Source organism: Delphinapterus leucas, chromosome 10 (assembly GCF_059928025.1).
Source record: "Delphinapterus leucas isolate spDelLeu-1000000601 "Yukka" chromosome 10, BTC_Dleu_Yukka2, whole genome shotgun sequence".
Classification (NCBI taxonomy): Eukaryota; Metazoa; Chordata; class Mammalia; order Artiodactyla; family Monodontidae; genus Delphinapterus; species Delphinapterus leucas.
In genome coordinates this window covers 38,393,863-38,930,914 of record NC_143138.1, presented here as the reverse complement: position 1 = coordinate 38,930,914, position 537,052 = coordinate 38,393,863, and the positions used below count along the sequence as shown (strand labels likewise).

General features: G+C 43.4%; 11 protein-coding genes, 1 long non-coding RNA gene and 4 pseudogenes across 52 annotated transcripts; 9 read left to right on the top strand and 7 right to left on the bottom strand.

Annotated features, from left to right (window-relative positions):
- Window positions 1–811: 811 nt before the first annotated feature.
- LOC149748210 (uncharacterized) lies at window positions 812–5,075 on the top strand (annotated as a pseudogene). The gene is made up of 4 exons (XR_016394779.1): window positions 812–856; window positions 1,174–1,255; window positions 1,546–2,128; window positions 4,878–5,075. The product of XR_016394779.1 is annotated as an uncharacterized LOC149748210 (transcript).
- Window positions 5,076–6,490: 1,415 nt separating this feature from the next.
- ARMC12 (armadillo repeat containing 12) lies at window positions 6,491–18,326 on the top strand. 2 transcript variants are annotated; one of them, XM_022581733.3, is made up of 6 exons: window positions 6,491–7,794; window positions 8,415–8,560; window positions 8,777–8,911; window positions 14,514–14,687; window positions 14,823–14,894; window positions 16,317–18,326. In XM_022581733.3, the coding sequence occupies exons 1-6, from the start codon at window positions 7,551–7,553 to the stop codon at window positions 16,644–16,646; spliced, it is 1,101 nt and encodes a 366-aa protein (XP_022437441.1). In that variant the 5' UTR covers window positions 6,491–7,550; the 3' UTR covers window positions 16,647–18,326. The 2 variants fall into 2 exon arrangements, with proteins under 2 accessions (XP_022437441.1, XP_022437437.1); XM_022581729.2 differs by having other exon boundaries at window positions 7,535–7,710.
- Window positions 18,327–33,239: 14,913 nt separating this feature from the next.
- CLPSL2 (colipase like 2) lies at window positions 33,240–35,301 on the top strand. Its single transcript, XM_089918164.1, is given in 4 exon segments — window positions 33,240–33,323; window positions 33,933–34,002; window positions 34,005–34,054; window positions 35,203–35,301. Coding segments are annotated over 4 exon segments (300 nt in total). The 3' UTR covers window positions 35,299–35,301.
- A 10,426-nt stretch (window positions 35,302–45,727) lies between these two features.
- On the bottom strand, window positions 45,728–47,898 carry CLPS (colipase). 2 transcript variants are annotated; one of them, XM_022581736.2, is made up of 3 exons: window positions 47,800–47,898; window positions 46,429–46,551; window positions 45,728–45,985 (listed from the first exon to the last, which is right to left on the bottom strand). In XM_022581736.2, the coding sequence occupies exons 1-3, from the start codon at window positions 47,881–47,883 to the stop codon at window positions 45,854–45,856; spliced, it is 339 nt and encodes a 112-aa protein (XP_022437444.1). In that variant the 5' UTR covers window positions 47,884–47,898; the 3' UTR covers window positions 45,728–45,853. The 2 variants fall into 2 exon arrangements, with proteins under 2 accessions (XP_022437444.1, XP_022437445.1); XM_022581737.2 differs by lacking the exon at window positions 46,429–46,551 and having other exon boundaries at window positions 47,800–47,883.
- A 9,706-nt stretch (window positions 47,899–57,604) lies between these two features.
- On the top strand, window positions 57,605–63,379 carry LHFPL5 (LHFPL tetraspan subfamily member 5). Its single transcript, XM_022581735.2, has 2 exons — window positions 57,605–58,016; window positions 62,630–63,379. The coding sequence occupies exons 1-2, from the start codon at window positions 57,605–57,607 to the stop codon at window positions 63,016–63,018; spliced, it is 801 nt and encodes a 266-aa protein (XP_022437443.2). The 3' UTR covers window positions 63,019–63,379.
- Window positions 63,380–73,198: 9,819 nt separating this feature from the next.
- Window positions 73,199–155,978, bottom strand: SRPK1 (SRSF protein kinase 1). Its single transcript, XM_089918839.1, is given in 16 exon segments — window positions 73,199–75,695; window positions 77,200–77,292; window positions 81,828–81,897; window positions 86,402–86,509; window positions 93,673–93,773; window positions 94,524–94,943; window positions 95,324–95,537; window positions 95,963–95,988; window positions 97,330–97,495; window positions 98,476–98,582; window positions 108,309–108,396; window positions 109,464–109,551; window positions 110,470–110,578; window positions 111,624–111,742; window positions 155,363–155,918; window positions 155,921–155,978. Coding segments are annotated over 16 exon segments (2,493 nt in total). The 5' UTR covers window positions 155,964–155,978; the 3' UTR covers window positions 73,199–75,510.
- An 8,474-nt stretch (window positions 155,979–164,452) lies between these two features.
- LOC111178733 (suppressor of cytokine signaling 5-like) lies at window positions 164,453–166,087 on the top strand (annotated as a pseudogene).
- Window positions 166,088–171,636: 5,549 nt separating this feature from the next.
- On the bottom strand, window positions 171,637–241,896 carry SLC26A8 (solute carrier family 26 member 8). Its single transcript, XM_022581739.3, is given in 20 exon segments — window positions 171,637–172,062; window positions 172,922–173,106; window positions 173,207–173,261; window positions 176,478–176,843; window positions 180,157–180,288; window positions 180,398–180,490; window positions 180,877–180,946; window positions 181,028–181,134; window positions 182,514–182,609; window positions 188,788–188,865; window positions 193,080–193,193; window positions 194,729–194,876; window positions 199,003–199,085; window positions 207,845–207,994; window positions 208,689–208,853; window positions 217,681–217,862; window positions 219,710–219,826; window positions 230,896–231,035; window positions 236,478–236,664; window positions 241,632–241,896. Coding segments are annotated over 20 exon segments (2,979 nt in total). The 5' UTR covers window positions 241,717–241,896.
- Window positions 182,603–188,709, bottom strand: LOC111178735 (Holliday junction recognition protein pseudogene; annotated as a pseudogene).
- A 2,837-nt stretch (window positions 241,897–244,733) lies between the features above and the next one.
- On the top strand, window positions 244,734–317,178 carry MAPK14 (mitogen-activated protein kinase 14). Of its 8 annotated transcripts, XR_016394644.1 has the most exons (13): window positions 261,391–264,683; window positions 266,220–266,349; window positions 273,587–273,645; window positions 287,222–287,333; window positions 288,051–288,080; window positions 288,730–288,777; window positions 289,940–290,054; window positions 290,853–290,924; window positions 302,201–302,280; window positions 308,901–308,979; window positions 313,842–314,015; window positions 314,200–314,281; window positions 314,814–317,178. XR_016394644.1 is itself a non-coding variant. In XM_022581741.3 (12 exons), the coding sequence occupies exons 1-12, from the start codon at window positions 245,194–245,196 to the stop codon at window positions 314,879–314,881; spliced, it is 1,083 nt and encodes a 360-aa protein (XP_022437449.1). In that variant the 5' UTR covers window positions 244,735–245,193; the 3' UTR covers window positions 314,882–317,178. The 8 variants fall into 8 exon arrangements, 7 of the variants coding, with proteins under 7 accessions (XP_089774977.1, XP_022437449.1, XP_022437448.1 ...); XM_022581741.3 differs by lacking the exons at window positions 261,391–264,683; window positions 302,201–302,280; window positions 314,200–314,281 and adding exons at window positions 244,735–245,309; window positions 306,105–306,184; XM_022581740.3 differs by lacking the exons at window positions 261,391–264,683; window positions 314,200–314,281 and adding an exon at window positions 244,737–245,309.
- Window positions 317,179–331,620: 14,442 nt separating this feature from the next.
- On the top strand, window positions 331,621–343,002 carry MAPK13 (mitogen-activated protein kinase 13). 9 transcript variants are annotated; one of them, XM_089918841.1, is made up of 15 exons: window positions 331,621–331,797; window positions 332,608–332,737; window positions 333,413–333,481; window positions 334,033–334,091; window positions 334,344–334,421; window positions 337,303–337,411; window positions 337,602–337,631; window positions 338,035–338,082; window positions 338,208–338,322; window positions 338,477–338,548; window positions 339,139–339,218; window positions 339,461–339,539; window positions 339,617–339,793; window positions 340,064–340,190; window positions 341,861–343,002. In XM_089918841.1, exons 1-14 carry the CDS (start codon window positions 331,679–331,681, stop codon window positions 340,144–340,146), a joined length of 1,248 nt encoding a protein of 415 aa, XP_089774967.1. In that variant the 5' UTR covers window positions 331,621–331,678; the 3' UTR covers window positions 340,147–340,190; window positions 341,861–343,002. The 9 variants fall into 9 exon arrangements, with proteins under 9 accessions (XP_089774967.1, XP_089774966.1, XP_089774970.1 ...); XM_089918840.1 differs by having other exon boundaries at window positions 331,622–331,797; window positions 341,857–343,002; XM_089918842.1 differs by lacking the exon at window positions 334,344–334,421 and having other exon boundaries at window positions 331,624–331,797; window positions 341,857–343,002.
- On the bottom strand, window positions 342,996–385,907 carry LOC111178739 (uncharacterized). Of its 4 annotated transcripts, none has more exons than XM_089918854.1 (3): window positions 381,954–385,907; window positions 349,262–360,905; window positions 342,996–346,002 (listed from the first exon to the last, which is right to left on the bottom strand). In XM_089918854.1, the coding sequence occupies exon 1, from the start codon at window positions 383,105–383,107 to the stop codon at window positions 382,289–382,291; it is 819 nt and encodes a 272-aa protein (XP_089774980.1). In that variant the 5' UTR covers window positions 383,108–385,907; the 3' UTR covers window positions 342,996–346,002; window positions 349,262–360,905; window positions 381,954–382,288. The 4 variants fall into 4 exon arrangements, with proteins under 4 accessions (XP_089774980.1, XP_089774979.1, XP_089774978.1 ...); XM_089918853.1 differs by lacking the exons at window positions 342,996–346,002; window positions 349,262–360,905 and adding exons at window positions 371,422–373,679; window positions 380,097–380,395; XM_089918852.1 differs by lacking the exons at window positions 342,996–346,002; window positions 349,262–360,905 and adding an exon at window positions 371,422–373,679 and having other exon boundaries at window positions 380,097–385,907.
- Window positions 385,908–385,922: 15 nt separating this feature from the next.
- BRPF3 (bromodomain and PHD finger containing 3) lies at window positions 385,923–489,053 on the top strand. 20 transcript variants are annotated; one of them, XM_089918819.1, is made up of 20 exons: window positions 385,923–387,373; window positions 390,673–390,829; window positions 393,175–393,306; window positions 395,648–395,776; window positions 396,070–396,382; window positions 397,121–397,423; window positions 399,248–399,757; window positions 402,632–402,725; window positions 406,262–406,359; window positions 409,182–409,279; window positions 413,336–413,490; window positions 418,848–418,906; window positions 469,874–470,106; window positions 471,620–471,685; window positions 472,675–472,884; window positions 473,768–473,828; window positions 480,319–480,888; window positions 483,442–483,520; window positions 487,140–487,245; window positions 487,943–489,053. In XM_089918819.1, exons 1-20 carry the CDS (start codon window positions 385,923–385,925, stop codon window positions 488,096–488,098), a joined length of 4,980 nt encoding a protein of 1,659 aa, XP_089774945.1. In that variant the 3' UTR covers window positions 488,099–489,053. The 20 variants fall into 20 exon arrangements, with proteins under 20 accessions (XP_089774945.1, XP_089774955.1, XP_089774952.1 ...); XM_089918829.1 differs by lacking the exon at window positions 487,140–487,245 and having other exon boundaries at window positions 480,319–480,716; window positions 480,838–480,888; window positions 487,943–488,046; XM_089918826.1 differs by lacking the exon at window positions 483,442–483,520 and having other exon boundaries at window positions 480,319–480,716; window positions 480,838–480,888; window positions 487,943–488,033.
- On the bottom strand, window positions 399,745–448,210 carry LOC149748209 (uncharacterized). Its single transcript, XR_016394646.1, has 4 exons — window positions 445,932–448,210; window positions 432,729–445,690; window positions 404,430–423,571; window positions 399,745–404,214 (listed from the first exon to the last, which is right to left on the bottom strand). It is a non-coding gene; the product is annotated as an uncharacterized LOC149748209 (long non-coding RNA).
- Window positions 489,054–493,091: 4,038 nt separating the features above from the next.
- Window positions 493,092–504,567, bottom strand: BNIP5 (BCL2 interacting protein 5). The gene is made up of 11 exons (XM_089918855.1): window positions 503,842–504,567; window positions 502,344–502,463; window positions 500,368–500,432; window positions 499,892–500,132; window positions 498,742–498,873; window positions 498,149–498,151; window positions 497,499–497,557; window positions 496,933–497,173; window positions 495,934–496,065; window positions 494,974–495,038; window positions 493,092–493,572 (listed from the first exon to the last, which is right to left on the bottom strand). The coding sequence occupies exons 1-11, from the start codon at window positions 504,464–504,466 to the stop codon at window positions 493,306–493,308; spliced, it is 1,950 nt and encodes a 649-aa protein (XP_089774981.1). The 5' UTR covers window positions 504,467–504,567; the 3' UTR covers window positions 493,092–493,305.
- Window positions 504,568–512,729: 8,162 nt separating this feature from the next.
- Window positions 512,730–519,358, top strand: LOC149748208 (large ribosomal subunit protein uL6 pseudogene; annotated as a pseudogene).
- The last annotated feature ends 17,694 nt before the right edge of the window (window positions 519,359–537,052 follow it).

The following is a 537,052-nucleotide window of genomic DNA, read 5'->3' as shown; positions in this document are numbered from 1 at the left end:
TGCAGTGGAAGCACTGAGTCTTAACCACTGGACCACCAGGGAAGTCCCAGCCCTGGTTTTAAAATTTCCCATAATCTTCAGAAAGGAGTGGGGAAGAGAGAAGCTGACGTCCAAATTAACATCGGGGTTTGTGCCAAATACTAACTGCAAAGACCTTGAGTGTCAAGTGGAATGAGGGTAGCTGCCTGCTGGGAACCAGCAAGAAACAGAACACCACCGAGGAGGGTGGAGGGCAGAGAAGAGTGGGTGCAACCAGTGGCTTTGGGGTTTACAGAGGGATCTTGTTACTGGAGATTTCAGCCTGCCTAGCTCTGGGTCGCTACTCTGATGCCCTTAGGTTGTTCTTTTTTGGCACCACATCTCACACACTCACACTCTCTCACACACACACACACACACACACACACACACACACACGCCCAGTGATCCTGGCCCCATCACACCTCATAACCCAGCTCAAAGTCTGATAATCTCCACCCCACTTGGATCGTGTTGTCATCAACTTCCCTCTGAGCCTCATGAGCTGCCTTCATTCTTTCCTATATTTTATTGCTTCATTATGTCCTGTAGTATTTTCATCCCCAAAGATTATAAGCTCCTTCATGGCAGGGACAGTGTTATTTATTTACTTACTTAATATCATCTGTTTTGAGAAGCAAGAATAAGATAGGGCACTTGGATTTTGGAAGCCACATAGACTTGGGTCTGGATCCTGGTTCCAGCACTTAGCTGTTTGGTCTTGGGCAAGTCTCAACTTTTTGGAGCCAGTTTCTCCACCTGTAAAAGGTGCTACAGATACTTACCTTGCGGAATGAGAGGCAAAGATTACAGAGACTACAAAAGTGCTCGTTGCAAAGTGAGCAGACAATAGCTTGTCTTCCTTACCTGCGCCGTGGGAGCTTTCCTTGAATTGGGGGACAGGGTTCCTTAACTACCGCCCCCACCACTAAGACATTTCTAAGCGAGTACAAGGACACTATTAACACTTACACCAGTTCCACGGACGTAACCCGGAATGCATGGCCACCCTACACTAACTCACAATAACCGGTGAGTGCAGGGTTCGGATCCAGCGCCGCCAGAACCCAGTGCCTAAGCATGGCGCCAAGCATAGTTCAAGCTGAATGAACGTCTGTCGAATGAACGAGTGAACGGAACCTGTCCTGCCCTTAGCTTCTTGGTGCATCAGCGAGTGAAGAAGCAAAGATTGACAAGGCCGCCCACGCCGCCTCCCCACCCGCACCCCTGTCACAAAGTCTCTAGCAGCCTCCTTTCGCTAAGGTCTCGCCTTCTCCAGCCCGCGTTCCCGCCCCTGGTTGCCTTGGAAACAGTGACGTATACGTGAGGGGCGTGACCTCTCTCCATCCTCTCGCGGAGACCCGGGCCCCTTCTTATCCCAACCCGGGGGGAGGATGAGGTTGGGGTCCTCGACCCTGCTGATCCACTCCGGGCCTGGAACTAACCCTGTCCATCTGGTCCCCCTCTCGGGCGCGGGACTCGCCGGATTGCGGGCACCCAATCCCCAGCCCACCCGGCACCGGTGAGCTGGCGGGGTCCGGAGAACGCCGGCTTCAGTTCCTGGGATCACTCTTCACCCCTTCACCCCCGACAGGCCAGTGGATCCGGAGAACCGAGGCCCAGCGCTCAGCCTAGGCCCGCTTCTTCCCGGGCAGCCCTCGGGCGTGCTCCGTGTCCTGGGGGTGGGCGGGAAGGGTGGGACCCCAGGGCGCGCCGAGCCCCGCGGAGCGCGGGAGAGAAGGAGTTAAACAAGGTGCAGGCGCCGGGCGCGGCGGGAGTGGGGGATGGGAGCGAAGGGAAAGTGAGAGCGGGGGCGGGGGCGGGGGCGGGGGGGACCGGAGCGAAAGAACATCCTGTGCCCGCCGCCGGATGCGCCGGGGGGAGGGGGGAGGGGCGGGGGGCGGGGGGCGGGGAGTAGTCCGGGGAGGGAAGGCAAGATGGGGGGAGGCTCGGGGCGGGGAAAGGCGCGGCCTCCGCCCCACACTCGGAAATCGTTCTGTGAGGGCGCCGCCCCCTCCGCTCCCCGGGTTTGCCGCGTTTCTTCCAGTCCCCACTCCTTCGCTGGAGTCGCGAGCTACCGAGAGGCCCCCCAGTCTGGTCCTGGGCCGGGGTAAGCACGAGTTGGGGAGGGCACGGTCCCGGAGAGCGTGGGATCCCTGTCAGGGCACGGGCTGTCCCCCAGACTTTCATCTCTCGGCTTTCTGGCTTTCTGCTGGGGCAGCTCGCACGTGCTGCGCTTCCGCTGTTCACCGAGAGTCACAGCGTACATTCTCTCATTCAGTTCTGACAGCGCACTTCCGTGTAGTAGGCAGGTTTTCCGGAGGAGTAAACTGAGACTCAGATCATGGAACTTGCCCAAACCCAAGCTCGTCGGACTCCAACGGGCTTTTCATTCGAGAGTAGGCTAATTTACCCTTAGCTTCTCCTGTGCATGCAAGCGCCGGGCTCCTCCGGGGTCCCCCTCCTTAACGGCCTGCTTGCACAGTAGGTCCCCAATAGCGTGTTAGGCTCCTCTAATTAACTAGGCTGAAACACCCATTACCAGAGTCCTGATAGAATAAGCAGGTAGTCTGAGGGTTTTACAGGTGGGAGGATGGTTTGTAGGAACAAAGTAGCTCAGGGGAACGGGCTGGATCCCCGTAGCGCTCCTGGTTTAGGAATTTGGTGGGGGAGGGGGGTTCAAAGAGGGCTCCAGAGTTGTTCAAGGCAAGTAAATGGGTTACAGGAGTTGAGATTGATTAGCTTGAAGACGACCAGAGTGGGAGGGGTAGAGGGTGAATGGAAGGGGCTGAATAATGTGCCTTTCAGGCCTCACAGAGGCCCACCATCTGTGTGCTCACTGCCTTGCCATGCCCAACGTTTTTGTCCAGGTGAAGCCTGCTTATAATAGTAATTATTGCCACGTTTGGTGAGCTCTGTGTGATGGGCACTGTTCCAAGTACTTAATCCTCTCAAACCCAAGAAGTAGGTATTATTATTCCCATTTTACAGGTGGGGAAAACGAGGCACAAAAAGATTACAAAGCTAGGTCAGCAGCTGAGCTGGTTTTGAACCCTGGCAGTCTGGGTTGAGCCCACAGTCTCACTCACTAAATAAACTGCACCTAACACGATGGGAACATCAGCCTTAAAGGTAGAAAAGCTGGTGCAGATGGCAGAGAGGTGTGTACTAGGGCAGCCCATGTCCTTTTGCCTTGGTGAGGGTGGGTAAGAAACTTAGGGTTGGCTGTGTGCATATGGAATCTGACTTCTCTCGAGCCAATATTCCAAATTTTTGAATATGACAAAAAAACAAGAAAAACAAAATCCAAGTTCTCACAGAGCTGCAGCCTTCATTTATGCTCCCTAAGAACATTTACTATCATCTGTTGTCACCATCATTTCACAAAAGCAAGTGCATTTAAATTCTCCTCAAAAGAAAACAGACATCATCTGAATCAAAAGCGGATACTCCCGGGAGCTTCCCTGGTGGTGCAGTGGTTAAGAATCCGCCTGCCATTGCAGGGGACACGGGTTCGAGCCCTAGGCCGGGAAGATCCCATATGCCGCGGAGCAACTAAGCCCGTGGGCATGCCTACTGAGCCTGCGCTCTAGAGCCCGCGAGCCACAACTACTGAAGCCTGCGTGCTTAGAGCCTGTGCTCTGCAAGAAGAAGCAATAAGAAGCCACCACAATGGGAAGCCCGCGCACCACAATGAAGAGTAGCCCCCAGTCACCTCAACTAGAGAAGCCCGCGACCCCGCACAGCCAAAAATAAGTTTAAAACAAAAACCAAAAGCAGTTACTCCCAAGAAAGGACAGTCCTTGACTTTCCACCAATGAATACACATTCCTCTTCTTTTAAAATCATGCTGTGGACTAGCAAAAATGTCACACTGAGGATGCCTCTGCTTCTAATGCATCCAAAACATTTGAGGGCAGAACCCAAAGGAATGGGCTTAGGTATATATAGCAGGAGGGAGTTAGGTTAGAGCCAAGAAAGAAGTCTCCTTCTTTGGAGATTTTAAAGAGCAGGTGAGTACTGCATTTGCTTAGAATGTGAGGGTTGCAGGATCAGCTACATGGACTGGGGAGGCCAGTAGCTCTGGGTTCCGCCTCAGAAAAGGACCAATCCTCAGATCTACCAGGGGAGCTGGAACCTAAAACAGTCCCTTCAGGCAGCCATTTCCTGCCTGGAGTTCATGGAGTTTGATAGGTGGTCCCATGGTAGTGAGGGGGGGGGGCCTCCAGGGGCCTCTGTCACCCTTCACTACAGGGAGTCCGTGTAGTCACCCACTGTTGGGCTGCACCCTGCAGGCCTGTAAACCTTATAGTTGCCCAGCCTTAGACTGAAGAAAGAGCCCGGAACAGCAACAGAGACATTCACGGTGCCGAATTCATGCCGGTGAGGCGGTATAAGAACAGCCCACAGGGTTAATATAATGGTGCCTTTCTCCAGTGGGAGCCTGGATTAATTACCTTATTAGTCTTAGGTGGGGCCGGGTATAAACCAGGTGAAATCTGTAAATCCCTTTCCAATCCTATTCCCCATGGGACAGCAAACCCAAACCACCGGAGACTTACCTGCCAGTCCCAGGACCATTTGAGAGTGTGTTCCTCTGGGGGTAGATCCTGTAGCGAAGGTAGCGAAGGCAAAAGTGAGTTACTGTCCTGAGAGATAGTTGGCAGCGGTCTTTCGGTGGTCAACAGTTGAACTTGGATTGTATTGACTAGTTGCCTCTGGGTTAACATGGCCCTGGGATGATTGCTCCTGGGGTGTTCAGCTACAGTTCATAGAGCTTGAGTGAACCTCTGGTCCACCTGTTGAGAGAGCGGGTTTTCGTCTCAATTGTTAAGTAATCCTTTCATCCTTTCCATTAGCCCGGCAGCAGTGGGGTCGTAAGGCAGGTGGAAATGCCAGTGTGTGTCATTTTTAGCCGCCCATTCCTGAACTTCATGACTGGTAAAGTGGATTCCTTTGTCACTATTGATGTCCGTGGGGTCCTGTATATCACACACAGCTGTACTAGACCCCAAATAGTGTTTTTTTTCATCGCTAGATGACTCGGGTAGGCCTTTTGTAATGTCTTCCACCTGTTGTAAGCTGCATATAGCTGTTGTTCCATCATGCTGTATATCATTGCTCTGCCCGCTTCCATAGCAGGCGTCAGAAGCCCAAGGGTACTCTTATTTTGTTGTAGCACAGGCCCCAACCAAACTTTTCCAGGTAACTGGCCATGTCCAATTCACAAGACTGTCCCTGAATTAATATCCTCTAAAGCCTGTGTCTAATTGTTTAGGGGTAAGAGGCTGGGGGTACGCTTGTCTTTTGTTGATAATCCAGGTCCTTGCGTTTGGTTTGTATTCACCAGCCATCCCCGTGCAGTCAGATGAGCCACCAGCATAGGGCTGCTACTTTTAAACTGGAAAGAGGCTCTGAAGTTAACAGAGTAGAAGAGAATCAATATAATGGAAGAGAAAGACACCTCTCATGGTAGTCAGCTGCCACAGGGCCCCACAGGCTAGTGGACGGCCACCTCAGGATGACCCCTGCAACCTTCCATTCCCTGTCCTTACTTTGCGACATCTCGGTAGCTTCTTCGGCCTCCTGGCTGGCTCCCCAGTCGTTGGGCTGCACTGTGCAGTCCTGAAAGCCTTGTAGTTGCCCAGCCTCAAGATGGAAGAGTCTGGAGACAGCAACAAAGACATCAGTGGTTTATTGGACAGGGGTGTCTTAAGCTAAAGGTTAAGACCCACCAATCATGGCAACACCCCACCGACTATGGCAGGCAGACCATGACAGCAATCTTTGCTACTCGGGGAGAGGAGACTACTATTTATAGGGAGAATTGACGTCAGGTTGGCTTATCAGTTACCAGGGAAACCAGCTGGGGCACATCCGTCACAGCCCCTCAGATTAATGACTATCACGAGGGCAGATGTTTCCCTTTAATAAATTAGCAGGTAGAGCAGGGATTAGATCAGTCACTAGCTGGGGCAGGGGGCAAACATGTTCACGTGAGTAGGGCACAGGTGGAACGGACTGGTCGAGCAGAGGATGTACAAAGAGCAAGAGAACAGCCATCTTGAATGGCCTGACCATACATCCACCTTGGGACTGTGTAGAGTGCCAGGAATGACCCTTGAGGAGGGCCGGGGATGGGAGGGAAGAAAGGAAGAGAATGGCCCCCTGGGAGTGTTGCCTGCAGCCTAGGGTGACACGGACGAAGGCTCTGAGTGGACAGACCTGGCTGGCTGCAGCATCCTTGGGGATGCCGTTTCCCTATTTCCCCACCTCCTGCAAACCCAGGTGCAGTCCAGGGCCCAGAGCCATCCAACAGGAGCTCAAGACCAGGCAGCTGAAGCCCTGTTCTGGTACATCTCTGCTCAGTGCTGGCTCTAGGTCTGAGCCTGGCTTGGGTTCTTCCCTGTTCTGTACCGGAAGGTGAGACCAGAGGGTGTGGGGACACTGGGGGTGGGGGAAGGAGAAGAAGGGAAGGGTCTGGTCTCACCTGCCCCATCCTAGTGGTGGAGGTGGTGGAGACTGAGGCCTCCAAAGTTGGGTTCTCATCCTCCAAGGTGGTGGCATTTTCTGACTCCAGAGGAGGCCTCAAAGCCCATCCCACCCTGTGTGTATGTTGTGGGGCATAGGGTGTGATACTCCCAGATTTAGGCCTCCATGGTTTAATGGCACAGACCTACCCCAGGTTTAACCCTGGAGATTTAGAATGCTAAACCTGGATCCCCTCAGGTTACAAATACAGAAACTGAGGCCAAGGCAAGGGCAGTCCCCTTCTCCTCCAGAGTCACACTGGTTAAATGGGCCTGGAGCCCCCGTATCCAGATTCTCTGACGTGTTCTCTCCTCAAGTCCTCAAAGAATGACAGAAGTCATAACTTGAGCATCTACTAAGTGCAGGACTCTGTGCTGGATGTTGGAGACGCAGAGACAGCTGCCCTCAGGAGCTTTTGGTCAACAGGTAAATATACACAGAGAGGAACAAGCAAATGCTGGAAAATGATGGATTGGCTTCGAGACTCTGCAGAACTTTGTAAGGTACTTGCCTCCTCTTCGTCCTGTGATGGAAGTGGGGGGCCCTGCCTGCAGAAACGCCCCAAGGCTCAGAAGTGGATCTGTGGTGAAGAGATCAAAGATGGGGGGACCAGGGAAGTGAGGGAACAGGGCTGCCAGTGGGCACACCCCGACGCCCCCCCAAAAACTTCTAAAGGCCCCTGTCCATAAATTGGGCCTCTGCTGCCATCTAATGGAAGAAAGGTAGCCTCTGGAGCTGCCTGCTGGGGCCCCACCAACCTGGCTCCCCTAAAAAAGAGGAATGTGAAGGACCTTCCTGCCCACAGACCTTTTATTCCTCTGGAGTCTTAAGCTTTGTTTCCTGCAGCCTCTGAAGCTCCCTGGCTGCCCCGTTTCCGACCACCACCCTCCATCCCACTGTTTCCCCAGTTTCCTTTGTTGCCCAGGTTCTGATTCTGGTGCCCTGGTTCCTGGCCCTGCTAGAGTTCTGGTTCCAGAAGGCCTTTGCTAGGTGCCTCGGGCATGTGCTGCATCCCCCAGCGCCTGGGGCAAATGGACATCTGCAAAGGTGTAGTGAGCCTGGCCACAGCCGCTGGGGCCATCTGCCTGCTCTACAAGGCCATCAGGGCGGGCATAAAATGTCAACCACCGCGCTGCTCTGCCTCACCCATCTGCGTCGCCCGTGAGTGTCCCCACCCTGGGGAGAGGGCTCGGCCCCAGGAGGTACCTACTCCCCAGGTCTCCCGTGTGGGAGGGCCCCAAGGGGGCTCCTCCACGTTCCTTTCTCCTTCCCCTTTCTCACCTCCATCTCCCTCAGAGCCACCCTAGAGATGCTAGCGCAGGCTCCCCAGGTAGTGGGTGGCACTCAAGTGCCTCCTCGGGAGTCATCTGGCAGGTTTCTAAATTCTACATTCACTCTGGCATCCAGGAGCCACTGCTTGGAAACTTTGCATCAGCAGTTCTCCCCAAGGGAAAATTGGGGGACCTACATTCTCAGAGCCTCCACTAGTCCCTATGACAACTTTGTGCAAAGTAGAGAAAGGAACCCCTTCTGCAAGACTTTGTATTGCCATCTGCTGGAATATCATTGCCATATACCAATTATGATGAAATACTACATATTACTGCCATATGCCAGAAAGTTGTTATAGTAAACATACAAAATTTTTTTGTTTACGATATGAACAATACAGCCTTAGATGTGGTGCCCTTGTGCAATACACACCCTGTTCAACTGTACATGGTGGTCCTGCATATAGCAAGAAGTCTTTTCTTCAGAAAAGGCAAGGCAGCCTTGTCCCCAGGCCTCTCTCCCACGGCCTCCCAAACCCCGTCTTTCCTCACTTCTGAGTCCACAGCCTGAACTGGGCTGGGGTGGCTGTCTAGGCCTGGCAGTTGAGCGAGAGCAGCACGGGCGGGACTCAGGTGAGCTCCGGAGGCTCCTCAACTCTTTGGAGTGCAAACAGGATGAGTACGCCAAGAGCATGATCCTGCACAGTATCACGCGCTGTGTGTACTTGCTGGAGTCCGAGGTGAGGGAAGGGAAGCAGGAGGTCCTCCCCAGCCAGCCTGGCCCCTGGGGGCTACATCTGTCCCCCTTCCCCCTTGAGTAGCCAGACTGTGTCCTGGGACCTCTCTCTGGCTGATGGTGGGAGGGGTTGTGTTGAGGGGTTTTGGTGACATGGGGGGGTAGGGGGACCAGGACACCCGCTTCTCCCGCCTCTTCTGTCTCTCCTGGCACACTCTAGGCCTCTGCATGTACTAATGATGACATCACGTTGGTGGGCTCCATGCTGGATGACAAGGACAACAGTGTCAAAATCCAAGCTCTGAACACACTTAAAGCTTTCTCTGGCATCAGAAAATTCAGGCTGAAAATCCAGGTGAGCCCAGCGACAAGTATGGGGCAGAGCACATAGATGTCCATAAGCCATGGGCCGTTTAGTGGACATAGGATGAATGGTCATGTTCCAGAAGTTTGTTTGGGTCTGAGTTTGTAACCCAGAAACATGTTTTTCCTTGGAAGTAGGTGGGAAAATGGTGATCAGATTCCCAGTAGGGTCATAAATGTCTGAATCTCAGGATAAAACTGTGCTAGGTCCCTAGGAGTATCTCTGAACCCCAAACAGCAGAAATTCCCCAAGTTCTTTCTGACAACAGCCAACTCTCTTGACGGCAACTGGGTGTCCTACAATTCAATTCCGACACTATCTACCTGGAGTTAGTACAGACCCCACAGCTTAGGGCTGAGTCCTGTAAGACTGCCCCCCACTTCTGATTGACCAGCTGTAGATCTGGAGGTTCCCATGCCCCCTCTCCTCAGGCTTGATAATTCACTAGAACGAGTCACAGAACTCGGGCAAATGCTTTACTTACACTTACCAGTTTATTATAAAAGATATAACTGAGGAGCAGCCAAATGGAAGAGGTGCATAGGGCAGAGTATGGGGGAAGGGCTTCCATGAATTCTCCAGGTGTGTCACCCTCCTAGCACCTCGATGTGTTCACCAACCCAGAAGTTCTCCACACCCTGTCCTGTAGGGGTATTTATGGAGGTTTCGTTATGTAGGCATAATTGATTAATCATTGGCCATTGGTGATTGAACTCAATCTCTGGTTCCACTCTTCTCCGCAGAGGTCAGGTATGGGGCTGAAAGTTGCCTTGAGTTGCCTCATTTGCATAAACTCAGGGATCATGGAAAGGAGCTCATTATGAATAACAAAAACCACTCCTATCAGGAAATTGCAAGGATTTTAGGAACCCTGTGCGTGGAATCAGGGACAAAGACCAGATATATTATCATACCATACCACCACGCTGTGTTGGTCTGAGGCTGGTGGCTGGGCCACTGATGTCTTCACTACCACCACGCAGAGAAAATATAAGCCACCAAATGTCAGTTCCCCCAGCTTCCTGCTACTAGGCCTCCAGGCTTACCTGCTACTCATCCATTCCTGCTTTCCTGCTGGTGCCATGAAAAAATGGCTTTCTTCCTGTCTGTGTTCAATGTTAGTCTCAGTCCTGGATCCCATCCGCTTCCCTGAGGACCTCTCTCCTTGATTAAACTCTGTCTGATGTGGCCTCCCCCCGCTCCTTCCCAGTAGTGTTCAACAAGCTCTATTCCTTCCCATCTTAAAAGGCAAAACCAAAAAAAACATCTTCCTTGGCCTCCAAGTCTCTCTCTAGCAAATGATCTCTCTCCCAAAATAGTTTACTTAAAAATAAGTGGTGGCGCACTGGTGGTGCAGTGGTTGAGAGTCCACCTGCCGATGCAGGGGACACGGGTGCGTGCCCCGGTCCGGGAAGATCCCACATGCCGCGGAGTGGTTAGGCCCGTGAGCCACGGCCGCTGAGCCTGTGTGTCCGGAGCCTGTGCTCCGCAACGGGAGAGGCCACAACAGTGACAGGTCCACGTACTGCAAAAAAAAAAAAAAAAAAAAAAAAGTAAAATATTCAAAACTTGCAAACATTTTATGCATGTATGGTAAAAAGAATAAGAATAAAACAAAACACACGTAACCAGAACCCAGGCTAAGAAATAGAACATGACCAGTTGGTTAGATGCCCCAGATGCCCCTCCTTAATCCCCGCCTCCTCCCCCACCAGAGGCAATCATTCCTATGTATTTTGTTCATCAATTTCTTGATTTTCTTTGTAGTTTTACCATATACACATGTGTCATCATTTTCTAGCAGGGCACGGCAGACAAAAATAGGTAAACATAGTTAGAATGTTTTTAAGCTTCATGGATCTGGAAGTATGCAGTTTGTATTCTGCGGTTTGCCTTTTCCCTCCAACATGGAAAGATTCGTCCTTATTGATGTGAACTGGTCTGTTTCCTTCTTTTGCACTGCTCTGTAGTGTTCTAGTTCATGAATACCCTGCAATCTTATTCATCCAGCTGCCCGTGAGTAGGCATTTGAGTTGTTTGCACATTGTGCCATGAGCATTCTTTACACATCTCCCTCGTGGACATGTATGCAGGAGTGGGATGGTCGGGTGAAAGGTATGCCCAGCTTTTCAAGAAGGGCCGTATCAGTTTACACCCTCCACCAGCCCCGCATGGGTGTTTCTGGTGCATCATTTCTTCCCCGACACTTGGTATTTTCGCACTTTAAATTTTTTGCATCAAACTTTTTTAGGGAAAAAAAGGTCTCTAGGTCTCCACTTGCTGGCTGCCTCTACTTTATCCCTCGACCCTCTCAGTTGCCCTAAGGCTGTGATTCTCAAGCATATCAGAATTGCCTGGAAAGCTGGTTAACAAATGAAGATTTCAGGGCATTACATCCAGAGGGTCCAGTTCAACAGGGAAGCTGTGTTTTTCACAAGCCCCCAGAAGATTCTGATGCACGTGGCCTGGGCACCACTGTTCCTTCTTTCCCAGGGTCTCTGTATCCTGAGGACCTGACCCCTGTTCTCCTCTCTCTGGGTGAATGCAGCCACTCCCTACTGAGGGGTGGGGGCAGGGAGGAGCAGGGTACTAATGGGAATGCTGTGCTCCCTACTCCAGGCTTCTGGCATCCTTCTTACATGGCTCACAAAGGTACAGCTTGTAAGAGTATCTGCCTTTGGTAATAAGGCCCAAGCATCTTGCAGCTCAGAAGCCAAAATTCCTTTTTTCTTTCAACAAATGTATATTGAGCACGTACTTTGTGTCCAAGCACTATGCTAGGCACTGGAGACACAGCAGTGAACAGAGTGGGAAAGATCCCTGCCCAGTGGAGCTTATATTGCCTGCAAGGCAGGCAATACACAAATAAGTGAAATACATGGTGTTTCACGGGGCAAGTGCTATGGAGAAAAATCAAGAAGGGTGGTAAGGAAGACTGGCATGGGGGTGGTGTTGCAAGGGGATGCTGTTGCAATTTCAAAGGAGAAAATCCTTGGGACCTAGGGCTTGATAAAGAGGTCATGGAAATGACACCAAAAGCACAATCTATAAAAGAAAAAAATTGATAAATTGGACTTTATCAAAATTAAAAAAAACATTTGCTTTGTGAAAGACCCTGTTAAGAAGATGAAAAGACAAACTGCAGATTGGAAGAAAATATTTGCAAACCACATTATCTGACAAAGGACTCACATCTAGATTATGTAAAGGACTCCCCAAACTCAACGTCAAAAACAATAATAATCCATTTAGAAAATGGGCACAAGACATGGAGATATTTCACTGAAGAGGATATACGAATTGCAAATAAGCACATAAAAAATGTTTAACATTTAACTAGCCATTAGGGGAATGCGAATTAGTACCACAATGAGATATTACTATACACCTACTAGATGATTTAAACTCCAAATTAGTGACAATACCAAATGCTGGTGAAGATGTAGAGAAACTGGATCTCACGTATGTTGCTGGTGGGAATGTAAAATGATAGAGCAGCCACTCTGCAAAATAGTTTGGCGGTTTCTTTAACGAACTCTTTTCCCATACAAACCAGCAATTGCACTCTTGGGCATTTATCCTGGAGAAATAAAAACCTACATCTGCCAAAAAACCTGTTCACAGTTGTTCGTAGCAGCTTTGTTTGTAATGGTCAAAAACTGGAAACCAAAATGTCTCTCAGGAGATAAATGATTAAACAAACTGGTAGTCCATACCATGGAACATTACTCAGTAATAAAAAGGAATGAACTATTGATACACACGACCACTTGGATGGATCTCAAGGGCATTATACTGAGTGAAAAAATCAATTTCAGAAGGTTACAAAATGTGATTCCATTTTATATAACATTCTCAAAAATGACAAAATTAGGGCTTCCCTGGTGGCGCAGTGGTTGAGAGTCCGCCTGCCAATGCAGGGGACACGGGTTCGTGCCCCGGTCTGGGAAGATCCCACATGCCATGGAGCGGCTGGGCCCGTGAGCCATGGCCACTGAGCCTGCACGTCCGGAGCCTGTGCTCCGCAACGGGAGAGGCCACAACAGTGAGAGGCCCGCGTACCGCAAAAAAAAAAAAAAAAAGGACAAAATTAGAGAGATGGAAAACAGATTAGTGGTTGCCGCTGGTTAGGGCTGGTTTTGATGGGCAGGGCTAAGTGTGACTAATAAGGGACCCACAAGGGAGATCTATGGTGATTCTGATGGAATAATCTATTAATTGCAGTGGTGGTTACATGAAGCTACATATGTGATAAAATGACATGGAACTATACGTACACATTGTGCTAATACCATTTTCCTGGTTTTGAAAATATACAGTAATTAAGATGTAGCTATTGAGGGAAACTGGGTGGAGGGCACATGGGACCTCTCTGTACTGTCCTTGCAACTTCCCATGAATTTATAATTATTTGAAAATAAAAAGTTTAAAAACAAAAAGTGTGTGCATATTGACAGTGCTATGGGGGAAAAATAAAGGTGGGGATAAGGGAGGCAGGGATGGGAGTGGTGTTGCCGTCTTAAAGGAGCGGGTGGTTAGGGAAGACCTCCCTGAGAAGGTGACATTAAAGCAAAGTCTTGAAGGAAGTAAGAGTGAGCTGTGAATAGCTGAGAAGGGAGAGCATTCTAAGCAGAGGGAACACCATGTGCAAAGACCTAAGATAGGTGTGTACTTGGCATGTTCAGGAAATAGCTAAGGCCATTGTGATGGAAACCATGGGAGCAAAGGAGAGAATAGGAGATGAGGCCAAAGAAATAATGGGGGGAGAGGGACAGATCATGTCAGACCTTGTAAGCCACTGTAAGGACTTTAGCTCCTACCCTGAATGAACTAGGGACTCGAGCAGTCCAGCCTATCTGCTGTTCTGAGAATAGATGCAGGGGACAAGGATGGAAGCAGGGAGAAGGAGGCTATCGCAGAAGCCCGGGGGAGAGGTGATGGTGGCTTGGAACAGGGTGGTAGAGGGGGATGGTGAGAAGTGCCTTGATTGTTGGTAGATTTTGAAGGTAGAGCCAACAGGATTTTCTGAAAGATTGGACAAGGGTGTGAGGGAAAGAAGAGTCAAGGAAGAACATAGACTTTTGGTCTGAGTAATTGGAAGGCAGGTGTAACCAACAGCTGAGATAGGAAGGGTAGTGGAAGGAGCAGGTTTGGGAGTGGGAATGTGTTGACTCAGAGGTTTAGTAAGAGTCTCAGAAGTGGAACTGGCACTTGCATATATGAGTCTGGGGTTTAGGGAGAGGTCTGGGCTGGAGATAGAAACTTGAAAGTCATCAGCATATGGATAATTTTTAACACTGAGTCTGTGAGTCTTTAACACTGTATCACTAAGGGAGCGATGAAGACAGAGGAGGCGGTTGGGCAGAAGAACTGGGAAAGAAACGTGACGGAGAAGCCAAGTGAAGAAAGAGTTTCAAGGGGGTGAGAGGGGTCAACTAGGTCAAATAACGTTGAGAGTTAAAGTGGGGAACTGTGTGTGGGGTTGGCTCAGTTTTTGTGGGCGGGGGCAGTGAAGAGTGAAGGCAGAGGCAGGGCTAATGTTGAGGATTATCATATAAAAGTAGAAAACCCTTCTCTTCTCCCCGCTCCCTAGGAACACTCCATCAAGGTGCTGGAACTGATCTCCACCATCTGGGACTCGCAGCTGCACATTGCAGGCCTCAGACTCCTCAACAACCTCCCACTGCCTGACTTTGCACATCCACAGCTGCGACGGGTGATGCCTGCCTTGATGGAGATCCTGCAGTCAGACTACACCCTGGCACAGGTGCCTGAGGACCAGAGCCCAGGCCCTGCCCTCCTGACCAGCCCTGGCACAGCACCTAGAGGGAGGAGCTGAGATTTGTGTCTTCCCTGCTCAGGCCCACCTGTATTCTCATTCTTTACCCTTTCCTTTATTCAGGTGCAAGCCGCGCGATTGCTGAGCAACCTGGCGCAGAAGAACGACCTTCTCTACGATATTCTCAACTGCCAGGTGAGAAAAGAACTGAAAGACGGGCTAATGGATGTGAACTCAGATACTGTGAAAGGAAGAATCGTGGATTCTTCAGACAGACTTAGCCCTCACAAAATCATCTTGTTCCCCTTTCTGCCTCTGCACTAGATACATTGCAAAGCACCCCCTCTTCTGTCCTCCCAATACAATCAGATTTTCCTTTGAGGGACTTTCTGCACTCTGAGCGTCAGGAACACAGGTGACAGAAGTTAATGTAGGTATTTTAACATTAGGGGAAAATTACTTATAACAAAAATAATTATTAGGAATAGACAGGGTCACTACATAATAATAGTTCAGAAGGATAAAGCAACTCTAAACTTATATGAACTTAGTAACAATCTCAAAATATGTATATGGCAAAACTTGATAGAATTATAAGGAAATCGTTTTTTCAGTTTTATTGAGGTATAATTGACAGATAAATTTGTAAGATATTTAAAGCATATGTAGTAAATCAACTATACCCCAATAAAAACTAAATATATATATATAAAACTTAATTATACTAAAAAAAAAGTGTATGTTGTGGTGACTTGGTATACGTTGTGAAAAGATTCCCACCATCTAGTTAATTAACACATCCGTCACCTCACATTTTGTTTGTTTTTGGTGAGAACATTTAAATTCTACTCTCTTAGCAAATTTCAATTATATAATAGTGTTATCAACAGTACTCACCATGTTTGCATTAGACCCTTGGATCTTATTCATCTTTTAGCTGAAAGTATGTACCCTTTTACCAACCTCTCCCTATTTCCCCCACACCCCACCCCAACCCCTGGCAACCACTTTTCTACTGTTTCTGTGAGTTTGACTTAAAACTTCCACATTTAAGTGATACCATGCAGTATTTGTATTTCTCTTTCTGGCTTATCTCACTTAGCATAATGTCCTCTGGGTCCATCCATATTGTCACAAATGGCAGGATTTCATTCCTACAGCTGAATAATTGGAAAGAAAAATGGACATACCTATCACCACAGTGGAAGATTTGGAAGATTTTAACTCTTCTTTCAGAAATTAATACATAAATACCTAAACCTAGTAAGGTTCTACTTGCTGAAAATAACACAAATAAGCTTGAGCCATTAGACATATCCAGAACACTCTACAATTAGTAAATGCACATTCTGCTCAAGTACACAAAATATTTACAAAAAGTAACCACATGCTAAGCTTTAGAAGTTTATCTCAACAAATTTCCCTGAATCAATATTATCATATCACTCATGTTTTATGACCACAATGAAATTATGTTAAAGAATGATAATGAAAACTAAAAACTTCCTATACAGTTGGATCTGAAACTTAGGTATATTGGGGAGTTGAGGCAATAGGAGGATGGAGGAACTTGAGAATTTACCTTGGACTTCATTCCTCTCTCCATCCCACTCACAGGTACACTCCAACTTCCTGAACCTGTTCCAGTCCACACAGCCTGGGAGTCTGCTGCTTGAAGTACTGCTGTTTGCAGAGCGGCTGAGTGAGGGCCGGAGTTCACCCCACTACCGTGCTGTGAAGTGGCATTACAATGAACAGTCTGTGCACGAAGCTGTCTTTGGGGATGACTCACGACTGGCAGACCGGCTGCTTGCCCTGGTCATCCACCCCGAGGAGGATGTTCAGATCCAGGCCTGCAAAGTCATAGTCAGCCTGCAGTGCCCCCAGGATGTGGGAGTCTGGCCCTCCTGCCCGCCCAGTCATTCCTGCTTTAGTAATGCGGAATAAAATTATGGAGAGCCAATAAATGAGTATGGGAGAGAAGCTTGAGGGGCAGTGTCTGTCCAGGGCCTTCCAGGGTGGGTGTAGATTTCAGCCAGCATAACTTCCTGTCAAAGTGTGGGCCTGTCTCCCCAAATGCATTCCCTGTTTAGAGGACAGACTCCCTTCTCTTGCTGCTTTTATTTATTTTGTTGAGTGATAATTTTTATTGGAGCATAGCTGATTTATAATTTTCTGTTAGTTTCTGCTGTACAGCAAAGTGAATCAGTTATACATATACCTGCTCTTTTTTAGATTCTATTTCCATATAGGTCATTACAGAATACTATGCTATACAGTGCTATACAGTAGGTTCTTTTAATTATCTATTTTATATATACTAGTGTGTATATATATGCCAATCCCAATCCAATTTATCCCTCCCCCTCTCTTGCTGCTTTTAAATTTGAATGGGGAGCCAGTGCTTTCAGGGAGTTTCAGGGAGAAGGCAGGTTTGGGGACTAAGGCCAAAGATAATCAACAGGGGACAGTATATAGCACTGGATTACTCAAGATGGGCTGGGCTACGCCACAGTAACAATAACCTCCAAATCTTAGTAGATGACCAGAGTTATTTCTTTTTCACACTACATGCTCCTGGCAGGTCAGTTGGGGGTAGAGGGGCAGGAAAAGTGACTTGCCCAAGGTCACATGACTGGTCTGGGGCAGAAGTAGGATTGGAACCTCCTAATTTTTACTGGGCTTTTTACTTTCATAGTCCTTGGCTCAAGCCCTGTGGGAGTGGACCATAGATTCTAAGCCAGAATCTGTGGCAGTTGAGAAAGACCTCAGTGCTTCCAGATTTTAGGGGCCAGTTTAGGACTGAACTACAAGGAAATCTGTCCCTACTGTATCCCTGACCCAGGACCCCATCACTTGAGTGGGTGGATGGTGGGTGGAGGGGTGTTGGTTAGGATGTGCTGATCAGAGAGCCAGTTCTTACTAAGGGATCCTGATCACTATTTCCCAGAGTTTGATTTGTCGCCTCTGAGTGGACAGTCACTACTGGATCTGAATCATCAGCTCTCAGCTTTCTCCTGAGCTCAGGACTGGGGCTACTCCTTCCTGCTACTTGGATACAATGCAGTCACCCAATGGAACTTGTCAAAAGCCAACATCATCCTACCCACCCCTCCACAAGCTATCCATGTTCCCACGTCACCAGCAAGGTATGGGGAGTCACCTTAACTTCTCCTCCCTACCACATCCACCCAGTCCTCCAATTCCCACAGCTACACTATCCCCCATGGCAGGACTTTTGGGAAGTCATTCTCCTACTTCTGTTCTCCATCCTCTTCAGCCCTACATGCTAAAAAATAATCTTAGAACCCCACACTGGGACTTCCCTGGCTGTCCACTGGTTAAGACTCAGCACTTTGGGACTTCTCTGTTGGCGCAGTGGTTAATAATCCGCCTGCCAATGCAGGGGGCACAGTTTCGATCCCTGGTCTGGTAAGATCCCACATGCCATGGAGCAACTAAGCCCATGCACCACAACTACTGAGCCTGCACTCTGGAGCCCACGAGCCACAACTACTGAGCTCACGTACCACAACTACTGAAGCCCACGCACCTAGAGCTTGTGCTCCACAATAAGAGAAGCCACTGCAATGAGAAGCCCGTGCACTGCAAAGAAGAGTAGCCCCCCGCTCGCCACAGCTAGAGAAAGCCTGTGCACAGCAAAGACCCAACGCAGCCATAAATAAATAAATAAATAAATAAATAAATAAATAAATAAATAAATAAATAAAAATTAAAAAAAAGTCTCAGCACTTCCACTGCAGGGGTCGCGGGTTTGATCCCTGGTCAGGAAACTAAGATCCTGCGTGCCTCACGGCGCGGCCAAAAAATTAAAAAAAAAAAAAAAAAGAACCCCACATTGCACCATCCTCAAAAATCTTCATAGTTTCCCCACTGCCAAAGTGAACTTTTCTCAGCCCCAAATCTAGGTCACACGATCTGACAAGTATAAGAGTAACTACATCAGGGCTTCCCTGGTGGCGCAGTGGTTGAGAGTCCTCCTGCCGATGCAGGGGACACAGGTTCATGCCCCGGTCTGGGAAGATCCCACATGCCACGGAGTGGCTGGGCCCGTAAGCCATGGCCGCTGGGCCTGCACGTCTGGAGCCTGTGCTCTGCAACGGGAGAGGCCACAACAGTGAGAGGCCCGTGTACCGCAAAAAAAAAAAAGAGTAACTACATCAAAAGCAAATAGGATTTTGTCCTGGAAGGCATGGTCACTGGAGCCCTTTTTTCACATAATAGCACCAAATGAATTCACTTTGCATTTAAGGCCCTTCACCATCTGTTCATCTTGTCGGCCACTAACCTAGCAGTTCAACACTCTGCTCCAACCAAACTAGAGCAAACAAGTCACGGCTGTCCTAATCCTACCATGTTTGGTCTTGCCCCCGAGGTTTTGATACGAACTTCTCCCTGCCTTACAGGACCCTTCTTTCTCTTTTCCCCTGGGCTGTGCCCCCATGCCCTGCTGTGGTCTAGAGTTTTCTTCAACTATACCAGCTTTGGCACTTCCGGCAGCACTTCTCATCTGAGCCTCTCATTTGGCATTTAGCAAATGAAAGCTTGGGTTTTATAAACTTTGTTCTTTTTGCAGCAGGTCCTATCTGACTGCTAATAAAAGCCTTGAAGGAAGAGCCTGCTCTGGACAGGCACGTGATAACAATTGTCTGATGATAATGAAAGGAGAGCCGGCAGTGGACAATGAGACGGCGAGGGGTATATTGGTTATTGGTGGCTGTGTAACAAATTCTGACAAAACTTAGTGTATCAGTCTGGGTCCAATCAAGAGAGAGAAACCACACAGTAATTTGAAGAGGGAGATTTAAAAATAATTTTTACTTCAATCCCCTGTTGTAAATAATGAAGAATTGGTTAGTAAGGAGTAAAGAGAACTCCAGCAGTTGAATAGCAGACATAGAAGCAGCCCTTCCTTACCCCCAGGACTGAGGCTGAAACAGAGCTGCCAGGGAAGAGATATCCACCCCCCACCTCAAGGCTGAAATCCAGGCTTTGTTGAGGAGAACACAGCCTGTGGCTCGCTGTATGGCAGAAAAGTCGCTGCAGCGTCATACCAGTGGAACGTGCAGAAATCTGCCTTCTTAGATGCCAGGGAAAGTTCTTCATGGGGAGGTGTCGAGCCAAAGGCACTCCACGACAAAACCACCTGAGCAGGGTACAGGAGCTTCCACGTACTGCAGGATCCTGGGGCTGGAGAAACCGTGAGTGCTGCAGGAGCATCCTTGCCGGAGAAGCCACATGCACAGCAGGTGCTAGATGCTGGAGAAGCTGCAGGAGGTGGGGGCACTCTGCTGACACTGCTGCCCGAGGGGTAGTGCCAGGAGGATCTGCTGGCTGCTGGATGTTGCTGGCCACTCCAGGAGCTGGGCACTGGCGAAGCTGTTTGCACTGCAGGAGCCTGCCAATCAAGCACACTAGAACAGGGAAGCAGAAAACTTTTCCTCCTGCCATGTCTCTCCAGCTCCTTTCCTCTTAACAGTTTAAAACATCAATGAGCACTTGTTCTCTCTCATAGGAATTCGGGAGCGTCTTGGCATGGTGGTTCTGATTCAGTCAAGTTGTGCTTGCAGTCAAGCTATACTGGCCAGGATTGCAGTCATCTGGAGACTCGACTGGGGCTGGAGGATCACTTCCAAGATGGCACACTCATGTGGCCGGCAAGTTGGTGCTGGCAGCTGGCAGGAAGCCTCAGGCTTTCTACATATAGGCATCTTCACAGGGATAGTTGAGCGTACTTGTGACATAGTAGCTGGCTTCTCCTAGAGTGAATCATCCAAGAGAGAGCAGGGCAAAAGCTGCTGTACCTTTTCTGACCTAACTTCAGAAGTCATACATTATCACTTCCCCCACATTCTATTTGTTAGACGTGAGTCACTAGGTCCAGTCCACATTCAAGACAAGGGGAATTAGGCTCTACCTTTCCAAGAGGAGAGTGTCAATTTGTGACCATTTAAAAACCACCACAGGTGGCATCAAGCAACAAGCACTATGGAATTCCCTGGCAGTCCAGTGGTTAGGATGTGGCGCTTTCACTGCCATGGCCCGGGTTCAGTCCCTGGTCGGGGAACTAAGATCCCGCAAGCTGCACAGCGTGGCTGAAGAAAGCAAAACAAACAAAAAATCAACGTGTACTCAGCATGTAGATGCATCTGTCTCCCGCCTGGGAGGTTCTCTGCTAAGGAGAAGAGAAAGTTCATAACCAATAGTTGCCACCCTATCTATCCCGTCCCTCGGTCTGCCCTCCAGCTGGTTAGCTTGTTTTCTTTCCTGCAGACTTCTTTTACCTTCAGGCAATTATATTTCCAAAGAAACATCTCTTTCCATCTTTTCAGTTGATTCTAAGAAGGCTTCACAGAAGAGATGGGCTTGAATACGATCTTGAGAGAGGGAAGAGCTTTCCAGGGTGGGAAACTACTTGGACTTTACAAAAAGGGAAATAAGAGTTTCCCTCTGATGGGATTACGAGAGGGGCTGGGGTGCTGGTAGATGGTATTTGGCCAGGGAGACTGCCAGTTACTCCTGTAACTGATTTCCTGAAGGAGACGTGTGAGGGACAGAGATGAGGGAACACCACTGGACGGTTCCAGCAGGACCTCAACACAGGGTCTCAAGCAGATGGGGCTGGAGTCCCCAGCTTTGTCTGAAGACTTAAAGCAGGGTCTCTCCTCTCTAAACGCACATGTTACCACTTCTCCTGTGTAATTTGCCCCCCTTGAATGTGAACTGGGCCTAGTGACTTGCTTCTTACCAATAGAATATGGCTGTTGGGCTACACCTCTCAGGCCTGAAAGCCTTGTAATTGCCCAGCCTCAAGACTGAAGAAAGAGCTCGGAGTCAGCAATAGAGAGATAGGGGATGTTACATGTCTGAAACAAAAGGTCCTGGAGTGACATCCTACCATATTCCGCAGACGGCAGGAAGGACATGACAGCAATCTTCGCTACTTGGCGGAGAAAGAGGCTACCATTTACAGGGGGAATTGACGTCAGGTTGGCTCATCAGTTACCCGGGAAACGAGCTGGAGTACGACCCTCACAGCCCCTCAGATTAATGACCATCACGAGGGCAGATGTTTCCTTTTAACAACTGGCAGGTAGAGCAGGGATTAGATCAGTCACTAGCTGGAGCAGGGGAAAAACACGTTCACGTGAATAGGTGCAGGTGAAACAGGGACTTGTTGAGCAGCGGACCTACAAAGAGCAAGAGAACAGCCATCTTGAGTGGCCTGACCATGCAATGGCCAAGCGAGGGAATGTTACCTTAAAGATTAGATTACAAAACACTGTGACTTCCATCTTGCTTCCATTCTCCCTTGTCCTTCACTGTCTTGGGCTGATGAAGCCAATGGCCACATTGGGAGCTGTCCTATGGAGAGGGCTCAGCCAACAGCCTGTGAAGAACTGAAGCTGTTGGTCCAACAGCCTGTAATGAGCTGAAGTCTGCCTACCACCACCTGAGTAAACTTGGAAGCAGATGCACCCCCAGCCAAGCCTGAAGGTGACTGCAGCCCCAGCCGACACCTTGATTGCAGCCCGTGAGAGACCCAGAGCCAGAGGACCCAACCAAGTTGTGACTGCACTCCTGACACACAGAAACTAAGAAGTAATAAATGATGATTTAAGACACTGAGCTTTGGGGTAATTCATTATGTAATGAATGTAACACGTGACTCTTTCAAGGGTCTAGCCACTGGGTCAGTTCTTCCACTCAAGGATGAGAACAGAAATCACCAATACTGGGACTTCCCTGGTGGCGCAGTGGTTAAGAATCCGCCGGCCAGTGCAGGGGACACGGGTTTGATCCCTGGTCCGGGAAGATCCCACAAGCCGCGAAGCAACTAAGCCTGTGTGCCACAACTACTGAGCCTGCACTCTAGAGCCCACAAGCCACAACTACTGAGCCCACGTGCCACAGCTACTGAAGCCCGTGCTCCTAGAGCCCGTGCTCCACAACAAGAAAAGCGACCACAATGAGAAGCCCGCGCACTGCAACAAAGAGTAGCCCCCGCTTGCCACAACTAGAGAAAGCCCGCACGCAGCAAGAAGACCCAACGGAGCCAAAAAAATAAATAACTAAATAAAATTTAAAAGAAAATCACCAGTGCCACACTCAAGTGTGGGACCTTTAATGCCCACGACCGCTGCCCACAAGTAACTATGGCCATTCGAATGTCCGGGAACACAACGTGGATTTCTTTGAGACAAACAAGAAGTGGGTGGAGAGAGCCTTTTCCCTCCATGACACCTGCTTCCACAGAGCCAAACGATGAACCAAAACCCCACCCTGGAAGGTCCTCTCGTTCCTCTCAACTGTCTTCCCTTCCTCCAAACCAGCTCCTTACCCCAGAGATTCTCAGTCACTGCCACCTTAGAACACCTCTTTTCCTTGAGCTGGACAGAGAGGACTACCATAGTCAAAACTAAGTAAGGCTTGTCTTTCTTTAAGTGGTAGGGAGAAATGAATAAGTATTTTTCGCCTAAACGTTTGGCACCTGCTACAGCTTATCTGCTGATGACTAACAGATTTCAAAATGAATGAGCAAGGAGCAAACAAATAATAATAGAAAAACATAGAAATGTGATTTCTTAAAATAGTTTATGGGTTGTTCGAGATGCTGTGACCTAGATACATAAAATAGAGTAAAAAGAGGGAAGGAAAGCAGAGAAAGAGAGCTGAGTTCATGAACTTGGATTCCATCTCTGGCCATTTCCTGGTGTTCTACAGAGAGCACCGGAGGGTCCAGGCTGCCAGAGCAAGTGTGAGAACCTCAGCTACTTCCTAGGCAGTGAGCTGGTTCCCAAGATTTGACCTCTAGATGGAACCTCAGGGAAAATACCCCGAGGCTGGAGGTACCATCAATGGAAAAGGGGCAGGAGGTGCTATGTAACAGATCCTGTCTCCTACACTGGAAACCATCAAGGTTAACTGCCCAGCTCAGTGTCATACTCTGGGCACACGGTTGGCAATTTTTTTTTTTTATTTCCAAGGAATGTATGTAAATTGTGGGCTACTGTGGCCCAGTCTGGACTGAGAGAATGACGAAGGGAAATGAATCCTTACTGTAAGCCCTCTCCATTCTCATATCATATACTTGTATTCGGGGGTGGGGGGGATGCTGGAGTCAAATATCAAATATCAGAGACAGAACATGGAATGGCAATTGCACGGTTAAGGAGATTAGAGACAGGACTCTTGGGCATGTGTGTGAGTATAACTTGTGGAATTAGAAAGCATACAACCTGGCAAATACACACACACACACACACACATACTTTAGACTGCTAGATCATCTGGGCACATGGCTGCCTAAAATAGACCCTGTATTTCCCAGTTTTTCTTGCAGCTAGGATTAGTCATGGGACTATGACTGACCGACGGAGTGGACGATATTAAAGCAAACAGTCAGGCCCTCCCCTCCCTCATCCCCATGCTTCATTCCACAACCTGAAATATGAACAGGTTATAAGACAATCTTTGACCAGGCTGATGAAGGCAATACCTATAGATGCCAGAGCAATGAAACTCCAGCAGCCTGGACCGCTGAGACTGTGGGGATCCCATATCAGCCCTGGACTGCATATCCTTGGAATGCTATGTGAAAGAGAAACAAACTTCTATCTTATATTAATCCATTTGTTCTGTGATTTCTTTTACTGCAGCCAAACCTGTTTGTATAATCTACAGCCCTGTCTTGGTCAATGAAATTCTAGTATTAGTGATTTACTTGTTTCATAATTTACTTGTTAGACAAATATTTATCAAGCTTTGAGTGCTCTTTTTTTATCCTCTTAAATAGGAGCTGGCAGGTGAGAACAGAGCTGGGTACCAGAGAAGGGAGTGAGTTGGGTCCATCAAAGGACTCAGAAAGGGGAGGTGAGCTCATCTATCTGCCCGTCTTTCCCAGGACCATCTTTTGCCTTGGTTTCCACAAATGGCAGTTATCATCTTCTGTCTGTGAAGCAACTGTTTCTAGAGAGGGGAACTATGACCGCCATGAAAATCTAGAAGGGGGTGAGGGACTTCCCTGGCAGTCCAATGGTTAGGACTCTGTGCTTCCACTGCAGGGGGCACGGGTTCGATCTCTGCTCGGGGAACTAAGATCCCACATGCCTCGCAGCATGGCCAAAAAAAATTTTTTAATAAAATAAAATAAATTAATTAATTAAAAGTTAGACGGGGATGAACAAGTTCAAGTTACCAATGACTGAAAGAGGACAGAGCTCTGTATCAGCAGCTCCTGGACCCTGGGCATTTGTCCAGCAAAGACTGATGATGGCACAGAGCCGAGGGAGCATTCTCTCTGGATTGCTGCTAGAAGGAAGTGACAAGGGAATAGTTGAATGGAAACTCACCTTCCAGAGAGTGGACCAGGGTGGGTGTGTAAGTGCAGTGCAGTTGGAAGGGGAAGGTCGCAGAGGATGGGACTTCCCCACCAAATTCCCAGGGGAGGACAAAAGCCTGACCATTGGAAATGTGATTTTTAAAAAACCAACATGTTAAATATATATGAAAGAGAAGCATAGAAATAAAAAGCATAGGTTGACATTCAAAGTGATCTATAGCTGTAAACATTGAAAAGTTTTCAGGTACGAGAGAGGAACCTACCTCCAACCCATTCAAGGAACCCGTGCCACTTCCAGACGTTTTGTCCCTGAGGTGTCTCCTATAGATTGGCCTTTGCTCCACCTCCTCCTGGTGTGCCTTCCTGGACCTTAGGGCTGAAAATGTGGAAGACATTCTTTTTCTTTTTCTGGCCACAGCAGATAGAGCAAACAAAGGCTATACTTTTTGATGGCAGCTTCCTGATTCTGAGATCACAGCTAAGGCGTGTGTTTCCTGGGGCCAACAGCTGTAGCGATGGCCTCCTGACTCTCATCCTCCTAATGGTGGCAGGGTTGGTAGCTTCCTTGGCAGCTCAGTTCTACAGTGGGTTTTTTGAAAAATTTTATTCCTGGAGGTTCAGTCTCTATTCTACCCCTCAAGCCCTTGCAAAGGCTTTGTAAGCCCTCAATTACTATGTTACATCTCTTGCTGCTTAAAATAGGCACAGTGGTATCTGTTATCTGCACCTGAACCCTGATGATAAAAATGCCTGACACAGGGACTTCCCTGGTGGTACAGTGGTTGAGAGTCCACCTGCCAATGCAGGGGACATGGGTTTGAGCCCTGGTCCGGGCAGATCCCACATGCCACGGAGCGGCTGAGCCCCTGCACCACAACTGCTGAGCCTGAGCTCTAGAGCCCATGAGCCACAACTGCTGAGCCCACGTGCCACAACTGCTGAAGCCCACATGCCTGGAGCCCATGATCTGCGGCGGGAGAGACCACTGTGGTGAGGAGCCCGTGCACCGCGTTGAGGAGTGGTCCCCGCTCGCCATGGCTGGAGGGGTCTGCGTGCAGCCCAAAATAAATAAATAAATAAATAAATAAATTTATTTTATAAAAATGCCTGACATAGAGTAGGTGGTGCTAAATATTTGTTGAATAAATGAATGAATGGGCAAATGGAGACTGCCAAGACGTCTACAGTTGGTTGGGCAAACTGGTTGGACTCAATAGAGTGCCCAGAGCAATCAATGGACATAAGTGGACAGTGAAATCAATTTGGGATTCTAACCGACATTTTAAAAAAGATGACATAGAATAGAAAATCGCAGAGCAGATCACATATAGTAAATGTAAGTATTGTTTTGTGAAACTTTAGCTTCATACACACATACACATTTGCAGCGATAATAATCCAAATATTCAACAACCAGCATGACAGACATAAGTCAATTGGAATGGATGCCAACAGTATCTACTGGTTGTCTGAATACCAGTATAAAAAAAATCTTTGTAGTAAAAAAAAAACAAGTGATTGAAACCCATTGGTCTATGGAATGTAGCTTAAGGCTTTTGGGGAGGGGGGATGGGAGGTAGTGGGCACATGTTTCTGAGGACCTTTCCTTAGGCATTGTCCCTGGCTAGAGGAACATAACCTTGACACGTTCCTGCCTTTGGGGGAGGAGCAATCCCCCTGTGTTGCAGAAACCTGTGTTTCTGCCCACCGGCATCCATTCCCATCCCAACCCCCATCTCCCTGCCTTTGGAAACCTGCCCTGCCCAGGCTTCATGAGGTTCTGCCAGTAACAGTCAGTCCCTGGCCCCCACTGGCCAGGCCAATTGGCCCAACTTAGGCCAGTCAATTCTTCTAGGGTTTTGTATAATGGGTGCTGAAGGGAGGGGCTTGGGGCTTTATACAGATTTGCCCACCCCCTCCCACTGTCCAGAGGGGCAGCCTCCCTCCCAGAGACAGAGAGACTGAAGTCCCCACAAAGGTTGAAGCTGAGTAGGAGACACCTAACACCAGCAAGTGTGTCCCTGGACCCCTGAGGCCAGCCTCACACAGCTATTGGCCCAACGCTGTTACTTTGGTTTTTATTTTTAAAACAAGTTAGTTAGTCTTGGGTTTCTTTCAGTTGCAGCTAAAGGAGTTGTGATTACTTCATAGCTCCCCGAAGTGGTCAGGGGCCCTCATTGCCCAAGTGACTGAGTACTGATGTGGCTCAGAGACTCCCTGAGCCGGGAAGAACAAAACTCCCGTCTACACAGGCACCCTACGCGTAGGCAGTGTGGGCAGGGCACCAGGTCAGGCCATCCCTCTGTTACCCGAAGCTGCATGGAGACCTCTGGGGACCTTCTTCATTTCACCTGAATGCAGAGGTCGTGGGGAGCACTTTATGGCCCCTCTGAGGAAGCCCCATCATAGGCTAACCTGTCTGGAGATGCTCAATCCACTCCCGTGGGTGGAGGGCAATGGAGTAGCACACTGGCCACCAGGTGTGACTACCCACTTCTGTCCTCCAGGTAGAAGCCCCGGGTCTAAGGGCTGACTACGTCTGGGGGAGGCTGCGGTCAGCTCTGTCCTCTTCCTCCAGGCCTGTCTTCCTCCCCGGCTGAGCTGACAGCCCCTCCCCAGGACCAGGCTGTCCTGGGAAGAAATAAGATGGGAGCTGTGTGTTCTGAGCCCTGCCCGTGTGTGTGTGTGTGTGTGTGTGTGTGTGTGTGTGTGTGAAATGACCTGAGGCTGGGCATGAGGTGACCTCCCTCAAGACATGCTGGGCCGGGACAAAGTGAGAGAGTGGCATGGACATGTATACACTACCAAACGTAAAATAGATAGCTAGTGGGAAGCAGCCGCATAGCACAGGGAGATCAGCTCGGTGCTTTGTGACCACCTAGAGGGGTGGGATAGGGAGGGTGGGAGGGAGACACAAGAGGGAGGAGATACGGGGATACATGTATACATATAGCTGATTCACTTTGTTCTAAAGCAGAAACTAACACACCATTTTAAAGCACTTAAAGATGTTAAAAAAAAAAAAAAAAGACATGGTGGGCCTCTTCCTTGCTCAGGAGACCCTTCCCATCCTCACAGAGCAGGGAACCCCCCTACCCCACCAAACCCCCGGAACCCAGGCTAAGTCTGGGACCCACCCTGACTCCAGCATGGCCACCACCAGCCCAACTTTCCACTGAGGAGCCACTTCAACTGGGGTTACTCCCATGGTCCCCCAAGGTCCCTGGAGTACTGACCACTCCAACATCATCTGCATCCTCCACAAGCAGAGAGCCTGTCCTCTACTCATTCTCACCTCCAAACCTTTGTCCCTCTGGAGCCCTGCTTGGAAGGCCTTTACTCTCGGCCTGCCTAAATCCTAGTCCCCCTTCAAGGCTTCACAAAAGAGCACCAACCCCTCCTGTGGGCATCCAGGCCTGTCCTGGTCATCCTATGTAGGCCTCGGTGCCCCACCTCTGTACCTGCAAACACTTCTCACTGCCTGTCCTCTTCTCGAGGAAGCTTTTGCTGCCCTCTCTCCACATCTCAGACTCTTTCGGGCAACTGTTCATCATTCTCCCCAGACTACCTTGAGAGTTCCTTCAGGAATGAGTTGAGTGATGGGTGACTTTCACAAGGGCAGTTTTCTCCAGAATTCTATTTTGGATTTTCCAGACTGATTAAAAATTCCAAAAAATTTGAGGAACTGACAGCATTTGTGTGTATATATCTAATATATCGGCAAAGAAACAACATGGAAAACTGAACAAAACTACTACTGTCTTATTTTCCATTGTTTCATAAAAACACATTTGAAGGCCAAAAAAGTAGGAAGGATGTAATTTCAGAGTAGAGAATTGTTCTTCAGGACTTCCCTGGTGGTCCGGTGGCTAAGACTCCGTGCTTCCACTGCAGGGGGTATGGGTTTGATCCCTGTTCGCGGAAGTTCTGCATGCTCCACGGTGCAGCCAAAAAGAAAAACTGGTTCTTTAAATACGTTTATCTTTATTTATTTTTTAAAATAAACTTATTTATTTATTTAGGCTGCTTTGGGTCTTCGTTGCTGCACATGGGCTTTCTCTAGTTGCCGCGAGCGGGGGCTGCTCTTCGTTGCAGTGTGCGGGCTTTTCATTGTGGTGGCTTCTCTTGTTGCGGAGCACGGGCTCTAGGTGCGCAGGCTTCAGTAGTTGTGGCTCACGGGCTCTACAGCTAAGGCTCAGTAGTTGTGGCGCACGGGCTTAGTTGCTCTGCAGCATGTGGGATCTTCCCGGACCAGGGCTCGAACCCGTGTCCCCTGCATTAGCAGGCGGCTTCTTAACCACTGTGTCACCAGGGAAGTCCCCTAAATGATAAACTCTTTAACAAAAAAAGCCCTTATTTTTTTCATTTTGCTGTAGACCAGTGAGAATATTGTCATGGAAACCAGCAGATAGATGCAGGAAAGAAGGCACTGGAGGATGTCCGCCCAGCCAGGCGCTTCCTGCCCCTTTCTCCTCAGACGAGACTGGGCTGGCCAGGTTTGGGTCCCGGCCAAAGGGCAGAGCCAGGGCCGCGCTCACAGGTCAGGTGGGTCAGTGACCACCCACCCACAGGCCCTGGGGACCCTAGTGATCTGGCTCCCACCCCCTCACACAGCACAGGTGTCCTGGATTTGTGCTTGTGACCAGCGCCACCTGGATTTGGGAAACAGGCCACTGGTACAGGAAGAAGAGGACTTGGAGTCAGGAGCCCGGGGTCCAGACCTGGCTCTGTTCAGCCACCTGGGGAAGTCCCTTCCTTCTCTGGGCCTCAGTTTCCTGACCTTAAAATGAAGGCTCTATCAACTAGACTTCAACAAAATTTTTTTTAAAAAGGAAAAAAAATGAAGGATTTGAACTAGTCTCTGAGGCTAATGTAGCCCTCTGTCCTTAAAAAAAAAAAAAAAAGGGTATTTTGCATAGAATTTAGAATTTCATGGGCCCGCCACCCACTCAGGGCCTTCAACAAACCTCCCTGGGGCCCCTGGTCCTCAAATCAAGAATCTCAACCTGCCAATCTTGACACACAGCCATTGGCCTCTTGTCCCACACCTGCCCCTTTTCTGAGCAGTCTTAGACATTATTTACCAATTATCTACCCCTCACAAATACCTCAGGAAAGTACCTTACTCTAAACAAAGAATTATTATCCCCTGGGGTTCCTCTCCAGTTCACAATGAGCTTTGCGGATGGGAAACTAATGACGATAGAAATCCCTTTAGGGGACAAAGCCTTCTGGCCACCCACAGCAGTGGGGGGGAGGGGCAGTGGAAGAGCTTGGGCTCAGGAGCTAGAATGCCCTGGGTTTATATCTGGCTCTGTGACTTATTTGTGTTATTTGGGCAAGTTATTTTACCTTGAGCCTTCAGGTTCCTCAGCTGTAAAATGGGCAGCAGAAACGATAGTATGCACTAAATATTCCCGGACTTGAATTTCCCAGCTTCCCTTGCAGAAGGTTGAGGTCACATGATTAGTTGTGGCCAATGGTCTCTGAGTGGAAGAGGCATGTGTCAGGCCTGGCTGAGGCATTTAGGGATCCATGTGCTTCCTTCATCTCTCTCTCCCATCTTCTATAAGGACCTTGGAGGCCACTCTTCCAGACGGTGAGGCTATGAGATGGGAGAAAGGTCTCCTGTCCCACATCAAAATTTACATGACTGGTAAATAAAGCACTATGGTACCAAGCCACTGAAATTTCAAGAGTTCTCTGTTGTGACAGCCTTTGTTAATTACCCTAATACAGGGAGGGCTAACAGAGCTCATGGACACAAAACCATCTGAGCTCAGTGGGAGCTGTTATCTTAGAGAAAAGACCTAAGCCCCCTATATCAGTCAGCTCATGCTGCCATAAGAAAACACCATAGGCTGGGTGGCCTAAACGACACAAATTTACCTCTCACACCTCTGGAGGCTGGAAATCCAAGATAAGGGTGCCAGCATGGTCTGGTTCTGGTGAGAACCCTTTTCCTGGCTTGCAGACAGCTGCCTTCTCTCTGTGTCCTTACACGGCAGAGAGGAAGAGACAGCAAACTCTCTGGTGTCCCTTCTTATGACGGTGCTAATCCCATCATGAGGGGACCCTCAGGACTTCATCTAAACCTAATTACCTCCCAAAGGCCCCATCTCCAAGTCTCATCTCACTGAGGGATCTGGCATCAACATATGAATTTGGGGAAGGGGGGAAACAATTCAGTCTATAGCATCCCCTTCAAGTCAGGGCCCCTCAGATATTTTCTTACGAGCAAATTTTTTTTTTTTTTTTATTGGAGTATAGTTGCTTTACAATGTTGTGTTAGTTTCTGCTCTACAGCAAAGTGAATCAGCTATACGTATACATATATCCCCTCCTTTTTGGATTTCCTTCCCATTTAGGTCACCACAGAGCATTGAGTAGAGTTCCCTGTGCTATACAGTAGGTTCTCATTAATTATCTATTTTATATATAGTAGTGTATATACGTCAATCCCAATCTCCCAATTCATCCCCCCCCCCGTTTCCCCCCTTGGTGTCCATATGTTTGTTTTCTACATCTGTGTCTCTGCTTGGCAAATAGGTTCATCTGTACTATTTTTCTAGATTTCAAATATATGCATTAATATACGATATTTGTTTTTCTCTTTCTGACTTACTTCACTCTGCATGACAGTCTCTCAACAATAAATGCTGGAGAGGGTGTGGAGAAAAAGGAACACTCTTACACTGTTGGTGGAAATGTAAATTGATACAGCCACTGTGGAAAACAGTATGGAGGTTCCTTAAAAAACTAAAAACAGAACAACCATATGACCCAGCACTCCTGGGTCATATACCTGGAGAAAACCATAATTCAAAAAGACACATGCACCCCAATGTTCATAGCAGCACTATTTACCATGGCCAGGACATGGAAGCAACCTAAATGTCCATCAACAGAGGAATGGATAAAGAAGATGTGGTACACATATACAATGGAATATTAGCCATAAGAAGGAACGAAATTGTGTCATTTGCAGAGACGTGGATGGACCTAGAGACTGTCATACAGAGTGATCTCACTAGCAAAATTTTAAAAGCAGAAGCATCCAAGGGTGGGGTGAGGTGCGAGTTTCATCCAGAGGGAAATGGTGCGGAAGGCCTGCCTCCCCCAGTTCCACTGAGGGCTACCTGAAGCTCTCCCTGAACCATCTTCCTTCCCAGTCTTCCTCTCCTCGCCCCCTCCATCTTGCCCCCATACTAAGGTGGGTGAATTATATACAATTTACAAATTCTTTGACAGTTAATTGACTCCTTAAACCTGGAAGACGTCTACGTCTTAGAGGTCATCTTGTCTTACCTCCTGGCTGTTTTTTTTTGTGGTACGCAGGCCTCTCACTGTTGTGGCCTCTCCCATTGCGGAGCACAGGCTCTGGACGCGCAGCCTCAGCGGCCATGGCTCACGGGCCTAGCCGCTCCGCAGCACGTGGGATCCTCCCGGACCGGGGCACGAACCCGTGTCCCCCGCACCGGGGGACGGACTCCCAACGACTGCGCCACCAGGGAAGCCCTGTTTTTTTTCTTTTTTTTTTGGCCGCAGCCCAAGGCTTGTGGGATCTCAGTTCTCCCACCGGAGATTGAACCCAGCGGCCCCGAGTTCTAATCACTGGACCGCCAGGGAATTCCCATTGCCTCCTGATTCTTACAGAGGACGTGTCTGGGCCTGTGAGGGTATGAAAAACACCAGAGGGCGGGGCTGGCTTGTCCAAAAGGTCAGGGTGGGTGGGGTGGTGGGCAATTTGGTGCAGCAAAGGGCAGAGAGAGTCAGAACATCAAGAAGCAAGCTGTTTCATTTCAGCATATAAATTTTGCATAATTTTTGAAAATAAAGTTGTAGTTTACAGTTTTAAGTTTTAATTTGCAAGTAATACATACGGATGGCCCTAGGGCCCCTAAAATCGATCATCTGGCCGGTCCACGCCTGAGTCAGGGTCTCATAGGAGCGCCTTTCCTAATTCCATCCTTTTGCCGGGGCCTGGGAGCCTCCTGGGCGCTAGAAAGGGCTTCTGCTGGTTTGGGCCTCCGCTCTGGAGTGGCCTGTGACCATTAACTCCCTCACCCTCCGCCCCCAGCCCAGGGCGGACGCTGGGGGCGCCGGGTCACGTGGCAGCGGGAAGGTTTATCCCCGCAGCCTCTCGGAGCCCGACGGGACTTCTGCTTCCCAAGCGCATGGCCGCGGCCCTCGCGATACTCGCGGCGATGCTGCTCCCCTGCTGGGAGGCGTTCCCGCAATTTAAAAAGGGGTCTGCAAAGGTGAGCCAAGAGAGCTTTTGGAACCTTCCACTCTAGCAGAGGGCGGTGGTCGAGGTATAATCGTCTAGCCAGAAGGTGCCAGTTGGGTTTTGAGAGAGAAGAGGGGGATGGGGGGAACCACCCCGTATTGGCGATTTCTTCTCAGGCTGGAAGCTTGATAGGTTCCCAAAGGACTTCAAAGCCCTGCTTCACCTCCCTGGTGGCTCTGGAGGGGAAAGAAAGTGGCCTTACAACCAGCACCATCCCCTCCCTCCCAACACCCGCTCCTGGACACTCGGTCCTGCCCACCCCCCCCGCCCACGCCCCACTAAAGTGTGATCTGGGAGTATTTTCTCCCCCCAACAAAGGTCACCCTTTGGGACCCACAGAGCTGAGGGAGGCCCCCAGGAGAGGAGAAGCAGAGGGAAAAGTACTAAACTGCCACCCTTCCTCTCCCCCTGCTCCTCTGAGTACTGCTGGAAGGGTGCCGGAGGGGGGGGTGGGAGGTGGGGTGACCATCTCAGGGCTTCTCTTTCTGGACTCCTGGGGCTTTGGCAATGTCAGGGACCCCCCCTGACCCCTACACACAAATGCTGCCAGAGACTGGTGACTTAGGGCGGGTCCCCACAGACGAACGGGGCTAGGTGTTCCCACCACTTGGAGTGCTACAGCGACTGCTGTCTCATCAACTTGGACCACGGTGTGCCTTCTGTGTCCCTAGGGCCAGAATAACCATGATGTGCTTGCCCCAAGTGAGACTCGGGTGGGGCAGCCCCTTCTGGTATGTAGGGTGGGGATGGGTTAAAAAACCCATGTGGCTGCACCTGCTTTTTTTACCCTTTCCTTGGAGCAGCCTTTCCCCCTTCTCCACCTGGCAAACTCCTAATCGTCCTGCAATAACAACTCCAGCCACCTCCTCTGAGAAGACTTCCCTCCTTGGAGCTCTGACACTCTTGGGACCCAGACCCTCAGCAGAGCATGTATCTCCCTGACTTCCCTGCCTTTGTCTGCCTCCGCCACTGGGCAGAGCTCTGCAAGGGAAGGATTAAGACATACTCACTTTTGAACCCCTACCCACCCAGTTTAGTGCCTGCACACAGTAGTGCTCAACAAATGTTTGTTGCATGAATGAATATCTCTACCCTAACATCACTGCAGCAAAGCGGATGGGAAAAGACCTCTCAACCCATCCCTACCTCCCTGCCGCTATGACCTAATTTCTTGAGCGGAGCTGCCGTGGCAGGCTCACAGTTTTGGGATTGGACCTGAGTTTAAACCCTGGCTTTTCCAGCCCCTGTCTTTGTGACCTCAGACAGATCACTTCTGCTCTCTGAGCCTTAGTTTCCTCATCTGAAAAATGGGGTTAAAGTACCCACCCCACCACGTTGTTGGGAAGAGTATATGGTCATGGCAGTGACAGTGCTCAATGGAGCATGGTTGTTATTAGCTGGTGGAAATGCAGGGAGCAGAATGCATTGTATATCTTGTTCTTGCTTGCCTTTTCTCCGGCCCTGGGCCCAAATCTTTCTATGGAGGATGGGCTCAGCCTCCATCTCCCTGTCTGGGGAGCTGCCATTGCCCAGGGAGCCAGTCAGGCCGCTCCTGTGGCCTAAGTCTACAGCTGAAGTGGCCAGAGGATCTTTTCATCATGGGCACTTGATCTACTTTATTTTGTCTATTTTCTCAAAATAACAAATGGGGTTACTATTATTATCCCATTTGACGGATGCAGAAACTAAGACAAAGAAGCCTAAGGTCACAAAGTTATCAGCTGTAGAGCTGACAGCTCACGTCTGTCTCACTCCATCACTTGTGATCTTGCTTCTGCTACCCAAGGAGTTCAAACCCCCTTCTTTCCTGCACCTTGGTAACTCTCAACTCTCTTACCTGTTTTCCGCAGACCAAGGGCGCCATCGACATCACATGCCCCTGCCAAGTAGGCTTAAGTTGCATACACAAGGACCCAGTCTGTACCCGCCAGTACCATTTGATTTAGAGGATGCAGGCTGGTCACTGCCACCCCTCCCTCCCTCTCCTCCTTGGGGGGGGGCCATCTTGCTCAAAAGACATTAAAGTCACTTCCTGGCTCTGGCTTCTGTCTGCACTTCCTGGGAGAGGGAACCGGATAGGGATTGCTCCAGTCTGGGGGTAGCTGAAAGGGGAGACAGGAGGAATGATAGAGCTTCCCATGGGGTTTGGCCCTGTCTGGAGGCCTGGTGGCCTCAGGGCGGATCTGCGGGAGGGAACTGGGGTGTAGGGGTGAGAAGAGGCTGCATCCAGGAAGGGCCAAGCCTTGGGAAGGAGGGCTATGTGGGAGGGGCACGTTTGAGGAATGTGCCTCGAGAGAGTATGTTGAGGTGCTCATGGATGGGTATGTGGTAGGGGGGACTAAGAGGGGGATCTGAATGCTTTTCAAGGGGAACATGAGGGTGGAGATCATTGAGAGAGTGTTTATGAGAATGCGTGTGAAGCATAAATGCAAAAATGTCCATGCCTGTGGTGGGAAAGTGACCTGGTGCATTGATCTCTCCACGTTCTCTAATATCAGTTCCATTTTATGGATAAAGAAACTACAGCTCACACAACTCAATAACAAAAAAGCAAACAGCCCAATCGAAAAATGGGCAGAAGACCTAGGTAGGCATTTCTCCAAAGAAGACATACAGACGGCCAATAGGCATATGAAAAGATGCTCAGCATCACTAATTATTAGAGAAATGCAAATCAAAACTATAATGAGGTACCACCTCACACGGGTCAGAATGGCCATCATTAAAAAGTCCACAAATAACAAATGCTGCAGAGGGTGTGGAGAAAAGGGAACCCTCCTGCACCGTTGGTGGGGATGTAAATTGGTGCAGCCACTATGGAGAACAGTATGGAGGTTCCTCAAAAAACTAAAAGTAGAGTTGCCATATGATCCTGCAATCCCACTCCTGGGCATTTATCTAGAGAAAACTATAATTTGAAAAGATACATGCTGTTCACTGCAGCACTATTTACAATAGCCAGGACATGGAAGAAACCCAAATGTCCATGGACAGAGGAATGGATAAAGAAGATGTGGTACATAGATACAATGGAATACTACTCAGCCATAAAAAGAATGAAGTAATGCCATTTGCAGCAACACGGATGGACCTAGAGATTATCATACTAAGCGAAGTAAGTCAGAAAGAGAAGGACAAATACCGTATGATACCACTTATATGTGGAATCTAAAATACGACACAAATGAACTTATCTATGAAACAGAAACAGAGTCATAGACATAGAGAACAGACTTGTGGTTGCCAAGGGCGGACAGTGGGTAGGGGATGGATTGGGATTTTGGGATAAACAGATGCAAACGGTTATATATAGAATGGATAAACAACAAGGTCCTACTGTAGAGCACAGGGAACTATAATCAATATCCTGTGGTAAACCATAATGGAAAAGAATATGAAAAAAGAATGTATATATATGTATAACTGCATCACTTTGCTGTATGGTAGAAATTAACATTGTAAATCAACTATACTAAAATGAAATACTTTTTTTTTTTTTTTTTTTTGCACGGGCCTCTCACTGTTATGGCCTCTCCCGTTGCAGACCACAGGCTCCGGACGCGCAGGCTCAGCAGCCATGGCTCACGGGCCTAGCCGCTCCGCGGCCTGTGGGATCCTCCCGGACTGGGGCACGAACCCGTGTCCCCTGCATCAGCAGGCGGACTCTCAACCACTGCGCCACCAGGGAAGCCCTGAAATACATTTAAAAAAAATAAAATAAAGATAAAGAAACTGAGGCTCAGAGAGCTACATGACTTGCCCAAGGTCTCACCATGGATTATCACCATGGGGTATTTTCTGCTGCAGTTATCCAAAAAACCAACCCAAACTGGTCTAGATGCTGAGGGAATTCACTGGGGGTTGGAACTAGAAGTACAGTAGCAGCCTGTCCTCAGGTCTGGCTGAATCCAGTAGCTCCATGGCCCTCAGGCTGGATTCCTTCCCAGTAGCTGCAAAAGTTCCAGGTGTCACATAATAATAACAGCTAAGATTTATTGAGCACTTATTATGTTCCAGACACTGAGCAAAGTGCTTTTTTATCTGTATCAACTCCTCTTATTCTCACAACAGTTATAGTAGGTACTATAAATATCCCTATTTTACAAATATGGTATTGAGGCTCAAAGTATCCTTCTCAAAGGTTCAGAGTAGGGGTGAGGCTGGGATTTGAATCCAGGCTGTCTTGCTCCACAGGGCAGGCTCTTAACCACAAATCCACCTCACATATGCCAATCATGCCTCCCAGAGAAAGGAAACATCTGTCTCAAAATTCTCAGCAAACGTGCTAAGATCGATTCTGATTGGATTTGCTTAGTCGGCATGCTCAACCCTGAACCAATCATTGCGGTGGAATTAGCCGATTGACTTAGCCTGGCTTATGTGGGAGGGTGCAAAGGTGGAGTCAGCCTCTCTGGGACTATTCCGATGGGGGTGGGTGCAGGTTTTACCTGGTGTCTCCCCAGCCAAGAGGTCACCTACACAGTCAGGACTCAGAACACCATCGCCTTTCCTGGCCAGATCCTGATGAAGATGCGTGGCCTCAGCTCTGATGTCTGGACCCACTCTCCTGGGTCAGACTGGAACACCGAGACTCTACCCCCAGTCCAGTCTGTCCTGGGGGTTACCTTGCCCTGGACCCACCCACCACTCCTCATTTGACATAACCACAGTGTAACTCAGAGATCCTTTGCCTCACGCAGAAATCAGAAATTGCTTTTTCTCCTGTCTCATTATATATCAATCATTTCCCTCATGTCACCAAAGTACTTTTTCAAACAGTAATGACTGCCTAATTTTATTATATATGTGGACCCATATTTACTTAACTATTTCCCTATGAGTAGACAGTAAGATCATTTCCAAGTCCAAACCATCTATGTTCTTTAGGATACAACTTTACAGTTGCAGAAGCAAAAACCTATCCTAATGATGGCTTAAGCAAGGTAGATGCTTTCTCTCTCATCTGGTAGTTGGGGGAGGCTGGCTAGAGGCTCATGCTGGGTGAGATTGTCCACGCCTCCACCTCCTTCCACCCTCTTGCTCAGCCATCTGCTGCATTGTTTCCTTTTTTTTTTCCCTTAATTTTTTACAACGCGGCACACACAGAAACATCATATGTGTATAGTACCTTGGGGTAAGAGTAGAAGGGCCTTGGGGCCTTAAAGAGGCTCTCCTGAGGGCAGAAGGCATCCACATTTCCAGACACACTAGTCAAGAAGCTCTGCCCCAGGATGTCAAAGATGATGTATCACCATAACTGCTGTGTCCACATTCCAGTTAGAAGAAAGGGGGTAGAGGGACAGCAAGTAACTCAGTCTTCCTAAAAGGGCATGACCAAGAGGCCACAGGAATTGTTTTCACTTACATATGATTGGGCAAAACTTAGTCACATGGCTGCAGATAGCTGCAAGGGAGACTGGGAAGTGTAGTTTTCATGTGGGCATCTGTGTGCCCAGCTAAAGCTTGGGGGGTTCTATTATTAAAGGACAAAAGGAGAATGTACCGTGGGAGCAATTCACTGCCACAAAACCTTTTATTATTATTTTAACAAGCCAGGGGAACTTGGCTCCCAGGACCTAGAGCTATCGATGTACTGGTAGACAGCTCGAATCGGGTAGTTTGTTTTGTTGTTGTTGATTTGTATGAGTTTTTTTTTTTTTTTAATTTTTACTGGAGTATAGTTGATTTAAAATGTTGTGTTAGTTTCAGGTGTACAGCAAAGTGAATCAGTTATACATATACATATACATATATCCACTCTATTTTAGATTCTTTTCCCATGCAGGCTATTACAGAGTATTGAGTAGAGTTCCCTGTGCTGTACAGTAGGTCCTTATTAGTTTATATGAGTTCTTTATATATCTTGGGCATTAACACCTTATTGGATATATCATTTGCAATATCTTCTCCCATTTGTTTATTTTTGCTTTTGTTTCCCTTTGCCTGAGGAATCACATTTAGAAATATACAGCTAAGACCAATGCAAAGACTTGCCTACGCTTAGGTAGGAAGACTCCCATTTTTTTTTTTTCTTTTTTTTTTTTGCGATGCCAGGCAGCTTGCAGGATTCCCAACCAGGGGTGGAACCCGAGCCCCCTGCAGTGGAAGCTCAGAGCCCTAACCGTTGAACCGCCAGGGAATTCCCAAGGAAGACTCCATTTTTGATGATTGGCCAATGACAGCTTTCAAGCTCTCACTCCCTTTTTGCCCCACATCTAGGCCAGCTGCTAAAAGCACTTGCTTCCTCCCTTGGTGCTGGTGGGAGGTGCAAACCACACAAATCCCAGCCTGCCCAGGGAACCCTCACCCTGGCCCCATCTCCCAGCCGCAGTAAAAGTCAAAGCCACCCGCCCCTTCATCCTTGCCACTCACACCTCCTTGCACCTGTGCTGCTGTCCCCAGAAAGTTCCATTATTCTAGTAATAAACATTTCCATATTGTCTGGGTATGTGCGGCATCATCCATTCCAACATCCAAACCAATTTTGGGTAAGGGGGTGATTTCACCCTCTGTGAGGCACCCAGAAAACCTGTGAGTTCTCCAATTCTCTTTCCCTGCGATGGCTGGGTGACAAGGTGAGGATCTATTGCTGGGAGGTGCCTGGATTGCTAAGTCACCACAGGGAGGACAGTGGCCCCGGAGAGCGTCCTGACTCACAGCGAGAAATCCACTTGCGTTGTGTTAAGCCTCTGTGATTCCTGGACCGTTTGTTCCCACAGCATTTCCGTACCTACTGTGACTAATACGTGTAAAAATGTCTCTTGCTGCTCTGCCCGCAGCATTATCACCCGCTCCCACTCCCGAGACTTAGGCACTTTGTTCTGATTATCCGCTGCCACAACCCACTCACCATTTGTGTTTTGTGCGTCCTGGGCTTGTAACTCTTGTGCTCGCCAAGAAGGCCTACAGAAATGCGTTTTGGCGCACTGCATTTTCTCAAGAGAGGGAGTTACTGAAATTCTAATTGAAAGCCTCTGGAGAAAGGGAGTGGAAAGATGAAACCCAGAGTCTAATCTTCTGTTACTTGATAGCTTTGTGACTTTGGGGAGGTTTGGCAGCTTCTCTGGGCCTTAGTCACCTCATCTGCAAAACAAATATTCACAACGCTGTTTGCTACTAAAAATACACAATTGGATCGGATGAGAGAGTCTTTTGAGAGCCTTCTAACTGAGGACTTCTAACTGTAAAGCTAATAACAGCTTCTAATTTATTGGGTGCCTACTCCATGCAGAGCAAAATATCTACTATTTAATTTAAGCATTGCATCATCCCTGTGATGTACTCTTATTATGCCGCATCTTGCAGAAGGGGAAACCAAGGCTCAAAGAGGTTAAGAAGGCTGCCCAAGATCACACAGCCAGTAGGCAGCAGAGCTGGGATTGAACCCAGATCTCGCCGGTGCCAGAGTCCAATCACACAGACTAGATACTCTGCTGGCAGCAAGATGAGCACAGCAAACCGTCCAGGAAGCAGCAGTGGTTCTTGGGAAACATCAGCTTTATCCCCATTGCTTGCTCCTCTGTCCCTTTGGTCTGGGAACTGGCACTGCGGGCATCTCCCTGTCAACCCCAGGACTGGGCAATCACACGTCATTACCCACCCTCCAGGCCTCAGTCACATGGCACTCACATTGCAGATGCAGGGTATGTAGCTGGACCTTAGAGGCACGGCCACCACCTCTGGTCTCTGACGTGGCAGCAGCGCTCCTGGTCATCTTCTTCCTCCTCTCTTTTTTCTTGCTCCTCACTGGGGGCTCATTTTTCCAGGGAGAAGTCAAAAGTTTGGTAAGGAACGTAGAGGGCACACCATCTGCCACCATCCTAAGACTTTGTTTGGGGAGGGTTGTTTGGGGACGGTGGGTGGGCACAGAGCCTCATGTGGGTGAAAACTGGAAGTGGGGGACAGCAGGGAGTGCTGGGTGGAGGATGTCTGGGGAGACAAAGAAAGCGCACCAGAGTCATGGGAGCTGTGCCGGGGTGCTGCTGGGTGCTGTCACTGCAGAGATGACCACAACACAGCACTCCCATCCCAGGCTCGCTCACATCTGGTAAGAGAGACAGACATTCATTCCTCCACACGTTTTATTGAGCACCTACTACATGTAAGTGATTTTTCTAGGTGCTAGTGATGGGGCTGTGAACAAGACACAAAAATCCTTGCCCTGGGAGAGCTGACATTCTATTGTAGGAGGCAAATAAGTAAAATATTAATGTAATTCCAGGTGATCAACACCTGAGGACAAAGAAAATAAAGAAGGGGCTTCAGGAGTTGTGGTGTGAGGAGAGGGTGCTCAGGGAAGACCTTACTGACAATGGGAATTTAAGCAAAGACCTAAAGGGTGTGAGGTCTTTCCTAAAGGGAGCCAGGCAGGCAGTGGAAAGAGCAGTCCAGGTGGAGTAACAGTCAGGACAAAGGTCTAGAGGAGGGACCTTGCCTGGCATATTCAAGGAATAGAAAATAGGAGTGAGAGAGAATGGAAATAATAGGAGATGAGGTCAGAGAGATCAAAGGAACATTACAATATTCTCCTTTGTTCAGCAGTTTTGCATTCAGCACCCACTGTGTGTGAGGACTTTAGTCTTAGCATCTAAGAAATACAGCAGTGAACAAGAGAGCAAAAATCCCTGCCCTCCTGGAGTTGAGGGAGAGATAGAAAAATTTAAAAACAAGATAAAGAAGATGATTTCAGAGAGTCAGATGTGTTGTGAACATGGTAAACCCAGGTGATGGGACTGCTCTGGCTAGGTGTCCAGGAAGGCCGCAGCCGGGACGGGAGAGGGAAGCAGGCAGGTGGAGCTAACGGGGCCTGGCGTGCTGAGCAGGGCAGGCATTTGTTGGTTTTGTTCCCAGCTGTATCTCCAGGGCCTGGACACAGTAGGTGCTCAGTATTTGCTTGTTGAAAGACTATTGAAAATGTCTGATGGAGGGATGATGGGTGACGTCATAAGCCCCAGCATTGGGGGCCGTTGATGTGTGTGTGTGTGTGTGTTTGGGGGGGGGGGTGTAGGTGACAATCAAACTCAGCTGAAAGGGTAAGTCAGAGTTTGCAGGAGAGCAGCTTGTGCAGTGGCAGACAGGAAGGTCTGGCTTACCCAGAGGAGACGTAACCTATTCTGGGGACACTAAGGGCAAACCTTCCAAAACTGTTTAGTTCCCTCCAGGCACAGGTCAGGTCCTGCGGGTGCCTTCTGTCCGCCCCCCCCACCCCCCGAGCCGCAGAGATGCCCTGGGGCCCCGTCCAGAGACTGCCCAGCCCGGCGGGTGGAGGGGAAGTGAGGGCGCAGGCGGGGGCCCGCGGTGGAGCCGTCTCCCCGCAGGACACTGGGGAGATTTGCTTTCCCGGGCAAGTGCACGAGTGGATGTTGCCCCGGGCGGCAGAGAACTGCCAGTCGCACAGCTCCTTAAAGGGGTCCGAGGGCGGCACGTGTCACACGGAGGTGGGTGTCGGTGCCCGGTGGAGCTGAGGGGGAGGAACCCACGGAAGGTGGAGCCTGGGCACACCCAGAGGCCAGGGAAGGCCGGGGGGCTGGGGGGGGGCGGCGGAAATGACCCGGGAATTCTCTGCTGGGGAAGCCTTTGGACAGACCCAAGGTGGGTCCCCACTCCGGGGGCTTGGAATCCTGGATGGGGGGGCATGGGGCATGGCGATGCTTCTTTCTCTAATATGGGTTCCCTTTCTTCAGGGGTCATCTTAGCAAACCCTGAAAGTAGCACTGTAAATGGGCACAGTTAGGTCTGGCCCTCACCCTTTCTACCTCTGCCTTAACCACCGTCCTCCCAAGCCCCAGGAGTTCTGCCGTGGCCTCCTGGGGGGAGGTGGGCTGAGGCAGCCTCTGAACTGAGTGTGCAGGAGAGGGGAGTTGACTTACCTATGAAAGGATTTAAGGAGCTGAGATGGGGCTCCCTCTCAGTGTTCATCCACTTAGGACTGGCAGATGGGTTAACAAGGGAAAGGTGACGCCAGGGATGCAGTGAAGAGAACACTTAGCAACCCTAGGGGTCAGCCTGGAGGAGGTGACCAGAGGCTCTGAGCAGCTGGGTGTGGAGGTCTTTATGCCCAGGCTCCTCTGTTGTGCACAAGCAGATGGGCCCCAGAGCTGGGCTGTGGTGAAAGTGGGGGCTGGCCCTCGGGGCTGAGGGCAGAGCAGCCCCCAAGATCGAGGTCAAAGTCTCGCCTTTCCCAGACATTCCTCGGCCTTTATAACTAATGTCCCTGCCAGCAGGGCCTGACTCGTATATTTCTGAAGAATGAGAAATCGTTTACAATCATCTACGGCCATTGTAAGAAAACTGAAAAAAAAAAAAGCCAGCTAAGGAAACTTTCTTTTAATGATCTTTCTTCCTTGCCTCCCCCCACTTCTCCTCCACCTACTCCTGTGCCTACCCAGAACTGTGTGTTCCTGTCCCTGGTCCCCAGAGCCTCCCCCAACAGGGGAGGAACAAGGAGGGAGGGGTGATGCACAGTCATTGCAATAAAGAACTTTCAATGTTTGCTGGCAGCCACTGCCCCCCTTCCTTGCTGAACCCCAATATTGTTTGGGCAGTAATGTGCCCAGCCCTGGAGAGGGATCATAATTAGTCTAAGCCAGTCATGGCAATCCCATTCCCTTTGCTTTCCCAGCCTCCCTTGCAGCTAGAGGTGGTCAGGTGACCCAGTTGTAGCCATGGAGATGTGGAGACGTCAGCCCAGAGGCGTTAGGGCAAGATAAGAAGGTACCCCAGGAGAAGCACTCTGCCCTCACCCCCTCCCCAACCCAGCCTCTACCCAAAGCTTCCTAGCACATGGTGAGAGGATCTGATGTTAGGAGCTGCTGTGAAGGCATTTGCTGAGAGGAGGTGAAGAGACCTGCAGGTCTGCCAGCACCCAAACAAATGCCGGCACTTCCATCTCTAGGCTTCTTCATGCCTGAGAAATATTGGGCTGGCCAAAAAGTTCGTTCGTATTTTTTCTGTAAGATGTTATGGAAAACCCCGAATGAATTTTTGGCCAACCCAACATATGCCCCCTTTGTTTAAGTCGTAATTACTTGGGTTTTTGTTGTTGTTGTTGTTACTTACAGCTGAATCCAGTCTTAACTCATAAACCTAATGGTTACTCTAAGGATTCATTATCCCAGAACTACAGAATCCTGGGGCTGGGAGAGCATCTCAATTTCATTATCACTCTCCCTCATTTATGTGAATCTCCTCTCCAGCATCCCCACCGAGGGGTCAGTGACCCTCCACTTGCACATCTCAGTGACCGGCACCTCAGGACTGCCTAAGGAAACCCTGGTTTGATGGCTCCAGGGGGTATAAAATTTTTGTATTAAGTCAAAACTAAATTCCTTACAATGCCACCCATCTGTCTTAGTATGTATAATTAGGAAAGAACAGGGAATTGTAGAAAGCGTAGGAGGTGGAGTTGGATGGGTTTAGTGGCAACTTTTTCTAATTACATGACATTGGGCAAGTTACTTAACCTCTCTGATCCTTAGTTTCTTTTATCTATAAAGTGGAGACAATGAATTCTCCTTCCCAAGGTCATTGTGAGAATTTGCTAGCACAGAGTAAGCCTATAGCAATTGTTTGTGGTCTGACCCCTTAACACACAGATTGTGTCAGCTAGCTGTCACATCTGAAAGTTTGGCCCAGAAAAGAGGTGAGAGCCCAGGAGAGGGGACTGGTAAGTTTTGATGCAGGGCAAAGAAGATGGGCCATTATAACTCCCCACCAGAGATGTGTGTGTGTGTGTGTGCCTGTCTGCTTGAGAACTTGAGGGGCAATGAGGGCCTCCTAGGGAGGTGTGATTGTTCCTCAGAAATGGAAACATAGGTCTTCCCTGGTGGTGCAGTGGTTAAGAATCCGCCTGCCAATGCAGGGGACACGGGTTCGAGCCCTGGTCCGGGAAGATCCCACATGCCACGGAGCAACTGAGCCCGTGCACCACAACTACTGAGCCTGTGCTCTGGAGCCCACGAGCCACAACTACTGAGCCTGCGTGCCACAACTACTGAAGCCCACGCACCTAGAGCCCATGCTCTGCAACAAGAGAAGCCACCGCAATGAGAAGCCCGCGTACCGCAACGGAGAGTAGCCCCCCACTCACCGCAACTAGAGAAAGCCCTCATGCAGCAACAGACCCAATGCAGCCGAAACTAAAATAAATTAAATAAATTAAAAAGAAAAAAAAAGAAGAAGACAAAGAAATGGAAACATTCCCAGCCTGGCTGGGCCTGTTGCACAACCTTGTCTCCAGTCTGTCAGCCCCATCCTGCCTGGCCCCAGACCCATTCCTCCTTCTCGGAGGACACCTGCCCTGATGGGGCGAAAAGCTTGACGTAACATCAAGGAAGACGCTGATTCAGCAAGAACATCCAGGAGCCTGGGGAAGGTTTGCAAGAGGGGCTTTAATTGCCAAGAATCCAATTAGAAGACGGAGGTGCCGGTCTAGGGGCGGCCAGCCAGGGAGAGGTGGTGGAGGACGAGCGCCCTGTGGCGTGCCAGCCTGGGTGAGTGTCCTCACTTTCTGGAGCGGCCAGCATCGAGGCAGACGCCAAAGTTGGTGTTGGTGATGGAGCCCACGATGGTCTTGTCCACCTCACAGGTCAGACCGCGCTCACAGGGACACTTGTAGTAAACCCCATAGAGGGTCTGCAGAGATACGGAGCCAGTGGAGTCACAGGCTGTGGGAGCCACTTTGGGCATCGCCTGCCCTGCCTCTTTCAGATGGTGCTTCTCCTGACTGCCTCCCCAGGGGGCGCTGTGGGCCTGGAGGACTTGGGTTCTGGTCTCTGCTGTGTGGCTCGCTTGCTCTTATTAACTTGCTCCCTCTGGGAAGCCTCTAGCTACCCATCCATGAAACAGGGATAACAGATGGCTGCCCCACCCATCTCACTGGTCCGTGGTGAGGGTCAAGAGAGGGGATGGGATGGGAAAGGGCTTTGAAGCCTGCTGACCTCCCTCTCATCTCCTCAACGTTCCGTGTCCAGACGGAGCCCCCTCCCTGATTCCCCTTCCGCCCCCCAAGCCTCGAGGGCCCTCCGCCTCGGAGCTGTCCTCCCCGCCGCCACCCCGCCCCGGCACTCGGCACTCACAAAGGCGGAGCACTCGCTGCTCTCTCTGGCCTTGGGTGCGCAGCGGGCCAGGCTCAGGCCGGTATCGCGGTGGCAGCACTTGCTCCGGCACTGGGCACTGTTCAGGCAGAGTTCGCCCTCTTCCTGCCAGGGGAAGCCCGTCAGCCCAGACCCACCTCCATTTGATCCCTTCTCCACCCAGAGCCCCACCTCGCCACACACTACCCGGTTGGGGGAGGCATGTGCGAAGGAATCCAACCCCTGGGGCTGGCGGCCTCTCCTCCCACTCCGACCGCCCATCCACCCACGTGAGAAGCGGGCAGTGTGGTGCCAGAGAAGCAGCCCCGGGCCGGGGACAGGACACCTGGCTTCTAGGACTGGCTGTGCTACCAACTCCCTGGGTGACCCTGGGCAAGTCACTGGCCCACCCTATGCCTCAGAGTTCCCATCTGGAATGGCCACTTGTGGCCCGCAAACAGGGTCTCCAAACCTCTGTGTCCCCCAATCCCTTGAGGAGCCTGTGAAGGTTGAGGACCCTCTCTCCCTGGAAAATTCCTCCCTCCCTCCCCCCACAGACTCTTACAAATAAATCTCAGGGGCATCCCGGACCCTCCGAGTCCATGCATGGCCCTGAGTTAAGAACCTGTGAACTGAGTTCTTAACCCAAAGGGCTTTTGCAATTGTGCCCTTGGTGGAGAGGCAGCGTGGGCAGTGGTGAGATCCTGGCTCTGGAGCCTGCCAGCCCAAGCGCCAACCCCTGTTCAAGACTTTTCAGCTGTGTGACCTCAGGCAGGTGACTGAATCTTCCCCTGTGTCAGCTTTCCATCTGGAAACGGGGTTGATCAGAATAGTACCTATCTCACGTGGCTCTTATGAGGACTAAATACGGAAGTATTCCTGAGGCATTTGGAGCTGGTCTGGTCAGGCTAGGTCAGAAGCCAGAATCACTGGGGAAGCTTTTTAAACTACTGAACCTTCTGAGCCAGAGTTTCTGGGGCAGGAGCCCAGGGCTCTGAATTTTATTTATTTATTTTTGGCCGTGCCACGGCTTGCAGGATCTTAGTTCCCTAACCCGGGATGGAACCGTGGCAGTGAAAGCGCTGAGTCCTAACCACTGGACTGCAAGGGAATTCCGCTCTGGAATTTTATAAAGTGCCCTCAGCCAGGTTGAACCGCTGCTCTGAGCATGCTCCATGCTGATCAACCTTCTCTGGGGCCCCTGGGGAAGGGGCATGGGGCAGGAATGGGCAGTAAAGGAAGAGACGCCTTACCTCCCAGCCCTTGGGTAGCCCCACGTGGGGACAACTTGACCCACCCAGAGGTCAAGATTCAAGCTTAAAAAGAATTCCCACCTCGGGGTTCAGATGACTTCTGCCCTGAAGACCCTCTTACCAGGTTGATAATGAGTCCCCGGGGGTCGGGGACCGCATAGGCTACCGCGAGGGCAAGGAGTAGGAGGACGAGGACCTTCTCCATGATGAGTGGGCACAGCTGGCGTATGTAGTGGCCGGCAGGTCAGGTGGCAAAAGACAGAGCCAGAGGGGGTGGTGGGGCTATAAAAGGGGCCTCACCCACACGTGACCCACCTTCCCAGTCCCGCAGGGCCTGCCGTGGGCAGAGACCCAGCTGTGGCCAATCTGCTGGGGTGGGTCCTGATAAGGTAGCTGGGCACCACCTGGCACCTGGTGCCTTTGTGTGTGTGTGTGTGTGTTTGTGTGTGTGTTGGGCGGGGGGTGCTGATACGGCAGCATTGTTAAGAGTGGGAACTCTGGGACACTTTTACCTGTACGAGTTATTAGCTGGGCAAGTTATCTGTTTTGAATCTGTCCCCTTATCTGTCAACTGATAAGAGGTGTGAGAGTTGAGTGAATTAACATATGTTGTATACATAATACACATAGCCTGGGACAGGGCTCGGCACGTGAGCAGTACACGTTAGCTGCCGTCACTGCTGTATTCACCTCTGGCGCCCTGAGCTCTGTGGCAGGGCTGGGACTAGGGTGAGGCAACTGAGACACCTAGAGTGTGAGCACGTCCTTAAATTTTGCATCCTAGACACCTCTCTTGCCTCACCCCAGTCTGGGTCCTGCTTTTGACCTCACCCAAACCCAGGTATGTGGCAGTATCAGGCTCGCGTGAGGAGGGGGCCCAGTTTCCCCACCCTCAACCTTCCCAGGCCCCCTCGGGGATTTTCAGGTGGGGCCGGGGTCCTGGGCCTGCAACCAGCCCTGCGACCCCTGGCCGAGGGGTATGTGTCCTCACTCCAGGGGTACTGCCCTCCCACCTTCCCACTGGGGGTACCTGCAGGAGTGATTTAGGGGCGCTTAGGAAGTCCTTCTCCAGCGACTCTCTCCCGTTCCTTTCCACTTCGTTTAACATGTGCAATTCCAGCATTAAAGACTCACCACTTTAGTTAATGCTCCACTCACCCCGTCCCCCACCCCAGGCCACGTGTGGGCAAGAGCAGTCGTTAGTCCTGGCTGAGGATGAGGGTCTCGTGAGCCTCTGATGGCCTGGGCTGAAGGCTGGGAAGGGCACAGCTGCCTGAGTGTGCTCAGCTGTGGGACCAGAGCAGCTTTCCCTGAAGGACTGTTCATTGTAGCAAAGCACCCCTTCCCCAACCCAGAAGTGGAAGACGGCCCCGCTGGGGAGGCCCCAGACTGGGTTGCCTTTATCCTGGCTTCAAAACTCACCATAACTAGCTACATGACCTTGGACAAGTTATTTAAATTTGTAATCTCTGTGAGCCTCAGTTTTTTTATCGAGGCAAAGAGGTTGATAGCTCTTAGTAAAATGAGGATTGAATAAGACAGTGTATGTGAAACCCCATAGAAGTGCCTGGCACATAGTAGGTGCTCAGCCTGTGTAGCCACCCCCTGTCACTCCCCCTTATAGCACTGAGGGTGGCATAGAGAGGAGCAGCTGGAGGAACCAGCCAGGAGACCCTCAAAATGAGAGAAACCTACCCAATTCCAGAGACATGGAAATGCCATTGATTAAAGGAGCACTATCTTCTCTTATTTTTAGGGAACTCAGTGTTTAAAACCACTTTTCCGCATGAGCTCATCCTGACCCCTCCTTCTCTCCCCACCCTTCTGTTCCCTTCTCACAAGTCAAGACTAGGGGGCCTGGGAAGAAACTGGAACCGAGGAGCTGTTTCTATCTGTGATTGAAGCTATGAAACTGCATCAGTCCTAGTATTGCCAGCAGCTCATGGCCACCTTCCCAGAGAAGAAAGAATGGAGATTTTTCCCTTACAAATGAAGAATATAGCAAAGAGAACTTTGGCAATGTTTGTGCTTTCAAAATGTAAGCAAGATGTAATTAAGGACTTTTTGGACCAAAACCTAATACGGTCTAACCACCCTTTCTCCAATGTAAAGAGTATTTTGCTTTGGGTTTTTCACCCTCAAAAAAGAACCAATTTTACTGTATGTAATGTAGAGACTGCATCTCAATTAAAAAACAAACAGGGACTTCCCTGGCGGTCCAGTTGTTAAGGCTCCGTGCTTCCACAGCAGGGGGGATGGGTTCCATCCCTGGTCTGGGTACTAAGATCCGGCAAGCCACGTGGCACGGCCAAAACAAACAAACAAACAAATAAAAGGGGACAAAATTCTCCCTGGTCAAGTCCTACCACCTGGGATGGTGGAGGATGGGTGTTGTCATGCCTCCTGGTCAGTGGGGTTGGGCCACAGTGGCTGTAGACCCAGAGATGTGGCAATCTCCTCTTGGGTGTCACCCAGTCTTCGTTCGCCAAGATCCACCCCAGACACACAAGGACGGGCCTCTGGCAGCCATGTTAGTAAATGAGACTGTCTTTGCACCCCACCACTGGACAGACTAGACAAGGAATGGACATCTGACCCAAGGCCCTCTCCTGGGATGTAGGCCTGTGCCCACCAGCTCGCCTTCAAGCTGATCTGAAACATGGAACTAGGGAAGCCCAGGAAGGCAGTTTTCTGACGTGCTGATGAAGACATGGAGAAAGCTGGACTGCAGAGGGGAGGAAGAACGGATTCACCATTTGGGAAGAAGCAGCGTCAGCCGTGCCCTGACTTGCTGATGGATTTCCAGGTCCTGGTTACACATACTTGCACACACACACACACACACACACACACACCCTTCCCATGGCTGCTGCATTCCTGCCCCTATGGGACCTGAAACTCCCCTATAACACATTCCCTTTACATAAGCCACAAACACAGGCATCGCAGTTCTGGGAAGGGGCTCACAGCTCTGGATCAAGGTCAGATGTGCGACAGCCCTGGAGTCAGCTTGTGGAGCAGACAGGGAATCCACTCAAGATTCAAATTCCCAATCAAGAGACTCAGGTTGACTTAGTTTGGGTCCTCCAGACCCCTACTCATGATCTGCACTGGGCAGAGCCCTGAGGGGAATGGAAAGGGGAGGGGCAGTTCTCCAAATAGAGAGTGAGTTTTTGTTACCAAAGAAAGGGGAAGGGGGCTTCCCTGGTGGTGCAGTGATTGAGAGTCCGCCTGCCAATGCAGGGGACACAGGTTCGTGCCCCGGTCCGGGAAGATCCCACATGCCGCAGAGCGCCTGGGCCTGTAAGTCATGGCCACTGAGCCTGCGCATCCGGATCCTGTGCTCCGCAACGGGAGAGGCCGCAACAGTGAGAGGCCCGTGTACCGCAAAAAAAAAAAAAAAAAAAAAAAGAAAGGGGAGGGATTTCTGGGATGTGCAATAATTTTAGCTTTTAAATTTACATTGACCATCCAGTCTCCATTTTGTTTAGGTGAGGGTAGGAAATGAGACATTCAGTGACTTTCAGGTTACCAGTCTTTAATTCAATACTCAGCCTTTAGGGTTCCCCTCACCACCCCATTCTCCTGACCAAGATTGGATTGAGTGTGGAGTGAAGCTTATGTGGCTTCAGGAATTAGGGGAAGGGGTCCTTTTGATCCTCTGGACCCTCAATGGCTGCTGTGAAGATGTCCCTTGTCCCACCTCAGCCTTCTGGTCCTGCTGAAATCTGTGCTCTGTTCTCTTAGCACGGCCCCTCCCTTCGCTGGTCAACAAACACATGAACTCTTTTCTTCCCATAATTTATAATGCTCACTCCTTGCTAGTGTTCCCTTCAAACACATCACAACCATCCTCTGAAGAAAGCTAGGGAGACGGCCCAAAGTGTCATCCGTCATTACTCCAGCACTAGGTCCAGGACGTCTGTGTTATGTCACCCCTCTTTTAGTTTGGTCACAATCACATCTCAGTATTCTACAGCTCAGGCACTAAATATTAAACTTAGCCATCATCAAAGAAGAGAGAGTTAGTAGGGTATGTAAATATACACATGACACATCAAGAATGAAAATCTGGGTAGACAGTAGAGTCCTCTTTTTTTTTTTAATTGTTGGCTGTGCCGCACGGCATGCGGTATCTTAGTTCCCCAACCAGGGATGGAACTCATGCCCCCTGCAGTGGAAGCATGGAGTCTTAACCACTGGACCACCAGGGAAGTCTCTAGAGTCCTCCTTTCTTCAGGCACCATGTGGCTGTAGACAGGGCTTGTGACTTTCATCCTCCATCTCCCATCCTGTTCCTTTTGCTCTCAGCCAGCATCTCTGCTGATCAGGGTCCTTTATGCTGTACAGTGACCCAGACCTTCTAGCCCTGAGATATCTGGGCCCTTGATGGGCCTGACCCTGTGTTGGGTTACTGAAGCCTTCATTAATTTGTTTCTTCCTTCCATTAATTTTTTTATACTGGACACGGTAATAATAGGAGGCAGCCCATGCATATGTTCTACACATACCTCTCCGTTCCCTTTGTGTAACAGCACACTCTCTCCCCTGGACAGTGAGGATTTGGTACCCTACCAACATGAGTAACCCCCCTTTTAAAAAATTAAAGTATAATTGACACAGAAAATCCACCCTTTATAATATACAGTTCCATGAGTTTTGACAAACACATACATCATGGAACCAACACCCCAACCAAGATACAGAACACTTCCATCACCTAAAAAAAAATTCCCTTGTATGATTCCTTTATAATCAACCCCACCACCAGATCCTGGCAACCACAAATCTGTTTTATTTCCCTATAGTTTTGCCTTTTCTATATGTAATATAGATGAAATCACACAGTTTGTATATATTTCTCTTGGGGGGTGGTGTCTCGCTTCTTTTCCTTAACACCTTTGAGATTCAGGCATGCTGTTGCAGGTCACAGTAGCTACTTACTTTTTATTGCTGAGTAGTTGGAAGTCCATTGTCTGGAAGTAGTCCATTGTCATTTCCCACCTGAAAGACATTTGGTTTATTTCTGAAAAGCTTTGGGCAATTATGGATAAAGCTGCTACACATATTCATGTTTTTTTTGTGTGTGTGAACACACGTTTTCATTTCTCTGAGACAAATACCCAGGACTGAGACGGCTGAGTCTCACAGCAAATGTTTGTTTCCATTTCTAAGAGATGCCAAACTGTATTCCAAAGTGGCTGGACAAATATGCATTCCCACCAGCAACATACAAAAGTTCCAGTTGCTCCACATCCTTGCCAGTACTTGACATTGTCAGTTTTGGGGGGGGGTTTGTTTTTAATTGAGCCTTTCTCACTGGTGTATAATGGTATGTGTGGTTTAATTTGCATTTGCCTACTGACTAATGATGTTGAGTGTTTTTTCATGTGCTTAATTGCCATCCATATATCGTCTCTGAAAGAAGTATTTGTGTGAATCTTTTGCCATCCAATCTTTAAATGGGTTGCTTGTTTTCTTATTATTGAGTTTTGAGAGTTATAGATGTCATACCAGGAGCTCAAAGTTTGTTGATATTGTTGGGGGCCAGTAGTGACTGGCTGTATTGGCTTTGATGGAAGATTCATCCACAGTCTCCATCTGTCCCACCGTGGACACATTGCTAGGGGTCTTTGAGCCAGTGCACGGTGGGATTGGAATGGGGGTGCTGAGGAAGGAGGCTGGCTAGCATTCACAGCGTGAATCATCCTGTCCAACTGATGTTAAAAGACTCTGTAGTAGCAGGCCTCTGGAGTACATTCTCATTGAACCCAAATACTCTCTAGTTTGTGCCCCTATTCTGAAGGCTCCCTTTCCCCAAACTTTTACTTAACTCTCCAAACTTACTCTAAGATAATGACCATATGACTGGTCCATTATCTGCTGCCCACAAAGTGGTGTTCATCTGTACCTTAGGCCCTCTCCCCTTACGGGAGAGTTGGTACATTTCCTGAGGTGCCATAACAAATTATTACAAACTAGGTGGCTTAAAACAACAAATTTGTTCACTTATAATTCTGGAGGTCAGAAGTTGAAATCAAGGTGTCAGCAGGGCTGCACTCCCTGCAGAGGCTCTAGGGAAGGATCCATTCCCCACCCCTTCTAGCTTCTGGTGGTTGCCAGCTTCCTTGGCTGTGGCTGCATCATTCTAGTCCCTGCCTCCATAGGCATGTCGCCTTTTCTTCTTTGTCTTCTTGTCTGTGTCTCTTAGAAGGACACTTGTCATTGGATTTAGGACCCCCCCCCCGAGATAATCTGATAGGATCTCCTTATCTCAAAATCCTCAATTTAATTATATCTGCAAAGAACCCTCTTCCAAATAATGTAGCATCATAGGTTCTGGGGATTAGGATGTGTTGATCGATCTTTTGGGGATAGATAGTTACAGCACTTGAAGTTCTACCTTCCATGAATATTTCCCTTCCCTGCTGTCCTCAGGACCTTCCCATGGAGGGTGGGATGTCATGCCACAGCAATCCATCATTACCTGGTGCCAGCATGCTCTCTCTAGAGCAGGCCGAGGAAGGGGCTTCAATTCCACAGTGAGAGAAGAGGCTCAACATCCCCCCGCAGGACCCACACAGCAGGGTATCACCCGCACATAGGAAGGAGGTTAGGAGGCTGGTCAGCCAAAACCAAAAACAATGTGACAAAGGTCCACTAGAGACAGGAGCCACCACCCCTGCACCTTTCCAGGCATTGATAGTGACTGATTTCTACAGCTCCCATGGGCACATAATACTGTTTTTGATTTATTATTTGGAGAGTGAGAGGGAGCACCAGGGGCATGGGCTTAGCTCTTCCTAGTATATTATACCCTTTAGCTCAAGGGTCAGGGGGCCAAGGTGAGGATTCTACCAGTTCCTGAGGTGATCTGGTCTAACCATTCAGGAGCATGGGATGGGTTAAAGGCCTTGCAGTTCAGTCCTTTCATACACCTGAATCTTATTTTAAGGGTCCTATGCCCTCTAGCAACAAGACTTAATGAATTCTTTGAGCCATTGCACATAAAGGTCTTGCAATTCATTTTATTCCTTGAATCAATAATCTAGACAACTGGGCTTGTCTTGCTTGACATTATTCATTGCCTTTATAAGCAGTCACCCTACTCTGTGTTCCTGATTTCGTCATTACCTTTAAATCTGTCTGTGGCCAAAGCTACTCAGTTCCCCAGAACTTGACCCCCGAGGGCACCTGATCCCTATTTTCTGCAGCTGATAATTTGATTAGCTGCTTCTCCTCTCCGTATCATGGGCTGCGGTTTTCCCAACTCCAGACATAAACAGGAATATCAGAGTCTTTTGTCTGAAGCCTGGGCCTGAAACTCCCTTTCTGGTGCTAATATTTGGATCAGGTTAGGGTTCTTTTTTTATTCGGCCTCACAGCTTGCAGGATCTTAGTTCCCTGACCAGAGATTGAACCCGTGCCCTTGCAGTGAAAGTGCTGAGTCCTAACCACTGGACTGCCAGGGAATTTCCCAGATTAGGACTCTTTGATGCCAATAGCGAAAACCTACTCTAGCTAATGAAAGCAAAAAAGAAGGAAATGGAAAGATAGTGGGTGAGTCACAGAGCTGAAGATGGAACAGAGCCACCTGTCTTGGGCGGGGCAGGAATCAAGGTGGCTCTAAAGCTCCCAGTAGCAGGAGTTTATGGATTATCTCTTGAGGATGTTGCCAAGCCCTGACTAAACAATACCTTTTTTTCCTCATGTCAATCCACCACCAATTCAGATTCCCTAGAGAGAGACTGATGGCCTAGCTTGGGTCACACACCCAGGCCTGTCTCTAGGGTCTGTGTGCCCTGTGATTGGCTATCCCACCAGAACCTCAGAAAGCAAGAGAGCCTTCTCTCAGAGGCAGGGGAAGTTCTGCTGGTCAGGCCAAACAAAGAATGTCCATCAGCTCCTAAGAGCTTGGCCCCAGGTTAGGGCCTTTTCTGAATGGGGGAACATACAGCCCCTGCTCTGGGGAAGCTCCCAGTCTGATGGTGGAGACACAGGCCATGCCTTGATGAACTTCCAGTCTGATGGCAAAGACTGGTCACAAAACCAGAGATTTAAGAGGAGGAGGAAACATAGGTAACAGCACAAATATGTTTAATGCAAGGTTCTTTTTAATAGTGAAAAATTGGAAACTGTCAAAATACCCCCAAAGGGGAGAATAATTAAACAATTATTACATAAAGACTAAAATCATGTTTTTGAAAAACTAGTAATGTGAGAAAAAAATTGGATGCTAAATACGTGTACATTATTATCCAACTGTGTAAAGCAGTATGTCCAGGAGGAGGGAAATACACCAATATGTTAACAGAGGTAATAATAATAACAATAGTAATAGTAATAGTAATAATACTAATAAACATTTCTGAGCACTTTTATATGTGAGGCCCTGGGCTAAACATTTTACATATGTTATTTTACCTAACCGTTATGTGACAGATACTATTATCATCCCCATCTTATAGATGAATAAACTGAGGCTTGGGAAAGTTACATCCTTAGGTAACAAGTGGCTGACTCAAATCCAGACCTGCCTAAAGCTCCCAGTTTGGGGTTATGAGTGATTTTTATTCTTTTATGTAACCTTCTTGAATTTTTCTATATACTAATCATGTATTTACCTATAAATTCAGGAAAAATATAGATATTTTGAAAAAGAGGGGAAAAAAGGAAATATGCAGGGGGGTGAGGGAGGGATGGACTGGGAGTTTGGGGTTAGTAGATGCAAACTATTACATATAGAATGGATCAGCAACAAGGTCCTACTGTATAGCACAGGGAACTATATTCAATGTCCTGGGATAAACCATAATGGAAAAGAATTAAAAAAGAATGTGTATATGTGTATAACCGGGTCACTTTTGCTGTACAGCAGAAATTAACACAACATTGTAAATCAACTATACTTCAATAAAAAATAAATTTAAAAAAAGAAATAGGCAACAAAAATATAAACAAGAGGAGAAAGACATTGTATTGAACAAAAAGCCTATGTTAAGGTCTGAGAAGGCTCATAAGAACTGTTCTTTACTTTGTAGCTTCTATTATCACCCTATCAGTCTGCATTGCAAATACACATATATTTACATATATGTAAATACCTCACGGTCCTTGAGAGCAGGGGCTCTGTCCTTTTTATTCTCTGGTTCTTGCTGAGGGAAGATATCCTCCAACATAGGGCGTAGTACACAATAGGCTCTTAGTAATTGTCGACTGAGTGATAGGGACGAGAAACCAGTGACCCGGAAGGCGTTGCTGGCCTCCGGGGTATTGGAGGTTCCGGGAGGATGACTAGGGGGCCAGGGAGCGGTGGGATGGGATACGGACTGCGCTCAAGAATCGCTTTTGCGGCTGGAAACCAAGGGAGAGGAATGTGACAACCGCAGCCTCACGCCTTCAATTCTTGCCTTCCCTGCTCAGGAGGGTGAAGGGGGGCCTTGATTCCCAGTGGCGGGGGTGTGCAGTGGGTAGGTCGGCCGCTCTGCACCTATCTCTGCCCAGAGTCCCGAGGCGCTGGCCACGGTGCTGAAAGCAGTGCTCTCGGAGGAGGGAGGGAGGAGGAGCCGGGCCGCGCGAAGGGGGCGGAGCTCTCTGGTGCTCTCAGCTGGCATTGGGGGCGGGGCAGGGCGGCGCCAGCAGGCCCGAGACCACGGCGGGTTTGAGAGGAGGTAGGAGACAGGAGACAGCCCGGCTAGAGCAAGAGGGGACACAGGCACCTGGACAAGCTTCCCCTGAAGAGGCCAAGGTCATCTTCCCTGTCCTATTAGTCCTCTTTTTCTACCTTGGAGGGAGCCTTACCTCGTGCCCTGACCTCCGCCTTCTCTCCAAACCTGGCTGAGGGGTGACCCACTTCCGGGCCTCCATCCATCCGCAAAGCCACTTCCAGCCCACAAGTCCCCAGCCCAGGACGCAGTGCCCTCACCATGGTGAAGTTGCTGCCTGCCCAGGAGGCAGCCAGGATCTACCATACCAACTATGTGCGGAACTCGAGGGCCGTAGGTGTGATGTGGGGCACGCTCACCATCTGCTTCTCCGTGCTGGTCATGGCGCTCTTCATCCAGCCCTACTGGATAGGTGACAGCGTCAGCACACCCCAGGCAGGCTACTTTGGCCTTTTCTCCTACTGCGTGGGCAACGTGCTGTCGTCTGAGCTTATCTGCAAGGGTGGCCCGCTGGACTTCTCCTCCATCCCCTCTAGAGCCTTCAAGACTGCCATGTTCTTTGTGGCCTTGGCCATGTTCCTCATCATTGGCTCCATCGTCTGCTTCAGCCTGTTCTTCGTCTGCAACACGGCCACTGTCTACAAGATCTGCGCATGGATGCAGCTGGCTGCGGGTGAGCAGGAATAGCAGGAGGGGTAGCGGGAGGGCAGGCAGGGGCCCACCTTCTGTGGAGTCTCTGAGCCTCCTACTCAGCTGTCCTCCTTTATCGCGCAGCCATACTCAATGCCCTGCAGATGGCTTGGAAGAGTAATTAGAGAGTCTTAGGATGGCTGAGACCAGAAAGGCCTTAGAGATCAAATTGTTCAACCTCCTCTTCCTGTAGATGAGGAACTGAGGTCAAGAGAGGGGAAATGATTTGCCCAGGAGCAAGTCACTTATGGTAGAGTGAAGGTCTTTGTTCCCTAATTATAGGATTCCATACTTGATGCAGCAAGTGTGAGCATTTGAGGCAGCAAGTGGAAGTGATATTTTGTGATGGGGGAGGGGAATAGGGTCTTTTAGAACTATGTGGGGTAGGTGGCTACTGGTGGTGTTCAGAGGCAAGGCCTTCCCTGTCCCCCTTTTCCTGCTCCTGGCCCCAGGCAGGCCACTGGGTCCTTGGGCCAGCTGGTCCTGCTCTCCTCTAGAGCCCAGAAAGGGATGCCTAAGACCTTGTCCTGCAGCCCTTGGTCCCTCCAAGGACCACACACAGACTGTCCATACTAGGGAAACGTCCAGGAGCCTTGTTAGGGACTGAAGGCTAGAGTGAAATCATCTTGACATCATTGGTTAGAATGAGAAGCAGTGTTAACAGGGAGAATGGAATAGGGATCAGAATCCCATACAACCAAACATGTAGACTCAAGACTGTCAGAGTTGGAGGGGACCCTAGAGAGCTATAGCATCCTCCCCCCAACTATAGATGAGGAATCTGGGACTGAGAGAGAAGATAAGACTTAGCCAATGCTACAGCAGATCATCTGGCAACAAAGACAATAGAATAAAGGCAGTGAGTCCCAAGAACTAGCTGTATTCCAAAGACATTTTTTATTGAGGCACACATTTACATAAGTGTAATGATTTGTAAAGTACTTTCACATGTATCATCTGGAGGAGCCTCATCATGACACAGTGAGGTGGGTTTTCCTCCTGTTTTACAGAAGAGGCTCTTAGCCGGTAACTTGTCTTTTAGCACACAGAACCTTCGACTCTGAATCTTGTACTCCGGCTACTTACCTGGTTCCAGAGCTGCCTCCCCAATCCCCCTGCCATCTCTCTCTCTCTCTGTACTCCGTCTATATGGTGAGGGAGAGGCTGGGGCAGGGATGAGGCAAGTCTCAGTGGACAGTGGGGAGGAAGAAGGGAGAATGAAGATTTAGCAGTTCTGTGACAAAGAGGAGTAGAATGGACCCTGGCACGCTTGCCAGCTGGTCCTCTGTATCAGAGCTATGGGATGCTGGAAACACAACCCTCCCTCTCCCATTCTCTCCACTGTCCCACTCCCCCAACCTCCTGCAACAGGTGCCATTTGCTGAACAGGCAGTGCTGGGAGGGCCTGGGTAGGGGAGGGGTCACCAGGCCATTTGAGTCAGACCCTGTCTGGGTCATGCAGCTGAAGACACCGATAGCAGAGGTGGCCAGGTGCCATCCCATGAAACATTTACGCTGGGGGAGAGCAAAGGTGGTGTCGTGTTCCATTCTTCCGTGCTGGGGAAGGGAAGATGAGCCAAAGGGAGGGGTGAGGAGGAGGTGTGCCCCACAGCCAGCAGCTGGGAGATTCCTCCATTTGAAGAGACCTAAACCAGTTGGCTTAACCTTGCCAAGAAGCCTGGGGCCAGGGAAGGGAGCAGCAGAAGGGAAGGAGGACTGAGGAACGGGGCAGGGTGGGGCTGTAGCTTAACAAAGCTAATTGAGCTTCTGGATGCCAGGTGTAGGCAGAATGTGGTCCCAGATCCTGAAAACACAGGTAGGGCAATTTGCTTGTCTGAGTTCTATTAAAATCATCTGTAGAAGGTAGCAACAGTACCCCCATCACAGGGTTCTTGCGAGGATGGGATGTTGTAATGCATGGAAAACACCTTGCACGGTGCCTGACACATGGTAGGTGCTCAGTAAACAAGAAAAACACAAAACAACTTTATCAGTCAGGATGGATGGGGTGATGCCACAGTAACAGACAACTCCCAAATCTTAGCGGCTTATGACAAAGGTTTATTTCTTGATAATGGTACACGCTCACTGAGGATCAGTGGAGGGCTCTGCTCTCACTGGGCTCTTCCAGAGCCCAGGCTGATGGAGCATCAGCTGTCATCTGGCTGTCATCATTGTGAAGGGAAAGGGAGCTCTGTAAAGTCTCCATCAGCAGTTAAATGCTCTGGCCTGGAAAAGCACACGGCATTTCTGCTCACGTTTTATTGGCTGAAGGAATTTTTATGAACTTGCCTAACTTCAAGGGAGAGAGGCGAGGAAGTATAATCCTACTATGTACCTGAAATACTTGTAAACAGATCTAATGACAGCCACATCCATCGAGGTTGCTTCCATCTGACTTCAATGCCAATAATAATATCAACAACTAACATTAATTGGCCACTTACCATGTACCAGACACTGCAGTAAGCACTTTCTATACATGATCACGCTTAACCCTCATAACCTTGTTCCGAGTCAGGTATTATTATCCTTATTTTACAGATGAGAGACTGGGAGTCAGAGAGGGTAAGTAAACTTGCCTGAGAATACCCTGCTGGCCTCTATTTAGAGCCCTGAGACACCACGATGGGATGGACCCCCACTGTGCCCAGGTAGATGGGTGGGGTGCTCCTAGAGGGCTGTGGCACCCATAGTAACAACCTTTTTCCAAGTCGGAGGCCCTGGGATCTTTTCTGAACCCCTGTAGGGAGGTGCTATAGAAGGAGAAGGGGGCCATGCCAGGTACCAGAGGACTTGTCACACACCACGTGGGGAAGAGCACAGGTTTTACCAAAGAGCTCTGGGAGGGTCCCCCTCCTCCATCCTAAGGATCTTCCTGTTTGTCACTAAGTCTAAAATGTCACCACTAAATACATTTGGCTCTTTGGAGAGATGTCAGTCTGGGAGGCTGGGGGAATTAACTTTGAAGTAAAGAAAGTCAGGAGCCATGATAGCAGGTCTTGGCTCTGCCCTCGCTAAATGACTGGGCAACTCACTCGGTTTCTGATACCTCAGTCTTTTAATCTGAAGATGGGATATTAATACATGGCCTACTTCACAGAACTGTGGTAAGGGTCGAGAGAAAAATGGTACATGAAGTATTTTGTAATCTATAAGAGAAGTATGTAAATGAGCTCCTCCTAGAAAAAAACAAGGACGGTTGATATATTTACGTGGGGAGGTGGGATCCTTGATCTTTACACTTCGTTGTGCTTTTGTTTGATCTGCTAACCTTCCTTGCAAGAACAAGTGGAGCCCCAGGTTGGTGACTTTGGGTCCTGCGAGGTGCTTCTCCATGGGGCTCCCAGGTAGGGCACAGCTTTGGGACTAAAGAGCCTCCAGGCCTGTGAAAGGGGGGCCAGGGGTGGGAAAGTGGCACAGACAAGGGAAGGAAGGCACCCCCTGCCTGCCTGGTGGTTGTCCTTGGGTTGCCCCAGTCACATCCCAGGAATATGTACCTGTCTGGGCAGCTAAGTTGGGGTGGAAATTTGGTGGGCGGGTGTGGGAGTAGTGGAGGGAAGGCGGGGAAGATGAAATTTTTGGCTGTCAATGCTAAATCAATGAAAGCACAGTGTGGCATACTAGCTAACACTCAGGAAATGCCAACTATGTGTCAGGCAAGTTTCTGAGCACTTTTCCAATATTAACTCATTGTAACCTCGCTGCAATCCAAACAGGTAGATACTATTATTATTCCCATTTTACAGATGAGGAACTGAGGCAAGAAAACTTAAGTAGCTTGCTCTGAGTCACACAGCTAGTTAGTAAAGAGCTGGGCTTGAGATCCAGGCAGCCTTCCCTAGTGTTTCCCAGCTTTTCCTGTTGAGAGAATCACCCAGAAGAGTGCTTTTAAAGACAGGGATTCCTGAACCCAACCCTGACCTGGGAATCAGCATTTTAAACACATTCAGGGAAGTGTGGACAACTGCACTGTTCCGTAGTGGGTAATAGTGTGGAGACCTGTTTGCTTGAATGGAAGGTTCATGAAGGAAGCTGCCAGAGATGGGGCTGGAAAACTTCCTGTATTCATTCAATCTAAGATACCTGAGTTGTAGGACACACCATTATTCTATGTGCTGTAAAAAGGAAAAATACTTCTAATCAAATTGTAGCCTAAAGCTTTGTTATTACACTTATTTCAGAGATGTTGGAGTATGAACAAATGTACATCTGAGGAGTGATGAGTTCTCTGGGCTGGGACCAGATTTTGGGAGGACTTTGAAGCCAGGTGCCTCGTCAAGTCCAAAGTGAGGGGTACAGCTGAGGGCCTGGTAGAACCACCTGGTGCTGTGGCAGAACCTCCCAGGGCTGAGGAGCTCTGCTCTCAGCCTCCACCCCTGACCACTGGCCCCCAGGGGCAAGTAGCTTTAGCTCTTGGAGCCTCAGTTTTCTCCCCCGTGTTCTACAAGAAGGATGGCAGGAGCTGCCCCTTGTGCCTCTCAAGGCTGTTAATAAGAGAAGAAGGGAGGTGACACGATGACAGCAGTGCAAGGTGGGAGGCAGCAGGCGAGCACACCCAGCTTGACACCATCTGTACCCCTCCTGCCCCCTCAGCCACAGGCCTGATGATTGGCTGCCTGGTCTACCCAGATGGTTGGGACTCAAGTGAGGTACGGCGCATGTGTGGGGAGCAGACCGGCAAATACACACTGGGCCACTGCACCATCCGCTGGGCCTTCATGCTGGCCATCCTCAGCATTGGAGACGCCCTCATCCTCTCCTTCCTGGCCTTTGTGCTGGGCTACCGCCAGGACAAGCTGCTCCCTGATGACTATAAGGCCGATGGACAAGGTAATTCTCTCTACCCCAGGGAGGTGAGGCTTCCTCTCTGCCAGGTGCCTGAGGTTTGGCCACTGGCCAAGGGTGGGGACACCAAGACCGATCAAACACAGCCCTTGTCGCAGATGCCAAGGGCCAGTGGAGGGTTGCAGGCTGGCAGGTGATAAGGCATTGACAGACCTATGTGGCAGAGGCTGTCTGTGATAGAAATGTGTCCCCCTGTCCCCCTGCACTCGCAGGGCCTACAGGGGAGAGAGCCCTGGTCCAGCTTGGGGAGCCAGGTGTGGCCTCCCATAGGTGGCACTGAGGCTGGGTCTTGAAATAACAGGGGAGTTTGCTAGATGGAGAGAGGAACAACAGGGGAGCAAAGGGGATGATGAGTTGTTGGGGAAGGAGGAAAGGCAAGTTAGGGCAGAGATGTGACAGCTCCTGGACTGCAGATGGTGGGAGCCTAGCCCCTTGGGTTAGAGTAGCCTGGGGGTTCTCCATATATCCATTTTCTGATCTGAGCCTCATTTCCCCTCATTAGAGGGTAGGAGGCAGGTTTTTCTTCATTTGTAAAAAATCCCTACTTCACAAGATTGTACTCAGGAACAAGATAAGGATGTCTGCTCTTGTCACTTCTATTGAAGATTGTACTGGAGGTTACAGCCAGGAAAATTAGTTGAGAAAAAGAAATAAAAGACATCTATTTTGGAGAAGAAGAAAAACTATCTCTATTAGCAGATGACATGATTTTGTATATGGAAAATCCTAAATAAGCCACTAAAAAACTATTAAAGCTAACATACAACTTCAGCAAGGCTGCAGAATGTAAGAACAATATACAAAAATGTATTTGTATACACTAACAATGAACAATCTGAAAATGACATTAAAAAATTTCTTTTGCAATAGCAACAAAAAGAATAAAGTACTTAGGAATAAATTTAACAAAAAAGTAAATGAAATGTACATGAAAATTAAAAAACATTGTTTAAAGAAAAGGCCTAAGTAAATGGAAACATCCATGTTCATGGATCAGAAGACTTAATATTGCTGACATGTCAATACTCCCCAAACTGATCTACAGATTTAATGCAACTCCTATCAAAATCCCAGCTGGCTTTTTGATTTTAGGATTGGCTTGTCAATTGGAAATGCAAGAGACCCAGAATAGCCAAAACAATCTTGAAGAAGAACAAAGTTGGAGGACACACATGTCCTGATTTCAAAACTTACTAGAGGGGCTTCCCTGGTGGCGCAGTGGTTGAGAGTCCGCCTGCCGATGCAGGGGACACGGGTTTGTGCCCTGGTCCGGGAAGATCCCACATGCCGCGGAGTGGCTATGCCTGTGAGCCATGGCCGCTGAGCCTGCGCGTCTGGAGCCTGTGCTCCGCAAAGGGAGACGCCACAACAGTGAGAGGACAGCGTACCGCAAAAAAAAAAAAAAAAAAAAAAAAAACTTACTAGAAAGATACAATAATCAAGACGGTGTGGTACTGACATACAGATAGACATACAGATCAATGGAATAAAATAGAGTCCAGAAATAAAACCAAACATCTACGACCAACTGATTTCAGCAAGGGTGCCCAAGACAATTCAATGGGAAAAAGAATAGTCTTTTCAATAAATGGTGCTGGGACAACCAGATATCTACATGCAAAAGAATGAAGTTGGGCCACCTACCACACATCATATACAAAAATTAACTCAAAATGGATCAAAGACCTAAATGTAAGATATAAAATTATAAAACTCTTAGATCTTGGATTAGGCAATGGTTTCCTAGATTTGACACCTAATACACAAGTACCAAATAAAAAAATAAACTAGATTTCATCAAAATTGAAAACTTTTTTTTTTTTCCCATACACGGTCCTCTCACTGTTGTGGCCTCTCCCATTGCAGAGCACAGGCTCTGGACGCGCAGGCTCAGCGGCCATGGCTCACGGGCCTAGCTGCTCTGTGGCACATGGGATCTTCCCAGACCGGGGCACGAACCCGTGTCCCCTGCATCGGCAGGCGGACTCTCAACCACTGCGCCACCAGGGAAGCCCCAAACTGAAAACTTTGTGCTTTGAAGTACACCATCATGAAAGTGATAAGACAACCCATAGATTGGGAGAAAATATTTGCAAATCATAATCATAATGCTAGTATCCAGAGTATATTAAGAACTCCTACAACTCCACAATAATAAAAAATAACCCAATTTTTTAAATGGGCAAAGGATTTTTTTTTTAAGTATACAGTTTTAATTAATTAATTTATTTGGCTGCACCGGGTCTTCGTTGCAGCACGCGGGATCTTCGTTGCCGTGTGCAGGGTTTTAGCTGTGGCATGCGGGCTCTTAGTTGCAGCATGCGGGATCTAGTTCCCTGACCAGGGATCCAACCTGGGCTCCCTGCATTGAGAGCATGGAGTATTAACCACTGGGGAAGTTCCAAATGGGCAAAGGATTTGAATAGACTTTTCTTCAAAGAAGATATACAAATGGCCAAAAAGCACGTGAGAAGATACTCAACATCGTTAGTCATTATGAAAATGCAAATCAAAACCACAATGAGATATCACTTCACACCCACTAGGATGGCTGTAACAAAAAAGATGAACAATAACGAGTACTGATGAGCATGTGGAGAAATTGGAATCCTCGTACGTTGCTATAGAAAATGTAAAATTGTGCAGTTGCTGTAGAAAACAGAATGGCAGTTCTTCAAATGATTAAACACAGAGTTACCACGTGACCCAGCAATTCCACTCCTAGGTATATACACAAGAAAATTGAAAACATATGTTCACACAAAAACTTGTACACATGTTCATAGTAGCATAACAGTCATGCATATGATGACTGAATGGACATAATGTGTATATCCATACAATGAGTTATTATTCAGCCATAAAAAGGAATGAAGTACTGGTAATTGCTATAGTGTGGAAGAAAACACTGAAGCCAGATACAAAAGACCAGATACTGTATGACCCCGTTTACATGAAATGTTCAGAACTGGCAAATGCACAGAGACAGGAAGTAAATTGTAGTATTTCCCCGGGGCTGGGAAGGGGGGAATTGGGAGTGATTGCTAAAGTTCACAGGGTTTGGGGCTGAGGAAAATGTTCTAGAAGCAGATAGTAGTGATGGCTGCACGGTGTAGTGACTACACTGAAACCCACTGAGCTGTATGTACTGTAAATGAGTAAATGTTACGTTAGTAGATTATACCTCAAAACAATAAAAGATTGTGCTGAGGATTAGATAGCGTATATAAAGCACCAACAGTACCTGCATATTTCAGGTGATGAATAAATGTTAGTTCTCTCCACCTTCTGTCTTTCCAGTACCTCCACTCTTTATATCATCCATCTGCCCAGCCAATAATAGGACCTGTGCTCCAGGCGCCCACTGACACCTTTAGGTCCAGGGGGTACAGTGAGGGAGGAAGTCTACATTTGGACCTTGAGTCTAGTAAGGAAGACAATCATGCAAGGTGGAATCACAAGCTGATAAACATTATGAACAAAAAGTGCAAGCTTTCTTGAGAGTGAATAAGAGGAATTTGAACTAGTTTGGAGAGGGAATAGTGTGCAGGGAATTATCCTGAAAACGAGGCTTGGTTGTAAACACGTACTGTTCTCTTTTTTTTTTTTTATCGCAGAGGAAGCCTGAAGCAACAGGAGTGTTGGTGCGTAATTTGATTGGAGAGTGGTCTGTGTTCCTTTGGAAGTGCTGTGGCCTCGCAGAATGACTCAGGAAGCTGGGCTGTAGGGCCTAGGGAGAGAAGGGGTAGGGGGGTGGCTGTGGGGTGGGAGGGGGCAGGAGCTGGCTGGCATCTGAGACCTTCACTGAGGGACAAACAGGAACCCTTTAACTTTGTGTCTTGAGAAGTGGTAAAAGCACAGGGAGAGAAGAAATAATTTAAAACAGGCAGGTGGTTTCATAAACTCATCTTTTTGTGGAGCCTGGCAAACAAGAACAGACTGTTTTTAGAAATCATTATTGTCATTTGGACCCTTATTTTCAGAAAGAAGTTTACGTGATTTTAAGAGACATAGTGGAAAACCTAATAAAATAGAAAATAAAAGTCATAGAGAAGAAAACAAATATTATAGAAAGCTAGGCTAACAGAATTAGTGTATTGAGTATTAAATTTAGCTCCCTGCTCCCTGATAGCTGAAGCAAAAAGCAAAACACGAATTTAACCCATTTTAATGTCTGGTTGAAAACGAAACACATGTTAATTTCCTTATTGTCATTTCAGTTTCTAAAATGTGATTTAACAAGGACATGAAGGAACACCTTTAAAAAGAAAGAAAGGGTGGAGGAGGAGGGAGGGATGGAGGAAGAGAAGGAGTAGCCCACAACAGTATCACCTCCCTGATAGCTGTCATTTATTGAGGACTTACAGCAGGCCAGGCACTTTGTGTGGGTCGCAGGGATTATCTCCATTTAAACTATTTTATTGATCATTTTTGCTAAGAACCTTCCCATCCTTGACCACATAGACATACTTTCTTGAAGAATGATAAATTAGCATTGTCCCTCTCCCCCCGCCCCCACACACACTTATGATTCTTAAATGTTAATGTGCATAGCTCACCTGGGGATCTTGTTAAAATTCAGACTGATTCAGTTGGAGTGGTGCCAAGCACTGCATTTCTAACCAGCTCCCCAGTGATACACTGCTGGGTAGGGGTCACACTTCGAGTAGTAAACAGAGTATAAACGTTTTCTCATGTTTTTGCCATGTTCCTAACTGAAGTTTTTAAAAGCCACAAACTCCACAGCACTGGTGTACCATTTCATTGCTAAATGAGACCTTAGTTAGGCATCTAGCACTGCTATCATAGATAACTTTTTGTTCCTGTTGATAAATTCTGGAGTGGAATTACTGAATCAAAGCTAACTACAGCTGTCTGCTTTTTTCTTTTTTTGCACTACATTTATTTACATCTTAAAAGACGCTTATGAGTTTTTACTTGAGGGACACTGATACTATCTTATATACTAGTGAGGAAGTTTGCATGTCTGGAGTAGAACTGAATCAAAATGTGAGCATACGTGGGGAAGTTTTGTGTTTTTATTGGCTTAAAAAATGTCAAATTCTATAATCTTGCAATCTTTTTTTTTAAATACCACAGGTCATCTGTTTCCCTGACAGTGGAAAATGAGGGAATCAAATTCTTCAGAAACAGAAACTTGTTCCTTCCATGCTTCCCTGTATCTGCTGCTCTAGGCCTGAAATCCTGAAGCCTTTCATTATAGGATGCCAATCTCCTGAGACAAGACCTCTTACTGTATCGGGAAAACTCCAGCGAGGAAGAACTGCAGTGACCACATCCAAGATGTTCAGAGACATGTGTTTAACTCTCCTGACTGGGTACCCACTTTCTCTTCCTATCCTTTCACACCAGCAAATTGCTTTACCCTCTTGAGGCCTCTCCGTAAAATGACAGCAGGATGAGTCTATGTCTAGGGGCCTCCCAGGTGAGTCCCTAACAGTCTAATTCACTGAGGATACTTGTTTGAAAGCACCCAGAAACTGACACCCAGCTCTAAGAGGGCGATGAAGAAGAGGTGGCTGTAAGCATGCTGGATCATTTCAGGTTGAGGTTTAGGGGGTCCTTTGCTTTTTTCTTTTCAGGTTTGTTTTCTTATTGATGCTCAGAGATGGGTAAGGAATGGAGAGGTCACCGGAACCTGAATCCATCAGGATTGGGTGACTTTAGGATCTAAAAACTTTTGAGACTAAATTCTTTTTTCCCTTTGGAACCAAAAATCACACGTTTTCAGTGTCCACACCGACCCAGTCAGAATGGGTTACCAGTTTTGGAAAGTTGTTACTTGTGGCCAAGTAATTTGTTAGAGTAATAGATGAACTCTCCTGTAAAAAATAACAACTTTGGACTTGGTACATTAAATGGTGAATCTTTTACCAGTCTCTAGAGGGGAACTCAATTTAGGTAATACTTCACTGTAGCAAATGCCAAGACAAAGATTAGATTCTTTAGGCTGTTCCCTGCCCTGAGGATGATGGTATGTATTGCAATAGAAACAGGGTTTTGTTGATTATCTGCAGTGAATGATCCAGGAAGAACAGTGCTTTTTTCTGGTCTTTTGCCTGTTTCCTCAGTAAAGAGAAAACGTGGGTGCTGTTTTCTCACAGGTAGAGTGGGTAAATGTCGAACAAAACCGTAATGGATGTTGCTTGATCAACCAGCAGTGACACGGAAAACAGGCTTCTTATTCTGGGCTGCAGGGATTATTCAGAGTGCACTGGTTTAAAAGATGCCTTTTAACCAGTGCACTCTGACAACCTGCCCAGTCAGTGCAGTGTTTCTTCTCCAGTTCAGATAGGCTAGGTATGAGTATCCCAGCATTGTCCCAGTTGTTGATGATGGGGACTATTAGAATGGGATTTAAGTATGATAACTTTCATGTTTTCTTGTGCTGATAAAATTATTTCATTGTCAGGCATCTACTTTATGCAAGCTTTTATTTTTATTTTTGGTTGCACAGCTTGTGGGATCTTAGTTCCATGACCAGGGATCAAACCTGGGCCGACGGCAGTAAAAGAGGTCTTAACCACTGGACCGCCAGGGAATTCCCTATGCAAGCTTGATGAATGGATGAGTGACAGAATTTGGCCAATTCTGTAGCTTTGTGACTTTTCTAGATAGATTTGTTCAGTTGTTTCTCATAATTTTACTTTTTATAAAAGGCAAAAGAAAAATTTCTAAAAGCCTCCCTAACTTCAAAATATTTCTCACTGAAATGGCAACCCTGGTGGTCCACAGAAGTTTCTGGGGGGCTTAAGGTGCATCTGCCAATAGCCTACACCTTGCTCTCAAGAGCAGTGAGTTTCACCAAAGCAGGAGTGTATGTTTACTAATGACCTGTGCTGGGGACAATCTTAAATCTGTTTGAGTCACATGACTCAGCGTTTCACCTTTTTCTTTATCTTCAAGGAAACTCAGAATTCAACCTCTCCAATAAAGTAATGATTTTGGCTGAAACTTATTAACTGCTTATCAGCCCTTTTCAAGTGGCTTTACCTTTAAATTCTTAAAGATGCCTCAAATATCTTTGAAAGTATACAGAAAAATTAATAAAACCAGCACTCCTCTAAACCAAGTTGAGTTACTCTACTCCTTCCTCTGCCTTGCACTGGAGCACAGGAATGGTTGTGATGCCCAAGATTTACCAGTGACTAGCACTGAGCAGGTCAAGAGGGGTAAGAAGGCCTTATCATTTACATCTGAAATGTGAACCAGAAGGGTGTCTTTCCTAAATGCTTTCATTATCTTGCATCTCTGTATTAGTTACCTGTTGCTGCATAACAAATTACCCCTCGACTCAGTGGCTTAAAACATTTCAGTTTCTGTGGGTTAGGAATCAGCAAGGCTTAGCTAGGTGTCTCTGCCTCAAGGCTTCTCACAGGGCTGCAATTAAGGTGTTGGGTCTGCTTCCAAGCTCAGTGGTTGTCTGCAGGACTCAACTTCTCACAGGTTGTTGGGCCGAAGGCCTGAGTTCCTTGCTGGCCGAGGGCCTCTCCAAAGGGCTATTCACCTGGCAACTTGCTTCCCCAGAGCAAGTCTTCCAAGACAGAGCAAGAGCAGGTGCACAGACAGAAGCACCCTTTGTAACCAAATCTAAGTGACATCCTGCTACTTTTGCCTTAATCTGATTGTTAGAACAATCACAAAGTCCAGCCCTCGTTAAAGGTGAGGGAATTGCACAAGTGTGTGAATACCAGGAGGTGAGAATCATTGGAGTATTTTAAAAAGTTGTTTCTCATAGTTATTTGTAATTAATTTTCTGCTGAAATGGGCATTTACTAGAATGCTTTACTGGAACAAAGATTAGATTCTAGTAACCGTACATGCTGATGGATACATGTTTGTTTTGTAACAAATTGCTGAAGATGAAGGGCCCTAACCCTTAAACTCATCCCACTTTTGCTACCTAACCTCACGTATTTATAGTAGGGTCCACTAATTTCCAACACTGACCATACTTTCCTCTATATTTTTAAGGGCACAACTTCTATGAACATAGCTCAAATTGCAGGCAGCTGATACACTGATAACACAATCCAGTTCTGCCAAATGGGAGGGCAAGGCTTGTTATTGTATTATAATGGGCAACAACTAGATATGAATTAAGGACAAAAGAGAAGATTATGATAAAAAATTGAACCTGGGAGGATATAAAATCTGATTGATCATCTATGTATTGAAAACCCTCATCCCTTTACAAGGAATGGTACAGTCAGTAACAGAGTAGGTACTAATGTAAACTTGCTTACTTAGTTAAAACTTCTAAACACAAAATGATCTCAAATATTGTTTTTTTTTAAAATGAGATATTTCTGAAATCATAAGGACTTGGTGTCAATAAATATTTGCACAAGGACTTAAAAGACAAATGCTTAGCACTTGTTTTAAAATTCCACCTTTTAAAAACAAGACTAAAAGTGACATAAAAACAAACTTCCTCCTCAGTAGGTCTCAAGATTCATATATTATCTTTATATAAGTTTAGATATTATCTTTTCATATTGCTTTGAAGACTGAGAAAGAGCTGTAAATTACCAATGCTTTGCTAACTCCAACGGCACCAAATTGGTGGGCAAAACACAAAGGACTGTTGAAACTTCTCTGGTGTCCTAAGACCTTATTTACAGAGTAAATATAAGTTCAGATTCTATTATAAATAAATCATCAATTTTTTGTGATACTCTAAGAGCAAATCACTTTCCTTATAAGGCCAAACTGGAAGACTCTACAGGCGTCAAAAATAAAAGAATGAGCAGTAATGAAGTCGATTTGTAACCTGGGCAGGCTCTGGAGCAGCTAAATGGTCTCCCTGTGGACACTCAGGGCTGTAACTCCACCTCAGTTTGACAGTTCTTTTGAGATAGCTACAAGCTCCCTTAGAACTTAAGTTTTCCAAAACCCTCAGAGTTCAAGGTCCATACATTTAACACAAAGCTTAGAGGAACTGCCTAAGTTCATCAGTCTGATGAACATACTGGTTTGATGAATTCGAATTTAATTTTTTTTGGTTGTTTTTTTAAACAGGTTACATTCTAGTCAACACTACAGTATGAACACACTACATGTCTTAAGCATGGCTCAATTAAAACAAACAGAAAAAAACCAGTTTATGTAGTTCAGGGCTGGAGGACTTTTTATGAATAACATTAAATATACCATAAATAGGAACTTCCCTGGTGGCACAGTGGTTGAGAGTTTGCCTGCCAATGCAGGGGACACGGGTTTGATCCCTGGTCCGGGAAGATGCCACATGCCACGGAGCAACTGAGCCTGTGCTCTAGAGCCTGCAAGCCACAACTACTGAGCCCGTGCGCAACTACTGAAGCCCATGCGCCCTAGAGCCCACACACAACTACTTAAGCCCACATGCTCTAGGGCCCACGTGCCACAACTACTGAGCCTGCGCACCTAGAGCTCGTGCTCTGCAACGAGAAGCCACCGCAACGAGAAGCCTGCACACAGCAACTAGAGAAATGCCTGTGTGCAGCAACAAAGACCCAACACAGCCCAGAAATACCACAAATAAAAATGAAAGGCAAATTAAAAACTGGAAAATGTGATGGAAAAATGACAAAGATGTTACCAAATCATCAAATAGGGAAGCATGCCAAAAGAAAGCTGGGTAATTGTAGGCTAATAACCCAAAACTACAAATGGCCAATAAAACCCATGAAACAAGCTTTTGACTTCACTAGTCATCTAATATGCAAATTAAAACAAGAGATTCCCCTTTTGGGGCAATCAAACTGGCTATTAGGAATAAAATGAGTGAGATTACAATAGGCCCATTCAAACACTGTTGGTCATAGCAAAACAGTCCAACTGTTCTCCACGTAAGTTAGGGAACATTTATTAAAAGCCTTAAAAACGTGCTTACTCTCTGCCCCAGCCATTCCATTTCTAAGAATTTATACTGAGGGGTGAATGAGACAAGTATATGAAAACTTGTGTATAATAGTGGTCATCAGTCCAGTGCCTTTGAGTTCACAAAACTTTTGACATTTTGCACTTTGTGATCTGTGGGGGAAAAAACCCCACAAATACTGCAAAAATGGTATCAAATGTAGGGAATAACAATTTTCTTAGAATTTTCCAAAATGTACTTTGTTAAATCCCACCCCACGCCCAACTTAAAGATAGAAGCAAAGCTACAACCCCCCCAAAATGGCATGTGTTTAAGTTACACAGTTTCATGGCATATTTAAATTCAAAAAGCAACTCAACCAATCCCTTCCTCCATTCTGAAGCTAGGTCAGATCAACTTGGGCAACAAATAAACAGAAATCTCCTGGAAACATGTAGGTTATTAAATAATTTGTTTATTGTACTGCATTTACAAAGAAAACAGACAATGCAACCAGTAGAAAGAATAAAAATGTGTTTGGGGTTTTATTTTTTACTGACAGCAAATAGAAATCCTTTAGTGAGATCCTGGCAATCTGACATTATGATTGAGTTCAGGAAAGGTAGATGGGGTGCTTGGAAGATCAAATTCTACAGCTGCCTCTTTCTACGGCTTTTAATTCATCTGGCTCCTTAAGTGATAGAGGAAAAGCCCTTGTTTGGTGGGAAAACATTTCCAAAAAGTTACAGGTTCTCTTATTAAAATTTCTCTTCATGTCAGTTGTTAAAACAGGGCTTTCTATTTGTATGTGTTTGGTTAGTTCACCTTAATGTCATCACCAGAATCCCTGTAATTCCACAATTGTGATTTTACAGCATAGAAAAGAATTCAGTTCTAGTCTGGTATTGCTTTAGATGTATATATCGCTGAAAACCCAAAGTGGATTAGAATTGCTGAAGGATTTTCCCTGCCGTTGTTTGATACAATCTATTTTCTTTATTCTTGATAGGTGCATAGAACAGCCTCACTTCAAATTCTTTCTATAGGAACATGTCTGATTTCAGAACTATCCATCAAGGATCGATGAATGGCTGGCCAGTTATTCAGGGTAATATGTTTACGAGTTAAACGGATTGCATAATTGCACCACTTTTTCCTTTGCCTTTGTTGGTAGATAAATGACAGAATCTAGATTCCAATCTCCTGTAAAGGAAGTTGGCTACCTAACAGTCTCACCGGTGCTTTGCTAGTAGAGCCTCAAGTTGCACCTCCTTGGCTTTCTGTAAGTCAGAGTCCTGTAGCCGCTTCTGGAGAATGCTGTAATCCCCAAGGCCCACTTGGTCCGTGCAGAACAAGCAGCTGTGACCCCAATCCTGTCCCTCTTTTGCTTTTCAATATGACCCGAGGAATATATGTAATGTCTAGGGCAAGTCTAGGAGAGGCCCATCCTAAAATAATATTCACAACGCCTTTTCTCATTAAAAAAAAAAAAAAAAAAAAAGCCTCAAGTACATTTCAATCATCTCAAAATTTAAAACTTACATTATACAAAGATATAGCAGCAGAGAATGGCTAACCTTAAACCAAACAAAAAGAGGAAAAAAACCCTACAACCCTCAAAATAAACAATAAAAAAAGTGCCATCCCACCCCCCTCCCCTTGGTTCTTGTATCCTGGGATTTCATTTAAGACCTGAATGAAGCCTCTGAGAAAATGAGAAAGGCAAAGCCGTAGGGGGAAACTGCTTTAAGGCTGAATTCTGGACAAGGTAAAGAAAAAGCTGTAAATAAAAGTTGGGGACTGTTTGTAAAAGAACTGAGAACTCTAGGACAGTTTCTTCTCAGATGGGAAATCTCTGAAATCCAGTTTTCCTTTCTAGAGTCATCCTGAATTCTTTAGTTATGGGGCAATAAACTCAAGTGCAATGAGTAAAGTGCCAGCCAGGGATTAAAAAACAAAAACAAAAAACAAAACAAAGAGCCAATCAAAGTAACTCTGCTGGTAGGGTACAGAAGAGACATAGGAAAGGACAGTTTGCAGAATATATGTGGTTCTGAAGAAACTACTAGTCAGTGGGGTTCCATTTTTGTTTCCATCAAAAATCAGACTGAAGATTCGAGGATCTTAGAGTTAGTAAAGGATGAAAGGAATTTGACAGTGCTTTGAACAGTGATAAAATGGTACCCAAATATGGTGTTTATACAGCTCATTTAAAAAGATAGCAGTTTAAAAGTCACAGAAAAAAATGTGAACATAGAAAACAACAGAAACAATCCAGGAAGATGATGCAGCCTGGATACAGCAAGTTTAATATCTCTGCTGTACACGGAAGTAATACCTTTCCCCTTCTCATCCTTATGCTGGCAATAGGATATGCACTAGAAAATTTGACTCTTAGAGTCAGTGAATAAAAGGATGAGCTCATACATCTTCATAGCTCTTTTTAAAAGGATGCTTATAATTTAAAGGATGTCCTAATGGAAAGACAAGGGTACAAGGGTGAGAGGCTGTTTCACATTTTGGTCCATTAGTCTTTGGCAGAGCCCAATCAAGGCCAAATTCACCTAGGATGCCCAATGGCTGTGGGGGGATCTCCACAGGGTCAAATAAGCAAACCCAAATGAACATGTTGGATTCAACAAAAACCAAAAAACACCCTAGAAACCCTTGAAGGAAGAGCTTCACCCTGAAAAGGGAAGAGGGAAATGCTTGGAGGGGAGGGGCAGAGGGCCAGCGTGTGATCTCTGCTGCGGTGCTGGGCTGGGGCTTAGGAGTTGAGCCAAGGGTGCCGGAGACAATCAGCGGCAGTGGCCCTCTTCTCGGGGATCAACTCCAACATGGGCAGTAAGAAATCTGTGAAACCAGCTGCCTCTTCCTGAGACCACTCATACTTCTCCACCAGAACCTCAAAAAGGCCCCAGGGTTTCAGCTTCGTGATGTGTTTCAGGTCACCTAAGGTAAAGAGAGTACAAAAGAAACTGACCAACACTGACAAGTGACAAGATCCTTTTGTGGAAATGCAGGAACTAATCCAGATAGTCTATGAAGAATCAAATTTTGCCATCAGAATCTAATCCTTCTCCATTCACAAAGCACATCTCTTCTCTAATGCATTCCTTGGAAAGAAGTGTCTCCATTTTTCACGAGGGCCTAAAAATTTTAAGTAATTTTTTTCTCCACCATTCCAGGATTTTTTGTCCCAATCAAATTGGGCAGGCCTATCAGGAACTAGGTATTCACTAAAATGAATATTAAATGCCTATATACTCAGCATGGTCTCATACGGTGTTCAGAGGCAATTTATCACCGCATACCAAGAATAATTTGCTTGTACTCTTTTTTTGGCTCAATAGTTTAGCAAATGTTGCTTCGAAATAAGGCAGTAATTAAAAAACAAAGAGCTAAAACTATGTCAAATGTATAAAAGTAACAAAACTAAAAGAACAAATAAACTTTCAGATAGAGCTGCATCACACTCTGTACTATTCTGGAACATTACTTTTTGCCTCCTTGAAACAATGTTTTTTTAAAAAGACAGTCAATGATTAGTGACTTGTTAAGGTAAATGCTGCTTTAAATTTTTTTTCTTACATGACACATACTTGAAGTCTCTACTGTGGGCAGTGAGTGCCTAATTACCTACTTGGTACATGCCATTAATTTGACTTTGCACACAAGGAAGAAACTCTGAAGCACTTCACCATTTTCCTGCCTCTAAGAGAAACATTAAGAAATGTTTCTGAGGATGCCTGCTGTCAAGTGTTGAGAAAGATGGTTTTTCTCAGCACTAGTGTAGAGGTTGTGAGGAAAAAGGGAACCATGGAAAAAAGTCCAGACAGTTTTCTAGTCCCTTCTAGGTCAGGGTTTCATACTTAAGCTTTTAAATATATTTAGAATGCATAAGAAATTCGTATTTAAATACGCCAACATATATTATCTAGGCAAAAATTTGAGGTGAGAGTTTTATCTTGTGTTTTCTTCACTAATAAGTGATAACATAACTTACGCAATTCAAAGTATAAAGTTAATTCATATGACTGATGTGTTGAAGTGACTGTGTTAGGTATCACGGACTACAAGGTGAGATGTAGTCCTGCCCTTAAAAAGCTGAAACTACTTGCCCTTTGATAGAACTGCCTCAGCAAAATCTGCCCATTTTTCAGAAGTCCTATAGTAGGAGTAATCAACCATGTGCCAGCTACTATCCACATAGTAACGAATTTAATATGAAGTAATCTCCATTTATAAAGCAGCAAACTGAGGTTGTGTCAAAGGCCACATAAGTAGTGGAGCAGCTGGGCAGTCTAGCTCCAGGGTCTACTAAGTCACAGCTCAGCATTCAAGGTAGGACCATCCTTCTGTATGTGTTGGGAACACGTACCCAAGCTGTACTTACCTCTTCATTGTTAAACACTTTTGTCCCCTTAATGTCTGGGAACAAACACATTTATTTTACCTTTTTTGGTGAAAAATTCCTTGGAATATTTTCCTGCCACAATGAGCTTGCGAGGCACCTTCCCCAGAAGTTCTATGATCAATGCAATGTGATCTGTATGTTTCAAACATTTCAAGAGGGGGAAAAAAGATATACATAACAGGGGTAACAAATGCAGTTCTAGATATTGGCAGAAAGAGTAGCATGCACACCTCTTTATAAAGCATTTCAGCTTGCTTTCTGTCCTAAATGGGAAGAAGAGGACTCTATCCATCTAATGGAGAATCCAGAAAACCATTAAAAATCAGGTACCCATGACTTGAGTGATAAGTAAAAACAATCTTGGTGTGAATGCTCTGCTTCCTGAAGTTGCATCCCTGGGGCCTAGATGAAAACTCATGTTAACAATACTATCTCTGCGATTGAAGAAGTCCTGTGAATATTTCCCACTGAGGGCAAAGCGTCTTGGAATTCTGCCTATCAGCTCTATAATGTGCGCAATGTGGTCTAAAATAGAAGGGTAAGAAGAACAGGATCAAGGACAAGCTGTAAAAGAGGTTTTTCTACGAATAGCTTTTTCAAGAACTAGCTGTTTAAAATTAAGTACAAATAAAACCGAGGATACTCAAGGGAAGCCTGGGAAGGCCAAGAATTATTTCCGGTGGTTTGTCACTTGATAGTAGTTGGCAAGTCCCATTCTGGAGTTCGGAGGCTTATCTATAATATTTTATTTCTATTTTGTCTATATCTAGGTCCAGGTGGGTTTTTCAGCTAAGCTACAAGAGTGTAGCAATATGCTTTAGACATTCTAGGACAGACATTTATTTATTTATAATAGTGCTCTGGGCTTCACAGAGTAATAATATCACTTTAAGAATGTTCATGACAAAGCACTCACATATGATCGAGTTTTCACAATCACCCTGTAAAACAGGGCAAAAATTAATACCCCATTTTAAAGGTGAAAAGTGGAACCTCTGGGAGAATGGCCTACTTGAAGCCACAAGGCCAATAAGAGCTAGAACTCAAATGAAAACCCCTATCTTATCATGTCTAGTCCAGAGGTTTTTTCGTTTTGTCTGTTTTTTAATTTAAAAAATCACATTATTAAAGAAAAAATGAGCACAAACATTTAAAGTATAGCTACTTGACTATCTTTGGCCACTAAAATGTTTACGTCATGTAGTGTCTTGTAACTATCACAGCAGGCATATGGACTGTGAGCACTGCCAGGGAGGTGGGCAGTCTGCCACCAGCAGACGAGCTTGGGACCAGCCAGCATCCACACCTACAGACAGGTCTATTACTTTTTCTGCAGGTGACAAAAAGTAAAAATATGAAGAGGCTTTAAAAAGTGATGGCTCCTAGCCACAAAACAGCTTTAAAAATGACTTTAATCCTGTAGTTACAGAATCCAGGTCAAAAGCAATCACTTAAAACTTCCAATAATGTATCTTAGAGGAAAATCATATGCTAGAGACATACACTTATCTGGGAATTTGTGAAGGTTTCAGGTCATATCTATTTCTCATGTAAAGGACTCAGTGGTGTCATTTTAAAAGAACTTTATGAATTCACTATAACTCTTGGGCAGTTTTTACTGAATTTATGGTTTGGTAACAAGTATTTGGCTGCCAAAAAATTTCTGCCATTTTAGGCAGGATCTGCAAGTAAATATCTTTGTATAAATTAATTATAAATGAGACTATAATTTGTCTTACTGTAAACTTCCAAGTAAAGTATTGGTTCTTTTAATATTTTTCCTACCAAGGAATTATTTTTCCCTTAAAATTGTTATATTACTTTAAATTCCAGCAACCTATCTCTGGCTTATCAATTAATCATAGGATTAATATATCTGACAGGCAAAATTATCAACTATTATTCCAAGATTTAGGGTTGTGGAATGTCCCTAATAACAGAGGACATGCTACTTAGGCCCCAGTCTTACCAGGACTTGTAACACTATGCATACACTAGCCAGGGGATAGGGTTTGCTTTTTCCTGCTCCTATGGGCCAAACAGTAGTAATCTGAGGTTTTATCTAAGGGCTGGAATAGGAGGGAATAAATTAGGATATAAATATCTAGGGTAACTGGTTCTCCCTTTTCCCTTACTTGAGTCTTTTCATATACATTTCAATTTTCAGGTTTGGTAGCATAAGATCCTGTACAATGTAATTCTAGCCACTATATGAGTCTGTACCACACACTATTTATAGGGAATCCAGGGAAATAAAGAGAAAAAAGTTAATTACCCTTGCAAACAGATATGATAGGGCATTTCTAAAATGATGTTAAGTCTACAGCCCCAAACTTATAACCCAGAAAAAAGCAAGCAGATAACAGGGAAAAATCAAGTGTGTACACAGGTAGTAATTACAGTAAAAGGGGCTTATATACAGAAAACATGTCCAAACTGTACCCACTAAAACAGGCATATGGCTATGGTGATTAGTTAGCAGAGCATTTTTCAAACGGTACTTATTAGGAATATCAGCAGGCCTTACTAACATTGCCTTTTGACATCCCAGGGGACCAGTTTGAGAAATAGCACTGTTGGTTCCATAAAGCAGAACCTGATTTCCCCAAGAATCAAGGAAAGCACAGAAAGTAAAAGACATATTTTCCGCATTGGGAGGGTACACTGGTAGTGCTCTCTCAAAGTAATCCCCATTAATCCTGAAAACAAAAGCACCAAAACTGTATAATAAAGAAGGTAAAACATTCCTTTAATAAAGTTTTCTTATTCACATTATTATTTCATCTAGTTACTTGAATGCCACTATGATTTTTAAAAAATCATCACACATTTAGTTGTCTGCTTTCACAGCCTCTCAGAACATCTGACACCTTGGGCTTTTCCCACTGGTATTGCAAAATATAAACCAATAATATTTTGTTTTAAAATGGAATCCAAATGTTAGTATCATTTAAAAAGAAAAATACAGCTTTAATTTTCAGAAAGGAGAAAAAAGAATGCTAAATGTTGTACAATTTATATAGACAAATAGGATATATTCTCTGCATTCAAGTAGTGTGTATCTGATAAAATCGACTTCCAAATAAAGTTGCAAGCATAACTGGGCAACAAGTTGATGAACAGGCAGATCCAAACTGGGTAAAGAATGAACCACTGATTTACACAGGAAGGAAAATGACTAGATGTTTTATAAGAAACCTGGCAAATATTGGTTTGGCCAAAAGGTTCCTTCGGGTTATGACGTAAGATGGCTCTAGTAGCACTTACCTGTCTTTAACTTCATTCAAAACAATTTTGTTAGATTGTATGTGACAGCTTGTCTTATCAGTGTGCGTTTTAAAAAAAGACATCAAAATTGGTGAATTTTTGTGAAAAAAGCAACATTTTCGGCATATTATGCTTTATTATTTCAAGAAAGGTAAAAACACAACTGAAACGCAAAAAAAGATTTGTGCAGTGTATGCAGAAGGTACTGTGACTGACAGAATGTGTCAAAAGTGGTTTGCGAAGTTTCATGTTGGAGATTTCTCGCGGGATAATGCTCCACGGTTGGGTAGACCAGTTGAAGTTGATAACGATCAATCGAAACATTGAGAACAATCAACGTTATACCACACAGGAGACAGTTGACATACTCAAAATATCCAAACCAAGCGCTGAAAATCATTTGCACCAGCTAGGTTATGTTAATCGCTTTGATGTTTGGGTTCCACGTAAGTTAAGTGAAAAAAACCTTCTTGACCGTATTTCTGCATGCGATTTTCTACTTAAATGTAATGAAAATGTTCCATTTTTAAAACAAATTGTGACGAGCGATGAAAAGTGGATACGGTACAATAATGTGGAACAGAAGAGATCGTGGGGCAAGTGAAATGAACCACCACCAATCACATCAAAGGCTGGTCTTCATCCAAAGAAGGTGATGTTGTGTACATGGTGGGATTGGAAGGGTGTCCTCTATTATGAGCTCCTTCCAGAAAACCAAACGATTAATTTCAACAAGTACTGCTCCCAATTACACCAACTGAAAGCAGCACTCGACGAAAAGCGTCCAGAATTAGTCAACAGAAAATGTATAATCTTCCATCAAGATAACGCAAGACCACATGTTTCTTTGATGACCAGGCAAAAAATGTTACAGCTTGGCTGGGAAGTTCTGATTCAACTGCCGTATTCACCAGACATTGCACCTTCAGATTTCCATTTATTTCAATCTTTACAAAATTCTCCTAATGGAAAAAATTTCAATCCCCTGGAAGACACCTGGAACAGTTCTTTGCTCAAAAAGATAAAAAGTTTTGGGAAAATGGAATTATGAAGTTGCCTGAAAAATGGCAGAAGGTACTGGAACAAAAGGGTGAGTATGTTGTTCAATAAAGTTCTTGGTGAAAATGAGTCTTTTATTTTTACTTAAAAACTCAAGGCACTTTTTGGCCAACCCAATACAAGTTTTAGTTTAACCAACTGTGGCCTTTTCTCTAATTCTTATATAGAATTCTTTAATATCTATTATAAAATATCTAGGATACCTAATACTTAACATAAAATATATTTCTATCTTTTCTGGGACTTATATATACTTAGCACACTAAGAAGACTAAGGCTCTTCAGTACTAGCGAATTACATTAGCCACCGTGCACAGACATCCTTGGTTGAGGGGACTTACCTTCATCTCGAGTGTACTCTTCCCCTGAATGAGGTTCAAATAAATAGTCGCCTGTGGCCAGTTCAAAGGCCTAAGAAAAAGAGGAAAGCTTATGAAAGCATAAAAAAGAAAGACGTTTGGGAAGTTTACTGCTATTTGGCTCAATTTTAAGTAATTTTTTCTTCTTGGAAAACCTGCAAATGATTATTTAAAAAATTCTCTAAGATTATTCTTAAAAAGCTTTCCTTTCACACCTGTACCTTAATAAAATGGAGCAGGAAAACTGCAAAAACTCAGTTAATATCAATATGTGGATTATTCCAAGCCCTGTACACCCCAATCCTTCAATCAGTAATTCAGCTCTCTTAAGTTTCTCTTTTTGCTCAGAGAGGGGCATATCTAAGGTGATTCTAAGTTATTAAATTATTAATGAGATAAACATGAATAACTTATAACTTCACATGGCTAGAAATTAACATTCAGTATCTAAAATCAAAACCAAAAAAATTCAGACATTTTTCTACCTATGACTCTTCAGTGTTTGGTAAAAAGTACATTTTTAAAGTTTTGCTTTGGAAAAGCACTGTCCCAGATAGAGAGTCCCCAATTCCTAGGTCTACAGAAAAAGATTAAGTATAAATGGAGTCAGGAGCTACTCATATTGACCAGCAGGTTAGCATCCACCAACCAGGAAAGGCACATGTCCCCTATAACAAGAAAACGTCTTGTAAACAGTGATTGAGAGAGACTGAAAAAGTGATTTCCTCAGGAATAAGTGTCAACCAGTACAGAAGGACAGCATGTGAGTGATGGGGTTGTATTAATTTTTCACTGACTAAAAATAAACCAAGTAATTTAACAGCAGTTTTAAAAAGGACCTTATTGATACAAAAAGTACAGTTATAAGTCAACTGCTAGCCATGGGTCAGTTCTGGTTGACTCAATGGTACTAACCAGCCCAGACAATCTCAAGAACTGTGGAGTGGATTTAGTTGGGGCACATTCTCAATTCAGACCCATGTCTAGGTCTTGGTGGTTTGCCAGTGTTACGATAGAATAGCCTTTCTCAAAAAATGTATAACCTGGGCTGTACCACTACCCAGAGCAAGGCCACAAAAGCAGAAGTTTCAGGATTGTCTCTAAAATGTCAGAGATGCTGTGGCTTCTTGCTAGGCATAGCTTGTTTTACATGCTAGCAGTTTGTTATGAAACTGAACTACACTGATAGAACAGATACCTGTTTCACCCTCTAATTATCCTGAGGTTTACGGTCTCAAAGCAGAACAGAAACAATTTGTGATTCTTATTCATCAAAGTTTGTCAGTCTCTTCTGAAACCAGTACTTTAATTTTTCCATCTCATAGTGGGGGATTCAGTGAAGATATTAAAGCTAAAAAAAAAAAAAGTAGATAGTTTTCTAAAAGTTTAAAATATTCTAAAATTTTCCACCTAGATACTTATAACTAGTTACCTAAAGTTCTCTAAAAGAACTTTATTTTTGGAACATAAGGTAGTTGCTAGTAGTTACAATTTTATAAATAAGATAACAGTAAAAAACCAAACCAAACCGAAAGATCACAACATCAGAAATGAAAACTAGTAGAAACTCTAGATTACAAAACACCTAGTTAAACATCTTTCCTTTACAGATGAGAAAACTGACCAGAACAGAAAGGCCAAGTCCATCCTAGAATCCACGGCTCCTGGTGCCCACTCCTGTGCTTGTCTCACACTGACCACAGGGCCTATTTTACGTCAGTCAGGGTCATGCTAACAGACAGAGGCAAAATCAGGGAAGGTATGATAAATCCAGTGTGCTGGTACATCCAGATAATGGAATATTATTCAGTGACAAAAAGGAATGAGCTATCAAGTCATAAAAAGACATGGAGGAACCATAAATGATATTACAAAGTGAAAAAAAGCTAACCTGAATTATACTGTATGATTCCAACTATGACATTCTGGAAAAGGCAAAACTATAGAGACAATAAAAACATCAGTGGTGGCCAGGGGTTGGCAGGGGGTGCAGATGGATGAAGAGACAGAGCACAGAGGATCCTTAGGGCAGTGAAACTATGCTGTATGATACTATAATAGTAGATACATGTCATTACAAACTTGTCAAAATCCATAGAACGTTTGGAGAATTTTAAAACATCTATTCTTTATTAATTCTTAATGCTCTTCACAGAGCATTCCCTTCTTATAACTTTCCTTCTAACTTTGTAGTCTCAATCACTGAAGTGGCAGGCAATCTTTCAACTTGCCTTTTTACCTCAGAAAGGGTCCCAATCTTTCCATCAAGTAATTGTACTAGATGAAGGATGATCCATCTCTCCAGGCACTTCTGATATTCCAAGATTTATTTTTATTCTCTGAGTATGGTGAAATTTAAAGCACGTTTTCTACATCTATTAGCAAAATGAGAGAAATTTGGGGGAACAAATGGGCCTCAAGTTTTCATGATATTGTCTCAAGTCACGTAAGTGCTTTCCCTCCTTTGGTCAAAAAAATTCCTGCACGTGAGCTGGTCCAAAGAGGGGCCAAGGTTAATCCACCCCCCTTTCATCTTTTTTGCCTTTTTGCCTTCTTAAGCCTGACACTGTACATACTATGTTACACAGCAAGCAGGACCTACTGCCCTCAATTAACCCACTACTAAGAACCACATCATAATAAATCAGATGCCACCTACAAACTAGCTGTATTTTGTATGGCGGCATCTCTATCAATTATTTCCTCTACCAACTCAATCCAAATCAGATTCCTCAACACAAAGCTTTAAAGTGTGGCAAGAAAGAAGATTTTCTTCCAATGTTCTTTCATCTTGTGCACAATACCAAATCATCTTCAATTTAAACAGCCCTCCCCCTTAAAAGACCACAGACATGCCATAACAAAATAATTTAGAAGGTCATGCCATATTAACAACATGGTTTAAACTTTATTATCTTTGGAAGACAAAGGTTTTCAGGAATGTGGGAGTCAAAGAAATCTACGACACAAAACAGGTTGGGGCTTCTAGTCTGTCCTTTCTCTTTTAAGTTTTCCCCAAAGTTGACTATAAATACTAAATGTTAATTGAAATGACAGTTTAATATGTTTCTGATTTAGTTCACTCATTTGATGGTCCACAAATATTTATTAAGTGTTACTGTATACTAAAGAATTTGTTTGATCTTGTTCCTGTTTCCCGGGAGGAAGCCTCTCAACTCTTGGGCTTTCCAAGTGATAAACGCGCCTTTTGTTATTCATGGTGGGCCCCTTTGGACCACACTTAAGTTTATACTGATGAGGTGACTCATAGTGGGCCCCTAGACACAGTTTCAAGAGGGGGGCTGGATATGCCACCAAGTTGGACAAGACCAACTGTGCAATTAGAGGGTTGAGGCTTTGGGCTGAGTGTTGTCAAAACTGACCTCCCAACCTCTCAGGAAGGGAAGGGGGCTGGAGACTGAGTTCAACCACATGACCAATGATTCAATAAATCATGCCCGAGTAACGAAATCTCAGTAAAAACTTTGGGCACCTAAAGCTTGGGTGAACTTCCCTGGTTGGTGATACACACTGACGTACCAGGAAACTGATGTGTCCTAAGAACACCTTTGGTACCCTCTCAGACCTCACTGTATGCATGTCTTCATTTGGCTGGTCCTGATTTGTAACCTTTATATCAAAACTGTAATGTTTTAGCACTTCCCTGAGTTGTGTGAGTCATTCTAGCAAACTACTGAATCTGAAAGGACAATGGAAACTCCCAATTTGTAGCCAGATGGTCAGGAGGTACAGGTGGCCTGTGGACCCCAGAGCTTGCAGCTGGTGTCTGAAGTGAGGGTAGTCTTGTGGAAAACTATGCCTTTAATCTGTGAAGTCTGTGATAACTCTGGGAAGTTAGCATTAGCAGTGCATTGCACCCCCTCAAAATGTCCCAGGCCCTGCACCAGACACTTAGCTATACATTATAGACATGGTTCCTGCCAGTACTTAAAATGAGTGGAAGAGAAAAAAGTAAATCCACAATTACATATTGAAGAGTACACTCCACTTCAGGAAACAATATAATATGTTCCAACATGAGGCTATCTGTGGGAAGTCATTTAATATCAGCTAAGTCTGACTACTTGAGTAGTTGCCTGACAAGGACAAAGCAGCAACTTATGAATCCATGGATGACTGAGCTTCATATCCTGTGAGGTGCAAAGACGGCTGAGTGACTGCTAAACTGTACAGAATGAAGCAGTTTCCAGGGTTTTCCCTAATCTGAAAATAGATCAGAGCTGAGGGCAAGGGTAAGGGTAACTTCTCCTCATCAAAAGCAGCACCGCGTCTGAGCAGTTGTTTTTAGCCGCCCCGCAACCCCAATCTGTACTGGGAAACATTTGGTTCCTTCACCTAACAGAAATTTGGCAGGAACCAAACGGAATGTCAGATGTTTGTAACTAAGCTTTTAAATTCAGACCTCCCCAGACACGGGATTCAGAGTGCCAGTGATGAGTCAGAAAAAAAAATCCTTTTCTGTTTGTTAATCCACTGGTCTACTGAAATTAGCAAATTACCACGTAACAAGTTAAAGTCAATGGGAAAAACATTACCATGCACGCTGTGCTCCAAATGTCAGCAGGGGTATTATAGCCAGATCCTATCAGAACTTCCAAGGAGCGATACTGCCTTGTCTGAATATCTTCAGTGAAATGTTTGTGCTGAGTAAATGAAGAAAGAAACAGTATTTTAAAATTCCTTTATTCTAAAAAGTAACAAGTCATGATTGCTTAATGATGGAGATTAAAATAAGTTCACCGAAGTTCCCATGTGGCTAACTTCTTAAGTATCATTTAGATGTTATTAGCTCCAAACAGCACTTTTCTTTATATGCTGTCTACTCCAAATTATTTCTCTAAACATGAGTCTGAACTTAATATAGATACACAGGTTAGGGAATAACAATCACTTTTTAAGAAATGGAAACCTATTACCCCAAACAAAAATTAAGCTGTTCATTTGTCTAAAATTAATAACTTGTATTTCAACAAATAAATGATACAAATTTAGGTTCAGTTCAAACTCTTCTTGCTGTGTGCTCATTATAGGAAAATAAAAGATGTAAGTTTCAAGTTTTAAGAACCTTATAAACACCACCTATAAAGACTTCTTGCTCTCATTCTCTTTTGCCTCCCTCACTCCTCCAAAAATATCAAACACGAATCTTGGGGAAACAGAGACCATGTTAAGCACCATGGGGATGCAATCAGCAAAACGTTTCTTTAACACATGTATGGGAAAGAAAGGGAAAACCTCTATATAAAAGCAACTTAAGAGACACAGTACCCAGTCTGGCATTCATGGATTTTATTTGGATCTTGTTCTAAACAAACAAAATTCGAGGAATGTTTATGAGATAACTGGCAAAACTGACTGAATATTTGATATTAGTTAACTGTCAACCTTTTTAGGTGTTAACAATGGTGTCATGGTTACCTAAAAGAATCATTTTTTTAGAAAGCCATATTTACAAATGAAAATAAGATGCCTGGGATATACTTCAAAATGATCTGGAGTGGGTGTCAGGGTGGGGATATAGGTGAAAAACAGGCAATGAGTTGATAATTGCTGGGTGACACTAGTATAACAGCAGGGGAGTTCATTCCACTCTCTACTTCTGTATAGGTTTGAAATTTTCCGTAATAAAAAATAATACAGAAAAAAGAAGCTTCAAATGAGTCATACACAGGAAACAAAATTCAGATAATATTAAAACATGTAGTGTGAAAGATGATTTTCTAATCCTATTAAAATTTTAAAAAACAAACAAACAAACAAACAAGGAACAGCATTTCTGAACAGGAGAAATTAGGCAGAGAAACCTTCAGGTAGAAAAACCAGCATTGACCAGAGCTCCACAGGGTACTGGACTAAGTTTGCAAAAGAGCAAAAAGTACTTCAGGTGGAGGGAACATCATAAATAAAGGCACAGAAAGACATTTGCTAAAGCCAAACATAGCTAACTGCTAGGTTGAAGAGTTTCAATTTCATTTGGCAGACAAGAGAACGCCACTGCACGTTAGTAAACAGGACAGTGTACTGTAAGAAGACTGATAGGACCTCTGAGAACACCATTCCAGTAATCTTCTGGTTTGTGGCCAGATCTAGGCTTAGTAATGAACATCTGAACAATGGCTGTGGAAATAGGGAAGGAAGAGTTAAAACCAAGGACATTCACAGAAAGAATGAGCACAATTTAAAAATTCAATTCAAGTGGGAGACAGGAGGAAGAGTCAAAAAGAACTTTGTGGTAGAGGCTGTTGACAAAAACACGGATGGAGAGATTTAGAGAGGGAAGTGGTTTTACAGGAAAACAATGGGTTCAGATACTGAGTTTGAAATGGAAATGTACTACAGGCGATACAGTTAGAAAAATGAACATGCTGTTCAAGGGAGTTGTCTTTACTCATCATGCCTCACTACTGCCTTACAAATACACTGTAAATGATAAATGAGGTCAAGAATCAGCAAAAGTAAAGAAGGTGGATTGGAAACATACACATCCACTCACTCCTGAAACTCCACTTTTGTAGCGAATCCAGCGTTAATTTTTTTTTTTTTTGGTACGCGGGCCTCTCACTGTTGTGGCCTCTCCCGTTGCAGAGCACAGGCTCCGGACGCGCAGGCTCAGCGGCCATGGCTCACGGGCCCAGCCGCTCCGCGGCATGTGGGATCTTCCTGGACCGGGGCACGAACCCGTGTCCCCTGCATCGGCAGGCGGACTCTCAACCACTGCACCACCGGGGAAGCCCCAGCGTTAATTTTTTTTTTTTTTTTTTTTTTTTTGCGGTACGTGGGCCTCTCACCGTTGTGGCCTCTCCCGCCGCGGAGCACAGGCTCCGGACACGCAGGCCCAGCAGCCACGGCCCACGTGCCCAGCCGCTCCGCGGCACGCGGGATCCTCCCAGACCGGGGCACAAACCCATGTCCCCTGCATCGGCAGGCGGACTCCCAACCACTGTGCCACCAGGGAAGCCCCCCAGCGTTAATTTTTAAAGCATAAACTGACAAAGACAGAGAAGGCAAAGGAGTCAGAGCAATACTATTTAGAAGCTGGAAAGCAGAGAGATCACTGGCAAGTGTCTTAATGGATCCAAGAAAGCTGAATAATAAGCCATTGGTGAAAGCGGAGAAGCAGTGTGAGGTATTCCACAGTAGTCCTCCCATGGCTCAGGATTCGGTGGTATCAGGTATCTCTGGAAGTAGCGGGGAGGGTGGGATTCAACAAAGGAATACTGCTTTAGAATATCTTTTAAAGAAAGAGAGCTCCAGAACACAGGGCATGATGCAGTATAACAGCCTTTCCCTGGCCTGACAGACACTTAGAGGTTTTCTCTGGAGTGGGTAATACAGTTTCTGGAGGATGCTCGGCATGGTTGAGGGAAGAGTACTATCCTGAAAACAGGGAAATTAAGTGACTACGTGTAATTGCATGTTGAACCCCAGTTTTCTTGCTTAACTCAGTTTCCAAAACACTAGCAGCCAGGCATTCACTCCCCAGGTAAGAGATCTGAGGAAGACTGTAAGTTTTCTGCAGGAAGTATGACCAATCCAAGACCCTGACATCTGAGGATGAAATGAAATAGCTCAGACAAATCATTTTATAGTGAATGACAGTCAACAAGAACCACCCAGGCACAAAGCTTCCAAACAGCTTTCTGGCACTCCATTCATATGGTCAGTTTTTTGTTTAATGATCCTGAACAAAGAAGGCAAGAGACACTATGTAAAGAAGAAGAGGACTTCCCTGGTGGCGCAGTGGTTAAGTATCCACTTGCCAATGCAGGCGACATGGGTTCAATCCCTGGTCCGGGAATATCCCACATGCCGTGGAGCAACTAAGCCTGTGCGCCACAACTACTGAGCCTGTGCTCTAGAGCCCGTGAGCCACAACTACTGAGCCTACGTGCCGCAACTACTGAAGCCCACGCGCCTAGAGCCTGTGCTCTGCAACAAGAGAAGCCACGGCACCACAACAAAGAGTAGCCCCTGCTCACCGCAACTAGAGAAAGCCCGCATGCAGCAACGAAGACCCAATTCAGACAAAAAAAAAAAAATCAGACACTTGTGAATTACAGGTTGATAAAATGAATATTTAAAAGAAAAAGAAGAAGAAAATGTCAAAAATGAAAAAAATAATCAATATCCTCTCAGAGATAATCAGGGAACCAAAGAACTCTTGGAAAGTAAGGCTATAACAGGAGAAATAAGAAAAAATAAGGCTTAAAAGAACAAGCTGAGAAATCTCCCAGAAAATAAGCAAAAAGAAAAATACTAGAAAATAGGAGAGAAAGAAAATGAGAGAACCTGCATAAATCTAACATTTGAATAATGAGATTTCAGAGCTAGAGAATTAAAAAAAAGAAAAAAAATCAAGAAAGAATCAAAACCAAAGAACCAGAGTTTCAATACTGAAAGTGCACACTGGGTCCCTTAGCTAATTGATGAAAACAGACCTCATGAGGCACATCGCTGTGAAATGATCCTGCAGACTTTCACAGGGGAAAAGGCTTCATACAAAGGTCCAAGAATCAGAATGACTTTGGTCTTTTAGCAGCAATAAGACAGGAAACTAGAAAACAACGGAGCAATGACAAACATTCTGAGGGAAAACGATTTTCAACCTAGAATTTTACATGCAGCCAACTGAGTGTAAAAACAGAATAAAGACATTATTAGACATACAAGCATGCCCACTCCCTCAATTACACACACCCTTTCTGAGGAAGCTACTAAAAGCTGTATATACTTCAAACAAACAAAATAGGGAGGGTGGGAGATGCAAGAGGGAGGAGATATGGGGATATATGTATAGGTATAGCTGATTCACTTTGATATAAAGCAGAAACTAATACACCATTGTAAAGCAATTATATTCCAATAAAGATGTTAAAACAAGCAAACAAACAACAAACAAACAAAAACCATGATGGAGTAAACCAAGAAAGAAGATCAGAGAGACAGGAAACGGGATATAAAAATAGTCTCCAGGACATTTATGAAAGGAAATCCCAAGTGGCAGTGATGCAGCAAGCTACAGGGCAACCCAAGAGATGAACACAAATTAGCAGAGCACAGGTTCCAGGATAGAGCTCTTTAGGAAGAAAAAGTTGAAACAATACCCAAGGTATCCATGTGTATTAAAGTGTAATCATAGCACTGGATCAAAGTGTGGGGTGGAATTAAGTGATAAGTAATACAAAGACAACTAAGCAAATGAAACACAGTGCTAGGCAGAAAGGGAAAAGGAATCATACCACAATATATGCTTAGTTCAGCTGAAGACAGCATTAGAGTCCTAATAATGTAAACATGGAGTCATTTAGCCAAGTCATATTAAATTGACAAGATAGGGGATGGTTGTAGTGGTAGATAAGTCCTACTTTCCAAAAGGCAGAAATACCTAAAACTGGAAAAAAGAATTGGAAGCAATATACCCAATTTATTTATTAGCAATGCGAAGGTAAATACCCTCATGTGGGGAGTGACAAATTGGCAAAGGGAGGGGGGACAGATTTTTGAATCAAAATCTATGTAAGTGTCCCTAAACTATATATGCATGTGCATAACTGATGAGCAAAAGTATAATATTTAAAAAAATCAAACTCTTTGAAAATCATGTAAAATTCCATTACCAAATACCACACGCTGCTGTGCTTAAGAGACCAACAAGGTATGAGAGTAGACCAAGATCCAGCAGGACAAGGCACCCATGTCCAGTTCACCACTGTCCTAGTGCCCAGGTCAGAATATGTACCCATATATTTGCTGAATGAATAAATCGATGAGAAGAATGTAAAGTCATTTCAGCACAGAGACCCATTAAAAAATGTATATAATAGTTGAAGAGAGAGAGATTAATTCTGTTGTAGTAAAAATAACAGGAAAGACTGCACCCAAATAAAGCAGAGTATGCCAAATGCATAACGCAGGCATGAAGGAAGGTGTTCCAAACACAAAGGCAAAGGAGCTTGAAACATGATGTGAGCAGAAAACTGACAAACATTTGAAGTTTATATCATGTGATATTTGTTACAGAGTCAATATTTTCCTCTGTAATTGTTTTACTTAAATATTTAATGAGCACCTCCTATATATCAGGCACTGTTCTAAGTACCATAGATACAGCAGTGAATGAAAAAAATCTCTGCTGTGATGGGACATACATTATAGCGAGAGGGATATTAAACAAACAAATATCTAGTATCAGATTGGGTTAAGTGCTGTGGAGAAAAAAAAATTGAGGGAGGAGGGGAAGAAAAAGAAAATGGGTGTAAAGAGTGGTGGTTTGCTAATTACTGTATGTTAGGTGTTCAGGGGAAGATCTCCCTGGTTAAGATGACATCTCAATAGGAACTTGAAGAAAATGAAGGAGTGAATTATACACATTATCTTGGGAAGAGAATTCCAGGCAGAAGAAATAATAAGTGTTTTTTGCTTGGTGGTGTGTGGGCCATGGTAGGGACTTTGGCACTCATTCTGAAGGAAGCCACCACAAGGTTTTAAGAATATCTGATGTGACTTGCATTTAAAAGGGTCACTCTGAGAGCTATGTTGAGAACAGTCAGTAAGAGGGAAGGACAACAGAAGAGAGAAGTGAGGAGGCTAATGTAAGTCACCCAGGTGAAAATATATGGTGGCCTGGACTGTCTGGTGGCGTGGTGAAATAATTCTAATCCCTTGAAAAGCTTTTCTACATTTCTATCAGTCAGTGCTAAGCACTGACTTCATTTTTTCCACAAAGTTATCATAATATTCTAGGATCGATATTGAAAGTGAGATCCTTCTAGGTTATGAACCACTAGATATAGGATGTCATGTGGAATAGGGAATTTGAAGTACAAAAGTAAACCTAAGACCTATTAAAGTGGATTTTGCCTCAAACTGTCTCCAATATCCCTGTTTACAAAGCATATAGCTCTTTGAATAGTAACATTTATGTGCAAATCATTCTACTGTAGATTTTTTAAAGATACTCATTAAAAATAACACAAAAGGGCTTCCCTGGTGGTGCAGTGGTTGAGAGTCCGCCTGCCGACGGAGGGGACACGGGTTCGTGCCCAGTCCGGGAGGATCCCACGTGCCGCGGAGCGGCTGGGCCCGTGAGCCATGGCCGCTGAGCCTGCACGTCCAGAGCCTGTGCTCCGCAACGGGAGAAGCCACAACAGTGAGAGGCCCGCGTACCGCAAAACAAACAAACAAACAAAAAAACCACAAAAAGCATTCTTAACTAGGTAAACAACAGTATTAATATGACACTATACGTCAAAAACCTCCTTTAAAAAAAGTACCTAACTTCTGACTTAGTAATTTCATGTCTAGGACATCCTAAGGTCAACTTCAAAAGACTCATGAGCAAAGATGTTCATCACAAAGAACTGTCAAGAGTATGTAAAGGTTATAGTATACTGGCAAATACCACATAACCAACTGAATTTGATGTAAATTTCTGGTTGACAAAAGTGTTCGAAATATATTAAATGAATTAAAAGGTTACAATTAATAAGTTAGATGCTGATTTTAAAAATAGGGGGAAAGTATGAACGTGGGTATTGAGAGTAAGAAAGTCAATGAGGATATAGATAAAACAAAACCAGCCAGGAGTTGACATTACTGAATCTGGGTGACAGGTACCTGGAATAGGGGCAGGATCATACCATTCTCTCTACTTGTGTAAATGGTTAAAAAGTAAAAAAAAGTTCACTAAAATGTTAACTGGCAATTTGGGTATAGAACTGCAGATGTTTTCTTCTTTTAGCACAACTAAGTCCAAGTTCTCATTTATCCCCAGTCACTTCAAAAGACTGAGACAAGTTTCACTTACCACCCAACAGGCATTTCCAAGATCAGCAATCTTCACTTGGAGCTTTTCTGCATTTTTTGGCTCAAGGGGATTAACAAGAAAATTTCCAGCAGTGGATTTTCCTATAGACAACAGGTATCATCAATAAGACTGTTCAATGAACACAGAAATAACCAAAGGTTAATGAAACTCTACGAAGTAATTCACCCAGGTCCCCAACTGGCAACCTACAATAAATTTTCTAAAATAAACCAAGTAAAGCAACATCCTGACTTCCCAGAATTAAAACCTCTGCCTTCACAGCAACAAGTAAAATGCTGTATACTCACTGTTTAACCAATAAAAATCAAACTGAGCTACACATTTACACATTGAAGGTAACTTGGACACCTGCTGTAAAGCTATATTTATAACAACAATGGTACTTCTATTTTAGAAATTCATGAAAAATTTTTTTCTGTGTGGTGAATTTAAAAAAATTGTATAGCTGATTTACAACATATTAGTTTCAGGTATAAAACATAGCAACTCAGAATTTTTATAGATTATAATCCATTTAAAGTCACCAAGAAGTAATGCTATATTTCCCTGTGCTGTACAATATATCCCTGTAGCCTATCTATTTTATTATATATGGTAGCTTGTTCTTCTCAATCCCCTACTCCCACCCCTCCTTTCCCTTCCTCCCTCTCCACACCGGTAACCACCTATCATTCTCTATACCTGTGAGTCTGTTTCTGTTTTGCTGAATTCATCTGTTTTATTTTTTAGGTTCCACAGATAAGTGATAACATACATTATTTGTCTTTGTCTGTCTGACTTATTAGAAATTCATGAACATGTTATGCAGGGAAGGAGTACTGGGGAAGTACCTTTGTTGTCTAGTGGTCCATTATGTTCTTGCTCTTGCTCATCTTCACAGGGTATCTCTGCTCGAATGCTTTCTTGAAGTTGGCTAATGTCCTGTGCACTGAATGACCGGTCTACATTTGACGAAGACTGGCACATCATGGTATCTGACACCTCAGAGGTTACAGGTGTACAGGAGTCTGTTTCTTGAGATGTGCTGCTGTCTCCATTTTGGGAACTTAGAAAACTAGGTTCCTGCTTCAAATTTTGGACATCACAGCCATTAGCATTATGTAGATCCTCTTTAAGCCTCAATGTTTCTTTATTATTGTTCTCAGTATAATTAACGACTTCAATTACTCCATTGCAATTTATTTCTGCTGCACCACCCTCTACACCATGTTCCGTAAGTGTCTGATCCTGGTGAATGGTACTTGACTCTTCTAAGGAACAAAGACAAAAAGGACGTACGTGTATGCATATGTGTGAAAGAACAAAAAAAATCTCTCCACAAGATTAAAACGTTTTCTAGAACTTATACAGGGTGACAGAAAAACATGACTGCACATCTAAAATCTATTTATGAAAGGACAAAGATCTTCTTATTCTTACCCAATTGCTAAATGAGGTCTACGTTGCATTTCCTGAGAAAAGTTAGAAATTACATTTGAATATTACCTACCTAACATTTATGACAAATTCTGTATTCTTACTGTGTAACGACACCCCCAGAGATGTTGTATATGCATGAAACCACTATATTATAAAACAATGATAAGTTAAAGTTTGCTATAAAGTAATTTTTGTGATGCTCTATTTATACCAAGTTTTTCTTGGGTCATTTTATTAGGTGGGTTCTCTTTCAAGGGTCTTTCAACAGGACTCTCTGATTCTTCTTGCTTGTTTGGTCTTTTTTGCCCAGGGCCCGACTCTTTCTCCATTTCCTCAATTTCCTGCATTCGCTTCTCTAGTAATTCTGCCTGGCGCTTCTGCTTCTTCTTCAATTTCTTCTTCTTATTCTTTGACATTTTGTCAGCCTGGGCAGAGATTACAAACAGATAAAGCCTTCAGGTGGCTAATCCATTATCCCCAGTTGGAGATAACTTACTTTTAATTACTTCCTAATTAAATTCCACTCTTGTCCTAACATAGCACTTAAGCTTTTCATTAATTTAAAAAATGTAGATACTCTTAAGGAACCAAATTAAAACAAAATTAACAACAAATCTTGGTCCTCTGAACAGTCTGTGGGGCTGGTCCACTCTCAAGCTCAAATTTATGGAAACCTCACCAGTACAAACTTGCTGAAGATGCACAGGAATTTATTGGAGAAAATTATAGAAGTGCAGGAATATTGTTTTTTTCTGGTTTCCAAACTCTAAATAAACTGTGATCCATAACAGAAGAATCCCTGCCCATTGCCCATAGATCAGAATTAAATATAGGAACACCTTATACTTACTGGTTTAGGCTGGGGTGCAGTACTGACTGAAAAGAAAAGAAAACCAAGTAAGAATCCTTGCATTCAGCAGGCAATATAAACTAAGACACCCTACCAGAATGAAAAGTCTTTCTTGTACAGTTTATATTGTAGAGAGAACTAGTTTTTAAGCAATTTTGATAGAAGCAACATTTTTTTTAAAAGAACAAACAATGCATACAAAAGTCAACAAACTTAAAATAAATTTTAATAAATTCTTCTCCAGATAGCATCACTATATGCAAAGAACCAAGTCCTCCTTTCTGATTTACATCATTAATGCTGCTAAAAACTCATTCCCACGTACTACTTAAAACAGAAAAGGATAGGCAATAACCCTCTCATCCCCACCCAGGACTAATTCTTCCCTGTGACACTTGTCAGTTTTAAAAGGAGAGTGGCATCAAAAGCTACAGTAATTTATTACATAGCATGTTATGGATATTAGTTTAGCTTAGGTGGGAGGTAGAATCTTCAGTCTTCCTTAAAAAAAAAAAAAATTTTTTTTTTTAATTGTGGTAAGAAACTTGTAATATACAATTTCCCTCTTAACCATCCTTAAGCATACAGTTCAGTCGTGTTAATTTCACACAGTGTAACATTTCTAGAACTTTTTCGTTGTGCAAAAATGAAACTCTATGCCCATTGAACAACTGCCCCTTGCCCCCTTTGTAGGTCTTCTTTTTTAAAGGAAGTCTCTGGATAATTGATATTTCAACTTGAGGATCAAGAGAGTTCCTCAAATATAATTAAACTACTAAAATTAAAATCTGTACCACAAATGGAAAAAAATCATCATAATCATAGTAGCCACCATTTATTTAATGCATAACACTGTGTGGCATACTACTAACTGCTTTAACATGAAATTTAATCCGAGTAACTCCTGCATGAGAAAAAAGAAGTCAAATCATGTGCCTAAGGTCATTCAATGAATGAAGCAAGGAGTCAAAATAGGTATGTCCACTCCAGTGCTTAAACCCAAGCTCTTACTAGCAATGTTATCTTGCCCCTGCACAGGGATCACTGATTCACATAGGTGAGCATGTATGAACATCAAAAAAGACCATCAAATCACAAGAGAAAACATTTTAACAACAACACGAATCAGCTTTTACAATACACAACGTATCTGGACCTAAAAGGCACAGTCTTCTTCCCCTATGGGAATAATACTGAGTATAAAAAGTCTTTTGAAGGCTGGAACTATTTCTTATGTAAGTACTTATTGTATCTTACTGTTAAATGAATTAGTGGTGCTTTACTTTTACTTAACTGTCAGGTAATAGAATAAAAACAAGAACTTCTCTTAACTTCTAATGAAAGTGAAGTCCCCAAAGAAAATATACCTGCAGATCCAGAAGGTGGAGGAGCTCCAGATCGCTGCCATTCTGTTGCTTCTGCAGCCAGCCTCCGGATGTACTGTTCATTCACTGACAACAAGATGTTTTCTGGTTTAATGTCAGTGTGGATGATACGGCACTTGGTGTGTAAATAATCCAGACCCTGTAACACCTGAATGGGAATAGAGTAGTAGACTTGCAAACACAAAATACAAGTCTTTCTGGAGAAGGAAAAAATCACAATACAACATTTTGAAAAAATAAAAATGATATGGTAGTTTTCTACAGAGAAGAAAGCATTTTTTTTTAAAGCACAACAAACTTCCCCAGAAAGATTAATTGTAAACTAGGAACAAAGGCAAGAGTTTATTTACAATAAAAAGTTCTTCAAAGTTTTACAAAGCTAATTCTATTTGAAGATATTTATTGAAACATTACAGAGACGAAGAATAAACAGTTGACATTGTCCTTTAACTACTGAAATATAGGTCATGAAAGAGATTTAGGTATCTTTAAATTCAAATTTCCTTGTTGATGAAGAACTGAGGTCTCTTGCTTCCCAGTTTGGAGCTCTGTCCAACAAAACACATTATCTAAACAAACTGTTTGCCCTCTGAAGTATTACCACTTTCCTGATGACAAACTTCTTCACTATATATTGAAAGCTGTTTAGAATATGAGAAAATGCTCATGAATAATGTTATATAAAGAGACGGTAATAATTTGACAATTTTCTATTAATATATAATCAATTTTTGCAACCAGAACTTCTGGATAAGGGCTCCAAATTTCTAAAATCAGGCATTACACTCAGCTCCCCATCTAATAATTATTACAGAAGATGAACCTGGGGGAAAATGATTACACTAAAACATTTAAAAACAGAATAAACACAATAAATAGGGGCTGAATAAATAATTTCAGCAATTAAAGAAACCTAGTTTTAAAAATAAAAATTCTACTGGAAATAGGAAACTCCTGACACTCTAAGAATCTAAAAAAATTACCACATAAAAACTATTATGTATAAAATAAATAAGCTACAAGGATATACTGCACAACACAAGGAATATAGCCAATATTTTATAATAACTATAAATGGAGTATAAGCTTAAAAAAACCCCACAACATAGAAAATATTACGATACATACTTGCTGAATAATTTTTTTGACACAAGGCAAAGGAAGCCCTTGATAATTGGACTTGATGATCCACTTGAGCAGATGATGCCCCAAAACTTCAAACACCATGCAGATATCTAGGAGCTTGTTAAGGAGGAAAAGGGAGACAGAAGAGAAGAAACGGGGCAAGACAAGCTGTGTTCCACCTCAATGAAATTATTATTGTACTCTTTCAGTATAAAGAATTATAGAGCTTGACTAAAAAAGAAAATGTAGCTGTCAATATTCTGACATTCTAAAGGTTAATTAATGCTTCAGTCACAGAAAATACCCAAAATATGGAAAACTCTGGGGTGCTGGTTTATTAATAAAACTATGCACATTAAAACACTCAGTGATAAAAATAAAACATATACATAAAGTTAGTGAAAGCACTAGGCTTAAGGTGTTGATTAGTATCTTCCCTGATGTCAAAACTAACGTCCAGGGTAACAACGCCTACTCTCATAGTATCAAAGCAAGGAAAAATAAATTTGGCTTTAGCGAAAGAAGACAATGTACCAAAACGAGATAAAAAATGTAAATGTCAACATTAAAAAAAAATAGGAAACTAACTTGCTTTATGCTCTTTACTTTACAAAACTAATCTTGATTCTACTGCCACCATGTGTTCTCTTATGTATGAACACCCTAATCACGCCTCATAACAGGAACACTCTTTGGGCATGGTAGTGCCAGGGCTAGGGCACTGCAGGGATTTTAGTCAGAAGATGTTGGTATTTTCGACCTCTAGAAGCTTCTACATAAATTGGGAAGTCAAGACATACATATGTAATAATGATCTAGTGCTCAGACTTTTTTTTGTTTTTGTTTTTGTTTTGCGGTACGCGGGCCTCTCACTGCTGTGGCCTCTCCTGTTGTGGAGCACAGGTTCCAGACGCGCAGGCTCAGCGGCCATGGCTCACGGGCCCAGCCGCTCCGCGGCATGTGGGATCTTCCCAGACTGGGGCATGAACCTCTGTCCCCTGCATCGGCAGGCGGACTCTCAACCACTGCGCCACCAGGGAAGCCCCAGACTTTTGTTTTAAATAAGATTCTCCACTAAAGGAAAACCTGTACTCCTTAAAGAAATGGCCAAATCCAGGGAAAACCTGGAATACCTTGCTGTGCCAACAGTAAGGGAACACGTCAGGAGGAAAGAGCAACCAGCTTGAAGAAGCCACTGGCTAGTTAAGAATCTGCCTGCCAATGCAGGGGACATGGGTTCGAGCCCTGGTCCGGAAAGATCCCACATGCCACAGAGCATCTGGGCCCGTGCACCACAACTACTAAGCCTGTGCTCCTAGAGCCCGTGCTCCACAACAAGAGAAGCCACCGCACCTCAACAAAGAGTAGCCCCCGCTTGCCGCAACTAGAGAAAGCCTGTGCACAGCAACGAAGACCCAACGCAACCAATAAATAAATAAATTAAATAAACCTATTTTTTAAAAAAAGAAGCCACTGGCCAAAGTTGACATTTTAAAGAGTGAAGTTATGAATTAGCTTATAAATTAAAAACAGAATGAATCCAAATGGGATACTAAAATAAGTGTGTGTTCGGGGGAGGAAAATGTCTTCTTCAGAGAAAAAGTCAACTAATAAATATATAAAGTATGACAGAAATAAAAAATTACCATTTTATCATCATTATAGTAATAACTGAACTGATTCAGATAAGAATCAATGAATACTAAAACTACTAAGTGAAGATTGCTAGGGGAAAAAGAATTCTCACAGTGTCACACTATCACCCCATAGGTTGCTTATTAATTATAAAAGGAAAAAGATACTTTTAAACAGGGAAACTGAGCAGACACTGCCTTAACCATGTAATCAAACATATCATCACCAATGATAAGCACAAATTCACATTATGTGCCCTCTGATGTAATACACTGAGAAAAATAAAACATCATCCATGTAGTATGCTTCACAAAAATGATTAATGAACTGAATCATGACGAAATAATCAGACAAATCCAAATTAAGGAACAATACAACTGGCCTGGATTCTCTGGCCGGTGGGGTGGGGTGGGTGAGTGAATGCCATGAAAGGAACCGTTCTTTTTTTTTTTTTTTTTTTTAGGAACCGCTCTTAATTAAAGAAGATTAAAAACGGGACATGACTACCTCAGAAAATACAAATCAAAATTACAGGATGATACTATTTCAAACTCAACAGAATAACTAAAATAAAAAGACTAACATGACCAAATGTAGATGAGCATATGGAGCAATTAGAACTCCCATATTATGCTAACAGAAGTATAAAATGGTACAACTACTTTGGAAAACTGGTTGGTAATTTCTTGGAGTTAAACATACATCTAGGAACTTCTGCTGCAGTCAAGATGGAGTAACAGGGACTGGCTTAACCCTCTTGCTTTAAGCGACAACAACAAAATCAGACAAAATACATAAAACAACAGATTTAAAGACCCTGGACAAAGAAGATCTCCCTGAGAGATCATTGTCTTCTAACTGTCTTGAGACTCTCCAAGCAAACCCCTTGAGTTAAACAGACGGAGCTGAGAGTCCTGGGAGATCAAGGCAGCAGCTATGGTTCACAGAACAATACTAGCGAGGAGAGAGCTTCAAAGAAAGAGAACCCTGGAGATCTAAAAAGGGATCCCCCTCAAGTATTTAGTACAGTAGTAATCAGCGTAGGTATAAGAGGAAACTACTAGAGGGGAAAAAAATCATCTGAAAGGATTAGAGGGAATAGTGCCCAGCATTCTCACAGGGCTCCAACAGTATCTGCTCTCATCAAAAGGACGAGAAAAATTCAGTTATAGTCATAGGCCAGAAATAAATCCACACATATATGGTCAATTAATTTATAACAAAGGAGCCAAGAACTTACAATGGGGACAGTAATTTCAATAAATCATGGGGGTACATGACTCTTTTCGAATTATGGTTTTCTCAGGGTATATGCCCAGTAGTGGGATTGCTGGGTCATATGGTAGTTCTATTTGTAGTTTTTTAAGGAACCTCCGTACTGTTCTCCAAAGTGGCTGTACCAATTCACATTCCCACCAGCAGTGCAAGAGTGTTCCCTTTTCTCCACACCCTCTCCAGCATTTATTGTTTCTAGATTTTTTGATGATGGCCATTCTGACTGGTGTGAGATGATATCTCATTGTAGTTTTGATTTGCATTTCTCTAATGATTAATGATGTTGAGCATTCTTTCATGTGTTTGTTGGCAGTCTGTATATCTTCTTTGGAGAAATGTCTATTTAGGTCTTCTGCCCATTTTTGGATTGGGCTGTGAAAACCATAATTCAAAAAGAGTCATGTACCAAAATGTTCATTGCAGCTCTATTTACAATAGCCCGGATATGGAAACAACCTAAGTGTCCATCATCGGATGAATGGATAAAGAAGATGTGGCACATATATACAATGGAATATTACTCAGCCATAAAAAGAAACGAAATTGAGCTACTTGTAATGAGGTGGATGGACCTAGAGTCTGTCATACAGAGTGAAGTAAGTCAGAAAGAGAAAGACAAATACCGTATGCTAACACATATATATGGAATTTAAGAAAAAAAAAATGTCATGAAGAGCCTAGGGGTAAAACAGGAATAAAGACACAGACCTACTAGAGAATGGACTTGAGTACATGGGGAGGGGGAAGGGTAAGCTGTGACAAAGCGAGAGAGTGGCATGGACATATATACACTACCAAACGTAAAATAGATAGCTAGTGGGAAGCAGCCGCATAGCACAGGGAGATCAGCTCGGTGCTTTGTGACCACCTAGAGGGGTGGGATAGGGAGGGTGGGAGGGATGGAGACGCAAGAGGGAAGAGATATGGGAACATATGTATATGTATAACTGATTCACTTTGTTATAAAGCAGAAACTAACACACCATTGTAAGGCAATTATACTCCAATAAAGATGTAAATAAAAATAATAATAAATCATAGGGGGAAACCTGAACAGCTACATGCAAAAGAATGAAACTGGACCATTATCTTACACTAGACCCCAAAATCAACTCAAAATGGATTAAAGACTTGAACATAAGACCTGACACCATAAAACTCCTAGAAGAAAACACAGGTTGTAAGCTCCTTGACATTGGTCTTGGCAATGATATTTTGGATCTGACACCAAAAACAAAGTCAACAAAAGCAAAAATGAAGAAGTGGACTACATCAAACTAAAAATCTTCTGCAGAGCAAAGGAAACAAAATGAAAATGAAAAGGCAACCTATGGAATGGGAAAAAATATTTGCAAATCAAAGATCTGATAAGGGGTTAATTATAAAGAACACATATAACTCAATAGGGGGAAAAAAACAAATCTGATTAAAAAATGAACCAAGAATCTGAACACATATTTTTCCAGACAAGACATACAGATGGCCAACAGGTACATGAAAAAGTGTTCAACATCACTAATCACCAGGGAAATGCAAATCAAAACCACAATGAGATACCACCTCACAGCTGTTAGAATGGCTATTGTAAAAAAGACAAGCGATAACAAGTGTTGGTGAGGATGTGGAGAAAAAGGAGCCCTTGTGCACTGTTGGTGGGAATGTAAACTGGTACAGCCACTATGGAAAACAGTACGGAGGTTCCTCAAAAAAACTAAAAAGAGAACTACCATACATTCCAGCAATTCCACTTTTGGGTATTTATCCAAAGAAAACAAAATCACTAACTTAAAAAGATGTGCACCCCCATGTTCACTGCAGCATTATTTACAATAGCCAAGACATGGAAGCAACCCTAGTGTCCACTGATGGATGAATGGATAAAGAAAATATGGTCTACATATACAATGGAATACTATTTAGCCATATGAAGAAGGAAATCTTGCCATTTGTGATAACATGGATGGACCTTGAGGGTGTTATGCTAAGTGAAATAAAACAGAGAGACAAATACTGTATGATCTCACTTATATGTGGAATCTAAAAACAAAACAAAACAACAAACTCATAGATACAGAAAACAGACTAGTGGTTGCCAAAGGTGGGGGGTGGGGGAAATGGGTGACAGTGGTCAGAAGGTACAAACTTCCAGTTATAAGATGAATAAGTCTGGGACTTCTCTGGGGGCACAGTGGTTAAGAATCCGCCTGCCAATGCAGGGGACACGGGTTCGAGCCCTGATCCAGGAAGATCCCACATGCTGCGGAGCAACTAAGCCCGTGCGCTACAACTACTGAGCCTGTGCTCTGGAGCCCGTGAGCCACAACTACTGAGCCCACACGCCACAACTACTGAAGCCCATGCGCCTAAAGCCCGTGCTCCCCAGTAAAAGAAGCCACCACAAGGAGAAGCCCGCGCACCATAACGAAGAATAGCCCCACCTCACCACAACTAGAGAAAGCCCACGCGTAGCAACAAAGACCCAACACAGCCAAAATAAATAAATAAATAAATGAATTTATTTTAAAAAGATGAGTAAGTCCTGGGTGTGTAATGTACAGCATGGTGACTATTGTTAATAATACTATATTGTGTATTTGAGAGTTGCTAAGACAGTAAATCTTCAAGTTCTCATCACAAGAAAAAAACTGTAAGTATGTGTGGTGATGGATGTTAACTAAACTTACTATGGTAATCATTTTGCAATGTACACAGCTATCAAATCATTATGTTGTACACCCAAAACTAATACAATGTTATATGTCAATTATATCTCAATTAAGAAAAAAAACTAGAAAAATTCATAGTCCTGGAGCATTGGGTAGATTATTCAGAAGACCTTGCCTCAGTAGAAGGAATGATTAGCCCTAGACTGAACACTGCTCTGGAGCCATCTAACAAATGATAAAAGTAAAATCTGAAAAGGGTCAAACCGCTTCCAAGTAACAACTGCACCCCAGAACAAAGCTCAAGATTTATAGCTATACAACATATCCAGCAGCCAACAAGGTAAAACTCACAGTGTCTCAATCAAAGACTACCAGGCAACAAAGGTGAAGGAAAACGTATCTGAAAATTAGATACAGTAATAAATCATTTGAAATTGACCCAGAACTGACCCAGATGTCAGAATTAGCAGACAAGGAAATTAAACAGTTATAGCAGTATTCCATATGTTGAAAAGAGATACAGAAGATATATATAGAAAAAAAGAGATGCAAAGATGATGTGGTGTATATATATTAATGGAATGTGACTCAGCCATAAAAAAGAATGAAACCTCGCCATTTGTGGCATGGATGGTTGAGATGAGTGAGACAGAGAAAGACAAAACTGTACGATTTCACTTAATAATGTGGAATATAAAAGACAAAACAAATGAACAAACATAACAGAAAGATACAGAGAACAAACAGGTGGTTGCCAGAGGGGAGGAAGGTGGAAGGAGGAAAGAAATAGGTGAGAGAGATTAAGTAGTACAAAACTCCAGTTGCAAAATAAGTGAGTCATGGGTGTGAAATGTACAGTGTGGGGAATATAGTCATTAACTATGTAATATCTTTGTATGGTAACATAAACTAAGTAGACTTATCACAGTGATCATTTTGAAATGTATAGAAATATCAAATCACCACATCGTGCACCAGAACTAACATAGTGTTATAGGTCAATTATACTTCAAAAATAAACAAACAAACTCAAAAGAAAAAGATCAAATCTGTGGTTACCAGAGGTGGTGGTTAGGGGAGGGGAAACTGGATGAAGGCAGTCAAAAGGTATAAATTTCCAGTTATAAGTACTAGGGATATAATGTACAATACAATAAATATAATTAACAATGCTATACGTTATATATGTAAGTTATTGGGAGTAAAGTCTGAGTTCTCACCACAAAGAAAAATATATTTTTTTCTATTTAATTTTGTTATTTTATGAGATGAATTATTGTGTGATAATCATTTAATGATGTATGTAAGTTAAATCATTATGCTATATTCCTTATACTTATACACTGCTGTATGTCAATTGTACCTCAATAAGACTGGAAGAAAAAAAAAGAGAACCCAAATTGAACTTCTGAGATGAAAAGCAGAAAAATACCCTGGATGGGATAAATGGCAGATTAAACACTGCAGAATGAGATTAGTGAACTCGAAGGTATAGCAATAGAAACTATCCAAAATCAAATACACAAAGAAAAAATAATACAAACGAACAAATAAACCCACCCACCCACAAAAGCCGCAGGGGCAACTTCAAGTGACCCAAAAAAAGGAAGCAGGGGAAAGGAATGAAGGTATTTGCTCTTTGCAATGGATCAAGAAATCATAAAAGTGATGGCAATAATTAACCCAGTAGCAAAGTGTATACCTAGTGCTTAGATTGTGTTCCCCATTTCCCACTCATAGGAATTAGGGCTTTTTAAAGAAATGGCTGACCCCTGGTTTGGGACAGGAAATGCACAAAATGAGCCTGGAACATTCTGATGTGCCAAATCATAAAGGAACTGTCAAAAACCTTGTGGCTCCTGACTGAAATTAAGAATAAAAAAACTAAAAGAAAAAAAAGTATGAGACATTTGGAGAGACTGAAACACTGACTAGAAAAAAGGACTTAAGAAACTGATCCCCAATTTTTTAGGAATAATAACTGTGTTGGGGTTATATTTTCAACTTTTTAGGAATAATAACTGTGTTGGGGTTATATTTTAAGTCTTTGTCTTTTGGAGATACATTCTAAAATAATTATGGATGAAAAAATATCTTTAAGATTGGTCACAAAATTATCAGGAGATACAGACAAAACAAGGCTGATTATGAGTTGATAACTTCTGAAATGGGTAATGGATCTATGAGGATTCATCAAACTATTCTACTTCTGTATATATGAAATATATCAAAATAAGGTATTTTAGAATGCAGATTGATTAAACAAACAAACCAGAACACAGAATTAAGTTATTTTCATGTTCCTAGCTTTAATATTAACTTTCATTTGTTGAGATTACAATTTGACAACAATGTTATTTTAATTTGTAAGCGGTGACATAAAAATGACCAGACATTCAGTAGCTTAAAAAACAAGAAGAGGGCTTCCCTGGTGGCGCAGTGGTTGAGAGTCCGCCTGCCGATGCAGGGGACACGGGTTCGTGCCCCGGTCCGGGAGGATCCCACATGCCGCGGAGCGGCTGGGCCCGTGAGCCATGGCCGTTGAGCCTGCACGTCGGAGCCTGTGCTATGCAACGGGGGAGGCCACAACAGTGAGAGGCCCGCGTACCGCAAAAAAAACAAAAAAGAAACAAGAAAAAAAAAGCCTTCTTGCTTACGGTCAAATAAAGGTACTCAGCATTACTGAGGAGACTATTCAGAATATTTCTACAGTTTTACTATAATATTACCAAATTAATAGGAAAATGTGGCACAGTGAGAAACATTACAAGGTCAAGAAATAGGGAAACAGAACCCAATGGCCATCATGACATCCTGTATGGTTTTATTTCATGGTTAGCCTTCCTCTTAATTCTTTGAAAACATGCATACCACACACACACACACACACAGAGTAAGCCATCTATGAAATGACCACAACAGACGTAAAATGATGATTCACATGGAATGCTTCTTGTACCAGTTTCCTTAGAGATTTGGGGAAGGGGGGGATTTGATTTATATTTCTCCAAGGAAGTAAGTAACTGAAAACTAACTTCAGAATGATAGATAAAATCTTTATGTTATCACCTGTTCTCTCTCCTTTCTCATCCTCTCTCCTTGCTTCTCTGTTCAAATCTCTAACCATATAGTCCACATGATTAGAGATGGGCCCTATGTAGCCCATCTCCTTAAAAAAAGATCATCACTGGCAATTAAAAATGTGTGCTAAGAGAAGATAAACATGCAGGGAAAGTAGAATGATATATGCAATGTCTTTCCTCATACATTTTAAAATAGTTTATAAACAGGTTTCAGACTCTCCAATCCAAGTGAGATTCTTCTTCATCTTTCATTCTGAAAAATGTGATAGGCCTTTACAAGCATAGCTGTCGCAACAACTTTTCAATTATTTCCGTGCATGTCACTCTGATATTAACCTGTGGGGAAAAGAATAGCTAACATTCCTTCCAACTTTAAAATTCTAAAATTCCGGATCAAAACATAAAACAAGTCAGTTTTTCCATTATGACAGAATGTGAACAATTACACCTGTTTAGATTTTAAGCATACATGTACAGCCTCTTAAATACTGAGATAAAATGCATTAAATTCTTGTTTACCCAGTATTTCTTTCTTTCTTTTAAATTTTAATTAATTTATTTATTTTTGGCTGCACTGGATCTTCATTGCTGTGCGTGGGCTTTCTCTAGTTGCAGTGAGGTGCAGGGGCTTCTCACTGCGGTGGCTTCTCTTGTTGTGGAGCATGGGCCCTAGAGCGCACGGGCTTCAGCAGTTGCATCTTGCGGGCTCTAGAGCATGGGCTCAGTAGTTGTGGAGCACAGGCTTAGTTGCTCTGCGGATCTTCCTGGACCAGGGATCGAACCCATGTCCCCTACATTGGCAGGCAGATTCTTAACCACTGGACCACCAGGGAAGTCCTTTACCCAGTATTTCTCATTAACTCCATTAAAATTTCTGCACTAATTGATAGAAATCATAGAAACTACTTACTAGTACAAGGTTCTTTTCTTAAAACGTTTCTTTTGGGTTTGGTTTTAATTTGCCTGAAAAAAGTGTAAAGCCAATAGCCTAAAAAATCACAACATACAAAGGGAGATCTGATTCATATCTGTGTTCAAAAGTTGACAATAAAATAAAGTAATTTGATTATAGTTTGTTTTAAGAGAAGAGACCAATGCTACCTGTACAAATCTTGTTCCTTTCTTTGGGATAAAGTTATTTCATGATTTGTTTTCAAATAGGTTTTAAAAAGGATACGTGTTCCGTTAACTCCTGATATTTTAAAGTCATCTAGTAGTTGAACAACCATTTCTCTATTTGGATCATTAGGATCTGAATTGCGAACCTATAATAGGGAAAAAACAATGCTTAGCAAAAGGGAAACCATAGAAATAAACCAAATGGTGGTGGGGGAGGGGATACCTGCAGCAAATATAACAAAGGATTACTCCAAGAAAGAGCTCATACAAATCTATGAGACACACATAAAGTTTTAATAGCTCAAACAAAGAACTTAATATAAGCAGTTCACAAAAGAAAACACAATCAACAAAGACTATTGTTTAATTATACCATTTTGCTACTCCCAAATTAACTGCTAGTTACCAGGCCAGGAGGAATTCAGGAGCTTTTGCAGGATGCAATCAACCATAGCACTAACCATACTGTTTATTCAGCCTTCATTTTTTTTTCATAGAAAAACTTTCTGAGGGAAGGAAGCAGTACACTGATTTACTTTGGGGCATGAGCTCCTTATCTCATCACAGACTGGCACTTTGAAAAGTACTTCCTTGGAGCTCTCCTGGTCTAGCTTCCTCACTTTATGAATGAAAAACCTAAGGCTCAGAAGAAATAAAAAGATGAGGTGAAGGATATATTTGGATAGAGCTGGCCCTAAAACTCATGTTTTCTAACTCTGAGTTTAAGCTCCTTCTACTACACTGACATTTACTAATTTGTAACAAAAATGAAAATGAATTTTGATAATATTTACCTAAGTTTCCAGGTAATAAAGGGAATTAGTAAATATAGTGCTTACTTTTATATATTTGTATAAGATTTTAAAACAAAAATATATTTATTCACACAACTTTTCTTTTAACCATAGCAGGAAAGAAAAACATTCTTTGTGCTATCTGGCACATAAAACATACTCAATAAACATTTTTGTTTATTTGCAAGGTTTTTTTCCATTGTATATGTAGGGAGAATTCCCATCGCAGCATATTCCACCAGTTCCCTACCACATACACAGGATATGTAAATACTGTCTTCCTCTACCTCTTTAAGGATACTAGAACTTTACAGTAAAAATGAGCCATGCCAAAGAGTATACACTTGGTATATCTTAACTGAATAAAACTTTATTTATTTATAATGCTTTGCAGCTCACACATACAACCTAATACTTACTGATTTCAGCAACCGGATTTCATCAAGTGCTGTTTCGGTATAATGTTCAGCACTTTTAACTACTTTCATTGCCACAAACTTCTTCCCCCTAAGAAACAAACAGGCAATTAAGACTAAATGCTCTACCTCTATGTTAGGAAGCTAAGATTTAACTATAACTGGGAGACAGCCACAGAAGTACAAATATTGATTTCATATTTCCCTGTACTCAAACACGAACTACTACTATGGGATCACCTGTACCTCTTAATAGCTCTAACTGGCCAAATTTAACTTATGAGAAGAAGAAAATCTGTTCCTGGGTAATGTCAGTCACCAAACATTTCCTCTAAGTTAAAATCTACTTTCTGAATGCTCCGTGAATCCAAGTAAAACCATGAAGTGGGGATAAATAAGGGGGAAAGCTCCACCAAATCAGAAGTATTCTGTATATCTGTATAGCGAAACCTAAAAGCTTAAAAGCTATAATACTTTCCTCTAAGAAGCCAGAAGAAATACTTGGGTGAAAAACTGATAAAAAATTAAGCACATAGATAGCAACTGCTATCTCACCAAAGATAGATGGTACACTTTTAGGTAAACATCCAATGTTAATTGCCTGTGATTTTTATGTAGAGAAGTTTTACACTGTATGGCTGAACAAATCTGTTATCAAAACAAAATACAAAAAAATAAGTAATTTCACAAAGATTGGTCTAGGGCATCATCTAAAAATTTAGCTCTACTAATGAGAAAACCTATGAACTTACATACTACACTTTCTTTGGGTATTTGCAATATTCTGAATTCGGGAGTTTCAAGCGCCTTACCGATACTAATTTAATCAATCTTGTGTCTCCTCTAAGCTGACTCTTCATCCGAGAAAAGTCATTTGCCCAAGAACATAAAGATTCTCAATAATAAGATTCTTATCAAAAAATCAGTCTAGAGCTTAGACTAAAAGTGGAAAATCAGACACAAACATTTAGGAATCACCTAATTCTCTTGCAGGATCGCTAAAACTTACTGAATATCCCATGATAACCACACTGTTGAAAAGTGTCCCCAGCCCAACTTTCGGATCACATGATATCTCCCATTGAATAGATCTCCGATTTTCACAAGATGATAACCTCCTGGAAGAAACAACAGGAAGCAAATAGTCACTTAAGTAGTAGGAAAAGGTATCTCACACCACGTTTTTCAACATCTATACACCTTTTAGCAAATAAAAATGGTTTCTTCTAACACAACCAACTCAACAAAAGAAAATATTAAGTCAGCAACACAGTATTATTGAGCTCATGTTACAAAAAATATCTTAAAGAATAAGAGTAATGATTTAGAGTGAGCAAGTGATGCTTTGTGGAACAACCAATAATTACTTAAAAAAATAAGTCATCCTCAAACAAAAATAAGGTTATGTTTCACAACATTCTTGCCCCTCAGTAATCCAAGATTTATCTAACATATAAATCTATTTTGAGACTAGTTGTAGTCTCAGGATGTTTTTTAGGAGAGAGATGAATGAATTCCATTTATTTAACTTTAAAAAAAGAAATTGCTTTTCTAAAACATAAAAACTAGGAAGGCCTGAAAAGGCTGCCAACAGTGGCAGGAATCAAGGGATTTAAACATGCATCTCTGCCTACTGAGAAGAAGAACCAGGTTCTCCTCAATGGTTAAGAGATATTCTGTTATAAAATCCTACCCAAGAATCCTGCAAAATTTCATAAAAGAAACAGAAAAGATAACAGGCAACCTTATGACACAGTTTAAGTATACATATATAATTCCAGTTTAATGTATCTTAGCAATCATCACTTTGAGCAAAGAGTAGTGAAAGGTGTTTTTCAAAAGTCTACATACCAAATCTTACCACTGGCTATATCTGGGTGACAGCATTACAGACGGCTTTTGTTTTCTTTTTGTTTAACATATTTCTGAAATTTTCTAAGGTAAATATGCACTATCTTTTTTAAGGAGTAGAAACAAATTTAATTTAAACTAAGCTTTAATTAAGTCAAAGTAAAAGGAAATACTAATTCCTATACTTAGAGAAATGGATGCAATAAGCAGAAAGCATCAATACTGTTTACGCTGATAGACCAAATATTCACATGAAAAACTGCATATACGTGGATCACATCTTACTTAGTATCTCCTCACAGAAAATCTTACCTTTACAATAATCATTGGGATCTTCCTGCTCATCATCATCAGATCCCAGAATCTCCTCTTCCTGCTCTGGGAGATCACTCTCAGAGTGGGGAGCAGAGCCTCGGTGCTGAGTTTCAGATCTAAGAAATAATACAAACATGTTCATTCCATATGGACAGAAGAAGACAGGACCAATTAATAGATACTACAAACAGAATGTTATGTAGTGGCAGCCTAAGAAAGAAAACATTACCTATCACTTTACCTCATGTTAGGAAAATATTCATTTTTAAAAAGTCAGTACATGATTAAATAAAATCTGGAAAATATACAAAAGTACAAAGGGAAAAAAATTACTTGAATCTCAATATCCAAACAAAATTGCTGATAAAACTACTAGACCTTCTTCCAGTTATTTGCTGTATTTTTATAAAAATATATATCGGTAATCACATGCTTTATAAACAAATTTGTATCTGGCTTTGCCTATTATACTGTAAACTTTCCCCCTCATACCTATGCAATCTATTAAGTCTTACATATTTCCCTTAGAAGTATCACTATTTACTCTGGTACATTCTGCTCAGCTGGACATTTGTTTCTAATTTTTCACTACTAAAAAATAAAGCTGTTGAGTATTTTTAGATAATCTTTATTCTGTATTTAGAATTATTTCCCTAAAGTTAAACTACCAGATAAAGATAGAAACATTTACCCTATTTACAAAAATAACATGTTAGGACTTCCCTGGTTGTGCAGTGGTTAAGAATCCGCCTGCCAATGCAGGGGACACGGGTTCAATCTCTGGTCTGGGAAGATCCCACATGCCGCGAAGCAACTAAGCCTGTTCGCCACAACTACTGAAGCCTGCACCCTAGAGCCCACGTGCCACAACTACTGAGCCCGTGCACTGCAACTACTGAAGCCTGTGCGCTCTAGTGTCCGTGTACCACAACTACTGAGGCCATGTGCCACAACTACTGAAGCCCACGTGCCTAGAGCCCATGCTCTGCAACAAAAGAAGCCACCGCAAGGAGAAGCCTGCGCACAACAGTGAAGACCCACTGCAGCCAAAAATAAATTTTAAAAAAAATGTTAAATGTAGGAAATTTGGGAAATAATTATTTTGTTAGATCTCTACTCTGAACATATGGACTATTTCCTTCCAGTCTGTGGCCATGAACAGTTTTTAGGATTATTACATAGTATGACTTTTCTGATAGGGTTGTAGTGAAATACATCTCCAGCTACATATGGGCTTCCAGTATTTATTTAAGTATTACTAAGTTCAGAAAACTTAGCTTATTTAACAGGTAAAAATGTTATCTCGTTTTATAATGTATTAAACACTTTCAAATTGATTCCTTTCTCTACATGCCGTCTATTAGCTGTATCAAAATTTTTGAGCACTGAGTAGTAGTTCGGGAGGCAGAAAGACTTGGAACTGTATTCAGGCTCTGACACTTATAAGCTGCCTGCTTCGTAAAGCTTTAAGCAAAAAAAACAGTGTCCAAAGCACTCTTTTCAGTAGTTGTAGGAAAAGGAATTTTAATTCCCATTTTCCAGTATTTTATTTGTGTTTTCAAACCTGTTTCATCAGATTGTTTTTTCAAAAGATTCAATTTAACAGAAAATTATAATAGCAGAATCAGTTACATGGGCTGTTGAGACATAAGAAATACCTTGGAAAGCATGACTAGATTTAGATTTCTGGTGGCCATTCCAACCTGCCTCAATTCTTGGTACTTTTTTGTCCCCCAGGATACAAAAGTAGTTATAAAACTGCATGATTCAATGTGTTCATTCTCAGTGAAAACATGTCTTTGGGAAATTTATTCAGTATGGAACTACCTGGCTTACTCTCCTAAGTGGAAATAATGAGTCTGAATGAACATTTCCAAATTTATGATTAAGACATGTTTCTGAAACAAATTCTCTGATTTCAAACTTGTTGCCTTTTACAATTAAAATTTCATTTTAAGAACTACAATTGAGAAATTTTTGAAAAGTAGTGAAATATAAGTAGCGAAAAACAGACATGAAAATGCTGGAATATTACAATTCCACAAGTATCATGGGAGTAGTAAAGTTAAAATTTTATTTTTTAAAGGTTCGCAACATTTTTGGAAGAATATGTATTTGTTTAGTTGCTTTTAGTTATAAAACCGAACATTATTAAGTATCATTCCCAGTTCAAGGATTCAAAAAGGAATTATAAGTTCCAGGTCTCAATGTAAAATATAAGTCTCTATCCTGACCATGGCTGGTACAGAAGAAAATCCTGTCTCATTCTAAATCAATAAGAGAAACTGATCAACTAAGGGGGAAAAAATCCTATTTTTAACTTTTAAATTTCATTAAAAAAATACACTTAATTTATATGTATTAATTTTAAGTACATACATAATGTCTTAAATGTTCTGTCATCTCTGTGTGTGTTGGATGTCCTGTGTCCTCAATCCCACAGTCTTCCTCTATCTTGATTTACTCCATTTTCATAGTGCACATTTATCAGTAACTTCTGGAGAATGAGTGCATGGGAGGTAAATTTATTAATATCTGTCCTATCTTTATTTTATTTTATTCTCATCCTTGACTGCCAGTCTGGATATAAAATAAATTGCTCTGTTGCATTCTAGCTTTCAGTGGTGCTGTTGACAAGTCCATCAATGCCTTCTGAGCTTTGAAATAGGGCTTGTTTTTCTCCCTGGAAGGTTTTTGTTTGTTTTTTGTTTTGAAGGACCTTCTCTTTAATCCCCATGTTCTGAAATTTCCAGAGTGGCTTTAAAAAAATCCATCTTGCTAAGTACTTTCTATGTACTTGCAAAACAGAGATTCATTCAGGTAAGAAAATTTCCTGTAATTCACTGAAAATTCAATCTTCTTCATATTGCCTACTCTCTCTGGAACTTTCCCCCCCACCCCAGATTCTGGATCTACTGGCCTACTTCATTAATCTTCTTAATATTTTCTCTTATTTATGCATCTTTAAGTGTTTCATTCTACTTTCCAGATTTATCTTCCTAACTTGCATTATCCTTTAAATTTCTACCGTATTTTCCCATACTTTTTTTTTCTCTCTAGAACATTCCTTTTCGACAGACTCCTACGCCTTCTTTTCTCTTCCCTATATGATTTATAGTTTTTAAGTTTCCTTCTGATCCCTGCATTGTCTTGGCTTTCTCAAACTGCCCATGTTTTACTAATGCTATGCTTTTATGCACGATGTCAATCAATGAACATCAGACAACTGAAAAAAGCCTCTGTCAGAGGAAGGTAAAAATAGCCTGTCAACCACAAGCCCCTCATATTAAATATTGCCTTTTAATGACATCCTCAGTCTAATTTTTTCCCAGCCTCATGCCAAAACACACACACACACACACACACACACCAGTTTTACTGACTAAAGGTCCCAGTTTTAGACATAAAGAATAGATTTGTGGTTGTCAAGCAGGAGGGGGTGGGAGAGGGATGGGCTGGGAGTTAGGATTAGCAGATGCAAACTATTAAATATATAGAATGGATAAACAGTAAGGTCCTACTGTATAGCACTGGGGACTATAAATATCCTGTGATAAACTATAATGGAAAAGAACATGAAAAAGAACATATTTATATGTATAACTGAATTACTTTGCTGTACAACAGAAATTAACACAACACTGTAAATCAACTATACTTCAATAAAATAAATTAAAAAGCCTCTGCCAGAAAAAGACAAAAACCAAAAACAAAAAGAGAAAATTTGAGAAAACAGAGATAGTTACTATTAGATAATGAGGATAAGACGATGACGAGTAAAGAGCTCAAAATCACTATAACTTTGATTGATGGTTGTTATAAGAAAATAGTATAAAAACTCTGAAGAAATACTACAGAAAGAAATTTCAGCTTATTAACATTCGAAACTGAAAACAATTCTTCCTAGAACAAAAAAGGAGAGTTCTAAAATAGTTTCAATCTGTGATTTTAAACTCTTCATATCTATTTTCATGCCTCAAGTATTTGCTATTCATATTCAGAAGACAAAAACTGTATCAGTACTTTAAAGCTCTCAAAGCATATAAAAGTTAACCAAGTACATCTATAAAATCTCTAATATAAACTGAAATGGACAACAGATCAAATTTTAATAGCAGTATGCTTCCAAAGGAGTCAATTTATAACCTGATCAAAACACCAGAATGTTAGAAATAGGAATATATCTGGTTGTGGTACAGAACAGAGCCAAGGCAAAAATCTGGGAGAAAGGCAGAAAGTAGCGGAAAAGCTTGACAGATTTGACACAGAAACTCTGGAGTGTGAACAAAGAGATGATAAAAGCCAAATTAGAGTGTCTTCTCTTATTTCCAAGGGTCCTTTCAAGATTCCATTTCTGGTATAATCATCACTAATCACCCAAGTAAACAGTAAAACCAAAGTACCAAACAAAAATTTACTGAATTTTTTGCAGCCAAATATTATATATTCATAACTATCATAAATATGCTATTTATGAGTTTTCACTTAAACATTTCATGAATTTATATACTCAAACTAGCCACGTGAGCTCCCCACTCCCCTGTTTTCTAAAGAATAAATGAAGAAATTCTTATAGCTCAAAACAAAAACACCCTGCAAACTCTATTCTAACTCACTAAAATTGGTTTATAACCTACTAGTGGGTTGGGTTTGAAAAATACTGTCCTAGAAATTATCTTTCACTTCTTTAGTGAGATATAATTCACATGCCATAAGCTCACCAATCTAAAGTGTACAGTTCAGTGGTTTTAGTATATTCAGAGTTGTGCAATATCACCACAAACTAAATTTAGAACATTTTCATTCCCCACCCCCACCCCAAAAGCCCCAAACCCATTAACAATCACTCACCATTACACTCTTCCCCCAGACTCTGGGAAACACTAGTCTACTTTCTGTCTCTATGAATTTGCTTATTCTGCATATTTCATATAAACGGAATCACATATTATGCAGTCTTTTGTGACTGACTTCTTTCACTTAACGTTGTTTTCAAGGTTTATCGATGATATAGGATGTATCAGTACTTCACTACTTTTTATGGCTGAATAATATTCCATTATATGTATAGACCACATTTTAATTTATCCATTAATCAGTTGATGAATATTTGGGTTGTTTCTACTCTTTAGCTATTATGAATCTTGCTGCTATGAACATCCTAGAAGAAGCATATACAATCGTGTTCACAGCAGCACTGTTTGTAATAACGAAAAGCAGCAAACAACTAAATGTCCATCAAGAGGAGAATGGGTAAGTTATAGTATTTTGATATAATAAAATATTATACCCAACAGTGAAAATGAATAAGCTACATGCATCAGCTTGAATAAACTGCACAAACATAAGATGGAATGCAAACAGCAAGCTGCAGAATAAGTACCATGCATCACCTTCAATCAAATTTTTAAAACATACAAAACAGCCAATATATAGTTAAAATATAAAGAATTACACAACTGCAACTAGTAGGTAAATAATTCCTAGAGATCTAACACACAGTACAGTGATTATAGACAATAAAACTGTATTACAAACATAAAACTTTCTAAGAGACTAGATCTTAACTGTTCCCACCACTGGAAGAAATAATAATTATGAAATGTAACAGAGGTATTAGCTAATACTACAACGGCAATCATAATGTGATATAAATCCATCAAATCAATAGGTTGTACACTTTAAACTTACACAATATGTCAATTATATCTCAGTTTTTAAAAAGCTGAGAAAAAAGAATGAAAAAAGAAACAACACAAAAGAAATACAGGACAAATTCAGGATAGCTATTAATTCCACAAGTGAACTATAATATAGAGATATGATCAAGGAGGAGTACACGTGGGCATCACCTGTACAGTAATGAGATTTTCTTAAGCTGGGTAGGAGCTACCATTTTATTATTTCTTCTTTTCTTCTTTTTTCTTTTTTTGTATATCTCAAATATTTTGTTTAAAAAATATTGGCTCTGATTGCTTTCAAGTTCAAGTATGAATCTAACATATGGTTTGGTTGGCTTATTGAGATTTTGCTAAAACACTATCATACACTTGGGAATCTTATTGACCTTATCCATCGTTACCCCAAAAAGTGACTTTATTTTGCCTCTCTCAGGTTTTGCCTCTCTCATGGCTTTATCACAAAATACAAATGATGGCAAAGGGGAAAGGGGAGAGATTCAACTGCATGCCTAATTCATGAAAAACCTATACCTGCACAAAAATTTTCTATAGTTAACTTAGATTCTTCTGTTTGTTTTATGGATAATAATTCAAATAAATGAAAAGTGTACAGAGAGAATTTAAATAACAAACAAGTTTGATCTAAATTGATATATTCGTATATGTAACTTTATACCCATTCTTTCCAAACACTGAAAAAAATTGGCATACTATAGAATAAAATGAAAATATCTTGGCAGATCTTGATTTAAAGAGGAAATGAAATTTAAAATTTCAAAGTATTTCTGTATAAGTGCATTACATGTTAAAATCTATGACATACTCAGCTTTACTCAAGAGAACAATTTATAACCATGAGTATACCAATTAGAAAACAAGAAAAGCTGTTGTTAACTGAATAAAGAGCTAGAAATAAAAGGAGTAAAATTTTAACTCTAAATTGAAAGTTAATTATTTGAAAAAGATTAATAAGATAGATAAGCCTCGGGCAAAACTAATTAAAAAAAAAAAAACCCACAGGGACATAACAATCATGGAGACTGAAAAATTGAAGAGTCACCCCTAAAAGGCAACAAGGTCAGTTGGTCAGACAGTAAGGTCAAGTGCTACTACATTTTCAACGAAGAATACCAGTTAATAAAGTGTACCAGTGCATCTCTAAGAGTTGGAAAAGCTTTCCAGTTAATTTGAGAGCACTAGCATAACTCTGACATCCAAAGCAGAAGAGAATAACACACATGCATGCACGTGTGCGTGCATGCGTGTGCACACACACACAAACAAACAAACCTACTGGTCAGTTTCACCAGTGAACTTCATATACAACTACTAAATATTGTAATATTCACAAGCAGACATAAAAGGATAATTCAAACAGGAAACTTACTGTTATTCACTATTTAATGTATGTACAGAAGAAAACTCTTAGAAAAATTATGAAGACATCTGACAAAACTCAAGATGCATTTGAGACTGAAACACTTTGTAATCTAGGAATGAAGTGGAGAGAAACTTACTCAACTCAAAGTTATCTATTAGAAAATCACAGAAACATTATACGAGCATTCCTACAAAAGACAGATGTTCATCACAATTACACAGTTTAATGGCTACTTTTCCAAGTTGTACTTGCAGTCACAGATAATAATTTAAGGCAAGAAAAAGAACCAGAACTGTCACCATTACAAAGTGGCTATTCACCTAGAAAACTGGAGAAAAATAACCGAAAAATTAGTACAACCAATAAAGGGTTTTAGGCAAGGAAGAAACAAACTACCATACAAATTACAAAAACAAAAGTATTTCTACATAATGGCAATAACCAATAAAAAATATAATAGATAAAAAGCAATAAATTTGCAACAGCAACAGCTCTAAAATCTAGAAACACACACATCTGAAGGGTATATGATGCTTTAACAAACTAACAAAAGCAAGCTATAGAATACTCCTAGATGGGAAGAATCAAACCTTTAAGTGTCAATTTTCTAGGAAGTAACCCGTAAATTCAAAACAATCTCAACTGAAAGCAACATGGTATTTTGTAGAACCTGACCAGTAAAATCTTGGAAAAGGAAATCAGCAAAAACAGCCAAAAATTTTTCAAACAAGAGAAATAATTGGGAATTTGGCCGCCAGATAGCAAAATATAACACTATAGTAATTAAAACTCTGTAGTCCTGGTACTGGATCAGAATGAAATCTAGCCACAGACTCAAGTAAATATGAGAATTTAGTATTAAATAAAATTGCACTTCAAAACAACGAGAAAAACTGGAGTTGTTCGGGAAAGGGGTCCTTCTAAGAGGGAAGCAGGAAGGTCAGAGTGAGATATGATGACAATACAAGGAAGGGGCCATGAGCCAAGGAATGCAGGCAATTCAACCTCTAGAAGTTGGAAAAGACAAGGAAATGGATTCTTCCCTAGAGCCTACAGAAGAAACAATGCGCTGCTGACCCATTTTAGACTTCTTATTCCCAGAACTGTAAGATAATAACTTTGTGTTGCTTTAAGCTACTAAATTTATAGCAGCCATAGGAACCTAATACAGCAGCCTAGCATTACTCAAACTAATAACATGCCAGCTCGAGAAAACATTCAAATGTTCTATAAACGCATGAAAAGATCTCAAATCAATAGTAACAGAGAAAAAAATTAAAACAAAGATCATTTTTTTGCCCAGTGACTTGGGAGAAATCAAAAAGCAATAATTTCATATATTGACAAGGACTTGGAGGGAGTGGGTAGGTACTCTTTTATGCTGTTGATGGGAATAAAATTGGTGAAGTCTTTGTGAAAGGTAATTTGGCAGTTTGATGCTCTCTGTCTTGTTCCAGCTCACCAGTATCTTACAGAAGAGAACTTATATACTCATCTAGTGCCTTGATTTCTGCAACTGTTACTCAGGGGACACCACCAGACTGCCTGGCCAGCAGGGTTTACACCTGCAGTTCCATAGAACTGTATCAATTTACATACTTTTAAAAGCTGCCTGAGAGTCAAGCTTCCAAACAGCCTGAATCTAGGTGCTGAGATCCTCCCCTTACGGACAGTGACAGATCTTGGCACCTCCTCAACAACTAGGAGCTATTAAAAATATAATAGCCTGCTGGACTTTCCTGGCGGTCCAATGGTTAAGACTCCACATTTCCACTGCTGGGGGCGTGGGTTCGATCCCTGGTCAGAGAACTAAGATCCTGCATGCTGCGCAGTGCAGCCAAAATAAAAAATAGTAACAGCCTGCTTGAACAAGCACAAAGGTTTGAGAGAAGACAAAGAGTTGGGGAAGGGTTGAAAGACAAGGTTCAGCTCCTACACGAGGCCGCTCCTTCAAGACTTGGAGAGGTAGTTGTTTCCAACCAGTCAACATGGAGAATGAAGCAGAATGAAGAAACAGAGTAATGTATTCCAAATGAAAGAACAAAATAAAACCTCAGAAAAAAGCCTTAATGAAATGAAGATAAGTAATTTACCTGATAAAAAGTTCAAAGTAATGGTCATAAAGATACTCAATGAGCTGGGAAAAGGAAAAGATGAACACAGTGGAACCTTCAACAAAGAGATGGAAAAAATAAGAAAGTATATCAAATAAAAGTTACAGAGCTAAAGAATAAAATAATTCACTGAAAAATACACTAGAGGGGTTCAACAGCAGACTAGATGAAGCAGAATAATCAGTCAATTCAAAGACAGGTACTGTAACTCACCCAATCAGAGCAGCAAAAAGAAAAAAGAATGAAAAAAACTGCAGATGATTTAAGGGACAACATCAAACAGACTAACATTCGCATTAAAGGAATACCAGAAGAAGAGAGAAAGAGGCAGAAATCTTGTTTGAAGAAATAATGGCTGAAAACTTCCCTAATTTGGGGAGGAAACAGACACCCAGATCCAAGAATCCCAGAAGGTTCCAAAGAAGAAACCCAAAGAGATGCACACCAAGACACATTATAACTGAAATCTCAAAAGTTAAAGACAGGGAGGGAGGGAGACGCAAGAGGGAAGAGATATGGGAACATATGTATATGTATAACTGATTCACTTTGTTATAAAGCAGAAACTAACACACCACTGTAAGCAATTATACTCCAATAAAGATGTAAAAAAAAAAAAGTTAAAGACAAGGAGAAAATATTAAAAGCAGGAAGAGAAAAACAACTTGTTACACGCAAGGGAACTCCCATAAGATTATCAGCAGATTCTTCAGCAAAAACTTTGCAGGCTACAAGGAAGCGGCTGATACACTCAAAGTGCTGAAAGAAAAGAACTAACCAAGAATACTCCACCCAGCAAAGTTATCATTCAGAATTCAAGGAGAGATAGTTTTCCATACAAACAGAATCTAAAGCTGTTCATCACTACCAAACTGGCCTTAACAAGAAATGTTAAAGGGATTTCTTTAAGCTGGAAAGAAAGAGTGCTAATTGATAAGAAAATATATCAAAGAACAAATTTCACTGGAAAGGTAAAAATATACTAAAGTGGACTAAACACTATTATAGCTAGTATGAGGATTAAAAGACAAAAGTAGTAAAAATAATTATGGTTACAGTATTTTTTAATTAGTTAATTAATTAATTTTTGGCTGTGTTAGGTCTTCGCTGCTATGCGTGGGCTATCTCTAGTTGCGGTGAGCAGGGGCTGCTCTTCATTGCAGTATGCAGGCTTCTCATTGTGGTGGCTTCTCTTGTTGCAGAACCTGGGCTCTAGGTGCGTGGGATTCAGCAGTTGTGGCACGCGGGCTTCAGTAGTTGTGGCTCGCAGGCTCTACAGCGCAGGCTCAGTAGTTGTGGCACATGGGTTTAGTTGCTCTGCAGCACATGGGATCTTCCCAGACCAAGGCTCAAACCCATGTCCCCTGCATTGGCAGGAGGATTCTTAACCACTGCGCCACGAGGAAAGTCCTCTTGTTGAGTCTTTAGTAGTTAGAATTTTTCAGAAGTTGAGAGAGATGAACTGAATTGTATAATATCACATATAAAATTGTACACATCTTAGGTCTTTTTGGCTCCAAGTCTATTTCTAGTCACATTTTTCTTGATCCAGAGCTCTATTATTTGAAAGTTTGCTAACCCTTGTTATTGGGTAAATGCTGTGATAGATTCTACGTAAGATGTAAAAACAGGCATCTGCAGTGGCAGGCAGATTCTTAATCACTGCACCACCAGGGAAGTCCACAATAATTAATTAAGGGATACACAAGTAAAACGTGACATCAAAAACATAAAATGAGGGGAGGGGAAGGAAAGAGTAAAAATGCTGAGCTTTAGAACAGGATCAAACTTAGTTGTTATCAACTTAAAATAGACTGTTACAGATCTAAGTTGCCATATGTAAGCCTCACTGTAACCACAAAGCAAAAACCTATAGAAAATTCAAAAAAGATAAAGAAATATAAATAAACCATTAAGGGAAACCATCAAACCACAAAGGAAGAGAGCAAGAGAAGAAAGGAAGAGAGAGGCACTGCAAAGACAGCCAGTAAACCATTAACAAAATGGCAATAAGCATATACCTGCCAATAATTACTTTAAATGTAAACAGACTAAATTCTCCAATCAAAAGACACAGAATGGCTGAGTGGATAAAAAGAACAAGATCCACCTATACGCTACCTATAAGTGACTCACTTCAGATGAAAGGATACATACAGGCTGAAAGTGAAGGGTTTCCATCCAAATGGAAACCAAAAGAAAGCTAGAGTACATATACCTATATCAGATAAAACAGACTTTAAAACAAAGACTGTAATAAACAGACAAATATGGGTATTACATAATGAGAAAGAGGTCAATCCAACATGGGAATATAACATTTGTAAATATTTATGCACCCAACAAAGGAACACCTATTGATAAATATATACAGCAAATATATTATTAACAGACCTAAAGGGAGAAACAGACAGCAATACAATAGTAGTAGGGGATATATCATCCAGACAGAAAATCAATTAGGAAAAATACACATTAAATGGTCCATTAGATCACATGGACTTAACAGATACATACAGAACATTCCGTCCAAAACTGAAAGAAAACACATTCTTCTCCAGTATACATGGAACATTTTCCAGGATAGATCACGTGTTAGGCCCCAAAACAAGTCTTAATTTAAAAGGACTGAAATCTTATCAAGCATCTTTTCTGACCACAATGGTATGAAATTAGAAATTAATTACATGTAGAAAACTGGAAAATTCACAAATATGTGGAGGTAAAACAACGTGCTACTGAACAACCAAAGGGTTAAAGAAGAAATCAAAAGAGAAATAAAAAAATACCTTGAGACAAATGAAAGTGGAAAAGTAACATACCAAAATTTGTGGGATGCGGCAAAGGCAGTTTTAGAGAGAAATTCATAGTGATAAATGCCTACCTGAAGAAATAAAAAAAGTCTCAAACAACCTACCTTTACACCTCAAGAAATTAGAAAAAGAAGAAAAAACAAAGCCCAAAATTACTAGAAGAAAGGAAATAATGATGAGAGCAGAAATGAATGAAATAGAGATCAAAAAGATAATAGAGAAGATCAATGGAACTAAGTGCTAGTTCTTTGAAAAGGTAAACAAAACTGCCAAGCCTTTAGCTAGACTCACCAAGAAAAAAAGAGAGAAGACTCAAATAAATAAAATCAGAAATGAAAGAGATGTTACAGCTGATGCAACAGAAATACAAAGGATCATAACTGATCGTATTATGAACAATTGCATGCCAACAAATTGACAAACTATAAGAAATGGATAAGTTTCTAGAAATATACAACTTACCAATACTGAATCATGGTGAAAGAGACAATCTGAACATAGACTGATTACTACTAGTAAGAAGACTAAATCAATAACCAAAAATCTCTTAACAACCAAAGACCAGGATCAGTCAGCTTCACTGGTGAATTCTAATAAATATTCAAATAAGAATTAATACCAGTCCTTCATAAATTCTTCCAAAAACAGTAGAGAAGGGAACTCTTCCAAATTCATTTTATGAGGCTAGCATCACCCTGATCCCAAAACTAGACAAACATGCCACAAGAAAATTACAGGCCAGTATCACTGATAAACATAGATGCAAAAATCCTCAACAAAACATTAGCAAACCAAATTCAATAATACAGTAAAAGGATCATAAACCACGATCAAGTGAGATTTACTCCAAGGGTGCAAGAATGGTTCAACAGCTGCAAATCAGTCAATGTGATACACCACATTAACAAAATGAAGGATAGAAATCATATGATCTCAATAGATGCAGAAAAAGCATTTGACAAAACTCAGCATCCATTTATGATTAAAAGCTCTCAACAAAGTGGATACAAAGGAAATATATCTCAACATCATTAAGGCCATCTATGACAAGCCCACAATGACCATCATACTCAGGGGCAAAAAACTAAAAGCTTTCCCTCTAAGATCAGGAACAAGACAAAGATGCCCGCTCTCACCACTTGTACTTAACATAGTACTGAAGTCCTGGTCAGCACAATTAGGCAAGAAAAGTAAATAAAAGGCATCCAAATTGGAAAGAAAGAAGTAGAACTTTTACTATTTGCAGATGACATGACATTATATATAGAAAATCCTAAAAATGCCATCAAAAAACTGTTTGGGCTAATAAATCTAGTAAAGTTGTAGGATACAAAATCAATACACAAAAATCTGTTGGATATATATAGGGTATATATATACCCTAATAATGAACTATCAGAGAAATTAAGAAAACTATACTATTTATTCATCAAAAAGAGTAAAATACCTAGGAATAAACTTAACCAAGGAGGTGAAAGAACTGTATATTGAAAGCTACAAAACAGTAATGAAAGAAATAGAAGAACACACCAATAAACGGATATTCCATGTTCACAGAAGACTCAATATTGTTAACATGTACATATTATCCAAAGCAAGCTACAGATTCAATGCAATCCCTATCAAATTCCAACAGCATTTTTCTAAAAAATAGAATACTCCTAAAATTTGTATGAAACCATAGAAAACCCTGAAGAGCCAGAGCTATCTTGAGAAAGAAGAACAAAGCTGGAGGCATCATGCTTTGTGATTTCAAACTACATTACAAAGCTACAGTAACCAAAACAGTATGGTACTGGCATAAAAAGACACATAACACAATGGAACAGAAGAGAGAGACCTTATATAAACCCACACATATATGGTCAATTAATTTAAGACAGGAAATATGCCAGGATATACAATGGGGAAAAGACAATCTCTTCAATAAATGGTGCTAGGAAAACTGTAGAGCCACATGCAAAAAAATGAAACTGAACCCCACCTTACACCATACACAGAAATAAACTCAAAATGGATTAAAGACTTGAACGTAAGACGTGAAACCATAAAACTCCTAAAAGAAAACATGGACAGTAAGCTCCTTGACATAGATCTTGGCAGTGATTTTTTGAATCTGACATCAAAAGCAAAGGCAGCAAAAGTAAACAAGTGGGATTACATCAAATTTAAATGCTTCTGGACTTCCCTGGTGGCACAGTGGATAAGACCGCGCACTCCCAATGCAGGGAGCCCAGGTTCAATCCCTGGTCAGGGAACTAGATCCCACATGCATGCCACAACTAAGAGTTTGCATACCACAACTAAGAAGCCCTCGTGTCGCGACTAAGGAGCCCTGGAGTCATGACTAAGGAGCCTGCCTGCTGCAACTAAGGAGCCCATGTGCCACAACTAAGGAGCCGGCGAGCCGCAACTAAGGAGCCAGTGAGCCACAACGGAGGAGCCTGCTTGCCGCAACTAAGAGCCGGCGCAACCAAATAAATAAATATTTTTAAAAAACCACTGTTTAAAATAAAATGCTTCTGCACAACAAAGGAAACCATCAAAAAAATGATAAGGCTACCTATGGAATGGGAGAAAATATTTGCAAACCAAAGATCTGATAAGGTGTTACACAGGGACTTCCCTGGTGGTGCAGTGGTTAGGAATCTGCCTGCCAATACAGGGGACATGGGTTCAATCCCTGGTCCGGGAAGATCCTACATACCATGGAGCAACTAAGCCCATGAGCCACAACTACTGAGCCCACAGGCTGCAACTAGTGAAGCCCATGCTCCACAACAAAAGAAGCCCGCACAATGCAACAAAGAGTGACCCTGCTCGCTGCAACTAGAGAAAGCCTGCGTGCATCAACGAAGACCCAACACAGCCAAAAATAAATAAATAAATAATTTAAAAATATATATATAATGAACTCATACAACTCAATAGCAAAAAACCAAACAATCCAATTAAAAAATGGGCAGGGCTTCCCTCGTGGCTCAGTGGTTGGAAGTCCGCCTGCCGATGTGGGGGACACGGGTTCGTGCCCCGGTCCGGGAGGATCCTGCGTGCCGCGGAGCGGCTGTGCCCGTGGGCCATGGCCGCTGAGCCTGCGCGTCCGGAGCCTGTTGCTCCGTGACAGGAGAGGCCACAGGAGTGAGAGGCCCGCGTACTGCAAAAACAAAAACAAAAACAAAAATGGGCAGAAGACATAAATAGATTTTTCTTTTTTAAAGAAGACATACAGATGGCCAACAGGTACATGAGAAAGTGCTCCACATCACTAATCATCAGGGAAATGCAAATCAAAACCACAATGAGAGTCACCTCACATCTGTTAGGATGGGTTATTACAAAAAAGACAACAGATTGTTGACAAGGTTGTAGACAGAAGAGAACCCTGTGCATTACTGGTGAGAATGTATTGGTGCAGCCACTACTGAATACAGTATGAAGGTTCCTCAAAAAATTAAAAAGAGAACTACAATATGATACAGCAATTCCACTTTTGGGTATTTATCTGAAGAAAACAAAAACACTAAGTTGAAAAAATATACAGATCCCCATGTTCACTGCATTATTTACAATAGCTAAGACATGGAAACAACCTAAGTTTCCATGGATGGATGAATGGATAAAGAAACTGTGGTATACACACACAATGGAATATTATTCAGCCATAAGAAAGAACAAAATCTTCTCACGGACAGACCTCATGGGTATTACGTTAAGTGAAATAAGTCAAAGAAAGACAATTACTGTAAGATCTCTCTTACATGTGGACCCTTAAAAAAAGAAAAAAAAGAGGAAAAAACCCAAAAAATAAAAACAAAACAGAACAACTCACAGATACTGGTGGTTGCCAGATGTGGGTGGTGGAGGGTGGGAGAAATGGGTGAAGGGGGTATAAATTTTAAAAGCGTAAAAAAAAAAGCTTAACATGGAACAAGCTCAACAAAATCCTTTTGAATCTGAAAAAAAATCTGAATTATCTGCATAAAATCATAAAAGTAATAACCTATACATGTATGATTACTTGCAGCATAGAAATCTGTAGATTCTCTCACTTTTAACAATGTTGAGACTCATGCCCTTTAAATTGGGCAAACAGAATCAGAGAGGTAGAAAACTTTCCAAAGGTCATAGAACTAAAGAATGGTAGACTTCGCACTCTAAATCCAATAATCTCCTTCAATCTTAGAAACTTCTTTTCAGAAGTAAATTTGCAAATTCGGTCTTAATCACCAAACTACAGAATGGCACAGAATGATTCATGCTCTACAACCACCCATTTTAGGAAGGATCAGCTCTTTTTAAAAAGCAACATGCTTTTTAATTATCTACACAGCTCATTGAGCAGTTAGGGGAGTGACACTAATAGAGACAAGCCTAACAATAAGCTGAATTTGATAAAAATTCTTTTAGATAATCTTGCAGAAGTTTGGGGATCTGGGAAATACCAACTATAATCTGCTGATCAAGTTCCTATTTTAGTTTTAAAGTCAACGTATTTTGTGTGAAATATGCATGTACTTTATGCAATGAATGGAATCCTAAAAATTGTGTGAAATAAGTTTATAAAATGAATTATTACATGCATACATTGAGGATGCTTACTTCTTCACAGAATCAGTGAACCTTAGAACTAGCAAAGTCCTGAACTCTAAACAGAGCCCTATTTTACAGATGAATACTCAAACCCAGAAGTTAGGGAAGTGTACCAGGTATAGGTAGTGACAGACTAGAACCTAAGTGTATTGCATTCCAGCCAAATGCTTTTTTCATTGTGCTACCAAGAAAACAAATAAACAAATATTTATGGTGAAAAAACAAAACATAAAATAATTATTGTTACAGAGAAGAATGTAAGGTAATCACCCTAAGATGGTAAAGACAGAATTTAGGGGCAGAGGTGGGAAGGATAGGAGAGGTGTAGATCCACCAAAATTCCATTTTACAAAGTGGGATTTTACAAACTGCCTAAAGGGATATGGGGATATATGTATACATATAGCTGATTCACTTTGTTGTGCAGCAGAAAGTAACACAACATGGTAAAGCAATTATACTCCAATAAAGATATTAAATTTTAAAAAAAATAAAGTTTGCCTAGAGTGGATGAAACCAAAAATAAAGGTTGAGGCACATTAAAGTTATGAAGTAATCAAAAGTGGATCTAGGCAGACAATACCAAGTGAGGATGCAGAGAAATTGGAACCCTCATGTATTGCTGGTGGAAATGCAAAATGGCACAACTACTTTGGAAAACCGTTGTCAGTTCTTCAAAATTTTAAACATCAGAATTACTATATGGGGACTTCCCTGGTGGTCCAGTGGTTAAGACTCCATGCTCCCAATGCCAAGGGGCATGGGTTCAATCCCTGGTTGGGGAACTGAGATCTCACATGCCATGACCAAAAAAAAAAAAAAAAAAAATTACTATATGGCCCAGCAATTCTACTTCTAGGTATATTTCCAAGAGAAATGAAAACATGTGCCCACACAAGAAACTGCACATAGATGTTCACAACAGCATTATTCATAATAGCCCAAAGTGAAAACAACCCAAATATCCATCAACTAATGAATGGCATCCAAGTGGTGTACTTGCCCCAAAACGTGTCATCTCTAATTCAGCCTCTAGGTCATGGTACTCTATGGAAAGAACTGTCAATGCTATGGAAGAGAACCCCAATAGAGAAAACATTATGAAAGTCTGGAAGGATTAAACAACTGAAGATACCATCACTGTTATTTAAAAAGCCATGAAAGAAATCAAGCCTGAAACAATAAATTCCTGCTGGAGAAAACTGTGTCAAGGTGTTGTGCATGACTTTACAGGATTTATGAAAGAGCCAATCAAGGAAATCGTGAAAGAGATTGTGGACATGACAGAAAAGGGGGGGGTTAAAGTGTTTCAAGATATGGATCTTGGAGAAATTCAAGAACTAAGAGACACAACAGAGGAATTAACAAAAGAAGATTTGATGGAGATGAGTGCTTCCGAATCAGTGACAGGTAAGGAAGAAGACATAGAAGAAGCAGTGTCAGAAAACAAACTGACATTATACAGTTTGGAAGAAGGATTCTGATTATTCAAGACTGCTTTTGGCTTCTTTTATGACATGGACCCTTCTATGTATCACTGAAACTGAAACTAAAGCAAATGGTGGAAAGAGGATTGGTACAATATAGAAACACATTTAGAGAAATGAAAAAGCAAAAAATTTCAGACAGAAATTTCCATGTACTTCCATAAAGCTACACCAAGTGTGCATACCTCTCCTGCCTCCTCTTGCCACATCCTCCACCTTTGCCACCTCTGTGAAAGCAAGACCAACCCCTCCTCCTCCTCCTCACCCTACTCAACGTGAAGACAAAGCTGAAGATCTTTATAATCCACTTCCGCTTAGTAAATAATCACCACACAGTACAGTTAACAAACTTATCTGTTGTGTATGTGTATGTCTTTGTGAAAATCTAATAATTGTAGAGCAAGAACTGTATGAAATGTTTTTTGCGTCATCATCATCGCCTAAGAATGCATCGTGTAGAACACTGTGTGCAAGACTTGTATTGAAGTGGATAGCCTATCCTTACATAGGCATAAGAATTACATTACTGTATTCAGTATGTCCCCACCTCTTAATTGGAGAAACTACATATCAGCCTATCATTACAAGTAAATGTTTTTTAAAAAAAGTAATAATGTTTCCAATACTGCGTTATGAATATCACTATAATATGTAATACTATATGCCATTAAAATTTTACAATTCATTCACTAACGTATAGGCCAGGCTACCGGAAAGCAACTGTATCAATCCACTAGGAAAAGCAACTGTATCAATCCACTAGGATACCATAAAGCAATCATATTGCTGTTTTACTGTCAATGCATGAATCACTGTACCTGTAAATAAACATGAATTTTATTTTCACATTATTTTTTCATTTTGATATCTAGTGTTAGTGATATGTGTAACATCTACAGTGTTTTATACTATGTAAGACAATACTGATGTAGGTATGACAATTTATCTTATGAATAGGTGATGTAAATTTACTGTTTCGATAAATATAATATAGTACTATAAATGTATTTTCTCTTATGATTTTCTTAGTATCATTTTCTCTCTCAGTAACATTTTCCGTTTCTCTTTGCTTACTTTATTGTAAGAACACAGCAGGTAATACATATAACATACAAAATACGTGTTAATCGACTGTTTATGTTATCAGTAAGGCTTCCAATCAACAGCAGGCTATTAGTAGAAAAGTTTTGGGGGAGTCAAAGGTTACATGCATCTTATACACTAACAATGAAAAATCCGAAAAATAAATTATGGAGACACTCCCATTTACCACTGCAACAAAAAGAATAAAATATCTAGGCATAAACCTACCTAAGGAGCAAAAGACCTGTATGCAGAAAACTATAAGACACTGATGGAAGAAATCAAAGATTATACAAACAGATGGAGAGATACACCATGTTCCTGGATTGGAAGAATTAACATTGTGAAAATGACTCTACTACGCAAAGCAATCTACAGATTCAATGCAATCCCTATCAAATTAACAATGGCATTTTTCACAGAACTAGAACAAGAAATTTTACAATTTGTATGGAAACACAAAAGACCTCGAATAGCCAAAGCAATCTTGAGAAAGAAAACCGGAGCTGGAAGAATCAGGCCCCCTGACTTCAGGATATACTACAAAGCTACAGCAAAGGAAACCATAAACAAGACCAAAAGACAACCCTCAGAATGGGAGAAAATATATGCAAACGAAGCAACTGACAAAGGATTAATCTCCAAAATATACAAGCAGCTCAATATCAAAAAAACAAACCACCCAATACAAAAATGGGCAGAAGACATAAACAGACATTTCTCCAAAGAAAACATACGGATTGCCAACACACACATGAAAAGATGCTCAACATCACTAATCATTAGAGAAATGTAAATCAAAATCACAATGAGGTATCAGCTCACACGGGTCATAATGGCCATCATCAAAAAATCTAGAAACAGTAAATGCTGGAGAGGGTGTGGAGAAAAGGGAACCCTCTTGCACTGTTGGTGGGAATGTAAATTGATACAGCCACTATGGAGAACAGTATGGAGGTTCCTTAAAAAACTACAAATAGAACTACCATATGACCCAGCAATCCCACTACTGGGCATATACCCTGAGAAAACCATAATTCAAAAAGGTATATGTGGGCTTCCCTGGTGGCGCAGTGGTTGAGAGTCCGCCTGCCGATGCAGGGGACACAGGTTCGTGCCCCGGTCCGGGAAGACCCCACATGCCGTGGAGCGGCTGGGCCGGTGGGCCATGGCCGCGGAGACTGCACGTCCGGAGCCTGTGCTCCGCAACGGGAGAGGCCACAACAGTGAGAGGCCCGCGTACCAAAAAAAAAAAAAAAAAAAAACAGATACATGTACCACAATGTTCACTGCAGCACAATTTACAATAGCCAGGACATGGAAGCAACCTAAATGTCCATCAACAGATGAATGGATAAAGAAGATGTGGCACATATATACAATGGAATATTACTCAACCATAAAAAGGAAAGAAATTGGGTCATTTGTAGCGACGTGGATGAACCTATCATACAGAGTGCAGTAAGTCCGAAAGAGAAAAACAAATATTGTATATTAACGCATACATGTGGAATCTAGAAAAACGGTACAGATGAACTGGTTTGCAAGGTGGAAAAAGAGACACAGATTTAGAGAACAAACATATGGGCACCAAGGGGGGAAAGTGGGTGGGTGGTGGTGGTGGTAGGATGAACTGGGAGATTGGGATTGACATATATACACTAATATGTATAAAATAGATAACTAATAAGAACATGCTGTATAATAAAATAAAATAAGATAAAGAGTCTTAAAAAAATAAAAAATAAAAATATTTATCACTAAGGATCATTGTAAAAGTGAGTCAACTTTTAGGTACAGTTTTAGAGGTAGTGTTGCTTCATCTTAAATTACAAAAGAAAATAAACTAAAATTCAGAATGAAAAAAGAAGAAAGAAAGTAAAAAACCGGTACTGATGAACCTAGTGGCAGGGCAGGAATAAAGATGCAGACGTAGAGAACGGACTTGAGGACACAGCAGGGGAAAGGGAAGCTGGGACGAAGTGAGAGAGTAGCACTGACATATATACACTACCAAATGTAAAATGGATGGCTAGTGGGAAGCTGCTGCATAGCACAGGGAGATCAACTCGATGCTTTGTGACAACCTAGAGGGGTGGGACAGGGAGGGTGGGACAGGGAGGGTGGGAGGGAGGAGATATGCAGATATATGTATACATATAGCTGATTCACTTTGTTATACAACAGAAACTAACACAACACTGTAAAGCAATTATACTCCAATAAAGATGTGAAAAAAAAGTTACATGCAAATTTTCAACTGGTGGGGAGATAGGTGCCCCTAGCCCCCACAGTGTTCAAGGGTCAACTGTACTTACAAAGCACACAATGCCTGTTAGCCAATCTGTGGTTTCAAGGGAGTGTGGACGGGGTTGAAGACTTTAAAAAATCTTATATAATTCTCTGTATTTTATGGGGAAAAAAACAAAACAGTACTCCCCTCTTGCCTCAGAACTAAATGTGAGTATTTTCACACCCCTAGTGTAGGCAAAGATTTCCTAAAACACAAAAAAACACACTGATAGAAGAAAAAAAATTTGGATAAACTGGACTTTGTCTAAATCAAAAACCTCTGTAATACAATACAAATCTAAGTACAATACAAATCAATACTAAACAAAATTAGAAACCTCTGTAAATACAATACAAACTGATAAAGGACTTGTTTCCATAATATAAAAAGAACTTTTACAACACAATAACAAGACAAACAACTCAATAAAATATGGGCAAGAAATTTGATAACTTCAGTGAATACAACATACAAATAACTGCGTTTTGTAGCCAAACTTATCAAGAAAAAAAGAGGGTCAAATCCACAAAATCAGAAATGAAAAAGGAGGAGTTACAACCAACACCACAGAAATACAAAGAATCATAAGAGATTACTGCAAACAACTACATGCCAATAAAATGGACAACCTAGCAGAAATGGACAAGCTCCTAGAAATGTACAATCTTCCAAGGCTGAGTCAGGAAGAAACAGAAAATATAAATAGACCAATTACCGGTAATGAAACCAAATCAGTAATAATAAATAAATTAAAAAAGACCTCCCAACAAACAAAAGTCCAGGACCAGATGGCTTCACGGGTGAATTCTACTGAACATTTACAGAAGGGCTAATACTTATCCTTCTCAAACCATTCCAAAAAACTACAGAGGAAGGAATGCTTCTGAACTCATTCTAGGAGGCCAGCATCAAGCTGATACCAAAACAAGAAGATACCACAAAAAAAGTAAATTACAGGCCAATCTCACTGATGAACATACGTGGAAAAATCCTCAATAAAATATTAGCAAACTGAATTCAACGATACATTGAAAGGATCATACACCATGATCAAGTGGGATTTATCCCATGGATGCAAGAATAGTTCAATATCCACAAGTCAGTAAATGATATACCACATTAACAAGCTGAAGAATAAAAATCTTATGATCACCAACAGATGCAGACAAAGCTTTTAACAAAATTCAACATCCATTTATGATAAAAATTCTCCACAAAGTGGTTGTAGAGGGAGCATACCTCAACATAATAAAGGCCATATATAAGCCCACCAATAATGTCATACTCAACTGTGAAAAGCTGAAAGCATTTCCTCTAAGATCAGGAACAAGACAAGGATGCCCACTCTCACCATTTTTATTCAACACAGTATTTGAAGTCCTAGCTACAGCAATCAGACATTACTTTAAAAATAAGAGTCCAAATTGGAAAGGAAGAATTAAACTGTTTTTGTCTGCAAATAACATGATACTATACATAGAAAATCCTAAAGACAACACCAAAAAAACTACTTGGAGCTCATCAATGAACTCGGTAAAGTTTCAGGATACAATTAATATACAAAAACCTGTTGCATTTCTATACACTAATAACAAACTATCAGAAAGAGAAATTTTAGAGGGAGGGAGACGCAAGAGGGAAGAGATATGGGAACATATGTATATGTATAATTGATTCACTTTGTTATAAAGCAGAAACTAACACACACCATTGTAAAGCAATTATACCCCAATAAAGATGTTAAAAAATAAAAAAAATTAAAAAAGAAAGAGAAAATTTAAAACAATTCAATTTACCATCGCATCTAAAAGAATAAAATACCTAGGAATAAATCTAAGGAAGAAGAACTATACTCAGAAAACTGTAATACACTGATGAAAGAAACTGAAGACAACACAGATGGAAAGATACACTGTGTTCATGGATTCAAATAATTAATATTGTTAAAATGACCATACTACTCAAGTCAATCTACAGATTCAATGCAATTCCTATTAAAAGACCAATGGCATTTTTCACAGAATTAGCAATTCTAAAATTTGTATGGAAACACAAAAGATCCTGAATAACCAAAACAATCTTGAGGAAGAATAACAGAGCTGGAGGTATCACGCGCCCTGATTTTAAACTATACTACAAAGCTACAGTAATCAAAACAGTATGGTAACAGACACATAGATAAATGGAACAGAATTGCGGGCCCAGAAATAAACCCATGCACTTACATTAACCTATGACAAAGGAGGCAAGAATACACAATGGGGAAAAAGACAGCCTCTTCAATAAGTGGTGCTGAAAAAACTGGACAGCTACATGTAAAAGAATTAAATTAGAACATTTTCTCACACCGTATTTAAAAAAAAACCTCAAAATGGATTACACTTCTCTGGAAATTTTTTGGGTTATTCTTATGTTTGTATTTTCCATAAAGTTTGGAACTGGTGTCACAGAATGCTGTTACAGGAATAGGAAATTTATATTAATTTAGGAAGAACTAATTATTATTTAAATCTGAGTCTTCCAAACCAATATATCTCTTCCTGTATTCAGTATTTTAGATTACTTAATAACCACACATGGAAATATGGAGCTTCAAATACAACATTAATTATCATTGCTCCAGTAGCCTACTCAGCGTAAGGCAATGTCAAAGAACGGGCCCAAAAATAATTATCACAGATCTGTCACCTAAGTTTTCCACCAGAAATAAAGAACTGTGATATCACAGAAACCTACCATGCTAACATATTTTCTGACACAAAATTTTTAAGAACTTACTTAAAGTCACACCCAAATCTTGGTTTCTAAATATCAATCCTCACTAAAAGGAACCAGGGCTCCTCAAAGAAATGATTGATTCCAGGGTTGGGGCAGGAAAAGTACAAGATGAACATGGAATATCTTGGGCCAGAGAATAGAGAAATGCTCAAAGAATAAAGGAGACATGTCAAAGAACAAGAAGCCAGCTTGAAGGGGCTCCCAATGGCCAAATATGAAAGAATTTGACCATCATAATAATGAGTGTAATGGATTAAAACTCACTGAATAAAAGAATACTCCATAAATTCATGCTAATGTTGATGACTATGATGATAAATAAATGAATGGGGAAAAGGGAAAGTTCTCTACTAACAGAATGCTGACCAATAACTATAGACGGAAATAGTAGAATTAGATAATTACCATTTTGTAACCATCACGTTAATAACTGATTTAGGTGAGAATCAACAATGAATGCTAAAACAGTGAGATTTTGATGAGGAAAAAGTTATTTACATAGGTCAAAGTATCTTCCCACAAATAACTTATGAATTGCAAAGGGGAAAATCGTAATTTTATGGCAGAGAAGCTTGGAAGTCACTACCTTATCTCATCAGTCAAAGGTAACATCACCAGTACTGGCAAGGATATCATGTGTCTCCTGATGTGATGCACCAAGAAAGATACATTTCACTTAGGTAGTGCCAGCATGCATAAGCTGAATCACAAGGAAACATAAAAACACAAACTGAGAGACATTCTAGAAAATAAATGGCCTATATTCTTTAAAAATATCAATGTCGGGAAACACAAAGGCAGGCAAAGAACTGTTCTAGATTTAGGAGACACAAAAACTAAATGCAATGCATGATCATGGGTTAGATACTAGACCAGAAAAAAACCTTTTTTCTATAAAGGACATCGGGACAACTGACAAAAGTTGAATAAGATCTACATTAAATACTGTATTAACATTTTATTTCCTATTTTGATAATTATATTGTGATTATGTAAGCGAATGTCCTTGTTCTAAGGGAATATGTCAAGTATTTAGGGATAAAAGGGCACAATATATGCAACTTACTCTCAAACAGTTCATATATGAAGGTTTTTTTTTCAGACATCCACACTTTGCACTGATATGATTAAGCTAGCAACACAAACTTCTGTAGAGCCTGCGTATTTTCTGGAAGGCTTACCCACATTTATGATAAACAGCCACTAGATGGCCATCTGTGATCTCCTAACCCCAGCAGCCTAGGATTCTGCAGGGAGCATTTCAGACTTAATTATACTTAAAAAAATAAAAACAGAAAACAACTGGTGATCTTTAATAAAGCCCTATTATATAATAACATATTATTATGTATTAGGCAACCACTACACTCAAAATAGATGTTATCACGATGGCCTATACAGGGCTTACATGATCTTTTCATTGCCCGCCCTTGCCCCCCCAACCCATCTCTCTGACCTTATCTCTTTAGGTCCATGTTAAAGTGTTGCCTTTTCAGAAAACTTCCTTGACCTGCCTGTATAGAACAGCAGTTAGAGGCATCCCCTCCCCTGCCCTCTGACCTTGCTTCATTTTTCTTCAGCACTTGCCATTTCTTCCTACTCACACTCCCAGAATGTAAGTTTCATGAGAACAGACTTTATTTTGCTAACTGCCTGTAAAACAGAAATACCCAGAAAAGGTACATGTATCAGACAAGTATCTTCTTTTTCATTTTTAGCTGTTACTCATCATTCTTCAATTGAAGACCATTACACTCCACCCCACCTCCAACCAATCCCCTAATGGAACTAGACTGTGAAGAATATTAAATGTCAAGTGTTGAAGTGTATTATGTAGAAGGAAATCATCAAGAAATTTAAGCAGAAGTAGTGCTTTAGAAAAATTCTTCTGACAAGAAGGTGGTAAAAATGTAGGAGGACTGGAAAGCAAAGATGCAGGAGACATAGCCACAGTCTCTGGTGTCAGGAGTTAGGTTTGATCCTGGTTCCATAGTCTACCAGAGCACCATGACTTTGGATGAACTGCTAATTCAAGAAGCTCTCTGTGCTTCAGTTGCCCGGTACGTAAAACGAGGGCAGAAAAACATCTACCTCGTGGCGAACACAGAGGTTATGTTTATTCTATATCAGTACCTGATACATAAATTTTAGCATTGCATGTAGGAAATAACGGAAAAGAAACAAGCAAACATCTATTTACTTATTTAACTTATTTTTACCGAGTGCCTATAGGTATGTCAGATACCTTTCCAGGCACTGGAAATGCAGCTGTGAGGGAAAAAAAAAAAAAAAAAGACTCCCTGGTCTTCATCATACTAGCACAAGGTGACAAAAAATAGCCCTAATTTATCTGAATCTATCCGGGTTTTGAGTTTCTGCCGGTGAATAGCTAAAGTTGGGACAGCAAGTCCCATCGAAGTCCTCTCTCAACGTCTCTCAAGGAGATAGATGTTCTATAATGTCAGGCTATGAGAGGGGCTATAAAGAAAAATTTAAAGAGGTAAGGGGACAGAGTATGCTGACATTTTAAATAGGGTTGTGACGTTTTAGTAAAGAGGTAAGAAATGCTAGAGTTTTATCTGGAATGATTCAAAAATAAAACTGAGGGGCTTCCCTGGTGGCGCAGTGGTTGAGAATGTGCCTCCCAATGTAGGGGACACAGGTTCGAGCCCTGGTCTGGGAAGATTCCACGTGCCGCGGAGCAACTGGGCCCGTGAGCCACAACTACTGAGCCTGCGCATCTGGAGCCTGTGCCCCACAGCAAGAGAGGCCGCGACAGTGAGAGGCCCGCACACCACGATGAAGAGTGGCCCCTGCTTGCCACAACTAGAGAAAGCCCTCGCACAGAAACGAAGACCAAACACAGCCAAATAAATAAATAAATAAAATAAAACGGAAACTCAGGAGGAATAACTGATTTGAAGATGATGTGTTTGGGTCTTAGAAATGATTTGGCTTCAAAAGACAAACTAAAAGCTGACTGGAGGAACTTTCCTAATGGTCCAGTGGCTAAGGCTCTGCGCTCCCAATGCAGGGGGCCTGGGTTCCATCCCTGGTCAGGCAACTAGATCCCGCATGCCACAACTAAGAGTTCACATGCCTCAACTGAAGAGCCCACACGCTGCAACAAAGATCCTGTGTGCTGCAACTAAGGCCCGGCACAGCCAAATAAATAAATAAGTTAACAAAAAAAAAAAAAGCTGACTGGAAAAAGCACCTTAGAAACTCTAGTTTACTTACATGTAAATTTCAGTCTTCTATTTCTCCCTGCCTTGGGGAATGAATAATTGTAGGATCTCCTAATGCAGAGAACTCTTCTACGGACTGTGTTATGGGTTCAACTGTGCCCCCCCAAAAAGACACATTGGAGTCCTAACTTCCAGTTTCTCAGAATGTGACTGTTTGGAGATAGGATCTTCATAGAAGTGATCAAGGTAAAATGAGGTCTAGGATGAGTCCTGATCCAATATGACTAGTGTCCTTATAAAAAGAGGAAATTTGGACACAGACTAAAACACATAGAGGGAAGATGATGCAGAGATACAAGGAGAAGATGGCCATCTTCAACCCTGCTGACAACTTCATTTCAGACTTCTATGCTCCAGAAGTGTGAAACAATAAATTTCTGTTGTCTAAGCCACCCAGATTGTGGTACTTTGTTCAGTAACCAGAGCAAACTAATAGAGACTAGAAGAAAATCATATTTGTGTACTTATCTCCCTTAAGAAATCCCCTTGAGGAGAAGGCTTAACTCTATTTTTTTAATTAATTAATTTATTTTTGGCTGCATTGGGTCTTCGTTGCTGCACGCGGGTTTTCTCTAGTTGCGCAAATGGAGGCTACTCTTCATTGTGGTGCGCGGGCTTCTCATTGCAGTGGCATCTCTTGTTGCGGAGCACAGGCTCCAGGCACGCGGGCTTCAGTAGTTGTGGCGCACGGGCTCAGTAGTTGTGGCTCTCAGGCTCTAGAGCGCAAGCCCAGTAGTTGTGATGCACGGGCTTAGTTGCTCTGCAGCATGTGGGACCTTCCTGGACCAGGGATCGAACCTGTGTCCCCTGCACTGGTAGGCAAATTCTTAACGACTGCACCACCAGGGAAGTCCCCTTCACTCTAAGTCATTTTTGTATTCCTTCTGGAGTACCTAACCTGATGCAAAAATTTAATTAGATACTATTTTAAGTTGCAGGACCTACACACAGTGGAGCTCAATAAATGCTAAATTTCTCCCACAACCTTTTCCATATGTATCTTTCCTGACAGATAATTTCTTTCTTTTGCAAACTGACAAACTGAATTTAATTTCTGAGGCATACTCAAGTAGTAATCTCAACTCAGTAATCCTAGGATCTAGGGTTTGGCAGCATTGAAACAAAAATTTGAGTGCCTAAATTTATCAGATGATATATACACATAATTAAATATAAACTATCCCTGATCTTTAGGGACTCTAACCCAAACTAGACCTGATACATATGTATAGGAAATACCAACAGGTGAGTTAAAACCATTAGTTCAACACATGAATAGTAATAAGAAATGTTACATAAAAGTCAAGGGTAAACCCATTTTAGCTAAGGAAGGAAGCATGAGCATGGGAGTAGTCACCAAAGCACTATACTCCTAGCTGAGTACTGAGCTAGGCATGCACGTACAATTTCAGCATCAGAATCTCGCCATCTGCAGATAAGGCAACTCAGACTCAAGGAAGTCAAATGATATTGTCCAAGTTCATCCAACAACCATGTTGGAGGCAAGCTGGAACCTGGGACTGTGTGATTCAAGAAAACAAGCTCTTTTTTAATAAACAGTATTTGAGCATATACCTATTCTATCCTTCCACCTACAACATGAGCTAAGTTAGCTAATTTATCTCATTATATTCTATTTTTTTTTTAATTTATTTTATTTATTTATTTTTGGCTGCATTGGGTCTTCGTTCTGTGCACGGACTTTCTCTAGTTATGGCGAGCGGGGACTCTTTTTCGTTGCGGTGCGCAGGCTTCTCATTGCAGTGGCTTCTCTTGTTGCAGAGCATGGGCTCTAGGCACACGGGCTTCAGTAGTTGTAGCACATGGGCTCAGTGGTTGTGGCTCGCAGGCTTCTAGAGCGCAGGCTCAGTAGTTGTGGCGTATGGGCTTAGCTGCTGTGCAGCATGTGGGATCTTCCCAGACCAGGGATCGAACCCGTGTCCCCGGCACTGGCAGGCGGATACTTAACCACTGTGCCACCTGGGAAGCCCTCTCGTTATATTCCTAATACTAGCAAGAAATATGCAACATACAATTCCTGCAAAATCTATTCTCAAAGGCATAGGTAGTCATAGAAGAGAAAAGGAGTATCAAGGGAGCTTGCCACCAAGCTCACGTATAGACAGAATCTGACATCTGTGGTCAAACTGCTTGGCTTAAATGACATTCAAGGTCCTTCACAGGCTGAAGGGCAGCACCACAATCAAGAACAAAGTGAATGAGAAGATACAGTTGCCCATAAATTACCTTTATATTAATTACAACATAAGGCCACCTTAGTATTTCAGGAAACAAAAGTTCACAAGACCACCCCCAAAAGAATGGGTAGCATTGTTTAAAATGCCTAATCACTCAGAACAAAGAAGTTAGAATTTGAGTAAATTAAATAATATATAAAGGTCATCAACATGACTCATGGTACCAACACCAAACTTCAGCCCATTGATGACAACTCTTATACTGGTGACAATTCTTATATAGTGGCTAAAATATATATCAAATGTTCTCAAACTTTTTGATAAGCAATCTTTAAATACCTATTATGCAAAGCATGTAAGCCACCAAGGAATTTATTACTCAATAGCAATGAATTATACCTGGCCTTAACCTTCATCCATATAACCAAAGGCTTCATCATGATACAAATGAATATGATTTTTATTTATCTAGCTCCTGCCAACTAACTTCTGTGTCCAGTGCTACTATACTTCTCTGAAAATGAACAAAGTACAGTTAACTTATTTTGTGGTTTCTGACAACTTTCTGAAAGCATTCCTTGTTAAAGTAGTTGAAAAACTAGATACTCTGGTCTTCACAGCTAATCGCATGGATCTTTTTGAAATTCCCAAAGTTAATCTTCCAGGAAGAGGTACACAGAACCACAGATCTCTTCCACAACTGTGTTTACTATAACTTTAAGGGGAAGGGCTAGAGATAGTATTAGACCTAATAATTAGGCCAATTAGTAACTAACTCTCACCCTGAAGATTCTACAGCAGAGATTACAAACTGCAGGCTGTAAAATCCTGCCCCTGAACTTCTGTTTATAATGGTTTAAAAAAAAAAAATCAAAATAGTTGTTGAGAAGCACATAAAAACCAAGATTTCCAGGGTCTCTCAAAAAATCTAAAGATCTGGTAACACAACTCATCTTCTCACAGGACAGATGAGAAAGCCCACTCCATACATTCTAATAACCACCATTCCCTTTTGGCTTACTGATAGTATGCTTCAGAAGCCATATACTAAAAATAAATCAACACAATCACAAATTACTATATTTTCAATATTCATTTTAAACTAAGAACACAGATGACCCAAATTCTACAAGATTTAAAAAAGCCAAAGATGTAAAATGAAAGCAAAAGTTAAACAAATGAATCTGTGTACCAGGTGGTAACATAATCACACAGCAAGGAACTAGCTCACATAACTTTAAAATTCAGTAATTTGACTCTACATCCCTATTGAAATACTATGCCCTAAGAAGAACAATAAGAAGAAATCATTAGCTTTCCTCAGTAATCATACTATTGGTTGTAGTGTTGACATTGTCATTCTCAGACTATTCTGTATTTATACTGTGGGAAAAGAAAATGAATAACCATGTTGGTGCTGTTAAGAACTGGGGTTTTCAACGTGGGAGAAAGGAGATAGAGATGTAAAATCAAAGAAGATGAGGAAAGTCCCTGGGTCATTTAATTTGATTTTTAAGTATAACTTGAACTCATGATTTTTTTTTTTTTTTTTTAAGAGAAAAAACAGGGCTTCCCCGGTGGCGCAGTGGTTGAGAGTCCGCCTGCCGATGCAGGGGACGCGGGTTCGTGCCCGGGTCTGGGAGGATCCCGCGTGCCGCGGAGCGGCTGGTCCCGTGAGCCATGGCCGCTGAGCCTGCGGGTCCGGAGCCTGTGCTCCGCAGCGGGAGAGGCCACAGTGGTGAGAGGCCCGCGTACCGCAAAAAAAAAAAGAGAAAAAACACAACTTCAACTTATTTCCTAATTAACCACAAAAAAGGCCTAGAAACAATGACTAACTCAGTAGAAATAAGCACCTTAAGTGCCCAGATTGTGATCTCCAAATGTCATTTCCCACTAAAAGGCTTCTTAGAGAAAGGTCTATTTCTTTGACTGGGGCAGAAAATGTACAAGTCTGGACAAACTGTCACACCAGATAGCAAAAAGCTATCAAAGATGTCTCAGGCTGAGACAAATGACTCAAGGGCCATCATGAAGGGACTCCAACTGGCCAAGGATAGGACAATCAATAAAAATAACTATACATGCTACAAAATGCATGAGCATTAAAAACATGCTAAGTAAAAGAAGCCAGTCACAACAGACCACATATTGTACAATTCCATTTATATGAAATATCCAGCCTAAGCAAATCCATAGAGATAGAAAGTAGATTGGTGGTTGCCTATGGTTGGAGGTCGGGTAGCATGGGGGGTAATGAGGACTGACTGCAAACGGGTACAGCGTTTCTTTCTGAGGTGATGGATATATTTCAAACCTACTAGATCATGGTGAAGGTTGCACGACTCTGTGAACATACTGAAAATCACTCAATTGTACACTTTAAACAGGTGAATTTTATGGTATATAAACTATACCTCCATAAAGCTGTACAAAACAAAAACAAAACTACAATGGACTGAACCACAAATATGTTTAAATCTGTGTGTTCATAATCAAATAAATCTTATTGGTCATTTTGGAGGATGCTAGGAACCCAGCTCATTATTTTTAAAACTGGAAAGTATAAAGTATTTATCCAGTCTGTCATACACATGAAGTCTCTCCCTAGATAAGCAAACAGAAGAGATAAAGTTTCTGTTTACACAAGTATTACAATTAATAAATTAAAGAATAATAGAATACTACCATTTTGCAACCCCAAATAAAATCAGGGATCTAGGCAATAATCAAAGGCCACTAACATCACAAATAAAGAGTCAACCAAACAGTAGGTGCCATCTGATAGAAGTATACACCACCACCAATGAAGCTGTCTAGCAAAAAATTTGCAGGGACTTCCCTGGTGGCACAGTTGTTAAGAATCCGCCTGCCAATGCAGGGGACATGGGTTCGATCCCTGGTCTGGGAAGATCCCATATGCCACAGAGCAACTAAGCCCATGCGCCACAACTTCTGAGCCTGAGCTCTACAGCCCGTGAGTCACAGCTACTGAGTCCACGTGCCACAACTACTGAAGCCCGTTCTCCACAGCAAGAGAAGCCGCCGCAATGAGAAGCCTGCGCACCACAAGGAAGATTAGCCCCCGTTCGCCGCAACGACAGAAAGCCCCCACGCAGCAATGAAGACCCAACGCAGCCAAAAAGAAATAAATTAATTTTTTAAAGTTTGCAAAGAAAAAAAAAACAAAAACTATGCAGAACTTATAGATAAAAAGACTAGAGAGACTTTTAAAACAATGGCAAAGTTGGATATTTGATATCAACTTGTGTTAAAAAATTTTAGGTGTCATAATAGTACTGTAGTTATATTTTTAAAAATTAAGAGTCCCTATCTTACAAGATGATAATGTCTAGGGTTTGCTTTAAAATAAGATGGAGGGGAGTAGGAGAAGATGTATCAATAGATGAAACAACATCAGCCATAGCTGATAACTGCTGGAAGTTAAGGTGGATATATGCAAGTTTATTTTGCCATTTTCTCTCATTTCATACATATTTGAAAATTTCCACAACAAAGCTTTTAAAAAGACAATCACGGGCTTCCCTGGTGGCGCAGTGGTTGAGAGTCCGCCTGCTGATGCAGGGGACACAGGTTCATGCCCCGGTCCGGGAAGATCCCACATGCTGCGGAGCGGCTGGGCCCGTGAGCCATGGCCACTAAGCCTGTGCGTCCGGATCCTGTGCTCCGCAACGGGAGAGGCCACAACAGTGAGAGGTCCCCGTACCGCAAAAAAAAATCATGCTGTCAATTCTGCACAATCTTGGAATTACTGCATTTCACAAACTCAAACATGAAAATGTCTCCCACCATTTTACATCTCTGAAATCAAGACACATCTTACAGTAAATGGTGTATAAGGTTAATTGGTAGTATTTTTTTCTTAGTAGTACATAAAATGGTGAATTAAAAAACAGCATCTTAAATTCGATGAAAAAACTGTAAGATTATAAATATATTTAGGTATCTATTTCTCTTTAACTAAATTATTACTTGCATTGTACCTGGAAAGGAAGACTTAAAAAAAAAAACTCCTAGCTTTCTGAATTTTCTTATCTGCTTGGGATTAATTCAGTTACAGTGAGAGAACCATTAAAATGCTTCAGCCAATATAAAAATGAACTTAGTCCCCAAACCAGCATTAGTGGTAGACAGGACCTGGGGAACACCAGGCAAAAGTCTATCTAAGGTGGGTAAAAAACAAAAAAGCTTGCTGCAGTTATCCTACCAGGTCTAAAAACTTGAGTAAAAATAGATTTTAGTTGACCAGCCTGTCTTTTCATTTTTAAGAAAAAAAAAACTTTTTTTAATACAGCAGGTTCTTACTAGTTATCCATTTTATACATATTAGTGTCTATATGTCAATCCCAATCTCCCAATTCGTCACACTCCCACCCCCACCCCCTGCTGCCTTCCCCCCATGGTGTCCATACGTTTGTTCTCTACATCTGTGTCTCAATTTCTGCCCTGCAAACCAGTTCATCTGTACCATTTTTCTACGTTCCACATATATACGTTAACATACGATATTTCTTTTTCTCTTTCTGACTTACTTCACTCTGTATGACAGTCTCTAGGTTCATCCACGTCTCTATACATGACCCAATTTCATTCCTTTTTATGGCTAATATTCCAATGTATATATGTACCACATCTTCTTTATCCATTCCTCCGTCAATGGGCATAGAGGTTGCTTTCATGACCTGCCTATTGTAAACAGTTAGCTGCAATGAATATTGGGGTGCATGTGCCTTTCTGAATTATGGTTTTCTCTGGGTATATGCCCAGTAGTGGGACTGCTGGGTCATATGGTAATTCTATTTTTAGTTTTTTAAGGAACCTCCATACTGTTCTCCATAGTAACTGTATCAATTTACATTTCTACCAACACTGCAAGAGGGTTCCCTTTTCTCCACACCCTCTCCTGCATTTGTTGTTTGTAGATTTTTTGATGATGCCCATTCTAACTGCTTTGAGGTGATACCTCACTGTAGTTTTGATTTGTATTCTTCTAATAATTAGTGATGTTGAGCAGCTTTTCATGTGCTTCTTGGCCATCTGTATGTCTCCTTTGGAGAAATGTCTATTTAGGTCTTCTGCCCATTTTTGGATTGGGTTGTTTTTTTAATATTGAGCTGCATGAGCTGTTTATATATTTTGGAGACTAATCCTTTGTCCGTTGATTTGTTTGCAAATATTTTCGCCCATTCTGAGGGTTGTCTTTTCATCTTGTTTGTAGTTTCCTTTGCTTTACAAAAGCTTTTAAGTTTCATTAGATCCCATTTGTTTATTTTTGTTTTTATTTCCATTACTCTAGGAGGTGGATCAAAAAAGATCTTGCTGTGATTTATGTCAGAGAGTGTTCTTCCTATGTTTTCCTCTAAGAGTTTTATAGTGTCCAGCCTTACATTTAGGTCTCTAATCCATTTTCAGTTTATTTTTGTGTATGGTGTTAGGGAGTGTTCTAATTTCATTCTTTTACATGTAGCTGCCCAGTTTTTCCAGCACCACTTATTGAAGACACTGTCTTTTCTCCATTGTATACGCTTGCCTCCTTTGTCATAGATTAGTTGACCATAGGTGCGTGGGTTTATCTCTGGGCTTTCTATCTTGTTCCATTGATCTATATTTCTGTTTTTTGTGCCAGTACCATATTGTCTTGATTACTGTAGCTTTGTAATATAGTCTGAAGTCAGGGAGTCTGATTCCTCCAGCTCCATTTTTTTCCCTCAAGGCTGCTTTGGCTAGTCGGGGTCTTTTGTGTCTCCATACGAATTTTAAGATTTTTTGTTCTAGTTCCATAAAAAAACGCCATTGGTAATTTGATAGGGATTTCATTGAATCTATAGATTGCTTTGGGTAGTAGAGTCATTTTCACAATATTGATTCTTCCAATCCAAGAACATGGTATATCTCTCCACCTGTTGGTATCATCCTTAATTTCTTTCATCAGTGTCTTATAGTTTTCTGCGTACAGGTCTTTCGTCTCCCTAGGTAGGTTTATTCCTAGGTATTTTATTCTTTTTGTTGCAATGGTAAATGGGAGAGTTTCCTTAATTTCTCTTTCAGATTTTTCATCATTAATGTACAGGAATGCAAGAGACTTCTGTGCATTAATTTTGTATCCTGCAACTTTACCACATTCATTGATTAGCTCTAGTAGTTTTCTGGTGGCATCTTTAGGATTCTCTATGTATAGTATCATGTCATCTGCAAACAGTGACAGTTTTATCTTCTCTTTTCCGATTTGCATTCCCTTTATTTCTTTTTCTTCTCTGATTGCCGTCACTAGGACTTCCAAAACTATGTTGAATAATAGTGGCGAGAGTGGACATCCTTGTCTTGTTCCTGATCTTAGAGGAAATGCTCTCAGTTTTTCACCATTGAGAATGATGTTTGCTGTGGTTTTGTCATATATGGCCTTTATTATCTTGAGGTAGATTCCCTCTATGCCCACTTTCTGGAGAGTTTTTATCATAAATGGGTGTTGAATTTTGTCAAAAGCTTTTTCTGCATCTATTGAGATGATCATATGGGTTTTCTTCAATTTGTTAATATGATGTACCACACTGATTGATTTGCGTATATTGAAGAATCCTTGCATCCCTGGGATAAATCCCATTTGATCATGGTGTATGATCCTTTTAACGTGTTGTTGGATTCTGTTTGCTAGTATTTTGTTGAGGATTTTTGCATCTATATTGATCAGTGATATTGGTCTGTAATTTTCTTTTTTTGTTGTATCTTTGTCTCGTTTTGGTATCAGGGCCTCATAGAATGAGTTTGGTAGGGTTCTTTCCTCTGCAATTTTTTGGAAGAGTTTGAGAAGGATGGGTGTTAGCTCTTCCCTATATGTTTGATAGAATTCACCTGTAAAGCCATCTGGTCCTGGACTTTTGTTTGCTGGAAGATTTTTAATCACAGTTTCAATTTCGTTACTTGTGATTGGTCTGTTTATATCTTCTATTTCTTCCTGGTTCAGTCTTGGAAGATTTTACCTTTCTGAGAATTTATCCATTTCTTCCATGTTGTCCATTTTATTGGCACAGTTGCTTCTAGCAGTCTCTCAGGATGCTTTGTATTTCTGCAGTGTCAGTTGTTACTTTTCCTTTTTCATTTCTAATTTTATTGATTTGAGCCCTCTCCCTCTTTTTTCTTGATGAGTCTGGCTAATGGTTTACCAATTTTGTTTATCTTCTTAAAGAACCAGCTTTTAGTTTTATTGATCTTTGCTACTGTTTTCTTTGTTTCTACTCTGATCTTTATGATTTCTTTCCTTCTGCTAACTTTGGCTTTTGTTTTTTCTTCTTTCTCTAGTTCCTTTAGGTGTAAGGTTACATTCTTTGAGATTTTTCTTGTTTCTTGACGTAGGCTTGTATTACTATAATCTTCCCTCTTATAACTGCTTTTGCTGCATCCCATAGGTTTTGGATCGTTGTGTTTTCATTGTCATTTGTCTCTAGGTATTTTCTGATTTCCTCTTTGATTTCTTCACAGTGATCTTTTGGTTATTTAGTAACATATTGTTTAGCCTCCATGTGTTTGTGTTTTTTACATTTTTTTCCCTGTAATCGATTTCTAATCTCATAGCGTTGTGGTCAGAAAAGATGCTTGATTTAAATTTTCTTAAATTTACTGAGGCTTGATTTGTGACCCAAGATGTGATCTGTCCTGGAGAATGTTCCATGTGCACTTGCGAAGAAAGTGTAATCTGCTGTTTTTGGATGGAATGTCCTATAAATATCAATTAAATCTATGTGGTCTATTGTATCATTTAAAGCTTGTGTTTTCTCATTAATTTTCTGTTTGGACGATCTGTCCACTGGTGTAAGTGAGGTGTTAAAGTTCCCCACTATTATTGTGTTACTGTTGATTTCCTCTTTTATAGCTGTTAGCAGTTGCCTTACGTATTCAGGTGCTCCTGTGTTGGGTGCATATATATTTATACTTGTTGTATCTTCTTCTTGGATTCATCCCTTGATCATTATGTAGTGTCCTTCCTTGTCTCTTGTAACATTCTTTACCTGAAAGTCTATTTTACCTGATATGAGTATTGCTACTCCAGCTTTCTTTTCATTTCCATCTACATGGAATATCTTTCTCCATCCCCTCACTTTCAGTCCGAATGTGTCCCTAGGTCTGAAGTGGGTCTCTTGTAGACAGCATATATATGGGTCTTGTTTTTGTGTCCATTCAGCAAGCCTATGCCTTTGGTTGGAGCATTTAATCCATTCACATTTAAGGTAATTATTGATGTGTATGTTCCCGTGACCATCTTCTTAATTGTTTTGGGTTTGTTTTTGTAGGTCCTTTTCTTCTCTTGTGTTTCCCACTTAGAGAAGTTCCTTTAGCATTTGTTGTAGAGCTGGTTTGGTGGTGCTGAATTCTGTTAGCTTTTGCTTCTCTGTAAAGCTTTTGATTTCTCCATCGAATCTGAATGAGATCCTTGCCGGGTAGAGTAATGTTGGTTGTAGGTTCTTCCCTTTCATCACTTTAAGAATATCACGCCACTCCCTTCTGGCTTGCAGAGTTTCTGCTGAGAAATCAGCTGTTAATCTCATGGGAGTTCCCTTGTATGTTATTTGTCATTTTTCCCTTGCTGCTTTCAATAATTTTTCTTTGTCTTTAATTTTTGCCAATTTGATTACTATGTGTCTCAGCACGTTTCTCCTTGGGTTAATCCTGTATGGGACTTGCTGCACTTCCTGGACTTGGGTGGCTATCTCCTTTCCCATGTTAGGGAAGTTTTCAACTATAATCTCTTCAAATGTTTTCTCGGGTCCTTTCTCTCTCTCTTCTCCTTCTGGGACCCCTATAATGCGAATGTTGTTGCATTTAACGTTGTCCCAGAGGTCTCTTAGGCTATCTTCATTTCTTTTCATTCTTTTTTCTTTATTCTGTTCCACAGCAGTGAATTCCACCATTCTGTCTTCCAGGTCACTTATCCGTTCTTCTGCCTCAGTTATTCTGCTACTGATTCCTTCTAGTGTATTTTTCATTTCAGTTATTGTACTGTTCATCTCTGTTTGTTCGTTCTTTAATTCTTCTAGGTCTTTGTTAAACATTTCTTGCATCTTCTTGATCTTTGCCTCCATTCTTTTTCCGAGGTCCTGGATCATCTTCACTATCATTATTCTGAATTCTTTTTCTGGAAGGTTGCCTATCTCCACTTCATTTACTTGTTTTTCCTGGGGTTTTATCTTGTTCCTTCATCTGGTACATAGCCCCACTGCCTTTTCAACTTGTCTATCTTTCTGTGAACTGTTTTTTTCACTTTTAATATAGGAGTTCCTAAACACCCACCACTTTTAGCACTTCAACAAGTTGCTGGTTTCAAGTAGTAATCTAAAGAAACATGGTAAACTGGCAAGCCTCTGGGCCTCACTGTAGAAGAAACACTAATGCAAATAAAATTTACTAACGTACATAAACTTACTGAGAAAGAAAAGAAGACAAGAAAATATTTCTAAGAGCAATTCTAAAATGCAATTCTAGCAGTACATAATTTTGAAAGTACATACTTTAATGGAAACACACAAAGTTAAAAATGCAACTTTTTTTAAAGATAGGAAAGTTGACATCAAAAATTTCAAAGGTAAAAAGCGAAGAAACAGATTAGCCACATTAAAAAAAATTAATTTATGTCAAAAACACACTATAAATGTAATTTGAAAGGCTAACAAGCTGAGAAGTACAAATCTGTCACATAACAAAAGGTATATTCTTTTTTTTTGCGGTACACGGGCCTCTCACTGCTGTGGCCTCTCCTGTTGCGCAGCACAGGCTCCGGACGCACAGGCTCAGCGGCCATGGCTCACGGGCCCAGCCGCTCCGCGGCATGTGGGATCTTCCTGGACCAGGGCACGAACCCGTGTCCCCTGCCTCAGCAGGCGGACTCTCAACCACTGCGCCACCAGGGAAGCCCCAAAAGGTATATTCTTAATAAATAGCTCTTAATATCAAGAAAATGATCAACAATCCAACATAAAAATGGACAAAAGATAGTAGCAGGTCAATAAATATATCCTCCAAATGGTCAACCTTTAGTAATAAAAGAAATCAAAACAAGACACCTTATAGGTTACCGTCTTTGGGAAGCTTTTTCAAGTAATACTGTCCAGTTCTGGTGGCTAAGCAGGAGCTAGAAGAATATTCCCACTCTTAATATTCTGGCTAGAGCAGCCCTTCAAGTGTCACTCCTTCAAGTGTCACCTTATCAATGTGTCCTCCATCACCCTATTTAAAACTGTACCCCCATTTCCCACTTCTCAATCCCTTTATTTTAGTAAAATTATTAGATATGAAATCCATTCTGGAATTATATTCCATAGAAACAATCTTGAAAGCAGACAAAGGGACTTCCCTGGTGGTCCAGTGGTAGATAATCCACCTAACAATGCAGGGGATGAGGGTTCAATCCCCGGTCAGGGAACTAAGATCCCACATGCCAGGGGGCAACTAAGCCCACATGCCACAACTACTGAGCTCACGTGCCTCAACTAGAGAGCCTGCATGCCACAGACTACAGAGCCCACCCACCCTGGAGCCTGTGCGCCACAATTAGAGAGAAGCCCGCACACCTCAACGAAGATCCCACATCCTGCAACTAAGACCCAATGCAGCCAAAAATAAATAAAATAAATAAATCATCTTAAAAAAAAAAGCATACATAAATTGTCTTAAATTATAAAAACCTATGACAAACAGATGAAGGCACACAGCTCTTGATATACACATTGAAAACTGAATGCTCAAAGGGAGATATAACGTTGTACCCTTTAAGAGACATACCCAATGGGCCATGAAAGTGTACCTAAACACCCATGCATCCTGAGGTCCCTTATTCACAAGCCTCTGTTCACTCAGCCTCTATTCTTATTTGTCCTCAGATACACCAAAAGGAATTGTCACTTGGAGACAGCAATGGTTAGTGTCCAGGGCTTTGGGGTATGTCAGATCTGGGTTAGAAACCTAGCTTTAAATTTTCTAGGGGAGTAATCTGGCAAATCTCAATTGCCTTATCTGTAAGGTAAAATAGAGATTATCACCAACTAGTTAATGTTAGTAAATAAGAGTACAGTGTCGGAAAAACTGAAATGGAGAAGGAATTCTTCAAATAAAACTACTAAAGACAACTAAAAATCCCCAAAGTCAGATCTTTCAGCACAGTAAAAGAACCCAAAGGAAATAAATCCTAAAGAGCACTGAGCTGGAGGGCAGGAGCCCTGGATTCCAGTTTTGACACTGCTACAAACTGGTTCACCTCCATGGGAATATTATTTAAAGTATGTAGATTCTAGTTTTAAGATCTACAAAATCAGGGGACTGAAAATCCTTTCCACCTGTTCCACACCATGACTAAATTACTAGGATGTTATTTACTGTTGTACATCCATAATTTCTAAAATTTTTCATTTAAATGTTTGGTTTTTTTAAACTTCAAGTCCTGATGAGTTTTCATTATGACTGAGCTACCAGTCATAACATATAAGACTGTTTCCTTAACTAAGTAATCCAAGGTCAGAATGCTAAAACACAGCAAAATCAGAATTCAAACCAGATCTGACTCACTCCAAAGACCAAACTATCGCACCCTTCTCCCTCAGACTTTCTCCCTGACTAATCTCCTGGTAACTAGCAGCTTGCCTTTGCAAAATGACTAGAAGTCAGCAGTGCAGTCAAGAGTCAAGGAATAAAGTCAAGTTACCTGAGACAGGTGGGGCTTGAACTTCTGACACAGTACTCTAACCAAGTTAATTAGACATTTCAAGTACTTAAAAGGAGGCTGGAGAAACCAAAAACAAAAGTAATATTATCAAGAAAAACTATTAATTGAAGACAAAATAAAAAATTAAGCACCTCTGAAACTATAAGTAAATGGGGGTGGTTCAAGGAGTCAAGTTGTACAAGATGAAATATTCAGTAAAATAACTAATTATCTGTACTACTCACTTGCTTTTGTGCAAGTGACTCTAGGTTACCCACAGTAGTGAAGGGAGGAGTAACAGATAATCCAAAGTACATATATTCAGCTTTACAAATAAAGCATATGGTCTAAACAGATAATCCACGGGGCTTCCCTGTGGCATAGTGGTTAAGAATCCGCCTGCCAATGCAGGGGACACAGGTTAGAGCCCTGGTCTGGGAAGATCCCACATGCCTTGGAGCAACTAAGCCCTTGCGCCACAACTACTGAGTCTGCGCTCTAGAGCCCGAGAGCCAAATATTAAAGCCCACGTGCCTAGAGCCCATACTCTGCTGCAACAAGAGAAGCCACCGCAATGAGAAGCCTGTACACCACAACGAAGAGTAGCCCCCACTCGCTGCAACTAGAGAAACCCCACGCACAGCAACAAAAACCCAATGCAGCCAAAAATAAATGAACAAACTTATTATAAATAAATAGATAATCCAAAGTACTGAATATCTGGTGTTAAAAATAAAGTATATGATCACCCATACATATTTATCTCCCAAATTATAGGCTGATTCAGGCTAATATCAAGGTTAATTTCCAAGTGGAGAAACCAGGACAGATGAAATCTAAATAATACAGTGAATAATAAAATCATCACCTCCTTACATCAGCAGAAAACATATGGTTTTATAACACATTCATATCAGCTCCACAGAGAGTAACAAAACTAAGGCTGTGCATGCACGCTCGTGCACGCACACACACAGAGTAACATTTAAATTCCCACTGCACGGGAGAACCAGGTTAGCTCCTGGCTGTTTCCATTAAACCGATCTGGGAGTAAAAACTGGTTTTTGAATCATCCATACATGGATAATCAAGAGGCAAATTAAATACACACACAAACATATATAAACTCACATTTAAATGCACTGGTTACCAAGCACTTCCGAAAATAAAAAATTTCGTAAGACAGTTGATAGAAATGAAGCAAGAGGTGAGGTCACCTACCACTTTAGCTCTATTGATAGAAGTCATCGTTTGCTCTCCTGAAACATTAGGCAGCTGCCGAAAACAATACACAAACGTACACACACGCACACATGCCCGAATCTTGTATCATCATTCAGAAAGAAAACCTAGGAAAGCCTCTGAAATGAGTTTTATCAGCTCAGAAAGACTTAGATGTGTACAACTCCACGTAGATCCAAGGAAATGGAAAAGTGTCATGAAAATAATGCATTTTTTTTTCTGAGTACAAGTGTCTAAAAGACAATTTCCAAGGCCCTCTGCAATTAAATGTGACTACAAAAGTTCTTCAGACTAAGCCTCACTTGCAGAAGCCCTCTACTGGGCGTTTCTATGACGTTCTGACCAACTTTTGTGTTTCCCACAATAGCGCTAAACCACGATTATGCATCCTGCTGATAAAAACCGGCAAGTGGCACTTAACACACCAAGCCAAAATCATCAACAGCGCTGGCTAAAGAACTTCCCCGTCACCACTGTGATGCCCACTCCAGAAGGTATCTGCATTCAGTGCGAGGACCTGAGGTTCCGGGGAAAGAGAAGCAGCAACAGAAACCGGCTGCATACCCCAGAGGGCTGCCTGCAGACTGCAAGGAAGGCCAGGCGCCTGCAGGCTCAGGAAGTTTTGCCTAACCCAGGGGAAAGCTCCATGCCCTCCTCTATAAAAGGGAGCGTGTGGCTGGCAGACCAAAATACAGAAAATTCATTCAAGAATTCCCTGCCGCTTACCCTGCAGAAGGAGGAGGCAAATTAAGACGCTGCGAAGCAGGTATGGAAAGAGAGCAGGGTTCACAAACTGATAGTGATCTACCAGCTCCGTGGGGAGGCTCAAATTCGGGAAGCTTGTGCCTCCTCTCTGGAGTTGGGAAGGTAAGGTACCGGTCGGGCTACGGTCCTCTCCCAACAGCCCTTTCCAGAAGGAGCGGGGCTGCTAAGACGCAGACCTGGCCTCCAGCAACAGAAGCTCCCGCCCACATGGTTCACGGGGCGCGACCCTCCTTGGCCGCCCCCAGGCCATGTGGCTGCGGCCGCCGGGTGTCCAAACCCGGTGCACGTTCAAGGCGTGAAACCAGAGACGAGGTGCGGGGGCAAATCCAAAGAAAGGGATGTTGGGGGGTGAGACTCACTTCTTCTGGGCTTTGTCCTTCTTGGCCTTGGTCCTTTTCTTTCGGGCCTGGAGCGCAAGCACTGCAGGAGAGAGGGATGGATGAAGGGCGAATGGGGAGGAAAGGAAGACACCAAGGTGAGGGTGGAGACCCAGCAGGGGCGCGAGGACCGGGTGCGGGGCCTGCCTGAGGGGCGGCTCCGGGGCAAGCGCCGCGGCGTCGGCCAGGCGGCCGCTCAGGGGGCTGGCGGCCCACGGAGCGCTGAGCAGCGCCCAGGCGGGGCACGCCGGAAGGGGCTCAGGCCGGGTCAGGGGGCTGGCGCGCCGGGGTCGGCCTCGCCTGCCGAGGGCCGGGCCCTGGAGTGGCCCCAAGGGGCGGGCCGGCCTGGCGGGGCAAGAGAGGCGATGACTGCCGGCGCGGAAGGACGCCGGAGCTCAGGGGCGCGGACCGGCTGCCCAGAGGCGGGGGGTGAGGGGCGGCGCCACCTCAGTGGAGGGGCGCCGCACGCCCGGGGACCGGACGGCGGCGCTTAGGCTAAGCTCCTGGCGTTGACCCGGGCCTTGCCCCGGCGGCCGATGCCCTCGTGGCGGAGGCCGCTCCGCCGCTCACCTTTCCGCTCCATGGCGAAACCGGTAACTGCCTGGCGCCTGCGCACTCCACTGGCGGTGACTCCAGCTCCCGCCGCGGCCCAAAACCAAGCCCGCGCACACCCCGCCCCCCAGTTCCCGCCCCGCCCACGACGGCGCGCGTCTGCGCGTTGAGCGCGGAGCCTACCACCTGTTCCTGCGAAGGGGGGGCGGCAGTAAAGAATTGGGGGAAGAGGGGTGAAGGAAATAACGCCGAGGATATACACGCAAGGGGTGTTTGAGGACCAAGCTTGGAAGCCTCGCAGGGTCAGCTTTGTTCTATTTGCCGGGCGGTTGCCCCTGAGGAATGGCGAAGAGCGTGGTACTGAGGGCTCCCTGTGTGCTGAGTCAGAGCTGCGCAGCCAACTGTAATCTGCCTTGTTTTCCTTGTCTGTAAAATGGAATAATCAGGTGTGTCCCAGTGCCTCCACTGAGTTATTGTGAGGGCCAATTGAGAAACTATATAAAGAAAATGGAGGGGGGGCGGGAATTACAAGTGAGAAAGAAAAGGAGGTGGGAGCAACACAAAAGAAAGACTGGAAGGAAGGAACCTGTGACCTTATCGTCACTTAAAAAGTAAAAACTTTCTCTTAAAATTTCAAATTCAACAGAAGACTGTAAACGAAGGAAGCAGGAGAATAAAAGCTTACAGTGTTTTCTTATTTTACCACTTTATCTTTTTAGTACAGATAAACACAGTTGTCTTTATAGAATATTTTTATACTTTTCTAAGTGCATTATCTCATTTGATGTTCATGACAGCTTAAAGGCAAGACAGTTATTACTTCCAATACACAAATAAACTAAAACTCGGAGGGGATATGTACTGAGGACCTTGGTGTCCTGACACAGTGATCAGTCATCAAATCCTTGTTGTAAAGCAGGGTTAGAAAAGTTTTTCTGTAAAGGGCCATATAGTAAACCCCAAGAGATCTTGGGGGCCATAAGATCTCAACTATTAAGCTCTGCCACTAGAGCTCAAAAGCAGTCATAGAAAATAGGGGCTCTCAGTGTTCAAAAAAAGTCTTATTTATGGTCCCTGAAATTTGAATTTCATGTAATTTTCATGTATCATGAAGTATTATTCTTCTGTTGATCTTTTTTCCACTATTTCAATCATTCTTTGCTCAGGCCTTACTTAGTTTGCCGACCCCTTTGTAAAGTACTGCACCTGGACTGGGTGGAAGCCTGCAGACCCTTGCCCTTAAAGAAGTTAGACTCCAGTGAGGAAGACAGACAAGTAATTAATTGAGAAGGGAAGATGAAAGTACAATGGTGCTGCACAGGTCAAGCATGGGGCTTGGGCGGGATTTTATTGAGCAAAGTAGGTCATTAAGTCCAGCCAGGGAGGAGGCAGCTTTTGAGTTGGGTCTGGGGAAATGTAGGATTTCCAGAGGTGGAGGAGATGTCAGGCTCCTGAATTAGAGAATCAATTGAGCAAAAAGGCACAGGCTTGGAAACTTACAGGCAGGGACTGGGGCTGGTAATGACTGAAGAGATGAAGTGGAACGTGAGGCTGGAAATGTAGGTTTGCCAAATTTGAAATTGAGTTAATTAATATCTGTTGCATGGAACCCGAATGATAGCATTTCTGGGCATATTGCAAAAGAGGACAGCACCTGTTGGCCAAGGAAAACTGCAACCCAGTTTCCTCCCAATTCTATCCTGGAAAACAAAAGGTGAGTTGGGGCAGACAGTCAAGCCCTGGAGTATGTGGATTCTGCCAGCTCAGGAAAACCACATGGGGTTTAGAAAAGACAGGAGAGAGCTGGTGGCTGAGGGAAAGTCCCAGAATGGGGAAATTAGTGCCTAGCACTTACCAGGTGCTCAAATATTTGTCTAATCAAAGAATAAATGATGTGCAGTTTATGAGAAAGGTCTAGATGAGGGAGAGAAAACGCTGAGAGGGACAACAGGGGAGCTGTGCTAAAACGCAAATGGGTTAGTGCAGATCCATCAAAAAGGAAATACATCTCTGAGTGACTGTTGATACTCTCTCTAAGAGCTCACCAGCCATCTGTTTAACAACTCATTTGAGAATTTTTCCAGAGTCAGTGTCAAGTTCACTGGACTGAGTTCCCAGAATTGACTATTTCTCCTTTTTCTTTCATCTGTTTTTCCCAAGTCTCCCAGCATGCTTCAGTTCTTCACACCTTTTCTGTAATTTCTGTAATTGTTCATATAAGCTGGTTTGTTTTTTTCCCGTATTCTAAAGCCTACACCTTTTTCTGTGTTTCTCGCTTTAAATGTAACTTTAAAAATCACTTTCCCCCCCTCCTATTTTCACAGGACTTATCCTATTTTGGATTTTCCCCTTCCAGAAGTTATTCTTAAAAGTGGTGGCCATTCCTTGGTATTCATTTTCAATTACATACATACGCCTCTCCCACAACTGTTTTTCTGCAAGTTCTTTTAAAAGTAGGATTATTCAGAGAACATGAGTCGTCATGTTTTTGCTGCTCATGGGCAGTGTCAGAATTTAATTTCTGCAAGATCCCATTCCTTTTGAGCTAACTTATTTTTTCAGGCTGTCATAGGGTCTTACCTAATGCTTCTTTGGAATTTTTGAAATATGAGCACCTAAAGTGTAGGATACATGTTTCATCACACCCATTCCCTGCCTTGATTACCACAAACTCTCACAATTTTGATCTGAATTAAGTCCAAAGTATCACTTCCCCGCATGGCTTCCTCTATGTCCTGCAAGATGAAATAGGCAACAGAAGAAAGTGAAAATATATTGAATAAGATTCCCAGTAGATGTCTGCATAATTGGAGAACCCCAATAGAACTTTCTCTTGCCTTTGTGATTGTTTTGTGAAGTATATTGGGAAGATATAATTATATTTTAGACTTGAGTCTCAGTAAACATGGCACAGTCAACAGAATAATTGAAGAGAATTGAATAAAGAGATTGAGGTGTGGACAGGATTAAGGGAAACCAACTAGGGATGGTGAAGACTAGCAACAGTGGGAGTCTTTACCACCCTGTAGGCCTGAAGACACAAGGGGTGGAGGTGTTACCAGACCCAATGAGAGTTTGTGTTAGTCTGCTAGGGTTGCTTTAACAAAGTACCACAAACTGGGTGGCTTAAACAATAGAAATGTATTGTCTCAGCCCTGGAGGCTAGAAGTCTGAAACCAAGACATCAGCAGGGTTGGTTCCTTCTGAGGACTATGAGGGAAGGATTTGTCCTCTTAGCTTGGCTTGTAGGTGACCGCCTTCTCCATGACTCTTCAGATCATCTTCCCTGTATGTGTGCCTCAACCTATGTTCAAATTTCCCCTTCTCATAAGGACATCAGCCATATTGGATTAGGGTTCATCCTCAAGAGCTCATTTTAACTTGATTACCTCTGTAAAGACCCTATCTCCAAAAGGTCACCTTCTGAGGTTCTGGGGGTTAGGACTCCAATATATCTTTTGAGGACGGGGATACAATTCAACCCATAACAGAGCTGTAGCAGTAAGAAAGGACTGCCTGAATACAGCTGTGCCCTTTGATAGAGGGATATAACCATGGCGCAGCAGGGAAATAAATACCCAGCCTCTTTCTCCAGTCATCCTCTCCAGCTAGTGCCTCCCATTGACAAAACTCAACTGGAAGTTAGAAGGCAAATGTGCCTGGGTGATGCAGTCCATGCAGGCCAGCCTCCCAGGGCACAGAGCAGGGTGGAGAGGTGGAGGGTGAATCTGGAGGGCAAACAAAAGATCCAGCACAGCCTGTCTGGGCAGTCTGTAGGATACACCCAAAGCAGCCAGCACTTTCCAAGCAAGAAATCAGCCTCTTGGGCTCCCTGATCCCTGGAGAGGCTTGATAACAGAAGTTGCTTGGAGATAAACCGCTTTCTGGCTTTGTTCTATAAAAGCTTATACTTCACAAGGAAATTGTGCTGGAGTGAAGGGTTGAGGGGTGTAGGTGGAGGAGATATAAGAATAAAAGCCTTGGGACTTCCCTGGTGGTCCAGTGGTGAAGAATCCACCTTACAATGCAGGGGACGTGGGTTCGATCCCTGGTCAGGGAACTAAGATCCCACATGTCGCGGGACCACTAAGCCCACGCGCCACAACTGCTGAGCTCGTGCGCCTCAACTAGAGAGCCTGTGTGCCGCAAAAGTACAGAGCCCACGCACCCTGGAGCCTGCACGCCACAACTAGAGAGAGAAAACCGGCACGCCACAGCTAGCGAGAAGCCCGTGCACTGCAACGAAAGAGCCCGCGTGCTGCAACAAAAAGATTCCGCATGCCTCAACGAAGATGCCAAGTGCTGCAACTAAGACCCGACCCAGACAAAGATAAATAAAATAAAAAATAAATAATAAATAAACCTTTAAAAGAATAAAAGCCTTGGCTTGGTAGGGTGGGAAACTATGCATCCTTTTGGATGCTCTGGCCACAGCGTGAAGATTGGAGGAGGGGAGGAGATTCTCTAGCAATGAGGAGGTTACAGAGATTGATGGTTCTGGAGGCAGGTAGAGCCCTTGCTCTGCTCCCTGGAGGTGCTCTGGGGAGGCAGCAGGGTGTTGCAAACTGACCTGCGCTGATCGTGTCCAACTCTTAGTTCTTCTACCTGGGTAAAGAACTTCTACCAGAGAAGTGTATAGTAATGAGGATTTGTCCGCACCACATCCTCACTCCCGGGATATAAAGAAAACAAGTTTTGACTAAAATCTGCCACACACATTTGTTAACATTCATTAGCAGGCAGGCACAGCACAGCTCTCGTGACTTGTGTATATTCTCTGAGGTCACTCTGTCCTCCTGGAACCTCTGGCCCCAGGTTTAATTTCTCCAGTTTGGCAATCTCGGGGCCAGAGTGAAGACTGTTTAGGAAATACGTAAAAATGCGCAACATGGTTTAGACATTTGAGTTCTGATTTCTACCTGCTATGCAATGTCAAATTCATATTTCTTTTCCTTCTTTCAGATACTTTCCACCAGGCCCACCCTCATGACAAACATGTATCGAGTACCCACTGCAGCCCGGGCAGGAGACTAAGGGTTTGGAGAAGCAGAGAAGAAGAAAACATAGCCCTTGCCCTGTAGGACTTAATAGCTAATTCTTTTTTTTTTTTTTAATTTTTATTGGGGTATAGTTGATTTACAGTGTTGTGATTCAGGTGTGCAGCAAAGTGAATCATTTATACGTACACACATATTCGCTAATTCTTACATAGTAATGACTGTTTGCTGGACACTGTTACCCCTCATCCCTCAAACAACTCTATGAGATCAGTACCATTATTATCACCTGTGTTTGACAGATGAAGAAGCTGAGGTACAACCAAAGTCGCACAAACTAGTAAGAGGCAGAATTTTGAATCTGGGCAGCCGGGCTCTCAAATTCATACTCTTAACCACACACCCTATCATCTGTCTAGTTTAGTGGGGGATTATAAAAACAGTAGATGCACAAAGTACCACAGGAGCACAAAAAAAAGAGGCCCGCTCAGCTCAGGATTTGAGAAGAGCTGAGGAGAGAGGCATCTCCTGAATGAGATGACACGGGGGCAGCATTGGAACACATCAAATAGGTGTCAGCTGGGAACAGAAGGGAGGGACGGAACCTGCGGTCAGAGAAGACAGCATGGTATGTGGGGGAACCATAAACAGCGTAGCATCACTGGAGTATAAAATGCAACGGGAAAGGAGGGAGATAGTTTGCTCCACAAATGCTGATTGGGCCCCTTTCATATGGAGGCACTGTGCTTGTTGTTGGGGGTATGGCAGGGACAGAGTTTCTAAGGAAATTGAACTTGAGTTTTCAAACATTTTGCTTCCTTATTCACTAAAATAACTTTTTGAAACTACCCCCATGCAAAACATGCAACAGACTGGGAATAGAAGGGAATTTCCTCAACCTGATAAAGGCTGAGGAAAAACACTCAGCTGTCATTGTATTTAATGGTGAAAGACTGAAAGCTTTCTCCCTAAGATCAGGAACAAGAAAAGGATGTCCACCCTCTCACCACTTCTGTTCAGTCTTGTATTGGATTTTCTAGATAGGGTCACTAGGCAAGAAAATTACATAAAAGGCATACAGATTGCAAAGGAAATTGACACTTTAAAAGTGTTAACATCACAGTTTTGAATGCCATCCAATGGAATTTAAATACAATAGCAATTTGATACCCACCATCATTCATTTTTATATGTAAAAAATAAAAATCACTTTAAGAAATGTTACATTACCCGCTTTTCTCCCTGCACTTGTATTTCTATTTCATTTTACTCTCACAGAAGTTTATCCTCAGGTAATACAATTTTATGCTTAAAAGTCTTGTATTGATCATCCTGTCATACTTCTCCACCATACAAATGTGTGTTTATGTTGTAATTTAATTTGTAAAAATGTTTCCTGAGATCATGATCCTCCAAAAGCTTTCTTACCTATCATTATGAGTATTATTATTGCATGATTAATCAAAATAACATATAGGATCATTTTGTGATAGATGAAATTTTATTGCAAATATACCTCAGTGCAAAGGTAGGTGATTTTTCTCAATAAGCCCTGCATCATTCTATTCATGTTTGTTTGGTAATAGCTACGAAAACTTGGTCACATAAAGTAAGTACATGGGAATGGAAAAGGTTTGGCACAGGAGTATCATTGTTTTTTTTAAACTCCTTCCAAATGTGCCAAAAATCACGTAGTAATCATCATCAAAATTTATATTAGTGACCGTCAACTGACAACTCCAAGAGGTCCTTATTCAGTTTTGTTGAAGGCAGGTAATTGGAAACCATCTGACTTGCAAAAAGTCATTCAAGTTACTTACTCTCTCAATCCAAACACCAGTATTTCAATATGTTCCTTTGTTTGGACCTTTGAGAGGTTTATACACCCTCTGGCAGTGAACCTGAGAATGATTTTTGGGGGAGGGAAAGGCCTTTTTTGTTTGTTTATTTGCTTTGATTGCCCCACTACTCCTTGGAATGACGGTGACTTTTGTTTACTGCTGTATCTCCAGGGCCTACAAGAAAAGTGTCAGATACGTAGTAGGTGCTCAGTGAATTATCTGGGATGTTAGGAAAGAATGTAGAAATCATGGGTGGCTGGGTGTATGGGGGGGAAGGGACCAGGGCAGGAGGCAGAGACACAGAGGCACTCAGTGCACTGATTTGAGTTTCTCATGTCAAAGGCACCAAGAAGCCACCTTTCCCCAAATTGAAGCAGCACTGAGTAGAGAAAAGGCCTAATCTTTGGCATCTCACCTGGGTTTGAGTTTTGACATTGACACTGAATAGTGGTGACTTTTGGCAAACTCTTGGTCTTAAGAGTCCTACCCTGGGTAAAAAGAATAACTGTCCCTCTCTCAACGAGAGGCTTTGGAGGAAGTAACAAATATGATCATGCCTGTGAAGTACCTGCACCATTGCATGCACTCAGTAAATAGGAACTGTCCTTCATTTGAACCTGCTTCTTTTCCTTTTGGTGGCACCACCTTTCCCTCTACTAGGCCAGAAATTTGCACTATTGGACTTATTCTGAACGTTCACTGGCACAGATACTAAGCAGTAGACAAGATGGTAGAGTTAGGGGCCTCAGGGGAAATCCAGGGCAGTGGGACCTCCTGTACCTCAGTTTCCTCATCTAGGAAATGAGAGTAATAACAGCCCTACCTCACAGGGTTGCCGTGCAGAATAACGTGTTAGCTTTTGTGAAGTGCTTAGAGCAGAACCTGATACACAGTAAAGGGTTAATAAGTGAGTGCTACCTGGGAGAGAAGGAGCACGCCAGGGTAATAGCAGAGTGGGAGAGTGGGGATCATCTGAGCTGCTGTGTCTCCCACACACCATTTATAAGATGCATCCGGATGTCGCAGGGAGTCAGGCTATATGGAGGAACGAACACCACTGGGCAAGTTTCAGTGAGTGTAGCAGGTTAAGGGCACCATGCGTATCTGTGGCCAGAAGAACAACATATTTCCTTCAAGGCTCCTGCCCCTCCAAAGCCCTGCCTGCTATTGGTCATGAGCTTATAATCAACAGATAAAGTGGGGAAAATATGGAATAACTTCCAATACAGGTGTCAGAATCTCTTCAGCCATGAAGGAGGAAGCTGTAGTGAAAATGCAGGCATGAACTCCAACAGATGTTTTGTCTGTCAAAGAGAAAAAATCAGTATAGGAGACAGCTCCTCAGCAACAGAGCAGTCCCTGAAGAGGAAATGTTGCCTTATGACTGGGATTAAGCCCTTCAAAGAATTCTTCAAGGAGAAACCAAAACTGTGCCACTGAAACTCCTCAGATTGTTGAAATAAGCATTGAAATGGATAATAATTCATGTGTCACCCCAGGAACAAGACTTGCAAGAAGAGGTTTCTACTATTGACATGCTCCGTGGGGTAGGAAGAAAAAACATTCCTGTTCTGCAGAGACACAAAGTTCATTGGATACTGGTAAAAAGCTTGGTGGAGGGAATTCCCTGGTGGTCCAGTGGTTAGGGCTTGGCGCTCCCACTGCCAGGGGCCTGGGTTTGATCCCTGGTCAGGGAACTAAGATCCCACAAGCCACACGGCCAAAAAAAAAAAAATAATAATAAGTTTGGTGGAACTCGAAGTGGACTTCAAAGGAGAGAGAGGCGAAATGGCATAAGCTCTGTACATGACATGAACATCATTTCCAGCAGCACTATAGGAGACAGAGATTGCAGGATACTGTAGGCTTGTGTTTTCCCATGAGAACTTAAACAAGCGGTCAAAGCTCCTCTTTTCTAATAAAACACGCCTTTCTGAATTAATGCTTGAGAAATGTTCTTTCCCTGCTGTCTCAGATTTAGCCCCTAAATGGCCTTTGATTAAACAGCATATTCCTGTGAGCCCACATTCAACATTTTTTGATACGTTTGATCTATCCTTGGCTTCTACAGAAGCTGAAGAGGATAAGCTTAGAGAGAGAAGGCAGCTTGGTGTTGAAAAAGAGGTTGATCCCCTTTCCGATGCACAAACACATACGTCTGAAGACGCTGTACCGGTTAATTTTTTATATAAACTGGAACCAAAGTCAGCTCCTAGAATGACTGAAATAAATCAGAACAATTCTGCAATTTCACAAGCTAATTGTGACTCAGAAGAGGACACAACCCCCCAGTGTTTGCAATCACGCAGGCAAGGGCAACGTCAGGTACCCGGAGACAGCCATGCCCATGCTAGTAGATGGAGAGCTTGGGAAGTCCATAAACAGATTGATTACATACACTGCCTCATGCCTAATTTGCTTCAGATTACAGGCAATCCCTGTCACTGTTGAGAGATGAACCATTACGAAGCAGAGCCTTTCTTTTTTTTTTTTTTTTTTTTTTTGCGGTACGTGGGCCTCTCACATTACAGAGCACAGGCTCCGCACGCGCAGGCTCAGTGGTCATGGCTCACGGGTCCAGCCGCTCCGCGGCATGTGGGATCTTCCCGGACTGGGGCAAGAACCCGTGTCCTCTGCATCGGCAGGCGGACTCTCAACCACTGCGCCACCAGGGAAGCTCAGCAGAGCTGTTCTTGAAGAGAAACCTGAAGGCCCATTTTTGATCAGGGACTCTGCGAAGAGTCCTCTTTTCTGTGATCTTCCGACGTGACAACAGATCCCTGCCTGCCCAAATTGAACAGTGGAATCATAACCTTAGTTTTAATACTCACGACCCTTAGACAATTCATTCTTCCACTGTAACAGGACTTTTGTGGAACGCTTTAAAGATCCCAGCTCTTGCATGTTTTTTGGACCATTGCTTACTATATCACTAAATAGGACATTGTCTTTTAGGCCGCAATATAACTGCCATGCAGTCATCTGTAGGTGCACCACATATGATGGTGGTGGGCTCCCTTCCCATCAATGCTACAGGATTTTTTAAAAGAGTGTCATTAAAAACAAAAAGAGTTCGCTGGTTAGAATGAGAACCAGTCAAGGCAAAGTAAACTCTCCCATCCCCAAAGGACATTACCTAGATCTGCTTTTATGTGCCTCAGAGAGTACACCTATAGCAAGCACACATATCAGGGTTAGGCTTCTTCAGTACAGTACGTAAGCTTAGTGTTAGTATCTGTCAGACGTGATCTACTGTTACTTAGATAAACGTGGTGCCTATTGAGACAGCAGAGGATAGAGCTACAGGTGTTCAGTAAGGCTACAAAAACATTTAGTTGATTTAGTTAATGGGTTTTTAACGGCTGTAGTAATTGAGTGAGGCAACTCTGGGGCATTTGCTGTGAAGAATTCTATTTCTTACTGAAGAATAAATAATCATTGGATGAGTGTTACAACAGCGTGACTAATGTCTGAAATTACCATTTTCCTAAAAATGCTTCTATAAACTTTCAAAAGTAGCAATGTTTGCAGTTACTATAAATCAAGCTTTGGAAGTCCCCAAAATAAAGACTGCTTTCCTTTAAGGGAAAAAAATTGCAATTTTCTTACATGAGGGCATAGTGCATTTCACTTAAGCATTGCTATAGTTTATACTCAGTCTCCTTGTCTGTTTCGTGAAAAGTACTGTTAAGTAAACTGGATTTCTGTCAACTCCCTGGCATTTCCCTTAAATTTATTAAATCTGAAGAAAGGATACTGGAAATAATGTTGTAGGCCTGGTGCTTCCTAGAGGGCTGAGGCCAGGTGTGGGCATCCAGCAGGGTTCCCAGGTTGTTTATCTCAGTCCTTAAGAACAAGAAATGCATGTTGGGATGGTGGTATTTTAGATTTAATCAAAGCACCCTCTAATTTACTAAAGAAAAAGTTCTATAACTTTGGGAGGTAAGGATCCTTCATTACTAAGACAAAGCCCATGCTTTCTAGTAAAACAAAAGAAACACCCCAGAATGTTAACAGAATTTCTCTCTAGGGAATGGAAGTACAGGAGATTTCTTTTTTTTCCACCCCACTTTTCTGTATTTTATAATTTTCATTAAAGAGCAAGTATTATTTTTACAATGAGAAGCTGTATTTTAACAAATTTATAAGATAACACAAAATTAATTAAAGCATGAGTCTCCTTTGATTATATTAAGTCCAATATTCAGAGCATTGGATAGAGTTTTTAGAAAGACTTTGTCTCAATTTGGGGGAATAATTAGCCCTATACTAAATGGTGCTCTAGTCTCACCTAACAAAGCATAAAAGTCATACCTGAAGTGATCAAACTGTTTCCAAGTAATTTAACCATTTCCCAGAACAAAACTCAAGATTTTTCTTGGTGCTTACTCAGATGGACACTTGATCCACAGTAGCTGTGGCTCCTCTACTCATCCTTGGTCCGTTGGGAGACTCGTGTTTATCCCACTTAATCTCAATGTCCAGCTCAAATGTCATTTCTTCTCAGTAGTTTTCCCTGACCCACATTCTTTCTAACCCTTCCTGTCATCTGTATTTCTATAGCACTTTACCTCTCATTATTATCACCTTTTCGTTTAGTAGGCATGACACTCTCTCCCCGCATGTTTGTAGCCTGGGAGCTCCTTGAGGGCAGATATCATATTCTATTCATTCTTTTATCATAGTGTGGTGGATTAAAAATGGCCATAAATTATTTTCTCTTCAAGAAGTGGAGTGTATTTGCCTTCACATTGAATCATGGCTGGCCTTGTCACGTACTTTGATCTGTGGAATGTGGCAGGTGACATGCTGCCTTGAGCTGCTGTGTGAAGTCCAGGTACCCCCCCAGAGAGACTGTGTGGAGAGAGAGATGGCTGCCTGGCCAGCCTCCAGCCCTTCCAGCCATCCCAGCTGAGATGTCGAGACTTGTGAGTAAACCCATCTTCAATTTCTAGCCCCAGGTGAATCTCTAGATGACTGCGTCTTCATGAATGGGCCTAGCTAAACCCAGCCCAGATTGCAGAATAATGAACAAATGCATGACTATTGTTTTAAGCCACTAAATTTTGGGTGGATTGTCCTGCAGTAATAGATTACGGAAACACAGAGTATCTGGGGTATGGTGAGTCTTCCAGTAAGTGTTTATCGAATTAAATTTATTTTTGTATTTATTTATTTATTTTGGCTGCACCATGCGGCATGCAGGATCTTAGTTCCCCTACTAGGGATCGAACCTGTGTCTCCTGAATTGGGAGTGTGGGGTCTTAACCACTGGACCACCAGGGAAGTCCCAAATTAAATTTAATTGTAAGAGACCGGATGGGTAAAATTGGTCCAGATGACCCTCATGGTCCTTTTTAGCACTGAGATTCTATAATCTCAAGACCCTTAATGACCTTGGATTATGCCATTACTTCCTTTATTTCTACCTATAAATGAGAGTTGAATCTAGATATAATACAGTTAAGTCCTTGGGCATCTTAGTCCATTTGGGCTGCTATAACAAAATACCATAGACTGGGTGGCTTATAAACAACAGAAATTTATTTCTCACAGTTCTGGAGGCTGGGAAGTCCAAGATCAAAGTGCTGGCAGATTAGATGTCTGGTGAGAACCCACTTTCTGGTTCATAGATGGCTGTCTCCTTGCTGTGTCCTCATATAGTGGAAGGGAGGAGGGATCTCTCTGAGGCCTCTTTTTTTTTTTTTTTTTTTTTGCAGTACGTGGGCCTCTCACTGTTGTGGCCTCTCCCGTTGCGGAGCACAGGCTCCGGACGCGCAGGCTCAGCGGCCATGGCTCACGGGCCCAGCCGCTCCGCGGCATGTGGGATCTTCCCGGACCGGGGCACGAACCCGAGTCCCCTGCATCGGCAGGCGGACTCTTAACCACTGCGCCACCAGGGAAGCCCTCTGAGGCTTCTTTTATAAGGGCACTGATCCCACTAATAATTGTAAGAGTGACCTAATCACCTCCCAAAGGACCCATCTCCTAATACCATTATCTTGGGGATTAGGATTTCAACATGTGAATTTTGGGTGACACAAATATTTAGACCATAATATTCCATCTCTGGTTCCCCAAACTTCATGTCCTTCTCACATATCATCAACTCAAAGGTCTAAGTCCAAAGTCTCATCTAACTGTCATCTAAATCAGATATGGGTAAGATCAAGTTACAATCCATTGGGCTTTGTGACATTTAATGTATTAATATTTAGAGACAGCACCTAGGGTCACCTATTTTGACCAATCTCTTTTCCAAACCCAGTTTTCTGCAGTTGTATTGACTTAACTTAATTTCTTATATGTGAAAATCATGCCCCATAACCCATTTACTGTAGAACATAAACTACTTTGAGAGTTTTTCAGTAATGGAGAAAAATACTCTTTCAGATCTGGCCTATACTAGTTTTTTAGTCTTTAAAATTTTTCTCCAGTTTCTTATTAGAGATATAAAATCTGCAATGATGACCATGCAATGAAAAGTGAGCTAACCAATCCAAACCATGGCATTTTGTAAAGTTTGAAATGTCTTAGAATTTCAGGCAATCTGCATTTTGGAAGAAGACACGGCCTTTGAATTGTTACTTACTTTATCCTTTCTTTAATGCTGAACTGTTTACAATCAATTGACCATTTTTCTTCATCTTATTATTTCAGGAGGGGATGGATGCTATGGATTTATGAAGAATATGCTTTAAAGATAGGCTATACTCCAAGCATCAGGTTGGTCTTTCTGAGGTCATGCATGAAAATCAAGATTTAGCTATGTTGCAGTTATAACAGAAAAGTCCGAAGTCTAAACTCTACCAGACTCTCAGAAGCCATTGGTTCTGTGTTTAAATACCTTCCTCTGATGGAAATGTGGGAATGGAAGGGAGCTGGAGTGAGAGGGCGGCAGCCCACAGAAACGGCTCTCTGTGCACTTCCTAGTCTCCTGTTTTAAATGTGAAATGTTTTCTTGGTTTTGAAACACTTCTGTGCTTGTTCCTGCCACCCCGACAGCCTGGTTTGAACCAGTTTCTGGTTGAGACCTTGGTGCCATGGTAATCACCCTTAGGCTCCATCTGGCTGTGTCCCTGGGTGCCCAGCTTCTGTACTTACCCATGGTTACCACTCTTGGTCCCCCGTTTGGTTCTGCCCTCCTAGCAGTCATTGGAACCTACTTTCAGTCTAGCTCTTTCTCATCTTTCAGATGCAAGGTCATTGTCATTACCATAGGAAGAGTTTCCTTGACACCCAAGATAGGTTCAGGTCCTCCTGATGTATGCCCTCTTTGTTTCCTGTATTTTACCGTCAAGGTACTTATCACAATTTATAATTATCTTTGTCATCTATTCTGCTTATTTTTGTGTCTTCAGCACCTGGGACAGTGGCTGGCACATAGTAGGAGTTCAATAAATGTGTTGAGTAAACATGAACAAATGAAGCTTGTAACTTGGGCTCCCCCACCTCTTTTAGGGTACAATTGTATATGACCTTGGGCTAGTTACAAAACTTATGTCTCGCTTTACGCGTGTGTAAAGTAGGGAGGGATAGTATTGTTTCATTTACCCCACAGTCCGGGGTGCTGTGTATATAGCAGATGCTTAGTAAATGTTTGTAGAATGAATAAATGCACCTGTTGTCTCTGTGATAAGAGACACTTATGTTAAGAAGTATTTCTTTCACCTAACAGGTGAGAGAAGTTGATTTTCCAAGCAAGGGGACTCTTGTCTACTGAGTGGGAAATAAAATTCAGTATTCCCAATGCCTTTGCCCAGGGGTTTATATTTCTCTTCAGGTTGTACCTTAATACTAGATTTTTTTTTTTAATGGAGGAGGGGAAATTTTTTTAAATGAATTTGGACCAAACTAGTGATTTGATTGACTTTTCCAGTTCCTAAGGGGTTGGTGTCTGTCACAGATTTTAACTGTTTGGTCCACCAAGAGTACAGATCCTAGATTGCCTGGATCTTAAAAACCTATAAGAAAGAAGCAACAGTGAATGTGAATGTGAAGACCAGGGGGAGCCCTATAGAGCTAACATTCTCATTGGGTGGTACAGCTTACTGGTCTTCTGAAACACTGTCAGGATAAGATCCTGACCTTGGAGTGATGGCAAAAGTGCTTTTAGCCTAACAGTTCTTTGTACTACAAGCCTTCACAGGCTGGCCTAACTTTTTTTTTTTTTTTTTTTCCGCACTGCACGACATTTGGGATCTCAGTTCCCCGACCAGGGATCAAACCCACACCCCCTGCACTGGAAGCGCAAAGTCTTAACCACTGGACCACCAGGGAAGTCCCAGCCCGGCCTAACTTAACCTATTTACCCCCTATTTCCCACTGCAGCAGTGCAGTGAAGATAACATATAAAGTACAAATGCTACGCAGTTTTTCTTTTTCATGCTCATCTCTTCCCCACTGTGTCTACCTACTTCTGGGATTTCTTCCACCTGACATTTCCTTCGGCATACAAAATACAGAAAAGGTAGAAGAAGCAGGAAGGGTCCAAATGTAACTAGAGTTATGTATTTTATTTGAGCCTCGTCTCTTTAGAGAAAGGGGAACACAGATGAGAGGAATAAGTTAGAGATGGTCTAAAAAAAAAAAAAGCACAGAGGTGAGGGGTGTGAAGAAGGAAATCCTTCAGTGGAACATCTGCTGAAGGTGAAACGAAGTGAACCTGGATAAGGAATTCAGAGATAATTCTTGGTGTTTAGTATTGTGATCTGGGAGTGAGATCCCAGCACTGAGGAAGGAGGAAGGCCAACAGGTGGAGGAGTCCCAAAGCAAGTACTGCTAGTTTGTAACTAGCCTACGTCTCCAGACCAAGTGGCCCCATTTGGGTGGGGAGGATTTGCTGAGGGAATCTGACCCCTTATTCCTAGCTCATCTACAAGGTATCCTCACTGGCGTTGCTCTGGGATGTAAGTGAATTCATAAGCTGATGCCTCCTCTCTACTGACTGTGTCCTAGGCTGAGTCTGAGGTGGGGACTGGGGAGTTATAAACTGATATAGAGGCTAGTACTGCTGCTGAGAGCTTGGCCTGGATGTGGGCTCAGGCTTGGTCTCTGTCTCTGGATCCAGCTCAGATTCAGGCTCCAGCTCTGACTCAGGCTCCATCTCGTGATCCAGGTCTAGGTCTGGATCTAGCCCAGTCTCTTGTTCTGACTCCTGCATGGGATACAGATCAAAGTCTAGCTCTGATTCCTCCTCTGTTACTGGGTCCTGGAGTATGGTGAAGGCTGGACTTTTACTTCTGGGGGCTTCTATAAGACGGTTACTCATTTTATGTTTTGATTCTTCTTTCTGAAATACACACAATTAGATGGGTTAAAACTTCCCAATTAGATTTAATTTTTGAACAGTCAAGGAATTTCAGAATACAGTAGGACTTAAGGTACCAGAAAGCATGGGTTCCTGGCAAAGTAGAAAATATTTCTGGCCTAAATTTGCTTTTCATCTCCTTGCACCCTCTGGTTCCTCAGCTACTTACCATGCTTCAGGCTCAATCAATCCATAACTTCCAATTTCTCTAGTTTTTGTAGCCAGCCTGGATTTCATGGTCAACCATTTAAATAACAATGGTCTGGTCAGCATTCCTGGACATCTTGTCTTCTTGATTTTACTTGTCTTTCCAACCCCCTAATGTAATCCTCAGCAGGCCCTTCATGACCTGGCCTCCTGCTATCTTCTTTAGCTTTATCTCTGTCTATAGTCCCCACCTTTTGCTCTAGCCATAGAGTTAGACTGGCAGATCTTTACGTCTGCTAGTTCATCAGTTTTATTATCCATCCCAAGGGTGGTGGTGGGGGGGATTCTAAAGGGATAGCTAAGAGAGATATTTAAAATATTTATTAATTGGTATGGCACTGGCACTAACCAAACCTGCTGTAAAAAGATCCTTGAGTCCTCTGCTGGGTTGGGTAACCCCTCTTCAGTTGGGAAAGGATCCTGAATGACACGCAGATGCCATGGCAGTGTGGGAACCTGGGACTCAGGTTTACTGCTATTTACCAACTGGTAAGGGAACCTTTCAACATTTCAAATTCTGGGACAGCCACACTCAAAAACCTTTCCTGGATGTTGCTCATCTCTATCTGATTAGGTGTCTCCTCCCACCTCACCACCACACCACTCCCCACCCCGATGCTTCACATCATCCAACCTTGTCTGTTTCTGAGTAGGCTTCTTGTATCACTGTCTCCAATTCGTCCACATTTAACTCGGAGGACTCTGGCAACTTCCTTGACAAAGCAAATAGCACAGCATCGTGGAGGGTGAGGAACAGCTGGGCCTTGGTGATGCCAGTGTCAAAGAAATCATTCTTCTCAAGTACCCTGATCACAGAAGCTACAAACCAAACCGGGAACACACACAGGGTCAGACATCTGGGGAGGAGAGGATCCAGGATACAAAACACAGCCCTCTTCATAAGATGAAAGATACTCACAGTGACACCCTGCAATGAGCACCAAGATGTTGGCGTTTTGGAAAGCATTGAACATCTGTGGGGAGAGAGTAAGCCAGTTTTAGAGATCTTCACACTCAGTAGAGGAAAGGGCCTTTTAATTAAATGAGTTTTAAAACTTCTTTGTCTGGGGTATATGTGCCTTTGCATCCCCACCCCATTCAGCTCTGTAAACATTTGATGAGTGAACTGCTTTATGTCAGGAAATGCCTAAAGTGCCAGAATACAAAAGAGAATCAGATGGTCTTGGGTGGGGAGTGAGAGGGAGGGTTGCCCATGGCCTTAAGTGGGGAAACAGTTCACATAAAGAGATAAATGTTCACATGAGGACAGTGCTAGGATAGACACAGGCACAGGTGTGATGGGGACACACTGGACGGGCCTCATGAACAATCATATCTTGGTATTATTGCTTAGTGTTTGCACGTGGCCTCCTTCTCTCTGGAGTCCACTAAGCAGAGGTGGCAAAATGTGGCCCAGAGATGGTCAAGTGATATAGTTGGGAAAGGTATTCAGGAACCCTGAGGATCATATTCAGTGCTGCTCTGCAAAGTTGTATTTGAATTTAGTAAAACATCAGACACTGACCCCAAGTATATACTTCAGCCTATATATATATATATATATATATATATATATATGCTCTGGAGCTATAAATCTTAATGTTCAATTCAAAAGAAGTCACCATTCACCTTAATACTCAAAGACACAACAGGTTCCAAACCTGGGCACTAAGTTGGAGTGTCAAAAGAAACAAAACAGACAGACTCTACTTCTTTCACTACCGAGGGGAAACAAGAAAGTCATTCTGGATCATACAGTAAATCATAAAGTTATTTGGTAAAGAGCCACTATAGACATGCTCTAAATGACAAGCAATGGGAGACTGAAATATCGTGAATTAAGAAGAAGCTTAAATGGAGTGGTTGTCTCTAATAAGAACAACTACTGGGATTTTTCTTAGTGGGTTCAAGTTTTCAATTATAAAGTAAACAAAACATAATGACTTCCTCCAACAAGGCGGGATACAACAAAGCAAACAGCACAGCGTCGTGGAGGGTGAGGAACAGCTGGGTCTTGGTGATGCCGGTGTCAAAGAAATCATTCTTCTCAAATGCTCTGGCCACAGAAGCTACAAACCAAACCCGAACACACACAGAGCCAGACACCTGGGGGGAAACCTGCCTTTTTAAAGTGTGAGGGTGTACCGTGAATCTCTGAAGCCTGCAAAGTTAAGGTGCCGGACATTGCCTCAATGATGGGGCTGGAGCAGAAAGTCATCAACGTAGGCCAGGTTGATGGAAGGGTTATGCCAAGGACCAGAACATATGGTGCCTCCAAAAAATGGAAGACGAGAGGAGAGAGGAAAGGATGGCCCAATTATACTACAGAACAGGGGGAAGAGTGATATAATGTCAGAGGCTTTAAGTTCCAGGGCTGGACAGGCCCCTTCCTAGCTGCGAGCACAGGACACTTAGGGGGAAATATGGCTTGTCTCTCAGGGCTGTTGTGAGAACTAAATGAGATAGTGTATATAAATGTGCTCAACTCAGTCTGGCATGTAAGAGGCATTCGATAGTGTAGTCAATGAAATCTAAAACTACAGCGACAGTGTAAGACTGGGAGAAGAGAATACAGCCCAGTAGTACAACCTAAGATGGAAAAGCCCCAAAGATAAGACATTATCAAGTATATTTGAGCCTGCAAATGGATTGGGGGTGGGGTGTTGGTGGGGAGAGGGTCTCATGGATGGGACAGACCTTAATGTAAATCTCTTCTAAGCCTCTCATTTTATAGATGAGGAAACCAAGTGCAATTTATTAAGTTACCTCGGGTCTGATGGACAGTGAGTGGTAGTAAAGCCAGGACAAAGCACAAATCCACAGACCACCAATCAGAGTTCTTTCTGCGATGACAAGCTTCCTATTGCCTTAGACCAAAGAGGAGCTGGACTCACTTAAGACAGAATCATATTCACTTAGGAATAAGACATAGGATAAAATATTTATAAATATTTTGTTAAAATGGAATCTGAGGATACAAGAAGGAAAGTCAGCCAAAGGAGCATATCTCATAAAAAGGTGGGGGGGTGGGGGACGGACAGTGGTTAAGAATCACCTGCCAATGCAGGGGACATGGGTTCAAGCCCTGGTCCGGGAAGATCCCACATGCCACTGAGCAACTAAGGCCGTGCGCCATAACTACTGGGCCTGTGCTCTAGAGCCTGTGCCACAACTACTGAAGCCCGCGCACCTAGAGCCCATGCTCCGCAACAAGAGAGGCCACTGCAATGAGAAGCCCACGCACCACAACAAAGAGTAGCCCCTGCTCGCCGCAGCTAGAGAAAGCCCGCGCGCAGCAACAAAGACCCAACGCCGTCAAAAATAAATTAATTAAATAAATTTTTAAAAAATGTGGGTGCAGTTACAGCCAGGAAGCGAGTGGGTTCAGGATGTGTAAACCTGAGCCATCGCCAGCAGGAGCAAGAGTGAGATAGAGGACTAAAAACTGAGATAAGCTGGCTTGAAAAAAAAAGACACTGAGACATTAAATATGTCTTTAATGTCTCATACTTATGAGACATTAAACAATAAAGCCAATATGGTTAGTTGTGCACCTAAACTGTCCATATTGTACAAGAAGGAGAGAAATGAAATCTGTCTGAGAAACCAGAAAGTGGGAGAGAAGCCAGGACTGAGGGAACATAGCTTTGAAGGAAAAATCTTTCCTGCCCTTTTCACCCAAAGATGCAGGCAATGAAGAAGGAACTGGGGAAGATCCTTACAGGTACCGGACCGGGTGGCCCCACACTTGGGGTGTCATTTCATCACAACTTCTTCAAACCTGGGTGCCTTTTACAGCAGCTGAATAGTGGAGAATTCCTTGTGAACTTTCTTCTGTAGCATTTGAACCTATTCCTTGACATTTTTTGTAACTAACTCCCAGGATACGCTGGGAGTTGCTGGGTGTGGCACAGATTGCTGTTTCAATGGTGTTAAGAGTTTCCTATTTTTCAGTCCTTGAGAAATAATATGCCATGGTTAGGGAACCAACCCTAGTTTAGTAAATCAGGGTTGATTCATTTTCTTTTTATTCTGGTTGACCTTAAACTGTCTTTGGTGCTCAAGTTCCTAGTGGCCTAGGAGTCACAGAGCAGCTAACCAGTGACTAACAGGATTCAATCAGGATCAGGGCTGGGATGGTGGTGGTAGGAGGGGGTCAGGGCTCTTGTGAAAGTCTCCTTAGTACTTACCTGTCTTAGTATGACCAAAGCCTGTGCATCCACAAGATGTACCATGGAGAAGTCCAGGATGATGGTGTGGATGCTGGGTAGAAGAGATGAAGTCGAGTAAGGCAGGAGTGTTCTACCCCCAACCTGAGTTTCAGAAGCATCAGGGAGTGTGATCGACATGCTCCTAGAGGGGTCATCAGAAAGCCAAACTTTCTCCACCTCCTTGTAGTTTGGATTTCTCTGGAATGTGCAAGATGTTATGTACGGTACTTGGTCATCGGACATAGTCTGGCTTGTGTCCATGATTTTGAAACGTGAGCAGCGGACCAGGTTAATGGAGGACGAGTCGAGGTCCCCTTTACTTTCAAATCGTTCTGTGTAAACAACCTGGGATGACAGAGTTAGGGGAGGACTATGATAAGACTCAAACAAGCCTGGAAGCATTTGCAACTATGCTGTTTCTATCTACTAACTCACTTCCCTCTCTCTTGGAAAACTCCGCAGACTATGCATTATACCTTTTTTCCTTAGATGTCTCACTGTCACTTCCAGCTTGTGACTAAAACCAAGTTCATCTTTCCTGATCCTCACCACTCAGAGCCACCCCTCCCGACTTCCCCACATGCGTCAGTGACATTATCATTGTCTTAGTGAGGCAGACTTTAAGTCATCTTTGATTTATTCCTTTCCCTCATCCCTGGATTCTAATTAGTCTCCCGCACCTACTAGAACTTTGAAGTATTTCTTCCATCAGTCCCTTTTCTCAACACCTCCTTCTTTTATCAATGAAACTGTCTTCTGTCACATTTCCTTAAGGAGACAAAAGGTACTTGAGTGTGGCTGTCTTTACCTTTCACTCCTTTCATGCTCCTAATAGGCCTATGTCGCTTAAGGACAGGACCAAGCACCGGGAATACAATGGCATGAAAGATGTGAATGCTGACTCTGCAGTCACAGGGACCAGATTCTACTTGGGGAGAGGGCACGTGTCCATTTAAAGGATGAATAACAACCTAAATGGACAAGAACTGTAAGGCATGTGGGAAAATGAAGAGTTCATTTGCTAGAGTGGTATACTTTGGGGTGATGTTTCTTTAAGAAAAATCTGTTGTTCTAATAATGTTGCTTGTGAACGACAAGCAACATTGTTGCTTGTTGCTTTTCTATTTAAAAATAGAAAAAAAATGTAAAGATTAAAACTAACAAGGTAGTATATATTGTATTGCTAAAAAAAAAAGTGCTGTGGACAAATGATAATATTACAGTTCAAAGGAGAGAGGTGCTCCCCAAGCCTTGACAGTCACTGAGGCCAGGCCTTTGGGGGACAGCTGAGCACTGGCTCAGTGTTGGGGAGATGCAAGGTCCTTCAAGCAGAAGAAACCTCTGAGAGCCTCCCCTTTCTCTCTGTCTACTCTATACTCTTTCAAGAGCTTTCATAATCCACTCCCGCCGGGTCTGCCTGAACTTACTGCCCAAGCCAAGCCTCTTACTCTGAGGATCCCATGCTTATTTCTACCTCAGTGTCTTTGTCCAAGCCTATTCACGGACTGGGAGTCCTTCTTTTTCCTACCTGACATAAATCCAAATTTCTCTCTCCTGCCCAGCTTAAGTCCATTACTACTGTGAAGTTTCCCTGCCTTTTTGAGTTCATGCCAAAATCTCTTTAACTGAAGTCTTAGAGTGGTTAGAATATAAACACATGATTTAGAACACAACAGTACTGCATGGTATGGTTTACCATCTTATTTCATCAGTTTTAAGATGCACCATTACTTTTTGTACTGTCAAGAAACAAACAAAACACTGCAAATTAAACTATAATAATGCCATCAATTGTACAATGCATCTAAATTTCAGAGATGTGAAAAAAATGTATATTTTTGGATGGATAAATACAATAATAGCCTTAAATGTCACATTAATAGAGAGCTGTTTCCCCAGTTTGATTTTTTTTTTTTTTTTTGGCCGTACTGCACAGCTTGTGGGATCTTAGTTCCCTGACCGGGGATTGAACCCAGGCCCACAACAGTGAAAGCACCAAGTCTTAACCACTGGACTGCCAGAAAATCCTCCCCAGTTTGAATTAAAATTCCATAAATTGCTTCAAAATAATCCTGTGATTTTGAGGGGCTGTAAGTGGGTAGGGATATAGATGAAATAAGATTGAATACGAGGTGATAAATCTTAAAGTAGGTGGTGAGTACATAGAGGCTCATTATACTTGTCTCTACTCTTGTATATGTTCAAATTTTTCCATGAAAAAATTAAAAGAAAAAAAAAAGAACAACCTGGATGAACCTTGAGGATATTATGCTATGTGAAATAAGCCAACTGCAAAAAGACAAATACTGTGTGATTCCACTTATATGAGGCATCTGGAAGCGTCAAAGTCACAGAAACAGAAAGTATAATAGTGGTTGCCAGGGGCTGGGAGGAGGAGGAAATGGGGAGTTGTTTAATGGGTCAGAGTTCCAGTTTTGCGAGATGAAAACGTTCTGGAGGTAGATGGTCGTAATGATTGCACAACAATATGAATATATTTAACACTATTGAACTGTACACTTAAAAATGGTGAAGATGATAGATTTTATGTTATGCGTTTTATACCACAATTAAAGAGAAAAAGAAAAAAGAACTACCTGGAGACAGAGGCCCCTAAAAATTTGTTTTCCTTTTTCATAGTGTCATAGTTCTGGGCACACAGTATGAGATCAATAAATACTAGATCATATTATACTCTAAAATGTATTTTCTGATGTCCTGTAAATACTCTCTACAATACTCAGTGCAGTGTGGATACAAAATAAAAATTAGAGATAGTGTTAATTCTAGTAGTAGAGCAGTCCTCTTGGCAGGGAAGTTGATATTTTCCAGGAGCTCAGTAGAGCCTATGCTCCATTCGGGTGTATGGCAATGAGAGTGGGTGCTTGGTATTGTAGGTGAGGAGGAGGATGGGAGGTGTTCTTGTGTGTGTGTGTGTGTGTGTGTGTGTGTGTGTGTGTGTGTGTGTAGATAGAGCTGCTCCTCCAGGGTGTTTGTGTGGATGAAAGGCCTTGAAGCTGGAAATGAACAGCCCTGCCCTGGGGAAAGGGAATATTTAGACCAAATCTGAGTTGGAAATTAATGAGCGCTACAACTCATCCGCTAAAATAATCTTCAGATGCTGTAAAATCCCCATGTCTGCTTATCTGCCCTCCACCCCACATCATCATTTCCCTGGTCACAGGCAGACATCAGGAGACTCTGACAGATCCTTGGGAACCCCAGCCACCTTGACCCTGCCTGCCCTTGACCCTGCTGTGGTTAGAAAACAATCTTTAAGTCATTTGTTTTCAGAAATAGATAGCCAGGGAGCTAAGATAAAAGTCAAGGAAACAGGGACAACCAGGGAACTGTACAGGCAGACTGTACTCTGTGCTCAGATAAGTTGCTGGCCATTGAGAAGGGAATCAGGAGTCAGGACATCTCCCCCTGCCTCCTACTTTCAGGGCAAGATCTGAACCTGAAAGGGAACCCGTGTCTCCATTTCTGAGTAGAAATCTTTGATTTCCAATTACTCATGGTTCGTCTAAGAGTTAAAATCCCTGAGGGGGTTTAGATTTTCTTTTCTTTTCTTTCTTCTTTTTTTTTAAAAACTACTAGTGCACTTCTTTTTTATAAAATGTGGAGAAAAATGCAGAAAAGAAGACATGTTTCTAACCCTGGGCGGTGGCTCCGGTTCATCACAGTTGCAGAAACACCAACAAAGCTTTCCTTGCTGGCGGCCATCTTCATTTTGATTAAACAGGCTGTAAATTTCTTCTTCTGTAAGAGGCACCTTTACCATTTCAACCTGAAAGACATATGAGGGGGTCTCATACGGATGGTGAGTGGGGGAGGGGAGAATACTCGGGGAAGGGGAGGGGAGCAGGTAGAGAGAGGCTGGGGAGGAAAGCCTTCACCCCCTCTAACAGCTTGCGCTTTAGGTAGTGAACATTGACAAATGTAATGGAGTTGCAGCACTGGAAGATCTTCACCCCTGGAATGTTTGTAACCTGCAAGACAAATAAATGTAAACTTGAGGGAAATTTTTCAGCTCTTTTATGGAGTAAGAAAAAATAATCCTTAGAACCTCCTGGAGAATCTGTATTCTTTATAAGAAGCAAGATCTAGCAAATTCCTTCCTCCCATTTTCATCCCATGCTTTTCCTGCTTTCTTCTTTTCCCCTTCATTTCCTCACACCTCTCTTTTTCTTGGCCTTCCTCCCCCGAAGTACATTTTAAAATTATCCTTAACTGGCTGCATCGCTTTCCCCACCTTTGTAAATGCATATCTGCAGTGCAGCAGACAGGAGCAAAGGGGTTTTGTAGAAAAACTAGGCAGCAGGCCTGGTCCACCCCTTCCTTTGGGCAAAGGAGTGGGACTGATTTGGATTCTTACCTCCTGATAGTCATGGAAGCTTCTATAAATATTGGTGTTAGGGATCTGACCCAGGAGGAGAATCTTAGTTCTGAAAGTAAATGCATTTGCCTTTAGGTTACAGTTGCCTTACCTTGCCATGGCCCACCTCCTACTACCTGAGGCAAAGTACCTGTGTGACTGAACAGTGATGATGAAGAAGGTAAATGCTACTGAAACAAGTAATCCCATGTCCAGTCCCAGTAAAATTGCAGATATGAACGTCACCATCCAAACGAGCTTATGGAAAAGAGGAAGAAGGGAAAAGGAAGACCGTGATAACAAGCAGAATTGAGAAAATCACAAGTCCTCTTTCTCAACTCACCTTTACCCTTTCTCTCCCAACACCTAGGATTTAGAGAACAAATTCCACAGCCATATGAACTGATGCCATCACAAATGATCGGGTCCCAAGGCTACCTAGCAATTCTTTTATGCATCCTTGGTCACTTCTCTCTTTAATTCTCTCTTAAAACTTCAGTTTCCTCGTGTGAAAAATAGGAATAATAGTATCTGATTTATAGAATTTATTGAGATTAGAAATATTATTTGTAAAGCAACCCAGAACACTCACCAAATTAGTGGTTGCTATTTTAAGAGCTATGATAGTTATTGGGAATCTCTTCAAGTCCCTATCCCACCACCTTCTCCATCACTCTCAGCAGGTGATGTTGACTTTATTTTCACATAGAAGATAGGCTGAGGGGGGAGGGATAACTTGGAAGACTGGGATTGACAGATACACACTGTTATATACAAAATAGATAACTAATAAGAACCTGCTGTAGCACAGGGAACTCTACTCAATACTCTGTAATGGCCTATATGGGAGAAGAATCTAAAAAAGAGTGGATCTATGTATAACTGATTCACTTTGCTGTATACCTGAAACTAACACAACATTGTAAATCAATAATACTCTGATAAAAATTTAAAAAAGAAGATAGGCTGAAACTCCCTTAAGTATTTACTTCCCCCTCCACCTGCCACTTGTGAGTATCTGCACTCAACCTTCCCCCGTTCTCTCCAGGTCTCTTGGAAGGGCTATCCCTCCTCCTAAGACTAGAAGCTCTACCTGCGCACTGGACCACATTCCCCTCTTAACTTTTCAGGGACCTGCATTCCAAAATGATCCCTCTTCCTATCTCTTTGCCTCTTCTGAGTGCTTCTCCTCTCATTGTATCACATCCCGCATCTTTTATTTCTTGCTGTCTCGTCTTTATGTCCTCTAGTTTTGTGCTCTAGAGAGAAGGAGAGTGCTCCATCAGTTACTCTTCCTGGAAAGACACCTCCTTCTCTTGTTAGAATTTGTGTCTCCCATCCTGGATTGTATTCCTATTAACTGGATTAAAAGTCATTCAAATACGTGATGTATGATAAACCCTTTTTACTAGATCTGTATGTAACTGCAGCTACTTAATTAATTGCATTTTATTTAACTTTGCATAGTTGGAATGGGTATTTCCATGCACCAATAACCTTGACTCCCTGTTTAAAGCAAAAGTAGAGTACTAGGCATCTGACAGTGCCTTCCGGTTGATCTCTTTCGTTTGTTCTCTTCCCCTCTCTGCAGGCTTCCCCTCCGTCCTTCCCACCCCACCCAGGACATCTAGACTCACACAGTCATATTGGTTCTGCCTCCACAGATTGGGTAAGTTGTAAATGGTTTCAAGGTAGGGTAGGACATTGCTCAGAATAATACCAGCCAGCACAGCCTGTGGGGAAAAGATAAACACTGCTTCATTTTCCTTTCTGGGGTAAAACTCCAAAATTTCCACAAAGGTACCACAGAGAGTCAGTCAGCCTTGCCACTCAGAGATATTATGCACTGATATTTCATAAAAATACCAGGTCCATGCTTTGACTCATTGTCTAATCAAATAAGTTTTCTCCACGTTTTTCTCTGCTCACCTCCATAATTTGTCAAACGCACAAAACAAGGCAAAGCCAGGTCACTCATTTGGCTGGTACAGCTACCACAAGCCCCTTTTATTTTTTTTTATTTATTTATTTTTTAAACTGGTCAACTTTATTCAAATAATTTCCAAGAACCCAGAGAGTCATCTCAACAGAACCAATTTCATAGAAATTTGCTTTGAAGGGCAGATAAGCAGAGCAAGTTGTCACATATTCTTGAGAATTTAAAAAAATACACAAAAATCAGAGAGGCAAGAGGGAATACTTCAGAATAACTTGGCAATAGATTTTCAGCTTTGAGGTTTTCTAACACGAAATCACTTTTCTCTTCCATCCTGAAAGATGTGTTGTTCTTTCCTCTTCTTCTCTTCCCAGGTGACCTATAAAGAGCCAGCCTCTTCCCCAGGCCTCGGGATGGCTCTGCCCACAGGTGAGAAATCCCAGGGTCCAGCCCACCGTCTGCACACCTGAGGGTCTGATAATCGGCGTCGTTTTGTGGGGACTTGATGGCCCCAGCTGGCATCGAGAGCAACACCTGTAGATGGAGGGGCCCTAATTGTGTTTGAGCCGAGGGGACTTTTAATGCTCTGCTGGGGTGACGATGACAAGTTCGGGGGACCCTGGGAGCCAGAGTCTGGATGGAATTTTCCTGAGAAGTCTTCTTTTTGATACCAAACTCCCACACTTGCTTTATCTGGAGATGCTCTGGTACATAAAGGCACCTGCGTCTGCTGAAGCGATTTTTGGCAATACTTTTGATGAAGCTTGTCAAATTTTTCTTTAATGTCATCGTAACGATCCCTGGCACAGGCTGGAGGTTGTACCCCGGGTACTGAAATGGCTTTGTTGAGTGATACTGACTTCCTAAATCCTCCCAGATCATTTCCTTGACAAGCAAGGTCAGAGGTCTGCTCCGAGCGGCCCGGGCTACATGTGGAGTTGGTCTTTGAAAGTGAAGGGAAGGAATCACTCTTTGGTGGGCAGCTACCCTCTCTGATAGATCCTTTGCCCAGGCTTTCAAAAGCCTCACTCAACCTCTTAGCTTTTGCTCTGCAGAGAGGGCTACTCGGCCTGTGGGCTTCTATGCCCTGGGGGCTACCAGGGCTTGCTGGACCACCTCTGTACACATCCACAGCCGAGGAGCCGGGAAGGTAAGTCAGGCAGGGCTGCTTCCTAAGATTTGAGCAATATTCCTGATGAAGCTTGTCAAATCTGATTTCGATCTCCCTATAAGGATTCCCTCCCTCGCCCGGCGGTACTCTGGGTCTAGAACCTATTTTTACAGGAGAAATCAACCACTTTAATGTCATGAATCTATTTTCCTGATCAAGATGATACACTGCATTGGAGTCTAAGTAAGTCAGTGAAGAATGATGCTTCTGAGGCGTTCTCGGAAGCTCCTTCCAATGTGAAGCGAATGCGTGGATCTGGGGTTTGTTTACTTCAAAAAAAAGCCCTTCCCAATTTTAAACCCATCTTATGGCCAGAAACATCGAGTACGTTCTCGCGATCTCTTAACACTGCCACGTCCTTCGCAGGTTCGGAGCCGGGTGGACGTCTCTCCTGGGGGTTCCTCCGAGAGCGCCTGCCTCCTCTGCAGCTCGTTCTGTCCATTCTGCTCTTACACCTGTGCCTCCGCTTGGAGCTCCAGTTCTGGCGGATGAACGTCTTGGTGGAGATGACGCAGGAGGGCCTCACACCCAGCAGGCAGCTCATGGAGTGCAGCATGCCCGCGTACAGATCGCTGAGTGTTGCATTGCAGACGTCCTCAGCCTCAGAGCATGGGCTGCTTGAGAAGCTGCTGCCACCGGTCCCTCCCTGTAAGGAGATGCCATCACCCCTCGGCACCAGGGCCAGGCCTGCTGAGCAAGAGTGCAAAGCATCACCCTCTCTGGGCAATGAGGTTGGCTGAAATGGGCCACCGGGGCTTTCTTCAGAGATGCCACCGTAGTATCCTCGGGCAGGCCTGGCAGGCGAGGCCAATGAAGGGACCAGGGTCACATGGGTGTCCTTTCCCTCTCCGTAACTGGCACACTCCAAACACCCTTCATCCTGCAGCAGGATATCCACTTGTGTCAAGTACTTCCTCCTTAGCTCATTTTTCAATGGGCTCCAGGGCACTGCAGGCATCAAGTTACCAGCGACCACATCTTCTTGGAATAAAGTTGTATCAGTATCACTGCTTACTGAATCCTCACCTTGTGTGCAGGGCAAGGGAAGCTCGTGACCTCCAGCTGGGACTCGCATGGGTCCATCTGTCCTGTCGTCCATCTTCACCAGGGACCCCTGGATTTGTCCCGTATTTCTTTCCTTTATTAATCTTCCTCCCCAAATTCGCAATCCCTGGGGCGTCTCGTAGGTCAGCGTGGACATCTGCACCACCGGGGCGTCCTCGAAGGGCTGGTTGTACTTCTCTATCAGCTGCTGATAGAGGGCTGGTTGTACTTCTCTATCAGGGCGGCTGTCCCTGAGCTTCCGCAGCAGCACGTCCTCTCCCAGGACCTCGCCCTCCATGGTGCTCGGACAGCCAAAATCCACAAGCCCCTTTTAGATTCAGGTCACTGATTACTTACCCTGACAGTGAGAGGAAGAGTACCCGCAGGTTATGATCATCTAGCCCCTTCTGCTTCCATGTTGTCACTTTGGTGTCTGAGGCAAGCCCTCAGGGAGGCTGGCACCTTTGGCCATTTTTCTTATCTTTGCCTACTTGGCCTTGCTTTGTCTAGTTTGCTTGACATAATCTATGTTACCGATGTTGCTTAGAAACCATTCTCAGCAGGGGTGACAAATTAAGAGAATTTCCACTCACAGGAATGCTGAAAGTTTCAGTTGGGCTTTTTTCAAGTCTAATCATGATGTACTACAATTATTTCAACAATAAGATACCAATTTTTGTCCATCAAATTAAATTAGCAAATTTAAAACATTGAGGACATCCCATAAAAATGGGTGTTGAGTATTGCCCTTTTGGAAAATAATTTGGCAATGTATCAAGAAATGCTAATATGCTTTCACACAGAAATTTTGTTTTACTCTTAGAAATCTATCTTAAATATAGAAAAGGGTAGATGTACAAAATTGCTCACTGTTGTGTTATTTATAATAACAAAAATTCAGATAACCTAATTTAAGATGATTAAGTTATAGTATGGAGTATCATGCTACATATTAAATTAAAACAAGAATACCAGATTGTACAGTTAGATCACAATTATGCAAAGTATTATCTATTTATAGAGAATAATATTGGTTAGATATATGCCAAAATGTTAATAGTGGTTTATTTGTGACTATGGCTTCAGAGACTGCCACCTCAGTGTGTAACCAGTCTATCTAAAAAATAGATTTTTATCTATTGTGAATTTTCCAAAGTTTTAGAAGTAAGCACGTCTCCCTTTCTAAGGGAAAGAAAGTGTCTTAAATGTAAGAAAATGAAGATGGATACTCATAGGGATGTAAAATCATCAGGGCCTCAAAGTAGAATAGAACCTACTTTAAGAAACATTTCTCATCCTTTTCCTAGCCATCCTCTCTTCTATATACTCTGCCTGGGAATTAGAACTGATCCTATCATCAGGAATGGATTGGATCCAAGCTTACTCTTATTTTCTGAGGTTACTCAGTGACCACTTGGTCTTAACAGGTCAGTAGAGGAGGGAAGAACAAAGATGAAGTCAGCAGAAATTACTTGTTTCCCATCTTCATCTTCTTTCCAGTCAAGAATCCCCCAAAATTTCCACAATTTGCAGCGAGATGTGGTAGGAAAGATAAGAAATTCAACTTCATAGGGCTTTTACCAGATTTTTGGCTTGAGGTATGGAGTATGAAGAGGAAACAAATCTTTTCATGACATAATATACAATAAAATTTTTACCTTTCTTTTTTTTTTTTTCTGGTACACGGGCCTCTCACTGTTGTGGCCTCTCCTATTGCAGAGCACAGGCTCCGGACGCGCAGGCTCAGCGGCCATGGCTCACGGGCCCAGCCGCACCGTGGCATGTGGGATCTTCCCGGATCGGGGTATGAACCCGCGTCCCCTGCATCGGCAGGCGGACTCTCAACCACTGCGCCACCAGGGAAGCCCTTACCTTTCTTAATATTAAGATAAAACGTGCTCATGTATAAAGAAGAATTGAATTTATATATAATTTCCATCATACAAGAGATAACCATTGTTAACATTTTGGTATAGCCTATGTATTTTTTCACACAAAATTGGAACAATATTGAATATACTATTTGCATTATGGTTTTTTTTAAAGATTTTTTTTTTGATGAGGACTATTTTTAAAATTTTTTTACTGAATTTGTTATAATATTTTGTTCTGTTTTATGTTTTGGTTTTTTGGCCATGAGGCATGTGGGATCTTAGCTCTCTGACCAGGGATCGAACCCGTACCCTGGGCACTGGAAGACGAAGTCCTAACAACTGGACTGCCAGGGAAGTCCCTGTATTATGTTTTTTAAAAATTTATGTTGGTTCTGTTGCTAACTAGTTGAGACCCTAGCCAGGATGTTCCACCAATTACTCTCCTAAGGATTTTGCAACAAGCTATCCACAGTCGTTCAAAGAAGGAAGGAATCATTTGTAGTTTAATACTCATAAAGTCCCAGTGTTATAGAAATTCAGATATTCCACTGATCAGATTGTATTCACATTTTCTCACCCAGAAACATCCTAACTAGATGATATAAAAATAACATGCCATAACATGGTTGGCCAAAAGCAAGGGCTGTTCTATCCCCAACATATTTATAGTAAGGGAGGGCTTACCTACTTTTATCACTACCCTTCAGTGAATTCTGACAGATTTTTATTTGAGATTTTTAAAAATTCTGACTCTTCTAGAATGGAAAAATATCATTGTTCAAAGTAAATTAGTGAGTGGCCCTCCGAAAATAGACTCCCAAGAGTTATAGCACCAAAGGTGCTATATAAACTAAATTCTGTAGATGGCTTCTGCTGGGAATCAGAGGACAGCTTGTGTGATAAACAGAAGCTTAATCCCACCCACCATGCATATATTCCATGGCTGGTTTCCAAGGTCCCTGAATCACAAGAGCAGAAGGCAGCAACAGCCTTGAGATGGTCCTGCTCTACTGAAACCTGATATTTACCAGGTGGAATAAACGCATTCAAAAGGATGGGCATAATATTTACAACCACTCCAGCTTAGGGACTGCCACCTCAGTGCGTAACCAAGCTGCTGCACCAGGAATAAAATCTCCTCCCCGCTCCCTTAGTACTATCTAAAAATGGCTAAAGGGAACACTAAGGAAATTTAAAAGGAAATTATGATGACTGGGCATTGATCTGTATTGTCACTTGGAACAAATCGATTATAGCTAGTAATTAATGCACCTGGCATCTCTAAATGTAAGGTCATCCGTCTCACACAAAGGGAAGAAATGGCACATAAGTATATAGAGGCATAGCTGAACACAGAGTTGAAACTCAGTTTTTAGATGCTGCCTTTAGTGTTCTGAACTGACCAAGAGACGGTGTGGCAGCAGTAGGGGGATTGAGTTCACATGAACGCAGAACAAGGACTTCTGGAAACTATTTAGGAAAACAGATGGCATGAATGCACAATGAGCTTCCAAGTCTGTGGTGGTATTGGGTGTTCTGGCATCAGAAGTCTATTTTGGTCATGTTTAACTGAATCCTTACTTCCAAAGCTTACTTTATAGCTTAAGCAAAAAAAAAAAAAAAAGATTAACGGGAACGAGAAGAATAACAATTGTTTGAGTGCTTATTACTAGCTCAAAACCATTCTCTCTATATTATACATATTATCTTATTTAACTCCCAATCCTGTGAGGCAGTGGCTGTTATTTTAAAGAAAAGGAACTAGAAATAGACTGGGGCCACCACTGGGGATCAGTTGAATGCAGTTCTCCTCAGAGATGCCCCACCAAGATGTAATCTGGAGATCCATTCTTTCTTGACTTAGCTATTTGATTAGTTCTACTTACATTTGGCAGTTTGTAGAAAAAGCGTCCCACCTTCACCATCAGGAGCAGCATCACACCTGCGCCTACCAGAGATGCAAACTGAGGAGACAGAGCCAGTTGGAGAGAGACCATCAGGAATGTATTTGTCCCTGTCTAAACCATTAAGTGACCACTCAGCAATGATTCTCTAACTTTTTTTCTCTTTTTTTAGTAGGTGTGAAAAAAATAACTTCCTACTGGATTCCCTCTCACTACTCACTGCTCTTTGCCATATGAATGTATCGCTGAAGATAATCGCAATGAAATCAACATCCTACTTCCTTCTTTCCCCATCCCAGCTGATGCACAGCTAATGGGACCAAGCCAACATGGGAAAGTTGAACCTTGAGAGAAGAGTGAAGGGAGAAGGATTCAGGAGAATGGATCACTGCAACTGAACCTCAGGAAGTTCTCATGGCAAACACTCTATACACTGTGGAACTAAAAAAAGGTAACTGAAGCCATAATTTCCTCCAGCCAATGTACATATCAGCCTGTTGCTGCATCGAGTTTTAGAGTCTAGCTTCAGGCAGTCTTGCACTATAAGAAGAAACTGCTTTGATTAGCACAGGAAAATATATCAGGACTTTTCCTTCCTTCTACTCCTTTCTCCAAAATTCTTCTGATTATTTTTAAGGAAGCGAAGACATACAGACACCAAAATTAGCTGTATAAACCTAGTTTAAAATGAGCACAAACCAGACACTGAATCCCATAAAACTTGCTGCTCAGGGAGGCCTGCCAATAATTGTGTGTCCCCCATGGCTGCACACGCAAAGGGGTGGGCTTTGGGATCAGAGGGCCATCCTTGGTGGCATTGTGCCTTAAGAGGATGCTTGATGGCTCTCAGAATCCCAGACTCAGTGCCTGAACAGGGTCTAGAGACAACGAGCATGTACAACTTTACATCTCATGCATTTTTTGCTTTTCTGCTCTGATTTTCCATCACTCTTCCAGGCCTTCTTGAACAAAGACTGACTCTACCTTCTTTCTGGGGATTCAAGGCAATGTGAGGTCGCATAAAACACAGCCACTACTGACATGCAGACCCTCAGACACCAAATGCTCCATAAGCAGCGGACAGTACATTACCATGGACCAGCCAGGGCACTAGGGACCTGGGGTGGAAGCTCTGATATTTGAACATCTTAAGTGACACGCACTGTAGTGGGCACTATTGTCATCCAGTTTAAATCTCACAACTGAAAGGTTATCCTTATCCCCATTTTACAGATAAGGACTAGAGCCTCAGAAAGTGAAAGTAACTTGCCCAGGGTCACACATCTAGAACTACTGAGTCAGGTTTCAATCCATCTGACCAGTTGACTCCAAAATCCAGGCTCTCTCCACTGCCCTATCTGCTTCCTCTAAAAAGAGCACAGCTCATTTCTCTCTTTGATAATTTTTTTCTTTTCTTTTTTAAAATAATAACTCACTTTTTTGTTTTTTGTTTTTTTGTGGTACGCGGGCCTCTCACTGTTATGGCCTCTCCCGTTGCGGAGCACAGGCTCCGTACGCGCAGGCTCAGCGGCCATGGCTCACGGGCCTAGCCGCTCCGTGGCATGTGGGATCTTCCCGGACCGGGGCACGAACCCGTGTCCCCTGCATCGGCAGGCGGACTCTCAACGACTGCGCCACCAGGGAAGCCCAATAACTCATTTTTAAAAGCAGTTCTGGGAGCCTGGGGACAAGGCAAGAAGGCTGGTCCTTGGAAAGCAGAGAACAAGGAAAGGAACCCAGTCATAGAGAAGAGGGAAGCATAGTGGTCAGAACTGGATGAGCAGGCCCAGGCCATGGCTGGAAGGGCTGATAGGTTTTGTTACAACCAGTAAAGACAAGTGGGTTCTAGACAGGAAGAAATTAAAGTGAAATCCAGACACATTTTATACAGTTTGTATTTATGTCAGACATACATACATACACACATACATAATACATATATACATAAGTGGCTCCTGGTGACAAGTCATGTCGGAGAGGTTCAGAGCCAGCCCCCTAGCCTCTCTTTCCTGCAGTCCTGAGGAGCTTTGAAAAAGTGGGGGTGTTCTCAGGCAGAGTGAATCAAAAGTCCCCAGAGAAAAAGGGTGGAGAGAATAACCCCTGCTATGGGATGAAGAAGGCTGAATGAGTCCAGATCAGAAACTTATTGGAGGTGGGGTAGCTCCAGTGTGGAGGGCCAGGGTCAGGGGCATTCTCTGCTTGAACCAGCAATTTGCCCTGGGCAAGTCAGGGTCTTGGGGAAGGACTTACCAGTATCCCTGGGGACATACTTCCCTTTGAAGGGTCACTGTACCACAAAGAGAGATGTCATTGGTAGGGGAGAACAATGCCATAGCAGAAAACAGAATGAGAGCCATCGGCAATCTTTGAAGCAGGCACTTTGTCCAACAGGCTAAAGGCAACTCTGAGGCTGAACTGAAGCCCTTCTTCCCTCCCTCCATCTATACATATCCTAACCCTTTTGCAATGATCCATGAAAGTCTCACTTTATCCATCATTCTCCTTCTTGCAATATTTATGGCATTTTAAAATTTATTGTATTTATTCTGCACTTAATTTTACCTGCACCGTGATTTAGTTTTTTCCAACCACATGCATCTTTTCTCCCCAAATTTGTTATGCTTGTATACTAAATAAACAAAGTGTGTGGTCACAAGTCAGTGGGAACTATTGTCCAGAATTTCCATTTTTTCTTACCATAAAATCCTCTCATTTTGACTTCAAAATTTTTTCACACTTGCATAGAACATCCTTCTTTTTAACGTAACTCATCTTCCTTCTTTTGGTCAAATAGTACAAAACAGCTACATACACCGTAAAGGCCAATGTGTCTGGCAGAAGCTCTATGACAAAAAAACTCAGTCCACATAAAATCATGTGGTATGGGCTTACTCTAGACCCATGTTCTCACCCCTGCCCAATCTTCTGACTTTTATTAGCTTTCACCTTATATTTCACTTATATTTACCCATGGACTGTGACACTTTATCTTTCCCCATTCAAATTCAGTGTCCATTCTTCTGACACTTTACTTTTTGACCATGGCTATACCTCCCTACTGTGCTGCTGTGGCCTAGGCTTGTCTTTGACTTCTGTCACTGTTTCTGTGCCTCCTGATCCCCGGACTCATTCCATGGGCTTACTCCAGGTTCAATTCTGATAGTTCTTTGACACTTAATCATGCTATATAACTGAGATGGGACACCTCTCATGTTGTCAAGTTGTAACTTTTATCTAGTCAGTTTAAAACTCATGAACATTGGACTTAAAAACTCTCTTGCCGGGCTTCCCTGGTGGCTCAGTGTTTAAGAATCTGCCTGCCAATGCAGGGGACACAGGTTCGAGCCCTAGTCCAGGAAGATGCCACATGCCGCGGAGCAACTAAGCCCGTGTGCCACAACTACTGAGCCTGCGCTCTAGAGCCCGCGAGCCACAACTACTGAGCCCACACGCCTGGAGCCCGTGCTCCACTACACCAGAAGCCACCGCAATGAGAAGCCTGCGCACCACAACGAAAAGTAGCCCCTGCTCGCCGCAACTAGAGAAAGCCCGTGCGCAGCAATGAAGACCCAACACAGTCAAAAATAAATAAATGAAATAAATAAATTAAAAAAAAATCTCTTACCTACAATTAGAGAGCTTGCCTTTAGAGCCTTCTCTGCCAACATTTTCCCTTTCCTTCTTCCCTTCCATACCCTATATATTTAGTTTACTAATTCAGGATACCTGAAGAGGGTCTGACCTAGATAATTTTCTCTTACACAAAGGTAGAATGGTCATAAATTCCCTAAGCTCACCTAGACAAAGACTTTATTCTCTATCATGAAAGCCTCTTGTCATGCCCTTTGAGGAAGCCAGGAAAGTTTCTAGTTCTGCTGTCAGGAAGGAGAGAGTTATATTATTATTTTCCCAGACTAGGGCTGAGAATATATCTCCCCATAGAAAAAAATGTTAATAGGTGATGGTTGGTTTATCCGAAATATTATCTTTTAGGTATGTTACACGGAAAGTAGCTTTTTGTGGGCTAATATATAGAAGCCTTTAACAGAACAGTATTTTTATAGAAAATGACTTTCAAGTTCCACACTGACAGATAGCTTTTAAGACAAAATCTAATCAAAAAATAAGCCAAGCATGAAATCCAAATTTTTCCCAAACAAGCATCACATTAAAACAGTAACATAGTTAAACTAATATAATCCCCTTCTGTGAATATACATATGAATAGACCTAAGTGTCTTTCTATGTTAGAGATCAAATTCTATTTCACATACCTGTTGTCTTCCTCCAGTTTTATCCTGGATAATAGTCCTGACAACAGCACCAGTAAACACATAAGATCTGAAAAATGAACTGACGACATTGCAAAGGCCAATGGCTATTAAATCCTGTAAAGAAATGGCAAATACTTTAGGCCCACTGTTTGTCAAAGAAGGCTGATCTGAGTTTGAACTAAAGGTATACTGTTATTTCTTATGCATGAAGATAGGGTTGTGTACATCACTTCAAATAACACTGAAATATTATTGGAAAGAAGTGAAAGATGGTAAATCTGATTTCTTCATTTTAGCTAGAGATCATAAGGAAAGTCCTTTTTCAAAGTGAGTAAATGAGACATTTGCCTTGTTATTCTCTTCCGCATGATTGATGGGAATTAGGATGACAGGGAGAAATATAGTACTGTTTTTCTTGATTCCTTCTATACTACCCTAAAGTCAAAGTGGGACACCGATTGAACCCGGGCCAGGCAGTGAAAGCCCGGAATCCTAACCATTAGGCCACCAGGCCGTGCCAAGCGGCTAGCAGGATCTTAGTTCCCTGACCAGGGGTTGAACCTTGGGGCCACGGCAGTGAAAGCACTGAGTTCTAATCACTGGACCTCCAGGGAACTCCCCATATTCCCTTTTTAATTTCTAGGGAAAAAGCCAAACTCAAAATGGTCGGAGACTAAAAAAAAGAAAATGAGAAGGACTATTTCTGGGAGGCCAACTTAATTGTTTTATTATCCTAGTTTTGATATTCCACTGCATTTCTTTTTAAAAAATATTTATTTATTTATTTGGCTGCACTGGGTCTTCGTTGTGGAATGCGGGATCTCTTTAGTTGCGGCATGCGAACTCTTAGTTGTGGCACGTGGGTTCTAGTTCCCTGGTCAGAGATGGAACCCGGAGCCCCCTGCATTGGGAGAGCGGAGTCAGTTACTGGACCACGAGGGAAGTCCCTCCACTGCATTTCTTATCGTGCTTTGGCATGTGGTTGACTTTTAAGGACTTGGTGGAAAGGAAGATAAAAGGAGAGGAGAGGAACTCTGCTAGCTTAACAACATGATGTCATACATTACCTTCTTGCCTCCCTACACCATATCTGTTCTAGAGTAACCACACACATTAATTCAAGTGGCTTCAGAGTTAAGTATGCCACACTTCTCAAAAATCCTTTGGTAGGACTTCCCTGGTGGCGCAGTGGTTAAGAATCCACCTGCCAATGCAGGGGACACAGGTTAGAGCCCTGGTCTGGGAAGATCTCACAGGCCGTGGAACAACTAAGCCCGTGTGCCATAACTACTGAGCCTCTGCTCTAGAGCCCATGTGCCACAACTACTGAAGCCTGCGTGCCTAGAGCCTGTGCTCCGCAACAAAAGAAGCCACCACAGTGAGAAGCCCGCGCACCACAGCGAAGAGTAGCCCCCACTCGCCTCAACTAGAGAAAGACCCCACACAGCAACGAAGACCCAACGCAGCCAAAAATAAATAAATAATTAAAAATAAATTTTTACAACATCCTTTGGTAATTGTAATTCAAATCATGGTCCAAGTGACTCTCTGGTTACAGAAGAATCCAGTCTTCATTTTAACTGCAGGCTAAGGTTAGAGAACAAAGATTAAAGGGTCACAGAAAGTAATAGAAAGGCCTGTCCTCTCACCTGGTTGGAATTGACATCATAGTTATGGAAACTGGCAATCTTCCTGCCCAGAAATATGAGCAGAGAGGAGCTCACTAAAGCTAAGGAGAACGCTTCTAAAAGAACTTCAGTAAGATTGCTCATATCTGGCGTTACAGGAAACAGGAAGCTGGAATAAAATGGTGGAATTATTCCTAGATAGCAGGAATCATATTTTGGCATCTCCCCCACTCCAACCTTATCGTACTTTATCATCCATTTCAAAAGGTCTGACCCTTTTTTAAAAAAATAAAAATAAGAGATAAGAAGAGCAACTCAGGCAGCAGCTTGCCAAAACTGCCAGCAACTCAGGCCAGGTTACAAAAGCCATTAAGAGAACGTGCTCTGCTATCTTCTAGTTCAAGGTTTCTGCCATGTACCAGTGGCAACAGGTAGGACAGGCAAAACTACAAAAATCGATGAAAAATAGTTTATTTACACTGTTTGAGACCATACCAGTGGGTAAGCAATAGGCATATATCATATCTAAGAGGGTTTAGAGCTAAAAAGCTCCATGTATTCCCTGCTAGTCAAACTCAAATCTTTTAGGGTATAATTTTAGTCACTGTCCTTTGTAAAAATTGCTTCTGATTCTTATCCACACCTTTTTTCCCCCCAATTATTTTAATTGGGTAAAAGACACATAACATGATTTACCATCTTAGCCATTTTTAAATGTACTGTTCAGTGGTATTAAATACATTCATAATGTGCAACCATCACCACCATCTACTCCATAACTCCTTCGTCTTGTAAAACTGAAACTCTATAACTATTAATCAATAACTCTCCATTTCTCCCTCCCCCCAGCTCTGACAACCACCATTTTACTTTCTGTCTTGGTGATTTTGACTACTAAGTACCTCAGATAAGTGGAATCATATAGTAATTGTCTTTTTCTGACTGCCTTATTTCACTTAGCATAATGTCCTCAAGGTTCATCTATGTTGTAGTATATGTCAGAATTTCCTTCCTTTTTAAGGCTGAATAATATTCTATTGTATGAGGGGAGTTGAATGCTAAAATATTTGGATTTTCAGTGCCCAAATTAAGCACATTCCAGAACTGTTATGACGCCTTCAGTCTCTCTCTCCAACTTCACAATTAATACTGAATTCCAATCAAATCTCAGACAATTTCAGCTAAGCCACTGGGGCTAGTCACAAACAAGAAAAGTCCAGCCTTAACATGCTGCCATTGTGAGTTCATAGGCACTAGGGAGCCACTGAAGGTTCTTGAGCAGCAGAAGAATCGTGTGTGAGGAGTATCTGTCTATAGAAAAAAAAAAAAGTGCTCCAGTTGGGGCATTGTTGCGAGATAAATACAGCTTTGTTTAAAGTTTATCTTTCCCTCACACCTGCCATGCTGTGAAGGAGAGTCTGTTTGGTGTTTGTTTTGTCTGATTCACCACCCACTGAATTATTCGGTCATGAGTGTAGCAGCTTCAAGAGTTAGGGTAAAGGCACAGACTAGAGTGAGTTCCAGATTCTATGTGACCTCGACCAACTCAGTCTGAGCTGTTTAATTTGTATTCAAGAGATGTGACAAGGTTCTGTTTTTTAAAGGTGACAATGGGTCACCTAGTGTTCTAGACTCAATGTGAATAAACTGTAAAAATTCACTTCCATATCTTTGTGTCTAAGGTGTTTTGTGTGTAAAATACTTGTGTGGTATATTCCTTTTATTAATTCTATAAATAAAACTATATTCTTACTGTCAAAAAATGTTCTATTGTATGTTTATAACACATTTTGCTTATCCATTCATCCATCGATGAACACTTATTGTTTCTTCCACATTTCAGCTATTGTGAGTAATGCTGCTATGAACATAGGTGCACAAATATCTCTTCAAGACACTTCTTTTAACTTTGGGCGGTATATATCCAGAAGTAGAATTGCTGGATCATTTGGCAATTCTATTTTTAATCTTTTGAGAAATCAGCATACTACTTTCCACAGTGGCTGTACATTTTACATTCCCACTAACAGTGCACAAGATTTCCATTTTCTCCATATCCTCACCAACACTTGTTATTTTCATCTTTTTTAAAAAAAAATAGTAGTCACACTAATGAGTGTGAGGTGGTATCTATTGAATTATTGTAGTTTCAATTTGCATTTCCCAAATGATTAGTGATGTTGAGCATGTTATGTGTTTATTGGCCATTTGTGTATCATCCTTGGAAAAATGTCTATTCAAGTCCTTTCTCCACTTTTTGAGTCAGGTTGTTGGTTCTTTGTTGTTGCATTTTAGGAGTTCTCTATGTGTTTTGGATGTTAATCCCTTAGCATATATGAGTTGCAAATATTTTCTCCTATTCTGTGAGTTGTCTTTTTTCTCTGTTGATAGTGTCTTTTGATGCACAAAAGATTTTAATTTTCATGAATTTATTGCCCAAATCTATGTTAGTAAACCTTAAATATTTAGTACGATAATAGCATAAACTACTGTTTCTTTCCTTCCTGATGTTTTCTGTAACATTCAATTCTTTGTCAGCAATTTAGTTAAAAGGGGACATGGACGTGGAAGGAACTAACCTAAATTGTTCAGTTTTTCTAGTCCCTAGCAACCGTGGATAAACAGGTAATTAAAAAGGGAGTTCAAAGCAATACCTAAAATTAGATTTTTGAAATGTTTGTTTCTCTACCTATACCCTTGAATCTTACGATGAAATATAAGCAAAGGTTAATTGTGTGCTTTTTAAGCCATTAATAACAGAAGCGTATTAAGTAAGTATAATAGAGGGCTTATTATACTGGATTTTGGAATTAAATAGAAATGGGTTCAAATAGTACCTCTGACACTGACCAGCTGTGTGAGCTTGGATAAGTAATTTAAACTTGGTAACCCTTAGTTTCCTGAGCCATAAAAAGAAGATAATATCTTCCTTATAGTATTACTGTGAGGAACAAATGACATAAAATAATTATGTAAAGCATCAATCCCATTGTTGCCCTTGTCATTTTTTTTTCCTGAGGGCAGAGACCAAGTCTTATTTACCATTGTATTCCCTGGTACCTAGGTTGCCTGCTCACAGTTTAAAAAAAGTGAACAGAATTTCAAATGTATTTAATCATCATTAGATTTCACTGAGAACTGGTAGGATATGAGATTAATTCAATCTGGTTGCATCAAAGTAGCCTCTGTTTTGTATGCTGGGGGCTAGCCAATATCATTGACTCTTTGCTGTACTCTCTATTGAAGAACATGAGGAAATAAACAATGCTCTTCAAAAGCCTTCTCATGAGCCAAGAAACTGTGGTATGCGGCCTTTCTTAGCTAAAGTGATTCATCTGGTCAAGGTTAAAGAAACTATAATTCCCTAACAGAAGCAAGAGTGATGCCCCATAGTCACTGGTAGGAATTATAATGTCAATTAATTGCAAGTCCTTAAGAACTCCATATGCCAGACTACTTGAAGAAGGCTTTCTACTCAGAGTGATGAAGTAATGTTGCTCAAGGACACCCATTCAGTCTAAGTAGGTGAAGACAGAAGGAATGCTCACCTCCTGGGCACTGAAGCCCAGAGAGAGGCTAGGAAAACAGAGGTATCTCTTGTCCCATCCTTGAGAGTTAATCAGGCAGGTATGGAGGTTGAGAAGGTTCATAACGTGCTGTGAGAAAGATGCATGAGTCTCTCTGGTATTCAGTGCATCCAAGCAGTTTACTTGGGTAAGGGGATTGGCTCAACCATGGGAAGAGAGTCAAAGGCTGACCAGAGAAGAACGGGGTTGTCCTAGTCCTTGTCCTTTAGAACCTCTGTGTTCTAAAATGAACTTGAGCCCATGACCCAGATTTGGCTGTGGCCAGAGACTGTTAGCAGAGAATATTGTTTAAAAAATATTAATAAACAGAAAATAATTAAGTAGAGTTGGGAGACCAAAAGGGGGAGTTCTCACACCCTGTGACCATTGCAGAGCCCAACAGGAAGAAGAAAGACTCCTCTTCTTTCCTGGCAAAGGACTCAGCCAATGAAAAGTCATAGACTTTTTGTTTACCATAGCTCCCCCCACTCCAATTTTATTTTTTCCTTTATAAAAACTTCTTCCCTTGCTGTGGGAGGACTTGCATGTGACTCGCCATGGTTGCAGACCCCAAATTGCAATTCTTTGCTGATCCCGAATAAACCCATCCTTGCTGGAGAACTAACTGGCACTCTGTTTTGGTCAATGATACCAAACAGGCTATGTAGTCAGAGGCTAAGAAGAGTTAACAGGAAGGGAAAACTAGTCTTGAAAAGTGGAATTACCAACCTATAAGGAATCATATCAATGAGCATCTTGCTGTTTTCTGTGTCCACGTTTACCTTGTTTGCAAATGCAGCGAACCCAAGAATCTGTAGGGGTTTAAAAAGAAAAGGCATGTGATCATCTAAATATTATGCATTGCTTCCAAGAGCAGAGGTGCCCATAGCCTCTGGCAGCACAGGGAATGCAATACGTGGCAGTCCCTATACATGAAGGTTGGAGAAAGAGGCAGTGCCAGTTCAGTGGAACAACAAAGGCAGAAGTCCTCCCCAACACTTTTGGTTCCTGAACTCTTTTTAGCACTGTAACCAGAATGAAAAACAACTTTAGGCTTGGTCTCTGACATAGTAATAGGAAAAAATGGCTGCCCTAGACTTCTCTTTCCTCACCAACTTTAAATATCTGGATCAAGTATAAACATGTTTTCAGATAATAGCTGTAACCAAGGCCTCAGTTTTAAAATCTAGGTACACTGTCCCAATACAAGTAAGCCCTCTGGGGGATTGTTGAGGTATATTGATAATCATTAATAACCATTAATAAGATGGAGCAGCATTTGATAGCACACACGAAAAATTGCTTTAGCAAAGCAATTACTTGCTTTCTTTTTTCTCCTTTCATTTCCTTCTGAAATACCAAGTCTCCCTTCCATTTCTAATGTCTGTTAGAGGGAAAATAGACAAACTAGCAGATGTTACACCTTATAAAGACCTCACACCAAAGCAAATTAAAGCAGAGACAAGAGAACTCAATGCCCATTTAAAAATAATAATATATAGCTGCTTTACTCCATTATCCCTACTAACACATAAATCTTTTCCCAGCATCTACTCTAAGAGCTCAGCCAGACACTGAGCAGGATAGCAGTTGGTTTACCTGTGATGTTGTGTTCAGATGACGACCCCTAGGAAGCCTACAGATCAGAATGGAAGGAAGATCTGGATCAACAGAAAAGTTGTGATCTTTATATAGTTAAGGGACAGGAAGTATGGCAAGTGGCCAAGAAACTCTTTCATTTCCAGTATAAAGGTTACACTTGCTCATTAAGGAAAATAGAGAAAATATGAAAAATTTAAAAGCAGAGATAAATCACCCAAAGATAACTACTATTGATGCTTTTTTTTGGTGTTTGCTATACGGCTTAAATATACACATATACAAATACACACATACACATACATTAGTTATGAACATACAGTATGTACAATTTCTTGTATCTATGAAACTCTTGAATTATTTGTCAGTTTATTTTACCTGGATCCCAAATATTGCCTTGACATTTTCCCTTAATATTTGAGACTACCATCTAAAGGATAGACTGCTGGGTATGTGCAGTTTCCTCCAGCACAACCTTTTTTTTTGGCTGCATTGGGTCTTCGTTGCTGCACACAGGCTTTCTCTAGTTGCGGCGAGCGGGGGCTACTCTTTGTTGTGGTGCGCAGTCTTCTTATTGTGGTGGCTTCTCTTGTGTGGAGCACGGGCTTTAGGCACGCAGGCTTCAGTAGTTGTGGCATGCGGGCTCAGTAGTTGTGGCTCGCGGGCTCTAGAGCACAGGCTCAGTAGTTGTGGTGCACGGGCTTAGTTGCTCCACAGCATGTGGGACCTTCCCCGACCAGGGCTTCAACCCATGTCCCCTGCATTGGCAGGCGGATTCTTAACCACTGTGCCACCAGGGAAGCCCACCTCCAGCACATCTTAGTTTCACAGTAGTTTCTTATGGGGTGTTGTGAAAAGCTTTTCACCTGCTACACCGTAGCAGCTCTCATCCTCCCTCTCCTACTTTCCTCATTTCCAAGGGAAACATGGAGGTCTTTTTCCAATTCTAAACTACATCTCTAATCCCTGCTATACGGTAGAAAATGTTCCCAATCACTTGACTTGACATGTGTACAAGTAGTGTATTGCAGGCTTCAATAACCTTTGAGGATAAATCAGGTCACAAAAAAGTTTGTCTAATTTGCAATAATTCTAAGTCTCTACCTACATTTGTTGCTGGACCTCAGTTTATTTCTCCACTTCACTTCATGGTGCATCCTAATTATTTATAGCATTCCCCAAAGGAATGTCTTAACTATGGCTCACAAACCAATCTGTCAGCCATAGTCAACCCACAGCATCCTCTATACTCTTACTCCTCTCCTTTCCTAATAACCCAGGTTAATGTTATTGCCTTTGAGGTTGCTTAAAGGAACATCACTATGATCCCTGCTGCTGATGTCTCTTAAAAGAGGGTTGATTTGTGACAACATGGATGGACCTTGAGGGCATTATGCTAAGTGAAATAAGCTAGACAGAGAAAGACAAACACTGCATGGTATCACTTATACATGGAATCTAAAACAAAAAAGAAAACAGTCACGCTCATAGAAACAGAGAGTAGAAAAGTGGTTGCCAGGGACTGAGGGATGGGGGAATTGAGAAAGGTTGGTAAAACAGTGCAACCTTTCAGCTAACAGATGAATAAGGTCTGAGGATCTAACGTAAAACATGGTGACTATAGTTGATAACATTTTATCATATACTTAAAAATTGCTAAGAGAGTAGAACTTAAATGTTCTCACCAAAAAAAAAAAAAAAAAAAAAGATAAATGTATGGGGTATGGATGTGTTAATTAACTAGATGGGGGAAATCCTTTCACAATGTATATCTGTATCAAATCATCATGATGCACACTTTAAATATCTTATAATTTTATACCTGAGTAAAGCTGGAATCAAAGAGAGACACAGAAACAGAGATAGAAACAGAGAGAGCGCGCCGATGTCTGTGTCACAGATGCCATCTGCTGGTGACTCCAAAGCCTCAGCCTCCTAAAAGCCAGAGTTGTACTTGGTTCCAAGAGAAGGAGAGGTTGCCTCTGACTCCACTCCCCAAACTCCATATGCACATTGTTCCCTGGGCTCTAGGGCCCCACTATTTGTATACAGTGTTTTGGAAGGTCTTTTGTAAAAGCAGCCATTCAGCTTTTGGCCTTTATGAATTGATAGCTTTTTAACTGCTCCAAGGAAGAAAGGATATGCACCTCCACAAGAAGTAGACAACAGTTATAAGACAGAGCTTGGTCTCAGTTTCCAAAGCAATTCCTATACTCTTTCAATCATGAAGAGTATGGACCTGGATTAGTTAGCATAGAATATGTTATACTGTGGCAATATACAAACCATGAGATCTTAGTGTCCTAGCACTTGAAAGTTATTTTTTTACCCACACAAAGTCCACTGTGGGTCAGTGTCTCTTCAGGACAGCTTTTTTGCAAATAGTGCCTTGGGGATCCAGGCTAATTCTTCCTGGAGACTCTATCACCTCAACATATAGCCCTTATGATTACTACAGCAGGGGAGGAAGGAACATTGGGAACTCATGCCTATTCGCCTATGCTTTAGCCCCAAAGTTGCATGGTCCTGCCTAACTACAAGGGCAGCTGGGAAATATAGGGGTGCACACAGTGAACTTTAATTATCTCTATCACAGAACATTTCTTAAAGGGAAAGTAATGCTCATGGACACCCAAAGATGTATTGATCCTTGTAAGAGAAATGCTGACTCCAAAAACCTGAGCTTTATTTATGAAAATCTCTTTAGTATTGTAAAAATGTTAACTGCAAAAGATAAATTTTATCAGATTTCTTTTTCTTTTTTGGCCACGCTGCGTGGCTTGTGGGATCTTAGTTCCCTGGACCAGGGATTGAACCCACGCCCTCCTCAGTGAAAGCGTGGAGTCCTAATCAGTGGACCACCAGGGAATTCCCCCAGATTTCTTAAAACAAACAAGAAATGTCACTTTAGACAACATTTTTTAATATTCTTGAAAAGAAAGAAACAATCATATTTATTTAGTTTAACATTTCCCCTGATCTAAAGAAAAAGATGTTAAAAAAACCTAGGACATATACATGAACACACACCTTTCCCAGCAGCCCCTCCTCCCCAAACCCAGCTCTGCCACTTAGTGACATGGATTAGTTTTCATTTAACATCTCATCTCCCTCAATTTCTTTACTGTAGCATAGGGAGAATGAAAGGAGGCTGAATAACAGTGTGGTTGCTGCTATACTAAAATAGAAATGAAACCTCTACATAAAAGAATACAGAAATTCATCAACACTGAGCATAGGCCTGTCATGTATTTGTTTGAAGGAGGAAAAGTGAGAATAACTGAAAGTACAGGAATATCAATTGTAGTTGACTTTGGATAGTGCAGCTATAGGAATTTCTTTTTCTCCTTTTTTTTTCTTTCTGTTTTTCAAAATTGCTAGAATTCCCTGGCGGTCCAGTGGTTAGGATGCCATGCTTCCATTGCTGGGGGCCTGGGTTTGATTCCTAGTCAGGGAACTAAGATCCCACAAGCCACTTGGCATGGCCAAAAAAAAATTGCTAGAATGAGCCTGTATTACTGTCATAATGGGAAAAAAAAAAAACCCTATTTTTCAAATAGTATGAAAAAGGCAGTAGATAAAAATCCTTTGAAAAATAAGCATGTTTAAAAAAATATAAGCTAACTAAATGTATGTATTCAGCTTTGTCACAATTCAACATACAGTTTTTTTTTGCGGTATGCGGGCCTCTCACTGTTGCAGCCTCTCCCGTTGTGGAGCACAGGCTCCGGACACGCAGGCTCAGCAGCCATGGCTCACGGGCCCAGCTGCTCTGCAGCACGTGGGATCTTCCCAGACCAGGGCACGAACCCATGTCCCCTGCATTGGCAGGTGGACTCTCAACCACTGCGCCACCAGGGAAGCCCTCAACGTACATTTTTAAAATATTATTTTTACAATTCTCCTATGAACATTTCCCTTCCAACGTTACTTGCTTTTAATCTAATTTTAAAAATACATATTTTAAATGATCTGAACCATAGTTTGGAGTATAAAAACACTTACCAGAAACATCCCACTTACACCAAAAGACAGATCATCCAGACAGAAAATTAATAAGGAAACAAAAGCCTTAAATGACACATTAGACCAGACAGACTTAATTGATATTTATAGAACATTCCATCCAAAAGCAGCAGAATACACTTTCTTCTCAAGTGTACATGGAACATTCTCTAGGATAGATCACATCTTCACTCACAAATCAAGCCTCAGTAAATTTAAGAAAATTGAAATCATATCAACCATCTTTTCCAACCACAACGCTATGAGATTAGAAATCAATTATGGAAAAAAACTGTAAAGAACACAAACACATGGAGGCTAAACAATATGCTACTAAATAACCAATGGATCATGGAAGAAATCAAAGAGGAAATCGAAAAATACCGAGAAAAAAATGACAATGAAAACACGATGACCCAAAACATATGGGATGCAGCAAAAGAAATTCTAAGAGGGAAGTTTATAGTAATACAATACTACCTCAAGAAACAAAAATCTCAAATAAACAATCTAACCCTACACCTAAAGGAATTAGAGAAAGAGGAACAAACAAAACCCAAAGTTAGTAGAAGGAAAGAAATCATAAAGATCAGAGCAGAAATAAATGAAACAGAAATGAAGAAAACAATAGCAAAGATCAATGAAACTAAAATCTGGTTCTGGGCTTCCCTAGTGGCGCAGTGGTTGAGAGTCCACCTGCCAATGCAGGGGACACGGGTTCGTGCCCCAGTCCGGGAGGATCCTACATGCCACGGAGCGGCTGGGCCCGTGAGCCACGGCCACTAAGCCTGCATGTCCGGAGACTGTGCTCCGCAGTGGGAGAGGCCACAACAGTGAGAGGCCCGCATAACACACACACACAAAAAAAAGCTGGTTCTTTGAGAAGATCAACAAAATTGATAAACCATTAGCCAAACTCATCAAGAAAAAAAGGGAGAGGACTCAAATCAATAAAAATTAGAAATGAAAAAGGAAAAGTAACAACTGACACTGCAGAAATACAAAGGATCATAAGAGACTACTACAAGCAACTCTATGCCAATAAAATGGACAAATTCTTAGAAAGGTACAACCTTCCAAGACTGAACCAGGAAGAAATAGAAAATATGAACAGACCAATCACAAGTAACGAAATTGAAACTGTGATTAAAAATCTTCCAACAAATAAAAGTCCAGGACCAGATGGCTTCACAGGTGAATTCTATCAAGCATTTAGAGAAAAGCTAACACCTATCCTTCTCAAACTTTTCCAAAAAATTGAAGAGGGAGGAACACTCCCAAGCTCATTCTATGAGGCCATCATCACCCTAATACCAAAACCAGACAAAGATATCACAAAAAAAGAAAATTACAGGCCAATATCACTGATGAACATAGATGCAAAAATCTTCAACAAAATACAAGCAAACAGAATCCAACAACACATTAAAAGGATCATACACCATGATCAAGTCAGATTTATCCCAGGGATGTAAGGATTCTTCAATATACACAAATCAATCAATGTGATACACCACATTAACAAACTGAAGAATAAAAACCATATGATCATCTCAATAGATGCAGAAAAAGCTTTTGACAAAATTCAACACCCATTTATGATAAAAACTCTCCAGAAAGTGGGCATAGAGGGAACCTACCTCAACATAATAAAGGCCATGTATGACAAGTGCACAGCTAACATCACTCTCAATGGTGAAAAACTGAAAGCATTTCCTCTAAGATCAGGAACAAGACAAGGATGTCCACTCTCACCACTATTATTCAACATAGTTTTGGAAGTCCTGGCCACGGCAATCAGAGAAGAAAAAGAAATAAAAGGGATCCAAATGGGAAAAGAAGAAGTAAAACTGTCACTGTTTGCAGATGACTTGATACTATACACAGAAAATCCTCAAGAGTCCACCAAAAAATTCTAGAGCTTATCAGTGAATCTGGTAAAGTTGTAGGATACAAAATCAATACACAGAAATCTCTTGCATTCCTATATACTAACAATGAAAGGTCAGAAAGAGAAATTAAGGAAACAATCTCATTTATCACCACAACAAAAAGAATAACACCTAGGAATAAACCTACCTAAGGAGACAAAAGACCTGTACTCAGAAAACTATAGGATACTGATTAAAGAAATCAAAGACAACACTAACGGATGGAGAAACATACTATGTTCTTGGATTGGAAGGATCAATACTGTGAAAATGACTATACTACCCAAAGCAATCGTCATGTTCAATGCAATCCCTATCAAATTACCAATGGCAATTTTCCAGAATTAGAACAAAAATTTTTACAATTTGTATGGAAACACTAAAGACCCCAAATAGCCAAAGCAATCCTGAGGGAAAAAATCGGAGCTGGAGGAATCAGACTCCCTGACTTCAGACTGTACTACAAAGCTACAGTAATCAAGACAATATAGTACTGGCACAAAAACAGAAATATAGACCGATGGAACAGGATAGAAAGTCCAGAGATAAACCCATGCACCTTCGGTCACCTAATCTATGACAAAGCAGGCAAGAATATACAATAGAGAAAAGACAGTCTCTTCAATAAGTGGTGCTGGGAAAACTGGACAGCTACATGTAAAAGAATGACATTAGAATACTCCCTAACACCATACACAAAAATAAACTCAAAATGGATTAAAGACCTAAATGTAAGGCTGGACACTATAAAACTCTTAGAGGAAAATATAGGCAGAACACTCTCTGACATATTTGTCAAATGTCAAATTATGTCAAAACACAATTTGACATAAATTGCTGCAAGATTTTTTGACCCACCTCCTAGAGTAATGAAAATAAAAACGAAAATAAACAAATGGGACCTAATAAAACTTAAAAGCTTTTGCACAGCAAAGGAAATGATAAATAAAACAAAAAGACATCCAAGAGGATGGGAGAAAATATTTGCAAACAAAGCAACCATCAAGGGATTAATCTCCAAAATATACAAACAGCTCATGCAACTCAATATCAAAAAAAACAACTCAATGAAAAAATGGGCAGAAGACCTAAATAGACATTTCTCCAAAGAAGACATACAAATGGCCAACAAATACATGAAAACATGCTCAACATCACTAATCATTAGAGAAATGCAAATCAAAACTACAGTGAGGTATCAACTCACACTGGTCAGAATGGCCATCATCAAAAAATCTACAAATGATAAATGGGGGAGAGGATGTGGAGAAAAGGGAACCCTCCTACACTGTTGGTGGGAATGTAAACTGGTACAACCACTATGGAGAACAGTATGGAGGTTCCTCAAAAAACTAAAACTAGAATTACCATATGACCCAGCAATCCCACTCCTGGGCATATACTGGGAGAAAACCATAATTCAAAAAGATACATGTACCCCAATGTTCATTGCAGCACTATTTACAATAGCCAGAACATGGAAGCAACCTAAATGTCCATCCACAGAGGAATGGATAAAGAAGATGTGGTACCTATATACAATGGAATATTACTCAGCCATAAAAAGGAATGAAATAATGCCATTTGCAGAGATGTGGATAGACCTAGAGACTGTGATACAGAGTGAAGTAAGTCAGAAAGAGAAAAACAAATATGGTATATTAACACATATATGTGGAATGTAGAAAAATGATACAGATGAACCAGTTTTCAAAGCAGAAATAGACACTGATGTAGAGAAAAAACTTATGGATACCAACGGGGGAAGGGGGATGGGATGAACTGGGAGATTGGGATTGACTTATATACAGTACTATGTATAAAATAGACAACTAATGAAAACCTACTGTATAGCACAGGGAACTCTACTCAGTGCTCTGTGGTGACCTAAATGGGAAGGAAATCTAAAAAAGAGGGGATATATGTATACGTATAACTGATTCACTTTGCTGTACAGCAGAAACTAACACAACATTGTAAAGCAACTATACTCCAATAAAAAGCAAAACAAAACAAAACAAAACGAAAACACCTACCAGAAAAATTTCCATGGGAAACTTGATGGGGTACTGATTGTAGGAAATTCTGATACATTTGTTGATTCTCAGAGCAACAATAGCAGTTAGAAATAGTAAGATGCTCGTGGAATTAGCTTTAGGGAGACCTATACAGTAGTTAATTATGTTCTGAAAGAAAACAAAATTACAGAGGCTTAGAAAGGGATGTGATAATTGCCTAAATCTAGATAATGACACTCTTTCTAAATTAGTTCAAAAGGAAGTCCCTAGGCAGTGTTGCTGGGCACAGAGGTCTTTATGAGCATTATTAGAACAGTGAGAGCAAGTAGGTGGATACATATTTTTTTAATTGAAAACAATATATTAAAAGACTATAATGTCCAGTAAGAAGCTAATATACTTTCTATGTTTCAGTGTAGTGGAAAGGACCCAGGAGTTCTGTTTATTAGCCTATTCTTTATCAATTTTCCCAGACCATGTATGTTTAGCTTGGCTCCTAGGCCATGCTTGCATTCAGGGACTACTTTGCATTTTATATTCTGTATATATTATGTTTTAGGATATATGTCTTTCAGGAGGCATGTAACGGGAAGAAGTATGATAATACAGTATCTCAAAGACCAAATTTTAATATAAATCATGTTGGTTTAAAAGGCTGGGGTGAAATGGTTAATGCAACTGGGAACATGGTCCAACTGGCACCTGCAATTAATCAAGACTGTAAATCTAGAAGAGGTGAAATTATTTCTAGGACTCTCTTGACCCAGCTGCCTATGCAGGAGTCTCTCCACTTGGGTCTACTTCTTTTTGGAGGCAAGGGGAGGGGCATTTGTAAGTCTAGGTGAGGGTAGAAATTACTCACATAGAAGAAGGAGATGGGACCAGAATGGAAACTAATCATAATCCCGAAGATGCAGGTCAACTGGGACAGCATAATGTGTAGTGCCGTGGCAGCCAGGTAAGCACTGATTGCAGCCTCCGGAATGTAAGTGATAATGAAGCCAAAACCTAACATGCCCATTGATAGCTGTAGGGGGTTCAGATGGAAAAGAAAACCAGAGTGAGGAGGAATGTCATCAAACAAGCAATGTCACCAATTAGGCAAACTCCAGAGGGGTTCCAAAAAAAAAGTTAAGTTAGGCCCCTTTGATAACTCTTGTTCCTCTTTCCCTAATCAACTGAAATTGATGAGCTAAGGTAGGTCCTTGGTGTTGATTCAGAGGTTTCCTACAGACATAAGACCACACTCCTTTCTTCACGAGTTCATAAGCTTAAGTTCTTACTCTAGAATCTACTGACCTTGTTGATGTGGGGTTAACAGTGACAAAGTGATCAGAACAAGACCTTGCCTTTTCAAAGCCCTTTTCACTAGAAGCTTTGATAGCCCTCTTCATGAGAGGTTAATATCCCTGTGAGGAATGCAGCTTTTCCCAAAGGAAAATATTAAAACAAACTGGGTTCCAGCTTAAACTTTCTGGCCTTTGACGCTTATCTTTACGAAGAATGATTAAGCTGAATTTATGTCTTCAGGATTATACATAAATACATGTATGATATAGCATTTTACATGTACACATGCATATATATGTAAATATATTTTTTAAATGTTATGTAATAAACAAGCAAAGCATCTAAAAGGATAGATGCCAAACTATTAACAGAAGTTACCTTTGGGGAATGGGATTAAAAGTTTGGGGCAATATTTGTAATTTATACACTTTTTTATTATTTGAGATTTTTTGCAATATACATGTTCATCTTTTATAATAAAAAAAATTGTAAAATTATGGATAGGGGGTGAGCCCCAACCCTCTTAAGAGGATAGGTTAAGAAAAATGACACAGCCCAATGAAGAAGATGAGGAAAGAAAAACAAAAGTCGTGAAGTCTTCTACTGTCACTGCTTCATCTTCCACTGCACTAGGAACTCTCAGAAAACAAACTTGGAAGAATAAATCTATTAGCTTTAAAAGCTTTTTGTTTCAAAGCTTTCAGTTAGCTGGGCAGTTGGTCTCCCTTAATTTCCTGTCATTACTGCCCAATATGCTCCTTTACTCTAGTCAGGCCAATCTGCTTCCTGTCATTAGTGTGGCTGGCTGATTTTTACTTCTGTGCTTATGCCCAAACCCCTTCTGCCATCTCTTTGCCAATCCATGTTTATCATCTCCTTCAAAAGCTCAATGAAACTTCTCTTCTTCAGGAGGTGTGGTGCAAACAGCATGATTCCTGGGGATGGAGAACTTGGCTTCAATGCTGGCTCTACCTCTCACGGCCTGAGTGAGTTTGGGCAAGTTTATTAAACTCTCCGAACCTCAGTCTCCTCACCTATAGAATGAATAATACCCAACATGCAGTGTTTTGTATGGGTTACACTACACAATTCACGTAAAACACTTAGCTCAAATCTGAAAATAGTGACAGATGCAAATATGTACCATTCTTTCTTCATGCCATCCCTTCCTTCCACCTTGTAAATGGAAAATATCTATAATTAAATATCTATAATTACCCAGCTGTGATGTGGCATCAGAATCTGGTGTTAATGTAATTTTCTAGGCATCAATTGTCAGTCAGAATTGGTCTGTGACACGAAACCTATCTGCCATCCTTATTGAAAACAAGTACAGACAGTTCCCAAATTACAATGGTTCTAACATTTTTTTCAACTTTACGATGGTGCAAAAGCATATGCATTCAGTAGAGACCGTACTTTGAATTTTGATTTTTTTTTTTCTGGGCTAGCCATATGCAGTATGATACTCTGTCGTAATGCTGGGCAGTGGCAGTGAGCGACAGCTCCCAGTCAGCCAAACAATCATGAGGTTAAACAACTGATACACTTATAACTATTCTGTACTCAGACAGCCATTCTGTTTTTCACCTTTAGTACAGTATTCAACAAATTACATGAGATATTCAATACTTTATTATAAAATAGATAATGTGTTAGATGATTTTGCCCAAGTGTAGTCTAATGTAAGTGTTCTGAGCACGTTTAAGGTAGGCCAGGCTAAGCTATGATGTTTGGTAGGCTAGGTGTATGTATTTTCGACTTACAGTATTTTCAACTTACCATGGGTTTATCAGTATGTAACTCCATCGTAAGCTGAGGAAGTTCTATACTAAATGTTTGATGAATGAAGGAAAGGCTCAATAAATGGTTGTTTCCTTCCCAGACAACTCCATCCCAGCTAAAAGTTATTCCTTCACTTCATATTCTTTTTTTTTTGGCCACACTGCACATCACGTGGGATCTTAATTCCCCAACCAGAGATCGAACCCATGCCCTCTGCAGTGCAAGCGTGGACTCTTAACCACTGGACTGCCAGGGAAGTCCCCACTTCATATTCTTTTGACAACAAACTCTTCACTTTTATTAACACTAGTTTGCACTTTAAGATTATCTAGTGCACAGATTCTAGAGGTAGACAAACTGAGCCTGAATCCCAGTTTTGAATCGTACTGGTTATGTGACCTTGGGCAATTCACTTAACCTCTTTATGCCTTTATTTCTTTAAAATAAGTACCAGAATAATACCTACCCTCATACAGGGGGGTGTTGTGAGGATCAAATGAGATAAAACATGTAAAGTGCTTTGAATATTTACAGCACATAGCAATAAATGTTAGATATTAGTATCTAGTTCAGGCTTTTTTTTTTAATTTAAACTTTTTATTTTAAATAATTGTAGATTGACATGAAATTGTAAAAAAGCAACACACAGAGATCCGGTTTACCCAGTTACCCCAATGATAACATCTTGCACAACTATAGTATTGATACAATGCCACAATTAGGATACTGACATCAATACAACCAAGTTACAAAATAATTCCATCAGCACAAAGATCCCTCCTGTTGTCCTTTAATAGCCTCTTACCTCTCATCTCTACCTCCAATCTCCATCCTCTGACCTCTACCCATCTTTAATCCCTGGTGACAACTAATCTATTCTCCATTTCTATAATTTTGTCACTTCAAGAATTTTACATAAATGGAATCATCAGTATGTAAACTTTCCAATTTCATTCATTTTTGCTCTTTATTATTTCCTTCCTTCTGCTTATTTTTGGTTTAATTTGCTCTTATTTTTCTAGGTTTTGAAGAGGGAGCTTTTATTATTAATTTGAGACATTTTCTTTATTCTACTGTATGCATTTTAGTGCTATAAATTTCCTTTTCAGCACTGCTTTAGCTGTGTTCCAAAAATTTTGGTATGTTTTATTTTCATTTACTTCAAGGTATTTTTTTTTTAAGATTTAATTTTATTTATTTTTGGCTGTTTTGGGTCTTTGTTGCTGCATGCGGGCTTTCTCTAGTTGTGGCAATTCTTCATTGTGGTGCACGGGCTTCTCATTGTGGTGGCTTTTCTTGTTATGGAGCATGGGTTCTAGGCGCGTGGGCTTCAGTAGTTGCAGCACGTGGGCTCAGTAGTTGTGGCTCGCCAGCCCTTGAGCACAGGCTCAGTAGTTGTGGCACACTGGCTTAGTTGCTCCGCGGCATGTGGGATCTTCCTGGACCAGGGATTGAAACCGTGTCCCCTGCAATGGCAGGCAGATTCTTACCCACTGCGCCACCAGGGAAGTCCCTACATCAATGTGTTTTTTAAAAACTTCCCTTGAGATTTCCTTCCTGACTTATGGATTATTTAGAAGTATGCTATTTAGTAGTATCCAGATATTTGGAGACTTTCCTGTTAACTTTTTGTTAATGAGTTCTAGTTTGATTCCACTGTGGTCAGAGAACATACTGTTTGATTTCAATTCTTTTAAATTTATTGAGGTTTGTTTTATAGCTCAGGATACAGTCTATCTTGCCGTATGTTCCATGGGTTGTTGAAAAGAATGTGTATTCTGCTGTTATTGGTGGGAGTATTCTGTAAATGTCTCAAGTCCTATTGGTGTTGTTGATACTTTGAATTTTATTATATGCTTGCTGATTTTCTGTCTAGTTGTCCAATCAATTGTTGAGCGAGGGGTGTTGAAGTCTCCAACTGTAATTGTGGATTTGTCTATTTCTCCTTTCCAGTTATATCAGTTTTTGCTTCACATATTTTGTAGCTCTGTTGTTTGGTGCATACCTTTGTAGGATTGCTATGTCTTCTTGTTAGACTGATACTTTTATCATTATATAATGTCCCTCTCTACCTCTGGTAATTTTCTTGGCTCTGAAGTCTACTTTATCTGATATTAATATAGTCAATCCTGTTTCCTTTGATTAATATTTGCATGATCTATCTTTCCATTTTTTTACTTTCAACCTGTCTATATTATTATATTTGATGTTTCTTGTAGACAGCATATTTCTAAATATGTCAGTCTCTAACTTTAATGTAAATGTCAATATGTTAGAGCTTAAGTCTGCCATTTTCCTGTTTGTTTTCTCTGTTTTCCAACTCTTTATTTTTCCTGATTTCATTGGTTACTTGAACATTTTTTAGAATTTCATTTTGATTTATCTATAGTGTTTTTGAGTGTATCTCTTTGTATAGATTTTAAGTGGTTGTCCTAGGTATTACATTATATATGCATAACTTATCACAGTCTACCGGTGTAAACATTTTACCAGTTTGAGCAAATTATAGAAACTTTACCTTCCTTTATGTTTTTTATAAAAGAATTGTTTTAAATATTTCTTCCATATTCATTTTGAACCACATCAGGCAGCGTTATAATTTTGTTTCAACCATTGAACATAATTTAGAAAACCCAACAAGCAAGGAAAACTACCATATTTATCCATATTTTTCGTTTTCCATTGTTCTTTCTTCCTTCTTGATGTTCCAAGATGCCTTCTTTTATCATTTCCTTTCTGTTTAGAGAACTTCCATTAGCCATTCTTTTAGGGTACGTCTTGCTGGTGACAAATTCTCTTAGTTTTGCTTCATCTGAGAACGTCTTGGTATCTCCTTCATTCTTTTTTTTTAAATTAATTAATTTATTTTTGGCTGTGTTGGGTCTTCATTGCTGCATGTGGGCTTTCTCTAGTTGTGGCGAGCGGGGGCTACTCTTTGTTGTGGTATGTGGGCTTCTCATTGCGGTGGCTTCTCTTTGTTGTGGAGCATGGGTTCTAGACATGCAGGCTTCAGTAGTTGTGGCATGTGGGCTCAGTAGTTGTGGCTCGCAGGCTCTAGGGCGCAGGCTCAGTAGTTGTGATGCATGGGCTTAGTAGCTCTGCAGCATGTGGGATCTTCCCGGACCAGGGCTCGAACCTGTGTCGCCTGTATTGGCAGGCGGATTCTTAACCACTGCACCACCAGGGAAATCCCTCTTCTTCATTCTTGAAGGATATTTTCACTGAGGCTATGATTTTGGATTGACAGTTCTTTCAGCAAACAAAAAATATTGTGCAATTTCCTTCTGGTCTCCATGGTTTCTAACAAGAAATCTGCTATCATTTAAATTATTTTCCTCCTGTAGTGAAGTGCTCCTCTCACTGCTTTCAAGATTTTTTTTTCATTGTTTTTAGTTTTCAGAAGTTGACTATGGGGACTTCCCTGGTGGTGCAGTGGTTAAGAATCCGCTTGCCAATGCAGGGGACATGGGTTCAAGCCCTGGTCAGAGAAGATCCCACATGCCACGGAGGAACTGAGCCCATGCACCACAACTACTGAGCCTGCACTCTAGAGCTCACAAGCCACAACTATTGAGCCCATGTGGCACAACTGCTGAGCCCACACATCGCAACTACTGAAGCCCACATGCCTAGAGCTCGTGCTCCGTAACAAGAGAAGCCACCGCAATGAGAAGCCTGTGCACCGCAATGAAGAATGGGCCCCACTCGCCACAACTAGAGAAAGCCTGAGCGCGGCAACAAAGACCCAATGCAGCCAAAAATTAAAAAAACAAGACAAAACATGATTTGTCTTGATGTGGATTTCTGTAGATTTATCTTCTTTGGGTTTTTCCAAGCTTCTTAAATCCATAGATTTATATTTTTTGCCAAATTTGGGGAGTTTTCAGCTATTATTTCTTCAAATAATTCAGCCCCATCTTTTTTCTCCTCCCTTTCTGGGTTGCTTATGACACAAATTTTAGAGCTTTTTTTATAGTCCCATTTGTCCCTGAGGCTCTGTTAATTTTTTTTTCTGTCTATTTTCTCTCTGTTGTTCGGACTGGGTAATTTCTATTGTTCTGTCTTCAAGTTCATTGATTTTTTTCCTCTGTCTCCTCCATTTTGCTGTTGAGCCCATCCTTTGAATTTTTAATTTTGGTTACTGTATTTTTCAGCTCCAAAATTTTCATTTGGTTCTTCTTTACATCTTCTATTTACTTTTTAAGACTTTCTATTTTTTCACTTGTTTCAAGCATGTTCATAATTGGTTGCTGAAGCGTTTTTAGGATGGCTGCTTTATAATTTATCCCAGATAATTCTGATACCTCTGCCATCTCAGTGCTGGCATCTTTTTCTTGTCTTTCTTCATTTAAGTTGGAATGTTCTCAGTTCTTGATATGACAAGTTATTTTCAGTTTAACTGTTGACATTTTGTGTACTATGCTATAAGACTCTGGATCTTATTTAAACCTTCTGTTTTAGCCAGCTTATTTTGATAAAGTGCTGGCAGGGGAAGGGGAAGGTGCCACCTTGTTACTCCCTGGTAAGGCAGAAGTCCAGGTTCTCCTCTCAAGATCCACTGACACTTGAGGCAATAGGGACTCTTCATTTTTGCTGGGAAGGGATGGAAGTTCTGGCTCCCCACTAGGCCTCCCATCCTGGCTGGGAGAGACAGAAATGCCTTTATTTCTCCCTACATCGCCTCCATTGACACTGCTGAAGAGGGGGTTGTCATCATTAATGCTGTGTTGGGTGAAAGTCCTGACCCTTCACTAGGCTTTCTCTGACACACTCCAGCAAGGGGTAGGAAGGGTGTCTCATTACTGCCCCGTGGAGATTAAAGTCTTGACTCCCTATTTGGCCTTCTCTGACAATACGCCAGGTGGCTACCTCATTACAGCTGGGTGAGTGTGGAAGTCTGGGCTCCCTGCTTGGCCTTTGCTGCATGAGTGGGGATGACACCACAGGTTTTTTGGGGTTTTTTTTTGGTGTTTGTCTGGAGTAGAGCAGTTATTGGGTAAAAGTTTTCAGTCTTGCTAGTCTTTCCTGGTCCTGTGGCTATAAAGAGCAGGCTTTTGTTGGGGCTTTTTTTTGGTCTGCCCATGTTGGCATTTTGGGTTTCTGGCTTCTTCAGCACCAAGTCTGAGATATATGAGGCAAAGAAGAAAATCCAAGGAACTCACCACTGTGTTGTTCCTTGGGTCTGAGCCAGTTTGTCTTCTTCTCTTCACCTTCCAGAGTCATTTTACGTTTGTTTCGTATATAATTTTCCAAGGTTTTTAGTTTTCTTAGCAGGAGGAATAGGCAAAAGTACATATATTCCATCTTCCTGTAAATGGAATATCTCCTTCTTTATTACATGAAAAAAAAATGACACTCAAACAAGGGGAAAGAACTTGCCAAGGCCACTTAGATAATTAATAGGTTGCTGACTTACTGCCTGTTATTTTGTCTTCTCCTACAAGATTGAATATTTTAAACACAGGTATTATATCTTTTTATTTTTTCAAATAAATTTATTTATTTTATTTATTTATTTTTGGCTGCACTGGGTCTTTGTTGCTGCTCGCGGGCTTTCTCTAGTTGCAGCAAGCGGGGGCTACTCTTCGTTGTGGTGAGCGGGCTTCTCATTGCAGTGGCTTCTCTTATTGCAGAGCATGGGCTCTGGGCACATGGGCTTCCGTAGTTGTGGCACGTGGGCTCAGTAGTTGTGGCTCGCAGGCTCCAGAGCGCAGGCTCAGAAGCTGTGGCACACAGGCCCAGCTGCTCCACAGCATGTGTGATCTTCCCGGACCAGGGCTCGAACCCACGTCCCCTGCATTGGCCGGCGGCCTCTCAATCACTGCGCCATCAGGGAAGCCCGGTATTATATCTTTTTTAAAAAAATTTTTGGTCTCTATTAAAGTACCAATTTCATTTCTCTATACTTGGTCATTATAATTTATTAACGCTTACTATGTGACAGGCTCTGGGCTGAATGCTTTGCATGCATTTTCTCACTTAATCCTCACAAGAACTCTGCAATACAAATATTATTTTTCTCATTTTAAACATGAAGAAACTGAGGCCCACGAAGGTAAGATAACTTAAGTAAGTCACATAGCTGGTAAGTGTCAGGGCTGGGGTCAGCCTACCATAATAGCCTGCCTTTGTAGGCTTCCAATAAGTCCTTGCCTAATAAAAGATGGCCCCAGGGGTAATCAGTGAAAATTAGCTATAGAGCAGGTTAGCTGAGAAGAAAGAGAAATAAAACTGAAATATGTTACTTTAGTTCAGTGGGTGACACTTCAGATGGTAGACTCACAGAAGAAATTAAAAATAAGCCCAAAATAAGGTTTGATATTTTAATAAGTCATTGATATTGCCCATTAGCTGAGTCCTGTCATTGCAGAAAAAGGATTTCAGGTCTGACTCTAATGCTCACTAACCAAAAATATAGTATGTGAGCCCATGAATGCTATTCTTGTTGAAAGAATAGAAAGAAATTTTTTAAAACGTGAAATCATGAGTAGAACTCTAGGCCACAGTCCCTGGGACACTTCTTTAGTCTTAGAGTATCAGGGACTGGTGAGAATATTGAGTATCTCATCCTAAACCAATGTGGTAGATTTCAGAGGAGGGAGAAGTTTTGTTACTGAGGAGATAGCCTATCCACAAGACCCATAAGTTTTTGAAAACTTAAATCACTTAAGTTCCAGATATATCACAATGGGTAACAGGAGCAATTAAAGGAAGGGGTCCACGTGCAGACCCTTTATTTATTTATTGCTTCTTCAGGGGTTCAGAGACTCAGGTCCTACCTGAATAATCCCAGTCAGCAACGTTGTGGATGCCATCACACTCAAGGATTTGTTATAGTTCTCAAAGAAGGAGAGGTTAGAAAAGTCATCCTTGATGAAAGTTCCCAGTATTAGGTGGCCACTGTTGAATGGGTACGTCCTCAGGACATTGATCGTCAGAGCACTCACAAGGAAGAATGTACCTATGAAAGAAAATGTTCAGGCAGAAGGTGAGGTTTTAAGTCCAGGTAAACTGACAGATATTGACAAAAGCAAGGCATGGTCTGATGTTTTGCCCTCGATCTGACAAACTTTTCTTATTTGAAAGTGGCCACCAAGAAATAAGAAAGAGCAGGGAAAAGAACTCTGGCTCCGCATACTGTAACGAACTCACAAGTTTTAGATCTTGGTGGTCTAGGTATTAACCTCTTTGCATCATGGGCATATGGAGTAGGATTAAAGAGAAATTGACTAGAAATGTATATCAGGCTCAGCCACTGTGCCTGTTCTTAGAAACGGTAAAACATGAGATGGTGGTGAAAGGATCAGAAAACAAAGCTAATCAATAATAATAAGAAGAAAAATAATGCCTAACACTTATGAAGGATTTAATAGGTGCAAAATGATATGGAGCTAAACCTATTTCAAATATAATTTCCTTTACTTCTACTATCAACATAAGGGAGGCAAAGGCAAATCTTACCTTTAAAGTACCTAACAGAAACAAAACTCTAGTAGCCCTTGTTATCAGTATTTGGAAATGATTGTAATGTGCCCTGGGAACTTGGAAAAATGGGAATAAAATAGTTCTCTTAGTGCTCAAATGTAAAATCAACACATAATAGATTTTAGGAAAGATATGGAATATTGTCCTTAAAAAAGGCAAAGGAGCACTCAACAGAATGGGATGGGAACTGGACTGAATATACAAACACACCTGGAGAAAAACTGTGACAGTCAGAATGGTCAGTGTTGGTTGCTTGGTCAGTTACACAGTGTGGAAGCTCAGAAAAAGGCACTTTACTGAGTGAATGTTGGCGATGCCCTTCTGAGACTCTCAGGGCATTTTGTGATTTGATTTCTGTATGGGTTCACCTAGGGGAAGTAATTGTGCTAATTATATGACCTTCAGCTAGTCTGGTCTCTGTAACAGTCATTTCCAATTATAAATTAGTAGATGGACTTTTGACTTAGGGAAGAAAAGTGCTTATCCTGTGGGTTTGAGTGCTTTGATTACTATGACAGCATTTTCTCAATGTAAATTAATAATCTGACATGATTATTGTTATTATTATTTATTTATATAAATTTATTTTATTTATTTATTTATTTTTGGCCACATTGGGGCTTCGTTGCTGCACGCAGGCTTTCTCTAGTTGCGGTGAGCAAGGGCTACTCTTTGCTGCGGTGCCCAGGCTTCTCATTGCGGTGGTTTCTCGTGTTGCGGAGCACAGGCTCTAGGCGCGTGGGCTTCAGTAGTTGTGGTACACAGGCTCAGTAGTTGTGGCTCGCGGGCTCTAGAGTGCAGGCTTGGTAGTTGTGGCACACGGGCTTAGTTGCTCTGAAGCATGTGGGATCTTCCCGGACCAGGGCTCAAACCCGTGTCTCCGGCAGCAGGCGGATTCCTAACCACTGTGCCACCAGGGAAGCCCTGACATGATTATTATAAATCAGGTCCACAGATTTTGGTTATTATGGGTACAGCTGAAAAGTGGATCCACTCTAGGAGTTTTGGCAAAATCATTTCTGGATCTTCCAGGTTGAGGATAGTCAGATTCCAACATGTGGTAATTTCACCAAGAAAAGTACCTCTTGTCCTATAATTCCTTTAATAGCTTGCTGGCCTGTTTGCCTGGTGGTGACATTAATAATATCACAAAAGAAATGTTCAATTTCTAAAATGTGAACACTAATGCTATGGATAGAATATCCATCTTCTGCCTCCTTTCTTTCTACCTTAAACATAGCTTTAGCTTGGGTTCCTTAGCAATAAGTAAATGACTGAGATGGAGACTTCATCCACCTCCTGTGGTTCCGGCACTGAACTCACCAATGGACATTTGATGACATGATCCCAAAATTCCATAAATTACTGAAGCACAGAAAGCTGCATAAGAGACATTGAGAGGAGGAACCAGTTGCCTTGCCAGCAAACCAAACGTCAGGCCTGAAAAGCAAGATACTTTAAGTAAGCAAAGGTAGCCTGGCTTTTAAAAGTCACCTGAAATAAAAGCTGTAAAGAATATTTAAAATAAAAATGACCCATGTATACAGCTGACTATGGTAACAGAATCCCTTGGCATACAGCCCTTAATTAGTACTTTTTATTATCTCCTTTGATTTCTAACTTCTCTTCCTATTTTTTTTTTTTTTTTTTTTTGCTGTACACGGGCGTCTCACTGCTGTGGCCTCTCCCGTGCGGAGCACAGGCTCCGGACGCGCAGGCTCAGAGGCCATGGCTCAGGGGCCCAGCTGCTCCGCGGCATGTGGGATCTTCCCGGACCGGGGCACGAACCCGCGTCCCCCGCATCGGCAGGTGGACTCTCAACCACTGCGCCACCAGGGAAGCCCTTCTCTTCCTATTTTATCACAAGCTCTTACACATCAATTCTAAATCATAGGCTTAAACACCTTTCACTGTGAGGCCTTCATGCAAATCATGGAAAGCAAACATCACAGCAATAAGACCTTTAATTCCAACAGCTCAGAAGAGCCCCACTCTTACCCCCAGGCTAGTACAAGAAGGCCCTAGGAATCCTCCAGGGCTGGAGAAAAAGCTGGAGAACAGGTAAGGATTGTCACACTTAACTGGCGTGACTCCAAGTTGGTATGTGTTGTCTCTCTTCCATATGCCAACCACTCCAGTCTCTTCCTTCAGCTCCTTCTTCAATAGTTACTTTCTTTTCTAAGAAGCACCATGAGAATTTGGAAATTTTGAGGCAAATGGATTAACATTCATGGTGTCATCCTTTGACGTCTCAAGTCCACATCTCCTGCTCTGAGGGGCTCTCTTCGATTTACATCATACCAGTGTGCTCATCAGAAATCAGTTATGAATCCGGTGAGCCAATTTATTGCCTTAAACGAGCAAGGCTTTTTTTAATGGAAAAGTTTAAACTTATTGAAAAATAGAGTATAATGAACCCCCAAGTACCGATCACCCACTTCAACAATGGTCAACTCATGGCCAATCTTGTTTCATCAATGCCCCCATTCCTCTCCCATCCCATATTATTTTGAGGCAAATCCAAAACACTGAATCATTTCATCTGTAGATATTTTCAGTATATATCTTTTTAAAAAACACCCTCTTTTGAGTACAATACCATCATCACACCTAAGAAACTATTAATGGTTCTTTAACATCATCAAATATCCAGTCAATGTTCAAATTTCCCTGATTTCTCATACATGGTTGTACTGGTAGACCACCTCTAAGATGATCTACAGTGGCTAATTGGTATTCATGCCCTTTTTTGAGCTCCACCCTTAAAGCATGAAATAACTTACTTCTAATAAATTAGGCTACAACAAAAATGATGTCACTTTTGAGATTAGGTTGCAAGACTGTGGCTCCTGTCTTCGTTGCTCTCTGGCTCTCTCTTTCGTTCAGGTCATCAGCAGCCAGAGTTGACTTCAAGGGTGTGTGACCTATGCAATCAAGGGTGTGTGACCTATGCAATCACACAGTGCCCTGGGCTTAGAAAGCCTCCACACTTGGCTTAATGCTCTACTCTGACCATCTTGAAATTCTGGATAACTTCTGAACTAGGGACTCTGCATTTTCACCTTGCACTGGGCCCCACACACGGTCCTACCAGCAGCCGTGTTGTGAGGACCCTCAAGCAGCCCATGTAGAGGCCCACATGGCGAGAAACCCAGGCCTGCCAGCAAACACGGGTGAGCCTGGAAGCTGATCCTCCAGCCTCAGTAGAGCCTTGAGATAACTGACAACTTGACTGCCACCTCATGAGAGACCTTGAACCAGAGGTATGGTGGGTTTGGGGGTGATCTTTTAAAAAAGTTATTTGCTATCATATGTTGTGTTTTGTTTTGTTGATGTTGTTGTTGTGCTTTCTTTCACAATCTTTGTGTTTATATCAAATTAGGTCCTCACATTAGTAGATAGGTCTCTTGAGTCTTTTGTAATTTATAGGTTCCCCTTCCACATATTTTCCCTAAGCAAGCCTCAGTTGACTGCAAGTCAACAGAAAACCTGCTCAAATCAGCTTGAGCAAAAGAGAAGAATTTTTTTTGACTGCACCGCCCAGCTTGCGGGATCTTAGCTCCTCAACCCAGGCTTGACCCCGGGCCCTGGCAGTGAAAGCACTGAGTCCTAACCACTGGACCACCAAGGAATTCCCAAAATAGGAAATTTATTAAAAGAGGACAAAGGTCAGTTGGGCCTCATCAGAGACTGGAAACAGAACTAAAAAGCCATCAGGGTCCAGGCAGCTATCTCCCCATTCTCCTTGTCTCCAGGCTTACATAGTCTCCTGTCTTTGTTTCCAGTTTGGGGGCCATCATGAACAATACTGCTATGAATATTCTTGTACATGATTCCAGGTGCACAGATGTATAAATTCCTCAAGATGATATACCCTGAAGCATAACTGCTGGGGCATTTACCAGAATATGCCAAACTGTTTTCCAAATGGCTGTACAATTTACATTCCCACCAACACCGTATGACAATTCCCATTATCTACAACTGTATTAGCACATGATACTGTCAGAATTTTTATTTTAGTGTGTATGAGTTAGTTAATTTCCACTTCTACGTCATTGATTACCAATAATGTTGATCAGTTTTACTTAGCAGTTCCTTACACATATGTAGGAATATATATATTATAGATTTAAGTCCTTTGTTGGGTATTCCATGGTTTGCTTTTCAACCTTCATCATGTCTTTGAATAAACAGAAGTTCTTAATTTTTATTTAATTCAACTTAACAGTCATTTCCTTTTAGGCTAGTGCTTTTTGTGTCTTGTTTAAGAAACATTTTCTACCTCACGACCATGAAGATATTCTCCTATATTATTCCAAAAACATCTTTATAGTTTTATCTTTCATATTTGGGTCTTTAATCTAAAAGGAATAGATTTTTGTGTATGCTGTGAGGTAGAGGTCTACAAATTGATTTTTTTCATATAAGTATTCAATTGTTTCACATTTTTTAAAAGTCTGTTTCTATAGTGACACATCTGATACAAACCATGCAACATATAAATGTGTGACCCTTTTCTGTTCCACTGGCCTAATTGTCTAAGTCTGTAATACCACACTGTTTTGTTTGTTTTGTTTTTATATAAATTTATTTATTTATTTATTTTTGTCTGTGTTGGGTCTTCATTGCAGCATGCAGTCTTTCTCTAGTTGTGGCGAGCGGGGGCTACTCTGTTGCGCTGCGCGGGCTTCTCATTGCGGTGGCTTCTCTTGTTGCAGAGCACAGGCTCTAGGCACGCAGGCCTCAGTAGTCGTGGCATGTGGGCTCAGTAGTTGTGACTCACGGGCTCTAGAGTGCAGGCTCAGTAGCTGTGGCGCACGGGCTTAGCTTCTCCGTGGCATGTGGGATCTTCCCGGACCAGGGCTCGAACCCGTGTCCCCTACATTGGCAGGAGGATTCTTAACCACTGCACCACCAGGGAAGTCTACCACACTGTTTAATTACTTTTTTTAGTAATTAGTCTAGTAATAGTTTTGTAATAAATTTAGCAATCCCCATTTTTATTGTGAAATATATAAATAGAAAGTTCATTAAAATAGATGTTGAGCTTAATAAATATTTATAAAACAAACACCCATGTTATCCCCACCCAGAGCTTTAATCACAACTCCATCCCTCCCCACAGAAGTATTCATTATTTTGACTTTTGTGATAATAATTTCTTTGCTTTTCTTTATAGTTTTACCACTGGTATACATATCCCTCAACAGTGTAGTTTAGTTTGTCCACTTTTGAACTTTATATTAATGGAATTACACTGTGTACAATTTTTATTTCTGCTTATTTTTCTTATTATTATGTATATAAGCATCTTCCATGTTGCTGTGAGTTGCTTGAGAGTGCTCATTTTCCTTCTGTGTATTCCGATATATGTATATATGAATGCTTATTTATTCTTTCTACTTTTGATGGACATTATCTTAAACATTATAACTTTACATTCAGTCTTGATAGCTGGAGAAGCAAATCCTCCCATTTGCTCTTCAAAATAATTTGCCTATTCTGGGAAAATGCTATCTTCCAATTAATTTAGGTCCTTATTAATATTTCTCAATAAAGTTGCATATTTTCTCTATAGAGGTCTTGCACATCATTTCTTAGTTTCATTACAACTTCATATTTACTATGCTTTGGTAAATGGTATTTAAAATTTTTTTTTCACTTTCTGTTTCCTGCAGGTATAAAGGAATGTAATTGATTTTTATTTACTCATCTTACATCCAGCAACTTTGATAAAATCTTATTAATTCTATTAATTTATCTGTAGATTCTTTTGAATTTTCTACATTAAAAAATACATCTCTATGGGCTTCCGTGGTGGCGCAGTGTTTGAGAGTCCGCCTGCCGATGCAGGGGACACGGGTTCGTGCCCCGGTCCGGGAGGAACCCACATGCCGTGGAGTGGCTGGGCCTGTGAGCCATGGCCGCTGAGCCTGCGCGTCCGGAGCCTGTGCTCCGCAACGGGAGAGGCCACAGCAGTGAGAGGTCCACATACCGCAAAAAAAAAAAAAAAAAATCTATGAATGAAGTTTTATTTCTTGCTTTGCAATTCTTTACCCTTATACTTTTTTTCCTTGCTTTAATACACTGCCTGTGAATTCCAGTATAATATCGAATAGCCCTATTTACTCTTTTTTTTTTTTGGCTGCATTGGGTCTTTGTTGCTTCACGCAGGCTTTCTCTAGTTGCGGTGAGCAGGGACTACTCTTCGTTGTGGTGCATGGGCTTCTCATTGCGGTGGCTTCTCTTGTTGCAGAGCACAGGCTCTAGGCCCACGGGCTTCAGTAGTTGTGGCATGCGGGCTCAGTAGTTGTGGCTCGTGGGCTCTGGAGCGCACGCTCAGTAGTTGTGGCACACGTGCTTAGTTGCTCCACATCATGTGGGATCTTCTCGGACCAGGGCTCAAACTCGTGTCCCCTGCATTAGCAGGCAGATTCGTAACCACTGCGCCACGAGGGAAGTCCCTGAATAGCCCTATTTACTCTTGATAAGCAACATGTAGCGTGAGGAGAAAGTCCTTTGAAATGTAGGGTTTCAAATAATTCACCAGTGCAGGGAAGGTAAGAGAATTACTTGGTAACGGCCTGAGAACTAAGAGGTCTAAGTCTCAGTTAAGCTTAGGCCATGGAGAAACAGAGAGAAACCAAGTCTGCAGACTTTCCAAAACCTTAAAAAATTTTTAATTTTGAACTAATTTTAGACTTACAGAAAAGCTACAAAAATAATAGAGCATTTCCATATATACCTTACCTAGATTCCTCTAATGTTAACATTGTACATAATCATAGTATAATTATTGGGATCAGGAAATTAACATTAGAAATTTAACTAAATACTTTACTTGAATTTCAACAGTTTTTCCCCTAATTTCCTTTTTCTGTTCCAGGATTCTATCCACAGTTCCCTACTCCATTTAGTTGTTATTTCTCCTTAGTCCTAAAATCTGATATAGTTCCTCAGTCTTTAATTGTCTTTCTTGACTTTGACACTTTGGAAGAGTATTAATAGATGAGCTATTTTGCCAAATGCCCCTCAGTATGGGGTTGCTTAGGTTCCTTATGATCATACTAAGGTTATACATTTTTGATGTGCATACTACAGAAATGGTATTGTGTCCTTTTTAGTGCATTATATCACAAGATTCGTGATCTCCGTATGTCTTACTATTGGTGGTGATAGCATTGATCACTTGTTTAAGGTAGTTTCTCCCAGGTTCTCTACTGTAAATTAGTGGAGTAGTTGATAAATATCTTGAGGAAGATACTTTGAAACTATGCAAATCCTGTTACATAGATTGCAAACTTTTACCCACTAATTTTAACCTCTGTTAGTGGATTTTATCTCCAATAAGTATTACTGTAGTTTTTCACTAATGGTGATTTTCTATTTTCTTTCACATTTGTAAATTGGGATTCTACTGTAAGGAAGACCAGCACCTTTTTAATAAGGTTTTCATCATGCAGTATTTTTGTTTCATCTGAAGAAAATTATTAAGTCGTTAGGTCCTACCTGTTTAAATATAAGTAAAACTTTTGAATTATTTACACTACAAATTATTTCATTATTCACACTACTTAAAATAACACACATTCCCTTAGTCAGTCAGCAGAGTTGCTTGGATTCATTCATTCACACAGTTATGTAATCATTATTCAACAAATATCTTGAGTACCTACTATGTGCCATATACTGTGCTGGATGCTAGGTATACTTATACATCCTAATGTCATTCTTATTTTGGTATGAAATTATACTGATGACTTGGAAATTTAGCAAAGAAATGTCCTCAAACTTTGACCATAAACGAAGGATGTTTGATAAGTGGGTGTCAGTAGAGGACTCACAGGCAAAGCATCAGTGCCAAGAGTTCAGGTCTCTCATTTCAGCACCACACGAATGCTCTAGAGACTTTCTGATACCTTCCTGGAAGTGAATATACACATACAAATGGATCATTTTGGTTTGTATCTGCCATATGAAAAATTTAAAAGGTACTCCTTTATTCTGGGAATACAAGGCTAGTTCAATATTTTAAAATCAATTCATGTAATCCAGTCTAAAGGGAAAACTTTGACAAAATACAACATTCACTTATGATAAAAATTCTCAGCAAACTAGAAAAGATACAAACTTTCTCCACCTAATAAAGGGCACCTACAAAAACCCTACAGCTAACATCATACTTAATGTTGAACGATTGAATGCTCTTCCCCTGAGATCAGGAACAAAGCAAAAATGTCTATTCTCACCACTCTTATTTAACATATACTGGAAGTCTTAGCTAGTACAATAAGCAAGAAAAAGTTATAAAAGCCATTCATATTAGAAGGAAGAAAACATAGCTGTCTCTACTCACAGATGATATGACTATCAATGTAGTGAGTCCCAGGGAATCTACAAAAGATTCTTAGAACTAATAAATGAGTTGCAGGATACAAGGTAAACACACAAAATTCAACTGTATTTCTATATGCAAACAATGCACAACTGGAAACCAAAAATGTTTTTAATTACCATATACAATATCTCTTCCAAAATGAAATACTTAGATATAAATCTAACAAAATGTATACAGAATCTGTATGCTGCAAACTACAAATGCTGATGAAAGAAATTAAAGCAACACCTAAATAAATGAAGAGACTTATTGTGATCATGGAGTGGAAACTCAACATAATAAGATATCAATTCTCCTCAAAGTAACCTATGAATTTAATCAATGGCTATCAAAATCTCAGAAGGATTTTTTGTAGATATTGACAAGCTGATTCTAAAAATTTGTATGAAAGAATAGTTAAAACAATTTCGAAAAAGAACAAAATTGGAGGAATCACACTACCCAATTTTAAGACTCACTAAAAAGATACAATAATTGACACATGATATTGGGAAAGGGGTAGACATATACATCAATGGAAGAGACTAGAGTCCAGAAATAGTCCCACAAAAATATGGCTATTTGATCTCTGACAAAAGTTCAAAAACAATTCATTGGAGAAGAGTCTTCTTTAAAAATGCAGCAAAAAATACACCTTGACCTAAACTTCACAACTTATTTAAAGATTAACTCAAAATGGATCAGTTCTAAAAGTAAAGCATAAAATGTAAGACTTTTGGAAGAAAACATAGGAGAAAATCTTTGTGACCTGATGGTTAAGTGAAGAGTTTTTATATATGATAAGAAAAGTACAATCCATAAAAGGAAAAAAATATTGATAAATTGGACTTTATCAAAATTAAAACCTTTTGTTCTGCCAGAGATACTGTCAAGAGAATGAAGAGATAAGCTACAGACTGAGAGAAAATATTTGAAAATCACATATCTGACAAAGGACTTGTACTCAGAATATAAAAAGAATTATCAAAAATTAACAATAAGACTGGGCTTCCCTGGTGGCGCAGTGGTTGAGAGTCCGCCTGCCGATGCAGGGGACGCGGGTTCGTGCCAGTCCGGGAAGATTCCACATGCCGCAGAGCGGCTGGGCTCGTGAGCCATGGCCGCTGAGCCTGTGCGCCCGAAGCCTGTGCTCCGCAACGGGAGAGGCCACGGCAGTGAGAGGCCCGTGTACTGCAAAAAAAAAAAAATTAACAATAAGAAAAAAATTCCAATTAAAAAATGGGCAAAAAACTTGAACAGGCACTTTGCCAAAGGGGATTGAAGGACAGCAAATAAAAACATGAAAAGATGTTCAACTTCATTAACCATTAGGGAAATGCAAATTAAAAACACAATGAGATACAATTACATATCTCTTAGAATGGCTAAAATAACAGATAGCAAAAAGTAGACCTCATCAAAGTTAGTAATTTTGCTCTGTAAATACTCTGTTAAGAGAATTAAAAGGAAAGTTACAGACTGGGAGAACATATTTGCCAAACACAAAAGACAAAGGACTAGTACCTAGAATATATAAATAACTCTCAAAACTCAAAAGTAAAAATGCAAACAGTCCAGTTAGGATATGAGCAAAAGAAAGGAAGAGCCATTTCATTAAAATGTATAGATGGAGAATTAGCATATGAAACGATATTAAACATCATTAACCGTTAGGGAAATGCAAACTGAAACCACAATGAGATCTCACTACACACCTATCAGAATGGCTAAAGTAAAAACTAGTGACTACACCAAATGGTAGTGAGGATGCAGAGCAATGGTATCACTCATACATTGACAATAGGAATGTAAAATGATACAACCATTCTAGAAAATAGCTTTGCAGTTTCTTAGAAAATTAAACATGCCAACTACTATACAATCCAACAATTGCACTCCTGGACATTTATCCCAGAGAAATGAAGACTATGTTCACTAACCTACATACAGATGTTCATAATAGTTATATTTGTAATAGCCCAAAACTACAAACAATCCAGATGTCTTTCAAGGGTGAAATTTTAAGCAAACTGTGGTATATCCATACCATGGAATACTACTCAGAAATAAAAAGGAATAAACTATTGATATACACAACAACCTAGATGAATCTCCAGAGAATTATGATGAGTGAAAAAAGCCAATACCAAATGGTTACACACTGTATGACTCCATTTATGTAACTTTCTTGAAACGATAACATTATAGAAATGAAGAAAAGATGAGTGATTGCTAGGGATTAAGGAGGGGATGGGGGCAGAGAGCAAGTGGGGGTGACTATAAAAGGGCAATATGAGGGATCCTTGTGGTGGTATAAATGTTCTGTATCTTGACTGCATCAATGTTAACATCCTGATTGTGAGACTGATCTATAGTTTTGCAAGATTTACTACTGACGAAAGTGGGTAAGGGATACAAGGGACTTCTCTGTGGTTTCTTACAAATTCGTGGGAATCTATAGTTAACTCAAAATAGAAAGCTTAATTTAAAAATACTGACAATATCAAGTGCTGACAAGGGTGTGGAGGAACTAGAATTCTCATACATTGCTGGTGGAAATGTAAAATGGTAGGTACAGCCACTCTGGAAAAACAGTGTGGCAGTTTCTTACAAAGTTAAACATACACTTCCCATATAACCAACAATATCACTCCTGGGTTATTTACCTTAGAGAAATGAAAAATATTTTCAAACGAAAACCTGTGCATGAATGTTCACAGCAACTCTGTGATGGCCCAAAACTGGAAACAAAATGTTCATCAATAAGTGAATGATGGATAAAAAACTGTGATATAGCCATATAATGGAATATTGTTCTACAATAAAAAGGAATAAACTATCAATGCACATAACAATTTGCATTAATTTCAAAGGCATAAAGAAGCCACCCTTCAGAAGTTACATACTGTATGAGTCCATTTACATGACATTTTCGAAAAGACAACTACGGTGATGGAGAAGAGATCTGTGGTTGCCGGGGGTTAGAAGTTAGTGGAGGATGTGACTAAAAAGTGATGGCACAAGAGAGTTTTGGGGCTGATGCAACTGTTATGTAACTTGACTGTGGCGTGGTTATACAACTCTATACCTGTGTTTAAATTAATAGAACTGTATGAAAGAAGTAAATTTTACTGTATGATAATTAGTTAATTATTTTAAAGGGATCCCTTTTCTCCAACTAACAGCCCTATGCCAGAGTTGGATTTCAGCTACCACTGGCCCCTTGGGTTGGCTTCATTTGTGCTTTACAATCACAAGTTTCAACACTGCTTGGTTTGCCCCAGAAGAATAGAGAAACAGAGGTGTTTAAAGACTACGTAGGGAATTGTGAACTACTCTGAGTAACGGATTAACACAAAATCCTTTCTCTTTCTCTGATAAAGTTGAGCTTGGGTTAACCTTCTAGCTCTGTTTCTTTGGAAACCTGATAATGGTGGAATGTCAGCTGTGTTACCAGCCAACATTAGTTATGGTAAAAGGAGCCTGATTAGTATATTCTACCTGGACCAAGGGGACTATGAATTAAAGATTAATATCTTGTGGGAAGCCTTAGTTTTGAGCTTCTCAGAGCACAATGACTCTTGTAACTGGGCATGTCGCTGTGGGACCCATGGAGGCATCAGTTATGGGAATTACAAGAGATGTTGGTTTTTATTTGGGAAATGAGGCTTCTAAAGCCCAGATAGCTCCCATACCTATCTGTGTGATCTTGTTGTGTTATATCTGAACTGCCATTTGTACGACCAAAGAATAGCCCCTGAACTGCTGTGTGTGTAACTTGCTGAAGGGAAGCTAGCATGCTGTGTTTCCTATCCTTCACCTTTTTAAGTAAAACCAATGCCAAGTGAGATCTATTGGAGTGAGTATAAAATGACTAGTTGAGCAAAAAATGACCATGAGCAGGCATTACAAATACTCTAGAAAGTATCAGGGGTCTAAACTAAACTGAGACTTTTGGAACTACCCTAGAAGAGTTAGAAATTTGGCAGGTAAGGAAACAAATGGTAATGATGTGAATGGAATTCACATTTTTTTTCTATTCATCTAGCACAAGTAATTTGTTTACTCTGGGCAAGTGACCAGGTCTGGTGTATTGTCTGTGGGTGAAAAATCTTCATATCTTTCTTACCTTGGGGAACTTGCACAAGGCCAACACTTATCCCAGCAAGTAAGTCTCCAAGAAGCCAATCCTTGAATCGATAAAAACACATCCACTCTAGGAAGGGAAAGATTGTAAGCATGCATCTTCGAAACTTGTGCCATGAGCAGCTGTGAGAAAGAACAGAGACTTGATTAGGTTCTCCAAAGAAAAAGCCCACATGGCCAAGAAAAGGCACAGTGAGTATCTTCTTCTTCCCCTACAACAGAGTTTCTTTCAACACTACTGATATTTGGACATATTGGACTGGATAAGTCTTTGTTGTGAGGCTGTCCTGTGCATTGTAGGATGTTTAGCAGCATCTCCGATCTCTACCCATTAGATGCCGGTAGCATCCCCTCCCCTAGTCGTGACAATGAAAAATGTCTCCAGACACTGCTAAATGTTCCCTGGGGGACAGTATCACCTTCAACTGAGAACCGGTGCCATATATATGACAAGAACTAGGCCTTGTAAGTCCAGCATACGAATCAGGCCTGTGGCTTTACAGAATGTTTGAAAAGAATTCAACCTACCAAAATTTTCCAGTAGAAAAATGGACTGTTATGGCTTTCTCTTGGTAAGGACAGTTTTTTGAGATGTGCTATTGGTGGGTGGCAGAGAATTAACACATTCACATCATTCCTGTATACTAAAATTTTTACCAAGCATTAACTCTACATGGCTTTGACCTGTAACATGCAGAAATTTACAGAGAATATGGAGTCTTGTGCTTATGGCATTAGCCATGGAAAGAAAAGGGAATAAAATAAGGCCTTATTATCTTTTAACCCAGTGGATAACGACCAGAAGCAATTTTTTTCCCTAAGGGACATCTGGTAATGTCTGGAGACATTTTTGATTGTCACGACTCGCATCTAGTGGGTAGAGGCCAGGGATGCTACCAAACATCCTACAATGCACAGGACAGCCCTCCACAAGAAATGATTTCATGGTCCGAAATGTCAACAGTACTGAGATTGAGAAAACCTACTTTAACCTTTAGATCATCTAACACAGCAGAATCATTGTAAACCAATCAATCAATCTGTTAATCAATTAATCCATTAGTAAAGCTAATACGGTTTTAAATTGCTTTTTGCTATTTATATCTCATTATGGGCTGAAAACAAAGAGTATGGAGATTTTTCAGGTATGAGCTATCTCTGAATAATTGCGACTTGGCTGTAGCAACAAATATAACTTCAGTGTATGCAAGGCTAAAATGTGTGCTCAGAAAAGAAGTAATTTCAATATGCTTGACTCTAACAACCATGAGCATTACAGTCCCTAAGGTAATTAAGGCCAAAGAAGTGTAAATGTCTTTGCCAAGGTCACAGTAACAAGTGTGGGCAGAACTGGGGCTAGAATCCAGATTTCGTGATTTTTAGTTCAGTGTTCTATCCAGTCTATTACCATCACAGTTCCTATCGACAGCTGTTGAATTCTGCTCAGGAGCCAGAAGCAAGACCATAGGTTTAGAAAGAACAACACATTGCTATTTTTATGAGAATCCCTGGGTGTGGAGAGTGTGCTGTCTCCAATTATGGCCCTCTATGGGGGAGAATACAGCATGGCATTGGGACAATTTGTTTCTGCATCTGGTCCAGTGTCCCTTCCTCTCCATGTGCCACCCTGGAAGACCAGCGACCCTAGGGAGAGTCATCAAAGCTCTCTGACATGGCAAAAAAATAAAATGGACATGGAATAATGAGGACCTAAGACTGACAGGGATCAAGGAAGGAGTTAAAGGAACAGAAACTGAAGCTGGTGGTGGAAGAGTTACAGGCACTTCGCCATGAATCTGGATCCTAGTTAAAGCATCTTAAAAGTGAGGAATGTAAGAGTTGATGTGAAAGCACAGGGGAGATTTTTTTAAAGAGAGGGAGTATTGCAGTTGGGTAACTAAAAGGGAGAAAATGAAGGAAGATATGAGGTTTTCTGCAGAAAGAAAGAGATGAAATTAAAAGATTATTATTATTATTTTACTATTTGCTAGGTGCTTTACAAATATTCTTTAAATCCTCACAATTGCCTTATAAGGTAGGTGCTTTTATCATCCCCATTTTATAGATGAGGCTACTGAAGCACAGTAGGCATGGATAGCTTACCTAAGGTCACACAGTTGGAAAGCAGCAGAACTGGGATTCAGAACCAGGCAATCTGGCTTCTGAGTCTTGCTTTTAACCACAGTGCTGTGCTACCTTTCAGGTTAAAATTCAGAAGTGGATATAACTGTTTGTTTTAGAAGTAGGGAATAAGCACTGCTATAAAAACCCGTGGGAGGCAGTGTGGGTCAGAGGATAGGGCAGCTGGAGGGGAATAAGGCTGAAATTTCTTTAGTAGTACCTGTTTATGATGAGGTATAAGTCAGGAAAAGATTATCCTTTTGTAGAGACAAAACCAATGTGGCCCCCAAACGCTCTCTTTGATATATGACCTCTGACCCATCCTGGAGCAGAAAAAATGAGAGTTGTGATATAGGACAGGGGAGTGACATCCAAAACCACAACTTGAAAATGGAAGGATATGAGCAAAGGAGAAGGCTCAGAGGGAGGAAGGTCTGCAATAGGGCTGCGTGGAGGCCTTCTTCACTTGTCACCTAACTCATGCCAATTATGAGTGATAAATCAAGGAACAAGAGAGACTAATAAAACTGGAGTGTGAGTGAGGACAGGTTGAGTAGTTAGGGTTAATATCATGATGTAGGTCACAAAGGGTTTTTAACCTGAGGTCCATGGATGATCAAGGTGTCTCTAGATAGAATTCATGGGGACATGTGACTTTAGGAAAAATTATATCTTTATTTTCACTAACCTCCTAACTGAAATGTAGCATTTCCTTCAGTTATGAACATTGACAACAAACCACAGTAGTATCAGCAGAGCTTGACTTCTTCACCAATAGAATCACAAATATCTTCATATTACATTAAAATTGCTGCAGATACCTTAAAATAGCATTTATATTCATCATTACTTAGAAAGTATGGTAGTTATTAGACCCACAATCATTAAATATAATTTTTGGATATTTTCATATTTTGATAACTATATTTCAATATAACTGGTTTCCTTTATAATACTATGTATTTTATGCATTTAAAAATATTCTGGCCAAGACCATTCAATGGAGAAAGAATAGACTCTTCAACATATAGTGCTGGGAAAATGGGATAGCTACATGGAAAAAAATGAAGCCAGACTCTTACTCTATACCGTATACAAAATTAACTCAGAATGGATCAAGGATCTAAATTTAAGAGCTAAAACTATAAAACTCTTAGAAGAAAACAGGGGAAAATCTTCATTACCTTGGATTTCACAATAGTTTCTTAAATATGACACAAAAATCACAAGCAACAAAAGAAAAAAATAGATAAATAGCATTTCATTAAAATGAAAACTGTGTACACAGGACACTATCAACAGACAACCTACAGAATGGGAGAAAATATTTGCAAATCATATATCTGATAAGGGCTTAATATCCAGAATATATAAAGAACTCCTATAATTCAACAACAAAAAGATAAACAACCTAATTTTTAAAAGGGCAAAGGAAGTAAATAGACATTTCTTCAAAAAAGATACATGAGTGACCAATAAGCACATGAAAAGATGCTCATCATATTTAGTTATTAGGGAAATGCAAAAAAAAAGCAACACACAATGTGATACCATTTTACACCTACTAGTATGGCTATAATTTTTAAAAATGGAAAATAACAAATGTTGGAGAGGATATGGAGAAACTGGAACGCTTGCTGATGTGAATGCACAATGCTGCAGCTGCTGTGAAAAAAAATTCCTCAAAAAGTTAAACAGGGGCTTCCCTGGTGGCACAGTGGTTGAGAGTCCGCCTGCTGATGCAGGGGACACAGGTTCGTGCCCCGGTCCGGGAAGATCCCACATGCTGCGGAGCGGCTGGGCCCATGAGCCATGGCCGCTGAGCCTGCGCGTCCGGAGCCTGTGCTCTGCAACGGGAGAGACCGCAACAGTGACAGGCCCGCGTACCGCAAAAAAAAAAAAAAAAAAAAGTTAAACATATGATCCAACAAGTCCACTCTTAGGTGTATACCTAAAAGAATTGTAAGCAGGGACTTGAACAGATACTCCTATGCCAATATTCATGGTAGCATTATTCACGATAGACAAAAATTGGAAACAACCTAAGTGTCCATTAACAGATGAATGGATAAACAAAATGTGGTACATACATACAATGGAGTATCATCAGCCATAAAATGAAATGAAGCACTGATCCACGCTACACCATTGTGCTAAGTGAAATAAACCAGACATGAAAGACAAATATTGTCTGATTCCATTTAAATGAAATATTTAGAATACACAATCCATAGAGGCAGAAAGTAGAAGAGAGGTTACCAGGGTCTGGAGGAGGGGGAAATGGGGAGTTATTGCCTAATGGGTACAGAGTTTCTGTTTGGGGTGATGAAAAAGTTTTGGAAATAGATAGTGGTGATGGTTGCACAACAACGTGAATGTCATTAATGCTGCTCATTTGTACACTTTAAAATGGTTAAAACAACAAATTTTATATTATATATATTTTACCACAATTAAGAAAAGTAAAAAAAAAATTATTCTGAAAGGATGTTCATTAGCTCTGATAGACTGCCCAAAGGTTCACAGCACAAAAACAGGTTACGAGCTCCTGAACTATAGGGTTTACATAGTCATTCTGCTATCATTAATTATTTTACCATGGTTGCTTTTGTTGTCGTTGTTAGGAGACTGTCAATGGTGGTTAATCAAACAATGTATTTATTAAATACCATCCCTAGATGCTGTGGGGGACAGCCAAGGTCTTTATGTCCATGAAGTTTATAATCAACAAGGTGCTACAAGGGACTTCCCCGGTGGCGCAGTGGTTAAGAATCTGCCTGCCAATGCAGGGGACACGGGTTTGATCCCTGGTCTGGGAAGATCCCACATGCCACGGAGCGACTAAGCCCGTGTGCCACAATTACTGAGCCCACACGCCACAACTGCTGGGCCCACGCGCCACAACTACCGAAGCCTGCACGCCTAGAGCCCGTGCTCCATAACAAGAGAAGCCACTGCGATGAGGAGCCCGCACAGCAACGAGAAAGCCAGTGTGCAGCAACGAAGACCCAACACAGCCAAAAATAAAATAAAGTTTTAAAAATTTAAAAAAAAAAAAAAGAAGGGGGCTTCCCTGGTGGCGCAGTGGTTGGGAGTCTGCCTGCCGATGCAGTGGACACGGGTTCGTGCCCCGGTCCGGGAAGATCCCACATGCCGTGGAGCAGCTAGGCCCGTGAGCCATGGCCGCTGAGCCTGAGTGTCCAGAGCCTGTGCTCTGCAACGGAAGAGGCCACAACAGTGAGAGGCCCGCATACCGAAAAAAAAAAAAAAAAAAAAAAGGTGCTACAAGACAAACCACAAAAAAACTGTAGAGGAATTATGCAATAAGCTAAGTGTTCTGATGACGGGAATTCAGAGGAGGAAAACAGAAGTAGGCACCAAAGGTGTCAAGTAGAGTTTTAGGGCTGCCAGCTTGGTGGCAGCTGAATGATCGCACACACGCACCGGCACTGGACATGGTGACTGACGGTGCTGATGTCGATGTCCAAGTTCCCAGAGAAAGCGGTCTTCCTTCTGTGTTCCTGTTGAAAGTTCTCCTCATTGTACACATCTCGCTTCACATCATACATGAAAGAGTTTTGCCTGTATCTAGAGCCCAAACTCTGGAAGCTCCTCTCTGGTTGCATCATTCCTGGATAAGTGGAAAGAAGTTAAACAAAAGACAGTTTTTAAAAAGTCTAGATCCTTGGCACATTTTTATGGAAATAAACATTCCATTTATTGTATAATTTTATACTTAAAACAACCCTATAAAGAAAGCAAGGTATATATTATTTTCATTTTCAAAATGGAGAAACCAAAGCCCAGAAGTTTAAACAACCTTGGTTTTTGAATAATTAGAGTCAGGACTAGAACCCAGGTGTCCAGCTAGAAAGCCTAGTTTTCTTTATATTCAATTATGTTGCTATGTTGCAGGGGAAAAGATTAAGAGGTAAAAGTATAATCACCAATTTTTACTGAAAATGCTAAGGGTTAAAGGGTCAACATAGTGTCTTTTAACTCCTTCTCTCTCTAAAATAGCATCCATCATTATCCCTTTACCCTTTTCTTTTCTTCATAGAACTAACCAGTACCTGATTCAATATTTGTCTATTTGTTCATTGTCTGTTTCCCACACTAAAATGTAAATCCAAGAGGCAGGACTTTGTTCATGGCTGTATCCCCAGAGCCCAGGATAATGCGTGACGCTTAGCAGGCCCTCAACAAATATTTCTTGAATTATGGTCAAGTATCCAGTTAGTGGCATCATGATGTAGCAGAAAAAGCACTGCACAGGATATCAGGATTCTGGAGTTCTAGCCCTGGCTGTTTTTCTAACTAGCTGTATGACTGGGGGCAAGTTTCTTAGAAAGTGAATTTCAGTTTCCTTGTCCATAAAATGACATGGTTTGACAATATGATCTCTAAGGTCACTTTAAGCTTTAAAAATCTGTAGTATCATCCTGCTGTTTTAAAGAGAATGAGAAGAAGGAGTTAATGAGGATGGATATAGATTCATCTCTGGGAGAAGGTATAACTGTTCTTGATCATCCGTGTTTTTGAATAATAAAAACAGCATGAACTCTAATATTCTTCCACACAAATGTGTAAAAAGTATACATATATATATTTTGCATAGTTATAAAATATATAGGTAAACACTCAAATTATGCAGATTACACAAGTAGTTCTTTTATAGGTGAGGCTGCAAACAAGTTCAATGTATCAGCAACATTTGTTTTCCATCAGAATTATCCTGTATCTTCAGCAGCAGCAACATTATCAACACCAACATTTGTAGAGCACTTATTATATACCAAGCATTGCACTAGATATTTTTCATGAGTTATTTCTTTTAATTCCAACAACAATCCTAGTACTACTATTATCCTCATTTTATAGGTGATAAAACTGATGTTTTGGAAAAGTTAGGTAACTTGACCATAGTTACATGATGTATGTTTACTCTCAAAGCATTGGGTAGCAGGGGTGAGCTGTATAACACTTATGAACTAATGATCACAAATTCAATCAAGTGAGAGTGTGGTTGGGGAATACAGAAGAGGATGGAAGAGGTATTTTACAATGTATTAAGAGAATCAGTACTTCGTGTCTTACAGAAAAAAAAAGCAGAACTGTACACTAAAACATAAGTAATATTTTTCCCTTTCTTTCCTCCACCCATAGGAATATTGATCCAGTCTTCCTTACTTTTCCTATGTAATCTTACAATAAACTTCTATGACTAGAATATATCTGTTCCTGGCAACTAAAAAGAGCCTAATTAACTTGCTTATTATATTGAGATTATAAAAATTGCCATCCTGGGTTAGATGCAGTGTCTAGAATCCAGCATTTTGTTTCTGAAAGTAGCACGAAGCAGGCATGAAGCAGGCAACATATGAACATCAAGGATAGTGGAAACAGTGGGCCTGGGAAAGGTAGCTGCAGCTACTCAACTGCAGCAGCTGTTGCCATGGGTCATGTGGGGTCCAGCATGGCCAGATCTGATCTTTTCCCAGAGAAGTCATAATTCCAGATTTTTATGTGAAATCTTCTGACTTTTAAATGTTGTTGATTACCTTACATATTTTTAAAAACACAGTATACATCTAACAAAACATCTCTGCAGGCTAGATTCAGTCTGTGAACCACCAGTGTGTGACCATTTTATTGTCTTCAGTCTATATCATTTCTATTTCAGGAGGTGGCCACCATCTACTAGACCAGGATTTGGTGAGGTTGTCTGCTTTTATTTTCACAATCTTATGAATTTCTACCATATGCGTTCTTGGCCTTCATTTATTTCTGACTGACGAATGCTATTTCACCTGTGGTCGATTCATTCAGTGTTCCACAAACATTTGCTGAATGCTAGGTGCTCTGAGGATACAAAAGGACAAAGACTTGGGACTTCCCTGGCAGTCCTGTGGTTAAGACTCTGTGCTTCCAATGCAGGGGGCACAGGTTCAATCCCTGGTCAGGGAATCTCAGCCAAAAAAAAAAAAAAAAAGGACAAAGACCCTACAATTTAGTAGAATAAAGATACCAAAATATGGTGCTATAAGACTTTAGAGGTGGGAAAGACAAGAATTAACATTTATTGCTGGCCTGCCATATGCCAGCTTCTTCACACACATCATCTCAAGAGATAGGTATTATTTTCCTGATAATGATTATACTCATTTCACTTGTGAGTTTAGTGGGTTCCTCAGAATCATATAACTATTAAACAGCAGAGCCAGAATCTGAACCTGGTCTTTCTGATTCTAAAATAGATGTCATATCTAATGCCACATGATCTCCTATAGAGTGGGATTAATAACCCCAACCTAGAAGGATGAGGAAGTCCTCCTGGGGGAGATATGGTTTGAACTCTGCTCTGGCTAAGCTGGGGGCAGGGAGGAGAATAAGGTATTTCAGAAAAAGAACAGGATAAAATTACAGAGATAATATAAGGCAAGTAATTCAATAGGCCTGAGTAAAGTCAGTGTCAAACCCAAAAAAGTAGGTTGAGGCCTACTTCTGGAGGGTCTTGAATGTTGGGCTGAACCTGGACTTTTTAGCTATTTAAAATGTTCGAGAAGGAGTAGTAATATGCACAGAGATGTGCTTTGGGAAGATGAATCATATCAGTGGTATAGTCTAGAGCTGTGCTGCCCAGTACGGTAGCCACTGGCTACCTGTGGCTATTTAAATTAAACAAAATTAAAATTAAATGAGGGACTTCCCTGGCGGTCCAGTGGTTAAGACTCCACGCTTCACTGCAGGGGGCACGGGTTTGATCCCTGGTCAGGGAGCTAAGATCCCACATGCCGCGTGGCACGGCCTAAAGATTATAAATAAATAAAATGAAAAATTCAGCTCCTTAGTCACACTAGCTACATTTCAAGTGCTCAACAGCCGTGTGTGGCAGGGGCTACTGTACTGGACAGGGCAGGTATAAAACATTTCCATCATCACAGAAAGTTCTACTGGACACCACTGGAGATAGGAGAGACTGAGGCAAAAAGACCAGTGGGAGCCCATTACTACCATGGTAGTCTAAGGGAGAGGCAATCAAGTCACAACTCATGGGACCACAGTCAGGATGGCTAGGAGGGGCAGGTAGAAAGCTGTCTTTAAAGGACTTATCATATGACTGGATAAAGGCAGCAAGGGAAAGCACATAATTTCCATATTGTTTTGTTTTTAGTAGTCATCTCTGAAATTTCTTCAGTTCCATTATGTCTTTCTTGACTTCACAGAAGCCCTACTGGCTTGTTTTTATGCACTAGCAGGACCCTCCCCTATAAGGTATGATGATCAGAAGCTGTTACTGACAAGTGGCAAATGTACTTTAACGTGGAAAAGATGATGCATTTCCGAAGAAAGTAATCCCAACTATACTGATGGGATAATGACCTTTCAGCTGAGACACAACACAAGAGGGAATCTCGGTTACTGACTCCTACAATTCCCTGATGCTTCCTGCCATCAGACAAAATATTTAGGTGGGTGGGCCATGGTCTGAACAACTTAAGGTTTTATTTTCATATTCTACAAATGTGACATAGTTTGGGACATCTGGATTCACTACTAACTAATAGAAATTAATCTCTGTAGCCCACACTTGGTCCCACAAACAACATCACCATCATCTGGCAACTTGTTGAAAATGCAAATTCTCAGGACCAACTAGCAAGACAAAATTAATCAGAAATTCTGAGGATGTGCCAGCAGTCTGTTTTAAGAAGCCCTCCAGATGATTCTGATACACAATGAAATATGAAGACCACTGTAAATATAGCTAATTATCTTTATTCAGTCATTCAGTGCTAGTTTGGGGCATACTGTTAACATGGGTACTTCTGACCTAGCTCTTTCGTCCCCCATACTACCCCTATCCATCCAGCCATCGATTGATTCTTTTACATAATGTGTTGAAAGTACTTTAAAAGCCAAGAATAAAATATTTAAATACAGCCCAGTTTTCTGACTATTAACCCAACAGATGTGAAATCCTGAACCTTAGTTTCAAGACTATCCTCTCATATGGTCATCTTTCATATGTTCTCTACAATCATGGGAAGGTAAAATTCACTTCCAGAATTTCAAAAAAAATATTTGTAATTCCATCAGAAACAACAGCCCTTTGCCCATTATGCTTTTATGTTATGCTTTTAAGGGGGAATGTATGTGGAAAAAGAAAAGGCACAAGCAAAGAGCATTGCTTTCAGTATCTTTCAGTCACTCGGTCTAGTGGCTGGGGATGGTGGGAACACACCGACAACTACCTTTAATGCGAACTGGTGAGAGTATTAGTAAAGGGCTGTGCTGGAGAGAAACTCATTATTGGGGTGGGGATGTTGGAGAAGGCTTCGCAGAGGGACACATACATAAACAGAACTTAACAGGAAAAGAAAGGGGCCAAGAGAGGTGGAAGTGGGGGCTCAGTCAGAAGGAACAAAATGAACAAAAGCAGTGAAGTATTAAAGGAGGAAGAGCGTCTGGGCAGTCAGGCCTCAGGAGGAGGCGGATGGGGGAGTCAGGTGAGGGTCATGGAGTAGACCAGTTCTGGCGCTCCTGACAACTGAGACCCACGAGTGTGGAAGGATTCAACTTGCCAAACGCACACACCGTCTCTCCTCACTGCTGTTCCACGCGGCCTTTCACAAGTAGAGCCGACACCTAAGAGAGAGAAGCTCCCAGGGACGGCCGTCATTCATTCATTCCCCAAACACTGACTGAGCGGCCGCGACGTGCCTAGCCCTGCGGTGACCGCCGCGGGCCCCGCCCAGGGACTTCCGAGTGTAACGAGGGGCTGGTCCTTCGCACCCGACGCCCGGGCCGCGGCACCGCCGCCACCGCCTGCAGCCCGCGGCCCCGGGCGGCTCCGGCAGCGGCTCCCCTGCTTCCTCGGCTCACCTGGTTCCCGGGCTGCGGCGGGAGGGCGGGCGCTGGAGCCGGAAGCAGCTCCGGCCAGGCGGGCGGCGCTGTGGACGCGGACGCCGGCGGTTCCCGAGCCGTTGCGTCCGAACCCGCGGGCGTTCTGGCGGGCGGGGGACAAGAGCGGGGCGAGGAAGCGGAGCCTGGGCAGCCGGGGTGGGGAGCGGGGAGAGGCCCAGCTGCGCCGCGGTTACCTGTGTCACCCAGCCCTCCGCTCTCGACGACTCTTGATTGAGGGCCTCCTTGATGCCAGGCCTCGCGCCCCGCACTTCACGTACAGTAGTAATTCACTTGAGTCTCCCGACGACCTTGTGGGAACAGAAGACGCGGGAGGAAACTGGAGGCTAGAGGGTCACCGAGGTCTCCAACCTGAATTCTCAGCCCCACAAGCTTGGCTTCTTCCACCGAAGGACACTCTGCTGCCCAGGTCTCCTGCTCTGCTCCCCTCCCCTAATCCCCCTTAACCTCCTTGTGAGGCTCAATACCAGTCACTGCCTCTCACTATGCCTTGTATTCCTGCTTGGCTCAGTTGCTGTTTTACACTTGCTTGATTACTGTATTAGTGTCTAATATACTGCTCACTTTACCTATCCCTTTTTGTAATTTGTCTCATCCCGAAAAGGGCAGGGATTTTCTCTTTCATTAACAGCTGTATCATTGGTGCCTAAAGCAATGTGATAGACCTAGTAAGTGCGCAATAAATTTGTGTTGAATAATTGAATGATTGCCCTGCTGTTCATTGTAAGCTCCACATAGGCAGCAACTCTCTGCTTTTTATCACTTTTCCATCAGAAGTGCCGGGTACCTAGGATGCATTCAATACATATTTGTTGAATGAGTGAATGTATTGCTTATCTTTACCCTTTTGGTTACTCTCACTTCATCATTCCAATTTGTTGGATAAATATATGAATTTCTTAGAATTCCTACTTCCAGGTTTCCTCCCTTGTATCCTTGCACTCATCACCTTGATTTCCCACTCCCACCCCTCATATCTTTACAGTTGCATTTTTGCTCTCACTTCCTCCTTCAACCTCTGATACTTCTTAGAAAGCTCCCTACCCTGCAGGTTGAATTAGAACATTTTTATTTTTTATTAATTTATTTCTTTATTTTTATTTTTGGGTGTGTTTGGTCTTTGCTGCTGTGCGCGGGCTTTCTCTAGTTGCGGCGAGTGGGGGCTACCCTTCGATGCGGAGCACGGGCTCTAGGTGTGCAGCTTCTCATTGTGGTGGCTTCTCTTCTTGCGGAGCACGGCTCTAGGAGCACAGGCTTCAGTAGTTGTGGCTCTCAGGCTCTAGAGCGCGGGCCCAGTAGTTGTGGCACACGGGCTTAGTTGCTCCGCGGCATGTGGGATCTTCCCGGACCAGGGCTCGAACCCGTCTCCCCTGCATTGGCAGGCGGATTAACCTGCCTGTGTCACCAGGGAAGTCCCTTGGAACATTTTTAAGCAACATGTCTTCGTAGGCAAGAGTCACATTCCAGGCTAAGTCACATTGAATCCAAAGAAAGCTTTCCACAAATCACCCATGACCCTGGTTTGGGGTTTTATTTCGGTTTTCTTTGAGGAGAACTGAGAATCCTGCACCGCCTCCTAAGTTGAGATCATGGTCATTGTTCATAATTTGTTCAACAAATATTTATGAAGTGCCTTTTATGTTCTAGGCACTGTGCTAGATGCTGGAACAAGATAGGCAAAGTCTGAGCACTCCAAGGGATGCATACACAAAAGAGAATAATCATGGATAGTGATGAGAATTGTCCTGGCTTGAATCTAGTTATTTCTAAAAGAAATGACTAAGAATAAGATAGGGTCCAATTCTGCCTATTGTAACAAGCTTTAGCATAGGAATAGGTTAACAGTGGTGGCAAGGTATGGGGTTAGAATACCTTGCCCATTCACATTTATTATCTTGTTCACCTTTCAGGTGGGAATTGGGGCAGGAATTCTCTTTGCATAAACTGGAACTAAGGTCTGAGAAATGTCAATTGACTTGCCCAATATGACACTGCCGGAAGACTACTCTCTGCACTGTTCTTACTCTGAGAGGCATGATTAAAATTCTTAAAATCCTCTTCACTGGAAGCTCTTCAAGGTAGGAATCAGTTTCAAACCTTCAGGGTAATGGTTTAAAAATGCTTCTCAAAGGGAGATACCAGGGACTTTCCTGAATCTGAATTACCTGGGGCGTATTGTAAAAATACACGTTCTTGGTGCGCCTCACGGACCTCTCCAACTAAACTCACTGTGGATCCTGGGAATATGCATTTTTAAACTCTCAAGGTGATTCTTCTACACATAAAAGTTTGAGAACTACTAGAAGAGTTTGGGTGGAAAACCTCAACCTTAATGCAGGGCTAATATTTACCTTTGGGACAGATTTCGTCAGAATTCCGAAGAGTAAGCCGTGTATGTCCTTGAGCAGATGGGACTGCAACGGCTTTCTGGCCGGAACCTTCCTCTTTATTATGCAAGTATTTCTTGGAAATTGGGGGTTCTGCTGAGCAGGTGCTCGGCTGGCTGCTGGTGACTACCCGCAGTTCAAAGGTCTTTTGGCTCTTTTCCCGACACCTTGTTTGTCAATGTCGCTTTCCACCTGGGAGCCAGGCGTTTGCCCCGCCGACCACGGTGAGGCGCACGCGGCATGTGTTGTCTGCTTATCCCCTCCTTCTCGGGTCCGCCTTGGCGCCCTTAAGAAGAGCAGTCCCCGGGAGTTCCTGCCTCTGGTGGCCAGCTGTTGTTCTCTTCTCGCGAGAATTGCTCCTCCCATCCTCTCCTCTCATCAATCCCCTCCCTTGGGCAGGTTCCATATTGGGTAAAACCTCGGCTCGCGGAGAGGCCCCGGAGCTGTTCTCGCGAGAGTACGGCGGGAGGCTCCTGTTCGCAGGCTGTGGAACTGCGACCACTGGAACCTCCGCGGTCGCTGCAGCTGGAGCCGTAGTCCCGCGGTGCAGCCGGGAGTCGGCCTGGTCTGGAGAGGGTGCAGCGAGAACGTGGCGGGCGCAGCCTTGAGCCCCTGAGCGTGCCCCTGCCCTTAGCAGGGCTCACCCCCGTCGCGGAGGAGCGTCTAGCCGCTGCGGCTGACAGGGGCCGCGCGCGCGGGAGTCGTCTGGCTCGCGGCACTCACACCTGCGCGGGCGGCCAGCGCAGGGTCCCCGCCCGTCCGGCCGGGCGACGAGGTCGGGGAAGCGGGTGCGGGCGCAGGCGGGGCCCCGCAGGGCCACCTCCTCGCCCCGCGGCCACCGCTGGAAGATGTCTCAGGAGAGGCCCACGTTCTACCGGCAGGAGCTGAACAAGACAATCTGGGAGGTGCCCGAGCGTTACCAAAACCTGTCCCCGGTGGGCTCCGGCGCCTATGGCTCCGTGTGGTGAGTGTCACCGGGCTCGGGGCCTCGGTGGGCTGGGTGACCCTTTATGCCCCAGAGCCAGGCCTGCCCCCGCGGCTCAGCAATGCACCAAGCGGTAGGAATTTTCCTTGGGGGAGGGCATCCTTGCCCCTTCGACCCCTGTCCTTCCCTCCCTGTACCCCTTGCACCCCTCACCCTGCACACCCACATAGGTGGTCAGCTGTGTGTAGGACGCAGGTCCACGATGGGCGGTGGGTGATGGTGTTGGAGCCCGGCCCTGGCTCGCACCCTGCGCATTCCCTTCTTGGGGGGGTGCTGCTTTGGGGACAGGAACGGGAGGGCCCTCTTTGGGGGTCTCCCTGCTGGCATCGAGCAGAAGGACTCTCTCCCGAGATGTGCCCACCTTGGGCGCCGGAGCCTGCCCTCGGAGCAGACAAGCCCGGGGAGCTGCCTGGAGAAACAGAAGGGCAAAGCTCGACCGGGAGACTGCCATCATCTGAACAAAACTGAGGACGAAGGGCGTTCAGTGCGGGCTTTTTTGCAAACCTCTGTCGAAATCCCATTTTGAGAAGCGTTCTTTTTGAATTCGCACTTGAATTAGTAGCTATCCATAGAGCTTAAAATACCGACTTTATCTCGGTGAGTCCTGTGCCAGCTTTAGTGTGGTGTGTTTCCGATTCAGTTGAAAGCGTATTTCCTTTTCGCAGAGTGGGGGGTGGGTGGTAGTGCCTGCAAACGCACTGCAGCTTGAGAAACTGGCGGCCTCACTGATTAGTCACATACCACTGCTCGTTTAAGTATTGTTTGACAAAACAGTTTTCTCCTTTGGAGCAAGTGAGATTCAGATCCGATGCACGCCCTCAAGATCAAAAAGTTATTAACAATGCGGGGAGGTATTGTAAATATTTTTTAATTGCGATAATTCTTGTGAAATACTGTGTTTTTAAAGTCCCTTTGAGAGTTTGCAGGGAACTTATCTACACTTAGAGCCTGAGGTACACGATATGGATATGGAATATATAGCAAAGGAAGGAAGAGACACTTTGCAGCTTTAATTCACACTGTGAATGTGTTTTCAATTAAATGATACTGTAAAATGTTCAGACCTGAAATATTTCACTAAACTTTTCTAACTTTCAAGGCTTTAAACACTATATTTTAGATGTACTGAAATTTGAGACCTCCTGATCTGAAGCTAATTCATGTAATTCCTGTGCATGCATCATTTGAAGAGAGGTCTACAAAATTATTTTCTTGTTTTGCCACAAATTCCAGGCTTTTGGATTTGTTAATCTTTAAATATAATTCCTGTGTTTCTTAAAGCCCCAGCATGAATTTCCGGTTTATAGAATCTTCTGGGTAATTGAGATTGTGCAATTGTGTCCAGCAACAGATCATATTGCATTTTCTGGTTCAGGCTGTTTGAGTTATGTTGCTGATGGCACTATGCTTGACATCTTTTTTCCATTTTTATAGTGTGCTGTTGATTTGCTAATTTTCGAAGATGTGTTTGGATCATTGCTCCTTTAATAGCTCATTAGTTTACCTCCATTTTTCATTCTTGAATTGACACATTAATTTTTGTGGTACCGAGTTTTTGTTTCCGATAATGTTTAAACCTTAAGGAGTGATACAGCGGAATAGCTCAACTATGGGAAGTTTAGTGAACTTGAAAAGAATTCCTTGCAAGGTTTCCCTATGTTGGTGTGAATAGCTCTGCCTTAGCTCTGGAGATCCAGATTTACATCGAAGTGCCATTAAGATGAACTCCATGTTTTTTTAGTACTATACTTTTCTGGCTTTTAGAAACCATCAGTATCTGACACTTGGAAGTAATTTTGTTAAACAGGTTTTTAAAAGTAGGTGATACATTCACATTGTATAAAATTCAGAAGGTATAAAAAGATAGCGAAAAGTTGCCTTTCCTTTCTTGTTCTCCAATTGTGCTATTCCCTTCCTCAGAGACAACCACTGTTAAGTTTCTTGTGTGTCTTTCCATGGAGGCAGTTCTGCTAAGGGTATTTAAGATGTAACCTATAACATATTGGTGGAGAAAAATAACTGATATTATGTGACAGTTGGCCATAAACAAATGTAACTGATTTTGGATTAAAAGTATCAGAATTTAGATGTACAAGTGTTATCTCATTTAGAGTAGTTATTTGAAGTTGTTCTTTCAATTAGCAACTTTCAGGTGTGGCAGAAAACTTTTTTTTAACTTCTCTTAGAATCCACTTTGGAGCCTGTGTTATTTTTCACTACCTTCATTTTCTTGAGAGCAGATTTAATTTTAGGAAATAACAAAATCAAATTGAATCTGAAATAATTTAGAAAATGGGACTGAAGTCTGGTGAAAAAGATTAGGTAGCCAGGTTGATGATACTGTTTTAGGTCAGATAGAAGTTGTAACCATAAAGTAATGACACAGAATTTCCTGTGTGACTTGTAGAACTAGATCTGAAGTCTGTTCCAAAAAAGAATCTCTGAAAGTATTTCAAGGAATGCAATGTCACTGAAATAATCTGTGTCAGTTTCCTAATTTGATTGCTCTGAAGTGTGATACACTTTGATGTGGAACTTAAAAAAATTTTTTTTAAATATTAAGCCAATTTTCAGTATTTTAATTTGTACTAAGTATATATAGTAAAGCAAGTATGTAGCAACCTGAGTGATAACCAACCGTGAATTAAAGATCAAGGAATCAGACTAGAAATTTGGGAATTGATAGGGTTTTACAAATATGCCTTTCCTTTTTAAGGGGTAAAAGGAACTAAACTAAGTCTTGCAATTTTAAGGAACTTTGTTGTCTGTGAGGGGAAATGAAGCAAGATTTTTGAAGAATACATTGTTGCACAGCATTGATTTTGTGGTTTGGGGACAGAAGGAGGGGGAGGAGCTTTGTGGTGAGTTTAAGGAAATATAAACAGGAACTTAAATGCCTTTCCTCTGGTGTATGGGTTTTCCGGACACTTGCCTCTGATTACAGGAGGTGGGGCACTGGTACCTTAAAATAGGTGAGTGTTGAGAATTATTCTTAAATCATATTCAATCATTTATTAAACAATATTTATTGAGTACCAACTATGGACCAGATAGCAGGCTAGGTTTCTTGAGCTAGAGTGTTAAGCAAGACAGAATAAGACAGTCCATTCCCTGATAGGGTTTATAGCCTGATGCAAATAATAACTACATTTATGGATTGTGTTCTATGTTCCAGGCATTGTGCTGTGCATTTTATGTTTATCATCAGTATATAAAGTGTATAACAAAACTTTTGGTAAAAGGATGGCAAAATTTACTAAGAAATCAAATCCAACTTCCTAAATGCTTTGTGGAACAAGATTGTGTGTAAATAACTAATAAAAATGAGTGAAGGACTTCCCTGGTGGCGCAGTGGTTAAGAATCCGCCTGCCAATGCAGGAGACATAGGTTCAAGCCCTGGTCCAGGAAGATCCCACATGCCACGGAGCAACTAAGCCCTTGCACCACAACTACTGAGTCTGCGCTCTAGAGCCCGCGAGCCACAACTACGGAGCCCGCGTGCTACAACTACTGAAGCCCGTGCACCTAGAGCCCATGTTCCACAACAAGAGAAGCCACCACAATGAGAAGCCCGCGCACTGCAACAAAGAGTAGCCTCCACTCACTGCAACTAGAGAAAGCCTGTGCGCAGCAATGAAGACCCAACGCAGCCAAAAATAAATAGTAAAAAAAAAATTTATTAGAAAAAAAAGTGAAGCTAAATTTTTTTAGTATTAATGGCCCTTCACCATTTTAAATCTTTTCCTTTTTTTAGCATGAGCCAGGGCACGAATAAATAAAAGCACGTCATTATTGAGTATGCAAAGGTGACTTTCTTGACTCCTAATGAGTGAGAGGGGTGTGCCGTTTATTTTCCTAGTGGTGATAATAGGCCCATGCTGATCTTGCTTCCCATTTGCTTTCCTTTGTAACCAAAAGCAAGGTGATTGTCTGCATGTTACCAGTGCCACCCAATAAATAGTTAAACACAATGGCAAATATTTGTATTATTGATACAGACTTTTAAGAAAGAGTTCAGTCAGGTTGGCTATAAAGTCATCCTTTATTTATCGGATTCCATTTTCCACTGAAACCTTTCCACTGGCTCCCATTTTAAAATACGGATATCCTGAACCTGGCTTTTCAGTTCTGCCAGTTTAATTTCTTGATACTGAGGACTATGCTTTTGATTTCCCTCTAAATCAGCCTCAGAGATGATCTGCATTGACTTTGCCTTTCATGGGCAATAGTGCAGATGGTGCTGAGACCCTGGGGCTTAGGATTCAAAGGTGGAAGAAGTCACTGTGCTAGATCCCTCTCACTTTAGTATTAACTGACATTTTTATGGGATTTTACACTTCATAATGTATTTGCATTTCAAAGCATTATTATTCAGTTTTCACTGGCTCTGTGAAGGCTGGTATTATTAACCCAGTTGTATAGATGAGGAGCTGGACTCCTTAAAGGAATGGCATACTTGTCAGTGCTACTTTGGATTTGGTTCTGGGGTTTCAACACTTTAGAATTCTTTCCTGTACTTGTAGACTGCTAAGATTGTGTGGTGGCACCTTCTCTTGTGCTGTTTGCCTCTCCCCTCCCTCCTTTTGTGAAGAAAGGGGTTGCTGGGTCACTTGAAATAGTAGAACTATGACTAACCAACCCCACCAATGTCAGCCTAGCTAATCTGAGGTAATGACTTATTAAAGTCATATCTCTTCCTCAGAATTGATAGACCAAAAATGGACTCATTGCCCAGATTACATTTTTTCCCAAAGGATCATCAGTGCAACTAGTTAATTCCTGAATTTATGAATCCCCTTGGCTTGAAAATCTTCTGTGCACATTTTGCAAAGTTGAGATTCTCTGTATGTGCTTCTGTTATGTAAGTATAGTATAGGATATAAATACAAGTAACTGCCTCTTTAGGCCTTTGAAAATACACTGGACTTTTGCTCTTTACTGTGAAATTTGGTATTGATTTGTTTCTATCCAAGAGATATAATTACTATAGAGCTCAAAAAAACCTCATTATAAAGTGGCTTCCCCTGACTCTGGAACCTAGGAATATCATTTCATGGTTGCCATGTGCTTGGAAGTGATGCATGGGTTTCTTCAGGACAAATAAAACCTCTTTAAACTTGAAAAAAAATTTTTTTAAATAAATGAAGCTTTTAGTATTAGAAGTAGTTGTCTTTGCATAGTCCTTCTGTAAGTTAAGTACATGTCTGTTAAGGATTTATAAAATTAACCAGTTTCCCAGCATTTTAGCCTTTTAATAATTTATTCTAGGGAGGAAGTAGATGGTGGCCTGTAAATTCTGCACTTTTGACAAATGGATCCTGGGCTTGGCTCCTAGGCTGAATGTTGGGGAGAAAGTACAGAAGAGAGAGGGGTGTAGAATGATCCCTAAGTTTTGGCCTTGGACAAATGGATATATCTAACTTTGGAGTCTTACAGGGCACAGGATCTAACTTTGGAGTCTTATAGGGAGAAGAGGATGGGTTCATGCTAATCTCCTTGAGGCCAGGACTTTGTGTTATACCGATACTTTGAGCGCCTGTTATGCGTGGGTCACTCTTTAGGTGCTAGAGTATGAGCAAAACAGACAAAAATTTCTGCCCATAAGAAACTATATTCTGGGCTTCCCTGGTGGTGCAGTGGTTGAGAGTCCGCTTGCCGATGCAGGGGACACGGGTTCGTGCCCCGGTCCTGGAGGATCCCACATGCCGTGGAGCGGCTAGGCCCGTGAGCCATGGCCACTGAGCCTGCACGTCCGGAGCCTGTGCTCCGCAACGGGAGAGGCCACAACAGTGAGAGGCCTGCGTACCGCAAAAAAAAACAAAAGAAAAAACTATATTCTAAGGGCAGGGGAATAAAAGTAGACAATAAACAAAAAATTAAAATTTATAACATGTCAGGTGATAAATACTATGGGGGAATAAAGTAAGGAAAAGAGAGGGAATACTGGGATGGCTGTGTTGCACTTTTAAGCAGGGTAGACCTCAGTGATAAAGTGACAATTGAGCAACGACCTGAAGGCAGTGATGTAGAACACTGGTTGGGCCTGAATGGGGAGGGAAGAACAATTCCGTGTTGAGGGATCAGCACATGCCCTGAGGCAAAGGCCTCATTCTCTAGCATAGCTGGAAGACCAGTATGGCTCGAACTGAATGAACCAGGGGCCAAATAGTAGTAGGGGAAGCGAGTGGAGGGGCTACAGAGGTGCTGGGATCATAAAGGGTCTTATTTGCCTTTGTAAGAATTGTGCCTTTTACTCTGAGACGGGAGACCATGGAGGGTTATAACCAGAGGGGAGACATGATCTAACGTGTGTTTTAACAGATCTCTCTGCTCTGGGGTCCCTGTTTTTTCATTTCTGTTCCTCACCCATTTAGAGGTGCTAACTGTAGTTTAGGGTAGAGTGGGGGAGTCAGATGAATTGGTGTACAGCCCTGATCCATATTCAACAACTCTCATTCCAGCAGGCTCAGTGTACCAGAGCCAGTACTTTTGGTGGGCCCTAGAAATGCAGGGTATTCCAGTCCAGCTCTTTAAATAACATGTGGAGCTTAACTTCACTTTTCAGGTTTCTGTTGCCAAAAGGAAGGGAGCAAAGAGATTAGCTCTAGACTTCTGACAAAAGAAGATTAGCCTGCTGGCAGGTTGAATGTTTTCTAACATCTTTGGGCTTCTAGGTTTTTTCTTACTATTGGGTTATTTTTAAAAAGTCATTTTTACCTTCTTTCAACTTTTAAGGTCTCATTTATTTTCTGTTTTATTTGGCCCTGTATCTGCTTTACATTCCTCTGCCTTGCCCCCATCACAATAATTTTAGTAGAGGTTGGATTATCGTTACCTGTTAATAATGTTTTGGCTAGGAGCCCCCAATGACTTCTCTGTTAACTTGAATAAATCTTATAGATTGACAGATTCCACACATGTCACCGTATAAAAACCCATAGGATTTATTTACTTTTCTGCCTTTATAGATACAGGTTTCTCTCTTTTATGAAAGCCATCCCCCTTTTACTGCTCTATCATCTAGTTGCAGAAAATAAGTGTTCCTAAACACAGATTCCCATGACAACAAAACAAAAAGGTAATAGAACAAGTGTTTATTTTGTGTAGGCCTGCTGTCTGAGTAACTTTATACCCTGAACATTTTGACTTCTGTTACTTTGAATGATATTACAGATTTCCTTGTTTTCCTCAAAACCTTCTCCTCTTAGGCCTTGGTGGCATTGTCACTACGCCTGTGACACGACGGAAGGTATGTGAGTGTGTGTGTCTTACTGTCAGTCTACCTGCAAGTATGCATTGGTTGCTTTACCAAGCTTACGGTCCAGAGTGTAGGCATCACACATCATTATGCAAAAAAAAAAAAATCTAAACCAATTTCTTCTTTGTTTTCTTAAATTCATTAATTCAGCATGGCCAGTGCTAGGCACTGTAGTAGGTGTTCTGTTTATAAAGACTGAAAAAACAAAAAAGCAGAAAGGGTTCCTGCTTTTGAAAATATCAGTCTGGAAGGGACACATTTATGTTGCTTTCTCAGAGATTGCTTTGGAAGTCCTCAGTAGCTTTTCTTTTCTGCATTCTTTCAGCTTAAGTTGCCATCTCAAATCTACCTTTATATTTCTAATGCGTCCCTTGAAATCTTTTAGGTTTTTCTGTGTCTCTCTTGAATCTAGTGACATACTGGTCACTTTTTACATCTAGGGCAACTTTTTGCAAGGATATGTGTTTGAAATTTGTGTCAGAGAGACCTTTCCATCTGATTCAGAACTAGAAAGCGATGACATCAGCATGTGCCCGCAAGAGGTCAGAACTTCTTTTGATCTGCCAAGGGCTCAGGGAGGCTGTGGTTTAGGGGAGGAAAGGGACAATGAGAGTAAGTGTCCTGTAGATTGTTAACGCAGCCCTATAATTCCACATGGGGTAGTGTCTCTGCTGTGACCGTCTTCTCACCTGCAAATTATGTGCCCCTAACAATCATGCCTTTAGTCCGTCCTGTGACACTGAACTTGAGGTATCTGGTTTACCCAAGTATTTTCTGAACTCTTCATTCTTGTATTTCCTTATCCCTGTAGTAGATATAACTTTATTCCCAGAAATAAATGCTTTATTCTTTTTTTTTTTTTTTTTTTTTTTTTTTTAGCGGTATGCGGGCCTCTCACTGTTGTGGCCTCTCCCGTTGCAGAGCACAGGCTCTGGACATGCAGGCTCAGCGGCCATGGCTCACGGGCCCAGCCGCTCCGCGGCATGTGGGATCCTCCTGGACCGGGGCACGAACCCGTGTCCCCTGCATCGGCAGGGGGACTCTCAACCACTGCGCCACCAGGGAATCCCTAAATGCTTTATTCTTAATCCCCAGTAGCTATTTCTTTTTTCCCCCTTCATCAAATCCTGCATCTAGGGCTTTAGGTAGCTTGAACCTTCTTGAACTTAGACTATTGAATACTAGTTTCTATTTATGTTTTCTTCTCCAGGCTACCAAATACTTGTAAAAATCTTAGTTATCTTTCTCACTTGGTATAATAAAACATGACTCCTTCATGATTTTAGTATTAAATTGAAGTGAAATTTTGATGTTGGTATCTTACACTGATATGCTTTTAATAATTTCCTCATCTGACATTATAAGTTTGGCTTGGTTCATTTTCTGATACCTAGGTTAGTGGCCTAAATGCCTTATGCTTTGAATGATCTGCTTTGAAATTAGCAGTCTCAATCATATTGATGCTAAAGGGAGCAAAAGGGAAAAACTAGCAAATTAAGAGAACATGCAGTAAGTATTATAAGCATCTATCAAGCCGTGCTTACATTCCCAAATATAGTATAACACTAGGGTTACTCCTCCTGTTGACATCCTGGGTTGATAATTTTTTTTGTTGTGAGGACTATCTTGTGCATTGTAGGATATTTAGCAGCAACCCCGTACCCTACCCACTAGATGCCAGTTGCAGCCTCCAGTTGTGACAACCAAAAATGTCTCTAGACGTTGCCACATGTCCTCTGGGGGCAAAATCACCTTTGGTTGAGAACTGCTTATATAACCCTATATATTTGGATTGATTGGCCCTGAGTAAAAACTAGATAGGATAACTTGAACCTTCCACCTGCAAAAAGAAACACTATACTTTCTGTGCATATTCCCTTTGAATTCATTGTCTGATACAGTCTCAACAGTGTCTTGTTCATATACTGTACATTCAAATTTATACTTCCAAACCCAATATCAAGAATGTCTAACTCTGGATTTCAAGTCTATTGAAAGGTAATGTTTCATGCTTTCCCTTGATTATTTTTCTACATACTTCTTGAGGACAATCTCAGAGATGTAGCACTAACTACCCTAGGATAAGATTCATGTTATAAACTTGTATGGTTCAGCCTTAGATGTGTGGAACTGATATTTGAAGGAAGCTTATCACTAGCACTAATGAATGACAGTGGTCATGAAAATTACAATCAGGGAATAAGCCAATTGCCTGAAGATTTCTATAACTAGGTATTAAAGCAACATAATTTTGAAAGTTTGAAATGTATGTATTTTTATATTTATGTTTTAGATTTGCTGTAGTGAAAGAAATCTGTTGGTCATCCATCTGATAGTGTTAAATGCCCACCAGTGTCTAAAAAAAACAGACATAAAATATTAGTGAACTATGTATATATATATAAAGGTATTGATGTATACAGAGATGTGAGGGCCCTGTGGGCTATAGTAGTTGGCATGTTTCATGAAGGAAGGATTTGAAGATTGTTTGGGTTTTTTTAAAATAAATTTATTTATTTATTTATTGGCTGTGTTGAGTCTTCTTTGCTGCACTCAAGCTTTCTCTAGTTGTGGCGAGCGGGGGCTACTCTTCGTTGTGGTGCGTGGGCTTCTCATTGCACTGGCTTCTCTTGTTGCAGAGCACGGGCTCTAGGCGCGCAGGCTTCAGTAGTTGTGGCTCACAGGCTCTAGAGCGCAGGCTCAGTAGTTGTGGCACACGGGCTTAGTTTCTCCGCGGCATGTGGGATCTTCCCAGACCAGGGCTCGAACCTGTGTCCCCTGCATTGGCAGGCGGATTCTTAACCACTGTGCCACCAGGGAAGCCCTGAAGGTTGTTTTGAAGGATGGGTAGTATTTGGAGCATTTCTAGAAAGGGAACTTTTTAGGTAACAGGAGAAAACATAACTAAGAGAATTAGATATGAGATGGACTGCCCTGACAAGGGTAGTATCTCAGATAGGGTGAACCCAATTGTGGTTTTCATTCTGGTTGTGTTTCAGAATCACTTGTGGAGCTTTTAAACATACAGATGCTTGGGTCCTACCCCCAGAAATTAAGAGTAAGGTCTGGAGTAGGGTTAAGGCAACTGCAGTTTTCTAGGCAATAGAGAGCTAGTTACAGTTTCTTGAGTTGTAAAGTAGGGAGGGAAAGTATTTTAAAATTGGTTTGATTGGAGTGTTACAGAATGGATTGGAGGAAGCAAATATATTGGTTTGTAAAAGTCTCTAGTAATTTATGTGCGTATCTCTTTAATCTGACTCCCCGGCTAGGTTTCTCAATTCCTTGAGGTCAGGAACTATCTGCTTCGGTATGTATTTACTGATCTTGCATTATGTTCCTGAAGATAAACAGATAAATAAACTATAGCTTCTGCTCTCCTTCAAAGTCTAAATTGGGAAACAAATATATATAGGAATACCTTTTTTTTCAGTTTAGTGTCTAAAGAATTGGCTACATTATGTTTCTGATTGTAGTAGTTCCTAGATCCTATCCATTAACTGCTGAATAAATGTGCATTTTAACTTGAAAGGAAACGATATTTTAGTTTTCCGTAACATGACAACAAATGATCAAGGATTTGGGTCCTTGGTTATATTTTAATAACCTGCCCTATCTTACTGTTATTTCAGAAATATACTCAACCTCAAATTTGAGAGTAAGAGATCTAAAAATATATGTTGAGAATTTACTATGTGATGAACCCCATGCTGGAAGCTGATCATGAAAGTATTATATAATAGCACATTCATTTCCACTTGGAACATTTACTACTTGTCTTTTATAGTTCATAAAGTACTTATACATAATTATCTTATGTGAGCCTCAAAACAGCATTGTAAGATAAGCAGAGCTAGTGACACCCCCATTTTATTGATCTGGAAACAGGCTCGTAGAAGCTTTGGCCAAGATCACTTGCTAGGAAGTTCCAGAACCAAAGCTAGAACTGAAATCTTTTGACTACTGGTTTACTTTTTTCTATGTCAGACTGCCTATGTTTATGCTTAACAGAATTTTTTGAGATCAGATCATCGAAATACTGCAAACAGAGACCATTCACTAGGATGTAAAAGTAGCTTTGTTAAGTGGAATTTCAGAGGTTTTTTTTCTAGAGCAATAAAAAAGTACTTCTCTAGTGTTACCAAAAGTAAGCAAGATATTTTCCAGTGTTTTGATTTTTAAAAATCAAGTTGCTAAAAATAATGATATGAAAATTATTTGATACTCCTCCCTTAAAGAGGTGGTGCTTTAATTCTCCTCCCCTTGAGTGAAGACTGTATTTAGTAACTCACTTCTCTAAAGTATAGACTGTGGCAGGAATGATGGAGTGTGACTTCTGCGGGTAGGTCATAAAAGACATTGTGACTTTTGCTTTGGTCTTTGTCTGAGATCATCTGCTCTAGGGCAGTTTCTCAGCCTCGGTACTATTGGCATTTGGGGGTCAGAGAATTCTTTGTTTTGAAGGATATTTAGCAGTAACCTTGGCCTTTACCCACCATTTCCACTAGCAACACTCCCTCCATCGCCACCACACACTCCCAGTTGTCTTAGACCTTGTCAGATGTCCTCTGAGGAGTAAAATTGCCGCGTTGAGAACCATAGGGCTGCTACATTGAGAAGACACTGAAGCAGCCCTGTGGAGAGGGACACATTTCAAAGAACTGAGGCCTGCCAACACCGAGTGAGTGAACCATCTTAGAAGTGGATCCTGCAGCCTCAGTCAAGCCTTCAGATGACTCTAGCTTGACCAACATCTTGACTGCAACTTCAGGAAAAACCATGAGCCAGAACCACCCAGCTAGGCTGCTCCTGAATTCCTGACCCAGAGAAACTGAGATACTAAATCTTGTTTAAGGCACCAAATTTGAGGGTAATTTATTATCTAGTGATAGATAATTAATACTCTTAAGTGTTACTATAAAAATATATATGTGTGTTTGTGTATATATATATATGTGTGTGTGTATAGATATATAGATAGATATGTCATATAAGATGGAGAGTCACAGACATAGCAAAACCCAAAAGTTGTGAAGTCATGTCAATGCCTGTTATGTACATCTCTAGTCATGATCATAGCATATATTTGTAGGGTGCTTTTCTGGATATGAAGGCTATGAACACTATTACTGTACAAGACTTTTTTTTTTTTTTGCGGTACGCAGGCCTCTCACTGTTGTGGCCTCTCCTGTTGCGGAGCACAGGCTCCGGACACGTAGGCTCAGTGGCCATGGCTCACGGGCCTATCCACTCCACAGCATGTGGGATCCTCCCGGACCGGGGCACGAACCCGTGTCCCCTGCATCGGCAGGCAGACTCTCAACCACTGTGCCACCAGGGAAGCCCTGTACAAGACTTTTAATTGTAGCAGCAAGGCAAAGTTGATTGATGGTAATACTAAATAGTTACAATGTAATATATATGTTTAGTCTGTTCAGTATTTCAGATTTGCTTGAAAGGAGTTAAAATTATTTAATGATAACTTCCAAAACATTTGTTATTGAAATTTTCAAACACATAAAAGTAGAGAAGATATAAACCCATGGTGGGAACATTCTAATGAGGCTTTGGAAAGTAATCCCCTTTAAAAGAAATGAAATAATCCATGTGTAATATTTTTGCATTCAATATGGGATAACTGTTGCTCTTGATGCAGATACATACTTCACATTTGCAATCAAAGATATATGTTAACTGACACCACTGCAGCTTTTAAAGCTTCAGTGAAGAAATTATTACAAAATAATTTCTACAAATTTCTATAAATTTCTGCAAATCTTAACAAAATTATTCTTCAGACGGAGCTTTCAGCAAATGAATATTAAGTGCATTTTAATCGCAAATGGTTTGGGATTTTTAGATTGTATGCCTAAGTGAATTTCTACATTGTTTGAATGTTAGTTTCCATCAGCCTAGTAAAAATGGAAGCAGTTTGTGAAAAACATTTTTGTTCCAGTAGTTTAGAAGCTTTTGCAGCAGGAATTGGATCAGATTAGTTAGGAATGGCAAGTATTAGCATATATGTTGCCATTCCCTGAGTGCCAGCCCCGTGGTTAATGTCCCTAATAAATCCTATCACAAATACATTTTTCTATCTGAATGAGATTTTCATGAAAATACTGAATTTGCCTAAAAGTTCTTGAACTGTAAGTTTCTGCAAGGCAAGGTAAGTGATCAATTAAATGACTCTTTTTTCCATTCCAGGCTGCTTCTCTATTGGTAAGGTTTTTCATGTGTCATTTGTGTTTTTTTTAACCTCTGAGAAGAATTTTTAGAAACTGAAAAGCTGGGGATTGGTCATATTGCACGTACTTGTAACAACTGTATTAATAACATCTGATTTTCTTCCTATCAATATGAAAGTGTTATTGTAAGAAACTGAATTCCATTTTTAAATACTATATATAGTGCAAGTAGATCATTTTGTGATTTATTTTAAAAATGAAAGTGTAAGGTAGACATTCAAACAAGATATTTGAGAGTTAGTAAAAGGTATTTAAAGAGAGCTAACAATGTTTCAAATGGTAAGAGTTTTTAAAGTCAACTTTAAGTCCCTTGCTACTCTAAAGAATATTTTTGAAGTTCTCAAATTAAAACTTGAGTTATTGTTTTTGCATAAAGTTGCCTTTATTTTCATGACATTGTTTCCAAAATGGAGGGGCAGAGCATAAGCATCAAAAGTACGGTGGCACTTTCACATTTGTCTGAATTTAGAAGAAAGAAAAAGTAGGTTTCTGTAGTAGAGAGAGATGTGCTGAAAAATATTTCCAATATGGTATTTGCTAATATTTTTGTCAAGTTGTTATAGGTAAAGAGAAAGTTCAAAGTTAGTCATGTGAATTACTTAGTTATTTAGAAACTCTTGAAAACTGTTATCAATTAACCTGAATTCAATTGGAAAAAAGCCTCAAATTATATGGGGAAGAGATGTCATCTCTTTGCAAATTATTTATCTCCATGTAGATATTTTAATGAATTCAATGTATTAATGACAATTTGTTAATTCAGTGTAACTACGGATTTTAATATATTTAAATATTTCCATTGGGACTTCCCTGGTGGCACAGTGGTTAAGAATCCGCCTGCCAATGCAGGGGACATGGGTTCAAGCCCTACTCTGGGAAGCTCCCACATGCCACGGAGGAACTAAGCCTGTGCACCACAACTGCTGAGCCTGCGTGCCACAACTAATGAAGCCCACGTGCCTAGAGCCTGTGCTCTCCAACAAGAGAAGCCACTGCAACGAGAAGCCCGCTCACTGCATCTAGAGAAAACCCACAGGCAGCAGCAAAGACCCAAGGCGGCCAAAAATTTAAATAAATAAATAAAGTTTTTTTTAAAAATGTTTCCATTAATTTCCAAAAATACGTAAAATTGTGTTGTCTTCTTAACCATTATTGACCGTTCATTTTTCCTTAACATCATTCAAGGATTAGAGAAGTTGTCTGTGACCATTAAAAGAAATTATAAAATCGTTTATGATTCCCACAAATTACTCAGATACTTGCCAGGTGATTGCTCATTCTTCATTTTGTTGGGGAAAACCCAAATTGTTTTTTGAGGAAAATCCTGATGCAGACATTTATACTCTCATGCTCTGTGGACATGGGCAGTTGTCCTGGTTAGGCAGCATGTCACTTTTCTTAAGACGTTGTCTCTCTTCCTTTGCTCACTCAGCATGTTGACCTGCCTTTGCCTTGCAACACAGACACTCTCCAAGCCAGGTTCCAGGCATGGAGCATAAGTACAAAGTCCCTGTGTCTCTATATCTATCAAAAGCTCAGTTGATGGAAATCATCTTTGGAGGATTGTCTGAGGAATATGGATCTTATTATCTATTTTTCTAGAAACACTTAAGATTTCCTCTTGGATTAAGTAAGTCTGTCAGAGAGCAGTGTGCTGTGCTGTTTTGTCCTCTCCTCCCTGCCTTTGCTAATGAACTGTATTTTGGCCTTATGAAACAGTCTCCACTGATGGATGCTCTAAGTAAAGAACCATCTGAAACCCACTATTATAATTGTGTAAGGATGTTGCTTAGGACATTTTTACCACATTATACAGTGTCTCCTTCATAAACATACACAGGAGGAACTCTTCTCAGGTGTTATTACAAGAATAATTATGCCTCTCTTCAGTTCTCTGAGTACCTGGTTTGTTTTTATTATATGGTTCCTATGATTCATGTCTTAACTGGTGGTATTCTCTTTGTGATGGCTTTAGTGGGCTCAGAGCCAAATTTGGGGCCCACCTCTAACAGGTATTTAGAAAGGACCTCACAATAAACATTTGCACTAACCTCACCCATACATAATTTCTTATTTATCTTGTTTATTTTTCCCCTAGTCATTTATTCTTATGTCAGGTTGTATGTATATAGTTCTAGGCTACTTTAAATCCATTGTGAAATAAAGCAGGGTATATGTAAGTAAATTTAGAATTAAACAAAATTAGGATATTAAGAACCTAGTAAGCCACTATTTTTTCAGGGAGAGGAGAGGCAGGTATGAATGTATAACAAAACATTTAATTTTATTTAATGAATATTATTTTGTCCTAGGCACTGGATTCACAGTCAACAGTAGATACATGATGATGACAGTCTAATATTATAATATGTTTTTAATGAATTTTATATTTCTCCCTTTAATTTTTTTTTACCATAGCAATGTTTTTTATAAAGTATGAATTAATTTTAGAACTTTATGAGTTTACAATTGGGAGAAAAACTTATTGAGCAGTGTGTCCTGGATTTTATTCAGTTGTTTGGAGAACCTGATTTTCATAAAGGTAATTCCATGTTATGATGTTGCTCATGAAAACACAGTTTTATTTGTAGTTACAGTTTTTTAAATGTGATTAAGAGGAATCTTCCCAACTGTAATACTAGTAAGTGTAATAATAAAGGCAAGCCAGTAGCTGGGGTTGTCCTTATCTCAGGCTGCTTGGCATCCTGGAAAAAGAGCCCTGAAATTAGACAGATCTGAGTCTGAATCCCACTGCATATGAGTTATATGCCATTCAGTGAGTTGTTAATGTTTCTGACCATTAGTTTCTTATTTTGGAAAGTAAATATAACTATCTCACAAAGTTATGAGGATTGAATGAAATGTTTCCCAAATAATATGTGGTATGATCAGGTATTCAGTAACTTGAATTTCTTCTCCTCTGAGTGTTCAGTTGGTTTTATCAGATGATCTTTAAAAAATTATTAGGAATTTCTGCTTTGGGTAAATACAATGTTCAATTTAGGATGAAATATGTGGTTTCCTCTTTCTCCAAATATTGCTTTGATTAGTGATAGAACAGGTTAGGTCAGAGCAAGTTAAATGCTTAAAGAGGTGGGGGAGGGAATGGATCATATGTTCTTTGCTTCAGCAACTTTTGCCATAAGGATTACTAACTAACAGAGCAGTTTCTCTGAACAATTCCTGTTTGCTCTCTCCTGTAAGTAAAGTATATTTTAAAAGGTGGGAATATGTGTCCTTTGAAGTAGAAATTATTAGTCTCTTCTAAGGAAGTCATGCAATTATGGAAGAAGCATTGTGAGTGAAGATGTCCATTGTAGTAGTGTTTGTATTATTTGTGTATGTGAATGAATGGAATAGCTTATAAGGCCCATCAATAAGAGAATGAGTAGTTTGTGGTTCAGATATTTTTGAAATTGTTGTGAATGATTGTTTAGTAAAATAGAAAATTCTTATGGCTTAGGTAAGGTGGGTACAAATTTATTTATATACTCTGAGTATAGCTGTGTAAGGATCATTCGAAGGAAATATACCTGTCAGTAGTGGTTTTATGAAAGTTAGAAAGCATGCCTCTTTTTGTTTGTTTTAGGGTAACAGAAAAGCACAGATGATTTATGCTTCTGACTTTACTAATAACCTTGTTAAAAGATATAAGCTCATTTTTTTAAAAAGTCAGGGGATAGAAAAATATACATTAAAAAGCAAAAGTGTTAAAAGTCCTGAGTATATTAGACGTTTATTCTCTGCTTATGTGTACATATCTGAATGAGTGTACATATTTTTCCCCCACAGATGGGGATAATTCTTTACTTCTGAAACTTGTTCTCTTTTCCATCAGCAGTATAACAAGTACATATTAGTATGTGGAAGGTCTTGTTAATGGCTGCAGTATATGGTACATGAGAATGTACCATAGTTTAAACTCTGCTGTATTGGATATTAAGGTAGTTTCTAGTTTTGTTCTTGTGAACTGGCTGCAATGAACATTTATGTATTTTGAACCCAACTTATATATTTTTATATTTTTAAACCCAACTTACATATTTTTGAACCCAACTTTTTAAAAAGTGTAATAGTTGCACTGTATTATGGGCATTCTTTGCTTTCATGTATGTTTCATCATCCCAGTTAGATGGTTACGTTCTTTGATATCAGGTACTATGTTTAATGTTTCTTTTGTATCCACAAAGAATCTCGTGAAGGAGATTTTTCAGTAAATGCTTAGGAAGTGATATTTTGGTATTTGTGAGTTATTACATCATTGACTCCTTTATAGTGTTTTAGAGTCATAGTATAACTTTAGGGATTAAAAACTCCCCCTTGATAAAGTAATGTATATTGAGTGAAAGTTATTTCTTATGAAATACTTTTCATTAATATTATCCTGAGTTCAATGTAAGATCACAGGAAAAACTTTCCTTATGAAATGCAATTAATTATAGTGGGACGCATTTTAGAAAAGAAACAGAGTCCATACGATTAGAATATATTTAAAATGGACTGAACTGGTGGCTAGGTTGAACTTGCTTTTATGTTATGGTTAAAGAGTTCATGTTTGAAACACATCACTTGGATTTGAATCCCAGCCCTGCCATTTCTGTCTGTGTGGGCACATTAGTTAACCTCTCGGTGCCTCAGTTCTCTCATCTGTAAAATGGGAATAATAATAATGTCTTCTTATAAAGTTGTGATAAAGATGTTCATTCATGTAAAGATTAAAACCAATGCCTAACAATAATACTCAACACACATGTAAGTTTTTAACATTAATATCAGTTTTTTGTTGGATGCTATTGAATTTATAAGAATTGAGGGCCAAATGATAAAGTTGAAGTTTTTCTTTCATACTTCATTTTATACTTTTGTAAAGCAGTTATTGAGAATGGGCCACATGCCAGGCATTAAGCTAAGTCCTATGGAATACAATACTGAATAAAACAGAAGACACTTCCTGCCCTCAAGGTGCTTATGATGAGTGGAAAACGCAGACATTATTATGTCTAATATTTGAAATATTTGAGCTTTACCATGGCCAGGCCCTTTGCTAAACCTACTGCAAAAATTATCACATTTAATCCTAACAAACATCGGACAGATTAGATATAAACGTTATCCTCATTTTATATATGAGGCCGAGAGAATTTAATTAACCTCCTCAAGGTTATATAACTACTAACTGGCAGAACTGGAATTAAAATCCAGAGTCTAATACCAAAGCCCCAGTCCTTATTTAACCACTCTGCTGGGTGGTAAATAAACATACAGTAATAAATTGTGATTATTGGGGTCTGTAGAGTACTGATTAATCCTAGCTTGCCTTTTGCTTAATAGATAGGAGTCAAATAGAGATAAAAATATGTACTTTATTACTGGAAAGCTAGCACGGAGAATGACTTGGACAGGTGGCTCAAGTGGGCGTCTTCTTTCTTCTCCCCTGAATTGAACTTGCACACTCAGTTGCAGGCATGTCAGCTAGAAACCCGATGGCATTCCTTGCTCCAAGAGGCCCCAGCAAGCTTCCCAGCAGAGGAGAGGGGAAAATACTCAGCCTGCGGGTAGGCAGGCAGACTCTGAGGTGAAGAGCTGAAGAGGATGGGTCACACAGGAGGCCAGGAAATTGGACGTGCCCTCCACCTGGATGCTGAAGTTGCCAGGAATGATGACAGAAGTTGGGAGGGGCGAGAGACTTTAAGATAGGACTTTAAGATGGAAAATTCCAGGTCAGTGGATAACAGCAACAGAGAGGGAGAGATGTTCGTGAGCAGGAGCTTGTGTAAATCAAAGGGAAAGTTATGGTCTGGAAGTGGAAACAGTTGGCAAGGAGGACATCTACGCCACCTGCTAGCCGTGAGGTACGTGGGATATGAGAGTGAGAATCCACTCTAATGGCATGGCTACAAGAGAAGTAGTGTCTTCAAGGTACAGCCTGGTTTCAATTAAAGCAAGGAGATGGGGGAAAGTTCAGAAGTGAAGATTTACAGGAGTTTATTACAAATTGGGAGTTGAAGAGCAAGGACATAGGGTAAGGATTTGGGAGCGAAGGGAGGGGAACTTCTGGAGCCAGAGTCATATGGGAAAGAGAGTTTGGTGAGAATAGATGATCCGAAAGCCTTGGATGTACCCATTAGAGACTGGAGATAAACAGGAGGATGAGACATGATAGAATTAACCCAGTCTCTAAAAATAATTAGAATACACATCATTTCTTGCTGTAGATGTCCTGTATGATCTTGCCTCTGCCTGTATCTCTAACCTCATTCTTTTCCTCGCTCCCCTTGCTCCTCGTTTCTTTTGTCACTCCAGCATACCATATTTTTTCTGCCTCTGTTTTATTTTTCCTTTCTTTGCACTTGCTTTTCTGAGAGGCAGCATAGGAAAATAGTTAATAGTGTGAGCTCTGGATCCAGACTTCCTGCACTGTCACTCTCTAGCTTTGTGACTGTGGGCAAGTTACTTATACTCTCTTGTGCTTCAGTTTCCTTATCTGTCAACTGGGGAATGATAATAAAGACTCACTAAATGTTAATAATATTTTTTCTTCTGCTTGAGGCTCTTTTCCACTGTATCTTTACATGGTTGCTACTTTCTTATCATTCACTTCCCTCAGCTCAAATGTACTTCCTCAGACATCCTAGCTAATGTAGCATAACTCCACCAGCTTTCTGTCGCTCTTTATCCCGTTATTCTATTTTACTTATTCATAGCATTCATCACTGTGTGAGATTTATTTTATTATTCTGCTCTTCCCCTCTCCCCCCATCCCCTGAGGTCAGGGATATGTTGACTTATTCCCGACTGTACCTCAGCTTCTAGAAAGTGACAAATACTTTGTAGGTGCTCAAGAAATTTTTTTGCCAGCTCATTGTCCTGAAAACATGGTGGTTTCCAAGGCCTCTGATCAGGCAGCATTTGGTGGCAAGGTGACACTGAGGCCTAGGCCAAGAAGACAGAATCCAGCTCTTTGTGTACCAATCTGTTGGCTCATCTAGATCAGGTGGCTGCTGCTTTTGTGTTATTGGGACATAGCTACATTCATTTAGAAATGTACTATCTGCTGCATTCCAGTTCCAAGCACAGAGTTGAGTAGTTGAGACAGAGACCCTAAGCCTCACAAAGTCTAAAATACTTACTACACAGCCCTTCACGGAAAAAGTTTGCTGATCCTTGATTTAGATGCATAGAAAAAAAGACAAGAAGGAAACACCAAAAATAATTAATAGATTACTTTGGATAGTGGGATTATATGTCATTTTAATTTTTATCTTTATACTTTTAAAATTTGTTAGAGACCCATTTAATTTGGAAATGAAATAGCCTTATAAATACTGATTTTAATATATTTAGAGAACATTTAATGATGAGCTTTTTATGTTTTTTTTTTTCCTTAGTGCTGCTTTTGACACAAAAACTGGGTTACGTGTTGCAGTGAAGAAGCTGTCCAGACCATTTCAGTCCATTATTCATGCCAAAAGGACCTACAGAGAACTGCGGTTACTTAAACATATGAAACATGAAAATGTAAGTTAATAATTCAAGGCAGGATAAATTCTGCTGTTTAATAGACTGGAAAAAATTGTGTTTTAATTACTGCGAATGGAAATGCATTAGAGTACATCAAACTTGGACCGTCCTTGTACTGGGGTGTTAGTGACCACTGCGTTATGTCAGGTAGATACTCAAAGCCTTGGGATGAAATCGGTGCATCTTCCTGGAGTTTCACTTTTACTTAAAGATTTTTAGAGGAAAAGCATATAAAATTTTTTTTAATAAAAATGAATATTGTGGGCTTCCCTGGTGGCGCAGTGGTTGAGAGTCCGCCTGCCGATGCAGGGGACACGGGTTCGTGCCCCAGTCCGGGAAGATCCCACATGCCGCGGAGCGGCTGGGCCCATGAGCCATGGCCGCTGAGCCTGCACGTCCGGAGCCTGTGCTCCGCAACGGGAGAGGCCACAACAGTGAGAGGCCCGCGTACTGAAAAAAAAAAAAAGAATATTGTGAGATAAAACACAACTCACAAGGATTTTTAACAGAAAATATTACAAAGAAGTTTCGTATTCTCTACTTGGTTTACTTAAGACTATATTATCAGAATATGGGAATCCATGGTATTTTGTGTTGTTATGGGTTTCTTCAGTGGAGAAGTTTGAGGAAGAGTGCCTTATCAGAGATGGGTATTATTTTCTGGATAATTTAATATAATTTTTTCCTTTTAATTTTTAAAAGACAGCTTTTCTAGATTCAGGGATTTTAACAAATGTGACAAAGACATTGTTTAAGTTAAATATAACGTTTCCTTGTCTATAAGTTTGGACATTTGAGAACAATGCTGTCCTGCAAAGGAGTGCTTAAAAATCCTAATAGCATAAATAAATGGATGCAGTTGGAATATTAACTGAAAGTGAAAAAACAATTGACTGAGGACACTTATTTTCCTGAATTTCAAAATCAAGTTAGAAAGGGTTTATGTGATTGCTGTATGAAAGGAACTGTAAAATTTGTACCATTGTAGAAACAATGGCCATAGAGATTTTAGAACTATTTGACCCTATTGGTGGTTACTGTGTAGAAAAAAAATTCAATTTTTCAGTTTATTACTTGGCTATTAAGATATTTTTCTGTTTCAGTATATTACTTGGCTATTAAGATATTTTTCTGTTTCAGTAATTGAACTCTTTTTTCTTCATAGTAAGAAAAAATTGTATTAAAATACATTTGTTTCACAAAGTACAAATTTCTTCTAAATTGAGAGCATTGTGACTTAAATTTGGAATTTAAGCTGTTGTAATCACAGCTGCAGCTTATTTATTTTCATGTTTTAATTGCATACTATTGAGAACGTCCTGTTTTCCACAGATTATCTCCATTCCTAGGTAATTTTTATATGAGCATCCATGTGCAAACTTGAGTTTTTAAAAAGTTCAGTGCAGAGCTGCAGCCTTCCTAATCAGTGACATGTTTATAAGAAGTTGAGATATGTGGAGAAAGCTGGCAGGAGAATCTTTATTCCGAAGTCTGCATAAAATCAAGGTGGTCTGGCAACTTAACTGATGGGTTTACATTTGGCTTTTATCACAGTTGAGTGTGTATGCTGTTTTTCATTACACGTTAATAAATGTGACAAAGATACTGTCATAGCTTTTTAAGAATACTTTGAAAATGGAATGCAAGCCAAACATTTATGGAACCCCAAAGCACCTCCAGGAGGCCCCAGGATCCCACTGATGTTGTCTGTGCTAATTTAAGAACATCTACTGTAGAAGATTACCAGCACTGTAATTTATTGTTCTGCTTTATTTCATAGTCAATTTGAGCCAATGTTTAGGGCAAAAATTATTTTGGGATATCTGAATCCATGCCTTGGCTTTTCTAGTGATCATTGCAACAACCTTATTTAGTATGCTATATTTTAATTTTCCATAATGAGATACTTTGAAATATGTCTTACATGATATTGGGCTGGTTGCATTTGAGCCATTCTGTATTTGTAGACATGAAGAGGCCACAGTGATGGGATACAATTGTTTTAATTTAGGAAAGGCTATGCGAATTTAAAGAGGACTGACCGTATTAGGAAAACAGGATTTTAATTTATCTAAATTGTTTTATAAGCAGTTTGCTTAATAGCAGTCTTTTTTATATTAAAATGTTTAGGTTTTCACTGTATCGATGTAGAGGGTCACCTGTATTTAGATGGTGATTTGTTGTTTGAACAAAAGGAGGCAGATGGCTGAATGTTCATAGTTCTCCATTCTGTTGGCAAATGTTTGAAGAGGGACTGGGAAGGGGCCAAAAGACTTTGACTAAATGTAGAAAAATTCCAGAATTTCAGTCTATTCTACAAACGCTTGTTAGGTATGTACAGTGTAAAAGTATTTTTACCAGGTGAAGAACCAAGACTTCCAAGTAAGTTTAATCGAGGATTTTAAGAGGAATTCCTCTCCTTTATCTTCTCTTCCTCTTTTTCTTTCTTTCTCTTTAATGACTGTTTTGGGCCACTGTCTAACTTTGAGCTAGCTGCCTTGACTCCAAAGACAGCAGCAGCAGCAACTTAAAACTCGTGAAAAAGTTAAGTAAGGATTGGTAGCAAATAGAATTTTTAGGTGCCAGAATGCACATGTGATCTTTTACACAAAAATGCCTCTGACTTAAAATCCGTAGTTCATTTTATTTCTTTTATTAGTGATCATGAATGACAGATATGTAATTTTCATATGGGTTATAGGAGCTGGGGGATGTTACTCTCTGAACAAATTTACCTGGCCCATTCCTGACTGAATTTTTGACCTTGATCTCATTGACATCTGGTCTAAGGAAAGATTAAAAGGAAGCAGCTGGCTAGCTGCATCCTTTTGCTGTCTGAGTAGGTACTGTACAGTTAAGGGCCTGGAGAGCTATACATTAAAAAAAACTTTTAATGATTAAGGGACTCCTTTCATAAATTTTATTTGGGAGCCTTAGAGTTAATCTTACCATGATAGAACAAGTGGTTGTTTTGGTGTGTTTGTGTTAAATACATTAAATATTGTCTTTGACTGGTTACTGACTTAGAAAGTGTTTTGTGAGTGTGTACCAATTTAATAAAGATATATTACTTCTGTTTGTCATTGTAGGACAGTCATCAGAGATATTTGCTGATTATTTATACTATAACCGTCTTTTCTAAATATTTAATTCCTGGGTTACTTTCTAAAGCGTCTGAAATCATAATGGCAGAAGGAGTAAGGAAATAGGCTAAAATATGACAAATTAAAAATAAATTTCCATTTAAGAAATGAGAAATGAATCGATTATGAAATGTTCCCCAAATCTATTTTAATGCTGGGAAACTTTTGTTTTACAGTATTTTCCTTATGATTAATACTCCATAAATAGGATTAATAGAGAAGGGATATTTGTAAAAGCCCACAAAAAATTAAAAATACTTTGATGTAACGTGAGTGGCTTTAATGTCATAAAATGTGTCCCTTTTAAGGAAATTAAAACTTGATAGAGTATTTGCTAATATGCTTTGTTCTATTATTTTTTTCCAAATTAGTCATTGTGCTTCTTGCAGCCATACTTTTTAATCATTTGAATAATTGAATTTAGCTTTATATGTCATGTTTTGTTACTGGAAGTAGCTGCTTCAAATAGTTTGTTTCTGTGATTTGTATTTTACAATTCATTATAAAGCTCTGAAGTTTCTGGTCACGATTTATTTTGGTAATCCACAGCTGGTCAGTCTACATAATCTTCCCCAAACTACTATGAAAATAAGCAATGATATACACGTGTCTTTCATCTGAGGAAAATGAGGCTCAGAGAAGATATTTTTATTTATGTAACAAATATTAATTGAACTGCTGTGTGCCCGGCAACATCCCATGTTTTGGGGTTATTGGAATGTAAAAGAAAGAAGCTCATGGGTCTAAGAAGTCACAGATTGATTGAGGGTTCAGATTTACAGCTGTTTGATTCTAAATACCTATTGTGTTTTCAGATTGAAATGGGAGTTTTTATTTAAAATGCTTGGACTTGTTTCACTTTAGTGTGTTTGAGATAACCCTTGCATGAATAATCCTGTGTAAATTGGATCTCTAGTAGTTTAATTTTATTTTGATCTGAGGATATTTTCAAAGCCACAATTCAAATAATGTAAAACAATGTAAATTGTTTTAAAGTTTTCTTGTTGAGAAGATGGGGCATCTCAAATAACAAGAATCAGTGATTAGAAAATATTGGAGCAGGTGAATAAAATTGGCTTCTAGGTCTCAGCTATCAGAAGTACAAGAGGGTGTAGGGGGTAGTAATCAAAAGACCAGAGGTTGGGACTTCCCTGGTGGCGCAGTGGTTAAGAATCCGCCTGCCAATGCAGGGGACACTGGTTTGAGCCCTGGTCCAGGAAGATCCCACATGCCACGGAGCAACTAAGCCCGTGCGCCACAACTACTGAGCCTGCACCCTAGAGCCCATGAGCCACAACTACTGAGCCCACGTGCCACAACTACTGAAGCCCGTGTGCCTAGAGCCCATGCTTCGCAACAAGAGAAGCCACTGCAATGAGAAGCCCGTGCACCACAACAAAGAGTAGCCCCCACTCACTGCAACTAGAGAAAGTCTGCACAGCAGTGAGGACCCAACGCAGCCCAAAATTAATTAATTAATTAATTTTTTAAAAGACCAGAGGTCTTAAGCCAGGACTGTATCAAACTCAAGGAGAACAATTATGATTTAGATGGGAAAGGAAAAAGAAAATGATTTGACTTAATTTAAAGCACTATTCAGAGCTATTATAAGGTCATAGATAACACTATTGGTGGGATGTAAGTTGGCCTCATCTTTATGGAGGACAGTTTGACAGTATTAAGATCCTTAAGCATATTGATGTCCTTTGATCTTGTAATTCTATTTCTTGAAATTTATTCTCTGGAAGAAAATGCAAGGTGTATATATGCACGCATGCACGCATATGCACATATACTTGCAGTGTTCCTTAAGTGTCCAAAGATAGGAACTTGGTTTTATTATGGTATATACAAATGGTAGAACATATTATTGAAAAACATTTGAGGACATGAGAAGAGTCATTATTTGTTAAGTGACAAGACAGGATATAAAACTGTATGCATAGTATAACCCTGATTTAATTTATGTACATCAGAAAAATCAAAGAAAGTATCTCAAAATGTTAATGATAGTTGTAACCAGTAGTACAATTAGAGGTAATTTTCATTTTCTTGTGTACGGTTGTCTGGATAAGGAGATGATGGATAACTGTACCTTTCCTTTGCAATAAGATGCAAAGACTTGAAAAGCTATTCTTCTTGAATTCCAAGGTCTTTTTTTAGTTTGTTTCCCTCTCACTGTTGTGGCCTCTCCCGTTGCGGAGCACAGGCTCTGGACGCTCAGGCTCAGTGGCCATGGCTCACGGGCCCAGCCGCTCTGCGGCATGAGGGATCCTCCCAGACCGGGGCACGAACCCGTGTCCCCTGCATCGGCAGGCGGACTCTCAACCACTGCGCCACCAGGGAAGCCCTGAAATTGCTTTTAGAAGTTGATATTTGTGTGGGGGTTTTTAGGGTTGTTTTTTTTTTTTTGTCTTATAAATTTATTTATTTATTTATGGCTGAGCTGGGTCTTTGTTGCTGCATGCGGGCTTTCTCTAGTTGCGGCGAGTGGGGGCTACTCTTTGTTGCGGAGCACAGGCTCTAGGTGTGTGGGCTTCAGTAGTTGTGGCGCACGGGCTCAGTAGTTGTGGCTCACAGGCTCTAGAGCACAGGCTCAGTAGTTGTGGCGCACGGGCTTAGTTGCTCCAAGGCATGTGGGATCTTCCCGGACCAGGGCTCGAACTCATGTCCCCTGTGTTGGCAGGTGGATTCTTAACCACTGTGGCACCAAGGAAGCCAAAAGTTGATATTTGGATGAGTGGTGTAACATTCTAATTAAAAGTGCTCTTTTGGGCTTCCCTGGTGGCGCAGTGGTTGAGAGTCTGCCTGCCAATGCAGGGGACGTGGGTTCGTGCCCCGGTCCGGGAGTATCCCACATGCCACGGAGCGGCTGGGCCCGTGAGCCATGGCCGCTGAGCCTGCGCGTCCGGATCCTGTGCTCCGCGGCAGGGGAGGCCACAAGCAGTGAGAGGCCCATGTACTGCAAAAAAAAAAAAAAAAAGTGCTCTTTTTCATGATAATATTTTGAGTGTTGGTATATTTTACTGAGTCCACGGTCATGGGTCAGTTTTCATGAAGCCCATTTAGCTTTTGTTTTTTCCATTTCCAGTTTCCCTTAAATCTTGCTGAACATATTACACATGAATTATATGTCTTATTTGCCTTCTTAGTGCCTAGCTTTGTGGAAATGAGTGGTCTGGGTTTTAGGAGGAACTGGGGAAGGGGGGGGGATATTAAATTAATCAGTGTAAAGTCATGACCAGAAAAACTGTTCAAAGACCATGGATTACTGAGTATTAAGTAGCTCTTTGCTTTATCCTTGTATAAAGATAGCTTTGTTTTTTCATTTTTATAGTCTGATCTAAATACCTGATAGTGATTAATAATCTTAATATTAAGAATATTATAAGAATAATACCAAGAATATACTGAGAAGATATATTGGGGCTTTAAAAATGTCAGTTTTGAAGACTATATAGTAATTTTTATTGAATAATAATATTTTTTAAAAAGAAAAATGATACTGTAACAACAGCTGTAGAAGTATGACTTTTTTCTGTTTGTTAATCATTAGACTATCAGTGCATGTGTAAGTCAAGAGTCCTAAATCTTTTTGCTTCCTGATAAGCTAATGGTTATATGTGACCAAATTCTAAAGACATGAAGATTTTAGTAGTAAAATGAGTTATTATGAAAAGTGATGTTTAACAAGTAAAAAACAAAAGCATAATTTGGGTAAAAAATAAGTTGGAGTTATTAAGTATATGATAATGTAATGTTATTGAACTGAGAGCAGGATTTGGAATTAGTTCCCATTAAAATGACTAAGACCTGGGCTTCCCTGGCGGCACAGTGGTTGAGAGTTCGCCTGCCGATGCAGGGGACGTGGGTTCGTGCCCCGGTCCGGGAAGATCCCACATGCCGCGGAGCGGCTGGGCTGTGAGCCATGGCCACTGAGTCTGCGCATCCAGAGCCTGTGCTCCGCAACGGGAGAGGCCACAGCAGTGAGAGGCCCGCGTACTGGAAAAAAAAAAAAAAAAAAAAATGACTAAGACCTGATGGATAAGTTCAATATTTATTTACTGTTTGATTTTTATGTTTCCTTATAGGTGATTGGTCTGTTGGATGTTTTCACACCTGCAAGGTCTCTGGAGGAATTCAATGATGTGTGAGTAAATCCTCTGTGTTTGCCTTCCTCCGCTAGAGGTTAAAGATTAGCAGCCCATTTCTAATCCTGAACCACTTAGCACTATCAGACTTAGATTCTTTATTCCTGTCATCCAGCTCTTCTGCGGAATGGGGAATGGATACAGAAGATGTATATTTTGGGGGGTATAAATTCGTATTTTCATCATCTCAGGCACATTGTGCCCTATTTGGAGACACAGTGGTGGGTCCTGGCAACAGTTCCATAGAGAAGAGTATAGGGAGTTTTGACCATGATTTTTATTCTCAAATTGTCTGTCCCAGCTTTCAAAGGGACATGTTTATATCAAGAAATGTAGTGGTGGGCTTCCCTGGTGGCGCGGTGGTTAAGAATCCGCCTGCCAATGCAGGGGATACGGGTTCGAGCCCTGGTCTGGGAAGATCCCACATGCCACGGAGCAACTCAGCCCGTGTGCCACAACTACTGAGCTTGCGCTCTAGAGCCCGTGAGCCACAACTACTGAGCCTGCGTGCCATAACTACTGAAGCCCGTCTGCCTAGAGCCCATGCTCCGCAACAAGAGAAGCCGCTGCAATGAGAAGCCCATGCACCGCAATAAAGAGTAGCCCCTGCTCGCCACAACTAGAGAAAGCCCATGCAGCAACGAAGACCCAACGCAGCCAAAAATAAATAAAATTATTTTTTAAAAAAAATAGAAAGAAATGTAGTGGAGTCCTGGTTCCATATAGATTCTTCCATTTCTTTTATCCTGCTTGTGTGTGGGAAATGCATGCTGATCTTTAAAGTATTGGATTTCTGTACTGGGACAAATGGTGAGCCTCATGTGTTTAGAAAGCTGATTCTCCCAGTTTTGTGACCATCTCTATTGTTTTAGCCTGGGGAACCCCCCCTAGAAAGAGGGCCTGAGATTCTCAGGAACCAGTAGTTGAGGGCTAGGGAAAACGAAACAGAGAGGAAGAGAAAGTTGCTACGAGGATATGTTATTAAGTCAGTCACCATTGTGTGCAACTGGGCTGAAAACTGCCAGGGTCTTCAGTTTTCCAAAAGTTGTGTAGAATGCACCTCAGATGGGAGCATTTACCCACTGGCTTCTGACTCCATTGGCAAGTGTTGCCCCATGGGGCAGTAATGCCCTCACCTGCCCAGGTTGCACCTGTATGAGTACAAGAGAGATTCCAGCAAGTGTTGTGGATGTTGTGCAGGTGTTGTGTATGTGTGAGTGCTCTACTGTAGCTTTCCCAATATCTGAATTAACATACCTCCCGTCCCCAATTCACAAGTATACTATACCATAAGAGAGAAGGAACACCTTAAATTTAGGGTTATACATTTTGTCCTGGTGAAATTTTGGCGTTCCTAAGTGGAAAGGAGGACTATTGTGAAAATCCAAATAAAATTGCAGATCTTGGCCTCTCTTCCTTAACCTCTACTCTCCACTGTCCCCAGTGCTGAACTTAACCCCACCCTTATCCTGGGCTCAGTTTCTTCTACCCTTATCCTAGGCCAAGTGCAAGCACCATTTGCTCATTTCCCAAAGAACAAGTGGGAGGGAGTGGAGGAGATGTTTGAGCTTGTGTGTTCTGTCTAATGAAAGGGGGGGAAAATGAAAAAGAAATGTAGAATATTAAATGGAAAGAGAAGGAGGAAGGTAGCAAAAAAATCTCCCACCACTTGAACTTAGTTGGAACATGATATGACTGTGAGTCGAAGATGAAAGAAGGAGAATCTAGTCTAAGTGCAAGAACTCCCACCCACATTAACCTTGATCCTGCTAATGAAAGTTTAAGAAAAAACTTTGAACTTCCTTCAAGCAAAGGGGAAAAAAAAGGCAGTAACTAAGAACAGCTGTGCTTCCTGAGCCCTGCGTGTCTCTAGAATGTGGAGGCTTCTAAAGCCTCCTTACTGGATGCCCCAGGCAGAAGCATGTGTGTTGCAAGTTATTGAGCCCTGCTGTAGGCTATGTTTGGAAAAGAGAATATTGCCATGATGTTTTTTTTCTTTAACATTAATTCATTAACTTTTACTTTTTTGAGGATTTTTTTTTTTAAGAGCAGCTTTAGGTTTACAACAAAATTGAGGGGAAGGTACAGAGGTTTCCTGCTTACCGCCCTGCCCCTGTACATGCATAGCTTCCCTCATTATCACCAGAATGGTATATTTTTCACCAAGAATGGACCTATATTGACACATCATAATTACCCAAAGTCCCTAGTTTACCATAGGATTCACTCTTAGTGTTGAAAAGTTTATGGATTTAGACAAATATATAATGACATATCATTATAATATCATACAGTGTATTTTCACTGCCCTAAGAATGATGGGTTTTGATATTCTGTCTAAATGTGGAAAAAATGCTGAAGTAATATGTTTGTGAATTACTTTAGAAAACATTTGAATCAGGATTGAGCTATAGCCCAAAATTTCAGGTGTGACAAGGATTGATTTTTTTTTTTTAAGAAAGGAATTGATAATTCGCTGACCTAGGCTAATGCTGTATTTTGCCTTAATCAGGCATATGGAACTGGATTATGAGCCTGTTTTTCCTATGTCAAAGACCTTATTTAAGGCTAGTGTCTTTGGGAGGTTAAGTTTTATCCATTGTGGTGCCTGTTGGCTCCTTTATCCATTTGAAGGCTCACTGACTTACAAGCATACCCACTGAACTGAAATTGCATTTATTTCTTCATTCATGCATTCAACAGATACCATGGCTACTGAGCAGGAATCTGTTCTTTCTATGTAACTGTAACTGGGTTCTATTTGCTTATTTATTTCCGGCTTTACTGAGATATAACTGACATACAACATTGTGTAATTTGGGTTATGATTGTTTATAAATAAGAACTTAGTTCACCGTTTGGGAGCAAATCTCAGTACTACTTGTTGAATACTTGCTGAGCAGAGTGTTAGAACAAGGCTCAGGATAATCAGAAACACTAGCCTTTCCCTTGATGAAATAAAAATCTTGTTAGGGGAAATAAATTCAGAACACTTTTGTAGGGGCTTCCCTGGTGGCACAGTGGTTAAGAATCTGCCTGCCAATGCAGGGGACACGGGTTCGAGCCCTGGTCCGGGAAGACCCCACATGTCACAGAGCAACGAAGCCCATGTGCCACAACTACTGAGCCTGCGCTCTAGAGCCCACAAGCCACAACTACTGAAGCCTGCGTGCCTAGAGCCTGTGCTCCGCAACAAGAGATGCCACTGCAATGAGAAGCCCGCGTACCACAACGAAGAGTAGCCCCAGCTCACCACAGCTAGAGAAAGCCCGCGTGCAGCAACGAAGACCCAACACAGCCAAAAAATAATAAATAAATTAAATAAGTAAATTAAAAAAAACAAAAACAACACTTTTGTAACTAAGTTATCCGTTGACTGTAAGACCTTGGACAAGTCACTTTTCCTCTCTGGGTCCCAGTTAACTTCCGTGTAAAATGATGAAAATTGGGGTGGTTCACTTCTGAAGTGTTTTCAATCCCAGAGAATCTCTGAAAATAGAATGATGAACCTAAGGATACCTTTTGGAAAAATGTTTCATTGTTTACTTTTTTATGATTTATGTATCACAGAAAAAATTAGTACTTGTCCAGGACTATGGTTATTTCAGTGTTTTTCCAAAGTCATTTCAGAATTTGCATAAGAGATCAAACATCTTCACCTACAGTTACAGGTTGTGCAAATTTAAATACCTTTAGGGCCAGACAAATAACATAAACTAGGCTCAGTGCTATGCAGAATACCTGCACTTCCTAAAAGCATTCAAATTTACATTAAAACAAAATAAACAGACAAAGACCCACTGTTTTGGCCAAATCAAACAAGCTGAAGACTAGAGTGGTTCTACAGGCTGCCAGGTTTAGAGCAAACAGCAATTTTGTTTTTTGTTTTTGTTTAAAATATTTATTTATTCTTTTTGGGGGGGGTTGCTTTCAATTTTTTAAAATTTTTGTTTGTGTTGGATCTTTGTTGCTGTGTGTGGGCTTTCTCTAGTTGTGGCGAGCAGGGGCTACTCTTCATTGCAGTGCGCAGGCTTCTCATTGTGGTGACTTCTTTTGTTGCAGAGCACGGGCTCTAGGTGCGTGGGCTTCAGTAGTTGTGGCACATGGGCTCAGTAGTGGTGGCGCGCAGGCTCTAGAGCACAGGCTCAGCAGTTGTGGCGCACAGGCTTAGTTGCTCCGCGGCATGTGGGATCTTCCCGGACCAGGGCTCGAACCCGTGTTCTTAACCACTGCACCACCAGGGAAGCCCCAAACAGTAATTTTGAACATTAATTTTCTGTGCTAATTAACAAAATTTCTAATTACTTTTCATAGTTATAGTTGGCTTTTAGTCATGTGTTATGTGTATTTGTGCCTTTATGTTTCAGTTAGCACTTTCCATTTATCATACAATTCAAGCTTTTACTGAATTTTAAATTTCTTAGTTAATAGGCATCCTACATAATTCATTAGTAAGACTATACTTTCGAGAAAGGAATAATAGGTAGTGAGTTTTGATCATTAGAAACAATGTGCAGTTACTGAATATAACAGAGCTGGTGTTTGGAAAATGTGGAGTTAAAAGATGAGAATACAGTACCAAGTTGTTCTTGACTGCGATATGATGTGGTTGTACAGTTGGCAAAATTTTATAAGATATATCTAGATCTTTTTAGTGATTGGATATCATTTGGACATTTCTGTTTGCTTCTTTTTTTTTATTTTGTTAAATTTTTGTCTGTGTTGGGTCTTCATTGCTGCACGAGGGCTTTCTCTAGTTGTGGCGAATGGGGGCTACTCTTCATTGCGGTGAGCGCACTTCTCATTGTGGTGGCTTCTCTTGTTTCAGAGCTTGAGCTCTAGGCGTGCGGGCTTCAGTAGTTGTGGCATGAGGGCTCAGTAGTTGTGGCTCGCGGGCTCTAGAATGCAGGCTCAGTAGTTGTGGTGCATGGCCCCAGTTGCTCTGCATGTGGGATCCTCCTGGACCAGGGATCAAACCCGTGTCCCCTGCACCAGCAGGCAGATTCTTAACCACTGTGCCACCAGGGAAGTCCCGGGAAAGTAGATCCTTAACGATACAGTCAGGTCCTCACACACACACCAAGATGTAGAGCTTAGTGAAGCAGGAACCCACTAGGCAGCTCCATCATTGACTGCTTTGACGTAATCCATACTCCTGCTAGTGTTGGAGGGTTTCCTGCAGAGGCGTGGGGTGGCCGCAGCTCACCGGGGGGACATGGTCACTGGCAGCAGAAGTCGTGGGAAGCACTCCTTGGCATGAGCCCTCCCAGAGTCTGCCACCAGCCCCACCAAAGAGCCGGGTAGGCTGTCTCTTTGCTTCCTGATGGTAATATTTGTCAGGAGGTGGCATATATGTGCCATATGCATGCTGCAAATATTTAGTTACCAATAGGAATCCAAAATCTTGAAATAGCCAGTATTAGAACCTAACCCTAGAGTAAGCTGCAACTTCATGCTACTACAACATTGCCTTTTCTTAACTATAGTGGTTCTCTGATCAAGCTTAGTAGACAATGAAGAGTTTTTGGACTCAGTGCAAACAACTTCCTCAAATTTCAGGAAAGCTGAATTGCCATTTCCCCCCTTATTTTATAACTTCCCATTCCAGGTTTCTTATACCCAAGTTCCTTATCTTTGCTTGGTTCTTGAAGAGGGATGTGGAAGTGGGGTTTTAGATTCTGCCGTGATCTAGAAGAAGATCTACAACAGGGTCAGTCAGCAGCCATTGTTTTAGTGAAAGCCAATGGGCAGATAATCAGCTAGCTTATTTAGCCGTCCACTAACTAAAAATGATTGTTCAACCACTAAGTGTAGCCTTTTTTATCAGTGTAAAAGCTGCTGAATGTACCAAATAGGTAAAGGAAGTTTCTAGATTTATATTTTAACCTGATTTAATTCATAAATATTTAAATACCCATCCTGTGTTAAGCATAGTACTAGTCTCTGGGGAATATAACAAATTAGATAAACATGGTCCCTGATGATAGATTGAGACTCTTTAATTGGAGAGAAGAACAATTTAAATGACCAAACAAAATACAGTGTGATAGGTTCTGGAAGATCCTCCATGATTTTTATCACTGTTCACTCTCTGACCTCATCTAATACTTTTCCCGCTCACTCTCTCCATTCCAGCCACTCTGGCCTCTTTATTCTTCCTTGAATACAGACATCCACATTCCCAGTAGAACCTTTGTACTGGTTTCTAATGTTGGCCTGGAACACTCCCCCCACATATCCACATGACTGATTCCTTCATTTCCTTCAAGACCCTACCGAAAGGTCATTTCATCAGAAGCTTTTTTTTTTCCCTCTCCACCATAGCTGAAATACTACCCCCACTGTCAGGGTCTACTCCTTACCCTACTTTCTTCTTAGCAAATTTTATCATCATATATTTATTGTTGTCTGTCTTCTCCCTGTAGCTTGTAAGCTCTATTAGAGCAGGGAGTTTATTTTCTTCCTTGTTGAGTCTTCTTTATTTGGCTGTGTTGGGTCTTCGTTGCTGCGTGTGGGCTTCCTTTTCTCTAGTTGCAGAGAGCAGGAGCTGCTCTTCATTGCGGTGTGTGGGCTTCTCATTGTGGTGGCTTCTCTTGTTGCAGAGCATGGGCTCTAGGCTCGCGGGCTTCAGTAGTTGTGGCACGCAGGCTCAGTAGTTGTGGCTCTCAGGCTCTAGAGCGCAGGCTCAGTAGTTGTGGCACGTGGGCTTAGTTGCTCCACAGCACGTGGGATCTTCCCGGACCAGGGATCGAACCCATGTGCCCTGCATTGGCAGGCAGATTCTTAACCACTGTGCCACCAGGGAAGCCCCCTTGTTGAGTCTTTAGTAGTTAGAAATTCTCAGAAGTTGAGAGTGATGAACTGAATTGTATAATACCACATATAAAATTGTACACATTGGGCTTCCCTGGTGGCGCAGTGGTTGAGAGCCCACCTGCCGATGCAGGGGACACGGCCTCGTGCCCCGGTCCGGGAAGATCCCACATGCCGCGGAGTGGCTGGGCCCGTGAGCCATGGCCGCTGAGCCTGCGCATCCAGAGCCTGTGCTCCGCAGCAGGAGAGGCCACGACAGTGAGAGACCCGTGTACCACACACACAAAAAAAAAAAATTGTACACATCTTAGGTCTTTTTGGCTCTAAGTCTATTTCTAGTCACATTTTTCTTGATCCAGAGCTCTATTATTTGAAAGTTTGCTAACCCTTCTCATTGGGTAAATGCTGTGTGATAGGTTGTATGTAAGATGTCAAAACTAAAGGCCTTCAGTTGCATGTGGTCTCATTAATGAGATGAAGCATAAATGCTTACCTAAAACAACTTAAAGGACCAAGTCAAATTTGCAGTGTCAAAGCAACATACAGGGTATTAAGTAATCTCAGAATATGAGAGAAACTTAGTGGAGGAAAGCCTCTAAAGAAGGTAATAACTGTATCTAAAGAAACAGATAAATAAGGATTGGGTGTAGAGGTCGAAATATATTCCAGATAGTCAAGGAAATGAAGGAAATGTATAAAGTATACAAAAAAGGAGATTTGTGTGGAATGGAGACTGTTAAAGGAGTAGATAACCGTTGATTTTTCTTTTGTACTTGGATAAAAATTGTGTTTTGGTAAATAATGAATTTTTTTTTTTTGGTGGCGGAGGAGGGCTGTTTTCCTAATTTAGCTAAGAGGCATTATCTGCTTGGAAATAGTGCTTTCCTCTATCACTGAAAGAAATTCCCAGCCCAGTTGTTTGGACTTACAGAAATATTCTTCTTCCTTGAAAATAGGTTGAGTGCTCAAGATTGGTAATACAGAAAGAGAAGCAGTCTGGGAGAAAGATGAATGAGTTAACTGTATTAACAGTTATATTTGCAATTTATTTCCGTATCAGAGAGGTCTGCTAAAATGAGGATGGAGAGTTGGTAAAGCATGTAGGTGTCGTCACTGACTCACATTTGAAATCTAAACAAATGACACATCCTTTAAGAAAACACCATTCAGTTTTTGTCTTACGTGATCAGTAAGATGCCCCCTTTTTCTCAGATTAGCTGTTGTAAAAAGGTAAAGAAGCTTCAAGGTATAGTTTTGAGTTTGATTCTCTCAAGAAATTTTCCTGTAATTAACTGCTTCCTAAGTCTGGATTGGTGCCCTCCCCTGTGTGTTCTCCAGCACCTTGATGTACACTTTTATAACTCTAATTATGCTCTATTATGAGTATATACCTTCCTCTCATCTAAATTCTGTATCTTTCTTTTCCACTGTTGTACTCCTAGTGCTCAACAATAAATATTTGTTGATGGAGTGACTGAATGAATGAATAACCTTGTGCTTTCCTGTTTATAACTGGTTGGCAATCTAGTTGTCTGATAGCATGCCCAGTGCATTCTCTTTTGACTAACTTTTTTGTTTTTATCTTGGAATATAGACCATATGGTAGAATATTGAATCTGGTTTATTTGATGCAGGTAATGTAGAGGGCACCTTTCAGTAATCTTTACTTCAAATGAGGAGAATAGTTTGTTGTGAAATAAGCTGGCTAAGCTGCCTACCTGGCTGCTGAATGGTGCTTTTACCCCTTACATTGGAACAGTCTGGTCTGCTTACCAGATAAGATCTTTGGCATGAGTATTCCAATAAGATATGCCCTTGCCTGGTCTTACTAGTAATACTATATGAGTTGTCCTGGGTCATTCAATTAAATTCAGTGGTAATTGAGTGCCTGATATCTGCTACACAATGTTTTTAGGTACTTTAGATACTACAGAGGACAAAAAAGAAGCCTGTCCTCCTTGAACATTGTACAGATAGATAGCAATAAACAATGAGCATATAAAAGAGGAAATTAGCATGTTAGCAAGCAGTAATGCTATGGACAAGAGGAAAAGATAGAGCAGGGAAGTGTGAGGGTTGGGGGAGAGATGCAGTTTTAAATGGGGTGGTAAGGATAGGCCTCATTGAAAAGGTGAATTTTGAGCAAAAATTTGAAGAAGTAGAAGAATTAGACTTGTGGATATCTGGAGGAAGAGCATTCCAGGCAGAAGGAACAGCCAGTGCAAAAGTCCTGAGGCAGAAGACTGCATGCTGTATTGGAATTGCAGCAAGGGGGCCTGTGTGGCTGCAGTAAGGAGGCCAGTGTGCAGCTAAGTGAGAGCAGGGGAGAGAGGTAGATGAAGAAATGAGAGAGAGAATTGGGGACAGGATGCTGGATTATGTACAGCTTTATCTGCTGCTGAAGGGATTTTTGTCTTTAAGTGAAATGGGAAGCCTTTTGAGAGGAGTGACATGGTCTATTTTTCATTTTTACAGAATCACTCTGCTGTTTTCAGAATAGGCTGTAGTGAGTCCCAAGGATCATTGGGTGTATTTCAGAAGCATGTGGTTACGAATTGTCAATCCCTATGATTATTTTAAATACTTTGTTTTAATATGGAAATGTTTTTTGCCCTTTTTGATAATTATTTTATCAAATAGGGCTGACGGTAGTAGAGATGCCAAACTATAGATATAGAAGAGATTTTTTTCTACATAGGTTCTTTCTGATTGTATTATGCTTCAAAAAAAGAAAAGGCAGTAGAGTAGGAGTCTTTGACAATTGGGTGTTATCCAAGAAGCGCTTAATAAATGAAGCTCTAAATGGGGTGCTGTCTTGAGTACTGAAAACCACTTATTGTAGACTTCTGCCTTTTTGCTGGTACAGTACATTTTACTTTGAGAAATGATGGTTTATGCTCTTTATAGTTTAAGTTTAAAGGAAACCATCCTCACAAGAAAAGTGGAAAACAAGATTTGTATCATCAGGCTGTGAAATCATATTTTCAGCCCTCTACCTAATAAAGCCCTACTTATCTAATTCCTTTTTAAAGATGGGGGAACTAGGTAGCTTTCCAGCTGTTGGTCAGATTTAATTATTTGAGGTGTTCTGAACACTGACAGTAATAGGCATGTCTTTACTAAAATGTAATTAATTAAGCAGTTAAATGTAATTGCTTTGTAGAGACTAATACTCTAGAAATTATGTGGCATCTGTTTTTTTTTAGTTTATTAAATTTATTTATTTTTGGCTGCATTGGGTCCTCGTTGCTGCGCAGATTTCTCTAGTTGCAGTGAGCGGGGGCCGCTCTTCGTTGCGGTGCACAGGCTTCTCATTTCAGTGGCTTCTCTTGTTGCAGAGCACAGGCTTTAGGTGCATGGGCTTCAGTAGTTGTGGCTCACGGTCTCTAGAGCTCAGCCTCAGTAGTTGTGGCATGCGGGCTTAGTTGCTCCACGGCATGTGGGATCTTCCCGGATCAGGGCTCGAACCCGTGTACCCTGCATTGGCAGGCAGATTCTTAACAACTGCGCCACAAGGGAAGCCCCTATGTGGCATCTATTAATGCTCCTTTTGGGACTGGCTTATTTAAAATGTGCCCATCGACATTTTCCTCCCACTTCCTTGTTCACTACTTTTAGAAATTGTTATGTCTTCCATAAGCATTCAGGAACTTTGGACAACACTTGCTTTTGTCCACTGTTGCAAAATTTATTTCAAAAACCTTTCTATATGTGATGAGTTGGAATTTGACAATTGGTTTTCATGGATTGGTCTTTTGGGCTTCGTGGAAACAACATATAGTGATTAGGTTAGTTCCTGCCAGACACATCTGCCATGAATAATGTGGTTCAGCTGATTTGATTGGAGCCTAGCAGCAACGTTTGATAGTTATCACTATATAGACTGATTAACCTTATGTACTTATATAATGTCTTGACAGTCTCTCCCGGTGTCTGGAAATTTTAGTGATAAAATGAATGTGGCCTCTGATGGGGAGGGGACTTAAAGGGAATTACACAGTGGTAGAATATTCTTTTTTCTTTTTTTAAAAATAAATTTATTTATTTATTTTTTGGCTGAGTTGGGTCTTTGTTGCTGTGTGCGGACTTTCTCTAGTTGTGGCGAGTGGGGGCTCCTCTTCATTGCAGTGCATGGGCTTCTTATTGCAGTGGCTTCTCTTGTTGCGGAGCACGGGCTCTAGGCGCGCAGGCTTCAGTAGTTGTGGCACGTGGGTTCAGTAGTTGTGGCTCACGGGCTCTAAGAGCGCAGGCTCAGTAGTTGTGGCGCACGGACTTAGTTGCTCCGCGACATGTGGGATCTTCCCAGACCAGGGTTCAAACCCATGTCCCCTGCATTGGCAGGCGGATTCTTAACCACTGTGCCACCAGGGAAGCCCAGTGGTGGAATATTCTAACTAAAAGCATGCTCGCTCTCTCAGGCTGTGCAGTTAGTGGTCTTCTGTCTGTATACGGTTTTTTAAGTTATTGGTAACCATTTAAACCCAATACTCAGACTTGAAATTACTATGTTTGCTTTGGTAATACTGCTTAACACCTTTGTGAACTAGCGCAGACATTAGAGAGTTAAGATTTTTAGGTTTTATTTCAAGACAAATTAAGGTAGATTTCTAGGTAGAATCATGCAGAACAGTGTTTCCTTTTTTTACCTTTTCTCCTTAAAAATATTTTTGAAAGTTGAAAGAATAATCCTCTTACTATTCAATGTCATAAAATGTAATTATTTGCAAAACAGTCTTATAAAACAAAAATTGGATTCCCTCTTCCTCAACCTGAGCCTTGCAAATTGTCATAATTGGTATTATGGATATGGCAACCATTATCCCAGATTTTCTGGGGGAAGTTCTGATTTCACAGTATTAACCAGTTATTCACAACATTCTCGTATTTGTCGGATTTTGTATCAATTTGGGGTTAAAAAAATACAGTGATTGTGATTAGGATGGAATATTGCAACATTTATAAAACTTAAAAGAAATCATTCTCTTGACTTAAATTCTCTGTCAACTGGAAGAATTTGGAGGCAGTATGGGCTGTGATTTAAGATCATATTCTCTGAGATCAAACAGTTTTGGATTCAGCCCCTGACATTACCACTCTTTTAACCTTGAGCAGGTTATATATACTTGTTCTGTCTTGTGTTTCCTCCTCAGGGAAATGGGAATACTAATGGAACTTACCTTACAGCTTTGTTGGGAAGAGTGTATGAGACACGGGCATAATAAATAGTGCTTGGCACAGAATAAGCACGAATGCCTTTGATTATGTTATGTTGAGCTTGGAGCATCTCTTAAATCAGAGCAACCTTTGTGAAAATATTTCCAAAAATCCAATATAGTCTTTAAGTGACAGAGTATACTCTTTCCTCAAGGCAATATAAACATGCAAGTTTTAAAAATATGAAGGGCTAAAAAATCTAACTTAAGGTTACATCTATGCTAAGTCCTATTGCTCTTCATCAAATTGGGAACTGACCATAGCAGCCCAACAGGGAAATTAGGAAACAGAAAAAGAAAAATTTTAATTCTTCTTTGAGGAAAGAAAGTAATAAATGTGGTGGTGTGTGTGTGTGTGTGTGTGTGTAAAGAGAGGTTATACACATATATAGTCATGTAAGACGTTAATAGTATATTTAAATTTACTGACCTGGTTTCTTTTCTTCCAAATTTATCAAAAATTAAAATTGAAATGAAATGAAATCAGCATTTTTTTATAGCTCAACTGATACACATTATTATTCAGCCTCAGGAATGGGTAATCATTCTCATACTAGATAAAACCTAACTGAATTTTTAAAAACCCCACTTCTTTAGTACTGATTGTGGTTGTTATGTTCCCGTAGCAGTGTGATACAGTAATGAGTGAGTAAGGCATTGTGTCTAGAATATCTGTGGTGAACCTGTTGGACTTGAATGTAATCATTCCCTAATCTTATGATGTAAAGACAGGATACATATCCAGCACCACACCTGTGGGGAGAAGTTCTAGAATGCCTCATCTTGCTTGCAGATAAATTTTGTTCCTCCTTCCTTTAAAGTAAATGCAGGAATATTGTCAGTGAACAATATCCTTTTACCAGTCATTCCTGAAAAAGGAGAGGTATAATTTGAAAATTTAAAGATACTCCTATTTTATTTATTTATTTTTTAATTGAGGTATAGTTGATTTACAATGTTGTGTTAGTTTCTGGTGTACAGCAGAATACTGTACAGCAGTATTCTCTTTATTTATATACATATATTTCTGAATCACTAATCCAAAACTCCTAATTTATCCCTCCCCCGCATGGTAATCATAAATTTGTTTTCTATGTCTGTGAGTCTGCTTCTGTTTTGTAAATAAGTTCATTTGAAGATACTCCTATTTTAGACCCTACAGGATATATAATGAGGTAAGAAATGTAATGGCGGATTTAAAAATATGGCCATGCATTTAGTTATACTGTGTATTTCTCATGCAATAATATCATTTTTAAGAAAAATGATACTAACACATATATCATTCTAATCTCCATTTTTGTTTTTTTTCTTTTCTTTAGAGAACCTAGGAAAAGATGTCAAGTAGGAACTAGTATAAAAATTTTCAGAAAAATAGACGACAGGTAGTAAAGTTAGAATAGTGATGTTGGAAACAAGCCGCGCGTGAGTAGCTACTAAGCTTTTAGGTGTCACTGCGGTACTTACTGAGTGGACTTCTAACAGTCTTATGAAGATCAGAGCTTTCTTAGGGTTCTGGATTATTGTGTAACTGTCCATTAATTTCTAGGTACCTGGTGACCCATCTCATGGGGGCAGATCTGAACAACATTGTGAAATGTCAGAAGCTTACGGATGACCACGTTCAGTTCCTTATCTACCAGATTCTCCGAGGTCTCAAGGTACAGTCAGTATTAGTAATAATTTTGAGGAATGAATTCTCTCTCTCCCTCTCTCCCTTCTATTTAGGGCTTAAGGGAAAACAAACAAAACTTTTCTTATGGAAAATTTCAAATACAGAAATCACAAGTACAATCATAGTATAATGAACCCCTGTGTTTACTCAGCGACCACAATTACCAACATATGGTTAATCTTGTTTCTTTTGTATTCCCCCAAACCCTGGATTATTTTAAGGCAAGTCTAGACATCATATCACTCCACCCATCAATACTTCTGTAGGCATGTCTGAGAGTTAAAGACACTTCATTATTACATCTAAACAATAATAATAATTTCTTGATGTAATCTAATATCTGGTCAGTGTCATGTTGAAACTTTGAAAACATCCTCAAGAAGGCTAATTTATTTGTGGCAGGGGCAGTTTTTAAATTAAACCACCTTTAATATTTAGCATCTTTGAGTCCTTATTGTGCTCCAGAGCACCCACCAGGAAACAGGTTGAAAGCTCTATTTCACTCATACTCCAGCTCTGTGAACAGAGTTGATGGTATGGAAATCATAGTTATGATAAATGTACAGACTACTGATAATTACTTGTTCTGATTGCTAATCCTGCTGTTAATACTAGCATTTCTTATTGACTCATAAAAATGTACTTCAAATATGTCATATGACAGTAGGAGGCTGGACATAACTGAGTTTTTGCTTTTTCACAGTATATACATTCAGCCGACATAATTCACAGGGTAGGTATTGTCTTTTGATTAAATTATTGGGGTGCTGGTGGGTAGGGAGATTGGCAAGATCCTAATCTAACCTTATTTTAGCCATTGAAATATTGAGCGATTGCAACTTTGCTCTAGGTTTAACTAAAGAATGAAGATATATAGTTTTTACCTATTTAAGGCTAATGAGGACTAGATAGTGACTATAGAATGGAGATTTATAGTTAGATGAAGTCTTTTTTTTTTTTTAATTTATGTTTATTTTTGGCTGCGTTGGGTCTCTGTTGCTGCACGCAGGCTTTCTCTAGTTGTGGTGAGCAGGGGCTACTCATTGTTGTGGTGCACGGGCTTCTCATTGTGGAGCACAGGCTCTAGGCGTGTGGGCTTCAGTAGTTGTGGCATGTGGGCTCAGTAGTTGTGGCTTGCCGGCTCTAGAGCGCAGGCTCAGTAGTTGTGGCGCACAGGCTTAGTTGCTCCGCGGCATGTGGGATCTTCCTGGACCAGGGCTCGAACCCATGTCCCCTGCATTGGCAGGCGGATTCTTAACCACTGCGCCACCAGGGAAGCCCTAGATGAAGTCTTTTATGTTTAGCACTTCATCATTACCCTTAGGGAAAGAATTTACCATGTGTCATAAAGTTGATCCTGTTCTCTCTTACTTGCTTCCTAGGACCTAAAACCTAGTAATCTAGCTGTGAATGAAGACTGTGAGCTGAAGGTAGGATGAAGTGACAGTGGTAATTGTTTCACCTTGTAACTATATGTTTAACTAACCAGGCAAATTTATATAGGGAATGTGTTTATAAAGCCATGACTTTTAATCTGAAAATTCTTATTGTCCTTAGGAATATCATTAGACTTTGAAATTTAAACCAGAGATTTAGTAAGCTTTAGTTTAAGTGATATTGAAGGTAGCATCAGGTGTCTTGTTTTCATTCTAAAATAAAGTTAAATTGAAATTTAATATATTAGTTATAATAAAGGAGAATTATAGTGTGAATATCAAGTAAGCAGTCCTCTTGAAGAGTAATTATTAGATTTTATGGGTTTCTAAGAGAAAAAAATGGCAGAAACACACTTATTCAAAATAATTCAACTAAGAGATAAATAATCTATAAAGAGCAAGCAACTCTGGAATTTTTTGTTTCATTTCTTTTTTTACTCAATTTTTTGGAAACATAATTTACAATAAAATGCAACACTTTAAGTGTACATTTGACAAACTTATATACCTACGTAACCACCAACACAGTTATGATAAAGAACATGTCCATCACTCCAAAAAGTTCCCTTGTGCCCCCTTCCTAGCCAGTCCCCACACCTCTACCGCTAACCCTGGCTTCAGACAACAACCGATCTGCTTTCTGACACTATAGAGTAGATTTATCTTTTCTGGAGTTCCATACAAGTGGAATCATACAGTTTTCTATGTGTGTCTGACTTTTGCTTAGTATAATATTATTGAGATCCATCTGTATTGTGTGTATCAGTAGTTCATTCCTTTTTGTTGCTGAGTAAATCCATTTTATGATTATACCACAATTTATTTATCCATCCACCTATTGATAGACATGTGCTTCAGTTCCATTTCAGGGCTGTGTAAAGCTGCTATGAATATTCATGTGCAAGCCTTTCTGTGGCACATATATTTTCATTGCTCTTGGATAAATGCCTAGCAGTGGCATTTTTGTTTTGCTTTTTGTGATTTCATTTTTTTTAAAGTTCTTGCTGTGTTCCCCATGCATTCTAAGCATGGACCAGGAAATATGTTTATGAAAGTGCTATATTCTCACTTTTTATAAGGCACTGGAGTTTTTTCCCTCCTGCTTTACAAGCCTTAGGAGTTTGTTCCAGTGCCTGATTTCTCTTCTCTCCCTTAGATCTTGGATTTTGGACTGGCTCGACATACAGATGATGAAATGACAGGCTATGTAGCCACTAGGTGGTACAGGGCTCCTGAGATCATGCTGAACTGGATGCATTACAACCAGACAGGTACTACTTGCTCTTTTATTTAGGGCCTTATTAATACTATGTTGTGTGTATTTGGGGTTCTCAGAAGTGGAGATGGCAGGAGTAGGAAGAAACATTTTTTTTCTTCCCTCAGTGATCATTTTAAGTCCACGAATAGAAAAATATTTCAGTTGCTCAGATAAAGTGGGTTTTTTCAAACTTTGTGATTTAGCAGTTGGCTTTTTATTTATTTATTTTTTTGGCGGTACGTGGGCCTCTCACTGTTGTTGCCTCTCACTGTTGTGGCCTCTCCCGTTGCGGAGCACAGGCTCCGGATGCGCAGGCTCAGTGGCCATGGCTCACGGGCGTAGCTGCTCCGTGGCATGTGGGATCTTCCCGGACCGGTGCACAAACCCGTGTCCCCTGCGTCAGCAGGTGGACTCTCAACCACTGCGCCACCAGGGAAGCCCTGGCTTTTTACTTATTTATATTTTCAGCATATTCTCTGAGTACTCCTGCCTGAAGACATTGGGTTTATAATATTAACCTCTCAATATTACTTGGGAGAATCCATCATTTCTACCAGTAAGAAACCTTTGTCCTTTTGTGAACAGCTTATTTCTCTTGCCATAACTATGTTTTGACTTAGCCCACCCATGAAGCCCTTTAATGTGGTAAAGGTCTTAGCTTATTTATTTCTATAAAAATGAGTGTGATTGTTGAACCTCGGATGTCTTAAATATTAATTTCAGTATTTCACCCCTTAACTATAGTTCCATCTGTAGCCAAGTATGATAATAGTGACATTATATTACTTTTATTTCTCTTTAATTTTGCCAGTTGATATTTGGTCAGTGGGATGCATAATGGCCGAGCTGTTGACTGGAAGAACACTGTTTCCTGGTACAGACCGTATCCTTTATAAAGTTTTGGGTTCTTGTTTCTTGTCTGTATTTTGGTGTCCATGGTAGTATATTACTTTTACCTATCTCTAGGAAGGGCCTTCAGTTACTTGCTTTTATAGTCCAGATATGCATTGTGAGATCTGCCCTCTTGCTGAGTATCTTGCCTTGTCAAGAAAGAGGCTTCAGTTTATTTTGAGAGTTGCAAAAATTCCTCATAATCTGGAAAGCCCTTTAAATCTTTCATATGTCATCTTTTTTGCAGCAAGTTCCTTATTAATCTTCCCACAGCCCTTCTGCCACCTGAGTGTATTGGTGAGAAGTTCTAGATCTCAATGACTAGTTTAGTCTTCGTTGCACCAGCGCTCAATGAACACAAGATAACCATTTATAAATCGGGGATATCTTGCTTGTATGTTTGATTTACATATTAAAAAGGCTGTATTTGGTCCTTGTAATGATACACCTGCTGACTCGTTTTGTTTGTCTAACAACAAATAATAAAAGCAAGGAGATAAGGTCACCCTGTCGTGTGCCTTTTTTTCCCCTCAGCATGACTTTATTTTTTATCCCAGATTGTAGCCAAACTTTAATTTACTTCCAGAGTTATTGTCTAGTTTATGGTTTATCATGGCCCCTTTATTTTAGCCCCTTTCCTGTCTGCTGCATGCCCATTTCACAGTTTAGTAATAATATCATCAAAATGTGATTTGTTGTAACTCCCATCAGTTCCACTTGAGGAAGATGTTTAGGCAAGAAAGAATTTTGAAATATATGTCTAGAATTAGGTTTGAAGATTTTCGTAAAATTCATTTGACTAGCCTTCCGTGGGTTTGGTTGAGAGATGCTGCAATTGCCTGTGTTCTATCATGGTTAGAGATCTAAAAGCTGTTTTAGCACCTCACCTAAGCAAACTCATTGAGTTTGTAAACCAGATTGTCAGTTCACTGGCTTACAGTTGGGATAATACTTCTATGGTGACTGTGATGTTCATGTTATCAATCCACATATTCTATCTTCTGCTAGAGTGTACTTTCCTAATGAACTGAAAAACCTCTTCCCTCAGCCATTTATTTCCCTCTGAATATTACTGGATTGATACAGAGTATATTCTCCTTATATAGCTCACCTTATTCCTCCTCATCCCCAGATTCTAATTTTAATACCTAGTGTTTCTCCTTTGTCCTTTGCTTCATTTACCTTATACTTGTTTCTTAGAAATTTGATATATGCATTATAGTCCAAGCTAAGAGAATTAGGGAAAATTTGTAATTTTCCTTTTCCTCAGGCACATATCTTAGAGTCCCATTCTTTAGTCTGTCCTCCCAAGCACACTGTCTGATGCTCTCCTCTGTTCCCCCTCTTCTTCCTCTTCTTTGTATCTGTATCTCCATCTACAGTCAGTCGTGGACACTCATACCTACATAGACACACAAAGTGGTAGAGAGAGACAGACAGTAGAGCATACTGGTTAAGAGCACATGCTCTGGAATCAGACTTACAGGGTTGAGATCTTACTTAGCTCTTATTTACTCCCAGCTCTGTGACTTTGAGCAAGTTGTCTAACCTCTGTCTCTCAGTTTCCTTAACTATAAAATACTGATAATAGTACATAACCTCATAAGGTGGTTGTGAGAATTCAGTGAGATAAAATCTGGAACGTACTTAGAACAGAGCCTGCCAACAGATGTTAGCCATCATCTTCATCAGTGATCTTTGGGAAGCAGTTTCTCCCTTCATCTTCCCACTTTATTGTCTAATTGTGAATCATTTAAAGGCTAGTTTTTTGTTTTATTTAAATTCTGTAACAGGTAGTAAAGGATGGATCCCCTTGGCAGGCTACTGGTAGAAAGGTTTCAAAGCAGTTGTGTGTGTCCTACGGTCCTATCTGCAGGACAGCTGCTTACTGATGGCTTGACCCTTTTAAAATGCGAACTTTCAGCCTCTAAGAAGTCTTCTCTTTTTTTTTTCAATAAATTTTATTTATTTATTTATTTATTTTTGGCTGCATTGGGTCTTCGTTACTGCGTGCGGGCTTTCTCTAGTTGCGGTGAGCGGGGGTGCTACTCTTCGTTGCAGTGAGAGGGCTTCTCACTGCAGTGGCTTCTCTTGTTGTGGAGCATGGGCTCTAGGCGTGTGGGCTTCAGTAGTTGTGGCTCGTGGGCTCGAGCGCAGGCCCAGTAGTTGTGGCGTACAGGCTTAGTTGCTCCGCAGCATGTGGGATCTTCCCGGACCAGGGCTCAAACCCGTGTCCCCTGCACTGGTAGGCGGATTCTTAACCACTGCACCACCAGGGAAGCCCTAGAAGTCTTCCCTTTTATGCATACTTCTTTTCCTTCTATGAACTTTAGGTAGAAAACCTAGCATTTAAACTTTTTACTAGGAGATTCTCTTTCTTTTCTTTTTGCGGTACACGGGCCTCTTACTGTTGTGGCCTCTCCCGTTGCGGAGCACAGGCTTCGGACGCGCAGGCCCAGCGGCCATGGCTCACGGGCCCAGCCGCTCCCCGGCATGTGGGATCCGCCCGGACCAGGGCACGAACCCGTGTCCCCTGCATCGGCAGGCGGACTCTCAACCACTGCGCCACCAGGGAAGCCCAGGATCTTTTTAATATATGAGAATTCATTTCAAAATTCTTATTTTAGTAATACACTGTTTCTTTCCTACTTGGCTCCTTCAGACAGATGTTCTCCTGGATCAGAACATTCAGATTCAGAGGACTGTATTTGTAATATACATAACTCCCTTCTTGTCAGTTGCAACCTGTGTGGATATAGCTTTGGTTGCCTGACAAAGGGAGAGGAAAGTGTTTTCTATTACTTTTTCAAATTCCCAGTTGATTCTCGTGTGCAGCCAGTGTTGAGTACAACTAGAGTTTACCCTGGTTGGATTTTAGTTTTAATCTTTCAGGCTGACCCTGAAAAAGTTACTTAGTTAGCAGTTTTTCCTCATTTTTTTTTTTAAGGTACCAATGAGATCAGAAAAATTAAGAATCTAGAATTATCCACTTGGGGACCTAGAAAGATGTTAGAAAACATGTAGTTGAATCCTCTGTTTTTATAGATAAGGAAACTAAGAACCCAGAAAAAGATAGATACAAACCTCTGATCTGACTCAGGTATTAGTTTCTTTCCAATATTCTACTTGTTGCCTGTTCTCCTAATTTCTGAAACTCATTTTCTTAAAACCTTTGCAGAATGTGCTGGCTCCACACACTCTTCTGTTGCCCAGAAAAGCATGCATCTACTGCTTATTTATGATTTTAAGATGCAGCTGAATGCTGAGGCAACCTCTAGACTATGCTCTTTATTTGAGTGCACAGTTTTCTCCCTGTTTTCCTCAATTATTATTTATCTTGCATTTGGAACTGACGGTTTTAGCTTCTAGATAAGAACTATCTAATAGAACTTTCTGTAGGCTTACAAATGGTTTATGTATGTACTGTCCAATATGGCTGTTGGTAGCTACCAGCCACATGTGGATATTGAGCACTTAAAATGTGGCCAGTGAAACTTAGAAACTGAATTAAAAATATTTTTGTGGTTAAGCATATAAACATAAAATTTGCCATTTTAACTTTTTTTATTGTAAAGTAAACATAACATGAAATTTACCATTTTAACCCTTTTAAAGTGTACAGTCCAGTGGCACTAATTATATTCATAAAATTGTGCACCCACCACCATGTCCAAAACATTTTCATCACCCCAACGGAAATTGTACCCATTAAACAAAAACTCCCCATTCTTCCCTCCCACAGCCTGTGGTTACCTCTCTTCTACTTTCTGTCTCTATGAATTTGCTTATTCTAAATATTTAATATTAAGTGGAACCACACAATCTTTGTCCTTTTTTGTCTGAATTATTTCACTTAGCGTGTTTTCAAGGTTCATCCATATTGTAGCATGGATCATAACTTCATTCCTTTTTATGGCTGAATACTATTCCATTGTAGAGCTATACCATATTTTATTTATCCATTCATCTGTTCATAGACACTTGGGTTGTTTCTACCTTTTGGCTATTGTGAATAGTGCTTCAGTGAACACTGACATATAAGTATCTCTTTGAGTCCTTGCTTTCACTTCTGTTGGATATGTATCTAGGAGTGGAATTGTTGAGTCATATAGTAATTCTGTATTTAACTTTTTGAGGAGCAGTCATTGTTTCCCAAGCAGTTTCACCATTTTACATGCCCACCAGTGATGTATGAGCAATTTCTCCACATCTTCACCAACATTTCTTCCTTCCTTTCTCCTTCCCTCCCTCCCTTCCATCCTTCCTTCCTCCCTTCCTCCCATCCTTCTTTTTTAAATTATAGCCATCCTAGTGGGTATGAAGTGGTATCTTTTTGTGGTTTTGATTTGCATTTTGTAATGACTAATGATGTTGAGTATCTCCCTGTGTTTACAGGCTGTTTGTGTGTCTTCTTTGTAGAAATATCTGTTTGAAACCTTTACCCATCTTTTAATTGGGTTGTCTTTTTGTTGTTGAGTTTTAGGAGTTCTTTATATATTTTGGATATTGAGCCTTCACCAGATATATGATTTGCAGATATTTTCTCCCATCTGTGGGCTGCCTATTCACTTTTTTGATAATGTCCTTTGATTTACATAAGTTTTAATTTTGATGAAGTTCCAATTTATCTATTTTTTTCTTTTGTTGTTCATGCTTTTAGTGTCATTTCTAAGAATGTATTACCAAATTCAAGATTATGAAGATTTACTGTATTTTCTACTAAAGAGTTTTATGGGTGTACCTCTTATACTTAGGTCTGTGATCCATTTTGTGTTAATTTTTGTATATGATGTGAGGTAGGGGTCCAACTTTATACTTTTGCATGTGGAAATTCAGTTGTCCTAGTACCATTTATTGAAGAGGCTGTCCTCTCCCACAGAATGGGTTTGGCACTTCTGTCAAAGATCAGTTCTATTCCATTGGTCTATATGTCTATCCTTATAGCAGTACCACAGTGTTTTGATTACTCTAACTTTATAGTAAGTTTTGAAATCAAGAAGTGTTAAGTCTTTCAACTTTGCTCTCATTTTCAAGATTTTTCTTTTTCTCTTTGGGCTCCCTTATAATTCCATATGAAATTGAGGATTGGCTTTTCCATTTCTGCAAAGAAGGCTGTTGCAGTTTTGCTCGCGATTGTGTTGTATTTTTAGATCACTTTTGGTAATACTGACATCTTAACAATATTAAGTCTTCCTATTCATGAATATGAGATGTCGTTCCACTTATTTAGGTCTCCTTTCATTTCTTTCAGCAATGTTTTATAATTTTCAGTGGACAAGTTTTTCACTTTCTTGGTTAAAGTTATTCTTAGGTATTTTCCTAGCATCTTTAAGATGCTATTTTAAATAGAATTACTTTCTGAATTTCCTTTTTGGTTTGTTCATTGTTGGTGTGTAGAAACACAACTGATTTTTGTTTGTTGATCTTGTAGCCTGCAACTTTGCATAGCTGAAAGCTGAGAGCTCTAGTAGCTTTCTTGTGGATTCTTTGGTATTTTCTATATGTAGGATCATGGCATCTGCAAACAGAGATAGTTTTACTTCTTCCTTTCCAATTTAGATGCTTTTATTTTTTTCTCGTTTCTAATTGCTCTGACTAGAACTTCCAGTGTAATGTTGAATAGCAGTGGTGAAAGTGGGCAGCTTTCTCTTGCTCTTATCTTCAGCCTTGAGTATAATTTAGCTCTGCATTTTTCATAAATACTCTTTATCATGGCAAGGAGTTCTCTTCTGAATAGTTTTATAGTTTCATAAAACTCATAGTTTTATGAGTGTATTTATCTGAATTTTGAATTTTATTAAATTTTCTTTAGATTACATTTAATCACATGTGATTAGTGGTATTGTATTGGACTATGCAGTTTTAGATCTTGACAAATCATCTTCCTATAATACCTTTTTCTCATTTTTTTTGCGATTAGTCTTCTTGAGAGAATCTTTTGTTACTAGTTGTTGATAATCCCTGGAGTTCCCCTAAAGATATAAGATATACTAATTTTTGTCTTAAAGCTAATTATGTTTTTAGGTTAGAAATTATTCTCATTTGTGACTTTGCAAAACCCTCCCAACTAGCTCAAAAATAGTACTCTTTTTTTTTTTTTTTTTTTTTTTTAAAGAATGGAGCCCTTCCTCATAAGTCTAGTTGACTGGGTACATATATATATATCAAGTGGACACACCTGAGAGAACTGTCTATTAGAAAGAGAGTGGGGACACAGAATGTGTCTTCAGGTATGGTGCTAACTTATTTCAAAAACCATTGGTTCTGAAAAGAGTAAGCCAATTAGAAAATATTACTACTAATGATTGACAGTCTGCAGCCTAAGGAAGAGAGACAATGAGTTTCCTAGCCCTGTTGCACGTCAAATACTGTTTTCTTCCAGACATCTCAGCCTTGGCTTACTGTTGTTTTCCTTTGCTAGGTAATCAAATGAATTTTGTTCATGTGTAAAACTTTTCTTTCCTTCTTTCATTTTAATAGAAATGGTAACTAGACATTAACTAGACATTATCATTAACTTCGACATTAACTAGAAGATAATGAGGCTCCTGCCATCAGCTTGCTGCCCTACTTTATATGACTTTTATTAGTGTTTACTGGCTCCTTATTTCTTCTTTTGATTTTTTTCAAACATTTTATGAACTACTTCACACATACAAAAAGACAAGGAATAGTAAATGAACACCTATGTTTATATGACCCAGATTATGAGATAAAACATTGCCAGTAGAGTTAAAACTTCTGGTATACCCCTTCCTGTCACATCTACCCCTTTCTTTCAGACATTGGTTTCAAACAGTCTCTCATTTTAAAAAAACAGTTGTACTTCAGACACTAAAAGCAAGTGTCCTAATAAATGTTGAAGAAGAAAAATATTTTATTAGGTTATTTGCCTTTTCTTCTCTAACTTAAGAATATATTTCCCCATTTGAAAAGGCTAGAACTCTCAGGCTTGTCCACAAATCTAAAGTACCTTAAAAATTTTTCCTTGTATGACAGTGAAAATGCCTATTTTGATGACCAAGAAGAGAAGGAAGTAAGCTAAGTCCCATTCTAGTCCACCTGTCTGTCACCAGGGAATTTCCACAGGTCTTTGTTCCAGCTTTGCCTCATATGGATTTTTTTTTTTGAAAACTGCAGCTCATAAGCAGCAGAAGTCACATGTAGGTTCTGCAAATGGTCCTCTTATTCATCTTCAACTCTCCAGCCTGCAGAGGTTTCCTAGGAGTTGCCTAGAACACTTAGAAGTGAATAGAATATCCCTCTTTTACTTTCCCTCTAAATACCCCATTACCCTTAAGTTTTTTTTCCTTGCCTTTTCATTCTGGCCACCTTTTACTTTTGTTACAGAGGACCTAGTCTAAAGAGTAACCTTAAGCCTAAGTTGTTTTAGGAAAAATCAGGAGATTTATGATTTAAATTTTGACATTGTGATTATTACAATTAAAACACATTTTTGACTAACAGTAAAAATATCTGCTATCTAGGGAAAAATGGGTTAAACCTGTTAAGAAGGATGGCTTGCTGTGGAAATAATTGTCATAATGTGGTAAATTTTGCTTTGCTCTGCTTATATAGCTACTTGAAGCTCCTTCTGGCCTTAACTGCCTGGACAAATTGTAGTGGCCTTACAGTAGCTGGTATTATTGGAAGACTGACCTGTATTTCAATGGATTTGCCAGCTCTTGGAGAACCTATGGTGATTTCCTATGAGGTTTGCATGCTTTGACTTCCTTCATGCAAGTGCTTTTAGCTACTAAGTAGATTTTTATTTTGCATTGTGTGTTTACTAATCTCCTAAGTATTGGCTGTCATGCTGTACCAGCTCTTTGTCCATACCCCTTACACACTCATTGCACTGTATTTGTATACTCTTTATGGTGTAAACACTTCAGATGGGGCGTTTGCATATGAAATGAAGCAACTTTTCTTGACTTCTTTTTTGTATATAGACTTTCCATTAGAGTATGGTCATTCTAGATTTCTCAGGGCAAGACAGAGGGGTGGAGCTGAGTTGGAAAGCATATTACAGGAAGTCTTTTCAAGTTAATATTTATTGAGCTACTCAGTGGAAAGTGCTGGAGGTAAGATGGTACCTGTCCTCCAAACCAGAATGATCATACTCAGCAGAAAGTGAGCGTAGGAGTCACTTGAACAAATGTCTGCTCTCTGCTTATAAAACAAGGTGTAGTGATAAGAATACTATAATAGAGGTATAAATAAGTTACTGAGAAGAAGCAGAAATTAATTCAAACTCAGGATGTCCAGGAAGACTTCATGGCAGAGTTCTTGTTTGAGCAGGACTTTGAAGAGTAAATAGGGAAAGAAGAGGTTTGGTAGGAGGGGAGGATGGAGGGTATTCCTCTTTATGACTTGGAGAAATAAGAAGTTGGAAGCTTAAAAGTGCCTGGAATATTTGGTGTGAGTTGAAGCATTGAGTGCATTAAGGAATAATAGTTTGAGGGAGAGTCAGAAAAGAGTCTTGATGCCACAATCAGGGAAGGCCGTGAATTTGAGGCTGAGGAATTGGAGCTTTATTCCTCAGGCCTGAGGTTGTTTCATACTGGCTGAGGCAGGAGAATGACATGGGGTCCCCCAAGTCATTGTTGTCATAACCACTGTGACCAGTGGAAGTGGCATACTTTTCAGGTATGTTGGGGTGAAGTTAAGACACTTGAGAAACTGCCCAGAGTCTTCTTCAGAGGGAGTATAAAACTTTATTCTCATTTTCATTAGTCAGAAGTCTTTTATATAAGAGTGTCAATCTCACTAGTATTATTTCTAGAGATCAATTTTGATGCATTTTTTGTAAAACTACCTGTTTGAGAATTCAAGTAGTCCAGTTTTCTTCTCATATGTGATATACTTTATCTTGTGCGATAGCTACCCTGTTAAATTTGTTCCTTAAGAATGTGAGGGAACTAAATTTTTGTAAACTGAATCATTTCAAATGAGCAAAGAGGATCCCATACTAAATTCTGTTGTAATACAGTTAATTTGATTATTTTAGAGCAAGATGGTATCTGTCCCCACTGCTTGCTCCGTCCCCATTAATGTATGCTTTAAAATTGTTTTCTTGACAACACCTTGAATTAAGAAATCAGTATTGAAATTTTAGCCTCCAGAACACATTGATTTTTGCCATTTGCAGAGGACAAAATTTTCTACTATTCTTTTTAAAATTTTTTTTTTTTTTTTGCGGTACACGGGCCTCTCACTGCTGCGGCCCCTCCCACTGCGGAGCACAGGCTCCGGACGCGCAGGCCCAGCGGCCATGGCTCACGGGCCCAGCCGCTCCACGGCACGTGGGATCTTCCCGGACCGGGGCACAAACCCGCGTCCCCTGCATCGGCAGGCGGACTCTCAACCACTGCGCCACCAGGGAAGCCCTAAATTTTTATTTTATATTGGAGTATAGTTGATTTACAGTGTTATTCTCTGCTATTCTTAATTCAGAAGTAACTTCTGTGAGGGGACTTGCTTTTAATTTATTTTGTATAGAACATAAATTGTTTGAGTCTACGATGGGGTTCTGCAAACCTTTTCTTAAAGGGCCACGTAGTAAATATTTTAGGCTTTGGGAACCATACGGTTTCTGTTGTAACCACTCAGTTCTGCTGTGTAAGTTGAAAGCAGCCATAGACAATACATAAACAATGAGCATGGCTGTGTTCCAGTACAACTTTATTTTCAAAACAGACAGCAGATTGGGGTTTGCTGACTCCTGTCTAGAATTTTGTTGTGTTTAAGCCAATTCCATATCTGGAGAAAAAAAAAGAATGGGGCAGGATATTATTGCGTAACCAATTCCTGTAACTCGGGCAACTCTGGCTTGCAGAGGCCATTATTTTTAAGTTACACTGTACTGCCTTCATATGTATAATCATAAACAGAAATAGTTTCTTGCATTCTCTCTCCTCTCCATCCTGCCGTACCTCCTTAAATATTTTGAGTGCCCACCACGTAGCAGATGTTAGGCTAAGCACTGGGGATAAGTGGTGAACAGGCAGAGCAGCCCCTCTCCTCATAGATCAGTAGAGGTGACAGACAATAAGCAAACTAAGCAATTATAGATTGTGACGAGCACTGTGACGTTATCAAGCACTGTGCTGAGGTGGAGAATAACAGGGAGGGCAGTGCTTCTTCCATAGAGCGTTGGGGGAAGTCTCTCTGAGGAGGTGAAGTTCAAGCCGACACCTGAAGTTGAGAAGGATCTAATCATGCAAAAAACCTGACAGGGTTTTTTTTTGACAGGAATCAGAAGATAGTCATCCTCTCCTCCTTTTCCCTCTGAATGTCAATATAGACATGGATAAGCTATTCAAATTTTCATAGAGAATATTGAAAGCTATTTTATAAGATTTTTTTTCTCTCCTTTTAGCTTTTTAGGCAAGGCTAAAAGCAGTAAGAACAAATGGAAAGTTTCTGTCTTCTGGTCAATACATGTACATACATAGTGAATATGCACAGAAGAGTTGGCTGCCACAATAAAGGTCTGGGCCTTGTGGCCTATTATTTAGAGCTCTGGGGATGCGTGAGGTTTGTTAATGCATTTATAAAGTTGAAGCCTCATATGCTCTATGTTATGGCGCTCCAGAAGGCTGTGCAGATGCAGTGAGGTGGTGGGGCCCTCTGCTGGCTGACTGTCGCTCACAAATGCTTCTCTGCTTACCATAGTCAGTGTGGACAGAGAGGTTTTCTGGAGGACATCTCAAGTGGTTAGGCCCCGGGAGGTTCCCAGGCCCCTGTCGTATTACAGGCTCCTTAGATCAAGCCTTAGGGGAATATTCACAGGTAGGCTTGTACATCCCTAGCTGCTATGCTCTCTGCTTCTTTCTTCTCTGTGGCCTTCTGCTGACCGGTGCTCTTTGCTTGACTGGCTACTGGTGCTTTGGTGGAAGGTAAGGAGGTAGGTGTGGGCTGAGCATATGGACTGAGTGATGCTTTTGTGTTTTCACATGCTGTCTTTGGCATCTAAGTACCCAGCTATAGTCGCTTCACTTTACTGATAGGGGATGTTGACAGAAGCATAAAATGAATATAAGTTGGATATGTGTGTGGTTGCATTTTGAATCTTTGTACAGGAGGAGCATGTTCTACTTGAAGTGACCATCCTACAGAAGGCTTGACCTAGATGAATTCACCATTTTGGCTTGGTTTGGGGTTTTTAATTTTTGTTATTGGGGTATTTTGTTTGTTTTGTTTTGTTTGTTGTTTGTTTTTCATTTTTATTTTGTCCCAACATTTTCCTTTATAGTCCACCATTAGATATTGATCAGTTGAAGCTCATTTTAAGACTCGTTGGAACCCCAGGGGCTGAGCTTTTGAAGAAAATCTCCTCAGAGTCTGTGAGTTGTTGCTTTGATTGTAATAATCTGCCCTGTTGGGAGCCTCTGCCACTTCCCTTCTGTCAGTCTGTACTTTGACCCGGGTATGTTTGTAAGCACATATGCCCTTTGTGTGCTGACTTCCAAGATGAAGGGTATGTGTGTGTGTGTCTGTGTGTACCTGCCTGCTCACATGCATGGGTGTGTTTTGTTTTCTCTCTATCTGGGTATGTAATACTAGAGCATAGGAGCTTGTATTGGGCAGTAGTATGCCAGTAAATGAGATTTGAGATTCTAATTCATTCCAAGAGATTAATGGAAAATTTGTTGTCTCCACTCTCCAGCCCTGACTTCATCTTTCTCAGTTTCACATATACTCAAGGGCTCCTTTCACTTTTTGGTTAGTGTTTATCCTCAGAGCATGAGCTTCACTATGTATTAGTCTAGCTTTATCACTAAAAGAATGAAATGTGCACTATCTCCATTCTCTTGCCCTTTTCCAGAAGTTACTTTCTTTTTATTATTTTAGGATAGACAATTCGCACATCTTGTGTAAGGTGTCTGTCCCCTACAGGGGTCCCTCTCTACCCAGTCTCCAGACCATCAGAGGTAACAGCCCCACTCCTGACACCTCAGATACACAGGAGTAGGGTTGTAAATCCTTCTCCCACAGCCTGCCTTTGTAATTACAAGTTTGAGTAACCTGAGAAAAAGCTTTGGAGCTAATGCCTTCCTGCTTCTAAGCAGGCATTTAGAGAGAAGCCATGGGAATATGACTCTGGCTTACTTTGGCTCTCATTTCCTGCGTTGGTCATTTTCTTGGGCCAGAGGCGTGAGAGAAATCATGAAAGCCCAGTCTTTCTCCCCTTTCCCTTCTGTCTGCTGCCAGGCAGTTGGATAAAAGGGAAAAAGAGCTGTGGAGCCAAGTTCCAGTTGTGCCTTTCTGGATTCTTCTCCCAGCGTTTCTGACTGAAGGGGTCCCTTTGCCCAATTGGAAAGACTGCTGGGTAGCCAGAGGCAGGCTTTTAATTTGTTTCATTTAAGATGAGGAAGCAAAAGCACAGAAAGACTGTGACTTGCCCAAGTCACGCACTGAGTCACTTGACAGAGCTGAGCATACATCCCAGATGTTCTGATAATGTGTTCTAAACTTTAATCTCACGATTGCACACTGTTTTGAAAGTCATTGTCAGAGTTATCAACCACAGTGTCAGCCTGAAGGAGTGTTTCCTTTTGCTTTATGAAATGCAGAAAGGTGGGTTGGAGTGAATCAAAGAAGATATGGGATGATGTTTAGAGAGGATGGTGCTTTTTTGTCTTAAATGCATTTGCTTAGAAAGATTGGCTAATAGAGAGGACATGGGGCAAGGGCATGGGGTTGGGGAGGAACTCCGTTTATTAATGAATAGTGCTCATGAGACTGAGATAGCAAATGCATTCCCTGTCTGGGGGTGGCCACTAGCAGCTCTTTCTCAGTCTTCTCGCCCACCCTCAGCCATCTGCCCTATAGGTACGTGCTGTTAGTCGCAAGAATTTCTAAAAGAAAAAGTGTGGGTAAAATGATCATGTTTACCTGTCATTAATCCATCTTTTTTTTTTTAAGAAAGAAACAACACTAAGTGCCTGACCTAATAATGAAATGTCTTTATCTTATCTGATATAGGGCACATCATACATTTCAACAGCTCTGGTATAGAGTTGGGCATAATAAAATTGAGTATCAGAATACAGAACTTAAGTAATATTGTATTGAGTATAGAAATAAGAAAATGGTGTTTTTTTCTCCTGCATAGTTACGACTAGTGCATAAAAGTAATTTAAACATTGAAAAGGGTAGACAAGATTAATTTGCTGTTAGTGATACTGCTCAAGTACTAGTTTATCTTAGAAGCACATGGTTTGTGGAACACATGATGCATAAATAACAAAGCCAGGTGAATAAAATGGTTTAAAGCTTTTCAAAGTGAAAAGAAAAATTCATTAGTGGAGGAATGTAGTAAACAGAAAGCCAATAGCTATTTTCATTACTCCTGAAAAGTAGTGAAGAAGTGATGCCATTATTTATTGATTGATGGAATTCAGTCAATAAATAATAGGACATTCTGAGTAAGAGAGTGCAGTAATAGATGGACTGACTGAGAACAAGTTAGCATGTGCCATGAGAAAGGGGATACATGGGTCACGATGGATGTAAGGAGAGGGAATTTTTTTTGTTGGTGACCCACTACCTATAGTAATCAGTGAAAGGACAAAAAAAAAATCATATTAAGAAAGCAAAAGCCCTTTCACTGACTCACTCTCACATTTTTCTCTGGAAATATTTTCTTCCTAACTTCCAGACAAAAAGGGGATACAATAACCTATTTGACTAAAGGAGACAAAAAAAAAAAAAAAAAAACAGAAAATGTGCAGGCCAAGTTATTGTTCACAAGAAAGAAGAGAAAGGTGACAGGATTTTAACATTTAAAACCCAGCTGGTATTCCTATTGCTGGTTTACTTATTGACCCCCTTTTGTTCTTTCTCTTGGCATGCAAAGTAGTTTGTTATGTAATTTATTTAGAGGTAAATCTAAACTTTATTGAGAATGTTAAAAGAACTTCATACCACCTTTTGAATTTGCTGGCTTCTGTCTTTGGGCCAGGGAGAATGAACTGGCAGGGTGGAGCTCATGGCCCCAGCTCTTTCCTAATAGCCAGCCTTGAACATGTGTTTGTAGTAATCTGACCACTAGGGAATCTGAGTTCAGAGGATGAGCTAAAGTGGAAAAATCATTGAGAGAAGCCACAAAGAAGTGAAATTATTTGATTCAGGTACTTATTGAAAATTATGCTACAACAGAAGGAGAGAATAAACAGATAACAGCAAAGGGAATATGAAAAGACTTTTATTGAATTGTGTTGATTTTAAAAATCCCATCACTCTACTTTAATAAGCAACACATGATAAACTAACAATTCTTGTAATGTTTGTGTTAAAATTGATGGGACAGCTAAATGAGAGAAGTTTAGAGTACAACTTAACCTACGTGCGCATACGTTTGGAAGGCCTCATAGTTCTGCCTTTGTCAGATACTTGCAGAGTGTTTTGCCAACTTCCTCCAGGATGTTTTTAAGCAAAAGTCAGTCTGTTCACCTGTTAAAGAGACTTGTGGGAGAAATCATTGTGGCATGCTGTAATGCTGTCAGCAGCTTGTGACTTCTGTTTTGTCTCTGCCGTTAGCTTCTAACTTCCCCCCCATCTCCCTGTCACTTACCATTGTGTGTTTGTGGCATGTATTTTAAATGTATCACTAACTACTGTCTTTGAAACTTGGCACTGCTTATCAACCCACATACCACCTTGGTCTTACCTTAGGAGGGGTGGTATTTTGGAGAATCACCTGAACCTGTGCCACAAAAATTTAACCTCTACCTTAAATGGATATATTGGACATTTTATTATATCCAAAGTTGAGTCAAACTTTTCTGAATCCTCTCTACTTACCCCACAAGCAAACACGTTTTGGCCATCAGTACTTGAAAACAGTTCTCTGGCTGGCATCCTGGATCCAAGGGGCAGTCTCTTTCCAGGGAGCCTAAATATTTAATGTTAAACATGATGCTAAAACCAAAAGAAAGTTTTTCTTCTCCACATGGCTGGTCACTGGCCACATGCCTACTAACTCATGCCATTCACAGAAGCATGATTTCACATGCAGCCTTGGGCTCTGGCCTGGGGTGGGCGGGGTGGGTGGAAGTAGGCTGTTTGTTTGTTTGGGGGTGGCTTTTTGGCCTTTTTTAAAACTTGAGTTGAAAGTTATTTCTTGCATTGTATGCTTAACAATGCCCTTGACTAGGCATCTAAGATATTAACCAGCTTCAGCAGATTATGCGTCTGACGGGGACTCCCCCTGCTTATCTCATTAACAGGATGCCAAGCCATGAGGTGAGGACAAATAGACGGTGCAGGGATATCTCATTCAGAGGGCCACATTCTCATTTTATTGCCACTGTATAACCAACACAGTTTTCAATGTCACTGAATGCTTGCATGTGCCTTGAGGGCTACTAAGGCAAAGACTGCCTATGTGCTATAACAGAATGTTGACATTTGGGAGAAAACGTCGCCCAATCCTATGAACTGAGAATATAATTTACAGGCTTGTACTTAGAAAATGATGTTACTTTTATATTTGAGTTTTATGAATTGAGTGCTCAAGAGGAAGTTCGTGTTTTCCTAGGATTCTATGCCTACAGTCAGGGTATGCTACCACCTAATGATTTTCAGCTGGAGGTGTATTAACTGAAGGCCATTAACATCCTTTCCTATTCATCCATTTTTTTAATGACCAAAAGAAGAGTCTTCATTTAAAAAGAAAAAACAAACAAACCTAAAAAATGTCTAATGCTAGTAAGGACTATATTTAAAAGAAGATATGCAAATAATATAAAATAAATTTGAACACTTAGATAGGGTTAGGTGCCTTTTTTACCAATGCTACTTAATCTAACTCTGGTTTTATCATCAGAGATGATTGGGGCACTTCTTTCTAAGGTGCCCTTAATCTTTTTGGGAATCAGGTTGGCAACACAGCTTTATTCAGGTAGTCTTTTTATTTAGCTTATTATAGGGAAGATTGTTCTCTGCATGAGACGGGTCTCTTAACTCTGTTTTCCCTTCATTCTTTTATCTACATGCTCAAGTAGGAAGGGATAACAGGCATGTCGATAATTCGATTCCTAGAGCTTTCTTTTCAAATCAGAAAGATTCTCAGCTGCTTTTGAAAGTGGGCCTCTCCTGCTTGCTCTGCATACAATGACTAAGAATATGAAGTTATTAAGAGGTACAAAACTACTATGTATAAAATAAATAAGCTACAAGGATAGGTTATACAGCACAGGAAATATAGCCAATATTTTATAAATAACTCTAAATGGAATATAATCTATAAAAATTTGAATCACTGTTATATACCTGAAAATAACATAATATTGTATTATATGTATTAATATTACAGATATAATTTATATATATATATAAATTTTAAAAAGGTGAAGTTGCCCTAGCAGCTAGAACTTTTTCTAACCTTGTATGTGTGTGTATATACGTACATACATAACTATAATGCATACCTTTAAAGAAGTTTTACCTCAGCTACTCAGATGGACTGATAGTGGGATTTATTCTTTGAAACAGGGAAGGTCATAAACTTATTTTAATACCTAATATCTGAAGCACACATTTATGAGTTACATTTGTGTTTATATGATTATTCTCAAGACCAGTGTTTGGCTTTGCCTTGATTAGAGCTGTCAGTCCTTGAAAGTATTTATTAGCACCTTAAGTTCCTTAGAATGAAGTCCAGAAATTGTCAGGCTTTCCTTTCTAAAGGCAACAGTGATAGCAGCTAATGTTTAATTTGAGCTCTCCCTCTGAACCAAGTACCACGCTAAGGAGGTACTGCTTTGTTATCGGTAGTCCTCACTCCAGCCCTGTGAGGTAGGCACTGTTATTAACCCTGTTTTATAGATGAAGAACTAAAGACTTAAAAGAGAATAAGTAATTTACCCAAAGTGGTAAAGTCAAGATTCAAACTCAGGCCTGTCCCACCCCAAGGATCAAACTTATAAAACCTATATTGGTATATGAATTTTTGTGTGTCAAAATTTTAGTTGGAAGCTCTCATGAGTTTTATCTTGCTTGAGTATCACAATAACCATATGGTATAGGCAAGCCAAATACTAATATCTAATAGTACTAATATTTTACAGGTGAGGTAATTGATATGCTAGTTAAGACTTGCCCAAGAAGATGTATCTTATAGGTGGTAGGGGAAGGATTTCTGCCTAGGCTGTGTAACTTATCCACTATTCTTTATTACTCTTATTAAATTGGTTTAGTATTTTTAAAATGTGTTTGAACCTCCTAGAATAATATATATAACGCTTATGGTTACTTTCTTGTCACCATGAATATTTTGTTAGCAAGGCTTAATACTGATATCCTTTTCATATACTAAGAGTACCTGCTGAGATCGGCACCATCAAAAGACAATTGATCCTAGACTTTCTTTGGGGAAACCAGTCCCTATGCCAACTGCAGCTATTTTAGGAAGGCTGTCTCAGAAAGGTCTACTTCTTAGATATCTTTTTGTGTGTGTGTGTGGTACGCGGGCCTCTCACTGCTGTGGCCTCTCCCGTTGCGGAGCACAGGCTCCGGACGCGCAGGCTCAGCGACCATGGCTCACGGGCCCAGCCGCTCCGCGGCATGTGGGATCTTCCCGGAGCGGGTCACGAACCAGCGTCCCCTGCATCGGCAGGCGGACTCACAACCACTGCGCCACCAGGGAAGCCCTTAGATATCTTTTTAAACTTCTGATCCTGTGACCAGAATGCTAATGAAAGGGGACTTAATTGGTTCGCATTTTTGTTCACTTGAAATTTAACTGTGAGTGATAGCAGGAGTAAATAAAGGTGCTGATCGTAAATAAGGAGGTTAGGTTGGCAGTAAGAGAGAAGTATTTAAAGAATGTCAGTGATATTCATAAACATTGAAGCTAGCAGACCCTGTCAGTTAACACTCGTTCTTTGACAGGACCCAGACTCTTGGAGAGCAGCAACAATACTGAACAAAGCCATTTTGAAAACCCTCTGTTTTACAGGCAAGAAACTACATTCAGTCTTTGACCCAGATGCCAAAGATGAACTTTGCAAATGTATTTATTGGTGCCAATCCCTTGGGTAAGTTGACCATATCCTCATCTAATGGATTCAATATCAATATATTCAGTATTGGTTATGACATAAGTTAAGTATTTGAAGAAGAGTTTTTCCTTTTGACTAAATATCATACCATTAATTAAATCTTGGAAGGAGGTAAATAATGCCATTTATTATCCGTGTTTGTATTATCAGGTTTTTTTTTTCAGTCTCATGACATGCTTATATATTTATATGATCACAGAATTTGAATGGGGAAATAGGCTGGGACAGTGAGGAAAGGAGAGGAAATAATGGGAACGCTAGGAGAACAGATTGAGGGATACAGGAAGAAAGAGGAACAGAGAAAAGCCTGTGAGTCGTTCACCACTGCTGTTGGGGTTTTTTTTTTTTTTAATAGATTTATTTATGTATTTATTTATTTAATTTATTTTGGCTGCGTTGGGTCTTCGTTGCTGTACGCGGGCTTTCTCCAGTTGCAGCGAGCAGGGGCTGCTCTTCATTGCAGAGTGCAGGCTTCTCGTTGCGATGGCCTCTCTTGTTGTGGAGCATGAGCTCTAGGCCCGCAGGCTTCAGTAGTTGTGGCATGCAGCCTCAGTAGTTGTGGCACGTGGGCTCAGTAGTTGTGGCGCATGGGCTTAGTTGCTCTGCGGCATGTGGAATCTTCCCGGACCAGGGCTCGAACCCGTGTCCCCTGCATTGGCAGGCGGATTCTTAACCACTGCACCACCAGGGAAGCCCACTGCTGTTGTTCTGCGGTGTCCCTCACTGAGGGAGAAAACAACCGAAGCACAGATGGTGGTTAGTAGACCCACCCAGGCGCTCACTGCAGTGTGCCCTGCTCTACCTACAGGTCCCATCATCCTCAGGTACTTTTCCCTCCCCCTCTTCTTCTTTTGCCCTTAGAGACTTAACCATTCTCTCTTTGCGAAGCTAATTTGCCACCCCAGACTTTAAGGAATGGCTCCATATTCCTTCCTGCCACCATCACTTCCAGGATCTTTGGCAAAGGGACGTAACAGTGGCAGCTGCAGGATGTGTACTGCCTTGGCTAAAAAAAAAGAGTTGCTTTGTTCCTTAAAACCGGGGGCTGATATCTACTTTTTTTGGCCCCCCAAAGTGTTATTGCCTGAGTCTCTAATTCCCTGACTCTAGGAGAAGACAGAGGACAGTGCTATTTAATGACAGACACAGAAAAATCAGACCAGGACCTCTCTATGACAGGAGGGGAGCAATGCTGTGATAATAGTACAATCAACCTTCTTACTTTTCTGAAGATTGTATCTTAGTAGTATGTTTCTTGGTTGTTGTTGTTTTTAAATTTTATTTATTTATTTATTTTTGGCTGTGTTGGGTCTTCGTTGCTGCGTGCTTGCTTTCTCTAGTTTTGGCGAGCGGGGGCTACTCTTTGTTGTGGTGCATGGGCTTCTCATTGTGGTGGCTTCTCTTGTTGCAGAGCACGGGCTCTAGGCGCGCAGGCTTCAGTAGTTGTGGCGCACGGGCTCAGTAGTAGCAACTCGCGGGCTCTAGAACACAGGCTCAGTAGTTGTGGCGCGTGGGCTTAGTTGCTCCGCGGCATGTGGGATCTTCCCGGGCCAGGGCTTGAACCCGTGTCCCCTGCATTGGCAGGCGGATTCTTCTTAACCACTGCGCCACCAGGGAAGTCCCTTAGTAGTATGTTTTTAAATCTCAGTTTTGGTCATCCCTCTGCTTAAGGGTCCCAGCAACCGGGCTTCAGGTTTAGTTTTATCCTTCTGAGAGCTGACACCCATGACAGCCTCTTTAGAAGTTGGAGTGAAGGTTAAGTGGCTTTACTTTTTTAAATACTTCATCCACGGTGATTGTTTGAGAGCAGTTTAGTGTTACTGTGATAATTCTTACAATAGCAGAGATGCTTGCACTCTTTCAAGTGTTAGGCAGCTATAGATGAGTCCATGTCGGCCTTTGAGACGGAGAGTATGTCAGATCTCAGCTGGATCACTCTCACATCGAAGAATAAATCCACAAACTCATCAGGGGTATACAGAACTCTGCCGGGGGTGGCTTGGGTTTGCATCTGCCCTGGTATGCTGTGGTTGGCTTTGTATGATTTGTTTATACTGTGTTATCTAGTTCAAGGGTCTGTGAGAAGCTCTCTTTGAGTCATAAGTACTGTAGGATGTTGGGAAATTATGTTGTATGCTGGTCGCTTCCCTGTCTGTCATTCTGTTATGAGTTTTTTCATCATATCAGCTCACGTTTTGACATGGCAATGCTTACTGTTTGACTTCCTGATGGCTGACTCAAAGAGATTTGTTAATTCATTTTTCCAAGGAAGGGGGAATATGTGTGTGTCCCAGCAGCTTATTTGGGTCACATCTATCCTGATAGGACACGTCCCCTTCTCTGGAATCATGACATTTAAGCATTCAAAAGAACTGGATACCACTTAGTACTGCAGGCTGCTAGTGAGTTGAAGGAGGCTTTGAGCCATCTGCTGCTCAGCCCTGCAGTTCTCAAAATTTAAACAGACCTATCAGTCCACTGCCCAGTGATGTCATATAGAGTCTCTTCTTGCAGGCAGAACATGGTGTTACTGACCAGGAACTTGTGCCCAGCATGTTAACCGAGAAGGAATATACTAACAGTGTAAATATTGACAGCTCTATTTTGTCCATTACTGACTTCATGTTTCACCATTATCCTCAAAACATGAAGTAAAACTTAAATTGCCCTTTGATGGAGTGTGTGTATTTGTATCTGTCAAGATCTTAGAGGAATCTTTATCTTAACCTTGATCTTATTTTTTAATCAAGGTATTGGCTATAAGGATATGGTTCTTTCTACCCTGGGGGTGGCAAAGACTCATCATATGACCCAAACAACACCTGATAAGGTTATTCTTTCTAAGTAGAGAAGAAGAAATATATATCTAGGCAATTTTCCCAATGCTTTAAAGTGTAAACTTATGAACCTGACACATAAATATTCACTTTGTTCCTGTAGTCCTCTGAAACCCACATTTCTCCTTTGGATTACTCTGGAATTGAGGCTGCAGGACAGGGGTCTTTTACATCCTCCAGTGTATGCAGCATGGATCTCTTCAGGAAGCAGTCCTCCCTTTCACTACCCATCCCTGCCCGCTTCCACGTTTAAGGAGACATCGATAATTTGCAAAGCCTCAAATGCCTTTGTTACACCAAAGTGATAACTGTCGAAATGTCACTATTTGTCCTCCCAAGTACCACCATTCTGAAACTCAAAACATCCTCATTTGTAAGAATTAGAAAACAAACAAACAAAAAAAAAACCCCACTGTTTTGTGACCCCCTAATGAATTAGTTGCTGGGAAGGAAAAATCAATGGATGCTGAAAGCTGTAAGTGAAAGAAACTGATATTTACCTGGTGTGTCCCACTGGGTACTTTCTTGGGGCAAAAAAGAAACATTTTAACCCGGTGATCAAATTTTAGCATCATTATTAATGGGACAAATGGCTTTAATGTACCATTAAGTACATAGCATCACCTATGAAATATTCTTTCCAAAAATATTTATAACCCAATTCTTACCAAATTTTCAGATCTAACAGGGTTCATGAAATACAGGGAATAGAGGAAAACAAGGGTGTAAGTACAAGATAGCACAAGATAACTGGGGGTGGGTATTTTCAGGTCAAAGTTAGGAAAAAATAGGGTTTAGAAGTGGGGGGATTATTTCGAGACTAAGGAAACTCAATCTAATGCATTGCATGGCCCTTAATTGGATCCTGGTTTGAACAAACTAGGTATAAAAAACAACTTTAGGGTAATTGAAATTTTAACATGTACTGGATTTTAGATGATATTTGGGAATTATATATTTGTCATATGTTATAACAGTTTTATGATTGTGTAGGAAGCTATCTGTATGCTGAAATATTTAGAGGTAAAGTTTCACGTCTCTAATTTTATTTTTAAATGGTTTGGCAAAAAATATATGTATATATAGATAAAGAAATACAGAAGGTTAATTGTTGGTGGTGGGCATATGACTATTCACTGTCCTGTTATTTTGTATACTGAAATTGCTCATAATGATTTTATCCAAATACCACGTCTCATCCACACACCCATAAAAAATCCTCAATTTGTTCATTAGATCCATTAGATGAATATTCACTTGCCTTATGTAAATAAACAGAAGGGACAAAACAGTAAGAAACCGGCCCTACTTATCTCTTGTAGATTACTTTAGTTATGGACTTTCATTCTGACATTTTGACCATAGTGGTAGCAGTTTGACACTGACATTCCACAGAAGCTTGTTCAAACACAGTCTGTTACTTTTTAAAATTCTTCTTTACTAATACATTCTCTAGTTTGGGGGGGGGTATTTATTTATTTATTTATTTTTGGCTGCACTGGGTCTTCATTGCCACACGTGGGCTTTCTCTAGTTGCAGCGTGCAGGCTTCTCATTGCAGTGGCTTCTCTTGTTGCGGAGAACGGGTTCTAGGCACGTGGGCTTCAGTAGTTGTGGCTCGAGGGCTCTAGAGCACAGGCTCAGTAGTTTTGGTGCATGGGCTTAGTTGCTCCGTGGCATGTGGGGTCTTCCTGGACCAGGGCTCGAACCCATGTCCCCTGCAGTGGCAGGTGGATTCTTAACCACTGCGCCACCATGGAAGTCCCAGTAATATATTCTTAAAAAATACAAAATCCACCCACATCCATACACGCATGTAAGCATGCACACACATGTATATGTTTAAAGGAGGAAAGGAGTAATATATCCTAGATCAGATACTTTGGAGAATTCTTTGTTTGGGTATGAAGGGTCAAAACTGTGTGTTTGCTTAATATGGCATAAATTTTTGGTAACGTGTTAAAAACTCTTCTTTTTTCCTTCCAATCTGTGGTACTGATAGCTGTCGACTTGCTGGAGAAGATGCTTGTATTGGACTCAGATAAGAGAATTACAGCAGCGCAAGCCCTTGCACATGCCTACTTTGCCCAGTACCATGATCCTGACGATGAACCAGTGGCTGATCCTTACGATCAGTCTTTCGAAAGCAGGGACCTCCTTATAGATGAATGGAAAAGTAAGTCATAGCATCTAGCTTGAGAACTTAGATTTAAAAATCTTTCCTAAGTGAACCACTATCCAAAAGCTGTGTGGGGGTGGTGGTGGAATTTTTTCTGGTTATATCCAACTCGTTAAAACTTGTAATGAGGGTCTCTAATGCAGAATGAGTATGTTCCTCTGATGGAAACTGTCTGTTGTAGATGACGACACTCTGGACCTTTGAGATGCTTCTGTCTGGTCTGATTTTGTGCACAGCCCCTCACGTCTGCATAGAGCTTTGAGGTTCTCAGAATTTCTGCATTTATACCATCTCTCTGAGCTAAGTAGGGAATAGGGAATTTTTACAAGTGATAGAATTGGGGCGAAGAGAGTTTATATCATATCTCTTACCTTAGACATAGTTAGGGATGCAGCCAGAAATGGAACCCAGGTCTCCCATGCCCAATCTTATATTCTCTCCATAAAACACAAATTCAGAACTCGAGTTAAATCCCAAAAGCCAGGATTATCTGTTGCTGTAGCGTGTGGGATTGCTTTGCTACTCTTGAGCATCTTCTCCAGAGCTTTAAAGAGGAGGCACTAGATGATGAAAGAAACAAGAAAAATGGTTCTTTTATATGTATCCTTGAACTTCTGTGTAATCACACGTTCCATTAGGATATTACACACAAGCAATGAGGCAATTATTTGAAGTAGCCCATCGAACCAGCGGCCTGAACAGGGAGGAAGGATCTTGAGCTTAGAAGTTAGGGTGCTTGCCAGCAAAGTGCATAGTCTAAACTCTCACGTCGTACTTTTCCTTCCCAATTTCTAGGCCTGACCTACGATGAAGTCATCAGCTTTGTGCCACCACCCCTTGACCAAGAAGAGATGGAGTCTTGAGTGTCTGGTTTCTGTTCCGTTGATCCCACTTCACTGTGAGGGGAAGGCCTTTTCATGGGAACTCTCCAAATATCATTCAAGTGCCTCTTGTTGCAAAGATTTCCTCCATGGTGGAAGGGGTGTGTGTGTGTGTTATGTGTGTCTGACTTTGTGGAGGGTAAGAGATTATGAGCAAACTATCACAGTGACTTTACGTGGAGTGACAGATGCTCTGTGGCAGCCTCTGCTTGCTCTTGTTCGTGAGAGTCAGCTAGGCGGGCAAGAGCTGCCATCTTGTAGGGTTTGTTAAATGCAAAGTGAAAAATATTAAACATCCCAGACCCCAGTCATGCTTTTGCCATTTTGGCCTCTCCTGTGGCCCCACCTTGACGGTGGAGGTTAGACTTGACCACATCCCATGGTGGCATAGAGAGAAGGCTCACACCTTCTGGTTGCTTCACACCTGGAGCTGTCGCTCAGCGATGCATCAGCCAAAAAGGACCAACCGGCTTCTGTGCACTAGTCTGTGATGAACTTGCTCAGTGTGATTCTCAGAACTCAGCAGCTGTACCTGAAACTATAAATATGTCTGTGCCTTAAAAGGAGAGAAGAAAGTGTAGTTGGTTAGGAGAGTGCAGCGGATGAAGTTCTGAGCCAGGCAAGTAGTCAGGTTGTTGGACGGCCACTTGTGAACCCGAAGTGGCCAGGGAGCCTTCAGAGGCACCATGTGTGAGCATGCGTATATGTGCTTCTCTCTTTTCCTCCCTCACGCCCACACCCCCACCCAGGTGTCGTTGCCATTTCTCTGCATACCCACCACCTTCAGTGCAGAGGTTTCTTAAGTACTGGCCCCAGTAGTCAGAAGCTGGTTCTTGCTCTCAGTGTACTTCCTGCGTGCTCTTTATTCCTAGCAGAGTGATGATGTGTTTTGCACGTCTTGCTATTTGAGCATGCACGGTTGCTCGTCCTGTTCTCTTCCGGAGGCCCTGGTGCCAGGCAAGTTTGCCAGTGAAGACCTCGTGGGTAGTTCAGAATCCACGTCACCTCAGCTGATGCTATGGGCAAGTGATGTCATCCTCTCTTCAGCCCCCAGTGCTATTTTGTGTTGAACACAAGTGATACTCCAGGTGCTTTTGATGTGAAAACTATGAAGAAATGGAACAGATGGATGTATAGCATTTCCATTCTTGCCATCTGGTTTTCAACAGACTATTTTGGGGGAGCTGTCAACCAGGAAAGATCAGGGCTTGTCCCAGGAATATCTCAGACTTTGGAGAACAAGTCATTCTCTTCACTCCCAATAACCAATGCTAAGAAATGCTGAAAATCAAAGTGAAAAATAAAAGCTCATGAGGCCAGAAACTCCTTTTGCTATCTTTGTCTAAATGTGGTTATTTTTTTTAAAAAAAGTAATGAGGTGTCTTTTCCACCCTTCTTTGGAAAAGGGTCTTCTTGGCAGCTTAACATTGACTTCTTGGTCTTGGTTTGTGGAGTAATAAATTTTGTTTCAGAGTTTTCTATATTGCAGGGATCCATTGAGAATATGATTCCTTTTGATGGGGAGAAAGGGCAAATTATTTTAATATTTTGTATTTTCAACTTTATAAAGATGAAATATCCTCAGGGGTGGAGAAGAGTTGTTTTCATAATTTTCTGAATTTCAGGCATCTTGTGCTACATAAGGGCCCATATATTTAAACCTTTTGTGAAAGAAGAAAGCGTAGAGCCACTTCAGGTGTTGGCTGTGTGACAGAATCTTGTACTGGGGCCAAGGTGTTTCCATTTCTCTGTCACAGTGCAGTGATACCTGCACTCCAGAGGGACAGGGTAGGACCCCCACGTGAACTGGAGCGAGAAGGAAGGAGGCAGCTGACGGTGATCACACCTCACCCGGGATTCGCCCCCTCTTTAAAGGAAAATGAACGCAGAGGCCTCATCTCCTTTATATGCAGTTCAAATCCTCGTGATCCACAGCAGGATGAATTTTATCAGCCATGTTTTGTTGTAAATGCTAGTGTGATTTCCTACAGAAATACTGCTCTGAATATTTTTGTCATAAAGGTCTTTGCACATGAGACCATATACGTGTTAAGAGGCTGAACGCGCCAGGAGCCTGGACTCAGCTGGAGCCTGTGGAAGAGCTCCTTGGTTTCTGAGCATAATGCTCCCATCTCCTGACTTCTCTGAACAGAAAACGAAAGAGAGAATGAGGGAAAATTCTATTTTATTTGTACTCATGAACTTGGCTGTATTCATTTATGCCATATAGGATGTCATACAATACCACTGGTTAAAATAAAGCCTATTTTTCAAATTTAGTGAGTTTCTCAAATTTATTATATTTTTTCTCTTGATTTTATTTAATACACAATATAGCATTCTATCAGTTTTCTTGCAACTGTGGCCTGGCATATGTTTCTGACAGACCTTAATATTACTCCTAAAATGTAGAAAACATTTATAGAGCTCCTTGCTTGTACATTTTATGGTTAAGCAGGTCAGAGTCTTTGATGTGGATGGCCAAAGCAAAGAGCAAATAAACAAGGTATAACACTACAGGCTACACTTGGGTGTCAGAGTGGCCTAGGACAGGGGTCAGCATACTATGGCCCAGGGACCAAATCCAGTCTCCCACCTGTTTGTGTAGCCCACTAAAAGGGGTTTTTAGCTTTTTAAATGCTTGAAGTCAAAAGAAGAACAGTATTTTTGTAGCATGTGAAAAATAATGTAAAACTCAAATTTCAGTGCCCATAAATAAATGTTGAATCAGAACACAACCACACGTTGTTTACGTATCGTCTGTGACTGCTTTTGTGCTACAACAGAGTTGAATAGTTACGACAGAGACCATATGACCTACAGTCTGAACTATTTACTCTCTGACCCTTTACAGAAAAAGTTTGCCGACCCCTGGCCTAGGATTTCAGATTCCTCATCTGAAACATGAAGTTTGTTTAAATATGCTTGAGTTCTTTTCAGCTTTGACATTCCAAGACTATCTCTAGAAAGTTATGCTTTTATTTTAAAATTGTAGGCAGAAGGTTGTATGTGTACATTGTTTATAGACTTTTGAGCAAATGTATTTGATGACTCGTCATATGGCCCTTGACAACAATATTCTTCAAAACTGCTGGACTGCATCACAAGATTAAAGAGTCACGAGGTCTCACAGCTGTTCTCAGGGCCTGTGCTGGTGTGCTTCCTTCCTCAGTGGCCCCGGAATGCCGACTGACAGGGGTCCCAGGGTGGGTTGTGAGGCCCAGCCTGTGAGGATGTTGAGAGTGTGCAGCTGGGGGTTTTGTCCTGTGCTGTCTGGTCCCTGGCTGGCAGCTGGGAATGATGGCAGGGATAGAAGGCAAACCAAGCACAGGCTCTTGTCTTCATTCTGTCCTCAGTGACTTCTTAAGGAGGTAAGAGAAAAGAGACCCAGTTGTGACGTGATACATCAGCCCCTGTAAGGATCAGACAATGGTAGGAAATATTTTGCCTTCCCATACCAGAATCGGCACCGTGACACAACCTTCCTCCCAGGCTGCTGAGAGCAAAGGGCCTGTTTAGCTCAGGGAAAGGGTTGACACCAGAAAAAGCTCACCTAAAAGTGAATCCACTTAAAACGGGGACCAGAATTTCATTGTATATGGTGGGGATTCGGGGAGAGAGGAAGTCTAATGGGGACTTTCATCATGAAAACCGAATGAAATTATAAAAGCTTGTAATTTAAGAAAATTCTTATAACAAAGAAAGAATCAAGTGTTTGTTTTTCGAGTGAAACCATGTTTAGTATCCTACAATATTCTTTCCACCTGATTTTTACAGCATAATCATAGAGGGAATTTTTTCAAAACTATTTGAGATCTGGGACTTCCCTGGCGGTCCAGTGGTTAAAAGTCCGAGTGCCACTGTAGGGGGCACAGGTTCGATCACTGGTCGGGGAACTAAGATTCCACATGCCACTCAGTGGCAAAAAAAAAAAAAAGAGATCTTCCTGTTTTCCTATGGACCTCAATCTCTTGATATTCACATTGTCCTTTTTTATAAGTGATCACCTTGGTGATCACCTTATCACCTCTCCCTTTATTGTCATCCTCTGAGTCTGCCAGATCCACATTTTTCAGTGGCTTTGCTTGAGATTTGAGCAGTTTTCTAGCATTATTTGTCAAGTTCATCAAATCCACTCCTTTGCAAGATTTGCAGTTATTGCAATTAATCTGCATTATATTTGTGTCATTTGTCATATTGCTTACAATATAATCAATTAGAGACTAAGAAGACTAGAATGGGTAGGATAGGCACTTGGTGCCTTATCTCGTGCAGCACACGCTGGGCCTCACCCATGTCCCAGCCCCCCTCCACTGCTTCCTTATCATCTGGTATAGAAACGCACCTCCACCCTCCGGAGAGAAGCAGGCCAACGAAGGGCTACAGCAGCTACCTTCTTCCCTCCCTCAGCCTCTCTTCAGCGCCTCTCTCCGTAGCTTCATGTCACTTCCTCTCCTTCTCTGTGGCACTGCTCTAAATGCACACTGCTTTCTCTGTCTCCTGGTCTTTGTGCGTGATATTCCCTCTGCCTAGGACCCCCTGCCTTCTCCTGCCTCACTCCTCTGGGCCAACTTTCCCTATCACTCCCTCTAAATCTTCCCTGAGCATCCCCAAGCTTGGATTAGGTGTGGCTTCTGTGTGCTTTTTTTTTTTGGTACTCATCTACATTGATCAGTGGCAGCACTTGTCACATTGCTTTGTCATTGCCTGGTGTCTGTATCACTTGCTCAAGAGAAAAAACATGAAGCTTAAGGACACAGACTCTGGAACCAGTCTGCCTGAGTTCAAATCCCAGCCTCTCCATCTCCTATTGGTATAATCTTGGGCAAATTATTTTTCTCTCTGAACTTATCTCACAGGTTCACAGTCCTCATTGTGAGGATTAAATGAGTCAAGATATGTAAAGCCCTTGGCATACAGTAAGTGCTCAATAAAAGTTAGCTCAGGGCTGTATGTCCTTGAGGGCACAAACTCTCTTGTGCACTACAGTGTCCCCATCACCTAGCATGGTACCTGACACACAGTAGGCATCTCATCTTTATTGACTGAGTCAGTGAATAACTTATCTTTTAATCACTTGCAAATCATCTTGTCCTGTTTCCTGTTTTTACAATCGACAGTCTGCAGTAGCAAAGACCATCCAAAGAAAGAAACCAAGTATGTAAAGATTATCTGCCCTAAGAAACCTTGCCATGTGCAAGTTCCCAGTTTAAGAAGAGACAAGTGTTAGAATTAGTTTCTGATTCTCTTGGCTCCATCTTGCCGTGTAATTCAAGTTGGATGCACAGCAATTTAATGAATTGGAACAAGAATCAAAAGATTATTGAAGATGGCTAAGGGCCATGATCTAGATAATTTGTTTCCCCATCCATCTGCCACTTTAAAGTGAAAATATCAGGGAAAAAGAAGGGGAATTGGAAGTCATTAGGGTACCTTGCACCCTCATTCAGCCATTCCACAAAGAGCTATTGGGTAACTTTGATGTGTCAGGCACTGAGAACATGGGAAAAAAATAAAGGTTAGATTCCTGCCCTCCTGCAGCTGACGTTCCAATGGGGGAACAGTCGTAAACAATGACTGTACCATTTCCCTGGCACCGTAGAACAGAACCTCTGGGCGTCTTTTGCTGGTGGCCATTTCTGGGCCAGATGCACCTTTGATTTCACCTCCATGGCACTCAGCAGACAGGGAGTGGGATTTTCTAGTGGGAGTCCTGGGCCTGTGTGTCCTCCTGGGTGTTACCGTGACCTGATCAGCTGGCTCCACTTGCAGGGCAGCCGACGCAGCCATCTGTTGCCGGTTGTGAGGTGACGTCATTGTCTGTGCCAGTGCACGAAGGCCCATTTCAGCCCCACCATTGCTCAGACGTGACCCAACTCGAAGCCACAGCTCTGCCTGGTGACAGAGGCATTGCCTATCTGATAATAGCTGCTGACAAAGTGTTTGTGGTAGGGAGTATCCCCATCTGGAAGCTGTTCTCTCCCCTGACAAATCCTACGCTGCTCCACACCCCACCCAGCCTCTCCCCAGCCTCCATGGGAGTCAGGTAGCCACTCCACGTGTTTCCGTAACTTGCACCAAGCTGACTAGTGTCAAAGCACCTACCATTGTACTTTTTCTAACTACATATTATTCTTTCACGACACACGTAAAACATGTTTATTGCTGAAAATTTTTGAATGTAGCTAGGTAACCTCTATTACCCCACTACCGGGAAATAAGAGCTGTTGGCAGGTTGGTGTAACTCCTAAAAAATTTCCTAAATCTGTAAAGATATATAACTTTTATAAACACAGATGCATATAATTCAGTCATCTGCGTCAATAAATGGTGTTGAAACAACTGGACACCTCCTCCTTTCCTCCCTTTAGCTACAATCACTTGCAGGCAAATCAAAGATTTAAATGGAGAAAGGCGTTTGAAGCATGTCACAAAGCCCAGAAGCCACAAGAGAAAGGCTCGTGATTTTGACTACACAAAAATTGTAAAACTTTCATACACTGGAAGCAGTTTGGCAGGATTTAGTAAAAGTGGAAGCTACACATCCCTATGACCCTGTGTTTTACTTCTAGGTAATTATTCTAGAAAAACTTTCCCATATGGGCTCAAGGAAATGAGTGTGGGGACTTTTCACTCAGCATTATCTGTAATAGCAGAGAGAAAAAAAAAAAAGCCTGGAACAATCTTCAAAGTCCATCAATAGGAGAATAGGAAAGGGAATTCCCTAGTGGTCCAGTGGTTTGGACTCTGTGCTTCCACTGCAGGGGGCATGGGTTCGATTCCTGGTTGGGGAACCAAGATCCTGCAAGCCCCACGGCATGGCCAAAAAACAGAATAGAAAAATAAATTGTAGTGCATTCAAGTGACAAAATAGTACACAGCAGTGAGAACAAATGAACTAGCATGACTTTGCCTTCTGCTCTCCCCTGCTACCCGACCCCACCCCAGATTTCGTCTGTGTCCCAGGAACAACTGGCAATGTCTGGAGACATTTCTGTTTGTCACAGCTGGGGAGTGGAGGGTGAGCTACTGGCATCTAGTGGGCAGAGGCCAGGGACGCTGCTCTGATGCACAGGGCAGCCCCTCACCCCTGCCACACAAAGAATTATTGGGCACCAAATGTAAATGTCACTGGTGCCAAGGCTGAGAAGTCTAAGCTAGATTAAATCAACATGGGTGGATCTTGCCAACAATCTTGAGTGAAAAAGGAAATTGCAGAATTATCTAGCTTGATATTTTTATAGATACATGCATATATAGCACAAGTAAAAAGCACATATGGGAATGATATGCACCAGCTTTCCAAATCTGGAACAATCCATCCAGGCATTTTTTTTCTTTATTCTTTTCTCACAATGCTGGAAACGTCTCTTTATTGATACAGAAGATAAACAATACAGTAATAGTGTGTGACCCCTTGCCTGCTTTATGTAGACTAAATCCATCCATAATGGAATTATCAGGAAAAATGAGGTGCACATTTTCACCCTTTTAATAGCAAATGGCCAACCAGTTCTAACAGCTGGTACCAATTTACGCTCCTACCTGCAGGTGACAGTGTGTTGTCATTCCCTTTTTTGCTGTGCCTCCCTCACTAGGGTATGAGCTTCCTGAGGGCAGGATACATGACATCCATCCACGTCTCCTCCATGTCTTGATAGGCGCTCATTGGTGGAATGGATTAAGGCTTTACAACACATTGCTGAGTATGTACAGAGAACAGAGAAAACTAAGACACTCATGCCCTCAAGAAACTTACAGTTTAGTTTTGTTTGAAAGTTAACTGACAGTTCAAGTCTAGGCCTGCTGAGCCACGATCCTACAGGAGTCAGAGGAGAGAGAGCGCCCGTGGGCAGGAGCAGCCTGGCAAAGCCAGCCCCAGGAGGTGCTACTGAGCCAGGTCTTGAGGCATGAGGGTCCGCCCCATCTTGGGCAAAGCAGAGAAATGGCATTCCAGGTGGGCAACAGCTCAAGCCAAGTTGTGGTGACAGAGGTGAGTAAGGCATGTTTGTGAGATACTTAGAATAGAGGTTGTTTGTGCAGAGATGCCGTGGAGGATCTGATTAGAAAGGCAGGGCCCAGATGAGGGCAATCCTTGTCCAGCAGTCTAAGAAGTTTAAACTTTATCCCAAAGGCAATTGGGAGCTAACAGGGTGGGGAGTGATGAGGAGGCAATGCTGCTCTAACCAGGAAGATTAGTCACAGCTGGCTCGCCTGTCACACCTGCTCAGCCTGGCGCTCAAGCCGCCCAACTGGTGCACCCTCTCCAGGTGACCAGAGCTGGAGCCCCAGCCCCCTGCATGTTAGGAAGGGCGGCCTCAGGGAAGTGTGAGGGAGGGGAGGCCTGACAGGGCCTGTGAGGCAGGGCCAGGGGGTCCAGCTGGTGGTTTGTACCTGAGGAGTCCCTTACTCATCCCTGTTGCCACACCTTTGCTTGGGCTGACAGGGGTGCACTGGAGCTGCTCATGGTGGTTCTTGGGGGCTGATTTTATGTACCTCTTCTCAATTCTGTGTTCACTGATGTCAGGTTGGTAGCGTGAACTTGGCCATGGTGGGGGTATTTATACCACAGAGATCGACAAACACTAGGCATCCCCCAGCGCTGGTTGTCCCACATACCACTGGCTGTTTCCTTCTGGAAGTCACGGGGATTCAGTTATTAGATTTGAAGAACGGCAGGAAAGGAGTTTTTTTGTTTGTTTTTGTTTTTGGCCACACTGCACAGCAGGCAGGATCTTAGTTCCCCGACCAGGGATTGAACCTGTGACCCCTGCAGTGGAAGCACGAACTCCTAACCACTGGACTGCCAGGGAACTCCCGGGAGATTCTTGTTTAGGGAAGCCAAATGGAGCCTTTAGGAAAATGAGTGTCTGCCAAATAATGGAGGCACCATCAGGAGAATAAATTCAGATTCCAAACAGGTAAAGGCTGGCCCTTCACAGGCACCGTCCAGTGCAGCTGAGCATAGTGGTTACCAGCACTGACTCTGCAGCGAGACTCCTGGGCTTAAATCCTGGCTCTGCTATTTATTTACTAGCTGTGTGACCTTGAGCAAGTCACTTCACCTCTCTGTGCCTCATGTTTGTCATATGTAAAATGAAGGGTATTTTTTTTTTTTTTTTTTTTTTTTTTTTTGCGGTACGCGGGCCTCTCACTGCTGTGGCCTCTCCCGTTGCGGAGCACAGGCTCCAGATGCGCAGGCTCAGCGGCCATGCCTCACGGGCCCAGCTGCTCTGCGGCATGTGGGATCTTCCCGGACCGGGGCACAAACCTGTGTCCCCTGCATCGGCAGGCAGGCCCTCAACCACTGCACCACCAGGGAAGCCCTGTCGTATGTAAAATGAAGGGTATTATTAACCCATTTCATAGGGTTCTTGAGAGAAATGAGTTACAGGTACATAAGCTCTTTGAACGATTTTTGGCAAGTAATTAGTGCTCTGTCAATATTTGTTAGATACATAAAATAGAAAACTAAGTATTCAGAGAGGCAGTGTGACTTACTTAAGGTCACACAGCAAGTTAGAGGCAGAGTTGGAATCATCCCTACTAGTCTTGTCTGGATTTCTTTGACCCTGACAAGTGTTGTGGGGATGATCCATGTGTCCCAGCGTTGGATTTTTACATAGAAAGGGTGGAGCAGGCAGACCCAGTGGCCTCTGCCCCGGAAGAGCACGCTGTTGAGGTGTCCTCCGGGTACACAGCCTCCTCTTCCTGGGGCAGGTCACACAGGAGCCCAGGCAGCACAGCGACCCTATTACCGAAGTTCGTTCATAAGGTCATTCAAGCCAGGACTGCCCCCCAGGCATGAAGGTGAGTTCGGCCAACCTATCAGTTGCAAACGAATAAGACAGAGATGTATGATAATAACAGTAGCTCCTGTTTATAAAGCCCCTACTACGTACCTGCCATTCAGTCAGTCAATGTATGCCAGGCATAGCTCTAGGAACTTGGGATTCAGCAACAAACAAAATAGACAAAACGCCTACCCTCGTAGGCCTGACACATAGAAGGGTATATATAAAATAAATAAAGGCTTGAAGGAAACTGAGGCCGGGAAAGGCAGGTGGGACATGGCTTGTGATGGGTCAGGGAGGACTCGCTCTCAGAGGAGGTGACATATGGCAGTCCTGAAGGACAGAAGGGAGCACCACGCACAAGGCCTGCAACCTTGCAATCCACAGTCTCATTAAATCCTCCTTGCCATTGTACTGATGAGGAAGCTCAGAGACATGCACTCACCTGCTCAAGGTCACACAGCTCTATGTGTTGGCATGAGATTCAAACCCAGCTCTGCTTCCCAGTCCTTGGCTACTCTCCACTGGTTCAGAAGAGTACGAGCCCACCCAAGAGCGTGGATGTCACAAAGCCTGGGGGTGCGTGGTGGGGAGCAGCTGGGGTCATCGGGTCGGCAGGGTATGTACAGGGGTCCTGGGGTGAGCAGGTCTGCGGTTCACTCGGGAACACCTCTTTGAAGAGGTGAGTTTAGAGCCGAACTTTAAAGACCAGGAAGGAAGGGCAATTCCAAAGGGTGGAGGGTCTGTCTTATCTAGAACCTCAGTGGGAGCAGTGAGGGCCGTAGACAGGGAAAGGCCTGCTTTGGAATCAAGTTTGGTGCAAATTCTTGGGGAGAAAAGAGGTCCCCAAGTTTGGGCTGTGCACCCTGGTTTTTAATTAAGAGCTTTTTACCACCACACAGAGGTCCAGCCTTGCACACACAGCATAACGTGCATGGGCCTTGCCTCAGGAAACAAGGAGAGAACAGTGAAAGCCAAATTTCCAGGACAGAAGGTGCCCAACTGACAGAGACCACTCCCCAGATGCCTCACAGTAGACGGATGCCAAGCACCTTCCCCTACTGTTGCTCCCTCAGGTCCACCGTTTGGGTCCTCAAACCACATCCCCTCACTGCCTCTTGTACCCCCAAGAGAAACAAAAATCTTTGGTTCATTCCTTCACTAAGTCTTTACTGAGCACCTACTGTGGGCCAGCATGGTGCTGGGGGCTCAGCAGTGACCAAGACACTGTCCTTGCCCTCATGGAGCCATTTTTCCATTTGTGGAGACGGACACCTCACAGAGGACAATGCAGATTAATTAAAAGTGTGGTGAATGCTACAAAGGACAATGCAGAGATCAGAGGGAGCGGAGGCCTCGACATTGCTGGAATATTCCACCAGATGGACCCCAGGCCATGTCTTCACAGGACTGGGTCAAGGACAGGAGGGCCCGTCCAGTAGGCTGGGTGAAGGGAGGTGGCTCTTGGGTGGAGGAGAGGGGGTGTGAAGGACAACGCGGTGTAGGGTGTGAAGAGGGGAGGTGTGCTTTCTGGGAGCTGCCCCTCTAGCAGCGCTGTCCCTACCCCCATCCTCCACCAGAGGGTGCTAGCGCTGAGACAGGGAGAGAGGACCAGGTCAAGGCAAGGGGTGGGGAGGCTGAGAGAACAGCTCTGCAATGGAGGGGTGCCTGTGAGCAGGGCATGGCTGATGTTCTGTTCTTGGGATGGATGTTCTGTTCTGGCCCTGAGTCCCTAGAAGGGGAAGAGGTACTGCGGGAAGATGGCCCAATAGGCCAGAGGCCAGTAAGCTGCCCCAGGTGTGCTGAGCTGGAGGACTTACCAGAGACTTTTGGAGTGGGGAGGGTGGGGGCACAGGAGGAATGAGGCTGGAGGGCAGGTCCGATGTGGGAACAGAGCGGAAACGTTTGGAAGGCAGCCACCTGCTCCCCCCCCCCAGAGATCTGCCTGGCTCGCTCCCTTGTTCATTCAGGTGCTGCTCCAATGTCACCTCTTCATACAGACCTTCTCTGCCTCTCCCCCTCCTCCCACATCTCAAATCAGTACTCACAGCCCTTCTTTATATCCTTACTTGGCAGTATTTTCTTCACAGCACTTACTGTTACCTGGCATTACATTTGACTGAGCCATATAAAATTGTCAAATATCAGGGCTTCCCTGGTGGCGCAGTGGTTGAGAGTCCGCCTGCCGATGCAGGGGACGCGGGTTCGTGCCCCGGTCCGGGAGGATCCCACATGCCACGGAGCGGCTGGGCCCGTGAGCCATGGCCGCTGAGCCTGCGCGTCCGGAGCCTGTGCTCCGCCACGAGAGAGGCCACAACAGTGAGAGGCCCGCGTACCACAAAAAAAAAAAAAAAAAAAATTGTCAAATATCAGCAATGTCATATGGTTCAACCCAATACTGTATATTTGTTCACTGGTCTTTCATCTGCCTCCCCCACCAGAATGTCAGGTCCACCCGGTAGGGATTATTATCTGTTGCATTGCTTTTTTTGGCCACGCTGTGTGGCACATGGAATCTTAGTTCCCCGCCCCGGGATCGAACCTGGGCCCCCTTCAGTGGAAGCGCAGAGCCCTAACCACTGGACCGCCAGGGAAGTCCTATCTGTTGCATTTCTGCTACATCCTCAGCACCTAGATCAGTCCCTGGCACACAGTAAATGTTGAATGAATGGGTGTATGAATCCTTGGGCTGGGGGTTTGGCAAAAAAACTTGATAAAGGAGTTGGACGTGAGTTGGAGCTGACTAGGGAGTTGCTTCTGCAGCTGAGACTGAACAGCAAAAGGGCAGAGCAGCCGGGTACCTGGGCCAGGGAGGCAAAGCTGGACAGCACTGGGGAAGGAGCATCTGGCGAGCACCTACTATGTGCCAGGCACTGAATTAGACACTTCTGTCATCTCTTTTAGTCCTCGTGACAGCCCCATGAGATGGGTATTGTCACTTACTCTCCCATTATACAGATGAGGAAACTAAGGTTTAGCGAGGCTAACTAATTTGTCTGAGGCTCACTAGCTAACTTAACAAGCCACAGAGTAGCCCCCACGTGCAGGGGGCCTTCCCTCTGCATCTCCTCACCTCCTTGCAATTTTGATTGTTTCGTGGAGTTTCAAAAGCCCCTAAGGAGCATGAGACCCTCTCAGATTTGGGGCCAGAGCTCTCAGGCTGCCTTGCTGTTTCATGCTTGTGAGACCCCAGGTAGGTCATAATTTCTCTTTTTGTAGAGGCTTCATGGCCAATCATGGTGAGAATTTAAGTAGCTGGCCCTGATGTTTGGGACTGCGAGGACTGTAGTGTTGGAGGAGCTGCCATATTTCTGAGTCAAGATGCAGTCTGGGAGGCCAGCATGGGCACCCAACCTCATAATCATGTGGGGCTTTTGTCTCAGTTTCTAAGAAGTCAGTCCGCAACCCCAAAACCATGTCCCTGACCTCCAGAGGCTCACAGGCTCGCTAGGAAGACAGCACCACAAGAACAGGCACTTGCTGGGCACCAGGCAGCCTGACTGGTGGTTAGGCGTATAGACTCTGGAGCAGGACACCAGGTTTGAAGACCACGTCCACCACCTTCTTGGTCATGCATGGCTTTGGGCAAATTACTTAATGCCTCTGGGCCTCAGTTTCTCCATCTGTACTAGGGAAATAATGGTATCCTGACACCTGGGAGCTGCCCAGTCCCATCAGCCAGGCCCTGGCATTGCTCGGAGCTGGCCTAGCACAGCTCATCTTGATGTGCTCCCGTTGAATGCAGACAAGGCCATCTGTGACCACAATGGATCAAGACAAAAGCAAGACACTCTGTAATCACAGAGAAAACACGAGTATTGTCCAAACCACAAACGTGACCAAACACCCCCATCTAGCTACCCTGAGTGAAGGTTGCTGCTTTACCAGTTACGGCTCTCTCCTCATTCTAGTTGGCCGTCCTTCCAGATAAGATTTCTTAAGACACCCAATCACGGAATCACCTCCACTTCCTGATGGCACCTCATCTGGAACAAAGTCCGGCTTCCTTATACCCTCTACCAAATTACCTAACGCAAGCCCAAACCTTACAATAAGTCCTTTCCAACACCCTCTTACTGAGACACAGACCCCGCTCCCCCGCTCCCGGTTCCCACGTGCATGTTCCTGCCTCAATGCAGTGAGTGACAAACCCAGCTTGTTCACCCACAGGTGTGCTTCTGGGTATCTTTGGCTAGAGGCATTGACAGTCCCTACCTCATTGGGTTGTTGTTTTACTGCACTTGGAATGAAGCATTCCCAGGACCCTTTAAATATACTTATCATGTTTTAATATCATTTCCATTTTACAAGGAGGACACTGAAGCTCAGAGAGGGGAAGGAACTTTGCCCAGGGTCACATAGCTGGTAGTGCTGAGGCAGGATGGAAACGCAGGTCTCCATTCCAAAGTTGGTTTCCTCACCCCCCGCCTCGACGTTGACAGGGCAAAAACCGACCACACTGGGCCAGTGTCTGGGAGGAGGAGAGCAGAGGGGCCTCGGAGCTGAAAGAGAAGAGAGCACAGGGACTGTGGGAGGGGACACCCAGGAGGTCCTCAGTGACCCCTCCTCTTCCTCTCCCATTCATGACTTCCCAGACAGGATCGCCCAAGGCCATCTCTCCAAGGCTGCGGAGCCCCGAGGTGGGGGTCAGTGTCAGCAGAGTCTGAGGCCTGAGTCACTTCCTGACCATTGCTTAAGAGGCATTCAGAGCCACAACCTGAGTGGCCAGCTCATGCCCTTGCAGGATTGCACCCATTTGGGCAATGAGCACTTCCCTGGTATTCCTCACCTTTCTGGGCTCACCTCTGCCACACTCAGGTTTTCGAGACACACAGCACAGAGGCTCAAGGCCCATCCCTACCCTGGAGAACTGGATCCTCAATCCAGAAGGAAACCTGAGTCTCCCGGATGACTCTCTCTTGCCTGTGTCCAGCCCTAGACTCTGCCTTCCAGGATCCTGCCCCAACTTCAGAATCAGAGTGCCTTCCACTGGCGCCACCGACCCCCAAGACCCAAAACTCCTGCAGCCCTCCCAGGCTCGTAGCCCCTCACCTTCTCCTACTATAGTGTCTCAGGGCTGGAGTACGGGGTGGGGCAGGGGAGAGGGTGGGGAGTATGTCAGATTTCTAGGGCAGGATGTATGAGGGAGACATGGTTTGATCAGTAGACATGTCCTTATGATGGGTGAGGCAGATAATTTGAAACACAGGCCATCTCCTTTAAGAAGCAATGCCTCTCAACCCAGAGACAATGCATAGCCTTGGAGTCTCAAACCAGATGGTCTTAGCTTCTTCAGCCCAGCTCTGTCCCTTACCAGCTGTGTGACCTTGGGCAAGTTACTTAACCTTTCTGTACCTCAGGTTCCTCATCTCTAAAATGAGGATAATACTACAACTGACTCATAGGACTCTTACCGGGATTAAGGGAGGTGTGTGTGTAAAACACTTAGAATAATGACTGGTACGTGGCAAACCATTAAATAAATATTTTTTCACTTTTAATGGACTGACTCTTCCATTAATTCTCCATATAGTTTTACACATCCTACTGTGTGCCAGATATGCGTAAGACAGATTCCCCGTCTGCAATGCCTGTTGGGCATTTCTGTGGGATCACTGCGTCTCCCTCCCCCAAACCCCCAATCGTCTGGGCTGTGCCCGACGCTGCAGGACTGCATGGGAGGGGCTGTGGCATAGGGTTTGGGTTCAGAAGACTCTCTAGGGAGGACCCCCAGCTTTCTGCAGGCCACGAGCAAGTTCCTTTCCTTCTTCTCTACTGTTGACAAAGTGAAGCAAGTGGTCCCCATCCCTTCCACAATCCCCTTCCCAGGCCAGGCATCTGGACCCCTTATAGCCATTCTCCACACCTGACCCTGTTCCTGGGCCTTCTCGGTAATTTAATTTGAGCACAGAATCTTCTCCAGGACGCACAAGCCACCAGACACAGGTGGCAGAAGGCCTTGGCTTGTCATTGCCCTCATGAGGCATTAGGAAACCAGCAAAAACTACATTCAAAACTGGAAATTTGAACCTAGACTGGATAGTTGTTATTACAGGATTACTATTATTAATTTTAGGTGTAAAAAATGATACTGTAGTTGTGTTTTTAAAATAATCCTTATCTTTCAGAGATACAAAAAATATTTATGGATGAAATGATATGATGCTTGGTTTTGCTACAAAATGATGGGGGAGGAAGTATGTAGAGGAAACAGAACTGACTAGGAGTTGATGTAGTTGTTGAAGCTGTGGGACTGGGGCCATGCAGGGTCATTAGAACCTCCCTATCAAAGTGTGGTCCAGAGATCTTCGGAGCCTAGGAGCTAGTTAGAAATGCAGAATCGACTCCACCCCAGATCTACTGAATCAGAATCTGTATTTAATAAAATATAATTCCCAGGGGATTCGTGTGCACATTCAAATGTGAGAAGCACTGAGCTAGTCTGTCTACTTTTGTATACGTTTGAAACTTTCCATAATCAAAAGACGTGGGGTTTTGTTTTGCTTTGTTTTTTCCCAAAATTGTCTTCAGAATCTCCGGGGAGATCCTCCTACAGAGTCCCGCGCTGGAGGAATCTGGGAGGCTGTATCTTCCCGCCGTCCGCCATCCGTGGGAGCCCCTCGGGTCTATCGGGCCCCCAGCCCCACCCCAGCACACAACGGGAAGCACCCTTTCCCTGCAGGGCGGCTCACCGGCCGCTTCTAGCTGGTCCGTGGTCCGGGCGCCAAACTCCGGGGCTGTCGAAATCGGGCTCCCCAGGTTGCCGTCTGGCAGGCCTGGGCGTGGCTGCGGGGCGCACCTGGGCGAGCCGGCAAGTGGGACGCGGGGCCGGCCGGGGCCCCCGCCCTCGCACAGAGTGGGGAGGAGCGGGCGGCGCGGGGCGGGCACCGCGGGGACCGCGGGCGGGGGCGGGGGCGGGTGCTGGGAGCCTGGCGGGCCGCGAACGTAGCCATCGCGCTGGGGCCGCCGAGATTGAGTGCCCAGGATGAACTTCACCTGGAAAAAGGGCTTCTACAAGCAGGACGTCAACAAGACCGCCTGGGAGCTGCCCAAGACCTACGTGTCCCTGACGCACGTAGGCAGCGGGGCCTACGGCGCCGTGTGGTGAGACCCCCGGGCCTGTGCGCCGGCGTGGGGGCACGGGGGGGCGGTGTGTGCCTGGGGCATCGGGGTGGAACTATGGTGGGCGCCCAGGCACCGGGACGCGGGTGGAGCCTCCGGAAGAGCCGGGGCCCAGCCAATGCCCCCTTCCCGGACCCGCCTCCGGTGTCGCCTCTCCTGCTGGTGCTCGAGGCTGTGCGCCCACCACCTTGATGGAGGACCCCAAGGCCCGGAGCCCTGCGGGCTTGGAAGAACTTCGCGGGTGCCTTTCCGGGGCAGAGGCCTGGAGCTGGGAGGAAGCGGCAAGCTGGGCAGTGAAGTAGAGCAGCAGAAGGAGCCTCAGGCTCTGGTGGCTGGCCTAGGGCCACTCCAGGCGCCATCTCTCTTTTCTTACCGGCTTGGTGGGAGTTTCTGTGGGTTGAATTAGGACTGGATCTGTTTCTCCAGGACTTGAACCTTACAGAGGACCCCAGAGTTCATCCAGGCGAATCCCCATTGTTACAAATGGGTACACTGAGGCCCAAACAAGAAGTGACTTGCCAAGTTGCTCAGGATCCTGTTGGCATTAAGCTGTGTCTGACCCAGGGGCAGTGCACCTCTCTCAGGTTCTGCCTGCTGTCTCCCCCTTCTCCCAGCTCCACTGTGCTGTCGGTGGTGGGCATCAGTTCCTCCCAGCTTAGACTGCTGGCCAAGAGGGATTGGGGTGAGGATGGCCATAGCTTCCTAGTTGGCCTGGAAGTTACCACCCAGGATCTGGAGTCCCAGGGTTGTGAGGGGGAGCCACTGGCTGCTGACCTGCCTTTGACCCTACAGCTCAGCCATCGAGAAGCAGTCAGGGGAGAAGGTGGCCATCAAGAAGCTGAGCCGGCCCTTCCAGTCTGAGATCTTCGCCAAGCGGGCCTATCGCGAGCTGCTGCTGCTGAAGCACATGCAGCACGAGAACGTAGGCTGGGCCTGGGGGCCGCTGCTGGGAGGCAGGGAGTGGAGGGCAGCCCCACAGAGGGTCCTGACCAGGCCCCTGCGTGTGTGTGTGTGTGTGTGTGTGTGTGTGTGGCGCACACAGGAGATGGCCCACGAGGGTGCAGGGAACTCATAACAGGGCCAGCAGAAGGGGAATCTCCTCCCTGCTCCTTTGATCCTTGTTCCTCACCTAATTATTAAAATCAGGTGCCAGGACCCACCCTGCCTACTTCCCAGGAAGGGTGCAAAGGGAATTTTTGGCAGCGGAGCAGAACAAACTCGGTGAGGTGCGAACTTACTGTCTCACTGTTATGAGGAAATAGGCACAGAGGAACTTCGTAGTTGTTCTAGATCTAAGAGGTGGTGCCCAGAATCCTGGTTAGTGTTGTTTCCACATAATAACAACAAGAATAATAGATACTTACGAGCGCTTATTATGTGCCAGGCACAGTTCTAAGAACTTTGCATAAACTAACTTGTTTAATCCTCACAATATCACATAAGTACTATTACCCCCATATACAGATGGGGAAACTGAGGCACAGAAAGACTCACAGGTTAAATGGTTAGTCGGTGGCAGAGCTAGAATTTGACCCTACCCAACCTGGCTCCAGGCCCCAGTGCCTGACCTCTAGACTACCCTGTCTGATTGAAACAGCCAGGAAGACTAATGACCCAGTGCTGGGCCTGGAGCCCAGGCTTTTCTGCAGGATACCTAGATTGGAAGGTAAGCATTTAACATAATGATTTCAAAATATTGTTCACGTTTTAAGCCCCATTCCTCTTCAGCAAACCCCTCCCCATGGCCTCCAGCCAGGGTAATCTTGCCCCCAGCTCTGAACCAGCCCCCTGGCAGGTAAGGTTGGATGTGGTGAGAGACCCAAGGTCAAGGGCAGGGAGCCTGCTGGCTGGAAGACCCCTTCTCTGTTTCCTCCTTGATTCCTTTCACCACTTGTGGTTCCCTGCTTGAGTTGAGAGTGGGTTTGTGCTGCTTGTCCGGAACACCAGACTTCGGGTCAGTGAGCACAGGAGTGTCCACCTCCCCTTCTCCCCAGCCTGACTCTCCATCACTGTGCACTGCAAACTCCCTCCCAGTTAGAGGAATTCCTCTTCCACCTCTGCCCCTTTTACTGCTTCCCGGAAGGCTGGGAACCTGCCTCCTGCTGGAGATGGTGTTTTAGGAAAGGGCAGGTGGTCCTGTGCAGGCCTGGGGCCCCAGAGGAGGGGAGCAGAGGGCTGCAGCGGCTGCCCAGTCCTCACTGGCAACCTTCTCCCCAGGTCATCGGACTCCTGGATGTCTTCACCCCAGCCTCTTCCCTGCGCAACTTTCATGATTTGTGAGTCGGGCTGCGCTGGGTTCCAGGACATTTGCAGGCCTTACTTGACACTGGGGAGCAAGTAAGGGGAGGGTCCAGATTCTCTCTTCTGGGTAGGGGACCTTCCTGCCCCAGGAGTCCCTGTGCCTCTGGGCTGTGGAGAGATTCTTTCAGCCAAGGGTGGAGAGAAAGGCCGGCAGGAAGAGGTGGGAGGGGCTTTATATGGACCTTGCCTGACACAGAGCTGTCGCTCATCTGCATTGCTTTACCCAGCTTTACCACCAAAGAGACATCGTTGCCAGTCCCCACAGGGTTTGCATCAACCTACCTCACCATTTCCTGGGGACGCAGGTGTGGATCTGGACCTTGGGGCTCTTCCTAGCATGAAGCGAGGATCAGGAAGCCTTGGCTACCTCTAGCTGATGGGATGTTTATCAGAGTCACATAAAACGAGAAAATTTAGTTGCTAAATGCACGGCTTTGCTAGCGCAGTACCTGGTGTAAAATATAGGAAGCTTTGGGAAGGTGGATTTTTTTTTTTCAGTCCTGTTTCAAATGCAGCTGCAGGTCTCTTTGTTAGGATGCTTTCGTTTTCAATTTAATGCCGTGATTTTGAATGGGTTTTTTTCCCTATAATGCCAGCTGCTGGGCTTAGCATTGGGAATTTTTTTTTAAAATAAATTCATTTATTTATTTTTGGCTGCATCGGGTCTTTGTTGCCACGAACAGCAGCTACTCTTCATTGCGGTGAGCGGGCTTCTCATTGTGGTGGCTTCTCTTGTGGAGCACGGGCTCTACGCGCGCAGGCTTCAATAGTTGTGGCACATAGGCTCAGTAGTTGTGGCTCGTGGGCTCTAGAGCACAGGCTCAGTAGTTGTGGCGCACGGGCTTAGTTGCTCCGCGGCATGTGGGATCTTCCCGGACCAGGGCTCGAACCCGAGTCCCCTGCATTGGCAGGCGGATTCTTAACCACTGAGCCACCAGGGAAGCCCAAGCATTGGGAATTTAAAGTGGACCTCGGGGGCTGACAGTAGTGAATACTGACAGTTGTGGTCAGTACTCTAGGTCTGGATAGAGAGCCAGAAATTGCAAGCTGCCTCAGCGGGCTTCACAGAGGAGAAAACTGAACTCAGTCCTGAAGGATAAGTTGACATTTGCCTGAGGTAGAAGGGGCTGAAGGGAGCCCAGGTAGAAGGAACTGCATGGGCAAAGGCCATGATGCCTGAAAGAGGCTGGGCCGTTTGGGCAGTATTGACAAGTGCAGTGTGGCTAGTGGAGACCAGAGGCTGGTTTGGTCAGGCTGAGACCAGAATTGATCCTACAGGCATCCTCAGGTCTGTAGAGGTTTTGAGCAGGGAGATGCTGTGATGTGGTCAGATCAGATTTTGGGGATACCCTCTGGCGGCAGCAAGAAAGGAGCAGGGAGCAACTCTGGGAGGTAGGAAACCTGGAGGGTAGTGTTCAAGACCCCAACCTTGATCCAAATAAAGTAGAGGTGATGGAGTCCTGAGAGCAGACTTGACACCCATCGAGAGGCAGGACTGTCAGAATGTTGTACCCCTTGTGATGCAGTGGCTGGGAGAGGTGGCATATGTCAGGGGGTGCCAGGTTCCTGCTCAGAATACAAGGTGGAGGAAAAACAGATCTTGGGAGAAAGATAGTGAGCTCCATTTTGGACACTTCATTTTTGAAAAGCCTATGAACATTCCAGTGTTTAATCAGCAGTTGCAAATAAACCTGGAGTTTAGGAAGGTCTGGGCTAGGGATGTGGATTTGGACCAGAATAATCACCAGTGGATGATAGCCAAAGCCCAGGGACAGGCTAGTGTAGAACATGATTCGATACTGTTCATTAAGGTATCAACACTAAAGGGACTTCCCTGGTGGTCCAGTGGCTAAGGCTCTGCACTTCCAGTGCAGAGGGCCTGGGTTCGATCCCTGGTTGGGGAACTAGATCCTGCATGCATGCCGCAACTAAGAGCCTGCATGCTGCAACTAAGCCCGCATGCCGTAACTAAGATCCCGCGCGCTGTAACGAAGATCCTGTGTGCTGAGACTAAGACCCGGAGCAGTCCAAAAAAAAGGTATCAACACTAAAGAAAAGGTATAAGAGGATGAACAGACAGAGCCTGACTAGAGGTAGAAGCAGCAGAGAATTTTGAGGGAGTGTCAGGCTTTGCAAAACTTTGAATATAAAGAGCCGGAGCCATGGGTGTTATGTGTTGGGCTGGTGGGGTGGGAGCAGATGCCAAGTTATCAGGGGACTGGATGTTAAGGCAGTGGGATCAAGAGGTGAGGACCGCTTGTTCTAGAAGTTTGATCGGGAGGGAAAGAGAGAGAACGGGCGGTTACTTGAAGAAACAAGGTTAAGCAAGGGAAGGTGGTTGTATCACAGAGAGACTTCAGCAAGTTTGTCAGCTGAGAAGAAAGAATCAGGGTCCACGCAGAGGTGAAACACAAAGGTGGGGAAGGGTCTGTGCATGGAGCAGGGTCCCTGTGCTGGGGGGGTGGAGGAGGGAAGCGGGGGTGCGGTCAGGTGGGGGGAGACTTCAAAAGTCACAGGCTCAGGGAGATGGCCTCCACATCCTTTTTTTTTTTTTTTTTTTTTTTAATTCCTTCCTAAATCTTTATCCTCTTTTGTTCTGGACTTTGCTATTACTGCCTTGAGTAACAGTTACATTTTGCTGACTTCCACCTGTTTTGCAATCCCATAAGAGGGCGGGTTGGCTCAGCTACCTCCTTCTTCCTTCTTCACCCTCCTGGAAACTTTTATTGTTTCCTTCTTGGAAGGAGGACATTTTTGTATGTTTGAGGAGCCATGTTGGCGGGGCATGACCCTCTGGGGGAGGAAATATTTGTACAGAAGCAGAAGGAAACACCGGCAAATGTTTCTAACTCACAGCAGTGGCTTTCTGTGGGGCGTGGAGGAGGGCAAGCAGAGGGCACCTTTGAAGAGAGGGAGCACTGCTCCATTTGTTTTCCCTGAGCACAGCTCCAGCTGAAATACGTACCCTGAGCTCTGCCAACAGGGCAGCCACCAGGGCCAGGCTGGGAGCCAGGAGTCAGGAGGCCCACTGCATGCGGGTCTGGCTGGCTGTGGTGGGGCTGCTTCTTTCTGCACATGAAGGTCATCCCTAAGGCCTCTGTTCTGCCCAGCCTCTTGCCCTCCTCTGAGCTCAGACCTGGAGCTGGGTGGGGCTGGGGATGTTCAAGAAGTCCTCATGACTTGCAGCTACCTGGTGATGCCCTTCATGCAGATGGACCTGCAGAAGATCATGGGAATGGAGTTTGGTGAGGACAAGATCCAGTACCTGGTGTATCAGATGCTCAAAGGTCTTAAGGTGGGTGGGAGCCTGCAAAATGGCAGGGGAGGGGGGCTTGGTGTTGAGACCTGGGGTTTGGGGGAGGCTAGACCTTGAAGGCTGGGAGAGCACACCATGACAAGGCAGAGGAGATCTCTGAGCCAGCCTGCAACACCTGGTGCAAAAGCCGGGCACTGGATTTACCCTTCTTCTTCTCTCCCCAACACAGTACATCCACTCAGCTGGGGTCATCCACAGGGTGAGTGCTTTCTCTGCTACATCCTCAGAGGCCCTGCCCACCCCTGGGGGCTAGGGTTAGGGTTAGGGGGTTCCAGGAGGTGGAGGAAGCAGGGAAAGTGGATTTTTCAGATCTAGGCTTGGCCCAGGAAGACCTGCTCAGAAGAATTGCTGTGTTCTGGGGAACTTTCTGGGAAATTTTTGCCAACAAAGCAAGCCCTGAGCTGGGCGTTTCAGGCTCCAAGAGGCATTTTAGAGCTGGATGGGCCCTAGAGGACACCCAGTCCAACCCTCATTCTGCACAGGGGACCAGAACCCAGAGAGAGGGGCAGGGGCCTGGCCAAGGTCACACGCTGGCTGGCAGCCGAGTGGGGACAGCGCCCACCTCTGCCTCTGCCCAGTGCTCCATCTCTTGTCTCATCTAGGACCTGAAGCCAGGCAACCTTGCTGTCAATGAGGATTGTGAGCTGAAGGTGAGTGGGCCCAGGCAGGGTCAGCCTGGGGTTGGGGTGGGCCCCTCTCCAATAGGAGCCCCCGGAAGCCGCTCGGGGAGCCTCTCTTAAGCGAGCTCCTTTTTCCTATGTGCCCCGAGCCATAGATTTTGGATTTTGGGTTGGCACGGCAAGCAGATGCAGAGATGACTGGCTATGTGGTGACCCGCTGGTACCGGGCCCCTGAGGTGATCCTCAGCTGGATGCACTACAACCAGACTGGTCAGTGGTCCACTGCCCGGGGGAGGGGGACAGGGCTGGGCTTCTTCTCTGACAGCTTCCTCAAGGCTGTCTTGGTGACTCTGGGTTGACTTTTGGTGACTGCCGGGTCTTGGTCAGCTGGTCCAGGTGACACTGCCTCCCCCTCCCTCTGCAGTGGACATCTGGTCTGTGGGCTGTATCATGGCAGAGATGCTGACGGGGAAAACTCTGTTCAAGGGGAAAGATTGTATCCTTTGCTGGAAAAGCCAAACTGCATCCAGGGATTCATTCCTTCAACAGACACTTTATTATTTAAATCTCTCTTTTTTTCTTAATGTGAAAGTGATACATGCTCCCTGTGGAACAACTTTAAAGTACAGAGAAGCAAAGTGATGAAAACTAGTCACCTGTCATTCCAACACATAAATGCAGAAAATACTTGACGTTTTGGCACCACACACCTGAAACTGGGCACCTGTGTGTGCTGTGCAGGGATTAAGGAGAAGATGTGGGTCTCCCTGCCAAACTCAGAGTGCGAGGGTGTGGGGGGGGAGTACACAAAGAAATGGATGGAGGTGACTGAGCGGGATGAGGCCAGGAAGGTGGCATATGCAGGAGCATTTGTAGGGAGGGACCCTTTACCCAGCCTGGCAGGTAGGAAGCCTTCCAGAGACCTGAGTCCTGAAGGATGAACCTCCCCTCTTAAAAGCAGGAGGAGGTGAGTGTCTGGAACCTGGATGGTCCACAGTGCTGGGTGGGCCTGATGGAGGGGCAGCAGGAAGGGCAGCTTCAGACCCACCCACAGGGAGTGAGGCTGAGCCTTAACCTGCTGCCAAGACCTGGACCAGCTGACGCAGATCCTGAAAGTGACGGGGGTGCCGGATGCTGAGTTTGTGCAGAAGTTGAATGACAAAGCGGTGAGTGGCAGATGGGCCCAGGCTGGCCAGGGCTGTGCGCTTGGCTGACCAGGGCCAGGGGGGCTGCAGGCTGCGCCTCCCCTCTGCCCTGGCAAGGGCTCTTGCCTTCATCTCACTTTGGATTCGGACCTGAGCCTTCAGCCCTGCTCAGGGGCTTTTCTGGGGTCCCTGCTCTATACCCCATGGCCTAAGCCCTGAGGGGCTGACAACTGGGGATTATTCAGTGCTTTTCTGTCTTCCAGGCCAAATCCTACATCCAGTCCCTGCCACAAATCCCCAAGAAGGATTTCTCTCAGCTCTTCCCGCATGCCAGCCCCCAGGGTGAGTCTTGGGACCTGCAGTCTGTCTCAGCGGGCGGGCTCTCCATGGCGTGTGAGGCTCACACTCTGTGACCGCAGCTGCAGACCTGCTGGAGAAGATGCTGGAGCTGGACATGGACAAGCGCCTGACCGCCTCTCAGGCCCTCACCCACCCCTTCTTTGAATCCTGCCGGGACCCTGAGGAGGAAACAGAGGCCCATCAGCCATTTGATGATTTCTTAGAACAGGAGAAACTCACAGTGGATGGATGGAAGCGTAAGGGCTCGGGGCCTCGGGCTGCTTCCTCTCTCTGCCTGCAGCATCCCTCTCCTCTGCCTGCTTCGTTTTCCTGCCTGCCCTCAGCCGGTCCCAACTCCCTCCTGGAGACTATCACCTCTTTCTCTCTGAGCGAATATTGTCTCCTGTGTGCACTTCTTTCTCCCTGCGCTGAGCTGACTTTCTGCTCCACACTATGTCTGTTGGGAGAGGGGGGCTCTCTCTTGCCCTCAGCAACCCCTACCCCTTGAACCACCCTGTCTTTCTCAGAGCACATTTACAAGGAGATTGTGAACTTCAGCCCCATCGCCCGGAAGGACTCTCGGCGCCGGAGTGGCATGAAGCTGCAGTGACCCGTCTAGCCCGACCCTCGGCTGAGCCCAGGAATGGCCACATGGTACCACCAGCCAGGCACTGCCCCTGGGACCAATATTTATTTATTGAAGTTTTAACCCGTCTTGGATTATATAGCATTCCAAGCAGAGGACAGAGGACCCTTGTCCTTGTGTAGGAAACAGGCCTAGGAGATGCAGAATTCAGGTGTTGGTTGGGAGAAAATAGCTATGATCATAACTGGCCATATTAAAGCACCCATCTCGAGAATCGCCTGTGTGTGGGGTCCTTACCTTCATGGCTGTAGTGGGGCTGAACTGGGGCAGGAGTCTACGGCAGTGATGGTGTATTAGTTTGCTAGGGCTGCTGTAACAAATTATCACAAACTGGGTGGCTTAAAATGATAGAAATTTATTCTCACAGTTCTGGAGGCTGGTAGTCTGAAATCAAGGTGTTGGCAGGGCCATGTTCCCTTTGAAGGTCCTAGGGAAGAATCCCTCCTGGCCTCTTTTTAGCTTCTGGTGGCTCTTGGAATCTTTGGTGTTCTTTGGCTTATAGCTGCGTCACCCCTGTCTCTGCCTCTGTCTTCACAGGGCCTTCTCTGCTCTGTGTATCTCTGTCTTTGGCTGATCTTGTAAGAACATCAGTCACTGAATTTAGGACCCACCCTAATCCAGTGTGATATCTCATCTTAATCCTTAGTAATTACGTCTGCAAATATCTCATTTTCAGATAAAGTCACATTCTGAGGTTCTGGGTGGACATGAATTTTGGGGGCACATTTTTCAGCCCGCTACAGATGGCCATGAGGGAGGGGCCCCATCCCAGAGCCCCTTTGTTGTGGAGCCAAACGTGTTTGGCTGCTAAATTAAGGGAGTTGCAGAGAGAGCTGCAGCTGGTGAGACATTGCATGCAGGTTATTTTGGGTGAGTGATCAGCAATCAAGATATGAAACAGCAGGCTTGCTGACTGGGAGCTGCAGAAGGCAGAAATGGGCTTTTTCCAGGAAAACGGTTCTACTCCTTCCCCCTTTTGGGAATTGTACATCTCTCCTGAGCTTTAACCTGACAACGGATTGGATCCTTCTGTTCAGTTTTGAAAACTCTGTTCAGGTCTCAAACTTCCCTATGCACCAGGGCCTGGTTAATATGCAGATTCCTGGGCCCAGCCCCTGGGATTTTGATTTAGCAGGTCTGGGGTTGAGACCCTAGAATGTTTGAATGAGGACCTCTTCACCTCAACCCAAGCCCAGTGATTCTGATGGACATCTGACCACATTTAGAGAAACATTTAGTTGATTTCAGTACCACTTAATTTGTCAAAAGGCCTAAATTAAAAACCTACAATGGGAGACTGAGGGGCTTTAGATGACTTTCACACTCATTTTAGAGATGTTAAAACTGAGGCTCAGTCAGGGCATTTTTAGGGTAGTGAAACTATTTTGAATGATGTCATTGTAGATACACGACATGCATTTGTCAAAACTAGTGGAACTGTACAACACAGTGAGTGAACCCTCAAGTAAACTATGGACTTTCTTTAATAATAATGTACCAATATTGGTTCATCAATTGTAATAAATGTACCACATTAATGTAAGATGTTAATATTTAATATTAGGGGAAACCATGGGGGTGGGAGGGAGAGAGTATATGGAACCTTCTGTACTTTTGGCACAATTTTTCTGTAAACCTAAACCTGCGCTAAAAAATAATGTCTATTTTTAAAAGGAAGAAGAAAAAGCTTGAGGCTCCAGAGAGATACCCACAGTGAGAAAGTGGTAAAGTCAGGATTTGAACCACAGCAGCCTCGAACACTGTGCCAAAGGCCATCAACCCAAGCCTGGAATCAAGGGTTGCCAGCTTCCCCGCCCTTCTAGCCTGTCTCTGGGCTTCTTCACTGCCGCCTGTGTCCAAGGACCCTGTTTTCTCTCCCAAGGAGTGGCCCTCCTATCCAGGAGGGAGGAGTGGATCGAGGGAGGGGCTCTGACCTTGCTGGTGACCAAACTGCCACCGGTCCCCTTAGTCTAAATCCTTCAGTGAATCGTCTTCTGAGACTCCTCAGTAGCCCCAAGGAAAGTCTAGCCTTCTTGGCCTGGTATTCAAAGTCCCCTGCATTCTCTAAGCTCATCTACTCCTACTGCCTCCCGTTTTCCCTATGCCAGCATGGCCTGCCAAGGAACACCAGCCCTGGGCTACAACACCATGAGGCTCATTAACAGGTTAAAGGTTCTGACAAGTCCTACAGTGAGGAGAACTGTTCAACATTGTTTAATCCAGAGCTTGCCAAGTGTGCTTAACTGCAGGACCCCCTTTCTCCTGATGGCCAGCATGCACAGAAGCCTCTTTGCCTAGTGCAGCCCAGTATGCAGGTCCCAATACTGCTTTTCCCCAAGCAGGCCTGGAGCTTGGGCTTCTTTCAAAGCCTCTGTGGAGAAGTCCCTCCCTCTTTCTCCTCCTTATTCCCTCAAGACTTTGCCTCAGGCCTCCCTCCAGGAAGTCATTCTCCATCACCCTCCATCAGAGAATGGGCAGCTTCCTCCCTCTGCCCCTGGCCCTCTATGAACAGCATTTACAGTGTGTACGGTTCTGCTTTCCCTCCACGTTGCCCACTGTGAGCCCCTGATTGGAACAAACATCTATGAATGAATGATGTCCCAGGGGCCTGTTGGTCGTTTCTCTGCCCAGATCAGACCAGCATGGCATCCAGGGCAGCAGAGAATCCAGCAGGAAGCAGAAGTGGGTGCCTTGGCCTGTACCTTAAGAGTTTTTCCCCTGAAAATCCCAGGCTCTCAGACTCCCAGGCCTCTCCCCATCATCCCTCAGTGTCCTCCAGTCCATCCCCCACCCAGAATTAAACTTGTGTGTGTCACCTCAGCGCCTTCTCTACAATTATCTCAAACTTGGGAAGTTTCTCCAGAGGGAGGTGAAGGTGCTGAGCAGTGTGAAGGGGTTCGTGGGTTCTGCCTTACCCTGTGAGTGCCTGGCCAGAGTGACAGGAAATGAGTCCATTCTCAGGCTGGGTGGGGGAAAGGGGCTGAGCTTGGGGTTCTGGGCTCAGTTACTCTCACAGTTGGCCTGCAGGTCTTTTGCCCCTGGCCCTTGGTGGACAGGGTTGAGCTTTGCCCTGTGGCCAGTGGGGCAGCTCAAAAGGTCTTGACAGAGATAAGGAAGCCAGACTCAGGAACTGGAGAGAGGTAACAGCGACCGTGCCCTTGATTCCCTCCTTTGTGAAATGAAGGGTGTCTTTGCACAAAGGCACAGCTCCTCTCCCAAGGCAGCCTGGACCTATCGCTGGGGCCTGGCAATTTGTGTCACTTGGGGAAGGGCTAGCCTGGCATGAAATGGGGGTGGCACTGCTCCCAGTGAAGGGCAGCACATGGAAAGGCAGAGATGGAGGAACTGCCCTTGCAAGGAGAGCCCGGTGTGCTCAGATGTCCCAGTGCCTGCAAGGGTGGAGGCTTGCTTGAAAGAGGGCTTGGCTCAACTTGCACCTGGCACATTGAAATAGCTTTTGTTCTCCAGGAGGCTGTGGGACAGTCATGTCCCTGAGCTGGGATACAACCACAGCTGGGGAGGGAGGAATCTCTTCCTCTTTTCCCCACATTTTCTGTCCTCATTCTCTCTAAACCCCCTGTGATTTAAGGTAAGAGGCTGGTGATTTTCCCCTTATTCACAATGGGCAGCAGAGGCACAAGGCTACTCTACCAAGCTAAAGAAGATGTCGCTGTCATGCCTCACACCCCTACCCCAAGATTTCCTGGAGCTGGAGCAGTGCCCGCTGGGATTCTGACCTGGTTCCTCCTGTGCGAGCCTGTGCTCAGCGGGGCAGCCGTGCTAACTCTGGGCCAGAGTGTCAACAAGGCCCCACCCCGCCCTGTCTGGGGGCTCCTGACCTTTTTTGTGCTGTGGATCCCTTCTCAAAATATTTTCCTATGCATAAAATAAAATACACAGGATCACAAAGGAAGCTAGTTATGTTGAAATACAGTTGTGAAAATATTTAAGGGTGTAATGTTTGGTGTACATGGGTTTCTTTATTAACACATTAAATAACAGGATCAAGGGGGTGAACCCAACACACTACTGCAAACCTGAAGTAGAAATGAGTTTAAACGATGTTTCAAGATATCTGCAGCAACTGTAAAGGGAAATGAAAAGTACTGCTTTCTACTGGCCCAGCTAATGCAACTGTAGTTTGCTGCCTTTAAAAGTTGTAATATTTTCCAATCCAAATTCATGGACCTCTGAATTCCAGTGTACAGTCTATGGTTTGTGGACCCCGGTTAAAAACGCTTGTCCCAGATACTAAAATGTGACTTTTGGAATCCTCTGCTACGTCTTAGCCAACCCCCGTATTGTACTGCCGTCTGTGCCCCACCCCCCACCTTGCATGATCATGGAGCCAGGCTGGAAATGCCCAGATCTGCACCTGGATGCCTATAACACATACTAACCACCATTCCCCTGTGTTTCCCAACCTTACTGCCCAGGTAGGAATGGGTCTGACTGGGGCATTTCGCTAGGGAATTTGCTGAGGCCTCTATATCTAGTTTTCAACTAGGTGGAATCCTCCCACCCCACCCCACAGCGTTCCTTCTAAACAATTTTACTGATGAAGACATTTGGGCCCAGAGTAGAGACTGGGGCCCAGGTCTCCTATTTACCACTGCACCGTTCTTTCCACTGCAACGGTGGCACAAGCACACATTGAGGTCAATGCGTGCTCTTCTCTCCCTGCATTACTGTCCCTGTTCCCCCCAACCATCATGGACACAAAAGTAGCAGGGCTTTGAGACAGGTTTGTGTTAACTGGCCAAGGGAAGAAACTCCCAGAAGCACACTTGTTTCTCTCTGTTTTCTTAAAGGTCTCACCCTTGAGAATATTTTGGTAGGACTCTGGGAGGGGAAAAGGTGAGGGAGTGAGGAAGGGAAGTGCATTTGAGAAGTGGTGTGGCTTAGCTAGGCAGTTTCTCCTGACCGGAAGGAGGTAGAGGCCCATTAATGCTCACATTCTTTTGGACTATGTCCAGTTCCCTGTTAACACCCTGGCAAAACTCACGAGGAAGCTGCTGGGTACGCTCAGGGAGGCTGGACCGTAAGCAAATTCTCCTGGTCTTGGCTGAAATTATTCAGGGTTTCTCCTATGGATAGCCCACCATTCTTAATTGACGCAGCAGCTCAGTATTTTTAAGTACAGACTGATGATCAGAGGAACTCTCCTCGTATTGTGGGGTCCATAAGATCCCAGAACTTTTGTATAATTCCAAGGAGGAACCCCAATAAAGACTGTGGGTGGATTTCCTCCAGCCAAGCAGGATACAGCCTTGGCTTTAGAAACTCTAGCTTAATCCAGCCTCTCCTTTTTATCTTCTGTCAGAAGAGTGGCACCTCTGTCTTACCCTCTTCTTTCCCTATGTGGTTTACTAAGGTGGTAAGTGTTGAGCTCTGGAGGCATACTGCCTCCTGCTCTACCACTTACCAGCCATGTGACCTTGGGCCTCAGTTTCCCCATCTATAAGGATAATACTACTAAAGAAATTAACATAAGGGAAGCACTCAGAAGAGTACCTGGCACATGGGAAGGGCTCACCAAGCATTAACTATTATTTTTAATTATTTTCTCTACCACATCCTCTTCCCTCCCTGATTACCCCATCTTCCGGACATTGTCATTTCCTCCTTCTCAACAGCAGTTTTCTCCACTCACCTGGTCTCCTTCATGTTAAATCTTCCCTCATAGGTCCTCAGGAGACCTGGCCCCAGTCACTCATACTACAGCCTATATTATGACCCTGGTATCTGCAGCTTCTCATGCAGGGTCTGGGAGGCAGGAGAGTGTGGAGTTGAGAATGTGAGCTTTCCATCTGAAGAGACCTGGGGTTGAGAGAGAAGGGGGATGGATTTAAGGAACTGGCTCAGCGACTGGGTGGGGAGTGGTTGGCAAGTCTGAAATCTGTAGGGCAGGCTAGTAAGCTGAAAATTCAGGCAGAATTTCCATACATATGACAATCTTGAGGCAGATTCCTTCTTTTCTAAGAAACCTCAGTTTTTGCTCTTAAGGCCTTCAACTAATTGGATGAGGTCCACGTACATTATAGAGGGTGATCTGCTTTACTTAAAGTCAACTGATCGTAAATGTTAATCACATCTACAAAATTTCTTTCCAGCATCATCTAGACTAGTGTTTAAGGATACAACTGGGCACACAGCCTATCCAAATTGACACATAAAACTAACCATCACGCCATGTGTTTGAGGGCAGGGTATTTACTTCTCTGAGCTTCATTTTCTTTCTCTAAAATGGAGTAATAGAAGGGTCTACCTCACAGGACTGGTGAGGGGTAAGTGCATACAGAGTGCACAGTAAATGTTAGTTCTTGCACCAGGAGGTGCTCAAAAACACACTGATGATGGCAATCCTCTTGGAAGTACTGGGAAATATACGCCATGGCCCATGGCCGCTGCTCTCAAGCTTTTGGCTGAGTCATGTAGGTATGCACTGTGCTTTCTCCCATCTGCTCCCACCCAACAGACTGGCTCAGAACCTTTAGTTCATGTGAAAAACTCCCAAAGAAATGAACCTTCACTCTCTTTTTTATGGGGAGAGGAGGAAAGTTTCTCCACTGGGTTTCTTTATCTTTGAGACAGTGGAGGGCTTGGAGCAATACGTCAGAAAGAATTAAATTTCACTTCTTCAGCAGCCATTTCACATTTTGTGAGAACTGCATATTCATGTCGGTAAAGCGCCAAGTAGGAACCAGATGACAGCTCAGTTTTCCTGGAAATCAGGAAATCAATCAAGCTGCCAAAATGAGATGACTGCATTGTGAAATACTGCTAACATTCCAGAAAGTTGTTTTAAGATGAATTTTTTAAAATGGAAATTCTGTTTCTCTTCCTCTTTCTCTTCCTCCCTCCCTCCTACTCTCCCTCCTATCCCTTCTCCCTCCCTTCCTTTTCTTCCCTCTCTCCCTCTCTCTCTTCCTTCCCCCCTCCCTCCCTCCCTTCCTTCCTTCTTACCTACCTACCTTCTTTTCACTCCTTTTTTTAAGCCAGTGCTCAACTACTTCTTCTAATATGTTCAGCCTAGGTATGAGTTTTCAAAAATAGGTGAGATGATATATGGGTCTCTTTGCCTGTCTCTGAGACCCTTCCATTGTTCCAATGGCACCCTTCTCTACCTGTCCAGGAGTCTGCTTGCCTTTATCCACACCTGTCTCTCCTGTTTCTTATCCTTTTTTTTTTTTTTAATTTATTTATTTGGCTGTGTCAGGGTCTTAGTTGCAGCACGTGGGATCTTCATTGTGGCACGCGGGATCTTTCATTGCAGCACACAGGCTCTTCAGTGCAGTGCATGGGCTTCTCTCTCGTTGTGGGACTTGGGCTCCAGACCACATGGGCTCTCTAGTTGCAGCGTGTGGTCTCTCTAGTTGTGGCGCATGAGCTCAGTAGTTGCAGTGTGTGGACTCAGTAGTTGAGGCGCACGGGCTCAGTAGTTGTGGTGCACGGGCTCTCTAGTTGTGGCACACGGCTCAGTAGCTGTGGCACGTGGGCTCAGTAGCTGTAGCACGTGGGCTTAGTTGCCCCTCGGCAAGTGGGATCTTAGTTCCCCAACCAGGGATGGAACCCACGTTCCCTGCATTGGAAGGAGGATTCTTAACCACTGGACCACCAGGGAAGTCCCTGTTTCCTATCCTTTTTTACAGTGAAACCATGACTTCAGCCACCTCCTTAAGAATCAGGAATAAAATGATTCCAAAAAACCTTATCTGTGTCTAGTGTTAAGCTGAACCTTAAAATTTATTTGTTTAAATATATAAAATAAACTTTTAGTTTTAGAATAGTTTTATAGAAAAGCTGTAAAGAAAAAACAGAGAATTTCCATGTACTCCACACCCAGTTTCCCTATTATCTAACATTAGTATGCTACCTTTATCACAACTAATAAATCAATATTGATATATTATTAACTAAAATCCAAACTTCCATATTTCCTTAATTTTTACCTATTATTTGCTGTTCCAGGATGCCACATGTCTTCTTAGGCTCCTCTTGGCTGTGACAGTTTCTAAGACTTTCCTTATTTTCGGTAACTTTAACAATTTTGAAGAGTTACTGGTCAGGTATTTTGTATAATGTCTCTCACTTAGGGTTTGTCTGATGTTTTCTCATGATAAGACTGGGATAATGTGTTTTGTGGACTAAGACCACATGAGCAAAATGACATTCTGATCACATTGTATCAAGAGTATATAGCATCAGGGACTTCCCTGGTGGCCCAGTGGTTAAGAATCCACCTGCCAATGCAGGGGACACGAGTTTGAGCCCTGGTCTGGGAATATCCCACATGCCATGGAGCAACTAAGCCCGTGCACCACAACTACTGAGCTTACCCTCTAGAGCCCGTGAGCCACAACTACTGAAGCCCACATGTTCTACAGCCCACGTGCTGCAACTACTGAAACCCGCACGCCTAGAGCCCATGCTCTGCAACAAAGGAAGCCACCGTAATGAGAAGCCCGCGCACCACAACGAAGAGTAGCCCCCGCTTGCCACAACTAGAGAAAGCCTGCGCGCAGCAACGAAGACCCGAAGACCCAATGCAGCCAAAAAAAAAAAAAAGAGTATATAGTATCAAAATGATTTATCAGGGCTTCCCTGGTGGTGCAGTGGTTCAGAGTCCGCCTGCCGATGCAGGGGACACAGGCTCCTGCCCCGGTCTGGGAAGATCCCACATGCCGCGGAGCGGCTGGGCCCGTGAGCCATGGCCACTGAGCCTGCGCATCCGGAGCCTGTGCTCCGCAACGCGAGAGGCCACAACAGTGAGAGGCCCGCGTACCGCAAAAAAAAAAAAAAAAAAAGATTTATCACTGTCAGTTGTTAACCTTGATTACCTAGGTAAGGTTGTGTTAGCCAGATTTCTCCACTATAAAGTTACTTCTTCCCCCTTTTCATTCCCCTTTTTCACTGCCATTCCTTGAGAAGGGAATATCTACAAAAATTATTTGGAGTTCTCCTGTATGGGAGATTTATTCAGCAATTTATACCAGAATGGACTCATGGATATTTATTTTATACTTTGGGTTATAATCTAATAAATAAAAGAATAAAATAAAAATAATAAAAGCTTTACCTTTTGACTTGATCTGTAGGTTTTCTTCCTTTTGTGTAGATTGAGCCCCTATTCCTGAAAGGACCTGGAGGTACTGCCCACAGCCAGACGGAGAGTCCACTCATCAATCCAGCAGACACACAGGGTCCTAGGGGTAGTGGGAAACAGTTTCCACTTCTCCCATTTGGATGCTGGTCAATCCAGAGTCCACTTTGGATAATCATCCTAAAGGCCCTTCCCTCTCTTGTCTGTCTTTTTCCTTATTGATCCTCTCCGTCTTTTCCACCCCTATGTCCACCTACTCCTGGTAAGGAATTTGGGGGAAACTTCATTCTATTTGCATGAAATAATAAAGCTAAATACAACAAATAAAACATTTATAGGCATTATAGCTATCCTCTAGTTGCATGTTTCCTAGGTGCACTGCTTTGGGTACTTTACATATATTGTTTCTAATCCTCACACTAATGACAAAGTAATTGCTATTCCCATTTTACAGATGTGGAAACTGGGACTCTTGAGAGTTTAAAAAATTCACCCAAGGTTTTTCTGCTATTGTACAGTTTGCTTCTTCTCAATAGTCTCCTTCCCTCCTTCTTCTTCTCATCCACCTCCTATGTGACTACCGGCAAACCACTTCCGTCTGAGCCTTAATTTCTTGTCTGGTGATACTGTTGGATGAATTCAATGAGAAATGCATAGAACGCATAGAAAGTCTTCTGCACAGGGGACTTTCCTGGTGGCGCAGTGGTTAAGAATCCACCTGCCAATGCAGGGGACACGGGTTCGATCCCTGGTCTGGGAAGATCCCACGTGCCGCGGAGCAACTAAGCCCGTGTGCCACAACTACTGAAGCCTGTGCGCCTAGAGCCTGTGCTCCGCAACAAGAGAAGCCACCGCAGTGAGAAGCCCGCACACCACAACGAAGAGTAGTCCCAGCTCGCCTCAACCAGAGAAAGCCTGTGCACAGCAACAAAGACCCAACGCAGCCAAAAATAAATAAATTAAAAATTCTTAAAAGATAAAAAAAAAAGTCTTCTGCATAGGATTCAATAAATAGCATGTGTTATTACTTTTAATTTCATGAGGATTAAATTAATTTTAAAAAACCTCTATTCTTGTTTCCTTTTTCTATTTATGCTCACCTCTTAATGGTCTCACCTATTCTCATGGCTTTAAGTACCATCTATCTATAGGTCAATGAATACCAAATGTATATATCTACCTTGGATCTTTCCTTTAAATTTCAGACAAGTCAACATCTTCACTTGAGTGTTTTGAAACAAAAGTAGGAGGTTCTGCTTCTAGTAGTGACGGAGTAGCCTGTATTGTATTATAATAATAATGGGCTCTGGATAAAATAAAAGAATACAATGATTTGAAGGGACTGGAGAGAATAAAAGCAGGAAGAAACTGGAAGGGAGTCAACCATTGATAGAAGGGAGGTGCAGTGGATACGACTTGTGATTATAAAGATTTTTGCCTGAAGGCACTACCCAGAAAACATAGCATAGAATGGCCAGAATTCAAGCGTAAAGTTGCTAGTTTGACAAGTCAGAGAATCAAGTTTAGAAAGGAAATCCAAGAAAGGAAGAAGGCACAGAGGCTTCTTAAAAATGCATATAAAATTTGACCAACTCCTTGGCTGACTCCTGACCTGTGCATGTGCAGGGGATACTCCAAGGAGCCCAGCAGAAAACAATGAGAAAAAGACAACTGGAAAATAAATGAACTGAGCAGAAATTTTAGCTGCTGCCTATCTCAAAGGACACAGAATTTCGAATTTTATGCCTGCCAAGTTAACTGCCTAATAAAAATAAATAGTCTCTAGAGGAAGATAACAGAATCTAGATTTTCTACAATGTATCTGCTACAATGCCTTGTATTAAAAGATTTTTGTTTAATGCTGAACTTGCACATAAGCACAGAAATGTGAACCATAGCCAAAAGAAAGGCAGTCAATAAAAATCAATTCTGAAATAACTCAGATATTTAATTAGTGGGTGAAGATTTCAAAGTGGCTATAATAAATATGTTCAAGAACCTTTAAAAAATGTACTCATAATGAATAAGCAAGTGGGCAAATTCATCAGAGAACTAGAAACTATAAAAAAAAAGTGGCAATTCTAGAATTAAAAACCATACATGAAAAATCGACTAGATAGGCTTAATACAGTAATACATGATCCGTGGCGGGCTGAGGCCGTGGAGGCAGAGCTGTGGATACTAAGCAACTGCGCATATGGAGGGCTGACTATAAGTTATACGCAGATTTTTGACGGCACGGAGGGTCTGTGCCCCAACCCCTGCGTTGTTCAAAGGTCAACTGTATATTCTCCTCATAGTTTCTTTAAAAGAGATGAATATTTAAAGTGAAGAATATACCACTACATTGTAGAGTTTATAATATATGTATATTTAATAAATATGAAGACAATAGCACAAAAGATAAGTTGGGGGAAATGGAACTTTACTGTTGTAAGATTCTTACATTTCATGTGATGTAAGACAATATAAAATCCAAGTAGAGGACTTCCCTGGCAGTCCAGTGGTTAAGACTCCATGCTTACACTGCAGGGAGCACAGGTTCAATCACCGGTTGGGGAACTAAGATCCCACATGCTGCATGGCATGGCCAAAAAATTTAAAAGAAAAAATTAAAATCCAAGTAGACTACGATAAGTTTAGGATGCATGCTGTAATCCCTAGAGCAACCACTGAAAAATAATGCAAAACAAGAATTAAAACAAAATGAGTAAAACATTCAATTAACCCAAACAAAGGCAAGAAAAAAGCAGATGAACAAACAGAAGTAACAAATAGTAGACCTAAATCCTACCATATTTATGGTTCCATTAATGCAAATGACCTAAACACTTCAAATGAAAAGCAGAGATTGTCAGAAAGGATAAAAAAGTAAGACCCAACAACATGCTGTCTACATGAGAAGTACTTTAAATATAAAGACACTGGTAGATTGAAAGTAAAAGGATGAAAAATCATAGACTATGAAAACACTAAGCAGAAGACAGCTTGAGTGGCTACAGTATAGCAGACAAAAAAGATTTCAGGACAAAGTTATTGGAGACAAAGAGGGACATTTATAAAATAAAAAGGTCAGTTTTCATCAGTAAGACATAACAATCATAAACGTGTTTGTGTCTGATAACAGAGCTTCAAAATGCATGCATACTGACAGAACATGCCCAATATATCTATTTCATTATTTTGTGTTTCATATCACTAACATCTTCCCTTAGCTTTTTTTTTTTTTTTTTTTTTGCGGTACGCGGGCCTCTCACTGTTGTGTCCTCTCCCGTTGCGGAGCACAGGCTCCGGACGCGCAGGCTCAGCGGCCATGGCTCACGGGCCTAGCCGCCCCGTGGCATATGGGATCTTCCCGGACCGGGGTACGAACCTGTGTCCCCTGCATCGGCAGGTGGACTCTCAACCAGTGTGCCACCAGGGAAGCCCTTCCCTTAGCTATTTTAAGGTCTATTATGCTTGTTCTAAACTTTTGGTTCATCTGTTTGAATACCTCTACTTCTGAAGGTAGTTCTCTTTGGGATGTCTTTTTATTTTGGCTCCTCTGTCTAATAATGAGCACTGGGGAAGGGCAGAGGTCATACCTAGTCTGTACAACAATAAGATAGTGGACAACCTTGCCTTGTTTCAAAGGAAGTACTTCTAAAATACTTAATGTTGTGATTAAGTATGAATGTTTACTGGGTTTTGGTGGATACATTTAATCAGGTTAAGGAAGTTGACTTTTTTCTAATTTGCTAGTGTTTTAAAAGAAGTTGCATGACTGTTAAATTGTACTGAATGCCTTTTCTATAACAATGATCATGTTTTCCCCTTTAAATCTCTTTATATAATGAATCTACTAATAGATTTTCTAATGTTAAACTATCCTTAGATTCCAATGGTAAATCCTTCTTGGTTATAATACATAGGCACACATCTATTATTAACATCTTGTGGTACATTGGTTACAATCTATGAATCAATACTGATATATTCATGAACTAAAGTTCATAGTTTAAATTAGGGTTCACTCTGTGTGTTGTATAGTTGTTATTGCTTTGATAAATGCACAGTGTCATGTATCCACAATTACAGTATCATACAGAATAATTTCACTGCCCTGAGTGCTCTATTAATCCCACCCCCACCCCGTCTGCTGCAGCCCTGGCAACCAGTAATCTTTTTACTGTTTCTATAGTCTTGCCTTTTCCAGAATGTCATATAGGTGGACTCATAGAGTAGGTAGCCTTTTCACATCGTTTTTTTCATTTAGCAATATGCATTTAAAGTTCCTCCATGTCTTTTCATGACTTGATAACATAACACTTCTTTTTCTCACTGAATAGCATTCCATTGTCTGGATGCACCACAATTTATTCATCCATTCACCTCCTGAAGGATATCTTGGTTGCTTCCAGTTTGGGGCAATCATGAATAAAGCTGCATGTGCAGGTTTTTGTGTGAGCATACTTTTGTAACTCAGTTCAGTAAATACCTAAGAGCACAATTGCTGGATTGCACGGTAAGCCTTTGTTTAACCTCATAAGAAACTTCCAAACTGTTTTCCAAAGTGGCTGCATCATTTTGCATTCCCACCAGCCAAGAATGAGAGTTCCTGTTGCTCCACATCCTCATCAGCCTTTAGTGTTGTATTTTGGATTTTAGCCAATCCAATAGTTGTGTAGTGGAATCTCATTGTTGTTTTAATTTGTAATTCTCTAATGACATATTCTGTTGATCATCTTTTCATGTGCTTATTTCCCATCTGGACATCTTTGGTGAGGTGACTGTCCAGATTTTTTTTCCCATTTAAAAACATGAGGTTGTTTGGGGAATTCCCTGGTGGTCCAGTGGTTAAGACTTCACACTTTCACTGCTGAGGTCCCGGGTTCAATCCCTGGTCTGGGAACTAAGACTCTGCAAGCCGCGCGGTGCAAGCCAAAAAAAAAAAAAAAAAAAAAATTAGGTTGTTTGTTTTCTTATTGTTGAATTTTGAGTTCTTTGTATATTTTAGATACATGTCCTCTATCAGATACATGCTTTGCAAATATTTTCTCCCAGTCTGTGACTTATCTTTTCATTCTCCCAACAGTATCTTCTGCAGAGCAGTTTTCAATTTTAATATAATTCAACTTATGTATCTATTCTTTGACGGATCATGCTTTTGGCGTTGTATCTAAAAACTCATCACTAAACCCAAGGTCACCTAGATTTTCTCCTATATTATATACTCACCTGACTTGAAATGTTTGGCTTTTTCATTCTTCTTCACAGTACAACCCTCTTCTGACTTCATCTCAGACGTTTCTGTGCTATTTTCTAGTTTTCCCTATTTCAGCAGTCACATTTCTGAATCCTTTATTTCTCAGATACTAGTTTTCTTCCCTCTTGGGCAATCATCTCCCCGAGTCAGTAAAAGCCAATTACTTTTTCAGTTTTCTAGTGTCTCTGATCTCATAGCTGTGTTCTTTGACTTTTGGACAACCATCACTGCACTGTTTAATCCTCAAAACACTGCCATAGAGGTCTAAAAGGAAAGAAAGCAAATGATATGGAGGTAGCGTTTGCTAGTTCCCAGAACCAATCTCAGGAGATGAAAGAGCAAACACTTCCCAAGCTTTGTAATTCCAGCCTGTTTGATCTAAATTCATATCCAGTGCTCACTTGTTAATTAACAGCCTTCTTTGTTGATTTTCCTCGCACACTTAGCAAGGAAAACTCTATAAGAAAAAATTTCAGTTACAGAATTTAAACTGACAATATCTCTTATATCAAAAAGGAAAAACAAATTGGTTTCTTCCCATTTGTCTTTTCTTTTTGTAATTGAGTAATTTAAGTCCCTAAAGGTTCTAACAATCATATTTTATTTGATTAGAAAACAATAGCAGTAAGAAATGTGTTTGATGGACTTGTTAGGTAATTTTTATAAATGACTGCTCTTTCTGATTAAGTATGCTTTTACAAAGATAAACCACTAAATCATTCACATAATTTCTGTCTGACATGTTTAACTTAAACAAGCTGAGGCAGAAAGTGTGTATCAGTTTCCTAGGGCTGTTGTAACAAACTTCCACAAACCGGGTGACTAAATGACAGAAATTCATTCTCTCACAGTTCTGGAGGCCAGAAGTCTGAAATCAAGATGTTGGCAGGGCCATGCTCCCTCTGAAGGCTTTAGGGAGAAGAAGACTTCTTCCTGGCCTCTTTCTAGCTTCTAGTGGTTACTGGCAATCCTTGTCATTCCTTGGCTTATAGCTACATCACTCCAGCTTCTGCTTCCGTCTTCACATGACCATCTTCCCTTTGTGTGTTTGTGTCTCCAAATCTCCATCTTCCTTATAAGGACACCAGTCATTGGATTTAGGGTCCACCCTATTCCAGCATGACATCATCTCACTAACTACATCTGCAAAGACCCTCTTCAAAATAAGGTCACAGTCACAGGCATCAGGGGTTAGGACTTCAACATATCATTTTGGGGAACATGAGAGTGCATGCTAGAGGCCTAAGGTATCAAATTCAAAGTTGATATGCTAAAGAAAGAAAAACACAGGACAAAATGTGCTTTAGGAAGAATAAATGGGGTGGTGGTGGTGTGGTATGTGGTTATAGCTGTGAAGAAGGGCTGCTTCAGACGGAGAGAGTGCCTATTCTAAACCTTCAAAGAGAAGCAGGGTCTAAATATAGTTGTCTTCAGTCCCCGCAAAAGAATGAGGAAAACAAAGATCCCAATTCCCCAATATTAACTAAAGGAAATTGTCAAAGTGACTGAGTAAAAGTTAAAAGCAAGATAATCACAGCTGAACGTGAGCAGGATGTATTGGACTAGGTCTCATAATTGGTCACCAGCCAAGTTATAGAAGGCAACGCACTCGCTATACCTTTAAATTTTGCTTCTTTTTTTGTTTGTTTTGCTTCGTTATTGGCTAATCAAGTGTCTGGTAAACATTTCTCTTCTATATTATCGATTGGCATTTCCCTCAACCATTTGCTCAAATCTCAAAAAGCACTGGCTGTTCTATCGTGTCACATAAGAGCTCTGGGAGTCCAAGGGGGGAAAGACCTCAGAGTCCCTTGAGTCTCTCTGGAGGGAGAGAGTGAGCCGCTGGGCTGTGAATCTTTTCCTCCAGCTCAGGGACACTTGAGGAAAGTTTGACCCTGAGTGGAACTTATACTAGGCAAGTGAAGTGATGTACCCATTAGAGAGAAATGAGGCTCTTGTTGGGGTGGCCACGTACTGGCTACTGATCTGAGGATGTCCTAGGAATGCTCTCCCTGCTTGTTGGAATTGCTTTATATCTAAAATACTTTAAAAAATCTTTTTCTGCACTTTATCTCAAAATTTTCTTTCTTTTCACTTTGTATTTCTCTTAAGGTATCATCTGTTGTGTTTTCCCACTCTTGTGCTTCTTTTAATTAGGTCTTAATTTATGGAATGATCTTTAATTTCTAATTACTTTCTGAATTCCGTCACCTCAGAATTTCTAATTCTGATTTAGGGTTATTTTTCATGCCATGTATTACTTTATTTTAATGTCTTTTAGCTTGTTTTAAAATAATAGGTTACAGCTTTGATCTACTGTTTGAGCTTGTCCTGGCATGTGTTCATTAGCTGAAGGAATGTTATTCTGTATATTATTCCTTTTTATTATAATAATTTTGTATAGGATTAATACTGATATTTTTCTGTTGCTCCTTTTTATCCAGTTTTTTAAAAAATTATGGTAAAATACACACTAAACGATGACTGTCCATTCCCTCCAGACCCTGGCAACTTTCTATCTCTATGGTTTTGACTACTCTAAGTACCTCATACAAGTGGAATCATACAGTATTCGTCTTTTTGTGACTGGCTTATTTTGCTCACCATAATGTCCTCAAGGTTCTTCCATGTTGTAGCATATTGCAGAATTCCTTTTAAAATCTGAATATCATGTATGTACCACATTTTGCTTATCCATTCATCTACTGATGGACACTTGGGTTGCTTCCACATTTTAGCTATTGTGAATAATGCCGCTATGCATATATGGGTGCACAAATATCACTCTGAGACCCTGTTTTCAATTATTTTCAGTATATACCCAGACTTGGAATTGCTGAATCATATGGTAATCTTATTTTTTATGTTTTGAGGAATTACCATAATACTTTCCCCAGAGGCTATAGCATTTTACACTGCCACCAACAGTGCACAAGGGTTCCATTTTCTCCACATCCTCACCAACACTTGTTGCTTTCTGTTTTTTTTTGATACTGCCCATCCTAATGGGTGTGAAGTGGTATCTTATACTTTCTCCATGCCTCAACCAGCAGCTTGCCTTATAGCACAGCAGAGTGGCCTATTGAGGATCCAGGTGAACCTCCAACTGAGACAACACCTGTGAGGTGTTGGATGCTGGCCTGCAGGATGTACTATATGCTTGAAATCATGAACCAATGTATCTGCACACAGTGCTTCTCCTAATTGCAGGTATGGAAACGATGAGGTGGAAGTGGGATAGCGCCTTTCAATATTAAGTGAAATGACTTGCCAAATAATTGCTTCTTATCTCCATGACTTGGGACTCTGCTTATTTGGGATTGGGGATACAAGAGCTTACTCAAGGGGAAAAAACAATGTTTCCATTGTTGGTCATTTTGGACTTTTATACCACAAATAATTAGGCAAAAGAGGGGTCATGGTGTTAACTGGGGTGACTGATCCTGAATAATATTGACAAGATAGAAATGTTGCAGCTTCAAAGTGGGCATGAGAGAATCTTAACTCAGATCTGTTGTTCTAGAGCAGGTCTTATACTACCACATCCAATGGAAAAAGTTAATGGAAGACCACCACACCCCCAAAGGACAGAATTATCAAGGGCTAGATCCCTTGTGAAGGTAAATTTACTAAGAAACCTCAGCTCACTGAGTGCCTGTGTGAAGGCAAAGGGAATGTGGCATAAATTACAGAAGGGGAAAGTCATACATACCAACTGCATCCTCATAAGCAATTACAGAATGAAGACTGTCACCTCTAGCCGTATTTCTTTCATTGTTGTGTATATATTTATACATTTTAATGAATTTTTTTCTTCCTCTTCCCCACTTCCACTATTTGTATTTGGCATGTAAGTTGTGGTTAATTATACAATTTTTAAAAATCAGGTTCATTGAGGTATAATTTAGTATAGTAAAATTCATCCTTTTTAGGTGTGCAGCTCAATGAATTTTGACAGGTGTACAGTCATATAACCACCACCACAATCAAGATACAAAATATTTCCTTTACCTCCAAAACTCCCTCATGCCCCTTTGAAGTCAATTTGCTCCCCCCAGTTCCCAGTCGTCGGCAACCACTGATCTGAATTTTGACCCTATGCTTTAGCCTTTTACAGAATGTCATTTATGTGGACTTGTACACTATGTACCCCTTTGTGTCTGGCATCTTTCGTTTGGCATAGAATCTTTTTATTTATTTATTTAAAATTTTTTTAAAAATTTATTTATTTTTGGCTGTGTTGGGTCTTCGTTGCTGGGCATGGGCTTTCTCTAGTTGCAGGGAGCGGGGGCTACTCTTCGTTGTGCACAGGCTTCTCATTGCAGGGGCTTCTCTTGTTGCGGAGCATGGACTCTAGGCTTGCGGGCTTCAGTAGTTGCAGCGTGTGGGCTCAGTAGTTGTGGCTCACAGGCTCTAGAGCACAGGCTCAGTAGTTGTGGTGCACGGGCTTAGTTGCTCCACGGCACGTAGGATCTTCCCGGATCAGGGCTTGAACCCACGTCCCCTGCATTGGCAGGCAGATTCTTAACCACTGCGCCACCAGGGAAGACCTTGAATCTTTTTAAATGTATGAAATGCTTAAAGAAATAAAAATGCCATCATACTATGAGTGAAAAAACAAGACCCAAATTGGAATACAAAGAGATAAGAAGGTGAAAAGCTCTGAAAGAGGGTTTAAGGTATATGGGGGATAGAACAAGAAGGTCTGATGTAATCTAATCAGTCACAGCAGAAGAAAACAAAGAGACTGGAGAGAAGCAATGTTTGGTATAGCAATTACTGAGAATTTTCCAGACTTGAATCCTCTGATAAGAATGCGGAATGTATACCAAGCAAGATAAAAAAAGAACCACATCTAAGCACAATATAGTAAAACTCAGGACATCAAAGACAAAGAGTAGGCTTCAAAAGCAGCTAAAGAAAATAGGCAGATCACCTACAAAGGAACAACAAACTGACTAACAGCATACTTCTCAACAGCAACAGTAAATTCTAGACTACTGGAATATTGCCCCAAGTGCTGAGAGAAAATAGCTATCAACCTAAACTTACAACCAGAAAATTATCTTTCAAGAAAAATTATGAACTAAAGATATTTTCAGATAAACAAAAACCAACTAGCCTTCTTTGAGAATTTCTAAAGGATACAATTCAGATAGAGGGAAAAAGTTACCAGTCAGAAGGTTTGAGATGCAAGAAAGAAAGGAAGGCTAAAAAAAAACCAAACAGTAGAAATGCAGGCAAATCTGAACAAACGTTTTGTCATGTGATAATGAAAATATCTAATATGTAGGGTTAATAAAAGGTCAAGGCTTGTGGTAAAAGGGGGTTGGTGAGAACAACTTCTCTCTTCTTAAAAGTTTTGTCTTGCAAAAACTGCAAGAAATATGGGGGATTAAAAACCAGTTAACTCTATTTTCAGGAAAACTGAGTGACAGGTATCATCTGTATACTTAAAAATGCATTAAGTGCTGCCAAAAGCATCACAGAAGCCGCATGGGGATCAAGTAGATACCACAGGGATTAAGTGAACAGAAAGAGGCCAGAGGTGACAGATCTCAGAAAATATTAGTAAAACTACATTTCCTGTGGGTAAAGGGCTCATCCTGAAGTGAGCAACCTACATCCTTTACACACCACAAGAGTTGAGAGAGCTGGAAATCACCAGGCAGAAGGCAACTGGTCAGAAGCTATGTGGATGGAAGTACAAGAAAGATAAAGGGAGAATAGAGAAATCATCCAGAGGTGGCAGATCTTGGAAAATGCCCATGTAATACAATCACTGAAGGAATCTCTTACAAATGCCTGGGCCAGAAAAATCCAACTCATTGAGTGAAGAGTAATAAAAAAGGAAGTGGCACATCATTATTACAAAGATACTATAAGACAAAAGGTGGGAAGGAACAGCAAAAGTTAAGAGATGAAGAACCAGACAAGAAACAGATTAAAAATCTAACCACAAGTTAACTATAAACAGAACAAAACAAGCAACTACCTCAATGAAGAAAGGCTTCATAGCAGAAATGCAAGAAGTCAAGGAAGAAATGGCAAGAAAACAGGAGATGGAATATGGAAAAAAAAAAAAGTAAAAGCAGAAATTAATAAGTTAGAAAACAAGAAGGAAAGAACCAATAAATAAATGGAAAAGGTGTGGGGAAGAAAAAAATCCTAACTTAAACTAATGAAGAAAAGATGGAAGAAAGCACAAATACACAAAAATAAGAAATAACCATAGAAACAAAAATAGTTTACATAATCATTTAAAAATTACTTTGCTGGGAATTCCCTGGCCGTCCAGTGGTTAGGACTCCGTGATTTCACTGCCGAGGGCCCAGGTCCAATCAATCCCTGGTCGGGGAACTAAGATCGCACAAGCTGTGTGAACAAAAATAAATAAATAAAATAAAAATACTTTGTTTAACCCTATGCAAGCAATTTTGAAAACCTGTATGAAGTATACCACTTTTGAGGAATTATATAATTTATCAAAACAAACTCCCAGGGCTTCCCTGGTGGCGCAGTGGTTGAGAATCCGCCTGCCGATGCAGGGGACACAGGTTTGTGCCCCGGTCCGGGAAGATCCCACATGCCGCAGAGCGGCTGCTCCCCTGAGCCATGGCCGCTGGGCCTGCGCGTCCGGAGCCTGTGCTCCGCAACGGGAGAGGCCACCACAGTGAGAGGCCCGCGTACCGCAAAAAAACCCCAAAAAAACAAACAAAAAAAACAAACTCCCAAATAAGAAGAAAATCAAAATGCGATAGTTTTTAAAGAATATCCCTACCAAAAAAATCAGTCCCAGGTCTCACAAGGAAGTTCTACCAGGCCTTTAAGAAACAGACAACCGTCCAATGCTTATTTCCCAAATGTTTTTTAAACTATTTCAAGGGATTGAAAATGAAGAAAACTTCCAAGTTATTTCTATAAGGCAGGTATCACATTAGTACCAAAATATGACAAGGAAAGAAGGAAATTACAGACCAATCTCACTTCTGGGTATTGATGCAAAAATACTATTAGTTGTCTATTGCTGTGTGATAAATTACCACAAATACAGCAGCTTAAAACAATATACATTTATTATCTCACAGTTTCCATGGATTAAGGAGTCTGAACACAGCTTAGTTGGGCCCTCTTTTCAGAGTCTCACAGGGTAACAATCAAGGTGTCAGCCAGGCTGCACTCTCATCCGGGGCTCACGTCCTTTTTCAAGCTCACATGGTTGTTTGCAGAATTCATTTCTTTGTGGCTGTAAACTCAGGACAGTTGACATCTTCAAAGCCAGCAGGATAGCTTCTCTGAGTTCAGAGAAGGCCCTAAACTCTCTTTTAAAGGGTTTACTTGATCAGGTAAGGCTCATCCAAAGTAATCTCCCTTTCATTAACTCAAAGTCAACAGATTAGGGACCTAATTACATCAGCAAAATCCCTTCACCTTTGCCACATAATATAACATAATCACGGGAGTGATATACCCTATTGTATTTCAAAGGACCTGCCTACCTTCTTCAAGGGAAGGGGATCATACAAGGGTACAAAATACTGCCTAAGTACACTAAGTAAAATATAGCAAACAAAAACCAGGAATACATTAAAGACAACACATTATGATCGAGTAAGATTATTTTAAAAATACAAAGATAGTTCAATATAAGGATATAACTTTCACAGATATTAAGAAAGCTCTGATAAAGTTCAACAAACATCCTTGATTTAAAAACCCTCTAAAGGGGCTTCCCTGGTGGCACAGTGGTTAAGAATCCGCCTGCCAATGCAGGGGACACGGGTTCAATCCCTGGTCTGGGAAGATCCCACATACCACGGAGCAACGAAACCCGTGCGCCACAACTACTGAGCCTGCGCTCTAGAACCCTCGAGCCACAACTACTGTAGCCTGTGCACCTAGAGCCCGTGCTCCGCAAGAAGAGACCACCGCAATGAGAAGCCCATGCACCGCGAGGAAGAGTAACCACCTCTCACCGTAACTAGAGAACGCCTGCGTGCAGCAACGAAGACCCAATGCAGCCAAAACTAAAAAAATAAAATAAATAAATTTTAAAAATAAAATAAAAACCCTCTAAAGGACTTCCCTGGTGGCGCAGTGGTTAAGAATCTGCCTGCCAATGCAGGGGACACAGTTTCAAGCCCTGGTCCAGGAAGATCCCACATGCCATGGAGCAGCTAAGCCTGTGCACCACAACTGCTGAACCCGTGTGCCTAGAGCCCATGCTCCACAACAGGAGAAGCCACCTCAATGAAAAGTCTGTGCACCGCAACGAAGAGTAGCCCCTGCTCGCCACAACTAGAGAAAGCCCGTGCACATAAGTGAAGACCCAATGAAGACAAAAATAAATAAATTAAATAAATTAAAACAAAAACCCTCTAAAAAGGAGGAATAGATTCTTCTTTAACATTGTAAAATAAACTAATTTTATCCCCAAAATGAATATGATGCTTAATGAGGAAACAGTAGGAGCATTTTCAATGGAATCAGGAAAAGACTGTCTACTACCCTGACTGTTATTAACATTATACTAGAGATACTACCAACACAATTGGTGAAGACTAAAAAAAATTCAGAAGTATAGAAACTGGAAAGGAGAGGGTAAAGTTATTACTATTTGCATAATGTGACTATACACATGCAAAATGCAAGATAATCAACAGAAAACTACTACAAACAATAATAAAATCCAGTAAAGTAAAATATAAAAAATTAATATATGAACATAAGTAATTTTTGCATACGCAAGCAATAATCAGAAGATACACTGAAAGGAAAGGTCCCATTCATTACAGCAACAAAAATATAAAATACTCAGGAATTACCTTAACCAGAAATGTGTAAGACCTAGCATGGGTTGGGGTGGGGGGGCGGGGGAGCCTAAAACATTATTGATGCACACAAAAGACTCAAGCAAAAAGAAGACCTATTGTTGAATAGTAAGACAATATCAAAGAGGTTTCAATTTTCCCTTTAAAAATATCAAATGACTTCTTTTAAAAAATATATCTTTCTTGGGACTTCCCTGGCGGTCCAGTGGTTAAGACTGGACCTTCCAACGCAGGGGGTGCAGGTTGGAGCCCCGGTCGTGGAGCTAAGATCCAACATGCCTCCCAGCCAAAAAAAAACATAAAACAGAAGCAATATTGTAACTAATTCAATAAAGACTTAAAAACTGGTCCACATCAAAAAAATCTTTAAAAAAAGAATCTTTCTTTTTTAAACCAATTTCATCCTAAAATAGGTATGGAAAAACAAGAATAGCCAGCAAAAGATCATCTATATGATCATTAAAAGACAGAAAATACTTTAGGGTAATTTAATACAAATGCACAAAACCCTTGCACTGAAATCCATAAAACATTTCTGAGTGAAATTAAAGACATGCATTCATGGAAAAAATATTCTATTAATGGACTATAATACTCATACTGTTAAGTTATTCCCCCCAAATTGATATACTCAATGCAATCCCAATGAAAATCTCCAGCAAGCTTTATTATGGAAATTGATAAGCTGATTCTAAAATTTATGCGGAACTGCAAAGGACATAGAATACTCAAAATGACCTTAGAAAAGGAAAGTAAATTTGGAGAAATTATTCTACATGCCTTCAAAGCTTATTGTAAAGCAAAGAAAATCAAGACAGTGTGACACTGGCAAAAGAACAAATAGATCAATGTTATAGAATAGAGTCAAGAAATAGACCCACGCATATCGGTCAAATTATTTTTGACAAAGTCATTAAATAGAGAAAGAAAAATCTTTTTGAAAAATGATACCAGAAGTATAATTTACATACAGTGAAATGCACAGATTTAAACTGCACAGTTCCACCAGTTTTAACAAATGTATATACAAATGCATTCTTACTCTTGTCAGTTCCCAGGGTAATGGCTTTAAACATATGAAAGAATGCTCAAACTCTCATAATAATAGAAATTCAAGTTAAAACTACATCAAAATATCATTTTTTTCACCTATCAGATTGGCAAGAACTCTGAAAGTCTGCCAACACATTCCACTGATGAAGCTGTGGGAAAGCAGGCACTCTCACACATGGCTTATATGAGCATAACTGGCACAGTCCTTATGGAGAGCTATCACGCTTCCACATGTGATAGTCTTTGACCCAGGAATTCTACTTTGGGTGATTTATCCCACAGACATACTTCCATATGTATGAAACAATATGTGTATACAGTTATTCTTTCCAGAATTGCTTGCAATAACAGGGCTTGAAACAACCCAAATTTCATCTGTATGGGACTGGTAACTAAATTATAGTAATCCATATGATGAAATATGGATAGCTATTTAAAAAAATAATAATATCAATGCACTGATTAGATCTCAATGCACTGATATAGAAAGGTCTCCAAGATATACTAAGTGAAAAAGAGTAAGACGCTGAGCAGTTAATGCAGCACGTTACCTTTTTTATTAAAAAGGAGAGGTAAAGTACTAAAAATCTATGTTACTTTGTGTTTGTGCATAATAAAATTCTGGAAGGTTACATAAACTAAGAACAGCAATTTCCTATGAGAGAGAACTGAACGGATGCGGGACAAATATGGGATGGGACTTTTTGCTATATACCATTTTATATTTCTGGTTTTTGAACCTTATGAATTTATTACTTAGCCACAAAAATTAAATTCAAAAGAACAGTTCTAAAATACTAGAAAATTATATTATGTAATCAGAAGGCCAGGTACTTGGAGTAAAAGAGTTCTAAGTTTCTTATATTGTTCAGGAAGACTTATCCGTGTACCAGTCACTGCTTGCCTGTACCTTCTACCTGCTTTCATGGATAACTGTGTGCCACTGGCTTAGTCCTGTTAACACAAGGAAAACGCTTTTTTAAAAAAAATTGAGATATAATTGACATATAACATTATATTAGTTTCAGGTGTACAATATAATGATTCGATACCTGTATATACTGCAAAATGATCACCAAATAAGTCCAGTCAACATCCATCACGATACAGTTACAAAATTTTTTTTTCTTATGGTGAGAACTTTTAAGTTCTACTCTCTTAGCAACTTCCAAATATACAATACAGTATTATTAACTGTAGTCCTCATGCTGTACATTATAGTCGCAGGACTTATTTATAACTGGAAGTTTGTACCTTTTGACCCCCTTAACCCATTCTGCCTACCCCAACCCCCACCTCTGGCAACCATCGATCTATTCTCTGTATCTGTGAGTTTGTTTGTTTGAGATTCCACATATGATTGATATCATACAATATTTGTCTTTCTGTCTTATTTCACTTAGTATAATGCCCTCGAGGTTCATCCATGTTGTCCCAAATGGCAGGATTTCCTTCTTTTTTTATGGCTGAATAATATTCATAAATATACAGCTGACTTATACAGCACATCTTCTTTATCCATTCACCAGTCAATGGACACTTAGGTTGTTTCCACATCTTGGCTACTGCAAATAATTCTTCAATGAACATAAGGATGCAAATATCTTTTCAAGTTAGTAATTCCATTTCCTTTGGATAAATACCCAGAGGTGGAACTACTGGATCATTTGGTAGTTCTATTTTTAATTTTTTGAGGAACGTCCATACTGTTTTCAATAATAGCTGTACCAATTTACATTCCCATGAACAGTGCAGCAGGGTTCCCTTTTCTCCATATCCTCACCAATACTAGTTACTTCTTGTCTTTTTGATAATAACCATTCTAACAGGTGTGAAGTGATATTTCATTGTGCTTTTGATTTGTAGTTCCCTAATGATAGTGATGTTGAGCACCTTTTCATGTACCTGTTGGCTTCTTGTATGTCTTCTTTGGAAAAATATCCATTCAGATCCTTTGCCCATTTAAAAACTGGATTGTTTTGTCTTTTGCTATTGAGTTGTATGAGTTGTTTATATATTTTGAATATTAAGCCCTTGTCAGATCTATGCTTTGCAAATATTTTCTCCCATTCAGTAGTTTGCCTTTTCATTTTGTTGATGGTTTCCTTTGTTGTGCAGAAGCTTTTTACTTTGATGTATTCATTTACCTTTGCTTTTGCTTTTGGTGTCAAATCCAAAAAATCATTGCCAAGATTGATGTCAAGGAGCTTACTGCCTATGTTTTCTTCCAGGAGTTTTAGAGTTTCAAGTCTTTAATCCATTTTGAGTTAATTTTTGTGTATGGTATAAGATAGTGGTCCAGTTTTGTTCTTTTGCAGGTGGATGTCCAGTTTTCCCAACTGGACATTTACTGAAGAGACTGTCCTTTCCTCATTGTATATTCTTGGCTCTCTGTCGTAAGTTAATTAGTCATATATGCATTATTTCTGGGCTCTCTATTCTGTTCCATTGATCTATGTGTCTGTTTTTATGCCAATACTGTACTTTTTTGATTACTATAGCTTTGAAATCAGCTTTTGATTAATATAGTTTGAAAACAGGAAGCATAATTACTCCAGTTTGTTCTTCTTTCTCAAGATTGCTTTGGTTATTTGGGCTTCTTATGTGGTTCCATACAGATTTTAGGATCATTTGTTCTACTTCTGTGAAAAATACCATTGGAATTTTGATAGAGACTGCATTGAATCGAATCTGTAGATTGCTTTGGGCAGTGTACATACACATTTTAACAATATTAATTCTTCCAATCCATGATCATGGAGTATTTTTCCATTTTTTATGTCTTCTAGATTGGTAGTTTATTAAAAACACTGAAAGGACTTCCCTGGTGGCACAGTGGTTAAGAATCTGCCTGCTAATGCAGGGGACACAGGTTGAATCCCTGGTCCGGGAAGATCCCACATGCCACGGTGCAAGTAAGCCCGCACGCCACAACTACAGAGCCTGTGCTCTAGAGCCCGCAAGCCACAACTACTGAAGCCTGCGTGCCTACAGCCTGTGCTCTGCAACGAGAAGCCACCGCAATGAGAAGCCCGTGTACCGCAATGAAGAGGAGCCCCCACTCACTGCAACTAGAGAAAGTCCGCGCGCAGCAACAAAGACCCAACACAGACAAAAATAAATTAATTAATTAAAAAATAAAAACACGGAACAAGCAATTACCATATGACTCAGCAATTGCACTCCTGGGCTTCTAACTCAGAGAGAAACTTATGTTCACATAATAACGTGTACGTGAATGTTCAGAGCAGCTTTATCCATAAAAGCCTCAAACTGGAAATAGCTCAGATGTCCTTTAATGGGTAAATGGTTAAACAAACTGTGGTATACTCATATCATGGTTTATTACTTAGCAATAATATGGAACAAATTATTGATAAAGGCAGCAATCTGGATGAATCTCCAAAGAATTATATTTAGTGAAAAAACCAATCTAAAAGGTTATATACTATATGATTCCAATTATATAACATTCTAGAGATATCAAAATTATAAAACAGAGAACAGATTAGTGGTTGCCAGGACTTAAGAGGGCTACAGGAAGGAAACAGATGTGGCTATAAAAGGACAACATAAGAGATCCTTGTGGTGCTGGAATTGTTTTTATTTTGACTGTATCAATGTCAAAATGATAGGAGACCCTTCCAAAATGGCAGAGCAAGGACCTTAGAAAACTGCTCCTTATAAAAGCAATGAAAGCACTGGCAAAGTTGCCAAAATCAACATTTTCTGAACTCTGAAAATTAACCAAAGGCTCAGAACAGTCTGAAGAGTATTTATTACAAAAAATGGCTGAATCTCAGTAAACAAAGAACTTTGTAGCATTTTAATTTGCCCTATTCACGTCTTCTCTCTCCTTCCATGGTGGCCTTGGAAACCAACAGCCCTGCAGACATGGCAGCCATGAAGACTAGCAGCCTAGCAGTCACTGGAGAGGTCAAAATAGGCTTGGAGCTTTTCAAAGGCTCCATCCCCAGATAACTGTCATTATTTGACCTGTCTGGCAGTTCCCTATAAACCACCACTCTCAGGGTTTGTGTTTATTTGAACTGACTCAGAGCTCATTCACTGTGAATACCCTTTTCCCTGGAGCATTTATTGAAAATAACCAGGGGCAATTGTTTAACATCACAGGTGACTTAGGCGATAACAACTGTGTGGGGCAAGGAAGAAGCTGACAAAAAGCTTAAAAGGAAAAACTTTGGAATAAGGTATCTATAGGAGCCTTTGAAAAGTTCCAACATATTCTTGGATATCTAGAAGACCACATGTATGTGCTGGGCCGTGTGCATGCCCAGGAAAGGTCTGAGAAGACCCTAATCTCACTCACTGCTGGGAGACCTTTAGGCTCTGCACAAGCAGGAAGTAAAGACTAAAGCAGAGTTGTCCACAGTGTGTTGGAGTCTTGAAGATATACCCTAACACCACACGCATGTGCATGCACACACACACACACACACACACACACACCTGGCAAAGGCCAGGAGACATTAATTCAAGGCATGCAAGGAGATAGCTGTCCATTCATTACCTGATCACTAAACTAACCAAGCAGAGACTATCAGTGCCACACATGACAAAGAATACAGACTTTACAGAATTAGTTCAGGAAAGTCACTAAAAAAACAGAAGCAGCAGCAGCAACCACAAACAGCAACCCCAATAAACCCTGGGAAGAGAGGGGAATGTGATATGCAGAGTTGCCACATTATATTATTTTAAGTGTCTAGTTTTCAAAAAACATATGAGACATACAAAGAAAGGGGAAAACAGGACATACACAAGGTGAGGGGGAAGAAGCAATGAATAGAAACTGTCTCTCAGAAAGCTCAGATGGACAGACTTCACCAGACAAAGAATTTAAATCATCTATTATAAATACCTTTAAAGAACTAAAGGAAATCATATCTAAAGAACTAAAGGAAAGTATGAGAATGTCTCACCAAATAGAGACTATCAGTAAAGAGAAAGAATTATAAAAAAGAACCAATATAAATACCAATATAAAAAGAGAACTTCAGGGGAATTCCCTGGCAATCCAATAGTTAGGAATTGGCGCCCTCACTGCTGTGGCCTGGGTTCGATCCCTGGTCGGGGAACTGGGATCCCGCATGCCGCGCAACGAGGCCAAAAAAAAAAAAAAAAAAGAACTTCAGTACAATAACTGAAATGAAAGTTTTTACTAGAGGACCATGGCTGTAGATTCCAGCTGGCAGAAGGAAGAATCAGAAAACTTGAAGACAGGTCAGTTGAGATTCTCCAGTCTGAGGAATAGAGAGAAAAAAAAGAATAAAGAAAAATGAACACAGCCAGAGCTTCAGATACCTGTGAAACACCATGAAGTGTACCAACATGTGCATAAGGAGGTCCCAGAAAGAGAGGAGAGAAGGGAACAAAAAAAAAATTTGGCCCAAAATGTCCCAAATTGGGTGAAAATCATGAATCTACACATTCAAGAAGCTCAACACACTCTAAGATAAACAGATCCATATCTAGACATATCAGAATCAAACTGTCAAAAGCCAAGGACAAAGAGAATATTGAAAGCAGCAAGACAGATATGATTCATCACATATAAGGGATCCTCAGTAAGATTAACAGCTGAATTCTCATCAATGTCAATATTCTGGATGTGATATTTTCTATAGTTTTGCAAGATATTACTATTGGAGGAAACTGGATAAAGTGTACATGGAATCCTTCTGTATGATTTCTTATAACTGCTTGTGAAACTAAAATTATCTCAAAATTAAAAATTTAACATACACACACTTCAAAACAACACTTGGATCCGAGATAAAATCATAAGAGAAGTGTAAAGATATTTATAATTGAGCAATAATGAAAATACTTGTATCAAGACTTGAGAAACATACAAACAAACAACAGTGGTAATTCGAGGTAAACTTATAGTCTTGAATGCTTATATTAGAAATGAAGAAAGTCTGAAAATTAAAAAAACTAGGCACCCAAACTTTTAGAAAAGTAACAGAATAAAGTGGAAGGAAGCAGATTAAAATGGTTAGAGCAACAATCAAAAAAATGGGGGGCTTCCCTGGTGGCGCAGTGGTTGAGAGTCCGCCTGCCAATGCAGGGGACATGGGTTCGTGCCCGGGTCCGGGAAAATCCCACATGCCACGGAGTGGCTGGGCCTGTAAGCCATGGCCGCTGAGGCTGTGCGTCCGGAGCCTGTGCTCTGCAACGGGAAAGGCCACAGCAGTGAGAGGCCCGCGTACCACAAAAAAAAAAAAAAAAAAAAAAAGACTAAGGATGATCAACAAAGCCAAAAGCTAGCTATCTGGGGTAAAAAAATTAATAAAATTGATTGGGGGTGGGGGTAAAGGGGAGAGAAAAGAAGAGAAGAAAAAAATATTAGTAATGCAAAGGGGAACATAACTATAGATGTAGCAGAGATTCAAAAGAAAACATTTTGCAAAACTCAGATGAACAAACCCTAGAAAAAATATTCCAACCTTCCAAGAAATAGTTCATTTCAATCATATACAAACTCTTCCATAAAACTGAAAAAGAGGAAATATTTCCAATTCATACTATGAGATTAATAAAACTTAATTCCCAAAGCTATCAAATTACAGTAATCTCACTTGTGAACCTAGATGCAAATATATTAAAGTATTAGCAAACCAAAGCAGTGATATATAAAAGAGGTAATAAATCATGACAAAGTCAGGCTAATTTCAGAGATACAAGAATGGTTTAATATTAGAGAACCAATTCTTCACATTAACAGTAAAGGAGAAAACCGATTATCATCTTAATAGATGCAGAAAGTGCATTTGATAAAATTCAACACTCATCATGATGAAACAACTTTTAGCAAAGTGAGAATAGAAATGATCTTTCTGAATCTGTTAAAGGGTATCTCACATAACACCGAAAGCAAACATCATTCTTAGTAGGGAAATGTCAGAAGCATTTCCTTATAACTGAGTAACAAGTCAGGGATGTCTATTGCCTCTATCTAACATTGTGCTGAAGGTCAGTAAGGGGGGGGGGAGGGAAGGAAGGAAGGAAGGAAGGAAGGAAGGAAAGAAGGAAGGAAGGAAGGAAGGGAGGAAGGAATGTTTGAAAAGGGAAGATCAAAACTATTATTTACAAATAATATAATTATCTATAGAGAAAACCCTTAAGAACCAACCAAATTATTCGAAATAATAAGTTTAGCAAGGTGGCTAAATATAAGATGAACAGGCAACAATAAACTGTATTTCCAATACTAGTAAGTAAAAGAAGAAATATTAAGTTTCTACTTACAGTATAGGCAGTGGTGGCAATGTCCTAGCTAGATTATATTTGATTTCTAGCTTGCTCCTCCAGTCTCCTTTCAATTCTGTCAGCCCCACTTCAACCCTTCCAATAAATTCTGTTTTTTCCTGAGACAGCTAGAATTGGGTTTTATTGCTTGCAAACATGCATCCTGTAATTACACTATTATTTTAATGGGTATTTGAAGTAAAATGTGTGTCTGGGGTCCTCAAAACCACCCCCAAATTCAGTGATTCAATAGGAAGAATCAGGATTCAGCATGCAGCTGTATGTATGGCTACAATTTATTATAGAGAAAGGATACAGAGCAAAATCAGTAAAATCAGCAAAGAGAAAAGGAAGGCACATGGGGTGGAGTCTGGAGGAAACCAGGACCAAGCTTCCAAGAGTCCTCTCTCACACAGGATGCACTTAATTCCCTCAACAATGAGTTGTAACAACACATGTCAAATGTTGTTTACCAGGGAAGCTCATTAGAGACTGTCCAGAGTTTTTACTGGGGGCTGGTTACAAAGGCACCCTCTGCCTGGTGGCATGTACTCCAGAAGGAAAGCAGCTGTCTAGCGTAAACCATATTGTTTGCACAAATAGTTTAAGCACAGTGAACCACTCTTATCAGTGAGGGTGGTGAGAACCTTCCTGAAATCCAGGAAGTTCCCAGATGCCACCCATGTAAGCAGGCATTTCAAAGGACAGCAGTCAGGCCTGCTATGTTAACTCTCTTCTGTATGATGCACACTCTTTCTGCCATACTGAATTGGAAAGCTAATTTATTACAGCCACTTTTCAATCCATTCACTTACTTTTGAAATTATATCATTTAATTTTAAGTATATTTCATATCAACGTCTACGAAATTACATAGTTTTTAAAAGTCAGGGCTTCCTGGTGGTGCAGTTGTTAAGAATCCACCTGCCAATGCAGGGGACATGGGTTTGAGCCCTGGTCCGGGAAGATCCCACATGCCGCAGAGCAACTAAGCCCATGTGCCACAACTACTGAGCCTGTGCTCTAGAGCCCGTGAGCCACAAATACTGAGCCTGCGTGCCACAACTACTGAAGCCCACACACCTAGAGCCCGTGCGCCGCAACAAGAGAAGCCACCGCAATGAGAAGCCTGTGCACCGCAACGAAGAGTAGCCCCCACTTGCTGCTACTAGAGAAAGGCCACGTGCAGAAACAAAGACCCAACGCAGCCAAAAATAAATAAATTAAATAAATAATAAATTTTTAAAAAAAGAAATAAAAACTCAAATAATTCTGAGGCTTAAAAATAAAACCAGAGATCTCTGCTTCACCCCAATTCCTGCTCTCCTAATCCATAAGCAATGCTTTCAAACTCTTTTGTAGTTTCTTCTAGTATTTATCTTTCATTTCTAAATAACTTGCATTTACTGTTACTTCTTGATTTTTCAACTTTACACATTATCTATTACCTTTCAACTATAGACAATGAGGATTTAACTTTCTTATATCTCCTACCACTCACCTCATATTCTCAAAAAAGTTTTATCATAATTTTTAGTTAAATCTCTATTCTGTTTTTCATTATGATTATATAAATGTTTGCAAATGAGTCACAGGCTTATAGAAATTATATTGTGAAATATATAGAAATTATATTTTTTTCACATGAGTTGTCTTTCCTGGAATTAATAATAGCCTGTTTAAAATTTTTAATTATCTATATACATATCATTAAATCCATCTCTAAACTCTCTATCAGTACTGAAAACCTCCTCTCATACAGTCAAATGTATATGGTAAATTATCCATTCCAGTTGTTTCTGGAGTCCTCCAACTCCAATGGTTGCACCCTAAGCCTGCCACACAACTCTTCCTGGGATTTCCCTTCATCATAACTGGGGATGCCTTTTGCTTCTTTCTTGTATTGGATCCCATTTCATGGACCCCGTGACTTCTATTTTTCTTGATTTTTTTCTCCATCATTTGGTGGAAAATGTCATCCAGTTGCTTCCTGAGAAAGAATAGATAAATGAGACCTTGCAAGTCGGAAAATGTCTTTATACTATTCCCACACTTGATACTTTGGCAAGGCATAGACTTGAATATTGAAAACAACATTCCCTCAGCATTTGATGGGATTATTCTGATGTCTTCTAACTTGGTATCATTCTGATTCGTAATCTTTTCTACGTGACCTGCTTTTTTCTCTCTAGAAGCTTTTAGGATCCTCCCTTTTTCTATCACTAGTGTTCTTAGATTAGATCTTTTTGCACTCATTGTACCAGGGCACTGGGGGAGTCTTTCATTCTGGAAACTCAAGACCTTCATTTCTGGGAAAATTTATCATTTCTCATTCTAGAATTACTATAGATGGGATGTTGAGTGTCCTGAACGGATCCTCAAGTTCTCTTTTCTCTTCTCTGTACTTTCCTATTTTCCCTCTACTCTCTGGGAGCCTTCAACTTCACCTTCCAAATCTTCCATTGTATCTTTTTAAAATCTTTCATACTTTCTTATTTTTAATTTTCAAGAGTTTTTAATCTTTTGACTGCGCCTTTTCATTCTCCCTCCTTCCCTCCCTCCCTTCTTTTCTAATATTATCACGTTCCCATTTCATGGATGCTACTCTTTGAGGCTGAGATTTTTGTCTGTTAAAACTTCTGTGGTTCTCTACATTAACTGTTTCCACTCTGTTCCTTTGTTTTGGGCTATGACGTTCGTGAGACTTTCCTCATATATCTCTTGGTTCTTGACTGTCTACTCAATTTTGAGTGAGGTAATAAAAAGTTGTTTAAAATTGTGTGTGTTGGGGCAAAGGGAGGGGGTATTTTGGTATCTGGTAGGCTTCAATATAAGGCAAAAGGTGGCAAACTGAAATTTTTTTGTTTTTACTGGGAATGTTCCTCCATAAATATTTGTAAATAGGACTTTACTTTCAGAGAGGAATCCTGGAATTCTCTAATATCCTTTAATCCACTGCTTCTCAAATTTTAACATGCAAAACATGCACTGGTGGTGCACTGATTGAGAATTCTCCTGCCAATGCAGGGGACACGGGTTCGATCCCTGGTCCGGGAAGATTCCACATGCCACAGAGCAACTAAGCCCATGTGCCACAACTACTGAGCCTGCACCTCTAGAGCCTGTGCTCCGCAACAAGAGAAGCCCCTGCTCGCCACAACTAGAGAAAGCTGGTGTGCAGCAACGAAGACCCAACGCAGCCAAAAATAAATAAATAAATAAAATAAATCTATTTTAAAAAAAGAGTTAATTATTTAAAAAAATAAATAAATCACCTGGGGGAATCTTGTTAAAATTCAGATTTTGGTTTGGCAGGTCTGGAGTGGGGCCTGAGAGTCAGCATTTCTAACCTCCTCCCAGGGCATGCCAATACTACTGGTTCTTGGACAACAATCTGAATAGCAAGATTCTAATATATTTGGCTCCTGGTGTTCTAAAATGTGAGGTGGAGGAAGAGGCTGGGCCACTGAGGATTTTGATATCAAGAAAACATTTTTTTCAATTCCCCACTTGAAAGGATAAGCTGGCTAAAAATATTTTCGTGGGATTTTTTCCTCAGCCCCCTTCTGGACCACCAGATCCCATCAATTTGTACCAGCTTCTCCCTTCCTCTTTATCAGCACTGAGAAGGGAAATGAGGTGGGGATGGAGTGTCTCACCATTCAGTATGTAGAGTTTCATTCTAATTGCCATTTTCAGAATGGCACTTGTCCCTGCCTTCATTGGTGCCTGCCTGGAATCTCCAAGTCCAGATCTCTTTAGTTCAATTTCTTAAGATGGCAAATCTCCAAGGAGTAGTGGGGAGATCTGATGGCATCTAACCACCCTTTTAACAGGTTTTTCAGCCAATCCTACTTTCAGGCCTACTCTCCAAGCCACTGCCACCCCCTCACCACCACCCCCTACCCCCCAGCACACACATTTCTTCAGAAGTACCTGCAGTCTCCTACTTCTAAGCCTTTCTAGTGGTCTAATATGAATCAGCTGATTTTTACCAGCTCTTCTTGCAGACTTTTAACTTTCTCTGATTTGTTCACCCATCTACTTCCATTCTCCAAAATTTTATTGACAGTTCTCAACTGCTGTTGTTTCTTCCCCCCATTCTCTGTTCTTGTGGATTTTATTATCTTGCAGGGTTTTTTTTTTAATCCTTTCTTAACATATTAAGTAAAGTTTGGGGAATAAGTACATGTGCTCAATCCACACATTTTAACCATCTATCGTTAAACTTTCCCAAAAATGTCCCTCTCATTGTACACTGTTCATTCTACCGTTTAGACTGTAGATTGAGTTTATATCTGCCATCATCTTATTGCTTATTTTTCTTCTTATTGCTTATTTGTGTTCCTTTTTCTTTGTCTTCTTTTTGATTGGTTGAATATTTATTATTTCTTTTTTCCTCTCTACTAGTTTGTGAGTTATATACTCTTTTTTTCATTCTTTTAATGATTAGTCTAAAAATTACAACAGGTATTCTTTTTTTAATCAACTTAATTGTGGTACAATTTATGTAAAATACATGACGGCTATCCCAGTATTTCGATAACTTCTGACAAATGTTTCTCTACCACCACAATCAACTTATGGAATGTTTCCATCACTCCCAAAAGTTCCCACATGCCCCTTTATAGTCAGTACTCTCCTCTACCTCCAGGCAGCCACCAATCTGCTTTCTGTTACTATAGATTAGTTTGCATTTTCAAGAATTTCAAATAAATGGAATCATACATTACAACAGGTATTCTTGACTAATCAAAGGCAAATATTAATTCTTGAGTTTTACCCTTTTCCCAGACAATGCAAGGACCTTAAAACACTTTAATCCTGGAATTGTCTAATATCCTCTAATCCACTGCTTCTCAACTTTAATATGCACATTGTATTAGTCAGGGTTCTGCAGAGAAACAGAATAAATAGATATAATAGGAATTGGTTCAAGCAATTATGGAGGCCAAGAAGTCCCATGATCTGTCATCTGCAAGCTGGAGAACCAGGATGGCTGCTGGTATAACTTAGCCAAGTCCAAAGGTGTGGGAGCCAGGACCAAGGGCAGGAGAAGGTAATGTCCCAGCTCAACCAGAGAGTGAATTCAACCTTCCTCTACCTTTTTGTCCTAGTCAGGCCCTCAACAGATTGGATGATGCCCATCCGCACTATTAGGGGTTATCTTCTTTACTCAGTCTACCGATTAAAATGCTAATCTCTTCCAGAAACACCTTCACAGACACTCAGTAATAATGTTTTACCAGCTATCCCTTAGCCCAGTCAACTTCACACATAAAATTAACCATCACACATATGAATCACCTAGGGTGATTTTGTTAAAATGCAGGTTCTGGTTTGGTAGATGCTATTTTTATTATTTTTTAGGTGCTATTATTTTTGTTCATTTTCTCTCTTTAGTAAAATTATACCAAGTAGGTGGCTACTTGCAGGGTCAGTTCTTTTGTTAAAATATGGAAATAACATATTTTATGGTGTCCTGACTTCACGCATGATTAAAAGTTTAGGACTTAACAGAAATGCTAATTAAAGGCTGAAATGAAAGGACATTAAATCAGGTTGAACAATTTACACTTGCCACATGCTATTTACTTTTAGGTTTGTGGTTTAACATTTCACTAAGAATATGGTAAAATGTTCTAGCCAGAATTCAAGTCCAAAGAGGATAATGTAAGCCATACTAGGTGGATAATTTAAAACATACTGTACCATACTCTCTTGCCTGACTGGATCTTCAAGCATGAATTATTCAAGCCATTTCCGTGTTCTAAAAATCATGAGGCACTACCGCCCCTTCACATCCAGTTCCCTATAAAACAGACTCCATGCTCGGACTTTATCTTTCCAGTCTTTTCTCTCACATCTCCCATTTTTGGTCAAACGGGATAACCCACTGTCCCCTGAATCAATATTATGGTGTCCCACCTTTCTCTGCTCATGGTGCTCAGCCTGGACCACACTCCCCCATCCTCCTAGTTAACACTCAACCCAAGCTTTAAGGTGGAGCTCAATTGGCACCTTCTTCATGGAGCCTTCCCCTCTTCTCTTTCATCTCTAACTCTCATGCCACTCTGCTTGCATCTCTCTTGAGGTGCTTATATGCCATTGCATGTTCTGGTTACTAATATACTTGCTTTATTCCTGTGATTAGATTTTAAGTGACTTCAAGTGTGACAGCATAGCCTTTTCACCTTTGTGGTCTTCACAGGCATAAAATACAACCTTACCTGCAGCTCACAGATAATTGTTGAATGAATATGTATTTTAGTGTGACTAAAAGGGGCTCCAGAGAACTTGGGCTGACTTATCATTTCCTCAATCCTCAGGCCCTCAGACCCAAAAGGAGCTCCAGAGTAACCCTTTGCCACCTCTTAATTTGCAATGACCATACTAGCATGGTCAAAACCTCCTAAGTTTGAGCTTAGATTCATCTTTGCTTTTCTCTTTTGTTCCTATGTCCAATCACTCATAAAACTGTTGATCTGTCTTCTGATTTCTGATTTGACCCTTCCTTTCCTTTTTCTCTACAGTCTCTTCCACCATTCTGGTTAATGTCCTTTTATTTTCACAACAAATACTATAAATTCTTCCTGGTTTACCTAATACTGTTCCTGCTCTAGTTTATCCTATGCATAATGGGGACCATAATAATAATTTCACAGAGCTACAAATTGATAAATGAGATATAGCATGCATATTGGACCTACTTTGTACAAGTGCCCACTATATCTTTGGAGAATCATCTCCTGCCCGTGTCCTCTGGTTCTGGTAGTGAACAATGACCACACCTCATTAGAGTATCATGTCTTTCTGGCCACAGCTATTAGTTCAGGATGGCTGAGAGACTGCAAGAAACTATGTCCTGATGATGTAATCTGAATCTCTTGACTTGACCTTACCTAAAACCAGATGCACCCCTGGACCTTCTGGTTATGAGAATCAATAGATTTCCTTTATTAATTAAACTAGCTTGTTTTCTAAGTGCAACAAAGATTTTTAATAAATACAGTAGGTAAAGCACTGAGCACAGTACCTTGTAAATAAGTGTTAGGTATTATTTTTATTATCCCTATACCCTTGCCATATCCAATTCAACTTTTTCTTTCTTAACAACTTCCCATACAGACCAGCTAGGGTAATTTCCTTATTATTCCCTGCATGTTTTCCCTTTGCCTGGGCTGCCCTGTCACCAACCTAATAATGTCATTCCACACTCTTTTCGCCAATTCACATCCATCACTATTTAGAACCAGGCTAAAAGAAGTCTCCTATCCTCCATTTGAATAGCGGTGGCTCTACACTGTTCACTGCCTTATCGGATTTCTCCTACATGTATTTTCTAGTTATTTCTAGCTTTCTTCTTGATTGTACACTACTCAAGGCAAAGAAAAATATATTCTACATTTACATATGATCACTGTGCCCTACGTTGAGATTTTGTCATTATTTTCCAAAGCAACTTGAACAGTGTTGGACACACAGATGTTCGATAAATGTCTGTTACAGGAATAAATGAATGCAATTAAATTTAGAGGGTGTGGTATTCGATTTAAAGCCTGTTGTTGGCATAAATTTTTTCCTTTTTCTAAGCAAACTATATTCTTACAGCATTTTCATTACAGCATAAAAATATCACAATGATTTCAAACTCCCATATTCTTCCTATGTATGGTTTAGAACTCTTTTATCCAAAGTCTAAGGAAGGAATATTCTACTAAAAATAATTCAACAGGGCTTCCCTGGTGGCTCAGTGGTTGAGAGTCTGCCTGCCGATGCAGGGGACATGGGTTCGTGCCCCGGGGTCCGGGAAGATCCCACATGCCGCCGAGCGACTGGGCCCGTGAGCCATGGCTGCTGAGCCTGCGTGTCCGGAGCCTGTGCTCCGCAACAGGAGAGGCCACAGCAGTGAGAGGCCCGCGTACAGCAGGGGAAAAAAAAAAAAATTCAACAATTACTCAAAGTCTATTTCCTTTTCATTACACATATTTTTATTAATCCAGTGGGTATTGCATCTGACCCTTCAGAGGTTTCTTGCTTTGGTAAACTAATGATAACAGTAAATTGTTGACAAAGATATCCTGAGATGCTGAAAAAAAAATTGAGGGGGAAACTTTTTGTACTCATGTTTCCTTTTCTGGGTTTAAGTAGTAAAATAGTCTCCTACTCCAAATTAAGTTAGTGTCTACTTAGAAATGGAGGATTTTAAAAACGACTATTGGGAATCAAAGGTCTGTGCCTCTGTCTGTTGAACTGAATTGCTATATGGTTTAATGGAAAGGCCAAGGGCTGGTGAATTTAAACTATTTAAAATAGCTAAAGATTAAAGTGAATTAAATTTAGTGCCTCTGGGATTTTTGATACATGTTCCAAATTTGTTTTTTAAAAAATAAATAAATTTATTTACTTTTGGCTGCGTTGGGTCTTCGTTGCTGTGCACGGGCCTTCTCTAGTTGTGGCGCACGGGCCTTCCCTAGTTGTGGCGAGCTGGGGCTACTCTGTTGTGGTGCATGAGCTTCTCGTTGCAGTGGCTTCTCTTGTGGCAGAGCACGGGCTCTAGGCGCACAGGCTTCAGCAGTTGTAGCACGCGGGCTCAGTAGTTGTGGCTCGCGGGCTCTGGAGCGCATGCTCAGTAGTTGTGGTGCACGAGCTTAGCTACTCCGCAGCATGTGGGATCTTCCCGGACCAGGGCTTGAACGTGGTCCCCTGCATTGGTAGGCAGATTCTTAACCACTGCACCACCAGGGAAGCCCTCAAATTTGTTTTTAATGACATAATTGTCCCATGTTACATTTAAGATTACATCATAGTAAACTGGCTATGTGTGCAGTTATACAAACAGAAACCAATTCCAAATATCAAAAATAGAAGCGAGGACAACTGTAAAGTTACCATTAAGAAAGTGGAAGTTGAAAATGGAAGAAAAACATTTAGGCTGAATAAGGTCTTCTATGAAAGCTTTGAATAGAAAAACCTGGAAATCATATGTATCAGGTTAACAATGCATTTTCAACAGCATTTAAATAATTATTTTACTTACTGTTACAAATGGAAACCAATACCTTTCCTCAAAGTATTTATTCTTTAACTTTAGTGGAAAAAGCTCCCAATCCCACAAATGGGAATTGTACTAAATAAATTTTGAGAACATCCCTCAAGAAATAAAAGTTACTAGTTATATGTAGAAATGGTTATATTTCACATTTTAAAAGAACAAGAAATGAAATTCAGTGTTCTTGTTTCTATTAGTCTTCTTTTTTTTTTTTTTCTTTAACTAAAAGTAATTGTAATATTCTCTTGCCTCTGGAGCTTTCCCTTCCACAATTAATCATCTTTTCTTCTACACCTTCCCTCCAAATGATTATTCTCCCTAGCCTTTTGACGTTAATTCATACTATTTCACCTTCACAGCTTTCAAAACAATGCCCTGTCCTTGCTTAGCTTCACAAGCCAGTCCTTTTTTCTTAAAAAAAAATTGGTTAATGAAGTATTTTTGCTATCGTTTTGCCAGAAGGTGCTACCATGTAATCAGGAAAACATCTTTGTCATACAAATTAGCTTCCTTACTTTTATCAAACTTTCAAATCCAAAACACAATATGTTTAAATTTCTTAGGATAATGAACATCTATACTTCAAAAGTAGCAGTTCGTTAAGTTTAAGCATTTGGAAGACCTGGATCCTAAGCCTTTATCCTTCATCCTCTGACTTTACAATCTCTGTCATTAATGATCAGAACCAAGCAAGAAATTGTGAGTCTTACCAAGCTACACCACCAGCGCGGGGAGAGGAAACGCTTTCAAAACATGTCATTCATGTTCACATTTAAAGGCAGTCTATCCATACATCCTTTATAAACATCGTTAAATACTGGTGCTTAAGACTTCAGTCATATGAGGTAAGCTTTCCAATTTATAGGCAAAAGAGGGGTGACAAAGGAGCCCTTTTCTCTTCTTAAATTCATTTACCAAAGCAAAAGCCAGGCTGATTATTTCTTAAAGTCTTAAGTTGCCATTTGTCAAACATCTATTATAAAGCGGCTTTTGCATTAAATTAACCGACTCCTAGCCAAATAAGGTTTAAGGAGACAGTGTTTCCCATGTCTATGGTGACAAGCGAGTTACCAGACGTCGTTAAGTAGACCGTCAAACTTTTGTTTACTCTTTTATGTTTACTCTTTTTAAACACAGAAGGGAGAGGATGGCACACAACGAAAAGTCAAGTCTGTTTCTTTAGAAAGATGTCTCGTGGGGAATGAGGCTCACCTTTACACAACAGAGGCAGGTCTTCCCCGGCTGTCCTCACTGAGGAAGGGTATGGACATCGATAGACCTTTGTCCTCCGGACTGGAGCACGGGGGGAAGGGGGCGACTTTCTGGGAGTACTGCAGGCACCTGCACCCCAAGAAACTACAGAACGGTTTTGTCTTCAATGACTGCTCTTGACTTAGCCTTTGGAGGGACCCTCTAGCTCAGGGAGGGGGGTTGTTGCTCCAAACCTTAGCCACCTCCCCCGCAGGGCTGGGGGAGGGGATGAATAACCACTCTAAGGAGTTAGGGACCCCGTCTTTCCCAGCTGGACCCGAACGCCCCCCAGCTCTCTAGTCGGACTCTCCCCGTGGCGAGCCAGGTCGGCGTGAGCCGGGGCCGCGGCGGGCGCAGATCCCGCCTTTGCTCCGCGCCCCTGCCGTGTCCGCACCGCCACCGTGAGGCCGAGCAGGGGACAGTGCCCTGTGGCGGCAGCGGCTCCGCGCTCCTCTCCGCGCCGCCCCGGCCGCCGCCGCGCCGGGCACGGGCGGGGGAATTTTTTTCTTGTTTCCCCTCTCTTTCGCGCTCTCGCTCCTGTTCAGCGGGAGAGCCCGCGGAGCCAGAGAGGGAGCGAGGGAAGGGGTGGAGGTGGCGGGGGGAGGGGGGGAGGCCGGAGGGGCGGATCCTGCCTGGGGGCTGATCCCTCCCTCCCCTCGGCCGGGCTCCGTGGCGGCAGCGGCGGCGGCGGCGGCGGTTCCATTCCCCCTCCTCCCCCGGGAGCGGCGGCGGCCGGGCCGGGGCCCCAGCGCGGGCCGGGAGGGGGCACGGCGGTGGCCACGGAGGTCAGCGCGGGAGGAGGCCGCGCTCCGCTCCCCGGGCCGCGCCGATCTGCTAGGCGGCCGGCCCGCCCGCGCCCAGGAGCCCCGAACGGTGGGGACGGGCCGGCTGCTGAGGTAATGGGGGCGGCAGCGGGGCCGGACGGAACGGGGGCGGGAGCAGCGGGGCCTACGGGGACCAGGGACTGCGCGGGATGGGGGAGGGAAGCGAGGGGCTTCCCGAGCGGGGCGGGGGCGGCGCGAAAGCTCTTTCCTGGAGCCAGGGTGGCAGCGGAGAAGGAAAAGGCGGGTGAGGGGGGGAGCTGAAAAGCAAGGACCCCCTCCCGCAGCCGCCATCTTGTTCCCCCCCTGGCCCTGGAAGCCGAGCCGCCGAGCCCCGCCCCCGCCACGCTCTCCAATTGGTCAGGTCAGAGGAGAGTTCCACCCCCTGAGCGTCCCTTGGCCCCCGGTTCCTCCAGACGGGCAGGTGAGGCGGCCAATGGGCGCTTGCCTCTGTGCCCCGCTTGTTCGCAGGCGCTAGCTTTCTCTGTCTGAGGGTCGGGCTCCGCGTCTGTCTCAGGCACGCTCGCTCCCTCCCCTCTGGTGAGGAGATGTTATTTCCCTCCTTTCCTCTCCGAAGGGTCAGGATTCTTCTGGAAGAGGTGCCCCTTTAAAGGGGCGGGAGTCTTGGCTGGGGTCCTTATTTGTCTCATGAGTATCTCGTGTGGGGTGTAGGAGGAACAGTTTTAATTGCAGAAACTCCTTATTCTTCGCGGACCTGGGTGGGGTGGGCGAGTGGGGGCTCAGGGGATGCCGGGTAGACCTCTGGGGGTGTTGGAGGTATTTGGAGCTGTGTATGTGGGAAGGGCTGTGTGGGATGAGAAACTCCCGCCAAAAAACTAGACTGTAAGCTCCTTGAGGGCGAAACTCATTTCGTTTTTCCTCAGCAGCAGCCCTTCCCCCTCTGGAGTTGGCCCTCCAGTGTCTAGAGGCTTGGGTAGGACAACAGAGGTCTCTGTAGATACTTGCTGCTTGATTGAGAGATACTCTAGGAGGTAGCGGGTAGGGAGGAGGAATATATCCTGGCTTTGACAAAGGAGGAGCTACATCCCCTTTCTGAAGCATTTCAAGTTACTGTTGAGATAGATTTTCACACCTCTGCAAGGGTCTGCATGCCCTTGACAGGGTGGGGATAATAAAGCAGGTCTGTTGGCCCGGGCCGCCCCCAGGGAGTTGGCATTTGTCAGGCATGTAGTGGCCAAGGGTCTCTGGAACCTGGACAGAATTTCTGCGAATGATTCTCTTTCCTTTGGTTCCAAATAGGGTTTGTGCCTGCCTGGCACTGTGCCTCAGCCAAGTTGTTTTTTGTTTGTTTCTTTCAGTCAGACTTTGGGATTGGAAGGCTTTTAAAATAAGGATGTTAAGAATACCTTATTACCAAATAGCAACCCTTAAGAAATAAATTTTATTAATTTCATTTTACTGATGGAGTGTGCGGGCACAGAACGTTTCAGTGACTTTCTCCGGGTCACACAGGGCCAAGATTAGTACCTGGATTGCCTCAGAGCCTCTTTTCGTACCAGACCATGGCATCTCTGTGGTGTTCTTATGTCCTAGTGAGATGGCTTGAGCAGATCAGAAGATCTGGGTTTGAATTGTAGCTCTGTCACTTACCAGCTTTAGGGGGAGTGACACCTTTCTGAGCTTCTGTGTCTTCATCTGTAAAATGGAGATGAGGATATCTATTCTCCCTTCCAAGGTAGTTGTGAAAAATATTAAAAGTAAAAGGGCTTTGTAGTTTGTGAAAGTGTGCTACATTATCATCACCATCTCCACTTTATAAAGATGGTAGATCCTGCAAGCAAGGTGACAAATTCTGTTTTTCTCCTTGAAATCGTCTCCCTGTTCATACCCTTCCAAGTCTCTGCCCGCACCTCAGGGCACCATATCTCCAAAGGTCTTTCTTAGTATTGATGGCCTCAGTAACTGTGACCACAGCTCCTTGTGAGCTTGTCATAATTCCCTCCATCCCAGTGAACACTGGGAAAAATTTAGAGCTTTCTCTTTGTTGCACAAGGGTGGACTGGATGTATTTTGGGAGAGAGGGGCTTTTGAAGTAATAGATGCATTGAGAGTTTACCCCAGATATTGCCCCAGTTACCTTGGCCTTAGGTCCAGTGAGGGTCCCAAATAGGCCACTTGGGACCACACCCAGAGCTTCCAGGGTTTCTGCTTAGAGATGTACTAGCCAATGCATCCTGAATGCTGCCTTTTGCAGAGAATACCCTGCACATTGTAGTTTGAAGTCCTTAGACCACATGCGATAGACATTTCAGGTGCCTTACCCCTTCACCCCTGGGCATGGTCGGGGATAGTGTTTCTGATCATGGATCATGGTAAGATGGGTTGGGAGAGGGCTCTAGACCTGTGGATTTTTGATCCCCCATGGGGCCACAGGTCATGTGTAGAGCTTGTAAGTGGATGCTGTTCTTGTTTACTCCTTTCCTAAGCCTTAACCACCACCCCCTTTTCCATAGTTAGCTGTCCCACAGCCTTATATACCTCATTAGAACATTAGCTCTCTCCCCATGTTGCATTGATCTGTAGTGATCTGTTGTGTTTACTTTTCTGTCCCTTCAATCAGACAGCGCTCCTTGAGGGCAGGGATCCATGAGTGTTTGATTTCTCATTTCATTCAGCTAACACTTATAGAATGCTTACTTAGGAGTCAGGCACCGTTCCAGGTGCTGGAGATACAGCAGTGAACAAGACAGGCAAAAATCCCTCCCCTCATGGGCCTTACATTCTAGAGGAAGGAAACAAATATACATGATAAATATATAAATTACATAGCACAGTAAAAATTGGTGAGTGTTATAGTGAAATATAAAGCAGGATGAAAGATTGCTGGTGGGGGAAAGGGATTTGCAATTTTGGATAGAATGGTCATAGGTCTCACTGAGAAACACTGTTTATGGAAAGACTTGGAGGAGGTGAAAGAGCAAGCCATGTGGATACCTGAGGGGCAGGATGTTCAGACAGAGGGAATAGCCAGTTTGCTCAGTGGCCACTTGATCAGATGGAAGGGTAAATGAATGCATGCATGCCTGAACGTCTGGCTCACAGTCTCCTGGCCTCCTCTTTAGGCCTGTCTCGTTGGTTCCCGGGTGCCATGAGGAAGCCTCGCCGGAAGTCACGGCAGAATGCCGAGGGCCGGCGCTCCCCATCCCCCTATAGTCTGAAGTGCTCACCCACTCGGGAGACCCTGACATATGCCCAGGCCCAACGGATCGTCGAGGTGGACATTGATGGACGTCTGCATCGTATTAGCATCTATGACCCGCTCAAGATCATCACAGAGGATGAGTTGACTGCCCAGGATATCACCGAATGCAATAGTAACAAGGAAAACAGTGAGCAGCCTCAGTTCCCTGTCAAGTCCAAAAAACCCTCATCCAAGGGCAAGAAGAAGGAGTCCTGCTCCAAGCATGCATCCGGCACTTCCTTCCACCTCCCACAACCCAGCTTCCGCATGGTGGACTCAGGCAGTCAACCAGAAGCACCCCCGCTGCCTGCTGCCTACTACCGCTACATTGAGAAGCCACCTGAAGACCTGGATGCAGAAGTAGAGTACGACATGGATGAGGAGGACCTTGCCTGGCTGGACATGGTAAATGAGAAGCGGCGAGTAGATGGGCACAGTTTGGTGTCGGCAGATACCTTTGAGCTGCTGGTGGACCGGCTTGAGAAGGAGTCATACTTGGAGAGTCGAAGCAGTGGGGCCCAACAGTCACTCATTGACGAAGATGCTTTCTGCTGTGTATGCCTGGATGACGAATGCCACAACAGCAACGTCATTCTCTTCTGTGACATCTGCAACCTGGCTGTACACCAGGAGTGCTATGGCGTCCCTTACATCCCCGAGGGCCAGTGGCTATGCCGCTGCTGTCTACAGTCTCCCTCCCGGCCCGTGGATTGCGTCCTCTGCCCCAACAAGGGTGGCGCCTTCAAACAGACCAGTGATGGGCACTGGGCCCACGTGGTGTGTGCCATCTGGATCCCTGAAGTCTGCTTTGCTAACACCGTGTTCCTGGAGCCTATTGAGGGCATCGACAACATCCCAGCTGCCCGCTGGAAACTAACCTGCTATATCTGCAAGCAGAAGGGGCTGGGTGCAGCCATCCAGTGCCATAAGGTGAACTGCTACACGGCCTTCCATGTGACGTGTGCACAGCGGGCTGGGCTCTTCATGAAGATTGAGCCTATGCGTGAGACCAGCCTCAATGGCACCATCTTCACAGTGCGCAAGACCGCCTACTGTGAGGTCCACTCGCCGCCAGGTGCCGCCACTGCTAGGAGGAAGGGCGACTCCCCAGGAAGTCTCAGTGAGGTTGGGGATGAAGAAGGGCTGAAGGAAGGCTGTGGGGAGGAAGAAGAGAAGGAAGAGGTAGAAGAGGAGGAGGAAGATGAAGGCCAAGGTGGGGTAGGTGGCCCCCTCAAGGGAGTGTCCAAGAAGAACAAGATGACTTTGAAGCAAAGGATCAAGAAGGAGCCAGAGGAAGTGGGCCGAGACACACCCTCCACTGTCCCCATGGTCACTGTCCCACAGATACCCTCTTACAGGTGAGCCTGTTGGCCGTGAGCCAGGCTTCTGAGCCAGGCTTCTTTCCCCAAGGTTGGTGAATACCTCTTCTCTTCTGTGCTCTCAAATTTAGACTTCTCCTTTAGACCCTGGGCTCACCTGGACTGGTTTGTGGTTTTGATTGTGCCCTTCAAAGCAATGTATTTCCTTTGATTCAAGGTGAGACAGACACTTAAGTTGCTTAGAAACCCAGGTGACAGGATGTCTAAGGTAATATTTTTCAACAGGGCACAAGTGGCATTTTGGACAGGAGGTAATTCATTATTAGGGCTGTCCCGTACATTTCTCGATGTTTAGCATCCCTAGTCTTTGTCTGTAAGTGCCATTTGCATCCCCTCCCTCATTGCCTGGTCTTTGTGACAACCTCAGTTGCTCCCTACTTATGTTTCTAGTAACCTTATGGGGCTAGAACTACTTCCAATTGAGAACCACTGTTTCAAGGGGTCAGTATACGTACCTGCTGTCCAGAAAGCTCTGTCCTGGGAGTGATGGGGACTTTGTGTAAGGGGGTGGTCATGTGGGGAAGATATGCTATGTCTCCTCCTGAGAAGCTTTTAGATTTAGAGGAAAGACGATCACTCAGCTCTGCTGTGTGACTAAGCCGCCTTGGCCCCCACCGAGTCTGTAGAGAAACCATTGTGCCTGTTTTAAACCATCAGAGAGATAGCTGGCACTGTTGGAGGGACGGGAGCTTGGCAGACAAGCAAGAGACAGGGAAGATTTTCCAGCGGAGGCCCATCTCATTGGTGATGTTCACTAAAAAGACTACAGTGTTAGAGCAGGAAGGAATCTTGGAGATTATTCATCTAACATAGTCCTTGCACCTTCTCCCACACCCCCAGATGAAGAAACTGCGGCCACGGGAGGTAAAGTTGTTCACTCCATTATTCATTCAATGAGATGTTTATTGAGCACTTACTATATGCCAAGTCCTGTTCTAAGGGCTGGAAGGAACCAGGGGTAAAGCGACAGACCCTGGACAAGCTGGGGCTTGTGATGCCTCAAGGTTCTGTTCCTGCTGTCTGTCTCTCTTGGTGTAAGGGATAGGGAGAAAGGAGTACTGGAGGGCAGTGGGGAGTGAGTTGTATGAGGGAAATAGGCAACCAGACTTGTTGGTCTGGAAGGAAGACACAAGAGCTGACAAGATCCAGAGGGAGAGGCTCTTGTGAGCCATGGCTGGAGTTAGATTCAGTCAACTGGAAACGGGCCTTCTAGTCACAGAGCTGTTCTAGGCTCCCCTCCTCCCTTAGGTGAGGTCCATGCTTAGTCTCCATCTGTAGGGTGGTTATGCCCTGGGGCTAGACTTTTTGGTTGTCAGGTCTGCTCTTGTAGGTGGTCTCTTGCAGGGGCCAGCACAGCATGCTGGCTAAGAACCAGACAGACCTGTGTTTGAATCTTGCTTCTGTCACTAACTACCTGTGTGATCTTTGGCAAGTCACTTAACTTCTTTCAGCCTTAGTTTATTTATTTGTAAGTGAAACTACCTTATAGGGTTGTTGGGAGAAATAGATGAGATAATACAAGTAAAGCACAGTGCCTGGCAAATAGTAAGTGCTCAATAAATGATGGCTGCTGCTGCTACTGCTATTTTATTATTATTCTTTTCCCCACCTGCACAAATGCCGTTGGGACCCTCCATGGCCAAGAGGTTGTAGAGGGAGGGGGCTGCCTGCATCTGGGCAGGTGTGCTTGGCATGGGTGTTGGTGGGGGATCTGTCTTTTGGGGAAAGGCCTAGGCCTTGATTTTGTAAGCTTGGCTTTGGGGCAGGAATGTCTGACCATGGAAAGGCACAAGGCCTGGGTGAGCAATGTCTAGCCCAACATGAACATCCTTCTTAGATTCCACCTTCTTGTTTAGCCACAATTGTCTTCCTTTCAGTGGAATAAGAGGAAGAGAAGAAGCAGAGGAAACGCCACAGGAGCACTGAGGCCTTGCTTAACCAATTTCGGAGCACAGATGTTGTAGCAGAGAGATCATGAGTTCAAATCCTGCCCAGCTTCACCATCTTTTTAGCTGCATTAGTGACTTTGACAATGTTCCTAAGCTGCCTTTCCATCTTTTGTAACATGGGAATAATGTGACCCACGTTGAAGTTTGGGCATTATGGTAGAGACTGTGGGAGCTCATTAATTCCCTTCCCACTCCTCCCCCGCCACATGTTATTGGCTTGAACGCTGACCTCCAGACTTCTCTTTTGGCGCAGTTTAGCCAGCTAAATTTAAAAAATTTTTTTAAATTTTCATACAATTTTTAAAGCTTACTTTCTATTTGCAGTTATTACAAAATACTGGCTATATTCCCTGTGTTGTACAATACATCCTTGAGCCTATCTTACACCCAATAGTTTGTACCTCCCACTCCCCCAGCCCTGTATTGCCACCCCCCTGCCACACACTGGTAACCACTCGTTTGTTCTCTATGAGTCTGCTTCTTTTATGTTTTATTCACTAGCTTGTTGTATTTTTTATTTATTTATTTATTTTGGCCATGCCACACGGCTTGTGGGATCTTAGTTCCCTGACCAGGGGTTGAACCTGGGCCCTTGCAGTGAAAGCACCGAGTCCTAACCACTGGACCGCCAGGGAATTCCCCTGTTGTCTTTTTTAGATTCCACATATAAGCGTTATCATACAGTACTTATCTTTCTTTGTCTAGCCAGCTGACTTTTCAGATTCTCCATCCTCTTACATCTTTAGATCCATTTTTTTTTCATTTGGTTCAAAATTAGACGTTTTTAGGCTACTGAGATTTTTAATGAAAAACCAGAGGTCAGACAACTCCAAAGGGTTGTATTTGGGTTCAGAAGGCAGTAGCCTGCTATATTCCTACTAATTTTCCTTCCAGCTTGGCTGTGGACTACTCCCTGGTCTGGTGGGACCCTTAACTACAGGGGGCAGGAAATAGTGACCGCTTTGCCCACAGCTTATGCAAGTTCCTGTTCTCTTTTGCTGCCTTTATCAAGAGAAGAGTGGGGGTGTTGGGGCACAGACCTGTGTCTCAGGAGTCCAGGACTATAGGGTCAGGGTTCCTGGGGGAGGGTTCTTTTGGAGGATCAGGACTGCAAGGCAGGAGGTGGAAAATCAAGTGAAATATCCCATGCTGAATCTGAGCTGCTTAACTTTGCTGTCCTTTTCAAGGCTTTCTCTGAGGTGAGGCTTTGGCTACTTTATTCTGTCTTCCTCTATAAGGTTCAGAAATGAACCAGGGGGTCTGAATAGGAGGCTGTAATCTGGGCTGCCCACTGACCCTGTCTTTCACTTCCCTCTGCCTCTACTCAAGGTTGAACAAGATCTGTAGTGGTCTCTCCTTTCAGAGGAAAACCCAGTTCATGCAGCGGCTTCACAACTACTGGCTGTTGAAGCGGCAGGCACGGAACGGTGTCCCCCTCATACGGCGCCTGCACTCCCACCTGCAGTCCCAAAGGAATGCTGAGCAGGTAGGTGAAGTAGTTATTTGAGGGCAGTGGAGGGAGGTGGAGCGTGACGAAGGAGAGATGGTTGGGGCAACTCTCCCTGAGCCCTCTGCGGGGCCTTTGCCTGTAGCCATCACTGGTCCATCCGAGGAGTGACCTCCAGGACTGTAGAGTTCTTCAGACCAGACAGCAGCCCTTCTAGGTGAGAGAGGCTTGGCTTGGAGCAAATTCTAGGGGAGAGTGGAAAGCAAGCCCAGCTTTCCCTCTACGTGGGGAAAACCCTTTAGATATGGTAGAAAGGAAGAAGTGGGCTGAGTGAGAGTCAGGTGACCATGTTGTATAAGTTAGGAAGGCATACTTTCCTTAAGACACTATACTGCCATCTGCCTAAAAATGTTCCATAAAAAATACACTAACCATCTAGGTTGTAGTGCACAGCCTGCCCAGTTGGGGTGATCTTTTGGACATTAGCAACTGGAGTTGCTGCATGTTTAGTGTTTTCCGAGATGGTGGAGTCCTCCTGAGAGACTTTTAAAAAACATATTTAGTTCTCTCTGCCTCTTCACTTGTTCCATTACTTCTGCCTTGAAATATTCCCACACCATTACTCCAGAGACAAGGCAAGCCTTCCCATGACTCTGGTGCCCTCTGTTCTGTCTGATTTTACTTTTGCCTTTTGTAACTGAAGTCCTGAAGGGGAAGTGTATATCCAATTTCTCCTTGAAATGGTCTGCTTGCTCCCCTGTAGCTTCTTCTAGAACATCAGTGACCCCTTCCAGCCCAGCAAGTCTTTCTTCAGATTCTCACCTTATAGACTGTTGGACTGCGTTTGACACCACGATCACTTTGTCTTACAGCTTCTCTGTGACACCATTTCCCACCCCCTCTACCCCACTGACTGTACCCTGTGCTGATCCTAATTCTTACCCCTTAATGGTAACACTCGCAGGGGCTCTGTTGCCTCCCTGTTGGCTTGGAGAGCTTGTCCACTCTCATAGTTGTCAATAACTGTGTAGCAGTAGCTCCAGGTTTCTTGTCTTGTCCCCTCCCTTTTTTCTGCCCTCAGTCCCTCTGGGGCAGACGAACTATAGATGTCCGTGTAGATGTTATTTCCTGAACTCAGATGTTGGAAACTGAATTCATTATCTTCCTTCATCTCCGTAAATGTATTTCCCCATTACTGTTATGGAAGCTTCTTCCTCCTGACCTCAGATGTTGCCCACCTTGGAGTTACTTTTGGCTCTTTCCTCCATAAGGAGCTGCAGTTAATCATCCCCTGATCTGTTTTGGGGGATTTATCAGTATATGGCCCTTTATCTCCATTCCACAGCTACCCTGCTCACCCATGCCCCCTTAATTTCAGCAGTAGCTTTCTAGGTGGTCTCCAGCCTCTAATTCTTTCTTTGCTTTACAGCTGGTACTGTCTTACACACTTAACCATTTTCCATCCTGTCATTTCCTTTTCCGGAATAAATTCCCCCTCGCCAGGCAGGCCACGTCCAGGCTTTTTTGCCTGCCATTTGAAGCTTCTTGCCAGCTGGATCCTGGGTCTTCCTTGGCTTTTGTGGTTCTCCAGTTTCTCTGCTCTGGCCAGCCCGTTTTTCTCAACAAGCAAAGAATCACTAATTCTGCCTTCATACTTCTGCTTTATGGTCCCTTCAGTTCCAAAAGAGGCCTTTCTTACTGCTTTCTTCATCCACATGCATCATTACATGTGAAACCCTAGTAAGATTGCTCGCCCCAGGAATCCCTGACCTAACCCCAGTCCACTGAGATCTTCTCTATTTTATGTCCTCTTAGCATTTTATATTCAGTTTATCCAATCAGTTTTTGTTGTCTTTATGCTGCTGTGCCCTTACGTATCAAACCCTGGGCCTCTTTCTTCCCTCAACTACACTGTAACCACTTTTAGGGCAGGAATCACGTTTTTGGTGGTGATGGTGGTGTTTTAAAGTATGTTCAAGTCAGTAAGCACAAGCTCGTAGTAAAAACTTCGCTTTGTTTTCTAGCCAAGTCGAAGCTCTAGGGTGAAATTCTTTCCACCCTGAGGTGTCTATTAGTTTCCTTCTGAAATTCTTTCCAGCCCTGAGGATGCACAGCTGCTCTCTGGTGTCCCTGGGGGTAGGGAGAAGCAGTCCCAGCTCTCACCCCAGCAATGGTTATTGTGCTATAGTGAAGAAACATTGTTATAAGTCTGGGGAAGCACTGGAGGAAGGGTTGTAGAGGGGGTGGAAGGGCTCTCTGGGACCATGGGTCCAGGAAGGGGATGGGGCTCTTACCTGCTGAGGCCCCAGAGGCTTGAGCAGGGAGAGGACTTTGGGCAGGAAGGAGGCCCACAGCTCCTCTATCCTTTCCCTTCCCTCCTGCAGCGGGAGCAGGACGAGAAGACAAATGCAGTGAAGGAAGAGCTGAAATACTGGCAGAAGCTCCGGCACGACTTGGAGCGGGCACGGCTGCTGATTGAGCTGATTCGGAAAAGAGAAAAGCTCAAGCGGGAGCAGGTGAGGAGGAGCCCCCAGGGCTCTTGTTCAAGATCTTTTTCTCCTACTGTCAGTGTGGCTTCAGGAGACCCAGGAGACCCTGCCTGGTGTCAGCTTTCTTACCTTCCTGCCCAGCACTATGGGCTCCAAGGCCTGCCTACTCTGCGTTGGGTGTGGTGCTGCTGATGGCTTCGAATTTAGGGAGTTTAGCTCCTGGTGGCCTCAGGCATAAGCTTAATATCTTATGCCTGGGCCCATCCCTGGAGTTTCTCATTCAGGATATCTGGGGGGGGGGGGGGGGGGCGGAGCCTGGCCTTATGTTTTGGAGAGCTTCTCAAGCCATTCTTATGGGTATCACCTTTGAACTGGGAGCTTCTGGGGTTTCTCACTTGGCCTTTAAACACTTATAGTCTTGAATCATTTAAATTTTCCAACCTCTGTTCAAAGAGATTCTAAGCCTCTGAGCATGGAGAATGTTGAGGTAGGTAGTGTAGCCTAGGAATTAGGAATATGAGCTGTGGCATCAGGCAGCTTGCGTGTTTTGTTTCTTTTTTAACATCTTTATTGGAGTATAATTGCTTTACAATGTTGTGTTAGTTTCTGTTGTACGATGAAGTGAATCAGCTATATGTATACCTATATCCCCATATCCCCTCCTTCTTGCTTCTCCCTCCCACCCTCCCTATCCCACTCCTCCAGGTGGTCAAAAGCACCGAGCTGATCTCCCTGTGCTATGTGGCTGCTTCCCACTAGCTATGTATTTTCCATTTGGTAGTGTATGGAAGTACATGCCACTCTCTCACTTCGTCCCAGCTTACCCTTCCCCCTCCCCCATCCTCAAGTCCATTCTCTACGTCTGCATCTTTATTCAGACAGCCTGCATTTATATCCTGGCTCTGCCACTTACTACTTGTATGACATTAAGTTGCTTAATCTCCTTATACCTCGAGTTTCCTTGACTATAAAATGGGGGTAATAATAGAACCCATCTCATAAGGTTGTGAGGATTAGATGACTTAGTGTATATAAAGAGCTTAGAACAGTGCCTGGCACATAGTAAGGCTATAGAAGTGTCAGCTGCTATCATCATCATCATTATTGATACTCTTTGCCTCCCTGAAGTGTCTACGGCAGCACTCTGCACATGACAGTGAGCAAAAACTATTAATTGAATGCCAAAACTGTTCTCTCTGGTCCAGGAATAGCAGCTGTTACTCTCATGCTTCAGAGGCCTGGGTTAAAGATGTTCTTTCTCTCTTTCTCCGAACTCTGCTTCACTGTTCAGCCCCAGCACAAGCCCTTCTCTCACGGTCCTGTAGCCCGAGTTTCCACCACTGAGACTGGGCAGCTCTTGCTATACTTAGCACAGGTGGGCATGGAGGACATCTCAGGACCTTGTCTATGGAATCAAACTGTCTGTGCCGTCCCAGGCCTGGCCCCACAGCTGAGCTTCTCTTCCCATTTCTGGTCCAGAGAAATGTAAGGGAAAAGGAAGCAGGCAGGGGATGCAGGCAGGCATTTGTTTTGATGTAGCCAAGAGGCAGGAACTTGTAGTCTAATACACGGCTTCCCAACCTTTTTACATTAGGGCACACATGGAAAATAACATTTGTATAGCACACTGCTGCAAATATGTCAGGCTACTTGCCACCCAAGGGGGTGAGCCTCGAGGCCCTGGTCACCCTAGGCCGACCTAGGTGGTCCAAGGGCCAATTAGGTGGGAATTCTGGCCCAAGGGACATTTTATATCATCAGTGTGCCTCTTGGACTAAGTCATACCTAGGTATAAGTCCCGTCTCTGTTCTTTTCTAGCCAGGTGACCTTGGGTTAGTAACTCCTCATCATACTCTTTTCAAACCTCAGATTCCATATTTGTAAAATGGAGATAATTACAGTTTCTCCTTCGAGGTTATTGTGATGATTAACTGAGGTAATATAAGTAGAAAGGCAGTGTGGCATAGTAGTCAAAAGCACACACTGTGAATCCCAATCTGTCCCTTATTAGCTGTGTGACCTTGGGCCAGTCACTTACTTAGTCCTTCCGTGCCTCAGTTTCCTCTTTGTAAAATACCTCATTTGTACCTATTTTGAGCATTACTTGACACTTAGTAAGGACTATAAAGGTATTAACTATTATTACTGTAAGTTTTGATATAGCCTGAATGCATAGGAAATGTTCACAAAGTGGCAGCTGTTGGTATGATTATTTCTAGGCTAAAAGTTCAGTGATAACTCCTCAAATAGTGGTCAGCTTAATATCTTGTGAAAATTTGTTTTACACAACTGGCAAAAGTCAAGTTATCAAGCAAAAGTTCAGTGCCTCTTTGGGGGGTGTCCTGATTTCTCCCCACCTCCCCCACAGGTCAAGGTCCAGCAGGCCGCCATGGAGCTGGAGCTTATGCCGTTCAACGTTCTGCTGAGGACAACACTGGACTTGCTGCAGGAGAAGGATCCCGCACACATCTTTGCCGAGCCTGTCAACCTGAGTGAGGCAAGTTCCCCCCCTACTTCCTGAGCAGTGAGCCCTGCCTGAAATGGAAATAGGGTCTGAGTAGGCTAGGAAGGGGTTGGGCCACAGGGTGTACAAAACCTGGGGGTGTCTGGCAAGGCTAGTAGACTTGCCCACGGTGAGGGCTCAGCAGGCCAAGGTGGGCCAGGGCCCTGGGGCTATGAGTGAGCCTGGCATGGCCAAGCCAGAAAATGGGGTGGCAAGAGTGCCGCTGAAGGGTGCGCCTGTTTGGCTAGTAAATGGTTGTTGTAATTGTACAGGTTTTATATGTTTAGGTTCCAGATTACCTGGAATTCATATCCAAGCCAATGGATTTTTCTACTATGAGGCGGAAGCTGGAGTCCCACCTGTACGGCACCTTGGAGGAGTTTGAGGAGGACTTTAACCTTATAGTTACCAACTGCATGAAGTATAATGCTAAAGACACAATTTTCCACCGAGCAGCTGTCCGCCTGCGGGACCTGGGAGGGGCCATCCTGCGGCACGCCCGGCGGCAGGCAGAGAACATCGGCTATGACCCCGAGAGGGGCACCCACCTGCCCGAGTCACCCAAATTGGAGGACTTTTACCGCTTCTCCTGGGAAGACGGTGAGAAGCCTGGACGGGCAGGGAGAGGGGCCAGGAGGAGGCGCAGGGATAGAGCCCAGAGAGCCAGGGATCAGGATGGGCCTTGGGGCTATAGGGTGGACTCCAGGAGCAAAGCTGGGGATAGGCACAGGCTGGGGTACATGTGCTTGTGGCTGGAATAGTTCCGAGGGTTAAAGTTAATTCCCTGAGCACTTCTTGAATAGTAGGATAAGGGGAATAAGGTACTAGCTGTCTGTCTGAAAAGCTAAAGATTCACCAAGGGTCTTTCTTTCCTGGACTCCCTCTGTGTGGCGTTGGAGCATGGGCAGCAGGAGTGCAGTGCTGGTGTATGTCTGGCTCATTCAGAAGAGTGCAGGTAGAGCATCAGAAAAATGGAATTGCCTCTGTAATTCCCTACTCTGCCTGCCCCTGCTCTCTGCTTCTCGATGGCAGCAGCCAAACAGTCACTCAGGCCGGGGGATTGCCAAGCTGCCTCGTGCCTGCTCCACGGAGCCCATAATCGTGACTGTGAACTGCTTCCTGCAGGTGTTTCCCAGATTCTGACCTTGTCCCTGTGGCTGGTCTCCTGGGAGCAGTGTTGCCAGGGCCAAGGCCCCACAGTGACGCTGCTGGAAGCCACTGGCCCAGGCACTCCAGGAGAATATTTTGCATCTGAAGGAATTGGCCCCTGCCCTTCCCTTTGCCCTGGGCTGGTCAGGTCCTTCAGCCCCTTCTTCTGTCCTCCCTTCTCCCTGGCAGTGGACAACATCCTCATCCCAGAGAACCGGGCCCACTTGTCCCCAGAGGTGCAGCTGAAGGAGCTGCTGGAAAAACTGGACCTGGTGAGTGCCATGCGGTCCAGTGGGGCCCGGACCCGCCGTGTCCGCCTGCTACGCCGGGAGATCAATGCCCTTCGGCAGAAGCTGGCGCAGCCGCCACCACCGCAGCTGGCATCGCTAAACAAGACTGTGTCCAATGGGGAGCTGCCAGCAGGGCCCTGGGGGGATGTGGCTGTGCTGGAGCAGGCCCCGCAGGAGGAGCCAGAAGACGATGGGGACAGAGGTGAGACAGTCACGGGCAGGCCGGGGGCTGCGGGCCAGGGTAAGGGAGGGTTAAGCTGAAATCCCGTAGTGGGAACGTCCTTCCCCAACTCTAGGTGTGACCCTCGTGGGCAAGCAAAAGCCCTGGGAGGGGCCACACTTTCATGCATACCCAGGGATGATACTCAAAATGTTTAACAATACGTAGAGACCAGAGTTCATCTGTCAGAGTAGGTGTTGGCTGTTATATCGGAGGGGCTCCTGAGGGCCCCTGATGCAGATATTTAGTTGTTGGACTGCGAGTGGGTTCAGGGAGTTTCAGGTGCTGTGGCCCAGAAGCTGTTTACTAACTTGTAAAGAAGTATTTCAGTATTTTGCACCTGGTATGGCCATATTGCACATACCAGTTACATATTAGTTCAACTTATACCATTATGTAGAGAGGCTCTTAGAGCAGGTTAGGTTGTGGTGTGGGGGAACAGAAAAGAAAGAAAGACCCTAAGGATGGTCTGGGCTCATGGCTTTGACCCCAGCTGGCCAAGTCTACAGGCCCACCCCAAGCAGAAAAGCCCAGAACTGCAAAAGACAGCTGGGGGAAGTGATTCTCAGAGATCCAGGTGCCTTATCTGAGTTGCTTTCCATCCTCTCCGCTTCTTTGGGGATAGAATTGTCTCCCTCTTACCAGCCCTTGGATCTGAGCCTGTAGCTCAGGAGGGCCTGTCATCCACACAATCAAGAAGGTTGGGAATTATCTCCAGGGGAAAAGGGGCCAAATTGCAGGGAATGGCCCATTTTATTTTAGGTTGGGGGAGAGCGGGGATGTGGCGGAGAGGTCAGATTTATCATTAGAGGGCTTCGTGTCCATTGTGACCCTTCCCAGCTTCCCATGTGGCAGTCAGCATGCCACTCGTATCCATCCCCACTCCTGGGCTAAGGCAGTGCAGAGTCATGCCCAGTGGACCGGCTGCAGCAGCTTCTAGAGGTTTCAAAAAATTTCTAGGCTTCATCTCCCAGAAATTCAGATTAGGGAAATCTGAGCTCTGTTTTGAGTGTCTTTTTTTTTTTGTGGTACGCGGGCCTCTCACTGCTGTGGCCTCTCCTGTTGTGGAGCACAGGCTCTGGACGCGCAGGCTCAGCGGCCATGGCTCACGGGCCCAGCCGCTCCGCGGCATGTGGGATCTTCCCGGACCAGGGCACGAACCCATGTCCCCTGCATCAGGAGGCGGACTCTCAACCACTGCGCCACCAGGGAAGCCCCGAAAGTGTCATTTTTTAAGGTGGAGGTTGAATAGACATGTTCGGGAACCACTGATTTAACTTCCTTGCTCTCATTTTTTCATATCTGTAAGCTGCTTCTTTCTGCTTGTCCTTCTTGCTTCACTTGTGATATGAAACAAAATACATTGACAGATGGGAAAACACCTGGGTCTAAAGAGAGTTGTAGACTCCTAATCTGTGAGGCTGAGACTTACTTAATTATTGATTAAGCAGGGGGCTTTGGGCTTTCTTGGGTGTAGGGCAGTGGTTTATAACCCTGACTTCATCAAACTCACCTGGTAAGCTTTAAAAAAAAAAATCCATCGTTAGCTATTTGGTTTCATTTTGTCTGGGGTGGGACCTCAGCATTGGAATTTTTAAGAAACTAAGTAACTAATACATAGCCTGGGTTTAGAACTACTAGTGTAGACACAACTTAGTCCTACCTTCTCTTCACCTTAGACCTGAGACGCGTCTCAAACCTTCTAATAGCCTATGCTCTTGGTTCTTAGTTATCAGTGTCATTATCTGGCTTGTAGGGGCAGACTTTTTCTAAAATGTTCAAGCAGGTTCTCTTTTTCTCTAACAGATGACTCCAAAATGCCTCCCCCACCAACCCTGGAGCCTACTGGGCCTGCGCCTTCCTTGTCTGAGCAAGAATCCCCTCCGGATCCCCCCACTCTGAAACCCATCAATGATAGCAAACCTCCAAGCCGATTCCCAAAGCCAAGAAAAGTGGAAGAAGATGAGCTTTTGGAAAAATCACCTCTGCAGCTAGGGAACGAGCCCTTGCAACACCTGCTCAGTGACAATGGCATTAATAGAGTATCCCTCATGACCCCCGATACATCCCCCGCAGGCGCCCCACTCAGTGGCGTGGGCCGTCGCACATCAGTCCTCTTCAAGAAGGCCAAGAATGGGGTTAAACTACAGAGGAGCCCAGACAGGGCCCTGGAGAATGGTGAGGACCATGGCGCAGTGGGCTCTCCTGCGTCTCCCACCAGCATCGAGGATGAACAGCACTCCCGGAAGCGGCCAAGGAGCAGGAGCTGTAGTGAGAGCGAAGGGGAGAGGTCCCCCCAGCAGGGGGAAGAGACAGGTGACCTCGCCTGTGACTTCTCTTGCTACTTCTCATCTGCTTTCCTGCTTTGCCTTGCCAGCCGGCACCTTCCCCAGTCAGCTGCCTCCCTAATGGCCCCTGTGGATGCCAGTAGTAGCACTGAGGGCTCCGTAGCGCACAGTTGGGCCTGGTACATGAGTAGTGGCCTGGGGAAATAGGCTTTGAGCAAGTGTTTTGAGAGGGCCAGCTTGTGTCTGGGGCTCTCTTTGGCCCTGAGCAGCATATAAAGCTATATATGATAAAATGGTTCCTACTTTCATTTTAGTTCATTTATTCATCAGATATTTATATCAGGCATTATTGTAGGCACTAAAGTGTAGGGGGAAAAATCAATAAATAAAACAGACAAGTCTCCTCTCTTGTAGGGGAGGTAGACTAAAAGCAAATAAGTAAATTGTATCGCATATTAGAAGCTGTGGAGAAAAGTCCAGCAGGGAAGCGGGGGAGAGGGGATGCTGAGGTGTTATTAAAGAGGGTGGCCAGGGGAGGCTTTCTGAGTAAAGATCTGAAGGAGCTGAAGGTGTGAGCTCTTTGGGTATCTGGGGAAAAGACGTTCCAAAAAGATGGACTAGCAAGTGCACAGGCCATGGGGGTGGAAACATGCTTGCATGTCTGAGGAACAGTGAGGGGACCTGTGTGGCCACAGCAGAGTGAGCCAAGGGATCATAGGAGATGGGGTCTCAGAGGTAGTAATAGGGGCTTGTCACTAGAGTCCTTACTGCATGTCCAACACAAGCTGGTCACTGGGGAGCAGTAAATCAGACCCAGGTCCAAATCTGAGAGTTTACCATCCAGTGGGGAGACTAGATGGTGTCCTGAGGTGCAGAGATACCCCAGTGCTGGACAGTCTGTGGTTAGGTGTCAGGTGACAGCACTGCTAGAGGTTCAGGGAATAGGAACTGGGGGAGTTGGGAAGGCTTCATGAGTAGACAGTGCCTAAGCTGGCCCTGGGGATGAGGACAGACTAGAAAGGAACAAAGGGCTCAGGCCCAGGTGTGTAGAAACAAGGTCAGAGTCCCTGTGAGGGACAGTTTGGAGAGGGGCTTCCCTCTCCAAAGCGAAGAGGGGCATCAGGAGCCAATGCTGTGGGCAAGGTGGACCTGGACATGCAGGGCCTCCATCACCAGACAGTTGTTTAGTCTTGGTGGGATATGGAAGGCCAGCTCACTTGGCAGGGAGGGGCCTGCTCTTGGCTTTTGCTCCTCATGTCCTGTTACATGGTGGCTTTGGGCTGTGTGGTCAGCACATGCTTTTCTCTGCTTTTCTGTCTTCCTACCTAATACTTTGTTTCCAGCAGTACCTTCCTTTCCTGTCTGGTCCAAGCTTCCCTGTATTAGGGCAGTAGGGTGTTTATATAGAGTCAAGAGCTTGAGGCAGACTTGAATTCAAATCCCATCTTCTTACTAGCTGTGTATCCTGGGGCATATGAATTAACCTCTGTGAGCCTATTCCTTATTTCTAATATGGGGCTAGTGACACCTTCCTTGTGTGGCTCTAAGGATTGGAAGTAGCCTATATAAAGCACTTGGTATATAGCAGTAGTTGGTAGCAGTTATTGTTGTCATCCTGTCAGTTATATCAGGCACAGCCAAACAGCACTGAGCACTAAAAATGAAAAATCCTGCTGTTGGGAAATAGGTCTAGACATCAGGCTCATCCAACCTGAGAGGGCCCACTGCTTGGGGGCTAGAATCTGTTTCTCCTCCACCATCCCAGCTACCTGGTACCCAGGAATATTTTTGCACAACTTTAGTGGGTTCTCTTAAAAGCAGGTGTTGATCCTTTATAGATGAGGCACAGTAGGCTTTGGTGATTTAAATTGAGGTCATGATGTTAGAGGCAGAGCCAGGTTAGGGTCCAGATATGTTGGCTCAGACACCTGCTCTTACAGGTGTGACTTGCCTCACAGTTTTCTGGCTAAGGTATATGTGACTTAGAGCTCTTGGCTCAGCTATCAGACTTGTGGGATTCTGGATGGTGGTTGGGAATTGGATAGATAGAGAGGAGAGTTGAAGCTTTCATGGCAGGTGAGAGTCTTGTCCCTGGGATGACCAGACAGTCTTCATTTGCCTCTGAAGGGCTCCCTGCTGTAAACAGACCTTCCCTCATTCATACTTAATAGCATCCTCCGTAAGTAAGAAGGTATTACCTTCACTTCACGAAAGTAGAAGCCAAGGCTTAAAGAGGAAAAGGGACCCATATTTCAGAGCCCAGTCTAGAACCCAGGGAATCTGACTCCCCATCATCCCAGGAAGGTCTGGTCTGCCTTAGATCTGCTGAAAAGTTCCCCCCATCCTCAACTTTGACTAGCTCTGCTAGATATCTCAGGGTGTGGTTGACACAGTCCTTATCCGGCTCCAACCTCCCCTGACACCATCCCAAAAGAATGAAGCTAGCTATTGCCAGCTGTGTGATGGATAGGGTGTGTGAGTGTTTATCTGAAGAGGCAAGGTGGGTGGGCTTCCCAAGAGGCAGAGGAGACTCCCTGATAATTGAGGCTTGAAATTAGAAGCAGATCCAGGAACTTGTGAACAAGCCGGAGTGAGGAAGTCTTGGTATTTCCCATTGTAGTCAAATGACAGTAACTGGAATGAGCTATAGGCTATTTTCCTTCAAGTAAACCCAGAAGGATGGGAAGGTAAATGCAGTGTCTGTTCACTGCCCTAGCCAACATTTCCCCCAAACCTTTATCAGGTTCTCTCCACCACCCAAGACCCATTTCCCAAGAGGAGGGACCAGCCATCCTCTCCATCCCTCCTTGCTGAGCCCTCCCAAGGTGGCTGCCTCACACTGCAGCATGTGTCAGGGGAGGGGGGTTTCTACACTCAGGCTTACTTTGTGTGTTCTTGGCAGGTGTGACCAACGGCTTTGGAAAACACACTGAAAGCGGGTCTGACTCAGAATGTAGTTTGGGTCTCAGTGGTGGACTGGCATTTGAAGCTTGCAGGTAAGAACACTTGTCCCAAAGCCATGTTTGCAGCTCTGCCACCTCTCCATTTATTTTCCTTTAAGCTGCAGATTGAACCTCCTCCTGCTTATCTCAGTTTTTTTCTTCCCGCACCCCTGTTATTTCCTGAAGCCTCTCATCTGTGACTCTGGTAGCTCCTAGGAAACGTTGTGACCCTTGACTGTCAGGCCTGATCTGACTAGGGGGGAGGAGTAGTGCTGATGCTTTATAGGGTTTGTAGATCTGAATTTGGCTCCAGAGGGTGGGGACACCCTCTGTATTGCCCAGTGAAGTTAACATTTGAGCCAATCCCCACCCACCCCCTGGCCCATTTAGATAACCCAGTTATAGACATGGTTTCACCCGTTGCCTTTCGGGGCATCATAGCAGTGGTGTAGGAATAAGAAATGGACAGATAGGAAATTTGGAATTGCCTTTTAGTCTGACAAAGGCCCCAGCTCTTCTACCATCTTTGAGCTGGGAAGGGATGGGTTTCTTTTCCCATTCTTTCACCTGAAGGGAGGATTTCCGAGGCCAGAACCTTCAACTTTCTTCCACGACTAAGAGTTTATTGAATCTCTCTGCTCTGTGTTGTATGCTCTGCAAGACACCAGGGAGTGTGGGACTCTTGGAAATGGGAGACCTTCAGTGCCACAAAAGAAGAATGACTTGTCCTGAAGGTTGACCTCATGGTCCCTCCACATGGCTACTGGATGGATTCTGGGTTCAGAGCAGGGGAGGAGAGGTCCCAGGGCAGCACCAAAATACTATGTGTCTGTGTTTGAAGTGCTTCAAAGGCAGGCTGGGTGTAGGTTCTATTGGGTTCTCACTCTACACTGGTGCTGGGCTCTTGGAGGCCCCCAGATGCCCCCTTGGGCCTGGACTGCTCCCGTGCTGTAGCAGGGCCCAGCTTTCAGTGGCTCCTTAGAGATTTTCTTCCCCACCAAGCCTCAGAAATGTCGTAGCTGTCTCCCTCCATGTTACAGCTCTAGAGATATAGGAGGAGTGGATGGGAAAACACAGTTACCAGGCATAGAGAAGAGGCAGAGATTTCAAAATCATACAGGATGCTTCTAGCCCGGTCCCGGGTTGGAGTTCCTGACTCCCTTCAAAGATAAGGTGCCTGGAAACCCAGTTCACTGGGGTGGGGTAGGAGTGGGGTTATCAAACTGTCCCCTCTTAGTCCTTGACTAAAGGTAGAAGGTGTGTTCGGCCCCTCCCTCCACAAAGGGCACTCTTCCCAGCTGTGAGCTGCAAGGAGCAAGCCAGGCCAGGCTCTGGTTAGCCTGCCCGTTCAGACTGCTTACCTTTCTGCAGAACATGCCAAAGCCACCAGTTTCTCTGGGGCCCTGCTCAGTGTGGGAACAATGCCCTTGGAAGGCGTTTCCTCTTTAGCTCAGTGGTTCTCAGTAGAATTTTGCGGTTTACAACAGGAGATTCAGGCCTTCAACTACAGGGATTTTTTTCTTTTTCTTTCTTTTCTTTTTTCCTACATTGTGGGGGTAAGTACATAAAGGAAGATCTTATTAATTAGACTAGAATCATATAATCGCAGAATAAAGAACCTTGAAAGAATTTCTGGTCACTAATCCCATCCCTTTCCCATCCTGTCCCTGGGTTTATCTTTTCTAATGATTTTCTGAGCAGTTTGGAGCTGCACCCTCTTCTTTGGGTCACTCATTCAATTATTAATTAAGCACTTACCGTGAGCCAGGCACTGTTCTAAGCCCTGATAAGGTGTCTGTTCTCAAGGAGCTTATCATCTAGAAGGGAGAGATAAATGTTAAGCCAGTAAGCAAAATAATTATAGATTGGGCTGTCTGCTTAGAGCTGGGTAACTTAGAGAGAGGGCTGAAATGCAGGCCATGATCGAGTCACTTGTGCGTTCTTCTATGAAACAGGAACATATGGACCTAGTTTTGGTGTTGCACCCTGTCTCATTGAGCTCAAGCTTCTCAGAGCTCATCATCTGATAGTATAACATTGGTATTTTATAATATTCAAGTGAGACATTAAAATTTACTACCGTTTATATAATAATATTTACTATATAACTGCTATTTATTGAATACTTGGTGTGTTCTGTACTGAGTGCTTGCTGTGTATTAATCCATTAAATCCTCACAGCAGCACATGGGGAACACAAGCCTCAGAGAGGTTAACTTGCTCAGGGTCACAGAATGAATGAGTAGCACAGAGTGAGGTTCTGAACCCAGGTAGTCTGGCTCCAGAGTTTCTCTCTTAACTGCTTGGTTGTGCCCTCCTATGTTGTGTTTGGAGATGTCTCCCCAGATCCATGACGTGAACTTGGAGAGGCTTTCCTAATAGAACTACCAGTACCTTACATTTTTATAAGGACTCAGATTCTTTAAGTCCAGTGACAGATTTTTGTAGGGTGCATGGGAACTGAATTCTGAATGTGAACTGGATGTTGTTTTTTCCCCAACAGGTCCTAATTTTGACTAGCAGGAAGAAAGCTCCCAACCTACTACTAACTGAAGGATTATGATTCATCAGGTTCTCATTGTGCCAGGTTTTCTGTATAAGACCATGATAAGTCAGTTATGATTCAGTAACGCAGGAGTACCCTACTCTCCAACCAGTCTTAACCCTGGCCTCTTCGTATCCCATTAGGGGTTTCTTAAGCATTTTTGCTCTACTGCAGGTTGTTGACTTGTCTTTTAAGCAATTTTTTTTGTTGAAATAATTATATAGCAGTAATATTTTTTAAAGTTTGAATGGGAAAAAACCATAGCCACATCATTCTTGCCCAGAGGCTTCTAACTGTGCTTGTACATTAGAATTGCATTGGGAGCAACTTAAAAATACTGATGCCTGGGTGGGTTCCAGTTATACCATTATTCTTGTATTACTGTTCTCATTTTTGCCTATTACCTTCTAGTCTTTGTCTACTATATATTTTTTATCTCTTTGCAGTAGCCATATTTAAAAAAAAACGGTCTGCTTGGTAGTTTAAAAAAATCCATCTCTGTCTAAGAAACGTCACACACATAAAGTAGAAGTGAGAAGCGGATTGTTTTTCCAATTTAAAAAGTCTTTTCTAATTAAGGAAGTAAGGCATGTCCATTATAGAAAATTTGGGAAAGAGGCAGATTTTTGTACCTCAAAAATAAATTGGTTTCTAGAGAAGCAATGTGAACCAGAGAGTTCAGAATTCTGGGCAGATGTGAGACAGGCCCTCCTCATGGCCAGGCTGCTTAGACTCTGGAAGGATTGACAAGTGCCTGGGTGACCTTCCCTCTGGATGAAATCCAGTGTCCCTGGGCAGGGGAGCAGGCCTCTCTTTCCAAGTTCAGTCCTTGCACATGGATGAAATGTTTCCTTAAGCCTCGTGGGAACATTCTGGTCAGAAGTATATCACGGGTTAATATGAGTTTTAGGGGAAGGTGAGGAACCATTCTCCTTGAAGGGTTTTTGCAGCTCTGCTCCTAGCAGAGATGGGAGAGCAGGAGTGGATGTGTTACTCATTGAAATTGTTCATTTCGCTCCTCTCTTCCTCCCTGCTCTATATGCAGTGGTCTGACACCCCCCAAACGCAGCCGAGGGAAGCCAGCCCTGTCTCGAGTGCCCTTCCTGGAAGGTGTGAATGGAGACTCTGACTACAACGGCTCAGGTGAGGAGTGCTGTACAGGTGCATCTTGGGGGACCAGGCCTTCCAGAGAACCAGTTCTGCGGGCTGCAGCCAGACCCTGAGCTCCTCCGAACCTGGGGGCACTGGTCAGGGAAATGGCCCTTCCTCCCAGGTCATTCATACTCCTTTTACTTTTTTTTAAATTCATCTTATTTTGAATAAGTAACACATACCGTGGTGACAAAAATCAGAAACGTACAAAAGGGTGCATAATGAAAAGCCAGTTCTCCCCTCCCTAGAATAGCCATTGTTAGCGGTTTCTTTTGTGTCTTTCCAGATGTAATCCATACGTACACAAACCAAAAACTTGTGTGTATATTTAAAAGAGTGAGCAGAGAAGCCTAACATGCACATTCCTCTAAACCATGCCTTTTTTCAGTTAATAATATATCTTGGAGATTCTTTTGTGCTTTTTATTGGCTGCCTAATATCCCATTACATAGGTGTGCTATCATTTACTTAGCTGGCCCTCTGCAGATGGACGTTTAAATTGTTTTTGTTTAATTGTCATAGTCAATGTTGCAGTGGGCAACCTGTACAAAGATCATTTTGTATCCCTGGGGTGTATATCTATAGATATACTCTATTGCTGTATTGGAGGAAGTATGCATTTGTAATTTTGATAGATATTTCCAGTCTGCCCTCACAGGAGTAATATGATATCCTGTGTCACTGAATTTCACACATAACCCTGTAATTTCATGTGATCCAATGCTTCTACTCCCTACTGGGGTAAAATGGAGACATTCTACTCCAGCAGGTCCAAACAGTAAAACACATGGATCTTATCTCCTCTGACTGAAGGAATAAAGGACAGGGCAGAGCCAAAGGAGAGGACTGGGTGGTGCTTAGGTGGAACAGGTGCAGGGCTGGGTGTTCTCTGAGCACATCTCTGTCCAGCCCTCCTATGGGGGGTGTGCACTCTGGATGCCCTGTCTTTGAAGCTTCCGTCTAATACTCAGCCTTCAGGGCTTCTCTTCCCCTCTTTCCTTTTCCCAACTGCTTTATTTTCCCTTAGCATCAGTTTCTTTTTCATATGTGTGTTGATGAATGCATGCCTGCATGTTTCATTACTGTCTGACTGTCAGTGCCCAGAAGGCAGGGCTTATGTCTAGGTTAATTTGTACAGCATCTAGTGCAGAACTGGGAGCGGATTGGCACGTACTTTGTGCTTCTGGTGGTGACATTTTATTCTTATTTTTAAAACCACGTAATTATTAAAATGATGCCAAAGGAAATTTAAAAAGGAAACTGACCTTCCACTGTTCCATCACCTTAACACAATTGTCTTCATTTCTCTATGTTGCCTTCTATTTATTTCAGGCACGTTTTTCACAAAATGCTAATCCAAAACACATGCTCTTTCATATTCTGCTTTTTTCAATGTTATCTTCCAATCAATGCATTATAATTTACTTGTTTCATTGTTAGAATTTGGTTATTTTCAAATTTTAACATTATACATAAGGTAGTGAACCCATATTTTTGTTCAAAAGCCTCTTATTCATTTTAAAAGTTATTTTTCTAAGAACAAATTCCCAGGGAAGGAATTTACTGGAGTAGATTGTTCATACTTTTTTTTTAATGACTCTTGAGACTTACTGCCAAATTATATTCTGAAAGGATTAGACTGGTCTGCAATTTCCTCAGCAGTATATGATTGCACCAGTTTCCCCACAGCCTGCCTCTTCAGTAATGGATTTTGTCTTTTTGTTGTTATTGCTATTGATTTAGTAGAAAACAAGACCTCATTATCAGGAATATACTTTATAAAAAATTATATATGTAGATGGTAATGTTTCCTTAGGAACATGATTTCTACTCTGTGGAATTTGGATCTTTTCCTTAGTTGAGTGTGGTCACCTCCCTGTTGCCAGCTTATAGACTGGGGAGGGGAAGGGAGGTTCCTCTGTGTATTCAGAGACATTTGTGAAGTACCCATCCATGTGTGCTAATGCATTAGGTGCAGAACAAAGTAAACCGAAGAGATGTGGTGCCTGCCCCAGGCAGGACACCCTGTGTAAGGTTCTGACAAAACTGGCAAGAAAAGAGTCTGCAGACCTGCTTGGCTCTGCTGAGTGCTGTGCAGCCAGGTGTCCTGGATAGCCAGGTATGGCCCTGTCAGAAAAGAACTCATTTAGCAAATAGTTTTACTGGGATATCCATCCCAGGCATCTTTTTCCATGAAGCCTCCATCATGAGGCCCACCAGTCAGGGAGGCCCAGAGAGCAGTTTGTGGCTTTGCCAAGATGCATTATAGTCCTTCTTCCTGGTGTCCTGGTGATGAAGCAGTTATATTTTTCCAAGGAACATCAACCTAGGGTTCTAGTTCAGAGGTCAGCAAACTGTAACCTGTTGCCTGTTTTTGTAGGGCCCACGAGCTAAGAATGTTTTTTACATTTTCAAATGATTGAAAATCAAGTGAAGAATGACATTTTGTAACACGTGAAAATTACACAAAATTCAGATTTCAGTGTCCAGTAATAAAGTTTTATGGGGATACAGCAGTGCTTGTTCATTTACCAATCGTCTGTGGCTGCTTTCATGCTACAATAGTAGAGTTGAGTAGTTGCAATGGAGACTGCAAAACCTAAAATACTTACTATTTGGCCTTTTAAAGAACAAGTTTGCCGTCTCCTGATCTAGTCTTAAGAACTAAGGAGAGGGTAGGGAAGAGGAAGGGTGGAGGGGATGTTTCTGACTCATTCCTGGGCTGTCCCAGTCAAATGGAGGCCCCGGGCAGGCCTCCTGGGCACCGTTCCATGCCCCCTTGGGCACTGTCTCCTCCCCTCCCCCATCCCCAGGCAGAAGCCTCCTGATGCCCTTTGAAGACCGTGGAGACCTGGAGCCCCTGGAGCTGGTGTGGGCCAAGTGCCGAGGTTATCCCTCCTACCCCGCCTTGGTGAGTCTGCCTGATCCTCCTCCCTCCCATGGGTGGTCTGGCCCCTGCCTTGCCTTGGGGGCTTATCTGATTGGATCAAGCCAGGAGAGTCAGGGTACCTTTAGCTGCAGAAGGGAGGGAGGTTTTATCCCAGCCTGGGTGGGTCACACCAGCTATACTCCCTGCTTAGGGCTCTTAAAATAGGTTAAAGTATGCAGACAGAAGCTAGGGCTCTTAGTGATTTAATAGCATATATTTATTTGCTAAATAAAAAAAATTATCTATTCATAAAAGTAAAATGTGCTCATTGTAGAAAATTGTAAAAGCTGTTAATAATGCTTAGGTGTTTTACTAAATGTCTGACATGCTAAGTTCTTGAAATGCTGAGGAAGGTATGGTTATTCTCATTTTATAGGGGAAAAAACTGAAGATCTATTTGCTACCATGGTCATCTAGCTATTAAGTGGCAGGGTTGGAATTTGAGCCCAGGGCTCAAAGTGTGTGATGTCAAAGCCTGTGTTCTGAGCCACTGAGTTCAAAATCACCCACAGTGCCATCTATTCAGAGATTACCTCTTGATGTATATCCTCAGCCCTTTTTTTTTCTGTTTAATGCATAAATGTGCATAAATATGAGACTGTACTCTGTCTAACCTCCCCTTCACTTAACAGTACACCATGAGCGTGCATGCCTTACGCCATTAAGCATTCTTCAGCAGCAGCGCTTTCGTTACTGCATCATCTGCAGTCGTATGCGTGTACCTTATTCTAACCACTCCCTAGGTGGCCATTTAGATCATTTTGAATTTTTCACTATGATAAACAGCCAGCAGTAAGCATCATTGTAGCTTAACATTTGTGCACATCCATGGTTATTTCTTCACAGTGAAGAAGTCTTAGGAATGCCTTCTTGGGGCATCTATGTAAAATTCTGATGCAAATTGCCAAGTTGCCCCTTAGAACATTAGTTCTGGTTTATACTCCCACCAATGGTAGCTAAAATTTCCATTTTTTCCATAGTGGCAGTAGCTAAAAATTCTAATTTTTACCACCCTGATTGTTATGTCTTAGGGCTCTTTCTATATTAGGGAGGTAATATCCATCTGGCCCTGAAAATACTGATTCTAACCTTTGGGGCATGTCACAATCATCTGGGGGAATTTTTTAAACAATGTAGATCCTGAGGCCCCATCTCAGAACAACTGTATTAGACTCTCTAAAGCCAGACCAAGGCATGAATATTTTTGTTTCTTTTTTTTATGACTATTTTTTTTAACACTCCCCAGATGATCTATAGTGGGTGTTGAGAACCGCCCTGCCAGCCTATGCGTGCACACAGAGCTCTGAGCCTCTCCCAGCTCATTTTTGTCTATGGCTCTTTTCATAGACAGCAGCCTCTTAAGGTGAAGAGTGCAGGAACTCTGATCCTTTTTGGACAGGTGAGGAAACTGTAGCTCCAAGAGGTTATATGACTTGCTGGAGTCATATTGGAACCCATGCTACCTGCCTCACCCCCTGCTTAGCAGTGGCAGGTGGGAGATCCACACTGTGATCCAGCGCTGAGGAGGTTGGACCTGGGGCTGCCTTCACAGGCTCCATGCCCAGCTGTCAGTGAGACCCCCAGCTTAGTTGCTGAAGAATTGATTAAGACTGTGCAGGTTTAGTTTTGTTTTTTTTAATCTCACAATACAAAGAAAGCCAGTCTAAAACTAGTCTCTTTTTTTTAAATAAATTTATTTATTTATTTTTTGGCTGTGTTGGGTCTTCGTTGCTCTGCACGGGCTTTCTCTAGTTTCGGTGAGCAGGGGCTACTCTTCGTTGGGGTGTGCGAGCTTCTCATTGTCGTGGCTTCTCTTGTTGTGGAGCATGGGCTCTAGCCGCGTGGGCTTCAGTAGTTGTGGCATGTGGGCTCAGTAGTTGTGGCTTGCGGGCTCTAGAGCGCAGGCTCAGTAGTTGTGGCGCACGGGCTTAGTTGCTCCACAGCATGTGGAATCTTCCCGGACCAGGGATCGAACCCGTGTCCCCTGCATTGGCAGGCGGATTCTTAACCACTGCGCCACCAAGGAAGCCCCTCTTGTTTTCCTTTTTAATTATCTTCTTAATCATACATTTTCTTTTGTGATAAAGAAATTCAGCCACCGCCTGAAAAAACCTACCACCTGAATACAACCTGTGTTTTTATTTTGGTTTATGCTCTCCCAGTCATTTTCCTCTGTATACTTAAATATGTACTTGCACATATAGTGACTATACGGTTTTTAAATTTCTGAGGCTCTTGTTCTTTAAAAAAATGTTTTTTGTTTTTCTGTAAAAATTATGTCTCTACATTGCAGAAGCTTTGGAAAAAGAGAAAATCAACACAAATCGCATCATTATGACATCATCTATAAGCATTTTGTATTGTTGCTTCTATTTATCGTTTATATATTATAGCCGTAACAATGGTGTGTGTACACATTTGTTATGTAATGTGTTAAATGTTATTGCAGACTTTATTTCCATGTTGTTTTACATCTGCATGACATTTGAGTGAATGGACCATTATTTATTATTTGGGGATACATTTGCCTCTGTCTTCTTTAAAAAGGGAGGCGAGCTCCCCTTAAGAGGCAGACTTGCCCATCTTGCTTCTGCCCTTGGGGGGTCACTTTTCACAGTCTGCCCCACTTTCCAAGCCAGGCACTATCCCCACTGTTGATAATCGAGGAAGTTCAGGAGGGCTTGTCTGGTGGTTCTCATTAGGACCCTTAGCTTCAGTCCCAGGAGGGACAGACAGGCTGGGAGTTAGAGTTTTTACCAAATCACACAGCTGGGGGCAGGGTAGTGGTGGTTCTTCCTTAGAGTAAACTCTTAACTAGAGGACCTGCTTTTAGCTGCTTATCTTGAGAAGGATGTAGGGAAGCTGGCAAACACCCAGAAGTAAATAGAGCAATTTATTATTATAAGAGACCCCCTGGGACAGGGTATAGGAATTAAGATTGCTCCATCTCTGGAGAAAGCTGCCTCCTCGGTAAGTTTCCAAGTCTCCCTGGCCTTGGTGCACAGAGATTATCAGCCAGCTGCTCTGGAAGCAGGGGCTGTGTAGGAGGCAGTGGGCAGCAGAGGCCCAAGCCTTGTCCAGGCGCCTGGTTTTAGTCCCAGCCAGCTACATCCTTCTGTGTTTGGCGTTCTCCTCTGTCAGCTAGTACTTGTCAGCAGACTTCTCAGCATCAGCGAGAGGATGAAATAAGATGATGTGTGAATAATTAGGAGCTTTGGTAACTTTGTCAGTGCTCCACAGAGCTGGAGAATTATTGTTATGTTGATGCCACCAGGCATTTTGCTGAGCCCTTGCCCTTGTGGAGCCTGCAGCCTCAAGGACTCATTCTTCCAGTGGCCCTTGTTTCCGACCACATCATTCTCCCCTCTTCAGCAACCCTCCACACTCAGTCTTTTGCCTTCTCTCTGATTTTACCGTGGAGGTGCTAAAATTGTATCTGGTCTATGCACCAGGAAGGATTATAGTCAGACAGGAAGGTGGTGGGTAACCAGGAGATCTGTTTAGGTAGAACCAAAGGGATGGGCCCTCTGGCCGATTCAGGACCTTCTTCACAGCCATGGTGTCTAGGAAGCCCCTGAGATTTTGAAATGAATTGCACAGGTTCTAAAGGGAAATTGGCAGGGGAAAAAAATGGCCTCCATTCCTCTCCCCTAAGGGACATTGGGAGGAAGGCGTTTGTCTATCTGGCCTGGACGTCAGAGATGCTCCACTCACTTCTGAAAACCCCCCACCCTGGCTTCCCAGTACTTCTCTTTCAGCTCTGGGGCCTGACAGTTGATGGAGCAAGCTCCCTTGTCGGAAGGTCTGATTGGAAAGGGCCAAAGGATTAGGACAATACCTGGGGAAACAGAGTCAGAGTTTCTGTTTGGGGTACTGAGGGTCATTGGAAGAGGTCAGCCCCTCCATCACTGCGTTGTGGGCCGAGCCAATCCCCTGCATAGCTTTGGTGTACGGTGGTTCAGTGGTTAGTCCTACAGCAGGGTGCACTGGTCACCCCATCCACCCCCCGCTGAATGCTGTCTCCTTTCCTGCTTCCAGATCATCGATCCCAAGATGCCCCGGGAGGGCCTTCTGCACAATGGCGTCCCCATCCCCGTCCCCCCACTGGATGTGCTGAAGCTGGGAGAGCAGAAACAGGCCGAGGCTGGAGAGAAGCTCTTCCTTGTCCTCTTCTTTGACAATAAACGCACCTGGTGAGTGGGTGCTGCTGCTGGGAGGGTGCACCAGGATGCAGGCCGAGGGGCCCAACCAGGTGGCTGTTCTAATGCTGACGTGCCGGAGAGGTACACAAAGGGGCTGTGGACTCGGCCACCCTGCCTCCACCCAGGTGAAGGTGAGGGGTTACCTGCCAGCAGCTGGTCTGCATTTGCCATGTTAACAGTAACCTGGTGTTACTAATAACACTGATTAATGGTGTTAATAGTAACTGAGGGGTATCGCAGATCAGATTCCTTGTGAAGCACTCTGAGATGGAGATTTGTATTAGGAGTCATTGGGAAGAGCTGTGAGGGTGAGGGGGCGCAGCACTGGGCAGAGGAAAAAGTTGAACTGCAGTGCACTTGCTGCAGAGGCCTCAGCTCATCCTGTTTGGAGCTCTGGAGCTGGGTGGCTCATTAGAGATGTCAGGGATTGGGGCTGTGCCTTTGTACCCCGATGTCAACCAGTCATTGAATGCTGGCTGCCCCTGGGGAAGGGGGTGACATTGATGGGGGTTGATTCCTGGAGCAGGACTCACTTGAGAGCCTGTAATCTGCCAACACTCCCAGCGGCTGCAGGGAAGCATGTCTCAGTCCTGGGCGGAGAGTTCTGGGCAGTGCAGGATCCACCGCAAGGGGCTTGTCTGCTCATGGCTTACAAACACCAGCAGGAGGATTCTTTCACCTCTGCTTCTGTAGAGTGAGGAGGTAGGACTAGCTAATAGCTATCATTTATTGAGCATTTACTCCATTTCTTTATGCAAATTGCTTTACATGCATGATTTCATTTGGTCCTCATTTAAATCTTCATTAATCCCCTCCCAATCCATTTTACAGATGAGGAAGCTGAGGCTCAGAAAGCCAAGAATCCATAGCCAGAACTGGGATACAAACCAAGATCTGGCTCCAAAGGCTGGGCTCTTAGCCACATGTTATATTCACTCAGGGACCTTTTAAAAAACACCAGGTGCAGGCCCCACCAGAGATCATTTCATCGATTCCTGACATCAGCTCCACTTCCTAGCTGTAGCTCCCTGACTCCGCAAGGCAGGGTGAGGCTCAGAGCCCTCCAGATGACTCAGCTAGTCTCCCTGGGGGCACACGGGCTTCCCTCTGGCAACCGTCTTAAGCTGAGTGAGTGTCCTGGGCCCAGCTGCGAAATAAGTCCCTTGGTGGCTTCCTGCTTGTGGCATCCCAGTCTGCCTCCCTCTGCCCTGTCCCCTCCCCCTGGCTTTGCTGGTCCTGGGCAAGTGGGTCCAGAAGAGCCTCCTTTGGGACCCACCATGGTCCAGCCTTCTTACTGTGCTTGTATTTTAGGCAGTGGCTTCCGAGGGACAAAGTCCTGCCCCTGGGTGTGGAAGACACTGTGGACAAGCTCAAGATGCTGGAAGGCCGCAAGACCAGCATCCGCAAGTCAGTGCAGGTGGCCTACGACCGTGCGATGATCCATCTGAGCCGAGTGCGGGGACCCCACTCCTTTGTCACCTCCAGCTACCTGTAAGGGCAGGGCCTGGCCTGCATCTGCCTGCCCTGCCTCCGTCCTGTGGGGCACAGAGAAGCCTCTTCCTGCCCCAGCCAGACGTACGGCTGGCAGCTTGCCCCTTCCATGGCAGGCCAGGGACTGGGCTGTATCCTCCCCAAGGACAAGGCCCCAGTTTGGACTAAACTGCATGGTTCCCCTGGTGGGCCTGCTGTGTGCCAAAAACTCCCACCTGAGCTCCCTCAGGGGCTTGTCCACTGAAGAACCAGTTAGAAATAGAAACAGCTGTGAGGCTTGGGCCCAGCCGAGGAGATAGACCTGGCCCCAGAAAGCAAGAGGTCTTGGGCTTTCTCAAGGGTGTGCCTGGCCCCTCCAACTCATTCCTAACTAACTACACCTCAGGGTGAGCGAGGCTCTGACACTGACCCCAGAGGTGCTGTGGATACACTAGGGTCCCACGGGGAATCTCACGGAGCTCACCCTCTCTCTCTATCACCCGTCCTCATACCTCTTCCCTGTCCCATCTTCTGTACCTCTGCCCAGTCTCTCTTTTTCCCTTGTTCCTTTCCCGACTTCCTCTTGTGCCAAACTGACAGAAACCATCACCAAACTGATCTTTTTCTTTTTATGGCTCATTCCCTTTGAGGCCAGCTGCTAGCCTACCACTTGGGTGACCCCTTCACCAGCACACCTCCCCACCCCCTTACATGTGCTACAGACAAACAGCTGAGGCCAGCCTGTGAGAACTTGCCTGCTTAGATTGAGGCAGGGTCCCTCCAGCCCTCTTCTGTCTTGCAGAGAGGTGGGCTCAGGCTGGACGGGCTCCTGTCAGCAGACCAGGCTGCTTGTGCCAGTGTCCATCTGTCCACGTGGATTCCGAGGGTTGTTGGGTGAAGCTGTGCCCTTTGGCTGGGTCTGCCCTTTCACTCCTCCTAGCGTCTCCTCGTGGGCTTTTCCTTTTCTGCACCTGCAGCCTCTAGCCTCTCTCTCTACCACTAGGGATGGCGTGGGGCCTGCAGTCCAGCATCTTCCTGTCCTGCGCTCTGCCCTGCCTAGCCTCTGCTGCTCTGAACTCCAGGGAACACAGTCTTTTATTTCAAACCCCCTGTCCCTTTCCCTCTTTTCCTTCAACCCCCTCTCCACCTTTACCTTCTCAAAAACAGAAGGGAAAAAAAACTGTGAAACGGGAATGCTGACTGACAAACCAACACAACTTTCAGAGGCTTCGATGCCTGTTCTCTGGATGTTTCTTTTCACCTCTTAAGCACCAAAGTTGCAGGGCCAGGTTGCAGGCCACTGATTGCCATGTTGATTTTTAACCTGACGTTCTTTTTAATTGTTTTAAATTTTTCATAGGGGAGTTTTGGACAAAACAAAGTCACTGGGGAGATCACTGCCATTTTTACACACTTTTTAAAAATACAACCAACCAACCGCCACGACTTCTTATATGTTTGGGACATGAGCCAGAGTTTAAAAGGGAACCAACAAAACTCTCTATAACATAAAGGATGGGGTTTTGGATTTTGTACAATAATAAAACTACAATACAGCCTATGGCTAGGGAAGGACATAGTGTATATAATTGTAAAATACTGTTCTAAATTATTCAGGCCTATAGTTTCCATTACTGGAGTCCTCCATTGTGTGGCTGAGTATTTTAAATGCACACAGTGTGGTTTATTTAAAGGAGCCAATGCGTCCCCCCTCCCCAGGTAGTCGGTCAGCTGTGGACTATGTGACCTTCGTCTCAACCTGTGTTGTAAGATCTCGGGGCTTTCTCTCTCTCTCTTTCTGTGTCTGTCTCTTCCCCCCAATACTTTCTTAGTCTCTTTCTCCCTTTTTTTTTTTTTCAGTCTCTTTGAATCTTTCAGTCTCTCTCTGAGTCTCATTTTTAAAACTGCTCTTTTAGAACGGGAAACGGCTCAGATCCTGCTGTGGCATGGGGCCTATGTGTCTCAGTCGCGTCTGCTGTGAAGCACACGATGCTCTATTTATTGTAGAAAGTGACTTTATTTGCTTTCTAGAATTGTTTATAACAGATGGTATAAGAGAGGTAATAAACAGAGAAAAATCTATGCTTGTAAAGAATACAAAAGTTAATTTTACCTACTGTAATATGACTGTCTTAAACTTATTTTCTCTCTGAGAAATAAATGTTCTAATGGGCAGCAGTTGCTGTGTGTGTTTGATGTCGTCAGTGGGGCCTGCCCTTCTCCTCCTAATCTCTGCAGCCCTCCCCCTCTTCAAGACACCAGGGCCTATTAAGAATGGGGTTGTCTAGCTGTTGCAGACTCCCAGCTGGACAGGGCTCTGTCTCTCTGTCTGTCTGCCTGCCCGTCTGTCTCTTGGACCCCTGGGAGGGGTGCAAGAATGATTTCTGACGTTTTCCTCCCCAACAGCACTGCCTTTTGGGAGTTGTGGAAGGTCCAGCCTACTTCCCACGCCTTGGCTGCTCTGTAGCCCCATTCCTTTAGGAGCATCTGCTCCTTGTTCAGTGGGAGAAGTGGCCCTTTGGACATCTCGGGCACCTGTTCACCAAGCTTGCAGAATTGGAGTGTGTAGGCTGCTGCCACCTCATTTGACATTATTGCCGTCCCCATTCTATAGAGAGGGAGGGAGCCGGGACACACAGAGAGTCAGAACATGAGCCTGACTCCTTTTAGAGCTGGAAGTGAGCCTTTAACTTACCTGGTCTTCATTTTGCAGATGTGGAAACAGACCAGCAAGATTAAAAAACTTGGCCAAGGTCAGCCAGCCAAGAAATGGTGGCAGAATTGCGGGACGACGATCTGGCCAAGGCTTTTTTTGTGGGCTCCATAGCATTTCAAGGCTATGCTGGCCTGTTCTGTACCTCCCTCCCCTCTCTGTGGCTCTGGCTCCAACATTTCTGGAAAGGGATATCTTGAGCAGAAGCAGGAGTATTCCCTGAGACAAACTGTTTGTTGGGCCTAGGATAGCTTTTCCTTGACCCATTCTCTCTGGTTCTGCCTGGCTCCTGTGCTTGACTGGGAGTTATGTATTTCAGTGTGTGGCTGGAGGACACAGGAGTCTCCTGATCACCTCCTCCACAGGGCCTTTGAAATCCTTATTGAAGTCACTGAAGTGTAAAGGCTGTCAATCTGGTATAACATTAACAAAGTATCTCTAATGTACTGATAGTCCTTATATTATGTGTTAGAGTGCAAAGCTACACACTCCTAATCCCACGAAGCTAACAACCTGATTTATAAGACACATTGCAGACAACTCTGAAAAAGCTTCCAGAAGAATGAAGCAATTAATTCAAGTGGGGTTAAAAATACCTATATATGAATTTATATTTTGAATTACAAAAGCAATTTAGAGCGAAATTACAAGCTCACCCTGTAGAACATTTTGCAAATAAAGGAAAAATGACCAGATGAGTAGGATTTTAGTAGAGAAGGATAAAGTCATTGTAAATAGATGAAGCAGCTTAAACAAAGGGCAGCCTCTGGGAGGTATGGTGTGTATTCCAACTCCAGTGACCAACTGCCATCCCCTTTGACTGGAAACAATTTAGGGAGTGAGGCAGTGTGTTGGGATTAACAGCCCTGTCACTCACTTGCTGTGTGACCTCAAGCATGGTACTGGGCCTCTCTGAGCCTCTCTCAGACTGATTTAATAGAGGACCCCAAAGCCAGGGTGAGGCATTAGTACATGGTAGGTGGCAGCATCTATTGAAGGATTTGAATAGGGAAGAACCTTGATTGCAGCTTGGCAACTAATTAGACATCAGAGTCGAAAAGGAGTGTTATGGCAGGGTCACTGTGTGGCTGGAGGGACCAGCAGTGGGTTTGCGGGTGAGGATGGAGGAAGAGTTTAGTTCCTGATCAGTTTATGTTGCCTACAGGACATCTGAGAAAACCCCCCAGCAAGCAGATGGAACTGGACCTGGAGTTCCAGAGGAAGGTAGGAGCAGATGACAGAAATGTGGAGCCACTGAAGCCCATCAGTGTAGTTAGGAGAATGGCCAAGGGGAGGGAGGGGCAAGGGCAGTGCTGAGGAAAGCCCCTTATGTTTAGAGGATGGGGCTGGGGGACAGAGGATGGAGACAGCGCCTTCAGAGATATCTGGTTCTCAGGGAGGGCCTGACACAATGTCAAACCCTAAGGATCATCTAGCCACCAACCCACCCCCCACCAATTCATTTCACACAGAGTGGCAGGTCAGGTGTGCTCAGCGTCACAGAGCAGGAAGAGGCAGTGCTGGATCAGAATCCAGAACCCAGCACTTTCTACTCTCTCCATACCCACATATTCAGAGCCCTAGAAGTGAGTAGACGTTTCCTTAATTAATTTTATCACTGCTGTTATTAAAATTCATGGCCTCAAGTCTGAAATATGATACTGGAGCACGTGGAGGCACTCTAACCAGGAAAGAAAATCTCACTTTCCTAGCAAGTTAAAAAATATCATTAAAAGCATTTGCCAAAACCCTGGTCAGCTTGGCCACTTTCATTAGTGTAATAGTTGCTATTAACACTTGAGTGTGAATTTGCTTTTCAGATAGACTCTTCTGACCTGGCCAGGCTGTGAGCTTTGAGAGAAGAGGGGGTGAATGGTAGGATTGCTAGGCTCTGGGACAGGTGCTGAAGGGAGATTGAGTATGGGAGCCTTGTCTGCCCCTGGCTCTGCAGGCTCTCCACGGTATCTGTAGGGCAAGGAGTGTGAACATCTGGTCCTGCCAACTGCAGACAGTCTGGCCTTTACCAGGAAGAAAGGAGGGAGGTCTTTGAAGGAGGAAAATAGTTTCTTCAAAAGATGGGAAAGAAGTTTCTGCCTGACTGTGTGGTGGAGAAGAGGGGCCAGGGAGGTGTGTGTCTGAGCCAGAGCTGGAGGGGAACTCTGACTTGACCTTGGCACTTGGGGGTTCCATTCTGCTTGTCCTTTCCCTTAAAGGGTGGAAAGAAAAAGATAAAGATGTATTTGTATTTACTTATATTTTGCATGCTATATTATATATATTGCAATATAATTACATATATGTTAGTATTCTCTACAATTTTAATATTCTTAAGAGGGCTAGGACTCACAGGCTACATGGAGTAGAAAAAGCTAATTGTTCCCAAACTTCAGAAGGGTTGTTGTGTTGTTATTTCAAAGAACACTGTGTGTCCTTTGCTTGGCACCTGTAAGGCTGGTTGGAAGTGGAGGGTTTCAGTCTAACTCCCCTCATTTCTGAAGCAGTGTCTGAGTTCCTTCCTCTTTCCTTCTGCTTTGTATTGGCCTCTTTTGTGGCCGTAAAGATAGTTGGGGGGATGAAATGTTGATGGTTCCTGGTGGGCAAGAGTGCAGGATGCATAGGGGTCCAGAGGAGGGCCTCCCCACCCACCCCAGCTTCACAGTCCAGAAGACTGCCGAAGGATTTTATCTGAGCTGGTCACAAAAGAATATAAAATTTGTTATTTGCTATCTAATTTGGGAAAAGAAAATTTTTTAAGTGCAAAGGAGAAAGTAAGACTATTTTAACCACTTAGAAATAACCATTTCCACCATTTTAATGTAATTCCTCACTGTCTCATTTTGTAGAGCATGCATGTATTTTAGTTTCTTGTACTGGGTTGCTGGGAAATCAGCTGATAGCTGTCTGCAGTCACTGCAGAAGTTCTCAGCATGACTGGAACACAAGGCCCAACAGCTCTTCTGCCCAAGTTTAACTTTTTCTCACTTGCTAAGTATCATGAACTGGCCTGTGCCAACCATTGCCTGTTATTGTTTGCTTGTTCCCGTCATTTTGCTAAGATATTGGTAGACTCTAACAGTTGAAATTGAATAAGAGCTATAGTTCTCCATCCTAAGAACTTTTGCTATTGGGGGTACATTTCCATGGAAATAAGTCTTGGACCAAATTCCACCCCATGTTCAAACGCCTGTGAGCGAGATGGCCCCCAAAAGGCCATATACATTCTTCTTCAGCTTGAGAAATTCTTGCTCTCTGCCCTCTGGTACAGCACCAGCACCTGGCATGAAAGGTCATTCCAAGGTGGACACAACACTCCTTTGAGTGCAAAACCAGCTGCTGAGTAGGCCCGTCAGGGGGCCAGAGCAACAGAGCTTTAGACCAAGAAACAAATTTTGTTGTTTTTGATACAACTTTACATACAGTAATTAAGATACACAACCTTGAATCTCTGTGAATTTTTACATTTGTAACCATCCATGAAACCACCACCCAGATCAAAATACAGAACATTTCCGGTGCCCCAGAAAGTTCCTCATGTTCCATCCTAGTCAATATCTACTCCCCCCATCCCCCAAGGGTAACTACTATCCAGGATTCTATGACCATAGATCCATGTTGCCTGTTCTTGAACTTCATATGAACGGAATCAGACAGTGTGTGTACGTTTTTGTCTGGCTTCTCTCATTCAATATCATGTCTCTGGGCTCCATTCCTGTTATGCACGTAGCTGTAGCTTGTTTTGAGTAGTATTCTATTGTACAAATATACCATAGTGTGTTTATTCTCCTGCTGGTGGACATTAGGTTGTTTCCATGTTGAGCTGCCATAGTAGCACTGCTATGAACATTCTTGTACATGTCATTTGGTGGACACAATGCTCATTTCTCTTCAGAAAATCCCCAGGAGTGGAATTGCTAGGTCACTGGTTGGGTGTGTGTTTAGCTTTAGTAGTTCTACCAAACAGTTTTCCATTGGTTGGATGATTTACACTCTTGTAGCCGTGTACGGCAGTCCAGGTGTTCCACATCCTTGCCAGCACTTAGTATTGTCAGCCCATGACGTTTGCTCTAGACCTGCTTGTTGAACGACTTCCGCTAAGAGCCATCATACAGCAAGGCTTCTTTCTTCCTGTACAACACTACCTTGCTCCCAAGGGAGAGTTATGAACTGCCAAGGTGTTTTCAACTAGGGAACCCCCCATTGAGGGGATGGGTGAGGTGGGAGAACTGATCCTGTCCTGTGTGGCTCAGCCTTCTCTTAGCACCTACCTCTGTACTATGGTGCCACCCAGATCCTGCTTTGGCTCTTTGGGGAATAAGGAACTTCTTAGTTCAGAGTAACACAATCCTCCCTGGCCCCCTCCTCCTCACCCCTGGCCATTGGACTCTGGGGGACTGAGCCCAGCTTCAGGGGCTTCCTTTCTCATACAGACCCACACTGCCAATACTTCACTCCTCTGGCATCCTGGGTACAAGCAGGGCAGAAGGCACCCCCTGCACATTGTGTCCAAATCCTTCCTCGCCCACTGGCTGGTATCTGAAATTCCATTAGCACTTCATGCCTTTACCTCTCAAGGCCATGATCCTTGGGGACATGCCTTTGGCCCTGGTTTCCTTTGAATTATTGTTATCCCAGCGTGATAAAGAATGTGCGAGCAGGTCTTGATGAGGCAGTAGAGCAAAGGACACCGGGTCCTTGAGGGGAGGATTAAAGAGGGGATGAAAAGGGCCTATTTGCTTTTGGCTGACCTTGGTGACACAGACACACATTTCAGAGCCATCAAGGATGACAGCTCACTAAATCGACTTCAGAGGAATTGTTCAGATCACAGGTGGGCGAAGGTCTGAGATAAGACCACAGGGTCAGGGGAAGAGACCCAGAGAGGGAGTCTTGTTTGGGAACAAACCTCTGGAAACAAAAGATTGCAGAGCCCGAATTGATGTGGGCAATCGTGTGAAGCCAGCCCTGTCCTTAGGTGCAAGAACGTGTTGGGGTCTAGGCCAAGCTGTGGGCTGAGGACACAGGCTTCCCTGGGCTGTCCAGTGGGGCTTCTGGGTCCACTTATGATTTTGGACACACTCCCAATGTTTTGGAAGGTTTTGGCGGCCAGAGCCCCGCCATTCCCCCTCCTCCTGCCCCTGTCCCTCCCTCCTCCCTTCCTCACACCCTCCCTTCCCTTTCTCCCTCCCCTCTGTGTCTCCCTCTCTCAGTCTCTCTTCAAATTTTATTATTCTTTATTATTTTTAACTCCAATTGATTTAAGTGATTTAGAAAATTTAAATATTCAGGAAAGTCTCCCTCCTTGTCCCCAGCCTCCTAGTTCCCCTCCCAGAGGCAACTGATTTTTCCAGTTGCATATGTAACTTTCCAGAGGTAGTTTAATATCAGCGTATGTGTACACATGCACACATGTGTGTCTATGGGTGTATGTGTCCCTTTTTTTATACAAATGGTAGCACACTGTTCACATTGGTCTAGCCCTCATTTTTTAAAATTGTTTTTATTAAATATTGATTAGTTATAAAAATAGTAGTTATACAATATATATCTATTAAAAAAAAAACCCATGATACAATAAGCCACCTGGTACCTACCACCTCTCCTAGACAAAGAAACAGGGCCTTTAAAATCCTCTTTGTGGCCCTTCCCAGCCTCACCTTTTCTTCCCCTAAATACTGTCCTAAATGTGATGCTTATCATGCCCTTTTTTCCTTTATAGTCCTGCCATATGTTCATGTCGCCATACAATATGTATGGGGTAGTGTCTCACCTTTTTGGATTTTGAAGAGAAGGAAGTGTACTGCCTGCAGTCTTCTACAGCTTGCTTGTATCCCAGCCACGATTAGATTAAGGGTCTTGAGGTTCAGTTGAGTGATGCCAATCCTTTTCACTCTGGTATGGAATTCCATCGTATGAAGACACCACAATTAAGTTTTCATTGCACTATTTAAGGACATTTGGGTTGCTTCCAATTTTTTGCTGCTAGGATCAGTGCTTGTGTGAATGTTCTTAATTGTTTCTCCTGGTGTGTATGTATGTTTGGGGGGTTGGTTGGGGTAAGGATTTCCGTGGGGCATTTGCAGGGGCCTAGGGAACACACATTATTGATAAGGGCGAGCTGTTTCCCAGAGTGGTTGTGTCAGTTCACATACTTGCCAGCTCTTTGAGAGTTTCCTTTGCTTCACGCCCTCACCGATGCTTGGAATTACCAGTTTTTAAAATGTTACAGGCTGATACATGTGGGATCATGACTCATTGTGGTTTAAATTTTTTATTTCCCTGATTATGCACTTAGAATTTTTTTACTTAAAATATATTTTGGCAATTGTCCTATATCAGAGCGGTAAGGACTTCCTCCTCCTTTCTTGGACTGGAAAGTGTCCATCATATGGAAATCTGACTATTTAACCAGTTCCTTATTGATAGACATTGAGTTGGCTCCATTGTTTTACAGTCAATTCTGCAATGAATAGCTTTGTATAGAGATGGTAAAGTGTGTCTGTACCTGAGGGAGTCTATATGTAGGTTTCTTACATAGGGACCTTCTGAGACGTTTAGATGAAAATGGAAGATGGTTTTTGCTCCCCTCTGGCCCACCACCTGTCCGCTTCCAGCAAATTCCCTTAATTCCGCAAGTTCCCAAGATGGGAACTGTATCTGTCCTGTCTTGTTTCACCACCACACCTTTTCTCTCAGATGGTAATGCTCATCTTCCCCCCTTCCCTCTGAACCAACCCAGAACCAACTTGTTCACCCCTACACTCCACCCCCACCACCACCACACACACACAGATTCCTTAGGGATGGTCCTACCCCGGCATCTCCTTCTTAGGACCATCCCCATCTCAAGAATTAATATTTCCTAAGGGGGTGGACTTTGCCTGGCCCTGAAGGAGAGGATAAGAAAACTGACCGCAGCCCTTACAGAATGAATAGTCTCAAAGGGGGCGGAGCAACAGATACATAAAACAACCAGGAAGTCAGCCGTAGGACAAATCCCAGCCCAGTATCTATTGGCTGTGCTGCCCTGGCAAACCTGGGCCTCATTTTCTTTATAGAAAGAGGACAGTAACCCTTCTCTGGGGCTTGGGGCCCAGTGGGGCCTATGTTCATGCACTTGCAGGTCATAGCTTTCCTTGTTATCAAGGACACTCCTAATTCAAGGAGCCCATGAAAATGACTATGGTAGACGCAAGTTCAGGGTCTGAGAGCATCCAGAGGAAGGGGAAGGAAGCCCAAATTGACATGTCGGTTCACAAAGAACTTTTCCTTATTCTGCTATAGAGCCCACATATTCTCTCTTTGGCGGGTGTTTTAGGGGGCTCTGAACTTATGCAGCTATAAAGCCTGCTACAGTGAACAGCCTTGACCTCAGGTCGTCTGGTGTGAGCAGGTACATCTGCTGGATGAGGCTCTAGAAGGGGAGCTGCTGAGTGCACTGGGCACCATTCAGTACATCCTCCCTGAATCTGCTCATAAGACTCAACCATAAAGATACTTCTTCCTTCCGTAATCAGACTCCCTTAGCACTTTCTCCCATAGACTCTGGCTGTCTGGGTACATGTCCTGTCTTCTGGGCACTTGTTTAGGGAGAGAGCAGGCCTAATTTCATTCTCCTGTGCTCAGCACACAGTAGGTGGGCACTCAACACAGGTGAACTGAGTTACCATTAACCTTCATGGAACATTTCCTCATTTGGTCCTCAAAACGACCTTGTGTGTGGGCCTGGCAGAATGATCATCCCCACTTTACAGGTGGGTAAGCTGAGGGTCAGAGACACCCTGTCTTGCCCTTGGCCATACTTGATCTTGGCCTCAGGCTGAGGAGGAACGGAAACCCAGGGCTTCTGACTCCCAGCACAGATTCACTACCCCTGGGCCACACTGCCTCCCAGGGGCTGTTGAAATGCAATTAGCTGAGGTAGGACCCTTGTCTCAGCCTTACTCTCTGGCTGTTTTTCCCTACACAGAACTAATGGCCAGGGCCTTCAAAGCCTTATTTTCTTGTTTATTTGCCAACAAAGATTAGAAAGATCAGAATATCTAACCAACATTTTTTGAGTCCTCACACGCTCCAGGCAACCTCTCAGCTCATTTACTTTTCAGAAGCTGAGACATTATTATCCCCCTCATACAGATGAGGTTAAATGAGTGGTAAGTAGCAGAGCCGGGATTTAAACCCAAGCAGAGTCCACTTTCTTAACTTCTCTATACCACTGGCTCTCAATCAATGGCTTTTAGTATATGACACTAATGAATTATCATTATAATATTATTTCAAGCCTCTGTTGAAATGGTGGCTCTCTGCTTGGTATTTTAGGGATGACAGGAAGGTCCTTGGGGGAATTCCCTGGTGGTCCAGTGGTTAGGACTTCACGCTTTCATTGCCGAGGGCGTGGGTTCGATCCCTGGTTGGGGAACTAAGATCCCACAAGCTGTGCGGCATGGCCCCCCCAAAAAATTTTTTAAAAAATAAATAACGTGCTCATTTTACAAAATAAAATAAAATAACAAGCAAAAAAGGAAGGTCCTTCACCCATAAAAATCTAAATACCTTCCCACCAGTTTAGGGCTGCTTATGATTGCACAAGTAGAGCTATATCCCTTAGGCTGACAGCTTTGATCCTTCATGAAATGAGGTACTCCCAGGTCTTTGTCAACTTTTTAATGCTCAGTCCTGCTTTTCATGCCATGAACAGCTTTCTCCTTCTCTATAGTTCTTACAATAAAACAGAAGAGGTTTTACTCAAATGTAACATTAAATCACACTATTAAATATGACTTTACAAACTCCTCCTCTCACCACTGTCACTATTTACAAATTATCTGAAGGTCCTATCTCCTGTTACAGAAACTGGATTTGGATCCGTTTGCCTGACACACAGCAAAGCCAATCTACTGACCCCAGGTTGTGGTGAAGAAAAGTACAGTGTTTATTGAAGGCACTGAGCAAGGAGAGCGGGCAGCTCATGCTCAAAAGACCCAAACTCCCCAGTGGCTTTCAGGGAAGGGTTTTAAAAGGCAATATTAGTACTGTGGGTTGCATTCTTCTGGCTGGTTGGTAGTGAGGTAACAGGGTGAGGTTTTGGGAATCAACATCATCAACCTTCTGGTCCCAACCGGCCTGGGGGTCTATGTGCTTGTGGACAGCTGTTTTCCTGGTTGGAAGCGGGAGAAGTCTGGTTTGTGTAAAAACAGTTTAGGAATGTGTGTCAGACCTCGTTATCTATATCTTTCAGGGAACTGGGAATTCAGTGACTCTGCTATGTAACTGATTTATAGTCTAAATTGTTATGTTTCCTAGCCCAACAGCTATTCTTTGTTTCTGTGTGTTCGAATTTCCTAATCTTTAACTCTTGAGCCAGACTTTTGAAACTGAGGGGGGGCCTGAAGCAAAGCCTTTTACCTCAAGAGATGGGGAACATGGGAGGGGTGGCTTGTACACCCGAGAGGTCCTAAAGTGTCCCACACAGTTTCACTCCCACCTCACTGTCTTCTGTCCCACTCATCCTGCCACTACGCTCAGTGCTTTCACCATCCATTTGCCCGATCCACTGATGCTTTGGCCTCCCTGCTCCATGGCCTCCTCTCCCCCAGTGATCTTATCTTCCCTGGCTCACTACTCAGCCCCACACTCAAGCCCTAGGCCCTCTGAAGATCCCATGTTCAAAGCTCTTTCTAGTTCTTCTCTTCAAGCCTTTACTCCCATTGGCCCCATAGTCCACTGATCTCACTGCCTTTCACTGTCCCCTTCAAATCCCTTCTCCCCTCCTTTCCCTGCCTCAACTCCATCTTAGTGATTACAACTCTTCTCTTGTCTACAGCCTCCCCTCCCGTACCTCAAGCTTTCTAGATTGTACTCACTTGGCAAAACTCCAGCCCGGTTAAATCCAGCTCTCGGCCGGCTCCACCTGCTCCACTGTATATTTTACTTGTTTACTTTGCTTGCCTCTGTCTGCCCCTATAGTACGTCAGTCCCAGGAGGGCAGGGACCGTGCCTCAGTCCACTGCTCTGTGTCTCAGTCCATACACAGAGCAGTGGACTGAGGCACAGTCCCTGCCCTTTTGGGGCTGACAAGGTAAATGTGCATGTTTGCTGAGTGCATTTCTTTCAGATGGTGGAAAAGGATCTGAGAACTTGTTTATGGTGGTATCTGGGGGCAAAGTGGAGGATGGAAGTCACATTGTGTCCAAGGAGGAACAGAGGAGGGGGAGAAGGGTGAGGAGGACAAGCAGGGGACTCCTCAAGTTTGCCCAAGGAAAATGCTGTTGTTCCTTCCTAACTGACTCTTCCTGTTCTGGGAGAAGATCTTGAAAGAGTTCTTCATTCTCGAGCCCAAATTACAGAATTCTAAACCTTTACCAAATTGTTGTTTCCTGCTAGTCTTGGTCACTTAAGGCTTCCAAGAAGACATTTGAATAGCCGTGATTAGCAGAGAATTGAAGCCCAGAGAATAGAAGGAAACATGGGCACTGGTGGCAGAGCCAGGACTTGAACCCAGTATCCTGCCTGCAGTCCTGAGTTCTCTCCAACTGTCTGCTATGCTGCCCTGCTGTGCTTTCATTTGCCCAATTGTCCTTATCCTTAAAAGAAGGAGAGAAAATATTTTGTCTAACCCACACTGAACACTCTTGAAAAACACTGTGGAAGAGATTTGTTACCAGTTCGGGTCCTTGGACTCTTTAATCCATAGAAATTGATAAGAGGCCAGACGAGGAATTCAGGCAAGGCTTTATTGGGAGCAAAAACAAATAATGGGTTCCCTTGCTCACTCTCCTAGGAGGGTGGGCTGGTCCCTTACATGGGGTGATGGTAGGGGCGGATTGGTAGGTCGGGCCAGAGGGGTAGCTTAGGTGGTCTGCCCACCCCCTCGGTGGGGCTGTATGCAGGAGTCATGCACAGGGCTCACCCTGTTTTTCTCCTAGCACCTCAGAAATAGCAGTAAGTTTATGGCCTTTTTATGTCTTATTCTTCATAATTGCCCCAACTGTGCATGTATATAGTTATTTTTAGTCCCTTATAGTTTCTTTGTACTGTGTCGCTCTGGTAGCAGGTCCTAGGTCCCAGCCTATCTTAGATTGAAGGATCCAACAAGGCTCCGGCAAACCTGTATGACATGCTTACAGAGTGACACACATTCCCTCATCTAATCCCCACGGCAGCCCCCTGAGGTTGGTACTGTTATTACCTCCATTGTGTGGAGAAGGAAACGGAGACACAAGGAGGTTACACAACTACACACACAGGAAGTGACGGAGCCTCTGTGTGATTCAAGAGCCTATGCTTATAACCTTGATGCTCTAGGGTCGTAAATGCAACACAAAAATGACTTTTCAATTTAAGCAGATTTTTTCCCCCGAAAGGTTTGAGTCCTGTCAACAAAAGGGACTCTGACCCTCTGAAACAGAAAGCAGTGTGGGAAGGCAGGCACTCCTTGTTAAATTGTGTGCTAGAGATGTTTCAGCCCCAAGTCTGAAGGGGAAGTGCCAGAGGACAGGGGAAGGGGAAATGACACTTGGTTTGTCCCATTTTGTGCCAGATGCTGTCTGTACATTAGCTCCACGCAATTCTCACAGTGGGCCTAGGTCATGTGTTCCCGCAGCTAGCTGGTGGTAGAAGTGGGATTCAAAACGTACACATTTTACTCTATCAAGAGGATTCCCAAGGCAGTGTTACATAGGATGTGTTTAAACACCACAAATAAGGCATTTCTGGGTCATGAGCTTGGAATTCAAAGTAATCTTGGTTAAGCCCCAGCTGAGGCTCTGATCATTGCATTCTTTCCTTCCTCTTTATCACTTGAGAACTGAAAAATTTTGTACAGACTAGACTTTCCACTGAGATGGGTAGAAGAGTTTGAACCAGCTAATCGCTAAGTTTCGACTCCAAAAAAGGAAACAACTTGTTCTAATTTGCCAAAACTTAGGTCAAATACATTTTTTTAAAAAACTGAATTGTCCACAGGATCCCATTTGGCATTTTTGTCTTTTTAAAGATCAGTGAACTAACGTGAGGTTTCTAAAGAGAGCCAGCCCAGAGTGATAGAACCGTGGCCTGGGGGTCAGGACTCCTGGGTCCTGGGCCTGGCTCTGGCTTGGGCTTGCTGTGTGACCTTGAGCAGGTTACCTCCCATCCTGGGCTTCAGCACTATGAAATAAAGGGCTTGTGTCTGATGAGCTCTCTGTTCACCTCTAGACCTCAAGTTCTAGGATAGGATCATGGGCTCTGGACTCAAGACACTGGAATTCAAACCCCTGTGTCATCATTTACTAGCTGGTAAGTGAGCATGTTGAACAAGCTGCTTAACTGCTCTGGGATTCAGTTTCTTCATATGTAAAATAGATTGATCATACCTGTCACGGGGCTGCAAAGACTGAACGAGAAAATTCCATAGTTCCCAGCACGAACAGAAGATGCATTCAATACTGGTTAGACACAGCAGTGATGAGGGTTCTTTATATGTTATTAAAAATCAATAAAGAACCAGATCATAAAAATCTAAGCTTCCACCAATAAGTACTTATTGAGTACATATTCTTCATTTGTGGTGAAACTTTTGGTTGGCTGCCCAAACCATCCGCAGCCCCTTCTTGGCCATCTCCAACCACAGAGACTGGAAATCCCGATATTCTCTTTCCCAGCCTTGCTCGAAGCTTGAGGTGGCCATGTGATCCATGTTTTGGCCATGAGACATAAGCTACTGGGTGTCTTCTAGGAAAGTTTCTGTTCCCTGCTATAAGGGACAGTTACCAGTGGACAGCCCCCCGCTTCTGCCCCTTCTGTTTTTTTTCTGCCTTAAAAATATATTACGTGGAGCAGTGGCAGCAGTCTTATGATCATGAAGCACAATCACAGGGAGGAAAAGCCAACAAGCCAAGTGTATCAAAGTGTAAGGCTGGAAAGAGTCTGGGTCCTGGATGACATTGTTGAACAGAGAAATCAGCCCCAGCAGCTGCTGGCTGTTAGACTTCTCACTAAATATTAAAATACAAACCCTGTTTGTTTAAGCCACTGTCATCTGGGCTTCCTGTTCCGTAGCTGAGCCCATCCTATCTCATACATCATTCAACGAACATTAAGTTTCTACTAGTTCTAGGCACAATTCTAGGTATGAGGTTTACAAGAAGGGATAAGACATCTTTGAGGTTTTACAGCCTATTCAGGAAGACAGCCAAGCTTTTTTTTTTTTAATGCAATGAAAATGTAAGTGGTGGTACAATTGAAGTCTCAAATGTTAGCCTGAGCACATAAAGGAAGGGGTAGACTATTGCTTCTAGACTGTAAAAGCTTTCAGAACAGATACTTTGTTTTTCTTACCAATACATCTCTAGCACGTCTCTTTGCATATAGCCAACACTCAATAAATATTTGTTGGATTTGGTAACTGTTCGTGCGGCTTACCCTGCATGAAGGATGATCTCACTTCTGTGCCCTTTTGAAGTTAAGTGTGGCCACAGGACTTGCTTTAGCCAATGAAATGTAAGCAGAATCGAAAAGGGAACCTTCATGCACTGTTGGTGGGAATGTAAATGAATACAACCACTAAGGAAAAGAATATGGAGATTCCTCAAAAAATTAAAAATATAACTACCATATGAACCAGCAATTCTACTTCTGAGTGTTTATCCAAAGAAAACAAACCCACTAATTTAGAAAGATACATGCACCCCTGTGTTCACTGCAGCATAATTTACAACAGCCAAGATATGGAAGCAACCTAAGTGTCCATCAATAGATGAATGGATAAAAAAGAATGAAATCTTGCCATTTGTGATAACATAGATGGACCTAGAGGGTATTATGCTAAATGAAGTAAGTCAAACAGAGAAAGACAAATACCATATGATGACTCTAAAAACAAAACAAACAAACATAATGAAACAGAAACAGATTCATAGATACAGAGAACAGACTAATGGTTGTGGGGAGGGGGGTTGGGGGATGATGGGTGAAACATAGGTCCATTTTAGGCGGAAGCAGGTAAAAGCCGGTGCCGATCTCTGTGCTCTCTCTTCTCCCTTGCTGTTTGTTGCTGGAACATAAACTAGCCAAACCTGACTAATACAGTGAATGAATAATTAATTAAATGAATGAGTGAATTAATAGTGGCAGTGTTGGGAATGGATTAAAGGGGTGGGGACACCCAAGGCAGGAAGTTTGGGGCTGACACTATTGGTTCCCTACCCTCTTCACGCTCTTCTCATTCCTGCTGGCAGAGCCTGCATCCCATTATTGAGATTGAAACTGCCAAATGATGGCTTTCCCAGCCTCCCCTCCAGCTAAAGCATGAATGTGTGACCCAGTGCTGGCTAGTGGACCCCGAGGGAGAGTCTTCTGGGGGGCTTTCTGGAAAGGGCTTTTCTCTTAAATAGAAAGGACAGACTTTCCTCATTGTGTAAGCTACTCCACATTGACTTTTCTGTTACTTGCAGCCTAAAGCACCATAACTGATACAGTATTGATTGCTACAATGTGGCAGGAGCCGATGTGAGAGATGAGACTTAGTTGAAAGGATAGAGAGGAAAAGATAGAGCTGAGGAAAGCTTGGAAGTAAAATCAATAGGACTCGTGACTGATTGGGTGCAGGGGTTGAGCTGTGTGCTGTGCGGAATAAAAGAGGTTTAAAACCCAGTCACTGATGTCAAGGATCCCAGTGAGAGAGATACATACTGAATGAAAACACCAACTGCACGAGGTAGCCTATCACGGGCCAATGTGTACTGTAGGAGCTGTGAGGAGGGAGGGATGAGGAGGCAGCACAGGACTTGAAGAATGGCTGGACTTTGGGCTTGGATGGCTAAAGAAGATGATGATAGTCTGGGCAGACCCTTCCTAACATATCTTAGACCAAATTTTATAGCTAGTACTTTACAAATAGTCTTTGTCTTAAAACTCTCATTTTTAACTTTGTTTCAACCAATTTCACATAGTAGATGAAAGGCAATAGAGGGACAATCCAGTTCAATACCAGATGTACTTCAAATGTAAGCATCATTTAAAATATGGCTACTTAATAAATCATTAGGTAGATACGCTGTAGGTCATTTACCTATTTCCTTGCTCTCAGATGCTATGGGTTTTCAATGCTTGAATACCTAAAATAGTGCTCTTGTGGGACTTCCCTGGTGGTCCAGTGGTTAAGATGCTGTGCTTCCATTGCAGGGGGCGCAGGTTCAATCCCTGGTCGGGGAACTAAGATCCCGCATGCTGCCACACAGCATGGCCAAAAAATAGAAAAAAAAAAAAATTAAAATAGTGCTGTGGTGAGCTCTTTTGGCTAGAGTTTTTCTATGCCTTACATTATTTCCTGAGGATAAATTTTCAGGAATGGAATAACTCATTCAAAGAAATATTGAAAGCAGTGAGCCTCACCCAAGACACAGCTGCTATAATTCTTGGTAAATAGCCAAATTGCCCTCCAAAATGCTTCTATCATTGCACATGAGATTTTTATTTAACATGAAAAATGAAAAACTGGATCACCTGACTCAGGAAGAACTTAGTATGTATTATGGCTATTTTCACCTTGTGAGCTTCGCCCTCAGGACTCTCTTTTTCATCTTAGGTTCCTAATAGTCAGGGTGGGCTGCTCCTGTTCTGAGCTCATATGGTCTGAATACATGGCTTAAGTTGGAGATATAGTTAACTGAGCTAGAAAGCAATATGCTTCCTCATCTTTTCTTGAAACAGAACTCCAACCCTTCATCAAAGAGCTAAACAAAGTAACCATTAAATAGCCAAGTAAATAATTCGACGTGATGATATGTTTTTAAAAAGTAAACTCTTAGGTTTAAATAATAATTAGGTTTCTTGAGAAATAAATGTTTCTATTCTTTTCTCACTAATCCTGAATTATTTTCAAGCACAGCCTAATCTCATCCTGGTCTTGGTCCTCTGATTAGAATGGGCCATACTAATTGGAGTTAGAATTAAAAACTCCTTGCAGGGCTGATGTAAGGGCCTATCTGGCTTCCCAGACCAGCAACCTGTTATACTGGCTGTTGAGTCTACTTAACTCTCAGCCTTGGGCTCAGACCCCCTTACCCCCCTTCCCCCCCCACAGAGGCTGAGACCACTTTGGGCCCCAGATAGGCAGACAAGAGGGGCTAGCCACGTGAACTGGACTGTCATCTGTCTCCTCCTGAGAGAGAGGACGGTCCTGGGCATTGAGAGAGAAGCACAATCCTAGCAGAGACTGGAAAAGGATGTTCAAAGGGATGGCAGGAGCCTACCTCCCATTTGTAGCCTTTTTTTTTTAGATTCCACATATAAGCAATATCATATATGTCTTTCTCTGTCTGACTTACTTCACTCAGTATGACAATCTCTAGGTCCATCCATGTTGCTGCAAATGGCATTATTTCATCCTTTTTTATGGCCGAGTAATATTCCATTGTATCTATGTACCACATCTTCTTTATCCATTCTTCTGTTGATGGACATTTAGGTTGCTTCCATGTCCTGGCTATTGTAAATAGTGCTTCAATGAACATTGGGGTGTATGTATCTTTTGGAATTATGGTTTTCTCTGGATATATGTCCAGGAGTGGGATTGCTGGATCATATGGTAGTTCTATTTTTAGTTTTCTAAGGAATCTCCATACTGTTCTCCACAGTAGCTGTACCAGTTTACATTCCCACCAACAGTGCAGGAGGGTTTCCTTTTCTCTACACCCTCTCCAGCATTTATTGTTTACCTCCCAGTTTGGCTAGACATCAAATATCTGCATCATTGAAAAATCACAAGAGTTCCTGAACAATGAATTGGCAACCTTTTTCCTAACTACAGGACTCATCAAAACTCAATATAATAAGTTTCCCTTTACTTCTCTGAATCTCATTTCCTCTTCTATAAACCGGGGTTTAAAAACTCTAAAACTCTGGGGCTTCCCTGGTGGCACAGTGGTTAAGAATCCTTCTGCCAATGCAGGAGACACAGGTTCGAGCTCTGGTCCGGGAAGATCCCACATGTCGCGGAGCAGCTAAGCCAGTGCGCCACAACTACTGAGCCTGCGCTCTAGAGCCCGCGAGCCACAACTACTGAAGCCGGCGCGCCTAGAGCCCGTGCTCCACAACAAGAGAAGCCGCCACAATGAGAAGCACCCGCACCGCAACGAAGAGCAGCCCTTGCTCGCTGCAACTAAAGAAAGCCCCGCGCAGTGACAAAGACCCAATGCAGCCAAAAAAAAACCTCCCAAACAAAAAAACCCTCTAACTCTTGCTATAGTATTGCTATAAAAACCAAATGAGGTGATAACGTGAAGGTCTCTGAAAACAGATTAAGAAATTATTATTATTCACTTTTTGTTTTCATTAATAATAATGCAGCTAACATCTATATTGCAATTTACAGTTTACAGTAGTTCTTCTCAAACTCTAATGTGCATGTGAATCACCTGGGAGTCTTGTTAAACTGTGGATCTTAGGTTCAGTAGGTCTGGGACATGAGATTCTGCTGATGCTGGTTCATACGCCACACTTTGAGTAACAAGGGTTTGCAGCAATCTGCAAACATGAAATTTACTAATAGTCGATTCCTGACAGACTTCAAGTCATCAGTATGGAGCGTTGTTAGTGTATCCCACATGTTATATGATCAAAGCTCAAGGTCTGAGCCGATTGCTGAAATAGACACCCATGGTGGCCAAGTAAGTGTTGTCTCAGGTTTGACAAACTGTTCCTGGAAGGTAAGTATCTCAGGAAAAATCCAAGGACAATGGGTCTCTCCTTGTAACCATAGCTTAAGTTAGGGCCCAGAGCTTTGCTCTGATAATTATTTAAACTAAGTTGAGGAAGTGGTGATTTTCATGGGTTTACTGCTTGGCAGGTTCTCTATACCCCAGTACTGGGGGATGCTTCCCTCTAAAAACATTTATTCTCTCCTGAAAACAGTTTAAAATATGTTTTTAAAAAACTATTGAAAAGGTGATGTAAAATTACCAGTAAGGACCATTCTGAGAAAGGAAGATCCCCACAATCCCACCACACAATGGTTTTTATTGTTATAGTTCCTTTCTAGATGACACATCTTTCTGTACTATATTTCCTTGGTTCTAAAATACCATCAAATTTAAGCCTCAGCATTGATTTAGTAAAAGCTTTTTAGGGGGAAAAAAAAACCACCACAAGAACCTATTAAGAATGCCCATTGATTGAGATATATTCTGGTAACGGAAACTTTAAAATGTGGGTTAGAATTGTGCCTTAGAGTTGAGGAATATAGTAGGAAAAAAAATATCAATCTATTTTACTTTGCTATATACCAGGAAGTGTTTTAAATTATTTGATTTTTTGAATCAGAAACATGCTCACCTGGTTCAACATTCAGAGGGTAGAAAAGTTGTCAGTGACTTGTTCCCAAATGTCCACCTCTCTGTCCCCGCCCTAGAGGCCCAGGTGTTTTCAGTCACTTGTTTGCTGGTCAGAGGTATTTTGTGCTTAGAGCTGCAAGTGAAGTCTTTTATTTTTTGCCCCCTTTTTTACATGAATGGCATCATCTCACACTCTTTTTCCAGGATCTTGCTTTTTCACTTAACAAAATATCAAGATTGATCCACATCATGCCAAGACCATTCTGATTTGTTTTGCTAAGATTACATCACAAGCATTTCTCTATCTTTCTATACAATTGCTATAATTATCCTTCTCGATGACTGGTTTTGTGGGGTGACTGCACCACAATTTAATAACAACTCCCTGTTGTTGGGCATTTAGGTTGTTTCCAGTGTTTGGTTATGACACGGAACATGTGATGACCATTTAGTCATTCAGCAAGTATTTATTTGACAACCATGAGTTGCCATCCTCCAGTGTACCAAAGTGCCCTCCCACATGGGGCTGACAGTCACACAGCGGGAGTAGCCAGGGAAATGAATAAGAGCACAGAAGTGTCCCCAATCCATCAAGGGGCCTCTGAGTATAGTCGGGGATCCCACATGGGGAAAAGAGAGATCAGGGTGGCGACAGATCCGCCTACAAGCACTGGCCGGTGTGAATGAATGAGTTGGTTACAGCTTATTCATCAGGCTTGTGAGCTTGGTTAACATGCATCCACCTCAGATACAGATCCAACCCCCAGTGCCGACAATGTCACTGCCCAGGATGCCAGTTACGTGAATTTACAGAGGTGATAAATAAAGAATTACAATGGTTAATACTTTGTAAGCACTTACCATATACTAGGACCACCCTTTAGGAGGTATTATTTTCCCATACATAAGAAAACTAAGGCACTGAGATGTTAAGTAACTTGGAATCAACATAGCTATGATTTAAACCCAGACCACCCAGGTCCCTGACCACCTACACTGTACTGTCCTGAGGAAGGTCATTGGACTCAACCCTGGGGTACAATTTGTCTTTGTTCTGTGAATGCCGGCCCAATCCCTCTCCCTTCTTAAATCTCAACAAGGATAAACTCGGGGTGCCTTTAATTCCCATTTATTGGATGAGCATTTTCCTAGGTTGAGCCTGGCTTTTCTCCCTCTCCAGAGAATTGCCTACCAGTACTTTTGAGGTGGGAGCTCTCCTCCTCCACTGGGGGAGGGGGTGCAGAGCCTCTTCCCACCCTGCAGCCAGACAGTGCAAGGGGACTCAGAGCCTACGGTGGCCCAGACCGCAAGACTCAGACAGTAGGGACCTAGGCGAATCCAACTGGCTCAGACCTGCCCCAACCTTCCATCCCTCTTCCCTCTCATTCCCTGCTTCTCCCAACCACTTCCCCCTGGTTCCCAGACAACTGCCCACTCCCCTAGACAAAGGCAAGCCTGGATCTCATCAACCAGCACGTTGCTGCAAGCACTGCCCCTTATGCCTTCAGACCCAGCTGCAGAACACATGTAATCAAATCTGTCCCAATGATGCCCAGTCTCCTGCCCCATTTCTAATAATTCAATTTCTTCTCTTCACCTCAGAATATTTCAAATGCCAAAACAAATAGCAACTTACAGCAATGGGGACCACCTACAGCAATTCTTCTTTGTTTACTGTAATGGAAGTAACAAGGAAAACAGGAAAGATTGGCAATGAAAAATGGGTTTCCCTCACACCCTCAAACCCTGGTCCTCCTCAGAAGTAGCCACTGTGAGTAGTTTTGTTTCTGAAATTTTACGTGCATACACATAGGGAATTTTTTTTCCATTTTTGACATAAATGGTAGCATATTTATTATTTGGAGCCTTGGGGTTTTTTTTTTTAATTTTTATTTTTCCCATTTACCAATATATCTTGGAGAACTTTCCATATGAACACATCCAGATCTCCCTTATTCTTTTCTATGGCTGCAGAGAATTACATTATGTGGTAAATGAATATATACCAGAATTAATTTAACTAACTTTCCACTGAGAGATACTTAGGTTACTTCTAGATTTTTGCTATTACAACTGGTGCTGTATTTAACAACCCTGTGCATATACTGGGGTTCTGGGGGGACTCCTGTGCATATTTCTGCAGGATAAATTCCTACAAGCATTTATTTTAAAACAGATGGTGCCAAACAGCCCACCAGACTGCAGTTTTTCACTAGAGACTGAACAAATAGCTTAGGCTTGATGGTTAAATCATTTAAAATAACCAAGACTCTATTTTATATGAGAGGGCATCTTTATGACTTAAACACACAAGCATATAAACCATAAAGGAAAAGAATGATACATTTTACTACATTAAAATTTTAAACTTCTGTACCATAGAGACATCATAAAAAAGTTAAAAGACAAGCCACAAACTGGGAGAGGATATTTGCAATGCATTCAATGGAGCTATTATTAGTATCAATGTCTACACATTAATAACAGAAGGCAAACGCTGTCCTCACCCCAATGGGGAAAGGCTAAGAATAAGCAATTCAGAGAAGAGGAAGGACAATGAACATATGAAATGACGCCTAGCCTCGTAAATAATCAGGAAAACATCAGTGAAACAACAATAAGATGGTGTCCACACCCTTCCGATTGGCAACATTTAAAAAATCTGGTAATACCAAGAGAAGGGAAGCAATTAGATGTCTTATTGTCTGGGAGTGTAAAATGGCACAACCACTCCAGAGAGCAATTTGGCAACAACTGGTCAAATTGAAGAAGTGCCCTATTTTCCTGTTGTGTGTATTCTTGTGTGTGTGTGTGTGTGTGTGTGTGTGTGTGTGTGTATTCTTGATGGTCTGGCATTTGGCCTACCTGACTGGGGAGAGACCACCCCTCCCAGGGTTAACCAATTCTTAGTGATAGCAAAGGGCTCAAAGCACACCTTTCATAGCAAAGTAACCAATCCAGAGCCCTTACTCTGAACCACCTCCTTTATCTGGCTGTTAAACTCCAGGAAGCAATATTCCTCTGCCCTAATCACCCAGGACTAGGTTCCAGACAACCTGAGACCACCTCTATAGTCCAGAGCCTGCTGACACTATTTAAATCAGCCAGTCCTAAGCTGTTTCTCTGCCCTGCCTTGCCTTTCTTGCAGAAAACACAAACAAGTTTCAGGGCCATGCTTTCCCCTCATCCCGTCTGCCTCCTGACCAAACCTGGTGCTTCCCCATATAGCCCTGCATGGCATGGCAAGCCCTAGTGAATCAGGGTGTAAATAATAAAAATTTTCTTTCATTGGCATTAGCTTCTCCATGTCACCACTCAGTTACCTCCATAAATTAAAATCCCATGGCTACAGCTGGTATATCCACATTGTGACCTTGAGAAATTCCCATATGATTTAAAGGGAGATGTATAAAAGGGTTCTCACGGTAGCATTGTTGGTTATAGTAAAACAATGGAAGCAACCTGAATGTCCATCAGTAAGAGAATAATGAATATGTTGCCCATGGTCTCATAATAGTTTACCAAAGGAGTAACATGGAAAAGACCAGAGCCATGTATCTCAACGCTGAATGAAAACAGCAAATTGCAGAATAAGTCAATGTGTTTGCTTATGTGAAATTTAAAATATTTATAAAACAATACTATATATTGTTTATAAAACATATTCATGTAATAAAAATATAAAAACATGGAAGGGAAAGACTCTCTCCAATCTGGGACATGGTTTTCCCATGGGAGGGAGAGTGGGGGTAAAATTAGGAAAGAGTTTGAAGGAGGTTTCACCTCTACCTATGATGTTTCATTTCTTTAAAACCAAGCAAGTATTTGTCCAAAATGTGATGAAATGTTAAGATTAGTTCAATCTGTCAGGTAGGTACATGGTTGTTTGCTATTCTATTTTCAGTACTTTACTGTATGATTAAGCTGTTTCGTAATGAGAATAAGATGTGATTTAGGCTGCATGAATGATCTCAAGGTCATGTAAAAGGACAACATGACAGGGTGCTAGCAAGCTCTGTCCCCATCTCAAGAGTGTCAAATTTTCTCCTCTCGCCTTGTCTTTTTTTTTTTTTAATTACTGACTTTTTAGAAAAGGTGTAAACACTTGCACCCCACAGAGGATATACATATATGTTGATCAAGTATTCAAAAATTAAGTCACAGACCTCAAAAGTCGAGTGCTATATTAGAGAGCTGTTCAATTAATGAGCAGAACCTCACTTGTTTTTCAGGAGGAATAAGGAAGAGAAAAATATTCTATTCTAACAGAAGTAATAGTTGGTAAACAATTTCTAAAAGGTATAATAAAATTCTTCTGAAATTTTCAGATTGAATTTTTCAGAATTTTTATGAATCAGATTTCAGCTATAATAAACTATACCTTAAAGTATTTCTTTAATTTTTCCTAAAAACAAAGAACTAGTTTTTATTTGTTCGTCTCAAGATGATAATTCTACATTTTACTAGAAATACTGAATAGTCCTTGCGTTAGTCCTGAGGTTTTCAGCAGCAAATATCAAATGCACAGTGGCTTCAACAATAAAGGCATTCAATTATCTGATATAACAGGAAGGGTACAAATGGTTTGGGGGTTGGTACAGTCACTCAACAATCTCCTCAAGGACCCAGACTCTTTCTTTCTCTCTCTTCTGCTATCCTCAGTGAAGTAGCCAGCCTCCAAATTGTCCCTTAAGAATCCCCACTTTCTGGTCACATAGACCAAGCCTAGCAAAATGTAGGAGGGGTGTGAATATGGCAGAAGGGATGGTTATCACTTCTCACAGTGTTATAAAAAGACTATGGCTTCCATTGGGGGTTCACACTCTCTATCTCTCTTATTCTCTCTCACTCCCTTGCACATCTCACTCTGGGAAAAGCAAGCTGTCATCTTGTGAGCAGCCCAGTGGAGAGGACCATGTGGTGAGGCACTGAAGCTTTCTATCAATAGCCAGCTAAGAACTGATGCCTACCAGCAACCATGAGAGTGTGTTTGGAAGTGGACTGTTCCACCCCAATGACCCTTGAGATGATTGCAACCCTAGCTGTCAGCTTGACTACAACCTAATGAGAGACCCCGAGCCTGGAATTAATCCATTTCTGGGTTCCTAATGCTTGGAAACTGTGTAAGATCATAAACATTTGTTATTTGAAGGAACTGAATTTTGAGGTAATTTGTGACACGGCCATAGATAACTAATACACTCAGCGTGGCTGCCTGTTTCCCCTGATGGGTACAAGATGGCTGCCGTAGCGCCATCCTCAGGCAGGAAGAAAGGGGGATGGGGTGAAAGGGGCTCTCCTTAGGTACCTTTCTCCTTTTATCAAGGAGGAAAACCTTTGTTGGGAGCCACCCAGCAGATTCACCCTTACTTCTCATTGGCCAAAACTGGGTCTTATGATGGACTCTAGCTGCAAGGGAGACTTGGAAATCGAGTATCTAACCTTTCCCCTGCTCTGTAGGGAAGTGGGCAAGGAACGGTGGGCCGGGAATGGCTGCTGTGTAGTAACAAGTTATCTACCAGCCCTTCTCCCAGTTTCACTTTGTTTTTGTTTCCGTTTCTTTTTTTTTTGGCCACGTGGCACAGCATGCAGGATCCTGGTTCCCTGACCAGGGATCGAACCTGCAACCCCTGCTTTGGGAGTGCAGAGTCTTAACCACTGGACCGCCAGGAAAGTCCTGTCTTTGTTTTCACCTGGCATCATTTAATTTGTTCCTTCATACTCTGTATTCACAGTAACCGGAAGTTAGGCCTCCCTTAGATTCAGGTTAAACACTATTGGCAAGATTACTCATGGGCGGTGCTGTGACCTTCATACCCTCTCACATCGAGAAACAACCACGTTCTTCACTCAATAAACATTTTACAAGATTTAAGTAAAGCGGGGTGCACCATCAATGAAAAGCTAACCCAGAATCTCAATGCCGTCTTTTTCCCTGTGAGATGTGTCCTGAGTGGTCTCACTTATGTTATATTTAGGGAAACTCTAGGCTCTTCTGTAAGTTCCTTTGGGGTTGTCTTGTTGGAATTGTGTGTGACAAGCAGTCTCAGCTTCTTGCATGTGATTTCCTCAGAGGCTGATGAGTCATATGAGTAGCATTAACTTAGTGTAAAACACCTGAAAGGATTATGAGCCGACTTTAAAAATCAAATGCAGAAATGTCAGAATGACGCGGGCCTCTCACTGTTCCGGCCCCTCCCATTGCGGAGCACAGGCGCCGGACGCGCAGGCGCAACGGCCATGGCCCACGGGCCCAGCTGCTCCGCGGCATGTGGGATCTTCCCGGACCGGGGCACGAACCCGCGTTCCCTGCATCGGCAGGCGGACTCCCGACCACTGCACCACGAGGGAAGCCCCGTGATCCTTTCTTGATGGCATCCACTTGGAGTTCTTAGGGCTTTGAGCATCATGTCAGGAACAATAGGAAATGAGACGAACCTTCTCAATCACTTAACACCAGGGAACTGAATGGGCGAGTCCTGCGGCCCGCCCCCAGCCCTCCTCAGAGGTGTAGAATACTCCACCAGGGTCAGCGCGTGGGAACATGTTAACAGTTCCAATGGGGCCTTCCTAAGTGCAATCGTGAATTTCTAGTTTGCTTGTGGCCTAATCCAACAGCCAGGCCTGAAGAGCAAGGTGCCAGGGACCGAGTCAGGACACAGTGCTGTCTTTGAAAGGGTGGTGGGTCCCCAGCCTCCTCGAGGCCCTGCAGTCCATGTAGAACAAGTGGCCTTGCCTCCTATTTCACTGGGAATAGCAAGATGACCGGGAAGGAGCATACCTGTCCAAGGTTGTCTTCCTTCAACATGACCCTGTGCCCACCTCCAACTACTCACCCTTCTCTGCTACTCAATGGCAGGGGTCTCTGTCCCTGTCTCTGGAGCCTTCCCTGCCTCTCCTCCAAAACTCCAGTGTCCTGCTGTCATCTCAGACATGTCCTAAAGTAAACTCATAATCTATCCAGTTTCCCCAGCTCTGTCCCAGTTTTCCGAAAACTGCCAAAGGCAGCCCCACCCCTCCCAGCACCCAGGCTAAAAATGAGGCATCAGCCATGACTCATCCTGCCCATCCAACCTGTCCCCAGGTCTTGAGAGTCTCTGAGGCAATGGCTTCATTAACTTATCTTTTGTCAGCCGCCACCCCGGCTTGGCCACCAACATCCATAGGAGGATAGAGCACTATCCTCCTTCCTCATCCTCCAGCCTCTCATTGCCCTTCCAAGACTCTCCTGCCTGAGAACTCTCCTAGCTCCTCCTGCATGTTGCAAATGCAAATGCATCTGCTGACCCCATCTTTCTACTCCACCTTTTCTCCCAGGTCCATCTGTTCCAGAAGCCTTGGCCCTTTCTGACTTTTGATAATGAGACACACCACGTGCCAGGCATTTTACAGCTATATTTTAAATTTTACAGTTCCTGTACAGCATAGGCATTATTGTCCCTTTTATAGATGAGGGAAACTGAGGCCTGGAGCAGTTACCACACGTCACACTGCCTATAAATAGCAGAGATGGGCTTCAACCCACGTCTGTCTGTTCCAAGGCCCTTCATCCTGTGTAACTGGCTGCCATCACACCCCTTCCCTCTCTGTAAGGACCTCATGCTGCTCTTGCCACAATACCCTCCCTCCTCCTTCCAGCTTCTTCAAACACCCCAACCCAGAGCTCTACCACATAGCTTCTCTGATGGTTCCAGCCCACACCACTCACACTCATCTCTTAACTTTTCTGGCAGGAATCTCAGCCCTGCACAATTTGGTACTTAATTATAGACTGCCTTGTATCGGTGTCTGGCTATTTCTCATTTGTCTATCTTGTTCCCAATAAGTGTAGGCGTCTGAGTTCGGGGATGGGTCTTCCACTCCCTCCCATCTCCCAGGACCCCCAGCTCAGAGCTGGACAGGCCAACCGGATTTCCCAGGAAGGAGGCAGGGTCTCAATGTTGCAAAAGCTGATTGGACTCCACCCAGCCCCACCCCACCCTTCACCCCAGCCAGTCGGTTGCCTCAGATCTTTGTGAACATATGTGAGCCTGCCCCGTGTGCATATGCGCACACGTACACGCAAGCACAGAGATACGGGCGGGCGTGCATTTTCTCTGTGGCAGACACATTTAGTTAGGAGTTCCCTTCTCAAACAGAGGTAATATACTTGGAACTACCTACCTGAGATAGAAAACCCCCTCCTGACCGATCACTGGGCGCTGCCCCCAATGTGAAATTCCAATACGGATCAGTAAGGCGGACAGAGTTGGTGGGAGCTCCCCAGGGCGGGTTCAGCATGGCTATCACATCCTAACAGAGTCTGGAGCTGGACTGGGGATTGGGCAGGGGACTTTGTGTGTCGATTTCAATTCTGATCTTGCCTCTAGGTGGCCTGGGTGGGTGTTGAAGGGAGATCTTGCCACTTTGCCGCTTTGCGACCTCCTCAGGCAGTGAAATCTGCCGGTTGTAAGGAAGGCCCTCCTTGCCAGGGCCACGTTGCACAGCTCCAGAGGAGCATGACCAGTGCTCCCTGGAGCTAACCCTGGTCCCCCCGCCACCTCCCTTTGGGCTCCAAATCATCTCTCTTCCCTGACCCAGATGCCCCCATACCTGGCGTCCCAAGCTGTTCATCCTTGGGGTTAAATACTGGCATCTCAGACTTCTCATTTCAAAGTGAGAACAGTGCACAGTATGAAGCCCAAACAGAATGGTCGAGATTCCAGATTGATTTCTTCTGGGACATTTAGGATACAGCATAAAGATTCAGGACTTGGAGAGAGGGCACTGACTAAGAGTTAGTGTGTCAGTAAAGGGCCAAGGAGAAAAGAAGGTGGGAGCTGGAGAGGCGGTGGTGGGTGGTGCCCCTGAAGCCAAAACTCTTTTCTTTACAACTTTGCTGGTGGCCAGTCCTAACATGTGAATAAAAAAGTGAATAAGCAAAGGGGCACTTATGTAAGAAGAACAAATAAAAATAATTGTGTAACACATCACACAAAGCCTGGAGAAGGATCCCAGGGAAGGGCATCGCTGTGGAGGCATGGGTGCTGTGAGCCGTGTTTCCCTCTAAAACCAGAGCCAACTTGGCATCCCTGCCCCTGCGGGAAGGGGATACCGTCCTCCTGGTGGGAGGTCAGTTCCTTTACTGCAGTGTGCTGGGGAGGAAGGCGCCATCCCATAACCATCGTTGGAGGTTTTGCAACCAGATGAGTGAACCCTTCAGGGCTGAAGGCTGAGCAGCGCACGTGCAGGGCCAGGGCGCTGCTCACCCATCAGCACTTCCTGCACCTCGTCCTGGGCCTGGGCCCTTTACCAGGCTTTGGGGCTGACTACTGACGGAGCTCAACAGGCCCAGGCAGGTGCTGCCTGAGCCACCCATGGGTGTCCCAACCGCCTGGGGAGAGACAGCCACATTCCAGGCTCTGGGCTGGCAGGGAGTCTTGGCAGCGAGTTCTGACAAGAGGGCGGCGCGCGCTTGGGCAGGCCAGCACTGAGGGGTGCCTCCCCACCCCTGGAGGCCCCAGGCTGGGGAGATGGAAGAACAGGTGTTCAAGGGGGACCCAGATACCCCTCATTCCATCTCCTTCTCGGGCAGTGGATTCCTCTCCTTCTACCAGGCCGGGGTGGTGGACGCCTTTCGGGACCTGGCTCCCCGGATGCTGGAAACGGCCCATCGCTTTGCTGGGACGTCAGCAGGTGCGGTGATTGCAGCCTTGGCCATCTGTGGGATTGAAATGGGTAAGGTCTTTGTTCTAGGTTCCCTGGGGAGCCTCTGGAGGGATTCCACAAAGCAGAGCCTGAGGATGGCTTGGGGGTGCTTTGGGGAGCAAAGCCAGGCCTTCTGAGTGGCAGGAAAGGTGGGTCGAGTGGGACAGCATTTGAGATTGGGGTCTGCTGGGTCCCAGTCTCTGACCCACTGGGTGAGCTTGGAACCATTTCTCCCTCTCCCTCAACACCCTTACCTGCCATGCCCTTTCCCCCAAGGTCTGGGAGAGGGAAAAGCGGTATCTCTCTCAAACATCCTGGGCTTGGAAGTTATTCCATGACACAGTCATACATTAGGGTGAAGAGCTGCTCCTGCATAGCCTCGTTTAAAATGCAAATATCCTTGCAAAGGACAAACTGGCATGTTCATCATCTTGGTGGGGATGGATTCGTCAGACCAGCTTCCAGGTGGCTAGAGGTGCAAGCCCTGGGGCTGGAGGGATGGCCAGAGGGGCCAGCGGAGGAGGGAAACTGGGAAGGAATATGGGAGATCTCACTTTGCCTCCTGCCCCACTAGTCCAGGGGGCCCAGAGGGAAGGATGGGACCACACACCCAGAGGCAGAAGCACCATCCCGTGTAAGGGGAGTGGGCACATTCCAAGCAGCCCCACACAGCAGGCCCAGACCTGGTCCCAGAGCAGCCCTGGGCTGCCTTGGCTTGGGGAGGGGGTGAGCATTTATTCATTGGCTGCACTACCATTCTGTGCCAGCCTCTGTTCCAGGCACTGGGGACCAAGTCCCTGCCCTCATGGAACAGAAATTCTAGAGAGAGGAGACGCATAATAAGCATCCAAAAAGTAGTCTCATGATGTCATATGAGGAAGTGATAAGATCTATGAATAAAATTACAGCAGAAAAGGGTCAGAGAATAAAGTGAGGACTATTTTAGAAAGGGTGTCAGGGAGGCCATTTGGGAGGAGGTGACATTCAAGCAGAGACCTGAGTGAAACGAGAGAACAAGCCATTAGAAGATCAGTAAGGAAAGACTGTTCTAGGTGGAGGACCAGCTGGAGAGCCTGTGGGGTTGGGGAGTGGTGGATGACGAGGAGGGAGGTGGTGGATAAGGCTGGAGGGGCAGGCAGGGGCTAGGTCATGTGGGGCCTCGTAGCCAGAGTATGAGCTCTGATTTCACTCTGGGAGAGTGGGGAGCACAGGCTGCTGGGAGGGAGGCAAAGTGGGGAGGCTGCTAAGAGCATGTGATCCACAGGGATTGGATCTCAGTGCTGGCCCTTCATGATGTGGACCTGGCGCAAATTACTGGATGCCTCAGCTTCTGCATCTCTCCAGCTGAGATTCTACTAGTATCTCATTCCCGGGGTTGTTAAAGGGTTAATGGAGCAAGTGAGTGAACTGCTTGTCACAGTGCCTGGCACATGGCAAGCACTTGGTACATGTCAACTGCCTGGTCTGGGTTTTTAAGGAACCCCGGCCCGCTGGGGGTAGTGAGATGGAGGGGACAAGGAGAGCAGTAGGGGAAGGTTGTAGGTTGAGACGAGGGATGGGCAGGGCAGGTGCCTGGGCAGTGAGGGTGGTGAGAGGCGGTTGGATTTAGGATGCACTTTGAAGGTAGAGCCAATGAGACTTGCTGAAGGGCCAGCTGCAGTGTGTGAAGAAGGGTGCGAGCAGGGGCCCTTCCTGCCTGGGGATCTGCGCTGGGTGGGAAGTCTTTGTCTCTGTTTTAAAGAATAATTGTAATGCCCATTCCCTGAGTACCTCTTTTGTGCAAGATATTTTTTTTTCTAATAATTCACAAGTAACAAATTCTTTCTTTACTGTACAGAATTCTCAAACAATGCAGAAGTATCTAGAGTGTTTTTAAAAAGCCTCTACTCACCTCCCCCTTGTCCCCAATCCCACTTTCCCTCTTGTAGCAGTGGAAGGGCTCTGCTTGGATCCTTCTAGATCTTTTTTTTTTTTTTTTTTTTTGCCAAGACATCTGTGAATGCAGCAGTTAATGTTTCAGTCACACCATGGACCCCACTCCCTGGTCCTGGAGTCACAGAACCCTACCCTTGGAGACACCTGCCTCTGGGAGTCTCTCTCTTTCCGGGTACCTGTTTGCTCACCTGCTCCATCGCTGCCACCCTCCTCATGTCTTTAGTTCAACTTGTTAAAATACACCATCGTCTTAATCCTCAGGCATTCGAGGACTTTCAGAATTAATTCAAGTCAATCGATTCAATAAATACTGCCCAAAACTGACTTGGCCAGGCTGTGACCGATGTGGACAGCAGGAGAGAGGAGCTCAGACCCATGAGAAGGACACCTGATGGCCATGTAACCAAGGGCTGGTCCGTGTGCTGGGCCACATGCGTGCAATTGGGAGGGAAGGGTGACATGTGTGTGGGACTTGCTCTTTTCACTCAGCAGCATGTTTATAGATTGACCGACGTCACTCCAGTGTACTTCATTCCTTTTAACTGCCATGCAATTTACTACTAACCAGCACTTTCTCTGTATCAGGCACTGTTCCAACTCTTTGGTGTATTAATTCATTCAGTCCTCACAAGAACCCTCTGAGGTGAAAACTATTATTATCTCCATTTACAGAGGAGGAAACTGAGTCACAGAAAGCTTAAATAACTTGCCTAAGGTGATACAAACAGTACTTGGTAAAGCTGGTGTTTGAACCTAGCCCGGCCTTTAAGCCACTCTGCTTCTTGACAAAGCAGTGTCAGGGGGCGTGGACGCTAGTTGTATGGATACCAGGGTCAGGGAAGCTTCTCTGAGCAGGTGGAATTTGCACACAGACCTGAAGGAGGGGAGGGAGTGAGCCACAATAATATCTGGGGAGAGCATTCAATGAAGAGGGACGCGTGACTTGTATAACATCCTGTCATCAGTTAGAAGCAGAACAAGAACCAGGACTTGGTCTCCTGACTTCCTTCAATCCTCTTTACCTCTTTTACCTCTTTCAGTGTTTATTTCATCAAGACTGTATCACGGTTCATTTAGTCATTCTGTTGATGGACACGGCCAAGTTTTTGTTGTCATAAACAATACTGCAAAGGGCATCCTTGTTTGTGTCTCCCAGGCCCACATGGAATGTTTCCCTAGGGTACACGTCACATGAAATTAACCAGACTTGGCTAAATTACTCTCCAAAGTGGTTGTACCAATTTAACCACTAGCAGCATATATGAGTTCTAATTTCCCCACAATGTCATCAACCTTGGTACTATCAGACTGCAGAGTTTTTTTGTTTTTGTTTTTTTTGGCCGTGCTGCGCAGCTTACAGGATCTCAGTACCCCAGCAAGGGATTGAGCCCAGGCCATGGCAGTGAAAACCCAGAATCCTAACCACTAGGCCACTGGGGAACTCCCAAGACCGCAGAGTTTTAAGTCAATCTGATCAATGTGAAATTATATCTCATTTTACTTTGTTATTTAATCTGTACCTCCTGATAACTAGTGATGTTAAGCATCTCTATGTATTTACCGACCACTTGTGTTTCCTCTTCTGTAACTTACCTGCTCATGACCTTTTCCTGTTTTTTCTACCATTATCCTTTTCTCTTCAACTTGTAGATGTTCTTTATATAGTCTGTACATGAGTCATTTGTCAGTTATGGACATTGCAGCTATCTTATCCCATTCCATGACTTGCCTTTTTATTTGACCATGTCTGTTGTTATTCATAAAATTTCAATTTTGATGCAGTCAGATGTATCAATAAATCTTTTCCACTTACAATTTGTGTTTTTTAAAATCTTTCTTTGTTACAATGACTTCTATATTTTCTTTCAAAAGTTTTAAAGTTTTGCTCTTTCATATTTAAGTTCATCCATCTGAAATTTATTTTGTGGCTAGTTTGAGGTAGAAATAGAAGTTTTTAATTGTGATAACGAATTACCCCACACTATTTATAGGCAGCCCTTTCCACACTTGTTTGAAATGTTGCCTCTGGCTTATTCAAGTTCCTAGAATCCCAAGCGTCTGTCTCTGGAGCCTCTCTTCTCTTCTTTTGGTGAATTTGTCTATTTTTGCACCAAATCACACTGTTTTGATCACTATAGGCTTATAATAAGGGGTACATCATATATGGCAGTCATCTCCTCCTTTTCCAGTTTCTTCTTCAAATATTGGCTATCATTCTTAACCCTCTTTTTCCCCCATGTGAAAAGCTCTATTAGAATTTTGATTAAAATTATATCTTCCCATTTATAATATAGTCTATCTATCTCTCTATTTCTTCTGGCCTTTTTTTTGCCCTTCAATAAAGATCTTGGGTGTCTTTTCTTAGATTTATTAGTTTTTGTTGCTATGGGGAATGGGATTTCTTTTTTTTTTTGGCTGCGTTGGGTCTTCGTTGCTGCACGCGCGCTTTCTCTAGTAGCGGAGAGCGGGGGCTTCTCTTCATTGCGGTGGCTCCTCTCGTTGTGGAGCATGGGCTCTAGGCGTGCAGGCTTCAGTAGTTGTGGCACGTGGGCTCAGTAGTTGTGGCGCACGGCCTTAGTTGCTCCACGGCATGTGGGATCTTCCCAGACCAGGGATCGAACCCTTGTCCCCTGCATTGCGCCAGCAGGGAAGTCCCGGGATGTTTTTTTCTATGGCATTTTCTAATGTAATTGACTATTGCTGACATAAAGGGATGTTGATGGTTTTTGCTAAATGATATTGTTTTGAGCAACCTCATGAACATTCTTAATAGTTCTAAAAGTTTCTTGGTAGATTATCTCATACTTTATGTGTAAACAATCATACTATCTGCATATAACTAGAGGTTTGTCTCTTTAAAAAAAAATTCTTGAGCTTCCCTGGTGGTGCCGTGGTTAAGAATCCACCTGCCAATGCCGGGTACATGGGTTCGAGCCCTGGTCCGGGAAGACCCCACATGCTGCGGAGCAAATAAGCCCATGCGCCACAACTACTGAGCCCTCGTGCCACAGCTACTGAAGCCTGCATGCTTAGAGCCCACGCTCCACAACAAGAGAAGCCACCGTAATGAGAAGCCTGCGCACCGCAACGAAGAGTAGCCCCTGCTCGCCGCAACTAGAGAAAGCCCGAGCGCAGCAACAAAGACCCAATGCAGACAAAAATAAATTAATAAATTAAAAAAAAAATCTTCAACATGTGGCCCCCAGGCCTCTCTCCTCCAGGCCATGGCCCCTCCTCTTGTTCCCAGTCTGGGCTTTTCTGTCCTGAGATTGTGTTTTGTTCTGTGGAAGCTTAGGCAGCAGTGGGTCCATCTTCTGGCCATGTGTGCCTAGTTCTGTGATAGGGCCAATTTGGGGGCATGTGAAAATGTTTATAAAACACTTAACCCAGTGCCTGGTTTTCATTAAAGATGAGTTAGAGAATGAATGTTTGTTCACTCATTTATTCAGCTGAGGAGAGATGGTCTCCCTGACAACCAGCGCAGAGATTCATGATTTCCAATTTGGGGCTAGGAACTTGCCTCAAAACTGCATTTGCATAACTTTGAAAGTTAATTTTGTCTTACCAGAGAATGGGCATTCGGTGGACTTAAAACCCCATCCCCAATTAAGCTACTACTTGGCACCTTCCCCCCCTGTAAAAACTTCACGGCAAGCCAATTATTCATTCATTCATTCGTTCAGCGGGTGTTTTTTGAGCATATACTGAGTGCTGCAAAGGATACAGAGATATAATACAAGATGAAACTCCACCCATGCCCTCAAGGAGCTTACAGTCTACTCAAAGCCCAAGGTAGTAACCAAGTCATTACAATACAAAGAGTTCCAACTGAATGTTAGAAAATTAAAAGGTAGAGGAGTGCAGGCGGAGGGAGCAGACAGCTCCCATCGTGGAAGGCCTCACGGAAGTGACATTTGAGCTAGTGCTTGAAAGGTGAGTAGAAATTTGACGGGTAGAGACAGTTTGAACAGGAGCCTCAGTTTCTAGCCAGGATGCTGCATAATGACAGGACAAAGTCACATGGTGGGGAAATGTGATGCCTCCAGGGAGTGGTGAAGAGTGCAGGTCCCCTGGTGTCAGGGGTTGACGCGAAAGTTTCAGAAAGGCAGCTTTTGACTCGGCAAGGGTTGTCCAAAGTGGGAAAGGGCTATTTTGGAAGCAGGGGAGCACCTGCCCTCCGAGAGGCCCACGGAGAGGCTGGGAAACACCTGATTACTACTGGTGAATCCCCTTCATTTAGCTTGGTGACTGACAGGACCTGTCAACCTGAGGTCTCCAGTCTCCCAGACTGAAACCTACAGTGAGAAGTATTTTTTGTATTGAGACCCAGGGTGAACATAAATCTAAAAGAGAAGTTTCATGATAGAAGCTTTACCATACTCTATGCTACAATTTTGATATTTTCTTCTAGTCATTGAAGAATTCTTCACTTAGTCAATGGTTCTCAATCTTGCACGTTTGAATCACCTGGGAGCTTTTAAAACGTCCACTGCCCAAGCTTCTCCCCCAAACTAATTAAATCAGGATCTCTGGGGATGGAACCCAGCACCAGTGTTTATTCAACTCCCAGGTGATCCCGGTGTGCAGCCACAGTTAAGCCCCAGTGCACTTTGCAAAACTAAGATGTACTACCTTCCTGAGACGCCAGGACTGTATGACCAGGCAGTGGAAACGGGTCAGGCATTGCTTATGGAAATCTGTAAAATGCCCACCATAGTCCTGGACTAATGAAAATTCCGTATCTGATTATTAGTGGGATATGTATTTTTCCAGGATAGAGAGAAACAGTTTTCCTACAGTGGCTTTAGACTGGACTAGATTCTGTGAATTCCTCTGGCTGGGTCACAGATGAGGAAGATGGACCTTGGTTCAGGGGCTGGTCCATCCCTTGCCCTTAGCCCAAGTCCACAACCAGTCTGCTTTTCTGAGAAGCCTGTGGAGACCCATGGCTCAGAGCTTCTACTGGCTGTTTTACTTTTTCTATGGCTTTCAGTATATTCACAAAGTTGTGCATCCAACATCACAATCAGTTATACAACATTTTAATTATCCCCCCAAAGAAACCCCATACCCCTTAGCTGTTAACTTTCAATACCGCCATTCAAGCGCCTGACAGCCATTAATCTACTTTGTGTCTCTATAGATTTGCCTATTCTGGACAGTTAATATACATGGAATCATACAATATTTGTCCTTTTGTGTCTGGCTTGTTTCACCTAGCACAATATTTTCGAAACTCATCCATTGTAGCATGAGTCAGTACTTCACTCCTTTTTATTGTCGAATAATATTACCTTGTGTGGATATAATACATTTTTAAAATCCATTCATCAGGGAATGTACATTTGGGTTGTTTTTACTTTGGGCTATTATAAATAATGTCATTATGAACATTCATGTACATTTTTAAAACTTTTAAATAGCTTTTTTTTTTTTTTGGCCACACCACGTGGCCTGCGAGATATTAGTTCCCCAACCAGGGATTGAATCCACGCCCCCTGCAGTGGAAGCGCAGAGTTCTAACCACTGGACCACCAGGGATGTCCTTAAATAACTTTTGAAAACGGAAAAATTTCAAACATCTTGGAGAGAATAATATAACGAATCCTCAAGAACCCATCATCTAACTTCAACTCTTATCAACACTTACCAACTGGGTTTCGTCTGTATACTCACAACCCTGCTTTGTTTTGTTTTTTTTTATTATTTTGAAATAATTTTAAATCTGCATAGAAGTTGCATGTAGGCTTTGTTTTCTTGCGGGAACATTTTGCAACATGTATCTCTGCAGATAAGGACTATGAGCCTGAGGAGAAGCCCAGGCTGGTTGGTCTCACGGCACAGAATGGTGCTGGGAAGTACCAGCCTCAGTGGCTGTTCCCCTGCTGGGTGCAGGTAGGACAGGGGACTGAGCTGACTTTTAGCTGAGCTCATCAGGTGACTTTGTTTTGGCCTCTAAAATTAATTGTTTTCCAATACCTCTTATGCTGCCTGCTCAAAAAAGCCAACCCACCAAATTCCCAAACTGCTAAATAAAGTATTAAAAGGGTGGGCCTGATGCTGAGGGCTGGGATTGAGAGCTCTTCACGTCCAGGATAGTCTCAGGGTGGGTCATATCTCTGTGCCTTTGCTCACGCTCTTCCCGCTCCCTGGGATGCCATCCCCTTTCTTCTCTCCCTGTGTTGCATCTCCCCATCCTCCAAGGCCCACCGCAGATGTCACCTCCTCTGAGAGTCTGTCGTCATTCCCGTCAGGCACTAAGTCCTTGGTGCTCCCACAGCTCGCTCTCGGAGAGCACTTGACTCAGACACCAGGATCCCCCTGGGAAAGAGCACTTGTCTAGGAAGCAGGCTCTCTGCATTCTGAGAGCAAAAGTGTCTACAGTCAGATTGTGAGCCTAGCTTGCCACACACATTATTTTCACATGGTCTTTCAGAGTAGGGTTTAGTAAGCAGGGACGTGGTCTTCAAACCAAAGTTGGTCTGACCCCAACGTCCAAACTCTGTCCACCTTCCCTTTCCTCTTGCCCCAGGAATCCATTCAGCAGTGAGCAGCCTTGGGCAGGCCACCCTGAGCCTCAGCTCAGCTACTGAGCAGTGGGAGGGAATAATGCCTGCTGAGGCCTCCCGACAGCTGGCTCTGGGGTCAGCAGTGGGGTCGGCAGTGGTCCCTGGGAACAAGCTTTGCAAACTCGGATTGATACTGCAGTTGCACTGGTTGGGATAGCAGTGACTCAGCAAGACCCGAGAGCATTGTTCCCTCATGTGGCCTTTGCACTCCAGCCCTCCAAGCCTGGTGTGGTGGCTCCACAGAATTAGGACCCAGGTTCCTTCCATCATGTTGGTCACAGCCCAAGAGGGCTCCCCACCATGTCTGCATTCCAGCTAGTTGGGGAAGGAAAAGGGGGGCACACTTCTTCCCTCTCAGGGCAGACCTTGAAGGTGACATACATCATGTCACCTCACATCCTATGGATCAGAACTTAGTTACATGACCACACCTGACTGCAAGGGAGGCTGGGAAATGTAGACTTTATTGTGGGAGGCCATGTGTCCAGCTAAAAATTGGAGGTTCAACTGCTAAGGAAGAAGGGGAGAATAGATACTGGGGACAGTTAGCAGTCGTTGTCACAATAGCTGTAATTGGATATATGATGATGATGGAAAAACTCTGTCCCTGCCTGGGATCCAGACCTTGACTCAATAACCACCAGGTCAAGTCCAGTGTGTTGGCTGGGAAGGGGCTCAGCTCTGAACCATCAGCAGACTGCCTTCCTGGCGGCTGGCATGTGTGTGCTCCAGTCTTGCTAGGGGTCCTGGGCAGTGCCTCACGGCACCCGCTGTGTCCCCTACCTAGAATGACCTTCTGTTTTTCTCTGCAGAGATAACACCTCTTCCCGACATATCCTCCCATTTTACCCCACTGGATCTCTTTCCATGATCTCGAGTTTACCTATAGAATCTGTCCACCTACTCTAGCACTTGACAGTATCCTGTCTTAATTGTTTCAGATGCTGTGTCTCATCCCATCATCTAGATTGGTTGAGCAATCTAACATCTTACGGGTTCCGTGGCTCCCACAAACTTCTGGTCCAACAAGAACTGCCTGATAGACTCCTGACAATTGCTGGCCATTGGCAAGTGTGACACTGAATGTGTCTTTGCAGTTTTTACTTTGGGATTTACCTGATATGACGAGTAATACTAGAATGTCATAGAAGGAAGGTCAGCGAGTCCAACTCCTCCACTTTATGGATGACTGTATTTAGACTTTGGAAGAGGAAGTGACTGGTTGGAAGTGGACCTCACTTAGGCCAGTGGTTTCCAAACTGTGTTCTGAGGAACCCCAGGGTTCCATGGGGGGCCAAGGTGGGGTTAGGAAGGCTGGAACAGAGGAGCAGGGAAAGGACACACATTGATGTCCTGGACCCTTACCCCAGCTTCAACGAGTACAACCCTGCTATTGTCCACTCTTTATAAAATTTCTCTTAAAGGAAGTGTTCCAATGATTTTTTTTTTTCTGTGCCTCTCCTGATCTCCAATGATTTTATTTTTTTTCTTTTTAAGTTTGAAAGCCACTCTTTGAGTCTAATCTACTTAGTGTGAAGACAGAGAAGTTGAGGACCGGATTCCAGCTGAATTTACAATGATGAAATAGACCATTTGTCCAGTCACTCATTCTAGGTCCTAGGGATCTAGCAGTGAACAAAACAGTCTGCCCTCATGAAGCTGACACTCTCTTCTTGAAATCAAGCCATAAATAACTAAACATGCAGAAAAATATCAGTATGCACGCTCAAAGAAGAAAATAAAGCAGGCGAAGGGTGTGATGAATGATCAAAGGGCAAAGTTTCAGGTGGGCTGGGTGGCGAGGCCCACTCTGAGGCGGAAGGAAGGGTGGGAGGGCCACGCACTCTGAGAGGAGAGTGTTCCAGGCTGTGAGCTCAGCGGGTACAACAGCCCTGCACACAGATGTGCTTGCATTTTCAGAAGGAAGACAAGCTGTCTTTCCGGGCAGGAAGTGAGTTCCAGAAGGACCTTGCAAAGCACCTGAGCGGGCCAGACGACAAGTGGGGGCGCCCACCCCACAAATGTGGGCACAGCCAGACCCGGCACGACTCCTCCCGTGAAGGCAGGGAATGCTACAGGTGTTTTGGTCTGCCTCCCATGCCTGGTCCAGTGCTGCCTTGGGCAGCTCCTGCCACCCCTCCTGAGGCCCCGGAGCCAAGTGTGGCTGAAGTTATTGTCATTGGCAGGTGGCTCAGGTGTGTTCTGGGTAGTGGACCCACTGGGGCCTCAGGGGCGGATGCTGGGAGGACAACACTGCCTCTGTGAGAACCTTGACTTTGGTGACTTCTTTCCTCAGTCACCCATGTGCCTGTCTTTGTCACTCAGTTGAGGGACAAGACACCCCAGGGTTGATGGAGAACTCATATCCCAGGAACGAGGGGGACTGGGCTGGTGTTCCAGCTCTGCCACTAATCACTGTGGGTCCTCCGCCCACCAGTGACCTGCCTCCCCCTCAGTTTTCCCATCTGTAACTTGGGAGAGGGGACATATCCCTTGGACGTTACGGTGAGGGACAAAAGAAGTCATGGATGTGCCTGGCAGAGTGCCTAGCAAATATTCATCACAAAATATCTTTGATGAGTGAATGTTGAATAAATGGATCAACAAGTGAAAAGAAAATGATCTTGAAATAGAAAAGCATAGGTAATGCAGCAGTTTTCAAACTTAACTGAAGAACATCCTAGAGAAGTCATTAAACTTATTAAAACAGATTACTGGACTCCAACCTGGTCTGGTTAATTTTTTTTTTTTTTTTTTTTTGTGGTACGCGGTCCTCTCACTGTTGTGGCCTCTCCCGTTGCGGAGCACAGGCTCCAGACGTGCAGGTTCAGCGGCCATGGCTCACGGGCCCAGCCGCTCCACGGCATGTGGGATCTTCCCGGACCGGGGCACGAACCCATGTCCCCTGTATCGGCAGGCGGACTCTCAACCACTGCGCCACCAGGGAAGCCCTGGTTAATATTTTTTAATACTTTAATTGTGAGCTCATCTGCACGAGGACTTGGTTTTTCTGTGGGAATTCTGTGTGGCTTCGGCGGTGGAAGGACCATCTGAGCTGGTTTGCTTTGGCCCTGGCCAGGCACCCAGGGTTATCAGCAACTCAGGACCAATTTTCGTGGTAATCACCCTGTAGGTTGTGTCAGTTCAAGCTCTAAACCACAGGTGATACAGGCTTGGGGCTTTGCATTTTTATGGGAGACTTTGTGTTGTTTCACCCAGAGCCCTGCTCAGAGACAAGCCATTGGCACGTTTCATTGGCCCAGCGGCTGTTGGAGGGCCCCAGCTTTAAGCAGCATCTCAGTTCAACTGCCCCTCACACAGCCCAGAGTGACAGGCCCTGTGGCTGCCAGTTTCTGGTCTAATCATCACAGCATCAGCTTTCTCTCTCATGGCACTGGCTTTCAGTTCCTTCTTCATTTCTGCTCTTTCTTTCTGTGCAGTCAGCCACGTCTCATGATTTTATTTTATATCGTGCTCTTTGTTCTGGTTGTTGTGTTGTTGTTGGTGATGATGATGATGTTGTTCCTAAAGCTGGAGAGGTTCCTTTTTAGCTTAACACTCTATTACCTGAGCTAGAAGTCTCTCCAAAGTTCTTTAAGACATGAGTAGAACCACCAGTTTTTCCTGTTGCGCGCGTGCGTGCGCGCGCGTGTGCGCATGCGTGTGCGTGCGTGCGTGCGTGCGTGCGTGCGTGTGTGTTGCCCAGACATAACCTGAAGTTCAGCGCAGGCTGCTAGGTGCACTTTCAGAATCAAAATGTCTTCATCAAAAATCATTCCCGGAGTTCTTTATCTGCCTGAGATGACAGCGTTTTCTGTAGAATGAACTCTGCTCTGATTCACATCTTAGTGTCACACTAATAATGCTATTTATCAGGCACTTGAAATGTGCCAGGTACTATGCCCAAAGCTTTGCATAAACCATTTACTTTTATCTTCTCACAATCCTATCAATTAGATACTATATTTATACCTCTTTTACAAAGTGAAAACAGGTGTTCAGAGAGATTAGCTAACACGATGAGCCAAGACTGGAATCTTTCTTAATTTCTACATTTCTATATCCTCTCTAATCATGATTTCAGAATTGCTTTGCAAGCAACACCCCAGCTTTCCTACCAGACTCCATGGGCCAAGCAATCATTTGCACATTGGTTAAGAAAGTGAGATCAAATGACATGATGTATGCAAAAAAAAAAAACTTTTCGTAAAATGTACAGAAATGACATTGCTGGGTGGTGGTGGCTGTACCTCCTACTACTGTGATGGAATCAGTATCTTTCAGTTCACTGAAAGTAACTTGTGTTTCACATGTTTAACCTCTCAAACCAAATGGATAAAAATTTATTTTACCCAAATGATTCTTTGGACTCAAGTAGAAGACAACTGAATGGAAAATCGGGTGATACTCTGAATGTGTTGGTTACACATTAGAAACATCTAACTATTTGGAAAGCAAGTCATGCAGGTGACCTATGTTGATTCATTCCTCTTAAAGCAGCATGTGTTAACTGAGCCCCTGCCGAGTGTCTAACAGCCTTGGTCGATCTATGGGTTTTTTTCACTTTTCTTTTTTGGCCACATGGCATATGGGATCCTAGTTCCCCGACCAGGGATCAAACCTGTGCCCCGTGCAGTGGAAGCGCAGAGTCCTAACCACTGGACCGCCAGGGAAGTCCCTGTTTTTTCTTTCTTTCTTTCTTTTTTTCTTACTTTAATAATAATTAACTTGTTATTCTGCAATAATGATAGATTTACAGAAAAGTTGCTGAGATAATACAGATAGCTCCATACATCCTTCACCCAGTTTCCCCTCATGTTACCATCGTATATAACCACAGTACATTTGCCAACCTTCAGACATTAATATTGGTACCTTAGTATTAACTATAGGTTTCACCAATTTTTCTACTGATGTCCTTTTTCTGTCCCAGGATCCAATCCAGCATCCCACACTACATTTGGTGGATCCATTTTTAGTCCAGCTTACTTAGAGAGTATTAAAATAGCGATGTTTTCTTTGCTTCTCTTTGGGATCAAATTCTAATTCCATTTCTAATTCTACAGGGAAAAGAAGCAGACAAATGATAAACAAATCTCCAGGCTGGTTTGACCCTCATTTGAATTAGGATTTGACTCACCAATCCTGAGGGTAACTCACCTCTGTCCTCCTGAGATCAACACGTAAAGAAAAAGCTCCTCTTCAGCCCCGGCTCAGGGTCTCGTGTCCATTAATGGGGGGCAAGAGTTAGGACCAGGCTTGACAGAGCAAACTGTTCGGTCAAGCCCCAAGTCCGGCTGAGTCACTGAAGAATTCCACCTTCCTGACCACCAGCTGGGAAGAGTCCCAGCAGTCCAATAGAGAAGATACTCTTTGATCCTCCTTCAGTTCATTCATTCTTTACCATTCATTATTAATTTATTCAGCAAACATTTATTAAGTCCCTACAGTGTGCCAGGTACTGAATTAAGTGCTGGGGATATAACAGGAGCAAAACAGAAATATGGAACATTAAATAGTTCTTTAATTTATTCTTGAATACCTACTAAGTGTTCAACACAGAGCTAGGTTTGGCCACCCCTCGAGGCATCTTAGTTCCCCGACCAGGGATCGAACCCATTCCCCCTGCAGTGGAAACACGGAGTCTTAACCACTGGACTGCCAGGAAAGTCCCAGGAGAAGGGTGTTCTTGATACAGGTCCTGTCCTCAAGGAATGCGCTAGCCAGAGAGACAGGACAAACCACTGAAGGCAGCCTGAGATAAATGGTGCAGATGGTACGGGGAAAGAGAGAGCTAACAGCAAGGGTGATCAGGGAAGGCTTTAAGGAGAAAGCCCAGATCTTAAGCTGGGCTTTATGGTGAAGTCTGCATAGATAGTAAAAAATAAATAAGTAAATAGAAGTTGTGTAGCAGGAAGAAAAGCAGGATTGTGCGCTTTGTGTTTACTGATGAGAGAAGTGATTGGCCTGGCTTGGGAAGGGTCTCTGGGTGTGCGGACAGAGGAACATATGTTTGAAGATGTGATTTGAATTCTGTTGCTCTAAAGAGAGTCTTCCTGTCTCCCAGGGACATCTGAGCCCTTAGGAGATATGCCTAAACTAAATCCTGGAAAGGCAGATCCCAAGAGCCTTTGCAGAGCCACCCTGCTCCCCCTACCTCACTGTGGGAACTGGAGGCTCTGGAGTTGAAGGGCGTGTCCCTGGTGGAGGCAGTGAGCTGTGGTGGAAAGAACACTGGCTTTGGGGCCCTCAGGGGTTGGAAGCCTAGCTCTGCTGTTTTCCAGTGTGTGACCGTAGCCAAGCTACTGGCTGAGCTTCTGTTTCCTCATCTGTAAAGAGGAGATAGCCACAGTACCCACCTCAAAGGGGCGTCATGAAGATTACATGAAACTATGAGGCCTCAGAACCTGACACAGCACCTGGCACCAAGGAGGTACCAAAGAGTGGTAGCCAGTAAGAGCAGTAAACAGCTGGTGGGACCAAAACCTGTGGTTCCATGAGAACTTCAAGACTCATGTAACATAGGCGGAGGTCTATGTAGGTAGGTAGGTAGGTAACAGATCCCACCAACTGAAGTCTTGGACAGCTGGGGCAGTGAATACTGCCAGTCAGCAGAAATGAGCTTCAACTATCAGTGGTTCTGAAAGAGGGAGGCATGGGCATTCCTCTGTAGTGGTGCATTAATTTGGGCAAATCTCAAATGAGGAGATGCTCTGAGATGGTCTTTTCTCTTTATAGCAGAGGCTCACCTGTAGGTCCCCTGACCACATACACACAAACACACACACACATATACACTAAGACTGTAGGGTGACTAGTTCACAACATTTGCATTATCCCAGTGTCCCCTCAGTAGTTCAGGGAGAGTCTGTAGGGTAGGACAGGCTACAGCCTGGAGGGGCGCAGTATTGGTTTATACCTTGGAGCAGAATCCCGAATGGACTTCTGGGTCCACCAAAGAAAACAGAGAGAGAAGAGCACGGGCAATGGTCCTGAGAACTTTGTGAGGTTCCAGAGAACTTTCTAGATACATTCTCTCTGCCTGTTTCATCTCAAGGTAATCAGTAGATCCTTCAGTGGAAAGTTGTGGAGATTGTGTCTAGATTCTGGGGCAGAGGCACATGGGGGCTGAGTGAGACCCCAGGCCCTGAGAAAAAGCTCCGAGGGCACCTTGACAGGAATCCAGGTGAGGAACCAGTGGCAGGCACTGCTGTTTCCATGGCAACCTGATGTAAGATGATTTGAACTTTTTACACCAATTTTTTGGTAAACTCTTATGGTTAGAAAAAGGTTTCTCTGGAATATTGTTATTATCCATAAGAAGTATTGGGGGTTTTTTTTGGTTTTTTAAGTGCTTACTAAGTCAGAGTTGTTTTGCTTTTGGCTAAAGCCAATAATGCATTCAGAACAGAGAAGGAAAATGTGAGTTTTGTCATATATTCTAGTTCCAGTTTCTGCTACCATAGAGAGCATGACCTAGGGTATATCCGGCCTTTATTCATTTCTCCATTTAGCCAGCTAGGCAGCCACCCATTCAGCCATATTTATTGAGCTCAACCTTTATCCTGAGCTGGGTTTCTTACCTGTAAAATGAGAGAATTAGTCTGGTTTAGTATTTTTGACCTAGGCTCCTAGATCCTCAGGAGTTTCAGGGCTGCGCTTTCAGGGCCTACTTTCCTAGGGCTGGCTGGGGCGATTGGGCCTGAGACCCCACTTGCCTTCAACCCAGAACAGCCCTGTTTTTAGTTGTTTTGTAATACACATTAGGTTTTCACTTGAGATTTCTTTTTTTTTTTTAACATCTTTATTGCAGCATAATTGCTTTACAATGGTGTGTTAGTTTCTGCTTTATAACAAAGTGAATCAGTTATATATATACATATGTTCCCATATCTCTTCCTTCTTGCGTCTCCCTCCCTCCCACCCTCCCTATCCCACCCCTCTAGGTGGTCACAGAGCACCTGTGCTATGTGGCTGCTTCCCACTAGCTATCTATTTTACGTTGGTAGTGTATATATGTCCATGCCATTCTCTCGCTTTGTCACAGCTTACCCTTTCCCCTCTCCATATCCTCAAGTCCATTCTCTAGTAGGTCTGTGTCTTTATTCCTGTCTTACCCCTAGGTTCTTCATGACATTTTTTTCCCTTAAATTCCATATATATGTGTTAGCATACGGTATTTGTCTTTCTTTCTGACTTACTTCACTCTGTATGACAGATTCTAAGTCCATCCACCTCATTATAAATGGCTCAATTTCGTTTCTTTTTATGGCTGAGTAATATTCCATTGTATATATGTGCCACATCTTCTTTATCCATTCATCCGATGATGGACACTTAGGTTGTTTCCATCTCCTGGCTATTGTAAGTAGAGCTGCAATGAATATTTTGGTACGTGACTCTTTTTAAATTATGGTTTTCTCAGGGTATATGCCCAGTAGTGGGATTGCTGGGTCATATGGTAGTTCTATTTGTAGTTTTTTAAGGAACCTCCATACTGTTCTCCATAATGGCTGTACCAATTCACATTCCCACCAACAGTGCAAGAGTGTTCCCTTTTCTCCACACCCTCTCCAGCATTTATTGTTTCTAGATTTTTTGATAATGGCCATTCTGACTGGTGTGAGATGATATCTCATTGTAGTTTTGATTTGCATTTCCCTAATGATTAATGATGTTGAGCATTCTTTCATGTGTTTGTTTGCAGTCTGTATATCTTCTTTGGAGAAATGTCTATTTAGGTCTTCTGCCCATTTTTGGATTGGGTTGTTCGTTTTTTTGTTATTGAGCTGCATGAACTGCTTATAAATTTTGGAGATTAATCCTTTATCAGTTGCTTCATTTGCAAATATTTTCTCCCATTCTGAGGGTTGTCTTTTGGTCTTGTTTATGGTTTCCTTTGCTGTGCCAAAGCTTTGAAGTTTCATTAGGTCCCATTTGTTTATTTTTGTTTTTATTTCCATTTCTCTAGGAGGTGGGTCAAAAAGGATCTTGCTGTGATTTATGTCATAGAGTGTTCTGCCTATGTTTTCCTCTAAGAGTTTGATAGTGTCTGGCCTTACATTTAGGTCTTTAATCCATTTTGAGCTTATTTTTGTGTATGGTGTTAGGGAGTGATCTAATCTCATACTTTTACATGTACCTGTCCAGTTTTCCCAGCACCACTTATTGAAGAGGCTGTCCTTTCTCCACTGTACATTCCTGCCTCCTTTATCAAAGATAAGGTGACCATATGTGCATGGGCTTATCTCTGGGCTTTCTATCCTGTTCCATTGATCTATCTTTCTGTTTTTGTGCCAGTACCACACTGTCTTGATTACTGTAGCTTTGTAGTATAGTCTGAAGTCAGGGAGCTTGATTCCTCCAGCTCCGTTTTTCGTTCTCAAGATTGCTTTGGCTATTCGGGGTCTTTGGTGTTTCCATACAAATTGTGAAATTTTTTGTTCTAGTTCTGTGAAAAATGCCAGTGGTAGTTTGATAGGGATTGCATTGAATCTGTAGATTGCTTTGGGTAGTAGAGTCATTTTCACAATGTTGATTCTTCCAATCCAAGAACATGGTATATCTCTCCATCTATTTGTATCATCTTTAATTTCTTTCATCAGTGTCTTATAATTTTCTGCATACAGGTCTTTTGTCTCCTTAGGTAGGTTTATTCCTAGATATTTTATTCTTTTTGTTGCAATGGTAAATGGGAGTGTTTTCTTGATTTCACTTTCAGATTTTTCATCATTAGTGTATAGGAATGCCAGAGATTTCTGTGCATCAATTTTGTATCCTGCTACTTTACCAAATTCGTTGATTAGCTCTAGTAGTTTTCTGGTAGCATCTTTAGGATTCTCTATGTATAGTATCATGTCATCTGCAAACAGTGACAGCTTTACTTCTTCTTTTCCGATTTGGATTCCTTTTATTTCCTTTTCTTTGAACGGAGGCTCCTTGGCTGAAAAATCGCTGCCCCGGAGGGTCTCTATGGACCTTCCAGTGGTGCAGTGGTAACACTGCAGCTTCAAGCCAATTTTTTTTCTAATCAGTGCCCTTTCAGTGTAGGATTTAGAAATAAAATGGTGAATAAATCACTTCCCCACCCCCCTCCCGCTCAGGGGCTCGCTGTCTCTGTGAGGATAAACTGAGATTACAAATGTGAAAACCTGCTTGGGTAAACGACTGTTGTTAAGATAATACTAATAATAATGATCATAGTGGAGTCGGGCAGTCAAGATATACCCACAGGGAAATACAGCCTATAATTCAGCCTACAAGTAGGGATCAGGTAAAAGCAGTTGACTCCCAGGGTCTCCTCACAGGGACTCGGAGAATTGCATGGCTTTCCTGGGAACGCGACTCTGCTCGCCAACGCCTCCACAGAGGCTGCCGAGCCCCCTGATTCCCCGGTGCCCACCGCTCCCGCAGGTGGGGGAGCAGGGCGGCAGTGAGAGGGGCCTCACGGTGATTGGCTGAACTGGAAGTTGTTGCTAGGCTACCAGTCCGAGGCAGACTGGGGCCTCTAGTCCCATCCTCCACTGCAGATTCATCCTGCACAGCCAATTTAATTCGGGCACCCTGTGAACGAGATCCCCAGCAGTTTAAATTGTCAGCTGCCAAGTGCCCATCTTTCTAGGATTTAACACTTAGCAAGAGGCTACGTGAGGGAGGGAAAGAGAAGCCCTGTTTTTACACTCTGGGTCACCTTGAATAGCTTCTTCTCTCTCTGGGCTGCACTGTCCTCCCTTGATTTCTGGTTTCATTCATTTATTCATTATTCATGCATGCATCTATGTTTATTAAGTGCCTGCCATGTTCCATGCACTATATCAAGTGCTAGGGACAAAGGGATGAATGAGATGGAGACCATCCTTGCCCACATGAAGGGGAAAACATTACGCACTTAAGCATATAAGTGAGATAAACACATATCTATTTCTTTCCTTCCTCGTCAATGATTTTACTAAGCCCCCCTTTTCCCCTACTAAATCTGTAGGGTCCCCCAAGTTGACAGGGTAAGGAGTGCTGCTGCCAACCATGCCTAAACGACGTTACCCCTCACCCATACCCTTACCACTCCCTAAAACCGGGGTACATCCTCTCATCTCCACAGTGCTTTTACTTTGTTCTCTTGAACCCACAAGTGAGCCTGAGTGCACCTTTTTTTTAAAAAAATAAATTTATTTATTTTTATTTTTGGCTGCGTTGGGTCTTCGCTGCTGTGCATGGGCTTCTCTCTAGTTGCAGTGAGTGGGGGCTTCTCTTCGTTGCGGTGCGCAGGCTTCTCATTGCGGTGGCTTCTCTTGTTGCGGAGCACAGGCTCTAGGTGCGCGGGCTTCAGTAGTTGTGGCACATGGGCTCAGTAGTTGTGGCTCACGGGCTCTAGAGCGCAGGCTCAGTAGTTGTGGCACACGGGCTTATTTACTCCGTGGCGTGTGGGATCTTCCGGCACCAGGGCTCGAACCCATGTCCCCTGCATTGGCAGGCAGATTCTCAACCACTGCACCACCAGGGAAGCCCTGAGTGCACCTTGATAAAGATATGGGGCGGAGATCATTGTCCCCTGTTCAAATGAGAAAGCTGAAAGCCAGAAACATCAAGAAACCCTGTCCATGGTCACATGGAGAATTACTGGCATAACCAGTATTGAGCACTTACTATGCGCCAGCTCTTAAAAAACTATCTTCCTCATAACAACCCAGTAAGGTAAGTATTATTATTTTTCCCATTTTATAGGTGGCAAAATTGAGGCTGGAAGAAGTTATTTGACTTGCCAGTGGTGACCCAGATAGTATGTGGCAAAGCTGGGATTTGAACCAAATCTCCCTGGCTCCAAAGCCTGAGCTTTTTCCAAGAAATGGGTCTGGTCACAGAAAAGAGTCTCTGAGTGGCTGACACTGGAGTGGCTTCCACATGCCCTTCAAAACCTCCCGGTCCCAGGATCTTATTTAATTTCCTGCTGAAGTTCTTGGCACGCATTTATCAATATAGTTAACTCTGTTATCTATCCATCTATCTGTGATGATCTTGTCTTCAAGTTTTTATTGGGTAATTAAGTCAAGTAACTCTTCCCTGTAAGCATCTCCATCGCTTGCTTTATTGGGTTTGTATTTTCCTTTGTTCACATACTGAACAAACACCAAGCACCCACCAAGTGTTGTGGGAGGCTTAGTGGGTGTAAGTGAATGGGGCCCATCCCTCCCCTTGAGGAGTTCCCAGCTTAGAGCAAAGTTTCTGAAGGGTCTTCCATGGGCAAAGTGCAGTGATAGGCCATGGAGAGAGGAGGACCACAAACACCTGCCCTCAGAGAATCTCCTGGTTTTGGGAGGCAGGCCCGCAATTAGATAATAGAAAGGTGTGAAAGGAGGTGGGAGGGAGCAGAAGTGGATGTGGTAAGTGTGGGCTGGGGGTGGGAGCAGCCCGCCTTGAGTTCCCACAGTGCTGCTTTTAAATCCCAACTTGCTCTGGCCACTGTGGGACACTGTGTCTCAGAGCCCAGCAGCCTGCAGCTTGGAAGGAGGCCTTTAAACGGGAGAAGGTGCTGGAAAGAACAGAGTTGCATAAAGAAAGAAGCTAAATTTATCCCTCCTGGTAGACCCCCAGCAATTGCTATGCTTAACACCTGACTTTCTATCAACAGAGACTTGTTTAACCAGAAGGTTAGTTGTTTTTCTCTGAGAAAGAGACAGAGAGAGAAGGGAAGAGAGAGAGAGAGAGAGAGAGAGAAAGAGATAGAGACTCTGAAGACAGAGATGCACAGAGAGACACCTGAGGAGAAGCAAGGAGAGACAGAGGTAAAGGCATCCTTTGGTACACAGCCCCGGTGAGCAGCAGGGAAGAATACTAAACTGGGCACCTGAGTGGGAGAAATCAGGCAATCTCCCACCCCCTTCCTCCCTGTCTACCTTGCTAATTTCCAGATAGCACCATTTTTCAGATGTAAGTATATAGGAGATGTCTGTGTTATCTTGGCCACTGCTTTGTCCCTGTCACCCGCTACCATCCCTATATAGCTGAGAGTTGACTGTAAGTGGATAATATACAAAAGCAATGATTTAAGTAAGTTTTATAAGACTAAATATGCATGCCTTTGACCTAACATTCCCACCTCCAGGAATTTATCCTACAGAAAGTAATTAAGGACACAGGCAAAGAATTTAGCAAGAGACTATTCATTGCAGCGTTGTTTAGAAAAGCAAGGAAACTAAATAGGCAACCCTGTTGGGGACCTGCTCAATAAATAATGGTATAACCTTACAATAGCTGTCCATACTGCCCGTAAATTGGGTTATAAATGGTTACTTATTGATGTGGAAAGACATGATTTATTAGGTGTAAAAAGCAAGTTACAAAATAGTGTATACAGTATGACTCCATATAAGTATTCTTATAAGTAAGAATAAATATAAAATATATAATCTAGGAAGACATATACCAAATGTTAATCTCTAGGTGGAGGGATTCTAAGACATTAAAATTTTTTTCTTTTAGCTTATCTGCATTAAAAAAAATTTTTTTTTCCACAATGAACATGTATTTCTTGTGCAATGAGAACAAATTTCCTTCCAGTGGTCCCAGCAAGCGCCTCCTGCTGGGAGTCCAGGAGTGTACGGGCAAGCTGAATCAGGCGCTCCTGGCTCTGAGGCATTGTGAGAAAGGCCACCAACCCTTGTGAGGCCACTTCAAGCTGCTCATTAAGAATTTCCAAAACAGCGAGTCCCCACCCTGTTTCCACTCCCCATCCTGACTGGTCTTGCGGGCAAGAACTCAATGACCCAACACCTTGGTATCAAAATGCTCAGTTGCTTCATAACCTACTGGGGGGTTGGCTGCCGCCCTCCCTTGAGGCAAAACAGTTTGTACAAGTTGGTACTTGGTAAAGCTAGCCTTGCTAAAACTGTAGGGCCTTCCCCGCTAGCCAGGAGCACCCTCCCCTGTAGGGGAGTGATGGCTAAGATGCTGTGTTGATCAGGTCTACTGCCTCTACTACACAGAGGCAGTTGTGATTCTGAATGTTGGAGAGAAAAAGCCGTCACCATGGCAACCCAGGCTGCTCAGCCTCTGGGATCAGTCCAACCCTCAGGGAAAGAAGGTGGAGTCTGGAGTCAGAACAAATACTGCCTGGCTGTCTGACCTCGGGTAGGACACTTAGCTTTTCTCTGCCTCAGCTTCTACATCTATAAAATGATACTAAAGTTCCTTATCCTACCCGCTCCCCGGATTAATGAGGAATAATCTGTAAATGGTAAAATGCAAGAGGAGTAGAGCCTCCCTAGCTTTGGTTTGTCCCCAGATTGCTGTGTGTGACCTTGGGCAAATCACTTAAACAGTTCTGTGCTTCAGATGCTCTATTTGTAAACAGGAAAGTAACGTGCACTGTGATGGCTTCTCAGATTTATTGTCAGGTGCCCATGAGAATCCCAGAATCTCAGGGTTGGAAGGAATCTTAGCCCTTACCACCCATGCAGGAATCCCTTTGATAAGTTCTCTGACCGAGGTACTTGTCCTACCTCTGCTTGGTTACCTCCAGTGGCAAAGAGTTCATGACTGCACAACTTCCCAGGTAGCTCTCACTGCATGACACTAATTGTAAGAAAGTTCTTCTGTATATGATGTTTTACAATTAAATATTTGTTTAAAAAATTAGCAGTTCTTTTCAGAGCTATTTCTGCTCCTGATTTTCCCAGTGGGTTTGCACAAGGTAGAAATTAGCAGCAATTGGCCAGAGGCAGGTACAGTCCCAGCTCTGAAAGCTTTTAGCTTACTGTGACAGAAGGAGTATGGGTTCCGGGGTCACACACTCTAGGTTAAAATCCCACTTTGTACACTTACTAGATGGTTGACCTTGGGCAACTTATATTAGCTCTCAGAACCTTAGTTTCCTGATCAGTAAGATGAGGATAGAAATACCTACCTCACAGTATTGCTGTGATAGCACTTCTTATTAAGCTTACAACTCTAACTTCCCTGGTAGAATTCTGGGGAATGTGGGGGGCATGTGGGTTACACCTTCCTCTGCCAGCCCCTGGACAACGCATCTGCCCTCCAAGCCCCATCTGGCACATGTAGGCCCTCATGTGCCCAGGCTGTGCTCCTCTCAGAAGGAGACAGAAGGTTAATCTCGCCCTCCTGGGAACCCCTGCAGCACAGCCTTGGGTCTGTAATTTAGGGCCTTCTCCCTCTCAGGCCTGTACCAGGGGCCATAAAAGGAAGATGATGCAATGGCTTCAAGACCAAGTTCACCCCTCCCTGTAATTCCCCTGCCTCAAGGTCAGCAGCCCCACAGACTTTGCCAGCACTAAGCAAGCATCCCAGGGTGTCACTTGGTGAAGGCTTTCAGCCGTATTTAATGGGAATCTCATATGGGGCCAAAAGCCTCTAAGACTCAAAAGAATGCAGTCTGGTGGTGGACTTCAGGCATGGTGATAGGGAAAGCTATCTGGGGTAGAAAAGTGGTCCTCTGCCCTCAATAGGAAGGAGTCAGGACGCCTGACTAGCTGTGGACTCTCTGGAGCCAGTGACTTCATTCCTCCGTGCCTTGCTTTCCTTGTGTGCAGAATGACAGGTTGATGCCTGAGACCTTCCCTGCGTCAGAATTATAGGTTTTTCCCCATTTGTTGGATGCAGGATGAGATGGCGAAATCGCCCTTGACCTCTTTTTGCCGCGGGGGCCGCTAAGCTCCCACTCCTCTCTGCTTCCTCCACAGATGAGTACCTCCGAGTCCTCAGTGTGGGCGTGGCCGAGGTGAAGAAATCCTTCCTGGGGCCCTTGTCCCCGTCCTGTAAGATGGTGCAGACGATGAGGCAGTTTCTGTACCGGGTCCTGCCTGAGGACTCCTACAGGGTCGCCACGGGGAAGCTCCACGTGAGCCTCACCCGGTTCACGGATGGAAAGAGTGTTGTGGTTTCAGAATATACATCCAAAGAAGAGCTCATCGAGGCAAGGGGGCGGGACCTGGGAATAAGGGTGGGGGCGGGGCTAGGGATAGGGCGGGGCCAGGGAGTGGGGGCAGAGCCCAGGGAGTTGGGACAGGAAAGGAGAGGCTGGCCCCGCTTCTCTTGACGGGCCCCTGGGATGGTCCACTTGTCTGCCTCACTTCCTTCCTTCTGCTTTCTGCCCCCCTAGTTTTTCCCTCCCTTCACCCTCCTGGCATCTATCCCTCTGTGTCAGGCACGCTGTTAGACAAGATGGACACAGAGAAGCCAAAAACTAATCAGACATGCTCACCATCCTACATTTCAGCACTCAGAGTCTGCCTCCTTTTGCCTCTGTCTTGCCCTCTGCTCTAATCCTGCAGCTTCTCAGGGGCCCGTTTGTATTACCAACAGAGGTCCCATGGCTCCTCTAGGGCCTGGACTTCAGTGTTTCCCCACTAAATTACTCCCAGTTTGTGGGAACAGCTTCCCTCCGCCCCCTCTCTTCCACTGGTCCTTGATAAAAAGGACTGTGTTATCACTAAATGGGTTAACACTTAGGAAAGGGGATTCTGACAGTGCATTGTTCTAAGCTCACTAATATACATTTTAGTTATGACTTATTATTGCTGGAGAGTGCTGTGGTTATGTCCAATTTTCTTTCAGGGCAAGAGTTGAGCTGCATGACCCTCCACCCATATTTCCAATCCCCTCCCCTCCTCTGAATACAAGACCCTCGCCACCCATCCTCACATCCCCACACTGGCATGGCCTTGACCCTGGGGGTTGGGGATGAATGGGCAGGGACATGGATACCTCCTCCAGCTACCTCATGTCCCCTGGGTTTATTAGCACCCAGCTCTTCAAGACTTTTCTCTCCCCAGCCCTCTCCCACCACCTCCCACTCTTACCCATGCCAACCAGAGCAAATCACACAAAGCAGGCCTCTGTGTCGGCACCTGCCGTGCCTCCTGCCTCGTGCCGGATGCCCTTCCCTCCTTCCCACCCCACTTCACCTGCTTGGTGAGACTCCAGTCACTCCTGCCAGGGAACTTTCCTTCATCACCTGCCTGCCTTGCAACCCCTGGGTTGGGTGCTTCTTCTTTGGGACCACGATGCCCATGCTTACCTCCATCACAGCACCTGTCACCCCATGTACTGTCACCTAATTTCTTGGTCCCCCTCTGAGCATTCCCAAGTGTGGGCATCTCACCCTCCTTTGATTCCAGGCCCAGGCCAGACACACATTAATGGTTTTTGAATCCCATTGGATTCATGGAAATTTGGTGTTAGAAGGAGCCCTGCAGATCATTGAGGCCACTCTCTCCCTTTAAAACTGAGACATCCGGCCCAGCCTGACCAAGTAGGTTACCAAGGATCCAGCCAGGAGCTGAACCTGGGGCTCCACTTCCCAGGGCAGTGACTCCACCTTGGGTTTAAGAAGGGCCAGGCTGACAGTGTCCCAGATGCCCGCAGGTGATCCCTCCCCACGCAGCCCCCAGGCCTTGGGCATCTCAACCCTGTCCTCTCCCCCACAGGCCCTGTACTGCAGCTGCTTTGTCCCTGTGTACTGCGGCCTCATTCCTCCAACTTACCGCGGTGTGGTAAGTACCTCAGTGTGGGAGGGCGGGTGAGCTGGGATCCAGGGGTGCCTCAGGGCCCCTGTGACCCACATTTGGGAGGAATGGTCTCAGAATTCAGTGGGAAGACCAAGAATTGAAAAGGTCCTTGTGGTTTCCTACTCAGAATTCCCAGCGTAGATAGATTTCTGGGGCTTTAAGAAGAACTTTTCCCCCTAAGTTGGGCTTCTCTCTGGACTCACCAACACATTACTGAACCCAACAAGTCAAGTTTCCACAGGTTTGCCAGATTTCCCCAGCAGGAAAATCCGGTGGGTCTGAGATTCTGTACCTCCAATCAACTTCAGCTGACGCCAGTGCTGCTGGTCCACGGACAGCACTCTGAGTAGGAAGATTTAACCCGTGCCCTCTCCTCATTTTACGTATAGAGAAAATGAGATCCAGAGATTACGAATCAGCTAGTAGATGGACCCCTGTATTGCCTGCCATTCATTTAATCAGCTAGTAGATGGACCCCTGTATTGCCTGTCAGTCATTTAATTCGCAGGCACCCAGAGGGTTAGAGCCTCAGCATCTGTGATCCTTTGTTCACAGCCGAGGAAACAGAAGCCCCAAGAGGGGAAGGGACTTGAGGGTGGACACAGGGTGGTCAGGGGTGCTCTGGAGGGTGTTGAGGGTGTCTGACCTCAACAGAGGGGGGCAGCTTGGACCCAGGGCAGTCTGGAGGAGGGCGATTTCACAACCTGCTCAGACCCACCACATGTGCACCTTCTCAAAAGGCCCTGTGGATGAGCTCCTTTCCCCGGCCCTGCCCTCAGCTGTTGAGGGACTCCACGAGGGGTAACGTGACAGGGAAGCATTCGTTCCTGCTTCATCCAGGGTATGGATGCCCCCGGACCTTGGCGTCAAAGCTTCTCCCAAGGGACCCATTTCTTTGCTCTCCCTGAGTGGGGGAGAGGACCTATGACCCCAGATGAGCATTTCTCACTTTGCCTCCCCCCTCCGCCCTGCAGCGGTACATCGACGGGGCCTTCTCGGGCATGCAGCCCTGCTCCTTCTGGACGGACTCCATCACCATCTCCACCTTCAGTGGTCAGCAGGACATCTGCCCGCGGGACTGCCCCGCCATCTTCTGTGACTTCCTCATGTTCAACTGCTCTTTCCAGTTCTCCCTGGAGAACATCACCAGGATGACCCATGCCCTGTTCCCCCCAGACCTGGTGGTAAGAGACAGGAGGGACCTGGGGGATGGGCAAGGAGAGCCGGAAAGGGTGATGGGGTCTGGAGTGGGATGGGGGAGCCAATGAGGCCCATTCAGTCCATCTCAAATGATCCCTTAAACTTCCTCCTAAAGCTGTATCCCGGCCTTGCTGCCAGCTGGGTATGTGACCTTGAACAAGGGCCCTAAGTGCTCCCAACCTCAGTTTTCTCCCCTGTAAAATGAGATGATCTCAGAACCACTGATAGCAATGTTGGCTGAACTCTCCCATTTTGACATACAATGTGGGTTCAACAGGCTATGGCCCAGGGGCCAAATCCAGCATATGACTTGTTTTTATACAGCCTGTGAGCTAAGAATGGACTTTCTATTTTTAAAGCATTGTTTAAAAAAAAAAAAAAAAACAAGAAGAAGAAGAAGAAGTGACAGAGACTATAGGTGGCCTACAAAGCCCCAAATATTTACTGTTTGGCCTTTTACAGAAAAGGCATTGTGGGCAATATCTGGTGTAATCCTCCAGCATCCTCTGTGATAGATACTGTTTTATTCCCATTTTACAAGTGAAGAAACTGAGGCTGTGAGAGGTTACATTCACCCAGCCACCCAGCCAGTAAGTGGCAGCACTGGGATTTGAGCCCAGTCTCCAAATGCTGCTCTTTATGCTGTCCAAATGCACCTTCTCTGGTTCTACCATAAACATCGCACCCTCTCCGGCCCAGGGGAAGCTGATGATCAGCTGTTCTTAGCAGGTACTGAAGGATGGGCACATTTTGAAAAGCTCATCATATAAAGCTCAAGAGCAATGAAAGCAACTGCTTTGGAAGAGGGGACTATGGGTCTCTCTGTTGCTACAGCCTTAGTTATTTTCCTGGTGCCCCTCCTTGCAGATCCTGCACAATTATTACTACAGAGGGTACGAAGATGCTGTTTCGTACTTGAGGCGGCTGAGTAAGTACTATGTGGTGCCCCGAGGAAGAGGAGGAAAGTGGGGCAAAGACAGGAAGTAGAAGGGCTAGATAGAGGAGCATTTCCCCCCAGTTTGTGAACTGGAGGTGCTCTTCACCCAGGAGAGCTGGAAATGGGCACAGGGACCTGACAGCCTTCATTGTCCAGATGTTACTGTGGCCAGAAATTAGGACCACTGTGGAAAAGGGGCTTTAGGTTAACTGATGGGACAGTGTCTAGGGCTTTTGTACAAATGTATTTCTGAATTTAAAAACTATGCTTAGGAAATACATAGCTCATATCTCCCTGGAGCATTCCATTCTCATATCATTACATTTTCTTGCATTTTATTCTCTTTCCAATGAAACAGTATTGTTAATGTAGAACTAGATGTGACTAGTTTATGTTTGTGTGAGACTTTTGAGTGACATATAGATCAACAAATGAGAGAGAAGAGCCCTTGCCCTAAGTTGGTTTGGAAAGCATGGTCCCACCCCTGTGTATCCTCTGTGTATTATCTGGGTGGGAGGAAGATTCCAAAGGCATACACTACACACGCTAACTCCATGAAGGCCATGCAAACATCTTTGTTAAAAGGAAAGAAAAAATGCTTTTCTATATTTAGAATTAATTCCATAGAGCATATTTCCAGAAAAAGGGGATTTCTGGATCAAAGGGTTTACTTAATGTTATATAATAAATTTTTTTCCATGTTGCCATATGGTCTTTGTAACTGGCTTTTTGGCACCTGTATAATATTCCATCACAGTTGTACAGAATACTTTGATCATTCTTGGGTTTCCAAATGTTCACTATTATAAACAATGCTATGGTGAACTTTTTGTGTATGTAGTTTAAAAAATATACTTAAGGAGTGAGATTAAGGGGTTGAATGAGGTTTTTCTCGTAGGATATGTACACTTTTTTTCTTCAAAATTGCTTCCTGCTGGGACTTCCCTGGCAGTCCAGCAATTAAGACTCCATGCCTCCACTGCAGGGGGTGCAGGTTCAATCCCTGGTTGAGGAACTAAGATCCTGCATGCTGCGTGGTGCAGCCAAATAATTGCTTCCTGCTTTCCTAAGCTCCGCTGTCCTAACTCTTTACTTTATCCTGGGTCCATTCTCCCGACTAGTGGGGTAGGGAGCAGGAGCACAGGATGGAGAGAATGTGGCTCTGGAGGCAAGTAGCCCTGGGCCAGGATCCCCATCCCCCAAGCTGTGTGAGCTCCAGGAAATCACTCTCCCTCTCTGAGTCTTAGTTCCAAATCTGTAAAAAGGGTTTAGATCCTGGTTTTTGACACACCAACTATGTGACCTTGAGCAAGTAATTCATCTCCTGGGGCCTGTTTTCTCATCTGTACAAGGTGGCTGATGGTGGAACCTACCTCTGAGTTTTATTCCTAGCCACGGTCAATCCAGTCCACTGCCCCCTCTGACCTCTCTGCAGACAGACTCCTCCTAACCCTGACTGTCCTCTGACAACTGCCCCATCTTCCACATTTTCACAGGTGACAGCTGTGAAGCCGAGCCCCCAGTGTCCTAAAGGAGGATGACCTGGGGGGGGGGTGGTGGTGGAGATGAGGTCTCACCTACAGAGCTTAGGGAATAGGAGGGTCTGGCTAGGGCCTGTGGTCCTTTCTGCCCCAGGTGGGGAGCCCCTCCATTCTTTCCTCAGTGATGGTGTATATCGAGGGCTTGAGGTTTGGGGAGCCCCTGATTTGGTTCTTGGATCTCGGAGCAGACACCAATTGCCTGCCCCAGGAAATCCCGCTACACCTCAGATTGCATCCTGGCTACCTGGCTGCCTCCATACCTGTCTCTTGCCTAGAACTTTTCCTTTCTCTTCCTCTCAGGGCAAGCCCTGGGAAGACTTACAACGTGGGCTGTTAAGCATCTCTAGTCTCCCCCGTCTCTCAGTAGCCCCTTACCCTCTCACCCTCCCCGCTCCCACCCTTAGCTGGTGTGGACATTTTCACGGGTATGAACGGCAGTCTTAAACCCAAGGATGAAACTCTAATAGTAGCATTGCAGGCATCCACTCCTGAATTGGGGCAGTATATGGAGGATGGCAGGTTTTCCCCAATGGCCCTGGAATCACTCCAAGTAGGAACAGACACAACTCATAAGGGAGAAAAAAACTCGTGCTGGCTGCCAGCTGTTTTTGCTTCCTCTCCCAATTTGCAAATGTGTGCGTGGCTTTCTCAGTGCAAGTTTCAGCTCCAGCACCTAAATCCTCTTGGGTTTGGTGGGCCTAGAGTTTTCTCCCGGCACCAGATGCAAGCAGGAAATACTGACATAGCCTGAGAAATCCCCACCTACCATCTGGGAACGGAAAACGGAAGTCTGCTCCAGCCTCCTGCCTGCTTTCTGAAAGGGGGTCAGCTCAGGTAGGAAGCCATACCTGCAAGGTGTGCAAGGGTGCAAGGTGTCACCCTCAGCTCACATCCTGGCATCCTCTTTCTCCTCCCTCCTAAGGGTTCACATCTACCTAGTTTTCCTGCCACCAGGTGAGCCTCCCTCTCCACTCTTGGCCTCCCCTGACAGCAGCCTTCTACCAAAGGGAAGGACACTGCTTGCTGGCATCCTTGAAAATCCACATTCCCCACACAGACACATGTACATGGTGAGGTTGGAGCTCAGAGGATGCCATGTCTGAAATATCCATCCCATATCCAGCCATGCCCGGCCAAACTGACCTTCCTCCCTCCTTTCCTCTCACTCACAATTGGGTGAGTTTTGACACAGACACAGACACACAGACACAGACACACACACCTGCGAAACCAGCACGACAATCAAGATAGGGAACAATCCATGATGCCTGAAGTTTCCTCATGCCCCTTTGGGATCCCTCCCACCTTCCCTCATCCCACCATCCCCAAGCAAACCCTGATGTCTTTCTGTCATTATAGATTAATTTGCATTTTTAGAGTTTTTGATAGATGAACTCTTATAGTATGAACTCTTTTTTGTCTGCATTCTTTCACTCAGCATAATTATTCTGAGATTCACCCATGTCATTGCATGGTATAAATAGTTCATTCCTTTTTGCGTTCCAATCCACTGTATCAATGAATATACCACAGTTCATTTATCCATTCACCTGTTAATGGGCATTTTAGTTGTATCCAATTTGGGGCTATTATGAATAAAGCTGCTATGTACATTCATGCATGAAGTTCTGTATGGACAAATGCTTTCATTTCTCTTGGGTAAATACCCAGGAATGGAATGACCCGATCATATGGTGGATGCATGTTTATTATGTAATGTGTATATGTCTACAAATATATGTATAACATATAATATTTTAATATAAAATGTAATGTATTTAATTGTAGTAAAACACACATAATATAAAAGTTACCATCTTAGCCATTTTAAGTGTACAATTCAGTAGTGTTAAACATACACTGGTGTGCAACCAATCTCCTGAACTTTTCCATCTTGCAAAAATGAAACTCTACACCCATTAACCAACTCTCCTTTTCAGCCACCCCCTAGACCCTGGCAACCACCATTCTATTTCTATGAGTTTGAATACTTTAGGTACCTCATGTAAGTGGAATCATAACAGTATTTGTCTTTTTGTGACTGGTTTATTTCATGTATAATGTCCTCAAGATTCATGCATGTTGTAACATCTGACGGGATTTCCTTCCTTAAGGCTAAGTAATATTCCATCGTGTATATAGAGCAGATTTTCTTTATTCATTCGTCAGTGGACATTTGGGTTGCTTCCACCTCTTGGCTATTGAGAATAATACTGCAATGAACATGGGTGTGCAGATATCTCTTCGAGATCCTATTTTCAATACTTTTGGATATGTACGTACTGAGAAACATACGCAGAATGTATGTCTAACTTTTTAAGAAGTTACCAAATTGTTTTCTAGAGTGGTTGTACCATTTTACATTCCCAGTAGTGAATGAGAATTCCAGTTTCCCCACATTCTCACCAACACTTGGTATGGTCAGTCTTTTTAATATTAGCCGTTCTAATAGGTATGTGGTAGTATCTTATTGTGGTTTTAATTTGCATTTCCCTAATGACTAATGATGCTGAGCATCTTTTCCTTGGCTTATTAGTTGTTCAAATATATTCTTTGGTGAAGTGTCTGTTCAACTCTTTTGCCCATTTTCCCCTAGACCTTGAATAGGCTTTATTTTTTAGAATCATTTTAGATTTACAGAAAAACTGTGAAAATAGTACAGAGAGTTTCCATAGACTCCACATCTAGGTTTCCCTATTGTTTTAGGTCTCACACTTGTTAGATGTTATAGCATGGTACACAAATCATTTGGTGCATAGTATAGTATATTGTTTACAATTAGTGAACCAATGTTGATAAATCGTTATGAACTAAAGTCCATACTTTATTCAGATTGCCTTAGTTTTTACCTAATGTCCTTCTTCTGACCCAGGATCCCATTCAGGATCCCTCATCACATTTAGTTGTGCTGTCTCCTTAGGCTCCTCTTGTCTGTCACAGTTGCTCAGACTCTCCTTGTTTTTAATGACCTACTGGCCAGATAGTTTGTAGAATGTCCCTCGGTTGGGATTTGCTTGGTGTTTTTCTCATGATTAGACTGGGGTTGTGGGTTTGCGGGGGAAAGACCACAGAGGCAAAGTGCCATTCTCATCACGTTGTATCAAGGGTACATGCTGTGAGGTGGTGTTTGTCGGGTTTTTCCACTGTAAATCTACTCTTCCTTTCCATACTGTGCTCTTTGGAAGGAAGTCACTAAGAAGTAGGGAGTTATTCTCCACTTCCTTAAGGGCCGAGTATCTACAGAAATTATTGGGAATTCTTCATCATGAGAGATGTGTCTCTTTCTCCGCCTATTCAATCATTTGTTTACCTATTCAATCATTTGTTTATATTAGTATGGACTCGTTGATACTTATTTTATACTGTGGGTTATTACTCAGTCCTACTTTATTTAGTTTCTTACTCAAAGTGTTCCACCTTTGGCCATTGGGAGCCCTTTCAATTGACTCTTTTGCCCATTTATTTTTATTTTTATTTTTTTGGCTGCACTGCACACAGCTTATGGGAGCTTGTGGGATCTTAGTTCCCCAACCAGGGATAGAACCTGGTTCCTCAGCAATGAAAGCGTAGAGTGCTAACCACTGGACTGCCAGGGAATTCCCATCTTTTGCCCATTTAAAAAATGGAATTGTTTGTTTTCTTATTAAGAGCTTTTATGTATTCTAGATAAATGCCCTTTATCAGAAATATGATTTGCAAATATTTTCCCGCAGTCTGTGATTTCTCTTTTCAACTCCTTAACAGTGTCTTCTGAAAAGGAGAAGTTTTTTTTTTTTCCTCTCCCGTTGTGGAGCACAGGCTCCGGACGCACAGGCTCAGTGGCCATGGCTCATGGGCCCAGGCGCTCCGCAGCATGCGAGATCTTCCCGGACTGGGGCACGAACCCGTGTCCCCTGCATCGGCAGGTGGACTCTCAACCACTGCGCCACCAGGGCAGCCCAAACCAAGGGTCTTTGATGCCGCCTGTAAGCCCTTGCATGGTCTGGCCCCTGTGGTCTCCTTAGCCCCATGTCCCATCACAAGTATGCCCACCCCTCTTCCACCTACACTGACCTCGCAGGGCCTTGGCTTCTTGCTGCTCCCCCGAACCTGTGACCCTTGTGTGTGCTGTTCGCTCTGCCTGGAATGCTCCTCCTCATCCCACCCTGACCACCCCCTGGACCCCTCCCCTGTCACGTCTCAGCTCAAACGTCACTCCCTCTGGGAAGCCCTTCCTGCTCCCGTCTCTCCTAGTACCACATTCTTCACTTCCTAGCACTTGTCTTGGTTAAAACTTGAGGTTATGGGCGTGGTTAGTGCCTGCCCCCAGGCTAGACTATAAGCTCCAAGAGGCCTATTTTTGTCTCCTTCAACTCCTCAGTGCCTGGTATAACGCCTGGCACATATTAGATGCTCAATAAGTATCCATTAAATAAGTGGATCAAAACACAATCAGAAGGCTTCCCTGGTGGCGCAGTGTTTGAGAGTCCGCCTGCCGATGCGGGGGACACGGGTTCGTGCCCCGGTCCGGGAAGATCCCACATGCCGCGGAGCGACTGGGCCCGTGAGTCATGGCCACTGAGCCTGCGCGTCCGGAGCCTGTGCTCCGCAACGGGAGAGGCCACAACAGTGAGAGGCCCGCATACCGCAAAAAAAAAAAACCACAATCAGATATTCAATATAAATTCAAGTAAGTAAAGAAAGGCCATTGAAAAGCACTAATCCAGGAGTTCCCTGGTGGCCTAGTGGTTAGAATTCTAGGCTTTCGCTGCTGGAGTTCAATCCCTAATCGGGGAACTGAGATCCTGCAAGTTGTGCAGCGCAGCAAAAACAGAACAAAAACAATGAAAAGCACTAATCTTGTTTATGAGAATAATTTGGGAAACCATTTTTTGCAAATACTCTGCTGATGCCAGGGGTTAGTAATGCCACCTGTGACCCCATGCTACTGTTTTTCCTAGATGCTGCTTACCTTAATTCTCCTTCCAAGAGAGTGATTTTCCCCTGGGTAGAAGTGTACTGCCAGATAGAACTCGCCCTTGGCAATGAGTGCCCTGAACACTGTCAACCAAGCCTCCAAACAGAGCGGGCCAGTCCAGAAGAATCCAGACAACTTCACACACAATGGGCTCCCAAAGGAGAAAGAAAAGGTGGCCGTGGTCCACCTCTGTCCCCACCTGTGCAGACACCTGAATCCACATGTGAGTGGCCTGTGGAGTCACCTGTTTCACCACCTGCATCGCCACTGGCCTCAACACCATCACATTCTCCAACTGACTTGCCACCTGTATCACTCCCAGCTGTGCACTTCCTCCCCAGCTCAACACCTGGGCTGTCACCCGTATCACCATCACAGCAGGTACAACTGACTGCATCGCCACCCAGATCCCCACCCCCCCAGTCATCTATGTCATCCAGGGCGTCCCTGGGGCCTTCCGCTGTGGGCACATCTCCAACATTGCCCCAATGTTCTTCTTCAGCATCACCTGCACAGCCACCTGTGGAGGAACTGGGCCCAGAACAGCCCCAAGGTATGGACCCTTCTGGCTTCTCACAGCTTCCTCATGTCTGGAGCCCGTTGGCAAGTGTGTAACGACATGGCTGCTGATAACATTTGCTTTAGAGGGATGCATTGGTGAAGTTAGCCCGTAACTTTAGCGGCTCTACTTGCTATGAGGACAGACCACCACGAGAGGGCAGTGTACTTGACATTTGTTTTTTTTCCTTCTTTAGTCCAGTGATTCTCAAAGTGTGCTCCCCAACTAGCAGCAATAGCACCACCTGAGAACTTGTTAGAAGTGAACATTCTCAGGCCCTACCACATACCTACTAAACCACAAATTCTAGGGGTGGGACCCAGCTGTCTGCATTTTTTACAAGCCCTCCACATTTGAGAGCGGCCATTCTAGTAGATTTTTTATTGTGAAAGCTGCTGTGCCAGGGCAATGCTGCTCAAGAAGGGGTCTGTGGACCAGTGCCAGTCCCTGAATTATTTGTTACTAGTTCACAATGAAATGAGTACAGAAAGTGAGAGCAAGCATTTAGAAATGTTTATAGCAATACAGTAGAGCTATGACATCCAAGAGCTTGGTCATTTTCCTACTAATTCATTTATATTGTATTTCACAAAAGCACTAGTCCATTATGGATTGTAAATAGTATTTTAAAAAACTGGTTATTTACTACAGGTGAAGCACCCCGCTGGGGGCTGCAAAGATGAACAGCTCTTTGCAGAGGGAATGGCATGGATACCAACCTCAAAAACGCAAAAGGAATTCTTAAGTACTATATAACTAACAAAAACAGTGTTGAGGGTATTAATAGAGAATAAGATTACATCTCTCTGGGGAGATAAGAAAGGCTTCTTGGAGGTGACAGGTGATTTGAAATGGGCAAGATTTTGACAATTGTGGTTTGTGGGATACGACAGAGTAGAAAGAACATTTCAGATTTTGTTTATTCCAGAGGCTCAGGTGCAGAGAAGGAAAGTGCAAGGTACATTCAGGATGAAGAGGATACCTGTTTGGCCACTGTGGGTGGTCTGTGTGGGGACCAAGGGAGAGGGGCCCAGATGATGGACCGAAGCCAGGTTGTAGGGTCCTCATGGTCCACCAGCCAAGCTTCCATAGTTATTACGATAAACAGTAGCACAGATTAGCAAGGTTGCCTTCTTTGTGGATCTGCCCTGAGTCAGGAGTGACCCTCCTTTCTCTGGAATAGGTTCACTTTGTCTTTTTTTTGTTTTTCTTTTCTTTTCTTTCTTTCTTTTTTTTTTGAATAGGTTCACTTTGATTCTTTTAACAATGAGACAAAACTGTCAGAACATTAAGAGTCAGAAAATTGTTCAAAGTCTTTCACCTGCTGCCTTCTTCCCTGTTACATGAAATGCATTTATTTTATTTTATTGCACCTGTGCTTAAAGGCAGCCATCTTCAGGGGACTGAGAACTCCTGGACCCAGAGCTGGCGTTCCTTACTCATATTGGGGGTGGACAGAGGGTATGGATAGCCCAGTGGTTTGCGACTGCGGGCCATATTACCCCCCAGGAGACATTTGGCAACATCTGGAGACATTTTTGGTTGTCACCAAGTGGGTAATGTCTAGTTGGGAGAGGCCAGGGATGCTGCTAAACATCCTGCAGTGCTCAACCCCTATAACAAAGAATTGCCTGGCCCTTAGCGTCGGTAGTGCTGAGGCTGAGGCAATCCTGTTAGAGCCTCCAGCTGGTCTTAGCAGTGACACCCTAGGCCACCGGTAGGAATTGGGCAGAGTGGAGCCCCAGGGGTCATGTTAGCAGTTGTTTGGCAGTGGCCATGTTGTTGTTGGGGGCGGCAGGTGCTGCAGAAAGTCCCAGGAAAATCCATAAACAAAGGAGCCACAAATAGATTTGGGAGAGTGAGGGATATCCAGCAGGTCCCCAAATGAAAGAAGTTCAGAAGAGGAAGTTATTAATTTATTCTATATTATTTTTATTTACATGTATTACATAATTACATATTAATATTCATGTGTTATATATCCCCCTACTCATCAGAAACATGCAGAGAGCTTACTTAAGGGAATTCCCTGGTGGTCCGGTGGTTAGCACGTAGGCTTTCAGTGCCGTGGGCCCAGGTTCAATCCCTGGTTGGGGAACTAAGATCCCGCAAGCCAAAAAAAAAAAAAAAAAACAACCACAAAAGAAAAGAGAGCTTACTTAAGAACAATGGTCATGAAACTATTTGTATTTCCTATTCCAGCAAAAAAGACAAAAGCATTACATAAAGCAGATGCTAGAAGGTTTAGACCCCTATGGGGAATTTTCTTGAAAACTTTCCCTGACACAACTGGCTGCTTTTTATGAGGGAATTGCTGATAATATTATATCAAGGGTTAGCTTCAGACCTTCTGCAGATGTCACTGCCCTGGATCTCAGCCAAATCCAACAACATGATTCTGGTCCCAAATACGAGAATTTGAGAGTAAAAGTTCTTTACTGTTTCTGAACATTTCACTTACTTCCTATTGTTATTTCAAAAATGACTAAGTACTCCTCCCCAACCCCATCTCACTCATGTCTCCTATATTTTCATTTTTGGCTGTAGCTCCCTGTGCTTCTTCAAATTCCAAACACACTGTGCCTCTGGCTAATGTGAAGGAAACCATGAGCAAGCCTTATGCAATGTAAGTGTCTCCTCAATTGGGAACATGTTCTTTCCTTTGGTCAGGGGAGAGGGCCCAGCTGAGTGATATTTTCCATCTCTTTAGCTGCCCAAGGAGCACTGAGTTACTTTTCTGGATGTGATTTCAGTCCATCCCCTTACCGTTCGCAGACCACCACTCCCTCTTCTCTCTTCCTCAGTGATGGCAACGTGTGGGATATGAGCCTATTCATACTGACAGTGTCATTCCCCCCAGTCCCTGCTGTGCACACTGGGGAATGCACCTTCTCTAAACGCAGTGGGAGAGTGTGTACCCCTCCTCGTATCTGACTCTCTGTTGATGTCTCTGTTCAAAAGAGCTGGCAGGCATGCTACATTCTAGTCTTTGGTGGATCCTGCACAGTATAAGTGAAGAGACTCTACCAAAAACTTCCCTTAATCCAAATTATTTTCTATCAGCATAAAAAGAGGGCTAATATTCCTATGTTGTAGATTGTCCCCAGAAAATCTTTTTTCCTAATGCGCACCAACTGTCTGGGTTGCTGGGTTGTTTAACATGTACTCCATTATTGTCTTTGCAGTGACTGGGAGAGGGCCTGGGGAGCTGTTTCTTGTTTGTTTGTTTTGTTTGTTTGTTTTTTCCTCTCTGGGAACCGCAATACCCAGACTCCTTTGCTGACTGAATGCCAGTGGGGTTAGCCAGTGGAATGCAGCAGCAGGAGATCAGAGGGTGAATCAAGGGTATTTCTGCCCCCCAACCTCATCCCTTCCTGCCTTGGGGTAGCTCTGGCAGTGGCTGAGTTTTTCTATGGCCACAGTTGCAGAGAACAGGGCCTGAGGCACAACTAGAGAGAAGCCCACACACAGAAACGAAAGATCCCACATGCCTCAACAAAGATCCCGCGTGCTGCAACTAAGACCCGACGCAGCCAAATAAATAAATAAATATTAAACAAACAAACAAACAGGTGGGTGCTCATGTGACTCGACAGGTAGCCTTCCTAACTGTTGCCAACCTACAGCTAACGGTCCTGACCAATGTAGGCCTGCTTCTTATATAGCTTTTGACTATATTAGACTGTTGTTGATTTAATCAGTCAACCTTCACTGAGCACCTACTAAGTGCCAAGCACTCTTCTGGGTTCTGGGGATATCAAAGATGAATTCAACTTGATCCCAAACTTTCAAGAATTTACCCCAAAGTTGAACTTTAGACCAAAGACAAGAGTAAAACCAACTAATTTGCCAAACTGTGAGCCCCATATAAACCAAGTCTTAATGTTTTTACTGAACCATAAAATTGTTTTTAAAGGCACATGCATATATACATACACACTCACAAATTCAAAATGCCAGCCTCAAACCCAAATCAAGGCAGGTATCATCTTCAGTTATTTCACAGGATTATTGAAGTATTCTCTGAATGGAACAGACCTTGCTATTTAATTTGCTTCAAGCCTTAATTGGTTGGAAAAATTTCTAACTCTTTCTATGAGACATCCAGTCCTGGGTGGGAGTCCCTGGGTAGGCACAGGGATGTATCAGGTAGATGAGGGTCAGAGGCTCACCCTGGCAGCCATAGGCCCACTGCAAAATCTGGGCAAGTAGGTACTTGGTAGGTGGTAGGAAGCAGTATGGTGGGGAGGAAATTCAAAGCTTCTGCAGGAAGTAGGGCAGACCTACGTGCCACGTTCTGGATTAAAGAATGGGCAGCAAAGGTGTAGGACCCAGAGGGCAGTTGGTGGTTTCTGGGGTTTGTAGGATCACTGCTGCCTGGGATTAGTCCCACTCTGTTCCTTGGTCTCCATCCCCAAAACTTCCCTGAACTTTGAGTCTCTCTCTAGAAGCTCAGGGTCAGGTTTGGTCATGAGGATGTAGGCAGGTCTGCCATGGGTGTGGGGAAGCTTCCCTGCAGCTAGGAGTGCCCTCTGGAAGCCAGGTCCAGACTCGGGTCTTTGATTTCAGAGCCAGGCCTCTTCCCATACATCAGAGCACTGGGAACTGTGCAGTTCAGCCAGAGCTACCTTGGTTGATAAACTTCTAGGAATCAAGGTGCTTTATAAAGAAGCAGGCTGTGATAAAAAACAAACAAAACAACATTCATAAGCTGTGGAAAACACTGTTGTCAGTGGGTCACACATCCTGTGTGCAGTGCTCCTTTGTAGAACAGGTTATGAAACTGCTTGGGGGCAATTTACCAATTGATTTTAAGCAATTCCATGCTTTGAGTTCAAATACAAGGTTAGTGGGCAGGGAAAAAAGGCTTAAAAATATTAGGCATAGAGAGGTAAGAGTGGTCCAGGAAGAGGAAAGGTCTGTTCCAAAACTACAATCACAGAGACATTGTCACATCCACAGGCTAGTCCTGTGTAAATTCCTGGTCCCCAGCTGATATCTGTCCCAGCAGAGGAAAGAGTCTAGAATAAAAGCTCAGGGTAAATCTCCCATACATTAATATGCGTGTGTGTGTGTGTGTGTGTGTGTGTGTGTGTATGTTTTAAATTAGAAGTTCAAATCCATACTCTGGTGTGGGTTGTATTAGTCAATTATTGCTGCTATGATAATGCTGTATAACAAATGACCCTCTTCTCCCAAGATCTCAGTGGATTACAAAACAAACATTTATTTATTTTTTTCTCTTTCATAGGGCTATGAGTTGGCTGGGATAGCTCTGCTTAGGCTACAGGTTGGGGTCAGGTCTGCTCCCTGTCCCTTTTATTTCCAGGACCAGCAGTAATGCCAGATATGCCCTTCTCCTGGAGCATGGCTAGATATATATATCAGCCTAGCTTTCCTCTGCTAGTCTTATCCTCTGCTGGTCATCGGACTCAGGTTGTGTAACTGACCTCAAAGTAGAGAGACAGATTGAGAAGTTGAGAGACTGCCTACAGGCTACAAATGGAAAAGGAGGAGGTCCATCTTGCTGATTGCTACCCACATCCTTCTAATTGCTGCCAAGTCTGTCAGACTCCCCAAATTTCCACCATTAAAGAGCCCCTCCTTTGAGTTACTATGGAATTAGTAACTTATTAAAAGTTACTAATTCAAAGGTGAATTTAATAATGGCTAAAACTTATAGAGTAGTTATGTTCCAAGCACTGTGGCACAGAGAGGTTAAGTAACATGCCCAAAGTCACACAGTTGGTAGATGGCAGAGCCAGGATCTGAATCCAGATCGTCTGTCACCAGAATCTTGATGTTGACCAAGTGGTACAGTCTCCTGGGGTAGAAGGAGCACTGGAGTGAGAATCAGAAGTCACAGAGTCTAGTCTAGTTCCTCCATTTGGGCAGGAGAGGCCTGGAGGTGCACTTGGAAACATGGCAGGGGGTAGGTCAGGCTGGCTTAAGTGCCATGCTAATGAGATTGAACTTCACCTTTGTTACTGGGGAGTCATCATAGGATTTAAACAACAGAATGACACAGTCAGATTTGAAAATTATCCAAGAATGTGCAAGTCCACATCCCAACATTTCTCCAAGATGAGCTCTCCAGGTGTCTTCCTGCAGTTTCCCAGAGGGTGCAAGTGACTTGCCCAGTGTCACACAGCAGGTGGAGGAGGGCTTGGAAATCAGGGCTTCCAATTGCTCCTTTTTGTCTCATTTCCCCTCACATGTGCTTAACCTCAACTTCTCACATCAAGGTCTGCTCCCTGCCCACTCGACTCCTCTCTGCTCTCCACTTCCAAGACAGTTTGGGTCACCTACAGACCTCATCCCAGCCGGATCAAGGAATACAGCTGCCCTGAGGTGTGGAACTCCCCAGTGTGTCCCTGGAGACCGGACACTGCCTGTTCTGTCCCAGGATACTGTGGTGACCTCTGAGCCCTGTTGTCCCAGCTTCCTTTCTGCCCTCACCTGCTTCTTCCTGGTCACAGTCAGGGCCAACACTAGCCCATATAATGCCTTGTACACTGAGAAAACAGCACCCCTTCCTTCAGAACTTGACTGCCAGCTGCTTGAATGTTGTCATAATACACTGATTTCGTTTGAACAATTGACTGCCAACTGCTAGAAAGCTGTATGAATGACATGTAAGTATGTCTGTGAAGTGCTTACCCTTTTGTATTGGCAGTGTACCCTTGGGCAGTGTGCAGTCTGAACAACTGTCCTCTGCACTCTGGAGGCCACTCCACTTCTTCCCTCTTCCTGCAAAACCAAATACCAACCAGACTTTGGCAAGTCGAATAATATTTCAAACACTCTTTTATCAACTCCTGCTCTGCAAATGGAATCCTCCTTTTGCAAAAGACCCTTGTATAATAAAGTGAACCCTCGAACTGGCTTTTTGTATAAATTGAGTTTTCCAATTTCCACATATTAGCCTGGCTACTTGCTCAGGATGCCCAAGGCATATAAATCTGTGAGGAGTGTTCTCAGTGGAAATAAGGGGAGGGAAGTCCTTGATTCAGGTCTTAGAAATGATGAATTTGTGTTCTTTTGCTAGGAAACTGTGAGCCGAGAGAGAAAACTTGAGCTGGAATGGGAGAGAACCCAACGGCCGCAAGGCCAAGGCTTCTCCCCGCTGCTCTCAGACGCCCTCCTCTCACCCCAGGCCTTTCGGGGACCTGCATGCCACCCACTACCAAGCCTGTTGGTGTAGAGGGTCCTGCTTCCCCCAGGCAAGAGCCTTCTTGTCTAAACAAACATCCTCCCAGCTTCCCTGCAGTCCTTCCACTACTCTGCTCTGGACAGACAGATGGATGTCAGCGCAGACGGGCACTGAAGAGCGAGCAGCACAGCCTCCTCCCAGCTGGCTGGGCTCTGGGCCTTCCTCCCAACCTAGCCTGAGTTCACTTCTTCAAGATCCTAGCCCCCCAGGATCTCATCCACAGGGCAAAACTGTTGGCGGTCAGGCAGAGCTGAGCCATGGACACTCTTTCCTGTTTCCTGTGGCGTCAAGAGACCACATCTTCTTCTGTTGCTTTTTTTTGTTCACACAGCATGCAAAAGGCTTGACTTGGAACCAGTGGGCTCCACCTCAGCCACTAATGGAAGTCCGCAGGTGGGGCTCATCTGGCATGCCGCCTTTACAAGCTCCCGAGGGATTATGTGGTGCAGCTGGGTGGAGTGGGCAGCCCTGGCCTTCATGGAGTCCTCCCAGGGTTGTAGAGGAAACGGGAAGCTTTATGTCCCCTTCCCTCCCCTTTCCCAGCCCAAATGAGGGCAGGCTCTGTCGGCTCTTCACACCCAAGTGAAAATGGTCCACAAGAAAGATACCTTTGGGACTTCCCTGGTGGCGCGGTGATTATGAATCTGCCTGTCAATGCAGGGGACTTGGGTTCAAGCCCTAGTCTGGGAAGATCCCACATGCCATGGAGCAACTAAGCCCGTGAGCCACAACTACTGAGCCCGTGTGCTACAACTACTGAAACCCATGCGCCTAGAGCCTGTGCTCCGCAACAAGAGAAGCCACTGCAACGAGAAGCCCGCACGCCGCAACGAAGAGTAGTCCCTGCTCGCTGCAACTAGAGAAAGCCTGCATGCAGCAACGAAGACCCAATGCAGCCAAATATAAATAAATAAATTTATTTAAAAAAAAAGAAAGAAAGACGTCTTTAACCTCAATTTTCCCAGCCTGTCCAGAAAAGAAAAAAAAAAGGGCTTCCCTTGTGGCGCAGTGGTTGAGAGTCCGCCTGCCGATGCAGGGGACACGGGTTCGTGCTCCGGTCTGGGAGGATCCCGCATGCCGTGGAGCGGCTGGGCCCGTGAGCCATGGCCGCTGAGCCTGCGAGTCCGGAGCCTGTGCTCCGCAATGGGAGAGGCCACAACAGTGAGAGGCCCACGTACAGCAAAAAAAAAAAATAATAATAATAATAACTCACTGCTTCCCAGAGTGTGGATAACCTCTAGCTCCAGCCAGACCCAGTAAGGAAGCCTGGGCTGCCCACAGGCCTCAGATGCATTTGCTTAACAAATCCTAGAATGCTAACCCCGGTGGACTGGGTGGAAGACAGCCCTAAACTGTGGCCCTTGAGAAGGACACATGCAAATTTAACCCATGGTGGGTGGGAGGCTATGGCACAGAGGCCTGGGTGGAAGCTACATTTAACAGGACCGTGTCAGGGAACAAGAGTCCACACAAGCCCCCTTCAGATGGTTCTACCTGGAGGAACCTAAGTGTACCTTTGAGAAGCCTGAGAAGAATCAGATCTCAGGTGTTCTTGTACCCTCTGCCTTCTCCAATTCTGCGGCCCAGACCAGTCAAAGGAAGCACCCGGGAGTTACGTGGAGCAGCCCTGCTGGCTGCAGTCCTTTTCCCCAGGAAGGTCTTGCTGTTTGCAGGTGACTATGTGCCCAGAGGCCCTGAGACATGTGAGCCAGGGGAGGGAGGATTTCAACCTTGTTACAACTCAGGAACACTTATTCCCTGGTGTGCAAGGGAGGATTGAATATAATGTTAACTATTGCTTTAACTCAAAGCCTGTATTTAGGGCCCAGATGCTCTGAGGTAATTAGAGAATTGTTCTTGCATTAGTTCCAGGGTTGCCATAAAAAATACAGGATACCCTGTTAAATTTGAATTTTAGATAAACAGCGAATAATGACCTAGTGTAAGTGTGCCCCCAGCATTGCAATTATTTGTTGTATATCTGAAATTCACATTTAACTGGGCCACCCACATTTTTCTTTGCTAAATTTGGCAACCCTAATAGTTCATTTCTCCTTTTTATGCCTTAAAAACAACAACAACAATAACAACAACACTGATGAGTTGTTTTTTGATGCGCCAGTCACTGTGCTTTGAAATCAGGAGGTGTCCCTGAGGCCAGAACACTTCCTGGTCTTCCAAACAAGCATATCTGAATGACACCTACAGTGCAGCCAACTGAATAAATTATGTGTTAAACATAGATGCCCATCTGTTAAGTGCATGTGGACATTCTGGTGAGAGATTAAACAAAACTTTATTTTTAAAACTAGGACATTTAAAACCAACATCTGAAGAAAGTATCAACAGGCCTTCTACATGATGTAGGCATATTTTCAGCCCTGGTGGATCAAGAAAACACATGATAAAAAAAATAAGGGCACATAAGTCGGCACTACACACTGGGGTTGGCCCCAGAATGCAAAGGCCTTGATTCCCGGACCAGTGCCTGCTGAGGTAGCTCCCCCATTTCCTCCCTAGCTCCCAGTTTAGAGATAGAACCACTGGTTGCACAATTCCAGTTGAGGACCAAGGCCTCCCAGAGAATGCCTGGAAAAATGGCCTAGATCTCAAGAGTTCCCCCATTCATTCATTTGGTCGGTACTTAAAGATTGCCTCCAGCTCTGTGGGGTGGGTATATTTAGCCACAGAGTGAAAGCACTTACTACCTCTCTTTAGAGAGACTTCAGAATAATAGAGCCAGAAGAGATCTGATGGGTCCCTAATCCAGCCCAGAATCCAAGGGCTGACGAGGAGAGGGAACATGGGATGCGGACAGGGTCTTGCAGCAAGTTTGGGGCAGGTGAGCAGGGGGAGTCCTGGTCTCCTAACTCCCAGCCCAGTGCTATTTCCCCCCATGGCCTCTGCCTCCAGCTTTGTGGAGGAACATTTCTGCATTCTCCACTGAGATAAGCTCACAACGGTGCAAGGATGCAGAATGGCTGCCCACCCTTGTCTTCAGTCATGTCTGTGAAGCACTGGATTGGGACATCTTCAGGGTTTCCTGGCTAAAGCCGCCGATGTTTGGATAATTCAGGGAACTTGAGTGCAAAGCGTAGCTTTCAATCTGGACTCTGGCTCTGAGGATTTGTGTCGTTCTGGGAAGAGAAAAAGAACACAGGTCTTAGCCATAGCCCAATTATGTATGGGTCCCACGCTGATAACAACAGACTTCTCATTAACCCACTAGCTCCCACCTCTGGGTCTTTGCTCACACAGTATCTCCTGCCTGCAGTGTCCTACTGGTCCTTTCTCCCCATCTATAGCTTCTCCACCCTCAAAGGTCAAAATCAATGCCTGCTACTTCCTGGAAGGCTCCTGGAACCAACTTGCTTTATTGACCTCAGTTAGTGCTAATTTGGCATTTAATTGATATTTAATTTTGTCATCAGTAAACATTCTATCCTTTTCCACTAGCAGAACCTTCCACAGGCTCTCATAGCATCTTGCACAGTTAGGCTCATAGGAAGCTCTGAATGTCTACTGGTTGAATAAATAAATGAACGAATGGCTAGTAAAACCAGAAGATGGAGTTAGGGCTACTGAGGATGTCAGAATTGATGTTTCTATAATATCTTTCACAAAGAACTCAGATCACTCCATCAGCTATTACCTAACCCAATTTAGAGGGCAAATTATCCCTATTCTCCAGGAGAAGACAGTGAGTCTGAGAAAAGAGAGGTCTAAGGTCACGAGGAGTTTCCACTAGGAAAACCATTCGAATGATGAGGTACAAGTATCATGAAATAAGACCAGCTTTCTTGAGAGCCTTATCACATGGCTTCTAAAGGTAATTCCAGGAGGAGAAGACAAAGGGTTCGAATGATGGTGACATCATTGCAATAAAGGTCTGGTTTCCCAGGGGACAATTTGGATATAAAAGTTCTGGTCCTACGTGTCCAACACCAATAGGACATTTCATTCCTTTAAAATCACAACTTCACTAATTGGTTTCTGCACTATAGATCTGGTCAAATGTTTGTAAGCAGGTCATCTTAAGAGAATTTGAAAAGAGTGGGGAGATCTCTATTAGAGTCCAACAGAAAATTCAGATTAAAAACAATGCGTTAAGTTTTATCTCTACAGGAACCATCCTACAGCCTCAGGGAAGGGGGGATTATTAGGAAAAGCATGAAACCAGTCAAAAGAGTGAGTGATGGGGAATCCCCTGGCGGTCCAGTGGTTAGGACTCCAAGCTTCCACTGCAGGGGGCATAGGTTCGATCCCTGGTCGGGGAGCTAAGATACCCCTATGCCAAAAAAAAAAAAAAAAAGGCTGAGTGATGGCAGTGGAGAGGCTATTCTTTTTTTTTTTTTTTTAAACATCTTTATTGGAGTATAATTGCTTTGCGATGTTGTGTTAGTTTCTGCTGTATCACAAAGTGAATCAGTTATATGTATACATATATTCTCATATCCCCTCCCTCTTGTGCCTCCCTCCCACTCTCCCTATCCCACCCCTCTAGGTGGTCACAAAGCACCGGGCTCATCTCCCTGTGCTATGCAGCTGCTTCCCACTAGCTATCTATTTTACATTTGGTAGTGTATATATGTCCATGCCACTCTCTCACTTGTCCCAGCTTACCCTCCCCCCTCCCCATGTCCTCAAGTCCATTCTCTACATCTGCGTCTTTACACCTGTCCTGCACTACTGGGCGTATACCCTGAGAAAACCATAATTCAAAAAGAGGCTATTCTTAATTAATCAATCAAGGCAAGGTCAGTGAAGAATGGCCTCCAGGAAGCCTTCCAGAACCAAACAGCCCCAGGGGTCCTTCTCACCTACCTTATTTGATATGTAATCTTACTTTACTTTGTTCTCTAAATTTTACAACAGTCTCAATTGGAAAGCCAAGCAGCATAACCCATGGAATAATAAGAGGGCGAGCTAAGATAGTAGCTGGTCCAATATCCCATACTGATGTCAAGAAGTGTGAAAATGCACATCCAGTTGGAGACCAAATAAAGAAGATGCTGATTAGCTAATTAGCAGGCAAAGAGGGCGGGGTTTGGAAAAGAAAGAGGCTGCTGTGGTGTAGAATTGTCTCAGAAGGCCTTGGCAAGGTGGTAGCATTTGAGCTGGACCCCAGAAGTCCTGAAGTAAGCAGGGGAGGGGAGAGGACCGTAGGCAGATCCTTGTGATTGTGAGTCTGTGGCCCCTCATGCCATATTGCCCTTTCTCACCTGCTGGTCCTCCCTGTATGGGAACTGGCTAAAACTCGGTCGCCTGTAGTGTAGGCCCGTGAGGCTGAGGACGGCTTGGTAATTGCTGTCAGCACATTTGTTAGCCAAGCCAAAGACAAACGAGTAGGGTCTCTTGGGCTCCGTGGAGTGGGCCTCCTGGGTGCGCAGGGTGGCTATGAGCTTTCTGAGGGAAGAGTCTGGGAGCTTGTAAAAAATCTTCTTAAAGCTGGGGTGTTGCCTGAACTGGAAGCAGAAATGAAGGCAGGTCCTCAGTGTTGCCAGCAGGGAGCCCCCTCCCCACAGCATCTCCCTCCCCCAACTCCATGCAGCCAGGCTGGGTGCCTCATTGTCCCTGGGACAAGCATCCCTTGTTAAATTCATCTACCATCCCCAGCCTCTCAGAATCTGTTCTGCAAGGTACAACTGTACCAGCAGAACAAAGTGGGGGGGAAAAAAATGTAGGTCTTTAGATTCAGATAACAGATGCGTAAATAGCATTTACTAGCTGTGTGACCGCTCGTGTGTAAAATGGGGGTAATAATATGTGCCCCCCCAACACTGTCGTTGGGGGGAGGAGATTAAGTGAGATAGTTTAATGTTTTATGCAAAGTGGATGTGGGATGAATTTTAGTTCTCACCCTAAGCCTCCTCCTCTTAATACCTAAATGTCTTAGGTTGAGTTCCCCCCAGAGGCAGATCCTGAGGCCAGGACTCGGATGCAGCTCACTTATGTGGTAAGTGATCCTGGCAAACACAGATGGGGGAATGGAGACCTGGGGCAAGAATGGGAAGGCATCCCACTCAGGCTGGCAGCTGAGCCTGATCCCCTCGGGGCACTTTGGGAACCCTCGAAGAACACACACCACAGAGTTATCCCTCCAAAGGATAAGGGAGCTGGGGTATTGTGTACACCAGCTCGCATCAGCCAGTGGTTGAGGGCTGCTCCTGGGGAGGTGGAGAGTGCTCATTCTGGCCTAACCTGTGGGTGGTAAATGGCTCTGGGGGCCAGTCCTCAGGCAAAGGGATGCAGGTACTGGCAGTTGGGAGCTGGGCCAGGTGCTCTGTGGTGGTAAGGAGAGGCTCTAACAAGGTCAGCTACACTGATGACTCATCTCTGACTTGTGCTCACACGTAACTCCTCTTCATATGCGACCTGCGTTTGTCTCTCCAAGTAGTCTGTGAGGTTTTCAAAGGCAGGGAACCTTATGTTACACTCTACCTAGCAAGGGAAGAAACTCTAATAAAAGTTTGAAAGAATTGGAGACCTTATAATTACTGAAGTGCGTGCCAAAACAGAGTGAACGGCAGATAGCAGAGGACGAGATCAGCGGGACTCAGGGAAGGAGGTTTCCCGGGAGGTGGCTCATGAACTGAACTTCAAGGAGGATTTGGACTGGGGGAGGTCCCGGCTGGCAGGGGGAGCCACATAGGTTTATATTATTTTTAAGTTAACATTGATCTCATCTGCTATGTGTCTGGCATTTTCTATAGATGCACTAACCTTGGCAAGTAGGTATTTATCCCTCATTTTGCAAAAGAGAAAACAGAGGCTCATAGAGGTTAAGGGGCCTACCACGGTCACCCAGACGCAAAGATGGGGACTGAACTTGGGTCCAGTCTTTGTGGAGACTGAGCAGTCCTCACCTGCTCCCCCAACTGGCCATCCACTTCTTGGAGAAGGGCCACCAGCTTCTGGATGATCAGCTCCTCTAAGGAAAATAAAGAAGGATTGAGGGATTATTGACATGTTGTTGTGTAATAACCCATCCATCGATTGCAGAAGTATTTTGTCTCTAAAACACAGTACACAGATTAGATATGAAGGGCAAAGAAAAATCTTCCCCTAAACTAGGGCTGGAGCATGTGAGCTTTGTTTTGGCTAGCTGTATAGAAATAGAAGGCAATTCGGCCTGCCGAGCCTCACCGGTCACCACATTCAGCTCCATTCTGACAGATGGGGAAACTGAGACCCTATCCAGGCTACAGAGTAGTCAGGAATGGGAGCTGGGACCAGGAACAACTCCTCAGAATGTAGGGAGGGCAAATGCCATGGCTACTGATGCAACGGGAATGTACCATCAGCCTGGGCTATAAAAAGCAAGCAAACTCTTGCTTGCACCAAGAGTTAATTGTAACTACTCAGGACATTTGTGGACCTGTTGTTATAAACTGTCAGCAGCTTGAAATTGGCCGTGGTGGGAATTTTATACCACAGAAATCTGCAAATGCTACAAATCAGGGCTTCCCCCAATCCCCCCGCCCTTACCCAGAGTTTGTTTGCCAGTACGCCACTGGTTATGAGACCCAGAGCAAGACAGGAATTTTATATGAAACATTCAGGCAAAGCAATGGCATGTGGTGGGGGTGAAATTACATCCCACAGAATGGACAGGTATTCTCTACCTGAAGAAGGTTGTCCACCTGCAACTCTGCCCCACCAGCGCCTGTTCAAAGGCCAACCCTGTCTCCTCTCTGCCCTTCTAGAGTCTCCTGGGGTACTTGTCAGCTGTCTTCCCAGTTCGCTACTAGGATTCAGGCTGTGAAATCCATGCAAAACGGAAGCCCCGGGGAAGCTGTCCCAGGAGAGAGCAGGGTGGCACTAACTAGATTCATTTGCTCCATGTGGCTGAGGTCCTGCTTCTGGCTTGTGGCTCCTGGCCTGGGAGGGTGCTTCTGAGGATCCAACTGGCCCCCCTTCTGCAGGCGAGGACTCCTGGAACTCCAGATCCTCCGGATCTGAGGGCAAAGAGGAGTTGGTGTGAGCGTGTTTGCACCTGTCTCAAATCCACCAGCACATTGCTGAACCCAGGTTCCGACAAGAAGCTGTCCAAAGGCTCTGGCTCGAGAAGGGTCCTGGTTTCCCAGCCTCCTTGGGAACCCCCAGCCCCACTGGACCTGCCTCAGAGGAGTTCACAGTGCTTTTTGCGCCTCCAGAAATCTCATTCTTTCTTCCAACCACGCCCTTTGCCTCCTCATGGTCTGGGAGGAAAACAAGCAGGCCTACCAACAGGTCCCACCCAGTGAGCCCACTTCCCCTTTAACTCTGCGAGCCTTTGCCAAGTCACTTAGCCTGTCTGAACCTCCCTTTCTCCATCTGTCAAATGGGAGTAACAGGACTGACCTCACAGGGTTGTGAGTGGAGGTGTTAAATGAGATAATATGTGTGAACGTGGCAGGCAGCGGGCACTCCGTAAATGTCAGGAGAATTTGTTGTACACCAGTGGTCCTCATAGTTTGGTGTAGTGAAAAAACAGAGGCCCAGGCCATATCCTACTTCATCTAACCTGGGTTTCTGTTTTCCTATGAGCTTTCCAGGTGATTCTGATGCATGTATCTGAGGAACAGATGCACTGCTCTCATACCACATTTGTTTTTAGGTGTTTATGGTCGGGGGGAGGGAAGGTGTGTGTCATAGGGGTGGGTCCTGGCAGCAACCGACCCCTTTCTCCTCTCCACAGCCCTCCCACACCTCCCCACTCAGCTCAGAGCAGAGAGTGAAAGTCAAGACTGCACAGGGCACCAAGCAACTGGCCGACCCTACCCTGGAGAAGCCTAGGGGCCAGAGGCAGCCTCTGTTACCATGGCAATCCCAGGCCTGCTCACCAGGGTTGCTGGAGATAGAGGGCCGATGGCCACCAACACACAGGGGCAGAAAGCTGGGCCCCTTTGGCGGCCGGGAGTCTGGGCTGGCAGCACCTGCAGCACCCCCTCTCTTGGGCTCCTTGAAGCCATGTTTCTTATGAGAAAAGGCTTTTCTGAGACTGGACCTTTTCTCTTGTGATTTCTTCCTGGAGGTTGGGGCCAGGTTTCCTATAGCCACTTCTGGCTCCTGGACTTGAAGTTGCTGTGGGGGAGATAAGAGAAACTGAGTCAGGGACCCTTACTTTGAGGAGGTTACAAGTGAGCGGAGGAAAGAGACCATCGCCTGAAACAAACAGAGACCCACTATGGACCAGAGGGTGTGGCCGGGGGAGAAGGGTGATTGGTGCTCAGAGCTGGGGAAACAAGTACAGCCTGCAGCGGTCAGAGGAGGCTCTGGGAAGGAGAGACTGGAGCCAGGCTCTGGCAAGATGTAGAATTGGGGGAGGGGCAGGGAAGTTATTGTGCCAGGTAGGGGTAGGGGTGTCCATAGTGAGGGTCAGGGTCTACATGGGGAATGTCTTCCTCACCTTGTCTCCCCCCTGCTCCTCTGCAACTTGGAGTAGGTCAATGATCTTCTGGATAAATTCTAAAAAAGAACAAAGCCGTTGCTCACCCTTGAGTGTTGAGAAAAGCCTTTCTATGGTCAGTCTTCATTTCCTAAGGCCCAATGGCTCCCTGGATGATTCTCACAGGTCTCCAGGGTGGGGTGCTAATGAGCTTGCCTTTTAAGGTTGTCTCAGGCCCAACCCATGGGGACCACAGATTCCTCAGAGGTAACCTGCGGGCAGAGGTGGCTTCACGGGAACATATTCACTTATTCATTCACCACTGAGGAAGGGCCTAGATGTGCCTTGTTAGGTGCAGGAAACAGCCGAGGCCCCTGCCTCCAGGAGAAGGTGTCTCAAGACCATAAGGAAAGGCCTGGTCCCCACAAGTCCCCTCACCCTGCTCTTTCCTCCTCTTCTAGGTAGAACAAGGGCCCCTCTCAATTCCCCTTCAAGGCACATTTTCTGTGAAAAGCAAACAAGGCAGAATGGGGGAGGTAGGGGAAGTGGTTCTTCAGACACACAGAACTGACAGTGATTATATGATCTTAGGCTCAGCTCTGCCAATGATAAAATAATAATAATAGTGATGGCAGCTACCATCGGTTCAGCTTCTCCCCTAAGGCCCCTACCCCCTTTCCTATCCTCTTTACTTCTCCTGAGGCTATGTTCTCAAGCTGGGCTACATGACAACAACACTAATAGTCACAGTAAACGGCAGCTGACATTTATTAGCTGCTCATGGGTACTGCTCTAAATGCATTATCATCATTAATTCATTTAGAGCCTCCAACAACTCTAGAGAGTAGGTACTATTATTATCCCCATTTTACAGATGAGGAAACTGAGGCCAGAGATGAAGTAGCTTGTCCAAGATCACACAGCTGGAGAGGTCAGAGCCCAAATTTGAATCCAGGCCCAAAGATCGTACCATCTATCGAGCCCTTGCCATGGGCCGATGCTTTCCTTGTATCGCCTTATGTTGGCCTCACCAAGGACGATGTTATCACTGTTGTGGTTTTACAGCTGAGACTCAGACAGAGTAACAGCAGCCTGGCTCGGGGCCTGTGCTCTGGACCCTGAGCTGCCTCCCCAGCCTGCTTCACTCAGAGGCAGGTAAGGACAGGTCACTGCCTCTCTCTGGTTCAGTTTCTCTTCTGCAAGTAGAGGGGTCAGACCAGACATCTTCCAAGGGGCCTCTGAGAAAAGGAGAGGGGGTACTGACTGAATTCCGAGGCTCTGTCCAGCTGCAGGTCCTCTTCGGGTCCCCGGCTTCCTGCTGGGTTGGAAAGCTCGAAGGGACTTAGATCCCCACCGTCTGTAGACAGAGCCTCTTGGACTTCAGGTTTTTCCACACCTGAGAAGAGGAAATGGTGAGTGAGCTTCATCAGTCTGAGGGTGTTAACTAATGCACAGAAGTCAGCAGAGACTCCAAAGTGCACTCCGTGGCTAGTGCATGCAAAGGCCTTGCTGGGGTGGCAGGGAGCTGCTGGGCAGGGCCGTGGCTCTGATGTACTGAAGACCAAGCTCCCTCATCCCTTTGCACTTCCATACAGCTGCCTTTCCTGGGCTTTGCTCCCCTCTCCTCCCTCCCCTGGAGACCTCATCCCTCCACCATCTTGACTTGATCCATGAATTGGAGAGTAAATGCCTGATGCCCTGGCACGAATTAAACTCATCACAGCCAGGATCCCCCTACATGAAAATATCTCCCCTTGCGGCCTGAAATCCCACCACTGGGGATCCACTCTTTGGTGTTAAACATTGCCTTCTCCTTTTTAAAGTATACATTCTTCTGGCCAAGATGACCTGCTGGGCTGTTCCTCCCTGACACCCAGGCTGACCCTTTCTCCCTGTAGCTCTGGCTCCATCACTGATGGGCCATGTGACCACAAACACATTCTTTTACCTCCCTAAGCCTCAGTTCCCTCGTCTGTGAAATGCGGATAATAAGATGTAATTCATAAAATGAGGACTGATTGCATATAGATACACAGCAGGGAAGTGTCTCATTTTACAGGCAAGGAGACTGAGGCACAGAGATGGAGCCCAGAACCCAGGTCTCCTGCCTCCCAGGCTCCAGTTCCTTCCTGCACATGCTACCCCCTGCCAAGGTGTGGAAGCTGAGGCTACGGAGAGATGAGCATAGTTGGGGGAAATCCCTGAACACGATTTCCATCAGGGGCTTAGCTGGGTTGCCTAGACAGTGAGGCTTCGTGCGTGGAGGTATCCCTTTTGCCCTCCCCACACTGCTTAGGGCAGAGCAAAAGTCAGAACTGGGATGGCAGCTCTGAAAATGGCCAATGCAAGCCTTGGGGAAGGTTCCAGCGCAGTAGGCGTTGCAGTGTTGCCGTGGTAACTGTGAGCCTGCTCACCTGGGCTGCTGGAGCTGGAGGGCCGATGGCCACCAACACACAGGGGCAGAAAGCTGGGCCTCTTGGGGGGCCGGGACTCTGGGCTGGAAACATCTGCAGCCCGTGCTCTCTTGGGCTCCTCAGAACCATGCTTCTTATGAGAAAAGGCTTTCTTGAGGCTAGACTTTCTCTCTTGGGGTTTCTTCCTGAAGCCTGGTGCTGGGTTTTGAGGAGCCACCTCTGGCTGAGAGGCTTGACGCTGCTGTGGGGGAGATGAGAGAAACTGAGTCAAGCCCCTGACCTTGAGGAGAGGGGAAAGCTCCCCAAGAAGCAACTGAGGGGCAACCAAGGGCTTCAGGGTGGCCCCAGGCAAGGGAGGTGACAGAGCCTGGAGCAGGGGAGCACTGAGGCCCAGAAGGACAGGTGGGGCTCGAGCAAGGAGGAGGAGGGGAAGGCAGCAGGCCCCTGGGCATCTGTGCAGACAGTTTGCCCCTCACCTCTTCTTCCCACTGGTCTCCCACTTTTTGGAGAAATTCCACTATCTTCTGGATGATGGTATCCTCTGGAAGAAAACAAATGCACCCAGTTAATCTTTCTAGATGCACAGAGAATCCTTTCTAATGACTGTCTTGGAGTTCTGAGACCAACTTGGGCCTTCAGGGTCCTCTTAAAACAACTCCTTGAGCACAGAAGGTGGGGTGTGGGAGAAGCACCACATTCCAGGGACTGGTCCTTCTGAGAGAGGCTTGGAAGATCCACAGGCGAAGGGTACTAGGCCAAAGCATGAAATTTTATGCAGGAAGTTTCAAGTCAGTCCTTCAAGCATTCAACTTGTGCCCCATGATTTCCTTTGAACATTGCAGATCTGTGCGTATCTACTTGGGGTTTGACAAGCTGTGTGACCTTGGGTAAGTCTCTTAATCTCTCTGGGCCTTCATCTCTTCCTCTGTGAAGTGTGGATCATAATCCCCATCCTGGTTCCCTCAGAAGGCTGTCAGGCCATCAAATGAGAGACTGTGCTTGGAAATACTTTGCAAGGCTAATGTTGATCCAACCTACAAAATTCCAGCAGGGGAAATGATGGAGACCAGGCCTAACTAAGCTGGACAGAGGCACTCCAGCAGGCATGACACAGGTAGCCTGCCCCGTTGGTGCCCCAACTACACTGCCAAGGGTTTACAGAGAAGCCCAAACAACATAAATGGTTTTCTTTGATATTCCAGTCGACTTACCCAAAGACAATGTGCCCAAAGGAGCCTCTGCTTAGTTGCCAGCTGATCAGATTACACAAAAGAAGGTGCAAACAAGATTCCCTCCTCCCAGGCTATCTGCAGGTTTTTTCACCCCTCTCTTCTCTCTCATTTCTAAATCTTGTTAGGCTTTTGTACTTTGACTCAGTCTACCTGACAACTCCCTCTCATGTGAGAAAACAATTATCCTGCAAAATAACCAATTAAATGCCTTTTCGCTATTCTTTGACAGATGCATAGCTTCTCCATTTCATATCGTTTAAAATATGCCCCTTCTTGGGACTTCGCTGGTGGTGTAGTGGTTAAGAATCCGCCTGCCAATGCAGGGGACACAGGTTTGAGCCCTGGTCCGGGAAGATCCCACATGCTGCGGAGCAACTAAGCCCGTGAGCCACAACTACTGAGTCTGTGTTCTAGAACCTGCGAGCCACAAGCCTGAGCCCGCGTGCCGCAACTACTGAAGCCCGTGCACCTAGAGCCCGTGCTCTGCAACAAGAGAAGCCATCACAATGAGAAGCCGGCAAACCTCAACAAAGAGTAGTCCCCGCTCGCCGCAACTAGAGGAAGCTCACGCACAGCAACGAAGACCCAACACAGCCAAAAATAAGTAAATAACTTAATTCATTTAAAAAATAAATAAATAAAATATAAAATAAAATATGCCCATTCTTTGTAGGGAATTAGATTAATACAGCATTATTTTTTTTATTAGGGGCAATAACAAGACTATGGTTGTGTATGAGACTGTTCTTATTTCTTGCAGATATGTGCTTAAGATTTAAGGTTGAAGCATCATTTTACTTAAAATGGTTCAGCAACAAAATTATACACACACGAAGCAAATATGGCCAACTGTTAACAATTGTGAGTATATGAGTGTGCATAGAACTACTCTTTCCACTCTTCTCTATATTTAAATATATATGTATATATATGTGTATGTATATATATGTATATATTCCTTCTATGAGTTTAAAATGACTAAAAAAAAAAAAAAGTCCCATGCTCAACACACAAGGCAGGAGTATTTGCCAGCAGCCAGTCTAATTCCTGAGACTCCCTTCTGTGAAACTCTAATGTAAATGCGACCAGAAGCACCAGAACCGGTGAGATCAGCACACACATTTTGAGAGGTCTAAGCAGGCATCGGGAGCACTTCACCTCGTTTGCCAACAGCTGCCCCAGCTGCAGGCAAAGAGGTCACTAAGAAGATTCTGACTCACTGTCAGGCTTTCCGAGCTCCTCTTCCCCCTGGCGACCTGTGGCTTGGGAAGAAACCTTCCGGACTCCAGCACCTCCACGTTCAAGGAGGGAGAACTGGCGGAGGTCAGAAACTTCCCCTCCTGTAATAAAGATGAAACCAAGTGAGTGGGGCAGTGTGTGGGTGTCAGTGACATTCTTCCAACTTTGTTGATCAACACAATAAAACAGCATAGAATTCACAGCAGGACAGGGACTGCTGGAGCAGCTCTAGGCTTAACCAAAAAAAATCAGAAACCCACCAAGGTTTCCTTTTGAAAAGAAGCTGCCTCTACCCAGACATCCTTCCCCCCACCCCCAAAATATCTTGGATCTTCCTTGTGTCCCTTCTCCCCCATTAAAAACATGGTGAGTTTTGAGTCCTATAGGGCAAAGCTTCATCTTCCTCCAGCAGCCTGTGGAACATTCAACTCCAGGACGCTAAGCGTCAGAAAAGGAAGGCACCTTGGGGAACAGCTCCTTCATTTTACAAACGAGAATCAAAGGTTCCAGAGAGGGACAGCAACTTGCTCAAGGTCACACAGCAAGTTTATTCCTGATGGAGCCAAGTCTAGAACCTGCACCCCAGAAGCAAGCTGTTTCTATTTCCCTGTCACCCACCCCGAGTCCTCACATGTAGACTAGTGTTGGTGGGTAGGGCTTCCCTCCTTGATTCCCCTCTGTCTTCCCTCCTTGATTCCCCTCTGTCTTCCTATTTCTCCCTGGTCTGTGCTCCTCAAACCAGAGTACCTAACAATAATATTTGCCACTTATGAAGCACTTCCCATGTGTCAGCTCTGGGCCATGGCCACCCCCCGAGATAGCAACTGTTATCATCTCCATTGTATCAAGGGGAAAAAAAAAAGGAGGCTCAGAGAGGAAAGTCGCCAGCCTCAGGTCACACAGCCAGCGAGTGGTGGAACTGGGGTTTGACCTCAAGTTCTCAGCCACGGTGCTGCTCTGCCTCAGAGAAGTGGTGCTGGACTTCCCTGGTGGCGTGGTGGTTAAGAATCCACCTGCCAATGCAGGGGGACACAGATTCGTGCCCTGGTCCAGGAAGATACCACATGCCGCGGAGCAACTAAGCCCATGCGCCACAACTACTGAGCCTGCGCTCTAGAGCCCACGAGCCACAACTACTGAAGCCCACGCGCCTAGAGCCCGTGCTCCACAACAAGAGAAGCCACCACAATGAGAAGCCCTCGCACCTCAATGAAGAGTAGCCCCCGCTCGCCGCAACTAGAGAAAGCTCTCGCGCAGCAACGAAGACCCAATGCAGCCAAAAATAAATGATAATAAATAAAATAAATCTTTTTTAAATCTTATAAAAAAAAAAAGAAATGGTGTTGTTCCTGATAGTGGCCCTACCTTCCAAGTCCCCCTCTGTTGAGAGGTTTGAGCAGCCAGCTCAGAGCACCCTAGCCCTTGGGGTGGGGGATGGTGGCTGTGGGGTTACCATAGAAACGGGCACGGTCTGCTCACCCCCAGCTGCTGGGCCCAGATCAGCCTTCTCGCAGCATGAGGCACCAGCCATCTTGGCCTCCTGCCCTTTGGCCTCCTGATCTCGGATTCCCTTGGTTTCCTCAGCACCATGTTTCTTGTGACCGTGTTTCTTGCGGCTGGCCTTCTTGCTGTGGGCTTTCTTCCTGGGAGCTGGCTCGCCCGGTGTCTCAGGGGTTTCTGCAGGCTCGGGGAGGCCCTCCTTCCCCTTGGCCCTCTTGTTGATTTTTTCCTTGGGCTCCTCAGGGCCCGTCCCAAATAAGAAGTTCATCATGGTCCTCAGCCAACCCTGCTGGGCCCGACACTGGGCCTTGTCCTTCTTGGTGTCCTGCGGAGGCCTCTGCTCACTGGGGAGAAACTCCCTGGTCTCCTCCGGGCTGAGGGCTGCAGCCGTGGTGCCCTGAGCCTCCGCAGACTGAGCTGGGCTCTTGGGACATCTGGCCCCATCACTGGCCGTCCGGCACAGCATCCTCCTGGAGGGGCTGGTGGGCCGGGAAATGCACCAGCAGTCCCACGACTCTGAATCCTTCTGGGGGTTCTGCAGCCTGTCCAGAGACCTGGCTCTTCTCCCTGACAGAGGCTTCCTTGGGCCCCGCGGCGGCTCCATTGCACTGCAACCAAAACAGACAACTCCCTTAGAAGAGGCCTCGGAGTCTGCCGGGTGGGCTAGCAGCGCTGACCCATGTGCCCAACCAACCTACCCTTAATGTGAGTACTATAAGCTCTCGAAGCTGTTGTCTCATTTAAATTCCTCAGCATCCCTGGGAGGAAGGGCTACCCTTGTCCCATTTCCCAGAGGAGGAAGCTGATCCACAGGGGGTCATGCCCCAGGTCTCACAGCTAGTCCCCCAGAGCCTCCAGGAGGAACACAGCCCTGCCAACACCTTGATTCTAGTCCATTGAGACTGATTTTGGACTGTTTTTTTTTTGGCTGCACCGCACAGCTTGCAAGATCTTAGTACCCTGACCAGGGATGGAACCCCGGCCCCCTGCAGTGGAAGTGTGGAGTACTAACTACCGGATGGCCAGGGAATTCCCTGAATTTGGACTTCTGACCTCCAGAACCATAAGATAATTTCTTCATGTTATTCCAAAGCCACAGAGTTTGTGGTATTTTGTGACAGCAACAGTAGTAAATGAATACAGCTGGAGCCAGAGGCCACGTCCTGCCCCTTGGGACTGCGGGCAGCTCCTGCAGCTTTTCTGGCCCAGTGTCTTCATCTGAAATGTGCCTGAGACCTACCTGTCTATCTCACAGGCTGTTAAGAATATTTCACAAGACAGCTCAGTAAATGGCAATTCTGTTCTTCCAATTGCTCAGGTCCAACATTTGAAGTCATCCCTAACTCCTTTCTCTCTCTTGCTCCCCACGTCTGATCCATCAGCAGAGGCTGTTGGCTCCACTTTCAAAGCGCACCCGGGGCTTCCCTGGTGGCACAGTGGTTAAGAATTTGCTTGCCAATGCAGGGGGACACAGGTCAGAGCCCTGGTCCGGGAAGATCCCACATGCTGCAGAGCAACTAAGCCTGTGTGCCACAACTACTGAGCCTGTGCTCTAGAGCCCACGAGCCACAACTACTGAAACCCATGCACCCAGAGCCCACGCTCCACAGCAAGAGAAGCCACTGCAATGAGAAGCCCGCACACTGCAACAAAGAGCAGCCCCGGCTCGCCACAACTAGAGAAAGGCCATGCACAGCAACGAAGACCTAACGCAGCCAAAAATAAATTAATTAATTAAATAAATTTAAAAAAAACCACACACCTGGCCTGGAACCACATCTCCCCTCCTCCTCCACCACCATCCGGTCTAGGCCCCATCTCTGCTCACCTGGACTACTGCAGTCACCTCCTAACTGATCTCCCTGCTCTACCCTTGTCCTCCTTACAGTAACTTCTCCCCTCAGCAGCCATGGGAGCTTTTACAAATTAAGTTAGAGCCTGTCACTCTCCTGTCTCCAATGGCTCAAAGTCTAAGTCCTTACAATGGCCAGTAAGGCCCCACTGACCCGGCCTCATCACCTCTCCTGTCCCCTCTTACTCACTTACTCCACTCCCCTCATGCAGCCCTGATTGCTGTCCCTCAGGCCTGTTCCACTTTGGGTCTTCACCCTGGCTGTTCCCTCTTTCCAGACCACCTTACAGTTTGTTCCCTCACTTCCTTCAGGGCTCTGCTCAAATGTCACCTTCCCATAGGGGCCCTCCCATTGCACTCCCGTTAGCACACCGTCTCCTCCTTTACTGCACCCCCCGATGTTAGGCAATATCATATCTTTCCGTGTTTAGTGGTTTATTGTGTGAACCTCTCTCCCTCCCCTTTGTCTGTTTTGCTAGGTCTTGTATCCTGAGTACCTAGACCGGTGTACTTATTAAACAAAGGAATAAATGTATAACAAACATTTAGTAAACTGAACAATACCTAAGAATGTTTAGTTAACATACAATAAATGAATTTGCACCAGTTCCATCTTAAAGCAGCCCAGGCCCTTCCGTTTTCCATCTAGAATGAAGCAGCTGCCCATGGAAAAGACAAAAGAACCACCTCCTCCTGGGCAGCTTTTTAGTAGGCTGGGGTGTAGGCAGCTCACTTGATTAGAGTGTCTTTAATCTGAAACACCTGGGGCTTTCTAATTTTCCCAGGGTTGCTCAGAAACCCTTTGCCCTTTGGTGGAAGTTAAAAGAAAAATAAAGTATGTTTTGAATCTCAGTCCTGAGCTCCCAGAGATTCCTATGGAGTTTAGATTTATGGATTGCCTACTCTAATCTGTAATTATGGCCTCATCACGCATTTACTATTATTTAGTGTATTAAGTATTTACGTACTATGTATCATGTATCTTCTGTGTTTACCAACTGATTCATTACTTTAAAATGTACTCTATTACTATGTCCCACTTAGAGGCAAAAATAAGAACCTATAATTATGATTTCAGATGTGCAGGGATCCATGTGAATGTGAGGAAGATACATAAGTAGAGGGAAGAAAAGACACAGGGACATAACAGAGAGATTTGAAGGTGACAGTAACAGTCAAGGATGCCTTTCTTCCTTCTAACATGGGTCTTGGGAGGAAGGGTAGGGAGGATGGCTAGAGGCCAGTGGGTACCACCGGCACTGCGGAGTGTCCACACATGGACAGTCTTGGAGGAAATGAGAAAACAAAGAAGCAGGCAATTTGGAAGGCCTTATTTGTTGTTTAATGTTCCTTAAAGGAACACTTGAGTTACATGAAAACTTTTAGCAACACACATCTCTAATTTATCTGGAAATTGACTAATGTTCTTGAAAGCCTCAGAGGCTGCCTTACGGTTGTGCTTCTAAAATGTGGCGTTACGTGGGATAAGAAAAGAAATCATAGAAGAAAATATTTTGCTTTCTTCTCATTAATTCCTTTCAACAAACCTTTAACAGGCACCCACTATGTACGGGGAAGTTTGCTCAGTGCTAGGGAACAAGATGTAGGTTGTGCCCTCAAAGAGAATGTTCAATTCTTCACATGGGCGGGAGTGGAGGTGTTAGTAGGTGGTGATGACAGTAATGCTCTATTTCCCTGATAGCTACTCTCTCTCTTTATTATTTTTTATTTTATTATTATTATTATTATTTTTGGCCATGCTCTGTGAGGCATGCAGGATTCACGCCCCCTGCAGTGGAAGGGTGAAATCTTAACCACTGGACCGCCAGGGAAGTCCCTACTCTCTCTCTTTAGTAGCACGTGGTCTTAGGAGAAGTTTAGGTCAAAGATCTATTTGATTTTAAGATCCAAGTAAGCTGATCCAGAAATATTCACTAAGGGAATTCCCTGGTGGTCCAGTGGTTAGGGCTCCACGTTTCACAGCCAAGGGCACAGGTTTGATCCCTGGTGGGGGAAGTAAGATCCCACAAGCCTCACAGCTGAAGAAAGAAAAAGAAAAAGAAAAGAAAGAGAGAAAGGAAAGAAAGAAAGAGAGAGAGAGAAATAAAGAAAGAGAGAAAGAGAGAGAGAAAGAAAGAGAGAGAGAAAGAAAGAAAGAGAGAGAGAAAGAAAGAGAGAGAGAAAGAAAGAAAAAAGAAAGGAAGGAAGAAAGAAAGAAAGAAAGGAAGGAAGGAAGGAAGAAAAGAAAAAGAAATATTCACTGAATGGTGTCAGGGTTCTCTTTGCTTGCTCCGTATGTTCCTGCGATCAGGGCAAATTGGATGAGGTTGGCAGAGAAGCTGTTCAGTAAGAGAACCACCAAACCAGCCCCTTTTCTTCCTGTGCTAACTTGGCTCGAGGGGGCCCACCACAATGAGGGCACAGCATCCTTCCCCAGCTAATGAGAAAAGAGGTGCAGTCATTCCTTAAAAAACTGTCATTGCTATGGAAACGGTTTTCACCATTGCTGATGGTTGCAGCATCCTCCTACCGCATTCAAAGGACACGTTGCTACTTCTAATCAGAGCATCAGTACAATTCCACCTGGCAATGGTTTTCTTTTGTGATGTTTTTTCAAGAAAACTGCCTTGTTTTGACCACCCCTTCCCTGGAACAACAGTGCTCTGAGCCCAGGGGAAGATGAAGGAGGAGCAACCCCCAGCCCAGAGGCAAGGAGAGGTGGTGTGGGTGATGTGTGACCTTGGCCATCCAAGAGTGTTTCCCCAGTGAAGAGAAACTTCAGAATCTCCCAAGGCCTCCTACCCTAATCCAGTGACCTCTTCCCATTCCTCATCCTCCCTCAAGGTGCTGCAGTGTTTGATACCTCGTCCTCTTACTTCTTCCTGCGACTCTTTCCTCTCTGGGAAGCTGTGACAGAGCTCAGACCCACTCTCCTCCTACCCCCCTGGCCGCTCCTCCTCTGTAATGTTCCAAAGATTCTGTCTTGCAACACTTAGCACACGATTGAGAGAGTGTGGCTGACCTAGGAGGGCAAACATACCCTCCCCCAGGGAGACACCCTGGAAGATCTTCTGTGGGGCAGACGTGTCCTCAGACTTTTAAAGTCTCTAAGCCTGAGAAGATGGTGTTTTAATATTACCCCCACACACACACGCCATACATACACATGCACACAAATTCTATATGTGCTGAAATTAAATCTTTCCAGACTTTCTGATTGTAAAACTCTGCCTATCTAGAATTCATCAAAGCAAGTCTTTCTTTTCCTTCCTCTGTTTTCCTGTTTTGTGCCCCTGCTTTGCCTGGGACTTTACCCAAGTTCTGCCTGCCTGTCAGGAAATCCCACCCTGTCTGGTCCATGCTTCCAGACAGTAACCCTGAGACAGCAGCAGACCATAGCTGCATGGAAACCCAGCTGCTCTTGTAAACTTGCTGATTGCCTTGGCAGAAAGTGGATTTCAGGGCAAAGTCCGAGTCTGCTCAGAAATACCCAAGTGATCTGCAGATCACAGGACTTCTGATAAGACATGACGTATACCGGTGACATGTTAAAAAGTAACAACAGCAAAACACCAGAAAAGTTCACAGAGCTGACCTTAAGTTACTGTGGAGCGGAGAGTTTGCCAATTTTTCCCAAGCATGCTACTATTTGGAGTTTATTTTCTAAATTATACCCTGACCTCATCTGTACACAGTTCTCTAATTCATGCACCTGTTATGTTACTTTGTAACTGCTCTGGCACCATTTCCTAGAGGAATTTAGCCACTCCCCTTCTTCCCCCCTCCCCCGTCCCCGCTGGACTTCACACAATAGATACTCAATAAACAGCTGGTTACTCAGAGGGAGAGTGCCTGTGGACCCAGAGTCACACCCACAGACACTCATTGCTGTAGACTGAGAATGTTTGTGTCCCTCTCAAATTCATATGTTGAAACCTAATCCCCAGTGTGATGGTAGTAGGAGGTGGGGCCTTTGGGATAATCAAGTCATTTGAGCAGAGCCCTCATGAAAGGAATTAGTGCCCTTATAAAAGAGGCCCCAAAGTGCTCTCTTGCCACTTCCACCGCATGAGGACACGGAGAGACCTGGTCTTTGAACCAGGAAGCTCTCACCAGACACCGAATCTGTCGGTGCCTGAGTCTTGGACTTCCAGCCTCCAGAACTGTGAGAAATAAATTTCTGTTGTTTATAAGCCACCCAGTCTATGATAGTTTGTGATCGCAGCCCAAATGGGCTAAGACGGTCATGTGACCCAGCAACATGCTCATGTATACCGTAAACTTACAAGGACTCATAACACCCTGGAATTCCCCTTACTCCAAGTGTAAAGGAAATAATTATCTGAGTATTTATTTGCTGAATGCCCTTCCTGTCTAGATCCACGTTCCACAGAAAGGGCCCAAGCCTGCCTGGTTTCTGCTGCGTCCACACTGCCTAGGAGGCTCTCAGTGTTTGTGGAAAAAATATACAATACACAGATATGTGCTCACCAGCCACATGACACCCAGCACCTCCTTCATCTTCATGATCTCAATTCAACTTGGCCACAGCCCTGGCAACGGGCCAGGCTGGCAGTGGGGGGATTAAGGCTTTGCCGATTAAGAGACTTGACCAGGGTCCTACAGCCTGGAAGGGGAGAGAGTTGGGGCTTGAATCCACTTCTCTGGATTCTAAATTCTTTCTCCCACGCTGAGAGACCTCCCATAAGCACACACACACACACACACACACACACACTTAGAAGTGAGCAAATCTGCTATTTCACACTGACAGAGATAACCCACGTCCACACATGTACCTGCCGTGACCTGTACCCGTGGAGTCAGACATTCACGTGTGCCCAGGTATTGAAATCTGTGTCCCAGAGGCAAAGATTGTAAACAATCTTTGCGGGGCTCACAGACTCTTGGCTGGAAGCCAGTCAATGGGCTGGAGGGTCAAGGGCTGACCCTGAGCTCACGTTTACTTTTCATCGACACAGGTGAGCCCATGGACACTTAGAACCCCAAGGGTGAGTGCCTGTTCATGCTCAAAGCCTTCCATCTGGGCTCCCGAGATGGTGTGCCTCCCATCCACAGGCCACACGCTCCTGGGAGGACACCTCCAACCTCCACTGGCATGACTCGAGTGGGGGACAAGGTGGTCAACTCTTCCCTCAACACCGGACCCATCCTGCTCCCATGCCCAGCTCCCAGGTGTTAGATGGGAAAAATTCAGGTGTTCCTTCTCCTTTGTGGGGTCCTTAGCAGGTTCCTAGAGTTGGAAGGGACCTAAGAAGTATCCAGCCCACCTCCTGTAGGGTAGGACTGCTTTGCAGACTCGCATCCCCTGTTGGAACCCTTCCTGCAATGGGAACTCACCACCCTTCAAGGCAAATCATTCCGCTGTCAGCCGGCAGGAATTAAGGACAGTCCTCCTTAGACTGAGTTGACTCGGCTGGCAGCAGGCCCTCACGGCCTGAGGAGAGGGCACCTCACCCCCTGAGTCCTCTCTGTTCCAGCCCATCACCCGATGACCTCAAATCACATTGCTTCTGCACCCATCCCCTGCCTGGGCACCCGTTTCTGGGAACTCCCCAGCTGGTCCTTGTCCACTTCAAAATGTGAGGCCAGGCTGGGACGGAGGACTCCAGCCACGGGCTGACCACAGCAGGGCCCAGTGGGATTTTGCACAAAGCTTCAGATCACAGAGATATCTGAGCAGCCACGTGGTGTCCCTGTGCGGGTCAGCTCTGCCTGAGCCGACCCACAGCTCAATGTAAAGGGCTGGACTTGTACCATCTGCCCAATCCGATTGTCACCATCAAACACACGTCACCTGGTACCTGTTTTCCAAAATATTGGGGATTTGCATCTTTTGAGGATCTTTCGAAACCCAAAAGATTGAACTCCCTAATGGTGGAACTTCAGGCCCCATGATACAGCAGTGGGGCAGACTTGCAGGGACAGTGGGGTCATCACACACAAAGCTGGAGAGCTCCAAAAATGACCGCGGCTCCCCTCCATCCAGCACATCTGTGCTCTCACCCCGTCTTGTCCTCTATGCAAGACCACAGACCATGCAATGTTATAATCCCCTCTCAAATCCCTGTCAGAGCAGCAGGCCACCAGAACTCTTTTCATAAGATCTCCCTGTCCTTGGGCTAGCTTCCAAGAAACTTAAAATGATAAAACCTTAATCCAGCCATAGGTAATAACAGCGTCCCCATTTATGTGAAGTTTCCCTTTACTATGTACCTTCACATAAAGCCTATAACTTGACCTCTACAACCTCCATTAGGGAAATGAGCAGGAGAGGTATGTAATGCTGTCCCTGTTCTACAGATGAGGAAACTGAGGCCCAGATAAGTGAAGTTCCCTGCTCAGGATTGCTAAGCTAGGACTTGAGTTCAGTGCTTCTGTGTCCAAGGTAGTTCAGAGCTCTTTGCATGACACCTGGTTGAGATCACATCATTGAATTTTCTATCTTTCTAGAGATGAAGAGACTGAAGCCTAGCAAGCTAGAAGCAGCACTGGGACTAGATTCAGGGTCTACCCTCCTTTCAGGACCCCAAGATACCTACCCACTACTCCAGCCTTCAAAGGGGAGACTATCGTTCAACCAACCTCAGACCATGAAAGTCACTCCTGTCCCAGGGCAATTTTGGTCCCGACCTTCCAACCGGAGGGCTCTGCATTGGGTACTCCCAGCAACGTGTAGGCACCACTCCCTGTCTGCTGCAAGTTGTATCCAGTGAGGGGTAGTAGTCCCAGCTCTCCAAGGGAGAATATGCTGCCAGTTTCCAGACTGTCTCAGAAGATGCTTTGGTCAGAGCCATATTTATCATATGTCCCAGGAGGTGAGCTCATGGGCAGCCAATCCAGGGGCCACCCACTACAGCCCCGTCATCCTATCCCAGGGCTGCTCTCCGCTCCTCCACAGATAAGAGGCTTATCTCAGCTACCCTGGAAAAAACAGTTTTGCTTGACAACTTCCTTATTACCCCCAAAGAGAAACCAACGCTCAGAAAACAAACTTAGGCCTGGCTGGAGGAAGGCCAGTCCATGGAATAGAAAAGAAAAACTCTTATGGGAAACACGAGTCAGGGGAAAGGAGGAGGAGGAGGTAGTTTTAGCACCTGCAAACCTTCCTCGGTTCTCTACAAAGAACTCTGAAGAGGGAATGATCTAGAAAGAAAGGTCATTGTATGTAATATATATTCCTTGACCTGGAGATAAAACTCAGGAGGAGGGGGCTTCCCTGGTGGCGCAGTGGTTGAGAGTCCGCCAGCTGATGCAGGGGACACGGGTTTGTGCCCCGGTCCGGGAAGATCCCACATGCCGCAGAGTGGCTGGGCCCGTGAGCCATGGCCGCTGAGCCTGCGCGTCCAGAGCCTGTGCTCCGCAACGGGAGAGGCCCCAACAGTGAGAGGCCCACGTACCCCCCCCCAAAAAAAAAAACAAAACTCAGAAGGAGGAGTTGATCAGGAGCATGTTCTCCAAATTCTGCTACCCCTGGTAGGGTTACCACGAGTCTTGACAGAACATTCTAAGAAGTCTTAAAAGTTCACATTTTCACTTTCTGTAGTGCCTGAATTTTTTTTAAAAGCGAATTTATCCATGTTTGTAATCAGAAAAGAAAAACTAGTTTTATTCAAACAAAAGTAAAAAACTGTCAGAAATTCTGTTTTGGTTAATTAAGCCAGGGAGGCATTGTAAAGTAAATACTGAAAGCACTGAGCTTTGGAGTCGCCCAGACTGGAACCATCTGTCAGCTGCGAGACCTCTGGCAGGGGACACAATGTCTCTGAATTTGTTTCTCCCTCGAAAACTGAGTGGCCACCTTAGAGGGCGACCATAGGGTCAAATGTGATAATGCTCATAAAGAAAAGAAGAAAATATATTGAGTGTCAAATACTAAGTCAAAGAAGAAAATATAGAGTGTCAAATACTAAGTCCTTTCTGAATATTGAGCCCCTAGTAAGTGCTTAATAAAGAGTCAATATTTTATTATTGGTAGCAGAGTTAATGCCTTCCTTATTCATTCTGTCAGCAAAGAGGTTTTGGATCCAGCTTTGTGCTGGGTACTGGCTCAACACTGAATTTAGAGAATTTATTAGCCCAAGAATCAGCCCAGTTTTCAAACAAGGGTTAAATTATATCCCATATTTTAAATTTATTTAACAAAACTATTTTCTTCCCCATGTCCTCCAGGCCCTGTGTACATCATATATGCTCCTCCTTATCTGAAGGGGAGTAAGCCCCATTCGGCCCTCACGGAGTTCACAGTGTAATTGGGAAGAGAGACAGACAGGAAAAAAATCGTAAAAGCAGGTGGAAGGGAATGGGAGTTATTGTTTCATGGGTACAAAGTATCTGTTTGAGGAGATGAAAAAGTTCAAGAGGCAGATGGTGGAGATGGTTGTACAACAATGTGAATGTACTTAAATGCCACTGGGCTACAGACTTGAAAATGGTTAAGATGGTCAATTTTTTTTTTTTTTTTTTGCGGTACATGGGCCTCTCACTGTTGTGGCCTCTCCTGTTGCGGAGCACAGGCTCCGGACACGCAGGCTCAGCAGCCATGGCTCACGGGCCCAGCCGCTCCACGGCATGTGGGATCTTCCCAAACTGGGGCACGAACCCGTGTCCCCTGCATCGGCAGGCGGACTCTCAACCACTGCACCAGCAGGGAAGCCCAAGATGGTCAATTTTATGTTATGTATATTTTACAATTTTTTTTTAAGGCAGATGGAAGCACAGGGGCAGAGAGCCATGAGAGGCATTATGCATGAACCTACCTTATGACCCGGTAATTCCATCCGCAGGTAAATGCAATCCCAGGTTCTCGCAGGAGGGAGAACCATCCTGGGGCCAAAATGGGCATTTGGCACCTTCCCTGATCAGGCAGAGCGGCAACCTGGCCCTGTCCTCAGTGCCGAGCAGAGACCAAGCCTTACGTGGGGATCTGTGCAGAGACACTGGCAGCTGCCCATGGCCAGGGTGGCTATGTGATGTGTGAGGCTCAGCAAGCAAGCAAAAGGCCCCTTGTTCAAAAAGTATTAAGAATTTCAAGACAAAGATGGCAGAGCATGAAACCAATCAAAGGTTCTTCTGAGTGTAGAACCTGTGCAATTGTACAGGTCGCAGAGCCATGAAGGGGACTCTGATGGGGACAGTTCCCAACCAAGTACCATGAGGAAAGATGACAGAGGAAGGGAGAGAAGGAGATTGAGAGAATATTTTTTTGAAATTTTTATTTAAGTATAACAAACAGAAAACTGAATGAATCCTGACTACATGGCTTGATGAATTTTCACAAAGGGAGTAAAGTGTAACCAGCACCCAGATTAAGAAGCAGAACATCACCAGCACCCTAGAAGCCCCCCTCCTGCTTCTCATAGGTCCCACTATCCTGACTTCTAACACCTTAGATTATTTTTGCCTGTTTGGGGGCTTTATGTAAGTGGGAATTAGATGGCATGTTTACTTTTATGTCTGGTCTTTTTCACCCTATTTCATGTCTGTGAGATGCAGCCATGCTCCTGTGTGCAGCTGTAGCTGTAAATTCTCAGACTGGTGATACCAAATGTCAGAGAGGATGTGGGGCAACCTGATCTCTCATGTACTGCTGGTGGTGGGAGTGGACCATGGTACAGCTACTTTGGAAAACTGAGTAGTAACATCTAGTAAAGCTGACACAGCACCTCTACTCTTAGATACGTGCATAACAGAAATGCAGGCATGTGCTCCCCCAAAACAACATTTATAAGACTGCTTACATCGGCACTATTTGTAATAGCCAAAAACTCAAAAACTTGAAACTACTCAAATGCCCCAGAACAATAAGGTGAGTAAATAAATAAATGGTGGTATAGACACAAAATGGATATTATTTCCCCCTGAGAGTCTGTATATTTGTTTGTTTAGAAAGATTATTTACCCTCTTGTGTGGCCTGGGTGTGCAACACAGAAGATAAACTTGCTCTTGAGTGAAAATGCAGAGGAGTGGGTTGAAGAGAGGGCCCCAGTCTCAGGAGCCATTGGTAGAGTAGTTCTAAGTGACATATTTAAGAGAAGAAGAATTTTCACAAGAGACACTCACACCTGTCTATGCTTGGAGCCTCAATTCCCAGAAATCTGCCCGCAACCTGGCAAGAGACTTTGCGTTATGGAAATGGAGCACACGTGCCTTTGGTGACTCCCAGGAACAAAGAGCAAGGGTGTGAAGCACCCTCCTTCCCAGGGCCACACCCTCTACCAGGAATCAACCAATGCAAGGTCCACCCCCCATCTGTGTTTGGACTCCAACCCTCCAAGTTTCCTGGAGGGATGTCTTCTTCCTTCTCCTCGGTGAGACGTACCTGAAAGACAGTGACCTCACTCTTTCCCAAGCCAGGTAAGGACCAAGGACCAAAGTCCCCCGGCCAGAAGGTAGTCTCAGAATAGTCTTTTGGGGGAACTCCCTGGCAGTCCAGTGGTTAGGACTCAGTGCTTTCACTGCCAAGGGCCCCAGGGTTCAATCCCTGGTCAGGGAACTAAGATCCCATAAGCCGTGTGGCGTGGCCAAAAAAAGTCTTTTGGTTCCTGTGCAAAATAACTGTTTAGGTCTTGTGCCTAAAGTACTCAATGAATCTCAGTCTGCATTCACACTCCCCTATCTCAATGACTTTTTCTGTCTCCCCAGTGGCTCCCAGAATCTCCCCTCCCTCAGTTGTTTCTGGGTCCCCACTGCAAGTGGGTGACTCAGGCGACCGTGATGATGGCCTGGCTTTGACATTTGCACTGCAGCCCCAGCTCCTTAGCCCCAGTGGGCATACTAAGAAATAGTAGGAACAACAACAGCCATTTGTGAAATGTTTACCACGTGTCAGGCCCTTTACATGCATTATTTATTCTTACCCCATAATAATGTTTATAAAGTAAGTCGTGTTGTTTTACAGATCTGGAAAGTGATGATCAAAATGATAAAATAGCTTTTTGCTGTATCTACTGTGAGAATGAAGACCATTCTCAGCAATCAGACTGTCGACATTCCAGAAAATGTCAACATTACTCTGAAGGGATGCGCGGTTATTGTGAAGGGCCCCAGAGGTACCCTGCAGAGGGACTTCAATCACATCAATGTAGAACTTAGTCTCCTTGGAAAGAAAAAGAGGCCCCGGCTGACAAATGGTGGGGGATTAGAAAGGAACTGGTGACTGTTTGCACTACCTATAGTCATGTACAGAGCATGATCAAGGGTGTTACACTGGGCTTCCGTTGCAACATGAGGTCTGTGTATGCTCACTTCCCCCATCAACGTTATTATTCAGGAGAATGCTTCTCTTGTTGAAATCCGGAATTTTTGGGGTGAAAAATATATCCGCAGGGTTCGGATGAGGCCAGGCGTTGCTTGTTCAGTATCTCAAGCCCAGAAAGATGCGTTGATTCTTGAAGGAAACAACACTGAACTTGTGTCAGACTTGGCTGCTTTGATTCAGCAAGCCACAACAGTTAAAAACACGGATATCAGAAAATTTGGGGATGGTATCTATGTTTCTGAAAAAGAAACAGTTCAGCAGGCTGAAGAATAAGATCTGAGTGATCCAGCTACAGAAACCGCAAGAGGCCAGACTCTTTTGTGATATTTTAAAAATGAATAAAAGCTCTTTTGACTTGGGAAACAAACAAACAAACAAAACAAAACGATAAACTAAGATGCTTAAGGGACAATGCTAAATGGCCGATTAAAAAAACCTGTTAGTCAATCTCCAAAACATGTCATTAGCCATGGGACCCCATTGTTCTGCACCTCACTTTTCACAGCTGTACAATGGGAATGTCAACGAAAAAATTAACCAGTCTAAGGAAGAAATGGAAATTTTTATTCGAGCCAAATTGAGGATTATAACCCGGGAACAGCCACTCAGAAAGCTCTGGGGACTGTTCTGCCCATTAGAGGTCAAAGCACAGTTATATAAGGTTTTGAGACAGAGGGCTGTACATTAAGTGACATATTATTGACAGGTGACACAAAGCGAGTAGTGGGCCATGGGTCATGGTGGCCCCTTACAAGATTAAGAAGGAATGTTAGAGTTTAAGGAGTGGAGAAAGTTGCTCCTTATGGTTGAGCAGGTATTTCTGCTAGTGGGGAGGTTTGGTCGATGCATAATGCAGACACACAATGCATAGCAGAGGGGAGAGAGGCGGCCAAAGGACAGAGAAAATGATTTATGTTTAAATTTTCCTTGACTTGCCTTAGAATATGAAATTTTATTTCAGCAGCAATAAATGATACTGACCATTCAGAATCACTGGGAAATTTTGGGGAGGCGATCCACATGAGCACTTAGCCTGGGGCACAGAGTTGGCACTTGGGTACAGGCAGGGTTAGGCCTAGAGGAGCCCACAGTGGGGTCTCACCTGAGGGACTGGGGTCCACAACTCTCTCATGGAACTTGCTCCAAGCCTAACAGTGTGAGTGAAGCCAGCTGTAATAATTCCCTGCACTCCTCTTTCCTGTGTCCTAAGGTAGACATTGCCCCTCCTCCTATCTCCCCGTCCCGTGAGCTCCGGCCAGGCTCTCCCACTCCCTGTATCAAAAAAGAAAGCACTTGGTCAATAATGGCTTACACTAGGGTTTCTCACCGTGGCTCTATTGACATTTTGGATAATTATTTGTTGTGTGGACTGTCCTATGCATTGTGGAATGTTTAGCACCATCCCTGGCCTTTACTCACTAGATGCCAGAAGTAACCCCCTTCCCATGGTGAAAACCAAAAATGTCTCCAGACATTGCCAAAGGTCCCCTGGATGTCATCACTCCAGCTGAGAACTTCTGGCTTACACAATAATAACATGCAATTTCTAATTCAACCAGGAGTCCCTGAAGGTAGGTGTAATTCCAGGTTTGGTGCAGCAGCTCGATGAAGCCAACAGGGACCAGCTTTATGCTGGTGCTCATCACCTCATGATCACAAGGTGGCTGCCACAGAACCCACTGTGCCATCATCACAATTCTATTCAAAGGCAGGCAAGAGGGGCAAAGTGGTGGTATCTTTTGTGGCTTCACCTTTAATCTGAAGAGTTTTCCCAGACACTTCTCAGCAGACCTCTCTTACATTTTATTGGCCAAAACCGGTTATACGCCCACCCCTAGCTGCACGGGAGGCTGGGAAAATGACTAGGTGGCCAGAGAGAAGGGGGTTGGAAATGCGGTGGGCCCTCCATGATACGGCAGTATGGGCGGTCCTCGCACCTGCGGGAATTATTTTTTTGTCTGCTCTCCTCAATAAACTGTGAGCACCTTTAGGACGGAGCCCTCCTCAGGTTTTCCTCTGCATCCTCAGGACTTAGCCCAGTGCTCAGCACTACAAAGGTGCTCAATCAATTCTTATTGAAAGAATGAATGAATGAGTGGATGAGTGAATCAATCAATCAGTGATAACACTTCCTTCCTTCCTTGCTTCCATCACTAAGAGCCCTATATATCAGTTATTTATTCATATGCAAACTAAACTTGGTTTAACTAGAAATAAGCCTATCATGCAAATGATAACGCAAACATCTCCCTGTTCCTCCAGCAATATGGTCTGATCCCTCTGGCCATTGGACTTGCTGTTCTTTTACCCAGAACATTCTTCCTGCCACCTCCCCTCATCCATCTTCACATGGCCAGCTCCTTCTCACTCTGTAGGTCTCTGCTTGGACAGAAACACCTGTGAGAAGCTTTCCCTGAACTCCCCAGTTTGGCTTAGAGGCCTCTGCTCTATCCCCCTGGACCTCCCCTTGCTGTCCCATCCTAGCACTTGTCACCCTGGGTTGTGACTGTCTCTCTAGCAGGACAGTAAACACCCGTGGGGACCAGGACAGCACGTCCTTCACTAGTAGGTTCACCATAAACTTTTGTTGATTGAATCATTTATACCAGGGGCTGGCAAAAGTCTTATGTAAAGGGACAGATGGTAAATAATTTCAGCTTTGTGGGCGATATTATCTCTGTTGCCACTACTCAACTCTGTGGCTGGAGCAAGAAAGTAGCCATAGGTAACAAGAAAACAAATAAGCCTAGCTGTGTTCCAATAAAATTTTTTTTATGGGCATTGAATTTGAATTTCATATTAGTTTCACGTCATGAAATATTATTTTTTAAATTTTATTTTATTTAGTTATTTAATTTTATGTAGCAGGTTCTTATTAGTTATCTATTTTATGCATATTAGTGTATACATGTCAATCCCAGTCTCCCAATTCATCACACCACCACCACCACCCCCGCTTTCCCCGCTTGGTATCCATACGTTTGTTCTCTACATCTGCATCTCTATTTCTGCCTTGCAAACTGGTTCATCTGTACCATTTTTCTAGATTTCACATATATGCGTTAATATACGATATTTGTTTTTCTCTTTCTGACTTACTTCACTCTGTATGACAGTCTCTAGGTCCATCCACGTCTCTACAAATGACCCAATGAAATACTATTCTTAAAAAAGTTTTTTTCAACCATCTGAAAAATGTAACAACCATTCTCAAAGACTCTTAGGCCATACAAAAACAGGTGACAAAACATAGTTTACTGACCCTGATTAATACTGAGGGTCACATGCTTTGGGTTTTCCAAATCATTCTAGGGATGCAGCAGGATCACTTAGAGCAATAAATGCAACCGTATTTCTTAATATCAAGAAATAAATTAAACTTGAAAGTACACGAAATGACTTAGCCATCCCATACTTAGATTGTATTTAAGAAATCCAAGATGATTTAAGATTAAGGAATTGTTACTATCAAGGAACCATGTCAATAGGTTTAAACAACTGCTTGACAATTTCTATATGCAATCCTAATGGGAATTTTTAAAACTAGGCATGGAAAGGTATTTCTTTTTTTGTGATAAAAATTAATTATTTATCTTAAAAAAAATCCAAAATATTATTTAGATAAATGAAAGTAACCACTGGAAAAACTGAAAACAAAAATTGAGACCAGTTGCTCCAGGGGTTGGAAGTGAGGGTAGTTTTCCTGCAATGCTAGGCTTCTTCAACTGGGTTTCATGTATTACTATGATGTGTTGAATGTTAGTGAGGCTGTAGGGATACAGGAATTCCATGCTCTGCTGGGTGTGGGGGAGCACGTGGACTGGTTGTCAGCCATTCTGGACAACAATCAGGCAGTATTAGTGAAAACTGGTGTCCACATTCCCCAGGGACTAGCAATTCCACTCCTGGCCATTCTCACACAGCTATTTAAGGGCACCTGAATAAGGGCGTCCATGGCAGCACTATTTGTGTTAGCAGGGAGCTGAAAGATCCTGGGAGAAGGACAGATAAAATGTAGTAGACGTACACCCTGGGGAATTATTTACATATTAGAGGTAACTGATTGGATGAACACATAGCAATGTGGAAGTATCCTAGAGATGTAGTGTTTACTGATAAAAAGTAAGAAACAGAATGAGACGTACCAAATAACATTATGTAAATTAAAAATACAAACAGGCAAAACAACAATCCAGGTTTGTAAGAACACGTGTGAAAAGATACACATTCAACAATAAACAGGGTTCTTTAGGAAGAGAAAAACATACATGGGATAAACACATATAGGCGTCCCAAAGAGAGTGCAAAAGGGATTGCCTTCCCAGGATCCAGAGCCATTCCCAAAGATAACCAAATAAAAAAAGATTTAGACAATTGCCCTTAGGGCTGGCCATAGACCCTAACTGCAAATGGAGCGGAATCCACATTTCTGTCTAGCCACATCTAGTCATAAATGGGGTGCAACTGACATTTCTGTCTGGCCATAGTTTGGGATCCCCAACCTGATGATTGTCAAGCCAAGTTCTAAGGACACAAAATGAGACAAACAAGAAGGTAAAAGCTATCCCAGGAGAGAAAGGACCAATAACCAATGGATCTGGGTTTGGAAAGGCAGGGGCAATATGAAATTTTATTTTTCTCCCTCGACTGGGTACTATAGACAGAGATTCAGGAGAGCTGACTCTGGTAAGAATTCTCACCCTTCACTTGGCTTCTGCCAGTCTTTCTAGGATCCAATCTGCAGGCTCCAAAGTGAGTGGGGTTTAAAATACAGTGTAGCTCTGGTATTTACTAAAATTTGGCAAGGTTTTCCATTACTTCTAAATTTAGTTTCTCCTTGGCTATTTAAGGGAATAACTGGTAGTGAAACAGGAGGGAAGGGGGCAGGGCACAACCTCTAAAATAATGACATAGCCATAGTACATGACAAACACTAGTGAGAACCAACTAGGTCCAAGATGGCGGAAGATCCGGCTTCCAGTAGACGTTGAGCCTCATTATACGCTCATTGTACTATATTAGCATGCTAAATGGCACACCCACCAGCACCATGACAGTTCTGAGGCTAACCATAAAAGGCCAAAAGTGGGTGGTGGCCCAATTCCTGGAAATCCCCACCACTTCCCCCAAATAATTGGAATAATCCTCCCACTCATTAGCCTATGAAATTACCAACCCATAAAAAGTAACCATGCCATATTTTGAGGCTCTCTCTCACCTTCTGAGATGGCCCACACTCTGTCTGTGGAGTGTGTTACTCTCTTCAAAACAACCACTTTTTATGTATCACTTGTCTGAATTCTCTCGCGACGAAGAAAGAACCTCAAATTCCCTGGGAACAGTAGCAGTTTACCAGAATATCCCTCAGAGTCCTGTCAGCTATGGGACAGACCAATATGGGGGCCATTCTTTTGAGGGTAGACATGAGAATAACTAACTTGGTGAATTTGCGTTTGCAGTCATGCAGTCTCTTCAGAGTAGAAAGGCAATTCGGACAGAGGATTAGTATCAATAGAATGAGTACCAAGTAAAGGAGGATAGAGGGGAGCAGTAGGTGCTACATCAGCCTCATAGTCTTCTGTTACATGTACCTTTTATATCTTTAATTTTTCATTAGCCTTTTGCAATGAATCTTTCAACGAAGTCTTCAAATTTTTGGAATTTTGAAGCTTCTTGAGGGTTTCTGCATGCCAATTAAAATAGCTATCCCATTCTGTTTGTTTGATTTGGGAACCCTTGTCTTCAAGTGCACCTCTTAAATGAACGATCTTGTCTAATTGGAACATTCCTCATAATGGCCATTGTAATTCTAGGTTGTCTTCAGTAAGATTGGTCCATGCACATGTGGAGAAACCATAATTTTTTAAACATAAAACTGGCTGGGGTCCCTAAAGAGGGGGCCACCCTTAAAGCATTTAAATGACTGGGATCCCATTTTCGGAGTTTTCCCGAGAGTGAAGCAAAACAGTCCTAGAGAGCCAAAGGGATATGCTTAGGGTTGGAACTTGTGTTTTGTTCCACAGTGTGCCTTTCATGGGATACCTTTTTTTTCTGGCAGATGGCCTTTGCCCTACTTGCCCAACCTATGACCAGGTGTCCCTTGTTGCATGGAATTTTCTTGTGAGTGGTAAGAGGAAAACTGGAAAACTTGCTCACCTGTGACCATTTTATCCTTACACAGGAATCTTGTGCTTGGAGGATGGTTGTCTCTCATATACAGGTGGCGAGCGCTCTGGCAGCATTTAGGTGCTCAATCTGTGTTCACCAATTTTAGTTTTTGGTTTGCTCTCAGGAAAATCCACTAGTTTAAATCTAAACCAAGTGTATTCTAATTTAGAAACCAAAAGAGCACTCACCAGAAGGACAATCTGTCCTTATCCAAATCCCGAATAAAGTTGGAGAGCTTGACCAAAAGGAGGGAGGTTGAAAGCCAAGAGGAGACTCACCAAGCCAGAAGAAGAAGGTGACTGTAAGGTGCATTGAGCTTAAGGGGCTCAGTGCAGGTACCTCGCTCAGTTCTGAGAGTCACTGTCCCTCCAGGGGTCATCTCCTTTGGAACCCACTTCTGACACCATTGAATATCAACCTAAATAAGGAGGTAAACCGAGGTAAGCTCAAATTACCAGAAACTTGAGTTTATTTGGGAGTAGCAGAAGAATTGCAATTTGGGAAATGCATGTTGTAGCAAGCTACAGTCAATTGAGTCACTTGAGGGTTTGGGAAGGACTCTATTTATAGGCAAGGAGTACAAAGAGTGGGGAAGTCCAGCTAGAGTCCAAGCAGTAAGTTCATTGGCTTAAGGATGGGGAGAGATTCTTGGCAAATGTTCTTTGGTAAGGAGATAAGCCTCAGTCTTCTGTAAATCAGACATTTAATGGAAATCAGTCTCGCTGTTCTTAAGTACTGTTCTTCTGAGGACACACGTGAGATTCTCCATTTCATATTTTCATTCATGTTAGATTGAAATCCTTTATAGATATGGATATGGATTATACAGATATAGAAAGGCAATATTGTTATCACTTGTAAAAATATAATTATACAGCCAGAAAATTGGAACCTACTGAAAACTTTAAGAATAACAAAAAACTTTAAGAATAACACAAAAGAGCCTCTGTGCAAAATAAATACACAAAAAAGTCAAATCTTTCTATTTACTGTTATTTACTGTATTTTCTGTTTACTATCTACTGTATTTCTATATAACCACTTAGAAGGTATGATGGCAGAAAATATTCCAGCCATAATAAGCAATTTTAAAATATTCTAACCACCTCTAAGAAGAAATGCATGAGAGCCATAAACGATACGAAAGATGTGAGAAAACACAGAAACATCCATATTCTTGAATGGAAAGCTGATGAAAAAAATGTCAACTCTCTGTTAATTCCTAGTTCATCACATTTCCAATTAAAATTCAAAAGAATTTGACACAGTTAGAATTTAGAAATTGAGGACTTCCCTGGTGGCACAGTGGTTAAGAATCTGCCTGCCAATGCAGGGCACACGGGCTCGATCCCTGGTCCAGGAAGATTCCACATGTGGTGGAGCAACTAAGACTATGCGCCATAACTACTGAGCCTGCACTGTAGAGCCCGCAAGCCACAACTACTGAGCCTGCGAGCCACATCTACTGAGCCCGCATGCCACAACTACTGAAGGCCACTCGCCTAGAGCCTGTGCTCTGCAACAACAGAAGCCACCACAGTGAGAAGCCTGCGCACACACACCTCCTCCCCCACCAACTTAGAGAAAGCCCCCATGCAGCTACGAAGACCCATCGCAGCCAAAAATAAGTAAATTTATTTTAAAAATAAATAGAAATTGACAAAATTTCCCTGGCTATATATTTCTCTGGAGAATTAACAGATGAGTTTACTATAAAAATTTTGGAAAACAAAAATAATTGAAACGAGGAAGGGACATTTTCTCTGCTGGATAGTAAATGTATTATAAACAAAGAAGTAAAACAAGGCTGCATCCACAAGAATTAATGGGCAAATCAATCAGGAAAAAAAAAAAAGCTCTGAAGCCATTCAAAATACCATACGAATTTATTGAGAAAGAAAGCTCACAAAGCAAAAAGAAGAGGGGAGTTATTATGCAGCAAATGATGTTGGAGAAAGTGGCTGAAAATCACAGCATCACTTTAGATCTACACTTTATGCTGTAGTATAAAACACTACTTTCCAGACGAATTAAAGCATTACATATAACAATAACGTCACTTTAAAAAAAACTTAAAAAAAAAAGGTAGATAACTAAATTTGGACGAAGGGCTTTGTAAGAATAAAAACAATAATGAGAGGCTCGCCCCGCGCCCCGCACTCAGCGGGCTGGGCTGTGGCGGCGGCAGCGCTGAGGCTGCGCGCGGGAAGAGGGTCCGGACGCGTCCGCGCTCGGGCCCCGCCGCCCTCACCCGAGTCTCCGGGCGCTGAGAAGGGAGCGGTTCGAGCCCCCGGATGCCCAAGCACACCCATGGCTGCTTCCGACACCGCCCTGCTTCGCTTCTCAGCCGCGGGCCTCGCTCGGCGCTAGACTACTCCGAGGGCTGCTGCTCTGTGTAGAGAATCCCTGCCGTCAGCCTCGCTCGCCGCCGGGCCCTGCAGGAGCCGCAGGAGCTCGGCGCTCGCCCTTCCTCGAAAATCTCTTGTCAGCGGGTGGGAGCTGCGTCGGCGCGAGAGGCCCCTGGGCTGAGGCGGCGGTAGCTCCTCCGGCTCCCTCACGTCCGCGGGCGGAGACCTCTGGACCCCGCTGAGGAAATTCCGGTCCGCGTTCTTGGGGCCGCAGAGCAGTGAGTGTGCGGCTCTCCAGTGCCGCCCCCACTGCGGCCCTGCAGTCCGTGCCCAGCTCCACCCCCCAGCCCTTGCCCGCGATCGCCGACCCCTCTTGGCCACCGGTTCCTCTTCGCCGCTGTCGAGGGTCAGGTTTTCACCTCCCGTCCCCTACTCCGCCGGCTTCTTTCCCGCAGCCCGGCACTCTCCCGTCCACCTGCCTCCCCGGCCCTCACCCCGCCCAGCCTCAGACTCCAGTGCATCCCTTTCTTCCCACCGTCGCGTTTGCTCATCAACCCCAGCTCCCTTCTTGAGCCCCACCCTGTTCCCTGCTCTTGTCCCAGTAGGTCAGCTCTGTGAGCCCGCCCCCCCACCCTGGGAAGCCCCACTCGAGGGACCCGGCCTCTTCCACCTTGAAAGGAGGGTGGGATCTGGCCGCTGTTTTCCCCAGATGCCTGGCCCCCAGAAGTGCAGATCTTATGGAAAGTGGGAAGTGGAGGTTCTAGAAGTTTCTTGGATTGTTTTCACCTGGATGGGGAATTGGTGTGGGTTATAGAGGATGTCTGTTTGGCTCAGAGGCGGCTTGAGGATGGAGTGGTTGGGGAGTGAGGGAGTGGCGGGGGCAGGGGCGATTTTTGTCCCTTGGGTTGGGCTGTGGTTTATTGGAAAACCTCCTTTTCTTCTCTTGACTTCCATCACTGACAGTTCTTTTGGCAATGTTGATGCTTTTCCAGTCTCTGCCAGATGCAACGTCATTGATCGATTTACTTGGAAGTTTTCACACTTCACCTCTCCTTTTTCTCGTTTCAGCAGGAAGCAGTGTGTGATTCTCCTCACAGTGGGGCAAACAGGAGTTGCTGGGGAAATGCTAATTATTGCATTTCTTCTTGAATATTTTCCAATTATATATTTTAGATTCCTGTGAGAGAAGGCTTTAGAATAACAAACATCTTTGTTTTGTAGGATTTCCTTTGGGGTTGGGGAGTAATAGAGAAGGAATAGACTTCATCATCTAATTATCTCAGTTAGATTTAAGTATATAATACCATCTTGGCTAAATGATTCTTCTGTGGTTAATATTCCATAGTATCTGATGAGTGAAATTGTTATCTCATTTACCTGATCAGGCTTCTGCTGTGGCTGTACTTTGTATTAGATATAAGGTTCTAATTTTGCGATGGCTGTCTCTAAAATTACTTCTTGTGGTAATTCCAATTTTATGCTCTTATGCACACTTCACACTCCACAATTTAGAGATTATCATCCTCTGTAGTTTTCCTCACACTTTTCCTGACTATCTTTCAAACTGAGACATTGAGAGATTAGTTCCTCCCAAGTCATCAGATATTGAGTTACCTGCTAGGTGTTTTACATTAGGCTATAGAAAACACTTATTTCTTTTGATTGGAAAGAAGATAACTGATATAAATTCAGAGCTTTTATTACTACCTTGAACTATCTATACTAATTTGTATGGCATTAAAGTAGGTTAATAATAGTGGCAAAATTGCTTCCAGTTAGACCTGGAAATCATTTTTCTCCTTTCATACATAATCCTTTCTCCCTGTCCTCCTTACCAAGTCTCCTCTTTGCTTATTTTTCTTGAAGTATAAACTTGTTTCTTTTTTTTTTTTTTTTTTGCGGTACGCGGGCCTCTCACCGTTGTGGCCTCTCCCGTTGCGGAGCACAGGCTCCAGACGCGCAGGCTCAGCGGCCATGGCTCACGGGCCCAGCCACTCCACGGCATGTGGGATCTTCCCGGACCGGGGCACGAACCTGCGTCCCCTGCATCGGCAGGCGGACTCTCAACCACTACGCCACCAGGGAAGCCCTAAACTTGTTTCTTGAAGTAAGCAAAACTTAGTAAGACCTATGAGGTTGATCCTTGTCCAGGCATTTTATGACAATTTCAGGACAGTGCCGTACATAAAGCATAGCCTATTGGTCATTACTGTTAAATAGGATCTAAAGTGCTTATTGTGCACTCCAGGGATGTTATTGCCTGCTTATGTTGTGATGCAGAGTTATTTAGTTTGCATGAAAAACCCATTGATCTCTGTCCTAGGAAGATTTTAGTATGAATAGAGATCATAACTTAAGTATCTGCAGGTTTTCTTTGAATTTCTTGAGTCATATTTTAATTTCACATTGCAGAGTTTTATGGCTTCTCATTTCTTAATTTCCTTAAGTCTTTACTAACTCCCCTCCCTTCCACTGTAATTCCTGAAGCCATCTTATATATTTTTCTTTAAGTATACTTGATTTTTTTAGAACAGTTTAAGATTTACAGAAAAATTAAGATTATGCAGATAGCCCCACCCAGTTTCCCATTATTAACATCTTACATTAGTATGGTACATTTGTTATAATTAATGAACCAATATTGATACATTATTAACTGAAATCTGTAGTTTATTCAGACTTCCTTAGTTTTTGTTTTTTTCTGCTTCAGCATTCCATTCAGGATACCACATTACATTTGGTTGTCCTGTCTCCTTAAGCACCTCTTAATTTTTTTTTTTTTTTTTTAGTATCATGTTTACATGCTTTTTAACTCTGTGGAACTGTGAGGTTAATTATCTTCTGAGGCTACTATATTGCCAAGTAATGCCATCCAATAGCTTTGACAATGAAAGATTGATCTCTGTTTTCACTGGCAGTGTCTGTAGTTTTCTTATACATTAGCAAAGCTCTGCAGAATCTAGGTCATCTTTTCCTTTATTTATTTATTTATTTATTTTTGGCTGCGTTGGGTCTTTGTTGATGCACACCGGCTTTCTCTAGTTGCAGTGAGCGGGGACTACTCTTCGTTGTGGTGCTCGGGCTTCTCATCGCGGTGGCTTCTCTTGTTGCAGATCATGGGCTCTAGGCACGCAGGCTTCAGTAATTGTGGCACGTGGGCTCAGTAGTTGTGGCACATGGGCTTGGTTGCTCAACGGCATGTGAGATCTTACCGGACCAGGGCTCGAACCCATGTCCCCTGCATTGGCAGGTGGATTCTTAACCACTGCATCACCAGGGAAGTCCCAGAATCTATGCCATCCTGATGTAACTCTTCATGAATTTTTTATTTTTAAGTTTTAGGATTCCACAATTCAGCTTTCAAAGACTAATCTATAGCAAAGCCTTGTTTGTCTCCTTAATAGCATTTACTACACTTATAATTCTTATTTTTTGTGTGTTTGTTTTTCTCTATTTCCCACAGCAGAATGCAAGTCCCACGATGATTAAAAACTATTATTGTTTTTGTTCATTCTATCCCCAGTGCCTAGAATAGTGCCAGGCTTGTAGTGGGTACTCAGAAAATTTGGTGAATGAACGATGGTTGAATCTAATAGTAACCAAAGCTAGTAGTCATCTTTGCTATAGTGAAGTCTATGTTTTTTCCTTATGCAATTAATAGTTTAACAATAGCATTTTATACTTACATTGTTTGATTGTAACAGGGATACTCCAGATCCTCGGGGGCAGGGAACTCAATAATTTATAGCCTTTACCACATCACTAAAAAAAAAAAAATATGACTGACCAGAATTTTATACTGTTTTTTTAGTTAAAATTGTTTTGTTAAAGTTATTGTTAAATTATTTGCTGTTAGTATAGCATCTAAAAGTATGTCAGATGATTATGCAAGACGTATTCATGGAACAGATTTGAAGTTAGGCAGACTGCTTTATTTAGCTTTTCAAAAATTTAAGGTTCTATGCTCTATAATGAAGATGAATTGTTTTCAGTATATGAAGCCTCATATTGAATTAATGACATCAGTCTTGGTAATCTTCCTGTAAACTCTTGTGGTTTCTTTATATTTCACTAGTATACATGGTTCAATAAAGGAATGTTGAAATAAAAACAAAAACCAACAATAATGAGAGGAATCACATAAGAACAGAATGGTAGAATTTACAAGTCAAAGTTATAAACTTTTGCCCATCAAAAACACCATAAAAGGTTAAAAGACAAATAACCAAACTAGAAGAAATTATTTGCAATGAATAATACAGGCAATACTCTCCTTATTTTATAAAGGATGCAAAAATAAATACAAATTTAAAAGTAATCAATAAGCACATAATAAACGTTTAACTTCATTGTCAGTGTTTAACTCCACCTCATAAACAGTTTACTTTCATTTATATATGTTATGACACAGCATTAAGTAGAAAAATCAGGATATAAAACTGCATATGCAGAGTAATCCAAATGATGTTAAAACATACACATGAGTTTTTTAGTTTTTGTTTGTTTGTTTTTTAAGCCCCATGACAGGGGGCCTCTTAATTTCTTTTTTTTTTTTTTTGACTTGTGGGATCTTAATTCCCTGACCAGGGAGGGATTGAACCCAGGGCCATGGCAGTGAAAGCGCCGAGTCCTAACCACTGGACCATCAGGGAACACCCTACACGTGTGTCTTTTGGGGTTTTTTTTGCGGTACGCGGGCCTCTCACTGTTGTGGCCTCTCCCGTTGCAGAGCACAGGCTCCGGACGCGCAGGCTCAGCGGCCATGGCTCACTGGCCTAGCCGCTCCGCGGCATGTGGGATCTTCCCGGACCGGGCCACGAACCCGCGTCCCCTGCATCGGCAGGCGGGCTCTCAACCACTGCGCCACCAGGGAAGCCCATGTGTGTGTTTTTTTTTTAATGGAAATACAACCACCTAAATATTTTAGATAACTTTCCTTTGGAATTACAGATGGTTTTATTTTTTTTTATTCTTTGCCACTTTTCTATAGTAAATGTGTATTATTTATGTATCCTGTTATTGACATTTTTTATATTAATTTATTTATTTTTGGCTGCGTTGGGTCTTCGTCACTGTGCACGCGCTTTCTCTAGTTGAGGCGAGTGGGGGCTACTCTTTGTTGCAGTGTGTGGGTTTCTCATTGCTGTGGCTTCTCTTGTTGCGGAGCACAGGCTCTAGGTGCGCAGGCTTCAGCAGTTGTGGCACACGGGCTCAGTAGTTGTGGCTCACAGGTTCTAGAGCGCAGGCTCAGTAGTTGTGGTGCACGGGCTTAGGTGCTCCGCGACACGTGGGATCTTCCAGGACCAGGGATCGAATGAGTGTCCCCTGCATTGGCAGGCGGATTCCTAACCACTGCACCACCAGGGAAATCCCCTGTTACTGAACATTAGTTAACAGTATTTCCCTGGCCGGTCCCCACCGGGCAAATTATAGAAATGGCTTGCCCCTTTAGCAAAGAGGGTTTGAAGGGAGGATTCCTGGAGTATCTCCCCCAGTGACAGCTTCCAGTTTGCTATGTCTCACAGGAAGCTTCCTTCCTATCCACATGGGGTCTCAAACATGTCACCCTGAGAAACTCTGGCTGTGAGCTGGGCCCTGTCTGTCACGACCTCCCTCCCAAAGAGAATGCCAAGCAGTGGCTCTGGCTTTCTGGCCACTGAACAAACCCAAATCAAATCTTCCCATCTGGGAGGGTTCATGGGGAGGATAAGGCCTGGGAGTGACAATAAGCAGAGGGGAAGAGAGGAGTTTCAAGAAAGCCCTGTTCCTCAGGAGCTGGCCGCCTGACCCCAGATGCCTGTCTATTTCTCCTTCCATTCAGCATCCCAGTTTCCTTTGCAAATGGGCTTCATTACACCCATCTTCCTGCCAGGTCTAGACTGAAATGATGCAGTTTAGTCCCCAGGAGCTGGGACCTCTTTTACAGATAGGAGGTTATGCAAATTATTAGGCAAAGAGAGATTTGCAACATGCCAGGAATAATTGCAGTAGCTCGAAGGGCAATGAGAGCAGCAACTGTCCTCAGTCCCAGTGGATCCCTCTCTTTAGTGGGTTGAGCAATGACCCCCAAAAGGATATGTCCAAGTCCTAACCCCTGGAATCTGTGAATGTGACCCTATGGGAAAAAGTGTTTGTGGATGTAATTAAGTTAAGGACCTCAAGATGAGAGATCCTGGATTTAGAGTGGGCCCTAAATCCAATGACAGGTGTTCTTACAAGAGAAAAGCAGAAGGCTATTTTAGATACACAGAGGGAAGAGAGCCACGTAAAGATGGAGGCAGAAATTGGCGTGAAGCATCTACCAACCAACGGATGCCAAGGATTACCATTAGAATCTAGGAGAAAGGCATGGAATGGATTTTCTCTCAGAGCCTCCAGAGGGAACCAACCCTGTTGAAACCTTGATTTTGGACCTCTGGTCTCCTGTGAAAGAATCAATTGGTTATTTTAAGCCCCCAAATTTGTGGCAATTTGTTACGGTAGCTACAGGGAACTAATATACAGTCTTTCACAGACGGCCATTCAGCAGTCTCCAGGGTCTCCAGGTGCCAGCACCCCTACCCAGCTAACTCTGATTCAGGTTCACGATTCAGCTGCCCATCTCCTTTGAGTCAGGAACCCACTGGGATAGTCCTCTTCCTGCTGGACGAAGCACTTAGGGGCACTCACTTTAATTGCCTGCCCAGCAGAAGGAGTGCGTGACAAACAGATGACAGTGCCATCCTGCTACTTTCAAAGTGTTCCCTTTATGGGCTCTAAAAAATAAGCAAATAAAATGAAATAAAAGAGAAAATAATTCATGTTGAAATAAAAAATGTGAAACCAGTACTGAGGAAACTAAAGCCAAATTTGATCCCTAGAGTGTTACTCACAGCTTTTTTCTGCCCTTAGTGACTTTCATTCTTAGTCAGCGCTGACCTTCCACTTAAGTATGGTGTAGCACCAGGTTTCCACCTGCAGAGGTTGCCCACAAGGTGAGACTTGAGGGCCAGTCTCTTCTGACTGTCCTGAAATTCCCTGGGGAACCTTATCAGATGGTGGGATTTCAGGCACTAGGATCCAACCCAGAAGGAACTGTGTTTCAAGCAATAGGTGGACCTTCGCATTAGCAGGTGACTGTGCTCTCAATTGATAAGATCCCTCTACTTCCACCAGGGAACCAGAAAATGAGCTATCCAGGACAGACTTTGAAAGTGTTATCAAAGCAAGAGCCTTATTGACTGACAGGCAGGCAAGCCTGTTGGGTGAACTTTGCTGAGAGCAGAGCTGTTGCACTGCTATAACAATGCATATCTGTGTATGAGACTTAAAACTCCAGGGACCCCATAACACCCAGACACGTGGGAGAGAGTCGCTGTTTTGAATACGCTCTTCTGGGATACTTTTAATAGAAAATAGCATAGTCTCATTTATTATTATTATCATCATCTTCTTCACAGATGGGCACATTCAATATATACTGTTCCACAACTTGCTTTTTTTCCCCCCCTAGATGTTCTTGTGGTGGTGGTTCCGCAATAAACATTGTCTTAAGGGAGTTTTTGGCCAAAGAGCAGGGAAGACCCCCTTCTCCCTTCCAAGCCCCAGATAGTTTCTTTTTTTAACTCAGTGTGTGAAAGGGTTCAGAACTCCAAGAAACAGTCAATACTCAGGAGGGGTGTTCAGCAATGTCCCTGTATTTCCCACGCAAGGTGACATGAAGAAAATTTCATTTTACACACACTGGCTCCTCAGCCTTCTGCAGATTAACTTTTCTCCTTGAAATTTTCAAAAGTTGGAGTGGAACTCCTAGCCCCCACTCCCAACTCAACGTAGGCAAGCACAGGGGAGAGGAGGGGACAAGGGGGTGGGCCCGAATCAGCTTGTCCACAGCTAGGTCACTACCTCCCTCCCCAAGGTAACACCCCTTCCTCTTTTAAACCCAAGGTGGTTGACAATTCGGACATCCAAGTTCAACTTTTCCTTTTTCACTTGAGGCACTGAGAGGTAAGTAAAATTCTCATGACTTAGTGGAAGACATGAAGACTAGAGAATATCCCATGCTTTTAGTTTAATTCCTTGATACAGTTTATATAAATTATATAACCAAACCTAAGCCTCGCTGTGCCATGTTCTCTGAATCACGGTTTTACCAATTCCAAACATTTGTAGACAAGGATAGCATCAACATTTGGCAAATGACCAAGAGACCCCCAGCCCTGCACCTGGGGTCCACATGTCCATTCCACGTCACTACTTACAGATCTGCTTTTCTTTACATTAGCTGCATAGCATTTCATTGTATTTATTTATCCAAATCCCATTGCTAGTCATTTGGATTTTTCCAAGCTTTTGTGATTGTAACCCAGTGCTTCGGAGAATCTCTCTTTAAATATATTTTTGTGTTATGTGAGAACATTTCTGAAAGGTATATTCTTAGAAATAAAATGGCTGGGTTAAAAGGGAGACACGTTTAAATTTTTAGTAGACTCTACCGAATTCCCTTCCAAAACTTTGCACCTCTTCACACCTCCAGCTGTGGTTTGTGAATGTGGCTGCTTCTTCCCACTTACGACACCACTGAGCCTGTTCATTGCTGTCAATCCATGAGTCACTCACACTTGTTTGAATTATTCGATTATTAGTGAAGCTAGGCATCTTCTCAGATGCTTCTTGGACTCTGAGTTTATTCTTGAGTAGCTGGTTCTTTAATTGAAAAAAAATATTCAACTTATCAAGTTATATTGTTTCCTCCAGGAAGTGCTCATTATTCTCAAGAGAATATAAGGAAGCTCTTGCTTCCCATAACACACAAGAGTTTCTCACTTCCTGTAGAGAAAGCAATTACTTCAGTGTCAGCCAAATGCAAAGCACTTAGAGTCAGATATGAGCACTTCTCAAAGGAAACCACTTCTCCACATTTCAAGGGCTTGTGTCACAGATAGGGCTTCAGGGGTAAATTTATAGACTTCACAGATGGGAAAAAGTCATTTCACACTGCAGATACAAATTTTACACAGACACACAAAAAAAGGACCATCAGTTGTTTACCTCAAGTGAGTATTGAGCAAAGTTAAATCTACTTTAATGTATTAAATGTTAAATTTATTTAAATTTTATTAAATATTAAAATCTTGATTGTCCTGATGATTGACCCCATTCACATTCATCCCAACCTCCTCCAAGGGTCTCTTCCTCTACCTCATAGGCTGGAAAACTGAAAAGTACATTTCCCAGATCTTTCTGTGGATTTAGCTGCTGCTGGAACAAGCAAGATTAAGAGAAGCTGTGTACTTTTTAGCAGCAGGATTCCAGCATGTTGCTGTCTGGTGGTGGTGTTCTGGAACATTGCTGGAGGTCCTACCTGGAACCCACCCCTCCAGCCCTTCCAATGACTTTGTAAACCTCTGATTCATTTTCTGCTAAAATTAGCTGACATAGTTTCTGTTTTCCTCCGATTGAACCCTGACTGATACAGCTCACAAATACTTGTCTTGATAGAGCCACGTGAGATACGAGAAAGAAAAGTCTAGACAAATGGCAGTGCAGGCATGAATCATGCTTATTATGATTTTCCTAATAGCACTTTAATCAGATACCTCGTCCCTGTAGGAAATTTGAAAAGTACATAAAGCGTGCAAAGAATGAAATAAAAACCATCTGTTATTCCACAAGAATCAAATATTGATGAGAAGAAAACATTCAGCCCCTCTGAAATGCTGGTCCTAACCATCAGCTACTGCTGTTTACTTGAATGCGGAATGACCAGCTCAGCCAAGGGGAACCTGGGCTGATTTTGGTGTTCACGTCTAATTTGAGAATGCAGAGCAGCTCCCAGCCACTTCCCAATAATAAGGGAGAAAAGTTGTGGCAACAGAATGTGATAATAATAACTTATCCAATTTGTCTCCTAGTTCTAACCCAGAGACCTGGCAGTAGTAGTGGGAGGCTGAGTATCTGTACTCTTTCTCTCTTCAATCATCCTCCCTGGACCCACACTGACCACTCCCCATGCCTGGAGAGGGCCCTTCATATGCCTTTAGCCCAAGCTAACCTGAAGTCTGTTTGTCTATTTATTGAAACTGGGCCTCTTCTTCCCATTTTTCATCCAAGGCCAGAGTTTCCTTCCAGAGACCTCCTTCCTCTGTGTCCAAGAGAAAATAATAATAAAAATAACTATCATTTATTGAATAAGCTACCATGAAGTTAATCCTTATAAGAACCCTACAAAGTAGAGATTATTTTCATTTTACAGATGAGAGACTCACAGTCAATTTCCTAACATTTCACAGTTCAGAAGAGGTGGAAGCAGGATTCAAACTCACAACAATCAGGATTCAAAGTCTGGGTTTTAACCTTTATGCTGTGTCCCACTCCCATATCCCTAGGAAAGTGTCCCTGACCTGCTGCTCTCTTAGAGGAAACTGACACTCTACACAGGGGCTCTATTTTCTCATAAACTCTTTTTCTCTTTAGTAACACCTTTATTGAGCTCTAATTCAGATGCCATAAAGTTCACCATTTTAAAGTGTACAATTCAGCAGTTTTTAGTATATTCATACAGTTGTGTGTCAATTGCCACTGTCTAATTCCAGAACGTTTTCATCACTCTGAAAAGAAATCCCATACCCATTAGCTGTCACTTGCCATTTCCTCCTCCCTCCTGCCCCTGGCAGGTACCAATCTACTGTCTATTTCTATGAATTTGCCTCTTCTGGACATTTCATATAAATGGAATCATACAATAGGTAGCCTTTTGTATTTGCCTTCTTTCACTTAGCATAATGTTTTCAAGGTCATCCATGTTATAGCATGTATCAGAACTTTATTCCTTTTCGTGGCCAAATAATATTCCATTGTGTGGATATGCCATGTTTGTTTATCCATTATTCAGTTGTTTGTTTCTTTGGGTTGGGGGGAGGGGCTTTATGAATAATGCTGCTATGAACATTTGTGTGTGTATATATATATATATTCATAAATGTTCAATTCTCTTGGTTATATGCTTAGGAATGAGATTCCTGGACCATATGGTAAATCTACTTTAGCTTTTTGAGAAAATGCTAAACTGTTTTTTCATAGCAGCTGCATATCTGCAATATATGAGGGTTCCAACTTCTCCACATCCTCTCCAACACTTGTTATTGTCTGTCTTTTTTTTTTTTTTTTTTTTGCGGTACGCGGGCCTCCCACTGCTGTGGCCTCTCTTGTTGTGGAGCACAGGCTCCAGACGCGCAGGCTCAGTAGTTGTGGCACACAGGCCTAGTTGCTCCATGGCATGTGGGATCTCCCCAGACCAGGACTCGAACCCATGTCCCCTGCATTGGCAGGCAGATTCTCAACTGCTGTGCCACCAGGGAAGCCCCTCATTGTGGTTTGATTACATTTTCCTTATGATTAATGATGTTGAGCATCTTTTCATGTGCTTATTGGCCATTTTTATATCTTCTTTGGAGAAACATCTATTTAAGTCTTTTGCCCAATTTTTAATTGGGCTATTTGCCTTTTTTTATTAGGTTGTAAGAATTCTTCCTTTATCCTGGATACAAGTCCCTTATCAG

Excerpts from the sequence above, each read along its gene's own strand:
- ARMC12 (XM_022581733.3), top strand. The coding sequence starts at position 7,551 with ATGTGCTGCATCCCCCAGCGCCTGGGGCAAATGGACATCTGCAAAGGT. Across the intron at positions 7,795-8,414 it reads TGTGGGAGGGCCCCAAGGGG|GCCTGGCAGTTGAGCGAGAG; the intron begins GCTCCTCCACGT and ends GTGGCTGTCTAG. Across the intron at positions 14,688-14,822 it reads CAGACTACACCCTGGCACAG|GTGCAAGCCGCGCGATTGCT; the intron begins GTGCCTGAGGAC and ends TCCTTTATTCAG.
- CLPS (XM_022581736.2), bottom strand. The coding sequence starts at position 47,883 with ATGGAGAAGGTCCTCGTCCTCCTACTCCTTGCCCTCGCGGTAGCCTAT. Across the intron at positions 46,552-47,799 it reads GGGGACTCATTATCAACCTG|GAAGAGGGCGAACTCTGCCT; the intron begins GTAAGAGGGTCT and ends TTCCCCTGGCAG. Across the intron at positions 45,986-46,428 it reads GCAGCGAGTGCTCCGCCTTT|ACCCTCTATGGGGTTTACTA; the intron begins GTGAGTGCCGAG and ends GTATCTCTGCAG.
- LHFPL5 (XM_022581735.2), top strand. The coding sequence starts at position 57,605 with ATGGTGAAGTTGCTGCCTGCCCAGGAGGCAGCCAGGATCTACCATACC. Across the intron at positions 58,017-62,629 it reads ATGGATGCAGCTGGCTGCGG|CCACAGGCCTGATGATTGGC; the intron begins GTGAGCAGGAAT and ends CTGCCCCCTCAG.
- MAPK14 (XM_089918848.1), top strand. The coding sequence starts at position 264,538 with ATGGAAAATTCCAGGTCAGTGGATAACAGCAACAGAGAGGGAGAGATG. Across the intron at positions 273,646-287,221 it reads CTGGAGGAATTCAATGATGT|GTACCTGGTGACCCATCTCA; the intron begins GTGAGTAAATCC and ends ATTAATTTCTAG. Across the intron at positions 306,185-308,900 it reads ACAGGATGCCAAGCCATGAG|GCAAGAAACTACATTCAGTC; the intron begins GTGAGGACAAAT and ends TCTGTTTTACAG.
- MAPK13 (XM_089918841.1), top strand. The coding sequence starts at position 331,679 with ATGAACTTCACCTGGAAAAAGGGCTTCTACAAGCAGGACGTCAACAAG. Across the intron at positions 338,323-338,476 it reads GATGCACTACAACCAGACTG|TGGACATCTGGTCTGTGGGC; the intron begins GTCAGTGGTCCA and ends CTCCCTCTGCAG. Across the intron at positions 339,794-340,063 it reads CACAGTGGATGGATGGAAGC|AGCACATTTACAAGGAGATT; the intron begins GTAAGGGCTCGG and ends TGTCTTTCTCAG.
- LOC111178739 (XM_089918854.1), bottom strand. The coding sequence starts at position 383,107 with ATGGCGGCTGCGGGAGGGGGTCCTTGCTTTTCAGCTCCCCCCCTCACC.
- BRPF3 (XM_089918819.1), top strand. The coding sequence starts at position 385,923 with ATGAGGAAGCCTCGCCGGAAGTCACGGCAGAATGCCGAGGGCCGGCGC. Across the intron at positions 397,424-399,247 it reads AGAAGACGATGGGGACAGAG|ATGACTCCAAAATGCCTCCC; the intron begins GTGAGACAGTCA and ends TTTCTCTAACAG. Across the intron at positions 413,491-418,847 it reads TTTGACAATAAACGCACCTG|GACATCTGAGAAAACCCCCC; the intron begins GTGAGTGGGTGC and ends TGTTGCCTACAG.
- BNIP5 (XM_089918855.1), bottom strand. The coding sequence starts at position 504,466 with ATGGAGCCGCCGCGGGGCCCAAGGAAGCCTCTGTCAGGGAGAAGAGCC. Across the intron at positions 496,066-496,932 it reads CTCTATCTCCAGCAACCCTG|ATCCGGAGGATCTGGAGTTC; the intron begins GTGAGCAGGCCT and ends CTTTGCCCTCAG. Across the intron at positions 495,039-495,933 it reads ACATGGAGCAAATGAATCTA|AGGAGCTGATCATCCAGAAG; the intron begins GTTAGTGCCACC and ends TATTTTCCTTAG.